The sequence below is a fragment of the Rana temporaria genome, chromosome 4 (genome assembly GCF_905171775.1).
Source record: "Rana temporaria chromosome 4, aRanTem1.1, whole genome shotgun sequence".
Lineage (NCBI taxonomy): Eukaryota > Metazoa > Chordata > Amphibia > Anura > Ranidae > Rana > Rana temporaria.
In genome coordinates, this window is record NC_053492.1 from 3,107,784 (window position 1) to 3,684,499 (window position 576,716).

At 46.9% G+C, this 576,716-nt stretch overlaps 4 protein-coding genes and 3 pseudogenes across 5 annotated transcripts; 6 read left to right on the forward strand and 1 right to left on the reverse strand.

Annotated features, from left to right (window-relative positions):
• The first annotated feature begins 25,225 nt into the window (after nt 1-25,225).
• On the forward strand, nt 25,226-25,329 carry LOC120938672 (annotated as a pseudogene).
• A 33,597-nt stretch (nt 25,330-58,926) lies between these two features.
• LOC120935226 (zinc finger protein 585A-like) lies at nt 58,927-300,787 on the forward strand (the record flags this gene model as incomplete). Its single annotated transcript, XM_040347392.1, has 6 exons — nt 58,927-59,141; nt 61,423-61,459; nt 62,962-63,482; nt 130,445-131,536; nt 175,689-176,780; nt 299,788-300,787. Coding segments are annotated over exons 1-6 (3,957 nt in total), but the record flags the coding sequence as incomplete, so codon positions are not given.
• Nucleotides 85,101-108,169, forward strand: LOC120935828 (vicilin-like seed storage protein At2g18540). Of its 2 annotated transcripts, XM_040347887.1 has the most exons (5): nt 85,101-85,237; nt 87,036-87,399; nt 87,615-87,784; nt 94,861-95,080; nt 107,933-108,169. In XM_040347887.1, the coding sequence occupies exons 1-5, from the start codon at nt 85,115-85,117 to the stop codon at nt 108,052-108,054; spliced, it is 999 nt and encodes a 332-aa protein (XP_040203821.1). In that variant the 5' UTR covers nt 85,101-85,114; the 3' UTR covers nt 108,055-108,169. The 2 variants fall into 2 exon arrangements, with proteins under 2 accessions (XP_040203821.1, XP_040203822.1); XM_040347888.1 differs by lacking the exon at nt 94,861-95,080 and having other exon boundaries at nt 107,933-108,014.
• Nucleotides 248,815-258,587, reverse strand: LOC120935829. The gene is made up of 6 exons (XM_040347889.1): nt 258,552-258,587; nt 255,825-256,207; nt 250,769-250,893; nt 250,608-250,679; nt 250,110-250,169; nt 248,815-248,955 (listed from the first exon to the last, which is right to left on the reverse strand). Exons 2-6 carry the CDS (start codon nt 256,196-256,198, stop codon nt 248,849-248,851), a joined length of 738 nt encoding a protein of 245 aa, XP_040203823.1. The 5' UTR covers nt 256,199-256,207; nt 258,552-258,587; the 3' UTR covers nt 248,815-248,848.
• A 152,170-nt stretch (nt 300,788-452,957) lies between the features above and the next one.
• On the forward strand, nt 452,958-453,134 carry LOC120938473 (annotated as a pseudogene).
• Nucleotides 453,135-455,663: 2,529 nt separating this feature from the next.
• LOC120938694 lies at nt 455,664-455,758 on the forward strand (annotated as a pseudogene).
• Nucleotides 455,759-534,175: 78,417 nt separating this feature from the next.
• On the forward strand, nt 534,176-535,119 carry LOC120935830 (barrier-to-autointegration factor-like protein). Its single transcript, XM_040347890.1, has one exon. The coding sequence runs from the start codon at nt 534,194-534,196 to the stop codon at nt 534,467-534,469; it is 276 nt and encodes a 91-aa protein (XP_040203824.1). The 5' UTR covers nt 534,176-534,193; the 3' UTR covers nt 534,470-535,119.
• The last annotated feature ends 41,597 nt before the right edge of the window (nt 535,120-576,716 follow it).

The window sequence follows — 576,716 nt, forward strand, 5'->3', positions numbered from 1 at the left end:
GGCGCGAAGTATAATAGCAATTATCTCCAGCTAGTGGCAAATGCAGTATTTTCTATTTTAAATCAATGGAAATTATTCGACCAGCAAATAGCCAATTAAACTCCATTTTCCCCTCATTCACACAGAGGGAATGTACATGTATTTTCACCCGGAAAATTGCTGTACAATTATTTATGACTAGACCCCTAAATGTCAGGAGACGTTTATATAAAGATGGGAAGTATGTAGCAGATAAATGAATAGACCTCCTAGCAATGTTATTACCAGGCTGCAGCTAGGGGGAGCTCTAATGATTAGAGTGTGACCACAGCAGAGTGATCCCATCTAGCTCACATTAACCCTTTCACTGCCAGAGCTGGTTTTCCATTCTTTTTGCACACATGGTGAAATGCAGATTTTGGGCCTGAAGATTAGATAAAACCCCCCAACATATATTTTCTGAAAGCAGAGGCCCTGGAGAATAAAATGGTGGTAATTGTTAAGGTGTTCCTCGTACACAAATGTCACCTTCATATCCGGGTTTATTTTCTCCTTTCCCCCATTTTCTATGGTGTGATCTTTTCTACAATACTTTGTTATAATAATGTAACACGTTGTGTATTGTATTGTACACAAATTAATAATGACTCCGCCTCCACATTCCAGACACGTCATTTTCCTGACCAATCGGATTTCTTCCTTTACTATTCCCTGATTTTATGACTGCAATCTTGTTATAAGTAACATTATAATAAAAAGTTTATTGAATGAAGAAAAATAAAGAGTGTGTGTCGGTGTAATGATGAAAATCTGTGATATGAAACATTTCTCATCGGTGACACTATAAAAGTCTTTACAGGTCATCAGTTTAGAGTTCGGGGTCATTATTCTCACCATCTGCAGAGATCTGCCTTGTTCTGCACTAGGGAAATGCACATCTGTGCAAGACACATAGATGAGTGAGAGAGAGAGAGACTTGTAAAGCGCAACACATGCGAACTGAATCGCCTCTGGGCGCTGTTTCCATTTCATGGGTAAGGAACCCCTTGACCTCAGAAGAGATGGGTTTTAATCTTTCTCCTGAAGGCCAAGTGGTCCGACTCCAGTCGGATGGTGGTTGGTAGTGCATTCCACAGGCGAGGTCCCTGGACTGCAAATCTTCGATCTCCTTTGGACTTGTATCTGGCCTTAGGTATCTGGAGGAGGTTTTGATTGGTGGATCGCAGAATGCGATTGGGGTTATGGGCTTTTATTTTTTCGCATAGATATTGGGGGGCGTTGCCTTGATTACACTTATGTATTAGACAGAGTGCCTTGAAAGTGATTCTGTCTTTTACTGGCAACCAATGAAGGGATCTCAGTGAAGGTGATAACAATTGTTTTCTATGTCTGGTTCACACCGAAACCCGTGTGTGAATCCTCCTCTTTATGTACACTCAGGGCTCCACCTCTTCATACACACTCAGGGCTCCACCTCTTCATACACACTCAGGGCTCCACCTCTTCATACACACTCAGGGCTCCACCTCTTCATACACACTCAGGGCTCCGCCTCTTCATAGACACTCAGGAGCTCCGCCTCTTCATAGACACTCAGGGCTCCGCCTCTTCATACACACTCGGGAGCTCCGCCTCTTCATACACACTCAGGACTCCGCCTCTTCATACACACTCAGGAGCTCTGCCTCTTTATACACACTAAGGAGCTCCGCCTCTTCATAGACACTCAGGAGCTCCACCTCTTCATACACACTCAGGAGCTCCGCCTCTTCATACACACTCAGGAGCTCTGCCTCTTCATACACACTCAGGAGCTCCGCCTCTTCATAGACACTCAGGAGCTCCACCTCTTCATACACACTCAGGGCTCCGCCTCTTCATACACACTCGGGAGCTCCGCCTCTTCATACACACTCAGGACTCCGCCTCTTCATACACACTAAGGAGCTCCGTCTCTTCATAGACACTCAGGGCTCCACCTCTTCATACACACTTGGGAGCTCCGCCTCTTCATACACACTCAGGAGCTCCGCCTCTTCATACACACTCAGGAGCTCCGCCTCTTCATACACACTCAGGAGCTCCGCCTCTTCATAGACACTCAGGAGCTCCGCCTCTTCATAGACACTCAGAAGCTCCGCCTCTATATACACACTCAGGAGCTCCGCCTCTTCATACACACTCAGGGCTCTGCCTCTTCATACACACTCAGGAGCTCCGCCTCTTCATACACACTCAGGAGCTCCGCCTCTTCATACACACTCAGGAGCTCCACCTCTTCATACACACTCAGGGCTCCGCCTCTTAATACACACTCAGAGCTCCACCTCTTCATACACACTCAGGAGCTCCACCTCTTCATACACACTCAGGAGCTCCGCCTCTTCATACACACTCAGGAGCTCCACCTCTTCATACACACTCAGGAGCTCCACCTCTTCATACACACTCAGGGCTCCGCCTCTTCATACACACTCAGAGCGATGCCTCTTTATACACACTCAGGGCTTCGCCTCTTCATACACACTCAGAGCTCCGCCTCTTCATGCACACATTTAGGGCTCAAAAAAGAGGGAACATTTTGGGACTTTAGATGAGATGCGTTTTTAAGCAAACAGTAAGTATAAATAAAGTGCAGAACACAGAGAGCCTTGGCGATGGCTCTGCAGCTTAATCATGTACTTGCAAATGCGTGCAACCAATCCTCTGCTTTTAACATACACAGTTAGACAGTTGAATTTGGCTTGCTGTTTGGGTGGTAAGTGTGAGCCTGATTAAAAACCTTTACTACTTTATTTATACTTACTGTTTGCTTAAAAACGCATCTCATCTAAAGTCCCAAAATCTCCCCTCTTTTTTGTATCCAACAGGGATGGAGGCGTATGTTTTTCATATGCCTCATTTAAAGTCCCAATGCTAGTTTTCTTTACACATTTAGGGCTCCGCCTCTTCATACACACTCAGAGCTCTGCCTCTTCATACACACTCAGAGCTCTGCCTCTTCATACACACTCAGAGCTCTGCCTCTTCATACACACTCAGGGCTCCGCCTCTCCATACACACTCAGAGCTCCGCCTCTCCATACACACTCAGAGCTCCGCCTCTTCATACACACTCAGGGCTCTGCCTCTTCATACACACTCAGAGCTCTGCCTCTTCATACACACTCAGAGCTCTGCCTCTTCATACACACTCAGGGCTCCGCCTCTTCATACACACTCAGAGCTCCGCCTCTTCATACACACTCAGGAGCTCCGCCTCTTCATACACACTCAGGGCTCTGCCTCTTCATACACACTCAGGAGCTCAGCCTCTTCATACACACTCAGAGCTCTGCCTCTTCATACACACTCAGGAGCTCCGCCTCTTCATACACACTCAGAGCTCTGCCTCTTCATACACACTCAGAGCTCTGCCTCTTCATACACACTCAGAGCTCTGCCTCTTCATACACACTCAGGAGCTCTGCCTCTTCATGCACACTCAGGAGCTCCGCCTCTTCATACACACTCAGGGCTCTGCCTCTTCATACACACTCAGGAGCTCAGCCTCTTCATACACACTCAGAGCTCCGCCTCTTAATACATACCATAGGGCTCTGCCTCTTCATACACACTCAGGGCTCCGCCTCTTAATACACACTCAGGGCTCCGCCTCTTCATACACACTCAGGAGCTCCGCCTCTTCATAAACACTCAGGGCTCCGCCTCTTCATACACACTCAGGGCTCCGCCTCTTCATACACACTCAGGGCTCCGCCTCTTCATACACACTCAGGAGCTCTTCCTCTTCATACACACTCAGGAGCTCCGCCTCTTCATACACACTCAGGGCTCTTCCTCTTCATACACACTCAGGAGCTCCGCCTCTTCATACACACTCAGGAGCTCTTCCTCTTCATACACACTCAGAGCTCCACCTCCTCATACAAACTCAGAGCTCCGCCTCTTCATACACACTCAGGGAGGAGAGGAAGGGGAATCATGTAACACCCAGTGGGTCACAGAGGTTGCATCCTTTGGGTCCCCAGCCTCCTCCTGCTGTCTGGGCCCTGCTATTGACAGCGCAGGTCTCTGTCTCCATGGCAGCGGGGGCAGAGCATTAGGACCCAGTGCTGATTATTTTATGGGGCTGATGGGCGCATGCGCGAGAGGGCCAGCACTATTTGTTGTAGACAGCTGAGCTGCCTGCAGGTGACTTAGCAGCAGTGGTAATACAATTCCTTCTTTGACATGCTGATCAGGATGTGACCCAGGTGATGCCCTCAGTCAGATCTAATAATAAATATGATAATTGGTTTTATTGATCAGAGCCCCACCTTACTGGCATGGAGCCCACATGGCTGCTGAACATATGGTTGATATATCCACTGCATTGGACCCTTATATGGCGTTCCCTGGTGTTTCTGCTGCTGTGGGGGGCTCCAAGAGGAAGTAGGAAGGGGGTCCAATGCAGGACACATATAAGGGGCGCACTGTGGTCGATGAAGGGGAGGGTCAGGAGGTCCTTCAAGGTTTCTTGCACAGAGTCCCTGAAGGTTCTTGTGATGCCTCTGGTAACACCTTTTAGTAAAAGGAAATGCTAAAAACTGCACTCACTCAGTGTTGCCAATCTACCAGGTTAAAATGTACTAACACAACCCCCAAAATTTACTGGCACAGCCAAGTTTTTATTGACATTTACAAAAGTTATGAAATTACAGTTTTAAGTGCAAATTTCTGAATTTAGGCTACAAACACGTATAATATGCAATCATCAATGTGATTTAAGGTAGACGTGAGGCCCAAACAACATATTTATTATTTTATTTTCGATATAGTAAGTAAGTATCTCAGGGACAGGAGGGCAAGAAATTTGAATGGACGGCACACACACATAAAATTGACTCTCAGGCCCCGTACACACGACAGAGTTTCTCGGCAGAATTCACCGAGAAACTCGGTCAAAACCCGGATTCTGCCGAGAAACTCTGTCGTCTGTACAGTTTTGGCTCGATGGAGCCGCCGAGGAGCTCGACGAGAAAATAGAGAACATGTTCTCTATTTTCTCGTTGTTCTATGGGAGAAGGCGGCCCGCCGAGCTCCTCGGCGGCTTCATCCCAGAACTCGACGAGGAACTCGACGTGCCAAGCACGTCGAGTTCCTCGGCCGTGTGTACGGGGCCTCACAGTCACACTGACAGCAATGTGCAGCAACACAGATCACTGACACAACACGTCCTCTCCTGAGTCACAGCGACATTTTCTCTCCATGCCAGGTGGTCCCTTCAGTCCACACAGTACTGACTGTCCCGCTCCCAGCTTGCATTGCATCCATCCCGCAGATGAGGCTCCAGATGCTCCGCTCGTCTTCCTTGCACCATGACATCAATACGACATACCCAGGCACTGCCTCTGCCAGACCTGCCCCTCTTCTGGTGCTGCCTGGACACACTGTAGCAGGCACTCGGATATTCTTGGTCAAGCGTTACAGACATATTTTTAACTGGCAGGAGAAAAGTGCACAATTTTTACTGACTGCTAATAAAAATACTGACGGTTCGCAAAACTGCACTCACTGAAGAACAGATGTGACACAATGCTTTTATAACCAACACCAGGAAGTGCTGTGTTCTACAGGCAGGAAGTGATGTCATCGGAACAGGAAGTTGTGAAACACACAGCACAGGCAGGCTGCATTTGATGGACACTGCATTGATCTCCTGTACTATGTCTGCAGTCTCTTATCATCTCCTGTACCACGTCTGCAGTCTCTTATCATCTCCTGTACCACGTCTGCAGTCTCTGATCATCTCCTGTACCACGTCTGCAGTCTCTGATCATCTCCTGTACCACGTCTGCAGTCTCTGATCATCTCCTATACTATGTCTGCAGTCTCTGATCATCACCTGTACCACGTCTGCAGTCTCTGATCATCTCCTATACTATGTCTGCAGTCTCTGATCATCACCTGTACCACGTCTGCAGTCTCTGATCATCTCCTGTACCACGTCTGCAGTCTCTGATCATCTCCTGTACCACGTCTGCAGTCTCTGATCATCTCCTGTACCACGTCTGCAGTCTCTGATCATCTCCTGTACCACGTCTGCAGTCTCTGATCATCTCCTGTACCATGTCTGCAGTCTCTGACCATCTCCTGTACCACGTCTGCAGTCTCTGATCATCTCCTATACTATGTCTGCAGTCTCTGATCATCACCTGTACCACGTCTGCAGTCTCTGATCATCTCCTGTACCACGTCTGCAGTCTCTGATCATCTCCTGTACCATGTCTGCAGTCTCTGATCATCTCCTGTACCACGTCTGCAGTCTCTGATCATCTCCTGTACCACGCTTGCAGTCTCTGATCATCTCATGTACCATGTCTGCAGTCTCTGACCATCTGCTGTACCATGTCTGCAGTCTCTGACCATCTCCTATACCATGTCTGCAGTCTCTGACCATCTCCTATACTATGTCTGCAGTCTCTGATCATCTCCTGCATCATATCTGCTAGAGATGCACAGCATGGACATTTTGCAAATACTATTTGCAATGTGTTATATAAAAATGTATACTTTTTATTTAAAATAGAAAAATACTTTTTATTTAAAAGATAAAAACATATTTAAAAAAAAGTAATTTTCAGTATTGTTTTTTGGCCTAGTGTATTTTTCATTTTCGGTATCGGTTTCGGCACCAAAAAAAACATTTGGTGCACCCCTAGTATGTTCTTTGATTTCTACTTCACTCTTTAAACCACAAAGGAAATTAAAGGGTCTATTTATAAAAAAATAGCTTGATGATTATGACATACACTTGCCCACCAAATATGACAATTTCTTGCAATATTTAAGTTAATAGAGTGATTTCCTATGATCGTTAGATCCATCTAATGGCCATAATGAGGCATTTTTTCCTGAAATACCTAAAAAAATAAAGAATAGTGCAATAATGCATTATGGACACTAGATGGAGCAAAAGATCATAGAAAACCACTGTATGAAGTAAAATACAACCAACATTTCTCAAGACTGGATGAATGCTTCTCACATTTGTCCACAAATAATTTTAGTGTTTTGTGAAATCTAACACCACAAAATGTACTCAGCCAATGAAAGGTAATGACTCCATTTTTATTTTTATACTGCTATCAATGGCCAACACTTCATCCATGTCTTTGGTGATCTCTGATCTCCTTATGGACTGTTTCTTACATGATGAAGATCAGCCATGGAGTATATCTGAGGTGTATATCAGGGTGTGCTTCTTCCCCACATGAGAGCTGTGATGTCCAGCAATATTCATATAGAAGACATTTCCCGCACTCAAGACACTAATACACCTCGAGGGTTGTGTGGGATCCCTGATGTACAGGAAGACAGGACTTCAGTGAGGAGCAATTCCCTCACTTACGACAGGACTATGGCTTCTCCCCCGTGTGAGATCTCTGATGTGTTTTAAGATTGCAGTTCAATGAAAAACATTTCCTGCACTCAGGACAAGAATACGGCTTCTCCCCCGTGTGAGATCTCTGATGTGTGTAAAGATGGGACTTGTCTGAAAAACATTTCCCGCACTCAGGACAGCAATACGGCTTCTCTCCTGTGTGAGATCTCTGATGTGTTTTAAGATTGGACTTCACTGAAAAAGATTTCCCACACTCAGGACAAGAATACGGCTTCTCCCCCGTGTGAGATCTTTTGTGTGTGTAAAGACTAGACTTGTCTGAAAAACATTTCCCGCACTCAGGACAGGAATACGGCTTCTCCCCCGTGTGAGATCTCTGATGTGTGTAAAGATCGGACTTCTGTGAAAAACATTTCCCGCACTCAGGACAGAAATACGGCTTCTCCCCCGTGTGAGATCTATGATGTCTGTAAAGATGGGCCTTCGCTAAAAAACATTTCCCACACTCAGGACATGAATACGGCTTCTCCCCTGTGTGAGATCCTTTATGCCTATTAAGTTCAGATTTAAAACGGAAACACTTCCCGCACTCAGTACAGGAAAAGCTCTTATCTGTTGGAAGGACGGCACCGTCCCTCACAGTCTGAGGTTCCTCAGGATAAGAGGAATACGATGATCCGGCACCGTCCCGCACAGTCTGAGGTTCCTCAGGATAAGAGGAATACGATGGTCCGGCACCGTCCCGCACAGTCTGAGGTTCCTCGGGATAGGAGGAATACGATGGTCCGGCACCGTCCTGCACAGTCTGAGGTTCCTCAGGATAAGAGGAATACGATGGTCCGGCACCATCCCGCACAGTCTGAGGTTCCTCAGGATAAGAGGAATACGATGGTCCGGCACCGTCCCGCACAATCTGAGCTTCCTCAGGATAAGAGGAATACAATGGTCCGGCACCGTCCCGCACAGTCTGAGGTTCCTCAGGATAAGAGGAATACGATGGTCCGGCACCGTCCCGCACAGTCTGAGGTTCCTCGGGATAAGAGGAATACGATGGTCCAGCACCGTCCCGCACAGTCTGAGGTTCCTCAGGATAAGAGGAATACGATGGTCCGGCACCGTCTTGCACAGTCTGAGGTTCCTCAGGATAAGAGGAATACGATGGTCCATCTACACTGTGTGGTGCCGGATGGACATCTGAGGTAGTCGGGTTTTCTCCTGGACTATACTGTGTGATGTCCTCATCTTCTACTTTACAGTCTGGAGACAAAGTGAGACAATCCTCTGAGGTTTTCCTCATCTCCCGTCCATCTACTAAAATAGAAATACAAAGATTATTACTAGACATGAGCAGATTGGTTCCCCTAAACCAGGACTCCGCCCACATCAGGCAGCTTTGTCTCTGAGGGTCTTACAATTCCCCCCTCAAGGTAACTAGTAAATGGGTCCTCTGATCTTCTTCCAGATCATTTCTTTATTCATGGACCTTAGTCAGAGAGTGAGGAAACAACGAGAACTGTCTTTTATAGGAGTGACAGTGATGAGGGGATTATAGGACGAGTGTCCCACCCCCTCTATCACTCATTGCCATCTTCCCAACACAAGAAGTCCTGCACTTCCTTACTTAGTCCATGATTTAGTCATGAATAACAGCGGGGCTGAGCCCCACCTGAGGTCAGAGAGTGAGGTTGGGGGAGAACAACCAAGATGAAGACTGGACTGATCCTGAAGACCATCATTGGGTTATTGACTCCTCCCTCATTATCACTTTCTGTTTAAGGTTCCAAAGTTTGAGGATGTTATCACATTATTATCACCATGTAAAAGTCTGTGCTCCAATCAAATCATCAGATATAAAATGTTCAGCTGGTAGAAAATTGGTGTAACAATAGAGAATACATTTTATGTGTATATATAGCAGTGGGTAGAGGGGAGAGAGCAGAAGTCAGGACTATGTAATGTACAACATATTGTATAAGATACAACAGATAGGACTATATAGTATAAGAATGATGTAATGTACAACATAGAGTATATAGTGCAGGGGTCAGGAGTATGTAATGTACAACATAGAGTATATAGTGCAGGGGTCAGGAGTATGTAATGTACAACATAGAGTATATAGTGCAGGGGTCAGGAGTATGTAATGTACAACATAGAGTATATAGTGCAGAGGTCAGGAGTATGTAATGTACAATATAAATTATACAGTGGAAGGGTCAGGACTCATAATATTGGTATTCAGTGATCAGTGGAAGATACTGGCCCAGATTCACGTAGGGCGGCATAACGTTGTGCGAGCTTAGCGTATCTTATTTACACTACGCCACCGCAACTTAGAGAGGCAAGTGCAGTATTCATAAAGCACTTGCGTCCTAGGTTACGGCGGCGTAGCATAAATGGGCCAGCGTAAGTGCGCGTATTACAAAGTAGGCAGGCGTGTTGTATTTAAATTAAGCGTGACCACATGTAGATGCATGGCCGAACGAACGGCGCATGCTCAGTATCACGTCGAATTCACGCGGCTCAATGCCTGTGACATGAACGTAACCTACGCACAGCCCCATTCACGTACGACTTACGTAAACAACGTAAAAAGATACGCTTGTTCCGACGTCCATACCTTGCATGGGCTGCGCCACCTAGAGAGCAGCTTTATCTTTACGCCGGCGTATGTCTTACGTAAACGGCGTAACTAATTGCGACGGGCGTATGTACGTTTGCATATTCAACGCAAAAAACAACCTAAACGCCCCTAGCGGCCAGCATAAATATGCAGCTAAGATACGACGGAGACTTACGCCGGTCGTATCTTAGCAACAGATAAGCGTATCTCAGATTGAGAATATGCTTATAGATACAACGGCACAGCATTCGGACTTACGACGGTGTATCTACTGATACGCCGTCGTAAGTCTTTGTGAATCCGGGCCTAAATGTTTATTTAGTTGTTCCATCTCCTGAGACTGCAGTGACTTGGGTCTGAGACTATACAGACATATCCCTCCACCCGGCACAGCCAGCAGACAACAGAACAAGTGACCCTGGGAGAATTGTTCTGTCAGAGATCTTGGCATACCCGGGTATGAGGTAGAAGACTCAAATCACATACCCCAGGTGTCTAGGTCTAGTAACATCTATGGTGAAAATGAACATTTTGCTGTCAACTGAACCCCAGAATCTCCATAAATCCAGTCTAGAGACATAAATTGTGTCTGCAGCACAGAGAAGGAAGATTATCCGAGAGAAATACAGGAATACAGGACGGGGAACACAGCTCAGGAAAGTGACCAGGGGATTACAGGCTGATATCACCCAGTCCCCACCCTACTCTGGACCAATCAGTGAGCAGTATGGGTGGAGGAATGGATTTAGTGTTAATGACCCACCTGTGCTGATCTCTGTAGGAGTGCCGTCCTCTATAATTAGCCTCATTATTCCATCCTCCTCCATAGACTGCTGATCATCCTCCTCTTTTATCTCTTCTCTAACCTCAACTTTAGGATCTCTCAGGTTTCCACTCTGAATATAGAATAAAAATGACATCAATGGTAACAATGCAGATAATGTACAGATCATGTACCAAAGTAAAAATGGGAATCCCACTAATCGAAGAAGAAGGTAGTACTCATCCTATAAATGAGAGGATGTTGTCTAAAGATAACTGCTAAGGAATATAAAAAATAAAAAAAAAGACACTACACAAAAAAAATGGGTAAAATAAAAATTTATTGAGCAATGGGATCAGGATCAATGGCGGCATAGCGTAAATTGGGCCAGTGTAAGCGCGCCGAATTCAAATGAGGATGAGGGGGGCGTGTTTTATGTAAATGGGTGGTGATCCGACGTGATTGACGTTTTTTATGAACGGCGCATGCGCCGTCCGTGTACATATCCCAGTGTGCATTGCTCCAAAGTACGCCGCAAGGACGTATTGGTTTCGACGTGAACGTAAAATACGTCCAGCCCTATTCGCGAACGACTTCCGCAAACGATGTAAAAAATTCAAAATTCGACGCGGGAACGACGTCCATACTTAACATTGCGTATGCCTCATAGAAGCAGGAGCAATGTTACGCCGGAAACGCCTTACGCAAACTACGTAAAAAAATTCCGCCGGGCGCACGTACGTTTGTGAATCGGCGTATCTAGGTCATTTGCATATTCTACGCCAAAAATGACTAAGATACAACGGTGTAAGAGACTTACGCCAGTCGGATCTTAGCCTAATTTGGAGGTATCTTGCTTTCTGAATACAGAAACTAGATACGCCGGCGCAGCTTTGAATATACGCGGCATATCTATAGATAAGCTGGCGTAAATTCTTGCTGAATCCGGCCCAAGAAGTCCTTCAGTTTATAGTCCATATAAAAAGATTCTGGCAATGTGATTGTTTGTGTAACCATAAAATGTCCATCCACAAATGGAAGCCTCCACAAGGGGATTAGAAGCAAAATCCAGCAGGAGCTCCAGGGTATAAAAGAGAAGAGAGGCGCCTCTAAGTGTAGCAATATGGTTACATTTATTGAAGGTACAACATTTAGAAACTCACATGGTTGATGATTAAAAGGGGCACATCAAAGTATGGAGGCATTCGGGGTAAAGCTATCCACATAGACCATCCACCGCACCGCCAGCTCTCACCGCTGCCAGTCTGCAATCTGAAAGCGAGGCTTGAACCGCTCATGGAGCACAGCGTGGAAGGGATGATGTTGATGGCGGTGCGGGGGATGGTCTATGTGGACAGCTTTACCCCGAAAGCCTGTGTAGTGTCACATTCCGCTCCCTATCACAGAATGCTCCGGAAGTGACGTTGTGGCGAGAAATTTCGTACTGCGCATGCGCGATGCGTTCCAAATACTTGCGCAATGCGTTCCAAGCGATTTGCGACAATACGACAAGTGAAACCGTCAGATAATGTCAGCTCCCCATCACAGATTGCTCCGGAAGTGACGTTCCATCTTGCTACACCCCACACTCCTGCACAGTAATGTTAGTGAGAAGAGGGCAAGCGGACATTTTTTTACACCCACCACAGTTATTTTAAACCCAAAACTGAGCTTATGTGCTTAAATACAGTGAGCTAGATTCATGTAGCTCTTACGTTAGCGTATCTATTGATACGCCGCATAAGTCAGTAGATGCGCCGTCGTATCTATGCGTGCTATTCACGGAGCTAGATACGCCTGAATTTCAGCTTCCTCCGAGCGACGTAAGTGTTAGTACGCCGTCGTATCTAGGGTGCATATTTACGCTGGCCGCTAGGAGCGCTTCCCTAGATTTACGCATAGAATATGTAAATGACCTAGATACGCCGATTCACGAACGTACTTGCGCCCGCTACGCCGTTTACGTAAGTCTTACGTCTGGTGTAACGTTACCCCTGCTATATGAGGCGCAGCCAATGTTAAAGTATGGACGTCGGAACAGCCGTCGAATTTTACGTAGTTTACGTAAGTGGTACGTGAATGGGGCTGTGCGTAGGTTACATTCACGTCGAAAAGCATTGAGCCGACGTATCTCTGAGAATGCGCGGATCGTTAGTGGAAAAATTTACATGGGGTCACGGCTATTTTGAATACAACACGCCCACTACCTTCCACATTTGAATTAGGAGGGCTTACGCCTGCCTATTTACCCTACGCCGGCGCAACGTAAGGCGCCAGACCCTTGTGAATAATGATCTGGGCGCCCTATTTTACGTCGGCGTAGCGCATATGAGATGCGCTATGCCGGCACAACTATACGCTGAGCTACGTGAATCTAGCTCAGTGTTTTGAAATCCAACGGACTGTTTACATGTTACATTTTAAAAGCCGCGGCAAACTTGTTGACCTTACATGTTTGCAAATGTGACAGAAGACCTCTGGTTTTCACATTTAACATGTAAACAGTCCTTGGGATTTACACATAGTGGTCCGGATTCAGAAAGAGATACGACGGCGTATCGCTGAGTCCGGCCGGTCGTATCTATGCGACTGATTCAGAGAATCAGTTACGCATAGATATCCAAGATCCGACAGGCGTAAGTGTCTTACACCGTCGGATCTTGGGCTGCAATTTCAGGCTGGCCGCTAGGTGGCGCTTCCGTATGTTTTACGCGAGGAATATGCAAATGAGTATTTACGTCGATTCAGAAACGAACGACCGCCCGGCGCTTTTTTTTTTCGTCGTTTGCGTTCCGCTTTTTCCGGCGTATAGTTACCCCTGCTATATGAGGCGTAGCTAATGTTAAGTATGGCCGTCGTTCCCGCGCCGAGTTTTGAAATTTTAAGTTGTTTGCGTAAGTCGTTCGCGAATACGGCTGGCCGTAATTTACATTCACGTCGAAACCAATGATGTCCTTGCGACGTCATTTAGAGCAATGCACACTGGGATATTTTATGGACGGCGCATGCGCCGTTCAAATAATACGTCAAAAACGCGGGGTCAAGTTAGATTTAAATAATACACACCCCAAACATCCCCATTTGAATTACACAGCCTTACGCCACAACACATACGTTATGCCGCCGTAACTAAGGGCGCAAGTTTTTTCTGAATAAAGAACTTGCGCCCAAAGTTAGAGCGGCGTAACGTATCAGAGATACGTTACGCAGGCCGAACAGATACGCTCAGGTATCTGAATCCGGACCAGTGTATTTAACCACTTAAGGACCGCCTCCTGCACATTTACGTCGGCAGAATGGCACGGCTGGGCACATGCACGTACCTGTACGTCCCCTTTAAGTGCCCAGCCATGGGCCGTGTGCCCGCGACCCGGGCTGAAGCTCCGTGACCGTGGCCGTGGGACCCGCGGACCTGATCACCGCCGGTGTCCCACGATCGGTCACAGGAACTAAGAACGAGCTTCTTCACAGTGGCAATGTCACTGATATAGGGAAAGGCGATCAGTGACGTCACGCGTCCAGCCCCGCCCCCCTACAGTTAGAAACACATATGAGGTCACACATAACCCCTACAGCGCCCCCTTGTGGTTAACTCCTAAACTGCAATTGTCATTTTCACAGTAATCAATGCATTTTTAATGCATTTTTTGATGTGAAAATGACAATGGTCCCAAAAATGTGTCAAAATTGTCCGATGCGTCCCACATAATGTCATAGTCACGGAAAAAAAAAATCGCTGATCGCCGCCATTACTAGTAAAAAAAAAAAAAAATTATAAAAATTTTATAAAACTATCCCCTATTTTGTAAACGCTATAAATTTTGCGCAAACCAATCGATAAACGCTTATTGTGATTTTTTTTACCAAAAATATGTAGAAGAATACTGGATAATGTCCCAGAATTCCCAGCACCGCTCACCTCTCCTGTCAGCAGCTCCATCATCTTTTTGGTGACTTCTAGAATCTTCTCCATGTTGTGTCTCTCAGGTTTTAGGGAGTCACATGGAGGCACTGTGATGGTCATGTGATCACCTGACTTCACAAGAGGAAATCTCTGTATTGAGGAACCAATAGGAATATCATGTTAGACTCCCAGAATCCTCCTCACCTCTCCGGTCAGGTCTGTGTTTTATTAATAGAGATAAGAGTGATGTCATGTGACCTCCCAGAATCCTCCTCACCTCTCCGGTCAGGTCTGTATTATTAATAGAGATAAGAGTGATGTCATGTGACCTCCCAGAATCCTCCTCACCTCTCCGGTCAGCAGGTAGATGATCTCCAGGGTGAGGTTTAGTATCTTCTCAGTCATGTGACTCCGCTCCTCCTCCATCCTCATTGGTGCCGTCATTTGATCTATACAGGTCTCCTTGTAGACGGATAACTTTGGGAAATGAAACTAAGAATTATTTGGATGGTGCTGGTCACACAATAATAGGATGTGGATGTGAGGGGCGGGGACAGAAGTGTTGCTGTACATTTAACCACCTTAATATCTGACATTTTCACCCTCTTCCTGCCCATGCCAATTTTTAGCTTCTGGTTTCTCTTCAGAACGAACAAATCGAGATGAAGAGATCCGCATTACTACCTTCGGGAAGTAGATGCGAGAGCCTTTGTAAAGGCTAAGAGCGAAGACGTCGAGGAACAAGGAAGGAAGCCGCCGAAGAACTCCCGAAGCGACTTCCAGACTTCTCGAAGATGGGGAAAAGCCAGAAGAAGACTGAAAAAGTGACCGATGAGACGAAGGAGACCGAAGAGATGATGGGGAAGAACCCTGCCCCAGCCACTTCCTCCGAGGTCCCCGAGAATGTCTCCGCCTCAACCTCCACCTCCATCCCGGCCGGCGCCAGCCAACCGAGACCAGCGAAGCCGAAATTTCCTGCAGACGGGCTGCCAACCTTGGAGCCCTGGATGAAGCAGACGTGCTGCAGCTGAAAGAGGTGAACGGAAGAGTCCCTGACATGACCTCGGAGATCTTCGGAAAGAAGATGATCCTGGAGCAGGGCTTCAGCAAAGCGGAGACGCTTTCGGTGCAGTCCTTCGCAAGAGGGATCTTCTACATCACCTTTGGGTCGTTCCAAGTCTGCAGACGATACTGGGAGATGGTAAAGACCAGTGGCCCTGAATCCCCTTTTCGGAAGTTCGTTGCGAACTGCCCTATAACACAGGACGAGAAGTGGGTGACGGTGGCCATGCGGAACCCCCATACTCAAAGCAGAGACATAACCACCTACCTACAGAGGTTTTGCACCGTGGTAAAGGACCCAGTCCGAATCCTTGATGTCAACGGCTTCTGGATTGGGAAGTGGTCTGTGCTATGCAAGCTCAGGAAAGACCGTTCGGGGGACTTACAGCACCTGCAGGCGTGCTTCTCGCTAGGATCATCTGCAGGACACCTCTTCTACTCCGGGATACCCTACAACTGCAACAGATGTGGCCGTCCCGGACACATGGGAAAGGAGTGTACAGAACTTGCTTGCAAGATCTGTCGGGTTACAGGCCACGAGACCAAGGACTGTCCTAGGCCCAAAGCCTGCAACCTCTGCGGATTGCCAGAGCACACCTTCAGGCACTGCCCCCAAAGGACCCGGACCTATGCTGGAGCCCTGATCCAGGGTAAACCAGCCTCCAGCTCTGGGAAGAAGCCGACCGAAAGCAAACCAAAAGAGCCTCGGAAGGCCACAGGTAAGTATACCCCTGCCCCAGCCCCTGTCCTCGTCCTTGCCCCTGTCCCCGTCCCTGTCCCTGCCCCCTCCTCTGTCCCCTCCTCTGGCACACCCCCACCCACCCCCTCTGGCTCAGAGGAGACCCTTCCTGCCCCACCGCCCACCCCAGACCTGTCCTCCATGGAGGACTTCCCCGCCCTCCCCCCCTCCACCCCTGCCAGTGGCCAAACAGGAACCCGGAAACGGAAGACTGTGAGCCCACTGGCAGAACAACCCGCCACCTCCACCAAACGGCCCAACGGGGTCCAGCACGGAAGCGCTGGACCAGGGCAAGTAGTGGAGGACCTGGAGTCTGCAGGTGAGGAAGGCGAGGAGGAGAATATGGCCGACTATGTGCCTATCCCCACCGCCAACTTCAGTGAGACAGTTGAGGAAGTCCTGGAGGAACTGGGCCTAACCCAGAACCCAGAACAGGCAGCTGTGGAGATGGAGGAGCCAACCGCCCCCTTCGGGGAGGTAAGTTCGGCCCCTTGCTAACTAGACCTCATACCCCTTTTTCATTATGGCTGAGATCTCAATCTTTTCCATTAATGTGAGGAGTATCAAGGATACCTCTAGAATGCGAACGGCGCTGACTTTTCTTTCAACTCATCAGAGTGATGTTTACATGCTCCAGGAGTGCGGTCTTCCTCCTTTGAGAAGGTACAGTCATCTGACCTCTCAGTGGACCCTCGGTCCCTCCTACTGGTCCGGGGGTGGCAATTGCAGGAATGCAGGGGTAGCCATTCTTATCAGGGGGGGACGCTTCACGGTTGACTCCATCCATGAGCTTGTCTGTGGCCGTCTTTTGGTCATAGATGGCTCGTGGGCGGGAGAGCCAATTAGGCTCATCAACGTGTACGCCCCCCCAGATACGAATGCGCGCCTGGAACTTTTCCAGACCCTGCGGATGCAACTTGTCACCACCAGAGCAGTAGTGATCGGCGGTGATTTTAACTGTCCGATAGAGGAGGATGGGCGCAGTTCTAGCATATACGCAAAACTTGATGCTACTTCCAAACTGCTCAAGGAGATGATCTCGGAGGCATCCTTACGGGACGCCGTGGGATCCATAGGGCAAGGTACCGTGAATTATTCATGGTGCCGACCCGATGGATCTGTGCGTTCCAGGATTGACTTTGTGCTCACTTCAAGAGCAGTTAAGCATCGTGAGTTCTTCATGATCCCCTGCTTTTTCTCTGACCACAGGGCCATTCACTTTCGGGGTGAACTGGGCGAGAGCTTTGCTCACGGACCAGGTTCCTGGAAGCTGAATACCACCCTGCTGGAAAATGAGGAATTGATGGGGGAACTCCGGGAGGCCTATGCCTCTTGGACGGAGGAAAAGAGATTCTTCGGAATGGTAAGTGATTGGTGGGAGGTTGTGAAAGTTAAGCTGCGCAGCTTCTTTCAGGCAAGGGGACGACAGCAAGTGTGTGCAAGGAAGAAGGAACTCAGGAGACTGCAACGTGAGTTGCAGTCCCTGCAGGACCTTCACCACTGCGGCTGGGACGTTAGTCAGGACCTGGAGGACACCAAGAAGAGCCTGAAAGGGTACTTTGAGGAAGAATCCAGGCACATTGTTGTGAAGGATGTCAGTGTAAATCTCCCTGCTTGGTTCATGTGTCACAAGCTATTGACATGTTAATGACCCTTCCTCAGCCAGCTCCCTAGTTCAAATGGTAATTGATTTATTGTGTGTGGGAAGGAGACCGGCCTTACTGTTTACAATGATTAGATAAGGGGCTCATGTTAATTATTCTGATTGCTTCATTGTGGTCAGGCTGTTACACCTAGTAATTAACTCCGCTGATGTCTTTATCTAAAGAAACGTGTCTGCATGGTCGGCTCCGACTTGTCTCCTATAATCTGTATGGGAAACCCCACTGTGTGAGGGGGGCGTTCCTAACAGGCTGTAACCACATATAAGCTGAGTTTTTGTGTCAATAAAGTGTCTTGTTCCAGCAGTAAGCTTGTCTCATGTGTGGCTTTCTGGGCGATTCCAGGGATATCCCTCCTCGTGGAATATTGGGGTGATTGTCGTTATGGGAAGAAGGGAACGTTGACGGGGATATCATACCGATACCGTCACAATTGGTTGGTAGCAGTGGGATTTTTCCCTTCTATTCCCCTTCACACCCGGATTCCAAGCAGACACTGGAAGAACTACTGGAAGTTCGTGGAAGGATCGCTAGCAACAAAACCAAGCGGGTCATCATAGCAGAATTAATGGAGCTAGACCAGGAGGACGGGATTGCAGCAACGCCAGCAGTACAAGAGATGGAGACACCAGTGATTCAGGAGGAGGAATCGCCAGCCAACAAGCTAATGAGAGAGAAGCTAGCGTGGTTCGGCCCGAACCCAACGCCAGATGTGGTGCTGAAAGTGATGGACCTGTTAGCGGAGGAGGCTAAACAAATAAGGGACGCAGAGCTACAGAAGGATAAAGAAATAAGAGACGCAGAACTACAGAAGGATAAAGAAATAAGAGACGCAGAACTCCAGAAGGCTAAAGAAATAAGGGACGCAGAGCTACAGTTAAAACTGGCAGCAGTCCAACAAGCAGCCGCACCTTCTCCAAACAGTGAGTACAGCACAGCAGACGCAAGGAAGATTCCGTTTAGCGCTTTTAAAGCTTTTGATGAAAAGGACTGTGAGATTGATAACTACCTGGCGGACTTTGAGCGACAATGTAACCTGCACCGAATTGCTAGAAGAGAGTGGGTTGCAATATTGTCAGGCAAACTGTCAGGCAAAGCTTCTGATGCTTTCCGGACCGTGCCAGATCAGGATATCCATAGCTACGCCAGGGTTAAAGAAGCGCTCCTGGCTCGTTATGCAGTAACCCCAGAGTCCCACCGACAGAAGTTCAGGGACTCACGCAAAACCACGAAAGACTCTTACGCAGAATGGGCATGCCAGCTGTCCCTGTCGGCCTCTAACTGGGTTAACAGCAGCCAGGCCACCACCGCAGAGGACATTTTGCAACTAATGCTCCTGGAGCAATTTTACAATCACATCCAGACAGACGTCAAAGATTGGGTGAGAGATCGCAGGCCCATGACTCTACCAGAGGCCGCGAAGTTGGCGGATGAATATGCGGATACTCGCAAGACAAACCAGGTCACACCCCGGGTACAACCTCCACAACCAACGGCGCCCTCACACCCACCAGCCGCTAGATACCAACCGCCTAACAGACCGATGACATCTAGCCCTCGCTACCCACGCCAGGAGGACAACGAACAACGCTGCTTCCGGTGCAAACAGTTGGGTCACTTCAAGCAGAATTGCCCCATGAACGACAACACCAGGTCAAATTGGTCTCAACCTGGGTACCGCCCACCAGCAGCAGCCCATTGTGTAGACTCGGCTTGGGATCTCCAGGAGCTGGGTCCGGAAGAACCATTGGGCACCCCTTACGAAGCCCTCATGGTACAATCTGTTATTACGGACAACAGGGAACACCATTGTCAGCTGGTCATGGGCGACCGCCATGAGCCGGAGGGGCCTTGGAGGGAGCTGGGCAGAAAGAGGCACCGCCAGCTACCCTCCAAGAAGAAGAGGTCCTGGAAGTCATATAACCAGCGGACCTGGGAGGAGAAGAAGCGACTGGAGGAGATGGAATCGCAGCGGGCGCCCCAGATGCGGGCCGAGATGTTCGCCAAGGGCCCACCGGTGGCCCCTTACACCACCACCCAGTTCCTGATGATGAAGGACCACGTGGAGAGCCTGCAGGACATGAGCAAGCAGGATCTGATCCGTGAGTACATAGAGCTGGAGGAGTGCATAAGCCGCATGGAGGAGGAGAACAACCACCTGAGGTCACAGCGGGCTGACCCCCCCAGGCTCCATGAACTGGAGATGGAGCTGGAGAAGCTCCAAGAGGAGAACCGGCGGCTGCGGAGGGAGCAGGGGGTGGCTGACCTTATGGGGCTCTGAGTCCCCTCTCCCCCCCCCCCCCCCGGACTCTGAGCACCAGTGCTACAGCATTTCAACAAATATAACTTTTTCTTTTTATGAATCTCCTGTGATTGTCACTTCAGAGCCATAACCTGCCCCCTCCCATAGCGGGACACCTAGACGGCGGCGCACAGACCCATTCGCTGTCTTCACACTGACTTCTGGTGACTTTGCAGATCGCACAAAGACTTGGGGACTGACCGGCGTGTGATCTGACGACCCGGTAGCATACCTGAGTCGGAAGCAGTTACCAATGGAGGTCAGTCACGCCAAACGGAGTTAACCTCGGACTAAAAGCTCTGAACCCGTCAACCCTACTGGACCAGGGAAGGTCCAACCGGGTTTGCCGGAGCAGGGAGAAAAAGGGGGGCCATTGTGAAGGATGTCAGTGTAAATCTCCCTGCTTGGTTCATGTGTCACAAGCTATTGACATGTTAATGACCCTTCCTCAGCCAGCTCCCTAGTTCAAATGGTAATTGATTTATTGTGTGTGGGAAGGAGACCGGCCTTACTGTTTACAATGATTAGATAAGGGGCTCATGTTAATTATTCTGATTGCTTCATTGTGGTCAGGCTGTTACACCTAGTAATTAACTCCGCTGATGTCTTTATCTAAAGAAACGTGTCTGCATGGTCGGCTCCGACTTGTCTCCTATAATCTGTATGGGAAACCCCACTGTGTGAGGGGGGCGTTCCTAACAGGCTGTAACCACATATAAGCTGAGTTTTTGTGTCAATAAAGTGTCTTGTTCCAGCAGTAAGCTTGTCTCATGTGTGGCTTTCTGGGCGATTCCAGGGATATCCCTCCTCGTGGAATATTGGGGTGATTGTCGTTATGGGAAGAAGGGAACGTTGACGGGGATATCATACCGATACCGTCACAATTGTCTTCCGTGCCAAGGTGGAGAATCTTGAGAAAGGTGAGAAGTGTAACTCTTTCTTTTTCAGGAAACTCCATTCAGGACACACTCCCTTGTCTGAACTGCGTGACGAGACCGGAACTCTCCAGAAGGGGAAGGAGGCTGTAATGCAAGTAGTTGAAGACTACTACACCAACCTCTACTCCCCGAAAGAAACGGACTCGGAGGCAGCCGACAGGTTCCTGTCAGGTATCACTAACCAAATTGATCCTGCAGGTTCATCGACCGTCAACGCCCCCCTGGTGTTGGAGGAGCTGCACTCTGCCGCTAAATCCTTTAGGCGGGGCAGGACCCCGGGCTGCGATGGTCTCCCAGTTGAGCTCTATGTAGCCCTGTGGGACCTCGTGGGCCCGGACCTGCTCGAGCTGTACGAGGAGATGGTGGTGGAGGGTAGAATGCCTCCTTCACTGAGAGAGGGGATGATCACGATTTTGTATAAGCGCAAAGGGGAGAGATCGGACCTGAAACATTGGCGTCCGATCTCTCTTTTGAACGTGGACTACAAAATCCTCGCCAAGGTTTTGGCCAACAGGCTGAAATCTGTCATCGGACAGATCATCCACCCGGATCAAACTTGTGGCATTCCTGGCAGAAGGATTGCAGACAGCCTCGCGCTTGTCAGGGACACGGTCCAGTACATCCAGGACCGCCGTGTGCATGCGGCCCTGGTCAGTCTTGACCAGGAGAAGGCCTTTGACCGTGTCTCCCATGAGTTCATGTGCAGAACCCTGCGCAGGCTTGGTCTTGGGGAACTGTTTTGTTCGTATGTGAATGTAATGTATAAAGACATTTGTAGTTTGGTGCTGGTAAATGGTTGGAAAACTGACCCCTTTGAGGTTCTCTCGGGGGTCAGACAAGGCTGCCCTCTCTCACCTCTGCTTTTTGTTTGCTGTATAGAGCTCTTCGCCCAAAGCATCAGACGGAACCCAGAGATCAGAGGGATTACCGCACCAGGACCGGAAAGACGGGAGGTCAAGTGCTCGCTCTACATGGATGACGTGACGGTGTTCTGTGCCGACCAGCGCTCCATCGACACACTCGTCCAGACGTGCGAGGACTTCGGCCAAGCTTCGGGGGCAAAGGTCAACTGCGGGAAGTCGGAAGTCATGCTCTTCGGAAAGTGGTTCCTGCCTTCTTCTGCACCCATACCGTTCAGCCTCAAAGCGGATTTCATCAAAATTCTTGGAGTCTGGTTTGGAGCGGAGGGCGCAGCCCTGAAGTCCTGGGAGGAAAGACTGGCTAAGATGAGACAGAAGTTTGGACTTTGGAGCAACAGAGTACTTACCATCGAAGGGAAAACACTGGTACTCCGCAGCGAGATTCTCCCTGTGTTGCAGTACCTCGCCCAGGCCTGGCCCCCCCGGGACAACACCTGCAAGGCCATCACCAGGGCGGTGTTTCACTTCATCTGGGGCTCCAAAATGGACAGAGTAAAGCGGACTGTTATGTTCAAGGAACCTCTCAAGGGCGGTAAGGGCGTGCCTGACATCGCCACATTACTGAGGGTGTTCTTTGCCTGTAACTGCATCCGCAGGACTTTGGTTGACAGAACTGTGGACTCTGGCGGTAACTCCATGTCCCGTTTTTTCCTCCTGCCTCTTTGGAAGTCTCTTGGATGGGACAAATGGGACAGTTCCATCCCCTACAACTGGGACGCTCCATGGTTTTACTTGGATACTTTCAAGTTCATCAAGGAGCTGGGGCTGCATGGAGTTAAGCCCGACTTGTGGAAGCCAAAAACTATCTACAAGTTGATCAGAGCATCGGACATCTTGGAGTCGATTCCAGGCCTCCCTTCAGCCACTTGCAAAGTGGTTTGGAGGAATGTTTCTTCAAAGAGACTCATCAACAGGCACAAAGATCAGGCATGGATGGCAATCCAAGGGGGATTGCTACTCAGGACATTCTTGCATGCCAGAAACCTGTGCAGATACAGGCACTGCCCCTTTTGCATCATCCAGGAGGAAACTTCTTATCATGTTTTCTGGGAGTGCCCCTTTGCACAGGGCCTGTTGACGGCCTTGGAACCTGAACTTAAAGACTTTGTACCACAGACTGCTATTACACACTTTGGTGTGTTAAACGGACTCTTCTGTGGAACTCATTCACAGGAGGACATTGACAGTGCCTGGCGGGTGCTGTGTTGCTTTAAAGACGCTTTATGGTACGCCAGGAACCGCCGCGTACACCACCGGCAGAGGATGTCCATTGAGGACTGTCGCAGACTGACCCTCAGTCTGCTGAGAGACTATACCTTGAGGGACTTTTAGGAGGAAGAGGACGTCTGAAGATTTCCCCTTCCCCCTGACATTGACATTTCTTGACACGTTTTTTTGAACTACTGTTTTCAGGGTAATGCGGCGTCATGCACGATGTGATGTTTCGGGGTGTCACAACTCTGCGCAACACATCAGGCATCATACCGCAGAATGGGTTGAATGAATGTAATTTAATTGTATGCTTGCAACTGTATTGATATGTAGTGTATTTATGCGCTGCGTCGCAGTACAGAGAATGTACCCTGTCAAAAGTATTTGATTTTTGTATATTTGCTTTGCAAAATAAACTTAAATATTGCCAATTTTTAGCTTCTAACAAGTACTTGGGTGGGTCTTTTTTGGCAGACCCAGAGAAAGGGGTCCTTCTGGCTTTGGCTGGTGGGACCAAGTGTAAGTACTCTGTTCCCTGTCAGGAGCCTAACGCCCCCCGGTGGATTCAGAGACACAATAACTGGTGTGGAGGTGATCAGAGACACAATAACTGGTGTGGGGGTGATCAGGGACACAATAACTGGTGTGGAGGTGATCAGGGACACAATAACTGGTGTGGAGGTGATCAGGGACACAATAACTGGTGTGGAGGTGATCAGAGACACAATAACTGGTGTGGAGGTGATCAGGGACACAATAACTGGTGTGGAGGTGATCAGGGACACAATAACTGGTGTGGAGGTGATCAGGGACACAATAACTGGTGTGGAGGTGATCAGGGACACAATAACTGGTGTGGAGGTGATCAGAGACACAATAACTGGTGTGGAGGTGATCAGGGACACAATAACTGGTGTGGAGGTGATCAGGGACACAATAACTGGTGTGGAGGTGATCAGGGACACAATAACTGGTGTGGAGGTGATCAGGGACACAATAACTGGTGTGGAGGTGATCAGAGACACAATAACTGGGGTCCCTTTCAGACTCCTATTGTGAGACTCATCATAGTGTCTCTGGAGGGGCGCTGATCATTCCTGTGTAAAATCTTACAGAAATCTTCCCTAATCCCAACCTTTAATTATCATTTCATTCCCCCCACATACAATGTCTGGAACCGACATTTACTGACATCAATAACTCCCCTCGTGGTACAGACCATAAATTCCCTCATTGTAATATACAGGGATATTCTACATTTCCACACTGTGGCCCGGATTCAGAAAGAATAGCGTATCTTTCTGCGGGCGTAGCACATCTCATATGCGCTACGCCGCCGTAACCTAGTCAGGCGAGTAGTGTATTCACAAAGATCTTGCGCCTGAAGTTACGCCTGCGTAGCGTATATGGGCCGTCGTAAGCCCGCCTAATTCAAAATAGGCTTGTCGGGGGCGTGTTCTATGCTAAATAATCATGACCCCACGTTTTTGACGGAGATACGCCGACGTAACTCCTTTCTGAATCCGGGCCTATATGTGTGTATCATCATCTGCTGGAGATAAAAGACGTCACAGTGACTATGGAGGAAGAGGACGGACATGACGGGGTTACTGGGTGTAAATAGAAAATAGGATCTTATTACCTCCTCTGCTGCCACTTCCAGCAACGTCTTCTCTCTACTTCCTCCCGACTCACCTCTCACCCGGAACTTCCTGTCTGTATCTGACATCACTTCCTGTCTTCTCGGCCTTTTGGCTAAGATCAAGTGTAGTATCTGTTCTTATCAGTTTTCGGAGGAGCGCTGAAGCACTTCTTTAGTAGAGGGCTGAAGCAATCCAAAGATGTGATAGGCACCTGGAAGGATGGTTTCAGCAGGGGCTATGCTTTTGCTACCCGACAGTACTGGGGGCAGGCCACTGGTCGAGTCTGAGCCATCTGGAAGGGTGCTCCTGGTTGAGAGCAGAGAGGCATGAGATCTTAGCGGAGGGCCGGGGCCCTGGCCTTCTGGCCTGGATTTGATGCGGTTCCTAACCCGCCTTACCAGTTTCCTTGAGAGGGAAAGCGGAGCTGCGCAGCTAGTACCTCTCGGGTTTAATTAGGTAGGGAGCGAAAGAGGTGCGCCTCCGGTAGCTCCTGATCCTTTCTGGTGGAGGTGGGAAGGGGGCCGTGGCTGTCCGGGCCGTGGACCAGGGTCCATTGAAAAGCCTGTGGAGATAGTGCCCCTGGAGTGGCAGTCCAGGGGTGCCATACATTGCACTGAGTGTGTGAGGGACACTCAACGTGTGGCACCTTTTTGGTCACTTATCTCCACACACACTTTTTTAGCACCTGCCTCTAGGGCCAGGCCTTCTGGCTAGGACCAGAGGAATTTTTGATTCCTGGCCGGAGGGCCGGCCAATGTATTGCACATTGGTCACTTTACCTCACTCTCCCATCTTCCTTCTTCCCCACTTTCTTTTTATTTTTCCCCGTGTTTGTCTAGTTTGTCACTTATTTTTGTTTGGTGCACTGCACTTTATGTGTGATAAGTAGGGTGCTGGTCCTCGGGCCTGCCCTGAACGTCTTGGGAGTGGGTGGACATGGCCTTCTGGCTTAGTTCGCCTGCTCTCATGGGGTCTCCCTTCGGAGGAGCCTCACTGTTGTGTCCGTGCTGGCTTCGGCTACATGGGCCTTGGATGGGTTCATGTGGCTTCGGCTGCATGGACCACTGACAACCTCAGTCCCTGTCAGGAGCCTTGCGCCCCGGGGGATCAGGGTCAGGCCCTCTTCGGAGGGCCTATTGACGATGCACCCGTCACAGGTTTTTGTTGCACCTCCTTATGTGTGTGCACTTTTTCCCTGCACCGGGTGAAGTTTTTGGGTTGTGTTTTGCACGCCACAGGCTTTTCAATAGAAAAAAAAAAAAAAATCACTTCCTGTCTTCCATAGACTTCTTGGGCCAGATTCAGAAAAGAGATACGACGACGTATCTCCTCATACGCCGTCGTATCTCTGAGTGCGGGAGGTTGTATCTATGCGCCTGATTCAGAAAATCAGTTACGCATAGATATCCCTAACATGCGACAGGTGTAAGTGTCTTACACCGTCGTATCTTAGGCTGCATTTTCTTGCTGGCCGCTAGGTGGCACTTCCGTATGTTTACGCGAGGAATATGCAAATTAGTATTTACACCGATTCTGAAACGAACGACCGCCCGGCGCTTTTTTTTTACGTTGTTTGCGTTATGGGCTTTTTCCAGCGTAAAGTTACCCCTGCAATATGAGGGGTTGGTGCGGCATATCCTATGTTAAGTATGGCCGTCGTTCCCGCGTCAAATTTTGAAAATTTTACGTTGTTTGAGTAAGTCGTTCGCGAATAGGGCTGGACGTCATTTACGTTCACGTCGATTCCAATATGTCCTTGCGGCGTACTTTAGCGCAATGCACACTGGGATATTTTACGGACGGCGCATGCGCCGTTAAAAAAAAACGTAAAAAACGCGGGGTCAAGTCAAATTTAAATACAACACGCCCCCAACATCCCCATTTGAATTACGCTGCCTTACGCCGCAACACATACGTTACGCCGCCGTAAATAAGGGAGCAAGTTCTTTCTGAATACAGAACTAGCGCCCAAAGTAAAGATACGCTCAGGTGGGCTAGATTCAGATAGGTTAGCGGATCTTTAGATCCGCGTAACCTATCTGATTTACGTTACGCCGCCGCAAGTTTTTGAGGCGAGTGCTTTATTCAGAAAGCACTTGCCTGTAAACTTGGGGCGGCGTATCGTAAATCCCCCGGCTGAATTCAAATTCCGCGGCTAGGGGGCGTGTAAAATTTAAATCAGGCGCGTCACCGCGCCGAACGAACTGCGCATGCGCCGTCCCTAAAATTTCCCAGCGTGCATTGCTCTAAATGATGTCGCTAGGACGTCATTGGTTTCAACGTGAACGTAAATTACGTCCATCCGTATTCGCGAACGACTTACGCAAATGACGAAAAAAATTCAAAATTCGACCCGGGAACGACGGCCATACTTAACATAGGATACTCCGCATATAGCAGGGGTAACTATACGCCGGAAAAAGCCGAACGCAAACGACGTAAAAAAAAAGCGCCGGGTGGTCGTTCGTTTCTGAATCGGCGTAACTCCTCATTTGCATATTCCTTGCGTATACAAACGGAAGCGCCACCTAGCGACCAGCGTGAGATTGCAGCCTAAGATCCGATGGTGTAAGTCACTTACACCTGTCGGATCTTAGGGATATCTATGCGTAACCTGATTCTATGAATCAGGCGCATAGATATGACGGCCGGACTCAGAGATACGACGACGTATCAGGAGATACGCCGTCGTATCTTCTTTCTGAATCCGGGCCAGGGGCCGGATTCAGATAGGAGATACGACGGCGTATCTCCTGATACGCCGTCGTATCTCTAAGGCCGGCCGGCCGGTCGTATCTATGCGACTGATTCATAGAATCAGTTACGCATAGATATGCCTAAGATCCGACAGGTGTAAGTGACTTACACTGTCGGATCTTAGGCTGCAATTCCAGGCCGGCCGCTAGGTGGCGCTTCCATATCTTTTACGCATCGAATATGCAAATGAGCATTTATGCTGATTGAGAAACGAACGACCGCACGGCGCTTTTTTTTTTACGTCATTTGCGTTTGGCTTTTTCCGGCGGAAAGTTACCCCTGCTATAGCAGGGGTAAGTTCGGCGTATCCTATGTTAAGTATGGCCGTCGTTCCCGCGTCGAGTTTTGATTTTTTTACGTCGTTTGCGTAAGTCGTTCGCGAATACGGCCGGACGTAATTTACGTTAACGTCGAAACCAAGGAAGTCCTTGCGACGTCATTTGGAGCAATGCACGCTGGGAAAATTTGCGGACGGCGCATGCGCTGTTGGATCGGCGCGGGGACGCGCCTGATTTAAATAGTACACCCCCCCCCCTATTATGTGTCACAGCGCTGTCCTATTGTGTGTGCCGCCCATCAATTATCACAAATACACTAAAATATGTGGAGACATTCATATATAAAGTGCTAGGGGCCCCAATAATATTCTCTGCAGATCTACTGCCTCCACTTTACACCTACTTCATTCATCTTATGGTGTTTGCTGCTATATTAAATAAACTGAAAAGCTGTGTAAATTCATGTAATCATACAATATTTTGTGTTCAATATAGTGTTCTCTGCAAGTCCACTGCTTCCACTTTGCATCTATTTCAACAAACTGATTTTGCTAAAAACAATCCACCAATCAATGAAAAGTTGATAAGGTGTGAAAGTTCTCGGTGCTCCAAACTGTGCCAGCTGTAGTGTAGCCACTCCTTCTTCCTCCTCTTACACACGTGATGGTGAGGGCGCCCCCTTAGTAGTGCTTCCCCACTCACCAGAGCAATATGACTCCCAGCTTTTCATCCACCAGAGTCACCAACATCCTTCACACTCTCCTCACCTCCGATGGATCCTCCTCGCTCACTCCTGCAAGTCTGCTGCGCTTTCTGTCAGTCTCCCTCCTAGACTCGGCTTCTTCCACCTCTTACACACGTGATGGTGAGGGCGCCCCTTAGTGGTGATCTTTAGTGATTTGTGGATTTTTTGTTTTTAGAAAAAATAGTTAATTGAAGTAGATGCAAAGTGGAAGCAGTGGACTTGCAGAGAACACTATATTGAGCACAAAATATTGTATGATTACATGAATATACACAGATTTTTAATAAAGCAGAAAATATGATAAGAATAAAGAAGTAGGTGTAAAGTGGAAGCAGTGGATCTGCAGGGAACATCATCTTGAGCACAAAGCACTTTATGTTGTATATGAATTTGCACATGGATCAGATTACTTCATTTATTGATAAACACCATAAGATGAATGAAGTAGGTGTAAAGTGGAAGCAGTAGATCTGCAGAGAATATTATTGGGGCCCCTAGCACTTTATATATGAATGTCTCCACATATTTTAGTGTATGTGTGATAATTGATGGGCGGCACACACAATAGGACAGCGCTGTGACACATAATGCTCTTCTAGGTGATAAAGGGAAGACTTACCTTTGTTACAGCAGCAGTCCGGTAGAAGTTATTTCTGGAGGTATTTGAGTTGTTACACATAGCGCAGGTTTTTTTCTATTTATATTGGGGACATAATTGCCCAAATCTGAGGATCAGGAGCCATTTCCACCCTTTACTTTTGGCTGGGGTTCTTTGTATCCATATAACAGATGTTCTACATGACTAAATCTCACATCAATTTTACTGCAAAATCAAAGGGGACAAAATGTCTCCCCCTCCCCCGAGCAGTAATATATTTCTATCCCCCTTGGTGGGAGTGGAGATGACCCATCTATAAGGATATACAGTACATACACACACAGCACAAGGCCGTGTTCACACTACGACAGGGGTCTTCAAACTTTCTAAACAAAGGGCCGGATTACTGTCCTCCAGACTCTTAGCGGGCCGGACTGTATCCATCAGGAGTACAAAATCCCCCATCATTGGTGTCATTGGACCCCATCATTGGTGTCATTGGGAGGAATTCTGCCCCATCACTGGGAGGAATTTTGCCCCATTATTGGTGTCATTGGGGGGAATTCTGCCCCATCATTTGGAGGAATTCTGCCCCATCATTGGTGTCATTGGGGGGAATTCTGCCCCATCATTGGGAGGAATTCTGCCCCATCATTGATGTCATTGGGAAGAATTCTGCCCCATCACTGGGAGGAATTCTGCCCCATCACTGGGAGGAATTTTGCCCCATCATTGGGAAGAATTCTGCCCCATCATTGGTGTCATTGGGAAGAATTTTGCCCCATCATTGGTGTCATTGGGAAGAATTCTGCCCCATCACTGGGAGGAAATCTTCCCCGTCACTGGGAGGACTTCTGCCTCGTCATTGGGAGGAATTCTGCCCCTTCATTGGTGTCATTGGGAGGAATGCTGCCCCATCATTGGTGTCATTGGGAAGAATTCTGCCCCGTCGCTGGGAGGACTTCTGCCCCGTCATCGGGAGTAATTCTGCCCCTTCATTGGTGTCATTAGGAGGAATTCTGTCCTTCATTGGTGCCAATGAATAAAAAAGCACCCCAAGGGCCGGATAAGATCAAGCAAAGGGCCGCATCTGGCCCCCGGGCCGCAGTTTGGAGACCACTGCACTACGAGATGTTTCTGCAGTTTCTCTGAACTCCACAAGATGGCAGACAGGAAGTCTCTATGAAAGACAGGAAGTGATGTCAGGCACAGACAGGAAGTTGAAGTTCCGGGGGAGAGGTGAGTAGGGAGGAAATAAAGAGGAGACATTGTTAGAAGAGGCAGCAGAGAAGGTAATAAGATCTTATTTTCTATTTACACCCAGTAACCCCCCCCGTAACAAAGGTCAGAAATATTGGATATTTTCATTTTTATCATGTTTTATAAAACAAACAATCTCTAATCCGGATGCAATGTATAACACAGTCAGTTTGGGCCAGATTTACAAAGAGATACGACGGTGTATCTACAGATACACCGTCGTATCTCTGACTTACACTGGTCCTATCTATGCGCCTGATTCATAGAATCAGTTACGCATAGATAGGGCTAGATCCGACAGTGTTACAATGTGTTACACTGTCGGATCTTATTTTCCATTTAAAAATGGCGCCGGGGGCGTTCCCGCTGATTTACGATAAATAATATGTAAATCAGCGAGATACGCAAATTCACGAACGTACGCGAACCCGACGCAGTCTTCTTACGACGTTTCCGTAGCGGCATACCCGTCGTATACTTACCCCTTCTTTTATCAGGCACAGCCAATGTTAAGTATAGCCGGCGTTCCCGCGTCGAATTTGAATTTTTTAACGTCGTTTGCGTAAGTCGTTCTCGAATACGGACGGACGTCGTTTACGTAAGCGTCGAAACCACTGACGTCCTAGCGACGTCAGTGGGAGCAATGCACGCCCGGAAATTTCGCGGACGGCGCCTGCGCATTTAAATCGGCGCGGGAACGCGCCTGATTTAAATAGTACACTCCCCTAGCCGCGGAATTTGAATTCCGCCGGGGGATTTAGGATCCGCCGTCGCAAGTTTGGAGGTAAGTTGTTTGTGAATTAGCCACTTGCCTCCTAAACTTGCGGGAGCGGATCTTAATTCACGTAGATCGAGCGGATCTATAGATCCGCTGCGCTACGTGAATCTGGCCCACAATCTGTATAATGTGGTGTGTGAGTTCCGGGGTCCCCACATGGGGAGGACATGAGGCCCCCTCAGTGTAAGAAGAACATAAATGATTGTATATTGTGGTGGGATAGAACCAGACACCTCGGCACCCCCTGAATCTGAGGTGAGGTCTCTGACTGAATTCAGAACACAGATAATAAAGAAGGGGGTCAGTCTGGTGAGAGTCGTCTTCCATGATGGACACAGAGAGGGGCTGATGGTCACAGACCTCACTAGAAGGAAGCTGGAAGGTGCTTAGAACTGTTGAGTCTGATGGATCGGGATGGACTGTGTGCTGCTCTCTGCACCCTGGGACTGCTGGGACATAAATAGGTAGATTCACAAAGAGTTAGGCCGGCTTATCTACAGATAAGCCGACCTAACTGAATCTAAGCCGGCCTATGTTTTTTTTTTTTTTTGTAAATCTGTTTATTGAATTTTAAAACATTCAACAAAAAAAGAAAACAGACATTGGTCATGACAAAATTGGCTAAGGCACGTACAGAAATATGATACGAGGCAATCTGGTTGCATAAATTAGGGTGGGGAGCTCAAGTCATCACAATGGTCTCAGCGGGCCATCATTCACGGGTAGAAGGACAACTCCGGGCAAAACAAAAAGCAAAAAGGGGGGGCCAAAAAGCTCTGCAGCTCAGAGACACATGATATATTGCAGTCGTAGAATCCTATGCAACAGCAGGAAACAAAGAATTAAGTGGAGTTTGGGTCTGTGGCTGTGGAAGGATCCGCCAGCCATTTGGACCAAACCTTATCATATTTTTGAGGGCAACCCCTATTTGCATAGCAATCTTTGTAAAGAGGCAGGCTAAGCCGGCCTATGTTTAAGTGTATTCTCAAACAGAGATAGGCTGGCTTGCGCCATTCTATTTTACGTCGTTTGCGCAAGTCGTCCGCGAATCGGGATTTACGTTGTTTACGTACGCGTCAAAATCAATAGGCCCGTACGGCCTACTTAGCCGCAATGCGCACTGGGAAATGTAGTCGCCCGGCGCATGCGCAGTGTAAAAAACGTCAAAAGACGTGAGGTCAAGCCTCATTTCAATAATACACGCCCCCCCTCCCAGTCATTTGAATTAGGCGCGCTTACGCCCGCTCGTTTTAGGCTACGCCGCCGAAAATTTGAAGGTAAGTGGTTTGAGAATCACTTCTAACCTAAATAATTTTCGGCGGTGTAGCCTAAAAAAAGTAGGCTAGGCCGTCCTAATTTTAGGCCATTGTGTGTGAATCTACCCAATAGTTCCCTGTTGTCTGTGCTGTGTGAGGCTCTGAGCTGTGACCACACCCCTCAGTCCCCTCCAAGGGACCATGGACTTCATCCTGCTGGCCCTGCTTCAGCTACCAGCCCCTACCCCTGTCAGACTGGATATCTGCCCTGTTCTAGGCTTAGCCCTGTCTGCCTGGGTCTCTGCCCTGTGTTGCGCTTACCCCTCCCTGTGTTGTGGAAATTTTATGAAGATGTTTTTAATATGTATTGTCATAGTGTCACCCAGTGTTAGTACTCCCGCAGCCCGCTTTAAAGAGCTGACTGGGGCAGAATGACACTGGTTTAGTCCCGTCTGGTAGTGGAAAACTTCCTTGGATTGGAGAGAGGTGTGTGCAAAGTAGGGATATGTCCGCCAGCAAAAGGGCCCCTGTGCATTGCACAGAAAGATCATATGGGGGGATATGTTCGCTCTGCAAGGACATTATCGGTTATAGGCAGATGTACATTCTTGTGTCTGATCAGCACAGGTCGATATTCGTAGCGTACACCTGCAGATAGCCTCCCATCCCCAGGGATGGTAGTATAATCCGGGTATGCGTTGTTCTCTGGAACAACGCAGAATAACGATTCCTATTAGCGGTAATACGGGAGTCTTTGAGTTGTTATGGACAGAGACGGAGTTGATGTTTGTCCAGCCAATGTGTCTTCCTTTGTTTAGTTGAGCAACATGGCTTCCAGGTAAAGACCTACACCCTGTCTTTGCTCAGACACACCCATAGGACTCCTTTAGCCATTATTCATTGGTTGTTTGTATTAACTCATCCAGTTGAAAGAATTTCCTGTTAGGTCATTTCCTGAGTGGAGGTTACTTCCTGTGAGGTCACTTGCCATGGAGCAAGCGATTGGCTGCTGGAGCCATCACTTCCTGTTTGTCATTTGCTCTTGTGACAAAATCAATCTCTCATTGCCTGAGCAATATTCTCATTTGTCTCTGAGCTCCTTCTTGCTATTCCTCGTCCTGCCTGTTGTTTCCTTGGATTGATTTTATGTGTATTGACCCCATCTTCATCTCTTGGATGCGCTCGTCTGTAGAGGTCGACCGATATGGGTTTTTCTATGGCCGATGCCGATATTTCGAAATCAGGGCGGCCGATATATAATGCCGATTTTTTTATTTTTTGCTAGGCGTGGGTGGTGCTGTGTTGTGGAGAGGGATGGGTGATGCTGCGTTGTGGTAATGAAGATTATTGATTTGCAATGCATTGTGAAAATGAATGAGGATGAGAGTTACATTGTGAATAGGATCTCCACAATGTAACTCTGATAAACACCCAGTCATCCTCATCCATTTTCTCAATGCCAGCCTCAGCCAGGTTTCACTTTAAAAAGACATTAAATAAAGTCTGCAGGGGGGCACAGTACAGTAGCACTTACCCTCCATACATGCTGGTATCTATCTGCATGCACCTGATAGGCTAGGTGCATGCTGATGAGATGACTATATGAAAAAATTTAAGGAAATTAGGCTAAAGAATTATACCAGAGACCGTAAATTTGGCCACGTGTAGTTCAGTCCCCAACTGCATATACAAAAACGATTCCAATCCAAGACGATTGAAAACAAGGAGGGACTATATAACCACAATGACTATATGGCTAATCAAGTAATATAAATGTTTTATTGAATGGTTAAAACCTGGTAGATAAATGGATACATACAGGGGGCTAAAACCACATAATAAAAACCTGAATATTTGCAATAACAGGTCTAAGATTACATACACACATGCACAAACATAACGAACAACAGTAAACACTGTCCGGACGCCAGGTGACTAGGGAGGACAACTCCTCTCTCATTACGGGAACTCTCGTACAAACAGTCAAGCTGTATAGAGGAGAGAGAGAGAGTTACCTCCCAAACCCCCCCTGAAGGCTCAAACCAAGGAAAAGAAGGGGGAAGGAGGAGGAGAGGGAGAGCAGTCTAGCTGTAGCCGGAGGGCTGCCCAAGAGTTATGTACAGATTGTGTAGAGTCAGTAGGGAATTTCAGCTGTCAAAGTATACTTCATCATTGAAAGTTCTTCCAAATGTATAAAGATGATCAGATTGATTTAGCATCAGTATCATAGGATACAGGAGGTCCTAAGCCTATGAATACAATACAATGATGAGATGACCAGCCAATCATTGAACAAGAGCTGCAGGCTCCGCCTCAGCAGGAAAGAAGGTCAGAGCTAGTGCTGGCCACGATCTCCGGCTGGGGGAGTTACCAAGTCAGGCGGCAGATGCTTGTAATAGACCAATGGTTGTTTCTCTCTCTCTCCAATACAGCACGCCGAGGGAGGGGGTGTGGCGGGTGCGATGCCAGTGAAATCTCTCCATCAATTCTATAGTGGCCCTGCGGGTGGAGGATTCAGGATTCGGAATACGTTCTGCGGGAGAACTGGTCAGTACTGCAGGGCAGGCGGCCATGCGGGCTGTTTACCGTTATAGCCGCGAATCGGCCGATTTTTTAACAATAATCGGCCGATGCAGATTTCATAAAAACAGCCAAATATCGGCCGATAGATCAGCCATCCGATATATCGGTCGACCTCTACTCGTCTGTGGCTTGTCCTGACCTTTATCCTGATTCCTGGATCTCCTCCTCCTCTCACACCAAACATAGAGAATGGAATTTGTGATCCAGGAGGGCAAATTTTACAAGACTTACAATTTGCAAGAATCATAGTGAACACTAAACTGTCCAGATCAAATATTTTCCCACTGGGGATCATAGTGCTTAAATACATACTGACTTTCATATTACCTCCTGATACCTTCATCCTATTATTGTACAACCAATCCAGATAATTCTCTGTTATCAATGTTATCCGTCTACAGAGAAACCTTCATAGATGATGGCACCAATGAGGATGGAGGAGGACCGGAGTCACATGACTGAGAGGATACTAAACCTCACTCTGAAAATAATCTACCTGCTGACCGGAGAGGTGAGGAGGATTCTGGGAGGTCACATGACATCACTTTATTAATAAAACACAGACCTGACCGGAGAGGTGAGGAGGATTTTGGGAGGTCACATGACATCACTCTTATCTCTATTAATAATACACAGACCTGACTGGAGAGGTGAGGAGGATTCTGGGGGGTCACATGACATCACTCTTATCTCTATTAATAATACACAGACCTGACCGGAGAGGTGAGGAGGATTCTGGGAGGTCACATGACATCACTCTTATCTCTATTAATAATACACAGACCTGACCGGAGAGGTGAGGAGGATTCTGGGAGGTCACATGACATCACTCTTATCTCTATTAATAATACATAGACCTGACCGGAGGGGCGAGGAGGATTCTAGGAGGTCACATGACATCACTCTTATCTCTATTAATAATACATAGACCTGACCGGAGAGGTGAGGAGGATTCTGGGAGGTCACATGACATCACTCTTATCTCTATTAATAAAACACAGACCTGACCGGAGAGGTGAGGAGGATTCTGGGAGGTCACATGACATCACTCTTATGTCTACTAACTCACCAAGCTGTTTCTCCTAATGTAAAAATCATACCTTTTTGCTAGAAAATTATACAGAACCCCAAAACATTATATATACAGATGTATATTTTAGTAGAGACCGTGGAGAATAAAATGGCGGTCATTGACATTTTTTTGCCACACGGTATTTGCGCAGAAATTTTTCAAACACAATTTTTGGGGGAAAAACACTCATGAAGAATATAGAAAAATACAGTAAAGTTAGCCCAATTTTTTTGTATGATGTGTCGGATACATCACAGGTCACGCTTTAAAATTGCACGCATTTGTGGTATGTAGCAAAACTTCAGTACTTAAAAATCTACATAATCGTCACTTTATTTTTTTTTACAGGTTACATGTTGAGATACACAGGAGAAGGTCTTGGGCTAGAATTATTGCTCTTGCTCTAACGTTCCTCATCACATGTGTGGATTAAATGTTGTTTACATATGCGGCCACTACCTACCTATGCGTTCACTTCTGCGTTCAAGCACACGGGGACGGGGCACTTTAATTTTCTTTTACACTTTTCCTTTAAAAAAAATTAGATGATTTTTGTTAGAAGGAATGTAAAACTTCCTTGTATTAGGAATATTGTGTGACATTGATAAGACCCCACATCTCTCCTCCAGGCAGGAAAGGCTGAGATCCCCAAAAATAGGAAGGATCTCATTGTTTACTTCTGCCGGCCCGGACTTGACGTCATAATGTTGTGCCCGGGCCTCCGAAAGTCATAGAGATTGTCCTTCAGAAATCTCTGGCTACGTTTCGCTGGTAGTGAATTCCTTCTCCGGTTCGCCGATCGTATGGGGGGGCCAGGAGAAGCACAAAAGGGCAGAGGGAGGGGGGCTATCCAATCCCGTTGCCTGTAAGAATGATCAAGCGCCTGAACAGCCACTATGATTGTTCTTATGGTGAAGGGAATCGCCAGCTGAAAAATATATATCTGATCCATGCATGCATCATTCAGATGTCACCACTGAAAGCCCAGGACGTCATATGATGGCCAGCGGTCAGCAAGTGGTTAATAAAACACAGACCTGACCAGAGAGGTAAGGAGGATTCTGGGATTCTAACATGATATTTCTATTGGTTCTCCAATACAGAGATTTCCTCTTGTGAAGTCAGGTGATCACATGACCATCACAGGGCCTCCATGTGACTCCCTAAAACCTGAGAGACACAACATGGAGAAGATTCTAGAAGTCACCAAGAAGATGATGGAGCTGCTGACAGGAGAGGTGAGGAGGATTCTGGGACATTATCCAGTAACAGACAAGGGGTGTGTCTGGATGGTGACTGTATCATTGTGTGTGTCAGGTTCCTATAAGGTGTCAGGATGTCACTGTCTATTTCTCCATGGAGGAGTGGGGGTATTTAGAAGGACACAAGGATCTCTACAAGGACGTCATGATGGACAATCAGCCGCCCCTCACATCACCGGGTAAGAGGAGACTTTATTGTAAAGGAGAGAGCAGTACGGAGGCTCCACCTAGGTCCCCCATCATCTGATAAACACATAGAAACAATGTATTCAGTCAGTGTGTGTGTTTCCTACAGATGGATCCAGTAATGGGAACCCACCAGAGAGATGTCCCCGTCCTCTGTATTCCCGGGATTCCACACAGGAAGGTCACACCATCCCCCGCCATCATCAGGTAGATGAGTGACAATTATTGGTAGTTCTGATTTATACACAGCATGTTTGTTACAATGAATGTTTTATTATATATTTAGAGTGGAAACCTCGGGGATGATAATATTGATGTTAAAGAAGAGTATAAAGAGGAGGATGAGGAGTATGGAGTGATGGAGGAGTTTTCAGAAGGACACAAGGATATGATGGAGCCACCTAATACCAGGAACCCACCAGAGAGATGTCCCCGTCCTCTGTATTTCCGGGATTCCACACAGGAAGGTCACACCATCCCCCACTGTTACAAGGTTGGTGGGACAAAACATATAGAACATGGACTGGTGGAGATGATGTGTGGATTTTGTATGTAAGTTTATATCTTACAGATGATATTCTCTCTCATTCTCTTGATTTAGAGTGGAAATCCAATCGATATAGAATTTGAGGTGAAATCAGAAGAAGAGACGTATGTGAGGGATGATCAGCAGTCTATGGAGGAGGATGGAATAACGGGGACATTTATAGAGGAGGACACTCCTACAGAGATCAGCACAGGTGGGTCATTAACACTAAATCCATTCCTCCACCCATACTGCTCACTGATTGGTCCAGAGTAGGACGGGGACTTGGTGATATCAGCCTGTAATCCCCTGGTCACTTTCCTGAGCTGTGTTCCCCGTCCTGTATTCCTGTATTTCTCTCGGATAATCTTCCTTCTCTGTGCTGCAGACACAATTTTTGTCTCTAGACTGGATTTATGGAGATTCTGGGGATCAGCTGGCAGAAAAATGTTCATTTTCACCATAGGCATTAATAGACCTAGGTACCTGGGGTATGTACTTTGGGTCTTATGGCAAGATCTCTGACAGAACAACTCTCTCTGGGTTACTTGTTCTGTTGTCTGCTGGCTGTGCCGGGTAGAGGGATATGTCTGTATAGTCTCAGACCCAAGTCACTGAGTGCAGTCTCAGGAGATGGGAGGCAGCGGTGTGGGATCTCTGCAACTTGTCTCATGTAAACATTTAATCTTCCACTGATTACTGAATATCAATATTATGAGTCCTGACCCTTACACTGTATAATTTATATTGTACATTACATACTCCTGACCCCTGCACTATATACTCTGTTGTACATTACATCATTCTTATACTATATAGTCCTATCTGTTGTATCTTATACAATATGTTGTACATTACATAGTCCTGACTTCTGCTCTCTCCCCTCTACCCACTGCTATATATAAACATGTTTTTTTTATCAAAAATAAAGTTTATCAAGCATATTAAAAAAAGGGAATATACATACAAGTACAAAGTGTAACATGCACTGTTCAAAAAGATACAGCAGTGACATAACCTTAATTAGTATAGCATATGAGTGTAATGGATACTAGAAATCGCCAAAACCCCCACCCAACAGAACCAAATACACTCGGAGGGGGGTCAGTATATAAGAGCAGATGAGCAGTTGAGATGCACCGTACAGCCATACTGCATACTGGTGTTGGTGGCTCTGCTCAATTAAATAGAAGGTTCCACTGGTGTCTCTGCATTTGGGGCAAGATAGGACCTGTGGAGAATTGAAAAGTGCATGAGGCGGGTGTGGCCTGACATAGCATGAAGTAGGACATACAAGCTCTGAGCTCCGTCCAATACTCCTTTCCAGACCCATCCTAAACTCCAGCATCATCCTGTACCAGCCCAGTGGGACCCCCTGAGAACCCTGCACACCTGCAGCCGCAAATTCGCCATCCTCCGACCATTCGGCGGCCTCTGCGGGGCTGCAATCCCACTCGCGGCTGCAGCGGTTAGGAAAGACCGCGGCTTCGGCCTAGTTCAAGAGGTTGGCGGCCATCTTGGTCCACCCGACCTGCCGCAAGTGACGCCTCCCGGCCCTCCTGCTCTCTGGCATCACCCTGCAACAGCCCTCCCGGACCCCCTGAGGACCGCACACTGCTGCAGAGGCGGATCCGCTGTCCTCCGACTGCACTGCAGCTGCCGTATTAAGGAAAGACCGCGGCTTCGGCCTAGTTCTGGAGGTCGGCGACCATTTTGGTCCACTCGACCTGCCGCAGGTGATGCCTCCCAGCCCTCCTGCTCTCTGGCATTACCCTGAAACAGCCCTCCGGGACCCCCTGAGGACCCCACACCCCTGCAAAGGCGGATATGCTGCTCTCCGACCGCACAGCGGCGGCCGCATTTAGGAAGGGCCCCCGGCTTCGACCTAGTTCCGAAGGTCGGTGGCCATCTTGCTCCACCTGACCTGCTGCAAGTGACACCTCCCGGCCCTCCTGCTCCCTAGCATCATCCTGCAACAACCCTCTGGGACCCCTGAGGACCCCATACACCTGCAGCAACTGATCTGCTGTCCTCCAGCTGCCGCGTTTAGGAAAGGCCACAGCTTCGGCCTAGTGCTGGAGGTCGGCAGCCATCTTACTTCACCCAGCCAGCCAACCAGTGAAACTTCCCATCCCCCCTGTCCTACAGCTCTATACCATCCAGAACAGCCTGACAAGCCTGCTTTAGAGGGGGAGGGATTACAGCGGATACCTGCTATGTCTCCGCCGAAATGCCAAAAGCCACCCTGGAGAAATTGGACCAGTATCACCGTCAGGAGGAGGAGAGTGCCGGGAGGGATGGCGGCGATCAGGACGCTCTGGGAGACAACACAGCTAAAGTGCTTGATGCGATTACATACTGCCGTACGTCCCTGACAGCGCAAATAGAGGAAGTTAAGGTAGACATTTCACTCATGCGACAAGACCTCCAAAAACTCTGTGAGCGTGTCACAACAGCCGAAACCCGCATAGAAGAGGTTGAGGACGCTGTTACGCTGCTCCAAGTCAACTTGGATCGAATGCAGCTTCAAATCAACCAGATTCTGAGCAAGCAAGATGATATGGAGAATAGGCACCGGAGGTGCAACCTCAGTTACATCGGGCTCCAAGAGGGAGCAGAGGGCAAAGATCCTACCACCTTCTTGGAGAAACTCCTTGTTGACACCTATGGCCGCGAGGCCTTCTCCTCCACCCTGGCGATGGAGAGGGCCCACCGTATGCCTGTCAGATCTCCTCCCCAGAGGGCTCCCCCCCGCACCTTCATAGCAAAATTCTTGAACTACAAGGATAGAGAGGCGGCACTGCGCATGGCTAGGGAAAAGGGTAACATACACCTTGGAAACTCCAAGATCGCTATCTTCCCTGACTTTTCTGCCGAGGTGCAGCGCCGCCGCCAGGGATTCATGGAGGCAAAGAGGAGACTCCGGATACAACATCTTAATTACTCTATGCTATTTCCAGCTCGTCTTAGAGTCTAAAGGGACGGTCAAGTGTTCTCCTTCGAGGATCCTGATGTTATGGAAATGTAAGGAAGTCCTTGCCTGGTTGGAATGCCCAGAGTCCTCCAAAAGGGTGTAGGAGTGACCTGACCGAGCATGTTCACCGGCACTATTGATCGTCCGTCACCATCACCCGCACATTATACGCCGCCGCGGGAGTTTGCAAATGCATCAAATCCTGGTTTGTTACCTTCTAGTTGTCTCCCCCTTACTGCCTGCGGCGCATGCCCTATTGCTCCTCGCCTCTGGGACCTCCTGGGATGCCCTTTTGCCTTCCTCTGCTTTAATCCTCTTTCAATTGTAACCTGCAGAGGGGGTCTCCTATACTTAGGGCCCCTGTTGACTGGTGGATCCATGTACTTACCCTGGAGATTGTACTTGCGGAGCACAATCAGTCCTACATTACGCATGCCTAACACAGCAAATTTTTGCCCCCCAGCAACAGTAACACGCATCTCTTTATTATGTGACTGCAGCACTTTGGCTATCATTGACCCTGCACTGTACTTCTGGCTTATAGTATAAGAAGAGCCTGTTGCTCTTTATATGTGGGCCTCGGGTTTTCCACACTGTTCATGCGGACCGTTCGCTGCAGATCTTTTCCGTAACAGCAGGACACTTTGTTTTTACCTACTTCCGGTTGTTACTTTCTTTTGGTTTTGGGCACATACCCGCATCAGTTGGGGAAGATGCAGGATGGGGAGGGGAGGTTAGTTTTCACTTGATGGAATGCAATACAGTGAAATGCATGCTAACATTGATACTGCATAGATGGCAAACCTTGTATTCATGTAATGTGCATAATATCTCCACATTAGACTGGAAATGTTGCCCATGTGTTCATTTGGGGGAGGGGTGGACTGCCACTGTTCCACAATATGTTTTAATGTCTGAACTATGATAAAACTGCTCACTTGGAATGTGTGTGGGCTTGGGGACAAGGTAAAGAGAGCTGCAGTTTTCTCATTTCTCAAAAAACAACGTGCCGACATTGTGGTGTTGGTGGAGACACACGTTGAGGGTCGGCTCCAGATGGCAATCCGCCAACCATGGATCGGGTGGGCCTATCATTCATCCCACTCCTCCCATGCTTGCGGAGTCTCCATCTTGATTGCCAAGATGGTACATTTTGAGCTGTGTGCTGTCCACAGGGGCAATACGTCTTTCTTTTAGCTTTTTCCTACTAACGGCATTTTATGTACCCCTACCATTTAGTTCTACTATAGTCACAGAGGGATTGCTATATATGACTCGTCATCCTTCGATTCAGGCGGTGTGGCTGGGGGATTTTAACGCTACATTGAACCCTACATTAGACAAGTTGTCGCCCTCACCGTTACCTTTTACAGCTCCAACCCACACTAGATTCTCCTGATTTATTTCTTCCTTTAATCTCACCGACACCTGGCGTTTTTAAATTCCCACTCAACCGAGCTTACTCCTGTTTCTCAGCTACCCATAACACCATGTCCAGTATAGATTTTATATTTATTTCCAATTCCCTTACCCCAAGATTACTGGGGGCTGAATTTGCCCCCAGACTACTTTCTGACCATAGCCCATATTGGATTAGCCTCTCCGTCCCATTAGACAAACCACCCCGTGGCGCCTGAATCCGTTTTGGCTCACCCTGCTGTCGGAGGATGACAAGCTTAGTAACACTTGGAGAACCTACTTTTTAGAGAATGAAGGATCTGCATCCCCAGATGTAGTATGGGAAACCTTTAAATTACACGCACGCCTGACTCTGACCTCCTAAATCAACAGGCTGAAGGCTAATTCATCAGCCGCACTGGATGGGACAGTGCGGGATCTGTCCTCCTCTGAACAAGGATACATGTCGAACCCCTCTCCTGCTGGAGCTGCTTAACTCAGGTTACAAACCAGGGTGATCAATCATCTACAACACGAGACGGCCAGGAAAAAAAAAAATGTTGTCAGACAAAAAGTGTATGAACATGGGGAGAGAGCGGGTAAACTGTTGGCCTATCTAGCACATAGTGAGGATAGACCCCCTACTGTCATTTCACTTACTGGCCCTAATGGGGAAAAGATTACAGAACCCCAAGCTATCACTTCCAAATTTAGGGACTTCTTTTCTCAGCTTTATACGTCCCAGGTTTCCACCACTGAAGCTCAATTGGAGGATCTACTGGCGGAAATCACCACCCCACAACTAGATGACACCCAAATGCCTATGCTGGACTCACCTCTTACACTTAACGAAATAACCACAGTGATCGCAAGTTTCGCCAGATGCAAGGCTCCGGGTTCAGATGGGTTACCCATTGAATTTTATGAAAAAGAAAGGTTGCCCGGTTGGTCTTTTAGGCAGCGATGTCAGAAAAGTAATAATTTATTGATGTAAAATTTTTTATTTATTACCAAGAATCTTGGATAGCACAATGAGTAAAATAAATTGTATGAAAAACAGGTACAAATAGTAAAATATCGCATTCCTTGATGCAGTAAACAAAAATCGTTATACATATCGTTAATTTCATGTTAGTGTACAGTGTTGCGTTTCGACCAGTTAGATGGTCTCTTCAATGCGTTTCGACCAGTTAGATGGTCTCTTCAATGGTTCTAAAAAATATAGATTACATAGGTTCAAAATAGATGAAGAACAAGTCAACATACATCACATTGAATCTGCCATAGTATAATAGTTGCCGCTAAAACAAGGAATCAAAAATACTTGGAGCCGTTGGATAATCCGAGGGGGCCTAAGGCTGCCCCATCCCCCCCAAAAGGTGAAGAGCCCACCCAAGAGGGATTGCAAGGGGCCTCATTACGGACACCCTTTAGGCGATGGAGGAGCTGGCGCCTGCGAAGAACATCCATGATAACCGTAGGAAAAATTTGCATAGGTTAATTCAGAGCATAACTGCCAGAGTGACAGTTATAGCTGGATTCAGAGAGAGTTAGGCCGGCGTATCAGTAGATACGCCATCCTAACTCGGAATCTGCGCCATCCAAAGTTTAAGTGTATTCTCAAACTGAGATACACTTAAACCTAGCTAAGATACGACAGCCTGCGCCGTCGTATCTTGGGGTGCAATATTTAGGATGGCCGCTAGGTGGCGCTTCCGTTGAGTTCAGAGTAGAATATGTAAATGACTAGATACGCCTATTCACAAATGTACGTGCGCCCGTCGCAGTAAAGATACGCCATTTACGTAAGGCGTTTTCAGGCGTAAAGTTATTCCATCAAATAGCTGGCCTAGTCAATGTTAAGTATGGCAGTCGTTCCCGCGTCAAAATTTGAAAATTGTACGTCGTTTGCGTAAGTCGTCCGTGAATAGGGCTGGACGTAATTTACGTTCACATCGAAACCAATACGTTCTTGCGGCGTACTTTGGTGCAATGCACACTGGGATATTAACACGGACGGCACATGCGCTGTTCGTAAAAAACGTCAATCACGTCAGGTCACCCTCCATTAACATAAAACACGCCCCCTCATCCTAATTTGAATTAGGCGCGCTTACGCCGGCCCTATTTACGCTACGCCGCCGTAAGTTAGGAGGCAAGTACTTTGTGAATACAGTACTTGCCTCTCTGACTTAAGGCGGCGTAGCGTAAATACGATACGCTACGCCGCCTTAAAGTTGGGGCGGCGTCTCTGAATCCAGCTATTAGACTATATGTGTAATGATATAGTATAGTAGTGTAGTAGTATGAGGGCTAAAGGCAGATGCTAGTTGCCAATATATAAAATGAGAGTCAGGGCTTCCTTAGGGGTCCAATAAAGTTAACTAACCAATAGGTAATATTAAGTAATTAGAATAATGCTATAATAAATACTAAGGTAAGTGATGTGTGAATAAATTGTAGTGTAAGTGATATAAGGTACAATGAGTGATTGCCAATTTGGACAGTCCGATCGTGCATAGTGTAAAAAAATATTAAAATACATTAATGTGAAGGAGGAGTGAAAATGTGGGGAAAAAATAGGGAAATACATAGTGTACCCCAATGTACAGGGGTGTGATATAGGAGTGAATAATCAAAAAATAAGGAAGTATTAAAGTACATAGATGGTGGAATAATTACCTGGTAGGTGAATGATTTCTAGGTAGAGTAAATTATGTAGATAGGAACCTGACTGCAGTTGTGCACGACAGGTGAGGACAAGGTGCCGAGAGGACATGGATGCAATGGCACCCAACCTGGCCTGGGTGGAATCTAGTAATGATTCCCTGTTGACCGCTCATTCAATATAGCCCTGTGGGTGTGACGATCAGGATCATCGCATGCAGGCGCCCGCCTCCCCCCAATCCCCCAAGAGAAGAGGCGTCCCGGCCGCCAAAGTAGCGGCCCACGTGAGGCTCCCTCAGCGTCCCGGAGGGCTGTGCAAACCCCCGACAACTGTCGTCCTCTCCGCCGCAAAGCCGCGTGACGTCATGATGCCGTGCACATGCCCGAGGGATCACGCATGCGCACTGCGTCAATCGAGTCCGGGGAGGATTCAAGGGACGCCGCCGGCAGGGTGAAGCTCACATAGGCGTCCACGGGTTTCCCCTCGGGCACCATGCAAACAGAAAAAGGGGGGGACATAAAATGAACACATCCTTCCCACACCCTGCCGGGAAGCACTCAAGGACAAGGCTCCACCCCCATAGGGCCGGACAGGCCCAGCCAAGCCCCCCTGGAGTCCCAAGTGGCCACAATTTGGTAAAAAATGTATTGCAGGTGCCATCAATATAACAGAACTCACTGTGATAGATTTCAAATACTAAGAGAAAAACAATTAAATTGTAAGATGTATTTACACATAGGCTGTGTGTGGATTCCATGACTGAAACTCCTTGCATATAATATTAATGAATTAATTGGGACAAATATTCAGTTAGAGTATTTGAACACATTGCACTGCAGGAGTCTATATTAGGTTGCTCCTGGTGCATGAAGGGGGGATAGAGCGATCCGATCCCCCCCAAGGAGAAGGTGGGTACACCTCCTATAGAGCCTAAAACATAGGACTGACCCGTTTCACACTGTGGGGTGTGGGTCATGGATTAGGGGTGCAGGAGTTAAAAGTAGCATAGAAAGGCACACAGCTAGTGTCTTATCTCTGTGTCGAAGGGGAAGGGGTGTTTAACCACCCAAAATATGTACAATATGGAAAGGACACACAATAGAGGAGATGGAAGAGCTGCTCGCCCCGAAATTGCATGAAAAAAAACGGAGTTAGACTTACCAGTAACTCTCTTTCTAAGAGTCTTCCAGGACAGCCTTGAGATGCATGGCTAAAGGGCGGTCCTCCAGGCCTCCTCCTCAGTTTACTCAAGAATTCCTGAAGGCTCTGAAAGACATGACATACTAACACAACGTCAGTACACACATCCAACTCCAGTTAATAATATACACACCGGGTGGGAAACCAGGCTGTCCTGGAAGACTCTTAGAAAAAGAGTTACTGGTAAGTCTAACTCCGATTTTCCCCTTTCGTCTTCCAGGACAGCCTTAAGATGATGGGCAAGAAACTTACTTGTCAGGGTGGGATCACTGCCTGGAGGACCTTTCGGCCAAATGTCTGATCCTTCTCAGACATCAGATCCAGGCGATAATGCTTGGCGAAAATAGTATAACTTGACCACGCTGCCACCTTGCAGATCTCGTCCGGTGAGGCGCCAGCCCTCTCTGCCCACGAACTCGAGACCTCCCTAGTTGAGTGTGCCTTAACTAACGGGGCCTGAACCCCTTCTAACTCGTAAGCTTTCACAATTGCCATTCTGATCCATTTGGCAATGGAAGATTTAGAAGCTTTCTGTCCCTTCCTAATGCCTGAAAAATTAACAAAAAGAGTCAGATCTTCTGAATCCACTGGTTACGTCTAAGGCCCCGTACACACGAGAGGATCGATCCGCTGAAATTTATCCGCGGACCGGTTTCAGCGGATAGATCCCCTGGTGTGTACAACCCAGCGGATATTTATCCGCGGATTTTTTTCAGGCCGATGGATTTCCAGCGGATAAAAGTTTCTTGGCATGCTAAGAAATCTATCCGCTGGAATCCAGTCCAGCGGATTGATCCGCTGGTCTGTACAGACTCAGCGGATCAATCCTTCTGATTCCATCCCTCGCATGCGTCGTAATGATTCGACGCATGCGTGGAAGTCCTTATATTACAGCGTCGCGCACGTCGCCGAGTCATCATCGCGACGGCGCGACACGTCACCGCGGAGGGAATTCCGCGGGGGATTTTGATCTCATGGTTAGTACAACCATGAGATCAAAATCCGCCAGAGGATTTATCCGCGGAAACGGTCCTCCGGACCGTTTCCGCGGATCGATCCTCTCGTGTGTACTAGGCATTAGTAAACCAAAAGGCATCTTCTGACATCTAACAAGTTCAGTTATGCTACCTCTGTATTCGAGTTGGAACTAAAAGTTGGTAGGACAATGTCCTGCATCCTGTGAAAAGCGGACGCAACCTTGGGGAGAAAACTGGGATCTGTTTTCAAAATAACCCTATCTTCAAAAATCAACAAAAATGGCTCCCTAATTGGGAGAGCCTGCAGGTCGCTCACCCGTCTGGCTGAAGTGACCGCTATCAAAAGTACTGTCTTAAGTATAACCCACTTCAAGAGGGAATCCTCCAAAGGCTCAAATGGGCTGCCTGTCAGAGCTTTGAGTACCAGGGAGAGATCCCAGGAAGGACAAGTCGACACTCTCACCAGCCTAGACCTTGACAGAGCCTTGAAAAAATTCTTAATGAACTGATTCTGCTGTAGGGAACATTGAAGGAAGACACTAAGCGCAGCCACCTGTATCTTTAAGGTACTAAGGGAAAGTCCCAGATCCACACCTGCTTGTAAAAAATGTAGGATAACTGGGATTCCTGGATGATTAAGCCCTCGCTCCCCCAACCAAGAACTGAACCTTTTCCAAACCTTGGCATAGATCGCTCTGGTCACTGGCTTCCGACACTCCAGGAGAGTTTTTATTACCTTCTCTGAGAAACCCTGAGATCTCAGCAGCTGTTCCTCAGATACCACGCAGTCAACCTCAGCCTCTCTACCCGAGGATGAAGGATCATCTGAGAGATCAGATCTTTCCTGATGGGTAGATGAAATGGTGGGAGAATGGCTAACCTTTTTAAACTGGCGAACCAGGGTCTCTTTGGCCAAAAGGTCAAAATCAAAATCTGTCTCCTCTGACAGAAATTTTTGAAGAACTGCTGCAATCAACCTTACTGGAGGGAATGCGTAGCAGAGGTTGAACTGCCAAGGGTTGGCGAATGCATCTATCCCCCTGGCCCGATCCCTTGGATGGATCGAAAAGAACTGAGCTACCTTTCTGTTCTTCTCGGAGGCGAAAAGATCCACCTCCGGCTGGCCCCATTCCTGCACTATCTTTGTGAACACTTCTCCGTTGAGAGTCCACTCGTCCTGTCTCACCCGTTGACGACTCAGGTAATCTGACAGCAAGTTTTGGGTGCCCTTCAAATGTACGACTGTCAGTGAGGACAAGTTTGCTTCTGCCCAGGACAGAATTTTGTTGGCTAATTCCTGCAGTGCAGGGCTTCTGGTTCCTCCCTGCTTGTTTAGATATGCGACCGCTGCCGCGTTGTCTGTGCGAACCTGTAGATGTTGTCCTATACTTGCATGGAATGCTTCTATTGTCCTCAGTATTGCCAAAAGCTATCTTTGGTTTGAGGACCGACTTGCCTCTGCTGGTGACCATGCCCCCTGAGCCACGGCTTCTCCCAGATGGGCTCCCCACCCCCAGGCACTGGCATCGGTTGTCACCACTGTGGCCCTGGGTTGGGTCCAGACTAAACCTTTGTCTAAGTTGTGATGTGCCCGCCACCACAACAGAGTCCTCTTGACCCTGGATGAAACGGGCATCTGGATGTCTAGATCCTGCCTTCGGCCGCTCCAATAACGAAGCATAAGACCCTGCAAGGGACGCTGATGGAATCTTGCCCAGGGTACTGCTGGGAAACATGCTGTCATCAGACCCAGTACTGTGGTTGGACTGCAACTGGGCTACTGCTTGATCCACTTTTGCAATCTTTTCTTTGGGGAGAAAGATCTTCCTCTCCACTGAAGAAACCCTGTATCCTAGGTACAGGACCTCCTGAGATGGGATCAGTTGAGACTTGTCCCTGTTGATTAGCCACCCGAGCGAAGAGAGAAAACTTTGTGCCTCCTGCAAGTCCTTCTCCAATTGCTAAACTGACTTGGCTATAAACAAGAGGTCGTCCAGGTAAGGAATCACTGTGATGGCCCTGACTCTTAACAGAGCTAGAGCTTCTGCCAGAACCTTTGTGAAGATTCTCGGCGATGAGGACAGACCAAAGGCAAGAGACCGGAACTGGAAGTGCTGTATCTCTGAATTTATTCTCACTGCCACTCTGAGGTACTTCTGAAACTCTGGATGAATTGGGATGTATAAATAGGCATCCCTGAGATCTATGGTAGCCATGTGACACCCTGGGAACAGAAACCTTGCCACTGTAAAATTCGATTACATCCTGAACCGTTTTTACTTCACAAACTTGTTTAGGGGTCGAAGATTCAGGATCAACCTGAACTTCCACCTGTAACTGAGTGAGCCAACACTCTAAATTTCTGGCTACACAAGTCGCTGCGAGAGCTGGTTTCAGACCTATGGAAGAGGCATCCCAGGCTCTTTTTAACAATAAGTCCCCTCTCTTATCCATCGGATCCTTAAGGGACCCCAGATCATCAAAGGCCAGATCGGTCTTCCTTGAGACCTTGGGGCATCCAGCTTAGGAACCTTGTTCCAGGGATGAGACGCATCCGATTCAAACGGAAACCTACGCTTGAGGCTGCCTGAAAAGAAAGGTCTTCTTTCAGGTTGTTCCCACTCCCGCAGTATCGTGTCAATCAAGGATTTGTGAACCGGAAAAACTCTGGTTCTATTTGCACTGGACCCCTGGTACATTAGGTTGTGCTTAGAGAGCTGAACCTGTTCCTCACGGATCTCTAATGTATCATAAATTGCTTTTAGTAAGTCCCCTACGTCATCCGAACATAACTTATATCTGGATGCCCTGGAGGAATCCTCTTCTCCCTCTGATTCCGATGCTGACCCTGCCTGCGAGGAAGCAACGGATCTGGGAGTCCTCTCCCTATACTCTTCCTCTACCTGAGATAAAGAAGGCATACTAGATGCCCTAGGTAGGGAAGAGGTGGGACCCTGCATCCTATCCATCAGTCACTTAAATGACTGGAATGTGGATGTGATTTCATCTTTCACAGATGACAAAATCTGACGGCAGGCAGTTACTGAGTCTTCCTTTACCAAACTGCAGACGCATTCTGGGCTTATCCCAACTGGAGCCTAACTTTGTCCCACACACGGCACACTTCTTTCTAGAAGGCTGGTTCTGAGTTTTGTCATGGGCTTTAACCTGTGGGTTAGACAAACAAAAAAAAAATCCCAATTACTGCCAGCCTTAGCCTTATCACCACTGTGCATGGCTCCTAGAAAGTGCCAAACCCATCACCAATAAGGTTCTCCACCCAGGGAGGGTATTTGGGCCTAAAAGACCATAGCCCCCCAGAGTAAGCTATGTGCTCTCACCAAGCTTACCTGAGAGGCAACGGGGCCTGTTGAACCAGGATCGGATTGCGCCGCTGCATCGTCCATAATTTGTGGTGTCTCTGTTCAGTCGCTCTGAACTTGTGCACCAGCTCCGGATTCCTGATGGCCCCTGATGACGCGCTTCCGCCGGGGAATTTCGTCACTTCCTCTTGATGGAATGCAGAGGCTCCACCCCGCCATGTACCGCTACCCGGAAGTCACGATCTCCCCGCGCGGCTTGTCTGGCGTCTCTCGCCTTACCATGGCTACTGCTGGCTGCATAGAAAGAAGCTCTGCAGTATGGGGGGCGAAACTGCGCCGTCAATCGGGATCCTGCTCTCGCCGAGCAAACAGCAGTGGTGACTCCAGCCACGCTCTCTACCCCAGGGCCAGAGGAGTGCTGCAGGAGAGGTAGGTTCAGCTCCATGGCTTTCCCAGGACAGTCCTGAGATTATAGCCAAAAAAAAACAAGGCTGTCCTGGAAGACGAAAGGGGAAAGAAAGGTTACCCGGTTGGGCTTTTAGGCAGCGATGTCAGAAAAGTAATAAATTATTGATGTAAAAATTTGTATTTATTACCGAGAATCTCGGATAGCACAATGAGTAAAATAAATTGTATGAAAAGCAGGTACAAATAGTAAAATATCGCATTCCTTGATGCAGTAAACATAAATCGTTATACATATCGTTAATTTCATGTTAGTGTACAGTGTTGAGCCCCGACATGTTTCGATCAGTTAGATGGTCTCTTCAGGGGGACAATGGTTCTAAAAAGTTTAATTTTACGCCCAATACAGCGAGATACTTGCCCCCAAGTTATTGTCCCTTTTTAACCATTTATTTGATAACTTCACCTTACCCCCATCAATGGGCGAGGCAGTCATTATCCTCATACCTAAACCGGGCAAGGACATGCCCTCAACATGGGGAGGATGTCCCCATGTTGATGGGGACAAGGGCCTCATCCCCACAACCCTGGCCGGTGGTTGTGGGGTTCTGCGGGCGGGGGGCTTATCAGAATCTGGAAGATCCCTTTAACAAAGGGGACCCCCAGATCCTGCCCCCCCCCATGTGAATTGGTATTGGGGTACATTGTACCCCTACCATTTCACGAAGGAAGTGTAAAAAATAATTGTAAAAAAACACACACCGTGGAAAGTCATTTATTAAAAAGAAAAATCCAGCAGTGATAATCCACTCTCGATCCCGGGGGCTCCAACGTTGTCGGTATCCAGTGACGGGTGATCTCCTCTCCGCCGGGGTCCAGCGATGAGAAGATCCATCCAGGTAAAGAATCCAGAGCGCAGCATCGTTGGCCGCCTGTCTCCACAGAATTTACACTTCCTTTGTGAAATGGTAGAGGTACAGTGTACACCATTACTAATTCACATAGGAGGGGGGCAGGATCTGGGGGTCCCCTTTGTTAATGGGGTCTTCTTGATTCCGATAAGCCCCCGCCTGCAGACCCCCACAACCACCGGGCAAGGGTTGTGGGGATGAGGCCCTTGTCCCCATCAACATGGGGACATCCTCCCCATGTTGAGGGCATGTGGCCTGGTTCGGTTCAGGAGGGGGGGGAGCTCTCTCGTCCCCCCCTCTTTTCTGCGGCCGGCCAGGTTGCGTGCTCGGATAAGGGGTCTGGTGTGGATTTTTGGGGGAACTCCACGCCATTTTTTTTTTTTATTTGGGGTGGAGTTCCCCTTAAAATCCACACCAGACCTGAAGGGTCTGAAATGGATATTTGGGGGGAACCCTACGTAATTTTTTTTAAATTGACGGCGGGGTTCCCCTTAACCACTTGACCACTGGGCACTTAAACACCCTTAATAACCAGACCAATTTTCAGCTTTCGGTGCTCTCACATTTTGAATGACAATAACTCAGTCATACAACACTGTAACCAAATGAAATTTTTGTCCTTTTTTCCCCACAAATAGAGCTTTCTTTTGGTGGTATGTGATCACCTCTGCGGTTTTTATTTGTTTCGCTATAAATGAAAAAAAACTAAAATTTTGTAAAAAAAATAATTTTTCTTCATTTCTATTATAACATTTTGCAAAAAATAATTTTTCTTCATAAATTTGGCCTAAAATGTATACTGCTACATATCTTTGGTAACAACAACAAAAATTTGGATATTATTTAGTCTGGGTGAAAGTTATAGAGTCCACAAGCTATGGTGCCAATATCTGAAAATTGATCACACCTGAAGTACTGACGGCCTCTCTCATTTCTTGAGACCCTAACATGCCAGAAAAGTACAAATACCCCCCAAATGACCCCTTTTTGGAAAGAAGACATTCCAAGGTATTTAGAAAGAGGCATGGTGAGTTTTTTGAAGTTGTCATTTTTTCCCACAATTCTTTGCAAAAATCAAGATTTTTTATTTATTTTTCACAAAATTAGCAGGTTATTTCTCACACAGAGCATATGCATACCACAAATTACACCCCAAAACACATTCTGCTATTCCTCCCGAGTATGGCGATACCACATGTGTGAGACTTTTACACAGCATGGCCACATACAGAGGCCCAACATGCAGGGAGCACCTTCACATGTGTGAGACTTTTACACAGCGTGGCCACATACAGAGGCCCAACATGCAGGGAGCACCTTCAGGCATTCTAAAGCACCCAGGCCAATTCTGACATTTCTCTCCTACATGGAAAAACCATCATTTATTTGCTAGAAAATTACATAGAACCCCAAAACATTAAATATGCTTTTTTAGCAAAGACCCTAGAGAATACAATGGCGGTCTTTGCAACTTTTTATCGCGCATGGTATTTGCACAGCAATTTTTCGAATGCGTTTTTTTGGGAAATTAAACAGTTTTGTGCTTTAAAAAAAAAAAAACATTAAAGTTAGCCCAATGTTTTTGCATAATATGAAAGATAAAGTTAAGCTGAGTCAATAGATACCCAACATGTCACCCTTCAAAATTGCACATGCTTGTGGAATGGCGCCAAACTTCGCTACTTAAAAATCCCCAAAGGTGAAGTTTTAAATATTTTTACTGCTTACATCTTTTTAGTTGGAGAAGAGGTCTAGGGCCAAAATTATTGCTCTCGCTCTAACGTTTGCAGCGATACCTCATGTGTGGTTTGAACACTGTTTTCATATGTGGGTGGGACTTGCGTGTGCGGTCGCTTTTGTATACGAGCACACGGGGACAGGGGCGCTTTTACATTTTTTTTTTTTTTTATTGTTCATTTTACTTTATTTATTTTAGTTTGACACATTTTTCCCCAAAAATAAATGTTTTGATCACTTTTATTCCTATTACAAGGAATGTAAACATCCCTTGTAATAGGGATATAGCATGACAGGTCCTCCTTTACAGTGAGATATGGGGTCAATAACACCCCACATCTCACCTCCTAGGCTGGGAAGCCTGGAAAAAAAAAAAAAACGATCCTGGCTTTGATCGTAGAGGTGAGTCGGAAGAAGCATCAGAGGGCAAAGGGAGGGGCGCGTCCCCTTTCGCCTCCTGTAAGAACGATCAAGAGGTAGAACAGCCGCCATGATCATTTTTATGGTGTAGGGAATCGCCGGCTGAAAAAAATGATATCTGAATGATGCCTGTAGCTGCACCCATCATTCAGATATCCCTGCACAAAGTCAAGGACATTATATGATGGCCGGTGGGCGGGAAGTGGTTAAAACACATTTTTTTTCCCAGTATTGCAGAGTATTGGTGCGTGGGTATTGCAGAGTATTGGTGCGTGGGTATTGCAGAGTATTGGTGCGTGGGTATTGCAGAGTATCGGTGCGTGGGTATTGCAGAGTATCGGTGCGTGGGTATTGCAGAGTATCGGTGCGTGGGTATTGCAGAGTATCGGTGCGTGGGTATTGCAGAGTATCGGTGCGTGGGTATTGCAGAGTATCGGTGCGTGGGTATTGCAGAGTATCGGTGCGGGGGGTATTGCAGAGTATCGGTGCGGGGGGTATTGCAGAGTATCGGTGCGGGGGGTATTGCAGAGTATCGGTGCGTGGGTATTGCAGAGCATCGGTGCATGGGTATTGCAGAGGATTGGCGCAGGGGGTATTGCAGAGGATTGGCGCAGGGGGTATTGCAGAGGATTGGCGCAGGGGGTATTGCAGAGGATTGGCGCAGGGGGTATTGCAGGGTACTGGCAGGGAAGGAAGAGTATTGCTGGGGGTATTGCAGACTATTGGGGCGGGGGTTGCAGGGATGGCTGAATCTGTGACTGCAATAGTCACAGATCCAGCCACAGCGCTGCTGACACCCGCGCTCCCCCTCTCACACTGTACCCATCAAATGACGCCGGTTTGTTTACATGTGATCGCTACGTCATTGGACGGAGCGATCACATGGTAAACGGCCGCTATCATTCCCGTGTGCCCGCCCCAGGGGGAGCTTGATTCTGGGAGGACGTTGTATAACGTCCACCCGGAGTTAAGGAACCACCCTGCAGCCGTTATTTTACGGCGTGCGGTGGTCAAGTGGTTAATATCCATACCAGACCTGAAGGGCCTGGTAGTTAAATTTGGGGAGACCCCCATGCTTTTTTTTATTTTTTTTTTTTATGAATGAATTCTCTCTGAATTGGCAGGAGCTGACAATTCATTATAGCCGCAAGTCATTTTTAAATGACTTTTTTTCCTTCAGAAATGACACTTTGTGCAGGGATAGTTCTAAATACAGGAGACATGCGCTATTTCACAGGCATACTTTACACCCCCCCTAGGTACGAAATTTAAAGGAATATTTCACTTTTATTGTTTCACTTTTATCATTATTAAATTCACTGCTCCCGAAAAAACGGCCGTTTTTTTTGCATTGATACATGTCCCCTGGGGCAGGACCCGGGTCTCAAAACACTTTTTAGGACAATAACGTGCATATTAGCCTTTAAAATGAGCACTTTAGATTTCAAATGTTTGAGTCCCATAGACTTTAATGAGGTTCTAAAGTTCACACGAACATTTGGTGTGTTCGCAGGTTCTGGTGCGAACCGAACAGGGGGGTGTTTGGCTCATCCCTATTGTTAAAATTATATTACTCCCTAAAATATTGTATATACTCTGGCACACACCTGTATACCTGCCCTTGAAATTTTTCAAGTCAATGGAGGCCATACTCAAGACATTCGTTTGGGGCACCAACAGACACAAGCTGGCCTGGAGAGTCCTTAAGAACCCTACTGACCTAGGTGGCACAGCCCTCCCTGACTTAAATCTTTATTACCTTGCATCCCAACTGTCTCAGTTGCACCACATAGACAAAACCGACAGAATCAGATTCCTCACATTTCTCTGTCCATGATGGGCGCAACTAACCTCAGATCTACTTACTGCAATCGCAGTGGGACATAGTGGGAATAACTCCAATAGAGATCGCAGGTCCCTATTGTACCAATATAGGTGCATATGGGACATTGCCTCTAAAACGTTGATGACCCCTAAACACGACATCTACACCCCATTATGGCACAATAGACTACTCTCAGAGTTTATCTTGATTCCTGACACAGATATATGGAGCGAACATGGAATATATTACTTGCACCACATAATTTCTGACGGCACACTTAAAAACTTTGAGGACCTCCAAAACGAGTTCCTGCTCCCCAATTCTATGCTCTTTAGATTCTTCCAACTGTGTCATGCAGCTCAAGCTCAGTTTCACCAGCCTTTGCCACAGTATACACCCAATGTTATCATGGCAGTGGTTAAGGGTGTGGACCCACGAAAGCTGATCTCTGATTTTTATGTTATGCTCCTCACCCCATCATCTATCGCGCTCGCTTACAGCCTTAAACCAAGATGGGAAAGAAAGGTGGGCCAGAGGATGAGGAGTGGAGTGAAGTACTTGACTCATGCAAGACTGTATTCCCCAAGCTCTCTGACAGGTTGACCCAGTTGTACGTGGTACACTGAGCATATCTCACCCCCCTAAGAATCGCCCACTTTAGACAACAGTTTTCTACCTCGTGCACGATGTGTAATCAAGCAACAGGCACATTCTTCCATCTACTTTGGGGCGTGTCCGGTCCTCCAGAGTCTGTGTAAGCAGATTGTGGACTTCCTCCATGATGACATGGGATCCCCATTGACCCTGGACCCCAAACAATGCTTACTGGGGATATTCCCTGATTCTGAGATAGACAAATTCACTAAAACATTTTTGCATGAAACATTGTTTTCTGCTAGAAAAATTATAGCCAGACAGTGGATGAAACCACTCCCCCCAGCTTCAAGGACTGGAAACTAGATATAAATAACACACTTCCGTACAAAAAGTTCATATACATTAACATAGGTTGTCCAGATAAGTACAACAAAATCTGGGATAGATGGCTTGAGTCCGCAGATACATGCACTAATGGTCTGTAAAACTATAAATTCTCCATAGGGTGAAATCCCATGAATAGTTTAGACATAAGGTTTTCCACTCATTGATTGTTCAATTGGAATACGTTTTTGATCTGCTGTGTCTATATGTGTATGAGCCATATTTCATTGTTTTGTGCATTTCTCCAGTATTGCCTTGTAACTTGCAGTACTATGTTCAGAATGTAAATTGTTCAATAAAAACTTAAAAAAATGAGGCGGTCAGACAATTTAGGGGACACTAGCTTACAGGAGGCCAGTACCTCATCCCAATCCTCATTCACCACCTCCCCCAAGTCTGCCTCCCATTTTGGTTTTCAGTTGAAAGGTTTGGGAAGTGGCTGTGGGTAACAGGAGATGATTGCAAAATAAGGAGGTCAGTTTTTTTAGGATCCTGACCCAAGAATACTTCCACTGGGTATAGTGATTCAAGTCTGGGGTTCGAGCCGTTGAATTGGGAGTTGAGAGCGTGACTGAGTTTGAGGTAGCAGAAGAGCATATGGGATCTGTGAGGGTCTGGAATGATGCAACTGAGCCAGTAATTATGAGCTGTGAGAGAAATATAACCCCCTGGGCAATCCATAGTTTATAGTCAGGGACAGTCTGCAATTTGGGCAGTTGCAGGTTGTCCCACAACGGGGTGTGAGTGTGGAACGTTGGGGCCTTGGTGATGGACATAGTCACCTGACATATTTTGCAGTGATGGAATATCATGTGAGACCTATTGCCCATATGAGGCGATTCACAGCTGCCACAGAGTAAAACCTGGAAGGGGTGAACCACCAGGCCAGGTACAGAGGATAACGACAAAACCTGGGGAATGCCCAGGGAAAAACCAGAGGTACAGAGGAGCATACTAGGGTGGAGTACCTATCCCTGTCATCTTGATTATAATAGAAAAAAATTGGATAATTGAGAGGCCACATAGTACAGTGCAGTGTCTGGTAGAGCAGCTCCATCGAGGTGGACAGGACATTTCAGTGCTCTCCTCGACAATTTGTGGTGGGAAGGGCCCTATACAAAAGTGTTTATGATGGCTTCCATAGATTTGAAGACCTGTGCGGGAATATATAGTGGAGCATGCCAAACAAGGTATATCAACTTGGGAAGATGTATCATCTTCACCAAATTGATACGTCCCATAATACTGAGGGGGTGTCGGGAAAAGGTCTGAGTTTTGGTTTTAAGAAGATCATACAAGGGTTCTATGTTTAAGCCTATATAGTGTGTGAGGGTTTGTGAGATTTGTACGCCTAGGTATTTGAGCTTACTGGCTCTGACCAAGGGTAGTGATGCTTGGTCTGCTGAGGGAGCATCTACATCCAGCAGGAGGATTTGGGACTTAGACCAGTTAATCTGTAATCCGGAATATGCCCCAAATTGTTTAATGAACTGCAGAGCCGCCTGGAGCGAAGCACCAGCATCCTTCAGGTATAGGAGCATGTCATCTGCATAGAGACTGAGGACCTCAGTCATCTGTCCCATGTGGAGGCTTTTAATGTCCACATGTGCCCTAATGGTGATAGCAAGGGGCTCAACTGTTAGGGCTTACAGCATTGGGGGCCTGTGGCAACCATGCTGGGTACAGCGGGAGAGGGAATAGGGGTCCAAGATCCTACCATTAACTTGGATCCAGGCAGTGGGAGCCTGGTAAAAGAGTTGGAGCCATTTAATAAATTTTGGGTCGAAGCCAAACATGCAAAGACATTCCCACAGGTAGCCCCATTCCATGGAGTCAAATGCCTTAGCAGCATCCAGGCTGACCACCACCCGGGATCCAGTATTATCGTGTGAGTGGACGAAGGTTCATGAAGAGCCTAGGGAGATTGAATGCTATATTCTTGTTGGGCATGAACCCCATCTGATCAGGATGTATTAAGCTAAGGATCACTTTATTTGGCCAAGATCTTGACATCTAGCTGCAGGATGGAGATGAGGCAATAGGACTCCAGAAATGGCGGGTCCTTCCTTGGTTTAGGTATTAATACAACTAGAGCTCCACCCATGGACACTGGAAGTCAAATATATGGGCATAGAGTGCCCGCAGTTTGAGAATCTCATTGAATTGGACATAGAACTCTAGGAGGAGGCGGTTGGAGCCAGGTGCCTTGGACGGTGGTAGATGTGCAAGAGCTTCTTCCATAAAGTCAGTGGTGATGGGCGCCTCTAGCAGGCTGATTTGATAGGGGGTAAGGGTGGGGAAATCGATGTCATGAAGGAACAGGGTCAGTTCCTCTGGGGAGTGATGAGCTGGGGAGATGATTAGAGTAGAACCGCTTGAACTCCTCAGCCACTTGGGAAGGCTCCCAGACCACAGTACCAGAGGGTGACTAAAGTGTAACCACATAAGTATCTGGACAAAATGTATGTATAAATGTGTATTGTTGGAAAAAGAATAAAAAAAGTACTGAACTGAAAAAAAAAGTGTAACCACGACCGGGGGCCTATGGTCAAGGTGGGCCACATAGGCAAGCAATTTACCTGCGCATTCACCATGTGAGGACACCCACACCGCTCCAACCTACACAGATCCCTGGTTGGTACGAAAAATAAAAATAAATCCCGCTGGATATTCTCCAAATCTGACATAGTGGTCAGCTAAAAAGGGTTCAGCCTCCATATGCGGGCCGTGGGGAGTATAGGCAAGCGCATGGTTGCCCAATACAGGGAATGGTCAGAAAGCACCCTGACACCAAACTTCACATCAAGCAGCTCTGGCAGTAAAGAGGGTGAAACTATTATCAGGTCAATGCGAGACATGGCAAATTGGGAAGGTGTGAAACAGGGGTAAGCAACAGCCATCGGATACTTGTGCCTCCGTGTATCTGACATGGCGAACTCTGAAAATAACCACCCGAACCTAGTGATTGAGGGCTGAGGTGACAATGGGGCGGTGGAGCTGATCCTATCATGATTGGGCTTGATGGTCATGTTGAAATCTCCTAGCCATATGGCGGGCACCGAGGGGTGCTTAGCCTTAAAGGTCACCACCTCCTGTAGGACCGCAAACTGGAACGGTGGTGGAACTTGCAGTCTGCTGATGGTGAAGTGCAAAAATAGAGACCGGCCCTGAGGATCCGACTGCAAAAACTGGAGCTTGTTGGATCATCAGGAAACGGCCTGCAATATAACATCCCAAAATTTTAAACACAGAACAATACATTGTGTGATATGGGGGAGGAAGTACACATACACAGAGGGCAGGGCTATGCAGGTGATGAGCAGGGATTAAAAAAAGTGGCAAATAAACAGTCATAGAGGTTGAATAATGAGTACATTCAAATGTCTTTACAAGGTATGTCAAATGTAGGTGAAAGAAAAACAAAGCACATAAACTTTGCCTGCACTGGACCAGCGGGGCAATACTAACAAATGACTGCAGAGGCTGACCAGGGAAACAGAACTTGAAAAGTCAATGGTAACAGCCAGGTCTGAAAATAAAACATGGTTACAGGTAACACCATTTGGGTTGGGGGGCGACTAGGAACTGAAAAGTGCACAACGGTGCAGGGTGGAAAGTTTCCGTCAGTTCAAGCGGAGCAGAATATGCGTCTGAGATTTGAAAGGATCAATACGGTAAGAGGAGAGATGTTGAGGATAAGGTTTCCAGGCAATTGGACAGGAGCATAGGAGAAGGACAGGCCTGGGGTCGGCCGCAGGGGTTAAGGATATATGAGAGCGTGGACATATCCCAACTCACGGTTCGTGGAGAGATGGGTGTTCCTAAGCCGGGACAATGCGGATTGAAGCAGAGGAGTCACAGAGGGGAAGGAGAGGCATCTCCGACGGGATAAGTAGGTTCAGGTCCAGCATTCCTGTGCTCCAGCCAGGACAAGACAGCAGCAGGATCCTCAAAGAAGTGGGCCTTACCATCACAGACTACAGAGTCTCGCTGGGAATAGCATTGCATAAGCCAGGTGGTGGATGCGTAGTTGTCTTTTAGCCTGGATGAATTGCGCTCTCTTCTTTTGTACTTCAGCAGAGAAATCCGGAAACAACACAATGTGGATGTTGCCGAAAGGAATATTGCCTCATTCTTGGGCGAGCCACAGGATAGCATCCCGGTCACAGTAGTTTAAGAATGTGGGGTAGCAACGCTCGGGGGAGGGTGTGCAGCCAGGCGATGAGCACGCTCCACCACAAACATGGATCAGAAGGCCTCTGCTGTAGTTTTTGATAAGCAAGTTCTCAAGGAACGTGGGGGGTCAGGTCCCTCAGCCCTCTCTGTCAGACCCACAAAGCGGAGGTTGCAATGGCAGTGCCTATTCTCCGTGTCATCTTGCTTACCGAGAACAGAGTTTAGCTGGTGTTGCAGCCTCTCGGTGGTCACCTGCAGTGGTGGAATTTCATCCTCTATGTGACTGACCCTGCGCTTGTTCTCAGACTCTCTCTCCCTCAATTTATTGATGTCCTGCCTAATGAGGCATATGTCAACTTCACCTCCTCTATTTTGGAGGTAAGAGTTGTCTGGCACAGAGAAATGGCCTCCGGGACCCTGGCCATATCCCCCGTGGGTGGCCCCTTCCCCCGCCAGGTCCCGCTCCTCATTGAAGAATTTATCCAGCTTTGCCAGGGCTTCTGAGGTCCGTTTTGGTGGTGACATGATGATAGGGAGCAGGAGTAACACTGTGAGTAGCCTAGTAGGGTGATAGGTGAAGAGTCTCCCCCTAAGATCGGTGTAAAGGATATTGCTCAGACGGAGTTCTCAGTCTTTGCTTTCTACACCATGCAGCTCCAGGCCACGCCCCAAAATGTTTTCTCTTTTGTACCCATTTTCTACCAGCTGGACATTTTATAATTGATTGGAGAACAGACTTTTACATGTTGATGATAATAATGTGATAACATCCTCAAAGTTTGGAACCTTAAACAGAAAGTGATAATGAGAGAGGCGTCAATAACCCAATGATGGTGGTCTTCAGGATCAGTCCAGTCTTCATCTTGGTTGTTCTCCTCCATCCTCACTCTTTGACTAAATCATGGACTAAATAAGGAAGTGCGGTACTTCCTGTGTTGGAAAGATGTAATGAGTGATAGAGGGGGTGGGGACACTCATCCTATAATCCCCTCATCACTGTCAATCCTATAAAAGACAGTTGTCATTGTTGTAGGAGATCAGAGGACCCATTTACTAGTTACCTTGAGGGGGAATTGTAAGATCCTCAGAGACAAAGCTGCCTGATGTGGGCGGAGTCCTGGTTTAGGGGAACCAATCAGCTCATGTCTAGTAATAATCTTTTTATTTCTATTTTAGTAGATGGACGGGAGATGAGGAAAACCTCAGAGGATTGTCTCACTCTGTCTCCAGACTGTAAAGTAGAAGATGAGGACATCACACAATATAGTCCAGGAGAAAACCCGACTACCTCAAATGTCCATCCGGCACCACACAGTGTAGATGGACCATCGTATTCCTCTTATCCTGAGGAACCTCAGACTGTGAGGGACGGTGCCGGACCATCGTATTCCTCTTATCTTGAGGAACCTCAGACTGTGAGGGACGGTGACGTCCTTTCAACAGGTAAAAGCTTTTCCTGTACTGAGTGCGGGAAGTGTTTTCATTCTAGATCCAGTATTAATGAGCATAAAATATCTCACACAGGGGAGAAGCCTTATTCCTGTTCTGAATGTGGCAAATGCTTTTCACAGAAGTCCAATCTTTCCAAACATCAGAGATCTCACACAGGGGAGAAGCCATATTTCTGTGCTGAGTGCGGAAAATATTTTTCACGGAAATTTGATCTTTACACACATCAGAGATCTCACACAGGAGAGAAACCTTATTCCTGTTTTGAGTGCGGAAAATGTTTTTCACGGATATCTGTTTTTTACAACCATCAGAGATCTCACACGGGTGAAAAACCTTACTCCTGTCCTGAGTGTGGGAAATGTTTTACACAGAAGTCCCATCTTTATAGACATCAGAAATCTCACACGGGGGAGAAGCTGCATTCATGTCCTGTGTGCGAGAAATGCTTTTCACAAACGTCTGATCTTTACATACATCAAAGATCTCACACGGGGGAGAAACCTTATTCCTGTCCTGAGTGCGGGAAATGTTTTTCAGTGAAGTCCAATCTTTCCAAACATCAGAGATCTCACACGGGGGAGAAACCATATTCCTGTCCTGAGTGATGGAATTGTTCATTACTGAAGTCCTTTGAAATTTCTAGCTTGTATCATCACAGAGTGGTACTGTGGATACAGACTTATTACATGTGCCACATCCTTAATTAATTCAATAAGTCAATAATAGAACATAGAGCTTGGTCTTTTTAGGCACACCAGTACACAATGTTAAAATTAAAATATCTTTAATGTATAATCTATAAAATAAACAAACAAATTAGTTTAAAAATTTGTGCTAATGTATACTGTCTATATGATAGCGTTTTGACCATTCATACATCAAACCATTGCACTACATAGAAAATTGAAATTGTTGTAACGTTCATTTATGGAGTGCTTGATGTACTGTAGAATTGTGGCGTTTTGTATCTTGGCTCGCTCTACATGTTGTGTGCCGATCGCTTCTTCAAGAGCTTAAGCCAACTATTATGCGTGAAAAAAAAATAAGCAACATACATAAATATCACAAAAATAGTGTGAAAGTAGAATAATTCCGATTGACTACCCACAGAGGACCAATGGAATGAGTACCCAATCCAAGTGGGAGGGGCAAACCAACAACTCTGGGGGCATGTGTAACATGATATTAACAGGGTAACAATATGTATATTATAGGTTTAACCCAGGGTTTGACAAATTTGCTTGGAATCTAGGAGCTAGCTAAAAAAGTTAGGAGCCAGAAAACGTGCCCCGTCCCGACGAGCTTGCGTGCAGAAGCGAACACATACGTGAGTAGCGTCCGCGTATGTAAACGGTATTCAAACCACACATGTGAGGTATCGCCGCGATCGTTAGAGTGAGAGCAATAATTCTAGCTCTAGAGCTCTTCTGTAACTCAAAACATGCAACCTGTAGAATTTTTTAAACGTTGCCTATGGAGATTTTAAAGGGTAAAAGTTTGTCGGCATTCCACGAGCGGACGCAATTTTGAAGCGTGACATGTTGGGTATCAATTTACTCGGCGTAACATTATCATTCACAATATAAAAAAAAATTGGGATAACGTTACTGTTGTCTTATTTTTTTAATAAAAAAAAAGTGTATTTTTTCCCCAAAAAAGTGCGCTTGTAAGAGCGCTGCGCAAATACGGCATGACAGAAAGTATTGCAACGATCGCCATTTTATTCTCTAGGGTGTTAGAATAAAAAATATATATGATGTTTGGGGGTTCTAATTAGAGGGAAGGAGATGGCAGTGAAAAAAAGGTGAAAAATTATAAATTAGAACTGCTGTTTAACTTGTAATGCCAACGGCCACCACCAGATGGCGCCAGGTCACAGAAGGAATCTTGGGACTTCACAAAGCCACGGCCTGAATCACCAGCCGTCGCGGGCCCGCGGCGGGAGCGCACGGAGACACAGGATCCTGTGCTTCCGTGCGCCCCCACCTCCCCGGTAATTGAGGCCGCAAAGCCGCGGCCTCAATTACCGGCGGGCGCCAGGTCACAATTTCTTGTAGCAATTGCGACCTGGCGCCCGGATTTTGTCGACCCCTGGTTTAACCACTTGGCGCCCGCACTATAGCCAAATGACGGCTACAGTGTGGACCCCAAATGCCGGGAGGATGTCAATAGACGTCCTCCCCTTCACGCGCTCCCCACGCACTGTGATCACCCGAGTCACTGAGACTTGGGTGATCACAGATCCGAGTAAAGGTCCGGTCCTGGGCCCTTACCACATGATCAGCTGTCAGCCAATGACAGCTGATCACGTGATGTAAACAAAAGGCGGTAATCTTCTTTTTTTTTTTTTTTTAACGCTGACAGCGTGAGGAGAAAAAAAAGCCCATCACCGGCTTATGTGTAAGGGACATCGAGGATGAAAGATCTGACTGCTGAACAGATCAAATTGTGGGAAAATATGCCTAGGGCCTTATGTTGTGCAGTGGATGCCATTAGAGATTCTATCCAACAGGCATTCCGCCACACGCTGCAGCTGGTGCTGATGCGCAAAATTCTTTGGCTAAAGCATTGGTCAGCAGAAGCTCCATGCAAGAAGCTTTTGGCCAGATTCCCCTTCCATGGCGAACACCTCTTTGGGGAAGATTTGGAGAAATATATCCAAAAGATATCGAACAGTAAAACTACCCTTTTACCAGAGAAGAAGAAAAACAAGCGTCCTTGTTTTAAGCGTTTTCTCTTCTCGGCTCCTGGTAGATCTAGCCCCAGCATTTTCAGCCAGCCACAAAAGCGAAGGAAGACCAAGCCCAGTAAAACAAAAAGCAGTGGGGGGGCACAAGCTAACAAGCAAAACCCCAAAGGCGCCCAAGCTCAGCTGAGTGGGGGGACGACTTTGACAGTTTTCAGCCGCATGGCAGACAGAAATGCAGGACAAGTGGGTAGTATCCACAGTAAAGGTCGACCGATATATCGTTCGGCCGATATTTGGGCTTTTTTAGGAAATCGGCATTGGCCGATTATTATGTTAATTAGGCCGATTAGCATAGCGGCGCGCACGGCTCCCATATGTACCTCGCTCAGCACAGCTGACACGGCACGCACAGTGAGAAGCAGCACAGCCCTGGGCACTGTGAATTTCAGACACTGCCTCTCACAAACTTCTTTTTGCTCCCCCAGCCCCTCCTTCTCCTCCTCTCTCCCAGTAAGCTGCAAAATAGATGATGGCCACTCGTTTTTGAACCCCTCCCTTTCTCTCCCTCCCGCCCACCCTATGACCAATCCTATACCACCTTCAGTCCTGCACAGACTATCGGGAAGTGAGTGAGATGAGGGAGAGCCCGGGAAGAGTAAAACCAGAGGGAGGGGCCGAGTGATACCAGGGGGCGGGGCCAGTAGTTACAGGTTCTGGAATGGCATGGCACCTATGAGAATCCTCAGTGGAAGGTAGGACATAGATTAGATGCTTCATTCTATGTGGCTGTCTGTTCTGATTGTGCAGCCTGCAGCTGCTGCATGCACACCATGGGGACTCTTTAGACTAGAGAGGTAAACTCATGAGGAATAGTTGGGGGACAAAGAGCAAGTGAAAAAGGAGGGGGGCAGAAGGGGACAGAGCAAAGCTGATGGGGACAAAACAGAAGACACAGGGTGGGCGTTACTCAGTGGGGTATCTGTCTGCTGAGTGCGGGCAGAGGACAAGCCCATGTCTGCTCAGTTTCTGCTGAGCGAACAGACACAGCCCCACTCTACTCTATGGGCAGTCAGATTTAGGCCCGGTTCACACTAGTGCGATGCGAGAACTGTGCAAATTCAGTGCGGGTCCCACATCGCACCTGAATCGCACAGTGGTTCATACTGTGATCTGAAAACCACTGTAGGTGTCAATGTAAAGCTAATACCCACAGATCAGTTTCCAGATCACAGTGCAAACGATGACATAGTGCAGGAATCGGATTGGATGGGTGTGAACACCTATCCGATTCCAGTGCGGACCAAAAAAAGGGTCCTGCACCATTTTGGTGCGAATGCAATGCGGTTTCAGCCATACAGTTTCTATGGCTGAAATTGTTTTGCACAGACATTGCATGTGATGTGCACTCCAATGTGGTGCGAATCGCATGCGATGTCTGGCATCACGCTTTTATTTTTTAACTGTTAGATTTTATGAGATGAAGGGGGGAAAAAAAGAAGAAAAATCGGCCTAAAATATCGGCCGCAAAAATCTGCATCATATATCGGCCATCGGCCGCCCCAATTTCCAAATATCGGCATCAGCATCGGCCAGAGAAAAACCCATATCGGTCGACCTCTAATCCACAGTACCCCTAGGATACAAACTGGAATTTCGAGAAATCCCATCTTCTCAATTCCCAAGCTCAAGACTCTCCAAAGATCCACTAAAAAGAGTGTCCTTTTTCAAAGGATTGGATCACTTGGGGTGATTACAGAAGTACCCCTAAAGGAGCAGGGTTCAGGTTTTTATTCAAACCTCTTTGTGATTCCAAAACTAAATGGAGATGTCGGACCCATCCTGGATCTAAGATCTCTAAATCAGTTTCTGAACATTTGCCATTTCCAAATGGTTGCCGTTCCTAAGACCCCTTTCACACTGGAGGCGTTTTTCAGGCGCTTTTGCGCTAAAAATGGCGCCTGATAAATGCCTCATCTGCAATCCCAGTGCTTTCACACTGGGGTGCTGTGCTGGCAAGGTGTCAATAAAGTTTTTTCCATTGAAAATCAATGAAATCAGCAGCGGCGCTTTGTGGGCACTTTTAACTCTTTATTCAGCCGCTAGCGGGGGTTAAATGCGCCCTGCTGGCGCCCGAAAATCGCTAGTAAAGCGCCGCTAGTTTTTGCAGCACTTTACCAGCATTTTTTCGGGCGCTGGCAGTGTGAAAGGGCTCTAAAATTTGTACTTGATATTTATGTTCAACCTAAGCCTGCAACTAAGATTATTTTCATAATTGATTTATTTAACCGATTTATTGTTTCGATTAAACAGTGTGGTGTACAATTTAGTTAATATGTAAAGTTTAAAAAAAAGGGCATTCCGGGGCTGTCCGAGGTGGGGTGGGAGGAGGCCTCGGAGGTTTGCTTTCAGGATCTTATTGGATCTAATGATCTGTACGTACAGTTTAACCACTTCCATACCGGGCACTTACGCCCCTTCCTGCCCAAGCCAATTTTCAGCTTTCAGCACTGTCGCACTTTGAATGACAATTGCGCGGTCGTGCTACACTGTACCCAAACAATTTTTTTATCATTTTGTTCCCACAAATAGAGCTTTCTTTTGGTGGTATTTGATCACCTCTGCGGTTTTTATTTTTTGCGCTATAAACAAAAGAAGAGTGACAATTTAAAAAAAAAACACTATTTTTTACTTTTTTATTTAATAAATATCACAATTTAAAAAAAAAAAAAACGTTTTTTTTTCCTCAGTTTAGGCCGATATGTATTCTTCTACATATTTTTGGTAAAAAAAATCGCAATGATCATATATTGATTGGTTTGCGCAAAAGTTATAGCGTTTACAAAATAGCTGATAGATTTATGGCATTTTTATTTTATTAATTTTTTTACTAGTATTGGCGGCGATTTGCGATTTTTTTACTGTCACCGTGACATTGCGGCGAACACATCGGACACTTTTGACACGTTTTTGGCGCCATTCATACAGCGATTAATGCAATAAATATGCACTAATTACTGTATAAATGTGACTGGCATTCAAGGGGTTAACACTAGGGGGTGAGGGAGGGGTTAATATGTATACCTGTATTGTGTTCTAACTGTGGGGGAAGGGGGGTGACTGGGGGAGGTGACCGATCTATGTCTCTATGTACAAGGGACACAGATCGGTCTCCTCTCTCCCCTGACAGGACGTGGAGCTCTGTGTTTACACACAGAGCTCCACGTCTTGTCCCTGTAGCCGCCGATTCCGAGTGCCTGGCGGACATCGCGACCGCCAGGCACGCGCATCGGCATCTCGGGGACGCGCCGGGCGCTCGCGCGCCCCCCAGTGGCCGCAAGAATACAGGACGTCAATTGACGTCCTGTTGAATTTTCAGAGTCACCGTGGAGCCGCCATTTGACGATGGCCCGGTACTCTAGTGGTTAAATGTATACACCAATTGCATTATACTCCTGCCAGGCTGGCTCACATGGGTTTTGTCTCTGCTGCTTCTTGTTCTAGGTGTGGCTCCACTGAGGCCGGATACATACATATGTTTTGGTCTTGTTCTGCTCTGTCGACGTTTTGGAAGGACTTTTTTTTTTTTTTTTAAGGACATCTTAAATTTACCAATTCCTCATACACCAGAGTAGAGCTGCACGATTCTGGTCGAAATGAGAATCGCAATTCTTTTGCTTAGACTAAAGATCACGATTCTCTCACGATTCTCAAAAACTTAATGCCAGAACCCCCCCCCCCCCAAATAAATAAATAAACCTGTAATTTATCTGAAAATATGAATATATAAAAAACAGACCAGTGATATGTCTATAATGTTAAAGACCATATAACTCCTATGAAAAAAGCAGAATCAAACTTTGATTCTGCTTTTTCATAGGAGTTATATGGTCTTTAAAGCGGGGGTTCCGCGGGTTATCAATTTTTTTTTTATATATTATTCTTGCGCTCCTACCTTTAGCACCCCTGCACCAGTGTGTCCCACTCCTTTAGCCGCCGTAATCTGTATTCTCGAGGAAATGATATTTTTTAAAAACGAGCGATGTGCGTTTCCATTTTAACTGCGGGCACTGTGAAGCCCACAGGGTAGTCTTCCGGGATTCGCCGTCAACACTACACGCTTGCTCAGTCACGTGACCCGCGAGATATCGCGGGATTAGAGCACAGCACGTCTCCTGGGATTCTCAGCACTCAATCCCAGGAGACATAGCATAGCGCTGGTCGGGGGAAAAGGATCATACACGCCCACTCCCCGCGGGGAATTTTGATTGACAGGACACAGACAGCAGCAGTACAAAGGTAACAATAGCGATTTAAAAAAAAAAAAACGTTGATTAATTCTTGTCTATGGCTAGTAGTTGACTTCACCCAAAGTGAAAATTTAGGGTGAACCTCCGCTTTAACATTACAGACATATCACCGGTCTCTTTTTTTATACATCCGAAGCAGTACCGCCAGCAACCATTGGGTGGCGCATGGATACACACTACAGTTGTACAGATCTGCAAGAGAAGCCCAGGCATCCATCCAGCGGCGCAGGCTGCTGACGTCGGTTCCGATATCGGCGCCATTTGCGTTCCATGCTGGTTACGTGGAACCGGCCGTGAAACAGAAGAATCGCGGGTCATCCCGTGGGGAGATCGCGGGCGGGGAGAATCGAGATCACGATTCTCTCTGCAATTAATCGTGCAGCTCTACACCAGAGGTTGGACTGTTGGGAGTGCTCAATGAGTTCATACCCAGGACTCATGTTCGAACTCTGGTGCACATAATTCTTTTTTATGCCAGGAAATTAATTCTGTTACAATGGAAGAGAGCCTCTGCTCCAGATATTCAAATGTTGTACCGTATGATAAAAACAAGGTTATACCCATCTTCAAACGCCTCTATAAAGGTAGGGCCTGTCCTGCCAAGTTTACCAAGATTTGGCAGCCCTGGTTTGACATTGCAAATTTCTTTTTGGAAAGACACTCCGCTCTCCCAACCCAATGGGTGTCGCCCTGGGTTGGCTTGCTACTGCTGCAGGTTGATGGGGACAGTGCTGTTGGTTTAGTGATCTCGGGTTCTGGTTGGAGGTGCGGGGGGCGGTGAGGTGTGAATGGCTGTGTGTATGCATGGGTTTGAATGTACTTGGTTTATATCTCCACTGTTTAATATACTATTAGCTAGATTCAGAAAGCCCGCCGCATCTTTGCGGCGGCGTAGTGTATCGTATTTACACTACGCCGCCATACGTTAGCAAGGCAAGTGCTGTATTCACAAAGTACTTGCCTGTTAAGTTACGGCGGCGTAGCGTAAATGGGGCCAGCGTAAGCGCGCCTAATTCAAATGAGGATGTGGGGGGCGTGTTTTATGTATATGAAGTGTGACTTGACGTTTTTTAAGAACGGCGCATGCGCCGTCCGTGTACATATCCCAGTGTGCATTGCGGCTAAGTACGCCGCACGGATGTATTGGTTTCGACGTGGACGTAAATTACGTCCAGCCCTATTCACGGACGACTTACGCAAACGACGTAAAATTTTCACATTTCGACGCGGGAACGACGGCCATACTTAACATTACTAGTCCAGCTATTTGATGGAATAACTATACGCCTGAAAATGCCTTACGTAAACGGCGTATCTGTACTGCGTCGGCCGGGCGTACGTTCGTGAATCGGCGTATCTAGTGATTTACATATTCTACGCCGACCGCAATGGAAGCGCCACCTAGCGGCCAGCCTAAAAATTACACTGTAAGATACGACAGTGTAAGACACTTACGCCGCTCGTATCTTCGCCTAATTTAAGCGTATCTGGTTATCGGAATACGCATAAATTTGCGTCGGTGCAGATTCAGACTTAGGCCGGCGTATCTACTGATACGCCGGCCTAAGACTTTCTGAATCCACCTATATGACTTTCCCGTCGTGGGGCCTTATGTGGTCCACTTTGGCTGACCTACTTCTTCTGTTGTTTTAGTTTTCCTCCCGTTGAGGAACCGGGGTTCACAATATTTTGATAAAACCATATGGCCTGCTATTGTAAACGCGCTGTGATCTATATATGTGATATAACCGTTTACAAATCTGTTTGCTTTGTACTTGGAAAAAAAACAATAAATAAATCTTTAAAAAAAAGTAAAAAAAAAAGGCAATTTATTCTTAAATATCTCAATGCAGTGGTAAATATAAATAACCAACCATATGGTTAGGGAGCAAAATCTCGAATCCACTCTGAGTATAACAGACAGAAGATATATATACCGGGCCAGATTCACAGAAAAAGTACGCCGGAGTATCTGCTGATACTCCGGCGTACTTTCAAATTTGCCGCGTCGTATCTTTATTTGTAATTCACAAAGATACGACGGCTTTTGGCAAAGATCCGACAGGCGTACAGCTTCGTACGCCTTCGGATCCTAGGTGTAATTTTCCGGCGGCCGCTGGGTGGAGTTCGCGTCGTTTTCCAGCGTTGGGTATGCAAATTAGCTGATTACGGCGATCCACGAAGATACGCGCGTTCATCGCAATCTCTTACATCGTCGCTAGTCGGTTTTTACCGTCGCAAACATAAGCCTGCTTTTTCATGGCTTACATTTAGAACAGTCATGTTAAAGTATGGCCGTCGTTCCCGCTTCGAATTTCAATTTTTTTTTTTTTTTTTGCATAAGACGTCCGGGAATACGAAACGACGTAACGCACGTTGCCGTTCAAAAAATACGTCGGTGCGCTGTAATTTCGCGCAAAGCACGTCGGAAAATTTTCACATGGAGCATGCGCAGAACGTTCGGCGCGGGAACGCGCCTAATTTAAATGGTACACGCCCATTTGAATTAGGCGGGCTTGCGCCGGACGGCTTTACGTTACACCGCCGTAAGTTTACACGCAAGTGCTTGGTGAATCAGGCACTTGCGCTGAAAACTTGCGGCGGTGTAACGTAAAGACGATGCGTTACGCCGCCACAGATATCTGTGAATCTGGCCCACTGTATATACACTATTAGAGGTTGAATCTGGTAAATATCATCAGACTGTGAAACAGTGAAAGTAATAACATATATTACTTATATCATAGAATAATAAATACACCCAGAAGTGAGATATATGGGCATTTTTAACTAGGAGTCAGACATGAAGCTATATTGTCGTGGAAATTCCACTATACACGTTATCCATATCTCCTGCGATTTAAGCACCCTTTCAGCCTAATGGTATAATGCAGCCCTCAAAAATTCACTCTTTTACTCGCATTTTGCGAGTATAATTTTATCCAGGGCGAGTGAGGATGGAGTGAACCAGGCTGACAGCCAGGAAACTGTCAAGCGGCAGGGCTGGACTGCCCTGGCGGCCGCTTTGAGTGAGGCTGCAGTAGAACACTTTCATTGCAGGACAATACAGTGTCCCGCAATGAAAGTGACAGTCTGGGAACAGGGGTGGACCGAGCTGCCATAGCTCTGGCTCTGCCTCCACCTCTTCCACCTACTACTGATCACTGGTTGCTATAGCCGCTTGGCGTCTGGCAACCAGTGACATCACTGCCCACATTGAAAGCAGAGGAGGATTTCACTTCCTCCTCCTCTGCGCTAGTGCTGCTGGGGAGGCATGCTGCTGGTTCTCTCACCTCCGCTCCAGTGACTGGCTTGCTGCTTGGCTGTGAGGTGTTTCTGTTCCCACTTGCTACGAGGTATCTCTCCCTCTCACTTCCTCCCCCCTCCTGCCCACCTCACACTAACACACAGATTGAAGCCCCCCTTCTCCTTGGCTTGGATGTCACAGGAGGGAAGGAGGGGGAGGAGAATGGACACAGCACTCAGGAGGGAAGGAGGGGGAGGAGAATGGACACAGCACTCAGGAGGACGGGACATGCTGATCTGAGGTCAGTACACACAATCTTAATGCTTGGCACTTGCAGCAGAAAGAGACACAGAGACAGGGGGCAAGTTGTCAAAAAATAATACTGGCAGTGATTTGGGGGGATAAGAGCATGCTGTATGTGCTAGGGGGGCACTTTAGGAGGGGAGATAAATTGTTTTTTTATTCAACCCCCCCTTCCAGAACAATTTCTCTCCCCTCCCAAAGTGTGCCCCCCCAACACATACAGCATGCTCTTATCCCCACAATCACTGCCAGTATTCTTCTTTGACAACTTGCCCCCTCCCCATCTTCAAAGACAAGCTGTCTGCTATTGAGGGGAAAATTGTACCATCTGGAAACTTTGCTAGAGATTCAGGGCAATTGCTCCGGGTGTCAGTGCCCCCCCCCTGTCAGGTAAGTTAGTGAAGCCAAGTGCCTGACCTTTTTTTCAGCAATGGGCTCCAAGACTCAGGACTGGTTCACACCACAAATCACATAGGAACACGCTCTGCGTTCCTTTGCGATTCACATGCCTTCCAGGTTCTGTGCGATTTCAGCCCTTTCATTTGAATGGGATGAAACCATGTCGGTCTGCACCAAGAGCTGTGCATGCGCTACCTGCCCCAAAAGTCTGCAAAAAAATATGTCAAAAATCATCTTTTTGTGGGGGTGGGGGGGGGCACAGTAATGGGGCACAGTAATGCTACATTGATGGGGCACAGTAATGCTGCAAGTGATGGGGCACTGTAATGTTGCAAGTGATTGTGATGGGGCACAGTAAGGCTGCATTGATGGGGCACAGTAAGGCTGCATTTACGGGCAAAGTGAGGCTGCACAGATGGTTATTGATATGATTTATGTTACTTTTGTTAATATTTATTTTTGGAACGTAATTCTGTTTAAAATATTTAACAGTGTAATTTCATGAGATAATTTACAAGGTCATGTTTAGGGGCGGACTTAGGGGTGGGGCAGGGGAGGTGTTGGGCGGGGCAACTGGTGGCGAGTAACTCTTAAGGCCTGGCTAGTGGCTCAGGACTTGAAATTTTGAGCCCTGGTATAATGTATCTTATGCCGCGTACACACGATCATTTTTCGGCATGAAAAAAACGTCGTTTTTAACCACTTAACCCCCGGACCATATTGCTGGTCAAAGACCAGAGCACATTTTGCGATTCGGCACTGCGTCGCTTTAACTAACAATTGCGCGGTCGTGTGACGTGGCTCCCAAACAAAATTGGCGTCCTTTTTTTTTCCCCCACAAATAGAGCTTTCTTTTGGTGGTATTTGATCACCTCTGCGGTTTTTATTTTTTGCGCTATAAACAAAAATAGCGACAATTTTGAATTTTTTTTATATTTTTTTACTTTTTTGCTATAATAAATATCCCCCAAAAATATATAAAAAAACATTTTTTTTTCTCAGTTTAGGCCGATACGTATTCTTCTACATAATTTTCATTAAAAAAAAATCGCAATAAGCTTTATTGATTGGTTTGCGCAAAAGTTATAGCATTTACAAAATAGGGGGTATTTTTATGGCATTTTTATTAATATTTTTTTTTTTTTACTAGTAATTGCGGCGATCAGCATTTTTTTTTTCGGTACTGCGACATTATGGCGGACACTTCAGACACTTTTGACACCTTTTTGGGACCATTGGCATTTTTATAGCGATCAGTGCTATAAAAATGCATTGGATTACTATAAAAATGGCACTGGCAGTGAAGGGGTTAACACTAGGGGGCGGGGAAGGGGTTAAGTATGCCTGGGTGTGTTCTTACTGTAGGGGGGGTGGACTCACTAGGGGAAATGACAGATCGCTGTTCATACATTGTATGAACAGAAGATCAGCATTTCTCTCCCTGACAGGACCGGGAGCTGTGTGTTTACACACACACAGCTCCTGATCCTCGCTCTGTAACGAGTGATCGCGCGTGCCCGGCGGCGATCGCGCCCGCCAGGTACATGCGTTGGGGGCGAGCGAGAGTGGTCGCTTCGAGAGCCGACGTAGAGCTACGGGCTCTCGCGCAGGGGAGACAACCTGCCGCCGTAGAACTGCGGCGGCTGGTCGACAAGCAGTTAAATGTCATTAAAATGATCGTGTTTGGGCTTCACATAATTTTTCGGGTTCTGAAAAATGACAACATTTTTTTTTCGAACATGCTGCATTTTTTAACAACATTTTAAACTATGTCATTTTCGGGTTGTAAAAAATAATCGTGTGTGGGCTAAAACGCCTTAAAAAACTTGCGCATGCTCAAAAGCAAGTTATGAGACGGGAGCGCTCGTTCTGGTAAAACTACCGTTCATAATGGAGTAAGCACTTTCATCACGCTGTAACAGACAGAAAAGCGCGAATCGTCATTTACTAACAAGGAATCGGCTAAAGCAGCTCCAAGGGTGGCGCCATCCGAATGGAACTTCCCCTTTATAGTGCCGTCGTACGTGTTGTACGTCACTGCGCTTTGCTAGAGCATTTTTAAAAAACGATGGTGTGTGGGCAACGTCGTTTTAATGATGACATGCCGAAAAACGTTGTTTTTTTTTCATGCCGAAAAAATGATCGTGTGTACGCAGCATTAGTATCACTCTGTTTCCCGCATATCCCCAAAGAAACATAAGTATGCTTATGGGCTTACATCCTCAGCTCAACCAACTGCCTAAACCTCGGAGTACTCTTTATTTATATAACAATAGAGCCTGACAGTTTCACAGTCGACCAATCAAGCACAGGCATTCCTTCAAACAGGAGGAGTTTTACAACAACCAATGAACAATGACTAGTGGAGTCTTAGGGGTGTGTCTGGGCAGGGTATGATCTCCCTCCCCCTGTACCTGTAAGGCCCTGTACACACGGTCGGACAAAACCGACGAGAATGGTCCGATGGACCGTTTTCATTGGTTCACCTCTGAAGTGGCCTAATATGTGTACACACCATCAGTTAAAAATGCGATCGGGTCAGAACGCGGTGACGTAAAACACACGACGTGCTGAATAAAACGAAGTTCAATGCTTCCAAGCATGCGTCGACTTGATTCTGAGAATGCGCGGGTTTTGAACCGATGCTTTTCTGTACTAACCATCGGTTTGGTCCGATCGGGCAGCGGTCCATCGGTTCGGTTTTGACGCATGTTTAGAAATTTTGGACCGAAGGAAAACAGACCGATAGCCTATACACAAGGTCGGTTTGGTCCGATGAAAATTAACTTCGGTTCATTCTCATCGGACCAAACCGACCGTGTGTACGAGGCCTAAGCCATGCTCTCCAGTAAGTGAAAGATGCATGGCTCTAAATCGTGGACGCTCTCCTCGAACATGACCATTCAAAATCTCCCGTTTTTACCGTTGGCGTGAATCCCTATTCTGCGTTGTTCAGAGAATGCATATCCCCGGATTATACTTCTGTTCCCGTTTATGGGATATTATCTGCAGGGCATGCCACACCCCCCAAATGTGTGGATCAGGCACACTGGGGTGACACAAGCGTACATCCACTCATAACCGATAAAGTCTTCGCAGAGTGAACACATCCCCCTCAGACGATTGTCTGTGCATCGCACAGGGGCCCTTTCGCTGGCAAACACCTCTCTCCAACCTCAGGAAGTTTTCCACTACCAGACGGATCTAAACCAGTGTCAGTCTGCCCCAGTCAGCTCTTTAGAGCAGTCTGGGATCCTCTATGCCTTGTACTTGGGTTGCGCTTCGGGGCATCTCATCTCAGCGAGGAAGATGTGGTCATCTGCTCGGGCGCTATTCACTCGTCCAATTAGGCAACAGTAGCACCTCATCACGTCATATAGAAGGAATAGAAACAAAAACATGAGTATATATATCCCTACTTCCGTTGTCCACATGCTGGTTTCAAAAGACCCCAAGCTCCTCCCACCACATCCCTGTTGATACATCACATCATATTAATGGACAGGAAGGGGGAGGGGAAGCCTAGCTTCAGCTTCCCTGAATTTCAAATTATGTCTATCAAGACATTAAAAAAAATCTATGGCCAACATCATATAGGAAACTTTAACGTCTTAAAAAAAACTTTTGTCCCGATACCCCCCCATATTGCAAATGGGAGTGAATACCCCTCGATCCCCTGGGCAGTCTGATCACTAAAATTCCTGTAAAATAAATGGCTCAAGGTGGTCAACCAAAGCTTTTTTTCCCCCTACCGTAAGCTATACAATAAACCGCGCCTCTACAAACCAAAATCACCTTTTCAACACAGAACAGACCGTACTACTTAACTCACACTAAACGTTGAAATCTGGCCCAAAGGCAGATACATTCCACCAGAACCAAAACACAGCAGACTTGAAATGGAAGTTGCAACAAACAAAGATCAAACCACGATAAGATGGCCATGAAAGCTGGACCACGACCACATGGTAGATAAAATATGGACTACAGCAAAATAGCAGACGAAAGCCAGGCCACGACCACATGGTACTACAACAAAATGGCCGATGACAATCGGGCCACATGGTGAATTTAACTCATGGAAATGTAATTGCCGATCCCGCCAAAACCAGCACAAACTGACTTCCCCACTAGAAAACCAAAACTTCTCCCCACATTTGAGACACCAAATGAACACTTTAACCGTAGACAAACATTTTAGGCTACATACTACTAGGGTCCTTGGCCAACCAAACACAGGCTCTCCAATAAAACAACAACGTTACATTAAACACAAGTTTTCCACTACCAGACGGATCTCAACCAGTGTCAGTCTTCCCCAGTCAGCTCTTTAGAACAGGCTGCGGGAGTACGAACACTGGGAGACACTATGACAATACATATTAAATACATCTTCCTAAAATTTCTACAACACCTTTCACACCCAGTCACTATGGGCCAGATTCACAAAAGAGATACGACGGCGTATCTCCTGATACACCGTCGTATCTCTGAGAGTATCTATGCGGCTGATTCATAGAATCAGTTACGCGTAGATAGCCCTAAGATCCGTCAGGTGTAATTGACTTACACCGTCGGATCTTAGGATGCAATACTTCGGCCGCCACTGGGTGGAGTTTGCGTTGTTTTCCAGCGTCGGGTATGCAAATTAGCTTTTAATGGCGATCCACGAAGGTACGCGCGTTCGTTACGTCGTCGCTAGTCGGTTTTTCCCGTCGCAAAGTTAGGCCTGCTTTTTCATGGCTTAACTTTACACGAGCCATGTTAAAGTATGGCCGTCGTTCCCGGGTCGAATTTCAAATTTTTTTTTTTTTCGTAAGACTTCCGGGAATACGAAAGTACGTTACGCACGTCGCAATTCAAAAAACACGTCGGGGCACCGTAATTTCACGCAATGCACGTCGGGAAATTTCCTAACGGAGCATGCGCAGAACGTTCGGCGCGGGAACGCGCCTAATTTAAATGGTACACGCCCCATTTGAATTAGGCGGGCTTGCGCCGGACGTCTTTACGTTACTTCGTTGCAAGTTTATACTCAAGTGCTTTGTGAATCAAGCACTTACAAGGAAAACTTGCGGCGGTGTAACTTAAAGACGATACGTTACGCCGCCGCAGTTCTCTATGAATCTGGCCCTATAAACTTAGTGCTGCTAGTAATATTATGTGGCTTCCCTTCCACACCCAGTCACTATAATCTTAGTGAGGGCAGAGTACTGCATTAATTATATGAATAATTATGTAAAGTACTCCATACTAACAAGTATGTGCCCAGTGAAAGTATATAAACATAAGATACTGCTGCTGGTGCAAAAAATATTCACACTTCACCTATATTACAACATGAGAAAAAAAACTGTGCCTGTGCTATTTACTATAATCCTTGAGGTGTAAAAACAATAAAGTGCAATTAGTGTAGAATGACAACAATTTTCAACTGCTCAATAAATTGCATTCTGGGCCATAGATAAAGTATGTGCATTCCATAATAAATCAATCAAGATAATATAATTACAATGATAAAAATATATATTTATTTAGCGTACACCACGGGACACAGAGCCATAATGGGTTAAGGGTCACCAGCGGTGATTGGACACTGGCACAGCCAATTGAAGACAATTCCCCTCCATATAACCCCTCCCATCAGGGAAGTACCTCAGTTTTTCCGCCAGTGTCTAAAGGTGTTGGATGTGATAGGATGCTAGACGGAAAGCTCTACAAAAGAGACCCTCTGGGGGTAAAAAGAGCTATGCTTTTGGACCCATCCAAGATGCCTAAAATGAAGCCAAAACTGGATGGGATCCGGGCCTCATGCATGAGGTGAACGCCTCTTTGGGGATGACCTGGAAAAATATATCCAAAAGATATCAAGTGGTAAAACCACCCTTTTACCTGAGAAAAAGAAAAACAAGCGACCTTGTTTTAAACGTTCTCTTTCCCCAGTTCTGTGTAAGCCTGCCTCCAGCCAGTGGTGACGGCATTTTCAGCCAGCCACAAAGGCCTAAGGAAATCCGGCTCAGAAGAACAAGAAGCCATGGGGTTCAAGAGCTAACAAGCAAGACCCCAAAGCCTCTCTGTGAAGGTGCGCCCCCGCTCGGCCGAGTGGGGGGATGACTTTGTCAGTTTTCAGCGGCATGGCAGACAGAAATCCACGACAAGTATCCACAGTATTCTTGGGGTACAAACTGGAATTTCGAGAGATCCCATCTTCTCAGTTCCGAAGTTCAAGACTCTCCAAAGATTCACAAAAAAGAGGATCCTTCTTCAAAGGTTTGGATCACTTGCTGTCTCAAGGGGTAGTCACAGAAGTACCCCCAAAAGAGCAAGGTTCAGGTTTTTATTCAAACCTCTTTGTTAATGCCAAAACCAAATGCAGACGTCAGACCCATCTTGGATCTAAGATCTCTAAATCGGTTTCTGAACATTCACCTTTTCCGAATGGAAACCATTCGATCAGTGGTCGCCACACTACAAGGTGGAGAATTCATGGCGTCCATAGACATCAAGGACACATATTTACATGTACCCATCCATCCTGCGCACCAAAGATTCCTAAGGTTTGCTGTAGAACAGCGCTGCTTCCAATTCGTTTGGTGTAGCTACCACGCCCAGGGTATTTACAAAGGTACTAGCTCCTCTGTTGGCAAATCTGAGGACACAAGGCATAGGAGTAACAGCCTATCTAGACAATCTACTGGTGATAGATCAGTCAGTGCAGGATTAGATCATGCCTTGCTAACTACGGTAAAATACCTGGAGCAGTTAGGATGGATTGTAAACCTACAAAAATCCTCTCTACAAGCCCAAAGAAGGGTAGAGAATCTGGGCATGATCATAGACACAGCCCAAAGCAGGGTATTCCTGCCAGAGCCAAAGATACAGTCTCTGAAAGACCTGATCCACAAGGTCAGGACAAAGAAAGGGCCGTCTATTCACCTTTGCATGAGGCTATTAGGAAAGATGTTGGCCTCATTCGAGACTGTCCCTTACACCCAGTTTCATTCGAGACTCCTTCAGTATACTAACTGCCTGGAACAAAAAGATCCAAGCTCTGTATTTACCCATGCACCTGTCTCCACAAGTGCGCCAAAGCTTCCACTGGTGGCTAATGACCGAAAACTTGTGGAAAGGAAGATCCTTTCTCCCAGTCACCTGGAAGGTGGCGTCTACGGATGCCAGCCTATCGGGATGGGGAGCAGTGTTCGAAGAAGCCTCAGTTCAGGGAACCTGGGCCAAGACCGAAGAGAGTCTGCCCATCAACATACTGGAGATCTAGCCCTCAGAACCTGAACACACAGGTTACAGGGCCACCCTGTCCGGATTCAATCTGACAATGCTCCTGCAGTAGCTTACATCAATCACCAAGGAGGCACCCGCAGTCAGGGTGCTTAGAAGTAGGTGAATCAAATTCTGGCACGGGCAGAAGAGCAGGTTCCTTGTCTTTCTGCAATCTTCATCCCAGGGGGTAGAGAACTGGCAAGCGGACTATCTGATTCACCAGCAGCTATCACCAGGAGAGTGGTCTCTCCACCCCGATGTCTTTCAGGTCATATGCCAGAGATGGGGGACCCTGGATGTAGACCTGCTAGCATCCAGGTTCAACAAGAGGTTGGACAACTTTATGTCCAGGACGAGAGATCCTCTAGCCCAGTGTTTCCCAACTCCAGTCCTCAAGGCACACCAACAGGTCATGTTTTCAGGCTTTCCATTATTTTGCACAGGTGATTTGATCAGTTTCACTGCCCTAGTAATTACCACAGTAGTTTCATCTGAGGGAAATCCTGAAAACATGACCTGTTGGTGTGCCTTGAGGACTGGAGTTGGGAAACACTGCTCTAGCCTATGGAACGGATGCTCTAATAACACCCTGGAATCAGTTCTCACTGATCTATGCATTCCCTCTGATCCCTCTCTTACAAAGACTACTTCGCATGATCAAAAAGGAGGGAATACCAGTACTCCTAGTGGCCCCAAATTGGCCCAGGAGGCCTTGGTACGCCAAGATCATAAAGATGGCAGTAGGAAGGCCCTGGAAGCTTCCGTTTCGACACGACCTGCTATCCAGTGTTCCATTCTTCCTTACAAAAGCTAAATTTGATGGTCTGGCTGCTGAGACCCACATTTTGAAAAAACAAAGGGGTCTCTGGTTGAGCTCTTTCTATGCTCATTAATGCTAGAAAGCCAGCCTCCAGACTCCTCTACTATAGAGTCTGGAAAGCGTATGTTTCCTGGTGTGAATCCAGAGAATGGAATCTTCAAAAATATGAAATAAGCAGAATTCTTGCTTTTTGCCAGTTATGAGTGGATATGAAATTAGCCCTTAGTACCATCAAGGGTCAAATATCAGCTCTAGCAGTTTTCTTTCACAGACCACTGGCATCTCATTCCCTAGTGCAGGCTTACATTCAGGGGGTACTGCCGATCAATCCGCCAGTCAGACCTCCCTTGTGCCCATGGGATCTGAATCTAGTAGTATCCGTGTTGCAAAAGCAACCTTTCGAACCTATTCGCCATATTCCGCTGATTCTTTTACTTTCAATCGTTTTTTATTGAAATATCAACATGGAGAAAATCGACAGAAATACAGATAAAACACCAACATAATAACTGCTGGAGTAGTACAGAAAATGACACATATCTAAGATAGAAAGGTCCACTGTGCCCACAATGGATCAACATCAACAAATTCGGCTCCGGTAGGGGAGCACCCCACCCCCCCCCCCCGCACCGACCCCCCCCCCGCTGATTCTTTTAAGCAGGAAATTGGCCTTTTTGATTGCTATCTCTTCGGCTAGAAGAGTATCTGAATTAGCAGCTCTTTCGTGTAAAGAGCCTTATTTAATTTATCACAAAGACAAAATTGTACTATGACCGAACCCGGCCTTTTTAACTAGGGTGTTGTTGGTTTTTCATTTAAATCAGGAAATTGTTCTGCCTTCTTTTTTCCAGATCCGTGGGCAGCGGAGGAAAAATGTATTGCACTCTCTGAAACTAGTGAGAGCAGTAAAGGTGTATCTGCAGGCAATCTGTAGGTAAGTCTGTACAGACGACCGAACATGTCCGACGGACAGGATTCCAGCGGGCATGTTTCTAAGCAAGTTTAGAAACATTTGCCCGCTCAAACGGTATGGCGGGCAAATGTACGCTGGAATCCTGTCCGCTCGGCTGTACAGACGACCGAACATGTCTGCTGAAACTGGTCCGCGGACCAGTTTCAGCAAACATGTTCGGTCGTGTGTATGCGGCCTTAAACAGCAGTTCTAATGTGTTTTTTCACTGCCATCCCCTTCCCTCTAATTAGAACCCCCAAACATTTATATGTATTCTTTATTCTAACACCCTAGAGAATAAAATGGCGGTCGTTGCAATACTTTCTGTCACACCGTATTTGCGCAGCTGTCTTACAAGCGCACTTTTTTTGGGGGAAAAATACACTTTTTTAATAAGAAAATAAGACAGCAGTAAAGTTAGCCCAATTTTTTTTGTATTGTGAAAGATAATGTTACGCCGAGTAAATTCATACCCAACATGTCACGCTTCAAAATTGCGTCCGCTCGTGGAATGCCGACAAACTTTTACCCTTTAAAATCTTCATAGGCGAAGTGTAAAAAATTCTACAGGTTGCATGTTTTGAGTTACAGAGGAGGACTAGGGCTAGAATTATTGCTCTCGCTCTACCAATCGCGGCGATACCTCACATGTGTGGTTTGAACACCGTTTACATATGCGGGCGCTACTCACGTATGTGTTCGCTTCTGCGCGCGAGCTCTTCGGGACGGGGCGCGTTTTCTGGCTCCTAACTTTTTTTAGCTGGCTCCTAGATTCCAAGCAAATTTGTCAAACCTTGAGTTAAGCCTCCGGTGAAAAGGACCTGTAAAATTCTGATTATTTTAATTTCCTATAGAATATAATATTAACCACTTAACGCCCGCCCACTGTATATATACGTCCTCTTTTTAAAGATGAATATCTCGGTAACGGCAGCAGCTGCTGCCACAACCGAGGTATCCATCTCTTCAGTGGGCGGGCCTGTAAACGATAACGGCGGTCTCCGCGGCGGATTCCCCCGCAAGATCGCCGTTATCGGTGGCGGGAGAGGGCCCCTCCCGCCGCTCTCCCGCGCCCTCCGCCGCTTACCGGAGCCGTCGGTAGCGGCGGAGGAGATCGGATGCTGCTGCCTGGTGTGTGAGGACTTGAGTGAGGGAAAAATATCCTTCACCCATCCCCATAGCTTTGCTGGGCAGAAGTGACGTCAAAACGTCAGTCCCGCCCAGCCTCTTAAAGAGACAATTTTTTTGTTGTCATTTTTTTAAATGACAAATTTTCCTTTTTTTTTTTTTTTCTTGCATTTCAGTGTAAATATGAGATGTGAGGTCTTTTTGACCCCAGATCTCATATTAAAGAGGACCTGTCATGCTTTTTTCTGATACAAGGGATGTTTACATTCCTTGTAATAGGAATAAAAGTGATAATTTTTATTTTTATTTTAATTTCAGTGTAAAAAATAATAAAATCAATAAAAATAAATAAGAAAACAAAAAAAATTTTTTTTTAAAGCGCCCAGTCCCGACGAGCTCGCGCGCAGAAGCGAACGCATACGTGAGTAGCGCCCGCATATGAAAACGGTGTTCAAATCACACATGTGAGGTATCGCCGCGATCGTTAGAGCGAGAGCAATAATTATAGCCCTGGAGCTACTCTGTAGCTCAAAAAATGCAACCTATAGAATTTTTTAAACGTCGCTTATCGAGATTTTTAAGGGTAAAAGTTTGTCGGCATTCCACGAGCGGGCGCAATTTTAAAGCGTGACATGTTGGGTATCATTTTACTCGGCGTAACATTATCTTTCACAATATATAAAAAAATTGGGCCAAATTTATTGTTGTCTTATTTTTTAATTCAAAAAAGTGATTTTTTTTCCAAAAAAAGTGCGCTTGTAAGACCGCTGCGCAAATACGGTGTGACAAAATGTATTGCGATGACCGTCATTTTATTTTCTAGGGTGTTAGAAAAAATATATATAATGTTTGGGGGTTTTAAGTAATTATCTAGCAAAAAAAAATGTTTTAGTCTCGTAAACACCGAATCTGAAAAACACCTTCTGTCCTTAAGTGGTTAAACACATCAAATGTGACCAATAACACTGGATTTAAAAAATGTTCTCAGCTGTTGCAAATATGTGGTACAAGCATGAAAAATATATAAGATTTGTACTAAATAAAGATATTTAAAGTCTTGATTGTGACTAGAGTATATGCTTTTTGTTTTTAGATCCAGAACATTCACTAATGAAAAAACAAAATGGCCTTGATGCCAAAAAAGAAACAACATTGAGCGCAAGAAGAATTTCAAAAAGAAGATTAGAACAATTATCCGCATCGGAGGATGAATCTGCCCCGGAATATGTTCAGGTACAGACTTTCATATGAATGTAGGATTCATACTCTTCTTTGGCATAAATACTTTAAAGATTGTCTTTCACTCAGGGCAAAAGGGACAGTTGCCCCAGGCCCAGTCCATGTTTTGGGAACCAGCTGCCCCTGGAGCACTCTAAAGATACACAAGTGCAGGGGGGTGGACTGACAGCTCAGCCAGGGGGGGGGGGGGGGACCTGTCACTGAAGGAATGTTGGCTGTGCTGTGCATCTCTGCTCCCATTCTCTCCTCTGTTCACAAAGAATACACACTAAACTTGCCTCGGCAGGCTTCACTGTGTGAAAAAAGTGGTGTCTGGCCCTGAGAGCTGCTCTGACTCCCTGTGATCCCGGGCCTGCCTGGCTGCTTTGCATATGATTTACAAGGAGGCAGTGTGGAGCTGAGACAGCTGTCTAAGGCCTCTACACAAGACCGGACATGTCTGCTGAAACTGGTCCGCGGACCAGTTTCAGAGGACAGATCCGATCGTGTGTACAGGCAAGCGGACAGATTTCCAGCGGACTAAAGTTTCTTAGCATGCTAAGAAACTTGTCCGCTGGAGAGCTGTCCGTCGACAGACCGAAATTCCGCACATGCGTCGAATTGATTCGACCCATGCGTGGAAGCATTGAACTTGCGCGATAGAGAACGTCGGTGCTGTCTACGTCACCGCGTTCTCTGTCTGCGGGGATTTCGGTTTGATGGTGTGTACAGCCATCAGACCGAAATCTCCCAGCGGACATGTCCGATGAAAACGGTCCGCGGACCGTTTTCATCAGACATGTCCCCTCGTATGTACGGGGCCTTAGAGTGAGATTTGGCTGGGGAACACAGAAGGAAGGATGATACAGGACCGGGAAGAAGGATAGCAAAGTATGGGGGGGGAATGGCACAGTATGGGGGAAGAATGGTACAGTACAGGGGGAGGTGGTACAATATAGCAGAGAGCATGGTACAGTACGGGGGGGCACAGAGTGGTGGAAGAATAATACAGTACAGGGTGGAAGGTGGTACAATATAGCAGAGAGCATGGTACAGTACGGGGGGGCACAGAGTGGTGGAAGAATAATACAGTACAGGGTGGAAGGTGGTACAATATAGCAGAGAGCATGGTACAGTACGGGGGGGGGGGAGAGACAGTGTTGGTGAAGAATGGTACAGTACAGGAGAGAAGGTGGTACAATATAGCAGAGAGCATGGTACAATACAGGAGGGGGAGGGTGATCCATCATGAGGGAAAATGGTACAGCATAGGGGTGTAAGATGGTATAGTATGTGTTGCCAGTACCCCTGCACACGTGACACCATTCTGATTACGATGCTATTGGAATCACATAGTGTTGCTCCACCCCTGTCATACACCATGTAGCATGACTGCTCTCCCCCTTTTATTTGGAATGTTGTGGTGGAAATAGGAATTACATGGTGGGGGTTGTGTCGGGTAGGGGTGCAGCATGGTGGTTAGAGGCAAGGGGACCCAAGAAAATGTTTTCCCAGGATCCAATCAATATTAAATATGGCCCTGGGTACTTTTATACAACACTGGAAGAATCATGAAAGAGAAGGACAAGCAAATCGGTCCAATAATGAATCCCAGCGTTGCCCTGATCATAGTCTGCGCACATCCAATGCTGCTGCCATTACTAATAATGGGATCGGTGTCAGTCGGGCACTGACAACATATCCTTTCAGTGGTAAATTGTGGGGCGAAATCACAGATTTGTTACTGATAATTGTATTAGTATGAGATGTGACCCGTTCCTTTGTGTCAGTGACTATTCACAACATTTTGTAGGCGAAATCACAGAAAACATCCGGCAAAGAGGAAGAAGCAGCTGCTGCAAGGCGGGAGTCACTCCTCGATGCTCTGAAAGAAGAGGAGGAAGAAGCAGCTGCTGCAAGGCGGGAGTCACTCCTCGTTTCTCTGAAAGAAGAGGAGGAAGAAGCAGCTGCTGCAAGGCGGGAGTCACTCCTCGTTTCTCTGAAAGAAGAGGAGGAAGAGGAGGAAGAAGCAGCTGCTGCAAGGCGGGAGTCACTCGTTGCTCTGAAAGACGAGGAGGAAGAAGAGGAAGAAGCGGCCGAAACATGCAGGGAAATGGAAATGCGGATTAAGCACTTGGAAGGAGAAAACCAACAACTGAGACAGTTAATTGTTACAGGCAAGTCAGTATAACCTACCTCTCAGGTAGGTAGTTCCTATTACACATTTGACCAATCATTATTTGCCCTTTCATTCTACAGTGGATACTTATGTATTAAGGTAATCTATGGGTTGCCATGTCTCTTATCCCCATCCTGCTGGTTTACACCTAGATCCAATTTATTTTTTTATTCCACTGGAATTTTTTGTAACTAAAGTATGGCATTTCCATAGAGTTGCCTGGAGTATTGGATACTCTGAAAAGCACAACGGCGCAGCTGATAGCGCTGAAGAATGACGGTGACAGGTCGTCCTGTGGGGGCGTGTCGTGTGCATCAGCGTCCATCCTATCCGAAGAGTGGAGCTCATCTCCTTATCATGCGTCGTACTCTAGACCTAAACAGGTTGGTTTTCTCCCCTCCCCCACACACACCTGAATATTCCGGGGGATTTATTTTTAAGTGACATTTGAAATGAATAGCACATGATAAAATCACGCAAGACTACATTGGCGCATTTAAAGTCCCCTCCATTTTATCATATAGAGAAGTAGAACCATGGAGAGATGGATTCATTGGAATTGCTAACACGGCATTGCGATCACATTTTCTAGAACCGTGGTTTTCAACCTATGGGACCTCAGGACTGACATTTGTCTTTGGTCATTAACCACTTGAGACCCGCGCTATTGACAAAAGACGTCAACAGCACGGCTCTCAAGTGGACGTCTTTTAAAGTGCATTACCCGCGCGTGCCTCTGGGATGGCGCGCAGCGGGTAAACACTGTCCCGGTGCATCGCTGGGAAGCCGATGCGTGTACCTGGCGGCCGCGATGTCCGCGGGGTACACACGATCGGCGGGAACACAGCAGGGACGTGGAGCTCTGTGTGTAATGATGAGGTGTAAACACAGAGCTCCACGTGGTGTCAGAGGAGAGGAGACCGATCTGTGTCCCTTGTACATAGGGACACAGCATCGGTCACCTCCCCCAGTCACCCCCCTCCCCCCACACAGTTAGAACACACCCAGGGAATACATTTAACCCCTCCCTCACCCCCTAGTGTTAACCCCTTCCCTGCCAGTCACATTTATACTGTAATTAGTGCATTTTTATAGCACTGATCGCAGTATAAATGGGAATGGTCCCAAATTTGTGTCAAAAGTGTCAGATACGCCCGCCGCAATATCGCAGTCCCAATAAAAATCGCAGATCGCCGCCATTACTAGTAAAAAAAAAATAATTAAAAAAAATCATAATTCTGTTCCCCATTTTGTAGGCGCTATAACGTTTGCGCAAACCAGTCGCTTATTGCGATTTTTTTTTTTTTTTTTACAAAAATACGTCGAAAAATGCGTATCGGCCTTAACTGAGAAAAAATATATATTTTTTTTTAAAAAAAATTGGGATATTTATTATAGCAACAAGTAAAAAAAATATATATATATATTTTTTAAATTGTCGCTCTTTTTTTGTTTATAGCGCAAAAAATAAAAACCGCAGAGGTGATCAAATACCACCAAAAGAAAGCTCTATTTGTGGGGAAAAAAAGATGTCAATTTTGTTTGGGAGCCACGTCGCACGACCGCGCAAATGTCAGTTAAAGCGACGCAGTGCCGGAAGCTGAAATTTCGCCTGGGAACGAAGTGGGTTTATGTGCCCAGTAAGCAAGTGGTTAAGTTGTGACCCAAATTGCACCACACGAGCATGCACAGCATTGCGGAGCGGGCGACCAAACTGTGGGCAGGGGGTGCATTTGGGGTGCCATTCAAATGGATGCCAATGCCCCTCCCACATCGGAATGCGTGTGATTGCATGGCACAGTAGAGTAATCACGCAGGACGGGCTCCAGTATGGTCCGCTATGCCAAAACCAAGTCCCATCAATATGGGCATTACTTGTACAGCTGATTTGTGTGCCCTGTATAGGTTCTAAGATACACTACGTCGCCGCAATTTTTTTTTTTCGAATCCTCAAAGAATTTGCGCCGTAAGTTACGGCGGCGTAGTGTATCTTTTGGCGGCGTAAGGGTGCGGAATTCAAATGGATGTGATGGGGGCGTGTTTTATGTAAATACGTCGTGACCCGACGTAAACAACATTTTTTTTTGGATCCCAGTGCGCATGCTCGAAATTAAACCGGAACAAGCCAATGCGTCTGACGGTGACGTCATTCTACGCAAATCCCTATTCGCGAACGACTTGCGCAAACGATGCGGTTTTAATTTTTTGCTCTATAAACAAAAATAGAGCGACAATTTGGAAAAAAAAAAATATTTTTTACTTGTTGCTATAATAAATAGCTAAATTTTTTTTTTTAATTAGTTTTTTATCCTCAGTCTAGGCCGATACGTATTCTACATATTTTTAGTAAAAAAAAAAATCGCAATAAGCGACTGGTTTGCGCAAAAGTTAAAGCGCCTACAAAATAAGGGACAGAATTATTATTATTTTTTTTACTAGTAATGGCGGCGATCTGCGATTTTTTTCGTGACTGCGACATTAAGGCGGACACATCGGACACTTTTGACACAAATTTGGGACCATTCCCATTTATACAGCGAGCAGTGCTATAAAAATGCACTAATTACTGTATAAATGTGACTGGCAGGGAAGGGGTTAACACTAGGGGGTGAGGAAGGGGTTAAATGTATTCCCTATATAGTGTTCTAAATGTTCTAAATTCGACGCGGGAACGACGGCCATACTTAACATTGGCCCAGATTCGGGTACCACTTGCGCATTATTTGCGGAGGCACATGGCAACGATTTTGCCCTGCGCCCCCGCAAATAATTTGCGCTGCCCTCGATTCACGGAGCAGTAGCTTCCGTAAATTGCGAGGGCGCGCCGGCAAAATTGCCCGGCGTAAGCGCGCGCAATGTAAATGATCCCGCCGGGGGCGGGAATCGTTTAAATTAGGCGCGCTCCCGCGCCGAGCGTACAGCGCATGCTCCGTCGGGAAACTTTCCCGACGTGCATTGCGGCAAATGACGTCGCAAGGACGTCATTTGCTTCAAAGTGAACGGCGTCCAGCACCATTCACGATTCACTTACGCAAACGACGTGAAATTCGAACGTCGCGACGCGGGAACGCCGGGTATCCTTTAGCATTGGCTGCCCCTGCTTTTAGCATGGGCAGCCTTACGCTAAAGATGCCGTACGCAACCGGCGTAACTTGCGTACGCAGGGGGCGCGCAGCATTGTGAATCGGCGTAAGTATGCAATTTGCATACTATTTTTTTTTTTTTTCACAAAGAAATTTGCATACTATACGCTGACCACAATGGGAGCGCCCCCTAGCGGTCAACGCAAGAATGCAGCCTAAAATCTGCGTGGCATAAGAGCCTTATGCCACGCAGATTTTAGGCTGCAGTCGTTACGCCGGCGCAAGTCAGCAATTGCGCTGCGTAACTATGGTTACGCAGGCGCAATTGCTACCTGAATCTGGGCCATTGAGTACGCCTCATATAGCAGGGGTAACTATACACCGGAAAAGTCTGAACGCAAACGACGTAAAAAAATGCGCCGGACGTACGTTCGTGGATTGCCGTATCTAGCTAATTTGCATACTCGACGCGGAATTCGACGGAAACGCCACCTAGCGGCCGGCATAAAAAATGCACCTTGGATCCGACGGCGTACTAAGACGTACGCCTGTCGGATCGATCCCAGATGCCGTCGTATCTTGTTTTGTGGATACAAAACAAAGATACGACGCGGGAAATTTAAAATTACGCCGGGGTATCAATAGATGCGCCGGCGTAATTCTTCTGTGGATCTGCCCCAGAATGTGGTGTCACCTCCACAGGGCATGTCAGGGAGTTGTATTCAATGCACATAAGGAGGTAACTCCCTCGGGGCCAATCATGGGAATCATGGGGCCCTGTACAGCCTACCTGACCCCCCCCTCCCCCACACACACCTGATGGTATTTTATAAAAAAAAAAAATCACAACAATTAATAGACTCAAATCCCTACCCAATTCCCCCTCCTAGTACAAATCTCCCTCACCCAAAAAATTCACCAGCCTAGCACACATAGAACTTTCTATCCTAGCACAAATCTTCTTCTGCCAAGTCTCCCCTCCCAGCACAAATCCCCCCAATCCCTCCTAATAGCCCCCAATTCCCCCACTGGCTCCTGGGACACAATCCCCCCCCCCATCTCCCCTCCCAGCACAAATCTTCTTCCGCCAAGTCTCCCCTGCCAGCACAAATCCCCCAAATAGCTCCGAATTCCCCCACTGGCTCCTGGGACACAATCCCCCCCCATCCCCCCTCCCAGCACAAATCTTCTTTCTTCAATCCCTCTCTTAGGACAAATTCCCTCAAATCCCTCCTCCTAGCACAACCCCCTCTAAGTTACTCTTCCCAGCACAAATTATTCCTCCCTACTGAAATCCCCTCCCCCTCTAGCACAAGCACCCCTCTCCTGGTTCAACCCCCCTGCCCACCCCAAACCCTCCTCCTAACATATTCCCCATCCCTAAATCCCCATTACTTTTCCCAGCAAAGATACCCACCCATCCACCTCCCCCAACTTACAGGGAGAAGTCACTACAAAGAGAGCAGGAGGTGTGCTGTGTTGTCAGAAGGTCGTTCATCTACAGCAGGAGTCTCCAAACTACCGTGTTTCCCCCGAAAATAAGTCCGGGTCTTATATTAATTTTGGCAACAAAATACACAGTAGGGCTTATTTTCGGGGTAGGTCTTACCATGTAATGTGATGTCTTCTCTCCCCCTCTCCCTCCCTGCCTGTCAGGAATCCCCAGTGTGAGTCAAGTTAAAATGCTTGTAAAATCCTATGATCTATTCGTTTACAGTATTATATAATGTACAATGTGTGTTTCTGTAATATAAACGTGCCAAATACCTTCATTATAGCGCCACTCTGTACTTCTGTGACGCGCCGGAGCTCTTTTCCCCACTCCGAGCACTGCAGAGGGGGAGCCGTACCCAAGGTATTTGGCAAAATCATATTACAGAAACACACACATTGTACATTATATACACCAGAAATAGAGTGGATTATAGGATTTTACAAGCATTTTGAACTAGGGCTTATTTTCGGGGATAGGGTTTATATTGCAGCTCCCCTGGAAAATAATGCTAGGTCTTATTTTCAGGGTAGGTCTTATTTTTGGGGGAAACAGGGTATGGTCCTCCAGTCATTCAGGAACTACAAATCCCATCAAGCCTGGTTCTGTCTGTGAATGTCAGTGCTTTACAATGCCTTATGGGATGTGTAGTTCCGCAACAGCTGGAGGCCCGTAGTTTGGAGATACCTGATCTACAGTATACAGCGCATGAGATGGGATCTGACTGTCCATCGCATTGCACTGTATACACACCGCCCCCGTATCTCCCCCAAGGGTTGCTCGCGGCAGCAGGAAATGTGGATAGGGGGCGCTGTGTGTATACAGTGCAATGTGATATACAGTACGAACGATCCCGTCTCGTGTGCGCTCTGTGGAACGCTCTTCTGACAGGAAGGAGAGCACAACACAGCGCACCTCCTCCTGGATGTCTCCTCTCTGCTCCAGCCTCTGATCTTCTTGTCCCTGCTGTGAGTGCGAGCGGGGGCAGGGGAAGGAGCTCAGCGGTGGCTGGCCAGGATCATTATCCCTCCATGTCTCAGGATCATTATCCCTCCATGTCTCAGGATCATTATCCCTCCATGTCTCAGGATCATTATCCCTCCATGTCTCAGGATCATTATCCCTCCGTGTCTCAGGATCATTATCCCTCCATGTCTCGGGATCATTATCCCTCCGTGTCTCAGGATCATTATCCCTCCATGTCTCAGGATCTTTATCCCTCCATGTCTCAGGATCATTATCCCTCCATGTCTCAGGATCATTATCCCTCCATGTCTCAGGATCATTATCCCTCCGTGTCTCAGGATCATTATCCCTCCATGTCTCAGGATCATTATCCCTCCATGTCTCAGGAACATTATCCCTCCATGTCTCAGGATCATTATCCCTCCATGTCTCAGGATCATTATCACTCCATGTCTCAGGATCATTATCCCTCCATGTCTCAGGATCATTATCCCTCCATGTCTCAGGATCATTATCCCTCCATGTCTCAGGATCATTATCTCTCTATGTCTCAGGATCATTATCCCTCCATGTCTCAGGATCATTATCCCTCCGTGTCTCAGGATCATTATCTCTCCATGTCTCAGGATCATTATCCCTCCATGTCTCAGGATCATTATCCCTCCATGTCTCAGGATCATTATCTCTCCATGTCTCAGGATCATTATCCCTCCATGTCTCTCACCCAGCAGCTAAGAGCCTGTGGGAGGGAGAGGGGGAGAAACCTGGGTGAGAGACACGAAGGGCATTGTTCACCACCGATCCTCCTGCTGTCCGGGCCCCTCTGTGTGTCGGGGGGGCCCCCTACAGGAGGGCTGGTGGTCCCCCCTATCAGCGTCCCTGGCCATAACACAACCCCATTGCAAACTGACACTTTGGGAAACTCTGTGTGAGAACTGACCGTGCGGTGCTATGGGGAGGCTAAGGAACCTTTCATCTAGCGCAGTGGAAGGCACGTGGGTGAGCCAATGAACAGAGGGTCACTATTCACCATTTGAGAACCACGCTTCTACACGATTTTGTTTTGAAGGTTTCAAATTCCTGCATTCCACATTGGGGTGGATTCAGGTAGGGGCGCACACTACTACGGAGGCGCAGCGTACCGTTTTTACGCTACGCCTCCGTAAATTACGTGCTTTACGCTTCATTCACGAAGCAGTAGCTCTGTAATTTGCGTGTGCGCTCCGTAAAAAACTGCCCGGCGTAAGCGCGCGTAATTTAAATGATCCCGTAGGGGGCGTGGATCATTTAAATTGGGCGCGTTCCCGCGCGCCGAACGTAGTGCGCATGCTCCGTCGGGAAACTTTCCCGACGTGCATTGCGGTAAATGACGTCGCAAGGACGTCATTTGCTTCAACGTGAACGTAAATGGCGTCCAGCGCCATTCACGGTTCACTTGCGCAAACGACGTAATTTTTTTAAATCGTGACGCAGGAACGACGGGTATACTTAGCATTGGCTGCCCCTGCTAATAGCAGGGGCAGCCTTTACGCAAAAACCGACGTACGCAAACGACGTAAAATGCGAACGCAGGGCGCGCGTAGGGTTGTGAATCGGTGTGAGTATGCAATTTGCATACTCTACGCTGACCACTACGGGAACGCCACCTAGCGGCCTGCGTAAGAATGCAGCCTGCGATACGGCGGCATAAGAGCCTTATGCCAGTCATATCTTAGGCAGCAGTCGGTGTATCAAGCTTTCTGAATACAGAAAGTCGATACGCCGGCGTAACTAAGCAATTGCGCTGCGTATCTACGGATACGCAGACGCAATTGCTTACTGAATCTACCCCATTGTTTGCATAACTTAATCGCCATGTCGTCATTTAAATTGTAATATTAGATATCTAGTTGTGACTGTGTCATTTATGTCATTGCAGGTGGAGCTGCATCCTGGTACGGGTGTGTACTTGTCTGTAGCACAGTGGACTGCGGCACATCAATGCCGTACAGCGTCTACATTTGTTAGGGCCGTTCTCGTGTGTTTATTTGACACGGAAACATTAATAAAAAGTAACTTTAAAGGCGGTGCCTCCAAGCGGCTGACAGACGGAGAGAAGCGGGTGCAGTTAGACCGCGTGAAAACATCGGCTTTGGCAGGTAGTATCTTATTTCATCTGCTAGTGGTCGGCATTAATCGGGGGGGGGGGGGCACTAATGTGCGAAGGATGATCCTCACTAATAACCAAAAGCAGCTGCCACAACAAGGCGAGGTGTTCACACACTCACATAACACTAAATAGCAGGGCGGTTTAACTCTAAAAATATCCGTGTAAGTACAAATAATTAATCACACTCCAAACAGTGCAAAATTAGCAATAAATATAAAGGCATAAGACTGCAAATAATCAATTACTGTATTTATCGGCGTATAACGCGCACCCTAATTTTAAGAGGGGAGTTTAAGGAAAAAATGTTTTTACAGCCCTCTCACCAGTACACACCCCCCTCATCCAGTACACATCCCCCCTCTCCATTACACAGCCCCCCTCCCCAGTATGCAGCCCCTGTCCGTTATACATCCCCCCATACAGTACACAACCCCCATCCAGTACACAACCCTACATCCACTATACATCCCCCCCATCCAGTACACACCCCCCCCATCCATTATACACCCCCCCATCCATTATACACCCCCCCCATCCATTATTCAGCCTCCCATCCATTATACACCCCCCCATCCATTATTCAGCCTCCCCATCCATTATACATCCCCAATCCAGTACACAGCCCCCCATATCCACTATTAGGGGTGCAACGGATCAAAAAACTCACGGATCGGATCGATCCTCGGATCAGGAGTCACGGATCGGATCATTTTCGGATCAGCAAAAAAAAAAAAAAGAAAAATCTTGTTACACCCACCAGAGTTTTAGATTTCACAGTTCTTCTCAACACAAAACGGAGCTTATGTGCTTAAATACAGTGTTTGGAAATCGGACGGACTGTTTATTGCTAATGTGACAGAACACCTCTGATTTTCACATTTAAACAGTCCGTCAGATTTACAAATACTGTATTTAAGCGTATAAGCTCTGTTTTGTGTTGAAATAACTGCATCTCGCAATACTTATATGTGCAGCCAAGTGGAAGTCGCAGCCCCATGTACGAAAGTGGTGTCACCAGTTCCCTACTGTGACCTGAACAATCCCAATCATCAGATCCCTTTAGTGTCATTGATCGGCGGGCTGAGTGTCTAGTGAAAATCCCCCCTACGTGCTCAGTCCATACAGATCCCTCCGATCGCCTCCTCTCTCTTCTCTGGCAAGCAGCAGGACGCCCGGTGCGGCGGCGGCTCCCCGTGTGGATCCCTCAAGGTGCAGCATGGAGCTCATCGCTGGGCTGTTAGGAGTCAATGACATATTGAGCTCAAGTGCCCACAAACTTCCGAGGAGCAGCCTGCATCCCCCGCGCCGGGTGGACCTCGATGGCCGCCGCTTCAATAGCTAGGCCGAAGCCGCGGCCTTTCCTATGGACCGGGAGGCCCGTGGATCGCCGCGTGTCCCGACCCGAAGGTGCTGATCCGTACAGATCAGTTGCACCCCTAGTGACAATACTTGATGTGTTCCCACTGTCATATGGCATTCTTGTGCCACAGTGCCTACACACCGTCACGGTTTTATCCACTAACCTCTTTCCTTCATCATTATATTTGACAGGGAAGCCAAAATACTCCCATACAGGGGATTTAAATGACGCGGGGCATTCAAGCTCCTCCGTTCGCCATGACCACGCTGTGTGTGGACTGAAATTATTATTTTTTTTTTTAGAAAACAATCCTCGGATCACGTGTGTGCGGTTCGGATCAATCTTTTTCGGTTCGGATCACGGATCAATGACGATCCGTTGCACCCCTATCCACTATACATTCCCCCATATCCACTATACATCCCCCATATCCACTATACATCCCCCCATATCCACTATACATCCCCCCCCATATCCACTATACATCCCCCCCATATCCACTATACAGCCCCCCATATCCACTATACATTCCCCCATATCCACTATACATCCCCCATATCCACTATACATCCCCCCATATCCACTATACATCCCCCCCCATATCCACTATACATCCCCCCCATATCCACTATACATTCCCCCATATCCACTATACAGCCCCCCATATCCACTATACAGCCCCCCATATCCACTATACATTCCCCCATATCCACTATACATTCCCCCCCCATATCCACTATACATCCCCCCATATCCACTATACATTCCCCCATATACACTATACATTCCCCCCCCATATCCACTATACATTCCCCCATATCCACTATACATCCCCCCCCCCATATACACTATACAGCCCCCCATATCCACTATACATTCCCCCATATCCACTATACAGCCCCCCATATCCACTATACAGCCCCCCATATCCACTATACATCCCCCCATATCCACTATACATCCCCCCCCATATCCACTATACATTCCCCCATATCCACTATACATCCCCCCATATCCACTATGCATCCCCCCCCATATCCACTATACATTCGCCCATATCCACTATACAGCCCCCATATACACTATGCATCCCCCCCCATATCCACTATACATTCCCCCATATCCACTATACATTCCCCCATATCCACTATACATTCCCCCATATCCACTATACATCCCCCCATATACACTATACAGCCCCCCATATCCACTATACATCCCCCCATATCCACTATACATCCCCCCATATCCACTATACATTCCCCATATCCACTATACATCCCCCATATCCACTATACATCCCCCCATATCCACTATACATCCCCCCCCATATCCACTATACATCCCCCCCATATCCACTATACATTCCCCCATATCCACTATACAGCCCCCCATATCCACTATACAGCCCCCCATATCCACTATACATTCCCCCATATCCACTATACATTCCCCCCCCATATCCACTATACAGCCCCCCATATCCACTATACATTCCCCCATATACACTATACATTCCCCCCCCATATCCACTATACATTCCCCCATATCCACTATACATCCCCCCCCCATATACACTATACAGCCCCCCATATCCACTATACATTCCCCCATATCCACTATACAGCCCCCCATATCCACTATACAGCCCCCCATATCCACTATACATCCCCCCATATCCACTATACATCCCCCCCCATATCCACTATACATTCCCCCATATCCACTATACATCCCCCCATATCCACTATGCATCCCCCCCCATATCCACTATACATTCCCCCATATCCACTATACAGCCCCCATATACACTATGCATCCCCCCCCCATATCCACTATACATTCCCCCATATCCACTATACATTCCCCCATATCCACTATACATTCCCCCATATCCACTATACATCCCCCCATATACACTATACAGCCCCCCATATCCACTATACATCCCCCCATATCCACTATACATCCCCCCATATCCACTATACATTCCCCCATATCCACTATACATCCCCCCATATCCACTATGCATCCCCCCCCATATCCACTATACATTCCCCCCATATCCACTATACATTCCCCCATATCCACTATACATCCCCCCATATCCACTATGCATCCCCCCCCCATATCCACTATACAGCCCCCCATATCCACTATACATTCCCCCATATCCACTATACATTCCCCCATATCCACTATACATTCCCCCATATCCACTATACATCCCCCCCATATACACTATACAGCCCCCCATATCCACTATACATTCCCCCATATCCACTATACATCCCCCCCATATACACTATACAGCCCCCCATATCCACTATACATTCCCCCATATCCACTATACATTCCCCCATATACACTATACATCCCCCCATATACACTATACATCCCCCCCCATATACACTATACAGCCCCCCATATCCACTATACATCCCCCCCCATATCCACTATACATCCCCCCCATATCCACTATACATTCCCCCATATCCACTATACATCCCCCCATATCCACTATACATCCCCCCATATCCACTATACAGCCCCCCATATCCACTATACATTCCCCCATATCCACTATACATCCCCCCATATACACTATACAGCCCCCCATATCCACTATACATTCCCCCATATCCACTATACATTCCCCCATATCCACTATACATCCCCCCATATCCACTATACATCCCCCCCCCATATCCACTATACATCCCCCCCATATCCACTATACATCCCCCCCATATCCACTATACATTCCCCCATATACACTATACATTCCCCCATATCCACTATACATCCCCCCCCATATACACTATACATCCCCCCATATCCACTATACATTCCCCCATATCCACTATACATCCCCCCCATATCCACTATACATCCCCCCATATCCACTATACATTCCCCCATATCCACTATACATCCCCCCATATCCACTATACATCCCCCCATATACACTATACATCCCCCCCCATATCCACTATACATCCCCCCCATATCCACTATACATTCCCCCATATCCACTATACATTCCCCCATATCCACTATACATTCCCCCATATCCACTATACATTCCCCATATACACTATACATCCCCCCCATATCCACTATACATCCCCCCCATATCCACTATACATCCCCCCCATATCCACTATACATTCCCCCATATCCACTATACATTCCCCCATATCCACTATACATCCCCCCATATCCACTATACATCCCCCCATATACACTATACATCCCCCCCATATCCACTATACAGCCCCCCATATCCACTATACATTCCCCCATATCCACTATACATCCCCCCCATATACACTATACAGCCCCCCATATCCACTATACATTCCCCCATATACACTATACATCCCCCCCCCATATACACTATACAGCCCCCCATATCCACTATACATTCCCCCATATCCACTATACATCCCCCCATATCCACTATACATTCCCCCATATCCACTATACATCCCCCCATATCCACTATACATCCCCCCCATATCCACTATACATCCCCCCATATCCACTATACATCCCCCCATATCCACTATGCATCCCCCCCCCATATCCACTATACATTCCCCCATATCCACTATACATTCCCCCATATCCACTATACATCCCCCCCATATCCACTATACATTCCCCCATATACACTATACATCCCCCCCATATCCACTATACATCCCCCCCATATCCACTATACATCCCCCCCATATCCACTATACATCCCCCCATATCCACTATACATCCCCCCATATCCACTATGCATCCCCCCCCCATATCCACTATACATTCCCCCATATCCACTATACATTCCCCCATATACACTATACATCCCCCCCATATCCACTATACATCCCCCCATATCCACTATACATTCCCCCATATCCACTATACATTCCCCCATATCCACTATACATTCCCCCATATCCACTATACATCCCCCCATATCCACTATACATCCCCCCCATATCCACTATACATCCCCCCATATCCACTATACATCCCCCCCCATATCCACTATACATCCCCCCCATATCCACTATACATTCCCCCATATCCACTATACATCCCCCCCATATACACTATACATCCCCCCCAAATCCACTATACATCCCCCCATATCCACTATACATCCCCCCCCATATCCACTATACATTCCCCCATATACACTATACATTCCCCCATATCCACTATACATCCCCCCATATACACTATACATCCCCCCATATCCACTATACAGCCCCCCATATCCACTATACAGCCCCCCATATCCACTATACATCCCCCCCATATCCACTATACATTCCCCCATATCCACTATACATCCCCCCCCCATATACACTATACAGCCCCCCATATCCACTATACATTCCCCCATATCCACTATACATCCCCCCATATCCACTATACATTCCCCCATATCCACTATACATTCCCCCTATATCCACTATATATCCCCCCATATCCACTATACATTCCCCCATATCCACTATACATTCCCCCATATCCACTATACATCCCCCCCATATCCACTATACATTCCCCCATATCCACTATACATCCCCCCATATCCACTATACATTCCCCCATATCCACTATACAGCCCCCCATATCCACTATACATTCCCCCATATCCACTATACATTCCCCCATATCCACTATACATTCCCCATATACACTATACATCCCCCCCATATCCACTATACATTCCCCCATATCCACTATACATCCTCCCCATATCCACTATACATCCCCCCCATATCCACTATACATTCCCCCATATCCACTATACATCCCCCCATATACACTATACATCCCCCCCCATATCCACTATACAGCCCCCCATATCCACTATACAGCCCCCCATATCCACTATACATCCCCCATATCCACTATACATCCCCCCATATCCACTATACATTCCCCCATATCCACTATACATTCCCCCATATCCACTATACATCCCCCCATATCCACTATACATTCCCCATATCCACTATACATTCCCCCATATACACTATACATCCCCCCCATATACACTATACAGCCCCCCATATCCACTATACATTCCCCCATATCCACTATACATCCCCCCATATCCACTATACATTCCCCCATATCCACTATACATTCCCCCCATATCCACTATATATCCCCCCATATCCACTATACATCCCCCCATATCCACTATACATTCCCCCATATACACTATACATCCCCCCATATCCACTATACATTCCCCCATATCCACTATACATTCCCCCATATCCACTATACATCCCCCATATCCACTATACATTCCCCCCCATATCCACTATACATCCCCCATATACACTATACATTCCCCCATATCCACTATACAGCCCCCCATATCCACTATACATTCCCCCATATCCACTATACAGCCCCCCATATCCACTATACATTCCCCCATATCCACTATACATTCCCCCATATACACTATACATCCCCCCCATATCCACTATACATTCCCCCCCATCCACTATACATTCCCCCATATCCACTATACATCCCCCCCATATCCACTATACATTCCCCCATATCCACTATACATCCCCCCCATATCCACTATACATTCCCCCATATCCACTATACATTCCCCCATATACACTATACATCCCCCCCATATCCACTATACATCCCCCCCATATCCACTATACATTCCCCCATATACACTATACATCCCCCCCATATCCACTATACATCCCCCCATATCCACTATACATCCCCCCATATCCACTATACATTCCCCCCCCATATCCACTATACATCCCCCCATATCCACTATACATTCCCCCATATCCACTATACATTCCCCCCCCATATCCACTATACATCCCCCCCCATATCCACTATACATTCCCCCATATCCACTATACATCCCCCCATATCCACTATACATTCCCCCCCCATATCCACTATACATTCCCCCCCATATCCACTATACAGCCCCCCATATCCACTATACATTCCCCCATATCCACTATACATTCCCCCCATATCCACTATACATCCCCCCATATCCACTATACAGCCCCCCATATCCACTATACATCCCCCCCCCCATATCCACTATACATCCCCCCATATCCACTATACATCCCCCCATATCCACTATACATTCCCCCATATCCACTATACATTCCCCCATATCCACTATACATCCCCCCATATCCACTATACATCCCCCCCCATATCCACTATACATCCCCCCCATATCCACTATACATCCCCCCATATCCACTATACATTCCCCCATATCCACTATACATTCCCCCATATCCACTATACATCCCCCCATATCCACTATACATCCCCCCCCCATATCCACTATACATCCCCCCCATATCCACTATACATTCCCCCATATCCACTATACATCCCCCCCATATACACTATACATCCCCCCCCATATCCACTATACATCCCCCCATATCCACTATACATCCCCCCATATCCACTATACATTCCCCCATATCCACTATACATTCCCCCATATCCACTATACATCCCCCCATATCCACTATACATCCCCCCCCATATCCACTATACATCCCCCCCATATCCACTATACATCCCCCCATATCCACTATACATTCCCCCATATCCACTATACATTCCCCCATATCCACTATACATCCCCCCATATCCACTATACATCCCCCCCCCATATCCACTATACATCCCCCCATATCCACTATACATCCCTGTGAAGGATGTCAGTGTAAATCTCCCTGCTTGGTTCATGTATCACAAGCTATTGACATGTTAATGACCCTTCCTCAGCCAGCTCCCTAGTTCAAATGGTAATTGATTTATTGTGTGTGGGAAGGAGACCGGCCTTACTGTTTACAATGATTAGATAAGGGGCTCATGTTAATTATTCTGATTGCTTCATTGTGGTCAGGCTGTTACACCTAGTAATTAACTCCGCTGATGTCTTTATCTAAAGAAACATGTCTGCATGGTCGGCTCCGACTTGTCTCCTATAATCTGTATGGGAAACCCCACTGTGTGAGGGGGGCGTTCCTAACAGGCTGTAACCACATATAAGCTGAGTTTTTGTGTCAATAAAGTGTCTTGTTCCAGCAGTAAGCTTGTCTCATGTGTGGCTTTCTGGGCGATTCCAGGGATATCCCTCCTCGTGGAATATTGGGGTGATTGTCGTTATGGGAAGAAGGGAACGTTGACGGGGATATCATACCAATACCGTCACAATTGGTTGGTAGCAGTGGGATTTTTCCCTTCTATTCCCCTTCACACCCGGATTCCAAGCAGACACTGGAAGAACTACTGGAAGTTCGTGGAAGGATCGCTAGCAACAAAACCAAGCGGGTCATCATAGCAGAATTAATGGAGCTAGACCAGGAGGACGGGATTGCAGCAACGCCAGCAGTACAAGAGATGGAGACACCAGTGATTCAGGAAGAGGAATAGCCAGCCAACAAGCTAATGAGAGAGAAGCTAGCGTGGTTCGGCCCGAACCCAACGCCAGATGTGGTTCTGAAAGTGATGGACCTGTTAGCGGAGGAGGCTAAAGAAATAAGGGACGCAGAACTCCAGAAGGCTAAAGAAATAAGGGACGCAGAGCTACAGAAGGATAAACAAATAAGGGACGCAGAGCTACAGTTAAAACTGGCAGCAGTCCAACAAGCAGCCGCACATTCTCCAAACAGTGAGTACAGCACAGCAGACGCAAGGAAGATTCCGTTTAGCGCTTTTAAAGCTTTTGATGAAAAGGACTGTGAAATTGATAACTACCTGGCGGACTTTGAGCGACAATGTAACCTGCACCGAATTGCTAGAAGAGAGTGGGTTGCAATATTGTCAGGCAAACTGTCAGGCAAAGCTTCTGATGCTTTCCGGACCGTGCCAGATCAGGATATCCATAGCTACGCCCGGGTTAAAGAAGCGCTCCTGGCTCGTTATGCATTAACCCCACAGTCCCACCGACAGAAGTTCAGGGACTCACGCAAAACCACGAAAGACTCTTACGCAGAATGGGCATGCCAGCTGTCCCTGTCGGCCTCTAACTGGGTTAACAGCAGCCAGGCCACCACCGCAGAGGACATTTTGCAACTAATGCTCCTGGAGCAATTTTACAATCACATCCAGACGGACGTCAAAGATTGGGTGAGAGATCGCAGGCCCATGACTCTACCAGAGGCCGCGAAGTTGGCGGATGAATATGCGGATACTCGCAAGACAAACCAGGTCACACCCCGGGTACAACCTCCACAACCAACGGCGCCCTCACACCCACCAGCCGCTAGATACCAACCGCCTAACAGACCGATGACATCTAGCCCTCGCTACCCACGCCAGGAGGACAACGAACAACGCTGCTTCCGGTGCAAACAGTTGGGTCACTTCAAGCAGAATTGCCCCATGAACGACAACACCAGGTCAAATTGGTCTCAACCTGGGTACCGCCCACCAGCAGCAGCCCATTGTGTAGACTCGGCTTGGGATCTCCAGGAGCTGGGTCCGGAAGAACCATTGGGCACCCCTTACGAAGCCCTCATGGTACAATCTGTTATTACGGACAACAGGGAACACCATTGTCAGCTGGTCATGGGCGACCGCCATGAGCCGGAGGGGCCTTGGAGGGAGCTGGGCAGAAAGAGGCACCGCCAGCTACCCTCCAAGAAGAAGAGGTCCTGGAAGTCATATAACCAGCGGACCTGGGAGGAGAAGAAGCGACTGGAGGAGATGGAATCGCAGCGGGCGCCCCAGATGCGGGCCGAGATGTTCGCCAAGGGCCCACCGGTGGCCCCTTACACCACCACCCAGTTCCTGATGATGAAGGACCACGTGGAGAGCCTGCAGGACATGAGCAAGCAGGATCTGATCCGTGAGTACATAGAGCTGGAGGAGTGCATAAGCCGCATGGAGGAGGAGAACAACCACCTGAGGTCACAGCGGGCTGACCCCCCCAGGCTCCATGAACTGGAGATGGAGCTGGAGAAGCTCAAAGAGGAGAACCGGCGGCTGCGGAGGGAGCAGGGGGTGGCTGACCTTATGGGGCTCTGAGTCCCCTCCCCCCCCCCCCCCCCCCCGGACTCTGAGCACCAGTGCTACAGCATTTCAACAAATATAACTTTTTCTTTTTATGAATCTCCTGTGATTGTCACTTCAGAGCCATAACCTGCCCCCTCCCATAGCGGGACACCTAGACGGCGGCGCACAGACCCATTCGCTGTCTTCACACTGACTTCTGGTGACTTTGCAGATCGCACAAAGACTTGGGGACTGACCGGCGTGTGATCTGACGACCCGGTAGCATACCTGAGTCGGAAGCAGTTACCAATGGAGGTCAGTCACGCCAAACGGAGTTAACCTCGGACTAAAAGCTCTGAACCCGTCAACCCTACTGGACCAGGGAAGGTCCAACCGGGTTTGCCGGAGCAGGGAGAAAAAGGGGGGCCATTGTGAAGGATGTCAGTGTAAATCTCCCTGCTTGGTTCATGTGTCACAAGCTATTGACATGTTAATGACCCTTCCTCAGCCAGCTCCCTAGTTCAAATGGTAATTGATTTATTGTGTGTGGGAAGGAGACCGGCCTTACTGTTTACAATGATTAGATAAGGGGCTCATGTTAATTATTCTGATTGCTTCATTGTGGTCAGGCTGTTACACCTAGTAATTAACTCCGCTGATGTCTTTATCTAAAGAAACATGTCTGCATGGTCGGCTCCGACTTGTCTCCTATAATCTGTATGGGAAACCCCACTGTGTGAGGGGGGCGTTCCTAACAGGCTGTAACCACATATAAGCTGAGTTTTTGTGTCAATAAAGTGTCTTGTTCCAGCAGTAAGCTTGTCTCATGTGTGGCTTTCTGGGCGATTCCAGGGATATCCCTCCTCGTGGAATATTGGGGTGATTGTCGTTATGGGAAGAAGGGAACGTTGACGGGGATATCATACCAATACCGTCACAATCCCCCCATATCCACTATACATTCCCCCATATCCACTATACATTCCCCCATATCCACTATACATTCCCCCATATCCACTATACATTCCCCCATATCCACTATACATCCCCCCCCATATACACTATACATCCCCCCCCATATCCACTATACAGCCCCCCCCCCCCCGATCCAATACACAGCCTCCCCATCCATTATACATCCCCCCATCCAGTACACATCACCCTATCCATTATACACCCCCCCCCATCCATTATTCCGCCTCCCCATCCATTATACAGCCTCCCCATCCATTATACATTCCCCCCATATCCACTATACATCCCCCCATCCAGTACACAGTCTCCCCATCCATTATACATCCCCCCCATCCAGTACACAGTCTCCCCATCCATTATACATCCCCTTCCCATCCAGTACACAGCCTCCCCATCCATTATACACCCCCCCCATCCAGTACACAGCCTCCCCATCCATTATACACCCCCCCCCCATCCAGTACACAGTCTCCCCATCCATTATACACCCCCCCCCCCCATCCAGTACACAGTCTCCCCATCCATTATACATCCCCCCCCCATCCAGTACACAGTCTCCCCATCCATTATACACCCCCCCATCCATTATCCAGCCTCCCCATCCATTATACATCCCCAATCCAGTACACAGCCCCCATCCATTATACATTCCCCCACATCCACTATACATCCCGCATCCAGTACACAGCGACCCCCCCCCCATCCAGTACATAGCCTCCCCATCCATTATACACCCCCCCCATCCAGTACACAGCCTCCCCATCCATTATACACCCCTCCCCCATCCAGTACACAACCCCCCATCCATTATACATCCCCCCCATCCAATACACAGTCTCCCCATCCATTATACATCCCCCCCCATCCATTATTCAGCCTCCCCATCCATTATACATCCCCAATCCAGTACACAGCCCCCATCCACTATACATTCCCCCACATCCACTATACATCCCGCATCCAGTACACAGCGACCCCCCCCATCCAGTACGTTTCGATTTTTTTTTTTCACCAAAAAGATGTAGAAGAATACGTATCGGCCTAAACTGAGGGAAAAATAATTTTTTTATATATTTTTGGGGGATATTTATTATAGCAACAAGTAAAAAAATTGCATTTTTTTTTCAAGATTGTCGCTCTATTTTTGTTTATAGCGCAAAAAATAAAAACTGCAGAGGTGATCAAATACCACCAAAAGAAAGCTCTATTTGTGGGCCACGTCGCACGACCGCACAATTGTCAGTTAAAGCGACGCAGTGCCGAATCGCAAAAAGGGGCCTGGTCCTTTTTGTTGCATTTTGGTCCGGGTCTTAAGTGGTTAAGGTGTACAATATTTTGATGTTTTATACATGCTTAATACTGTTAGTTTTATTTACTCGGTTGCATTTGTTATATGGCTTTTGGTTCACAAGGAAAAATCGAATAAGTCAAATATTTTCCATTTACTTTTTTTTAAAGCTGCTACTTTGGAAAAGTTTCCTGGGACTTCAAAAGGTGTAATAAGTGACGCTGTTAACAGAAAAATCGCAGAATTGAAGTATCGCTTGAAGGAAACATCAGGAACCTCAGTAGGTTCCTGAAAACAGAGTACAACAAATAAACGTTTATGTCGTTAATGGCATTTACCACAGTTTCAATCACTTTCTTTTCTGTGTTTTTTATACTTACATGATAATAAAGTTTTTTTGTTTTGTACTGTGAGTTTTTTTTTTCACATCCAAAAACAGTGGGCCAGATCCACAGCCGCCGAGCGCAACTTAACTTTTCAGATTTAAGTTACACTGCCGCAAATCTCCCAAGTTAGGTGCCGATCCACAAAGCACTTACCTGGAAATTTGCGGCGGTGTAACTTAACTCCGTCCGGCGCAAGGCGTTCCTAATACAAATGGGCGATTCCCATTTAAATTAGGCACGCTCCCGCGCCGGACGTACTGCGCATGCTCCGTCGGGTAACTTGCCCGACGTGCATTGCGCTAACTGACGTCGCTCCGACGTCATTTGCTTAGACGTTATCGTAAATGGCGTCCAGCGCCATTCACGAACGTCTTACGCAAACGACGTAGAGTTGAAAATTTAGACGCGGGAACGACGGCCATACTTAATAAGGCTTAGTCAAATAGGACTCAGCCCTATTTTTACGCGGCGTAACTCGACGTAAACAACATAGATTTAGCGCGACGGGCCCGTCGGAACGTTCGTGGATCGCCGTAAGTGTTCATTTGCATATTCTAGGCCGGCCGCAATGGCCTCGCCACCTAGCGGCCGGCCTAGAATTGCATCCTTAAGATCCGACAGTGTAATTCAATTACACATGTCGGATCTTCTGCCTATCTCTTGGAAACTGATTCTGTGGATCAGTTCCATAGATAGAAACAGGGATACGCCGGCGTATCCCTTTTGTGGATTACCCCCAGTATTCTAATTCAACGAGTATACATTTCCAATGTAGTGTATTACATTTGGAATGTGTTGGAAATATATTTTGAAAATTATCAGAAAAATGTGCTGGTTTTATAGGCCTACGATAAATAAAATACAATATATAATTTCAGAATATAACAGTATTTTTTTTAAAATTTTGCATTCAGAAGTACATTTACTGCCGGTTCACATCTATGCAGCTTCTAAGTCGCACGACTTTAGCAGCCAACATCCTGCACAACCTCATTGTGGCTTACTTGTGACTTCATTAACAGAACACAATGAAGTCACCCCACAGTAGTGCAGGAACCTTTTTCTAAGTCACTGCGATTTGCGTTGCACTAATTAGAACGGTCCCATTGCGTCTTTGAACTCCCAAGTCACATAACAAGTCGTGGCAGTGTGATCACGCACTAAACATACATTCTGAAATATATTCACAACATATTTCACAATGCATTCCAAAATATATTCAAGGTGCTTTGGGGGGGACTCCAAAGCATCCTCCCCATGTTGAAGGTATGTGGCCTGGTACGGTTCAGGAGGTCTGTCATGTCTGACAGAGCAAACTGAGGGCTCTACTTATAGGAAATTCATTCAGCTCTTACACATATTGCTAGAATGTAACACAGTGATTTCCTATGATTGTCAGCTCCATCTAGTGGCCATAAAATGGTATTTTTCATTAAATACCTCAATCAGTAAAAATAGCACAATAACGCTTTATGGCCACTAGATGGAGCCAAAGAAATCAGTGTATGAAATAAAATACATCCAATATTCATCATGGCCGCTCACATTCATTCAACTATTTTTATTTTATACCGACCTCTAAGTGTTTGTGAAATCTTCCACCCCAAAATGTACTCAGCCAATGAGAGGTAAGGACTCCATTTTTATTTTTCTACTGCTATCAATGGCCAACACTTCATCTATGAACTGTTTCTTACATGATGAAGATCAGCCATGGAGTATATCTGAGGTGTATATCAGGGTGTGCTTCTTCCCCACATGAGAGCTGTGATGTCCAGCAACATTCATATACAAGACATTTCCCGCACTCACTAATACACCTCGAGGGTTGTGTGGGATCCCTGATGTACAGGAAGACAGGACTTCAGTGAGGAACATTTCCCTCACTCAGGACAGGAGCTTCTCGCCCGTGTGAGATCTCTGATGTTTGTAAAGATGGGGCTTATCTGAAAAACATTTTCCACACTCAGGACAGGAATACAGAGTCTTCCTCCAGACTCTGGCTCCTTGGTTTCCTCCATTCTTCCTCCAGACTCTGGCTCCTTGGTTTCCTCCATTCTTCCTCCAGACTCTGGCTCCTTGATTACCTCCAGTCTTCCTCCATACTCCGGCTCCTTGGTTTCCTCCATTCTTCCTCCATACTCCGGCTCCTTGGTTTCCTCCATTCTTCCTCCATACTCCGGCTCCTTGGTTTCCTCCATTCTTCCTCCATACTCCGGCTCCTTGGTTTCCTCCATTCTTCCTCCAGACTCTGGCTCCTTGGTTTCCTCCATTCTTCCTCCAGACTCTGGCTCCTTGGTTTCCTCCATTCTTCCTCCAGACTCTGGCTCCTTGATTACCTCCAGTCTTCCTCCATACTCCGGCTCCTTGGTTTCCTCCATTCTTCCTCCATACTCCGGCTCCTTGGTTTCCTCCATTCTTCCTCCATACTCTGGCTGCTTGGTTTCCTCCATTCTTCCTCCATACTCCGGCTCCTTGGTTTCCTCCATTCTTCCTCCAGACTCTGGCTCCTTGGTTTCCTCCATTCTTCCTTCAGACTCCGGCTCCTTGGTTTCCTCCATACTCCGGCTCCTTGGTTTCCAAATGAGATACAAAATGTACTCTCATCAGAAAAGAGGACTTTGGACCCCTGAGCACCAGGCCAGGTGTGTTTTTCTTTAGCCCAGGTAAGACTCTTCTGACGTTTGTTGGTCAGGGGTGGGGTCACAAGAGGAATACGACATTTGAAGCCCATGTCCAGGACCCGTCTGTGTGTGGTGCTCTTGATGCTCTGACTCCAGCCTCAGTCCACTCCTTGTGAAAGTCCAACACTTCTGAATGTCCTTTTCTTGACAATCCTCTCTAGGCTGCGCTCATCCCTGCTGCTTGTGCACCTTTTTCTTCCACACTTTTCCCTTCCACAGAACTTTATATTAATGGGCTTTGATACAGCACTTTGGGAACATCCAGCTTCTTTTGCAATGATCTTTTTTGAGGCTTTCCCTCCTTATGGAGGGTGTTAATGATGGTTTTCTGCACAACTGTCAGGTCAGCAGTCTTTCCAATGATTGTGATTTCTACTGAACCAGACTGAGAGACCATTTAAAGGCTCAGGAACCCTATGCAGGTGTTATGTCTTAATTATCTGATTAGAGGGGGACACTTTACGCCGAGAATATTCCACCTTTTCACAATATTGGAATTTTCTGAGATTGTGGATTTGGGGTTTTCATGAGCTGGAAGCCACAATCATCACAATGATGACAAATCACGGCTTGAACCCTCTTGCTTTGCATGTAATGAGTCTCTCTCATATATTACTTTCACCTCTTAAGTTGTATTAGTGAAATAAATGAACTTTTGCACGATATTCACATTTTTCGAGTTTCACCCGTACACCTCAGATATACTCCATGGCTGATCTTCATCATGTAAGAAACACTTCATAAGGAGATCAGAGATCACCAAAGACATGGATGAAGTGTTGTACCGTGTTAGCCATTGATAGCAGGAGAAAAATAAAAATGGAGTCATTCCCTCTCATTTGCTGAGTACATTTTGTGGTGGAAGATTTCACAGACATTTAGGGATCTATTATAAAACAAATTGTAGAATGAATGTGACACGCGTTCCTCCAATCGTGACAAATATTGGATCATCGGCTCCATCTAGTGGCAAAAATCTGCCCATGTGGTTTTAATACCGACCGTTGACGTAAAACAGAAAATACCACATTTGGCCATTAGATGGCGCTAAGTACCATAGAAATTATCTCCATCTAGTGGCCAAATGCAATAATTTCTATTTTAAATTAATGGAAACCGTTCGACCAGCACAGCAAATATCCTAATAACATTCATCTTTCCCCCATTCACACAGAAGGAATGTACATGGACTTTCCCCGGGGGAATTGCTATGCACATATTTTATGAATAGACCCCTAAATGTCAGGAGACGTTTATATAAAGATGGGAAGTATGGAGCAGATAAATGAATAGACCTCCTAGCAATGTTATTTCCAGGCTGGAGTTAGGGGGAGCTCTAATATGTGAGCACAGCAGAGTGATCCCATCTAGCTCATATTAATCCTTTCACTGTCAGATGTTTTTGCATTATTTTAGGCCTGAAGATTAGATAAAACCCCCAAACATATATTATCTGATAGCAGAGGCCCTAGAGAATAAAATGGTGGTAATTGTTAAGGTGTTCCTTGTACACAAATTTCCCCTTAATATCCGGGTTTATTTTCTCCTTTCCCCCATTTTCTATGGTGTGATCTTTTCTACAATACTTTGTTATAATAATGGAACACGTTGTGTATTGTATTGTATGACTCCGCCTCCACATTCCAGACAAGTCATTTTCCTGACCAATCGCATTTCTACCTTTTTACTATTTCCTGATTCTATGACTGTAATCGGTTTAAAAGTAAAAATTATAATAAAAAAATGTATTGAAGAGAAAAACAAGTTGTGTGTGTCGGTGGAATGAGAAGAATTGCTGGTGGTGTTGTCACCTGTCACAGCCGTCACACCTGGTTTCCCGGCCAATGCACCAGATAAATGTTGCAGCAAAACGGCTCTTTGAGTTCTGGGAAACCAGGAATGGACTCCGGACACGGACTCCAGGAAAACAAACCTTTTATTTCACCAGGGAAAGGAGCGACTCACGCCAGGATGCCAAGTGGCCTCTTATAGGCGTTTACAGCATATACTGTTTCCCCGAAAATAAGACCTACCCCGATAATAAGACCTAGCATGATTCTTGGGGAGGGCTGCAATATAAGCCAGTGTTTCTCAACTCCAGTCCTCAAGGCGCCCCAACAGGTCATGTTTTCAGTCTTTCCTTTATTTTTCACAGCTGATTTGATCAGTTTCACTGCCCTAGTAATTACCACAGTCATTTCATCTGAGGGAAAACCTGAAAACATGACCTGTTGGGGCGCCTTGAGGACTGGAGTTGAGAAACCCTGATATAAGCCCTACCCCGAAAATAAGCCCTAGTAAAATTTAGTTTAACATTTTTTTAATCCACTTTGCAGAATGATTGCAATGGCTCCCCCTCTCCTCTCTTCTCCCGCCCGATACCCGCAGCCCCTCCCTCCTCTGCACATGGAGCGGGCAGACGCCAGCAGGACACCAGCTCCCCCCTCCTCTGCTCTCCTCCTGCCCGACGCCAGCGGCCCCCTCCCCAGTGCACAGAGCAGGCTGATGCCAGCAGGACACCGGCTCCCCCCTCCTCTGCTCTCCTGACTCCCGCATCCCCCTCCCCAGTGCACGGAGCAGGCCGACGCTAGTGGGGATTCTGGAGCAGAGAAGAACCCAGGCAGACCATGCGACAGCCAGGGAAGCTGCAAGAAAGGTACCGTATTTTAAGATGCTTTTTACATCAAAATACTGACTCCTGACCTGACAGGGAGGGGGAGGGGAGAAGACAGGGGACACAGGAGATCTATCATGCTTTAAAGGAAAAGGATTTATTTATTTTCTTTAGGATAACAACCACTTTAGGATCATAGTACATACCATAGTTAAATAAGACACCCCCCGAAAATAAGCCCTAGTGTGTTTTAGGTTGCCAAAATTAATATAAGACCCAGGCTTATTTTCGGGGAAACACAGTATATTTCCTCTTGTATAGACATTCCTTGGAACTTCGTAAAACATCTAAAAGCTTGTTAGCGAGTGACATCTGCGGCTTCTCAGTTATCTGTCTAATTTATCATCTACTAAGCTGTAGACATGTGCACTGACCAAACATTTCTTTGTTTTCCTTTCATTTGTTTCTTTGTTTTTCGGGTCATTAGTTATGATCGACATTCATTCATTTGAATAACTTTGAAAATCCGGAAATTGAAAGTTCAAAAATCCGAAATAATAACTAACAAATTATCGGTATCAGGATTTCCTTTTCAAATTTAGCTGTTGGTGAACGTAATGATTATGAATTTATCCGAAGTTACGAGTTACCCGAAATAACGAATGGAACGTAATGAATTAATAATAATAGCAAAACATTTTTCTTTGTTTCTGTTATAAAATTTTGTAAATGAGTACTTTTTCTCCTTCATTGATGGGCACTGGTGAGGCGGCACCAATGAGATGGCACTGACAATGGCCACTGATATGCAGCACTGATGGGCACTCATAGGTGGCACTGATAGGCAACACTGATGGGCACTGGCAGGAATTGCTAATGGGCACTGATTGGCATATCCCTGGTGGTCCAGGGTAGCATACCTGGTGGGCATCCTTTGTAGGCATCCCTGGTGGTCCTGGGTGGGGGGCTGCACTGATAAAAAATCAGCACAGACCCCCCTGTCAGGAGAGCAGCCAAACGGCTCTCCTCTACTCTCGTCTGTCAGACATGAGTGAGGAAAAGTTGATTAATGTCTCTTCCTGTTCACGCTGTGATCAGCCGTGATTGGACACAGCTGATCATGTGGTAAAGAGCCTTCATCAGAATCTCTTTATCGAGATCGGTGTTGCGGCCTGTCAGACTGACACACCACAACAGAGATCGCCGGCTGTGTGCCCATATGGCACGCAATTGCGGCTTATCCTGCTGGACATCATATAATGGGCAGTCAGGATAACAACCACTTTCTAGCCATCATTTTGCTATAGGCCGGGTGGGAAGTGGTTAAAAGGTAACCCTGAATAATATGCCTAGAGTGCAGAGGTCAGGAGTATATCATATACAGTGGTCAGCAGTATATCATATACAGGGGTCAGCAGTATATCATATACAGAGGTCAGGAGTATATCATATACAGTGGTCAGGAGTATATCATATACAGTGGTCAGCAGTATATCATATACAGGGGTCAGCAGTATATCATATACAGAGGTCAGGAGTATATTATATACAGGGGTCAGGAGTATATCATATACAGTGGTCAGGAGTATATCATATACAGAGGTCAGGATTATATCATATACAGGGGTCAGGAGTATATCATATACAGTGGTCAGGAGTATATCATATACAGTGGTCAGGAGTACATCATATACAGAGGTCAGGAGTATATCATATACAGTGGTCAGGAGTATATCATATACAGTGGTCAGGAGTACATCATATACAGAGGTCAGGAGTATATCATATACAGTGGTCAGGAGTATATCATATACAGGGGTCAGGAGTATATCATATACAGTGGTCAGCAGTATATCATATACAGGGGTCAGGAGTATATCATATACAGAGGTCAGGAGTATATTATATACAGGGGTCAGGAGTATATCATATACAGGGGTCAGGAGTATATCATATACAGTGGTCAGGAGTATATCATATACAGGGGTCAGGAATATATCATATACAGGGGTCAGGAGTATATCATATACAGGGGTCAGGAGTATATCATATACAGAGGTCAGGAGTATATCATATACAGTGGTCAGGAGTATATCATATACAGTGGTCAGGAGTATATCATATACAGAGGTCAGGATTATATCATATACAGTGGTCAGGAGTATATCATATACAGTGGTCAGGAGTATATCATATACAGTGGTCAGGAGTATATCATATACAGTGGTCAGGAGTATATCATAAATAAATAAATAGTGCAGCGCAAGTAAATAAGTCTAAAAAATGCAAATAATCAGAAAAAACATAAAGTCCATAAAGTGCAAAGTGATAAAGGTGCTCCAAAAATACAGTGGTGATATAAAGTGCAGAAATCTTCATCAGATCTGTGACCCATAGGACAGGATAATCCTCCACCAAGGCTAATGGATGGCCTCTCACCTCAGCGATTCGACCTGTGGCTAGGTCAAAAGGCAATAATCATATCCTCCAAAATGGCAAGCAGCTTTCAGGGCTCAACTCCAAAGACGTCCACCAGATGGAACCAGCAAGCAATATACAAATAATCTCCCATAGATCATTCAATGGACCGAGAAAAAGTAAAAGACACACTCTAAGTGTTCTCTGCTTAAAAGGTTTAATAATCAAAACACAAATAGTAAAAACCACTCACATTGTAGTGCACTCTAAAACGAGTGCAAGGATAACAGCTTGTACCGCAGCTCGGAGGCCCGGATCAGTGTAAACAGCGTGTGATGGTCTCAGTGAGGCAAACGTGGGTGACGTTGTCGTAGCTCCTCCCCCTCGTACGCGTTACGTCCTCAATGTGGGCGGGACTTCATCAGCGTGGGGCGGGGATCAACGCAGACGTCCCACAGCACTATATATACAATACGGTTGCCATAGCAGCACCAAAGGAGCCAATTAACTAGCGCCATCTAGTGTTTGCAAAGCAACACGCCAGGCAAAGGTAAAAATAAAATCAAACAATATATTTAAAAATGATAGCCTAAGAATAGCGCCATCTTGTGTATAAACACAAGACTGAGGATACTTAAATCCTAAGGGACAATATTCATTCTGGCAATCAGGTTAAAACCAACCCAATGGTTTATAAAAATTATAAAAATATAAAATTACAGACGTCATCCGCATCTACCTCACCTAAGACCAAAAATCTTACATTACAAGTTCACAATATATAACTGCATCAACATTTGTGATATAGGAGCAGTTCAAGCTAAAAAAGCAAATAGAATATAAAATTGTAGAATATGTAATAAAAATTATATAGTAGCACCCAAATAAAATTCGGATAACTATAATGAAACATAACATACCACATGTTATGTTTCATTATCATCGCGCCATTTGCTTCCGGCGCGATGGAGTGTATAGTTATGGCCGGGCGGGTGCATACACTGTCTGTGTGCACCCGCCCGTCTCTGTGCTGAGTGTGCTCGTTCCGACGTCACTTGAGAAACAGGAAGTGACGTCGGGTCAGCTAGAGCTCAGTGCGCCCGACCGTTGACGAGGTAAGCTTGCCTGTCTCTACTTCGGCGGCCGCTTCACAGCTGCATCCAACCCCTCCCGCGATTTCGTATTCGGCGGCCGGCTTCCCCCCCCCGCTTATTCAAAGTTTTTTTTTCAACTGATTATTCGGCGGCACCCCCCCCCCCCCGCTTATTCAAAGGCTTTTTTTTTGCATTTAATATTCGGCGGGCCCCCCCACCCCCCGCTTATTCAAAGTCTTTTTTTTATCTAATATTCGGCGGCTGGCATCCACCCTCCACCCCCCTGCTTAATCCAATTTCTTTTTTAGATATTTTTTAATATTTTTTAAAAATATTTTTTAATATTCAGCGAAAATAATGCCAGGCAACAACCCCCCCCCCCCCCAAACAATGTTTTTTTTTATTTAATATTAGTTAAATATATTAAGCTTATTAACAGTTTATTTTTTATATTTGATTCAATTTAGCATTAAGTATAAAAAAAGTTGTTTTTTTAATAACTGGGGGGGGGGGGTGGTCTGGTGGGGTAGTGTTACCGCCCGCTGTAGTGTTACTTGTGCTGTAATGAATTTTTACATAGAAAATAAATGTTGTTAATAAATGGGTAAATGAATTATAAAAAAAAGATTTTTCCAATAACGGTTATTAAAAAAATCTTTTTTTTATAATTCATTTACCCACTTATTAACAACATTTCTTTTCTATGTAAAAATTCATTACAGCACAAATAGCGAGCGGTAACACTACCCCACCAGACCACCCCACCCCCCTCCCCCCCGTTATTAAAAACAAAAACTTTTTTTATACTTAATGTGCAGAGAAAATATCGGCCGTCAACACCACCGCACCCCCCGCTTGCAAATTGTCCTGCAACTTGGGACTGGAAAGTTGCAGGATAAGTTGGACCCGATGATTTCCAATGAGAACTGTTCATATCTGTGCAACTTTGAAGTAGTCCCTGCATTACTTGTGTCCCACCTTGATGTGACTTGAGGTCCATAGACCTCCAGAATACATAGGCATTGCTTCAAGTCGCTGCAAAATCGCACCAAAAAATTGTGGCAGAATCTTGCGACTTTCAGGCTAATGCAGTCTGAAAGTTGCACAATTCTACTGCAATTCTGATGTGACTTAAAGCAATGCCTGTGTATTCTGGAGGTCTATGGACCTCAAGTTGCATCAAAGTGGGACCAAAGTAATGCAGGGACTACTTTGAAGTCGCACAGATATGAACGGTTCTCATTGGAAATCATGGGGTACGACTTGTCATGCAACATTTAAGTCCCAAGTCGCAGGACAAGTAATTCCTGCAGTCTCTGGTAATCTTGTGCAGTATGTCCGCAGTCTCTGGTAATCTTGTGTAGTATGTCCGCAGTCTCTGGTAATCTCCTGCAGTATGTCCGCAGTCTCTGGTAATCTTGTGCAGTATGTCCGCAGTCTCTGGTAATCTTGTGTAGTATGTCCGCAGTCTCTGGTAATCTTGTGTAGTATGTCCGCAGTCTCTGGTAATCTTTTGCAGTATGTCCGCAGTCTCTGGTAATCTCCTGCAGTATGTCCGCAGTCTCTGGTAATTTCCTGCAGTATGTCTGCAGTCTCTGGTAATCTTGTGCAGTATGTCCGCAGTCTCTGGTAATCTTGTGCAGTATGTCCGCAGTCTCTGGTAATCTTGTGCAGTATGTCCACAGTCTCTGGTAATCTCCTGCAGTATGTCCGCAGTCTCTGGTAATCTCCTGCAGTATGTCCGCAGTCTCTGGTAATCTCCTGCAGTATGTCCGCAGTCTCTGGTAATCTCCTGCTGTATGTCTGCAGTCTCTGGTAATCTTTTGCAGTATGTCCGCAGTCTCTGGTAATCTCCTGCAGTATGTCCGCAGTCTCTGGTAATCTCCTGCAGTATGTCTGCAGTCTCTGGTACTCTTGTGCAGTATGTCCGCAGTCTCTGGTAATCTTGTGCAGTATGTCCGCAGTCTCTGGTAATCATGTGCAGTATGTCCGCAGTCTCTGGTAATCCTGCGCCGAATAATCAATTGAAAAAAAAACTTTGAATAAGCGGGGGGGTGGGGGGGGGGAAGCCGGCCGCCGAATACGAAATCGCGGGAGGGGTTGGATGCAGCTGTGAAGCGGCCGCCGAAGTAGAGACAGGCAAGCTTACCTCGTCCACGGTCGGGCGCACTGAGCTCTAGCTGACCCGACGTCACTTCCTGTTTTTCAAGTGACGTCGGAACGAGCACACTCAGCACAGAGACGGGCGGGTGCACACAGACAGTGTATGCACCCGCCCGGCCATAACTATACACTCCATCGCGCCGGAAGCAAATGGCGCGATGGAGAGCGCCACAAAGGCATATTTTTTGTGCCAATGTAGCGCCGCGTCTGCAATCCCGTGATTGCACAGACGTGGCGCTACTCCTACAGGACTGTTCCCGGCGTCCGGCGCGCGGACATAGAGCCAATAAGGCCCTTTTTTGGGAAAAAAAAAATTCTTCAAGGGACAGATTTAAAAAAAAAATATATATATATTTTTTTTTTTTACTGACTGTGGGATGGGGGGCGGCGCCCGGGCGCCCCTATGGACGGGCCGCCACTGCTCCTGACATTGAGTGGAATACAGGGGACGGAGTGGTGGATTCTATAAGGGGTGTGGCTTATGAGAAGTGGGAGGGACCAAATGTGGAAGGGCGGGGTATTGCGCCCCCCCATCATAAAACTTCACCAGCCGCCACTGAACAGAGGGGTGGAGCGATAGGGGAGATTCAGGTACCTTGCTTGTGGATCACGGGTACAGTCTTATGCCTTGTTTCCACTGAGCGGATCGGTTCGGTACGGTACGCTATTTTGGGTGTTTCCATTATGAAAGTGTGCCATGAATCCGAACCGTACTGGACCATTCTGGGTCCTGCTTCAGATGTGGGGCCATAGAAAATGGAACGGTTCCATTAGGGCAGAGATGCAATACATTCCACTGATTGGTGGACGTGCTAGGCATTTTTTCTAAATCCTGTATGGTCCCTGACGGTCCGATTTGCAGTGTAAACGCTCACAAGAATAGACCGGTCCATTCTATCCGTTCCAAATTTACTGATCCGAACCGATCCATTCAGTGGAAACGAGGCATTAGATCCAGAGGACAAATCGGTTGCACACTGGATTCAGCAACTACCGGATAGGCCTCGCTCACTGACCTAGCAGCCGGTGTGAAGCTCGTTCAAAGTCTCTGCCACAGACTTGATGAGTGTCGTTGAGTCGTCACACAGTCCTCTGCCACAAGATCATGTAACCACACACACACTCTGCAAAGCTCCAAAGAAAGCACACAGTCCACGGTGCCAGGATCTTTCAGCCAGGCCGGCAGCACAGTGAGGTAAATTGGCCAGGATGCGTCCTCCAATTAAGTCCCCAATTGTTCGGCTTCTTCCCGCAGGCAAGACAGCACAGGACCACCCCTGGACCAGTAGGCCCCAAAAACTCCTGGGCCTACTCTCCGTTGCGAAGCCTCGGCCCAGCAGGCCCCGAGACCGGAAAATACTGCTAATGCAACCCTGAGGTCAGGATCGGGAGACCCCGCCTGAACAGGGCCCGCCCCTCAAGCACCCTCCCCAGAATGCACAGTGGGCAGACCACACCCACTGGGCTGCTTCTGGAAAGAAGGCACTCAATACCCCCAGCCCATTGCCATTCCGTCCTTGACTCCTGGTGACAGCGACACCCACAGTCAAGTGAAAGATGTGCAACACAGCTGAACTAGAACAGAAACCCACAATTTGGCATAATATTCTGAGCCAACTACAGCTCAGATAACTAAATTTACAAAATAGCGCCTACTCAACAGGAGCTACATATAGGATTGTGAAAATGTCCATCCTATTTACTAAGAAGCTGATGTCCATGATGTAGATGAGGGTTACATATAGTATGAGCAGCATCACCCTTCACTCTGTCACCAAGACCTAGTCTGGCAATGCCCAGAATGATACCAATTAGTCTCTGACCAATCTTACGGTTTGGATGGAATTTCTCCTTATATCAGTGGTCAGTGTAGTGGTCCCTTACATTGGTGACCAATGGGAGAAGGACTCTCTTATATTATCATCAGTGGGAAGACTGCCCCCCCTTACAGATCATTGATGTCAGTTGTTACTGAGAGACAAAAATTCTAGAAACCATTTCTTTGGAGGAACCCTGGCTGAGAAAGTCTGGACTAGGCAGTAATATATTTCTCTCCCCCTTGGTGGGAGTGGAGATGACCCATCTATAAGGATATACAGTACCAGAGGCGGCTCTAGGCTGTGTGAGGCCTCAGACAAAACTTGGACATGAGGCCCCACTCACACCCATAATAGGAAAAATTATTCAAGTGATAAAATGTATACATTTTGTATATAAAGAGCCGGAAATCTATGAATTCACCGTTTCTAGAATTTTCTCTCACCAATTCTTCTTTAATCAAAGATCATTAAACATTGGATATGTGTATATATATATATATTACACACACACAAATATAGATACAATTTGTGCGGCTGCAACGAGCAACAAAACCCATATTTCTCCATTTACATGAAGGTCAGGGTAATATAACCCGACCAGCACAGAGTTCCCCCTTACATCAGAGTCTGCAGGATTCCCCCTTACAGAGCAAGGGGACCTTTGATGTAAAGGGACTTTCTTGTAAAGGGGAACTCTGATGTAAGAGGGGGCTCTGGTGTCCAGAGATCACCTTCTATCAGAGTGTGCAGCATTCCCATTTACATTGGAGTTTTTCTTTATATCAGGGTCCGCAGAGTTCCAAAGGGAACTATGATGTGGGGGGACTCTAGTGACCACAGACCACCTTCCACAGAGTTAATGTATTAAGGACAGGGGGGGTTACTGATATAAGGGGGAACCTTTATAGCAGTGCTCCCTTTCCTTACTGTATTCACTCCACCCTTACATCACTGATCCCCCTCCATCTGGCATCCTCTCAGGTGCACCGTGCAGGGCTCAGTCAGATGGTCCTCTCTGGACTTCAGCTTGGTGGCTCCTATATTCTTCTCTCCACAGTCCACACACGTCTGACTCCTCCCGTGACCCCTGTCCTGGCAGCACTCCCACTCTTGACTCCATGATACAGGAGATGGTCAGAAACTATACAGACATTCACCTGTGTCCAGTCCTAGGCACACCACCCCTGTCACCTCTGGTCTCCTCCCGGCATCTTCATGCCCCTCTGAGCACTCGCTGCATACACAGTAAAGAGTGCCAGGCACACACGGTGGATGGGAAGGAAGATTTCAGCAGCACCCTTATTGGATACAGGGCTGCAGAGCCCTGTTGTGATGTAACATCTGATTGGCAGAGTGTGTGGTGGGCGGGGCAGTGAGTGAAAGGGGAGCTCGGGGGAAGGCAGTTCTTGTTAGGACATTCTGCCCCGAAATTTCCTACAGCCAGTCCAGCCCGGGGGTCACCAACCAGGGGACATTTTCTCCCACACATATGGTAGGCAAATTAGGTGGCCGCAAGGCCCCTGTAGGCGACCACCTAACTTTCATAATTAGGCAATTTTAATTGAATTGCTATGGATACCGAAAAGGCATATGTATGTATTAAATAAGAAAAGATAAAATAAAGTGGATTAAAAAAAAATTGCCTAATTAGAGAGCCGCCTCTGTACAGTACACACACACACACAGCACAAGGCCGTGTTCAGACTATGAGACGTTTCTCTGGGCTGCAGTTCCTCTGAGATCCACAAGATGGTGATCTCACTTCTACCATAGAGAGAAGAAGTCTCTATGGAAGACAGGAAATGATGTCAGGTACAGACAGGAAGTTCCGGGTGAGAGGTGAGTCGTGATGAAATAGAGAGGAGACGTTGCTGGCAGAGGCAGCAGAGGAGGTAATAAGATCTTATCTTCTATTTACACCCAGTAACCCCGTCATGTCCGTCCTCTTCCTCCATAGTCACTGTGACGTCTTTTATCTCCAGCAGATGATGATACACACATAGTTAGTGTGGAAATGTAGATTAACCCCTTCAGGGTCAGAACATTTCCCCACTTACAGGGCCGGAACATTCTCTTCATTTCAGTTTATACTAACAGATTATTCAGGGATTTTTTTTTTGTTTTTTTAGAGGTGGACTTATGATACGTGTGTTTGATTTTATAATCTTTATGGAGGATGAAATAACTATTCCTGATGTCTGTGAAGGTTCAACACAAGGGATGTGTCTGGATGGTGACTGTATCATTGTGTGTGTCAGGTTCCTATAAGGTGTCAGGATGTCACTGTCTATTTCTCCATGGAGGAGTGGGAGTATTTAGAAGGACACAAGGATCTCTACAAGGACGTCATGATGGACAATCAGCCGCCCCTCACATCACCGGGTAAGAGGAGACTTTATTGTAAAGGAGAGAGCAGTACGGAGGCTCCACCTAGATCCCCCATCATCTGATAAACACATAGGGCCAGATTCACATAGAGATACGACGGTGTATCTCCTGATACACCGTCGTATCTCTGACTTAGGCCGGTCGTATCTATGCGACTGATTCATAGAATCAGTTACGCATAGATATGCCTAAGATCCGACAGGTGTAACTGTGTTACACCGTCGGATCTTAACTGCAATTTAAAAATGGCCGCGGGGGGCATTCTCGCTGATTTACACTGAGAAATATGTAAATCAGCGAGATACGCCAATTCACGAACGTACGCGGACCCGACGCAGTGTTGTTACGACATTTACGTAGCGGTTTTCCCGGCGTATACTTACCCCTGCTTCTATGAGGCGCAGCCAATGTTAAGTATAGCCGTCGTTCCCGCGTAAATTTTTTTTTTTTACGTCGTTTGCGTACGCCGATTCTCGAACGCGCTGGACGCGAGTTACGTTCACGCCGAAACCAATGACGTCCTAGCGACGTCATTGGGAGCAATGCACGCCGGGAAAATTCGTGGACGGCGTGGGGACGCGCCTGATTTAAATGCTACACACCCCCTAGCCGCGGAATTTGAATTCCGCCGGGGGATTTACGATCTGCCGCCGCAAGTTTAGAGGTAAGTGTTTTGTGAATTACCCACTTGCCTCTCAAACTTGCGGCGGCGTATCTTAAATCACATAGGTCACGCGGATCTAAAGATCCGCTGATCTATGTGAATCTAGCCCATAGAAACAATTGGTATTCAGTCAGTGTGTGTTTCCTACAGATGGATCCAGTAATAGGAACCCACCAGAGAGATGTCCCCGTCCTCGGTATTGCCAGGATTCCACACAGGAAGGTCACACCATCCCCCACCATCATCAGGTAGATGAGGAACAATCACTGATAGTATCATTAGGATCTGTACATTATCTGCATTGTTACCATTGATGTCATTTTTATTCTATATTCAGAGTGGAAACCTGAGAGATTCTAAAGTTGAGGTTAAAGAAGAGATAAAAGAGGAGGATGATAAGGATGGGGTAATGGAGGAAGAACACACCATCCCCCACCATCATCCGGTAGATGAGGAACAATTATTGGTAGTTATGATTTATACACAAACATGTTTGTTACAATGAATGTTTTATTATATATTCAGAATGGAAACCTCGGGGATGATAATATTGATGTTAAAGAAGAGTATAAAGAGGAGGATGAGGAGTATGGAGTGATGGGGGAGTTTTCAGAAGGACACAAGGATTTGATGGAGCCACCTAATACCAGGAACCCACCAGAGAGATGTCCCCGTCCTCTGTATTCCCGGGATTCCACACAGGAAGGTCACACCATCCCCCACTGTTACAAGGTTGGTGGGACGGAACATCTAGAACATGGACTGTCGGAGATGATGTGTGGATTTTGTATGTAAGTTTATATCTTACAGATGATATTCTCTCTCATTCTCTTGGTTTAGAGTGGAGATCCAATCGATATAGAATTTGAGGTGAAATCAGAAGAAGAAGAGACGTATGTGAGGAATGATCAGCAGTCTATGGAGGAGGATGGAATAACGGGGACATTTATAGAGGAGGACACTCCTACAGAGATCAGCACAGGTGGGTCATTAACACTAAATCCATTCCTCCACCCATACTGCTCACTGATTGGTCCAGAGTAGGGCGGGGACTGGGTGATATCAGCCTGTAATCCCCTGGTCACTTTCCTGAGCTGTGTTCACCGTCCTGTATTCCTGTATTTCTCTCGGATAATCTTCCTTCTCTGTGCTGCAGACACAATTTATGTCTCTAGACTGGATTTATGGAGATTCTGGGGTTCAGCTGGCAGCAAATTGTTGATTTTCACCATAGGGTTTGCTTGACCTAGACACTTGGGGTATGTTCCTTGGGTCTTTTGCCCCATGCCCGGGTCTAGTGAGATCTCTGACAGAACAATTCTGCTGGGGTAACTTGCTCTGTTATTAGCTGGCTGTGCTGGGTGGAGGGATATGTCTGTATAGTCTCAGACCCAAGTCACTGAGTGCAGTCTCAGGAGATGGAAGGCAGCGGTGTGGGATCTCTGCAACCTGTCTCCAGTAATCATTTCATCCGCCACTGATTACTGAATACCAATATCATGAGTCCTAACCCATCACTATATACTCTGTTGTACATTACATACTCCTGACCCATGCACTATATACTCTATGTTGTACATTACATACTCCTGACCCCTGCACTATATACTCTGTTGTACATCACATAACGGTTGGAGAGCCGGTTTAGGGCCAGGACACATTTGAGTAGATGCAATGACAATTGGCAGACTCCGAGACTTCTATAGGTAGACTGCTATACAGTGGAAGGCCTCCAGCCGGACACCACTTCTGTATAGGTAGGACCGCTGTCTCCTATGGTAACAAATCTTGTTACAGTCACTAACGCTAGTTCTACATAACTCTTGGTAACACAGAATAGTTCTCTTTTTCTCACACAGTCTCTCACTGCAGATCTTCTCTCCCTGAGCTCCCGGTCTGTCATTAGTAGGGATGAGCTTTGTGTTCGGGTTCAACACGAGTTCCACTCTAACATTTGCTGTTCGCCCGTTCATCGAAAGACGAACATTATGGGGCGTTCCAGCCAAATTCGAGCGCCGCGTCACGCCCCATAATGCACGGCGAGATCACAGTGCAATGCTGTATGATGATTGGCCAAAGCATACACTATGACCCGCATACTTTGGCCAATCCCAGCGCCGTCAGCAAAGAGAGCCATAATTGGCCAAAGGCAGAGTGCCTTTGGCCAATCATGGCTCAGGGGGACTAAGTCCACACCACACACTATATAAGGCTGCATTCACGTCGGCCCTGTGTGGTGTGTTGTTGGCGTGGACAGAGACAGTGTCATTTAGATTGAGCAGGCAGGTGATTCAGTTAGCTGCAGTGCATTTTATATATATATATATATATATATATATATATATATATATATATATATACATACACACAAACACACAGTCTCCTACACACACACATATATATCCAGTGTAGCTAGATCTGACTGCAGGCCGTTCCTGGTGTACTTTTTCTAATATACTTTCAGGCAGGCAGGTGATTCAGTGAGCTGCAGTCCATTAAATTATATATATATATATATATATATATATATATATATATATATATATCCACTGCATCCAGTCTAGCCAAGCCTATCTCCTTTTTTTTCGGCGTTGAGCCATAACATGCAGAAGAGTTGGTGGAGTGGATAACAAAGCCATCCTCATCCTCTGTCACCCAGGCTCAGAGTAGTTTGGCTGCCAATGCAGCTGCCACAGCAGCCTCTTCCATCGGCTCCATGTCATCAGCCAATCCTTCCCTAGCCCCACCATCGTGCACGGAGGAGTCCCCCGAACTGTTCGACCACAGTGTCGGGTACATGCTGCAGGAGAATGCGCAGCGTTTTGAAGGCTCTGATGATGGGACCCAGGTTGAGAAAGATAGTAACGTGAGCCCAGAGAGAGGGGTTGCCCAAGAAGGACAAGAAACTGGCAGTCATGTTCCCCCAGCTGCAGCATACTGCCAAGTTTGCTCCAGTGAGGAGGAGGGAGGGGATGATGAGGTCACTGAATCTACTTTGGTGCCTGATAGAAGAGAGGAGGAGGCAAATCTCCAATGAGGCAGAATGCCATCCAGAGGGCAGCTTAAGGGCAGCCACCCTATTGCATCACACTGCAGAGCTAAGCATGTGCAGGGTGCTGCTGACTCCCCGTGTATTTTGAAAAGTTCTTTGGTGTGGGCCTTTTTTGACACATGTGCAACAGATCGCACCATTGCGGTTTGCAACATATGTCTGAAGCGTATCAAGCGTGGCCAAAACAGCAACCGCTTGGGCAACACATGCTTGACCAGACATATGTCGACCTCCCATGCAGTCTGCTGGCAAGCGTACCTAAAAGACCCACATGAAAGAAGAAGACGGACCTCTCCTTGCTCCTGATCAGCTGGGATCTCCAACCCCACTATACCTTCAGTCCCCTCAGAAACCTGCACTGAGAGGAATGAAGGTGTAGAATTAGTTGTCCCAACATCCGATTGTAGCAGGCAAATTTCCCTACCCCTGTTGCTAAATCGTAGAAAGAAATTTGGTCCCAGCCATCCACATGCTCAGCGTCTGAATGCTAGCTTGGCTAAATTGCTAGCACTGCAACTGCTGCCTTTTCAGCTGGTAGACTCTGCCCCCTTTTGTGAATTTGTGGAATGTGCGGTACCTCAGTGGCAGGTTCCCAAACTCCATTTCTTTTCATGGAAGACCATTCTGGCTCTCTACCAGCATGTGGAAGGCAATGTCTTGGCCTTGTTTGACAGAGCGAAAAATATGGAGTAATGCCTGGATCAACCGATTATAAATACCTTACAAAGAGGTAGTATATATAAATCTACATATAGTTCAGTGCATTTATCCAAGTCTAATTCACATAGTATACTATGTCAATGCAGTTCTGATGGCCTAGAAAAATCTAGCAAAAAGGTGAGGAAAAAAAGTTCTTTCAAGTAGACCAAAACAGACCACTATGGATGGTACAATGAACTTTAATCATAGAAAAACACACAGCAATAGTTAATCAAAAAGGGGTGACAGATAGATGGATTGGTTTACACAATTAAAAAATAAGACAACGTTGTCCTGCATCCAACGCACATTCAGTGCTGCTGGAGGCTTTGTAACCGATCACAGAGTGCGCCTGTCCACAGACTCTGTTGATCGGCTCACCTTCATAAAAATGAATCAGTCTTGGATTACCAGCTACCAAGCACCTGATGCTGATGTAACCGATTGATTTTTCCATGGATGTGGGATCCCTTGAAGACTGCTGAGTGACTATCCTATTATGCTGAGTGACTATCCTATTCCTCCTCAATGTTCATGTTGATAGCTTCTAAGAATATTTTTGGTTTAGAGCACTACCACCACCGCCTAAGGCCCAATTTTTCTGCCCCTGTTTAAATGCCCCTGTTAATTACAATTTTTGATCTAATATTTCATAGCAGGGCCCGTTCCTGCACCCACTAAGAGTAACAGTGAGGGCATACAGTGTTCTGGTACCACCAACAGCTAAGGCACAATTTGTTGCAGAGTGTATAGTATATACAGGCGGTCCCCTACTTTCAAACATCCGACTTACAAACGACTCCTACTTACAAACGGAAGGAGAAAACAGGAAGTGAGAGGAAATCTACCCCTAGGAAGGGAAATTCTCTCCTATAAGAGTTGATATGGGAAAAAGGTGTCTCCTCTCCACTGATGCTTTATCACCAATCCTTGTTTCTCTAATAACCCCAAATTTTCTAAATCCAATTGTCATTGGGACAGAAAGTGAGGTGAAATCTTCTGAACACGGGGCACAGACAGCAAAACAAATGTTACAGGGGTGATAACCCTTTGCCAATGTTTTTCAAAAAGCTTAAAAATAGATTTTTTTGGCTGGAGCTACACTTACAAAATGTACCTGTTCCAAATTACAAACAGATTCTACTTAAGAACAAACCTGCAGTCCCTGTCTTTTTTGAACAGCAGTATACAGGTAGTCCCCGGGTTACAGAGTATATAGAGCCTGTGGGCACTTTTGATTTTTCAAGTTCGGGCCCCAAAAACTTTAACAGTGTTCGAATGTTCGCACAAACTTTCGGTCTGCCCCGAACCGAACCGGGAGGTGTTGGGCTCCTCCCTACTCACTGGACTTCCAGATTCAGTGGCCACTGAATCTCCTGAGCTCTTCTACAGCTAACCCGCTGTATATTGCTTGATCGTCACCCCCGCTATCCTGCTGGGCCCCTGGCTTGGCACTTACTGATGCTCAAGCGTCACCCCCGCTATCCTGCTGGGCCCCTGGCTTGGCACCTGCTGAAGCTTTCCCACTTCTTCACTGTCCCAGGCTGGTGAGAAGATTGCTTTGGTACTGGCTCCAGCTTACTAACTGTAGTCTCCGGTAACAAGGTGGATGGTCCCTTAGTGGCGACAGCTTCCCCTCTACCTCCGACCACAACTGGTTCCCCGTTCGGCTGAACCTTTACTCTCGGTTGGAATCCAATCCTGCAGTCCCAACCCTGCGCTGATTCTCTTGCTCATGGATGGGCTTCAGGCCTCCTGCCTAGCAACCCAGGCGACATAACACACGTCTACCCAGACAGCCATCCAGGTGGCACAGAACCTCGATCACCTGATTCCACCAAAATAAGTAGGCTCTCCCAGCAGGCCAAGGGACCAAAGAAACCCCTGCCAATTGTCTGAGGCACCCCATCCATTCATAATCTGACCTTGCTACACCCTTGTCTATCTAGTGCCACCTAGTGACAGAAGAGAAAAGGTGCAGCAATCCAAAGTTAGAGAGGAATCAGTAGATCTTCCTAACAATATGCAAGCCACCCTTCCTAAACACCAGGGTGCTACATGTTCATTACATACTCCTGACCCCTGCACTATATACTCTCTGTTGTACATTACATACTCCTGACCCTCGTCCTATAACCCCCCTCATCACTGTCACTCCTATAAAAGAGAGTTCTCGTTGTTTCCTCACTCTCTGACTAAGGTCCATGAATAAAGAAATGATCTGGTAGGAGGTCCGAGGACCCATTAACTAGTTACCTTGAGGGGGGAATTGTAAGATCCTCAGAGACAAAGCTGCCTGATGTGGGCGGAGTCCTGGTTTAGGGGAACCAATCAGCTCATGTCTAGTAATAATCTTTGTATTTCTATTTTAGTAGATGGGCGGGAGATGAGGAAAACCTCAGAAGATTGTCTCTCTTTGTCTCCAGACTGTAAAGTAGAAGATGAGGACATCACACAGTATAGTCCAGGAGAAAACCCGACTACCTCAAATGTCCATCCGGCACCACACAGTGTAGATGGACCATCGTATTCCTCTTATCCTGAGGAACCTCAGACTGTGCGGGACGGTGCCGGACCATCGTATTCCTCTTATCCTGAGGAACCTCAGACTGTGCGGGATGGTGCCGGACCATCGTATTCCTCTTATCCTGAGGAACCTCAGACTGTGCGGGACGGTGCTGTCTTTCCAACACATAAGAGGCTTCCATGTCCTGAGTGCGGGAAGTGTTTTTCAATGAAGTCCAATCTTTCCAGACACCAGAGATCTCACACGGGGGAGAAGCCTTTTTCCTGTTCTGAGTGCGGAAAATGTTTTTCAGTGAAGTCCCATCTTTCCACACATCAGAGATCTCACATGGGGGAGAATCCGTTTTCCTGTTCTGAGTGCGGGAAATGTTTTTTACAGAAATCCAATCTTTCCAAACATCAGAGATCTCACACGCGAGAGAAGCCTTTTTCCTGTCCTGAGTGCGGGAAGTGTTTTTCACAGAAATCCAATCTTTCCACACATCAGAGATCTCACACAGGGGCGAAGCCTTTTTCCTGTCCTGAGTGCGGAAAATGTTTTTCAGAGAAGTCCAGTCTTTCCAAACATCAGAGATTACACACGGGGGAGAAGCCTTTTTCCTGTTCTGAGTGCGGGAAATGTTTTTCAATGAAGTCCAATCTTTCCAGACACCAGAGATCACACACGGGGGAGAAGCCTTTTTCCTGTTCTGAGTGCGGGAAATGTTTTTCAGTGAAGTCCCATCTTTCTAAACATCAGAGATCTCACACGGGGGAGATGCCTTTTTCCTGTTCTGAGTGCGGGAAATGTTTTTCAGATAAGTCCCATCTTTCCACACATCAGAGATCGCACACGGGGGAGAAGCCTTTTTTCTGTTCTGAGTGCGGGAAATGTTTTTCAATGAAGTCCAGTCTTTCCAAACATCAGAGATCTCACAGAGGGGAGAAGCCTTTTTCCTGTTCTGAGTGCGGGAAATGTTTTTCAGTGAAGTCCAATCTTTCCAGACACCAGAGATCACACACGGGGGAGAAGCCTTTTTCCTGTTCTGAGTGCGGGAAATGTTTTTCAGTGAAGTCCCATCTTTCTAAACATCAGAGATCTCACACGGGGGAGATGCCTTTTTCCTGTTCTGAGTGCGGGAAATGTTTTTCAGATAAGTCCCATCTTTCCAGACACCAGAGATCACACACGGGGGAGAAGCCTTTTTCCTGTTCTGAGTGCGGGAAATGTTTTTCAGTGAAGTCCAGTCTTTCCAAACATCAGAGATCTCACAGAGGGGAGAAGCCGTATTCCTGTCCTGAGTGAGGGAATTGTTCCTCACTGAAGTCCTGTCTTCCTGTACATCAGGGGTCCCACACAACCCTCGAGGTGTATTAGTGAGTGCGGGAAATGTCTTGTATGTGAATGTTGCTGGACATGTGGGGAAGAAGCACACCCTGATATACGGGTGAAACTCGAAAAATTTGAATATGGTGCAAAAGTTCATTTATTTCACTAATGCAACTTAAAAGGCGAGACTAATATATGAGAGAGACTCATTACATGCAAAGCAAGAGGGTTCAAGCCGTGATTTGTCATCATTGTGATGATTGTGGCTTCCAGCTCATGAAAACTCCAAATCCACAATCTCAGAAAATTCCGATATTCCATGCAATCAATAAAACACGGATTGTACAGAGAACGATATCGCACCTCTGAAAAGTAGAAGCTGCGTATTAATTGTGTGAAAATAGTGCAGCGCTGCGTATCTATAAATCTTATAGAAACAAATAATTATACATTCCATAAAACTATTTATGAAAAAAGAAAATAAATAAATGATAAAAAAAATGTTCATATGAAGGTTTCCAAAGCTGTCACCGCTGTGAAAAATCCGATTTAAATGGATCCAATATTCAGTGCGCACCCCCACCTGCTAAAATGCATGCTCACCTCGAGGGTGAGTATAAAACTCATAGACAGATCACTCCTCGTGTCCGATCACGATCCGTCCACTTTACCAATGGTAGTAATTCCTACAGTCTCCAGACTGCACCTCTGTGTGGGGAATCAACGTATAAATTGTCTCCAAACACCACCTTCCTCCATTCACTTATTAATAATCAATTCCACTTCTATATCCCGGGGGGAAGGACATGAAAGAAAAAACACAAGTACCATAGTGCTCTCTGCTTCTGAATTTATTATAAAAGACCCCCCTAAAAAGTTACACAGGAACAAAAATTGTCCCTGGACAGCCGCACTCTGAACAAATTGTCGCCTTTATTAAATGAAGGACAGCACTACATGTCGCAACAAAATAAAACCTGACTGCTGACGCATTTCGCACTGTAACTAGTGCTTAGTCATAGCTAGAGTCCCCTAAAAAGTTACACTTACAAGAAATAACAATAAAAACAGCAAGTATCAAATCACCAGCTCATTCACCGCCGATCTAGACCCACGGCGCTTCGCCTGACATCACAGATAGGGCTCCTCCCTTCTAAACGTGTGTCGGCCTCTCATTGGCCTTCATCAGTAGATGGGTGGGTCAAATTAGGTGAAACCTTATATACCTGCCTAATAAAAAGAAAGAGAGAGAGCGGGACTTTAAATGAAGCATGTGCAGGGATCAGATTACAATGGATAGGGGGAAAATAATAAATCTGGAATAAGTTATTAATTTCAAGACTTTCAAATAATGCACCGTCCATGACTATATTGCATTATTAAAGAAATTTGGTAAACATATATATATACTTGACAGAAAAAGCTGGGGTATTTGATATAGAAAAAAGGGGGGGTTTTATTTGGGACTATAAAATAGATGACAAACTAAAATGCAGGTGAAGCAATAAACATTTCTAACCAGGTTCCTCCTTACCATCCAATCAGCAAGCCAAGTTCAACGGTCTAACTATACATATTAAAAGCAGAGGATTGGTCGCACACATTTGCAAATATATGTTTTAAACTGCAGAGCCAACGCCAAGGCTCCCTGCGATTCTGCAGTCCTAACTACACATTTTTTAAGTCTCCTCAATGGAGGCATGTACAAACTGATGGGTAGATGAAGGATAGGTGATTGGGGGGGGGGGTGTCCCCACCTGCACCTATGCCTGGTAAGAAATGAAAAAAAAAACACAAAAAAGAACTGCAGCAATAGATAAAATCAATGCAGACACCTGATTTAAACAATCGAGTCCCACAACTCACATGCTTCCATCCCTCATCATTTTGGAATAGGGGGGGGGGGGTTCAAATTTGGGACTTTAAATGAGGTGGTTAATAAACCACCTCCATCCCTGGTTGTATAAAAAAAAGAAAGAGAGAGAGCGGGACTTTAAATGAATATATTATTATTATATACCTGCCTGTTGCCTAGGCAACCCTTCAGGCATCCCCACAGTCTGTGAGGACACTCCCTCTTCCTGTGACTACAGAGCTCACATTCATAGAGCTGGAGAGCGTGTCACCCGAATCTGCAAACCAGCAGGGCGCTCTCACTCGATCACACCGCTGAGCTCCGTGGTAATGTCCCGTTACATCGCACACTCGTGTGGAGATTAGATTGTATCTCCATTTACATACAATAAAAAACAAGTCTAAAATAAAATTAAGAGATGTTCCTATGTATATCTTTATCTACCGGGACAAATTATATCTTTATTAGGACCTCGTTGACCATTCATTAAAAATTATTATAGAAAACATAAATATGTATGAATCAATCACATATATGAAAAAATCAATTGTACACCTATCCTAAAAAATAATAATAAGGGGGGCGCATGCGCGGCGCGATGCTGACAGGACTTGCCTGAGCCCAGCTCCGTCCAACCCGGTCCTCTTAGGTTAAATCCCCAGTGCTATACAGCACCAAACACATCGATTTACATCAGCACCCCTGCGGGAACTAAGTGTGCATGCCATCCGCCAAAATGAAGCGAAATCTGCACATTCAGCACAGCCTTACAAACTTTCTTTTGGACATAGAGCAAAGAGGCAGCAAGATGTCCCAAAATGGCGCCTGCAACCACGCGGAGACGGAGGATGCTGCTTCCCAGCCTCACACTAGCCAGGATAATCGTGAGTACAATCTCCCCCTCTCCAAAGCAGACCTGGATGAAAGTCTTACTGCCATATATGTTAAACTGGTGGAGAAGATTGAGAAAGAGGTGCACAACTCCACAGCAGCCCTCTCTCATGAGATTGCCAGCATTGGTAGCCACACTGATCTCCTGGAGACCAAGCACGATGAACTCTCCTTAGCCCACAACGACCTGAGAAAGGATTATGAGAACCTGGCTGATAACGTTGCCTTTATGCAGGCCCAGGTCGAGGACCTGGACAACAGAAACCGCCGCCATAACATCAGGGTACGCGGTGTCCCTGAGACTGTCACAGACCCGATGCCTGCAGTCTCAAAGATTTTCCATAGTCTTTTGCCAGACAAACGCCTATCGGCATATACATGTGATAGGATTCACAGAGCTCTTTGCCCCAAACCCACCCCTGATAATCCCCCCCCAGGGACATCATTATGTGCATGAGGGACTTTCTTGTAAAAGAGAACATCATGCGTGCATCAAGAAACACCCCCAATATCTCATTTGAGGGCAAGAGAATACCGATATATCCTATATTTCACCCGCCACCTTGGATAGGAGACGCAGGATGAAAGAAGTCACTACTATACTTCAGTCAGCCAGGATAAAATATCGTTGGGGATTCCCCTTTTAAGCTCACCATCCTGCATAATGGATCCACCTACACGGTGTATAATGTGATAGAGGGCAAGGAGCTCCTCGTGAAGCTGGGTCTACTAGTTCAAGATCCACATGTTCGCCCTCCAGCTACACCGAGACCCTCACCAATCTGGTCAACCCCTTCCACCAGGCGCAGCCAGAGAGACCAAAGAAGATTGCTTAACTCTTTTCAGAACCAACCCATATGAAGTATCCTTCATTCTGCCGTCATTTTGTTTTTTAAATTTTATTTTTTCATTATTTTTATGTCCTCTTGTCTAAAGTTACAAGTACCTACTCCTCCGGATCACGTTTTGGTCCCTCTTTTCCAGATCCCCTTCAGATATCCTCTCTCAGTAACAGATGCATGGTTCCCCCCTCTCCTGGATCAGAGTTGGGATGCTCTCTCCCTCCTTGTTGGTTGCAGTTTCCAGGACTAATTTTTTTTCTTTTTTTTTTTTTCTCACTCCTGCACCTCCGAGACCCGGTTCCTACCCCTGTCCCTGAACCCTCTTTTCAGCATCCCCTGATTCTTTTAATAACGTGGGGTGAGGAACCTACGTACAGATGGCTCATAAATAAACCTTGAACTTGCTGCTGAGAGATACGCCCTGGAGTGAAAATGTTCTTAAATTAGAACTTATACAATGCCTTCGCTCTCTCTTTTGTTATTTTATTGTGCATTCCCCCTTGGGAATGACCTTTGTTTTTCCTAAACCCATGCATGCATGTACATTATTAAGTTTTATTTTTCTTCATACCTAATGGCCGGGGGCGTCCACCGCTGCTTGATTGACCCCACACTTGCGTCCAAGGTTGACTGCGACACCGTTTGATGATGGTGTCTCACCTGATCTTGTCGCAAGATAAGGACGTACTTTGTCCTTTGTTTTTTTTTCATGATTTTATATGTTCATTTGACAGGATTCTGCTTGTCACTGTGTTTTTGATGTTCACCTGCTCCTTTGATATCACAGGTACCTTGGCCCCTCTGGCCTTGTTATTCATTATGCATTACATTCAATGGTCACGGTTTAATGAAACTTTTTTTGTTCAAAAGTGATTATTTTTCTCAATTGCTTTGTTACATCTTGTTTAGATATGGTGGGTCTTGTGGGGAGGTGTGGCCCGGTGGTAGGCCTTTGTCTGTGTCCCCGCCCGCGGCAACTTTGGCTGTGTTGAGGGGTCATGGGTGGGGGCCGCTGGCCCACACATGTACTGCGCTTTGCGCAGTGTTTGATTCTGTTCTGCTGAACCCACATACAATTTGGTTTAATGGGTCTTAAAATAATCTCACACAACACCCAAGGCTTTAATTCGCCCCACAAGCGCAAAAAAGCATTCCAACATTACAAGAGACTTGGCGCGGACATTATTCTGCTTCAAGAAACCCACTTTGCCTCCTCTAACCACCCTAAATATTTCCATAGAAAGAGAGAAAGGTTTGGGACTTTAAATGAGATGCGTGTTGATGCAAACAGTATGTATAAGTAAATAAGTAAAATTGTATAGCGTAGTAACCAGGCTCAAACTTACCAACCAAATTGCAAGCCGAATTCAACTGTCTAACTTCGTATGTTAAAAGCAGAGGATTGGTTGCACACATTTGCAAATATATGGATAAGCCACAGGCCGCTTACAAGGCTCTCTGCATTACTGTGATCCTAACTAAACTTTTCTAGTTTCCTCAATGAGGCGTACAAGTGCTAATGAGTAGATGGAGAGCAGGTGACAAGGGGTGTGTGTCACCTGCCAACCTCCATCTAAAATAGGTATGGCAATAAAAAGCACTGGAAAAAACGCATAAGGGTAAATGTATAAGCATCAAAATCGCATCTCCATCCCTATTGGTAAACATGGAAATGGGTTTGGGACTTTGAATGAGGCATGTGAATAACACATGCCTTCATTCCTAAAAGTTGAAAGAAAGGTTTGGGACTTTAAATGAGATGAGTGTTGATGCAAACAGTGGCCCGGATTCAGGTAGAATTGCGCATTATTTACGGAGGCGCAGGGCAACGTTTTTGCCCTGCGCCCCCGCAAATTTGCTCCGCTGCCCTTGATTCACGGAGCAGAAGCTCCGTAAATTGCGCGGGCGTGCCGGCAAAATGCCCGGCGCAAGAGCACACAATTTAAATGATCCCGTAGTGGGCAGGAATCATTTAAATTAGGCGCGTTCCCGCGCCGATCGTAGAGCGCATGCTCCGTCGGGAAACTTTCCCGACGTGTATTGCGGCAAATTACGTCGCAAGGACGTCATTTGCTTCAAAGTGAACGTGAATGGCGTCCAGCCATTGCGTAACATGGGCTGCCCCTGCTAATAGCAGGGGCAGTCTTGCGCGAAAACCGCCCTACGTAAACGACGTAAATTGCGTACGCAGGGCTCGCGCAACGTTGTGAATCGGTGTTAGTATGCAATTTGCATACTATACACTGAGCACAACGGGAACGCCACCTAGCGGCCACCGCAAGAATGCAGCCTAAGATATGCGGGCATAAGAGCCTTATGCCGCGCAGATCTTAGGCTGCAGTCGGCGTAACGAGGTTCCTGAATCAGGAGCACTCGTTACGCCGGGGCAAGTAAGCAATTGCGCTGTGTAACCTATGGTTACACAGGCGCAATTGCTTCTTGAATCTACCCCAGTATGTATAAGTAAATAAGTAAAATTGTATAGCGTAATAACCAGGCTCAAACTTATATAGAAAACTACTTTCTGGAAAACACAAATGATGATACCTCCCCTACTTCACACTGGGTGGCCCACAAGGCGGTCCTGAGAGGTCATATCATTAATTTAGCAGTAACCAAGAACAGGGAGAGACAGGCTGATATCAAGCGTCTTACCAACGACCTACACCATCTCTATAATAAGCTTCAGCATTCCCCCACCCCAAATATCACTCAACTGATACATGACAAACGTCAAGCCCTAGATGCAATTTTGTCGTCTAACACAGAGAAATCTCTCAGATTTTCAAGAGCTAAGTTCCTGCTTCATAGCAACTCCCTTTCTGCTATGTTTGCCAGAAAGTTAAATCAGGATTGCAAACCCACCCATATTTATAAACTTAGAAATAGTGCTGGCAACTTAATCACTCACCCTCAGGAAGTCCTGAAGATTTTCACCTCATTATATAAAGATCTTATGTCATGCCCTAAGAATACCCCAAGTTCTGCCTACAAATCCTGGCTGGATGGCCTTCATCTTCCCTCTCTTGACCAACAACACATCAATTCCCTTAATTCCCCCTGTACAATAGAGGAGATTTCCCAAGTCATTAAGTCCCTCAAAACCTCCACGGCCCCTGGCCCTGACAGATACACATCCTCCTATTATAAAAAAATTGCCACGCTCCTGGCCCCCAACCTTATGACCTTATTCAATTATATTTTGGATGGTAATAGCTTCCCAGAAGAGATGCTCCTAGCTAATCTCTCTCTGATCCCTAAGCCTGACAAGGACCATACCCTCCCCCAGAATTTCCACCCTATATCGGTATTAAATAATGACCTCAAGATCTTTGGTAGGATCCTTGCAGACAGACTTGCAAAAGTTATATCACCCCTAATTCACATAGACCAGTCACGTTTTATTCCAGGTAGGCAAATCACAGATAATATCAGGCTGGTCACCAAAATAATCCAAGATGTTAACCTTCACTCACGTCAGGCCTGTCTCCTCAGCCTTGACATTCACAAGGCATTTGACAGCGTCAGCTGGGCCTATTTAAATAACCTCCAACCTAGATTTGGAATTTCAGGTAAATTTTTACAGGGCTTCAATGCTCTTTATGAATCCCCCCAGACCCGCATCAGGATTCCGGGTAACAGTTCTGAGTTTTTCCCCCTGGGCAGAGGAACAAGACAGGGCTGTCCTTTATCCCCACTCCTGTTCGCCTTGGCCATTGAGTCCCTAGCACACGCTATTAGAACCAACTCTGATATTAAGGGGTACGTTAAAGACCATCTAGAATTTAAAGTCAGCTTATATGCAGATGATGCACTAGTCTTTCTCACCGAACCCCTTATTTCCATTCCAGTCCTGATTAATGAACTTGACACTTTTCACGATATCTCTGGTCTCAAAATTAATTTAAATAAATGTTCGGCCCTACCACTTAATCTCCCCCAAAGTCTGCAAAATTCACTCCAGTCCAACTTCCCTTTTATTTGGAATACTAATAATACTTGGGAGTCAACATTACTCCCACACATAATTGCCTCTATAAGGCCAATTATCTCCCCCTTTTTACGCACATTAGCGCGCTCCTAAACACCTGGTTCACATACCATATCTCATTCCTTGGCAGGATCTGTGCAATTAAAATGAATATCATCCCCAAACTCCTATACTACTTTCGCTCCCTCCCCATCAACATATCAAGAACCAAACTGGAATCTATTCAAAGAATTATCAATAAATTAACCTGGGCAGACAAAAAACCTAGATACAGTTACGCTCTTCTATATGGGCCTCAATCTAGGGGCGGTTTGGGTCTCCCTAGCCTGTGGAAATATTTTCTTGCTGCTAGGGTTTTCCAACTGTCCCAATGGTTCTCTTCCTCTCAGGACTAGGGATGAGCTTTGTGTTTGATGCGAACGTATGTTCGACTCGAACATTGTCTGTTCGTACGTTCAACGAATTTCGAACAAAATGGGTCGTTCGCGCCAAATTCGAGTGACGCGCAACGGCCCATAATTCACTGTGGCATTGTGCGCTGGTGATTGGTCAAGCATGCACTATGACCCTGCATGCTTGGCCAATCACAGCAGGCAAAAAAACGGAGAACCATAATTGGCCATCACTGATCTTGCTGATAGCTAGTAAGAAAATGTTTGTTTCTGGGCTCCGCCACCAGCGCCTAATGCCCAATTTTTCTGCCCCTGTTTAACAGGGGCATCTAATAAAAAATGTTGATGCAATACTTTGCATGTGGCTCTTTGCTGCGATCCAATTACAGTATCTGTGAGGGGTTACAGTGTTGTGTTATGCCTAAGGCCCAATTTTTCTGCCCCTGTTTAACAGGGGCGTCTAATAACAATTTTTGATGCAATACTTTGCATGTGGCTCTTTGCTGAGCTCCAATTACATTATCTGTGAGAGGTTGCAGTGTTGTGACACCGCCACCAGTGCCTAAGGCCAAATTTTCTGCCCATGTTCTAGTACCTTTCTTTGTTTGATTCTTTTCTAATTTGAGTTCATTCTAGCTTTCTCCTACGTTATCATAGTGTCATGTTTATTTTCCTGTACTAAATACTCATCATTGTCAATGTAAACACCACAAATCTAGATTTGTTCTTTTAGGCAGCATTGATATAATAAGAAGCCACACATTGTTGAGTATCCAAAAATATTTATTGTATCACACTTAACCACTTCCAGACCTTAGGTGTTTTTCAGATTCGGTGTTTGCAAGACTAAAACAGTTTTTTCTGCTAGAAAATTACTTAAAACCCCCAAACATTATATATTTTTTTTTCTAACACCCTAGAGAATAAAATAGTGGTCATTCCAATACTTTTTGTCACACCGCATTTGCGCAGCGGTCTTACAAGCGCACTTTTTTTGGAAAAAATTCACTTTTTTGAATAAAAAAATAAGACAACAATAAATTTGGCCCAATTTTTTTATATATTTTGAAAGATAAAGTTACGCCGAGTAAAATGATGCCCAACATGTCACGCTTAAAAATTGCGCCCGCTCGTGGCATGGCGTCAAACTTTTACCCTTAAAAATCTCGATAGGCGATGTTTAAAAAATTCTAGAGATTGCATTTTTTGAGCTACAGAGTAGCTCTAGGACTATAATTATTGCTCTCGCTCTAACGATCGCGGCGATACCTCACTTGTGTGATTTGAACACTGTTTTCATATGCGGGCGCTACTCGCGTATGCGTTCGCTTCTGCGCGCGAGCTCGTCGGGACGGGGCGCTTTAAAAAAATTTTTTTTTGTTTTCTTATTTATTTTTATTTATTTTATTATTTTTTACACTGAAAAAAAAAATAATAATAATTTGATCACTTTTATTCCTATTACAAGGAATGTAAACATCCCTTGTAATAGAAAAAAGCATGACAGGTCCTCTTAAATATGAGATCTGGGGTCAAAAAGACCTCAGATCTCATATTTGGGCTTAAATGCAAAAAATAAAAAAAAAATAAAAAATGTCATTTTTTCAAATGACCAAAAAAAAAAATTTGTCTCTTTAAGAGGCTGGGCGGGACTGACGTTTTGACGTCACTTCCGCCCAGCCGAGCTATGGGGACGGGCGAAGGAGATTTTTCCTTCAGTCTCGTCCCCGCTCACCAGCCGACAGCATCCGATCGCCTCCGCCGCTACCGACGGCTCCGGTAAGCGGCGGAGGGCGTGGGAGAGCGGCGGGAGGGGGGGGCCCCTCTCCCGCCACCGATAACGGCGATCTCGCGGTGAATCCGCCGCGGAGACCGCCATTATCGGATTCCAGACCGCGCACACTAAAGATTGATACCTCGGTTGTGACAGCAGCTGCTGCCGTTACCGAGATTTTAATCTTTAAAAATAGGACGTACATCGTCGTGCGCAGGTCTGGAAGTGGTTAAAATGTGTCATTTTTATTTTTTCAAAAAATATCTTAATATAAATTCTTAAATTTTTTTTTTTGTCAAGAAATATATTTTTGCTTTGAAATACTTGTCTACATCTATTTTTTTTTTAAACCCTCCCCAGCACATCAATGAGATTCTTCAGTTTTTGGTCCACCTTTCGGTTTTTCTTTATACCTTTCTCTAAGGCGAGGTTTGTGTCCTCTATTTCTGCCCTGCAGGACATCATCTCCCCAATTAGGACCTGGGCACTGTAGGTGTCCAATCCGCCCACAACAGCTCGAACACCTCCTGAAATTTGAAAAAAAACATGTATTACAATTATGCAGGCCTACATGTATTACATGAAGCTGTGCTGTATGACACTGACCTGATGTGGTGGCATTTTCAACTTCCTGCACATCCGGCGAGGGTGGGGCTTGGCTCTGTGTGGGGTTGGTCGGCTCTACTGCTGCAGCATGATTGCGCCCTATGAGATTGTAAAAAAAGGGATACATGAATCAAAAAGATTAGAGGCCTGAAAGTGGAATGTCATGGACCTTGCAATGCAGAAGTGTTCCTCCTTGAAAGCTGTTACACAGTGGGGGGTCTTCTTCCCTGTCTTAAAGCTCCAGACGGCTCTATTGTTCTGTGTCTTGCTATTGTGTACATTGATTGCCCCCTGGGGCTTCTGTCACATTACACATAACAGTCCCTCCATTCAAGCAATCGGACCAATCCCTGCTGACTCATTTTCAAGTCCTCATTTGCATGGCTAAGGAGGACCTGAAGGAGGACTACGTGTACTTTACAATTGACCAATAGGAAAGCGATTGTTGGGGGTGGGATGTTCCAAGTTCTGTTTAAAAGTGTGCTGTGTACTTCCAATAAAGGTCTTCCTGTTTGAACTTACATACAGCCTGCCCAGTGTTTGTTCTAATGGATTCCGAACGGCACATAGCTGTAGTTCGGATCCCGGAGCCTTGGATGACCGAACCATCAGACGTTGCGATCTGCAAGCTGACTCACTAGTAGCAGAGGAGTGTCGGGAGAGCGAAAGCGAGTGAGCAAGGGTCTCGTTACATTGGTTGGCAGCGGTGGGATTTGCTCTCCAGTTACTGGGACACTCCAAACCACCACAATGAATGACCAGCTATGCAGCATGCAGGAGAGCCTTGCTGAAAGACTTGAGAGCCGTGGAGGGACCGGTGGGACAAAGAACAAGGCCACCCTGATCAGTGAGCTAGCCGAGATGGATCAGAAGGATGGTGATGCAGGACCCCGGTCAGTTGAAGACTTGTTTCAGCAACGAGTTCGAAAGCGGTTGGCATTATATGGTGCTAACCCATCAGAGACCGCCATACAGAATGCCATTAGAGATGAGCGACAAGAGAGAGAATGGCAGAAATACGGCAATCGGAGAAAACGCCTAAAGATGCAGCGACTTTCCGTAAGTTGCCCTTTCGGGCTTTCAAACTATTTAAGGAAGGAAAGGAGGAAATTGAAGCATTCCTGCAGGACTTTGAGAGACTATGCCAGATACATGAAGTACTGTCACAAGATTGGGTCGTCTTACTGGCGAGTAATTTAACTGGCAGAGCGGCGGATGCATATCGGGCCCTGGAGGAGGAGGACGCTAAAGACTACGACCAGGTAAAAGAAGCTTTGCTAGCCCGATTTGCCATTACACCCGAAGCCAGCCAAATTAAGTTTTGAGAATCTCGGAAACAAACCAACACAACATACGTGGAGAGGGCACATCGTCTGCAGCGGAACCTTAAGAGCTGGTTCCAGGGAAGCCACGCTCATACCATAGAGCAGTGCTCATCAACCCTGCCCTACAGGGCCCACTAACAGGCCAGGTTTTATGTATTACCATGGGGAGATGAAGTCTAGAATACTGCAATCACTGAGCAGCAAATGATATCACCTGTGATGTATTTCAGTTATCTTGCAAACCTGGCCTGTTAGTGGGCCCTGTAGGACAGGGTTGATGACCACTGCCATAGAGGACATCACCCAGCTAGTACTATTAGAACAGTTCTTTAACCACACCCCTCTGGTAGTACAGGATTGGGTGCGAGATAAGCAACCACGGACGGTACAGCAAGCGGCTACTTTGGCCGATGAATATCTGGACTCTCGAAGGTCAGGCGAAAACGAGCGATATCCACTATCTCGGCCCAGTTTACCAGCCTCTAAGCCAACTTCAGTACCTCAGTGGTTTGCCTCTAGACCCCCAGCCCGACCCAACCCTCTGACCGGACCTAAGTGCTATACCTGTAACCGAACCTGTCATCTGCAACGATATTGCCCTACCCAATCCACGAGGTATCGAGAGACTAATCATCCATCCAGACCAGCGGCTCATTGCTTCCAGAATGAGCCCAACCACTGAGATGTTCAGGAAGAGTGCGGCGAACTTTTCGAAGCGGATCCTGTCCAAGCTGCTGCCGGAGATAATCGGCAGCACCATCGCCAGGCAGTATGGGTTAATGGGCTACGATTACCCTCATCCAGCCTCACATGATTCCCCAGTCAGCCCGGACCAGCCAGACTGTTGCAGTCAGGGTAGCAGGGGGCAAGGTGCTACGTTTATCCACCGCCCAAGTCCTCTTGACAACACCGTGTCCTGGGATTCTCCCTCTGACGTTAGGCAAGAGACTCAGAGTGACCCAACTTTAGCTGGTTATCGGGACAGGGCGGGCAAGGATCCAGGTGCGAGGGGGGGTTTCTTTATCGTTACACTGAGGGAATGGCCACTGGGAAGCGACAGGGCCCCCACAAACAGCTAGTTGTACCCCAGAAGTACAGACGAGAGCTATTGCGACTGGCTCACGACATCCCCTTGGCCGGACATTTAGGGATAGCCAAGACCCGGAGTCGGTTGTCTCATGCTTTCTTCTGGCCCAGATTACATGCTGAGGTGCGAGAATACTGCCGGACCTGTGAGACTTGTCAGAAAGTAGGGAAGACAGGGGATCACCCAAAAGCCTCGCTGCAACCCCTGCCGATTATTAGAGAACCCTTTAGCTGCATAGCGGTAGATATTATAGGCCCACTGGCCCGCCCCAGTGCCACTGGGAAGAAGTATATTCTTACGGTGGTGGATTACGCCACCCGCTACCCGGAGGCCGTTCCCTTATCCAATATCCAGGCGGATACAGTAGCAGATGGCGTCTCTGTGGGATTAAACCCCTCCAGAACGCCCCCTACCAACCTCAGACTAATGGGCTGTGTGAGAGATTTAACGGGACCCCAAAGCAGCTGCTTCGGGCCTTCGTGGAGAGTAGGAGGGATGTTGAGGAATACCTTCCCCATCTACTGTTTGCATATAGAGAGGTACCCCAAGAGTCCACAGGGTTTTCCCCATTTGAGCTGTTATATGGGCGAAGGGTTAGGGGACCCTTAGACTTAGTAAGGGCCCAGTGGGAGGGGGTAGAGGATCCGGAAGGCCTCCCTATCCCTAGTTATGTCTTGGAACTCAGGGAGCGACTGCGGGACCTTACTGATCTAGTCCATGAGAATATGGAATCGGCCCAAAGTCAGCAGAAGGTTTGGTATGATCGGTCTGCGCGGAACCGCACCTTTTATATCGGACTGAAAGTCCTGGTACTAAAACCCCTGAAGCAAAATAAATTACAGGCCTCCTGGCAAGGCCCCTATCAGGTGGTAAAACAGCTGTGCGATACCTCCTACATGGTTGCCAGCTGTGCAGACACAAAAATTAAGAGGACATTCCACATTAATATGATGAAGGCCTTTAATGAGAGGGCTGAGGCAGTAGCCGCCATATGCGCTCTGGCCACCGGGGACTCTGAATATCTACCGATGCTGGAGCTTCCCGAAATCAGTAACTGTTCCGGGGGGGTGGAGGATATACGGCTAGGAGATAGATTAGGATCCCAAGAATGAGAACAGGCCAGAGAATTACTCCAGGACCGACAGGAGATGTTCTCGGCACTCCCTGGGTACACTCACATAGCTGTGCACAAGGTAGAGACTCCTGCTAGACAAAATTGCTAGACAAAATAGCTCAGGGACATTATCTGACGACTATTGACTTGTGTAAGGGCTACTGGCAGATTCCCTTGGATGCGGAAGCAATTCCGAAGTCGGCCTTCATCACCCCGTTCGGCCTTAACCAGGTTCTGGAAGAATGCTCTGGCTACCTTCCAGCGGATGATAGATGAACTCCTCGATGGTCTGCAAGATTTTGCATGTGCATATCTTGACGACATCGCAATCTATAGCCAGACCTGGGAGGAACATCTTAGACACCGGAAAATAGTTCTAGATAGGATCCGAGCCGCAGACCTGACCCTAAAGCCAGACAAATGTAATATCGGGATGTCTGAGTTGCAATATCTGGGACATAGAGTGGGATGTGGGAAGCAGAGGCCAGAACCTGCAAAAATAGAGGCCGTCCTAAACTGGCCGGTTCCCAGAACCAAGACCCAGGTACTTGCATTTTTAGGGACAGCAGGGTACTACAGGAAGTTTGTACCCCACTATAGTGACATAGCCAAACCCCTAACGGACCTGACCAAAAAGACTCTCCCTAAACAGGTCCTGTGGTCCCGCAGTGCGAGACAGCATTTCATCATTAAAAACCACCCTAACGCAAGCTCCCATACTGGCGGCACCTGATCCTAACAAACGCTTTGTCGTTCATACAGATGCCTCCATGTTCGGACTGGGAGCTGTACTAAGCCAAGTTGGTGATGACGGGAAAGAGCACACGGTGGAGTATCTCAGCCGCAAGTTGTTGCCCTGTGAAGTTGGATATGCTGCCGTGGAAAAAGAGTGTTTGGCCTTAGTCTGGGCTTTAAAGAAATTGCAGCCCTACGTGTATGGACGCTCTTTTACCGTCATGACGGACCACAATCCCTTGATATGGCTTAACCAAGTGGCGGGAGAGAACGGGCGATTACTACGGTGGAGCCTGGCTTTGCAACCATACAATTTCACCATACAATATCGGCCAGGGCCTCAAAATGGCTAAGGAGGACTTTGTGTACTTTACAATTGACCAATAGGAAAGCGATTGTTGGGGGCGGGATGTTCCAAATTCTGTTTAAAAGTGTGTTGTGTACTTCCAATAAAGGTCTTCCTGTTTGAACTTACATGCAGTCTGCCTGGTGTTTGTTCTAATGGATTCCGAACGGCACATAGCTGTAGTTCGGATCCCGGAGCCTTGGATGACCGAACCATCAGACGTTGCGATCTGCAAGCTGACTCACTAGTAGCAGAGGAGTGTCGGGAGAGCGAGAACAAGCAAGGGTCTCCTTACAAGGAATATCAATCATTCTTTTTAGAAAGTGTGGTACAATTGTCTGTTTTTACAATCCTTCTAAGCTTAACACAGGATTTTATCCATTACCAAAGCTGCTGTATTTCCCTACATAGAAAAACACCAAGTATCCACTGTATGACCTCCGTGTGACACCCTAACCAGGTTGTTCTTGTGGCCAACACTCAGTGCCGATCCTGACCTCCCTGGGGCCCGAAGCTAAATGACATGGCACATTAAAAATGAGAAGCGGGGGGCGCTGACGACAGTGACATGTCACATTAAAGAAAGTTGAGAAGCGGGGGGAGGGGGTGTTCTGCTGTCGGAAATGACATCTTACATTAAATTGAGAAGCAAGGGGTGCTGACTTCTTGCCTCTTCTCCCATGCAGCCAGCGAGTTGGGAAGCGGGGTAAGGGGGCGAAAATGACTTCTTTCTAGTCCTCCTTTTTAAGAATAGCCACCATCTCAACCATCTCGTCGAAGGTCATGTTGGTGGCTTTGTACCTCCTGCTCCTTCTGGTGTGTGCCTGGCCTCTCTCCTGCCTGGTTACAGCTTGCTGTCTCTCCTCCATCATGTCTTCAGACTCTTCACCGTCTTGCATTGACCGACTTAAAAGGTGCGTGGCAATCACTAGAAGGATCTTAATGGGCGGGGAAACGTGCAGAGCTTCTCACATGCGCAGTGTATAAAGGAATATTGCGTGAATGAGAACGTCGTTTACAGTCGGTAGAAAACGTTGGAAAAACAATCGTGCAGTACGACGATACGAAACATGATTTTTGGGCTTTATGATCAGTGGATGAGTTTGTGGGTTAGATATGGGGAGGAAGCTAAGGCTTGACTGACATTAGCTTTTTTTTCTTAAGTTTGACTTTCAGGAATAATGGAGGCCTTCAGAGAACAGGAGTTCTTCACAGAATTTGTTCAAAGGGGGCCCCGGATGGCAACCCCCCTTTTTTCTAGAATTTTTATTTCCCCCAAAATTGTTTTGCTGTTCAAAGTATATAGGGCCAAAAGGTCTTGTCAGGGCCGATCCTCGCTATAGGCTCACTATGCAAGCCGCTTAGGGCCCTGCAAAGCTGCAAAGGGCCCCCAAATTACTAGAGGCCCCGCCTGGTGAGACGTAATTTTCGCACCCTCACCCCGCTTGTAAACTCGCTGGCTGGCCTGAGTCATTTACGACAGCAGAACACCCCCTCCCCCCGCTTCTCAACTTTCTTTAATGTGACATGTCACTGTTGTCAGCGCACCACCCGATTCTCATTTTTATTGTGTCATTTTGCTTAGGGCCCCAGGGAGGTCAGGATCAGCACTGGGTCTTGTAATGATCTGGGGGGAGTGGTGGCGGGGAAACTCATGCTATTTTTTGCAATGATTTTTATCCATATTGCAGGGACCAAACATTACATTAAAGCTGCAAGCAGTAATAAATTACTTTTTTCGGAGAGTAATCTCATTTTGTGCAGGGACATTTCTAAACACGTGCCACTACTATAGACACCCAGCAGGTACCATATTTAAAGGAAATTTTTTTTTCACTTTAAGCATCATTAAAATCGCTGCTCAAAAAAAAAACTACAGTTTTTAAAACTTTTTTTTCCATTGATACATGTTCGCTGGGGCAAGACCCGGGTTCTCAAAGACGTTTTACAACAATAACTTGAATATTGGGCTTTAAAATGAGCACTTTTGAATTCGAACGTTCGAGTCCCATAGACTTCAATGGGGTTCTAAATGTTCGCGTGAAAGTTCGGTCCGAAAGTTCTGGTGCGAACCGAACGCGGGTATATTCGGCTCATCCCTACTCATGTGTCCCTCGTGTTGGTCTGATCTATATACATGTATATAAAATGCACTATTTATCTATCAAAAAGTGTTTCCCGGTGCTAAACCTTCCATCCAATTTCTAAATTTTTCTGCTGCATTTGTAAATTCCAAAACCCAATAAAAAGGAATATTAGTGGTAAAAAGGCACTTGTGGGTCTAACCGATTTTTATAAAATGTCTCCATTAAGGGGTGTGTCAGGGTGTGTGTCCTATGCCTACATACTTTTGCTAATAGAAGTCCCTCATTCCCATTCCTGAAAGTTGGGAGGTATGTACACATATATAGTGTGGAGTCGTACATTAACCCCTTCAGGGTCAGAACATTCCCCCACTTACGGGGCCAGAAAAATTCTCTTATTGTAGGAATTTTCAATGAATGAATGAATGAAAACTTCTATAGAGCAGCACATGCGAATTTAATCGCCTCTGGGCGCTTGTTGTTCCTGTCTCCTTTGGTATCAAAAGAGATGAGTCTTGATCTTTCATTCATTCAGCTTTTCCATTTATAATAACAGATTATACAATAATACGGGATGGGGGTTTTATTAAAAGGTGTATTTATAATTAGGGATGCTCCGAAATGTAATCAGCCGAAACATATCATCCCAAAATGGTGTTTTCAGCATATTGCCGAAAGAAAAAAAGTGCCAATAATTGCACATACGTGGCTGTGCCTCCGGGGGTACGCCCATTGCGGGGTGTTATCCTGTTGGCTCAAGGTCCTGACCTCCCCTCCCTCCCTTCTCCTCTCCTTGCAGAGTGGTGATCTCCCTGTGTCAGGGAGCTGAATTGCCCGGGTCACAGTAACAATGTCCCGCCTCCTGTGATAGATGGCACACTGATCCAATGCCAGGACATTGAATCAGTGTGACGTGATCACAGGAGGCGGGACAAAAAAAAAACAATACCACCAGACAATCTGGTCATAAACAGTAGGCAATATGCTCAAACATAGAAACATAAACAGATATCAGTGCAAAGATATAAAGTAGGCACAATGGTAAAAGGTTCAGGTATATTACCAGGGCATAGATCCCTGGGGCACGGCCCATCAATGGTCAATTAAGAGTAGTACAATCAGTGCTGGGAGAGGGTTAGCGGACTAGCCAACTATCTACCCCAAATATTGTGGAAGGTTTTGTACCGTTTCCTGAGTTCAAAAGTAAGTTTATACAGTGGGATAGAATCATTAATAAGTTTTAACCAGAGGGACCTTAGAGAGGTCTGTGCGCCCTTCCAGAACAGTAAAATAGCTTTTTTAACATAGAAGTAGAGTATACGGAGCAGTCTCTTGGCATGTGATGATAGATGTAATTTGCCAAAATAGGCAGTTCTTGTGGTGGATTATGTTTGGGAGGCCTAGCGCCGATGAGATGAAAGCACCCACTTCCTCCCAGAAGTCCCGGAACTACTGGGCATGACCAGAAGCAGTGTAAGAAATCGGCCTCCTGGTCACAGCCATGGAAACAGGTCCAGAGAGGTCCACTTTACCTGAGCTTTGTGATACCTGGTGTTAAAGTCAGTCATTAGGGCTGCATAGTAGGTGGAGACAAGTTTAGTGGGGTCTGGCTGTCTGAGCAGTTTTTCCAATGGGGGCAGGTTGGTGGGATCGTCCAGGGAGCCAAACTGGGCACGGATAGCGTGCCTGAGCGGGTAATAATAAAATAGGTACGATCTTGGTAGATCAAAGTCTAAATGTAGCTGAGAAAAAGATTTAAAGCCCTGAGCGTTGTACAGGTGACATAAATATTTGACCCCCTTGGAGTACCAGCGATTGGGATCAGGAAGGGAGTACAGTTCCTGCAGATTAGGGTTAAACCACAGGGGGTTGTTGGGAGATTTCAGCCAGGTGTGTTTTGATACTTTCGTGACAATATAGAGGAAAGGGAAGTGGCAAGTAGAGAGGTGACGGGGCGATCAGGGACCCGGCCTCTGCAGATAATATTATGTAGGGTTTGCAGGGAAGATGCGATGGCCCCCTCTGTGGAGGTACAGGCATTGGCCGGAACTGGGCACAGCCAATCATAGATGAGCACCAACTGGGATGCCAAGTAATATAGGAAGAAGTTAGGAAATGCCAAGTGCGCTGGTAACCGTAGTGTTTCAAGTGCTACCTTGGGGTAGTCAGAGGCCGAAAATTGTTACTGCGGCCCAGGCAATTTAAATCCAGCTGTCAGGTCACCCGTGGCCAGGTGACAAGTGCACCCCGTTGGGGTCAGGGATGCACCACAGGGTAGTGAACCCGATAGCCGACTGCTGCTATCAGAGAGGAAGCGTGAACCCAAGATCGCCCAGGGCACGGAGTCTTAGACCCAGCTTTGTGTTCACCAGAGCCTCTAGTGGTGAGGATTGGCCTTCGCTGCAGCTGGATCCAGGTCGCGACCCCTGGGATCCCCTAGGTCAGCTCCGTAGGGAGAGAGGGGAAGCAGCAAGCAGGACAAACGTAAGTGATGGGTAAGGCAAGGTCAGGGCAACAGGCAGACAAGGGTAACCGAGGGACAGGCAAAAGTTCAGGGGCACAGGCAAACGGGAAAAGTCAGGGACGAGCCGAAAATGGTACACAGGAAGGTAATCGTAGCACACTGCAGACAGGAACTTAAGCAAACAACACTGTTGAACAGCACTGCAGACCTGTAGTGCAACAGTTAAAATAGACTTCCTGGGATGGCCTGGGTGGGGCCATACAGGAAGGGAAAGTGATAAAAAGGGAACCAGAACAGGGTCAGGCCTCTAATGAACAGATGGAAACAGGTAAGCTGCCAGACTATTGCATATCCATGACACCAGCTCCATGACACAGAGATTGCTGCTCTGATCCGGGCACAGGCAGGCTGCATCTGACAGGCACTGGTAGACTGCATCCCACAGGCACTGGCGAGGCTGCATCTTATGGGCACAGGTAGGCTGCATCCCACAGCCACTGGCGATGCTGCATTGATCTCTCGTATCATGCCTGCTAGAGGTACACTAAATCAAAATTTAGTAATACTATTAGCAGTGTGTTTAAGTAAAAGATTGCAGACATGATTCAATAGATGGTTAGGGGCTATAGACATGATACAGGAGGTGGTTAGAGACTGAGGACATGATACAGGAGATGGTTAGAGACTAAGAACCTGATACAAGAGAAGGTTAGAGACTGTGGACATGATACCGGAGATGGTTAGAGACTGTGGACATGATACAACAGATGGTTAGAGACTGTGCACACGATACAAGACAAGGTTCGAGACTGTGGACATGATACAAGAGATGGTTAGAGAATGTGGACATGATACAAGAGATGGTTAGAGACTGAGGACATGATACTAAAGATGATTAGAGACTGCCCAGGGTACAGAGTGCAGTGGTCAGAACAGGCTTTCTCCGGGTCTTCTACTGACATTAATTAGAGCGAAAAGTCTCTCCTGTACGGTTCTCTCCTTGACATATCGTAGAATGAAGCCGTATTGTTCTTTCAGTGTCATCATCCCGTGTTCTGTCCATTTCCACACTGACACCAACATCTCCTCCACCATCCTGCTGTATTTGTTGTCTCACCATGTTTCCAATTATGGAGATCCAGAGACTGACCGGAGTCTTCTTCTCCATGTCACCAGACCACCTCTTCCTCTACTATTGGGGTGCTGGGCCTTTCTATGACTACTCAGGACCCCCAACCTCTTCTATAGGATTGTGAAGATTTTTATCCTATTTACTAAGAAGCTGAAGAAGATGTCCATGATGTAGATGAGGGTTACATATAGTATGAGCAGCATCACCCTTCACTCTGTCACCAAGACCTAGTCTGGCAATGCCCAGAATGATACCAATCTCACGGTTTGGATGGACTTTTTCCTTTTCATTATTTCCAGGTGACCATGAATTAGAGTTCCAATATCTCCCCTGTGTTCTGCAGACAGATATACATTTCCCGATGTCTTATGTTGTACAGATCCCTCATGTTCCCTGATACAAGCTCATACATTGGACTTGTTCAACTTTCCAACCAGGAGGGAGTGGACTTGGCAAGATTCTCTCCCCATGTTGAGGTTATGTGGTTTGGTATGGTTCAGGAGGAGGCATGCTCACTCCCCACCCCCCACCCTTCCCTGCTCAGTCAGGCTGCATGCTCTAATAAGGGTCTAGTATGAATTTCTTGGTGGTGGGGGGGTCCATACAAGTTTTTTTGTACTTTTATTAACATTACATTCACCGGCCAACCAGCAAATCCCCAGCTGACAGCTGAATAAGCCTGGTGGGTGTACATCACTGGGTGTTAGGTCATTTGTGGAAACCAATCGCCCAAACAAGCCAAATTCTGTTCAAACCCAGAGCTCATTTTAAGTGGTCGCTTTATTGGTCCATTACATTGGTGACCAATGAGAGAAGGCCCCCCTTATATCAGTGCTTAGTGGAGAAGGACATTCTTACATCGTCATTGGAGGGACGACTGCCCCTCCTTACAGATCATTGATGTCAGTTGTTACTGAGAGACAGAAATTGTCCATTGCTCAAGGAACCCCTAGAACCCTTTGGAGGAACCCTGGCTGAGAAAGGCTGGACTAGGCAGTAATATATTTCTATCCCCCTTGGTGGGAGTGGAGATGACCCCATCTATAAGGATATACAGTACCAGAGGTGGCTCTAGGCTTTGTGAGGCCTCAGACAAAACTTAGACATGAGGCCCCACTCAAACCCATAATATGAAAAATAATTCAAGTGATAAAATGTATACATTTCATATATAAAGAGCCGTAAATCCTTTGAACTATGAATTCACCGTTTCTAGATTTTTTTCTCACCAATTCTTCTTTAATCAAAGATCATTAAACATTGGATATGTATATATATATATTACACACACACAAATATAGATACAATTTGTGCGGCTGCAACAAGCAACAAAACCCATATTTCTCCATTTACATGAAGGTCAGGGTAATATAACCCAACCAGCACAGAGTTCCCCCTTACATCAGAGTCTGCAGGTTTCCCCCTTACAGAGCAAGGGGACCTTTGATTTAAAGGAACTTTCTTGTAAAGGGGAACTCTGATGTAAGAGGGGGCTCTGGTGACCAGAGATCATCTTATATCAGAGTGTGCAGCATTTCCATTTACATTAGAGTTACCCTTTACATCAGGGTTCAAGGAGTTCCAAAGGGAACTATGATGTGGGGGGACTCTAGTGACCACAGACCACCTTCCGCAGAGTTAATGCATTAAGGGAAGGGGGGTAACTGATATAAGGGGGAACTTTTATAGCAGTGCTCCCTTTCCTTACTGTATTCACTCCCCCCTTACATCACTGATCCCCCTCCATCTGGCCTCCTCTCAGGTGCACCGTGCAGGGCTCAGTCAGATGGATCTCTATGGACTTCAGCTTGGTGGCTCCTATATTTCACTCTCCACAGTCGGACTCCTCCCGTGACCCCTGTCCTGGCAGCACTCCCACTCTTGACTCCTCTGTAGGCTCCCCCCAGAGACTGCAGACATGATACAAGAGATTGTCAGAAACTGTGCAGACATGATACAAGAGAGGGTCAGAGACTGTGCAGACATGATACAGGAGATGATCAGAGACTGTGCAGACATGATACAGGAGATGGTCAGAGACTGTGCAGACATGATACAGGAGATGGTCAGAGACGGTGGAGACATGATACAGGAGATGGTCAGAGACTTTGCAGACATGATACAGGAGATGGTCAGAGACTGTGCGGACATGATACAGGAGATGGTCAGAGACTTTGCAGACATGATACAGGAGATGGTCAGAGACTGTGGAGACATGATACAGGAGATGGTTAAGAGACTGTATGGACATGATACAGGAGATGGTCAGAGACCGTACAGACATAATACAAGAGATGGACAGAGACTGTGCAGTCATGATACAAGAGATGGTCAGAGACTGTGCAGACATGATATAGGAGATGGTCAGAGACTTTGCAGACATGATGCAGGAGATGGTCAGAGACTGTGCAGACATGATACAGGAGATGGTCAGAGACTGTGGAGACATGATACAGGAGATGGTTAAGAGATTGTATGGACATGATACAGGAGATGGTCAGAGACTGTACAGACATGATACAAGAGATTGTCAGAGACTGTGCAGACATGATACAGGAGATGGTCAGAGACTGTGCGGACATGATACAGGAGATGGTAGAGACTGTGCAGACATGATACAGGAGATGGTCAGAAACTGTGGAGACATGATACAGGAGATGGTCAGAGACTATACAGACATTCACCTGTGTCCAGTCCTAGGCACACCACCTCTGTCATCTCTGGTCTCCTCCCAGCATCTTCATGCCCCTCTGAGCACTCGCTGCATACACAGTACAGAGTGCCAGGCACACATGGTGGGTGAGAAGGGAGATGTCAGCAGTGCCCTCATTGGATACAGGGCTGCAGAGCCCTGTTGTGATGTAACATCTGATTGGCAGAGTGTGTGTTGGGCGGAGCAGTGAGTGAAAGGGGAGCTTAGGGGAAGGCAGTTCTTGTTAGGACATTCTGCCCCGGAATTTCCTACAGCCAGTCTAGCCGGGGGTCACCAACCAGGGGACCTTTTCTCCCACACATATGGTAGGCAAATTAGATGGCCGCAAGGCCCCTGTAGGTGACCACCTAACTTGCCTAATTAGAGAGTTGCTTCTGTACAGTACATACACATACCTCCCAACTGTCCCTGATTTCGAGGGACTGTCCCTGATTTCGAACAATGTCCCTCATTCTCCTCATTTGTCCCTCATTTTGGTCTGATCACTATAAATGTATATAAAATGCACTTTTTATCTATCAAAAAGTGTTTCCCAGCGCTAAACCTTTCATCTGATTTCTAAATTGCTGCATTTGTAAATTCCAGAAGCCAATATAAAGAAATAGTAGTGTTAAAAAAAGCACTTGTGGGTTTAACCAATCTTATTTTTTTGTACAATTCTCCTTTAAGGGGGTGTGGCAAGGGGTGTGTCCTATGCCTGCATACTTTTGCTGATAGGTGTCCCTCATTCCCATCTCAGAAAGTTGGGAGGTATGCATACACAAAAAGAGAAAAAGAAAAAACTCTGCGCTAAACCCACCATATAAAAAGAAAAATTACTTAATAACAAAGTATAAAATGTGAAAAATTATGTGATAAGAGAAAGGGAATGCTGCAGCCTATATAAGTTTAAATACCTAAAACTCAAAAACACATACATACAATGAATAGGTGTGCAATTCCCAAGCAATTACAAGTACAAGTGATGAGTGCTAATTGAAATAATGTGAGCATGTGATATACACATAAAAAGTTTGTAAACCAAAGGAAGTCCCAAAAAAACAATGGGCCAGATTCACGTAGGTGAGCGGCGGCGTATTGTATCGTAGATACGTTACACCGCCGCAAGTTTTCATCGCAAGTGCCTGATTCACAAAGCACTTGCGATGAAAACTACCCTGGCACCCTCCGGCGCAAGACGGGCCAATTCAAATGGGCGTGTGCCATTTAAATTAGGCGCGCTCCCGCGCCGGACCTACTGCGCATGCTCAGTTTCGCAATTCCCGTCGTGCTTTGCGCGCTGTGACGTCATTTTTTCGAACGGCGACGCGCGTAGCGTACTTCCGTATTCCCGGACGTGTTACGCAAACGACATTAAATTTTTAATTTCGACGCGGGAACGACGGCCATACTTTAGACAGCAATACGATTGCTGACTAAAGTTAGGGCACCCAAAACGACGACTAACTTTGCGACAGGAAACTAGACTAGCGGCGACGTAGCGAATGCGAAAATCCGTCGTGGATCGCCGAAACACCTAATTTGCATACCCGACGCTGGTTTACGACGTGAACTCCCCCCAGCGGCGGCCGCGGTCCTGCATCCTAAGATCCGACAGTGTAAAACAATTACACCTGTAGGATCTTATGGATATCTATGCGTAACTGATTCTATGAATCAGTCGCATAGATAGAAACAGAGATACGACGGCGTATCAGGAGATACGCCGTCGTATCCCTTTTGTGAATCTGGCCCTATATGTGTACGCTCTTGTGATGCATTTGCCTATATGTCTCAGTTTAATCCTCCCTGCTTGTTTAAGGCTGTTAATGGTATTTACCCTTCTGCAGCCAGTCCTGTTTCAAATGTTAATTGCTCTAGCCCTGTGTTTACTGGTTACTGTGATTAGACAAGTGGCTCATGTTAATTATGCTGATTGCTTCATTGTGGTAATTATCTCTCTATATGCGGAGCCGAACCGGCTAGATACTGATTAGTTCAAAGAAATATCCTTATTTCAAAGGATCTGTATTGAAGACCCCCCACTGTGTAAGGGGGGCGGAGATTTGTCATTGTAACAGTTGTAACCACATATAAGCTCTGTTTTTTTACCATTAAAAGGCTGTGTTGTTCTAGAAGTAAGCCTGGACTCATGTGTGACTTAATGGGCGATCTCAGGAATATTCCTCCTAGTGGAATATTGGGTGATGTTCTTATGGAAGAAGGGAATCTTTGACGGGGATATCATACCGATACCGTCACAATTGGTTGGCAGCAGAGGGATTTTCCCTTCTATTCCCCTTTACACCCGGATTCCAAGCAGACACTGGAAGAACTACTGGAAGTTCGTGGAAGGATTGCTAGCAACAAAACCAAGCGGGTCATCATAGCAGAATTAATGGAGCTAGACCAGGAGAACGGGATTGCAGCAACGCCAGCAGTACAAGAGATGGAGACACCAGTGATTCAGGAAGAGGAATCACCAGCCAACAAGCTAATGAGAGAGAAGCTTGCTTGGTTCGGTCCGAACCCAACGCCGGATGTGGTGCTGAAAGTGATGGACCTGTTAGCGGAGGAAAATAAACAAATAAGAGACGCAGAACTACAGAAGGCTAAAGGAATAAGAGACGCAGAGCTACAGTTAAAACTGGCAGCAGTCCAACAAGCAGCCGCACATTCTTCAAACAATGAGTACAGCACAGCAGACGCAAGGAAGATTCCGTTTAGCGCTTTTAAAGCTTTTGATGAAAAGGACTGTGAAATTGATAACTACCTGGCAGATTTTGAGAGACAATGTAGCCTGCACCGAATAGCTAGAAGAGAGTGGGTTGCAATATTGTCAGGCAAACTGTCAGGCAAAGCTTCTGATGCTTTCCGGACCGTGCCAGATCAGGATATCCATAGCTACGCCAGGGTTAAAGAAGCGCTCCTGGCTCGTTATGCAGTAACCCCAGAGTCCCACCGACAGAAGTTCAGGGACTCACGCAAAACCACGGAAGACTCTTACATGGAATGGGCATGCCAGTTATCCCTGTCGGCCTCTAACTGGGTTAACAGCAGCCAGGCCACCACCGCAGAGGACATTTTGCAACTAATGCTCCTGGAGCAATTTTACAATCACATCCAGACGGACGTCAAAGATTGGGTGAGAGATCGCAGGCCCATGACTCTACCAGAGGCCGCAAAGTTGGCGGATGAATATGCGGATACTCGCAAGACAAACCAGGTCACACCACGGGTACAACCTCCACGACCAACGGTGCCCTCACACCCACCAGCCGCTAGATACCAACCTCCTAACAGACCGATGACATCTAGCCCTCACTATCCACGCCAGGAGGACAACGAACAACGCTGCTTCCGGTGCAAACAGCTGGGTCACTTCAAGCAGAATTGCCCCATGAATGACAACACCAGGTCAAATTGGTCTCAACCTGGGTACCGCCCACCAGCAGCAGCCCATTGTGTAGACTCGGCTTGGGATCTCCAGGAGCTGGGTCCGGAAGAACCATTGGACACCATTTACGAAGTCCTCACGGTACAATCTGGTATTACGGACAACAGGGAACACCATTGTCAGCTGGTCATGGGCGACAGCCATGAGCCAGAGGGGCCCTGGAGGGAGCTGGGCAGAAAGAGGTACCGCCGGCTACCCCCCAAGAAGAAGAGGTCCTGGAAGCCGTATAACAAGCTGACCTGGGAGGAGAAGAAGCGACTGGAGGAGAGGGAGTCGCAGCGGGCGTCCCAGATGCGGGCCGAGATGTTCGCCAAGGGCCCACCGGTGGCCCCTTACACCACCACCCAGTTCCTGATGATGAAGGACCACGTGGAGAGCCTGCAGGACATGAGCAAGCAGGAGCTGATCCGTGAGTACATAGAGCTGGAGGAGTGCATAAGCCGCATGGAGGAGAACAACCACCTGAGGTCACAGCGGGCTGACCCCCCCAGGCTCCATGAACTGGAGATGGAGCTGGAAAAGCTCAAAGAGGAGAACTGGCGGCTGCGGAGGGAGCAGAGGGTGGCTGACCCTTTGGGGCACTGATCCCCCCCCCGAACTCTGAGCACCAGTGCTACAGCATTTCAACAAATATAACTTTTTTTTTTATGAATCTCCTGTGATTGTCACTTCAGAGCCATAACCTGCCCCTCCCATAGCGGGACACCTAGATGGCGGCGCACAGACCCATTCGCCGTCTTCACACTGACTTCTGGTGACTCTGCAGATCGCACAAAGACTTGGGGACTGAACGGCGTGTGATCTGACGACCCGGTGGCATACCTGAGTCTGAAGCAGTTGCCAAGGGAGGTCAGTCACGCCAAACGGAGTTAACCTCGGACTAAAAGCTCTGAACCCGTCAACCCTACTGGACCAGGGAAGGTCCAACCGGGTTTGCCGGAGCAGGGAGAAAAAGGGGGGCCATTGTGATGCATTTGCCTATATGTCTCAGTTTAATCCTCCCTGCTTGTTTAAGGCTGTTAATGGTATTTACCCTTCTGCAGCCAGTCCTGTTTCAAATGTTAATTGCTCTAGCCCTGTGTTTACTGGTTACTGTGATTAGACAAGTGGCTCATGTTAATTATGCTGATTGCTTCATTGTGGTAATTATCTCTCTATATGCGGAGCCGAACCGGCTAGATACTGATTAGTTCAAAGAAATATCCTTATTTCAAAGGATCTGTATTGAAGACCCCCCACTGTGTAAGGGGGGGCGGAGATTTGTCATTGTAACAGTTGTAACCACATATAAGCTCTGTTTTTTTACCATTAAAAGGCTGTGTTGATCTAGAAGTAAGCCTGGACTCATGTGTGACTTAATGGGCGATCTCAGGAATATTCCTCCTAGTGGAATATTGGGTGATGTTCTTATGGAAGAAGGGAATCTTTGACGGGGATATCATACCGATACCGTCACAGCTCTCATAAATGAATATATAATATATATTGATCAAGTGAAAAAAGTCCCATAACATATATTAAAAAAGGTTTGTGTGGTTGGTTTCCAACACAGACAGTACTGCACCAGTCCTTAATGGTTAAAACAAAAAGACAACGAAAAACTGAATAGGTATGAATACCGTATCAGTAGAATAGGACTTTGTGGTGTGTCGTGTCAGGGGTAGGTGAGCTAATGATTCAAGGTATAACGTTTATATATAAAAATATAACAATTTATTTTAAATACATAAAAAAAATCTTTGTTTACATATTACTAGATGAGAATGCATTATAGATGATTGCGGCGCCCAGAAGACGCTCATTGTGAAACATGTCGGCGACTAGCATCCAATTCATCTTACTGTCAATTGTACCTCATCTGTTACAGGGCAACCAATGATTTTATTCATTGCACTTTAATTGTCCCATAACATATATCCGTGTGAGATAAGATAAGTGGGTTCTGATGACAGAATAATATCCAGAAATCAGTTCAATGATCACTGCACATTTCAGCACGGTATCTGGAAGCAGTTTGATTCTTATTTCTCAGCCCAAAGGGAATGTAAATACTGACTCTTACCGCAAAAGTTGGATCCCGGTTTTAAGGAGGTCAAAACAGCATGTGCATCACAGCCTGCCGGCTCTGGTAGGAATTCACTCAACTCAGGGAGGGGTGCTTTAATCTTGCAAAGGAAGAGGAGGCCTTCAGCTATCTCTTCAGGCTGGATCATGCAGACAAACGGTAATCAAATTCACTTGAGATGATACCAGATACTGGATACTGATTCAGTTCACTCAATGGAAAGAAAAAAGGGGACAAATCCTCATCGTGCAGTATGTCCAAAAAAGAGTCATTTATTAAAAATCATAAAAAAGTCACAGCAGATAAAAAATCAAGAAAATATCTCACAGCAGGTCAAACGATCCACAGCAACAATATTTCTGAAGAGGATAAAAAGACCAAAAAAAAAAAAAACTCACAAAAAATATATATATATATATAAAAATTAATATACAGTATATAAAAAACAGCCAAGGATCAAACCATATGGGCTGTATGCATGAGTGTGATGGCGTTAAAATGGCTCCAATTCTAACGCCATCACACTCATACATACAGCCCATATGGTTTGACTAGGCATGTGCATTTCGTTTCGTTCCGAATCGAAATTCGGACGAATTTTTCATTATTCGGACATTCGGATGCTTACGAATTCCCGAATTGCAATATTAATGAATTTACCGAATCCGAACAAATGTTTTCGATTCCGAATCGAAAACCCGTGGACGAAATTCGATCGGAATTCGAAAAAAAAAAAAATTCGATCGGAATTCGGCAAAAAAATAAAATAAATAAATTAGAATCGAATTCGAAAAGAGACTATTTGTTTTCGAATCCGGTCGAAATATTTCGAATTCGACCGGATTTTTCTAAATTCGGTCGAAAACTAACGAATTCCGAAAATGAATTTTTTTTTTTTTTTTTTTTTTTTAAAGTGTATTTTGTGCGTGTACTCGAGAGAGGAGCCGGACTGCAGGAGTTGGGAGTAGGCAGGCCTCCCCCAGAGGCAATCTGCCACCTTTCTCCATGCCCCGGGTGGCAATGGCGGGTGTGTGAGGGGGTCCTCCCACACAGCCCGTCCTACCTGCTCCGCTTTGAAGCCCAACGGGGCAGAGGGACTCCCTATAAGGGAGTGAGAGGATTAGCCCACTCAACCAGCCCTGTTAGTCCTTCGCCTCTCTTTTAGAGACCGCGTGGTCAAAGTGCGTGCATGTTAACCCAATTTCGAGTGCTTGTGTAGGTGTGGTGGTTTTTGTGGGAGGGGGGTGGGCGTACTAAGCGCAGGCTTACCTCGCATAGCACACCCACCGGGAGCCGGGCTGAGACCACCAAACTCAATTCACATGTAGCCGAGACCGGGATCCGAACCCCTAGCTGCAGAGGTGAATGGCTTGTCAGCGCAGTGCCAATCGCGTTGAGCCACCGCAGCTCCCCGAAAATGAATTTAACACATGTAACGAATCTAACTTAACGAAGTTAATTAAATAACGAATTAAAACGAAACGAAACAAAACAAATTTTTCCCTTTTGCACATGCCTAGGTTTGACCCTTGGCTGTTTTTTATATATATGAATTTTTATATATATATATTTTTTTGTGCGTTTTTTTTTTTTTTTTTTTGTCTTTTTATCCTCTTCTGAAATATTGTTGCTGTGGATTGTTTGACCTGATTGATTTTTTATCCGCTGTGACTTTTTTATGATTTTTAATAAATGACTTTTTTTGGACATACTGCACGATGAGGATTTGTCCCCTTTTTTCTTTCCATTGAGTGAACTGAATCAGTATCCAGTATCTGGTATCATCTCAAGTGAATTTGATTACCGTTTATCTGCATGATCCAGCCTGAAGAGATTGCTGAAGGCCTCCTCTTCCTTTGCAAGATTAAAGCACCCCTCCCTGAGTTGAGTGAATTCCTACCAGAGCCGGCAGGCTGTGATGCACATGCTGTTTTGACCTCCTTAAAACCGGGGTCCAACTTTTGCGGTAAGAGTCAGTATTTACATTCCCTTTGGGCTGAGGAATAAGAATCAAACTGCTTCCAGATACCGTGCTGAAATGTGCAGTGATCATTGAACTGATTTCTGGATATTATTCTGTCATCAGAACCAACTTATCTTATCTCACACGGATATATGTTATGGGACTTTTTTCACTTGATCAATATATATTATATATTCATTTATGAGAGCGTACACACATTGTTTTTTTGGGACTTCCTTTGGTATACCAACTTTTTATGTGTATATCACATGCTCACATTATTTCAATTAGCACTCATCACTTGTACTTGTAATTGCTTGGGAATTGCGCACGTATTCTTTGTATGTAGGTACAAGGCCGTGTCCACACTACAAGATGTTTCTGGGCTGCAGTTCCTCTAATCTCCACAAGATGGTGATCTCACTTCTATCATAGAGAGAAGAAGTCTCTATGGAAGACAGGAAATGATGTCGGGGACAGACAGGAAGTTTCGGGTGAGAGGTGAGTCGGGAAGAAGTAGAGAGACGTCGCTGGAATCGGCAGCAGAGGAGGTAATAAGATCTTATTTTCTATTTACACCCAGTAACCCCGTCATGTCCGTCCTCTTCCTCCATAGTCACTGTGACGTCTTTTATCTCCAGCAGATGATGATACACACATATATAGTGTGGAAACCTAGATTAACCCCTTCAGGGTCAGAACATTCCCCCACTTACAAGGCCGGAACATTCTCTTCATTTCAGTTTATACTAACAGATTATACGATAATACGGGTTGGGGTTTTTTGTTTTTTTTTTAGAGGTGGACTTATGATACGTGTGTTTGATTTTATAATTTTTTATGGAGGAGGAAATAACTATTCCTGATGTCTGTGAAGGTTCAACACAAGGGGTGTGTCTGGATGGTGACTGTATCATTGTGTGTGTCAGGTTCCTATAAGGTGTCAGGATGTCACTGTCTATTTCTCCATGGAGGAGGGGGAGCATTTAGAAGGACACAAGGATCTCTACAAGGACGTCATGATGGACAATCAGCCGCCCCTCACATCACCGGGTAAGAGGAGACTTTATTGTAAAGGAGAGAGCAGTACGGAGGCTCCACCTAGATCCCCATCATCTGATAAACACATAGAAACAATGTATTCAGTCAGTGTGTGTGTTTCCTGCAGATGGATCCAGTAATGGGAACCCACCAGAGAGATGTCCCCGTCCTCTGTATTCCCGGGATTCCACACAGGAAGATCACACCATCCCCCACCATCATCAGGTAGATGAGGAACAATCACTGATAGTATCATTAGGATCTGTACATTATCTGCATTGTTACCATTGATGTCATTTTTATTCTATATTCAGAGTGGAAACCTGAGAGATCCTAAAGTTGAGGTTAAAGAAGAGATAAAGGAGGAGGATGATGAGGATGAGGTGATAGAGGAAGAACACACCATCCCCCACCATCATCAGGTAGATGAGGAACAATTATTGGGGGTTATGATTTATACACAAACATGTTTATTATAATGAATGTTTTATTATATATTCAGAGTGGAAACCTCGGGGATGATAATACTGATATTAAAGAAGAGTATAAAGAGGAGGATGAGGAGTATGGAGTGATGGAGGAGTTTTCAGAAGGACACAAGGATATGATGGAACCATCTAATACCAGGAACCCACCAGAGAGATGTCCCCGTCCTCTGTATTCCCGGGATTCCACACAGGAAGGTCACACCATCCCTCACTGTTATAAGGTCGGTGGGACGGAGCATCTGAAACATGGACTGGTGGAGATGATGTGTGGATTTTGTATGTAAGTTTATATCTTATAAAGTTTATATCTTACAGATGATATTCTCTCTCTTTCTCTTGGTTTAGAGTGGAGATCCAATCGATAGAGAATTTGAGGTGAAATCAGAAGAAGAAGAGATGTATGTGAGGGATGATCAGCAGTCTATGGAGGAGGATGGAATAACGGGGACATTTATAGAGGAGGACACTCCTACAGAGATCAGCACAGGTGGGTCATTAACACTAAATACATTCCTCCACCCATACTGCTTACTGATTGGTCCAGAGTAGGGCGGGGACTGGGTGATATCAGCCTGTAATCCCCTGGTCACTTTCCTGAGCTGTGTTCCCCGTCCTGTATTCCTGTATTTCTCTCGGATAATCTTCCTTCTCTGTGCTGCAGACACAATTTATGAATCTAGACTGGATTTATGGAGATTCTGGGGTTCAGCTGGAAGCAAAGTTTTAGTTTTGATCTTAGACATTACTAGACATAGCACCTGGGGTATGTGCTTTGGGTCTTCCTCCCCATACCCGGGTCTAGCAAGATCTCTGACAGAACAATTCTCCCGGGTTACTTGTTCTGTTATTTGCTGGCTGTGCCGGGTGGAGGGATATGTCTGTATAGTCTCAGACGCAAGTCACTGAGTGCAGTCTCAGGAGATGGGAGGCAGCGGTGTGGGATCTCTGCTACTTGTCTCATGTAAACATTTAATCTTCCACTGATTACTGAATACCAATATTACTGAATACCAATATCCTGACCCCTGCACTATATACTCTGTTGTACATTACATACTCCTGACCCTTACACTATATACTCTATGTTGTACATTACATTATTCTGATACTGTATAGTATCCCATATAATAAGTTGTACATTACGTAGTCCTGACTTCTTTTGCACCCATTTTCTACCAGCTGAACATTTTATATCTGATGATCTGATTGGAGCACAGACTTTTACATGTTGATAATAATGTGATAACATCCTCAGACTTTGGAACCCTAAACAGAAAGTGATAATGAGGGAGGAGTCATTAACCCAATGATGGGGGCGTGGCAACTGCATTAGTGTATGGCTGCTGTGTGAGATGGCTCAGCTCCACAGCCGGGGAAATCACAAATCTGATGGACTTACTGCCCCCATGATTCCTTCCCCCTCTACCACCGAGGCTTTGGCAAGATGGCGGCCGCTTTCCACAACAGGCTTGATTATGCTCAGGGCCCTCTGGAGCTTCAACTCCCTCCACCCGCAGCCCAGCCCCTCATACAGGCAGAAGAAGACCAGGCTTTCCTCAATGACATGGAGGTAGGCATAATGCAGGCTGATTCTCACCTTCCCCCTGATTGCCCAGATCCCATAACATCCTTCCCCATCTCAGGCCACTGTGTCTGACACCACATTAATATGCTTCTGTCACTTAGAGCATCCCTGCAGGCCGACAGTTTTAAAGGGGAACTCTGTGAAGTTGATGAAAGGGTAGTTCAAATTGAAGATTAGCCACACAGAAAATAAGCAGAAATCTTTTGAGCAGGGGGACCGTAATGGATGGTTTTTGGCCATGATGGCTAAACATGAACAATCTAGTATCCAGATCTCGGAAATACATACCCCTTCGGGAGATACGGTCCGTACACAGCCTAAAATCTTAGAGACGTTTTGTCAATTCTATCAGACATTATATACATCTCAGTTGCATTCTAGTTTTCAGCCAACTGCGTTAGCGGAGCTGCTGGACTATATCATTTTATAGGGCTCATGGAGAGTTGTTATCTCCTGTACTGGCCTCTCTTTACTCAGATTGTCTGAAGGAGGGATCCATGCCGGACTCAAAGAGCCAAGCTCATATAGTCCTAATTTATAAGCATCCAAAAGATCCGTCCTCCTGTGCTTCATATAGGCCTATTGCACTCTTGAATGTAGATTTTAAGATTTTGACTAAGTTAATCTCCTGACGATTACAACCGCTGATGTCCAATATCATTGATTCAGATCAGACAGGCTTTATGCCAGGCAGATACACTGATGTGAATTTGAGGAGATTATATACTAATATTTATGCTTGACATCTTAATATGGCAGGGGTGTCCAAACTTTTTTTTAAAGAGGGCCAAATTTGATGAAGTGAAAATGCGTGAGGGCCGACTCTTTTGCCTGACATTCTTTGAACCATTAAAAGTCGGTCTAAGTGTGTTCGTCTGAGCACTACTACACTGGGCAACAAGAATTTTCTTGCCTTTGTGACTGTGTGTGGTGAAGAGATGAGGTAGGGCATGTTATTTGTATATATATATGTTTTGTGGCGCCGCTCAGGACTAAGGATGAGCTTGGGCGTGTTATTTGGATATACCGTATTTATCTGCGACTGACTAGGGGAGGAGACCGATCGGTGTTCCTATATACTAGGAAAACAGGATCTGTCTTTACTCCCCTGACAGGACGTGGATCTGTGTGTTTACACACACAGATCCACGTTCCTGCTCTGTCACGAGCGATTGAGGGTGCCCAGTAGACATTGTGCCTGCCGGACAAGTGCATTGGCTCCAGGGACATGCTGCGGGTGCGTGTGCGACTGCTAGATCATCTTAAAGGAGCGACGTATAACTTCAGCACCCGTGCCAACCTGCCGCAGTATAAATGGGGGCGGATGGTCGGCTAGCGGTTAAATGGGAGAAAATGGCTCCTACTTTAACACACTTGTTGATGCCAACAGCGCACACAGTGATGACATCCAATGGCTCAAGGCAAAAGTAGCGGAGGACAGATCCCGAAGGAACAATGATAAAATCCAGGGGATCCCAGAATTAGACCAACTAGCCCAAGTAGCCCACTATGTGCAAGACTTGTTCAAGTCTGTGGCTCCCTCCTTGATGCCAGAGGACCTTGAAATGATCCACAGAATTCTGAAACCTGCTCACGTGCCCCAATCTGTCCCCTGTGATGTGTTGTTGAGGATTCAACTCTTTCAGGCCAAAACGATTGTGTCTGCTTTCCACTGGGCAGAGCACCTTCAGGAGAAGTTCTCCAGGTTGCAGCTGCTAGCTGACTTGTCACATCTCACCTTACAGAGACGTAAGAATGGGGTCATGGTCACCAAGGCTCTGAGGAACAACATTACCCACCACTGGTGTTACTCATGTACCTTGGTCATGAAGCACAATGGAGAAATTTCAACCGTCATGTCATTGGAAAGCAGGCTTTAACTGCTCAGGAGATGGGACTAAGAAGAAAGCACACCCCTTCCTGGCCCCTGAGGGCTTTATACAATCACATTGGACTGGCAAGTGGTCTCATAAAGGAGATCTCCTAACCAGTAAAGTGAGTCCTAATTGCCCCTCTGGGAACCACAGCTATATAATTCCCCGGCTGGGAGACTGTTGTCTCTTTCTCTCTGTCCCCCTTACAGTTTAGCAGTTTACCTGCACACGGTTCTTCCCAGAATCTTTTTATTTTTGTTACTGTTTTGTTTAGTTTTTACAGTTGGTTTCACCTTCTCTCCTGAGACCATTGGCCACCTTGGTTTATCTTTTGTCTACATTAGCTCTAATTCCACTTGAAGATGCACTCTGTACTCTAAAGCAGGGGTGTCAAACTCAATTATATCGAGAGCCACTAGAGAGCATTATGATTTTCCTCAAAAGGGCCGGTTGTATCAGTAAGATCAGATGTCCAGTGCATCCCCTCCCTTTACATTAGATGTTAAGAGCCAACCCCACCATCAGAAGTTGAGTCCCCCCACTCTCCCTTATATCATAGTGCACTCCCCTTTCCTTAAGCTGCTGATGGGAAGAAGCTGGATTCATTGCTTAAAAGCAGAAAGTAAGGGTCTTGAGGAGGACTAGAGGACGGCTGGAGCTCTCCTGCAGCTGCAGGAGAGGTGTGAGGGCCACATGAAATGGCCTGGAGGGCCGTATTTGGCCCCCTGGCCTTGTGTTTGACACCTGTGCTCTAAAACATCTACCACTGCTTTTTCTTGGCACCTTGGGCCAGATTCACAAAGGGGATACGACAGCGTATCTCCTGATACGCCGTCATATCTGTGTTTCTATCTATGCGACTGATTCATAGAATCAGTTACGCATAGATATCCCTAAGATCCGACAGGTGTAATTGTTTTACACTGTCGGATCTTAGGATGCAGTACCGCGGCCGCCACTGGGGGGAGTTTGCGTCATAAACCAGCGTCGGGTATGCAAATTAGGAGTTACTGCGATCCATGACGGATTTTCGCGTTCGCTACGTCGCCGCTAGTCTAGTTTCCCGTCGCAAATTTAGTCGTCGTTTTGGGTGCCCTAACTTTAGTCAGCAATCGTATTGCTGTCTAAAGTATGGCCGTCGTTCCCGCAGCGAAATTTAAAATTTAACGTCGTTTGCGTAACACGTCCGGGAATACGGAAGTACGCTACGCGCGTCGCCGTTCGAAAAAATGACGTCAAGGCGCGCAAAGCACGACGGGAATTGCGAAACGGAGCATGCGCAGTAGGTTCGGCGCGGGAGCGTGCCTAATTTAAATGGCACACGCCCATTTGAATTGGCCCGCCCAGCGCCGGAGGCCGCCGGCGTAGTTTTCATCGCAAGTGCTTTGTGAATCAGGCACTTGCGATGAAAACTTGCGGCGGTGTAATGTATCTACGATACGTATCTCCGGCGCAGGGCGGGCCAATTCAAATGGGCGTGTGCCATTTAAATTAGGCACGCTCCCGCGCCGGACCTACTGCGCATGCTCCGTTTCGCAATTCCCGTCGTGCTTTGCGCGCCTTGACGTCATTTTTCCGAACAGCGACGCGCGTAGCGTACTTCCGTATTCCCGGACGTGTTACGCAAACGACGTTAAATTTAAAATTTTGCCGCGGGAACGACGGCCATACTTTAGACAGCAATACGTTACGCCGCCGCGATTCTACATGAATCTGGCCCCAAGTTCCTGCTTCCATGCCCTCACAGTGGTCATGTCCTTCCCTCCTGTAGCAAGAAATACCTACCACTGAGCCTAGAGCTGCAACTACCTCCAACCACTTACCTGCTTTCCTTACATGGGGTTTAAAATAGTCTCTCTGAATACCAGAAGCTTGAACCACCCAGTAAAACATGCCTTGATGTGGAAGGAAGCCTCTACCCCCAGGCTGATATTCTCTGTGATATCCACTTTCATGCCCTTCCAAGATGTAGCCACAGGGATTTTCCACATTTTTCTATTACCTCTGCCCCTTGTAAGAAATGAGGTTGCTCATGTAAATTAAGAACTCTCTATCCTTCTGTCTCAAAGACTCTGTGTTAGACCCCTAAGGCAGATAAATCGTTCTGACTTGTCACATAAATGCCCAACCATGAACCCTGGGGAATGTGTATACCCCAAACACTCACCAACTTCATTTTCTCCATAAGTTACTTCACAAAATAGCCAAAATTAGATATTTTTTTGTGCGTGTACTTAAACTTAGCAGTGGACCCGGCAATAGACTCCTCCAAGCCCCCTAGAAGATCGGCAACTACTCTTTGCTGACAGGCTTCCAGCGCTACTAGGCAAATAAGAAACCTTCTCCACCATGCTGAAGCTCACTGAACGCCTTCTCTGCTCCTGTCTTTAGATGCGGAGAAGACATTCGATCTGCCTATTGGGGTAAAATGCTTGATGTGTTGTCTAAGTTTGGATTCCAGGGGCCTATCCTGGTCCTATACTCATGCCCATCTGCTCAGGTATAAGCTTCTAACCTCTTATCTAGACCCTTTAAGATCACCAATGGCACCCATCAGTGAGGCCCCCTATACCCCGCCATATTCAATCCATTAATGAAACCACTAGCTGAGACCATATGCTTTAGGATTGGTCACTCTGTTCATACTATTAATCTCCTCAATGGACAATGTCATCCTACTTCTCACAAGGGATGAGCCGAACACCCCCGCGTTCGGTTCGCACCAGAACCTTCGAACGGACCGAACATTCGCATAAACATTTAGAACCCCATTTAAGTCTATGGGACTCGAACGTTCGAATTCAAAAGTGCTAATTTTAAAGCCCAATATTCAAGTTATTGTTGGAAAATGTCTTTGAGAACCCGGGTCTTGCCCCAGGGAACATGTATCAATGCAAAAAAAAGTTTTAAAAACTGTATTTTTTTCTGGAGCAGCGATTTTAATGATGCTTAAAGTAAGAAAAAAAATGCAAAATTCCTTTAAATATCGTACCTGCTGGGTGTCTATAGTATGCCTGTGAGGTGGCACGTGTTTAGAACTGTCCCTGCACAAAATGAGATTACTATAAGAAAAAAATGTAATACTGCTTGCGGCTTTAATGAAATGTTTGGTCCCTGCAATATGGATAAAAATCATTGAAAAAAATTGCATGGGTTTCCCCGCCACCACTCCCCCCAGGTCATTACAAGACCCTTTGGCCCTATATACTTTGAACAGCAGTATACAGGCGGTGCAAACAAGACAAGGACTGTAGGTTTGTTAAGTAGAATCTGAACCATGTCATACTTTTCTGCTGCATATTGCACAATTTCCTAAAGCGACCCTCAACAAACTACATGACACTTGTGCCTGATGAGGCCATTGATGTTCCAGTGCTGAACCGTGACCCTGTCCATACAGGTTTGGCCCCCCCAAAGCGCACGTGCTGTGTGGCAACAATATGTAGATTATTTTAGGGGTGGGGGGGCATTACAATGCCATATCTTGGCTGAATACATTTTTTTTTTGGGGAAAGAAAAATTCTAGAAAAAAAGGGGGTTGCCATCCAGGGCCCCCTTTGAACAAATTCTGTGAAGAACTCCTGTCCTCTGAAGGCCTCCATTATTTCTGCAAGTCAAAATTAAGCCAAAAAAGCTAATGTCAGTTAAGCCTTTCACTACTAAGCTTTATCCCCATATCTAAACCACAAACTCATCCACTGATCATAAAGTCCAAAATCAAGTTACGTACCGTAGTACTACACAATCGTATCTTTTGACTTTTTCTAACGACTGTGAACGACGTTTTCACTCATGCAATATCCCTTTATACAATGTGCATGCGAGAAGCTCTGCATGTTTCCCCGCCCCTGACGATCGTTCTAGTAATTGCCACGCCCCTATACAGCACAAGTGCAGTAACACCAAGTATGTTTAGGTGCAAACTATACAGCACAAGTGCAGTAAACTCTAAGTAGGTTTAAGTGAAAACTATACAGCACAAGTGCAGTAAACACCAAGTACGTTTAGGTGCAAACTAAACAGCACAAGTGCAGTAACACCAAGTACGTTTAAGTGCAAACTATACAGCACAAGTGCAGTAACACCAAGTAGGTTTACATGCAAACTATACAGCACACGGGCAATACAACACGTTAGAACACTGCAGCTAGCACAATCTACTGCCTGACAAATAGGAATAGCTGATCTAGCTAAACTATACAGTGTATAAATATATGTACAACTCCTGGGATGTATATATATCCTCTACACACTGTAAATTTAACTAAACTGACTAGCCTGCCTGCTCTATCTATCTAGAAAAAAAGACACTGTCTCTGACTGACTGATCTTTTCATTAACAACGCCGCAACACACTACACAAGGCCGCCTTGCAGGCTGCCTTTTATAGTGTGCTAAAGCCCTGAGCCATAATTGGCCAAATCCACCCTGGCTTTGGCCGATTATGGCTCTCTGTTTTTTGCGCAATGTGATTGGCCAAGCATGCGGGTCATAGTGCATGCTTAGCCAATCATCAGCGCGCAATGGCGCAGTGAATTATGGGCCGTGGCGCGTCACTCGAATTTGGCGCAAACGACCCGTTTTGTTCGAATTTTGACGAACGTACGAACAGACGATGTTCAAGTCGAACACAAAGCTCATCCCTACTCACAAGTCCCTCCACGTTGCTACCACTTCAACTCCTGTCTCAAATTAGTGACATATTTTACTACAAGGTTAATTTTTCCAATTATTAATTTTAGATTTGGATTCTTCAGTATCAACAAAGAAGGCACTACAAGCCTCGCTCCCATACACTTGGAACTCCAGGAAGTCCCATACTTGGGCATCACCCTTACTCCCAACACAACTCAGCTTGCTAAAATTAACATAGAGACTCTGTTCTTGTTAAACATAGAGTGGGGGGATGGGACTAATAGACATCAGGGACTATTACTTGGCAACCTGCTTGGATCAACTCAAGCACTGGTTTTCACCTCTCGACCCCTTACCTTGGGCAGTAATTCAGTGTTCCCAATCTCACGCCCCAGACCTGTGTACCCTTTTCGTCGCAGATCTTTGGCAACCCTTCAGACTAAAAGACTTTTCTCCCCCCACTAAGAGCATCTCTCGTAGCTTGGTGGGAAGCCAATTCCGGTCACAGCTCTTTGACACTCCAGTCCACATCCCTATCTCAATGATTTCCACACTTATATCACACATAAGCCTTCAGTCTTTGATATCAAAAGAAATTACAGTCCTAGATGAGAGGAGGCTTCACTTCTTAGTATGACAACCCTGAAGGAGATGTATGGGCTGTCAGACGCAGACCACTTTATGTATCTCAGAATACAGCACCTCCTGGTGACATCCCCTCCCCCTGAGGTGCATCTCCCCAAACAATTATTGCAGTTCTATTTGTCAATACCTGCCAGGAACAAAGACTCTCCCTAATATATAACATAATGCTGGAAAAGCTAATATTCCTTAGATCAAAACCTTTCCTTCAATAAGAGAAAGATTTAAAATCCTCATTCATCACCTCCCAATAGAGCAATGCCTTCAGGTCAGTCGTCAAAGCCTTGCATTGCGTCCAGCATTGATAGTTGACACAAAAGATCTCACTTTGTTGGTATCTTACTCCCAATCACCTAGCTTAGATCTATCCCTCCCACTTCCCATTTTGTTGGCAAGGATGCAGCCAAATCAGCAATCTTCTCCATATCTTTTGGTCCTACAAGAACATTACAAGCTTCTGTAACAAAATCTTCACAATAATCTCAGATGTGATGGGTGTGGTGACCTCTCCCAACCCGGCTTCAGCTGTCTTGGGCCTTGGAATTGAAAACGTACCCTGTTCTTCTTGAGAAGTTGTCACGTATATCCTGGTCACTCTTAATAGCCAAACACTGGAAAGCCAAGGAAGCCCCCAATCCCTCCGAGGTAGTTATATTTTTCAAGCTCCATCATTGTTACGAAACATTCTTTAGCATTGTGGCTTGGTAGGGCATCAGCCTTCGAATTCCTTGTGGAAACCCTGGTCTATCTCGGCCAATAAATTACATTACACTTGTGAGTATCTATTTGCTCTACCTTTACCTATATTATGTTGTAGACTTCTGACAAGAAGTACGTGACAAATAGATTGCTAGTGTTCCAACAGTTGTATAAGAGTTGTTAGTCGTGTTCCTATTCCCTCTTTAAATATGCTGAGAGCAACCTTCCATATGTGTTTACTCACAGCGTATTAATCTATGGGCTAGATTCACGTACCTGGGCGCATCTTTTGGCCGGCGTAGCGCATCCCATTTGCACTACGCCGACGTAACATAGTGAGGCAAGGCAAGTGTAACGGACATATGCCTGCTGCCGGGACATCGATAATCTTCATGCAGGGGGACTACAAGGAACTGCATGGCTTGTCACAATTGGATGTACCGCATTGTATTCTGAGCTCAAAGGATTAACTGGACAAAGAGTCTCTTTCACTGCTGAATGCTCATGTACTCTTCGCATAGCTAATGAACTCTTTTGTGGAGGTAACAGCCTCCTGTGAGGTGTATGCTGATGGGATTATGTGTGAGTGATAATTGTTTTAAAGGTTAATTGAATTCTATTGTCTGATCAAGTTAAGGAGCCAAAACGGCTAGCGACTGATTGGCTCAAGGGAGTGTCATTGTTTCAAAGTGTGTGTATTGAAGTCCCCCCTGGGGGGGGGGGGGAGTGTCATTTGTTTCTGTACAGTTGTAAGCAGATATAAGCAGGTGAAATATGCCAAATAAAGTCAGTCTGCTTGACTCTGCAAACGTAGCACGTCTCGTTTCTTGGAAGGGCGTTCGATGGGATATACCGGCGGTACTTGCATATCGCAGCTTGCCAGGGAAAAGGACGTCTCCAACGGCTGAGACCCTCACGCCAGTGGGTAGCCGTTACATTGGCAAGTATTCACAAAGCACTTGCCCCATAAGTTACGTCGGCGTAGCGAAAATGGGCCGGCGTAAGCCCGCCTAATTCAAATTAGGCAGGTAGTAGGCGTACTACATGTAAAGTAATCGTGACACCATGTTAATGAAGGGCTGTTGGTACGGTGCATGTGCGCGCATGCTCAGAATCACGTCGCAAATACTCCCTACGATACGACGGCTCAATGCGTACGATGTGAATCTAACTTACACACAGCCCCATTCACGTACGACTTACGTAAACAACGTAAAATTTGATGGCAGTTCCGACGTCCATACCTTGCATGGGCTGCGCCACCTAGAGAGGTGTTTTATCTTTACGCCGGCGTATGTCTTACGTAAACGGTGTTGCTTACTGCGACGGGCGTGCGTACGTTCGTGAATCGGCGGATTTTGCTCATTTACATATTTGACGCGTAAAATCAACGTAAGTGCCCCTAGCGGCCAGCGTAAATATGCACCCAAGATACGACGGCGTAGGAGAGTTACATCGGTCGTATCTTGGCCAAATTCAGGCGTATCTGGTTTCCAGAATACGCTTAAAGATACGATGGCGCACATTCGGACTTACAACGGCGTATCTACTGATACGTCGGCGTAAATCTTTATGGATCCGGGCCTTTATGTCTTGTAAAATGCACTAAACATAAATTGCTTAAAAAAAATACAAAATTATGGTGGTTTTCTGGATCAGTCCAGTCTTCACCTTGATTGTTCTCCCCCCATCCTCACTCTCTGACCTCTGGAGGGGCTCACCCCCACTGTTATTCATGACTAAATCATGGACTAAATAAAGAATGGCAGGTCTTCTTGTGTTGGGAAGATGGCAATGAGTGATAGAGGGGGTGGGGACACTCTAATCCACTCATCACTGTCACTCCTATAAAAGACAGTTCTCATTTCCTCACTCTCTGACTAAGGCCCATGAATAAAGAAATTATCTGGTAGGCGATCAGAGGAGCCATTTACTAGTTGCCTTGAGGGGGAATTGTAAGATCCTCAGAAACAAAGCTGCCTGATGTGGGCGGAGTCCTGGTTTAGGGGAACCAATCTGCTCATGTCTAGTAATAATCTTTGTATTTCTATTTTAGTAGATGGACGGGAGATGAGGAAAACCTCAGAGGATTGTCTCACTTTGTCTCCAGACTGTAAAGTAGAAGATGAGGACATCACACAGTATAGTCCAGGAGAAAACCCGACTACCTCAAATATCCATCCGGCACCACACAGTGTAGATGGACCATCGTATTCCTCTTATCCTGAGGAACCTCAGACTGTGAGGGACGGTGCCGGACCATCGTATTCCTCTTATCCTGAGGAACCTCAGACTGTAAGGGATGGTGCCGTCCTTCCAACAGAGAAGAGGTTTTCCTGTACTGAGTGCGGGAAGTGTTTTGTAAAAAAATCAGACCTTGTTAGACATCAAAGATCTCACACAGGGGAAAAGCCATATTCCTGCCCTGAGTGTGCAAAATGTTTTTCAAGAAAGTGCCATCTTAGCGCACATCAGAGATCTCACACAGGAGAGAAGCCATATTCCTGTCCTGAGTGTGGAAAATGTTTTTCAGAGAAGTCCAGTCTTTACAAACATAAGAGATCGCATACAGGGGAAAAGCCATATTCCTGTTCTGAGTGCATGAAACATTTTTCAGAGAAGTCCCATCTTAACACACATCAGAGATCTCACACAGGGGAGAAGCCGTATTCCTGTCTTGAGTGCAGGAAATGTTTTTCAGAGAAGTCCAATTTTTACACCCATCAGAGATCTCACACGGGGGAGAAGCTGTTTTGCTGTCCTGAGTGTGGGAAATGTTTTTCAGTAAAGTCTAGTCTTTACAGACATCAGAGATCTCATACAGGAGAGAAGCTGTATTCCTGTCCTGAGTGTGGAAAATGTTTTTCAAGAAGGTGCCATCTTAACAGACATCAGAGATCTCACACAGGGGAGAAGCCGTATTCCTGTTCTGAGTGTGGGAAACATTTTTCAGAGAAACCCCATCTTTACACACATCAGAGATCACACACGGGGGAGAAGCCACTTTCCTGTCTTGAGTGTGGGAAATGTTTTTCTGTGAAGTCCAGTCTTTACAGACATCAGAGATCTCACAAAGGGGAGAAGCCAAATTCCTGTACTGAGTGTGGAAAATGTTTTTCAAGAAGGTCCCATCTTAACGCACATCAGAGATCTCACACGGGGGAGAAGCCGTATTCCTGTCCTGAGTGTGGAAAATGTTTTCCAAGAAAAAAACAACTTAACAGACATCAGAGATCTCACACAGGGGAGAAGCCGTATTCCTGTTCTGAGTGTAGGAAACGTTTTTCAGACAAGTCCAGTCTTGTTTGCCATCAGAGATCTCACACGGGGGAGAAGCCGTATTGTTGTTCTGAGTGCGGGAAATGTTTTTCAGTAAAGACCAATCTTTCCAGACATCAGAGATCTCACACGGGGGAGAAGCCGTATTCCTGTCCTGAGTGCGGGAAATGTTTTTCAGATCAGTCCAGTCTTTTTAAACATCAGAGATCCCACAAAGGAAATATTGCTGGACATCACAGCTCTCATGTGGGGAAGAAGCACACCCTGATATACACCTTAGATATACTCCATGGCTGATCTTCATCATGTAAGAAACAGTTCATAAGGAGATCAGAGATCACCAAAGACATGGATGAAGTGTTGTACCGTGTTGGCCATTGATAGCAGTATAAAAATAAAAATGGAGTCATTAGCTCTCATTGGCTGAATACATTTTGTGGTGTAAGATTTCACAAACACTTTGAGGTCTGTTTATTTTTAAATGTAGTTGATTAATGTGACCGGCGCTCACCCACCTGTGACAATTTATGGCCATGTTTTATTTCATATGATCATTGGATTAATCTAGTAGCTGTAAAGTCGTATTGCACTATTCTTAATGATGGAGGTATTTCAGGAAAATTCCATATTATGGTCACTAGATGGACCTCACCATCATAGGAAATCACTGTGTTATTCAAATACAGTGCTAATTTTTCAAGGCTGAGCTGAATGCTTGTCTCATTCATCCAATGAATTTTCTACAAGTAGACTCCTTAGTTTTCCTCATCCGGCAGAATTCATACCAATACATGAGCTAATACTCAGTACAGTACACACTGAACGATATAAAGGGTACATATCAGTGAAAAATACACTAAATGTAATTTTAGAGCACAAAGATGCAATATTTTACCGGATTGTTTTGATGAAATATGAGGTTGTGCTGAGTAAATAGATACCATCCTAAAAATTGTGTGTGCCACTGAAATGATGAAAAACTTTGGTTATTAGAAATCGGCCCATTGGGGACACTTTAACCCTTTCACTGCCATGGATGTACTACATGTCGTACTGACCCACAGAACTGCTTCCAGCTGGCCAGGTCAGTACAACGTACATCCTATCTCCCTTCTGCTATAATCTCATGGTCACCTGAGCTTTCATCGATTGATTCCGCAGCTCCTCTGCATGTCCTCTAAGATGGCTCCCCGCAGCTCCAACATCCCCCACAGCAAATTCTCCCCATAGCACCCCCTCCCCCACAGCTCTGAACCACCTATGGCTCCCCTGATGCTGGCTTCTTCTCCTCTCCCATACAACCGGCTTCAGCTGCTGCAGTGGAGCCACAGGAAGGTCAAAATATTCAAATGCATCCCTGAAACTCCCCCCTGTGCTGGATCCTCCTATCGATGCCCCTGCAGTGCGTCTGGTTAACTTCCCCTCCTCCCCCATTTGCTGGCTGCAGCTGATGCTGGGTTTGGAGATCAGTGTGGTGTTCAGGATGGAGAGTGGGTGAGGTTGGTGCGTCATGTTTACAAGCCCCCTCCTGAATGAACACAATGAGGGATTGGTACCAATCACTTTTGTGTTCTTTTATCACTGAAGCATAGTAAAGAGTGTTTGCTGTGCTTCAGTTTTGTGAATGAATATAAACCTCTCTATAGAATCTTCCTACAAACCACACCCATAGAACAATATTGGAGATAACTGCTGTATTGTCTTCACCAATCACAGCCCAGATATCCAGGAATTGCGGATAATCATATACTAAGCAGTATTTGAACCCCGGTGAAGAACTTTCACCCCAAGAAAAAAATGAAGATGAGGTCAGCAGAGTAGCCCATAGTAAAGGGAAAATCGGAAATGTTTATTTTCTTTAGAAGATATGAGATTATTGAACAAGAACTGTAAAATACATCATCAAAGCGTTTCATGGCTTCAAAGTGTGGCTTCATCAGGACAGGTGTAGGAAGACAATATAAAAATAGGGAATGAAGTAAAAGTCCAGTATATTGTATTATAAAGACCCGAGTCAGATACGATGTATGGTAATGACTGAGATTTATAACGTTTAGGATTTGTATTATATTAGACAATGTGAAGAGATATATGGAGAGGATGATCAATACATGGAGAAATCAATCTATTTTATCATATAAGGGAATCAATAGATCAATAAATGACATCAACCAATCAATAAGATCCATTTCATGTAATAGATTTATAATTGTTTATTGTTTATTGCTTATTGCTTGTATAGCGTAGAATCACCCGAAGGTATCGAAACGCTTCCAGACCTTAACAATTCACAACAGGACCGAGTGTTACAAGCATAAATTAACATAGTAACAATACAAAATATGTACCACAATTAAAATCAAATAATTCTGGGCTCTGGTTATGTTGGAAGATCAAACCGTGATTACTGGTTATTGCAAAACCTTCCTATTGATCTGATGATTGGTGGTATGGATTCCTGATTGATTATTGATGGGAATAAAGTCCAATAAAAACTGAGATTTGATGGCTTATTGATATAAAAATCTCTTCATATTCCATGGAATAAATATGTGTAAAATAGTTTTGGATTGGATGTAATAAATCTCTATAAAAAGACTTTGTGGTGTTTGTTAGATCTTTTCTATTCCTCTCTAGGTCTGGATTTCTGGAAGAAGAAAAAATTCCTCCAATTTCTATTGGGTGGTGAGAAGGGGAGGGGTTTGGGGTAGTTTTGTACATAGAGGAGGTAAAATAGACAATCCGGCTAGTAATTGATGAGTGGAGATTTCATCAGAGAGTTCCATTGAAGAGAATTCAGGGCTGGTGTTTTCTGATTGGCCCACCAGTACATGTGTCATATTATTCTGGGGATGTGCACTGCTGGGGCCCGGAGTGTTCTGATTGGACCACCAGTACATGTCATATTAAACTGGGGGTGTGCGCTGCTGGGGCCCGGAGTGTTCTGATTGGACCACCACTACACATGTCATATTAATCTGGTGGTGTGCTTTCCATCAGTTGAATAATTCTGGAAAAGGATCCTCAGCTGATCACATGGGGGGTGTACAATGTAGAGGACGGAGGGTTGGATAGACCAGAGAGGGGGGGTTGAGCAATTGGATGGAAATAATGAAGTGCAACAGACATCCATGTTATTGGGGGATGGGAGGTGAATGTAAAGTGGAATTTCTCTCTTCCTGTCTTAACTGTTATATTGAGATCCACAATTTTCATATTCACTAGCCCAGCAAATCCAATATTTGTCACTTTCCACATGAAAAATTATTGTGGACAAAGTGCCATGACCATATCCCCACCCCTTTCCTTATATATTCAATGATAGGTGGGGATCTATTGTTCAAGAAGAAGTACATTGGCTCTTTTATTTGGGTGAATCAGAGCATAGCGGACACCTTGACTGGTGATGGATTTACAGCAAGGGCCATTTTTGTTTTTTTAAATAATGTCAAATGTTTGGGTTCCTAAGTTCTGGGTTACATATTTTGTGAAGAAGTAGGGGTGTTGTGTACCTCATACCTACTTACATAGGAGAGTCAGTATCTGGGGGCACTTTATTTTTTAACCACTTACGGAGCAGCTCACGCCGATATACGTCATCACTTCGAAGAGGGATATCTTTGTTATGGCAGCAGCTAGCTAACATAACCCCGGGTTCTTCTTCTTCAGTGAGCGGTCTGGTTTAACCACTTCCATACCAGGCACTTACGCACCTTCCTGCCCAAGCCAATTTTCAGATTTCAGCAGAGGGGTAGCCATAAAGTATGCGAACTAAGCAAAAGTGAATCCCGATGGATACACGAGATGGTCACTCTAGCACCAAATGGCCTCAACAGGATTACATTTTTATCAGTTTTTTAAATTATTTATAACTATGTAATTAAAGTCATTGTATTTATGTATTGTACACATCCGTTTTTTTATCGATATTGATCTCTGCCGGCAATGATGTGACAGGTCCCTCCTCCGTGTGCTTTCCTCCATCGCCAGCTCAGATATAAACTCAGCTGACATGGTCACATGGCAACCCATGACTAAGTCACGTGCCGAGTGACGTAACGCGTGGGGGAGGAGCCTAGTGACGCGATCGACGGGAGATCCGTCCGAATGAGGAGATCGCAGACACTGAGCGGCAGTTTTGATTTCTGAAGCTGAGCTTTGATCTGGGGTTTCGTGACTGCAATCATCGTATTGCTTATTTTGTTTTTTCCTGCATATACAGTTTTGCACTATGTGTTATGTACTGGAACGTACCTTGTAGCCAGAGCCTAGTTTGCAGGAGGAGGCCTCTCTTACAGCCCCGGCTCTGGAGCTGCTGGAGTTGGGACAACAAGCTCGGGAGCACGGCGAGGTAGGAGTGCCTGGTGATGATAGCAGCTCGGCACGGTTGGTGGTCCTTCGGGACGGTGGTTGCAGGAGACAGCGTCTCTGGAGCTGGGACAGGCACTGGATAGCAGAAGCTGGTGAAGCAAACCGGGTAAGCAGATAATCAGGTGGGTTAAGCAAGCGTAGTCAGATTCAGGCACAGGGTCTGGTAACGGTGGGCAGGATAGCAGAGCGGAGTCAGAGCAAGCCAGGGGTCGGAGTGGAGAGGGTCGGATGGTCAGACGGAGCCGGGTCGGTTTGAGGTAACAGGTTACAACAGGTCACAGATTTCACTGATATAACGCTGCAGATCAGACAGCAAAGTGTCACTGCAGCTGCTAGCTTTTTAAAGGCTGAGTGGCGCCAATCGCGCATCAACGAGCACGCGCGCGCTCCCGCCGTCGTGCACGTGCGCGTGTAGTAGGCACATGCTCGCGCATACGCACGCACATTTGGCGCGCAGATGTGCGCATTTGGCACATATCCGTGTGCATGTGAGGCGCGCCTGCGCACATGAATAGGTGACTGGTTTTGATTCTGATCATTAGTATGTGTGCGCATGCGTGCACGCCGGAGCCTATTGGCAGGTCCCTGACACTATGTCTGTTTCCTCTCTCCTTGCATGAGCTGGCTTACCCTGGATGAATGAAAGATCAGGTGTTGAAGCACATCTTACACTGCTAACAGCAAAGGACTAGTTCCCTTGTTCCCTATTTAAACCTATGTGTGGGGTTTTTCTTCCGCTGAAGGATTTATGTTGCTAATAGCGTGTCACTATTGTTTTTCCTTTATGCATACTAGGAACTTGGCATTTTCAATATATATTGTGTATATATATTTTATTTTTCTTTATTAATATAACTGTTTTTCTCCTATTTGCACATTGATTTATACCTCCTAACAATTAGGGTGTGTACTAGGTATCATTGGCACTAATTGTACTCACAGCAACAAATGTTAATGTCAGCGCAACACCTAATGTTATAATTTTACAGCTTTCAGCACTGTCGCACTTTGAATGACAATTGCGCGGTCATGCTACACTGTACCCAAATGATATGTTTATCATTTTGTTCCCACAAATCGAGCTTTCCTTTGGTGGTATTTGATCACCTCTGTGATTTTTATTTTTTGCGCAACAACTAAAAAAAGACAGATTTTTTTTTAAAAAGTTTTTTTTTGTAAATAAGTACGTTTTCTTCTTCAATTATGGGCACTGATATGGCGGCACTGATGGACACCAATGAGGTGGCACCGATGAGGCGGCACTGGGCACTCTTTGGTGGCACTGATGGGTACTTATGGGTGGCACAGATGGGCACTGGGCATAGATGGGCACTAAGAGGTGGCACTGATGGACACTGAGGGATAGCAGTGATGGCATTGCTGGACATCATTTAAAAAAAATGTGGTTTTAGCCTGGATCAACCAAATCAAAAAATGTGAACAATAATAATATATCTAAAAATAATTAAATGAAAATATTCCAGCTTCATCCACAAGGGATGCAGTTCTAATGGTCAAGCGCAGATAACAACAAAACGAGAGAAAATTGTTCCCCCAAAGAAGACCAAAATTAGAACACTATGGAAAAAACAATGAATTTTATTAAGTAGAAAAAATATATATAGTGCAACAAAAAAACATATAGAAAATTGCAGATAAACAGAGTGGTATCACAGTTAAAAAAAGACAAAATGTTGTCAATTAAAATCAGGGGAATCGCAGCTGCGCATCACACATACATAACCCAATGACCAAACACACCTGGTTCAGGCACACAATTTAGTGGAGCACAGCTCAGAGTGGGAACACTCCCAGACTTAAGTATACTGAAAAGTCCTGTATGTAGAAGGGGGGTTTCCAGTGAGCTGAATGTGCTATTTAAAAAGGGTGAATCCAGAGATAAGGGTGTTGGTTGGATGGATGCGTGGAGGTAGATCTGCCACTTTGTCAGTAGGACAAAAACTTGCTAATCACAATAGTAATTGAACTCAGATGCAGTCCATAGAAAAAACATTTGTGCGATTAGCACAAGTATGCACAGGCTTCAATAGGTGCATGTATAGCACACGTACGGCGCTGGGCTGCAGATATGGGGGAGAGTATAAAAAACATGGGTCAAGCTGGTATGTCCATAATGTAAAACATTAGGTAGAGGTGACAGAGCTCACCAGCTGGTTGATAACAGTCCTTCACCTGTGTATCCTCTCAAAACCCCATTATACTCACAGGACACAAGCTGGGTTTTCAGTGTGCTGGGCGGCACACACACAGGAAAAGACAGCAGCACACTGCTTCTCAATTGGAAGTTAAAACAATCAGCGCCAGGAAAAGTACAGGGCCTGATGGATACACGACGATATGCTTAAAAAGGTTTAAGGCTCCATTCACACCTAGGCGTAGGGCGTACAGGCGTTTTTACAGGCGATTTTTACCAACGTTTTTGTCGCGCGTATATGCGCGTATGCGCGCGTTTTCGCACAGTGGCGTTCGACGTTTTTGTACTTTGTCTTTTTCCATATTAGCCAATAAGAAAAATGATCATCCCTGACATCACTTGTTGCTCTCCTAGGAATTTTTTATTCCTCTTTCTGGGTGAATATACCTCTTCCGGATTTCAGCAACACAGGCGTCAAAACGCTTGTACAAGAGCGTGTTTACGCGCAATACGCGCGTATCAGGCGTTTTACATTGACTTCAATGTAAAAAAAAACGCTCAAATACGCGCATATCGCGCGCTAGGAGCGACAAAAAAGGGTCCGGAACTTTTTTGAGCTACAGGCGTTTAGGCGTTCAGATGTGAACCATCCCCATTGCCTTTCATTACTTTTCGTCCCTCTGGCGTTTGTGCGCGTCGCGCTACAGGCGTAAAAACGCCTAGGTGTGAATGGAGCCTAAAGCAGTGGTTCTCAACCTTCTAGTGCTGTGACCCCTTGATAAAATTTCCCAAGTTGTGGGGACCCCTAGCAGTAAAATTATTTTCGTAGCGTGGGTTGTCAGCACCCAAGGCAAGACAAGTAATTTGTGCCCCTAACCCACAGACATTTAGCACTCCTTTTAATGGCAACTCTAATCACAGGTAGTGTTGCTCACTGTGTCACCGAATTTGTGATGTCTCGTAGCAGTGACACCTATGCCGAAATCAGGAGATAGGATAGGGTCTCCTTAAGCCCTCTCCCACTTCACATTCCTCACCAGTCAGCTGACCTCTAGTCTCTGCCCCCCAGCCATGCCGCAAACTGAATGGGTGCCTGTGAAGAGGCTGAGTGGGCAGCTGCGGGCTCCAGGAACAGCCGGGTGGCCACAGGCTCTAGTGATAGCCCTGCTTGGTGGCCCTAAAAAGGCTGGGAGAGTGGTCTGGGCTTCAGGAACAGCCCAGGATTCGGTGACCCCCTGGCAAATCATCATTTGACCCCCAGGTTGAGAACCACTGGTTTAAAGAAATCCTGACCCCAAAACTGTGCACATATAGGAATGGATTGGGAAGGAGGTATGAAATGAGTAAAGACGCCTTATTGGCATCAATTACCATTATAGCAAAAGAAGGCAAAGATAGCACTAAGTGTTCAAACTATAGACCTATATCATTGTTAAACGTGGACACAAAATTTTTTGCGAAAATATTAGCAACAAGGATGAAAGATTTAATGACGGAGCTGGTCCACCCTGATCAAGTGGGCTTGGTACCAAGGAGAGATGGGAGGGACAATGGGGTAAGAACACTTCTCTTAATTCAAAAAATAAAAGAAAGCAATGTCCCCAGTCTACTTCTGTCAATAGATGCCGAAAAGGCATTCAAGAGGGTAGACTGGGGATTAATGATGGACACTCTAGAAAGCATGGGGATAGGACCAAGGACGACGCAGTGGAAAAAAAACATTATACAAAGGTCCTACAGCTATGCTGACAGTAAATGGAACATTGTCACCCCCCTTTAGGATGAATAACGTGACGAGACAGGGATGCCCCCTGTCTCTGCTCCTGTTCGTGCTTGCGCTGGAACCTCTTCTGGCGACAGTGTGGGGGGGGGGACGTGGACATAGGGGGCTTCAAAGTCGGAGAAGAGGAGCATAAATTAGTGGCATTCGCAGATGATATATTATTCTATATACCAAACCCCCGAATTACAATGCCCAACCTTATGAAAGCACTAAAGGAATACAGAGATCTATCTAATTTTAGGATCAACCCGAGTAAATCCGAAATATAAATATGAAATTGAAAGAGGAACTGAGTCTACAACATGAGTTCCCATTCCCTTGGAGGACAGAAATAAAATATCTTGGGATAAAATTAACGGCATTGCCAGAGGAAATATATCAAGCAAACTATATCCCACTGTTAGAGGAGATAAAAATAGAAATAAAAAGGATAGCAACACGCCCCCTATCATGGATGGGCCAGATTAACGTCCTAAAGATGATAATACTTCCGAAGATCATGTAAAAGTTTCAGATGCTCCCCATATATATACCCCCAGCATATTTTAGAACTTTAAGAATTTTAATCACTAAATTAATATGGCACAATAAGAAACCTAGAATTTCTCTGGCAACTCTGAAGAAAGTAAAAAGCCAAGGGGGATTAAATGTACCTGACTTTAAAAAATACTATGAGGCGTTTTTTTTAACACGCGTGGTGGAATGGGCTAAATCAAATGAGAAAAGGTTGGTTAATATAGAACACATAGGCCCGGATTCACAAAGCATTTGTGCCGACGTATCTCCAGATATGCCGCGTAAGTGCAAATATGCGCCGTCGTATCTATGCGCCGTGCCCACAAACTAAGATACGCCTAAAAACAGGTCTCATCCGACCGGCGTAACTTGCCTACGCCGGCGTAGAGTGGGCGCATATTTACGCTGGGCGCGTTTGGCGCTCCCATTGATTTTCTATTCACATATACAAATGAGGGAGATACGCTGATTCACGAACGTACGTGCGCCCGACGCAGTGCGCGTAAAGTCATAGGCCCCGTACACACGAGAGGAACGATCCGCTGAAATTGATCCGCGGATCGGTTTCAGCGGATAGATCTGCTCTGGTGTGTACGATCCAGCGGATATTTATCCGCGGATATATTTCGGGCCGACCGATTTCCAGCGGATAAAAATTTCTTAGCATGCTAAGAAATCTATCCGCTGGAATCGGCTCCAGCGGATCGATCCGGTGGTCTGTACAGACTCACCGGATCGATCCGTCCGAACCCATCCCTCGCATGCGTCGTAATGATTCGACGCATGCGTGGAATTCCTTATATGACATCGTCGCGCACGTCGCCGCGTCATCATCGCGGCGACGGCGCGACACGTCATCGCGATGGGAATTCGGCACGGATTTCGATCCGATGGTGTGTACACTCCATCGGATCAAAATCCTCAGAGGATTTAAAGTAATGCCCCATAAAGGAAGTGCAACTCAGCAGCATACATGCAAAGGGCTGCACCAGGGAACACAAGCCGACGTATTTTACGTAGTTTACGTAGGACGTGAATATGACTAGGCGTAGGTTACGTTTACGCCGTAGGCAGTGATCCGACGTATCTTAGGGAGTAGTTCTGACGTGATTCTGAGCATGCGCACTGGGATGCGTCCACAGGATGGCGCATGCGCCTTTCGTTATACGTATCTGTCTGGCGCTCGGCCCATCATTTGCATGGGGTCACGCCTCATTTGCATGGCTCACGCCCACTTCCACCTACGCCGGATTACGCCTAGGAAACCCAGCGCAGTTTTGGCAGCACTGGCTTTGTGAATTCAGTGCTTGCCTCTCTGCGCTGCGTCGGCGTAGCGTACAGGAGATACGCTACGGCGGCATAAATGTGCGCCGCTGTATGTGAATCCAGGCCATAATGCCTAAAATACAACTAGGAAGGAATATATGGATACCACCACATTATAGGACATTGGGAGAAAATACACACACATTGACACGGATAGTATTGAAAATTTGGGATGCACTACACAAGAAAAATAAATGGAAATATAATTCACCATTGATTGCACTAAAGGAAATAATTTATGTGCACCGGGGAAAAGTTTGATAGGGGGGAATTGGATTAAAAAAAGAAAAAATGCACAACTACGTGATATAATACAAAGAGGAAAAATTTGCACTTTACAAGAATTTAAAATAAAAAAAAGATGTGCTGGAGATTAATGAATGGAGGTATTTTCAGCTCAAACACTCCATAGCAGCACTTCCTCACCCAATAAGAGGAGGAGAAGCACTTACATTTATAGAGCGATTATGTACCATCTAAAAAACAAGAGGGAATATATCTAGGATATATAACATTTTGATAGAAGTGGAAGGGCTGGAAGTTCCGACATTTATAAAAAATTGGGAGAGGGAATTGGGGAAACGAGGACGGAACCGTGAAGTAGGAAAAATCCTGAAACTAGTACATGGATCATCAGTAAATAATGGGATGGTGGAAATGAACTATAAGTGCGTAACACGGTGGTATAGAACTCCAGAAACACTAGGGAAATATCAAATAGGAGAAACAACGGAATGTTGGCGGGGTTGTAGACAAACGGGAACTATGGCCCATATATGGTGGGGCTGCCCCAAAATTTGAATGTACTGGAAGGAAATACTGAGCTATATCAAGGAAATCACTAATATAGATATACCTGAGGAACCATAAACATGTCTATTTCATGGGGTAGATATTCCGACAAAAGAATATAGAAGCTCAATGATTGTACATATGATTGAACGCTGTAAAAAGCTTGATACCGAGGAAATGGAAGGAAGTAGAGAGCCCAAAAATTAGAGAGTGGTTTGATAAAACAGAAGAGATATAGAACATGGAATATCCAAGACATAGCCATGAGGATACTAGAGAGGGATTCATTAAGATGGGAAAAGTGGAAAAAGTTTAAATTAACAAAGAAATATAGTGAGATTAAGATAATTTAGAGAAGAGGAGAAGGAAGGGTCTAAGAATGGGGTGGAAGGGAGGGCAAGGGTAGACAAAGGTTTGGAAATACAATTTGTCAATGTATGTCCCTACTGAGTAGGGAAAATGTTTTTACTTCTTTGTATATGATAAATTTCGATAAAATAAAAAAATGCCCCAGCTACCTTCCAACGTATGGTGGATAGGTTCCTCGATGGCTTCCAGGATTTTGCATGTGCATACCTGGATGACATTGCGATCTACAGTGGGCCTTGGGAGGAGCACCTGGTTCACGTAGGGGTTGTTCTGGACAAGATTCGGGCCGCAGGCCTGACCTTGAAACCAGACAAGTGCCATCTAGGTATGGCGGAGGTGCAGTACCTGGGACACTGAGTAGGGTGTGGGAACCAGAGACCAGAGTCAGCCAAGGTAAAAGCTGTAGCTAACTGGCCCACGCCCCGTACCAAGACCCAAGAATTAGCCTTTTTAGGGACTGCATGGTACTACCGACGTTTTGTCCCTGATTATAGTGCCATCGCCAAGCCCCTAACTGACCTGACAAAAGAATTTACCTAGGCAGGTCCTGTGGTCTCCAGCGTTTCTCTTCTCTTTCTTTTTCCAGTTTTTCCCACTGTACTGTGGTCTGGTGCATTTTTGATGCGCTGTACTGTATTCCAGTACAGTCCAGTTCAGGAAAAATGCAGCAGGTTCTACAGTCTGTTCGGCCATCCATTGTAAGAAAGCCTCCTCCTCCTCGTCTGTCTGTGATAGAGGAACACTGATACGATGCTGGGAAACTGTATCGGTGTTCAGCCTATCACAGACTTACAATGGACGGCCGAACTGACTGGATTATACAACGGCAGACACACACCGTTTTACTAATGAAAAGGTAAGGCTGCATATGGATTACACAGCGGCAGACACGCTGTTTTACTGCTGACTCGAGTATAAGCCGAGGGGGTCATTTTTCAGCCTAAAAAATGGGCTGAAAGATTTGGCTTATACTCGAGTATATACGGTACTTTCCATGCGTTTTTGATGCAGAAAAAAAAATGTAATGGACTGCTGTAACAGCACCCCAAATACGAAAGGGCCGTTTAGGATATTCCCTTTCTGAATACAAGGCAGCTACCGACACTCCACAATCAGGCGAATGAGACCCATAAGAATAATTCCCACCATTAACGAGACACAGCTCTGTTTTGAGGTTTAAGCAGGAAAACATAATCTTTATTAAAAATACCAAAAGTTTTATACACAGTTAAAAGAGGAGGTGCATCATATTACTCCGGAATTACACCTGTGACCAGACCTAATTAACATGCTAATTACCTGATCCTTTTTAAGCAGCCTGGTGCCACAAACTTTCCTAGCCTGGCTGTCTCCTAAACTCCAATAAACATCATCACAGTGCTCCTTCATACAATACAGGGCCAATTAGCCCAATTCACAAAGAGAAGATCTTTAGAAGTAATGCTGGCCATACACTCCACGTAAAATCGTCTGAACGAACTTTCGAAAAACAAAAGTTTGGTCGCGAGTGCAAACGATAGTGCCATCATGTAATGACAGATAAATCGTTCAGTGGACATAAATAAAAACAAAATTGGTTCGTTCTTTTTACATATACCTAGTGCAGAAAGTTCGGACGGGAAACACATTAACCTTCTGATTTATCGTTCGTTAGAAAATTTCCAAACTTGTCCTTCGTTTTTCGGCCCATTAACTGTTCGAAAAACGAACAAACTGTCTGAACGACCGATTTCCCCCCCGATTTTTCGTATAGTGTATGGCCAGCATCAGTCTGGATTCATTAACATTACCACAGGCAGACAGGTGGTTGAAGTTGAACACATCAGCCTATTCAATTAACCTGTTGAGTTCAGAATCCACAAACAGTAAATAGGTATCCTGGAATATATTGTGGATAATCATTACTGTCCCATCTCAGGTAGTCCAAGATATAATTTCTCAGTCATCCTATGCCCCTAGTGGACATAGGATGATTTTAGACAAAAGAGGGTCCGGGGAAGCTGAAACAAGGTTATCTCATACTTTTCAAGAGCTTCTGGGTTTCACGGCCCTCCCGTTACAGCTGCATGTGGTGTAAACTGGCCCTTAAGGCACACTACAGCAGCTGAAAATTAATAAACTAAATGCACACACAAAGGAGACTGGCTGGGCAAATTAGGTGCTGTTACCGTAAGAGAGATGTGGATAAAGTTTGTTTTAATATAACATTGAGAGACATCTTATATCACACCTACATCAGCCACAGCTTTTTACACCACGTACGTCTTTTGGGAAACACACAGGACTCTGATGTCATGGTTGGGATTTGAACCCATAGACCAGTGTTTTTCAACTCCAGTCCTCAAGGCACACCAACAGGTCATGTTTTCAGGCTTTCCATTATTTTGAACAGGTGATTTGATCAGTTTCACTGCCTTAGTAATCACCACAGTCGTTTCATCTAAAGGAAATCCTGAAAACATGACCTGTTGGTGTGCCTTGAGGACTGGAGTTGAAAAACACTGCCATAGACCCTAGTGCTGCTAGGTTGAAGTGCTAACCACTAAGCCACTATGCTGCCTATGGTATTATTTCGAATATTAAAGAATTAAGATCTATAATTATAACCGCATATTCTAATAAAATTTGAATTAGACATGAAAATGTATTGGTCACATACTAGAGATAAAACTATAATTGTATTGATATATTTAACATTAGAAAAAAGTACACTTATGTAATAACTACACCATTGAGTCCTTGTTGGCCAACAGAGAGGGTAGGAGAGTGAGGTTTGATGCACAGTGAAAACAATGGACTGACTGGCTCCAAACACAGCAGAACTGAATTGTCTTCTTTGTGTCATGTTCTTTTTGATTTGTTTTAAGCAACTGCATGAGTAAATTTACACTTATAATGTTTTCAGAGGTATCCATCCCTCCCCCATCTCCCCCCCCCCCCTTACCCCTCTCTCTCTACACCTTTTCCCACTGAACTTACCTTTCCCAGTCTGCCTACCCACTATCTGTTGGTTGTCTGATAGGAATTAGTGGCGAACCTGACACTTGCCTCGTCCTATTGTGTTATCCTCTCTTGCTGTTGACCTTGATTATAATGCGCATGGAACTTGATATGTTTAGATTGGTCAACATGGTACAGGCTTCCCTGCTGTTTTTATGGGAACGATTGTATGTTTCTGTGTTTTATTTCTGTTTATATCTTGAAAAAAAAATTTCAATAAAAATTATTGTGAAAAAAAAAAAAAAAAAGAAAAAAGTACACTTTACTCTGTAATAAAAATTGCATTAGTTTGCGGAACATGTAAAAAAAACTACAAATCAGGAAAGAAATTAATATTGTTACTATCAACCACATTTGTCAATTGTTTCTTTTTACAGACAAACAGGATCTTGGGTAAATCCTGCAGTACTACGCCCTCTAGGGACCATGTTTAGCATTTTCTATTATGGAAAAGTGATGATCCTGACATAAAATGTACTAATAGGTGATCACCTAAATGATGGTGCTTCTCCATTCTCCACATTGAAGTCTTAGTTGTTTCAATTAGGTGCAATTAGGAGTCTAACATCTATTGCGTCTTCTAATTTATAGTAAATTAACCCCTATGTAACTATATCTAAGGTGTATAACAGGTTGTGCTTCTTCCACACTTGAGACATTTCCCACACTCAAGGCACCAATACACCTCGAGGGTTGTGTAGGATCCCTGATGTACAGGAAGACAGGACTTCAGTGAGGAACATTTCCCTCACTCAGGACAGGAAAGTGGCTTCTCCCCCGTGTGAGATCTCCGATGTGTGTAAAGATTGGCCTTCTGTGAAAAACATTTCCCACACTCAGGACAGGAATACGGCTTCTCCCCTGTGTGAGATCTCTGATGTATGTAAAGATTGGACTTCCGTGAAAAGCATTTCCCACACTCAGGACAGGAATGCGGCTTTTCACCTGTGTGCAATCTCTGATGGGTACGAAGACTGGACTTCCTTGAAAAAAATTCCCCACACTCAGAACAGGAAAGTGGCTTGTCTTCTGTGTGAGATTTCTGATGTGTGTAAAGGCGGGACATCTCTGAAAAAGATTTTCCGCACTCGGGACAGGAATATGGCTTTTCACACATATGAAATCTCTGATGTCTGGAAAGATTGGATTTATCTGAAAAACATTTCCTGCATTTAGGACAGGAATATGGCTTCTCCCCTGTGTGGGACCTCTGATGTGTGACAAGTTTTGCTTTTAATACAAAACATTTCCCACACTCAGGGCAGGAATATGGCTTCTCACCTGTGTGCATTCTTTGATGTGTGTGATAAAGGGACTTGTGTGAAAAACATTTCCCGCACTCAGAACAGAAGTATGGTTTTTCCCCTGTGTGAAGCCTTTGATGTCTGATCAAATATGATTTTCGTATAAAACATTTCCCGCACTCGGAACAGGAAAATGGCTTCTCACCTGTGTGCAGTCTTTGATGTGTGTGATAAACAGACTTGTGTGAAAAACATTTCCCACACTCAGAACAGGAGTACGGTTTTTCCCCCGTGTGATGCCTTTGATGTACGACCAAATGTGATTTTTGTAAAAAAGTCTTCCCACACTCAGCACAGGAATACGGCTTCTCCCCTGTATGTGATCTTTTATGCCGATTAAGTTTGGATTTAGAACGGAAACACTTCCCGCACTCAGTACAGGAAAGCCTCTTATCTATTGGAAGCACAGCACCGTCCCTCACAGTCTGAGGTTCCTCAGGATAAGAGGAATACAATGGTCCGGCACCGTCCCGCACATTCTGAGGTCCTTCAGGATAAGAGGAATACGATGGTCCGGCACCGTCCCTCACAGTCTGAGGTCCCTCAGGATAAGAGGAATACGATGGTCTGGCACCGTCCCGCACAGTCTGAGGTTCCTCAGGATAAGAGGAATACGATGGTCCATCTACACTGTGTGGTACAGGATGGACATTTGAGGTAGTCGGGTTTTGTCCTGGACTATACTGTGTGATGTCCTCATCATCTACTTTACAGTCTGGAGACAAAGTGAGACAATCCTCTGAGGTTTTCCTCATCTCCTGTCCATCTACTAAAATAGAAATACAAAGATTATTACTAGACATGAGCAGATTGGTTCCCCCAAACCAGGACTCCGCCCACATCAGCCAGCTTTGTCTCTGAGGATCGTACAATTCCCCCTCAAGGTAACTAGTAAATGGGTCCTCTGATCTCCTACCAGATAATTTCTTTATTCATGGACCTTAGTCAGAGAGTGAGGAAACAACGAGAACTGTCTTTTTTAGGAGCGACAGTGATGAGGGGATTATAGGACGAGTGTCCCCACCCCCTCTATCACTCATTGCCATCTTCCCAACACAAGAAGTTCTGTACTTCCTTATTTAGTCCATGATTTAGTCATGAATAACAGCGGGGCTGAGCCCCACCAGAGGTCAGAGAGTGAGGATGGGGGAGAACAACCAAGATGAAGACTGGACTGTTCCTGAAGACCACCATCATTGGGTTATTGACTCCTCCCCTCATTATCACTTTCTGTTTAAGGTTCCAAAGTTTGAGGATGTTATCACATTATTATCACCATGTAAAAGTCTGTGCTCCAATCACATCATCAGATATAAAATGTCCAGCTGGTAGAAAATGGGTGTAAGAAAAGAGAATACATATTATGTGTTTATATAGCAGTGGGTAGAGGGGAGAGAGCAGAAGTCAGGACTATCTAATGTACAACATATTGTATAAGATACAACAGATAGGGTTGTATAGTATCAGAAGTATATAGTGCTGGGGTCAGGAGAATGCAATGGACAACATAGAGTATTTAGTGCAGGGGTCAGGAGTATGTAATCTACAATATATATATCTATATCCTCCAATGGAGTGGGGGCTATTATGGGTACATCAGACAAAACAAATTCCAAAACATGGATTATAAAGAAATATAAATGTCATTACCTACAGATTACAAACATGGATAATAAAAGAATGTGGCTTGTGAACATTTGTGTAATAAGATGCTGGAAAGAGGCTGAACTGTGGCTGAATGAAATCTAATATGAATTTCCAGACCAGCAGGCTGGAGAAGAATTGCTGGAGCAGCTGAGCTGCCAAACGGCACAGCACTTTGCTGCTACCAGTGTTTTGGCAGCTTAACTACAGCTAATGAATAACGTTGGGTAATATCTGATCTCTGATTGTAGGGCACATAAAAAAAGATACCAGCAGCTGACATAAATATTGTTGTTGATTGCAATATATAAACACAAAAGTCCAAAGGCAACGCTAAAAGTGGAAAGTAAATGACGTCCAAAAGAAATGGTTAAAGGAAGGAGGAAATCCCCTCACACCAGCCTCTGTGTATATTCAAACACCCCCCGTGCTCACACACCTCTGACAATGGCCCATAGGATGAAATGCATCAGGTGATGCTATGAGGACGCTAACACGCTACAACCGCGGTTCTTTTGAAAAGTTATTGGTTTGTAGAGTACCCCTTTTTTTTATAAATTTGAGGTCATTCTCGTATTGGCTTCACTATGCGCCTCTTTATTTCCTTCTCGGGGTGCATTCATCTAACGGATTGTGAGTGGAGTTGATGTCACATTCATTACCTGGTAGGGGAGGCTGCAGAGGATCCTCTACCCTGAGAGCTCCTGTGCTGATTACACTACAGTAGGTGAACGCGATATTGTGTCAATCTCGCTCCCTTTCTCGGCGAGATTGACCACCTACGAGCCCCATCGCGGGAGCCAGCGCCGAGCTGGCTTGCCGCGATGGAGACAGAGCCGTCATAGGTATGGGTAGGTATCACATGGGTAGGTACAGAGCATGATGGGACTGTGAGGCCTATATAGGTCCGATGCAAGCTGCGCGCCGGTCATTTCAGCGAGGAAAGGCGACGTGTCAACATCGGGAGAAGGAGAGAAGTGAAGGACATGACGTCACAGCACGGAAGAAGAACTCACAGCACGGAAGGAGAAGAAGACGTACAGCACGGAAGAAGGCACCGGACAGCGAGAGGAAGAACCGGGGTGCGCCGAGTCAACAGCGGAGAGCGGCGAACATAGAAGGAGACCCCCGGAGAGTTGAGAAGACCCCCCGGATAGCGGAGAAGACCCGTTGGGATAGCGGAAGAAGAAGCCCCCCCGCCGAAGACGCCGGAGGAAACCCGCCGGGGGGTGGGGGCTTTTTTAAAAGTGACCCCCCCCCCGGCGGTGGAAGAGAACCAGACGGCGGCCCCCACCCACCCGAAGACGTCAAAGAAGAAGCCCCCCCCTGGTAAACAGAGCTAATAAAGAAGACAGGGGGAGCCTCCGGAGCAGAAAAATAAATTATTTTAAAAACCCTTGTGTGGTGTGTTTATTAACTTTGACATTTTTCCTACAGGTGAATGGTTAGGGGTACGATGTACCCCATATCCATTCACTTATGGTGGGGGGCCGGTATCTGGGGGCCCCCTTATTAAAGGGGGCTCCCAGATTCCGATAAGCCTCCCGCCCGCATACCCCGACAACCAACGGCCAGGGTTGTCGGGAAGGGGCCCTGTCCTCATCAACATGGGGACAGGGTGCTCTGAGGTGGGAGGGCCGCAGTGCGCCCCCCTGCCCCAGAGCACCCAACCCCCCCATGTTGAGGGCATGCAGCCTGGTACGGCTCAGGAGGGGGGGGGGCGCTCGCTCGTCCCCACTCCCTTCCTGGCCGGCCGGGAAGCGTACTTTGGATACAGGTCTGGTATGGATTGTAGGGGGACCCCCTACGCCGTTTTTTTTCGGCGTAGGGGGGCTTTTCTTACAACCCATAACAGACCTAAGGGCCCGGTATGCTCCTGAGGGGGGAACCCATGCCGGATTTTTATTTAAAATCCGGCGGGGACTTCCCCCTCAGGATTCATAACAAACGCCGCACACGTGTAGAATTGGCGGGAATCCAAGTCGGATCTCCCGTCGCTTCTATGACGCGCTTGCTGGGATGTGCTGTCACTATTCCAGTGAGTGCGAGATCTCGGCACCATGTCGCCGAGAATCAGCGCGATGCTGTCGTGCTAAAAACACTATCACAAACACCTACTGTATGTGAGAGTGGATGGCGCTGCGAGTTGGAGATATTGGATGTGCCATATAACCATATGCCTGATTTATCTGGCTCTCTGGTAAGAAGAATAGGTGTGAGCACGGGTGGAGGCGGTTGAATTTACACTGAAGCTGGTGTGAGGGTCTTACCTCCTTTGTTTATCTTTGCTCATCGTTTCTTTGGGGCTTCATTTACTTCCCACTTTTAGCGCTGCATATGGACTTTTGAGCCCAACTACACCACCCAGCTTCATTAATCTGCGAGTCTGGAAGCTCATGTTAGATGACCACACCTCAGCTGCCTGCTCTGTATTCAGCATTACACTTACCATTGGATGACAGTTCCATCTAGCAGTGTGGTGTTTGCTGTCACTGGTGTAATTACATAGATCGATCTGAGGATACCGGTCCTATTTGATGTCCCCCTGTGGCTCTGCAGACTGAATCACAGCGCCCTCTATCTTAGGTCTAAGACATCAACGTGGTGGCACAATTTCTTGTCATTATGACCCTTGGCTTGTCCATGTGAAGGCGCGGGTATATGGCCTGAATACCTTTATACTGTACCTACCATATAAGCATCCCTGAAGAAGATTGCCAACCCTCATTTTCAAAACGCCTCGGATGTCTCATTTCATTATTATGTTTTGGTTGAGGTCTTGGTAATCATAATGTTGAACTGTTATTACACAAATGTTCACAAGCCACATTCATTTATAATCTAGTTAGTAATCTGTATGTAATAACATTTATATTGCTTTATAGTCCATGTTTTGGGAATTTCTTTTGTGTGACATGCCCATAATAGTCCTTACTCCATTGGATGGTATTTTTTTTAATGTTATGACCAGGATGATGGCATTCTCACAGCTTTCCACCATTTACATTTAGAATATAAATTATACAGTGGAACCTCGGTTTAAGAGTAACTGGGTTTGAGAGCGTTTTGATTTGCGAGCAACTTATTTTTTTTAAAAAAAAGTCAAGCTAAATAGGCCTGCAGTACCACATTGGGCATAAGGTACGGTGGCGCAGAAGCCAGAGCAGAGCTGAAAATAGGCTTGCAGTACCTCATTTGGCCTGAGGTACGAGGGCGCAGAAGCCGAGAAAATCTGAACATTGGCCTGCAGTACCTCATTTGGCCTGAGGTACGGGGGCGCAGAAGCCAGAGCAGTACAGCCGAAGTGTCCTCGGGCCTTTCCGGTGCCCCCCACCTCTGGCCGCATTAGGTATTGCATCCAGTAACGGGAGGGCCGTGGGACCCAGAAGCTCTTACACAGATTGAGCCAGGAAATAAGGGACATATGTTGGATTGTTTTAACATGGGTCTGTAATTCATAATATATTCAAGAATGTCTGGAAGAACTATTTACAGGTTGTTGATTTTGAACCCAACAGGTCAATTCAATGTGGGACCACAGACTGTTAAGGTTTTACAATGTCGCCTGCTACTGTGATGTAAATTAACCTTAGTATGGCTCCTAAAGACCTTTCATTGAGTTATGCTAATTGACACTGTATTGTGTGAAAGTTCTATTGATGATAGATGTGTATTGTGAGTTAGCACAGTCTAAAATAGGGGTGGCCAACCTTTTAAATAGCAAGGGCCACCTAAGGGACTCGGTAACCGATCGCGGGCCACAATGCGTGGAGTGGGTGCATGGCAGCCCACTCTACTCTATAGAGCCCTCTTTCTTTTTTTGAAGATTGGATTGGAGATAGGTGTTTGTATACTCCTTAGAGGTGAATGGAGGGTCCAATTGGGTCGGACTGACTGTGTGAAAAGGGCCTATGGCTCAGTGCAGGTAACCCTCAGGTGCACTGCTCTGCACCTGCGGATCAGTTTGAAAGCAGCCCAGTAACCACTGCAGAACAGATATGCCCATATATACACTGTGCTTTTAGTAATAAACTTACCTTTAATAACAGTATTCTATTCCATCCCAGAGCAGGAGGTTGCGGGCCACATCAGAGGGCTCCGCGGGCCACATGTGGCCCCCAGGCCACTGGTTGGGCACTGCTGGTCTAAAAGGTCAGATGTCTGACTTATGTCCACTAAAGAAATGTGTATTGTATAGCAGGTGAGAGAAGCCGGAGTCATGATGTCTGACTTGTCAGCTGTAGTAATTAGCTCATGTTAATTATGTCAGACCTGGTGCCAGAAAGTCTGACTAAAAGATGTGCATTGGAGGCTCGTTAGTACCCATTGTATGATGTTGTGGGTGGAGTGTGTCATTGTCCATTTGATTACTGCAAGTATTCTTTTTGGTGTATATAAGAGCCTGCCTTCTCAATAAAGATTGTCTATTCCTGTCGAACCTCAAACAGAGCTGTGTCTCGTTTCTGGGGGAAATTCGCATGGGTCCTGTTCGCCGGATTGTGGAGTGTCGATAAGCTGTCTTGGGCTCGGAATGGTATATCGTAAACGGCGTTAACCCCTGACCTTTACAATTGTTGGCAAGCAGTGGAATGATTCCCATCGCCAGAAGAACAGCTACAAGAGGACACGGGAACCGAGACAGACCGGCCAGCAACCGTAAGAAGAGGGACATGATCACAGAACTAGTGCAAATGGATGGAGCTGAAAGACCCAACTTAACGGAAAGGCCCAGCGTAACAGACAGGACACCCGAGGAGGCAAGTTTTGATGGAGCTGTTAAACTAAGACTGGCACACTATGGTCCTAATTCTCCACCGGAGACCGAGTTATAGCTGCTGTGGATGCAAATTGGCTACGGCAAAGAGGTTCTGCAGCAGCCTACACCGCACTGCATCCCACTGGGTCGATGGATGCCAAGCAGAATCCGGTGAAGAGGTGCTGCAGGTGTTCCTGCTGGAGCACTTCTTTGACAAACTGTCCCTGGAAGTCAGAGAGTGGGTCCGGGACCGAAAACCTTGTCTGAAGCAGCTCGCCTGGCGGATGAATACACAGATGCCCACAAACTGGATAACTTTGTGATCAAGACAACAGCTCGGGTGGATTATTGATCAGGGGCACCCCCGCCGGCTATTGCCTACAAACCCCAGTCGGACCGTCCTACAGCACCACCTCCAGCGGTCACTTATTCTCAGCAGCCCAGGTTCAACTCCAAGGGCTACTCACAACCCATCAAGTGTTTTGGGTGTAAACAGCTAGGGCACAAAAAGCTAGACTGTCCGTTGAATCCACCCAGGCAGTCACAGTCATGGAGAAACCCCCACACATCCATGCCTGCGGCCCACTGCGTCGAGGAGGAAGAACATTGGGGCATCCTGCATGAGGCAGATCCAATACAAGCAGCTAACCAGGACAACAGGCAGCAACACAGGCAGACTGTCTGGGTCAATGGAAAGGTAGTCAATGGGCTACGTGATACTGGGGCCAACATGACCCTGCTACAGAAGATCCTCATCCCAGGAGACATTGTAGCCGTAAGAGTAGCGGGAGGCACCGTCTTCCGGCTACCCGTTGCCCGGGTTCACCTGGATTGGGAGGTTACATACATAGTTACATAGTTAGTCAGGTTGAAAAAAGACACAAGTCCATCCAGTTCAACCACAAAAAATAAAAAAACAAAAATAAAAAACACAGTAAAATCCTATACACCCAACTCCATTCCCACAGTTGATCCAGAGGAAGGCAAAAAACCCCAGCAGAGCATGATCCAATTTGCTACAGCAGGGGAAAAAAATTCCTTCCTGATCCCCCGAGAGGCAATCGGATTTACCCTGGATCAACTTTACCTACAAATCTTAATACTCAAGTTATATTCTGTACATTTAGGAAAGAATCCAGGCCTTTCTTAAAGCAATCTACTGAGCTGGCCAGAACCACCTCTGGAGGGAGTCTGTTCCACATTTTCACAGCTCTTACTGTGAAGAAACCTTTCCGTATTTGGAGGTGAAATCTCTTTTCCTCTAGACGTAAAGAGTGCCCCCTTGTCCTCAGTGTTGACCGTAAAGTGAATAACTCAACACCAAGTTCACTGTATGGACCTCTTATATATTTGTACATGTTGATCATATCCCCCCTTATTCTCCTCTTCTCAAGAGTGAATAAATTCAGTTCCTCTAATCTTTCCTCATAGCTGAGCTCCTCCATGCCTCTTATCAGTTTGGTTGCCCTTCTCTGCACTTTCTCCAGTTCTCCGATGTCCTTTTTGAGAACTGGTGCCCAAAACTGAACTGCATATTCCAGATGAGGTCTTACTAATGATTTGTACAGGGGCAAAATTATATCTCTGTCTCTGGAGTCCATACCTCTCTTAATACAAGAAAGGACTTTGCTCGCTTTGGAAACCGCAGCTTGGCATTGCATGCCATTATTGAGCTTATGATCAACTAAAACCCTCAGATCCTTCTCCACTACAGATCCCCCCAGTTGTACTCCCCCTAGTATGTATGATGCATGCATATTCTTATTCCCCAAGTGCATAACTTTACATTTATCTACATTAAACCTCATCTGCCACTTAGTCGCCCAATTAGACAGAGCATTGAGGTCGGCTTGTAAATTGGAGACATCCTGCAAGGACGTTATTCCACTGCATAGCTTGGTGTCATCTGCAAAGACAGAAATGTTACTTTTGATCTCAGACCCAATATCATTTATAAATATATTGAAAAGTAAGGGTCCCAGCACTGAACCTTGGGGTACACCACTGATAACCTTGGACCATTCAGAGTAAGAATCATTCAGGTTGGTTCGGGACACGTGAATGTGGGGGCGATAAAGGATTTGCCAGCGGATGTACTACTGGGGAATGATTTGGCCCCCCTCGTTTCTGCTTACGCCCTGATGTGTCCCGATGAAGCCAACACAGTAACTACCTGTGCCCAGACCCGTGCTGCTGGAACCAACCCGCTTGCTGCTGAGACCCGGGTAAGACAATTTTCCCCGACATGTACCTTAGATCAGGCACAATATCACAGTTTAAAATGGGAATGTTGGCCAGTGAGAAATCGGAGATGCAACGACACTACGTCATGTATTATGAGATGTCCCGTGGCTTGAACATTGAAATGCACAAACAGGCTGAAATTGTCAAAAGACTAAATGGGATTTGCATCCAGGTTGTGCCTTATCTCTCCCAAGAGCATCAGCAACAGGTTTTGGGAGCCATTGAGAGAGCAAAGCAAGTGACTGTTCCAGAACTGAATTCCATTATTCACCCTGCAACCTTACAACTTCACCATCAGCTACCGACCTGGTAAGCAAAATGGCAATGCTGATGGGTTGTCCAGGCATTAGAGGAATGGAACTATGGACTAACTTCAGAGTCAACCCGTCTGGATCTCCCCCTGTGTAAGTCTCCTGCCGAAAGGGGAGACATGTAACGGGAGGGCTGTGGGACCCAAAAGCTCTTACACAGATTGAGCCAGGGAATAAGGGACATATGTTTGATCGTTTTAACATGGGTCTGTAATTCATAATATATTCAAGAATGTCTGGAAGAACTATTTACAGGTTGTTGATTCTGAACCCAACAGGTCAATTCAATGTGGGAACATAAACTGTTAAGGTTTTACAATGTCATCTGCTACTGCAGACCTGGGCAAACTACGGCCCGCGGGCCGTATACGGCCCGGCGGACCTTTTAATCCGGCCCCCACCGCCGAAATCGCCGCCGCTGCCACGTTAATCACTGCGGCGGGGAACATTACAGACAGCGTTCGTTTGAACAGCTGTTTTCCCCGCCGCGCATAGACACTCCCCCTTGGACGGATCTGTCCAATCGCGAGCAAGGGGGAGTCACATAGACACTCCCCCTTGCTCGCGATTGGACAGATCCGTCCAAGGGGGAGTGTCTATGCGCAGCGGGGAAAACAGCTGTTCAAACGAACGCTGTCTGTAATGTTCCCTGCCGTGGTGATAACAGTAGGCAGCATGCCTGGAATCGGCAAGGTGTCTGCACACAGACAGTGAGATTCCTGAGCAGTCCTTGCAGGCACGGTGGGGAGGAGAGGGGGGCACCAGATGCGAGCTGCACTATGCTCAGAACACTCAGGAGAAGCTCTTCAGCATCTTATCTTGCCCAGCTGTCACACTACCCCGTGTTCTGAACTCTTATACAGCCCGCACACTGAACTGAGTGCCTCATTCTCTGTAGCTGCAGCCGTACCAAACAGGAGAAGGACGATCCCCCCAGGTTTGGCTGCTGTCCAAGTAAGAGTGATCAGTCAGAGCAGCAGTGAGGGTGGGCGGAGCAAGAAGATAACGTTCTCTCAGCAGCCACTGTCCAGCCCAGCAGTCACCAGAGCTCACCCCAGGCCAGCTGAGAAGTTCCTGAATCAAGCCTTGGAAGCTGCCAGGTGAAATGCCAACTTATATTTGTAGAACAAGTTAGGTTAGTGTCAGCTTGTTTCTGTGCCATGGTCTGTCTGTAATCAGTGTTTGCAGATTACTGTTTAATTATCAGTATCCAGCAACTCTGATAAGACCCCAGACCAGGACAATTCTACTACTTCCCAGGCTCATTACAAATCTGTAATGGACATTTTTAAGGCTAGATGTTTTGATTGCAAAGGAGGTGAGCATCTGCAAAAATTCATGTCTGACCAAGCATGTGATCAGTTACAAATTATTTAAGGTCAGTTACAAATGTCTAAAAATCTCTCTTGCTCAGTATAAATCATTTTGGGCATTCTGTATGTAGCTGTTAATTTTTTACAAGAAATCTGTATTTTAGGCTAACTGAAGACACTCAAAATTTAGCACAGTTTGGCATCTTCACCCTGGTCACCAGATAACCTTGTCCCGGCACTGGCAGCATTGCAAGGTCAGTGTCACTGGGCACAATAGGAGACAGTAGCATTTGTATGGCCACAAAGAGTTATATGGACAGAATATCATCTTTATGCCATTGTGCCCATATAACTGCTATTGTGCCTAATATAGATGATGTTGCACCCATATAGAGGCACACCAGAATCTATATGGGCACTAAAGCAGCTATATGGGCATAACAGCATAAAGATGCTTTTGTGTCCATATAGATTTTAAAATCTCCACTGGCTTGAGCCAATGCTGCACCATGCAGGTGTAGTTTTTTTTGTAATGGATTGATTGCTTAATTGCATGTTTATTTATACCTTTACTTGCTGTGGTCGCTCGCAGCATATTTTTCATGGTTCTGCATGTGGCTCAGATCGCTACAGCAAATCCAGGTACACTCTCTCCCCAAAAAGTGCCAAATGTGGCAGAGGAAGGGAGGAGGGTGCAAACAAGTGGAGCTTCCCCTTTTGGGTCGAGCTCTGCTTTAAAACTGCCACAAGCCACCAATAAGGAGGGTAGATTGAAAGTAGAATTCCAGCTTACGCTAGCCTTAAAAACTTCCCCCGCCCCCTTACCCCTAACACCTATGCGGACTAACCTATTTTCAGACTGTTCCAATCTGGTCATGTTATCTCACCTGTGTGATCCAGCAGCGTATGCAGGGGAGAGGAGCGAGCACCAATAACAACTGTGACATGGGAATCGATGGGTGACATCTGCTCATCAGGCTTTATCAGCCATCGCCAAGCACTTTCTCCCATGTAGCCGCTGTTGACTGACAAAGGTAAGATCACACGACCAGACCTTAAAATGTTGCCCCCCTCTGAAAAAAGTTCTGCAGACGCCCATGGTAGGCAGGGCAGCCACTTGTGCAGCCACTTGTGCCAACACACGCAGCCACTGTGCCACCATAAATTGTCGCCACTGTGCCCATCACACGCAGCCACTGTGCCAATCACACGCAGCCACTGTTCCCATCAAACGCAGCCACTGTGCCAATCACACGCAGCCACTGTGCAATCAATTGTTGCCACTGTTCCAAAACGCAGCCACTGTGCCAATCACACGCAGCCACTGTGCAATCAATTGTTGCCACTGTTCCCAAACGCAGCCACTGTGCCAATCACACGCAGCCACTGTGCCAATCACACGCAGCCACTGTGCCCATCAAACGCAGCCACTGTGCCAATCACACGCAGCCACTGTGCAATCAATTGTCGCCACTGTTCCCAAACGCAGCCACTGTGCCAATCACACGCAGCCACTGTGCCAATCACACGCAGCCACTGTGCCAATCACACGCAGCCACTGTGCAATCAATTGTCGCCACTGTTCCCAAACGCAGCCACTGTGCCAATCACACGCAGCCATTGTGCCAATCACACGCAGCCACTGTGCCAATCACACGCAGCCACTGTGCCTATCAAATGCAGCCACTGTGCCCATCAAACGCAGCCACTGTGCCAATAACACGCAGCCACTGTGCCAATAACACGCAGCCACTCTGCCCATCACACGCAGCCACTGTGCCAATCACACGCAGCCACTGTGCCCATCAAACGCAGCCACTGTGCCATCACATGCAGCCACTGTGCCAACACACGCAGTCACTGTGCCATCAATTGTTGCCACTGTGCCCATCACATGCAGCCACTGTGCCATCACACGCAGCCACTGTGCCATCACATGCAGCCACTGTTTAATCAATTGTTATTGATTAAACAGTGGCTGCCTGTCCCCAGCGTCTGTCCCCCTCCTGTGTCATGTCCCCAGCGTCTGTCCCCCTCCTGTGCCATGTCCCCAGCCTCTGTCCCCCTCCTGTGTCATGTCCCCAGCCTCTGTCCCCCTCCTGTGTCATGTCCCCAGCCTCTGTCCCCCTCCTGTGTCATGTCCCCAGCCTCTGTCCCCCTCCTGTGTCATGTCCCCAGCCTCTGTCCCCCTCCTGTGTCATGTCCCCAGCCTCTGTCCCCCCTCCTGTGTCATGTCCCCAGCCTCTGTCCCCCTCCTGTGTCATGTCCCCAGCCTCTGTCCCCCTCCTGTGCCATGTCCCCAGCCTCTGTCCCCCTCCTGTGCCATGTCTATAACAAGTACTCGTACCAGTTGTCCAACAATGATATTTACTGCTTTTTATAAAGAAATACAATTGATTTTATGCAGTATTGAGTTTAGCCTTTTGGCCCGGCCCTCCAAAATATTTTTAGTTTCTCATGTGGCCCCATCGAAAAAATAATTGCCCACCCCTGTGCTACTGTGATATAATATTACCTTAGTATGGCTACTAACAACCTTTCATTGAGTTATGCTAATTGACACTGTATTGTGTGAAAGTTCTATTGATGATAGATGTGTATTGTGAGTTAGCACAGTCTAAAAAGGGGATTTTTTATAAACAGCTTACCTGTAAAATCCTTTTCTTGTAGTACATCACAGGACACAGAGCGGCATAGTAATTACTATGTGGGTTATAGAGCCTACCTTCAGGTGATGGACACTGGCACTCTTCAGACAGGAACTCCCTCCCTATATAACCCCCTCCCCTATGGGGAGTACCTCAGTTTTGTAGCAAGCAATATTAATCCCCAAAAAATCCCCAACAAGAGGGGTGGGTGCTCTGTGTCCCGTGATGTACTACAAGAAAAGGATTTTACAGGTAAGCTTTTTATAAAAATCCCCTTTTCTTTATCGTACATCACCGGACACAGAGCGGCATAGTAATTACTATGTGGGATGTCCAAAAGCAATGCCAAATGAGGGGAGGGAGACTTAAAAAAGAAGGACCAATAGATGGCACCGGACGCAGGGATCCTAAAGAGCAGCCTGCAGGACCACCTGGCCTCACGTCCAACTGATAAAATCTTGTGAACGTGTGGACTGATGACCAGGTTGCTGCCCTACAGACCTGGGCCATGGAAACCTGGTGCTGAACTGCCCAAGAAGCCCCAAGGCCCTAGTAGAATGCACCTGGCTAAGGTGGCCCTCGACGCAGCCTGACCCTTTCTGGGCCTATCTGGTAAAATGAACAGGGTATCCGTCTTCTTGACCTGGGCTGTAGCCTGTAGATAGATCCTAACAGCCCTTACTACATCTAAAGAATGTAGCAACCTCTCTTTTCTCGAACTTAGGTTGGGAAAAAAAGACGGAAGAATTAAGTCCTGGTTTAGGTGAAAACTCGAGACCACCTTGGGCAAAAAAGTAGACAGCGGTCGTAACACAACCCTGTCCATATGAAAAATCAAGTACGGTTCCCTACAAGAAAGAGCTGCCAGCTCTGAAACCCTCCTGGCAGAAGCCATAGCAACCAGAAATACTAGTTTCCTAGACAGCAGGATCAAGGGAATCTGGCCCAAGGGTTCAAAGGGCTGCCCCTGCAGGGCCGACAGGACCAAATTTAAGTCCCAGGGACATAGCGGAAGTCTGACCGGAGGATTAATCCGCAGGGCTCCCTGTAAAAAAGTATTGACCAGAGAGTGAGTGGCTAATGGTCTCTGGAAGAGAACCGATAAAGCCGAAACCTGGCCCTTAATGGTGCTCACGGCCAGTTTCATGTCTACCCCGTGTTGTAGAAACTCCAGAATTCTACCAATGACAAATTTACGGGGAAGCCACCTCCTGGCCTCACACCAAGTGATGTAGGCCTTCCATACTCTGTAATATATTTACCTAGAAACTGGCTTTCTAGCACTGATTACAGTGGAAAGCACTGGTTTAGAGAGCCCTCTCTTCTTTAAGACATAGGATTCAGCCACCAAACTTAGCGACCGTAAGACAGGATGGAATATCGGCCCTTGAGACAGCAAGTCTGGCCGGAGCGGTAGAGGCCAGGGATCTCCGATTGACATCTTGACAATCAGGGAGTACCATGACCTTTGGGGCCACGCTGGAGCCACTAGGATTATGGCCTTGCCCTCTATCCTGATCCGACGAAGGAGCCGGGGTAATAGCTGTAACGGCGGGAAGGCATATATCAGAGAGAACTGGTGCCACGGGCATACCAGAGCGTCCGTTCCGCAGGCCCATGGGTCCCTTGTCCGGGACACGAATCTGGGCAGTTTCGCATTCAATCTTGATGCCATGAGGTCTACATCCGGAGTTCCCCACCTCTGACAAATGTCCTGGAAGACCTCTGGGTGGAGGGACCATTCCCCTGGAAATAATTGTCGTCGGCTGAGATAATCCGCCTGCCAATTCTGTACTCCAGGGATAAATACTGCCGATAGGCATGGGATGTGGGCCTCTGCCCAAATGAATATCTGATCCACTTCTCTCTGGGCAGACTGACTTCTCGTACCCCCCTGGTGGTTTATATATGCCACCGCTGTGGCATTGTCTGACTGTATCCTGACAGGGGTTCCCTGCAGTCTGGTCGTCCAAGCCCTTAGAGCAAACCGACCTGCCCGAATCTCCAAGAGATTGATAGGTAGAAGCCCTTCTGTGCTTGACCACCTCCCCTGCTGGGATAAGTCCCCCAGGACCGCCCCCCAGCCTATTAGGCTGGCATCCGTTGTGACTAGCTTCCAATCCACCGGGCTGAAGGACTTTCCCTTTTTCAGGTTCCCGGGTGCCAACCACCAGCCTAGACTGCCCCGGACTAACGGGGAGAGAGTCATGGGTAAATCCAAGGTCTGAATCTCCTTGTTCCATTTCGACAAAATCGCACCCTGCAACCTTCTCGAGTGGAACTGAGCGTAGGGTACTGCCTCGAATGTTGCCACCATCTTTCCTAACAGCTGCATACAGAGTCGAATAGTTGGTTTCCTTTTGCTTAGCACTGATAGTATGACAACCCTTAAGGAGTCGATCTTCGCTTGTGGTAAAAAGATCTTCTGCTGGCTTGTATCGAGGACCATACCCAGGTACTCTACTCTAAACTCCCGGTTGGCTGCAAGGCGGACTTGTCCTTGTTTATGATCCAACCTAAGGCCTCTAGGTACCGGACAGTGGTTTGGACTGATCGTCTTAGGCTGGAGGCTGATCGATCTATCAGCAGGAGATTGTCCAAATATGCCAGAATTAGTATTCCGCGGGTTCTTAGATTTGCCAGAAAAGGAGCCAGGATCTTTGTAAAGACCCTGGAAGCTGTGGCCAATCCGAAGGGGAGGGCCACAAACTGAAAATGGTGCTGACCTATCGCAAACCGCAGGAACCTGTGGTGACCTGGAAATATTGGGACGTGGAGATATGCGTCCTTTATAGCTATGGATGCTAGGAAGTCTCCTCCGTGTAAGGCAGCGGCTACCGAAAGGTCTGAACGACCAGGAACTTGTTTAGGCCCTTTAAGTCTAAAATTGGCCTGACATCGCCGTTTGGCTTCGGAATTATGAACAGATTTGAATACAATCCTAGACCTCTTTCTTGAACAGGTACTTGTACAATTACCCCTTGGTCCAAGAGGCGCTCTAAGGATGCCAAAAGTGATGCCCTTTTCCCTGGATCGTTTGGCACTTTCGACCTCAGAAACCAAGGTGGAGGAATCTTGAAACTCCAGCCGGTAACCAGAAGTGACCGTGGAGAGGACCCATTTGTCGGGGACCCTCTCTTCCCAGGCGCCTGAGAATAGCTGGAGCCTTCCCCCCACCCAAGAGGATGGGGGCGCCCCTTCACAAGGATGACTTTGGGGCGGGCTTGCCTGGCTTACAGGCCCAGGGTCTCTTGTTTCCTGGAAACTGGCCCTGCAATTTGTTATTATTGGCCGGTTGGTTTGGCGGTTGTCGATAATGCCTGGGGTTAGAGGACCCCGGCGCTGGTGAAGCTAGACGTTTGAACGTGGGGCCCCTAAACCTCTTTTTTACAGGTAAAAGAGTGCTCTTCCCACTTGATATCTTCTGTATGTACTTGTCCAGATCCTCACCAAACAACCTTTCACCACGGAAGGGAAAACCTGTCAGGCGCCTCTTGCAAGGAGTCTCGGCTGACCAATTCTTCAGCCACAGGAGCCTGCTCATATGTACAATAAACATTGAGAGACGGGATACCTGCTGAATAGAATCCTTGATTGCATCTACTGCAAAACAAAGGGCTCTAGGCAGATCCGCTAATTCCCTTGCATGTTGGGCTGGAATGTCCTTTAGGACATGCTTGGTTTGGTCCTTCAAAGCCTGGCACACGCCTATGGCAGCTATAGCCGGCTGTACCACTGCCCCTGCTGTGGCGAAGGAAGATTTTAACAAAGTCTCCAGCCGTTTGTTGACCGGGTCCTTGAACATCTGGACATTGTCGACCGGGCAGGTTAACGTCTTGTTCACACAAGATATTGCGGCATCTACCACTGGGACTGACCACTTTTTGGAAAACTTTTCCTCTATGGGATACAGAACCGAGAATCTTTTAGGGGGAACAAAGATTATATCTGGTCGTGCCCACTCTTTATACATTAGATCCTCTAAGAGAGGGTGAACCGAAAAAAAAGGAGTTAGTCTGTGGAGCCTTTAATGATCCTAAAGAGGATACTGTACCCACCAGTGGCTCCGGTAGGGGTAACTTAAAAGCCGATCGGACCATGTCTGCCAAGGACTGGATCCACAATTTTTCCGCTTGGGAGGCTGAAAAAGGCTTCTCAATGGTAGATTCCTCTGACTCCAACCCCTCCAAGTCCTCGGCATGGTCTCCTAGAAATTCCATTTCATCTGATGAAAGGTTCTTCAAACCTGGGGACTGTAAAATAGGAGAGGGGGATCTAGTCCGCTTTTTCCCTGGTAAGGAAGCAGCAATCAATGCCGCAAATCTAGTTTCCAACCCCCCCCCCCCCCCCCCAAGGTGGAAGCCAGAGCCTCTTCTGTCACAAAGACAGGGGCTGGCTGACTAGGCCCTGCTGCAGCACCAGATAACTCCAAAGGCTCACTCTGGAGGCCCAACTCTGATCTCTCAGGGGAGGGTGGTGTTGCTGAGGCCTAGCCCAGATCCTCTGAACCCGATGGGGACCCCTTAGGTTTCTTTGCAGCCTTTGCCCCTTTGGCAGAGCCTGCCCCCTTGGGAGCCATGCATACAACCCAGAGGTACCCCCTCAAACTGTACCAAAATACAGACAATACTGGGCTTTATTGGGCCCCAAAAAATAGGTATCCCCTTCAGTAATACACTTCTAGGACCCTTGGTGGAGCTTCTTGTAGGCAGAACTACCACGCCGCTGAGATCTAGTGTTGCGCCTGTTTGGGGGAGGAGGCTAAAGGGAGGTCTTGCCATAGCAACGTGTTCAGACTTGGGCGGTCAGCCCCTGAACTGGTGCCCGCTAAAGTGTCCTGTCCACCAAACCTGAAACTCTTGCAGGAGTGAACCCAACATACAGCTGACCGACCCAGCGCTCTGTGTCTCCTTCCAACACTGCGCGGCCCACTCACTGGCTCTTATGCTCTTGCGAATGGTCCGCTTCGCCGTGAGGAGCGCAGACACGCTGCCCCGCCCCCCTGTCCCACCACACCAGTCGACAGGTACTTCCGGACACGCGAACGCGTGCACGAGGACGCCACGGTCATCGGCGGAACGCCGAGGGGGAACAGCAACCTGCCAGGAGAGGAGACACCGCGCAACAGGGGGGACGCAGGTACACTCAGGCCAACCAAGAATGGCAACAGGCCAGTAAGCTTTTTTCTTTCTGCTTGGTAAAAAGAAAGGGGTACACCATAATAGCCTAACAGACACTAGAACCAGCCAGGGGAGATGTATGGGTGCGGAACCATCCTGCCTCAACAGACTGGGGTCCATAGCAGGTCACCTCTCCCCTGGACCTATATAGCACCCTGGCAAACAGAAAAACATTTGGTCTTTGAAATCGACCAATGTACTGGGCCCAGGATCCAGCTCTCTAGAGAGAAGCATTACAGGCAAAACCCTGTTCTTCCACCCGGGGCCCGGGTACCATCCACTTTGGCTATGAAGCACCTTGGACAGATCCGGTAGACAGCTTAGCCCAGCTACAAAGGACCTAGAGCCTAGCTTCACAATGTGACCAACACCTAGACACTGGCAAAAAAACTGAGGTACTCCCCATAGGGGAGGGGGTTATATAGGGAGGGACTTCCTGTCTGAAAAGTGCCAGTGTCCATCACCTGAAGGTAGGCTCTATAACCCACATAGTAATTACTATGCCGCTCTGTGTCCCGTGATGTACGATAAAGAAAAGGTCAGATGTCTCACTTATGTCTACTAAAGAAATGTGTATTGTATAGCAGGTGAGAGAATCCGGAGTCATGATGTCTGACTTGTCAGCTGTAGTAATTAGCTCATGTTAATTATGTCAGACCTGGTGCCAGAAAGTCTGACTAAAAGATGTGTATTGGAGGCTCGTTAGTACCCATTGTATGATGTTGTGGGTGGAGTGTGTCATTGTCCATTTGATTACTGCAAGTATTCTTTTTGGTGTATATTAGAGCCTGCCTTCTCAATAAAGATTGTCTATTCCTGTCGAACCTCAAACAGAGCTGTGTCTCGTTTCTGGGGGAAATTTGCATGGGTCCTGTTCGCCGGATTGTGGAGTGTCGATAAGCTGTCCTGGGCTCGGAATGGAATATCGTAAACGGCGTTAACCCCTGTCCCATTTGGGGTTCTTTTACACATCCCATTGAAGTCAATGCGTAACAAATTATTTTCATTTGCATTGACTTCAATGGGAAAACTTGCTTTGATATGTGAGTACTTTGGATTACGAGCATTCTCCTAGAACGGATTATGCTCGTAATCCGAGGTTCAACTGTATAGTGTAAGGGTCAGGACTCATAATATTGGTATTCAGTGATGACCTAAACGTTCACATTGTTGCAGAGGTCCCACACCGCTGCCTCCCATCTCCTGAGACTGAATACATTGGGGCAGATCCACAAAAGAATTACGCCGGCGTATCTATTGATACGCCGCGTAATTTTAAAGTATCTACAAAACAAGATACAACGGCATCTGGGATCGATCCGACAGGCGTACGTCTTAGTACGCCGTCGGATCTTAGGTGCATTTTTTCCACCGGCCGCTAGGTGGCGTTTTCGAACTCCGGGTCGAGTATGCAAATTAGCTAGTTACGGCGATCCACGAACGTACGTCCGGCGCATTTTTTTACGTCGTTTGCGTTCTGCTTTTTCCGGCGTATAGTTACCCTTGATATTATGAGGCGTACTCAATGTTAAGTATGGCCGTCGTTCCTGCGTCAAATTTAGAATTTTTTACGTCGTTTGTGTAAGTCGTTCTCGAATAGGGATTTGCGTAGAATAACGTCACCATCGTAAGCATTGGCTTGTTCTGGTTTAATTTCGAGCATGCGCACTGGGATACCCCCAAGGACGGCGCATGCGCCGTTAAAAAAAAACGTAGTTTAGGTCGGGTCACATCCATTTGAATTCCGCGCCCTTACGCCGCCAAAGATACACTACGCCGCCGTAACTTACGGCGCAAATTCTTTGAGGATTTGAAAAAAAAAATAAGTTACGGCGGCGTAGTGTATCTTAGATACGCTACGCCCGGCGGAGAGAAGCGCCGATCTACGTGGATCTGCCCCATTGTTTCTATTTGTTTATCAGATGATAGGGGATCTAGGTGGAGCCTCCGTACTGCTCTCTCCTTTACAATAAAGTCTCCTCTTACCCGGTGATGTGAGGGGCGGCTGATTGTCCATCATGACGTCCTTGTAGAGATCCTTGTGTCCTTCTAAATACTCCCACTCCTCCATGGAGAAATAGACAGTGACATCCTGACACCTTATAGGAACCTGACACACACAATGATACAGTCACCATCCAGACACACCCCTTGTCTGTTACTGGATAATGTCCCAGAATCCTCCTCACCTCTCCTGCCAGCAGCTCCATCATCTTCTTGGTGACTTCTAGAATCTTCTCCATGTTGTGTCTCTCAGGTTTTAGGGAGTGACATGGAGGCACTGTGATGGTCATATGATCACCTGACTTCACAAGAGGAAATCTCTGTATTGAGGAACCAATAGGAATATCATGTTAGAATCCCAGAATCCTCCTCACCTCTCTGTTCAGGTCTGTGTTTTATTATTAGAGATAAGAGTGATGTCATGTGACCTCCCAGAATCCTCCTCACCTCTCCGGTCAGGTCTGTGTTTTATTAATAGAGATAAGAGTGATGTCATGTGACCTCCCAGAAATAGAGATAAGAGTGATGTCATGTGACCTCCCAGAATCCTCCTCACCTCTCCGGTCAGGTCTGTGTATTATTAATAGAGATAAGAGTGATGTCATGTGACCTCCCAGAATCCCCCTCACCTCTCCGGTCAGCAGGTAGATGATCTCCAGGGTGAGGTTTAGTATATTCTCAGTCATGTGACTCCGGTCCTCCTCCATCCTCATTGAAGAGGTCATATGTGGGTTTCTCTATAGACGTATAGCAGAAAATGCACTGTTTAGCCTCTGATCAGCTGATTTGTAAGTGCCGATAATGTAAAGGAATCGATAACCCCACCCCCTCAGTATGAAAGTTTTAGCTCCCAGCAGCCATATTGTCAGTGTGCTGGAGCCTTATGTAGGAGGAGATAACATACTCGGTTATAGATTACAATGGTGAGCTACATATTCTTCTGAATCCCCCACCTGCCCCTCCCCCATATGCAAAGCTTTGTCCTCACACCTCACACTGCTATAGGATTTTTTCTCTTCTTGTTAGCTGTTGTGCCCCCTTCCTCTATTGTAGGTTTACTTTGTGAATTATGGGGGGATTTTTTTGATGTTTGCTTTCTGCTATAGTGTACACAGGTATCTATGCAGAACAGCAAAAAGTTCATAAGATTCCTAAAGGAACATTCTGGGTGACTTCCCGCTGATCTCAATACACCAGATGCAGCACCTCTGAAGAGACTGAATTGTTTCTAAGTGAACAGGTAAGAAGAACAGCAGGGCGCAGTCTAAGTGTAGCGTGTTAATGTATTTATTGTGGTAAAAAGGAAAAATGGCAACTGTAATAGGTAAAAACAGGTTTTAAAAGCAGTGGGCCAGATCCTCAAAAGAGATACGGCGGAGTAACTGCTGTTACTCCGTCGTATCCCTGGTCCTAACTATGGAACTGATCCACAGACTCAGTTTCCCATAGTTAGGACGAAGATCCGACATGTGTAATTGAATTACACTGTCGGATCTTAAGGATGCAATTCTAGGCCGGCCGCTAGGTGGCGAGGCCATTGCGGCCGGCGTAGAATATGCAAATGACCAGTTACGGCGATCCACGAACGCTCCGACGGGCCCGTCGCTCTAAATCTACGTCGTTTACGTCGAGTTCCGCCACGTAAAACTAGGGCTAAGCCCTAGTTGTCTTAAGCCATGTTAAGTATGGCCGTCGTTCCCGCGTCGAATTTTAAATTCTACGTCGTTTGCGTAAGACGTCCGTGAATGGCGCTGGACGCCATTTACGTTAACGTCTAAGCAAATGACGTCGGAGCGACATCAGTTAGCGCAATGCACGTCGGGTAATTTACCCGACGGAGCATGCGCAGTACGTCCGGCGCGGGAGCGCGCCTAATTTAAATGGGACTCGCCCATTTGAATAGGAACACCTTGCGCTGGACGGATTTAAGTTACAGCGCCGCAAAATTCCAGGTAAGTGCTTTGTGGATCGGCACCTAACTTGGGAATTTTGCGGCGGAGTAACTTAAATCCGAAAAGTTACGTTGCGCCGCGGCTTTGTGGATAACCCCCAGTGATTTTAATGACAATAAAGTAAAACAATAAAAATGAAAAATTCCTTTAAATATTGTGCCTGGGGGTCCCCTTAGTCTGCCTGTAAAGTGGCGCATCTGTACTGTGTATAGAACCTGCTGCAGCAAAACTGACATTCTTAAATAAAGAAAATCACATTTTAACCGATTTTGCCCGCATGCTTTCTTGAAAAAAAATAAAAAAAAACATTGCTGGCAATAGAAAAATTTGAAATAAATAAACAGCGTGGGGGTCTCCCCAATCCATACCAGGTCCTTTAGGTCAGATTTGGAGTTTATGGGTAACCCCCTGATAAAAAAAACAGCATGGATTCCCCCCAAAATTTATACCAGACCCTTATCCGAGCATGCAGCCTGGCAGGCCAGGAAAGATGGGTGTGCTCACTCCTAAACCATACCATTCCACATGCCCTCAACATGGGGGGTGCTTTGGGTGCTCTGCCCCCACCCAAAGAACCTAGTCCCCATGTTGATGGGGTTGGATCTGGGATGGTTGTGGGGGTCTGTGGGAAGGGAGCTTATTGGAATCTGGAATCCCCCATTAATGAGGGGGCCCCCAGATCCTGTTCCCCTATTTAAATGAGTATGGTGCACATTGTAAATCCATTGTCAATCACGACACCTGCCACACCGCTGGACATAAAAAAAAGCTCTGCCAGTGACAAAGGCTAACCACCGACTGACTGCTCCGCCGTATGACCATTCTTAAATAGGTAAGGGGTGGAATCACCTGGTGACATCACCTGTGGCACCCCCTCTTATTACACCACCGACCGGTGCATTCTGGGTCAGTGACATCACATGGGGTGGAGTCACCAGGTGGCACTGCCAGGTGGCCCCACCCCTTTCCTATTTAAGAACTGTCAGATGCTGGAGCAGGCATTCGGCAGTTAGCCTTCATTTTAGGCGGAGCTTTTTCTTTTTGGGTCCATCGGTGTGGCAGGCGTCGTGATAGATTATGGATCTACATCGGGACAATTTTTTTAAAGGAATTGTCAAAAATTGTGTCTGTTTTTATTTCTTTTTCACACTTTTTTGGTAAATGAGTAGGGGTACCCCCTACTCATTCACATGGGGGGCCCCTTATTAAATGGCGCTTACAGATTCCTGCAGACCTCAACAACCACAGCCCAGGGTTGTGGGGAAGAGGCCTTTGTCCCCATCAACATGGAGACACGGTGCTTTAAGGTTGGGGACCAGAGCCCCCCGCCCCGGAGCACCTTCCTGCTGTTGAGGGTGGTGAAACCCAATGACAGCCAAAGACTCATCAGTTGTTGAGGATGTGGTAGGGAGCTTCCTGGCCCACTCCTTAACAACCAGCAGCTAATTACTGTGCGCTCAGCATGCGAACATCCCACGGGCACTCTGAGATTTTGGGTGTTTGGCGTACACCTGACACCAATTAAAAAAATGAAAATAAACTAAAAAATATATATATGGTGCCCTTTGAGAACGTCATTTATGACAAAACATGTCAGGGCATTGCTACGTATTGGCATCACCACGTCCCCACGTGACCCCGGAAGCATGGGCGTTCGCTTATTAGCTTTTTATGCCGGCAGTTTTAAACTTGGCGGTACTTTTTTTTTATTATTCTTGGATTTCTAATAAACCACCCAGCGTATTAAAAGTTAATGCACTATCCTAGTCCTTCTTTCTTATCCCGCCATATGCCTGTCTTTGGTCCGAGAGAGGGCTTAGACCATCATTGGAAAGAGTGTTCCAGCTACACTCTGGATGGTGAAGCAGCAACTTGCGGTGAGGAGATCGATAGGAGCCTGGGGATTCTGACACCTAGGACGAATTCAAGACCCCGCAGAGGGTTAAATCTGCAGGCATCTGTGACCTTGCTACTGTTGGGAGGTCCACCCGATCCGGTAAGGCCGCGTACACACGATAGGTTAAACCGATGAGAGCGGTCTGATGGACCGTTTTCATCTGACCAAACCGATCGGGTGTGGGCGCCATCGGTTAGTTATCCATCGGTCAAAAAAAGCCAACTTGTTTTAAATTTAACCGATGGATTCCTAACCGATAGGTCAAAACCGATCGTTAGTAGGCACGACCATCGGTTAAAAATCCACGCATGCTCAGAATCAAGTCGACGCATGCTTGGAAGCATTTAACTTCATTTTTTTCAGCTCGTCGTTGTGTTTTACGTCACCGCGTTCTGACCCGATCGGTTTTTTAACCGATGGTGTGTAGGCGCGACAGGTCAAAGGGTACAGGTCAAAGGGTCACCAATGGAAAAAGTAGAAAATCTCCTGTAATGTGCCTAAAAAGAAGCTCATGTACTTTGTGGAGTTTCAGGCTGCATTCACACCTGAGCGTTTTCAGCTTGTAAAACACCCAAAAAAACACCCAATAAGCAAAATCCCATTCATTTCAATGGCACCTGTTCACATCTCATGCCGCGTACACACGATCATTTTTCGGCATGAAAAAAACGTTGTTTTTGAAAAACGTCATTTAAAATGATCGTGTGTGGGCTACACATAATTTTTCAGGTTCTGAAAAACGACCAAAAAAAAATTCTAACATGCTGCATTTTTTAACGTCGTTTTAAACTATGTCGTTTTTCGGGTTGTAAAAAATGATCGTGTGTGGGCTAAAACGACATTTTAAACCCGCGCATCTTCAGAAGCAAGTTATGAGACGGGAGCGCTTGTTCTGGTAAAACTACCGTTCATAATGGAGTAAGCACATTCATCACGCTGTAACAGACAGAAAAGCGCGAATCGTCTTTTACTAACACGGAATCAGCTAAAAGCAGCCCAAAGGCGAATAGAACTTCCCCTTTAGAGTGCCGTCGTACGTGTTGTACGTCACCGCGCTTTGTTCATCATTTTTTAAAAACGATGGTATGTGGGCAACATCGTTTTTAATGATGAAGTTGGAAAAACTTCGTTTTTTGGACATGCTGAAAAACAACGTTTTTTTTCATGCTGAAAAATGATTGTGTGTACGCGGAATGAGAGTTTTGTCACCTGAAGTAAAATGCCTGGAATACACTAGGGCTGCAACTAACGATTATTTTCATAATCGATTAGTTGGCCGATTATTGTGTCGATTAATCGGATAATAGCCTTAAAAAAAAAAAAATAGAATTTTTAATTTTTTTTGGGCCAATTTGTTGTTGGGGCAGATTACAAAACACAAATTGCCGCAAAAACACATTACATGCTTTTCTGCAGCTTCTCCATTGAAGTATATTAAACCAAAAAAACAAAATAGCACCGTTTTGCGTTAAAAAGTCCTTGCGCTTTCCAAATACACAGCGGCTGAAAAAAATCATGGATGTGAACGTGTCCCATAGGAAAACATGTAAATGAACTGTAGTGTGTTTCTGCAAAAAGCACCAAAAAACAGAGGTGTGACTCCAGCCTGAGATGTTTAGTAACATAATGGGGTTAAAAAAAACAAAAATAAGTACAAAAAGAGCAAATAATACTGTAAGGGGTTCATTTTTTTACTGTGGGACAGTGAAAGTAATATTTACAGTAGCGATTTGCTTTTTTTGTACTATAAAGGGCAAATCTTTGTTTTTTTAACCCCATTATGTTACTGGCCGATTAATCGATTATGAAAATTGTAATCGATTAATTTCATAATCGATTAGTTGTTTCTGCCCTAGAATACACCCTAAGCTCAAAAAAGAACATGAGCTTCTTTGGGGCAGATTACAGGCGTTTTTCTGCTTTTTACATTGGTGACCCTTTCACCTGTATAAAATCACAGCAAAAACGTAAAAATTGCAGTAAAAACACGTGACTTTCTGCCTGAAAATTAAATGCTCAGGTGTGAATGCAGCCTCAGGCATTTTGCTTCAGGGGACAAAACGCTCAGATGTCAATAGGTGCCATTGAAATGAATGGGATTTTGCTTGTTGGCTATTTCTCAGGCGTTTTACGAGCTGAAAACGCTCTGCAGCCTGAAGGAAATGGACATTTTTAATGTTTCACTTTAAAGCGGGGGTTCACCCGTACATAACACTTTTTCCCCTTAGATTAATGCTCGTTTTGTCTAGGGGAATCGGCTAGTTGTTTTAAAATATGAGCCGTACTTACCGTTTACGAGATGCATCTTCTCCGCCGCTTCCAGGTATGGGCTGCGGGACTGGGCGTTCCTATTTTGATTGACAGTCTTCCGAGAGGCTTTCGACGGTCGCATCCATCGCGTCACGATTTTACGAAAGAAGCCGAACGTCGGTGCGCAGGCGCAGTATAGAGCCGCACCGACGTTCGGCTACTAGTGACGCGATGGATGCGACCGTCGGAAGCCTCTCGGAAGACTGTCAATCAAGAAGGAACGCCCACTCCCGAAGACCCATACCCGGAAGCGGCGGAGAAGATGCATCTCGAAAACGGTAAGTACGGATCATATTTTAAAACAACTAGCCGATTCCCCTAGACAAAACGAGCATCCATCTAAGGGGAAAAAGTGTTTTATGGGTGAACTCCCACTTTAAGTATTTAAAGCGGTGTTTCACCCTGCAGAACAACTTTTTAGCATAAAATTCGGCATAGTAGCGCGAGCTACAGTATGCCTGTCTTAATTTTTTTATCCCCGTACTCACTGTTATATCGTTCATAGAAGATTCCGACTGCCCGCGGGGAATGGGCGTTCCTTTCAAGAGGGAGGGTGATTGACGGCCGGCTCTGGCACGTCACGCTCCCCGAAGACAGCCGGAGTAGGTCTCGGCTCTTCACGGCGCCTGCGCACAGACTATGCGCAGGCGCCGTGAAGAGCCAAGCCTATTTCGGCTATTTGCGGAGAAGCGTGACGCGCCAGAGCCGGCTGTCAATCACCTTCCGTCTGGATTGGAACGCCCATTCCCCGTGGGCAGTCGGAATCTTCTATGTACGATATAACAGTGAGTACGGGGATAAAAAAATTAAGACAGGCATACTGTAGCTCGCGCTACTATGCCGAATTTTATGCTAGAAGAAAATTTTTTTTTTTTTTTTTATATAGGGTGAACCCCCGCTTTAAGCTCTGCTCACACCTAGCCATTTAAATCAATGAGATTTTTCTTTTTGGGCATTTTTAGAGCTGAAGCTTATGCCGCGTACACACGACTATTTTTCATAATGTGAAAAATTACATATTTTTTATGTCATTAAAAACGACGGGGTGTGGGCTCCAGAGCGTTTTTCATGACGTGAAAAAATGGGCATTAACGATTTAGAACATGCTCTATTTTTTCACGATGTCGTTTTTCACGTCGTAAAAAATGGTTGTGTGTAGGCTTTAACGACGTGAAAAAAACACGCACCTTCGGAAGAAAGTTATGATAAAACTAGCGTTCGTAATGGAGATGGCACATTCATCACGCTGTAACAGGCTGAAAAGCACGAAGACTGAAAAGCGCAAATCGTCTCTCACCAAACTTTTATTAACACAAAATCAGCCCCAAGGGTGGCGCCATCCGAATAGTACTTCCCCTTAATAGTGGCGTCGTACGTGTTGTACATCACTACGCTTTGCTAGAGCGTTGTTTTTTTTCATGATCGTGTGTAGGCAAGGCAGGCTTCACAAGAATCGGGTTGAAAAAAACGTTGTTTCTTCCAGACCATTAAAAATGATCGGGTGTACGCGGCATTAGAGCAGAAAAATGCCCAAAAACATCTTGATGCGAACAGAGCCAAAATCACTGCTCCTGGCTGAATGTCATTTCTAAGAAATGTTATTTTCATTGGTTCATGTTCCCCAGGGCAGTGCTCCTCTTCCTCCCATGTTATTGTTTGGCACCCCCTTATCTATTAGCCCCCCAAAAAATTATTTTTAGGTTAAGAGATTCACCTCCTATTGATTTCTGTGGGGTTTGGGTTCAACATCAGAAGTTTACAAAACAACACTTGACTCAAACCCGGGGCAGTTCATCCCACAACGAGGAGAATGTTCTGCCCCTGAAGGGGTTAATCTAGGTTTCCACTCTATATATGTGTGTATCATCATCTGCTGGAGATAAAAGACGTCACAGTGACTATGGAGGAAGAGGACGGACATGACGGGGTTACTGGGTGTAAATAGAAACTATCTAGATATTAGATAATATCTTTATATTAGATGATAATAATAATAAAAGATCTTATTACCTCCTCCGCTGCCTCTTCCAGCAACGTCTCCTCTCTACTTCTTCCCGACTCACCTCTCACCCGAAACTTCCTGTCTATACCTGACATCACTTCCTGTCTGTCTCCTATTGGATACTTCCTCTTTGATTAGAAGTGAGATCTCCATCTTGTGGAGTTCAGAGGAACTGCAGCCCAGAGAAATATCTCATAATGGGATTACAGCCTTGCCATTGCTTCCATATGATGGACAGTCCCAGAATTTAGTCCTCTGTCCTCTCATGTCCTCATCTCACAGATTCCAGGACTCAGAGTGCGGAGTGTCAGTGAGGGGATGACGGGCGGAACACTCTCTGGGTTCCACCACCAGGCACTGCAATTATAGCAGACTGTGGGGAGCAGTGATCTCCTTTCTGACAGTGATAGTAGAACTCCGACATCAGCAGAGAGGAAGCGGGAGTGTGTGATCAGGTAAGTACCACCACTGACCACCAATGCTGGGCTGGGGTTACACTTTATTCTCACTGACACCAACAATGGGGCTTATTTATTATCACTGATACCGACAATGGGGCTTATTTTATCTCACTGACACCAACAATGGGGTTTATTTTATCTCACTGACACCAACAATGGGGCTCATATTATCTCACTGACACCAATATTGGATGTCAAGGAAATCATCCCCACAGTGACTTGCTAACTGAAGGAAGAGTCTTGATTGGCAGAGAAGAAATTAGGGATTGGTTTGTTCGGGAGAATAAAACCAGCTATGATACGGTTCTCACAGCCTGCAATACTGCTGACGACCACTGGAGGGAGACTCTTCCATATTTATCTGGCTGGACACACACAGGCAGATACTAATCTTTCATACAATCTGATACAATCTAAGGAGTGTGGAGCAAAGTGATCCCCACACACTTCAGAGGATCCCCCAAGCGATCTTTCAATCCAGAATCCTGGTGTGATGACTTCTCCCCCCGCACACATGATTTAGTGCAGATTGGATGAAGTGTGTGAAGGGAGTGGTGTGTCGGGCAGTGATACACACACACATACAGATCCCTGTCTGCCAGATACAATCACTTCCACACACTGACAATAATCTGCATTAGGGAGGAGCTCCGTGTCTGAACAGAAGATTGGATGAACACTGGCTCCTCCCACATTCTTCTGATCATCCAACGTTTACAGCATTTGGTGCAGACGAATGTGACGGCTTCTGGCTGTCACTGGTTTCTAGGGAAGCAACGGCTGCCTGCAACAGCTGTGTCCTTAGCAACCAATGACTTCACCCCACCCATTCCCTTACATGGCCACGTAGGCAAATGGGAGGGGCATAGATCATGACATCATTGTCTGAATATGACCATATGGGGGCAATGATGTCACCACTATCCCCGCCCCTTCCTTTATATAGCTGATGACAGCTCAGGACACTATCAGTCAGCACGTGTTACCGTTGGAAATCGTTCCTGTGTGGCGGGTCATTGGGGGTTATTGGGCAGTCAGTGGGGGGTTGGCATCGGGACTGACAATGTATTAACAATGATGAAAAAAGTGAATTCAGCGCCAAAAATATAAAAATAAATTACTAAATTATATAAAGCTGCTCCTCCCTGCTGATTGTAATGAGTGAAAATGGAAAATAGAGGGCGCTAGACCACCCAGTGATAAATCGATTAATCATTAGTACAGTGATCATAATAAAACTAGACAATATAAAATAATATAAATATTACAAATATATAGTGTCTCTATGTCATGAACCATTCGATGACATCATGTCCCAATATTATAACAAGTGAAGTGTCACAAATTGAAAATAATAATGAATCTTCTTATTTTGCTTTATCTTGCTTAAGTGAAAAGAAAAATGCAACCAACACACTGCAATGTTCTTTGACACCCAAAGCTGTGCTGATGAGAAATGGATGCGCTTACCAGATTGTATGGACTACTTTAATTAAAAAGTTAGTCATAAGAGCTTATGCAGGATTGTGCCTGCACACATGCCGACAGGAAAAGATTGATATTAGCCTCATCACCAGGAATTCCAAAAGGGATATGCGAAAAAATCAATGGAGAAGCCAATAGCGTAATACTGCTTTGATAAAAACTTTATAAAAACAAAGGAGAAAAGCCAAGATGGCCTCTTACTGTATAGGTGCCTACCCGGCACTGGTGCTGCAGACGTTTCACCGCTTCAATGAGTGAGTGAAAAACATATATAGCGCTGCACATGCGAACTGAAACGCCTCTGGGCGTTTGTTGACCTTTACTCCTTTGACCTCAAAAGAGATGGGTTTTGATCTTTCTCCTAAAGGCCAAGTGGTTCTCCTCCAACCGAATGGAGGTTGGTAAAGTGTTCCAAAGTCGAGGGCCTTGGACAGCAAATCTTCTTTCTCCTTTGGACTTGTATCTGGTTTTGGGGATTCGGAGTAAATTTTGGTTTGAGGATCGCAGAACGCGATTTGGGTTGTAAGCCTTTAGTTTTTCGCACAAATACCTTTGTGCGTCAGACAAAGTGCTTTGAAAGTGATTCTATCTTTCACTGGCAGCAAGTGAAGGCTTCTCAGTGAGGGCGAAATTGATTCCCATGTTTTTTTCCCAGTCACAAGTCGCGCGGCAGTATTCTGAATGACCTGCAGGCGAGTGATTTGGTACTTTGGGAGTCCGAGGTATAGGGCATTTGCATAGTCGAGTCTGGAGTTAACAATTGTTCCCACCACGACTGCTACGTCCTCTTTGGGAATAAATGGAATAAGTCTGCGTAGTAGGCGTAGCAGATGGTGCGATCCGCTGACTACTGACCCTATTTGTGCATCCATTGTCATGTAGGTGTCAAAAATGACCCCGAGACTTTTGACTTTGGTGCTAGGGGTGATGATTTTGCCCAGAATGGGCGGAGGAGTCCAGGCTGTTGCCGGTTGATTCTTTCGATTAGCGTGAAACAGAAGAAGTTCTGTTTTCGATCCATTGAGTTTAAGATAACTCTTTGTCATCCAGTTCTCTATCAAAGAGAGGCATTTCTCTAGAGCGAGATGATGATCCTTTTTGTTGCAGATGCGAAAGTACAATTGTGTGTCATCCGCATAGGAGTGGTAGAGCAGCTTTTGGCTGCTAATGATTTCAAAAAGGGGGCGAAGATAGATATTAAACAGCACCGGCGACAGAGGGGATCCTTGAGGGACTCCGCATGATACCGTGCATTTTTCAGAAGTGAACGGTCCCAGTTTCACTACTTGTGATCGGTTTTCCAAAAAGGAGGAGAACCAGGATAAGTCACATTCTGCGACTTTGGCTACTTCAACTAGCCGAGTCAGCAAAAGTTTGTGGTCTACCGTGTCAAAAGCTGCGCTGAGGTCCAACAGTACTAGAAGACAAGATTCTCCTTCGTCTGCGGCCTCTAGAGCATCATTCCATATTTTGAGCAATGCTGTTTCCGTCACGTGTCCTGGACGAAAACCCGATTGAAAAGGATCGAGCAAATTATGGGTGTCTAAATGCTGTAGCAGCTGTTGTACCACAACTTTCTCCATTACCTTGGAGAAGACGTTCAGGCCTGTTATGGGACGACGATGTTCAGGGTCCTTGGGGTCAAGGGTGGGCTTCTTTAGGATGGGTTTGATTATACCTTGTTTCAACAGGGTGCGCACTATGCCCTCACTGAATGACTGGTTAATCAGCTGTTTGATAGGTGGTGCAAGAATATCGGCACATTCCTTAAGCAGTTTGGTGGGGATAATATCATTTGGCGCTGTGCTATTTCGCAGGGCGCTGATGATATTTTTTGTGTCCTCGATGGAGATGGGTTTTAGAGTGAACCTAGTTGATTGTGGCTGATTTCTATGGGCGTTGGGCGGTTGACTAAGGGGGGGATTGAGTGGGGTACTGTTTTGCTGAATGCTTTCACGGATCCTTTCAATTTTGTTAATGAAGTGATCCGATAATTCATTGCAAAATTCTTGGGTATCAGAATTGGGGGCTTCAAGACAGACTGGATTCATGGTCTGTGTGACCAGCTTGAAGAGTTCATGGGGGCGGTTTAGGAAATTGGTGATGATTTTGGAAAAATGTTTTTTTTTTGGCCTTGAAAATTTCTATGTGGTATTTTTTGGTTATTTCCTTGTAGACGGCGTGGTTTTCGTCTGTAGTGCTTCTTTTCCAAGCTGCTTCCGCTCTTCTGCGTTCTTGCTTAAACAACGCTAGCTGGTCGTTAAACCAGCTGCGGTTGTATTTTCGGACGCAGGTTTTGCGTTTGGGTGCTACTAAGTCGGCTGACTGTAGTAGAGCTATGTTAATGGCATCCAGGGTTTCCATGGCTGACTGATGAGAAAAATTTATTTGACTTTATTCCCTAATGTTGTTCTGAAGAGTTCCGAATGGAGCTTCTTCTGACATCTCGTCCAGTGCATTGTCACTGGTTTTGGTGTTTTTGTTAAAGGGGCATTTTTGGTAATCAAGAATTTGATTACATGGTGGTCTGTCCATGGTAACGGTTCATTTTCCAGAATTTTTACTTCCAGATCTTGTCTGAAAATAAGATTGAGCGTGTGACCAGAAGCATGTGTGGGCCCACATACTAGCTGCTGCAGACCTAGTCCTTCCAAGTGGTCGATGCAAGCGATGGCCACGGGATCGAGTGAGGAGTTGGCCCAAAGGTTGAGATCCCCAAGCAGCAAAAGATGTTTGCTGTTTAGTGTATAAGTGGAAATGAACTCTGTCAGTGATGTGAAAAACTGCGATTTTGGACCCGGTGGTCTATAGCAGAGTAGGATATGGATGGTCTCCTGGGGATTTGTTTAAAGTTGTAGGGAGAGGGTTTCCATGAATGGAAGTGTGTTTTGACGGACTGGTTTGGTGATCGAGAGGGAACTCTTGTAGATCACTGCCAGGCCTCCTCCTCTTTGCCCCACTCTGTTTTCTGTTATTATGCGATAGTTCTCTGGCACCAGTTCACCCAGAATGGTGTTACAGTCAGCTGTGAGCCAGCTTTCAGTAATAAAGAGACAGTCTAAGTCGCATTGTAGAATGAAATCATGAATTTCTACTCTGTGTCTTACTGCCGATCTTGTATTGAACAGAGCGCATGATATGCGCTTTGGTTTGGATAAGCCGGTGTCGTGTTTGACTTTCGATCGTTGATCGATTCTGAATAGTCGTTCCGTCCTTAAGGCTTTTTTGGTGGCAGCCGGCAATATTGAGGCCAATGACTTTAGTCCCCAAATGGTTGCTGCCGAGTAACACAGTTTAGCCATGGTTGCTGACGCAGTAGGGGCAGATGCCTAAAAAGGGGGGGGGATTTTCAGTAGTGCTGGGAGCGACGGTTTAGTGAATCGTAGCTCCCTGTTTGATCCAGAGTAAGGCGAAAAACCCCTGTCCATGCTATGCCAATGTGCCGTGGCAGGAGAAAAAATTCCTTCCTGACCCCCAGGTGGCTCTGGATCAAAATACTGAACTGGCCGAGGTCGTGACTTTACAGGGAACAGGGTCGGGGATGGGGGGGGGTGTCCCAAACTGCGGGGGTGTTAGGTTATGGTTATAGGGTTAAGGATTGGGTCAGGGGTGAGAGGAAGGGGTATCCCAAAAAGCAGGGGTGTATCAAACTAGTCACCCACTGAGGATTGGTGTGTGGCTGGGGGCTAATTCGTGTGGTCGGGGGCTATAGCAGGGATACCTGGTGATGGAGAGGGCGGGGGGGGAATCTGTGTCTGTTTGCGGGTAATTGGGGCTTTCAGATGGTTGAGTGCGGCGCGTCGCTAGGCCGCGGATGAAGCCGCGGTCTTTCCTAACGAACGCGGCCGCCTGGCGTTCTACGAGGTGGCGCGAGGGCCGCCGCTGCGGCTTGTCCTGAAAAGGACGGCCGCTAAGGGTTTCAGGGTGTGGAAAAAACAAGCCCTGTGAGCAGGGGCTTACCTTTAGCCCTGGTTCACACTGGGTACGATTTGGAACGATTTGAGATGCGATTTGACATGTCAAATCGCATCTCAAATCGGCAGCAATTGTCGGCAATGGCACTGTCCTAATCAGTGCGACGCCGCATCTGCGATTTCAAAAAGTAGTTCCTGTACTACTTTTTGCGATTTCGGGCCGCGATTTACATTAAATTGCGGCAAAATCGCGGCAAAATCGCAGCCGCGAAATCGCAGTGTGAACCTAGGCTGCAGGCTACCGATGCCTGCTGAGGACCGGAGGGCGCCCGGGGAAGGGAGATCGCAAGTCCAGGGAGATGGGACGCAGAGGCTGGGGATGGAAAGCCCTGCCTATCTGCTCCAGCAGCCAGACGCCTACCGTTAGGTTAGCCCGCCGTTTACCGCTCCGAGCAGTTCAAGCCCTTGGGAGGAGTCACTTTTCCAGACTCTATCCTGAGAAATCAGGGGAACGTGAGTATCTTTGGTTGCTTCAATTGCGGTACTAGTGGTTTGGGTCGTCCGGGATCTCTGCTACCGCTGTAGCACAGCCTCGCGTTCCCGGCTGTCAGCTCCACGAGCGGGGGGCATGTCACGTGACCGGAGAAACCTCCGACGTATGTTTCGTTGTATTGAATGTCTTCAGGGGGGCGTGCCAGGTCACTGGTGCATGATGGTATATGTAGTCTCAAGGGACTACTCATTGGTCCGAATGGGGAAGTTGGTTTAAAAGCAGCCTCGGTGCCATTAAGTTACAAAGAACATTACAAACTGCTACACAGTAGCCGAGTAATCCTTCCTAATACAAAAATATATAATATAGAGGCAAATAATAGACATTTTTGTAACGCTGGCACTCTGCACTGAAGACATGGGAAGGAAAAAGCAAGGCGCTACCCTCGCATCCCTCCGGACGTGCATCTCAGTCTTCTAATGATAAACAATATTAAAACCTTCTATTCAATTAATAGACTCAAATTAAATTAAAATAATTCCTCGAGGGATATAGTAGGATATATATATATATATATATATATATATATATATGCTGAATAAAATATATATATTAAAGGAGTCCTGGCAACCATACAATAAAGAGAGACAGGGGAATGAACTTTGCCTCCCTTTAGATATGCTCAGCGCTCTCTCAATTGGGAGGATTAATCGCCCATCCAACCAGGTAGGGTGAGCAATCGACCAGTTACCCCCATATTGTCATATTTATTAGATGATAATAATTAAGTCCTTTAAAAAATAGAAGTAACAGGATAACATTGCATCACAAAATGACCATCACAATTAAAGAAAAAAACAATTAATTTAACACATTAATAATCCATCCTATCCTCAATCTCTATCCCAATATGAATACTCAAATCTTTATCGTTGGCCATAAGTTAACCACTTAAGCCCCGGACCATTTTGCAGCTAAATGCCCAGGCCAGGTTTTGCGATTCGGCACTGCGTCGCTTTAACAGACAATTGCGCGGTCGTGCGACGTGGCTCCCAAACAAAATTGGCGTCCTTTTTTTCCCACAAATAGAGCTTTCTTTTGGTGGTATTCGATCACCTCTGCGGTTTTTATTTTTTGCGCTATAAACAAAAATAGAGCGACAATTTTGAAAAAAATGCAATATTTTTTACTTTTTGCTATAATAAATATCCCCCAAAAACATATAAAAAATTTTTTCCTCAGTTTAGGCCGTATTCTTCTACCTATTTTTGGTAAAAAAAATCGCAATAAGCGTTTATCGATTGGTTTGCGCAAAATTTATAGCGTTTACAAAATAGGGGATAGTTTTATTGCATTTTTATTAATTTTTTTTTTTTACTACTATTACTACTATTGGCGGCGATCAGCGTTTTTTTTCGTGACTGCGACATTATGGCGGAAACTTCGGACAATTTTGACACATTTTTGGGACCATTGTCATTTTCACAGCAAAAAATGCATTTAAATTGCATTGTTTATTGTGGAAATGACAGTTGCAGTTTGGGAGTTAACCACAAGGGGCACTGTAGGGGTTAGTGTTCACTTAGTGTGTGTTTACAACTGTAGGGGGGTGTGGCTGTAGGACTGACGTGATCGATCGAGTCTCCCTTATAAAAGGGATCACTCGATCGATACGCCACAGTGAAGCACGGGGAAGCCGTGTTTACATACGGCTCTCCCCGTGCTTCAGCCTCGGGGAGCGATCGCGACGTCGTCCCGGATCGCTCCCCGAGGGAACCCGCCCACCGCACGCAGCGGGGGGGGGTCACGATCGGACCCCCCAGCCGCTAGAAGGCAAGGACGTATATATACATCCTTCTGCCTGTCCGTGCCATTCTGCGGACGTAAATAGTCGTGCGGCGGGCGTTAAGGGGTTAATGAACTGCCAATGACTGAGGTGGAGCCTTCAGATCTAGCTTTTTTTACTTCATTAACTTCCTCTGCCTGTCATTTTTTAAACCACCCTGTGACAAAAGTCTCTAGAGAGGCGCAGTATATGTGGAAGAAGGTATATAACAAAATCTGTCGTTTTGGGGGGCCACTGGTTTATTTCACCAGTTCTGAAACTTTTTTTTTCAGGAAATGTTGTCACTGTGTGTAGCAGAGGAAACGCAGCAAAAGAGGCAAAAATCAACCAATGCTGCACAATAGCCACGTGCATTCGTTTTCGTCCGAATGCATTTTCGTCCGAAATTCAGGTATTTTTGTTATCGTTTTAACAAACGATAACGAAAGCGCAGAAAACGAAAACCTAAAGATCCGTAATAAAAAATGCTTTATTTTCGTTTTCGTTGCGATAACAATTCGATATAGATAGGAGATTCGACATGACGCTGACTGAATAGCAATCTGTCTATCGAACCTGATATTCTACTACACACATACGGTACTTTTCGGCATTATAGAGAATAGATTCGACATTATAGAGAAAAGATTCGACATTATAGAGAAAAGATTCGACATTACAGAGAATAGATTTCGACATTTTAGAGAAAATAGATTCGACATTATAGAGAATAGATTCGACATTATAGAGAGAATAGATTTGACATTATAGAGAGGATAGATTCGACATCCACATTATAGAGAGATTATAGATTCAAAATTATAGAGAATAGATTCGACATTAAATACACATAATTAATAGTACACACACACACATATAGAGGAGACAAGATTCGACATTAGACAGAAAAGATTCGACATAGAAAGAATTGGGTGGGGGAAGTAAAATAAATATAATGATGATGAGGAATGTAATTGGCTGATTGTAACCAAAGAGGAGGAGCAGTAAAATAGCTAGAAGTACCGTATTTATCGCGGTATACCGCGCACCCCTAAAGTGACCCCCAATCCTGTAGAAAAAAAGTTATTTTTGTACTTACAGTTTTGGTGTCTTGCGCGGCGTACATCAGCGTCCTCGTCGGGTCCGGCGTCCTTCTGCGGCTTCGGGTGTCCTTCTGCGGCTTCGGTGTCCTTCTGCGGCGAGTCCGGTGTCCTCTTCGGCGGGTCCGGTGTCCTCTTCGGCGGGTCCGGTGTCTTCTTCGGCGGGTCCGGCGTCCTTCTGCGGCGTGCTCGCGTCCTCCCCGCGCCAAGTTTTGAATACTGCGCCAGCATATACCGAGCGCAGTACACTCGGGCAGGCTCGGCAACTGTCGCGCTCATGTCCTGTACGTCCAGGACGTGACAGCGGAAGAAGCCGAGACTGGCCGAATATACCCGAGTGTACTGCGCTCGGTATATGTCGGCACAGTATTCAAAACTCGGCGCGGGAAAGTGGGTATCGGCGTATATCGAGCACCCACGATTTTGCCCTGATTTTCAGGGCAAAAAAGTGCGCGATATACGCCGATAAATACGGTAAGTACACATGTACAGCCATCTTACTTTCACATACGATTGCTAGCAGAGAGAGACACACATACTGAATGATTTCAGAAGACAGTCAATCTTAGCTGGTCCGTTTGTCAGAGAACCTGAATTATTAAGCAGCATAAGCACAAGCTATTGTGTTAGTGTTGTGAATTGATCTTGATTTGATATTAGTGATACTAGTGAACAAACTTGTTGCTGCTAGTATTGTGATAGCCTCAGAGGCTCCCCGTGTTGTGGGGAGGGGGGCGATATTATTATAGATTCTATATTATAGATTGAGATTCTATATACCCTATCTTGTGTTACCTGTCTGATCCGTGATCATCACTATCACCACTACAGCAACAGCAATGTACCATTGTAAGGGAAAAGTGAAGGCAGGTCGTGGTCGTGGTGGACGCCTTGCTAAAAAAAGTGGCAAGGTCTCTGCTACTAGTGTCTGCCGCCACAAACATGCTATCAGTGTCTACAACAGTGGCTGTCACCACCACTGCCACCAGCAAAGCTAGTTCCACCACCAGTTCTACTAGTAGTAGTTTTCCTGCCAGACCACCAACATCTGCTGCTGCTTCCACTGCTAGTGCAGCGCCTCCTTCTACAGGTGTCATGGCTTCATATTTTTATGGTAGAGGCATGACCAGTGTAATTCGGATAGCCCAACTTCCCCCAAACCAACAGCCCCCTTTATTTACATACCTTACCCCCTTATTAATATTAACGAGAGACACAAATTTGTTGGAGTAAAAAATGGCCACGACAGCCAATTTGTATTTTAACCACATAAATAATTTTAAATTAAATAATTAAATCACACCAAACTTTATTCCTTAACAATTTTATAAACAACTTTAATAACCCAGCTTCTTGGTCTTTGACGGCAACCCGGCTTCACTTTCCTTTTTATAACACTACACTGCGGGAACATTAACCATAACCGCCCCCCCAGCCGACCCAGCTCGGAGACGAACCTTTTTCCCCCCGCAGTGCAACCATAACCGTATTCCAGCAGACACCGTTCCACTGGAATAATCCCCCATAAGGGTCCCATCCCACCGATGAGCCCACCACCATTTCCATCACATCTGTAACTGCCACCATCAAAGACCACCGAACACCGCCAACCACTCCGCCAGGGCTGTCATGACGACCTTTACCATAAACCTGAAATAAAAGAAAACAGACAAAACTACACCAAACGCACAACACATAGGGAGGGTGGGTGGGAAAAACCTTTCTCCTTGCAAGTTTCCTTCCCGCACTTTGCCTCCTGACCACTCCCCCTCCTTAAATAATACTCCTCCCCTCCTTGCTTTCCACACATTTACCTTCCAACCAACCAGCTTCCTCCTGCTTTCTAACTCCTCGTTGCCCTACCTCCACCCAGTCATGCCCGGTCCTCCATTATTCTGCCTTTGTTGTTTCCATTCCGGGCCTCCCTAGAAATCTATTAAAAAACAAGTGGAGTTGCCGTTACAACAATCACCCTCACCACCACCACCACCAATGACACTGCCAATGCCCAGCTCCCCAAAGAAGCAATTGAGGGAGACAGCAGCAGAGACAGAGAGTGAGACTTTGTCTTCTTCATTGCCCCATGAGAATGTTTTTGAATGCGATGCTCCTCTTTCCCCAACCACTGCAGACGTTTTATACAGTCTTACCCCACAAGACTTACAGTATGACCTGGAGAAAGTGCTAGAGGGATATTCTGTGAGGAGTAGGACAGGTAGCAGTTCACTTTTTTCATCTGCTTCTAACTCCCCTTCTCCCTCTGTTATTATGGAGGAAGAATTCTGTGATGACACCGACCTCCCCAGCACCCCTGCCATTAGCAGTAGCACTAGTTCACCAAGTGTAACTGTAGTGGCAACAGCTTCCACCACTGGTGTGCTACCTGCTGCAGCTATATCAGCCTTAAATAGAGATGAACAGGGTCAAGGGGCTGCATCCCGCCACAGCAAAGTTTGGAAATACTTTCAAACAATGGAAGCAGGCGGGTTCTTTGCAAAATGCTAATTGTGTGGGAAGCAAGTGAGTAGGGGTAAAAAGTTGGGACATTTAACCACTTCCCACCCGGCCTATGGCCGATTTACGTCCGGGAAGTGGTTACACAATCCTGACAGGACGTCCATGGACGTCCTGCAGGATTTCATGCCGCGCGCGCCCCGCAGCGCGGCGATCGGTGATGCGGGGTGTCAGTCTGACACCCTGCATCTCCGATCTCGGTAAAGAGCCTCCGGCGGAAACTCTTTACCACGTGATCAGCCGTGTCGAATCACGGCTGATCACGATGTAAACAGGAAGAGCCGTTGATGGCTCTTCCTCACTCGCGTCTGACAGACACGAGTAAAGGAGAGCCGATCGGCAGCTCTCATGACGGGGGGGTTCGCGCTGATTGTTTATCAGCACAGCCCCCCCTCGGATCGCCACATGGACCACCAGGGAAGCCCACCCTGGGCCAAAAAAAAAAAAAAAAGCATATAAAAAAAAAAGTCTTAAAAAAAAAAAAAGCTTTTTTTTTAAAAAAAAGATGCAAATCAGTGCCCACAAATGGGCACTGACTGGCAACATGGGTAGATCAGTGCTGCCCCACAATGTCCATCAGTGCCACCCCAAGTGTCCATCAGTGCCACCCCACAGTGTCCATCAGTGCCACCCCACAGTGCCCATCCATGCCCAGTGCCCACCTATCAGTGCCCATCTGTGCCACCCATAAGTATCCATCAGTGCCGCCCATGAGTGCCCATCTGTGCTGCCTATGAGTGCCCAGTGCCGCCCATGAGTGCCCATCAGTGCCGCCCATGAGTGCCCATCAGTGCCGCCTATGTGTGCCCATCAGTGCCGCCTATGTGTGCCCATCAGTGCCGCCTATGTGTGCCCATCAGTGCCGCCTATGTGTGCCCATCAGTGTTGCATACCAGCGCCGCCAATCAGTGCCACCTCATCTGTGCCCGTCAGTACTACCTCATCGATGTCCATCAGTGCCATCTCATCGGTGCCCATCAGTGCCGCCATATCAGTGCCCGTAATTGAAAGAGAAAACTTACTTATTTACAAAAAAATTAACAGGAAAAAATAAAAACGTATTTTTTTTAAAAAATTTCAGTCTTTTTTTAGTTGTTGCACAAAAAAAAAATCGCAGAGGTGATCAAATACCACCAAAAGAAAGCTCTATTTGTGGGGAAAAAAGGACGCCAATTTTGTTTGGGAGCCACGTCGCACGACCGCGCAATTGTCATTCAAAGTGCGACAGTGCTGAGCGACAGTGCTGAAAGCTGAAAATTGGCTTGGGCGGGAAGGTGCGTAAGTGCCTGGTATGGAAGTGGTTAAGCAATGCTGGTAGGAACCTACATCTTAAAAATTATCACCACTCTACTTTACTGTGGGCAGAGGCAGAAAACAAAGATGGTAGTGCAGGAAGCAGCATAACAGACTCTGACTGTACTGGTGGTACCTCCTCAACCACACCACTTACTCAGAGCCCAGCCAACAGAGAGGGTCCAAGTAAGACAAACCGTCCACGTGCAGTAGTTCCACTGCAGAGCCAATCAGGCTCCTCATCCTCCCAAGGACATCAGCCTACCTTGGATAGTTTTGTTGGCTTTAGTTCCAAGGGCATGACAAAACAGCAGGCCAACAAGATCACTCGCCTCATTGGCCAATTCATTGCTGTTGGAGGAGCCTCTTTTCGGATGATTGAAGGGGAGCCATTTAAACAGCTCATGCATGCCCTTGCTCCACGATACGTTGTTCCTGCACAAACAACATTCAGCAGAAAGATTATTCCAGCACTATACCATTCGTGCGTTGCAGTGTTGAAGGAAAAAATGGCCACAGCCGAGGGTCAGACAATTCATTTGACCACTGATTTGTGGACAGCTCCCAGCGGTCAACACGCTTTCCTGTCTTTGACTGCACACTGGTGGCAGGCCACTGTGCCAGTTGGTGGTGTAAAAATTCAAACTTCATCAGGAAGCAGGTCCAGCAGAGTTATCAAGCTTTCCTGCTCCACACAGAAGTCTGTGATGATAAACACAGCTCTGCCAACATATTGTGGGCAATTAGAGCAATGTTGGCCAATTGGTTTGGAGAGCGGGCAGTCACTAATGTTTCTGTTAGGTTCATAGTCACAGACGGAGCTTCAAACATGGTGAAGGCGCTCCAAGATGGATCTTTTGTCGGTGTGCGCTGTTCTGCACACATACTGCATTTAGTGGTCAAGGGTGCAAAGAAGAAAAACAACAAGATTGCTCAAATCTTGGAACTTTGCAGGAAGATTGCAGGGCATTTCCACCGCAGTGTAGGGGCTAGCCAACTGTTGAGGGAGGAGCAAGAACAATCAGGGCTCCCCATACATCGCTTGAAACAAGATGTCAGCACCCGGTGGAACTATACCCTGGAAATGCTGGAACGCATTTTGGAGCAAAAGACAGCCATCCACAATCTATCATCCCGCCACAGCATTGGGATTGATGATTCCACACTGGGACGTGATGACTGGTGTATAATTGGGCAGCTCATTTCTGTCTTAAAACACTTTCGGAATGTGACGGAAAACTTGAGTCAGAGCAATGCCAGCCTAGGACAGGTCATACCCTTGTTTACCTATCTCATAGATAAGATGGGATTGTTTCTAGAAAACAGCGAGCCTCTTTGTGGCAGCCCACTTCATGCCGATGTAGTGTCTTTCATCAGAAAGCTACAAGACAACTTAAAAGATGGGAAAAATGACCGTGTCCGCAAAAGCCCTGAACTCATGCTGGCTTCCCTGTGTGATCCCAGGATCAAAGGTAAACTGGCACTCAGAGACAACAGCCTCTCCTACTGGAAAGAAAAACTAATTGAAAGGGTCCGTAATTTGCAGCAACAGAGATGTATGCTGGATGAGGCCGGTTTGGAAGATTCACCTGCTATTCCAAGGCCTGGCACCATCACTCAAAAACAACCGAGTGGAGCATGTGCATGTTGGGTAGAGGCACTTGACAATCTGGTGGCTGCAGGTCAAGCAGCAGGTAATCGAGAGGAGAGCAGTGCCTCTGAAATGGTCAGGGCCTACCTATATGAAGCACCTTTGCTTCCTACAGAGAACCTTTTGACCTATTGGGATGGTAAGTAAAGTGTGTGGCCTGGTCTTTGCCTGGTTGCCCAGCAACTACTATCTTGTCCTCCAACCACTGTGCAAAGTGAGAGAGTTTTCTCTATTACTGGGAACATCCTTAATCCACACCGTGCACAACTGACACCCCATTTGATGGAACAAATAACTTTCCTCAAATTTAACCTCCCCAAGCTGGGTTACCCTAACCTTAACTTGTGAGACCAGAATCATTGTCACCATGTGAAGATAGATGGGACTCAGAGGAACCATCCAAATGTTGAGGAAATTTTTTTATTTTTATTTTCTTACCACACCAAAGACAATAGCAGTTGTCTTTGGTGTGACCCCCAAGATTTAAATAGAATTATATGGGGGCGTGGCATGTGAGCGGACGTGTCTCACAGAGCTCCCTGATAGAATCCTGCAACAATCCTTCTCCCGGACGATTCTTACCTCAGAACCGGCACCGGAACATACTGACAGGAACCTGTACACCCCAGGCACACTCCGGAACTTCCTCAGATCTGGCATGATGACTCGTAAACAGCTAAAAGGAGATGAGATGCAGGACATCCAAAATGGCGCTGCGGCAGCACAGCGCGCACGAGGGGACAGGAAAGACACGGGTAGGCAGGCACCCAAGACACAGGGGAAAGATGTCCATAAGTATATGTTATACTATGCTCAGAAACTGAATAGTGTGGCGGATTGTCCCTCTGATGAGGAGCTGGATGCTACACCGAGCATTTTTCAGGCACAGCAGTCAGGCGAATCCTCCATGCAGGCCTTGCAACAGGCCTCAGCCCAGCTCCCCCCAGAGTTAGCAGAGGAGGAAGACGGGGAAGATATTGAACTATACCTACGCAGGCCGAGATCCTTAAGGCAGTCAATAAATGCACTGCTTCAGTACAGACACTACAGGTACACTTTGGAGGCCTGAAGAAGGAGGTGGGATTGATCCGCCATGATATCCAAAAAATCAGGGAACGCACCACAGCAGTGGAAGGCCGTGTCAGTGATGTGGACGACAGGATGGTCCCTTTGGTTAGGGAACTACAAGTCGCAGCCAGGACAGCGTCTGTCAATGAACTTAGAAATGAGGACACTGAGAACCGTTTGAGAAGAAGTAACATTCGCATAGTGGGCTTGCCAGAAAAAACGGAAGGCAGGGACCCCACAGCGTTTGTGGAAAACTGGCTGCAGGAGATATTTGGCAAAGATGCCATTTTACTCGGTTGAGAGAGCACACAGGGTTCCACCTAGACCCTTGCCTCCGGGCAACCCTCCCTGCACTATGCTGGCTAAACTCCTAAATTTAAAGGATAAAGAGATAATCCTGCGACTCGCCAGGGAAAAGCGTAACGTACAGTTTAATGGTGCTAGAGTATCTTTTTACCCCAACTTCTCAGCGGAAGTTCAGAGGCGCAGAGCTAAATTTGGAGAGGTAAAGAAAAGGCTTTACCGCCTGCGCGCCAATTACGCCATGCTATACCCTGCTAAGCTCAGGATCATCGCTGGAGGCAGGGCACAGTTCTTTGAGTCGGCCTCAAGCACACTGGTACCTGATCCCGCTCCTTCAGACTGACATAAAAATCCTTGCTAAAGTACTGGCTATGAGATTAAACAAAGTGATAGTGTCCATTATACATCCGGATCAATCCAGTTTTATACCGGAAAGATCCACTGCCATTAACCTCAGGAGACTTTTCCTCAACATGCAGTCCCCTGCAGACAATTTAGGGGATAGGGCAATGCTGTCGCTTGATGCGCATAAAGCGTTTGATAGCATTGAATGGCGGTATTTATGGGCAACATTGACTAAATTTGGATTTGGACCAGTGTTTCAATCATGTGTTCAACTCTTTTATAACTCCCCATCAGCGGTCGTCAGAGAGGCGGGTAGGGTGTCTTCTCCCTTCCCGTTACACAGAGGAACCCAGCAGGGGTGCCCCCTGTCGCCTCTGCTATTTCGCCATTGCCATAGAACCTATGGCTGCAATGGTGCGTTCCAACCCCTTAATAACTGGCTTTAAATATGGACAAATACACAAAAAAAATTTATATGCAGACGATACTATGTTGCTGCTGGGGGACACGTCGGGATCCCTAGTGGAGGCCATGGCGGTGATTCAAAATTTTGGCTCGTACTCTGGCCTGGTAATTAACTGGACCAAATCAGCAATTATGATGCTGGACTCTGCAGCTCCACAGGGCCCCATGTTACAGAATATCCCCATATCAGCGAAATTTAAGTATTTGGGTATCTGGGTCACACCGCAACCCCGTGATTATATCACCCTGAATCTCTCTCCCTTGTTGAGCTGGATTAGGGACAAATCGAAAATATGGTCAAAGTTGAAAATGTCCTCAGTGGGCAGAGTAAACCTCACAAAGATGATATTCATGCCACAGCTCTTGTATACTCTCTATAATACCCCTATGGTGATCCCACTGAAGTTCTTTAGAATAATCAATTCCCTATTTCGGGCTTTCATCTGGCTTAACAAATCCCCTAGAATTAAACTGGAGTAGTTACAAAAACCCAAGGAGGTGGGGTTGGCTGGCCCTCCCTAATCCATGGCTATACTCAGGGCAGGACTTAGGGTGGTGGGGGCCCCTGGGCTTGAGTGTTGAAGGGGCCCCCTGGAGCCGAGAATTGGGGGGGTTCGACGTTGTTGAGCGGGGGGGGCGAATTGAAGTTGTTGAGTGGGGGGTGTGCATTAAAGTTGTTGAGCGGGGGGGGGGGGGGTTTGCAGTTGTTGATCGGAGGGAGTGCCTCTCACCTGTGGCAACAGCCGGGGGCCACAGACTGTCATTAGCCCGGCTGTCGGCTTTCTTCCCTTCAGCAGCCACAGTCCTCCACACTCCGCTCCGGTTCCTCCTGCTTCCGTGCTGCCTCCTCTTGCAGCGCGGGGAAAATAAACCCTTTTGCGGACTTCGGGAAGAAGCTGTCTGTGTGGGAAAGTCCCGCAGAATCCATGCGTGTTGGAGGTATGCGCAGGGCCGCCATCAGGAATTTTGGGGCCCCTTACACAGCTTAAGGCATGGGCCCCCTGGAGCAGAGAACCGGGGCGGGGGGGGGTGCTGCCGCCTAAAATTGAGAAGCGGGGGGGCTGTCGCAAATTGCAAATTGAGAAGCGGGGGGGCCTTTACAAAAAAAAGAAGAAATAAAGAAAAAAAAAGAAAAAAAAAAAATATATATATATATATATATAAAAAAAGTGGGGGTAGCCATCTGGGGGCCCTAGGGGACCTCTGGGCCCTTCCTTTAAGAAAAAATAAACCTCTGGGCCCTTTAATAAAAAAAAAAAATACATAAAAAAAGGGAGGTTGCCTCTGGGCCCCTGGGGACCTCTGGCCTTTTAATAAAAAATAAAAATATAAACAAAAAAAAAATAATAAACAAAAAAAAAGGGGGGTTGCCACATGGGGCCCTGGGGACCTCTGAGCCTTTAATAAAAAAATATATATATATATAAAAAAATGTACATTTTTTTATAAAAAAAAAAAAAAAAAGTGGGTTGCCATTCGGGGGCCCTGGAGACCCTGGGCCCTTTAATAATAATAATAATAATATATATATATATATATATATATATATATATATATATATATATAAACATTTTTTTATATAAAAAAAGGGGGGTTGCCATCCGGGGCCCTGGGCTTTTTTAAAGGGGGCCCCCTATTGGGCGGGCCCATGGGCTTGAGCCCAGTCAAGCCCAATGGTAAGTCCGGCCCTGGCTATACTATCTAGCCGCCCAATTACAGCATATTGCTCGTGCAGTGTCCACGGGGAGGGAGGTAGAAGGGACCCGGTTTCCGTCCTGTTACAATAAACTTCAGGCGCAGACATGGTAGTTATGGGTCTAGAAGCATTGCAATTTGCCAAGTCAAACAAGCTCTTTCCCACCTATGCTTTGATTCAAAAGATTTGGAACCAAACGCGTCAGCTGCAAGATGTTGAGGGTTTTACAGGGCATAGCCCAATATGGAACAATCAGTATTATGGGGAATTGCTTCTGTTGACTTGTGCGGAGCGCTGGAGGGGGTTTGGAGTGACTCATTTGGTCCACATTTTCTGGGGTGGCCGGCTGTTCCCCTTTGCGGAGCTACAGGACAGGTTTGGATTGCCTCAGTCCATGTACTTTCATTATTTGCAGCTAAGCAACGCAGTCAGGGCTCAGGCAAGGTAACAACCCATGGATTCTGTCCCCAGCCCCGATTTTTCATTACATGACTGAAGTCACCTGGTTTAAGGGCTTTATCTCCAGATTGTACTCCATGTTGCTCTCCTCATTCCTGCCAGGCTTTCCTGCAAGAGTTTTATCTTCCTGGGAGAGGGACAAAGGGACATTTGAGGAGGACCAATGGGAGGGAGCTTTGCAGGCAGTACAGGGGTGTTCACTCAATACTGCACAATGCCTGTCATTCTGATGAGGGTACATTACACACCTGCAAGATTGTTTAAAATGGGCCTGGGTGAGGATGATACCTGCCCCAGGTGTGCACGGGACCACATTCACTTGATGTGGAGGTGCCCCAAGTTGCACCTGTATTGAAAGGGGGTTCTTAACCCCTTAACGCCCGCCGCACGCCTATTTACGTCCACAGAATGGCACGTACAGGCAGATGGGCGTATATATGCGTCCTTGCCTTCTAGCGGGTGGGGGGTCCGATCGGGACCCCCCCGCTGCGTGCGGCGGGCGGCTTACCTCGGGGAGTGATCCGGGACGACGGCGCGGCTATTCGTTTATAGCCGCTCCGTCGCGATCGCTCCCCGGAGCTGAAGAACGGGGAGAGCCGTATGTACACACGGCTTCCCCGTGCTTCACTGTGGCGGCTGCATCGATCAAGTGATCCCTTTTATAGGGAGACACAATCGATGACGTCAGTCCTACAGCCACACCCCCCTACAGTTGTAAACACACACTAGGTGAACCCTAACTCCTACAGTGCCCCCTGTGGTTAACTCCCAAACTGCAACTGTCATTTTCACAACAAACAATGCAATTTAAATGCATTTTTTGCTGTGAAAATGACAATGGTCCCAAAAATGTGTCAAAATTGTCCGAAGTGTCCGCCATAATGTCGCAGTCACGAAAAAAATCGATGATCGCCGCCAATAGTAGTAAAAAAAAAATAATTAATAAAAATGCAATAAAACTATCCCCTATTTTGTAAACGCTATAAATTTTGCGCAAACCAATCGATAAACGCCTATTGCGATTTTTTTTTACCAAAAATAGGTAGAAGAATACGTATCGGCCTAAACTGAGGAAAAAATAAAATGTTATATATATTTTTGGGGGATATTTATTATAGCAAAAAGTAAAAAATATTGAATTTTTTTCAAAATTGTCGCTCTATTTTTGTTTATAGCGCAAAAAATAAAAACCGCAGAGGTGATCAAATACCACCAAAAGAAAGCTCTATTTGTGGGAAGAAAGGACGCCAATTTTGTTTGGGAGCCACGTCGCACGACCGCGCAATTGTCTGTTAAAGCGAAGCAGTGCCGAATCGCAAAACCCGGCCTGGGCATTTAGCTGCCTAAAGGTCCGGGGCTTAAGTGGTTAACACTCTGAATACGGCGTTTTCGGTCACGATCCCTCAGGACCCAAAAAGTCTGTGTCCTGGGCGTCTTGAACGATATACCACTTGAGGATAATCCTAAACAAGCCATTGGCAGGGCCCTCTTCCAGGCCTGTAAACTCATCCTCCATCATTGGAAGGCGGGTTGGGCCTCCTAAGCTCAGTGAATGGATAACGCAGATGGGTGCTACTTTGCGCCTGGAGAAATATATATACCAACACAGGGGCCGACGGGGGAAATTTGAGCTCCTGTGGGCCCCTTGGTTAAATACCCCAGGGTTGGCCCCGCTCGTACTGGTGTTTAGGCACAGCTGTCTGCAACAGAACCTCTGTCCTGGTTTGTCGAGGGGAGAGATATGTTAAAGTGGAGTTCCACCCATTTTTTTATGTTTGTCTGTGCTGCATGCTCTAATCTCATAGTGTTCAGAATGGACAATTTTTATTTAATTTGTTGCTTGTAAATACCTTTATTTTGTAGTCCTTCATTACTTCCTCCTCCTTATTTGCCTAGGCTATTTGCAAGGGTTTCTGGGATAGGCATCATGTTTCCCAGTAGTCCTTGCAAACCTGACTGAAACCTATTACATTGCTTGTGCACTGAGCATGTGCGAGATATGCAAAGCTGAAATCCAGGAAGTCATACAGTCTGGCTTCATGATGCCCACACTTAAGATGGCCACGGTCTATTTCTAGATTATAAACTATCTAAATGCTGTAACAACCTAACAAAACGGACCTTAGTTTATAGACTAACTTTACTAGAATACATTAAGCTTGTGTATTACAGGGGTATTTATATTTAAAAAGTGAAATTGTGGGTGGAACTCCCCTTTAAGACCCAGTTAGCTGTATATTTAATGTTGCTGGTTTTGTGGAATGCAGGAGAGATATATTGGTTTAGTTTGTGCTGTTCAAATGTTCTATGGAATGCCTGTTTTAGTTTTGTATATGTACATGTACCCTTGTTTGTTACCATATGTGTCAATAAACATCCTTTTTGAGAAAAAAAAATAGAATTATATTGTTTTAAGCAAATTTTTCACTTTATTCCTTCCATCACCCTTTTTTGTAATGAGTGTTGTGTAGAGTGTGAGTGATTGCATGAATGAATGAATGAATGTTGTGTGAATGGACATTAGCAAGGGTTGAAGCCTTGACGTGGCGCTACTGCTCACGCATTGCTGTCTTTGTAAATACAAATAGCAACGTGTGCTAATTTATCCATTTTTTGTATGATGGTCTGGAAATGAGACAATGGCCCGGATTCAGGTAGATTTGCCCCTTATTTGCGGAGGCGCAGGGCAGCGTTTTTGCCCTGCGCCCCCGCAAATTTACTGCGCTACCCACGATTCACGGAGCAGCAGCTCCCTAAATTGCGTGTGAGCTGTGTAAACTTGCCCTGCGCTACCCACGATTCACGGAGCAGCAGCTCCCTAAATTGCGTGTGAGCTGTGTAAACTTGCCCTGTAAATGATCCCGTAGGGGGCGGGAATCATTTAAATTAGGCGCGCTCCCGCGCCGAGCGTAGAGCGCATGCTCCGTTGGGAAACTTTCCCGACGTGCATTGCGGCAAATGACGTCGCAAGGACGTCATTTGCTTCAAAGTGAATGTGAATGGCGTCCAGCGCCATTCACGAATCACTTATGCAAATGACTTAAAATTCGAACGTCGCGACGCGGGAACGACGCGTATACTTTAGCATTGGCTGCCCCTGCTATTAGAAGGGGCAGCCTTACGCTAAACACACCGTACGGAAACGACGTAAATTGCGTACGCAGGGTTTGCGCAACATTGTGAATCGGTGTTAGTATGCAATTTGCATACTATACACTGAGCACAATGGGAACGCCCCCTAGCGGTCATCGCTAGAATGCAGCCTAAGATATGCGTGGCATAAGAGCCTTATGCCACGCAGATTTTAGGCTGCAGTCGGCGTTACGATGTTCCTGAATCAGGAGCATTCGTAACGCCGGGGCAAGTAAGCAATTGCGCTGTGTAACCTATGGTTACACAGGCGCAATTGCTTCTTGAATCTGGGCCAATGATTATAAAGATGACCTCAACAGCATGACAGTTCCTCTTGATGGAGAGACGGTCAACTCAAGGATCAGAATATGTTACCAACACAACATAGCACAAAGAAGCATAGAGCTGGAAACGTGATTCTATGCAAGATAGATTAGTTGGTCATTGCTGAGCTGCATCCCGATGCCCGGGACCCCTCCCATTTGCCATCTCTGACCCTGGGTACACCAGGGCCCTCTCTGATCCTCTGCCTGTTTCATGACCATCTGTAATTGTCTCCAGTGTGAGTAATCTACCCTGCTGCCATGTTACTCAAGCCCTGGAAATGATGACTGCCCGTTGAACTGTTGAGGAGTGCATGGTTAACCCCTACTGTAACTATCTGCTGTGTATTCTGGTGGGGGGATAGCTGAACGGCGTGACTGGACACAATGGGCCAGATTCACGTAGCCCGGGCGCAACGTAACTTAAACTATTTAAGTTACACCGCCGCAAATTTCCCAAGTTAGGGCCCGATCCACAAAGCACTTACCTGGAAATTTGCGGCGGTGTATCTTAAATCCGTCCGGCGCAAGGCGGGCCCAATCGAATGGGGCGAGTCCCATTTAAATTAGGCGTGCTCCCGCGCCGGACGTACTGCGCATGCTCCGTCGGGTAAATTACCCGACGTGCATTGCGCTGACGTCGCACCGACGTCATTTGCTTAGACGTTAACGTAAATGGCGTCCAGCGCCATTCACAGACGTCTTACGCAAACGACGTTGATGTTTAAATTTCGACGCGGGAACGACAGCCATACTTAACACGGCTTAAGACAACTAGGGCTCAGCCCTAGTTTTACACGGCGTAACTCGACGGAAACGACGTAGAGTTAGATCGACGGGCCGCTCGGGATGTTCGTGGATCGCCGTAAGTATTCATTTGCATATTCTACGCCGGCCGCAATGGCCTCGCCACCTAGCGGCCGGCCTAGAATTGCATCCTTAAAATCCGAGAGTGTAATTCAATTACACCTGTCGAATCTTAGGGCTAGCTATGCGTAACTGATTCTATGAATCAGTCGCATAGTTAGAAACAGAGATACAACGGCGTATCAGTAGATACGCCGTCGTATCTCGTTTGTGAATCTGGCCCAATATGAATATACATGGGATTACCCTTTGCACATTGAAATAATGTAGAGAGAAATCTCTTAAATTTTCTAAGTTCAGCCTGATGGTTAAATGTAAGTTAGTAACAATACATGGACTAGTTCATTTACATACAGCACATCACCTAACGAACCTAACAAGGAAAGCAAAACTCAAGAAAACAATTATTTCTGAACATTTTTTTTTTTATTTATAACATGTATCAAAAATAAAATAAAAAAATTAGGAACTAAGATTTTCCTCCAACCTGGTGACCAGTCGCTGTAGGGACTTATTGATGCCAGCCATCTGGTCACCAAGGTACTTTGTCGCCTTCATTTGCCTCCTCTCCAGAGCCACATAGAGACGGAGCTGCCGGCGATTGTGGAGGGCCAAAGAGTGACATAGCCTCTTAGTTGTCACATGTTGTCTCTCTTGGCATTCCACAATGCGCCGCAGATACTCATTCACATGTGGCTCTGGAGAGTGGGTGTGTACTGGAGCTGGTGTCTGCTGCATTGGGGAGGAGGCGCCAATGGATATGTCCAGGTGGGGGGATACTGAAGCTGAAGGGTGGAGGAGATCATGCGCCGGAGAAACTGCTGGGGAGGAAGGATGGTGAGCCGAACCAGACGCGTGCAGGTCCAGGCCTTCGTCCCCTGGGTGGAGGTCCTGGATGAATTCATCTTGATCTGTGAAGAAAAGAAAATAGATTAGATAGATAATACAATAGAAATACACATGGCTTCTTCACCCTAACATTATATAAAGGCAATTATCTCCCAGCCCTTGTAGACAATCATGTAACATCTCGAGATGTTTTCACTTACATACCAGTTTTCCATTTTTGATATTAAGTGAGATGCACCTACCGTATTTTCCAGCGTATAAGACGACTTTCTGGATGCAAAAAAATGCATCCAAAGTCGGGGGTCGTCTTATACGCCGGGTACGGTCTCCGTGCAGCTGCGATCGTTCATAATTTCAAAGCCGCGCCGTCTTCTCAGCTTGTCCTGTGACTGGCGGAACACAAAACTTCCCAGCAGCGTCTCTGTTCTGTGTTCCGCCTATCACGGATTCCTTCTCATCCTCGGACGAGATGAGAAGGCATCCGTGATTGGCGGAACACAGAACAGAGGCGCAACTGGGAAAATGTGTTCCGCCAATCACAGGACACGCTGAGAAGATGGCGCGGCTTTGAAATCATGGACGCTCGCAGCAGACGGAGATTGTCACCGGCCTGCAAAACGTGAGTGATGGCACAGTGGGGGGGAAAGTGGGGGCAAGTGATGGCACTGTGTGGGCAAGTGATGGCACTGTGTGGGCAAGTGATGGCACTGTGGGGGCAAGTGATGGCACTGTGGGGGCAAGTAATGTGATGGCACTGTGGGGGCAAGTAATGTGATGGCACTGTGGGGGCAAGTAATGTGATGGCACTTTGGGGACAAGTAATGTGATGGCACTGTGGGGGCAAGTAATGTGATGGCACTGTGGGGGCAAGTAATGTGATGGCACTGTGGGGGCAAGTAATGTGATGGCACTGTGGGGGCAAGTAATGTGATGGCACTGTGGGGGCAAGTAATGTGATGGCACTGTGGGGGCATGTAATGTGATGGCACTGTGGGGGCATGTAATGGCACAGTGGGGGCATGTAATGGCACAGTGGGGGCATGTAATGGCACAGTGGGGACAAGTAAAGGCACAGTGGGGGCATGTAATGGCACAGTGGGGACATGTAATGGCACAGTGGGGGCATGTAATGGCACAGTGGGGGCATGTAATGGCACAGTGGGGACATGTAATGGCACAGTGGGGGCATGTAATGGCACAGTGGGGGCATGTAATGGCACAGTGGGGCATGAAAAAAGACTGTTTCTGTCAGCGGTTGTTCTGGCTACCCCTCAGCTTCCAGAAAGACTAGAAGGAAGGGGGTAGTCTTATACGGCGAGTATATCCCAAAACCAAAAATTTTCCTGGAAAATTAGGGGGTCGTCTTATACGCCGAGTCGTCTTATACACCGGAAAATACGGTAATCAATTTGTGTGTAGGAGATAGTGGTGTCCGTGTTAATTCGTCATCCCAAGTTTACAGAGCTGTGCGGGAAGGTGTAGTACTTTACTGTACTCTGACCAGGGCGGAGCCGAGTGTCCTCCCCAGGTCAGGCGACCAGAATACAAAGGGATTCCCCTCTACACATCAAGCAGTGTAAAGGGGAATCTCCGAAAGATTTTATCCGCTTGGTGGCATGGCGCATCCGCTTGGTCCCTGAAGAAAATCTAAAGGTGTAATGGACACCTAAGTGCTGACCGACCACCACTAACTAATCTACCTCATCAAGACTGACTGACTGTCGCAAATATGGAAGATCAGTTGCACTTGCAAGTAGAAAAACATATTAGCTATACCAGCTATTAACATTACACTCACCAAAGAGAAGCCATTCAAGCCGTTGCATTAGGGATGACCTAATAAAAAGTTGTTTAATAAAATATAGCCGGCTACTAAGTTTTTAAAGTTGATAATTTTGTATGGTCACTGAATAAGCCCCACTCCTGTTCTAGGCTAGGTTACTCACTCCTGGCAGGGATGGACTGGCCATTGGCACTACAGGGAGATTCCCGGTGGGCCGATGGCTTAGTGGGCCGGCTTCAGTGACAACGAGCCGCCGCCCCCCCCGCTTCTCTGTCTCTCCCTCCCTGCAGCGCTCACCTCCTCTCCCTCCCCGCAGTGCTCACCTGGGGGGGAACAGAGAAGCAGGGGGAGGACCAGGGGGGATGACAGAGGAGCATAGGGGGACCAGAAGGAGCATGGGGGAGGGGACAGACAGCTGACTCAACAGCTATGGCCTGGGAGTTTCTCACTTCTGCCTAATCTTGCCCCATGGGGGGGGGGGGGCACCGAACTGATTCTTTGCCCGGGTGAAATAATGTCTAGCTTCCCCACTGGTACTGCTTATAAGACTACCAGTACCAGCCGTTTTACTCTAATAAAGTAGAACGGCTAGTGGCTAGTGAAGGGGGAGAGGGGGCTTGGGTGGCTGGGGGGGGGGGGGAGGAGAGACCCATCAAAGTGGGCCAGTCTGGATGAAGTCCAGGGCCAAATTCTTGTCCCAGTCCAGCCCTGACTCCTGGTCTAGGCTAGGAGGAATAACCAGACCAGAGGGACAGGGCACTGGGGGCAGACCAGAGGGACAGGGCACTAGAACTGGGTCTCTTCCCCATTCTCTTGCTGTCTCCTCTGCAACTCCCATCCATCCTCTCTCTCTCTCCCATTCATCTCATCATCAGGAGCCTGTGTGTGCGGCTCCACGCTTGCATGTCCCCACTTCCCCCTTTTATTCAGGCTGGCAGAGAGGAGAGGAGCTGCAGCACAGCGGGAGGGAGTACAATCCAGCGCTGAGATCCACACAACTGCACAGCCATTGACACCATAGCACAGCGCACACTGACAGCGCACAGCACACATTGAGACCAGTCTGTTCACAGTGCTCAGGCTGAACTGTTGGACACTTACATAGAGCACAAGGAGAAGAAAACTGCACAAACTGGAAGGCTGCTGCTCTCATGTCAGGGCAACTTTCAGTGAGCGCTGCACCGGAGTGGTCATTTCTGCAATCCTCCACCTCACTCATTACTTTCTGCTCTCCAGCTACATCGGTCGGGGCCCGGGGGCAGGCTCAGAGAGGTCATACTGTTGGGTCCCATGGCTTAATGAGAATTGTAAGTAGAGCACCTGTGTACTGCTCTGCCTTTGCGCGGCTCAACAGACTACTTTTCCCGAGCATGCACCTTTCCTCTTCAGCCGAGATTGGTCATGCAGCCCTGTCATCACTCGCCCCCAGCTTAAATCCACTTGCCAATGCTAGTAGGCGAGTGGAAATTTTGAGGGTTGGCCTAAAGACTCAGACTTTTTATAGATATTTGACTGCACAAAGATCTACAAGGTTACAAGGTCATTTACAATTTTTTGCTTTAGATCAGGGGTCTCCAAACTTTTCAAACAATGGGCCAGTTTATTGTCCTTCAGGCTTTAGGAGGGCCGGGTTGTGGCTGTGGCTAGCGGGGGTAGAAATGTTTGGGGAACGGCATCAGTAAGAATAAATATGGCCTCAGGGTTGGTGGGCAATAGAAAGTGTAGTGCCCCCTCTTAGTAGCAGGCATAATATCCCATCAATGGTATCAGTGGAGGAAATAGTGCCCCATTGTAGGTGCCAGTGGGAGTAAAAGTGTCCAAGGGACGGATAAAGGCTAGCAAGGGGCTACATATGGCCCTCGGGCCACAGTTTGGAGACCCCTGCTTTAGATGATGCCAAAGGTGAGGCACCAGACATCATGAGGAAAGTGTTAATGCACGCATCAGGGGCATGCCAGAGATTGAACATGTCCAGGGACTGCCAGCCAATAGCTGGAGATTATTGTCTGACACACCCCCTCCAGCCAGCTGTGTTATTCACGATGACAGTGATCGGCTCAGACTGGGAATCTGAACTGCAGCAAGAAGGTGGCGTGATCAGGGAAGTGACGTTGAGGGTTTAACAAGCACAGGTAATGCCAACAGGAAGACTGGAATCAGCTGCAGAGGCGGACTAATAAATAATTAATAATGGCAGCTCAACCAAAGCCTTGCAGAAGAAATCACAACCATTTCTAGACAAGGTATGCCGTCAGCATTTCATATTTAAAATACTATATTTGCCTGGAAAATACAAAAAAAAGGTATACTACTTACTCCCTGGATCTGACGCGTCTGCCTGTTGTACACCATCTTGAGCATCCCCAGCAGCCTCTACAGGGCAGATCTCCTCCACCTCCTGCTCAGCCTCAGCAGCTGTTGATTATGAATAATATAGAAAAGAACATTACAATCTGCAGTGTACAACAATCTCACACATAGTACAAGAACATTGAAAGATGTACCATATTTGCCGGCGTATAAGGCGACTGGGCGTATAAGACGACCCCCTAATTTTCCAGCTAAAATGTTGCTTTTGGGATATACTCGGCTCGCCGTATAAGAAGACTCCCCCCCCCCCCACACTGTGCCATTGCCTCACCTCACTGTGCCATTGCCTCATTGTGCCATTGCCAAACCGTGCCATTGCCTCACTGTGCCATCGCTTCACCTCAATTTGCAGATCTTCATTCCAGAAGTGAGTCAGTCTCCGGGCGTCCATTTTTTAAAAGCCGCGCCTCCTCCTCGTGGTGTTCCGTGATAGGCAGAACAGTCAGTTTCCCAGAAGAGCCTGTGTTCAGCATTCCATCTATCACGGACGTCCTCTCGTCCGAGGCAGAGCCAATGTCCGTGATAGGCGGAACACTAAACACAGGCTCTTCTGGTAAACTGACTGTTCCACCTATCACGGAACACCACGAGGAGGCGCGGCTTTTAAAAGTGTCTTTTTTTAAAGTGTATTTTGTGCGTGTACTCGAGAGAGGAGCCGGACTGCAGGAGTTGGGAGTAGGCAGGCCTCCCCCAGAGGCAATCTGCCACCTTTCTCCATGCCCCGGGTGGCAATGGCCACGCCCTACCTGCTCCGCTTTGAAGCCCAACGGGGCAGAGGGACTCCCTATAAGGGAGTGAGAGGATCTAGCCCGCTCAACCAGCCCCCGTTAGTCCTTCGCCTCTCTTTTTTAAAGACAGCGTGGTCAAAGTGCGTGCATGTTAACCCAATTTCGAGTGTGTGTAAGTGTGGTGGTTTTTTTTTGTGGGAGGGGGGTGGGCATACTAAGCGCAGGCTTACCTCGCATAGCACACCCACCGGGAGCCGGGCTGAGGCCACCAAACTCAATTCACATGTAGCCGAGACCGGGATCCGAACCCCTAGCTGCAGAGGTGAATGGCTTGTCAGCGCAGTGCCAATCGCGTTGAGCCACCACAGCTCCCTATGAGACACATTTTTTACTGTAAAAGGTCGTCTTATACGCTGGCAAATATGGTATGATCATCACTCAGCAGATACCAGCAAGATGAGACTAACTTACATGTGGGCGTTGCCGCCTCAGCCTCCTCCTCCTGCGCCTCTCCCTCTGACTGGATGACACCTATTTATTTAATAAAGGAGAAATTATGAAGGTTTCAATGTTCAAGCTTCAAATTACTATAAAATACTGTATATAGATACAATTAATTATCTATTAGCATATCAATACAGGGCAGGTCACTAATGTTTATCTACAAGGCATTCACCGTTTAGAAAAAATCTGTAAAAAAAAAAAAAAAAAAAAAAAAAAAAAGGAGGCACTTACCTGTCCTGGTTCCAGCGGCAAGTGCTAGGTGCACCACCACTGATCAGGCGCCTCAGTTCAGAACGGCGACGTTCTGTCAGAATGCGTAAGTTACCTGACAGAACGTCGCAGAGGCTCTACCTGTCACTGCTTGAGCGAGAAGCAATGACACTGGAATCCACAATGGAAGGCTGGACAAATGGAAAAGGACCCACTTTATTGGTGTCACTACTACAGTACTAGTACACTACTTACTGCATGATGATGAAGTGGAGGACTCCTGCTCCTCCGCCCTCCGCTTTCGGCGGCGCTGGGCCTTGATACGATCTTTAAATAAAAAGAAACACAACATAGTAAATGTCGGACGCTTGACAAAAAAAAAAAAATGTCCTGCACAATGAAATCCTAAAACCAACCTTGATGAGCCAGGAGCTGGGTGATCTCATCCTCCCCTATCCCCGCTAATAGCTCTGCCTCATGGGGGAGGAGAGACACCTGCTTTCCTCTGCGCCCTGACTGCCTGCGTTTACGTGCAATGGAACTGCAAAACAAAAAGAGAAGAGAAACGGGTTCCATAATGAAACTACAATTGTAATTGAAAATGACATCAACACATGAGACAAATGTAGAATGAAACAATGCCAATGGAATTTTTGGATTAGGCGCACTTTTTCATGTAGCACAAGATTTGCAAAAAAAAGCTCTATATGTGGTGGGAAAAGGGCGTAAATTTGATTCGGGTAGTACAGCGCAGGAGCGTGCAATTGTCAGTTAAAGCTGCAGTGCACTTAATAGCAGAATATGGCCTGGTCACAAAGGGGGCGTAACCTACAGGTGTTCAAGTGGAAAAGCACTTACTGCTCAGATTAGTGATAAAAAACTAAGAACTAAAAATGGCCATGGAAATATTCCTCTTACAATGATCGTAGCGATTATATTTGTAGTCAGAGTCTTCGAGTATGAAATGTGATAACCCCAACAACCAAGGCCTGAGGTGTGCCTTGGCCTAGCTGGTCGGTATGCCTGAGAGGAGGGCAAAAGATGCCTATTTAGGTGAAGAAGGGCAGATGACAATCCGGCCAGTGGAGTAGCGTGTGCCTGGAAGGCAACTATATACGCATCCAGTAAGTATCTGCTAAGACAGGGGAAACCCACCGAGCCATGACTTGTGATAGAAGGATCCCCCTATAGAACCTGCGAATGCGCTCAGAACTCAATGACCCATGGAGTTGGATCAAGCCTGATGCCCGAGACAACCCCGCCATAAGGATGAACTGCTTGTGCCAAGAGGATGCATGGGGGAAATGGAGCAAGGGCCAAGCACTCAGAGACAGAATGCTGTGACTGAACGCTGAGATGGAGACGCATGACAGAACTGCTGGGCCGGAAATGCAGAGACAGAAATGCTGCGACTGAATGCAGAGACAGAACGCAGACAGAACTGCTGGGCCAGCAACGCTGGGCCAGAAATGCTGCGACTGAATGCAGAGACAGAACGCAGACAGAAATGCTGGGCCAGCAACGCAGACAAATGCTGGGCCAGAAACGCAGAGACAGAAATGCTGGGGCAGAACTACTGTAACACAGAAAGAGCGAGAGAGACTGAAAACGCAGAGAGAGAGACTGAAACGCAGAGAGAGAGACTGAAACGCAGAGAGAGAGACAAACGCAGAGAGAGAGAGAGACACAAATGCAGAGAGAGAGAGAGAGAGAGAGAGAGAGAGAGAGAGAGAGAGAGAGAGAGAGACTGAAACGCAGAGAGAGAGACTGAAATGCAGAGAGAGAGAGACTGAAACGCAGAGAGAGAGAGAGAGAGAGACACAAATGCAGAGAGAGAGAGAGAGAGAGAGAGAGAGAGAGAGAGACTGAAACGCAGAGAGAGAGACTGAAACGCAGAGAGAGAGAGACTGAAACCGCAGAGAGAGAGACTGAAACCGCAGAGAGAGAGACTGAAACCGCAGAGAGAGAGAGACTGAAACCGCAGAGAGAGAGAGACTGAAACCGCAGAGAGAGAGAGACTGAAACCGCAGAGAGAGAGAGACTGAAACCGCAGAGAGAGACTGAAACCGCAGAGAGAGAGAGACTGAAACCGAAGAGAGAGAGAGACTGAAACCGCAGAGAGAGAGACTGAAACCGCAGAGAGAGAGACTGAAACCGCAGAGAGAGAGAGACTGAAACCGCAGAGAGAGAGAGAGACAAACCGCAGAGAGAGAGAGAGAGAGACTGAAACGCAGAGAGAGGGAGACTGAAACGCAGAGAGAGGGAGACTGAAACGCAGAGAGAGAGAGACTGAAACGCAGAGAGGATGCTAAGACGACTGCACGGCCAACATGACCCCCCCCCTGCCGGGCCCAAGGACTGAAACCCCGCCCCCCTGCACCTACCAGGAGCTGCGACGGAAACCCCTGGGGCAGAAATGATGTGACGGAGACCCCTGGGGCAGAAATGATGTGACGGAGACCCCTGGGGCAGAAATGCTATAACGGAAACCCTTGGGGCAGAACGCTGTGACAGAAACCCCTGCTAAGAGAAATGCATCGGCTGGAAACGTGGAGCAACAGAAACGCAGGGGCAGAGACGCAATGACAGAAACGCAGGGGCAGAGACGCAATGACAGAAACGCAGGGCCAGAGACGCAATGACAGAAAAGCAGGGCCAGAGACGCAATGACAGAAACGCAGGGCCAGAGACGCAATGACAGAAACGCAGGGCCAGAGACACAATGGCAGACACTCAGGGCCAGAGACGCAATGGCAGACACTCAGGGCCAGAGACGCAATGGCAGACACGCAGGGCCAGAGACGCAATGGCAGACACGCAGGGCCAGAGACGCAATGGCAGACACGCAGGGCCAGAGACGCAATGGCAGAGACGCAATGGCAGACACGCAGGGCCAGAGACGCAATGGCAGACACGCAGGGCCAGAGACGCAATGGCAGACACTCAGGGCCAGAGACGCAATGGCAGACACTCAGGGCCAGAGACGCAATGGCAGACACGCAGGGCCAGAGACGCAATGGCAGACACGCAGGGCCAGAGACGCAATGGCAGACACGCAGGGCCAGAGACGCAATGGCAGACACGCAGGGCCAGAGACGCAATGGCAGACACGCAGGGCCAGAGACGCAATGGCAGACATGCAGGGCCAGAGACGCAATGGCAGACACGCAGGGCCAGAGACGCAATGGCAGACACGCAGGGCCAGAGACGCAATGGCAGACACTCAGGGCCAGAGACGCAATGGCAGACACTCAGGGCCAGAGACGCAATGGCAGACACTCAGGGCCAGAGACGCAATGGCAGACACTCAGGGTCAGAGACGCAATGGCAGACACGCAGGGCCAGAGACGCAATGGCAGACACGCAGGGCCAGAGACGCAATGGCAGACACGCAGGGCCAGAGACGCAATGGCAGACACTCAGGGCCAAAGACGCAATGGCAGACACTCAGGGCCAAAGACGCAATGGCAGACACTCAGGGCCAGAGACGCAATGGCAGACACGCAGGGCCAGAGACGCAATGGCAGACACGCAGGGCCAGAGACGCAATGGCAGACACGCAGGGCCAGAGACGCTAAGACAGAAAAATGCATCAACTTGACCCTGGAGCGTCAGAAAACGCAGACAGGATGGTATGACAAATGCAGCAACGTAAGGAAACTGCCAGCGTGACCCGTGGGAGGCCAGCCCCCCCCCCCAATGCTGTCAGCTTGATCACTGGAGAAATGGGTGGACAACCCCTTCTAGGCTGCTAGCATGACCCCGGGAGATGAAGGGTGGACAGCCTCCCCCCTCATACAGCCAACGCAACCCTGGATGAGTGACCCCCCCATAACACCGGCATGGACGGCAGTTCCAGCGTGCGCCCGGAGGAGTGACTGGATGGATGGACAGCACCCCCCCTCAGCATGAGTTTGAAACTGACAGCGAGGAGGGGCGGGCGACCCTGCAAAAGCCGGCGTGTGCCCGGAGGAGTGGGAGGGTGGATGGATGGACGGCCCCCCCCTTCCCCCTCGTGCAGCAGCATGTACCCAGAGAAGTGGGTGAGCCCCCCCCCCCCCCTGTGAGCCTGGAAGGAAGACCGAGGAGGAGGGCGGGCTCTCGCTCCCCCCCAAACCTCCTCCAATGGTGATCGCACGTGTCCAGCTGGAGCCCTGGGGATAGTGGAGGATGGATGGCCACCCGCCCCCCCGCACGAACGCCGGGAGAAGCGGACGGCCCAAACGAGCAGGACGGAACATGGGGTAAAGGCAGGCTGGGTGGGACGGCCCCCACAAGCTGGATGGGACACGGGATGACAGCCCCAAAAAGCTGGATGGGACACAGGCATGACAGGCGAGGCAGATCCCCCAAGCTGGATGGGACACAGGGATGAAAGAGAGGCTCCACTCCAATGAAGCCTGGGAGAGGCACCGCCACGAGGCTGCTGCTGCCACTGCTCTGCACCTCCCCCCTCCAACCTGAAATGGCGCCAACACAGGACCCGACAGAGAGGGAGGCTTAAGTACTCAGCAGACTCCGCCTACAAACACAGGCTAGCCTTCGGCCAGCCTTTATACTTAACCACTAGGGGCCTGCACTATAGTCAAATGACAGCTACAGTGCAGACCCCAATTCCTGGGAGGACATCAATAGATGTCCTCCCCTTTGCGCGCGCCCCCTGCAGGGCGCGCTGTGATCACCGAGTCACTGAGACTTGGGTGATCACGAATCCGAGTAAGGGACCGGTCCACGTGATCAAAACAAAGCTCGGTAATTGTTTTTTCTCATCGCGCTGACAGCGTGAGGAGAAAAAAAAAGCCAATCGCCGGCTGCTGAGTGAGGGACATCGGTCCCCAGTGGAAGAGGCAATTCTGCCTCAGTGGACACAAGTACCGCCTGCCAATGCCACCTGCCCGTGCTAATCAGTACCACCTATCAATGTCCATCACTGCCACCTAGCAATGCCCACCAGTGGTGCCAGTCAGTGCCTCATCAGTGCCACCTAGCAATGTCACCTACCAGTGCTGATCAGTGCCCACCATTGCCACCCATCAGTGCCCATCACTGCCACCTATCAGTGCCAATTCTCAGTGCCCACCAGTGCTACCTATCAATGCCCTTCAGTGCCACCTCTGAGTGCCCACTAGTGCCGCCTTATTGGTGCCCACCAGTGCTGCCTTATCGGTGCCCACCAGTGCTGCCTTATCGGTGCCCACCAGTGCCGCCTTACCGGTGCCCATCAGTGCAGCCCATCGGTGCCACCTGTCGGTGCCCAATGCCCTTATCAGCGTACATCAATGAAGTGATCAAATACCACCAAAAGAAAGCTCTATTTGTGGGGAAAAAAGGGCGTCAATTTGTTTGGGAGCCACGTTGCACGGCCGCGCAATTGTCAGTTAAAGTGGCACAGTCATTTGGCAGCCAAATCCTCTGGGGCTGAACTGGTTAAAATGTAAAAAAATATAAAAAAAAATCAGACACGTTACTTACCGTTTTATGTCGCAGAATTTTTTCCGACAGGCAGTCGGGTCACGCAGATGGCGATACATTGTTTCAATTTTTTTGGAGATCTCCTCCCATTTCTCACACTTCCACTCCGGACTGGTCTCCCTGGAGCGAGGGCCACACAGCTTCATCCAGCAAGGAAGAGTTTCCTTTACAAGGACCTGGGACTCCATGTGAGTCCACGTAAGGTTACGCTTCCTGCTGGTTGCAGATTGTGTCCCCCTCCTGCGCCGCTTTTTGGATGATGGTGGGGATGGGAAATCTGTTGCTGCTGATGCTGCCTCCATAGAAGGCCCAGGAACCTCCATGTGGTCGAAATGGGTCACCGCCATATCTGACACAACTTCGGATGCCGCCATTCTATTGCACTTGGAGAAACGAATGTGAAAGTCAGCTGACTACTATAGGTTAGACAATTCAATATGAACGACGAAGATTCGACAAAGCATCGAAAAACATACAAATGTCGAATCTGTCATTGAAGGCTTATGGTGTCTGTCGAAAGCTCTAAGAAGATTCGACGGAGAAGATAAACTGTACGACGCCACAATCGTACATTTGCGGTTAAATGCTCCGCCCATAGGCTATAGAAAAATTCTAATGTTGGTTGACTAGTAATAATACATAAATATAATTATTACTAGTCATACAACATTAGAATTCTTCTACTTTGCTGAATGTAGTGACGGGACTCCTTCCCTTGGTGTTGTTCAATAAAAATGTATATTTGAAAAAAAAAAAAAATTCTACTTGTAGGCGGAACATTCGACCGGAAATGTACGATTCACCGTACAGTTTCGCTGCTCCGTCGAATCTTCTTTGAACATAGTATATTCAATGGCAGATTCAACCTTAACTCATTTGGATTTTCGGACGAATGCAATTTCTAACAAAAAACAAAATAAATTAAAACGAATTTCGGACGAAAACAAAATTCCGAAACTAAATATTTCAGTGTACACATGTCTACTATATAGTAGGATGCCCAATGACATTAAAACAAAGGGATTTTGAGTGATCCAAAATGGTTTTCATATAGGAATAGCTTGGCTTCTTATTCGGAATTTCCCATTGAAATGCATGGCTGTCAAGGTGCCATATTTTAGGATTTAGATCACTTGGCTCGGACCAAATTGAAGTTTAACTAATAGAAGGATGTCCAATGAGTATAAAACAAGTGGAATTTGGGTGAGCCAAACAGTTTTCTATGTAGGAATAGCTTAGCTTCTTATTGGGAATTTCCCATTGAAATGCATGGGTGACAAGTTTGGTGCCATATTTTATGATTTCTATCACTTGGCTCGGGCCAAATTTCACTTTCCTATATAGTAGGATGCCCAATGAGTATAAACAAGTGAGATTTGGGTGAGCCAAGAAGGTTTTCATATATTTATTCAGAATTACCCTTTAAATACATGGCATTTAGGGAGAAAGAATTGTTGTTAAAGCGGGGGTTCACCCGTACATAACACTTTTTACCCTTAGCTTTATGCTCATTTGTCTAGGGGAATCGGCTAGTTGTTTTAAAATATGAGCTGTACTTACCGTTTACGAGATGCATCTTCTCCGCCGCTTCCGGGTATGGGCTGCGGGACTGGGCGTTCCTATTTTGATTGACAGTCTTCCGAGAGGCTTCCGACGGTCGCATCCATCGCGTCACGATTTTCCGAAAGAAGCCGAACGTCGGTGCGCAGGCGCAGTATAGAGCCGCACTGATGTTCGGCTTCTTTCGGCTACTAGTGACGCGATGGATGCGACCATCGGAAGCCTCTCGGAAGACTGTCAATCAAGAAGGAACGCCCGCTCCCGAAGACCCATACCCGGAAGCGACGGAAGAAGATGCATCTCGAAAACGGTAAGTACTGCTCATATTTTAAAACTAGCCAATTCCCCTAGACCAAACGAGCAGGAATCTAAGGGGAAAAAGTTCACAATCTTATTATAAACATTGCAGATGATTGTTTAGTAAATTATCACCTTTGTGAATAAAGATCCAACCTGAATAAGAAGCTGACCGAATAAGGAGCCAACTTCAGCTTCATCTCTATAAGAGTGTTTTATAACCTCTGTCCCACCAACCTTGTAATGGTGAGGGATGGTGTGACCTTCCTGTGTGGAATCCCGGGAATACAGAGGACGGGGACATCTCTCTGGTGGGTTCCTGGTATTAGGTGGCTCCATCATATCCTTGTGTCCTTCTGAAAACTCCTCCATCACTCCATACTCCTCATCCTCCTCTTTATACTCTTCTTTAACATCAATATTATAATCCCCAAGGTCTCCACTCTGAATATATAATAAAACATTCATTGTAACAAACATGCTGTGTATTATTCATATCTACCAATAATTGTTCCTCATCTACCTGATGATGGTGAGGGATGGTGTGACCTTCCTGTGTGGACTCCCGGGAATACAGAGGACGGGGACATCTCTCTGGTGGGTTTCTGTAGCTGGATGACTCCACCATGGTGTCCTGGTACAGATCTTTGTGTTCTTTTGGAGACTCTGACTCCTCCATCACCCCATCCTCATCATCCTCCTCTTTTATCTCTTCTTTGACCTCAACTTTAGAATCTCTCAGGTTTCCACTCTGAATATAGAATAAAAATGACATCAATGGTAACAATGCAGATAATGTACAGATCCTAATGATACTATCAGTGATTGTTCCTCATCTACCTGATGATGGTGGGGGGTGGTGTGACCTTCCTGTGTGGAATCCCGGGAATACAGAGGACGGGGACATCTCTCTGGTGGGTTCGCATTACTGGATCCATCTGTAGGAAACACACACACTGACTGAATACATTGTTTCTATGTGTTTATCAGATGATGGGGGATCTAGGTGGAGCCACCGTACTGCTCTCTCCTTTACAATAAAGTCTCCTCTTACCCGGTGATGTGAGGGGCGGCTGATTGTCCATCATGACGTCCTTGTAGAGATCCTTGTGTCCTTCTAAATACTCCCACTCCTCCATGGAGAAATAGACAGTGACATCCTGACACCTTATAGGAACCTGACACACACAATGATACAGTCACCATCCAGACACACCCCTTGTCTGTTACTGGATAATGTCCCAGAATTGCCGGCACCGCTCACCTCTCCTCCATCATCTCTCTGGTGACTTCTAGAATCTTCTTTGTATTTCTCTATTCTATCAGGGAGGGAGGTGGAGGCAATGTGATGGTCATATGATCTCCACAAGAGGAAAACTCTAGAATATGAACACAAATAGTATATTCAAATGATTTTCCCAGATTCTTCCTCACCTCACTATTCAAGTCTCCATTTTATTAAAGCCCCACTGAGATATAATTCACCCACACTGGAACCCCACACTATGCAGGTTAAAAGCTTGTAGCAGATATTCTCATGTAGGACATAGGGTGCAGGACACGGGGTGCAAGAGAAGTGTGCAGAACACAACACATGGGGTACAGAACACAGGACAGTAATACAATCCCCCCCTCCCCTGTGTCCTCCTGCATGTCCTATACATCTCCCCCAGCAGTGTGTGAGAGCAGAGTGGATGGAGAGGACGTCTTGTGTACATAAAGCAGCATGTCCCTCCCTGGCTGGTCTCTTAGCTAGCTGCTTTGCAGGCTTGTCCTGGTTACTACTGTAAGGACTCTGTAGTCCTGTTTTTCAGCACCTTGTGGGGATCTTTGTGGAAGTGCCGAGGCGGCGCCATGTTGGAGATTCGGTCCCGCTCCTTCCTCTCTGGTCTGCCGGAGGGCTCTGCAGGGACACAGGCAGCTGTGGGGGGGAATCAGGAGCCGATGGTGACAGTAATGCGGCCGCAGAAAGGAGAAAGATGGGCAGTGGGAGATCAGTGAGATGAGTCCTCTCATGCCGCTGTCCTGCCCAGTCCTCCCCTGACTTCACAGGTCCTCCTCCACCCCTCACCCTCCCGCCTGGCCCCGCTCCGAGCCACATTCCTGTCTAAATATTGTGTCCAGGTTTCAGGTAGAAATATTATTCAGACCAACAGTGAGAATAGGCTGACAAGAGCCCAGGGGCCAGGACGCCATTTCTAGTCACCATGGTGATCTGGGATTTGAATGAATGACTTATATAGCGCTACACATGCAAACTGAATCGCCTCTAGGCACTTTTTGCAGCCAGTGGCCCAGATTCAGGTACATTTGCGCTTTATTTGCGGAGGCACAGGGCAACAATTTTGCCCTGCGCCCCCAGCAAATATTTTGCGCTGCCCTCGATTCACGGAGCAGTAGCTTCGTAAATTGCGAGGGCGCGCCGGCAAAATTGCCCGGCGTAAGCGCGCGCAATGTAAATGATCCCGCCGGGGGCGGGAATCATTTAAATTAGGCGCGCTCCCGCGTAGAGCGCATGCTCCGTCGGGAAACTTTCCCGACGTGCATTGCGGCAAATGACGTCGCAAGGACGTCATTTGCTTCAGAGTGAACGTGAATGGCGTCCAGCGCCATTCACGAATCACTTGCGCAAACGACGTAGATTTTAAATCTCGCGACGCGGGGACGTGGGTATCCTATAGCATTGGCTGCGCCTGCTATTAGGACGTGTAACGTTGCGCGAAACCCGACGTACGCAAACTACGTAATTTGCGTACGCAGGGCTCGCGCAACGTTGTGAATCGGTGTTAGTATGCAATTTGCATACTATACACAGATCACAATGGGAGCGCCCCCTAGCGGTCATCGCTAGAATGCAGCCTAAAATCTGCGTGGCATAAGAGCCTTATGCCACGCAGATTTTAGGCTGCAGTCGGCGTAGCGATGTTCCTGAATCAGGAGCATTCGCTATGCCGGAGCAAGTAAGCAATTGCGCCGTGTAACCTATGGTTACACAGGCGCAATTGCTTCTTGAATCTGGGCCAGTGTCTTCCTGGCTGGTGCGGTCATTTACCCCGTAGGATCTTGACGTGCTTGGGACACACAGTCGTACACACATATATATACTGGGTCAATTTGGCCAGGATCCAATTAACCTACCAGCATGTCTTTGGAGTATGGGAGGAAACCCACGCAGACACAAGGGGAACATGCAAACTCCAAGCAGATGGTGTCGTGGTCGGGATTCGAACCAGTGACCCTTTTGCTGCTAGGTAAAATTGCTAACCACTACACCACTGTGGTGCCCTGACATCAGGTGACCATAGATACAAGGAAATTCAGCTGGTTCAGCAGGGATCGGTCACATTTCCATCCATGTGTGGTCACTGCCGGATAAAAGTCACTCGATCAGCAGCTGCAGCCAATAGCTTCATCACTGATCTGTGTATTCTGAGAGCGGAGGAGCGCCCCCCATTGTCAGAATACAATAGTGCAGCGGGGAGGATTCCCCCATCCCCCTCCTATGTGTGGATGGGAGAATCGGTTCAGATTCTTTTGCTCAGCCCGCTGGCTGAACAATAAAACTGAACCATTTATGGGCAAGTAAGATCTATTTATCATTAGTGATGGGCTCGGGGATGATTGCGATCCCACCAGGAAGCCGACACTGCACAGCGCTAGTCACAGGCAGAGACATTTCCCGATCTCTGCAGCCATGTTGCAGGAAATGTCTCACTGCCTGTGATTAGCGCTGTGCAGTGTCGGCTTCCTGGCGGGACCGGGAATGTGGGGTTTCAAACACCTCCGATCCTATCACTATTCATCATCAACTGATCCTCCCTGAAGGGGATAATGAAGGTCTCCACACTATATATGTGTGTATCATCATCTGCTGGAGATAAAAGACATCACAGTGACTATGGAGGAAGAGGACGGACATGACGGGGTTACTGGGTGTAAATAGAAAATAAGATCTTATTACCTCCTCTACTGCCTCTTCCAGCAACGTCTCCTCTCTACTTCTTCCCGACTCACCTCTCACCCGGAACTTCCTGTCTGTACCTGACATCACTTCCTGTCTTCCATAGACTCTTCCTGTGTTTCATCAGATTTGGCGACCCGCCAGAATGTGTAATGGAAGTGATGTTTTGTCACCTCCATCTTGCTACACCCCGCACTCTTCCACAGTAAGGATACACTGAGAAGGGGAAAAGCGGACATCTTGTTACACCCACCGGAGTTTTGCATTTTACACTTAATTTTAACAATAAACTGAGTTTATATAGAGAAACACAGGACTTGGAACTCCGTCTGACTGGTTAGATGTTTAATTTTAAAAGCAACGACAATGGAGTTGAGCGGACACCTGGATGTTCGGGTTCGACGGGTTCGGCCGAACTTCGGAAAAAAGTCCGAACTTTTCAGTACTAAAATGTCTCTAAAAACGTAATGGAAAGGGCTAGAGGGCTGCAAATGGCAGAAAAATGTTGGTAAGAGCATGGCAAGTACTCTGCAAAAAAAATTTGGATAAGGAAAAAACTTAAAATAACATAAAATACATAAAAATACAAAAATAATAATCTTAACCTAGGAGGACGAGGTCCATATGAAGTAGGAGGTGGATGTGGCGGTGTAGATGGAAGCAGCGGTGGAGGAGGACGAGGTAGCCAACACAGGTTTTTGTTTTTAATTTATTTATTTTTTATAGTACACCCCAAAAGAGTGAGAAAGATCAGAAAAAACAATGGCTGGGTAAGGCCGGTATACGTGTCTATTCTGCACAAGGTACGGACAAGTCCTGTGGGATCAATGCCTGGTTCATTTTAATGAACGTGAGCTTGTCCAGAACGTGAGCCTGTCCAGAACAGGCGGCTGCGCTTGTCTGTGATAACGCCCCCTGCCGTGCTAAATACACATTCAGAAAATACACTGGCTGCAGGGCAGGCCAGCACCTCCAAGGCGTAAAGGGCAAGCTCAGGCCATGTGCCCAATTTGGAGACCCAGAAGTTTAAGGGGGCAGACCCATCAGTCAGTACGTGTAGGAGTGTGCACACATACTGCTCCACCATGTTGGTGAAATGCTGCCTCCTGCTAAAACGTTCCATATCAGCTGGTGGTGCTGGTTGTTGTGGCGTGCTGACAAAGCTTTTCCACATTTCGGCCATGCTAACCCTGCCTTCTGAGGTGCTGGCTGTGCCCCGGCTGCGTTGGCGACCTCTTCCTCCTCCTCTGCCTTCTCCTTGTGCTTCCACTGTACCCCTGCTGTCAGGTGGGAATTCTACCAGCGTGCACTTGTACTCGCGCATCTTGTGATCACGCTCCAGTGAGGGAATTAAGGACGGTACATTGTCCTTGTAACGGGGATCCAGCAGCGTGGCCACCCAGTAATCAGCACCTGTTATAATTTGCGAAACACGCCTGTTGTTGCGGAGACACTGCAGCATGTAATTGCTCATGTGTGCCAGGCTGCCCAGAGGCAACGAAAAGCTGTCCTCTGTGGGAGGTGTATCATCTGTGTCCTCTGTATCCCCCCAGCCACGCACCAGAGATGGCCATGAGCAGGTCTGGGTGCCACCCTACTGTGAACATGGTTCCTCCTCCTCCATCTCCTCCTCCACTGCATCATCCTCCAGAACTGTGCCCTTGCTGGACAATTGTGTACCTGGCGTTTGTTGGTGCAGGAACCCACCCTGGGAGCCACTTGTGAATGACTGCCCTGAAAGCCTTGGAAATGATCCAGATTCTTCCTCCTCCTCCTCCTGTGCCACATCCTCTTCCATCATCGCCCAAAGCGTTTTTTCAAAGAGGCATAGAACTGGGGAAATAACACTGAGAACTGCGTCATCGGCACTGGCCATGTTGGTGGAGTACTCGAAACAGTGCAACAAGGCACACGGTCTCGCATGGAGGCCCAGTTATTGGTGGTGAAGTGGTTCTGTTCCGCAGAGCGACTCACGCGTGTGTGCTGCAGCTGAAACTCCACTATCGCCTGCTGCTGCTCGCACAGTCTGGCCAGCATGTGCAAGGTGGAGTTCCACCTTGTGGGCACATCACATATGAGGCGGTGAGCGGGAAGGCCGAAGTTACGCTGCAGCGCTGACAAGCGAGCAGCAGCAGGGTAAGAACACCGAAAGTGCGCACAGACGGCCCGCACTTTCTGCAACAGCTGTGGCATATCAGGGTAAGTTTTAAGGAACCTCTGCACCATCAAAATTTAGCACATGCGCCAGGCAAGGGATGTGCGTCAAACCGGCTAGGCCCAGAGCTGCTACGAGATTTCGCCCATTATCGCACACCACCAGGCCTGGCTTGAGGCTCACTGCCGCCAACCACTCATCAGTCTGTTGTTCCATGTCCCTCAACTCCTGCGCGGTGTGGGGTTTTTCCCCCAAACAAGAAAGTTTTATTACTGCCTGCTGTCGTTTACCCATGGCTGTGCTGAAGTTGGTGGTGAATGTGTTACGCTGACCGGATGAGGAGGCGGTAGAGGATGAGGAAGCGGAGTAGGAGGAGTTAGCAACAGGAGGCAAACTGAAGCGCCCTGCAATCCTCGGGGGTGGAAGGACATGAACCAAACTGCTATCCGCCTCAGGCCCAGCCGCCACTGCATTTACCCAGTGTGCTGTTAGGGAGATATAACGTCCCTGACCATGCTTACTGGTCCACGTATCCATAGTTAGGTGGACCTTGGCACAGATGGCATTGCGCAGTGCACACCTGATTTTGTCCCCCACTTGGTTGTGCAGGGAAGGGATGGCTCGCCTGGAAAAGTAGTGGCGGCTGGGCACGACGTACTGTAGGACAGCCAATGCCATCAGGCTTTTAAAACTCTGCGTCTCCACCAGACGGAATGACAGCATTTCAAAGGCCAGTAATTTTGAAATGCTGGCATTCAGGGACAGGGATCGCGGGTGGGTAGAGGGGTACTTCCTCTTCCGCTCCAGTGTTTGGGAGATAGAGAGCTAAACGCTTCCATGGGACATTGTGGAGATGTTTGGTGACCCAGGTGGTAGTGTTGCCTGTAGATCCTCTGTTTGCGGGGTGGCAGTGCCACTGTCACTACACAGGTGCATCGGCGTCACAGGGATCCGGGCCTAGTCCGGGGGGGTTGATGCAAGAGTCCCCAGGCCTTCTGATGCTGCGGCAGGGGGTGGAAGAGGAGACGATCGGTCGGATGGGGCGGGTCGGGAGTAGGGTGACCACATCTCCAAACTGCCATTCAGGGACACCCCCCCCAAAAAGGTGATTTTTTTTTGAGAAAAAAATTACAACTTTTGGGGCAGGGGCATATGAAATCAGTGGGCCCGTGTGTAAGATCAAAAGTGGGCCCTAGGCATCAAGAAGAACAATATGTTGCACAAAGCGCGTTGTGGGGAACAGTGGACAGGTCTTAAATTGCGCTTAAAGGGGGTGTTATTAAAGAGAGTCTGGGATGACTAATATAGTGCAGAATGTGGTAATGTTAAATAGGGAATGCAGAGTGTATGGTGGATAGGGGGACAGTGTGACAGTGGGATGGATAAAGGGACAGTTAGTGTAGACAGAGGGACAGTGGGGTGGACGGAGGGACAGTGGGGTGGACGGAGGGACAGTGGGGTGGATGTAGGGATAGAAGCACAGTGGGGTGGACAAAGGGACAGTGGGGTGGACAGAGGGACAGTGGGGTGGACAGAGGGATAGAAGGACAGTGGGGTGGACAGAGGGACAGTGGGGTGGACGGAGGGACAGTGGGGTGGACGGAGGGACCGTGGGGTGGACGGAGGGACCGTGGGGTGGATGTAGGGATAGAAGGACAGTGGGGTGGATAGAGGGACAGTGGGGTGGATGGAGGGACAGGGGAACAGTGGGATGGAGGGACAGTGGGGTGGATGGAGGGACAGTGGGGTGGATGGAGAAACCGTGGGGTGGATGGAGGGACCGAGGGGTGGATGGAGGGACCGTGGGGTGGATGGAGGGACCGTGGGGTGGATGGGTGGATGGAGGGACCGTGGGGTGGATGGAGGGACCGTGGGGTGGATCGAGGGACCGTGGGGTGGATCGAGGGACCGTGGGGTGGATGGAGGGACAGTGGTGCTCAGTGATAGGATGTACACATACCTCTCTCCTGCTGTGGGTTGTACTATAGCAGGGGTGGCAGTATAATAGGAGGGATGGCAGTGGAGGGCAGAGAGTATGTTGGGAGGGGGTAGTAGTGAAGGACAGTATGATGGGAGGGGGTAGTAGTGAAGGACAGTATGATGGGAGGGGTAGTAGTGAAGGGCAGTATGATGATGGGAGGGGTAGTAGTGAAGGACAGTATGATGCGAGGGGTAGTAGTGAAGGACAGTATGATGGGAGGGGTAGTAGTGAAGGACAGTATGATGGGAGGGGGTAGTAGTGAAGGACAGTATGATGGGAGGGGTAGTAGTGAAGGACAGTATGATGATGGGAGGGGGTAGTAGTGAAGGACAGTATGATGGGAGGGGGTAGTAGTGAAGGACAGTATGATGGGAGGGGGTAGTAGTGAAGGACAGTATGATGGGAGGGGTAGTAGTGAAGGACAGTATGATGGGAGGGGTAGTAGTGAAGGGCAGTATGATGGGAAGGGTAGTAGTGAAGGACAGTATGATGGGAGGGGTAGTAGTGAAGGACAGTATGATGGGAGGGGTAGTAGTGAAGGACAGTATGATGGGAGGGGGTAGTAGTGAAGGACAGTATGATGGGAGGGGTAGTAGTGAAGGGCAGTATGATGATGGGAGGGGTAGTAGTGAAGGACAGTATGATGGGAGGGGTAGTAGTGAAGGACAGTATGATGGGAGGGGTAGTAGTGAAGGACAGTATGATGGGAGGGGTAGTAGTGAAGGACAGTATGATGGGAGGGGTAGTAGTGAAGGACAGTATGATGGGAGGGGGTAGTAGTGAAGGACAGTATGATGGGAGGGGGTAGTAGTGAAGGACAGTATGATGGGAGGGGTAGTAGTGAAGGACAGTATGATGATGGGAGGGGGTAGTAGTGAAGGACAGTATGATGGGAGGGGTAGTAGTGAAGGGCAGTATGATGATGGGAGGGGTAGTAGTGAAGGACAGTATGATGCGAGGGGTAGTAGTGAAGGACAGTATGATGATGGGAGGGGGTAGTAGTGAAGGACAGTATGATGGGAGGGGGTAGTAGTGAAGGACAGTATGATGGGAGGGGGTAGTAGTGAAGGACAGTATGATGGGAGGGGTAGTAGTGAAGGACAGTATGATGGGAGGGGTAGTAGTGAAGGACAGTATGATGGGAGGGGTAGTAGTGAAGGGCAGTATGATGGGAGGGGTAGTAGTGAAGGACAGTATGATGGGAGGGGGTAGTAGTGAAGGACAGTATGATGGGAGGGGGTAGTAGTGAAGGACAGTATGATGGGAGGGGTAGTAGTGAAGGACAGTATGATGGGAGGGGTAGTAGTGAAGGGCAGTATGATGGGAGGGGTAGTAGTGAAGGACAGTATGATGGGAGGGGTAGTAGTGAAGGACAGTATGATGGGAGGGGTAGTAGTGAAGGACAGTATGATGGGAGGGGGTAGTAGTGAAGGACAGTATGATGGGAGGGGTAGTAGTGAAGGGCAGTATGATGATGGGAAGGGTAGTAGTGAAGGACAGTATGATGGGAGGGGTAGTAGTGAAGGACAGTATGATGGGAGGGGTAGTAGTGAAGGACAGTATGATGGGAGGGGTAGTAGTGAAGGACAGTATGATGGGAGGGGGTAGTAGTGAAGGACAGTATGATGGGAGGGGTAGTAGTGAAGGACAGTATGATGGGAGGGGGTAGTAGTGAAGGACAGTATGATGGGAGGGGTAGTAGTGAAGGACAGTATGATGGGAGGGGGTAGTAGTGAAGGACAGTATGATGGGAGGGGGTAGTAGTGAAGGACAGTATGATGGGAGGGGTAGTAGTGAAGGACAGTATGATGATGGGAGGGGGTAGTAGTGAAGGACAGTATGATGGGAGGGGTAGTAGTGAAGGACAGTATGATGATGGGAGGGGTAGTAGTGAAGGACAGTATGATGGGAGGGGTAGTAGTGAAGGACAGTATGATGATGGGAGGGGGTAGTAGTGAAGGACAGTATGATGATGGGAGGGGGTAGTAGTGAAGGACAGTATGATGGGAGGGGTAGTAGTGAAGGACAGTATGATGATGGGAGGGGTAGTAGTGAAGGACAGTATGATGGGAGGGGTAGTAGTGAAGGACAGTATGATGATGGGAGGGGTAGTAATGAAGGACAGTATGATGGGAGGGGTAGTAGTGAAGGACAGTATGATGATGGGAGGGGTAGTAGTGAAGGGCAGTATGATGGGAGGGGTAGTAGTGAAGGACAGTATGATGGGAGGGGTAGTAGTGAAGGACAGTATGATGGGAGGGGTAGTAGTGAAGGACAGTATGATGGGAGGGGGTAGTAGTGAAGGACAGTATGATGGGAGGGGTAGTAGTGAAGGGCAGTATGATGATGGGAGGGGTAGTAGTGAAGAACAGTATGATGGGAGGGGTAGTAGTGAAGGACAGTATGATGGGAGGGGTAGTAGTGAAGGACAGTATGATGGGAGGGGTAGTAGTGAAGGACAGTATGATGGGAGGGGTAGTAGTGAAGGACAGTATGATGGGAGGGGGTAGTAGTGAAGGACAGTATGATGGGAGGGGTAGTAGTGAAGGACAGTATGATGGGAGGGGGTAGTAGTGAAGGACAGTATGATGGGAGGGGTAGTAGTGAAGGACAGTATGATGGGAGGGGGTAGTAGTGAAGGACAGTATGATGGGAGGGGTAGTAGTGAAGGACAGTATGATGGGAGGGGTAGTAGTGAAGGACAGTATGATGGGAGGGGTAGTAGTGAAGGACAGTATGATGGGAGGGGTAGTAGTGAAGGACAATATGATGATGGGAGGGGGTAGTAGTGAAGGACAGTATGATGGGAGGGGTAGTAGTGAAGGACAGTATGATGGGAGGGGTAGTAGTGAAGGACAGTATGATGGGAGGGGTAGTAGTGAAGGACAGTATGATGGGAGGGGTAGTAATGAAGGACAGTATGATGGGAGGGGTAGTAATGAAGGACAGTATGATGATGGGAGGGGTAGTAGTGAAGGACAGTATGATGGGAGGGGTAGTAGTGAAGGACAGTATGATGGGAGGGGTAGTAATGAAGGACAGTATGATGATGGTAGGGGTAGTAGTGAAGGACAGTATGATGGGAGGGGTAGTAATGAAGGACAGTATGATGATGGGAGGGGTAGTAGTGAAGGACAGTATGATGGGAGGGGTAGTAATGAAGGACAGTATGATGATGGGAGGGGTAGTAGTGAAGGACAGTATGATGGGAGGGGTAGTAATGAAGGACAGTATGATGATGGGAGGGGTAGTAGTGAAGGACAGTATGATGGGAGGGGTAGTAGTGAAGGACAGTATGATGATGGGAGGGGGTAGTAGTGAAGGACAGTATGATGGGAGGGGTAGTAATGAAGGACAGTATGATGATGGGAGGGGTAGTAGTGAAGGACAGTATGATGGGAGGGGTAGTAGTGAAGGACAGTATGATGATGGGTTGTACTATAGCAGGGGTGGCAGTATAATAGGAGGGATGGCAGTGGAGGGCAGAGAGTATGTTGGGAGGGGGTAGTAGTGAAGGACAGTATGATGGGAGGGGGTAGTAGTGAAGGACAGTATGATGGGAGGGGGTAGTAGTGAAGGACAGTATGATGGGAGGGGTAGTAGTGAAGGACAGTATGATGGGAGGGGGTAGTAGTGAAGGACAGTATGATGGGAGGGGTAGTAATGAAGGACAGTATGATGATGGGAGGAGTAGTAGTGAAGGACAGTATGATGGGAGGGGTAGTAGTGAAGGACAGTATGATGGGAGGGGTAGTAGTGAAGGACAGTATGATGGGAGGGGGTAGTAGTGAAGGACAGTATGATGGGAGGGGTAGTAGTGAAGGACAGTATGATGGGAGGGGTAGTAATGAAGGACAGTATGATGATGGGAGGGGGTAGTAGTGAAGGACAGTATGATGGGAGGGGTAGTAATGAAGGACAGTATGATGATGGGAGGGGTAGTAGTGAAGGACAGTATGATGGGAGGGGTAGTAGTGAAGGACAGTATGATGATGGGTTGTACTATAGCAGGGGTGGCAGTATAATAGGAGGGATGGCAGTGGAGGGCAGAGAGTATGTTGGGAGGGGGTAGTAGTGAAGGACAGTATGATGGGAGGGGGTAGTAGTGAAGGACAGTATGATGGGAGGGGTAGTAGTGAAGGGCAGTATGATGCGAGGGGTAGTAGTGAAGGACAGTATGATGGGAGGGGTAGTAGTGAAGTACAGTATGATGGGAGGGGGTAGTAGTGAAGGACAGTATGATGGGAGGGGGTAGTAGTGAAGGACAGTATGATGGGAGGGGTAGTAGTGAAGGACAGTATGATGGGAGGGGTAGTAGTGAAGGACAGTATGATGATGGGAGGGGTAGTAGTGAAGGACAGTATGATGGGAGGGGTAGTAATGAAGGACAGTATGATGATGGGAGGGGTAGTAGTGAAGGACAGTATGATGGGAGGGGTAGTAGTGAAGGACAGTATGATGGGAGGGGGTAGTAGTGAAGGACAGTATGATGGGAGGGGTAGTAGTGAAGGACAGTATGATGATGGGAGGGGGTAGTAGTGAAGGACAGTATGATGGGAGGGGTAGTAGTGAAGGACAGTATGATGGGAGGGGTAGTAGTGAAGGACAGTATGATGGGAGGGGTAGTAGTGAAGGACAGTATGATGGGAGGGGTAGTAGTGAAGGACAGTATGATGATGGTAGGGGTAGTAGTGAAGGACAGTATGATGGGAGGGGTAGTAATGAAGGACAGTATGATGATGGGAGGGGTAGTAGTGAAGGACAGTATGATGGGAGGGGTAGTAATGAAGGACAGTATGATGATGGGAGGGGTAGTAGTGAAGGACAGTATGATGGGAGGGGTAGTAATGAAGGACAGTATGATGATGGGAGGGGTAGTAGTGAAGGACAGTATGATGGGAGGGGTAGTAATGAAGGACAGTATGATGATGGGAGGGGTAGTAGTGAAGGACAGTATGATGGGAGGGGTAGTAGTGAAGGACAGTATGATGACGGGAGGGGGTAGTAGTGAAGGACAGTATGATGGGAGGGGTAGTAATGAAGGACAGTATGATGATGGGAGGGGTAGTAGTGAAGGACAGTATGATGGGAGGGGTAGTAGTGAAGGACAGTATGATGATGGGAGGGGGTAGTAGTGAAGGACAGTATGATGGGAGGGGTAGTAGTGAAGGGCAGTATGATGGGAGGGGTAGTAGTGAAGGACAGTATGATGGGAGGGGTAGTAGTGAAGGACAGTATGATGGGAGGGGTAGTAGTGAAGGACAGTATGATGGGAGGGGGTAGTAGTGAAGGACAGTATGATGGGAGGGGGTAGTAGTGAAGGACAGTATGATGGGAGGGGTAGTAGTGAAGGGCAGTATGATGATGGGAGGGGTAGTAGTGAAGGACAGTATGATGCGAGGGGTAGTAGTGAAGGACAGTATGATGGGAGGGGTAGTAGTGAAGGACAGTATGATGGGAGGGGGTAGTAGTGAAGGACAGTATGATGGGAGGGGTAGTAGTGAAGGACAGTATGATGATGGGAGGGGGTAGTAGTGAAGGACAGTATGATGGGAGGGGTAGTAGTGAAGGGCAGTATGATGGGAGGGGTAGTAGTGAAGGACAGTATGATGGGAGGGGTAGTAGTGAAGGACAGTATGATGGGAGGGGTAGTAGTGAAGGACAGTATGATGGGAGGGGGTAGTAGTGAAGGACAGTATGATGGGAGGGGTAGTAGTGAAGGGCAGTATGATGATGGGAGGGGTAGTAGTGAAGGACAGTATGATGGGAGGGGTAGTAGTGAAGGACAGTATGATGGGAGGGGTAGTAGTGAAGGACAGTATGATGGGAGGGGTAGTAGTGAAGGACAGTATGATGGGAGGGGTAGTAGTGAAGGACAGTATGATGGGAGGGGGTAGTAGTGAAGGACAGTATGATGGGAGGGGGTAGTAGTGAAGGACAGTATGATGGGAGGGGTAGTAGTGAAGGACAGTATGATGATGGGAGGGGGTAGTAGTGAAGGACAGTATGATGGGAGGGGTAGTAGTGAAGGGCAGTATGATGATGGGAGGGGTAGTAGTGAAGGACAGTATGATGCGAGGGGTAGTAGTGAAGGACAGTATGATGATGGGAGGGGGTAGTAGTGAAGGACAGTATGATGGGAGGGGGTAGTAGTGAAGGACAGTATGATGGGAGGGGGTAGTAGTGAAGGACAGTATGATGGGAGGGGTAGTAGTGAAGGACAGTATGATGGGAGGGGTAGTAGTGAAGGACAGTATGATGGGAGGGGTAGTAGTGAAGGGCAGTATGATGGGAGGGGTAGTAGTGAAGGACAGTATGATGGGAGGGGTAGTAGTGAAGGACAGTATGATGGGAGGGGTAGTAGTGAAGGACAGTATGATGGGAGGGGTAGTAGTGAAGGGCAGTATGATGGGAGGGGGTAGTAGTGAAGGACAGTATGATGGGAGGGGTAGTAGTGAAGGACAGTATGATGGGAGGGGTAGTAGTGAAGGGCAGTATGATGGGAGGGGTAGTAGTGAAGGACAGTATGATGGGAGGGGTAGTAGTGAAGGACAGTATGATGGGAGGGGTAGTAGTGAAGGACAGTATGATGGGAGGGGGTAGTAGTGAAGGACAGTATGATGGGAGGGGTAGTAGTGAAGGGCAGTATGATGATGGGAAGGGTAGTAGTGAAGGACAGTATGATGGGAGGGGTAGTAGTGAAGGACAGTATGATGGGAGGGGTAGTAGTGAAGGACAGTATGATGGGAGGGGTAGTAGTGAAGGACAGTATGATGGGAGGGGGTAGTAGTGAAGGACAGTATGATGGGAGGGGTAGTAGTGAAGGACAGTATGATGGGAGGGGGTAGTAGTGAAGGACAGTATGATGGGAGGGGTAGTAGTGAAGGACAGTATGATGGGAGGGGGTAGTAGTGAAGGACAGTATGATGGGAGGGGGTAGTAGTGAAGGACAGTATGATGGGAGGGGTAGTAGTGAAGGACAGTATGATGATGGGAGGGGGTAGTAGTGAAGGACAGTATGATGGGAGGGGTAGTAGTGAAGGGCAGTATGATGATGGGAGGGGTAGTAGTGAAGGACAGTATGATGCGAGGGGTAGTAGTGAAGGACAGTATGATGGGAGGGGTAGTAGTGAAGGACAGTATGATGGGAGGGGGTAGTAGTGAAGGACAGTATGATGGGAGGGGTAGTAGTGAAGGACAGTATGATGATGGGAGGGGGTAGTAGTGAAGGACAGTATGATGGGAGGGGGTAGTAGTGAAGGACAGTATGATGGGAGGGGGTAGTAGTGAAGGACAGTATGATGGGAGGGGTAGTAGTGAAGGACAGTATGATGGGAGGGGTAGTAGTGAAGGGCAGTATGATGGGAGGGGTAGTAGTGAAGGACAGTATGATGGGAGGGGTAGTAGTGAAGGACAGTATGATGGGAGGGGTAGTAGTGAAGGACAGTATGATGGGAGGGGGTAGTAGTGAAGGACAGTATGATGGGAGGGGTAGTAGTGAAGGGCAGTATGATGATGGGAGGGGTAGTAGTGAAGAACAGTATGATGGGAGGGGTAGTAGTGAAGGACAGTATGATGGGAGGGGTAGTAGTGAAGGACAGTATGATGGGAGGGGTAGTAGTGAAGGACAGTATGATGGGAGGGGGTAGTAGTGAAGGACAGTATGATGGGAGGGGTAGTAGTGAAGGACAGTATGATGGGAGGGGTAGTAGTGAAGGACAGTATGATGGGAGGGGTAGTAGTGAAGGACAATATGATGATGGGAGGGGGTAGTAGTGAAGGACAGTATGATGGGAGGGGTAGTAGTGAAGGACAGTATGATGGGAGGGGTAGTAGTGAAGGACAGTATGATGGGAGGGGTAGTAGTGAAGGACAGTATGATGGGAGGGGTAGTAATGAAGGACAGTATGATGGGAGGGGTAGTAATGAAGGACAGTATGATGATGGGAGGGGTAGTAGTGAAGGACAGTATGATGGGAGGGGTAGTAGTGAAGGACAGTATGATGGGAGGGGTAGTAATGAAGGACAGTATGATGATGGTAGGGGTAGTAGTGAAGGACAGTATGATGGGAGGGGTAGTAATGAAGGACAGTATGATGATGGGAGGGGTAGTAGTGAAGGACAGTATGATGGGAGGGGTAGTAATGAAGGACAGTATGATGATGGGAGGGGTAGTAGTGAAGGACAGTATGATGGGAGGGGTAGTAATGAAGGACAGTATGATGATGGGAGGGGTAGTAGTGAAGGACAGTATGATGGGAGGGGTAGTAGTGAAGGACAGTATGATGATGGGAGGGGGTAGTAGTGAAGGACAGTATGATGGGAGGGGTAGTAATGAAGGACAGTATGATGATGGGAGGGGTAGTAGTGAAGGACAGTATGATGGGAGGGGTAGTAGTGAAGGACAGTATGATGATGGGTTGTACTATAGCAGGGGTGGCAGTATGTGGATGGCTGGGAGCGTACTTCTTTCGGCGCTGCAGCAGCTGGGGCAGGGAAATTTGTCTGGTAATATCAGTAGATTGGCCGGATGTACTACCACTACTACGTTGTGACACACCTATTTCTACACCTTCGGTGCAGGCTGCAGAGAGGACTAGGGGTCTAGTGGGGTTTGAGGTCACAGAAGGGCAAGGGGAGGACCGCTTTGGTCTTTGGTGTGGGTCTTTCTGGTATGCCTGCCAACGAGCTGCATGGCAGGTCGACATATGTCTGGACAAGCATGTGGTGCCCAAGCGGGTGATGTTTTGGCCACGCGAGATACGCTTGAGACATATGTTGCAAACAGCAAAGGTAGCATCTGATGGACAGGTTTCAAAAAAGGCCCACACCAAAGAACTTTTGCTGTACCGTTGAGACACAGCAGCGCCACGTAATGCAGTTGGTGTACTGCCCTTAAGCTGACCCCTGGAGGGCTTCCTGCCTCTTTGAAGATGTGCCTGTGCCTCGTCCTCTTCCTCCTCCTCCTCTCTCCTACCAGGCACCCAGGTAGAGTCAATGACCTCATCATCCCCTCCCTCCTCATCATCACTGGCGACAACCTGGCAGTATGCTCCAGCTGGGGGAACATCACTCCCAGATTGTTGTCCCTCTCGGCCACCCCCTCTCCCTGGGCTCACATCAATGCCTTCCTCTATCAGTGTTCCGTCATCGGAGTCTTCAAAACGCTGTGCATCTTCAGCTAGCATGTACCCAACACTGTGTTGAAACAGTTCGGGGGACTCCTCAGGAGGACACGGTGGGACTAGGGAAGGATTGTGTGATCCCATTGTGCAGAGGGTAGAGGACGCCTTGGCAGCTGCTTTGCCAGACAAACTATAATCAGTCTGTGTGAGAGAGGATGAGGAGGATGAGGACGGCTTGGTCATCCACTCAACTAATTTCTCAGCATGTTGAGGCTCAACACGGCCAGCTCCCGAAAAGAAGGACGAGCGGCCACGGCCACGTGCTGAAGAGGATGCACCACATCCATCACCAGCGTTACCTCTAGATGCAGAGCCTGCTTGCCCTCGTGACTCTCTGCCTCTCTTTGTCCTTCCAGCCATAGTTATGCGTTCAGGTGTTATGTAACAAAATAGTCGCTGTCACACCAACTGCGTTCAGATGGTATTAAACAGCAACCACACAGTAAGAGCGACTTGGCTCAAGTGTAAAGTAACAAAATAGTCGCTGTCACACCAACTGCCTTTAGTTGCTATTAAGCAGCACGCACGCAGTAATAGCGACTTGGCTCAAGTGTAAAGTAACAAAATAGTCGCTGTCACACCAACTGCGTTCAGATGGTATTAAACAGCAACCACACAGTAAGAGCGACTTGGCTCAAGTGTAAAGTAACAAAATAGTCGCTGTCACACCAACTGCGTTCAGATGGTATTAAACAGCAACCACACAGTAAGAGCGACTTGGCTCAAGTGTAGAGTAACAAAATAGTCGCTGTCACACCGACTGCGGTCAGATGGTATTAAACAGCAATCACACAGTAAGAGCGACTTGGTTCAAGTGTAAAGTAACAAAATAGTCGCTGTCACACCAACTGCTTTCAGATGGTATTAAACAGCAACCACACAGTAAGAGCGACTTGGCTCAAGTGTGAAGTAACAAAATAGACGCTGTCACACCAACTGCGTTCAGATGGTATTAAACAGCAACCACACAGTAAGAGCGACTTGGCTCAAGTGTAAAGTAACAAAATAGTCGCAGTCACACCAACTGCCTTTAGTTGCTATTAAGCAGCACGCACGCAGTAATAGCGACTTGGCTCAAGTGTAAAGTAACAAAATAGTCGCTGTCACACCGACTGCGTTCAGATGGTATTAAACAGCAATCACACAGTAAGAGCGACTTGGTTCAAGTGTAAAGTAACAAAATAGTCGCTGTCACACCAACTGCGTTCAGATGGTATTAAACAGCAACCACACAGTAAGAGCGACTTGGCTCAAGTGTAAAGTAACAAAATAGTCGCTGTCACACCGACTGCGTTCAGATGGTATTAAACAGCAACCACACAGTAAGAGCGACTTGGCTCAAGTGTAAAGTAACAAAATAGTCGCTGTCACACCGACTGCGTTCAGATGGTATTAAACAGCAACCACACAGTAATAGCGACTTGGCTCAAGTGTAAAGTAACAAAATAGTCGCTGTCACACCGACTGCGTTCAGATGGTATTAAACAGCAATCACACAGTAAGAGCGACTTGGCTCAAGTGTAAAGTAACAAAATAGTCGCTGTCACACCGACTGCGTTCAGATGGTATTAAACAGCAACCACACAGTAAGAGCGACTTGGCTCAAGTGTAAAGTAACAAAATAGTCGCTGTCACACCGACTGCGTTCAGATGGTATTAAACAGCAATCACACAGTAAGAGCGACTTGGTTCAAGTGTAAAGTAACAAAATAGTCGCTGTCACACCAACTGCTTTCAGATGGTATTAAACAGCAACCACACAGTAAGAGCGACTTGGCTCAAGTGTAAAGTAACAAAATAGCCGCAGTGACACCAACTGCCTTTAGTTGCTATTAAACAGCACGCACGCAGTAATAGCGACTGCGGTCAAATGCGATTTAACAGCACGCACGCAGTGGCACTAACTGCCTTTAGTTGCTATTAAACAGCACGCAGTAATAGCGACTGTGGTCAAATGCGATTTAACAGCACGCACGCAGTGACACCAACTGCCTTTAGTTGCTATTAAACAGCACGCACGCAGTAATAGCGACTGCGGTCAAATGCGATTTAACAGCACGCACGCAGTGACACCAACTGCCTTTAGTTGCTATTAAACAGCACGCAGTAATAGCGACTGCGGTCAAATGCGATTTAACAGCACGCACGCAGTGACACCAACTGCCTTTAGTTGCTATTAAACAGCACGCACGCAGTAATAGCGACTGCGGTCAAATGCGATTTAACAGCACGCACGCAGTGACACCAACTGCCTTTAGTTGCTATTAAACAGCACGCACGCAGTAATAGCGACTGCGGTCAAATGCGATTTAACAGCACGCACGCAGTGACACCAACTGCCTTTAGTTGCTATTAAACAGCACGCACGCAGTAATAGCGACTGCGGTCAAATGCGATTTAACAGCACGCACGCAGTGACACCAACTGCCTTTAGTTGCTATTAAACAGCACGCACGCAGTAATAGCGACTGCGGTCAAATGCGATTTAACAGCACGCACGCAGTGACACCAACTGCCTTTAGTTGCTATTAAACAGCACGCACGCAGTAATAGCGACTGCGGTCAAATGCGATTTAACAGCACACACGCAGTGACACCAACTGCCTTTAGTTGCTATTAAACAGCACGCAGTAATAGCGACTGCGGTCAAATGCGATTTAACAGCACGCACGCAGTGACACCAACTGCCTTTAGTTGCTATTAAACAGCACGCACGCAGTAATAGCGACTGCGGTCAAATGCGATTTAACAGCACGCACGCAGTGACACCAACTGCCTTTAGTTGCTATTAAACAGCACGCACGCAGTAATAGCGACTGCGGTCAAATGCGATTTAACAGCACGCACGCAGTGACACCAACTGCCTTTAGTTGCTATTAAACAGCACGCACGCAGTAATAGCGACTGCGGTCAAATGCGATTTAACAGCACGCACGCAGTGACACCAACTGCCTTTAGTTGCTATTAAACAGCACGCACGCAGTAATAGCGACTGCGTTTCTGTGCAATTCAATAGCCCAGTTGCATTAACAGCGACTGCGCTTCTGTGCAAATAAATTGCACACGTGCAGTAACAGGTAATGCGTCTGTGTGTGCAATTAACTAGCACACGTTAAATAACACAGAATAATTATATTTAAAGTAAATCCCTAATGCAGGCAATACAACACGTTAGAGCGCTGCATGTAGAACAATCTCCTGCCTGATAGATAAACTAGCTGAGCTGTACAGTTTATAAATATATTGACAACGCCTAAGGATGTGAATATATTCTCTACAAACTGTACTTTTAACTATACTGACTACACTTCCTACTCTATCTATCTTTCTATCTATCTATCTATCTAGTTAAGACACTGTGTCTCTATCTCTCTATCTCTCTCTGTCTGACTGACTGATCTTCTCTAGAACCGCCAACACACTACACTAGGCAGCCGTGCAGGCTGCCTTTTATAGTGGGGGGCATGTACTAATCCCCCTGAGCCATAATTGGCCAAAGCCACCCTGGCTTTGGCCAATTATGGCTCTTCGTTTTTTGAGCGCTGTGATTGGGCAAGCATGCGGGACATACAGCATGCTTGGCCAATCATCAGCGCTCAACGCCCCAGTGAATTATGGGACGTTTAGTGTCATTCGAATTTGGCGCGAACGACCCGTTTTGTTCGATTTTCGACGAACGATCGAACGACCGATGTTCGATTCGAACATAGGTTCGAATCGAACGCGGAGCTCATCCCTAAAGGACAGTATGATGGGAGGGGTAGTAGTGAAGGACAGTATGATGGGAGGGGGTAGTAGTGAAGGACAGTATGATGGGAGGGGTAGTAGTGAAGGACAGTATGATGGGAGGGGTAGTAGTGAAGGACAGTATGATGATGGGTTGTACTATAGCAGGGGTGGCAGTATAATAGGAGGGATGGCAGTGGAGGGCAGAGAGTATGTTGGGAGGGGGTAGTAGTGAAGGACAGTATGATGGGAGGGGGTAGTAGTGAAGGACAGTATGATGGGAGGGGGGTAGTAGTGAAGGGCAGTATGATGCGAGGGGTAGTAGTGAAGGACAGTATGATGGGAGGGGTAGTAGTGAAGGACAGTATGATGGGAGGGGTAGTAGTGAAGGACAGTATGATGGGAGGGGGTAGTAGTGAAGGACAGTATGATGGGAGGGGGTAGTAGTGAAGGACAGTATGATGGGAGGGGTAGTAGTGAAGGACAGTATGATGGGAGGGGTAGTAGTGAAGGACAGTATGATGCGAGGGGTAGTAGTGAAGGACAGTATGATGGGAGGGGGTAGTAGTGAAGGACAGTATGATGGGAGGGGTAGTAGTGAAGGACAGTATGATGGGAGGGGTAGTAATGAAGGACAGTATGATGATGGGAGGGGTAGTAATGAAGGACAGTATGATGATGGGAGGGGGTAGTAGTGAAGGACAGTATGATGGGAGGGGTAGTAGTGAAGGACAGTATGATGATGGGTTGTACTATAGCAGGGGTGGCAGTATAATAGGAGGGATGGCAGTGGAGGGCAGAGAGTATGTTGGGAGGGGGTAGTAGTGAAGGACAGTATGATGGGAGGGGGTAGTAGTGAAGGACAGTATGATGGGAGGGGGTAGTAGTGAAGGGCAGTATGATTATGGGAGGGGTAGTAGTGAAGGACAGTATGATGCGAGGGGTAGTAGTGAAGGACAGTATGATGGGAGGGGTAGTAGTGAAGGACAGTATGATGGGAGGGGGTAGTAGTGAAGGACAGTATGATGGGAGGGGTAGTAGTGAAGGACAGTATGATGCGAGGGGTAGTAGTGAAGGACAGTATGATGGGAGGGGGTAGTAGTGAAGGACAGTATGATGGGAGGGGTAGTAGTGAAGGACAGTATGATGGGAGGGGTAGTAGTGAAGGACAGTATGATGATGGGTTGTACTATAGCAGGGGTGGCAGTATAATAGGAGGGATGGCAGTGGAGGGCAGAGAGTATGTTGGGAGGGGTAGTAGTGAAGGACAGTATGATGGGAGGGGTAGTAGTGAAGGACAGTATGATGATGGGAGGGGGTAGTAGTGAAGGACAGTATGATGGGAGGGGGTAGTAGTGAAGGACAGTATGATGGGAGGGGGTAGTAGTGAAGGACAGTATGATGGGAGGGGTAGTAGTGAAGGACAGTATGATGGGAGGGGTAGTAGTGAAGGGCAGTATGATGGGAGGGGTAGTAGTGAAGGACAGTATGATGGGAGGGGGTAGTAGTGAAGGACAGTATGATGGGAGGGGTAGTAGTGAAGGACAGTATGATGGGAGGGGGTAATAGTGAAGGACAGTATGATGGGAGGGGTAGTAGTGAAGGACAGTATGATGATGGGAGGGGTAGTAGTGAAGGACAGTATGATGGGAGGGGTAGTAGTGAAGGACAGTATGATGGGAGGGGTAGTAGTGAAGGACAGTATGATGGGAGGGGTAGTAGTGAAGGACAGTATGATGGGAGGGGTAGTAGTGAAGGACAGTATGATGGGAGGGGGTAGTAGTGAAGGACAGTATGATGATGGGAGGGGTAGTAGTGAAGGACAGTATGATGGGAGGGGTAGTAATGAAGGACAGTATGATGATGGGAGGGGTAGTAGTGAAGGACAGTATGATGGGAGGGGTAGTAGTGAAGGACAGTATGATGATGGGAGGGGGTAGTAGTGAAGGACAGTATGATGGGAGGGGTAGTAATGAAGGACAGTATGATGATGGGAGGGGTAGTAGTGAAGGACAGTATGATGGGAGGGGGTAGTAGTGAAGGACAGTATGATGATGGGAGGGGGTAGTAGTGAAGGACAGTATGATGGGAGGGGTAGTAGTGAAGGACAGTATGATGATGGGAGGGGGTAGTAGTGAAGGACAGTATGATGGGAGGGGTAGTAATGAAGGACAGTATGATGATGGGAGGGGTAGTAGTGAAGGACAGTATGATGGGAGGGGGTAGTAGTGAAGGACAGTATGATGGGAGGGGTAGTAATAAAGGACCGTATGATGATGGGAGGGGTAGTAGTGAAGGACAGTATGATGATGGGAGGGGGTAGTAGTGAAGGACAGTATGATGGGAGGGGTAGTAGTGAAGGACAGTATGATGGGAGGGGTAGTAGTGAAGGACAGTATGATGGGAGGGGTAGTAGTGAAGGGCAGTATGATGGGAGGGAGGGCAGTATGTTGGGAGGGGTAGTAGTGAAGGACAGTACAGCATGACTGGAGGGGTAGTAGTGAAGGACAGTATGATGGGAGGGGTAGTAGTGAAGGACAGTATGATGGGAGGGGTAGTAGTGAAGGACAGTATGATGGGAGGGGTAGTAGTGAAGGGCAGTATGATGGGAGGGAGGGCAGTATGTTGGGAGGGGTAGTAGTGAAGGACAGTACAGCATGACTGGAGGGGTAGTAGTGAAGGACAGTATGATGGGAGGGGTAGTAGTGAAGGACAGTATGATGGGAGGGGTAGTAGTGAAGGGCAGTATGATGGGAGGGAGGGCAATATGTTGGGAGGGGTAGTAGTGAAGGACAGTACAGCATGACTGGAGGGGTGCAGTGTATGGGACAGAGCAGAGTGACCATGAGTCAGTCAGAGTCAGGGCAGTGCAGGGAGCATTTCACTTACCTTTCTTCCAGCGCAGGAACAGCCATCAGGGAAGAGGCGGGGTCGGGGGCGGAGCCGGGGGCGGAGCTTAGGCGCGAGGCGGAATCCTCCACCGACTCGCTCGGAATGCTGGGGCTCCACTCTCCTCCTCATCGTGACGTCACTGGTTGTTAGACGCCAGTCGGGCTATACCTAGCAACCAGTTGTTTTGGCAGTGAGCCAGACAGCGTCTGAGGGGAAAACCAAGTGGTCTCGCTGGACAGAACTAGCACAGCGGGCAGTGAGGGACAGCGGCAATGCAGTGGCAATTTTTAGGGGGCATCAGATCGGCCAAGGGGGCAATTCCGGGACACTGTATTGTCCCGGAACCAAGGTGGCCGGGACCAGGGACAAAGATATCAATTACGGGACAATCCCGGGCAGTCCGGGACACGTGGTCACCCTAGTCGGGAGGAGCGGAGGCCGGCAGGGCTGAGGCCCCACACACTGGCCCTGGCAAGGCTGTCTGGACGGCTATGCGACGCGGAGGATGGACCTGGTGTCAGCGGCTCCCGCGGCAGCTGCGGCTGTTATGCCCGGCAGGCCTGTTTTGGATGAGGAGCAGTCGGATGGTCCGCTGTTGGTCGGCGAGCTGGCGGAGTCGGAGGAGGATGAGGAGCCCCCACCCAGGAGGGTGGCTGCGGTGGAGAACAGACGATCGGCTGGTGGGTCAGCGCCTGCGCAGTCTGGTAAGTCCAGTTTATCATTATCAGTGGGTGGTGTGTCTGGCAATGTGGGGCAAGGTAGCCAGGCGAGGGTTATGGCTCCTGTGGTCGGGGAGGCTATTGGTGGTAATGGGGGTATGTTGGCATTTTTGGAGGGTATCAGGGCGTTGGTGCAAAATTTTGAGACGGCTGAGAGGTCACGGGCGGGTCCAACAGCTGCATGGGTCTCGCCAGCGGAGCTGGGTGCTACCGAGACGGGGGGGTGGTGGCCCCCTCGGGGTCCATAGCGGCCCCCGTGGCTGTCCCTGTAGTGGATTCCCCTGCACCGGTGGTTCAGCAGGGGTCCAGTAAGGTGAGTACGGGGGAATCAGCGGGTAGGCAGGACGTCATCAGGCTGACTGATGCGGCGAAGTGCGAGGTGTATCTTTGCTATGAGGGACCTTTAGGGTCACATTTAAAACCTGAGGTGCGGGAGAAGCTGTGGAAGGGTGAGTACGTTGACATCTTTTCATTGCTGCCGCTGGAACAGTTTAATTTGGATAGGGTTAAACCCGATGATTCCAAAAAGGAGGATAAGGAGAAACAGAGGTATAGGCTCATCCCGAGGACATTTACTAATTGGCTACAGGCTTTTGGGATCATGGCCAGCGTGATTGGGGAAAAGCACCCGGAGTGTTGCTCTGCGCTTTTCTGATATCAGGGCTTGATTGCTGAAGCACACAGGGTTTATGGGGGCTCGGGGTGGCTCCGATATGACAAACAGTTCCGGCAGCGTAGGGCCGTACGGCCTGGCCTGCGCTGGGACGTGGATGCGGTTGATGACGGCTCCGCGGGGTCAGAATCAGTTTTTTCAGGGGAGGGACAGTGGACCTTCGGCCCAGGGTCAGTCGGCCGGAAACAAAAAGGGGGTGTGCTGGCAATACAACTCTGGGACATGCAAATTTGGCAGTTCCTGCCGGTACAAGCATGAGTGTTCCGCGTGTGGGGGTTCCCATTCGGGGTCAAGGTGTTTCAAACAGGGTAAGGGAAAGACCGGCGACTCTGGTAACAAGAGGGAAGACGCCGGTGAGGGTGGAAAGGATGCTGCTGTTCCTAGGTAGGTATCCGGACAGGGCGGCTGTCCGAGTGCTGGAGGAGGGGTTCACGGTGGGTTTCAGGATTCCATGTAATTTGGAGGTGGTCCCCCCTTTGGCTCGTAACCTTCAGTCGGTCGTGCAGCATCCTGGTGTGGTTTCGGAGAAGCTGCAGAAGGAGGTTGCTTTGGGTCGCATGGGAGGTCCTTTCATGTCAGCGCCACTTTCTGACTTGGTTGTATCCCCGTTGGGGGTAGTGCCTAAGAAGGAGCCCAATAAGTTTAGGCTCATTCACCACCTGTCATTTCCTAAAGGCGGGTCGGTTAATGACGCGATTGATCAAGGGGTGTGTTCGGTGACTTATACATCCTTTGATGTAGCGGTGAGATGGGTTTGGCGTTATGGGCAGGGTGCGCTTATGGCAAAGGTGGACGTAGAATCAGCGTTTCGGTTGTTACCTGTTCACCCGGACAGTTTCCGGTTGCTTGGGTGTTGTTGGAATGGGGATTTCTATGTCGACAAATGTCTGCCAATGGGTTGCTCGGTATCCTGTGCCTTATTTGAGCTCTTTAGCTCCTTTGTGGAATGGGTGCTGCGGGATGTTTCCGGGGTGAATTCTGTGATTTACTACCTGGATGATTTCCTGTGCATCGGTCCAGCTTCTTCCAGACTCTGTGGGGTGCTCTTAGCTACGTTGGAACACATCACAGAGAGGTTTGGCATTCTGTTGGCTCCTGAAAAGACTGAGGGACCTTGTACGGTCATCAAGTTTTTGGGCATTGTACTGGACTCCGAGGCTATGGAGTGCAGGCTGCCGGAAGACAAACTGTTGGACCTCAAAAGGGGGGTGGCAGAGCTGATGGGATTGCGCAAGGTTCAGCTGCGAGTGTTGCAGTCATTGCTGGGTAAGCTGAATTTTGCCTGTCGCATTTTACCCATGGGGCGGATTTTCAGTCGCAGGCTTGCGGCCAGTACAGCCGGCGTTAGGTCACCGACGCATTTTGTGAGCCTGGCGAAAGAACACAGGGAGGATCTGAGGGTATGGCATACCTTTTTGTAATCCTTTAATGGTGGGGCATTGTGGATGTCGGGTCCGGTGAGCAATTTTGACCTAGAATTGTTTACGGATGCCGCGGGATCCTTCGGCTTTGGAGCTTTCTTTCAGGGTCGATGGAGTGCGGGTCCGTGGCCAAAGTCCTGGGTGGAGGCTGGTTTTACCAAAAACCTGGTTCTGCTAGAGCTTTTCCCGGTGGTCCTGGCGGTAGAGTTGTGGGGGACGTCTTTCAGGGATCTGAAAGTCCGGTACCACAGTGACAACATGGGTGTGGTCCAGGTCATTAACAAATTCTCGGCGTCTTCTCCGCCGGTCATAAAGCTCTTACAGCATTTGGTTTTGCGATGTTTTCAACTCAATATTTTTCTGTATGCGGTTCACATCCCGGGGGTGGAGAATGTCATTGCTGACGCTTTGTCTCGCTTCCAGTGGGACAGGTTTCGGGAGCTGGCGCCAACAGCAGAGCAACAGGGGGTCCCGTGTCCCGAATGGCTGTGGGAGGTGGCATTGACTGCGTAGCGGGCTGGATCCAGAAGTCGGTTAGTGCGGCCACTTGGTCGTCTTACACAAAGGTATGGCGAACTTGGGGGGACTTTGTGAACGAGACGGGTGAGGACCCGGTTGGGGATCAGGTACGGTGGCTGGTGTTATGTTATGTGGCCAGGTTGCTTGAAGAAGGGGTGTCTGCATCTGGTGTGAATAAGACGTTGGCTGGTTTGGCCTTTTGGTTTAAATTACAGGGGCAGCCTGACTTTACAAAGGACTTCTGGGAGTGCCAGGCGATGAAGGGATACAGGAAGGCTGTAGTACGGAGGGATACCAGGAGACCGGTAACGTTTGAGGTTTTGGGTGGCATTGTTGAACAGCTGCCGAGGGTGTGCTCGTCTCCTTATGAGGTTGCCTTGTTTAAGGCGGCATTTTTGTTGGCATTTTTTGGGGCTTTTCGGGTAGGGGAGTTGGTCAGTCCGTCCAAAAAGGTGCAAGGTGGCATTGGGAGTCAGGAGGTGGTGTGCGGTGAAGGGGATTTGCATTTGTTTTGGCGTAGGTCTAAGACGGATCAAACAGGTAAGGGCAGGTCCGTTCGGGTGTTTGCGGTGGACGGTTCCAAGTTATGCCCGGTAGGGGCAGTACGGGGTTTCTTAGCTTTGCGCCCCCAGACGGTGGGACCTTTTTCATCCATTTGGATGGGTCCCCCCTGTCACGTTTCCAGTTTGTGGCAGTTTTCAGAAAATGTTTGGGGGGATTGGGTTTGATTGGTAAGGAATTTTCCTCTCATTCTTTCCGGATAGAGGCTGCGACGGAAGCGGCCAGGGTTGGCATGGATGGGGAGGCGGTAAAACGGATTGGGAGGTGGGAATCCAAGAGGTTCCAATTGTATGTTCGTCCTCATTTAGCAGTGGGTTTGTGAATTTTGGTGTTGGGGGAGGAAGGGAGCAATGGTGCATTTCAGTTGTTTTGGTGAGCCGTTTGTCACGTTTGCTGTTTCTTGTCCTCTTTTATTTTCAGGTGCGAGGACTGGATTGGTCTGGATATTTGGCCATTCATACGTGTGCTGGGGGGCTCGGAGAGGTGATGCCAGACCGGAGGGTAGGCAGTTGGGCTTTTCCAGACGGGAGGCATGTATTAGGTGGCTGGGTGTCCCGGGTATGTTATGGGAGAGGATGTTGCCTGAAGTTCAGCGTTTCGCACAGAGGGATAGGCCGCCTGACATTTTAGTTTTACATGTGGGCGTCAATGATTTGGGGAGGAGAACTATGATGGACATCATGCGAGACATCAAAGCGGATGTGGAGCGATTGATGGTGGAGTTTCCTGGCATGGTCATTGTCTGGTCGGACATTGTGGCAAGGACGACCTGGAGGATGGCCAGGTCTGTTGAGGGAATTAATAGGGCAAGGAAGAAAATAAACAGTGAAATAAGCAAGTTTATTGTGAGAAAAGGGGGTTTGGCGGTGAGACACCTGGAACTGGAGCAGGATATGTGGAGATATTTGAGGGGTGATGGGGTGCACCTGACCGAAGTGGGCATCGACATGTGGGTGTTGGGGTTGCAGGATGGAGTGCAGAGAGCCCTTCGAGTGTGGAGGGGCTCCCAAGGGTAAGGTGGTTACCCTTGGGTGCTGTGGCGGGTGTTGGTCTTGGCAGGAGAGAGAAGATATGGTAGAAGGAGGAGCTATGGGTCCCGATAATGGTTTCCAGCTAACTGAGGTTAGCTGGAAAGTGGTAATGGGGCACTGCGGGGGGCTAACCTGGCAGAGGTCACACAAAGCTATTATAGCCCTTGTCCATGACCGACCAGAGCTATGGGACCCAGAATGTCCAGGATACGCCGACAGGGTAATGAAGAGATTGAAGTGGGAGGAAGATGTTGGTAGTGAACCAAGCCACTCTTCCCAGCGTTCCTATCCAGTTTTTGAAAACTTGTAGTTTTATTTTCTTCTATGTTATTTATTTTTCAGTTTTTGTTAATGTTATGTTTTTGATACCTTAGAGCGAAGAAAAGGTTTGGTTTATGGCACTTTAACCAGGGATTGTAAATAATAATTATTTTCCCCTAAATAGCTCGGTCCACCATCGCTTACCTCATACTTTGATTTTGATTAAACGTCCTTTTCTTCTGAGAAATCCTCACTCCCTGTTCTTCTGTCTGTAACTGCACACAGTAATGCAAGGCTTTCTCCTTGGTGTGGAGAAAGCCTCTTGAGGGGGGAGGGGACGAGCAGGAATGTCGTGACGCCTCTTAACACACAGCTCATTTCTCTATGTGTAAAGTACAGAGCGCCCTGACTTGCCTGCTCGCCCCCTCCTCAGAGGCTTTCTACACACCAGGGAGAAAGCCTGGCATCACTGTGTGCAGTTACAGACAGATGAACAGGAAGTTACAGACAAAAGAACAGGAAGTGTGGATTTCTCAGAAGAAATAAGGACATTAAACAAAATGGAAGGATGAGATAAGTGATGGGGGACTACACTTAGTTAAGGGAAGCAAGCTAAGGGATTTTTTTTTTACCTTTAAAACCACTTTAAGCAGAATAGAGACAATCTGAAGCACTTAGAAAACTTCTTTAAATTCTTTCCTTAAAATGAGGCATATTCAATTAGTGGTCCTCAAGTTGCGTGACAACTATAATGCCGCGTACAGACGGTCGTTTTTTGTGATGAAATAAAACGACGTTTTAAATCATGAAATAAAACGACGTTTTTGAAACTTCATTTTCAAAAACGACGTTGCCTACACACCATCGTTTTTTCAAAATGCTCTAGCAAAGCGCGGTTACGTTCAGCACTCTTTTCCATTGAAGCTAGCTTCATGACTTGCTTCTGAGCATGCGCGGGTTTAAAAATGTTGTTTTAAACGTCGTTTTGCCCACACACTATCATTTTAATTGACACAAAAAACAACGTTTTGAAAAACGACACAAAAAATTCAAGAATGTTCGAATTTTTTTTTGTCGTTTTTCAGAAGACATGAAACGACGTCTTACCCCACACACGGTCATTTTAAATAATTTTTTTTAAAACAACGTTTTTTTTCATCACAAAAAACGACCGTCTGTACGTGGCATAAGTCCCATCATGACTCTGCCTTTTGGGTGTCGTGGATTTGGCTATCATAGTCTTGCTGTGCCTCATGAGAAAAAAAAATGTTGTAAGATCACATTAGGAATAATGTATGTTAATATTTTGGTACTTATGTTACCTGTTGTACTTGAAAATAATTTTTTTATAGAATTTTAAGGTAAAGTTTTATGCAAGCATCAATGTTTTGAAACTTTTTGGAAATGTTTGTATATTTTTATACCTTTTTTTTGCGAAGGCAAAGATAAAAAATAAATCCGATTTGATTGAAAAAAAATTGACAATTGCTTTATTTCAAGTGAAATATTAAAACTGTACAATAAGGTATGCAACATGGGTAACAAGGGTAGTAACAATGGTAATAACAAGGATAATAAGGGTAATAACTAGGGTAACAAGAACTATACAAAGTCATACTGCCATGGGAGCTGTCCTTTATCGGTCAGAAAATAGTCTGTAAAATCTTCACACACTTGTAAAGCGTGATTGCTGGGACGAGTGCCAACACGACCTCTGGTCTCCTCAACAGTAAACGGGGATTCGGTGGGCACAATCTCCTTACCCCTCAAAAAATTATGGAGCACACAACATGCTAGGACAACATTGACCGCATGATCCACTTCAAGGTGCATCGCGGTCAACAATACCCTCCATTTGGCTGTACAAATGCCAAATGCACACTCCACCATTCTCCTGGCTCTGCTGAGGCGATAATTAAAAATCATCTTCCTGGAGGTGAGACCATGCCTCGTATAGGGTCTTAGAAGGCGGGTGGATAAGGCAAATGCCTCATCTGCGAGCACTACCAAGGGGAGATCCGGCCCATCAGTACCAGGTAGAGGCCTTGGCTGTGGCACCTCAAATTCTCCATTGTCAAAACGCTGGCCCATCACAGAATTACAAAAAATTCTGGAATCTCCAGAACTTCAATAAGAACCAACATCCACCGCAATGAACTTCATGTTCGCATCGCTGAGTCCCAGCAGGACAATTGAAAAGTATTTGTTATAGTTGAAGTAGCGGGAACCGGATTTTGGTGGTTTGATGAGACGTATGTGTTCCCCATCCAAAGCACCAATGCAATTTGGGAAGTTGGTCTTCTCCCAATATTCTTCTGCTATCTCCTGCCACAGACTTGATGTTGGTTCCGGCATCACTGTGCACTATGGTAGACACGGTGGAGATTCCCATTAGAAATTGATGAAGGAGAGAGGTGAAACTGGCACCAGTGGCAAGGTATCTGCAATACAAAATTGAGAAGAGTTCAGAAAAGATAACAAAACTAAAATCAATAGACATAGGAGTAAACTGTAGATATTAATTAAGGGCAGTGATGCCAGACACATTGCTGCTCTGATATATAGATGTACACATATATATATATATATATACTGTATATGTGTATATATATATACACACACACACACACACATTATGCAAGAACATATACATATCCGTTTTCATCGGACATGTCTCCTGGGAGCTTGTGGTCTGATGTGTGTACACACCATCAGACCAAAATCCCCGCGGACAGAGAACGTGGTGACGTAGAAGACACCGACGTTCTCAAACACGGAAGTGCAATGCTTCCACGCATGCGTCGAATCAATTTGACGCATGCGGGGGATTTCGGGATGCTGGTTACACGTCATAACCAGCGGACATGTCCGATTAGGTGTACTAACCATCGGACATGTCCGACGGACATGTTTCCAGCGGACAAGTTTCTTAGCTTGCTAAGAAACTTTTGTCCACTGGAAACCTGTCCGCTAGGCCATACACACGGTCGGACATGTCCGCGGAAACTGGTCCGCGGACCAGTTTCAGCGGACATGTTCGACCGTGTGTACGGGGCCTTATGTGAATAGTAACCTGCATGTACATGAGCTTCATCTTTTCAAGATATGGAAAGCCTACCTTAACGTAAGTAACAGCCGTTCCTCTGGACTTATCTCTCTTCTCATATTGGTCCTGGTTCTGGTCAGGCGTCCTCCAACAAGTCCCAAGAGCTCATCAAAAGTTGCCACCGACATCCTGGTGAAATTGAAGAACTTGTCTCCGTGAGACCTCAGCTCACCGTACATGAGGGCAAAGTACCTGATAGGCAGACACTGGGAGGTTAAGGGATGGACCCAATAATGACGAGGACATCTCCTAGACTCAATCACTCTTCTCCGCTTCATCCTCATCCTCATCATCAGCAATATGGTCATTGCAAGAAAACTATAGGCTGTCGTTTTTCCAAATAAATTGAGGAAAAACACACAGATCTCTCCTCTCTCTCACCTTTCTCTGCAAAACTGCACCGCACACTGAGGCACAGAACAAAAAAACAGGTTTGCATGCAGAGGAGCGAAATGCATCATGGGTAGATAAAGGGACAAGGGACAAAAAAAGCTGTGGGAGTGACTATACATTTCTACATTAAACGTAACAGCACGTAAACGCACGAAAATGCATGTAATCGCAGTGTGCAAATGCAGCTGATCGCTGTGCAGAGAGTGTTGATTTTCAGATAAAATATTCAAGCTTTTATCTGCGGCAAAACAGCCGCCTGTGTGAAAGGCGCCTTAGGGATGCACCGAAATTTCATCGGCCGAAAATTGTGTTTTCAGCACATTGCCGAAAGAAAAAAGTACAGATAATTGCGCAGTCGCGGTTGCCGTGCCTCCGGGGGTCCGCCCATTGCAGGGTGTCATCCTGAAGGCTCAAGGTCCCATCCTCCCTCCCTCTTCTTGCAGAGTGGCGATTTCCCTGCGTCAGGGAGCTGAACTGCCCGGGCCGTAGTAAAAATGTCCCGCCTCCTGTGATAGACGGCACATTGATCCAATGCCGGGACATTGAATCAGTGTGACGTGATCACAGGAGGCGGGACATTTTTACTGCAGCCCAGGAAATTCAAATCCAGCTCGGGGACACAGGGAAATCGTCGCTCTGATCCGGGCACAGGCAGGCTGCATCTGACAGGCACTGGTAGGCAGCATCTTATGAGCACAGGTAGACTGCATCCACGGGCACTGGCAAGGCTACATCCCACAGTCACTGGTCGGCTGCATACCACAGTCACTGGCAGGCTTCATCTGATGGGCACTGGTGAGGCTGCATGCCACAGGCACTGGCGAGGCTGCATTGATATCTTGTATCATGTCTGTAGTCTCTGACCATCTCCTGTATAATTTATGCTAGAGGTGCACCAAATGGAAATGTTGTAATACTATTAGCAGGGTGTTTAAGTAAGAGATTGCAGACATGATACAAGAGATGGTCAGAGACGGAGGACATGATACAGGAGATGGTTAGAGACTGAGGACATTATAGAAGAGATGGTTAAGAATGAGGACATGATACAAGAGATGGTCAGAGACTGAGGACATGATACAAGAGATGGTCAGAGACTGAGGATATGATACAGGAGATGGTCAGAGACTGAGGACATGATACAATAGATGATTAGAGACCGAGGACATGATACAAGAGATGGTTAGAGACCGAGAACATGATACAAGAGATGGTCAGAGACCGACGACATGATACAAGAGATGGTTAGAGACTGAGGACATGATACAAGAGATGGTTAGAGACTGAGGACATGATACAAGAGATGATTAGAGACTGCCCAGGGTACAGAGTGCAGTGGTCGGAACAGGCTTTCTCCGGGTCTTATACTGACATTAATTAGAGAGAAAAGTCTCTCCTGTACGGTTCTCTCCTTGACATATCGTAGAATGAAGCTGTATTGTTCTTTCAGTGTCATCATCCCGTGTTCTGTCCATTTCCACACCGACACCAACATCTCCTCCACCATCCCGCTGTATTTGTTGTCTCACCATGTTTCCAATGATGGAGATCAAGAGACTGACCGGAGTCTTCTTCTCCATGTCACCAGACCACCTCTTCCTCTACTATTGGGGTGCTGGGCCTTTCTATGACTACTCAGGACCCCCAACCTCTTCTATAGGATTGTGAAGATTTATATCCTTTTTACTAAGAAGCTGAAGAAGATGTCCATGATGTAGATGAGGGTTACATATAGTATGAGCAGCATCACCCTTCACTCTGTCACCAAGACCTAGTCTGGCAATGCCCAGAATGATACCAATTAGTCTCTGACCAATCTCACTGTTTGGATGGACTTTCTCCTTTTCATTATTTCCAGGTGACCATGAATAATGCCGCATACACACAATCACTTTATGTGATAAAAAAAACGAAGTTTTGAAAAACGTCAATTAAAATGACCGTGTGTGGGGGAAAACGTTGTTTTATGTCTTGTGAAAAAAAAAAAAAAAAAAAAATTGAAGCATGCTTCAATTTTTTGTGTCGTTTTTCAAAACGTCGTTTTTTGTGTCAATTAAAATGATAGTGTGTGGGCAAAACAACGTTTTTAAACCCACGCATGCTCAGAAGCAAGTTATGAAGCAAGCTTCAATGGAAAAGAGTGCTGAACGTGACCGCGCTTTGCTAGAGCATTTTGAAAAAACAATGGTGTGTAGGCAATGTCGTTTTTGAAAATGAAGTTTCAAAAACGTTGTTTTATTTCATGATTTAAAACGTCGTTTTTTTTCATCACATAAAGTGATGGTGTGTACGCGGCATTAGAGTTCCAATATCTCCCGCGTGTTCTGCAGACAGATAAACATTTCCCGATGTCTTATGTTGTACAGATCCCTCATGTTCCCCGATACAAGCTCATACATTGGACTTGTTCAGCTTTCCAACCAGGAGGGAATGGACTTGGCAAGATTCTCTCCCCATGTTGAGGGTATGTGGTTTGGTATGGTTCAGGAGGAGGCATGCTCACTCCCCACCCCCCACCCTTCCCTGCCCAGTCAGGCTGCATGCTCTAATAAGGGTCTAGTATGAATTTCTTGGTGGTGGGGGGGTCCATACAGTGTTTTTTATACTTTTATTAACAATACATTCACCGGCCAACCAGCAAATCCCCAGTTGACAGCTGAATAAGCCTGGTGGGTGTCAGTGTTGCTCATCTTCCTTTAAAAAAGTAATTAATTACAGTTACAAATTACTTGGCCGAAAAAGTAATTGAGTTAGTGACTCAGTTACTTTATTGGCAAAGTAACTAGTTACTCAGCAAAGTAATAGAGTTGAGCGAACCCGAACTGTAAAGTTCGGGTTCGGTACGGACTTTGGGTTTTTCCCGAACCCGAATAATTGGAAAAAGTTTGGGTCCGGGTTTGGAGTTCGGGGGAAAAAAAATGCACGGAGGTCCCTGCAAATTCAATAACCAGACCCTTTAGGTCTGGTATGGATATTAAGGGGAACCCCGCCGTCAATTTAAAAAAAAAATGACGTGCGGTTCCCCCTAAATATCCATAACCAGACCCGTTATCCGAGCACGTTGACCTGGCCGGCTGCAGAAAAGAGGGGGGACAGAGTGCGGCCCACCCTCTCCTGAACCGCACCAGGCCACATGCCCTCAACATTGGGAGGGTGCTTTGGGTTGCCCCCCAAAGCACCTTGTCCCCATGTTGATGGGGACAAGGGTCTCATCCCCACAACCCTTGCCCGGTGGTTGTGGGGGTTTGCGGGCGGGAGGCTTATCAGAATCTGGAAGACCCCTTTAACAGTGGATCTGCAGGGAACAGCATCTGGAACACAACACTTTTGGGTAGATTCAGGTACGGGCGCGCAATTTTAAGACGGCGTAGCCTAGCGTGTTTACACTACGCCGCCTTAAGTAAGAGAAGCAAGTACATGATTCTCAAGGCACTTACCTCCTTACTTAGGGCGGCGTAGTGTAAACGCGGCGGGCGTAAGGGCGCCTAATTCAAATGGGTTGGAGGGGGGCGTGTTTTATGGTAATGAGGCTTGACCTCACATTTTTGATGTTTTTTGTTACTGCGTATGCGCCGGGCGCCTACATTTCCCAGTGCGATTCGCTGACGACTTAAACGACGTAAAAAATTCGAACCTCGCGGCGGGAACGGCGGCCATACTTTAACATTGTTATTCCACCTCATAGGTGGAATAACTTAAGGCCGCCTAAGGCCTTACGGAAAAGGCATAAAGCGACTGCGGCGGCCGGGCGTACGTTCGTGAATCGACGTAGAAACTCATTTACATATTCTACGCTGGCCGCAATGGAAGCGCCACCTAGCGGCCATCCGAAAAAATTGCAATCTAAGATAAGACGGCGCAAGCCGGCCTATCTTAGATATGTTTAAGTGTATCTCTGTTTGAGCATACGCTTAAACATAGGTCGGCGTAGATTCTGAGTTAGGCCGGCTTATCTACTGATAAGCCGGCCTAACTCTTTCTGAATCTACCTATGTATGTTGAGTATGAATTTGCACATGGACCAGTTTACTTCATTTATCAATAAACACCATAAGATGAATGAAGTAGGTGTAAAGTGGAAGCAGTAGATCTGCAGAGAATATTATTGGGGCCCCTAGCACTTTATATATGAATGTCTCCACATATTTTAGTGTATGTGTGATAATTGATGGGCGGCACACACAATAGGACAGCGCTGTGACACATAATGCTCTTCTAGGTGATAAAGGGAAGACTTACCTTTGTTACAGCAGCAGTCCGGTAGAAGTTATTTCTGGAGGTATTTGAGTTGTTACACATAGCGCAGGTTTTTTTCTATTTATATTGGGGACATAATTGCCCAAATCTGGGGATCAGGAGCCATTTCCACCCTTTACTCTCGGCTGGGGTTCTTTGTATCCATATAACAGATGTTCTACATGACTAAATCTCACATCAATTTTACTGCAAAATCAAAGGGGCCAAAATGTCCCCCCCCCTCCCCCGAGCAGTAATATATTTCTATCCCCCTTGGTGGGAGTGGAGATGACCCATCTATAAGGATATACAGTATATACACACACAGCACAAGGTCGTGTTCACACTACGAGACGTTTCTCTGGGTTGCAGTTCCTCTGAGCTCCACAAGATGGTGATCTCACTTATATCATAGAGACAGGAAGTGATGTTTAGTTACAGACAGGAAGTTCCGGGTGAGAGGTGAGTCGAGAGGAAATAGTGAGGAGACGTTGCTGGAAGTGGCAGCAGAGGAGGTAATAAGATATTATTTTCTATTTACACCCAGTAACCCCGTCATGTCCGTCCTCTTCCTCCATAGTCACTGTGACGTCTTTTATCTCCAGCAGGTGATGATACACACATATATAGTGTGGAAATGTGTGTAGCGCCTGGTTACTTCTAAGAACCGGTGCTAGTTTAAATTTAGAGGGGGTCACAGAGTTAGTTAGCTCTGACCAGGCTGATTTGTTCAAATTTGGGTCTCTGTTTCAGCTTGGCTGTGCTGTGGGCTCATTCTGTCATTTCTGGGGTGCTGAGCTTACCCCAGGATGACAGGTGGCAGCAGTGGAGTCGAGGTTTGGGTGCTTTTCCCCAGTGGCCAATCAGGGGGAGTTTTCCTCGCTGTGCATGCTGGGGGAAGGTATTCATGAGACAGACGCCATTAATCTGGGTCTTCTTCCAGCGTGGCACCCACCTTTAGGGTGACCACGGGGTGCCACGCGGTGTTCCTGGTTCTGGGACCACGTTGGTCCGGAACGTTTGAGCTGTGGCCGGGCCCCAGTGATCGACTGGGTTTCCAATCTTGAGTAGATCCCAAGCCTTGTTCCTTTGAGAGGAAGCTGTTCGGTGGGGTGTCCGGCTTGAGGAGAGCCAAGAGAGGCTGGCAATCCAACAGGGTCTCGACCATCCACCGGGGATCAAGGTAACCGGGTACTGAAAGGCTGGACGTCGGTCACCTATCAGTCGGTAACCTAACTGCAAACTACCTGAAGGAGATCCAGGTGTAAAGTCTATTGAGGAGGATTATCTCCGCTATCTCAATTCTAAGGAGGGTCTGTGGCAGAGAATTTTCCCTTAACCCCTTCCATACAGGGCATTTTCACCCCCTTCCTGCCCAGACCAATTTTTAGTTTTCAGCGTTGTTGCACTTTAAATGACAATTGCGTGGTCATGCAACACTGTAACCAAACTAAATCTTTATATTTTTTTTCCCCCCACAAATAGAGTTTTCGTTTGGTGGTATTTGATCATCTCTGCGGTTTTTATTTTTTGCGCTATAAACAAAAATCGAGCGACAATTTAAAAAAAAAACACAATATTTTTTATTTAATAAATATCACAGTTTTTTTTAAAAAAAATCATTTTTTTTCCTCAGTTTAGGTCGATACGTATTCATTTACATATTTTTTGTAAAAAAAAATGGCAATAATCATATATTGATTGGTTTGCGCAAAAGTTATAGCGTCTACAAAATAGGTGATAGAATTATGGCATTTTTATTTTATAATGTTTTTTACTAGCAATGGCGGCAATCTGCGATTTTTTTTTCCGAGCGGTGCTGCGGGTGCGCGCACGCGCCCTAGATCTCCGGGAACAAAGGACGTCATATGACATCCACCCGGATCGAGGGAGGGTTCCTGCCGGTGTCATTTTACAATGCGCCGGTAAGGAAGGGGTTAAAGGGGTTGTAAAGCAAACATTTCTTTCCCTAAATAGCTTCCTTTATCTTAGTGCAGTCCTCCTTCACTTACCTCATCCTTCCATTTTGCTTTTAAATGTCCTTATTTCTTCTGAGAAATCCTCACTTCCTGTTCTTCTGTCTCTAAGTACACACAGTAATGCAAAGCTTTCTCCCTGGTGTGGAGAAAGCCTGTTGAAGGGGGAGGGGGCGAGCAGGCAAGTCAGGACACTCTCTACTTTGCAGATAGAGAAAGGAGCTGTGTGTTAGTGGGCATCCTGAGACTCCTGCTCGCCCCCTCAAGAGGCTTTCTCCATACCAGGGAGAAAGCTTTGCATTACGGTGTGGAGTTACAGACAGAAGAACAGGAAGTGAGGAGTTCTCAGAAGAAATAAGGACATTTAAAAGCAAAATCAAAGGATGAGCTAAGTGAAGGAGGACTGCACTAGGGTAAAGGAAGATATTTAGGGGAAAAAATGTTTTCCTTTATAACCCCTTTAAGTTCTGAGTGATACTCTGGCTGCCAGGTCAGTGAGAGAGGTCTGTCCAGGTACGCTATATATACGCTATCAGGCTGGAGTGGCAAAAGAAACGTTACACGTGGAAGCAGGACTGTTTCCTTATTGCTACGCCTGAATCTGCTATTTCTCCTTCTGCTAAATCTCTACTTTTCACCACAAGTTTTATCGTTTTTACCCGGCTGGGTAATAAAGAGCACAGAAAAAGACACCTGTCATGGACATTCTGTTACTTCTAATTTCACCATACACCTCTAGACGGCAGAGGAGCCACGAGGTAACATGACACCCAAAACAAACCAGCAGCTCCTTCGGGGGTAGTGCTACATGTAGAATAATCCTGTATATTACAATGAGGGAATTTATGGTTTGTACCACGAGTGGAGTTATATATGTCAGTTCCAGACATTGTATGTGGGGGGAATGAAATGATAATTAAAGGTCGGGATTAGGGAAGATTTCTGTAAGATTTTACACAGGAATGATCAGCGCCCCTACAGAGACACTATGATGAGTCTGAAAGGGACGGGAATTTGGGGGGATGAGATTGTGAACCCAGAGATGTCCAGATTGGATTTAAAAATGATTTTCCAGCTGAATACAATTGCTCCTGCATCTGATTTATGTATCTTTATATTTGTATAACTTTCCTTGTTAAAGAAGAGGAGGATGAGGAGTATGGAGTGATGGAGGAATTATCAGAAGGACACAAGGATATGATGGAGCCACCTAATACCAGGAACCCCCCAGAGAGATGTCCCCCTCCTCTGTATTCCCGGGATTCCACACAGGAAGGTCACACCATCCCCCACCATCATCAGGTAGATGAGGAACAATCACTGATAGTATCATTAGGATCTGTACATTATCTGCATTGTTACCATTGATGTCATTTTTATTCTCTATTCAGAGTGGGAACCTGAGAGAGTCTAAAGTTGAGATTAAAGAAGAGATACAAGAGGAGGATGATGGGGACGGGGTGATTGAGGAGTCAGAGTCTCTAAAAGAACACAAAGATCTGTACCAGGACACCATGGTGGAGTCATCCAGCTACAGAAACCCACCAGAGAGATGTCCCCGTCCTCTGTATTCCCGGGATTCCACACAGGAAGGTCACACCATCCCCCACCATCATCGGGTAGATGAGGAACAATCACTGATAGTATCATTAGGATCTGTACATTATCTGCATTGTTACCATTGATATCATTTTTATTCTATATTCAGAGTGGAGACCTGAGAGATCCTAAAGCTGAGGTGAAAAAAGAAGAAGAAACTTATGTGAGGGATGATCAGCAGTCTATGGAGGAGGATGGAATATTGAGGCTAATTCTAGAGGACGGCACTCTTACAGAGATCAGCACAGGTGGGTCATTAACACTAAATCCATTCCTCCTCCCATACTGCTCACTGATTGGTGCAGAGTAGGGTGGGGACTGGGTGATATCAGCCTGTAATCCCCTGGTCACTTTCCTGAGCTGTGTTCCCCATCCTGTATTCCTGTATTTCTTTCAGATAATCTTCCTTCTCTGTGCTGCAGACACAATTTATGTCTAGACTGGATTTATGGAGATTCTGGGGTTCAACTGGCAGCAAAATGTTCATTTTCACCATAGACGTTACTAGACCTAGGCACCTGGGGTATGTGATTTAAAACCTCCTTCCCCATGCCTGGGTCTAGCAGGATCTCTGACACAACAATTCTCCTCCCAGGGTTGCTTTCTCTGTTGTCTGCTGTCTGTCCTGGGTGGAGGGATATGTCTGTATAGTCTCAGACCCAAGTCACTGAGTGCAGTCTCAGGAGATGGGAGGCATCGGTGTGGGATCTCTGCAACTTGTCTCATGTAAACATTTTATCTTCCACTGAATACCAATATTATCAGTCCTGACCGTTCCACTGTATAATTTATATTGTACATTACATACTCCTGACCCCTGCACTATATACTCTGTTGTACATTACATAGGCCTTATCTCTACTTCACCCATTTCCTACCAGCTGGACATTTTATATCTGATGATTTGATTGAAGCACAGACTTTTACATGGTGATAATAATGTGATAACATCCTCAAACTTTGGAACCTTAAACAGAAAGTGATAATGAGGGAGGAGTCAATAACCCAATGTTGGTGGTCTTCAGGATCAGTCCAGTCTTCATCTTGGTTGTTCTCCCCCATCCTCACTCACTAACCTCTGGTGGGGCTCAGCCCTGCTGTTATTCATGACTAAATCATGGACTAAATAAGGAAGTGCAGGACTTCTTGTGTTAGGAAGATGGCAATGAGTGATAGAGGGGGTGGGGGCACTCGTCCTATAATCCCCTATTCACTGTCACTCCTATAAAAGACAGTTCTCGTTGTTTCCTCACTCTTTAACTAAGGTCCATGAATAAAGAAATGATCTGGTAGGAGATCAGAGGAGCCATTTACTAGTTAATTTGAGAGGGGAATTGTAAGATTCTCAGAGACAAAGCTGCCTGATGTGGGCGGAGTCCTGGTTTAGGGGAACCAATCTGCTCATGTCTAGTAATAATCTTTTTTTTCCTATTTTAGTAGATGGACGGGAGATGAGGAAAACCTCAGAGGATTGTCTCACTTTGTCTCCAGACTGTAAAGTAGAAGATGAGGACATCACACAGTATAGTCCAGGAGAAAACCCGACTACCTCAAATGTCCATCCGGCACCACACAGTGTAGATGGACCATCGTATTCCTCTTATCCTGAGGAACCACAGACTGTGTGGGATGGTGCCGGACTATCGTATTCCTCTTATCCTGAGAAACCTCAGACTGTGCTGGATGGTGCCGTCCCTCCAACAGATAAGAGTTTTTCCTGTACTGAGTGCGGGAAGTGTTTCCATTCTAAATACAATCTTAATAGGCATAAAAGATCTCACACGGGGACGAAGCCGTATTCCTGTGCTGAGTGCGGGAAATGTTTTTCAGTGACGTCCAATCTTTACACACATCAGAGATCTCACACGGGGGAGAAACCATATTCCTGTCCTGACTGTGGGAAATGTTTTTCAGTGAAGTCCAGTCTTTACACACATCAGAGATCTCACACAGGAAAGAAGCCGTTTTCCTGTCCTGAGTGCGGGAAATGTTTTTCACAGAAGTCCAATCTTTACACACATCAGAGATCCCACACAGGGAAGAAGCCGTATTCCTGTCCTGAGTGCGGGAAATGTTTTTTACGGAAGTTCAATCTTTCCACACATCAGAGATCTCACAAGGGGGAGAAGCCGTATTCTTGTCCTGAGTGTGGGAAATGTTTTTCACAGATACCCAGTCTTTACACACATCAGAGATCTCACACCGGGGAGAAGCCGTATTCCTGTCCTGAGTGCGGGAAATGTTTTTCACAGGTATCCCATCTTTACACACATCAGAGATCTCACACAGGGGAGAAACCGTATTCCTGTCCTGAGTGCGGGAAATGTTTTTCACAGAAGTCCAATCTTTCCAAACATCAGAGATCTCACACGGGGGAGAAGCCGTATTCCTGTCCTGAGTGCAGGAAATGTTTTTCACAGAAGTCCCATCTTTACACACATCAGAGATCTTACACGGGGGAGAAACCGTATTCCTGTTCTGAGTGTGGGAAATGTTTTTCAGATAGGTCCAGTCTTTCCAAACATCGGAGATCTCACATGGGGGAGAAGCCGTATTCCTGTCCTGAGTGTGGGAAATGTTTTTCAGATAAGTTCAGTCTTTTCAAACATCAGAGAGCTCACACAGGGGAGAAGCCATATTCCTGTCCTGAGTGTGGGAAATGTTTTTCAGTGAAGTCCAGTCTTTCCAGGCATCAGAGATCTCACATGGGGGAGAAGCCCCTTTCCTGTCCTGAGTGAGGGAATTGTTCCTCACTGAAGTCCTGTCTTCCTGTACATCAGGGATCCCACACAACCCTCGAGGTGTATTTGGGCTTTGAGTGCGGGAAATGTCTTGTATATGAATGTTGCTGGACATCACAGCTCTCATGTGGGGAAGAAGCACACCCTGTTATACACCTCAGATATACTCCATGGCTGATCTTCATCATGTAAGAAACATTTCCAGGGGTGTGGACATTTTTTGAAAAAACTACTTGTCCAAGGGACTAAAATCGGGGTCCCAATCTCCTTGTCCCTCATCTACCAGAGAGCTCATTGCAGTGTGGGAGTTTATTGAAAACTACAAGCCGACATCGGAAAAGTACAGAACTCTGTGAATGAATGGCACGGCCGCGCTCTTTTCATAAAGTGACAGTCAATACTGGGAACTTCTCATCGCACTGCTGTCACACAGAGGACTCGGATCACTGAGCCTCTGCAGGAACATATAATATCTCCCCGAAGGTAAACATTTCTTTTAATCCCTTTCACTGCCAGAGACATTTTTGCAGTTTTTGTTTCCCCACATGTTTAACCACTTCAATACCGGACACTTTCACCCCCTTCCTGCCCAGTCCAATTTTCATCTTTCAGCGCTGTCACAATTTGAGTGACAATTGCGCAGTCATGTAACACTGTACCCATAAGAAATTTTTATTTTTTTCCCCAAAAATAAAGCTTTCTTTTGGTGGTATTTGATCACCGCTGTGGTTTTTATTTTGTCTGCTATAAATAAATAAAAAAACAGAAAAAATATCTTTTCTTTATCGTACAACACAGTCTAGTCATTACTAAGTGGGTTATATTCCACCTTCAGGTGTTGGACACTGGTGTAATCAATTAGAACAGGGAGTTACCTCCCTATATAACCCCTCCCATACTGGGAGCACCTCCGTTTTTTCACCAGTGTCTAAGGTGTTGGTCATGAGTAAACATGTGCTCTGAGGAGCTCCACTGGAGGGATCAATGCTGGATTTAAAAAGCCTCCATAGAATCCGGATCCGTCCAAGGTGCTTTATAGCCAACGTGGATGGTACCCGGGCCTCGGTACGAAGAACGAGGTTTTGCCTATAATGCCTCTCTTCGGAGGGCTGGACCCTGGGTTCCAGTACTTTGTGCCTTACAAAGGAACCAAATGTTTTCTGCTGCCAGGGTGCTTTTTAGGTCCAGGGGAGTGGTGTTCCTGACCATGGACCCCGGTCCCTGAAGGTCTGAGACAATACCCACGGTGAGGGGTGAAGGCTGGGCCTCTTGCTTTGCAATACCCTACAGCATGGAAAAGTAAGCGGAGGTACCTACGGGACTTGGTCCGACAGTAGGTTCTCCATTGGGGATTATTAGCCGGATTCAATAAGACTTACGACGGCGTATCAGTAGATACGCCGTCGTAAGTCCGAATTAGCGCCATCGTATCTTTAAGCGTATTCTCAATCTGAGATACGCTTCTCTGTTGCTAAGATACGACCGGCGTAAGTCTTCTACGCCGTCGTATCTTAGCTGCATATTTACGCTGCCCGCTAGGGGCGTGTATGTTGATTTACGCCTAGAATATGCAAACGACCTAGATACGCCGATTCACGAACGTACTTGCGCCCGATACGCTGTTTACGTAAGGCGTTTTTCCGACGTAAAGATAAACCACCAAAAAGATGGCGCAGCCCATGCAAGGTATAGACAACGGAACAGCCATCGTATTTTCGTTGTTTGCGTAAGCGTACGTTAATGGGGCTGGGCGTAGGTTACTGTCACGTCGAAAGCAAGGAGTCTTTGCGAAGTGATTCTGAGCATGCGCCGTACCAACGGCCCTCATTTACATGGGGTCACGAGTAATTTACATGGAGCACACCCCCTACCTGCCTAATTTTAATTAGGCGGGGTTATGCCGGGCCATTTGCGCTATGCCGACGTAACTTAGGCGGCAAGTTCTTTGTGAATACAGTAATTGCCTCACTATCTTATGTCGGCGTAGTGCAAATGGGATGCGCTACGCCGGCATAAAGATACAATGTCTTCTGAGACAGGATGGCTCTGGCACCCATATACCTCCCCTAGTTAGTTCTAGTCCTCTGCTGAAGGGGCTATTGGGTCTTGCCTATAATGCATGTGTGCCTGGGCAAAGAAACCACTATGTCTGTTGAGACAGGATGGCTGTAGTACCCATAGATCTCCCCTTCAGGAGGCTGGTACCCCTAAGTCCTATGCACAGGATTATCATGAGTAGCTGCATGTCTTATCTGTTTTCCACCACTAAAGGCAGTAAAAAGACATGCCTGGTGTTTCGCTTACTATGCTTTCCAGGAACGGAAGCTCAAGGTTGGCTGATCTATGGTGCGGCTTACTTCCTCCGCTTCATGCTCTGCCACGATGGGGGGGTCCCTCGTAGTCCGGGTCCACGGCGCTCCTTGGGGGATCTCCCTCTCCCCCTGCCTCCACCATTCCCCTACGCGCGTGGCTTGGGGCACGTAAGAACCTTGTGGGGGTTGGATACAGATTCATCTAAGACACCTACTCAGCATCTAGCTGTGTTAGCAGGCATTATTTGCTAGACTAAGTTCAGCTGTTGATGCACCAGGGTTAAGTTCCTCTGCTTTTGGCTTAGGACTTTTTTGTCTCCCCGTAAAAGAGGGTTCAGGAGTAGGAAGGGGTATCACCACCTGAATCTGGTGGCCCTTTATCATGCTTGCATGATACTATCCTCTCCTGTAGAGACTTAAGACAGCTCACATAATGAGTGATCAGCCCTGTCAGGCGTTGCAGCCTCCCCCAACATTGCAGTCACTCTGCATATGTTTCGTTGCATTGCGTTTATGGGTCCATACGAGGTTAACTGCTATATTCACAGCATCCTCACAAGCAGAAAACAGGGTGTGCCCCTTTCCCTGCTCTAAATCCTCAAACTAGGTGATTGAAAAACCTGAGGATGAAGGTTCACTGTCAGAGAACAGGTAACAGGTGTCAGCCTAATGAGGAGAAAGCTATCAGAAGCCCCACAAGCTCTGGTTGCAGCTGCAGTCTTTTCACAGATTCAAGCTGCATATAACTTCCCTCAGATGGCCAGAGCCTCTGTCTCCATAAGGTCCTCATCCTGGTGTTGGCTTCAGGCTAACCGAATGCACAACTGGGGGATGCACAGTTGCTGCTGTGCACATGGCTAACGTTGCAGGTTTGCAGAGACGCACATCTGCAGAGCATAACTGCCTCTTTACCAGTCCGCATTTTTGCATGAAATACATGAGTTTGGAATGTTCAAAATGCATGTGGGGTAAAAACAGGTAACAGAGCATGTTTTATTGTTGATCACATAAATATACATGTTTTTTTGTTTGTATGATTTTACATGGTCACATAAGGGTGTTTAATCACAGCAAAGTACCTAGAATCGCATAAAGATGATTAAAGTGCATAAAGATTCGGGATCACACATGGTTACCTGATAACCCGAGTCCTCGATTATCCAAGGATATTTAGTCACACAGAGAGGCTTGTTTTCCACAGGAATGCCTAAAATCACATAAAAATGCTTAAGTGCATAAGGATGCGGGATCACACATGGTTACTTGATAACCCGAGTCCTTGATTACCCAAGGATATTTGGTCACACAGAGAGGCTTGTTTCCACAGGAATGCCTGAAATCGCATAAAGATGCTGGAGTGCATAAAGATGCGGGATCACACATGGTTATCTGATCACCCGAGTCCTGGATTACTCAGGCATGTTGGTCACACAGATAGCCGCAGAAATGCTAAAAATCGCATTAAAATGCTTAATTGCATAAAAATGCTGGATCGCACAGGGGTGCTCGATCATACAAGAATCCTTGGTCACACAAGGGTACTTGTCCGCACGGGAGTGCTTAATGCATAGATGTTGGATCGCATGAAAATTGCTGAATCGCATAAGAATGCATGTTTGCCTAGATTTTGCGTTATGAGGCATGATAATTAGGTTTCCTTAATTATACAGGATTCCTTGGCCTTACATTGGAATACGTGTCTGCAGGGGTACGTGTTGCACAAAGCTGCATAACACATTCAGAGCGCATACTTGTTTGCAAGATGTTTGTTCATAGCTCACATGCTATATGTATGCATGTATACAGCACGCCCCTTTTTTATGTTTTTGCCGAAAACATATTTGTATGATTTCATGTTTCCATGATCACACGCTTCCATGAACACACGCTTCCATAGAGGCATATGGCCTTTAAAAGCTTGCCACATGCACATATGGGGAGCTATTTGCAGGTGTGTTTATTTACGAGGCTGCTAGGGCCCGCCTCTAGCAGGTCTAAAGGCCCAGGGTATAGCAGTAATGGCATACCGAAGCAAACTCCTGCTGACAGATCAGTCAGTAGCATGGCTGGGCCTAGGGGAGTCCAGCATGGTTAAATATCTGGAACTCCTGGGTTAGGATCCCAGTCTAGTGGGAATATGCTGGCTTCATTCAGAGATAGTTCCCTATGCTCAGTTTTATTCAAAGCTGATATAAACATTGTTCGGTCGGCCTGGAACGAGTGGATCCTAACCTAGCATTATCCTAGGAGTCTGGTCCCAGGGATATGCTGGAATTTCAGTTGATGGTTCTTAACTGAATCATTGGCAGAAGGGAAGATCCTTCATACCCAGAGGGCTGGCCTCTGGGGATAGAATCCAGGCCTGGAAAAGACCACGGCTCAGGGAAGGTGATCAAGCTCCAAGGGAGCCTTATCTGTCAGCCTTCTAGAGCTACGGATGGAGCATCTGGCTTAAGGGCCTGAACGTTCAAGTAACAGGGTTGCTCTGTCTGAATACAATCTGACAATGCCTCTCTAGTGGTTTGCTTTGTTTACCAGGGAGGAGCTTGTGCCTTGCCTACTGACAATCGTCATTTCATGGAATACTAGATTGGCAGGCGATTCGCTAGAGCCGTCTACAATTATGTCCGGGGGATTAACCTCTACACCCCGACTTTTTTCTGACCAAATGTCACAAAAACGGTACCCTGTACATAAGGGGTGTTGACGTCCAGGTTCAACAAGCAATTGAACAACTTTGTGTCAAGGACAAAGGATCCACCCCCATGCGGAACAGATGTGTTAGTGATCCTGGGGGACCAGTCGTCGCTGGTTTATGTGTTTTCTCCCTCCAGGGCCTCAACTTTCGTGGCTTCCATGCTACATCAGAAGAAAGGAAGCTGACCTAATTGCTCCGGCATAGCCCATATGACCTTACTGTGCAGGGACAGCAGAGGTGATCGTAGAGGAACCAGGGCCCCTTACGGCTTGTCCAGGCCTGCTTCGCAGGGTTACATCCTGTCTTGCATACATGGGTATTAATGGTCTGGCTGTTATAGCCCGCATTCTTGAGGATCGGGGCGATCAGAATCAGCGGCAATTACCTTGATTCATACAGGAGAGCTGTCCTCCAGGACCAGATGTCCTAGGATCTGGAAGGCCCATGTTCCTGATGTGAAACCAAGGGGTGGCATCCTTGGTAGTAGGTCATAGGTAAAATTCTTACCTTTCTACATTGGAAAGGAGATGGAGCTAGCCTTAAGTTCTATCAAGGATCCGATCTCAGCCTTGTCTATATTTTCAAGGGTCGCTTGTGTCACACTCTTGATCCGGGAAGTTATACAAGGGGTGACGGGTATAAGTCCGCCAGTTTCGGTCGCCCTTGTGCTCAGAGGATTGGATCTAGTTTTGTCAGCTTACAGGGTCGGCACCTTGGGCTGATGCACCATAATTCCCTTCATCCTTCTAAAGAGGAAAGTGGTGTTCTTGGTTGTGGTTTCCTCCGCAAGAGAGTATTGGCAACTTTCTTTGTATAGAGCCTTACTTAATTATTTTTACAAGAAGGGTGATGTTAAATCCTCACCCAACCTTATTTACTAGAAGGAGCTAGTGTTCATTTGAATCAAGATATTCTTACCTTCTTTTTCTTTTTTTTCAAGACCTTGGTCCGCGAAAGGAAAGGTTATTGCTTTCTCTCAATGAAGATGAGAGCAGTTAGAAATCTAACGTTTTGTTTTGCTGCCAGAAGACCCTAGATGTGGGCAGGCAGTGTTAGGATCAGCTATTAAAATGGCTACACGCTCTCTCGTTAGAGTAAGAGAGGTCAAGACCTATCTGAAACGGCTGCTCGGATATGGAAAACTGATGTTGCGCTACCAGGAGGCCCCAGGAAAAGGCAAGCAGCGTCTAAATCAACTGTTGTCAATGTTGATTCATCAGGTTATTATTCAGGCTTGTGGTTTAAGGAGAGGGCTCCCCCTATTTCTTTTGGGGTGCACCCTACCAGGATAGTAAGCACTTCATGCGGGGTGCATTACCAAGCCTTCATGACTCAGATTTGCCAGGCCGTAACTTGGTCGTTTGTGCTTACGTTCACTAATCCCTATCAGGTGAACATAAGACAGCAGGAAGATGCAGCCTTTTTGGCGCAGTATGCTGCAGGCAGCATTATAGGTCCTCATGTCTGATGGCGGTCTGCGTTGTTGGTGTCTCCCTCCCCTCAGTAAGCATTGCTTTAGGACATCCCCCTTAGTAATGACTAGACTCTGTGTCCCGTGATGTACAATAAAGAAAATAGGATTTTTTATAACAGCTTACCTGTAAAATCCTTTTCTTGGAGTACATCACGGGACACAGAGCTCCCGCCCCTCTTGTTTGGGGGATATTGGGACACTTATTGCTTTTTGACAAAAACTGAGGTGCTCCCAGTATGGGAGGGGTTATATAGGGAGGGAACTTCCTGTTCTAATTGATTACACCAGTGTCCAGCACCTGAAGGTGGAAAATATAACCCACTTAGTAATGACTAAGACTCTGTGTACTCCAAGAAAAGGATTTTACAGGTAAGCTGTTATAAAAAATCCTATTTTGTCTTTGTTTCTGTTATAAAATGTTGTTAATAAGTAAGTTATCTCCTTCACTGATTGGCACTGATGAGGTGACACTAATATGTAGCACTGATTGTCATCCCTGAGGGGCACTGGTGGTCATCGGTGATGGGCCTGTACTGATAATCAATGCTGAATATTAGGGGTGCAACGGATCAAAAAACTCACAGTTCGGATCGTTCCTCGGATCAGAGTCACGGATCGGATAATTTTTCGGATCAGCAAAAAAAAATCTCTTGCGCTGTAATTCACATCTCCCCCCACTGTAATATCCATATCCCCCCGCCCCCACTGTAATATCCACATCTCCCCCCCCCCTGTAATATCCACATCTCCTCCACCCCACTGTAATATCCACTCCCCCCCCCACTGTAGTATCCACATATCCCCACTAATATCCACATTTCTCCCACACTGTAATATCCACATCCCCCCCCACTGTAATATCCACCCCCCCCCCCCACTGTAAAATCCACATCGCCCCCACTGTGATATCCACATCTACCCCACTGCAGTGGTGTCACTAGGGTTGGTGTCACCCGATGCAAAAAAAATTGTGTCACCACCCCACCAACTATAGTACCCCCTCAGTATAGACCTCCTCCATCAGTATAGACCTCCTTCAGTGCAGACCCCAGTAGTACACCCCCCCTCAGTACAGACACCCCCCAGTACAGACAGTAACCCCCCTCCCCCAGTGCAGACACCCCCCAGTAGTACAGACAGCAACCCCCCCTCAGTGCAGACACCCCCCCAGTAGTACAGACAGTAACCCCCCTCAGTGCAGACACCCCCCAGTAGTACAGACAGCAACCCCCCTCAGTGCAGACACCCCCCAGTGGTACAGACAGTACTGCGCGGGGGGGTGGGGCTGAGTGATACAGTCGGTGGCTATGGCCGCCGATGTATCACGGGAGCGCGCGTGCAAAAGCTTTCCACCATGCGAGGGAGCTCGCATGAACGTGGAAAGCTTTTGCGAGGAGGAGCCGAGACAGCCGCCGAGGGACCCCAGAAGACACGGATCCGGGTCACTCTGTGCAAAACGAACTGCACAGTGGAGGTAAGTATAACATGTTTGTTATTCAAACATGTTTAGTGTCCCTTTAAATGTGTGTGCGCCTGTGAAATGGTGACAGGCTTCAGTACTCTATATTTTCTATAGGTGATGCTTTAAAAGCCCCCTATAGGTCATCAGTTTAGTGTTACGGAGGAGGTCTGGTGATAGAATTATTGCTCTCATTCCGGTGTGCGCAGCGATATGTAACGCGTATCGCAATCAATGTTTTCAGTGTCTGGGTTTCAATGAAAAAAAATGTAATTAAAAATATATTTTTTTTTATTTCATTACATGCAGCTTTTTTCAACCAGGGTGCCTTGAGGTTTTTCGGAGGTGCCTTGGCAAAATGCCGAACAATTGCCGCAGGGTGGATGAAACCTTTTAATTACACAAAGCCTCAGGTTTTCATTGTCACCATTACAACCTTCTAGCTGCCAACCTCCTAACGATCAATGACATCATGTGCTGATAAGGAGGATGTCAGTTGCCTGAATATAATCCTTGTGTGACCCTCCCCCGCCTCTCTCCATCAGCGTTGGGGTCTCATTAGCTGAGTGATGGAGAAAAACTGAGAGAGAAGAGAAACATTGGAATACTAGTCAGTACCAGTTTGTAAAAGTGTATTTGCTTTGGAAGAATAAATCACTTATAATGTTGGGTGTCCTACATGTGTGGATGTTGTTATATATATAGAACTATTAGAATAGTTTTTACATTTTAGATTGGGGCGCCTCAAGACTGTCCATAATTTTGGAGGGGACCTCAAGACTGTCCATAAATTTGGAGGGTGCCTCAAGACTGACCATCATTTTGGAGGGGGCCTCAAGACTGATCATCATTTTGGAGGGCGCCTCAAGACTGTCCATAATTTTGGAGGGCACCTCAAGACTGCCCATAATTTTGGAGGGCACCTCAAGACTGTCCTTAATTTTGGAGGGCACCTTAAGACTGTCCATAATTTTGGAGGGGACCTTAAACCTCTCCATAATTTTGGAGGGGACCTCAAGACTGTCCATAATTTTGGAGGGGACCTTAAGACTGACCATAATTTTAGAGGGAGCCTTGACTGAAAAAAGGTTGAGAAACGAGGACAAAAAGTCCCCAATGTGATGATTTTTTGGTAACAGGTTCTCTTTAATGAGACATCCCGGGTCTAAAATCCCCCCAATGTCCCCCCTGTACTCCACTGAATGTAATTTAATACAGATCACACTCCATTCTATTCTTTCTCTGCCTGGATGGCGGGGAAACTGTCACCAGGGACCCGGAAGTGGCGTCATACATGTCACTTCCGGGTCAGGAACAAGAAGGGGAGGAGAGCGGATGTGTCCTTTCTCCTCCCTCTTCTCTACCCATCATCACCCGCTATGCTGGTCCAGGGTCTGCAGATGGGCAAGAGGAGCCCGGGATACATAGCGGTAGTGTGTCGTGGTGGGGGCACTTTACCGGAGGGGTGTGGAAACATTCGCTGAGCCACCCGAATGCTTCTATCCAACAAGTAAACCTTCTCCTTGCTCGCCCACAGCAGGGCGAAATGTTACAAAATACCGACCTGTCCGGCCCTCAGAACTGCATGTGCCGGGGTGTCAGGTGATATGAATTGTTCATCCCGGAGTTCATAAGGAGATCAGAGATCACCAAAGACATGGATGAAGTGTTGTACTGTGTTGGCCATTGATAGCAGGATACAAATGGAGTCATTACCTCATTGGCTGAGTACATTTTGTGGTGCAAATTAGTTGGATGTATTTTATTTCATACTCTGATTTCCTTGGCTCCATCTAGTGGTCATAATGTGGTATTGTGATATTTTTACTGATGGAGGTATGTCAGGAAAATACCCCATTATGGTCACTAGATGGAGCTGATCATCATAGGAAATGCCTTTGTTACATTATGGGCAGAGTATGTAATGGCTGGATGAGTGATTGTCACATTCATCCAATGAATTCTCTATAAGTAGACCCCTTAGTTTCCTCCCTCAGACATGTCTTCATACAAATACCTGAGACCATACTGATACACTTATAATTACCAAAACAGCACACCGACCCCCCGAGGTTCTTCTATGTATTTGGGGGACCTTTGGAGGGTCTGTGAGCTGTATAATAAAAAAAAGAAACCGGCAACGAAATGTAATTTTCTGGCAATTTAAACTGATAAATTTTTTTCTTGCTGCCCGTCCTACAACAAGAATGAGAAAATGTATAGAGCCCCCAAATACAGACCAGACTCTCAAAGTGTAAGATGGATATTAAAGGGGACCTCACACAAAAAAGTGTGTGCCCCCCAGAAAATCCATACCAGACCCTTCATCCAAACATGCAGCCTGGCTGACCATGAAAGGGGGAGGGGCGAGCATGAAGCTCCACCCCTTATGAACCCTACCCGGCCATGTGCCCTTAACATGGGGGGACTCTTCCCATGGAAAAGCACCATGGCCCCATCCTCACAATTCTAGCTTGGTGGATGTGGGGGTCTGTGAACAGGGGGGCTTATCAGAATTTGGAACCCCTCTATAATATTTGGGGTCCCACATATACTGCTCCTCCCCCACATTAATTAATTTGAGGTACATATCGCACCTACTCATTCACAATAAGAAATGAAGCAATAAAGACTCTCAATGTCTTTTGTTAAAATAAAATCCACCAAATAAATCTCTCATTGTAAATCCATCGTCAATCCCGATGCCAACCCCCCACTGACTCCCCCATAACCCCCAATGACCCCCCACACAGGAGTGATCTCTGATGGTAACACTCGCTGACTGATGATGTCCTGAGCTGTCATCAGCTATATAAAGGAAGGGGCGGGGATAGTGGTGACATCATTGCTCAGATATGGTCATATTCAGACAATGATGTCATGATCTATGCCCCACCCATTTTCCTATGTGGCCATGTAAGGGAATGGGTGGGGTGAAGTCAGCTGTTGCTAGGGACGCAGCTGTTGTTTCCCTAGAAACCAGTGACAGACAGAAGCCGTCACATTCGTCTGCACCAAATGCGGTTAACATTGGATATTCAGAAGAATGTGGGAGGAGCCAGTGTTCATCCAATCTTCTGTTCAGACAGGGAGCTCCTCCCTAATGCAGATTATTGTCAGTGTGTGGAAGTGATTGTATCTGGCAGACAGGGATCTGTATGTGTGTGTGTATCACTGCCCGACACACCACTCACATCACACACTGCAGCCAATCTGCCCTAAATCATGTGTGCGGGGGGGGGGGGGGGGGGAAGTCATCACAACAGGATTCTAGATTGAAAGATCGCTTGGGGGATCCTCTGAAGTGTGTGGGGATCACTTGTCTGCTCCACACTCCTTAGATTGTATCAGATTATATTAAAGATTTGTATCTGCCTGTGTGTGTGTCCAGCCAAGTAATTGTGGGAGAGTCTCCCTCCAGTGGTGGTCAGCAGTATTGCAGGCTGTGGGAACCGTATCATAGTTGGTTTTATCCTCCCAAACAAACCAATCCCTAATTTCTTCTCCACCAATCAAGACTCTCCCTTCAGTTAGCAAGTCACTGTGGGGATGATTTCCTTGACATCCATTGTTGGTAGCAATGGCCTGGATTCAAGAAGCAATTGCGCCTGTGTAACCATAGGTTACACAGCGCAATTGCTTACTTGCCCCGACGTAACGAATGCTCCTGATTCAGGAACCTCGTTACGCCGACTGCAGCCTAAGATATGCGCGGCATAAGGCTCTTATGCCCGCATATCTTAGGCTGCATTCTTGCGATGGCCGCTAGGTGGCGTTCCCGTTGTGCTCAGCGTATAGTATGCAAATTGCATACTAACGCCAATTCACAACGTTACGCGACCCCTGCGTACGCAGTTTAAGTCGTTTCCGTACGGCGTTTTTCGCGTAAGGCTGCCCCTGCTATTAGCAGGGGCAGCCAATGTTACGTATACCCGTCGTTCCCTCGTCGCGAAATTTGAACTTTACGTAGTTTGCGTAAGTGAATCGTGAATGGCGCTGGACGCCATTCATGTTCACTTTGAAGCAAATGACATCCTTGCGACGTCATTTGCCGCAATGCACGTCGGGAAAGTTTCCCGACGGAGCATACGCTCTACGATCGGCGCGGGAACGCGCCTAATTTAAATGATTCCCGCCCCCTACGGGATCATTTAAATTGCGCGCGCTTACGCCGGGCATTTTGCCGGAGCGCCCACGCAATTTACGGAGCTACTGCTCCGTGAATCGCGGGTAGTGCAGAAAATTTGCGGGGGCGCAGGGCAAAAACGTTGCCCTGCGCCTCCGTAAAAACTGCGCAAAGGTACCTGAATCTGCCCCAGTGAGTATAAATAAGCCTCATCATTGGTGTCAGTGAAGTAAATGAAGTCCCATTGTTGGAATCGGTGAAATAAATCTTCTTGTCATGGCTGTCCTTGGTCTTAAAGTGGTAGTAAACTGTATAATAAGACTTACCTGTAGCTACCCCGAAATATCTCCTAAACCTGCACGGTTTAGGGGATATCCCCTGTCCCCTGCATGTGCCGATGTCATTGGCACATGCGCACTGAGTGAAGAAACGTATGTGCCGTTGCTTCACTCGGTGTGCCGTTACCGGCGGCTCGCATGCGCAGGAGTGACGTTGTTGCGGCTCCAGCCAATCACAGTGCCGGAGCCCACGATACCCAGAAGTAACCTCCGGGAGAGATGTCGCTGGTCGGAGGGGGACGAGGACCGCTGTGGGGGCTTTCATGTAAGGTAAGTAATTCATAATGAACTAGTATGAAATGCACACTAGCTCATTATGCCTTTGTCTGGCGGGTTTTCATTTTTAAATAGGGTTTACAACCACTTTAACAACTTGAGGATTTGGCTGCCAAATTACCGGGCCACTTTTTGTGATTCGCCACTGCGGCGCTTTAACTGACAATTGTCGTGCGATGTGGCTCCCAAACAAACTTGGCGTCCTTTATCTCCCACAAATAGAGCTTTCTTTTGATGGTATTTGATCACTTCTGCATTTTTTTTTTTGCGCTATAAACAAAAATAGAGCGCCAATTAAAAAAAAAAAACAATATTTTTTATTTTTTGCTAATAAATATCCCCAAAAATATATAAAAAAACAAATGTTTTCCTCAGTTTAGGCCGATACATATTGTTCTACAATTTTTTTGTGAAAAAAATCGCAATAAGCGTTTACTGATTGCTTCGCGCAAAAGTTATAGTGCCTACAAAATAGGGGATAGTTTTATTGCATTTTTATTAATAATATTTTTTTTTTTACTAGTAATTGTGGCGATCAGCGATTTTTATCGTGACTGTGACATTATGGCGGACACATCAGACGCTTTTTATGCTATTTTGGGACCATTCACATTTATACAGCGATCAGTGCTATAAAAATGCACTAATTACTGTGTAAATGTGACTGGCAGTGAAGGGGTTAACCTGTAGGGGGTGCTGAAGGGGTTAAGTGTGTCCTAGAGCAGTGTTTCTCAACTCCAGTCCTCAAGGCGCCCCAACAGGTCAGGTTTTCAGGATTTCCTTCAGATGAAACTGCTGTGGTAAATACTAAGGCAGTGAAACTGTTCAAATCACCTGTGCAAAATAATGGAAAGCCTGAAAACATGACCTGTGGGGGCGCCTTGAGGACTGGAGCTGAGAAACACTGTCCTAGAGAGTGATTCTAACTGTGTGGGGGCGGGGCTTACTGTGACACAACATTGATCGCTTCTCCCGATGAGAGGGAGCAGACGACCAATGTCCTGTCACTAGGCAGAACAGGGAGATGCCTTGTTTACACTTGCCTCTCCCTGTTCTGTAGCTCCGTCACACCATCGCGGGACACCGAGTCCGCTGGTCCCATGGGCACGGTTCTCGCAGCAGGAGCGCGCATGCGCCACCGGAGGTGCGCGTGCCCACGGGGTGGCAGTTTTAAAAGGCCATACCTGTATGCCCATTTGCCTGCCCGTGCCATTCTGCTGACGTAAATGTGCGTGCGCTGGTCGGCAAGTAGTTAAAGGGTCACTAAAGGAATTTTTTTTTTTAGCTAAATAGCTTCCTTTACCTTACTGCAGTACTGGTTTAATGTCCTCATTGTTCGTTTTTGCTTTGAAGTAGCTGTAATTCTGATGTGATCTCCACACTTCCTGGTTGCCTGTTTCCTTATAACCACAGTACTGGGAGCTTTTCACGGTGGTCTAAGCTGTCATTACTGTGTGTCTAAAACTCCTCAGAACCAATCAGATTCATTTTAAAAACAAAACACTGCCCTGGATTTGTTTGTTTTTGTTCTGTGAGTCTTCCCGACTCACCTCTCACCCGGAACTTCATGTATGTATCTTTAAAATCGAAAGTGAAACTAGAGGCACATTATATGATAGATTAAATTCAATTTTTAATCATTTTTTAAAGGAATCAGTTAACTTTTATGTCTCTATACCCAATAAACAGTAATTTCAGCAAAAAAAATGTTTTCCTTTAGTGACCCTTTAATAGTCTCCTGCAAATCTTTCTTGGAGCTGCAAATCCTCTGAGCTCCACAAGATTGTGATCTTGCTTATACCCAGACAGGAAGTCTCTATGGAATACAGACAGGAAGTGATGTCAGCTACAGACAAGAAGTTCCATGAGGGAGTAGAGAGAAGACATTGCTGGAAGAGGCAGCAGAGGAGGTAATAAGATCTTATTTTCTATTTACACCCAGTAACACCGTCATGTCCGTCCTCTTCCTTCATAGTCACTGTAAAATGTCATTCATGGTGAGTAGTCACTGGGAATGGATCATGTTGGCGGTCAGCATGTGTTTTTTTTTTTTTTTGGCTGGGCATTGTTTATTATTAATGTAGATCTACATTGTTGGATGAGTGATGAGGAAGTTGGAGAAATATTTTTATTAATAAAGAACTGGTCATATAGTGTGATGTCTTATTTATATTATTTCTTTCTGAGTAACCCGAGTATATATGCTTATTACACATTCACATGGGGGAGGTATGGGAGACCCCATTACTTTTAAAGGGGGATTTCAGTAAGCCCCCCAAGATACTTGTCAAGATACACTCCCCATATTGAGGGCATGTGACCTGGCATGGTTCAGTGGGATGGGTGCCTGCTTGTCATCAATCCCCCCCTCCCCCCGTTCATGCCTGACAATCTGCATGCTCAGATCAGGGTCTGGTATGGAGTTTGGATAGGACCCCAGACAGTTAGGCCCAAATTCACAAAGCACTTGCGCCAACGTATCTCAAGATACTCCACGTAAGTGCAAATATGCGCCGGCGTATCTGTGCGCCGGACCCACAAACTAAGATGCGCCTAAAAACAGGCTTCATCCCTCCGACGTAACTTGCATACGCCGGCGTAGGGTGGGCGCATATTTACGCTAGACGCATGGTGGCGCTCACATTGATCAGCCATTCAAATATGCAAATGAGGGAAATACGGCGATTTACGAACGTACGTGCGCCCGACGCAGGCTACGCGATGTGCGCGTAAGTTGTACGTCCGGCATAAAGTTAAGCCCCATAAAGGAGGTGTAACTAAGCAGCAGACATGCAAAGGTCTGCACTAGGGAACACAAGTCGGCGTATTTTACGTTGGACGTGTGTCTGGCTGGGCGTAGGCTATGTTCACGCCGTAGGCAGTGATCCGGCGTAGTTTAGGCAGGTGTTTCGACGTGGTTGTGAGCATGCACAGAGGGATGCGTCCACGTCCCGGCGCATGCGCAGTTCGTGATACGTATCTGTCTGGCGCTCGGCCCATCATTTGCATGGGGTCACGCCTTATTTGCATGGCTCACGCCCACTTCCACCTACGCCGACTTACGCCTTAGAAACCCAGCGCAGTTTTGGGAGCACTGGCTTTGTGAATTCCATGCTTGCCTCTCTGCGCTGCGTCGGCGTAGCGTATATTATTTGCACTACGGCGGCGTAATGTGCGCCCGCTCTCTGTGAATCTGGGCCATATTTTCTACTGAGTGAGCTTCCCCCATTGCCATCTATACCAGCCTCCCATCAAGGATAAGGGTCTGATATGTATTCTTATGGGGAAACCCAACACAATTTTAGTTTTTTTTTTCTTATTAGAGATTACCTTTTAACATCTATACCAGACCCTCATCTTGGGAAAAGAGTCCGGTATAGATAAGAGTCCCAGGCCGCTCTCTTTAGAAACTGAACAGAAACCGGGTACATTTGGCTCATCAATACCTTTCACTGTCACAAGCTCCAATGTACGGACATCATGTCTGCTCTCAGACCCCCCACTGGGCATAGGGACCCCCTGTGAAGTCTGCAGCTTCTGATTCTGCAGCAGGTATCTGGTAACAGGAAGCTGAAAGATCAGACAGCATTGGTCTTGGCGCCAAACAGTCCATTTAAACCCCCGGAAAACTTCAGACCGCTGCTGTCTGATCTTTCAGCATCCTGTTACCTGATACCCGCTACCTGCCTGAACCGTGACCTTCTGACCCCTTGGCCTGTTTACCTGGATTCTCCTTGCCTTCTGCCTGCATCTGACTTCGGCTTGTTTTGACCTTGCACCTGCCTGCTCCACTGTCACTCCTGTCTCCACTATCAGGGGCCGCAAGTCGGATCCGTACGGGTGACCTTCCTCTGCTCCATTGGGCTCGCAGACCAGATACGTGCAAAGTCTGACAGTATCAGACAGCCATGTCTGAGCCCGAGCAAGGAAGGGACCCCATGGAAGAGTTATGCAGACATCTGAAAGGATTAACACAAGCTGTGAAAAGCCTACAGGAAGGCTATACAAGACTGGAGGAGAGAATCTAAGTCCTGTCTACATCTGCTGGGCCCCAAGGGTCTGATTCGGCCAGACACTCCGCTACGGCTTCAGTAGTCATGCTCCCTCCTGAGCCCAGGGTCCCCACACCCGAGAAGTTTGCGGGTGAACGCAGTAAATTCTGCTCATTTCGCTTTCACTTTCTCACTGGAAGTGAGTGGAAGGTGGGCTTTGTCATTTCCTTACTGACTGGAGAACCTCAAGCCTGGGCCCACAGTCTCCTGGAACAAAAGGATGCATCTTTACAGACTCTGGGCCATATTCTCAGAGAAGTTACGATGGAGTAAGTCAGATACTCCATCGTAACTCCCTTTTTAGGCCAGTGTATCTATGCTCCCGATTCTCAGAATCATTTTTGCATAGATACACTTAAGATCCGCCATCTTACACTGGCGGATCTTAAATGCAATGACGCCGGCCGCCGCTAGATGGCATTTACGTGAAGGAGTCATTTGCATATGCAAATGATCCTTCTACGCCGATTCCCGAACGAGTTCGCGTCGCGTAACCGTCGCTAACGTCGTTTGCGTAAGCGGAAACTTACCCCTGCTATATGAGGGGTAAGTTTCCGCAAGTCTCGCGTAGGCCATGTTACGGATGGCGTCGGGTCCCCGTCGTGTTTTTTCGTCGGATACGTCGTTTACGTAAGTCGTTCTTGAATACGACTTTACGTCAATGACGCACACGTCGGCGTCATTGACGTTTTCCGCCGAGAACTGGAGCATGCGCACTGGGCTTTTTGCAGCCCGGCGCATGCCCAGTTCTTTTGCATCGGGGGCGCGCTTCATTTGAATAGAAGCCGCCCCCTTGGAGATCCGCCAGGCTACGCCGGGACACTTACACTCCGCTGTCCCAACTTATGGAGCAAGTGGTTGGGGAATACAACACCTGCTCCAGTAAGTTGGGACAGCGGAGTGTAAGTGCCCTAAGCGAAGCAGGCGGAGATTCTTGGAGAATATGGCCCTCTGGCTGCATTTTTTGCCACTATGTCTCAGTTATATGAAGACCCGCAACAGGCCGCCACCGCCAAGTCTGTGCTACATATCCTCCAACAAGGCTGTAGACCGGCGGAAGACTATGCAGCAGAATTTAAAACAATGGAGTTCCGACACTGAATGGAACGACGCTGCCCTGCGTTATCAGTTTCGTATGGGTTTGTCTGAGCCGCTAAAGGATGAGTTGGCACGAGTTGGGGTTCCCCCAACTCTGGATAAACTGATTGAGTTATCAATTCAAATTGACCGACGTTTGAGGGAGCGCCGCTCCGAAAGATCCTCTAGCCAATACCGGCCCACCTGGTTGCTCCCTAAGGTTCCTAGTCCTGCCAGCCTGACGCCTCCAGCTCTGCCCGCTCCGGTCCTCGATGCTCCTGAACCCATGCAGCTGGGTGTAATCCGGCCTTCTCTCTCTCTCTCTGGAGGAATGCCAGCATAGGCGAAGCAACAACCTCTGCATGTACTGTGGAAAATCATGACGCTACGTAAGGACTTGTCCTGCCAAGATGCGTAAGTGTCTGCCTACCTCTCCTACATGTGCTCCTGTTTTTCCTAACCCTTCTTCTCACCTTGCTCTCTCAATCTTGTTGCCCGAAGGGAAGACCTCAATCCCAGTGTCCGCCATAATTGAAGCATGCAGCTGCCTCGTCAACTTGACATTTGCTGCCAACCACCACATCCCTCTTCAGCCAAAGACCCGGGGACTTGGAGTACATCTTGCTGACGGCTCCACCATCAGATCTGGTCCTGTTACCCAGGAGACTGTCCCTCTGCTTGCTACCATGGTGGCCCACTATCAGGAACTATTAAGCCTGGATGCCATTTCCTCTCCCCTATTCCCTATTATCTTGGGGATGCCCTGGCTGCAAGCCCACAACCCCAGTATTGACTGGACCACTGGAGAGGTAAAATTCTCCTCCAACTTCTGTCAGCGGTTTTGTCTACAGTAAACCTCAACCCGTTCTCCTCATCTGCTCTGCCTGGACTTAGACACCAAATTACTGCAGTCCATTCCTGCCTCTTATCGTTACTTTTTGGAGGTGTTCATAAAAAGGGGGCAGAGACCCTACCTCCTCATAGACCTTATGATTGCCCTATAGAACTCCTACCTGGAACTGAAGTACCCTTTGGGAGAATTTTCCCCCTGACTGAGCAGGAGTTGGGCACTCTGAAATCCTACATTGATGATAATTTGAAGAAAGGCTTCATCGGTCCTTCCACCTCCCCAGCCGGTGCAGGCATTTTCTTTGTTGGGAAAAAACAGACCATTCCCTACGTCCCTGCATTGACTATCGGGAATTGAACAAAATCACTATAAAAAAACATTACCCCTTACCACTTGTACCAGAACTCTTTCAAAGGCTGGGGTCCGCAGTTATCTTCACCAAGCTAGAACTCCGGGGTGCCTATAACTTGATCCGCATCGGAGAGGGCAACGAGTGGAAAACGGCTTTCCGTACTCGATTCGGACATTTAGATAATTTATTCATGCCATTTGGATTATGTTAAACCCCCCCCCCCCCGCTACATTTCAGCACTTTGTCAATGACACCTTCCGTGATTATCTGGACCTATATGTTATAGTGTATTTAGATGACATCTTGATCTTCTCCGCTGTAAACGACCACCGCAGACATGTTAGAAATGTTTTGGCTCGGCTCAGGCAACGTGGACTGTACGCTAAACCCAAGAAATGTGAATTTGAACTTCAATCTATCCAGTTTCTCGGGCTATGGTTTTCACCCCTCCTTTCTGCCAAATACCTTACCCGAATGTGCTATTCGTGCATTGTCCGAGACAATGGACTTTTTCATTTATAACAACAAACTTCTACAGGAAACCATGTCTAAAACTCAAGAATACAATAAGAAAATGTTTGACAGGAAAAGACGAGGAGAACTCAGTCTGGAACCCGGCAACCAGGTGTGGTTATCCACGATTAATTTGAAGATGGCCTGATCCTCAAGGAAACTGGGCCCTAAATTCATGTGCCCCATTCCTGTAAAGAGGAAACCTAACAATGTAGCATATGAACTTGACTTACCTGACACCTTGAAGGTGCATCCAGTTTTTCATGTGACTTTACTAAAACCAGTTGTTCCTAATTCTTTTACTGGCTGTAACACCAATCCACCGGAACCTGTAATTGTGGACAATGAGGAGGAGATTGAGGTGGAGGCGATTCTGGATTGCAGGAGAAGATGAAACCAGACGCAATACCTAATAAAATGGAGGGGCTACGGACCAGAGGACAACTCGTGGGAACCTGAGAGCAACATTCATGCTAAGGAACTCATGCAGGCCTTCAAGAAGTCCCATGCTTCCAAACTGGGCATCCGGAGGCTACCCTTTAGGGGGGGCACTGTCAGAGAACTCGCCTTACTGCACGTGGTGTTGGTCGCCTTGGTGTGCCCGTTGATGTGCATGACTCTCTGCGCGCTGGTCCGTGTCCCAGGCTGCGGCTGCGGGTGCGCGCGAGTGTGCCTAGGATTGCTAGTGCACCTGCGCCACTTGGCGCCAAACAGTCCATTTAAACCCTCGGAATACTTCAGACCGGTGCTGTCTGATCTTTCAGCTTCCTGATACCCGCTACCTGCCTGAACCGTGACCTTCTGACCCCTTGGCCTGTTTACCTGGATTCTCCTTGCCTTCCGCCTGCATCTGACTTCGGCTTGTTTTGACCTTGCACCTGCCTGCTCCACTGTACCTCGCTGCCCGACTGTTGCCGATCTTGCTTGTGACCCAACCACTCTACTCTGTTTCTGCCCAGCTCCACTCTCCAGTGGCCCTACCAGCCTGCCTGCTGTTGGAGCGGACTACCAACCTCTGCTGTTTTTGGTTCCAGGACCGCTCATCTGCAACAAGCCTCCAGGCTCTCGTACCCTTCCTTACTCCTGTGCCTCCTGTCTCCACTATCGGGGGCCGCAAATCGGATCCATACGGGAGACCTTCCTCTGCTCCATTGGGCTCGCAGACCAGGTACGTGCAAAGTCTGACAAAGGCCAAGTACAGGTTTCTAGGAAACACAACAAACACTAAGTAATGCGATCTACATGTTCCTATCCCCCCCTAGGTGCAGCCCGTCTATTAACCCCTTATATTCCTATCCTAATATTATACAACCAATAGAGTCCAGATAATTCTCTGCCATCCATCTACAGAGAAACCCACATAGATCACATGACCGCAATAATAAGGATGGAGGAGGACCAGAGTCACATGACTGAGAAGATACTAAACTTCACCTTGGAGATCATCTACCTGCTCACTGGAGAGGTGAGGAGGATTCTGGGAGGTCACATGACATCATTCTTATTTCTATTATTAAAACACAGACCTGACCGGAGAGGTGAGGAGGATTCTGGGATTCTAACATGATATTCCTATTGGTTCTCCAATACAGAGATTTCCTCTTGTGAAGTCAGGTGATCATATGACCATCACAGTGCCTCCATGTGACTCCCTAAAACCTGAGAGACACAACATGGAGAAGATTCTAGAAGTCACCAAGAAGATGATGGAGCTGCTGACAGGAGAGGTGAGGAGGATTCTGGGAATTCTGGGACATTATCCAGTAACAGACAAGGGATGTGTCTGGATGGTGACTGTATCATTGTGTGTGTCAGGTTCCTATAAGGTGTCAGGATGTCACTGTCTATTTCTCCATGGAGGAGTGGGAGTATTTAGAAGGACACAAGGATCTCTACAAGGACGTCATGATGGACAATCAGCCGCCCCTCACATCACCGGGTAAGAGGAGACTTTATTGTAAAGGAGAGAGCAGTACGGAGGATCCACCTAGATCCCCCATCATCTGATAAACACATAGAAACAATGTATTCAGTCAGTGTGTGTGTTTCCTACAGATGGATCCAGTAATGGGAACCCACCAGAGAGATGTCCCCGTCCTCTGTATTCCCGGGATTCCACACAGGAAGGTCACACCATCCCTCACCATCATCAGGTAGATGAGGAACAATCACTGATAGTATCATTAGGATCTGTACATTATCTGCATTGTTACCATTGATGTCATTTTTATTCTATATTCAGAGTGGAGACCTGAGAGATTCTAAAGTTGAGGTTAAAGAAGAGATAAAAGAGGAGGATGGGGTGATGGAGGAGTCAGAGTTTCTAAAAGAACACAAAGATCTGTACCAGGACACCATGGTGGAGTCATCCAGCTACAGAAACCCACCAGAGCGATGTCCCCGTCCTCTGTATTCCCAGGATTCCACACAGGAAGATCACACCATCCCCCACTGTTACAAGGTTGGTGGGACAGAGATTATAAAACACAGACTCATGGAGACAATTTGTGGATTTTATTTGATGTCACAATAATAAAGCTTATATCTTACAGATGATATTCTCTCTCATTCTCTTGGTTTAGAGTGGAGATCCAATCAATATAAAATTTGAGGTGAAATCAGAAGAAGAAGAGACGTATGTGAGGGATGATCAGCAGTCTATGGAGGAGGATGGAATAACGGGGACATTTATAGAGGAGGACACTCCTACAGAGATCAGCACAGGTGGGTCATTAACACTAAATACTTTCTTTATCGTACATCACGGGACACAGAGCGGCATATTCATTACTATATGGGTTATATGGAGTACCTTCAGGTGATGGACACTTGTAATCTCAAACAGGAAATGCCCCTCCCTATATAACCCCCTCCCATAGGAGGAGTTCCTCAGTTTTTACGCCAGTGTCTTAGGTGTTGGTCATGGTTTTAGCTTGCCTCCACATCCTTGGGATTAGGTGAGCTAACTGGTTCTGTCCAAAGGCCTCAGCGCTAAAGTGGTCAGTAACCGGACCCCAATGCTTTTCTTTTTAGAGAGCTGGACCCTGGGCCCAGAACTTAGAAACCTTTGGGGGCCTAATGTTTCTGTTGCCAGAGTGCTATATGGGCCCAGGACAGTGGATCCTTCATAGGAACCCAGGGCCTGAAGGTCTAGACGCCCCACGGAGATGGGGGAAGATTGGGCCTCTTGCTTGGCAAAGTCCTGCGGCATGGAGCAGGTAAGTGAGGGGAAACTTGCGGAACTTGGTTCTTAGCAGGTTTTTCTGGGGGGTCACAGGGGACATGCCTAAAGTTATGCGCTGCATCTGGCAAAGTAAGTCACATATCTTAATGATAGGATGGCTCTATGTGTTATTTCCCCATAAGAGGTGACCTCCCTGGTAGTATTGAAAAGCATTGAGAGGCTGTGTGTGTGTGTTCAATAGAGCTGTGCTTACCTGCAAGCCTCCAGGCGATGCTGCATCGGTGCTTCCTCCTAGCCTGGATGACAGGCAAACGCTGGCCTCCTCGTGGGCTCCCTTCCCCCCACCCCCCCCGTCGGCGGGCGCGCGTCCCCGTGTTATGGGCACAATTTTGCGCCGTTAGCTGAGGGGGGAAGGGCGGGTCAGTTGGTTTAAGGAAGGGGCGGCCCTTCCTTTCGTTCCATCAGCTCAGTTTATGCTGGAACTGAGGAGGAAGAGACCAGAGCGGCAGCACGGGGCGCCGAGGACACACAGTGGCCAAAAAAGATATTACAGTCTTCATAAGACTGTCTTGAAGCCTAGAAATAGGCTGTTCTTTTCTATCTCAGCAGTTTTTTTTTGGCAATACTACTAAGGGGGACAGAATGTTTTTTCTCTCTTGGGTTTGAAAAAAAAAAAAAAAAAGATCCATTAAAGGGAGAGAAGGCATTTTTTATCCCCCAAACGGGTTTTTGGGCAATAACTGTTTATAGTTCCAAACACCGATAAGTTAGCGGGCGTACCTCGGTATTGTACCATGGCATCCGGGTCAGAGGGTACAAGAGGTGGGGATTCCCCCAGAGAGTCTGAGGTCTCGGACAAAGTTATGCCGCTGCTTTCCCGAGAGGGAGCCTTGGGGCCATCGGGATCTGGGGCTGGAGCTGGCTCGGGTCAGTCCAACCCTAGGGTGGTCACGGACGAGGTATTGTCCACCTCTTTAAAAGAGATGGAAAAAAGAATGGAAAAAATGATAGCCATGGCTCTGCGGGGCAGAAAACGGAATAGATCTCCGTCGCCCGAGCGTGGACCCTCTGAGGAGGAGGTCCTTTCCGCAGGGGAATTGGAAGACCTCTTGGACAAGGACCAAGCAGGTTCGGGGATCAAGGATCCGGATACAGGGGAGTCTGGGACAGTCTCCCAAAGGGAGAGCTGGTGGGTTCAAGCCTTAACGGACTTGGTCCATAGTGCTTTCAACTTGCCAGTACCAGATCTCCAAGTATCGACTGTTTCAGCTTTGGGCTCACTAAGGGCGCCTCAAAACAACGCAGTTTTTCCGATCCATCCTCTGCTAGAGGAAGTTTTGTTCCAAGATTGGATCAAGCCAGATAGAATCTTTTTGCCACCTAAAAGATTCTCTGCCTTATATCCTATGGAAGATAAATTTTCCAAGAGATGGGCAACCCCTGCGGTGGACGCAGCCATCTCATGTGTTAACAAATCTTTAACATGCCCTGTAGAAAACATACAGGTGTTCAAGGATCCGGTTGATAAACGCTTGGAAGCACTACTTAAAAGCTCCTTCACTACTGCAGGGGCAGTAGTGCAGCCAGCTGTGGCTGCGATTGGGGTTGCACAAGCATTATCGGATCAAACTAAGCAGATGCTTAAACTTATTCCTGCCCAGCAGGCAGAAGAATTTTCGGATGTCCCTAGGGCCATACGCTTTACGGTAGATGCGATTAAGGATTCTATCCAGCAAGCGTCACGTTTATCGTTATCCCTTATCCATATGAGAAGACTCTTATGGTTAAAGAGCTGGGAGGCCGAGCCCCCATGCAAGAAGCTCCTGGTAGGGTTCCCCTTCCATGGAGGACGACTCTTCGGAGAAGACCTGGATAAATACATTCAGACCATTTCAAGCGGCAAAAGTACTCTTTTGCCAACCAAGAAGAAGTTTCAGGGGCCTGCGTTTAAACGACAGCACTCCCCTGGGCAGGGGCCCTCTAATGCCAAACAGTATCGACGGCCTCCTGCAAGATCAAACTTTAACTTCAACAGCAGATCGCAGGGACAGGCTGCTAGAGGCAAGAAGCAGTGGTTTCGCAAACCAGCAAAACCAGCCCCCAAGCCGACCTTATGAAGGGGCGCCCCCACCCACGAAGGTGGGGGGAAGGCTGCGTCTCTTTTCAGAGGTTTGGGAAGCCAGCATTCCCGACAAGTGGGTACGGTCTTCCGTGGCCACGGGCTACAAATTAGACTTCCTAAGGTTTCCTCCTCCTCATTTCCAGGAGTCAAGGATTCCAAACGATCCGGAGAAGGGAGCCGCATTAATGACGGCATTAAATCATCTACTCTCCCAGGAAGTAATAATAGAGGTACCAGTCCTAGAACAAGGGCTGGGTTTCTACTCCAACCTATTCATCGTCCCAAAGTCCAATGGAGATGTCAGGCCAATTTTGGACCTAAAGATGGTAAATGCATACCTAAAGGTCCGCTCATTTCGGATGGAATCCGTGCGGTCAGCAGCTGCCACACTCCAAAAGGACGACTTCATGGCTTCCATAGACATAAAGGATGCCTACCTTCATGTTCCAATTTATCAGCCACATCAAAGATATCTACGCTTTATGGTGGCTTCGTGTCATTTCCAGTTCGTGGCGCTTCCCTTTGGGTTGGCTACGGCCCCCCGGGTGTTCACGAAGGTCCTAGCCCCAATCCTAGCCAAGCTAAGGATCCAAGGGGTCACGATCCTAGCGTACCTGGACGACCTCCTAGTCATAGATCACTCGTCTCCTGGCTTGGAACGAGCAGTGGCCCTCACGGTCCAATACCTCGAGAGGTTCGGCTGGGTCCTAAATCGAGAAAAGTCAGCATTCCAGCCCACAAGGCAGTTGGAATATCTCGGCATGAGGTTAGACACAGAACAACAAAGGGTGTTTCTACCTCTGATGAAGGTCAAAGCCATCAAGGAATTAATCCTACTGGTTCTAAGCAAAAAGGAACCGACTATTCGCCTATGTATGCGGTTACTAGGCAAGATGGTGGCCACATTCGAGGCGGTACCGTACGCCCAGAGCCACACTCACATCCTGCAGGCAGCCATCCTGTCAGCATGGAGCAGGAGGCCACAGGCCTTGGATATCCCTTTGCCGCTCTCATCAAGAGTCCGACAAAGTCTGTGTTGGTGGTTAGACCCTCAGAATCTAGTGAAGGGGAAGTCTTTCAGCCCAGTGGCTTGGAAGATAGTAACCACAGACGCCAGCCTGACGGGCTGGGGAGCAATTTTGGATGGTTGCACTCGCCAGGGTACTTGGGCAAAGCCAGAGAGGCAGTTGCCCATCAACATCTTGGAGCTCAGAGCTGCTCGACTAGCCCTCAGGGCTTGTACGTCCAAATTGCAGGGGTTCCCGGTGAGAATTCAATCAGACAATGCCACGGCCGTGGCATACATAAATCACCAAGGGGGAACCAAGAGTCAAGCCGCTCAGAGAGAGGTGAGCTTGATTCTCCTATGGGCAGAGGCTCATGTGCCCTGCATATCGGCAATATTCATTCCAGGAGTGGACAACCTTCAGGCGGACTTCTTAAGTCGCCAGACTCTGTTGCCGGGGAATGGTCTCTACATCCACAGGTTTTTCAGACACTCTGCCAAAGATGGGGAGTGCCGGACGTGGATGTCATGGCATCGAGACTCAACAAGAAGCTAGACAGGTTCATATCCCGCTCAAGGGATCCGATGGCCTGCGGAACCGATGCGCTGGTTTGCCCTTGGCATCAGTTCAAACTTCTTTATGCTTTTCCCCCGCTCCAGTTACTACCCCGCCTGCTGCGCAGGATCAGGGTGGAGCACATACCAGTCATCCTGGTAGCTCCAGCATGGCCCAGAAGGGCATGGTATTCACTAATCCTAAAGATGGTAGTGGGAGACCCTTGGACTCTTCCTCTACGGCCAGACCTGCTATCGCAAGGTCCGATCCTCCACCCTGCCTTACGGCATCTAAATTTGACGGCCTGGAGGCTGAATCCCTGATTCTCAGGGGTAGGGGTCTGTCTCAGAAAGTAATCTCTACCCTAATTAGAGCCAGGAAACCGGTCTCTAGGGTGATTTACTACAGGGTCTGGAAGGCCTATGTAGGCTGGTGTGAGTCCAAGCGATGGCTTTCTCGCAAATTTACCATCGATAGAGTATTAAGTTTTCTCCAGCTCGGAGTGGATAAAGGACTGGCATTAAGCACAATCAAGGGACAGATTTCAGCTTTGTCAGTGTGGTTTCAGCGGCCGCTGGCCACCCACTCGCTAGTTAAGACCTTCATTCAAGGGGTCTTACGTATTAATCCTCCAGTTAAATCCCCGCTTTGTCCGTGGGATTTAAATCTTGTTCTGTCAAGTTTACAGAAACAACCTTTTGAGCCGTTGGCTGAAATTCCTTTGGTTCTACTGACAAGGAAGTTAGTATTTTTGGTCGCCATAGTTTCCGCCAGAAGAGTATCGGAACTGGCAGCCTTATCCTGTAAGGAACCATATCTTATTTTTCATAAGGACAAGGTCGTTCTCCGCCCTCATCCTTCCTTCCTACCGAAGGTTATATCCAGTTTTCATCTAAACCAGGATTTGGTACTACCATCCTTCTTTCCTAAACCTACTTCCAGAAAGGAAGGGTTGCTGCATACCTTGGATATTGTCAGGGCCATGAAGGCCTATCTTAAAGCTACAGAGAAGATCCGGAAAACAGATGTGTTGTTCATTTTACCGGATGGGCCCAAGAAGGGGCAGGCAGCTGCAAAATCCACCATCTCAAGGTGGATTAAGCAGTTAATCACTCAGGCCTACGGCTTGAAAGGGTTGCCTCCTCCGTTATCATTAAAGGCTCATTCTACTAGGGCCATGGGCGCCTCCTGGGCAGCACACCACCAGATCTCTATGGCTCAAGTTTGCAAGGCGGCAACCTGGTCTTCTGTCCACACGTTTACAAAATTCTACCAGTTGGACGTAAGAAGGAATACTGATACAGCCTTTGGGCAGGCAGTGCTGCAGGCTGCAGTTTGAGACCCTCGGATTCCGGGGGCTCCCCTTTTTGAGTTAAATTTAAAATTTAAAATTATTTTTCTCAACTAAGTTGGATTTATTATGATTTGAGTATATCTCTAAATTAAATCCTTTTGTCTTGGAGATGTTCTCCCTCCCCTCATTGTAAGCATTGCTTTGGGACATCCCATATAGTAATGAATATGCCGCTCTGTGTCCCGTGATGTACGATAAAGAAAAAGAGATTTTTAATACAGCTTACCTGTAAAATCTTTTTCTTGGAGTACATCACGGGACACAGAGCTCCCACCCCTCTTTTGGGGACCATTTTGGGAGGCATACTGCTTGCTACAAAACTGAGGTACTCCTCCTATGGGAGGGGGTTATATAGGGAGGGGCATTTCCTGTTTGAGATTGCCAGTGTCCATCACCTGAAGGTACTCCATATAACCCATATAGTAATGAATATGCCGCTCTGTGTCCCGTGATGTACTCCAAGAAAAAGATTTTACAGGTAAGCTGTATTAAAAATCTCTTTTTCCTCCACCCATACTGCTCACTGATTGGTCCAGAGTAGGGCGGGGACTGGGTGATATCAGCCTGTAATCCCCTGGTCACTTTCCTGAGCTGTGTTCCCCGTCCTGTATTCCTGTATTTCTCTCGGATAATCTTCCTTCTCTGTGCTGCAGACACAATTTATGTCTCTAGACTGGATTTATGGAGATTCTGGGGTTCAGCTGGCAGCAAAATGTTCATTTATACCATAGGCGTTACTACACCTAGGCACCTGGGGGATGTGATTTAGATCTTCTTCCCCATACCCGGGTATGACAAGATCTCTGACAGAACAATTCTCCCGGGTTACTTGCTCTGTTATTTGCTGGCTGTGTCGGGTGGAGGGATATGTCTGTATAGTCTCAGACCCAAGTCACTGAGTGCAGTCTCAGGAGAAGGGAGGCAGCGGTATGGGATCTCTGCAACTTGTCTCATGTAAACATTTAATCTTCCACTGATTACTGAATACCAATATCATGAGTCCTGACCCCTGCACTATATACTCTATGTTGTACATTACATCATTCTGATACTTTACAATCCTATCTGTTGTATCTTATATAATAAGTTGTACATTACATAGTCCCGACTTATTTTTCACCCATTTTCTACCAACTGGATATTTTATATCTGATGATTTGATTGGAGCACAGACTTTTACATGGTGATAATAATGTGATAACATCCTCAAATGAGACTGGAGGCAGCGGGGTGGGATCTCTGCAACTTGTCTTATGTAAACATTAAAACTTCCACTGAATACCAATATTATGAGTCTTGACCCTTATACTGTATAATTTATATTGTACATTACATACTCCTGACCCCTGAACTATATACTCTATAATTTAAACAAAACAAGTGCCAGCATTAAACAAAATTGAAAATATCATATTGAACATTATAAAAAATAAAACAGCATGGGGTCCCCCAATTCATACAAAGCCCTTTGGGTCTGGTATGGACTTTTAGGGGAACCCCATGCAAAAATGTAAAAAATGGCATGGTCCCCCAAACTCATGAGCATGCAGGCTAGGAAAGGGAGGGAAAGTAAGCGCCCCCCAGAACCATATTAGGCCATATGTCTTCAAAATAAAGGGATGTTTTGGGGGAGTGGTCTCCCACCCAATGCACCTTGTCTCCATGTTGATGAGGATCAATTTCTTACAATCCTGGCCCAGGGGTTGTGAGGGTGTGGGGCTGACCTTTAACAAGGGCCCCCCAAATCCTAGCATCCCCATGTGAATGAGTATGGGGTACATAGTACGCCGACCTGCACAAAACAAAAAATCCCTCCACCCGCTGGGTGACCAGACCCCCTTATGACTTCATGGACGGGATCTCTTAGTGATGTCATAGAGGGCGTGGTCACCCTGTGATGTCACTGGGTGATCCCCACCCCCATGTTTACTTACCCGCAGGTGAGAAACAGCTGTCATTCCACAAGTGTCTCCAAATAGAACCGGTCGTGTTCAGCGAGCCGCTGATTGTTTTTTGAGGGTCAGCGTTTATCATGATTGATGCTCAATTTACATTGGGGGACATGTTTTTTTTTTATAAAGTTAAAAACTCTGTTTGTGTTTTTATTTACTTTTCAATTTTTTTGGCGAATGAGTAGAGGTACTATCTACCCCATACTTATACAAATAGGGGGGCTGGAATTCTACAAAGTCATCCCCCTACAACCACCGGGCCATAGTTGTGGGGAAGGGGCTCTTGTCACATGGGGGGGGGGACCCATACTTCAAAGCACCCCCTATGTTGAGGGCTAATGGCCCTGCATGGTTCAGGAAGGGGGATTCTTACTCACCCCCCCCCATTTTCTGTCGTGCCGGGCTGCATGCTCGGATAAGAGTCTGGCATGGATTGGGGGTCCATACCATATTTTTGGGTGTGGTGTTCCCCTTAAAATCCATGCCAGATCTAAAGGGCCTGGTATGGATTGGGGGGCCAGGCTGTTTTTATTTGTATTTTATGCCGGGAACTTATTTTGTGTACATTCTGCTGTCAGATCAGTCAGTCATGGTTGTTAAAGACACAGCGGCTGCCCGCTTCTTAACAACCATCTATACAAAACATTCAAATGAAACAAATGCATTTGTTAATTTTGGTATAACTTTTTTGTTTTCAGATTTTCTGACATTCATTTTTATGTTCATTCTTAGGCCTTGTACTCACGGCCAGACATGTCCGATGAAAACGGTCTGCAGACCGTTTCCATCGGACATGTCTGCCCGGGGACTTCTGTTCGATGGCTATACACACCATCGAACAGAGGTCCGCGCGTAAACAATACGCGGGGCGTGTCCGCGGTGTCGCCGCGTCGATGACGCGGCGACGTGGGCGGCCCGCCTTTAAAATGCTTCCACGCATGCGTCGAAGTCATTCGACGCATGCGAGGGATGGCGGGCAGCAGGACATGTACGGTAGGTCTGTACAGACGACCGTACATGTCCGGGCGGACAGGTTTCCAGCGGACTGTTTTAAAGCAAGTCCAGGAAACAGTTGTCCGCTGGAAACCTGTCCGATCCGCCCGAAAATGGTCCGCTCGGGCCAACACATGGCCAAACATGTCTGCTGAAACTGGTCTGCGGACCAGTTTCAGCAGACATGTTTGGTCGTGAGTACGGGGCCTCAGATTTGTATAAATCCGAATCTCTGAAAATTAAATTTTCTTGCTAAAATAAATATTTTAATGAAATGACACAGTCATGACTTCTGCTCTCTCCCCTCTACCCACTGCTATATATACACATAGGGCCACATTCACAGCGGACTTACAACGGCGTATCTCCACATACGCCGTCATAAGTCCGAATGTGAGCCGTCGTATCTATGCGCCTGATTCTTAGAACCAGTTACGCATAGATTTGGCCAAGATACGCCGTCGTATCTTGGGTGCAATATTTACGCTGGCCGCAAGGGGCGCTTCCGTAGATTTATGCGTGGAATATGTAAATTAGGTAGATACGCCGATTCACGAACGTACTTGCGGCCGCTACGCCGTTTACGTAAGGCTTACGTCCGGCATAAAGTTACCCCTGCTATATGAGGCATAGGTAATGCAAAGTATGGACATCGGGAAGCGTATCCTTTTTACGTCGTTTACGTAAGTTGTATGTGAATGGGGCTGTGCGTAGGTTACGTTCACGTCACAGGCAATGGGCCTGGCGTATCTTATGGAGTAAATTCGATGTGATACTGAGCATACGCCCGCATGCGCCGTTCGCTAGGCGCGTCATTTACGTGGGGTCACGATTGATTTACATACAACACGCCCACCTCTTCCACATTTGGCTTACGCCGGCCCATTTACGCTACGCTGCCGCAACTTACGGAGCAAGTGCTTTGTGAATACTGCACTTGCCCGTCCAAGTTGCGGAGGTGTAGCGTAAATAGGATATGCTACGCCCACACAAAGTTACGCGCTCGTACGTGAATCTGGCCTACAATATGTATTCTCTTTTGTTACACCCATTTTCTACCAGCTGCACATTTTATATCTGATGATTTGTTTGCAAATGGAGCGGTGGTTGCCTGCTGATGCTGAGACTTAGTTGCAGAGAGAAGAGAGTAGGAACACCAGTGGCCGGGCGCCCCCTAGGCAGCAGTGCCCCCTAGGTGACTGCCTAGTTTGCCTAGTAGTAGCACCGCCCCTGGTCATACAGCAATATGTTTGGGTACAATCCGCCTGTCCATAGATGGTTTAAATCTCAGCCGGTAACTGCTGACCCATTGAAACCATCTATGGCCAGCTATAGGTCCCTGAATAAAGAAATGAACTGGTAGGAGATCAGAAGACCCATTTACTAGTTACCTTGAGGGGGAATTGTAAGATCCTCAGAGACAAAGCTGCCTGATGTGGGCGGAGTCCTGGTTTAGGGGAACCAATCTGCTCATGTCTAGTAATAATCTTTTTATTTCTATTTTAGTAGATGGACGGGAGATGAGGAAAACCTCAGAGGATTGTCTCACTTTGTCTCCAGACTGTAAAGTAGAAGATGAGGACATCACACAGTATAGTCCAGGAGAAAACCCGACTACCTCAAATGTCCATCCGACACCACACAGTGTAGATGGACCATCGTATTCCTCTTATCCTGAGGAATCTCAGACTGTGTGGGACGGTGCCGGACCATCGTATTCCTCTTATCCTGAGGAACCTCAGACTGTGAGGGACGGTGCCATCCTTCCAACAGAGAAGAGCTTTTCCTGTACTGAGTGTGGGAAGTGTTTCCGTTTTAAATCCAATCTTCATGTGCATAAAAGAACTCACACTGGGGAGAAGCCATATTCCTGTCCTGAGTGTGGGAAATGTTTTTCAGACCAGTCTAATCTTTACACACATCAGAGATCTCATACGGGGGAAAAGCCGTATTCCTGTCCTGAGTGTGGGAAATGTTTTTCACATATCTCCCATCTTTCCAGACATCAGAGATCTCACACGGGGGAGAAGCCATATTCCTGTCCTGAGTGCGGGAAATGTTTTTCAAGGAAGCCCAATCTTTACAAACATCAGAGATCTCACATAGAGGAGAATATGTAGTCTTGTCCTGAGTGTGGGAAATGTTTTTCGCACAAATCCAATCTTTACAGACATCAGAAATCTCACGCGGGGGAGAAGCCTTATTCCTGTCCTGAGTCCAGGAAATGTTTTTCAGACAAGCCCAGTTTTTCCAGACATCAGAGATCTCACACGGAGGAGAAGCCGTATTCCTGTCCTGAGTGAGGAAATTGTTCCTCAATGATTTCCTGTACATCAGGGATCCCACACAACCCTTGAGGTGTATTAGTGCCTTGAGTGCGGGAAATGTCTTCTATATGAATATTGCTGGACATCACAGCTCTCACGTGGGGAAGAATGGCACCCTGATATACACCTTAAATATACTCCATGGCTGATCTTCATCATTCAATAGAAATTCAACTGTCCAGCACCTCGAGAATACGCTAACTGTCAAAGGTGAGTATTCTCCTGCCACTCACTTCCCCAGACTCTTACCGGATTTTCAGACCCACATAATATATATCAAAATGGATCTAATAAAACTTTATAACACTCCCATCTCTGTGTCCTCTAATAAAGTCTATGGGTGAAACATGTCAGGAAGTAATATCTGATACTGACCTTGGACTGGAAGTGCCCAATCCGTTATCTTAAAGCCCACCTTTTACTTACCTGAGCCCAATCGTTCTTGCACCAAGGACGAGAACAACCCCTCCAGCCGGTGTCTCGGATCCTGATTTGGATAGATTGATAGCAGCACAGCCATTGGTTCCCGCTGCTGTCAATCAAATCCAATGACACAGGAGCCGGGGGCAAGGCAGAGTCCTGCTGTCTGTGCCAATGGGGATTTTTGCTCTATGTCCTATATATCATTCACCCATTGGGGTGCAATAAGGAGACTAGTGGAATGACATCTAAGAAGATTATCAGATGAGATATCACCCAACACTGGCCCAGATTCAAGAAGCAATTGCGTCTGCGTAACCATAGTTACGCAGCGCAATTGCTTACTTGCGCCGGCGTTTTGAATGCTCCCGATTCAGGAACCTCGATACGCCGACTGCAGCCTAAGATATGACTGGCATAAGGCTCTTACGTCAGTCATATCGTAGGCTGCATTCTTACGATGGCCGCTAGGGGGCGTTCCCGTAGTGGTCAGCGTATAGTATGCAAATTGCATACTAACGCCGATTCACTACCCTACGCGAGCGCAGTTTACGTCGTTTCCGTTCGTCGGGTTTCGCGTAAGGCTGCTCCTGCTATTATACCCGTCGTTCCCGCGTCGCAAAGTTTAAATTTTACGTCGTTTGCGTAAGTGAATCGTGAATGGCGCTGGACGCCATTCACGTTCACTTTGAAGCAAATGACGTCCTTGCGACGTCATTTACCGCAATGCACGTCAGGAAAGTTTCCCGACGGAGCATGCGCACTACGCTCGGCGCGGGAACGCGCCTAATTTAAATGATCCACGCCCCCTACGGGATCATTTAAATTACGCGCCCTTACGCCGGGCATTTTTCCGGAGCGCACACACAATTTACGGAGCTACTGCTCCGTGAATCAAGCATAGTGCAGGAAATTTACGGAGGCGCAGTGTTAAAACTGTACACTGCGCCTCCGTAAGAAATGGGCAAGTCGTACCGGAATCTGGGCCACTGTGTTTTAGGGGCTGAGTTTGGTATGGTGATTTGTGCACATAGGGTTGGTGTATGGTGGTATGTATTGATGGATTCACAACTTTGCACGTTTATAGAGTTTCATGTGAACAGAGATTATTTAGTGTACATTAGTCGTGGCGATACGCAGGAGGCGAGCCCTTATTCCCCCCTCCCCTTTATTCTTTTCGTCCTCCATCATCACTACATTTATGTGGGTTTTCCCTCTGTGGGTCTCTATCACAGACTCACCACTGGTCGCCCCCCCCCCCCCTTTTTGAATGGATTATGGTTATATTGTATTAGTATATATGCCCCCAATGCCATTGTTTAGGTCTCGGGGGTATATTGAAACTGCCTTTATGGCCGATTATCATACATTTGTTATTATGTTAATCCACTTTATTGGTGGCCTGTTGGCTTCTTAATCCCAGATCTTTTTTCCTTTTCTAGGCTCTCCTTTTCTTGTTTTTTTGTCTGTTTCTCCTCGCTTCTCGATCTGCTGTACATTAAAAAAACTAAGAAGTCACTCAACTGTTTTTGGGTTGTGCTGCTGTACTTCTATATCTCTCTTTTGTTCACCAATTGATATCTTATCATGATTAAGATTCCATCCCTAAATGTTTCAACTCTTACTACAAATTACATCTGGCTCTTCGGGAGTTCAGACAATCTGGAGTGGAGATCATTTTTGTACAGAAGACACATTCAGATAGAAGACACGCTCAAATTTACATCCCGACATTACTCACGTATTTACCAAACTTCTAACAGAAGAAAGCGGGAGGGAGTTGTCATCCTTAAAGCGGTCCTCCACCCTAAAGTGGAGTCCCGCTGATCGGAACCCTCCCCCCCTCCGGTGTCACATTTGACACCTTTCAGGGGGGAGGGGGGTGCAGACACCTGTCTAAAGACAGGTATTTGCACCCACTTCCGGCCACACGATACGGGCGAAAGACGGGCATTCCGTCACATCCCGTCTGTCGCCCGTTGTGTGCTGGGAACACTCGGCTCCCAGCACACAGCGTGTGAGCCAATCGGCGGGCGCAGCGCGGCTCGCGCATGCGCCGTAGGGAACCGGGCAGTGAAGCCGCAGCGCTTCACTTCCTGGTTCCCTGAGCGTGGATGGCGGGGGGAGCAGCAGAGTGACGAGCGATCGCTCGTGCTCTGCTGCGATCGGCGCTGGACTCCAGGACAGGTAAGTGTCCTAATATTAAAAGTCAGCAGCTGCAGTATTTGTAGCTGCTGACTTTTAATATTTTGTTCCCATGGCACATCCGCTTTAAGTGAGGCTCTCTGTTTGTATTTATGGATTTGGTCACAGATTTTAGGGGCCTCTATATTATCCTGAGGGGCATTTGGTCGACCCATGAAATAACGTTTGTCAAAGAAACTGATGGCCTTATTCAAGTTTATAATCACCTGTCTCCTGAAAATGATACGTACCTGGTAATGGCGGGCCTATAATCTACCTGTTTCCACAGTGGTGGATGGACATGCTTTGGGTACTCGAACCCTGCTATCTCACAATTCTACAAGTTCCCAAAGTTTGCCAACTTACCAGACAACACGCTCTTTTCGACACCCACCCACATTTACTCCATTGTCACCTCGGCCATTTCTTTCTAAATAACCCAACATTATGGATGCCCAAGACGGCTACCATTTTGCCCATATCTTGGTCAGACCATGCACCTATCCTGCTGACTCTGTCCCTCAACAATACTAAACTGGAACGGCCGGATTTAGCGTGGAACGTCATCACGCTTACGAGGAGACACACACACACACGGAGACCAGCTGACAGGACTGGATCGGACGAAAACGCCGCTTTCTGTCTATCCCATGCCGTTTTAACTCAACTTAATTGTAAGTGCAACCCAAACTTTTATTAAACCCGCAATTTTGCAGTACTTCACTATGGAGTGTTTTTGTTCATTTTTCCACTATATATGAGCCATATTATTCCATGTGTTGGGGACTGTTGCTGAGGATCTGCCCTTTTCATCCACCTGCTGGAGAAAGTCTGATTGGGAAGACTATAATCATCCGCTATTTTAACGGTCAGTGGATTCGGTAAGGAGACTACATCTCACTACCTGGGTGTCCCTTTTTGGTGGAAGAAGATTTTTTCAGTGCACCTTTCTTCTCTTTTCAAAACCATTAACCACTTCACTACTTGGGACTTTCATATTGATATAATATTGGTTTCAAATGTTTGTTTTATATCATCTTATTCACTTTTTACTTTGAATTTGTCACTTTAAATTTGTCACATTTTTCACGTATTTTGGCTATCATCACTCAATATTTTAGCACTGTACCCTTTTTGTATTTTATGTCTTTTTTACTTTGGGTATCTTGAGTAATAGGTACTGGCGGCTTCTTTAATTAGGTTAATTTATATACATTTATTCACGTGTTAGCGCAGTGTTTTTTCCCTAGGGAAAAAATCTTTTAAATACTAAACTGGAAGCCTGTCACTGACAACTTCATGGTTTCTTGGTCAAACATATACCTTCCAAATTAGAAATGGAATTAACGTTAGACTTATTTTGTCGAGAATCTTAGCCCAGATGTTTCACTTAAAGCGGATGTGCCATGGGAACAAAATATTAAAAGTCAGCAGCTACAAATACTGCAGCTGCTGACTTTTAATATTAGGACACTTACCTGTCCTGGAGTCCAGCGCCGATCGCAGCAGAGCACGAGCGATCGCTCGTCACTCTGCTGCTCCCCCCGCCATCCACGCTGAGGGAACCAGGAAGTGAAGCGCTGCGGCTTCACTGCCCGGTTCCCTACGGCGCATGCGCGAGTCGCGCTGCGCCCGCCGATTGGCTCACACGCTGTGTGCTGGGAGCCGAGTGTTCCCAGCACACAACGGGCGACAGACGGGATGTGACGGAATGCCCGTCTTTCGCCCGTATCGTGTGGCCGGAAGTGGGTGCAAATACCTGTCTTTAGACAGGTGTCTGCACCCCCCTCCCCCCTGAAAGGTGTCAAATGTGACACCGGAGGGGGGGAGGGTTCCGATCAGCGGGACTCCACTTTAGGGTGGAGGACCGCTTTAATACTGTCTGGGAAACACATAAACTGGTCGTTTGGGGCCAATGCATTGCTCTATCATTTGCTTTGAAGAAAAACACTAAAACTCAGACAGTGTAAAACAAGATGTGGGCTCTTGAATGGCACCTACACACCCACATGTTATGTCTGGCTGCATATGTCCACCTTGAAGCACACCTACATACTCCCAAGCCCTGTCCCCATAGAGACCTTCCCGCCAAGTCAAGTGGAGGAATCTGAAAAAAATATGTAAGTGCAGCGCAATAAAAGTCCATATAAAAGTCACTGAAGATGACACCCAGTGATACAGCGAAAACTCTTCAAACGAAAGTGATGTAACCTCCACCAACAAGAGAAATGCTTCCTTACCAGATGGGATGGACCATTTGCGTTAACAACTGGTCAAAACAGCTTGGTCTCAGCCTAGGAGAGAAGACACGGATGGAACCAGCAAAGTGGTAAGTAATCCGATCAGATGGGATGGGCCATTAGCATTACCAACTGGTCAAAACAGCTTGGTCTCAGCATAGGAGAGAAGATGCGGATGGATCCAGCAGAATGGTTGGTAATCCGATCAGATATAAAAAAAAAAGTAGGGAGCTGCGGTGGCTCAACGCGAATTGGCACTGCGCTGACAAGCCATTCACCTCTGCAGCTAGGGGTTCGTCCCGGTCTCGGCTACATGTGAATTGAGTTTGGTGGTCTCAGCCCGGCTCCCGGTGGGTGTGCTATGCGAGGTAAGCCTGCGCTTAGTACGCCCACCCCCCTTCCACAAAAGTCCACCACACCTACACACGCACTCTAAATTGGGTTAACATGCACGCACTTTGACCACGCGGTCTCTAAAAAAATGAGAGGCGAAGGACTAACGGGGCTGGTTGAGCGGGCTACATCCTCTCACTCCCTTATAGGGAGTCCCTCTGCCCCGTTGGGCTTCAAAGCGGAGCAGGTAGGGCGGGCTGTGTGGGAGGAGCCCCTCACACACCCGCCATTGCCACCCGGGGCATGGAGAAAGGTGGCAGATTGCCTCTGGGGGAGGCCTGCCTACTCCCAACTCCTGCAGTCCGGCTCCTCTCTAGAGTACACGCACAAAATACACTTTAAAAAAAAAACATCTTTAAAAAAAACAGAAAACACGATCTCAGTGTAGACTGTTTGTATTTTATTCCAAGGGTAAAAAAGTTCACTATACAGCAAAAATCCTGGACTGGACAATAGGCACAGGGAAATCCACTGGAGGACTACTGTCTAGTATAGCGAATGAGATTAAAATCATAAAAAAGCATGGCATGTAGCCGTGGTGTACAGCTGCAAACGGCAATGGAAAGGACGTGGGTGACGTTACAAAGCTCCTCCCCCGTACGCACGTTACGTCCGATTGGACTTCATCAACGGTGGGTCTGCTTTATAAATCTTCCCTGGGCCCCTCCTGTATAATATTCTATGGCACATTGTAGACTGGTATGACCTCTCATTGTGAATTAATTATTTATTTTTGGCCTTGTGTGCTTTCCTCTGTGAGGAGTGATCTGTGCTCAGATTGTTTTTCAGAGGTGGTGGGGCAGGGTTGTATCTCCTTCTCACCTTTGGTTTTAACCCTTTAAATACACTTACTGGACAGTCACAGAGTGGCCTCATTCATTTCAATAGGTGACACCTGCTACACCCACCGAAAGTGACACTCTGGGGCACAATTCCTGCTGTGACTGTGAAGACAACCATCACCACTGTGACATGTACACCCCACCCACTGCCTCTTCAAATAAGAGGAGGGTAGTAAAAATGCAGCTCAATTGTGAAGTCCAATATCAATATAAATGGAACTCCAATTCAAAAATAAACAAAAATATTATTCACAAATGGTTTGTAGTACAATCACATAACTCAGAATTGATCTCCCTTCGGATTCTTTTATTTTTATTTGTAGAAAGAGACCAGAAAATCCCGCCATGCTAATAATTATTGGCACTCAATTTAGTTTGAAAAATGACACAGATCCTGCGCTGTTCTCCTCCTGTGGTGTTCCCCGAAGGCGATTAGCACTCTGACCCCATACGCTTCCTATCTAAGTGGAGAACAGTTATTTTGTGATAAATACAATGAAGTGGCCCCTTATATACATAAACCCCGCCCTCATCATCAAAGTAAAACAAGTGAAAAAACACCAAAAGCATCAAAAACTTTAGTTTAGAAGCAGCAGTGTGCATAAGGCCTTCATCCTCCAAATATATGTTGGCCATCGTGAATAAACAATCAAATGGAAAGTCATAGTGCCGCTATTGTAATAATGAAACTAAAACAGTTTCACGTGCGCACTCACATTAACCACTGCACCTCCGAAAGGTTTTACCCCTTCCATGACCAGGACATTTTTTGCTAGTAAGTACTGCGCTACTTTAACCACTTCTAGACCACCCGCAGTCGATATTTTGGCGGTACTTTGAAGAGGGTTATCGTTGTTATGGTAGTAGCTAGCTACCAAAACCCCCGGTATCTTCTTCTTCAGCGGGCGGTCTGCTTTCAAATAAAAGTGGTCTCTGCAGCGCAGTCACCGCAAGATCATTTTTATCAGCTGCAGGAGAGGGGCCCCCTTCGTGGCTTGGTATGGAGACGAGTGAGTGAAAAGATGGCCCCCACCCATCACCATACCATTGCAAGGCTAAGCAACGTCAAAACTTCACTTCCACCTATAGCTCTTAGAGAGACATTTTTTTTATTGCATTTTAGTGTAAATATGGGATCTGAGGTCTTTTTGAGCCCAGATCTCATATTAACCACTTAAGGACCGGACCAATATGCTGCTAAATGACCCAAGGGGTTTTTACAATTCGGCACTGCGTCGCTTTAACTGACAATTGCGCGGTCGTGCGATGTGGCTCCCAAACAAAATTGGCATCCCTTTTCCCCCCACAAATAGAGCTTTCTTTTGGTGGTATTTGATCACCTCTGCAGTTTTTATTTTTTGCGCTATAAACAAAAATAGAGCGACAATTTTGAAAAAAATGCAATATTTTTTACTTTTTGCTATAATAAATATCCCCCAAAAATATATATAACATTTTTTTTTCCCCTCAGTTTAGGCCGATCTGTATTCTTCTACCTATTTTTGGTAAAAAAAAAATCGCAATAAGCGTTTATCGATTGGTTTGCGCAAAATTTATAGCGTTTACAAAATAGGGGATAGTTTTATTGCATTTTTTTTTTTTTTTACTACTAATGGCGGCGACATTATGGCGGACACTTCGGACAATTTTGACACATTTTTGAGACCATTGTCATTTTCACAGCAAAAAATGCATTTAAATTGCATTGTTTATTGTGAAAATGACAGTTGCAGTTTGGGAGTTAACCACAGGGGGCGCTGTAGGAGTTAGGGTTCACCTAGTGTGTGTTTACAACTGTAGGGGGGTGTGGCTGTAGTACTGACGTCATCGATTGAGTCTCCCTATAAAAGGGATCACTCGATCGATGCAGCCGCCACAGTGAAGCACGGGGAAGCCGTGTTTACATACGGCTCTCCCCGTTCTTCAGCTCCGGGGAGCGATCGCGATGGAGCGGCTAGAAACGAATAGCCGCCCCCTCATCCCGGATCGCTCCTGAAGCCACGGGAACCGCCGCATGTACCGGGGGGACCCCCGACCCACGTCTAGGCAGGGACGTACATGTACGCCCATATGCCTGTCCGTGCCATTCTGCCGACGTACATATACATGCGGCGGTCCGGAAGTGGTTAAAGAGGGCCTGTCAATGTTTACATTTTTTGTAATAGGGATAAAGTTGTTTTTTTTTTTTTTTAAAGAACAGTGTAAAAATAAAAGGCAAAATAAATAAGAAAAAAAATGAGCCCCGTCTCGCAAAGCTCGCGTGCAGAAGCGAATGCATACATGAGCAGCGGCCGCTTATGAAAACAGTGATCAAACCACACATGTGAGATATCGCAGTGATCGTTAGAGCGAGAGCAATAATTCTGGCACTAGACCTCCTCAGTAACTTTAAAGCATGCAACCTGTAAAAAAATTTAAACATCGCCTATGGAGATTTTTAAGGGTAAAAGTTTGTCGCCATTCCATGAGCGGGCACAATTTTGAAGCGTGACATGTTGGGTATCAATTATTGCAATGACCACCATTTTATTCTCTAGGGTGTTAGAACCCCCAAACATTATATATATTTTTTTCTAAGTAATTTTCTAGCAAGAAAAAAACATGTTTTAAACCAGTAAACACCAAATCTCAAAACGAGGCTCTGTCAAGTGGTTAAAGTGTTACTAAACCCAGTAATATGAAAATAGTTAATCCGCCCCCCACAGCTTATAAATCTTTTTACATTAACCACTTCAGCACCGGAAGATTTTCCCGCTTTAAAGAGGAAGTTAACCCTCCACAAACAAACAAAATGGGCCGGTGTAAGCCCGCCTAATTCAAAGTAGGCAGGTAGTGGGCGTGCTACATTTAAATTAACCGTGACCCCATGTAAATGAAGGGCCGGTCGAACGGCGCATTCGCGCGCATGCTCAGAATCACATCGCAAATACTCCCTAAGATACGTCGGCTCAATGCTTTCGACGTGAACATAACCTACGCCCAGCCCCATTCACGTACGGCTTACGCAAATGACGTAAAATAGGATGGCTGTTCCGTCGTCCATACCTTGCATGGGCTGCGCCACATATAGAGGTGTTTTATCTTTACGCCGGCGTAAGCCTTACGTAAACGGCGTAGCTTACTGCGACGGGCGTACGTACGTTCGTGAATCGGCGTATCTTGCTTATTTACATATTCGACGCGTAAATCTACGTAAGCGCCCCTAGCGGCCAGCGTAAATATGCACCCAAGATACGACGGCGTAGGAGACTTACGTCGGTCGTATCTTGGCAACATTCAGGCGTATCTCATTTTAAGAATGAGCGCAGAGATACGACGGCGCACATTCGGACTTACGACGGCGTATCTACTGATACATCGGCGTAAGTCTCTCTGAATCTGGCCCTATGTATCTGTCGCTCCTGGCAGCAGATGACAGAGACTTTTGTCATCAGACATAAGTGAATACACTAGAGAGCGGTTATTGGAATGTATTCGTATATCTCATGTGTTTGTTGATTAGGGCAGTGTTCAGTATGAGGACGTGCATCCATTGATTCGGATCTGTACAGAGTTGGCCCTGTCTGATGTCTCTAGTGGAGGTGATGATTATTACACCCCCTTTTAGTGCAGCTTAGGTAGTCTTTGGTGTGGCTGTTGGAAGATGACTCTGCTTTTTTCCATGAGCAGTACTCGGCTTGTCCTCAGCAGGTGCTTGCAGCATGCATTGATTCTCTGTGCAGTCTCCGGTCAGACAAGCCGTGTGCAAACCTGATTTTGTATGACCATTATTACAGGCCTGGTCAAGTTTGTTGTACTCGGCTCATCAGCTCCCAACCATCCATTTATATGTCTAGACACCAACCTGTTGGGGTGTCTTCCTCTCCTGTACCCCCAATTCCCACTTTTGCTGAACAATACACCCTGCTACCAATGAACTACCAGTCCCCTGTTTCCTCTGCTGCACCTACCCTGCCTATCACCCTTCCGCTTCTTCTCGGCTGCCTTCCACCAAAATCCCCTTCAAAGTTTGCACCCTCTGCTCTTCACTTCTACCAGCTGTATTACCTACAGCCCTGTATCCATATACAAATCCTCAGTGGCTAAACCAAAGAAGAAACAAGGAAGTTTTTTCCAACCCATTCAATCCTGCCACTACCCCAATCTGCCTCCACTCCGGCCAACTTGCTTCAGTCTGTTCCCATGCCAGCAGAGCTGCTCCAGCCTGATTCCTTGCCAACCAACCTGCTCTGGTCGATCTTCATGCCAGCTGATCCTGAACCTGATGACCCACCTAATCCTGCCAACTCTCTGCCTGCTGCCCAGTCTAAAGTTCCAATACCTGCTGCCCAGTCTGATGCTACAGTGCCAGCTGTTCAGTCTGATGCTACAGTGCCGGCTGTTCAGTCTGATACTCCAGTGTCTGCCCTTCAGTCTGATGTGCCTGCCTTCCAGTCTGATGTCCCGGTGCCTGCTTTCCAGTCTGATGTGCCTGCTTTCTAGTTTGATGCTCCAGTGCCGACTGTTCGGTCTGATGCTCCAGTGCTGGCTGTTCAGTCTGATGCTCCAGTGCCTGCCTTCCAGTCTGATGTGCCTGGCTTCCAGTCTGATGTCCCGGTGCCTGCCTTCCAGTCTGATGTCCCGGTGATTGCCTTCCAGTCTGATGTGCCTGCCTTCCAGTCTGATGTGCCTGCCTTCCAGTCCAATGTCCCGTGCTCACTGTCTTGCTTGACAATTCGATGTCTGATCTGCTTGGTGATCCCGTACCTGGTATCCAGCCTGACAATCCAGTTCCTGATGGTCCCATTCCTGATACCCTGACTGGTGGTTCCTTTACCGCTGCCCAGCCTGATGACCTGGCGCTCGCTGCCCAGCCTGATGACCCAGAGCTCACTGCCCAGCCTGATGACCCGGAGCTCGCTGCCCAGCCTGATGGCCCAGAGCTTGCTGCCCATCCTAATGACCCAGTGCCTGTTGCCCAGCCTGCTGTCATGGTACCTGCTAAACCAGTTCCTGGTGCTCAGCTTGCCGCTGATTCTCCTCTGTTTGATTTTCAGCCTGACTGTGATGCTCTCGTGTTGTCTGCCCCCGATAGGTTCATGCATGTTGCCCTGCCTGTTTTCATCTCCAGATCCAAACTTCCAGACCCTGGTGGAGGGGTGCATGTTCCATTTTTGGACTTGGGTGGCAATCCCAATAGATTAAGAGACTCTGGCCGTAAAAGCGCAAAGAAGTCCGCAGTCACAGAAGAGACTTTTTGGGACTTTTCTGCACCTACATGCACTGCCAGGTCAAGGGCAGAATGGAGTGTCCGGAGGCCATTCCTAGGGGGGGAACTGTCATGATCAGTTTTATTGCTTGGGTCACCTGCTGGTGGCACTATTGCTTTCAGCAACAAAGGGTGTAATTCTGGTGGCCACCAGTGTGTGTCTCCCAGTAGATGGACTTTCCATTGATCAAGCTGCACCTAATGTGAGCTGCTGGGAGTATATAAGCCTGTCCTTCACTGAGGCCCAGGGCTTCAGTATCCTCTCTGCAAGCCTTGTCCCTGCCTGACCTGATCTGTTGCCCGAATCTGTTCCTGATCTGTTTCCTGCCCTGTCCTGGACTCTGCTTCCTGTAACCAGTCCCTGAGTCTTGTCCCCTGATTCCTGCTACTGCTCCCTCCATCTGGCCGCCTGTTCCCCCTTGTCTCTCGTCCCAGCCTTGCTGATGTATATGTGTTCCTGTTCTTGTGTATATTAGTTAGATTTGGTGTTTTGGGGTTTGCTGTGTTTTCTTGTATTTATTTATTGTGTGCATTGCTTGTTTTTTGCTTTCTCTTGTTTGGTTTGCACATGTGCCTTTATCTTTAATAAATATATATATTTCACGTACGTTTGTGCCTGATTCCTTAAGTGCAGCCCACTGATCTGTTCCCTGTGTTGGACGCCTGTGTTAGGCACCCCTGACAGTTACACTCTCTGCTCTGCCCATTGTTCTCTGTGGATGGCCTTTGCCACATTATACCAGGCTTCTGCTGTTTTCAGTAAGTTGTTATCTGACAAAACGCTTTGTTTGCCTTTCATTATCTTCCGCCATTCTCCTGGCTGTAGCTGGCCTCCACTCGTGGTCATCCCACATACTTTTGCCAGCTTTCCCAATCTCTTCACCTACTCCACCCCTCCCTTTCTGCCACAAGGTCAGATGCTGAAACTCCCTTTTCTGGTTTAACAGTTTAGCGTCCCATCTTGTCTTCTCTGCCGGGGCACTCCCAACAAGAATCCTAAGTTTCCTACTCACTCTTTCTCTGTCCCCTCACACTCTTCTGGCTGTTCCTGATGACAGGGACACCTCTCGATACCAGTGCCCCTCCCGCTCAGCCTCTACTTCTATCTGCTGTATCGACTTTCCTATTTTCCCTTTGACTGGATAGTGAACGTTCAGGCGGAAGATTAAGACTTTTTCGGGCAGCAGAGGATGGCGTTTTAGTAGTTCGCGACTATATCCTGACTCCTGAACTCTTAGTAAACCCCAAAAACCCTCATGGATGCCAAACATTAATCCACAAATACACTTAGGAAATTACATATGAACCGGCCGCAAAGAGAGAGAGAGAGATATATTCTGAGAAGAGAGGCCACCACAGAGTCTCTGCGCCGTCACCACCTGTGATGCGCACCCGACACCTCCTCTGATGACGCGCATACCACGCTGCCGTGAATGAGTTCCCATGTCAATTCAATACCTTCTGCACAGCACTCCCCCTCAGGTTCTCCCTCTCCGAGACCAGATGCCACATTTACACAAACACCAAACCGGCAGCAGATACTCAGGTACAGGTTCGATACAAATTAGACCCCGGGCAAGCAATTACCTGTCTCTGGTGACCGCCAGCAGCCACATCAGCCACAGAGATAGACCAACAACGGAGATAGGTCACGTACTGGTAAGGTACTGAAAGGTATGTCTTACCGTACTCTGGAGGGGATCAGTCTCCAGCCCGTCCGCGTTGGTCCACCCCGGCGCCTTCGCGATTGGCTGTCCGCTGGTTCACAACCTGGGGTCCCACATTAGGGTGCCAGCTGATATGGATCAGACTAATCGTCTCGTAAGTATCTGCCCCTGTCCTGATTAGGCCTATGTGATGTAGTGCATCCACAAGAAAAGGACCACACTGAGACTGTGCTCAGATTGATGATACTCTCTTTATTGGTTCCGGATACATGGTGGGGTTTTATAGGTGAGCGACTAATGCTGTAAGCAAATGTATCATTAGCATAACGGTATCTAGATAATTGTAGCTTTTGATTGGTTGTGTCCATGTTAGGTGAACTTCCTCCAGGATCTGAGCGTCATCAGATAGGTTGCAGTCCTGGGCGGAGGCGCCATCTTTTAGTTACATTCTTCACTTGATGGGAGGGGGTGCTACTAGCAGCCATTTTGAGCAAGGAATACAAAAGCAGTTTATATTGAACTGTTTCTTACATGATGAAGATCATCCATGGAGTATGTCTGAGGTGTATATCAGGGTGTGCTTCTTCCCCACATGAGAGTTGTGATGTCCAGCAACATTCATATACAAGATATTTCCCACACTCAAGGCACTAATACACCTCGAAGGTTGTGTGGGATTTTCCTGATGTACAGGAAGATAGGACTTCAGTGAGGAACATTTCCCTCACTCAGGACAGGGATATGAGATCTCCGATGTCTGGAAAGGCTGGACTTCACTAAAAAACATTTCCCGCACTCAAGACAGGAATACGGTTTCTCCCCCGTGTGAGATCTCTGATGTGTGGAAAGACGAGACTTCACTGAAAAACATTTCCCGCATTCAGGACAGGAATACGGCTTCTCCTCCATGTGAGATTTCTGATGTGTGTAAAGACTGGACTTCTGCGTAAAACATTTCCCACACTCAGGACAGGAATACGGTTTCTCCCCCGTGTGAGATCTCTGATGTGTGGAAAGTTCGAATTTCGTTGAAAAACATTTCCCGCACTCAGGACAGGAATACGGCTTCTCCCCCGTGTGAGATCTCTGATGTTTGGAAAGACTGGACTTCTGTGTAAAACATTTCCCACACTCAGGACAGGAATACGGCTTCTCCCCCGTGTGGGATCTTTGATGCGTGTGAAGACTGGACTTGTCTGAAAAACATTTCTCGCACTCAGGACAGGAATACGGCTTCTCCCCCATGTGAGATCTCTGATGTGTGTAAAGATTGGACTTCTGTGAAAAACATTTCCCGCACTCAGGACAGGAATACGGCTTCTCCCCCGTGTGCGATCTCTGATGTGTGGAAAGATGAGACTTCACTGAATAACATTTCCCACACTCAGCACAGTAATACGGCTTCTCCCCTGTGTGAGATCTCTGATGTTTGGAAAGACTAGACATCTGTGAAAAACATTTCCCGCACTCAGGACAGGAATATGGCTTCTCCCCCGTGTGAGATCTCTGATGTGTGTAAAGACGGGACCTTTCTGAAAAACATTTCCCACAGTCAGGACAGGAATGCGGCTTCTCCCCCGTGTGAGATCTCTGATGTGTGGAAAGATGGGACTTCTGTGAATAACGTTTCCCGCACTCAGGACAGGAATACTGCTTCTCCCCTGTGTGAGATCTTTTATGAACATTAAGATTGGATTTTAAATGGAAACACTTCCCGCACTCAGTACAGGAATACGGCTTCTCCCCCATGTGAGATCTCCGATGTGTGGAAAGATTGGACTTATCTGAAAAACATTTCCCGCACTCAGGACAGGAATACGGCTTCTCCCCCGTGTGAGATCTTTGATGCACTTTAAGTTTGGATTTAGAAGGGAAACACTTCCCGCACTCAGTACAGGAAAACCTTTTCTTATCTGTTGGAAGGACGGAACCATCCCTCACAGTCTGAGGTTCCTCAGGATAAGTGAAATACGATGGTCCATCTACACTGTGTGGTGCTGGATGGACATTTGATGTAGTCTGGTTTTCTCCTGGACTATACTGTGTGAAGTCTTCATCTTCTACTTTACAGTCTGGAGACAAAGTGAGACGATCCTCTGAGGTTTTCCTCATCTCCCGTCCATCTACTAAAATAGAAATACAAAGATTATTACTAGACATGAGCAGATTGGTTCCCCTAAACCAGGACTCCGCCCACATCAGGCAGCTTTGTCTCTGAGGCCTCGTACACACGGCCGAGGAACTCGACGTGCCAAACACGTCGAGTTCAGCCCTGAAGCCGCCGAGGAGGCGGGCCGAGAGCTCCCATAGAACAACGAGAAAATAGAGAACATGTTCTCTATTTTCTCGACGAGTTCCTCGGCGGCTCCAACGGGCCGAAAGTGTACAGACGACAGAGTTTCTCGGCAGAATCAGGCTCTGACTGAGTTTCTCGTCAAATTCTGCCGAGAAACTCTGTCGTGTGTACGAGGCCTGAGAATCTTACAATTCCCCCCTCAAATAACTAGTAAATGGCTCCTCTGATCTCCTACCAGATCATTTCTTTATTCATGGACCTTAGCCTGAGAGTGAGGAAACAAGAACTGTCTTTTATAGGAGTGACAGTGGTAAGTAGGGATGAGCCGAACAACCCCCCAGTTCGGTTCGCACCAGAACATGCGAACGGACCGAAAGTTCACGCAAACTTTCGAACCCTAATAAAGTGGGACTCGAACGTGAGAAATCAAAAGTGCACATTTTAAAGGCTAATATGCAAGTTATTGTCCTAAAAAGGGTTTGGGGACATGTATCAATGCAAAAAAAAGTTTTAAAAACAGCAGTTATTCGGGAGCAGTGATTTTATTGATGCTTAAAGTGAAATATTCCTTTACATTTTGTACCTGGGGGTGTCTATAGTATGCCTGTAAAGTGGCGCGTGTTTCCCATGTTTAGAACTGTCCCTGCACAAAATGACAATTCTAAAGGAATAAAATGTATTTAAAACTGCTTGCGGCTTTAATGTAATGTAATGTCGGGTCCCGGCAATATGGGGTTTTGGATCTTGTATGGATATTAGGGGAACCCCGCACCCAAAAAAAAAAAAAAAAAGGCGTAGAGCCCCCAGGCCCTATATATTCTGAACAGCATTATACAGGCGGTGCAAACAAGACAGGGACTGTAGCTTTGTTGTTAAGTAAAATCTGTTTATAATTTTGAACTGGTACATTTTTAAAGTGTAGCTCCAGCCAAAACAATCTATTTTTAAGCTTTTTGGAAAACATAGGGAAGGTTTATCACCCCTGTAACATTTGTTTTGCTGTCTGTTGACCTGTTCATAACATTTTACCTCACTCTCTGTCCCAATGACAATTGGTTTTTGAAAATGTTTTTTTTTTTTTAGTGATTGGTGATAAAGCATCAGTGGAGAGGAGACACATTTTTCCCATATTAACGCTTATAGGAGAGAATTTCCCTTCCTAGGAATAGATTTCCTCTCCCTTCCTGTTGTCTCATTCCATTTGTAGAAGTAGGGCTAGATTCAGGTAGCTGCGCCCCTTCTTACGGCGGCGCAGCGTATCGTATTTACGCTGCGCCGCCGTAAGTTTGAGAGGCAAGTGCTGTATTCACAAAGCACTTGCCTCCTAACTTACGGCGGCACAGCGTAAATGGGGCCGGCGTAAGCGCGCATCATTCAAATGATGTTGAGGGGGGCGTGTTTTATTTAAATTAGGTTGACCCTGCGTATTTTACTTTTTTTCCCATGCAAATCATCATTGCTTTCGACGTGAACGTAAATTACGTCCAGCCCTATTCGCGAACGACTTACGCAAACAACATAATAAATTCAAATTTCGAAGCGGGAACGACGTCCATACTTAACATTGGCTGCGCCACCTAATAGCAGGAGCAACCTTACGCCGAAAAAGACTAACGTAAACAACGTAAATAAATTGCGCTGGCCGTACGTACGTGAATCGGCGTATCTACGTAATTTTCAGATTCTACGCCGAAAACAACGGAAGCGCCCCTAGCGGCCAACGTAATATTGCACACAATTATACGCCGCCGCATTCAAGTTACGTCGGCGGAGGGAGCCTATTTTTTTAGCATATATGCCTTTGAGAATCGGCGTAACGATACGCAGGCGCAGATTTGAAATTACGGCGACGTATCTGGAGATACGCCGCCGTATAAGCTACCTGAATCTAGCCCGTAGTTTGTAAGTTGTATGTTTGAAAGTAGGGGCCTGCCCTATATACTCTGCAGAAATTTGGGCCTTAGGTGTTGGTGTTGCCACAACACTGTAAGCCCTCACAGTTACTCTTGGTGGGTACAGGAACTATTAAATCTAGAATTGTAATTACATGCCCCTGTTAAACAGGGGCTGGAAAATTGGACCTTAGGCACTGGTGCTGGTGCCACAACACTGCAACCCCTCAGAGATACTCTAGTTGGAGTGCAGGAATGAGCCCTGCTGCAAAGTATTGCATCAAAAATTGTAATTACACGCCCCTATTAAAAAAGGGTGGAAAAATTGGGCCTTAGACACTGGTGCTCAGAACCAAAAATGTTCTTACAAGTTATCTTACAAGGCCCACAACAAAGAACTTTTGGAATAACGCACAGAGACAGCAGCACCCTGCACATGCAGAGCTCTGCAGTGTGATGCAGTTGGTGTGCTGCCCTTAAGCTGGCCCCTGGAGGGCATCCTGCCTCGTTGGAGATGTGTCTCCTCTTCCTCTCTCCTATCAGTATGTAGAGTCAGTGACCTCATCATCCCCTCTCTCCTCGTCACTGGAGAAAACCAGGCAGTATGCTGCAGCTGAGGGAACATGACTGCCAGATTGCTGTCCTTCTTGGACACCCCCTCTCTCTCTGGGCTCACGTTACTGCCTTCAATCTGGGTACCATTATCGGAGCCTAAAAGATGTGTATTGGGCTCCTTGTGTCATGTTGTGGGTGGAGTTGAGTCATTGTTCATTGTGGTTACCAACTGTATATAAGAGCCTGATTTTCTCATTAAAGAGTCTATTCGTTTTGAACCTCAAACAGAGCTGTGTCTTGGCTGGGTTCACACTAAGGTTTTCCCATCCATCAGCCGCATACGATTTATAAGAAAAACCGTATGCGGCTGAAACGGACGGGAACGTATGGAACCGCACATATGTGCGTTTTCCATTAATGTTAAAGGAAAACGTATGCGTTTGCCATACTGTTTTAAAAACGGCCGCAAAACCGTGGTTGAACACGGTTTTGCATACGTTTAAAAAACGTTTTGCCAGCAAATCGTACGCACCCGGATGCATCTGAGTGCATACGATTTGCAATGCATTGTCTATCTATACATTTTCCCGTCCGGGCCCGTACGTTTTCAATACTGAAATCGTATGCGGCTGACGGACGGGAAAACCGTAGTGTGAACCCAGCTGGGGGAATTCGTATGGGTCGTGTTCGCCGGATTGTGGAGTGTCGATAGCTGTCTTCGGTATGGAATGAAATATCTTAAACAGCTTTAACCCCTGTCCCATTTGGGGTTCCGTTACAATTGTTGGCAAGTAGTGGGATGATTCCACAGCCTTTAAAAGACAGTTACAAGAGGACACAGGACAATGGAGGCACAGTATGAACGGCTAAAGCTCTCTTCCCTCAAGGACTTACTGGAGAACCGGGGCAGAACTCGTCGAAATGGATAGAGCTAAAAGACCCAACATAACAGACAGGAACCCGAGGAGGCAAGTTTTGATCTGGCTGTTAAACTAAGACTGGCACAGTATGGTCCTAACCCTCCACCGGAGATCATAGACCTGGTTATAGCGGCTGTGGATGCTACTTGGTTACATCAAAGAGGTGCTGCAGCAGCAGAAGTCACAGCAGCACCAACTGAAGAGAGAGGAGAGGTACAGTCGCCATGGAAGAGGAATTCAGAAGGAGGTTACAAGAGATGCGGATACAGCATAGAGGACCAGTATCAGAGGAGGTCCTGCTGGGATGGTCGGATTTTATCCGTTGCCAACTCTGGAAGAAAGCGCTAGCTCTCGAGCAGCAACACCAGGGAAAGGTCCTCCCCTCCATCCATGTAAGGTACTGCTCACAATATGATGTACGAATGCCGTTATTGGGGGAACAACCAAAGCAAAAGTGAACAGCCGAGTTAAGCAGGCTGATCCGGGCAGAGATGCGGTTGGACGAGAGCTACAGAGCCCTCCGGTAGTATGTAGCCCAAGAGTGCCTGTGGTCAGCGGATGACAGCCCAACGGAAGGCTTTGACTATGATGGCCTGGGACTGTTGAATTGGAAGCTGTCCAGTGACCCTGACTTTGGGAGTGGCGCTTGGAGGAAATAATGGAGCACTGTGCACAGGAAGATTTGGAGTTTCTGGCCGTGCAGGAATGGGAGCTGGAGATCCCCTACAGACAGCTGCTAGACTCTGCTCAGCAGCAGGGTGGGGCTACCTTTGCCTGGGACCATCAGGAAATATCAGCTGAAAACTCTGAAATCCTAGCTGATGAAGTGGAAAATATATGGAGATTGCCATCCCTAAAGCCGAAGCGGATGATGTGGAGTTCCAGGGAGACGGGGCAGTTGGCCCCTGTAACGGTATGGCCATGGGACCCAGAGGCTCTTGAAGAATGTGGGGTACTCCTGTTTCAGCTTCACCAATGACTCTTGTGTCTAGGGTCATCCTATGTCCACTAGGGGTATAGGATGACTGAGAAATGATATCATGAATTACATAAGATGGGACAGTCATGATAATTCACAATGTATTGCAGGATATCTTAAAATATTACAGGTGGTTAATTCTGAACCCAACGGGTCAATAGGACAGTGATTCATTCAATGTGGAACATAGGTAATTTAGTATGCTGCTGTCATGTACATTAATCTTAGTTTGGCTTCTAAAGACATGTTCATTGTGTGATGCTAATTAACACTGTATTGTGTGGAAGTTCTATTGATGATAGATGTGGAATGGGAATTAGCACGCTCTAAAGGTCAGATGTCTGACTTATGTTTACTAAAGGAATGTGTATTGAATAGCAGGTGCGATAAGCTGGAGTCATAATGCCTGACTTGTCAGCTATAGTAATTAACTCCTGTAGATTCTGTGCCAGAAAGTCTACCCAAGATAATGTGTATTGGAGGCTCGTTAGTACCCATTGTGTGATGTTGTGGGTGGAGTGTGTCATTGTCCCTTTGATTACTGCAGCAGGCTTTTTGGTTGCTAACTGTATACAAGCCTGGGTTTTACCATTAAAAGATCTATCCGTTTGGAACCAGAGAACAGAGCTGTGTGTGTCTCGTTTTCTGGGGAATTCTTATGGGCCATGTTCGTCTGCCAGATTGTGGAGTGTCGGAAGCTGTCATGGGTTGGTGTAATGGAATATTGTAAACGGCGTTAACCCCTGACCGTTACAGCCCCTCTCTCCAGCAACAAGCTGAGGTGGTAAAGCTTTTATTCCCAGCTGAATCACTGGCAGCAGGGCAGGATGCTACTGGCCGTTGCACACAACTGCAGCTTGAGCAGATATCGGGGGATGGGACTGTGGTCTCCACTCACAGCAACCCAGTAGAATAGCTGGCAACAGAGCAGAGTGCCACAGGCCTCTGATCTTAACTAACAGAAGAGGGAGTTCCTGTGGTAGTGGATGGGACTTCGATTTTCACTGACACAACCCCAGAAAATGGTGCGGCACTGAGACAGGAGGATGTCAGCCTTGCTTTGCAAACACTGGGGTTTTTTCACCTACCACAAGTGGATGGGACTTCAGTCTCCACTTGTATACCCCAGGGATGGGGGGCAGTTGGCCCAGATCCCCAACAGCATGATGAACTAAGCCCTGTCACCCTGTCTTCTCTCCAGTGGCTGAAAGGACTCCAGGGAGAAGGGTCAGTTCAGGCCTCGCCCTAGCGGCAGGCATGTTCTCTGAGAGAGGCAGAGGTTGGCTGGGTAAGTAATGCTCTGTAGCAATTTATTTGGGGTACTGTGGGGATACCAGCATTATAGGAATGGAACTATGGACTAACTTTGGAGTCAACCCCTCTGGGGTCTCCTCCTGTGTTAGTCTCCTACTGAAAGGGGAGACATGTAACGGAATGGCCCGTGGGACCCAGAAGCTCTTGAAAAGTATGAGATACTCCTGTTTCAGCTTCACCAATGACTCTTATGTCTAAAATCCTCCTATGTCCACTAGGGGCATAGGATGACTGAGAAATAATATCTTGGATTGCTTTAACATGGGTCTGTAATTCACAATGTATTCCAGGATGTCTGTAAGACCTATTTACAGGTTGTTGATTCTGAACTCAACATGTTAATTGAGTGACTCATTCAATGTGAGAACACAGACTGTTAGGTGTTAATGTCGTCTGCTACAGTGATGTAAATGAATCTTAGTATGACTCCTAAGAACCTGTCATTGTGTTGTGCTAATTGACCCTGTATTGTGTGAAGTTCTATTGATGATAAATGTGTATTGTGAGTTAACAGTCTAAAAGGTCAGATGTCTGACTTATCAGCTGTGGTTAATTAGCTCATGTAAATTATGTATACTAAAGGAATGTGTATTGTATAGCAGGTGAGAGGACCTGGGATGTCTATCTTAAAAGGTCATATCTCAGAGTCACCTTGTCTGGGTAAATGATTAGTTAATTAGCTAATTACTGGGGGAATTCGTATGGGTCGTGTTCACCGGATTGTGGAGTGTCGATAGTCGTCTTGGGTTCGGAATGGAATATCTTAAACGGCTTTAACCCCTGTCCCATTTGGGGTTATGTTACAGGTAGGTACACAAGGAATTGTCTGCAGTCAGCTTTAGCTGCACACTTTGGCCAGTATACACTACACTGACTTAAGAAACTGCAGGTTAGCTTAACCACTAAAGCCCCGGACCATTTTGTTGCTAAAGGACCAGGCCACTTTTTGTGTTTCACCACTGCGTTGCTTTAACTGACAATTGCGCGGTCGTGCGATGTGGCTCCCAAACAAAATTGACGTCCTTTTTTGCCCACAAATAGAACTTTTTATTTGGTGGTATTTGATCACCTCTGCGGTTTTTATTTTTTCCGCTAAAAACAAAAATAGAGCTACAATTTTGAAAAAAAATCTATATATTTTACTTTTTGCTATAATAAATATCCCCCCAAAAATATATTAAAAAACATATTTTTTCCACAGTGTAGTCCGATACGCATTCTTCTACATATTTTTGTTAAAAAAAATTGCAATAGGCGTTTATTGATTGTTTTGCGCGAAAGTTATAGCTTCTACAAAAGAGGGGACTGTTTTATGGCATTTTTAATAATATTTTTTTTTACTAGTTATGGCGAAGATCAATGTTTTTTATCATGACTGCGACATTATGGCGGACACATCGGACATTTTTGACATTAGTTTGGGGTCAGTGTCATTTTTACAGCGATCAGTGCTATAAAAAAAAGCACTGATTACTGTGAAAATGACACTGGCAGTAAAGGGCGTTAACCTCTTGATGGCACAGTAGGGGTTAAGTGTGCTCTAGTGAGTGATTCTTACTGTAGGGGGCATGGCTTGGCATGACACGTCAATGATCGTCTGTTCCGATGACAGGGAATAGACGAATACTGACATGCCACTGGGAAGAACGGGTAAAGGTTTGTTTACACTTACCTCTCTTTGTTCTTCAGCTCTGTGACCCAATCGCAGGACACCGACGGCAATTGGGTCCCACGGGCGCGGTCACGGAGTTTCGTACCAGGTCGTGCGCTGCACGGCTGGGTTCTTAAAGGGGACGTATATATATGTGCCTTTGCTTAGCCGTGCCGCTCTGCTGACATATATGTACAGGTGGTGGTCCTTAACCACTTCCATACCGCGCCATTTGGAAATGACAGCGGCAGGAACCCCTCACCGATCCGGGTGGACGTCATATGATGTCCTGTGTTCCTGGCGATCTAGGGCACGCGCGCCCGCGGCAACGCTCGTGACCCGGCGCGGGTGCCCGGCGGCCACGTTTGCCGGCGTTTCCCCTAGATTGCCGGTAATCACGGCAGGAGTGTGGATCTGTGTGTGTAAACACACAGATCCACCTCCTGTCAGCGGTGAGGAGACCAATGTGTGTTCCCAGTACAAAGGAACACACATCGGTCTCCTCCCCTTGAGAGTCCCCTCCCCCCTACAGTTAGAAAACACCTTAGGGAACATATTAACCCCTTCAACGCCCCCAAGTGGTTAACCCCTTCCCTGCCAGTCACATTTACACAGTAATCAATGCATATTTATAGCATTAATCGCTGTATAAATGTGAATGGTCCCAAAAACGTGTCAAAAGTGTCCGATGTGGGGGCGTGGCCAGGAGCGGCATGGAATAGTATGCTGGTGATCTGAGCTCCGCCGGCCGAATATCCTACCTCAATATCCTGGGACCCTGAACGTAGCTTCAAACCGGGTACTGATACCACTCGGACCGGACACCACCCGTGAGCATGTCCCCACCGAAGAAGGGCACGTCCGCAGCTGCTAAACTGGCGTAATTTCGCCATAATGACACGGACCCCCCGGAGCAAGATGGCACCCCGACACTAGGGGAGGAGGCGTCCCGAGGCGCGGACACGGCCAAACTTCTTGAGGCCATCGCGGCTTGCCAGGAAGCTGTTACCTCCTGCCAGACCAATCTCACTGCCCGCATAGAGGAAGTCAAGGTCGACATATCGCTGGTCAGGCAGGACTTCCAGAAGCTAAGGGAGCGGGTCACAGATGCGGAGACGCGCCTGGGCATGGTGGAGGATTTCATCCCCCCCCTTCAGATCTCGTCCGACGCCATGCAGCTACAAATCAGAAGCAGGATATCGAGAACAGATTGCGCAGGTGTAACCTGCGGTTCATAGGCCTGCCAGAGGGGGTGGAGGGGAGAGACCCCCAAACGTTTTTTGAAACATTGCTGGCTGATACTTATGGCAGGGAGTACTTCTCCCCCATGTTTGTCGTGGAACGGGCCCACCGCATGTCGGGCAGACCACCGCCCGTCGGAAGAAACCCCCCCCCCCCGCACCTTCATAGCAAAGTTTTTGAACTTTAGAGACCGGGATGCCATCCTTCGCCTCAGCAGAGTGAAGGGCAATATCCCATTCTGGAACAAAATGGTCGCCGTCTTCCCAGACTTTTCAGCGGAGGTACAGAAGAAGCGTAAAACTTTCACTGAGGTGAAGCACCGTCTGTGGGTCAAGAACATGAAGTACGCCATGCTGTTCCCTGCTCGCCTGCGTGTGGAGGGGGATGATAGAGCCCACTTCTTTGAGGATCCGGAGGCAGCCATAGCGTGGCTGGAGCAACGTGAAGCACGCAGTTAAGTACTTACACACCTCTCTGTTCACCTTGCCACCAGCTCGCCATGTGCTCCCCATCCCTTGTCCCTCTCTTGATTTTCTCTCTTTATTACTCTCCCCCATCCCCCCACATTGTGCATTTTTATTTATTTTTGTTATTTCCTTGCTGCTGCGGACTCGGGAGTGGATCCTGTACACTGTGCCTCGGGGGGTGGGGTTCATGTTCTATATATTTTTTTTTTATTGCTGTATTATAAGTTTCCCAGTGCTCTCGCATGCTGCAGGGATTATCCTACTAGGGGACAGGTTTGTTACACCATGCCACATGTATGCCTAGATACGGTACCCTACATTTTATGACTACTTGGTTCAGGGTTATACACTGCTTTTACTAATCCTTAACCACTTATTCATTACCCTTCTAGCCAGCGGGGTGAATAGCCTCGCCTGCGAGCCCACACCGTATAGTGGGCAGTGTACTACACTGTGTTACCTAGCACAGCGAAGTTTTGCCCCATGTGCTGAAATGTGCGACCTGGGCTGGAGCGCGAGGCGTTCTGCCGTGCCTCTGGCCATATCGGCCTATGTATGTGTTATGCTGATCCTTACTCTCTCAGGTTGGACACTATATTCGCCCTGTTGGCGGTTAGGGAATAATTGCCCGCACCAGTTGGGGTCAGTGCAGGGCGGGGTGGGGTTTGGGTTTTTAATGTTTAATAATATTTTTTTATGTTCTGTGCAATCTTATCTCTCTCGCTGCCATATTGCTCTATCTGTGTTGCTGACGTCCGCTCCCGGCTGGGGGCGGTCGTGTGGGGTGGTCGCCCTGTGTCCTGGAGTCTCGTTTCACCATTACTATAACCCATGGCCACGCTAAAGTTTCTCACATGGAATGTGAGAGGGGGTAAGAGACCCCATTAAAAGGGCAGCCGTGTTTGGGCAGCTTAAAAAACACCGTGCGGATGTGGTGGCCCTGGTGGAAACACACGCCGAGGGTCCGGTACTGAGGTCCCTTAAACGGCGTTGGATAGGTTGGGCATACCACGCCGTTCACACCACCCACTCCCGTGGAGTGTCCCTGTTAATTGCTAAAAATACACACTTTAAGCTTCAGGACTCGGTGATAGACCCGTTGGGCAGATATGTATTTTTTAGGGCAAAATTGCATGGGGACATGGTACTTATACTAGCTTTTTATATATCCCCACCGTTTCAATTTGATGTTTTGAACGAGGGACTTAACTTTCTGGCGCTACACCCTGCAGTACCAGCCATTTGGCTCGGTGACTTCAATAACGTGTTAGATGCGTCACTTGACAGAATGACCAGACCCCCACAGTCTCTGACATCCACACATCAGACGAGATTTGCACGCCTGCTTAGCGACTTTAACCTGACGAATACGTGGAGATACAGGCACCCTTCAGAGCGGGCCTATTCCTGTTTCTCTGCGTCTCATCATTCTATGTCACGCATAGATCTTATATTGGTCTCCAAGACACTCCTCCCCAGACTTGTGAATGTAGGCTTCTCCCCGAGGTCCCTTTCTGATCACTGCCCCTACTGGGCTGAGCTCTCCTTACCGCACGCTCGCCCTCCAACAACGTGGCGTCTGAACCCTTTCTGGTTAACTTTGTTACCAGATGATGATGACCTTGGGGCCGATTGGGAACAGTTCTTTGTGAACAACGAGGCCTCGGCGCAGCCACAGATAGTGTGGGCGGCGTTTAAGCTTCACGCACGCATGACTCTCACTGCCCGTATCAACAGACTGAAACGGACCTCTACTGTGGCACTTGACGCGGCGACAGAAACCTTATTGACCACAGAGAGGGAATTCCTTGACGACCCCACTGTTGTGAGGTCGTTGTGAATCGGCGTTAGTATGCAATTTTCATACTATACGCTGAGCACAACGGGAACGCCACCTAGCGGCCATCGCAAGAATGCAGCCTAAGATATGCGGGCATAAGAGCCTTATGCCGCGCATATCTTAGGCTGCATTTGGCGTAACGAGGTTCCTGAATCAGGAGCATTCGTTACGCTGGGGCAAGTAAGCAATTGCGCTGTGTAACTATGGTTACACAGGCGCAATTGCTTCTTGAATCCAGCCCACTGACTAAAGCTAACTTAATCGCCTGCCCGCTCTATCTAACTGAAATTAAATGACACCCTGACTCTCTCTATCTCTATCAGACTCTGTCCGCAACACGCTACACAAGGCCGTCACGAAGGAGGCCTTATATAGTGTGGGGCGTATTGGCCAATTACGGCTCTCTGTACTGACGGTACTGTGGTTGGTCAAGCATGCGGGTCATAGTGCATTCTTGGCCAATCATCAGCCAGCAATGCACTGCGATGATGCAGTGAATTATGGGCCGTGACGCTCCACACGAATTTGGCGCGAACGCCCCATATTGTTTGAAATTCCGTGAGCAGTCGAACAGACGATGTTCGAGTCGAACATGCGTTTGACACGAACACGAAGCACATCCCTAGTGATGAGGGGATTATATGACGAGTGTCCCCACCCCCTCTATCACTCATTGGCATCTTCCCAACACAAGAAGTCCTGCACTTCCTTACTTAGTCCATGATTTAGTCATGAATAACAGCGGAGCTGAGCCCCACCAGAGGTCAGAGAGTGAGGATGGGGGAAGAAACACCAAGATGGAGACTGGACTGATCCTGAAGACCTCCATCATTGGATTATTGACTCCTCCCTCATTATCACTTTCTGTTTAAGGTTCCAAAGTTTGAGGATGTTATCACATTATTATCACCATGTAAAAGTTTGTGCTCCAATCAAATCATCAGATATACAATGTCCAGCTGGTAGAAAATGGGTGCAACAAAAGAAAATACATATTATGTTTAGATATAGCAGAGGGGAGAGAGCAGAAGTCAGGACTATGTAATGTACAACATATTGTATAAGATACAATAGATAGGACTATATAGTATCAGAATGATGTAATATACAATATAGAGTATATAGTGCAGGGGTCAGGAGTAAGTAATGTACAATATAGAGTATATAGTGCAGGGGTCAGGAGTATGTAATGTACAATATAGGGTATATAGTGCAGGGGTCAGGAGTATGTAATGTACAATATAGGGCAGGTGTGCCCAACCAGTGGCCCGGGGGCCACATGTGGCCCGCGGAGCCCTCTGATGTGGCCCACGACCTCCTGCTCTGGGATGAAATAAAATAGAATAGAATACTGATATTAAAGGTAAGTTTATTAATAAAATCACAGTGTATATATGGGCATATCTGTTCTGCAGTGGTTACTGAGCTGCTTTCAAACTGATCTACAGGTGCCCCGAAGTGCACCCGTGGGTTACCTGCACTAAGCCATAGACTTCCATTACCTGCGAGTTTAGTGTGCTGAGAGTAAAGTGGGCTCTATAGAGCCGAGTGGGCTGCCATCCACCCGCTCCGCTCATTGTGGCCCAAGACTGGTTACCAAGTCGCTTAAGTGGCCCTTGCTCTTCAAAAGGTTGGGCACCCCTGATATAGGGTATATAGTGCAGGGGTCAGGAGTATGTAATGTACATTATAGAGTATATATTGTAGGGGTCAGGAGTATGTAATGTACAACATATTGTATAAGATACAACAGATATAACTATATAGTATCAGAATGATGTAATGTACAACAAAGTATATAATGCAGGGGTCAGGAGTATGTAATGTACAACATAGAGAATATAGTGCAGGGGTCAGGAATATGTAATGTACAACATAAAGTATATAGTACAGGGGTCAGGAGTATGTAATGTACAATATAAATTATACAGTGTAAGGGTCAGGACTCATAATATTGGTATTCAGTATTCAGTGGAAGATTAAATGTTTACATGAGACAAGTTGCAGAGATCCCACACTGCTGCCTCCCATCTCCTGAGACTGCACTCAGTGACTTGGGTCTGAGACAATACAGACATATCCCTCCACCCGGCAGAGACAGCAGACAACAGAACAAGTAATCCTGGGAGAATTGTCTGTCAGAGATCATGCTAGACCCGGGTATGGGGCAGAAGACCCAAAGCACATACCCCAGGTGCCTCTATGGTGAAAATCAACCTTTTTCTGCCAGCTGATCCCCAGAATCTCCATAAATCCAGTCTAGATATATAAATTGTGTCTGCAGCACAGAGAAGGAAGATTATCACCCAGTCCTTGTCCTACTCTGGACCAAATCAGTGAGCAGTATGGGTGGAGGAATGTATTTAGTGTTAACTAGGGATGAGCTTCGTATTCGAGTCGAACTCATGTTCGACTCGAACATCGTATGTTCGATCGTTCGTCAAATTACGAACGTTTTGGGCCGTTCGCGCTAAATTCGAGTTACGTTTCACAGCCCATAATTCACTGCGGCATCGCAGTGCATTGCTGGCTGATGATTGGCCAAGCATGTACTATGACCCGCATGCTTGGCCAATCACAGCTTGCAAAAAACAAAGAGCCATAATTGGCCAAAGCCAGGGTGGCTTTGGCCAATTATGGCTCAGGGGGTTTAGTACACACCCCACACTATAAAAGGCTGCCTGCAGGTCGGCCTTGTGTAGTGTGTTGCGGTGGTTAATAGAGAGAGTGGCATTTTTTGCAGGCACTGTAGATAGAGCAGGCATGCAGGCAGGCTAGTCAGTTAAAGTTACAGTGTGTAGAGGATATATACAGTACCTGTTGCCGAGAATGTGTTTCCAGCACAACAGCATCGCGATGATTCTCGGCGACAGGGTGCCGACATCTTGCACTCGCTGGAATAGACAAAGCATATTCCAGCGAGCGTGTCATAGAAGCGACGGGAGATCAGACTTGGATTGCCGCCGATTCTAGCTGCGGCGTTTGGTATGAATCCTGAGAGGGAACTCCACGCCAAATTTTAAATAAAAAAACAGCATGGGTTCCCCCCCAGGAGCATACCAGGCCCTTAGGTCTGGTATGGGTTGTAAGGAGACCCCCCCCCTACGCCGAAAAACCGTCGTGGGGGTCCCCCCCACCGTCCATACCAGTCCCGTATCCAAAGCAGGCTACCCGGCCGGCCAGGAAGGGAGTGGGGATGAGTGAGCGCCCCCCCCCTCCTGAGCCGTACCAGGCCGTATGCCCTTAACATGGGGGGGTTGGGTGCTCTGGGGCAGGGGGGCGCACTGTGGCCCCCCACCCCAGAGCATCCTGTCCCCATGTTGATAAGGACAGGGCCTCTTCCCGACAACCCTGGCCGTTGGTTGTCGGGGTCTGCGGGCAGGGGGCTTATCGGAATCTGGAAGACCCCTTTAATAAGGGGGCCCCCAGATACCGGCCCCCTACCCTACCCATTCACCTGGAGGCAAAGTGTAAAAGAAAATAAACACACAACACAGGGTTTTTAAAGTAATTTATTAGTCCGCTCCGGGGCCCCCCCTGTCTTCTTTAGCTCTTTTAGCAGGGGGGGCCTTTTTCCGTTCTCCGGGGGTCTTCTCCCATCTTCTCCGCTGTCATCTCGGCCCCGGTTCTTCTCCCATTCGATCTCCGGTGCCTTCTTCTTCAGAGTTGGCCGGCGCTATCTTCCGTTGTTAGCTCGATTACTAGCAGCCTGCCCGCTTTTCTGTCTTTATCTGTCTTCTTTCGCCTTCTTCCCATGTTGACACAACGCTTTTTCCCGCTGGTATGCCGGGTGTCCGGTGCGCGATGATTTATATAGGCCTCTCTTATGATGTCACAGTCCCATCATGCTCCTGTACCTACCCACGAAGAAGAAGGCACCGGAGAGAGAGCGGGAGAAGAACCGGGGCCGAGATGACAGCGGAGAAGATGGGAGAGGACCCCCGGAGAGCGGAAGAAGACCCCCGAAGAGCGGAAGAAGAAGGCCCCCCCTGCTAAAAGAGCTAAAGAAGACACGGGGGGCCCCCGGAGCAGACTAATAAATTACTTTAAAAACCCTGTGTTGTGTTTATTTTCTTTTACACTTTGCCTCCAGGTGAATGGGTAGGGGTACGATGTACCCCTTATTCATTCACCTAGGGTGGGGGGCCGGTATCTGGGGGCCCCCTTATTAAAGGGGTCTCCCAGATTCCGACAATCCCCCTGTCCGCAGACCCCGACAACCAATGGCCAGGGTTGTCGGGAAGAGGCCCTGTCCTTATCAACATGGAGACAGGGTGCTCTGGGGTGGGGGGGCCGCAGTGCGCCCCCTGCCCCAGAGCACCCAACCCCCCCATGTTGAGGGCATGCGGCCTGGTACGGCTCAGGAGGGGGGGTGCTCGCTCGTCCCCACTCCTTTCCTGGCCGGCTGGGTAGCGTGCTTTGGATACGGGTCTGGTATGGACTGTGGGGGGACCCCCACGCCGGTTTTTCGGCGTAGGGGGGGGGGGGGGGTCTCCTTACAACCCATACCAGACCCAAGGGCCTGGTATGCTCCTGGGGGCGAACCCATGCCGGTTTTTCATTTAAAATTTGGCGTGGAGTTCCCTCTCAGGATTAATACCAAACGCCGCAGCTAGAATTGGCGGGAATCCAAGTCAGATCTCCCGTCGCTTCTATGTTGGCTTTGTCTCCATCGCGGCAAGCCAGCTCGGCGCTGGCTCCTGCGATGGGGCTCGTAGGTGGTCAATCTCGCCGAGAAAGGGAGCGAGATTGACACAATATCGCGGTCACCCACTGTATGCATCCCAGGTGTTGTATATATATTTATACACTGTATAGTTTAGCTCGATAAGCTCGTCCTAATTTACTGGCAGGCAGGTGATTGTGATAGCTGCAGTATTCTCATGTGGTGTACTGCCTGTGTCCTCTGCAGTGTGCACCTAAAGCTACGTGGTGTGTGTACTGTCCATGTCCTCTGCAGTGTGCACCTAAAGCTACGTGGTGTGTGTACTGTCTGTGCTATTTTTCTCAATGATTTTCATCCATATTGCAGGGACCAGACATTACATTAAAGCTGCAAGCAGTTTTAAATGACTTTTTTCTTATTGAAGAAGAGTGGAAAAAGTAGATTATAATTCACTTCCCCTCTTCCACTTCACCCCTAGCTATAGTGGAGTGTGTCTACTCTGTCCCTACATACTTCATTCCTTCTACTTGAGTACTTAAGTCATGTGTTCTCCAGATGTGTCCTTCTATACCCCGAGAAAAAAGGAGAAAGGAAAGATAGGGAGAAAAGAAAAAAAGAGAAGAAAGAGAGAGACAAAAAAACACCATCCCACTTCCAAAGAGGTCACTAATGGCCATTGTGTCTATTCTTTTTATGTGAGAAAAAAAATAATTATTTAAAATTAAATACTTTAAAATATTAAGATAGTGATTGAAAACGAATAGTGATTAAAATTGTGTCTAGTGTTGTCTATTAATCTGCCGTGATTGTATGTGTCAGCCCTCTTGGCCTGTTTCCCAGTTGGAGCACGCAAATTTAGAAAGGGGGAGAGAGGAATAATAAAAAAAAAATAATTGTAATTTAAAGTTAGGAAATTGACATTATTAAGATAATAATTGAATTAACTAATTTATAGTGATTTTTTAAATTGTGCCTCGTATTTGATTATTGTTCACCCGTGATTATGTGCGTCGGCTCTCCTGGCTTATTCCCTGTACTAGAATTGCAGCACGCAAATTTAGAAAAAAGTAAATAAAAATTAAATAAAATAAATCCCCAAAAAGGAAGCGGGGAGAGGAAGGTCCCCCTTACCTACTTCCATGTGGTTTGTTTATCCTTCCCCCCTCTATCAAAGCCCCATAAGAAGCCACAAATGGCCATAGTGTTAAAAATATATGTTTATTCCTGATGGCAATATCTTCGACCGTGTTAACCTTCTGATCTACTTCCCCTCCCACTTTAAGTGACCTACCCATCTCCATAACCCCCCCCCCAATATAATAATAATGATAAGGGAAAAAAAAAAAAGGAACATAGGGCCAGATTCACAAAAGGGATACGACGGCGTTTCTCCTGATACGCCGTCGTATCTGTTGTTTCTATCTATGAGACTGATTCATAGAACCAGTTACGCATAGATAGCCCTAAGATCCGACAGGTGTAATTGTTTTACACTGTCGGATCTTAGGATGCAGTACTGCGGCCGCCGCTGGGGGGAGTTTGCGTCGTAAACCAGCGTCGGGTATGCAAATTAGGAGTTACGGCGATCCACGAAGATTTTTCCCGTTGTTACGGCGTCGCAAGTGTTAGATTTCCGTCGCAAAGATAGGGCACCTTTAACATGGTGTAAAAGTACTCCACCATGTTAAAGTATGCCTGTCTTTCCCGCGTCGCTTTTTATTTTTTTTTTAATTTTTTAATTTTCCCGGCGTAACTCTTTTTTTTACGTTGCGATTCACAAAACGTTTGCGCATCGTAATTTCGCGCAAAGCACGTCGTGAAATTTGCGACGGGAGCATGCGCAGTACGTCCGGCGCGGGAGCGCGCCTAATTTAAATGGTACCCGCCCCATTTGAATTGGGCCGCCTTGCGCTGGACCTGTTTACGATACACCGCCGCAAATTTCCAGGTAAGTGCTTTGTGGATCGGGCACTAAAATGGAAAAATTGCGGCGGTGTAACGTAAACCGGTTACGTTACGCTGCGCCCGCTGTACGTGAATCTGGCCCACAATATCCTCTTAGTGACAGTGTTCAACCTCTATCCTGGTTCTACTTTAGGTCCCTCCTCTCCTATATTTACCCTACTCCTTCAAGGTAGATCAGTAAGGAAGAGAGCAAGGAAGAGAAAAAATAAAATAAATAAATAAATAAAAAACAAAATAATCAACCCTGGTCAAGGTTCATGTTCTAACTCCTTATTCTTCCATACCTAAAACCATATGCGACTTCCCTGGGGGCCTCATGAGTCTGTTACGCCCCCTGCTTTCCCACTCCATTTCTCTTATGCTTAGCCCATTTCAGGTGCATACTGTATCCAGCCTGCCCATGTCGTCTCAAATTCCCCTTTTTTGTCCTTCACTACTTGAATCCACTTTTCGGCTTCCATTATCCGATTGACCTCCTTTTTCCAGTCTACAAGAGTTGGACAGGCGATCTGTTTCCAAAATCTGGGGATTAATAATTTCGCTGTGTTCAGTAAGTGTGGTGTAATACTCCTCCTGTAGGCTTTAATAAGGCCGGACGTTCCATGGAATAGGAAGCATAGGGGCGTAAACTCCCAGAATATTTTAATCCTGGGGCATTCCCACCACAGGTGGAGAAATGTACCCCTCTGCTCACACCCTCTCCAACACCGGGCATCTGCTGTTGGATACATCTGATTTAACCTGACTGGTGTCCTGTACCACCTTGTCATAAATTTATAGGCTATTTCCTGAACATATGAGCTTATAGATGTGGAATAAGTTGATTTAATAATTTTTTTTCATTTGTTCGTCTGACAGTGCCTTATTTAATTCTCTTTCCCATTCCCTTATGAAGTATGGTACTTTACTCTTTTGGGAGCCCAATATCAATCTGTACATCTGAGACAACAAGTGCCTAGCGTCCCCCAAATGCACACATTGACCCTCAAATGCCGTAATTGAGTTTAATGGTCTCAATGGGGGTTCCATCTTGTTAACCACTTAAGCCCCGGACCATTTTGCAGCTAAATGCCTAGGCCAGGTTTTGCGATTCAGCACTGCGTCGCTTTAACAGACAATTGCGCGGTCGTGCGACGTGGCTCCCAAACAAAATTGGCGTCCTTTTTTCCCCACAAATAGAGCTTTCTTTTGGTGGTATTTGATCACCTCTGCGGTTTTTATTTTTTGCGCTATAAACAAAAATAGAGCGACAATTTTGAAAAAAATGCAATATTTTTTACTTTTTGCTGTAATAAATATCCCCCAAAAACATATATACAATTTTTTTTTCCTCAGTTTAGGCCGATACGTATTCTTCTACCTATTTTTGGTAAAAAAAAAAATCGCAATAAGCGTTTATCGATTGGTTTGCGCAAAATTTATAGCGTTTACAAAATAGGGGATAGTTTTATTGCATTTTTATTATTTTTTTTTTTTTACTACTACTGGCAGCGAACAGCGATTTTTTTTGTGACTGCGACATTATGGCGGACACTTCGGACAATTTTGACACATTTTTGGGACCATTGTCATTTTGACAGTTGCAGTTTGGGAGTTAACCACAGGGGGCGCTGTAGGAGTTAGGGTTCACCTAGTGTGTGTTTACAACTGTAGGGGGGTGTGGCTGTAGGACTGACGTCATCGATCGAGTCTCCCTTATAAAAAGGATCACTCGATCGATACGCCGCCACAGTGAAGCACGGGGAAGCCGTGTTTACATACAGCTCCCGTTCTTCAGCCTCGGGGAGCGATCGCGACTATAAACGAATAACCGTGCCGTCGTCCCGGATCGCTCCCCGAGGAAATCCGCCCGCCGCACACAGCGGGGGGGGGGGTCCCGATCGGACCCCCCACCCGCTAGAAGGCGGGGACGTATATATACGCCCATCTGCCTGTCCGTGCCATTTTGCGGACGTATATAGTCGTGCGGCGGGCGTTAAGGGGTTAAAGAATCCTGTCATTTGGTAATATCTCCATCCTGCCGTGGGTATGTTCCCTAGAGCTGTAACCAAATCCTGATAATTTGCTAGGGTTCCCTGCGGGGCGAATTTACCACATGTGGCATCTCCCCCATGGGCCCATACCCCCATGTTCTTTTTTTCTTTTTCTTTGTTTCTCTTAGGGGGGTAAGAATAACTGATATGTTTGTGATAGGACGATTTTGTCTAGTTTTTTTCCTGCAATGTTTGTGTCTATTATGTAAACGATTGAGCATAACAAAGTACAATGTTGTATGGAATGTTGTTAACAATAATTAAAACAAAATAAAACTTGATTATTAAAAAAAAAAAGACTTTTTTCTGTTAATAATCTCATTTTGTGCAGGGACAGTTCTAAACACGTGCCACCTCACAGGCATACTATAGACACCCAGCAGGTACAATATTTAAAGGAATTTTTCATTTTTTTTTTATTTAAGCATCATTAAAATCACTGCTCCTGAAAAAACGACCGTTTTTAAAACTTTTTTTCCATTGATACATGTTCCCTGGGGCAAGACCCGGGTTCTGAAAGACGTTTTACGACAATAACTTGCATATTGGGCTTTAAAATGAGCACTTTTGAATTCGAACGTTCAAGTCCCATAGACGTCAATAGGGTTCTAAATGTTCGTGCCAAAGTTCGGTCCGTTCGAAGGTTCTGGTGCGAACCGAACGGGGGGGGGGGGGGGGGGGGTGTTCGGCTCATCCCTAGTGTTAACCCCTTAACGATCAGCCATAACCAAATGACAGCTACAGGGTGGTAAGTTAATTCTGGGAGGGTGTACATTGACGTCCTCCCAGAATGGCGCACACACAGGAGTGTCTGTGACCGCCGGGTGCAGAGGACCCAGCTCATAATGGATCACTCAAATGACGGAACGATTACTTGTAAACAAACTGGCGTCATGTCAGGACGCTAGTTCCTCTCTCCCCTCTGTGTATAGATCGGTACAGTGGGAGAGGAGAGGGGGAGAGATCGGTGGCAGCAGCGCTGTGGGCTGGATCTGTAGTGCTCACAGAGCTGCTCAGTGACAATTGCAATCACATCCATCCATGGTCAGCTATCCCTCCATGCTCAGCCATACTCTGCAATACCTGGCCATACCTGGCTGTACTCTGCCATACTCTGCTGTACTCGGCCTCTGTATGTGGCCAGGCTGTGGAAGTCTCACACATGTGGTATCGCTGTACTCAGGAGGAGGAGGAGAATCTATTTTGGGGTGTCATTTTTGGTATGTACATGCTATGTGTTAGAAATATTGTATAAATGGACAACTTTGTGTTAAAAAAAAATGTGTTTTAACTAGGGCTGTGGAAATTAACTATTAATTCATCGAATAATCTTTAATTTTTTTGATCAATCAAAATTATTTTGATTGGTACTCACCTCTCCGCCGGCTTCCGGGCCTTCAGGGAGTTCCGTCGGAGATCCGGTGACATCATGGACAACAGCGAGTCTTACCGTATCCATCTGAAGGGCTCCTTTGCTGTGCCTTCATATCTGCTTGCCGGCTGGACCTTACTATCTGCCACACGCCAGGGCTGTTACACTTCCCTCTATCAACCTGGGATTCTATAGCCATCCACTGGGAGTTGTGATAGTTCCCTTCATGGGACATCTACATGCCGACGGACTGATGTTAACCCCTCCTCATCTGGATTCAGCAGTGGCATCGTTGTACACATTTTTATACCAGTATCATACTTAGCTACATGTTTTTATGACTGCTTTTGGTACCGGTTGATATTACTCGCACCATTTTTAAAGTTTATGTAGCTACATCGATTTTATCTCCAGTGCAATGTTTATTTGGTTACCTACTTGAAGACTGTAAAAGTTTTAATGCTATTCCCATCCAGTACTGCCTTTGTGTGTTTTTTGTATCCTGCTATCCATTTTTCCAGTGGTTGGGAATCAGCCTGCAAGGAGATCAGCTAAAAGTAGTTGGATCTGTATGTGCGTTATAATTAATCGAAATTAGACGATTAAACGATTACAAAAAAAATTGATTAATCGAACACGAACATTTTGATCAGTAACAGCCCTAGTTTTAACCACTTCCCGCCCGCCGGCCGTCATATGACGTCCTTGACTTTGTGCGGGGATATCTGAATGATGGATGCAGTTACAGGCATCATTCAGATATCAGCTTTTTCAGCCGGCGATTCCCTACACCATAAGAATGATCCTAGTGGCTGTTCCACCGCTTGATCGTTCTTATGGGAGGCAAGAGGGTATATCCCCCCTCCAGTGCTTCTACCGACTCACCACTACGATCGAAGCCAGGATTTATTTATTTTCTGGGGATTTCAGGCTTCCCAGTCTAGAGGTGAGATGTGGAGTCTTTTTGACCCCACATCTCACTGTAAAGAGGACCTGTCATGCCATATTCCTATTACAAGGGATGTTTACATTCCTTGTAATAGGAATTAAAGTGATCAAAAAAATTATTTTTGGGGAAAAAAGTGTCAAACTAAAATAAAAATAAATAAAGTAAAATGAACAATAATTTTTTTTTTTTTTTAAAGAGCCCCTGTCCTTGTATGCAGAAGTGAACCGAAAGCTGAAAATTGGTCTGGTTAGGAAGGGGGTTTAAGTGCCCCTTGGTCAATGACCCACCTGTGCTGATCTCTGTAGGAGTTTCCTCCTCTATAAATGTCCCCGTTATTCCATCCTCCTCCATAGACTGCTGATCATCCCTCACATACCTCTCTTCTTCTTCTGCTTTCACCTCAAATTCTATATCGATTGGATCTCCACTCTAAATCAAGAAAATGAGAGAAAATATCATCTGTAAACAATAGGAATTATTATTGTGACATCACATAAAACAAATCTACACATCATCTCTAGGAGTCCATGTTCTAGATGCTCCGTCCCACCAACCTTGTAACAGTGGGGGATGGTGTGACCTTCCTGTAGGTAATCCCGGGAATACAGAGGACGGGGACATCTCTCTGGTGGGTTCCTGGTATTAGGTGGCTCCATCATATCCTTGTGTCCTTCTGAAAATTCCTCCATCACTCCATACTCCTCATCCTCCTCTTTATACTCTTCTTTAACAACAATATTAAAATCACAGAGGTTTCCACTCTGAAAAATAAAATAAAAGATTTGTTGTAACAAACATGCTGTGTATAAATCAGAACTACCAATAATTGTCACTCATCTACCTGATGATGGTGGGGGATGGTGTGACCTTCCTGTGTGGAATCCCGGGAATACAGAAGACGGGGACATCTCTCTGGTGGGTTCCTGGTATTAGGTGGCTCCATCATATCCTTGTGTCCTTCTGAAAACTCCTCCATCACACCATACTCCTCATCCTCCTCTTTATACTCTTCTTTAACATCAATATTATCATCCCCAAGGTTTTTACTCTGAAGATATTTTAAAAAATATACATCAATGGTAACAATGCAGATAATGTACAGATCCTAATGATACTATCAGTGATTGTTCCTCATCTACCTGATGATGGTGGGGGATGGTGTGACCTTCCTGTGTGGAATCCCGGGAATACAGAGGACGGGGACATCTCTCTGGTGGGTTCCCATTACTGGATCCATCTGTAGGAAACACACACACTGAATGAATACATTGTTTCTATGTGTTTATCAGATGATGGGGGATCTAGGTGGAGCCTCCGTACTGCTCTCTCCTTTACAATAAAGTCTCCTCTTACCCGGTGATGTGAGGGGCGGCTGATTGTCCATCATGACGTCCTTGTAGAGATCCTTGTGTCCTTCTAAATACTCCCCCTCCTCCATGGAGAAATAGACAGGGACATCCTGACACCTTATAGGAACCTGACACACACAATGATACAGTCACCATCCAGACACACCCCTTGTCTGTTACTGGATAATGTCCCAGAATTCCCGGCACCGCTCACCTCTCCTCCATCATCTCTCTGGTGACTTCTAGAATCTTCTTTGTATTTCTCTATTCTATCAGGGGGGAGGTGGAGGCAATGTGATGGTCATATGATCTCCAGTAAATGTGTATATAGACTGCGCTGCCAAAATATAAATAAAGATTATTAAACAGTTTGTCACATATAAAAAATAAAGAAATTAATGACACCAGAAAATACAACTAATGTCCAATGTATCAAAAAGTCCCCTTCAAATATTAGTTGCTTGAAAATCAAGGAGGTAGGTGATCAGGTGCTGTGCCATTAGTAACAGATAAACACGTGACCACTTCCAGGTGACCCCCCATGGATGACACTCACCACAATGGATGGATCTTCTATTACTAGATAGGTCTCACTGCACTATTTGGTTGGACCCGCTGTGTATCTTGTCACCAACGTGACCATTCACATCTACCTGGATGTGATTTCTTGCAATGCCATACACTGTCACACCCCCACTAATAGAAGTGGTATAATCTGTCTAGTATAGACCAGCGGTCTCCAAACTGTGGCCCGGGGGCTGCATATAGCCCTTTGCTTGCCTTTATCTGGTCCTTGGGGTACTATTCCTTCCAATGACACTAACAATGGGGAATTATTCATCCCACTGACACCAACGATTGGGCACCATTCCTTTTATTGATATAAACAATGGGGCACTATTCATTTCCTGGATATGAACAATGGGGTACAGTTCCTCCTACTGACACCAATGATAGGGCATTGTTTACTTCCACTGGACATTTTCACTGCCCCCCCCCTAAAGTCTAAACTGGCCCTTTGTTTATAAAGTGTGCAGACCCCTGATATAGACTGATGAGGTGAGAAGGTGATTGGTGGGAAAGGTGACACATCTCCAAAATGGAGAATGTTTTCCGGCCCTGTAAGTGGGGAAATGTTCTGACCCTGAAGGGGTTAATCTACATTTCCACACTATATATGTGTATCATCATCTGCTGGAGATAAAAGACGTCACAGTGACTATGGAGGAAGAGGACGGACATGACGGGGTTACTGGGTGTAAATAGAAGATAAGATCTTATTACCTCCTCTGCTGCTGATTCCAGCAACGTCTCCTCTCTACTTCCTCCCGACTCACCTCTCACCCGAAACTTCCTGTCTGTACCTGACATCACTTCCTGCCTGTCTTCCTGTTGGAAGTGAGATCACCATCTTGTGGAGATCAGAGGCACTGCAGTTCTGAGAAATATATTGAAGTGATCTGTTCACACACCAGAAGCAACAAAAAAGCAAAGTCCCTGAGCATGCCCAGCCATGGGTGTAGGAACCCTTACAAATCTGGGGGGGGGGGACAGCATTTTTACTCGCCAGGTATATCAGCCGCTAGGAGAGTCACGCCACGTGTTAATGCACAGATAGTACTGAGTCAGAGTACTGGCAGAGACCCTTACATGCCAAAAGCCCCCTCCAAGCCCCCCCCTTAGGAATCGGATTAATGGATTTACTGAGCTTCATTATGTTATCCCTCAGGGCTTTCAGCATCATGTAAAGGGTTAAATTATGAATCCTGCTAGGTATTTAGCATGTCGAATTCCCTGAGGGATGCATTATATATCAGGATTAACCCCAAGGGGTTAAATAATCCAGCTATATAATGTATCCCTCAGGGAATTCGACATGCCAAACACCTAGCAGGATTCATAATTTAACCCCTTACATGATGCTGAAAGCCCTGAGGGATAACATCATGATGCTCAGTAAATCATTAATCTGATTCCTGAGGGGAGGGGACTTTTGGCATGTAACGGTCTCTCTGTCTATACTCTCCTCTTCCTAACTAACTGCTGCTGACCGGCGGGTTGCTCTGCCTCCCTCACAGGCTCACTCGTGACTCACTTTTTGTTGTCCATCGATCTGGTATGCCCAGGGGCGGACTGACAACTCATGGGGCCCCCGGGCAATAGAAGATTATGGGGCCCCCGGGCTTACAGATGGCCACCACGCCAGGAGGCATTACAGAGGCGGGGCAGCTAAAATCTCAGGATTTTCACATCAAAAGCATGTCGGTTTTGGACATATCAGGGACATATGTAAAAAAAAACACAGATTTTTACATACTGTCCCTGGTTTTACTGAGCCTGGCAACCCTGATGGGGCCCCCTAGTGGCATGGGGCCCTCGGGCAGTGCCCGAGTTCCTCAATGGTCAGTCCGCCCCTGGGTATGCCACACTGACACTGCCGAGTTGTTCCATATCCCGGTCCCAGATGAAGGCTCTGAGCATTTCCAGGTCCGGTCAGGGAGGAAGGGTGGAGGAGAAGACGGCGGCGGCTTACAGATGCGTGGGCGGGCCTTCACGCATGCGCCGCCCGCGTTCAAGGACTGGCCAGGCCCTCCGGAGCACCTGATCACATTCGCCCAATCCCAGGGCGCCATCTGCCGCAACATGGCGGCCGGCCGGTGACACAATAACGATAACGGAGCTTAGAAAAGTGACACAAGCGGTGCATGATTTTGCACCCCCCCCAATATTGCGCCCGGTGTGACGCCCCCCCCCCCCCACGCTACGCCTCTGCTCCAAGTCCTCCTAACCTGGGGGGGGATTTTACCATACCTGTCCCCCCAGCATTATTTCCTGGGGGGGATGCGTCCCCCCCGGTTCCTACGCCCATGTGCCCAGCCCAAATACAGCTAGCACAAAATAAGCCACACCCCTGTCCAAAATTAAGCACATAAGCCAGCATGCTACAAAATTAGAGATGGGACAAACACCCCCCCCCCCCCCCCCGGTCCAGGGGGGCAAACAAAGAGCCTAACATGGTCAAAAGTTATAAAACAAATACCATTGCAGTCTATAGGAACGGATTTGGTAATTTTGCTAGTCCCCACTTGGCTGCCTTATCTTCTAGTTATTGGCCTTAAAATGGGTATGGGGGCCCAGGTCCCACCCTAAGGGACATATACATTATCAATTGTCTATGCACACCTCATGCAGTCCAGTGTTTTTTTTTATGCCTCTAAAATGCATGAAAAGTCGGTTATATGTTTCTCAATGGCATAGTTCACACCATTGCTTGCAGTTCCAGTTCCATAAAATAGAGTAGAAAATGCTGCATGTTTCCTGCACTGGATGCTGTAAAATGCCAAAAAACACATCATAAACACACAGGAATGCATCAAAAACGCACATGCAGAAAAGCATCTGGACTGCATTTCTATAGAGTGAACTTGCCCTAAAGCTATTAACTTAGAGGGGGGGGGGGTACTCTGCCTGTAAAGTGGTGCATCTGTAGCATGTATCCAAAATGCTGCTTCAAAGATGTACGGCTTTAGAGAAAACGTACAAATCGGCATTGCAGCTGCAAGATTTTAACTCAAAAAAAAAAAAAAAAAGCCTGCCCCCCAATACACACAAGGTCATTTGGGTCTGAAAGGTGTAAAATGAGAACCCCCACGTAAAAAAAACACCCCCTCCCACATACTAACAAACCCCTAGCCAAACACAGCAAGCTTTGGAGAATGGAGTGGAGTGTAGAGTTCCCCTTTAAAAGCAAAAACTAGCCCCAAAGATTAGATGCATTAGAAGGGGGAGACACCCTGGAGAGTATACAAGGGGAAAGTATTGTATGGTAACAAGACTGCTGTACTTGGCAAGAAAACTCATTGCACGTTATTGGATGGCCCCCGGGGTCCCCACAGGGAAGCAATGGATTGCATATGTCAACTCCCTGTTGGGTAGAGAACATCTGGCCTACAAACGAAAGAAAAGCAGAGGGTAAATTTGAGGAGATTTGGTATTCCTGGTTGAGAGATGCGAGTATCGCACCACCAAAACTGGTGATGGATAGATTTTCTATGTAGAGTGCAGAGAATAGGGGGGTGGGGGTGGAGGGGAGGGGATGGGATATAAAAATATAGAGACGTACATTGGAATTCTATAGGGATGCAAAAATGTTGTATAATGTATGTCAACTGAATTGCAATGGATGCCGAAAAGGCATATTTATGTATGAAATAAAAAAAACAAAATAAAAATAAAGTGGATTAAAGAAGGGGGAGACACGAGCATTCAAGTGTGGAGTTCCCCTTAAAAAGCACAAGCTAACCCCAAAGTAAACATATGCATTAAAGGGGGGGGAGGATAAATGCCCTTTTATGAGGAGCTAGAGCAGCGAGAGTTTTCTTACATAATTATAACAAGGTACATGTAACATGATTACAACGTAACACGCTAACATGACCTGTGTGCAAATATTATATAAAAAAAAAGAAGTGAACCAGCGTTAAAATAAAAAAAACGTATAGTTTAGAGGTGCGCCTGTTCAACTTATGCAAATGCATTTATGTTACTTGACATTTACCAAGATTTTGATGGCGCAGGGACCAGCTCACATAAACGACGCACGCGCATGCGCAGTGCACAAAAAGACCTCACGCAGTTCTAAACGTACTTGCAGGCACGGCAGGCTGTTTCTGAAAAAGTTACTTTCTCATTCTATTTTGGGCATATTTGTTACTTGGGCAGTTGTTACTAAACTTCCTCACATCACCCCATAATACTGGTACTTCCAGCTTCTTTTAATTATGATTTGAAGATGCTGTGCGCCAGGTCCATAATGGTGCATTGAGCGCCTCCTCCCGTGCGCCAAGATCACTTTAGTAAATGGGGAATAGTGATGCGTTACCGGCGCAAACGTTTTGTAAATACCAAAACGGCCGTTGCGCCTCTGTGTGCGCCACATCTCAAGGCGCAAGCTGTTCGTAAATCAGCCCCACTGTTATATATCTTACTTTACTAGCTTTAACATTGTAACATTATGTTGGCACATAATTACGCTGAAGTCGGTACAAACCAGTATTGCTAGATCTGACAATGTATGGACAGAAATCTCCTTCATCGACATGACACATAATTGCACCAGAGCCGATCCGAATCGGCATTACTAGATCTGACCTATTTTTTTATAGACTGTTCTCATATATGTGGGCAGGCTGCAGTGCAATTTGAAAAGGAGTCCTGTGCGATTTCATTCCCACTCAGGTGCGATTTATAATCATCCAATAATGAATGTTGCATTAAAACACCCAATTATATTATAAATGTATTAAAACCCTAATTATTTAAAGATTACTTCAAAAAAATATCAATATATAAAAACCCTAACAATAATGATAAAATTATTGTAATAAAATTATACATTATTGTTTGTTAATAAAAAGAAGTCAAAGCCTAGCAATAAACACTAATAAAACAATTTACAGTGAGGCCGGGTACACACGGACAAACATGTATGGTGAAAGCGGTCCGTCGGACCGTTTTCACCATACATGTCTGCCAGAGGGCTTCTGTACGATGGTTGTACACACCATCGTACAGAAGTCCGCGCGTAAACAATACGCGGGGCGTGTCCGCGGTGTCGCCGCGTCGATGACGCGGTGTCGCCGCGACAATGACGCGGCGACGTGCGCGGCCCGCCTTTAAAATGCTTCCACGCATGCGTCGAAGTCATTCGACGCATGCGAGGGACGGCGGGCGCCTGGACATGTACGGTAGGTCTGTACTGACGACCGTACATGTCCGAGCGGGCTGAATTCCAGCGGGCTGTTTTAAAACAAGTCCAGGAATATTTGTCTGCTGGGAAAAGGCCCGGCGGGCAAATGTTTGCTGGAATTCGGCCCGCTCGCGCCCACACACGACCAAACATGTCTGCTGAAACTGGCCTGCGGGCCAGTTTCAGCAGACATGTTTGCTCGTGAGTATGGGGCCTAAGTCTTATGCCCTGTACACACGATCGGATATCTGATGGAATCTAATCCGATGGATTTTTTCGTCGGATATCTGATGAAGCTGACTTTCATCAGTCTTGCCTACACACCATTGGTCAAATTTCCAACCGTGTCCGAACGCGGTGACGTAAAACACAACGACTTGCTGGGAAAAATGAAGTTCAATGCTTCCAAGCATGCGTCGACTTGATTCTGAGCATGCATGGATTTTTGACCGATGGACTTCCACACAGACAATTGTTTTTTTTCTATCGTTTTTTTATCCATAGGAAAATTTTAAAACATGTTCTATTTTTTTTCACCGATGGAAAACAAACCGATGGGGCCCACACATGATCGGTTTGTCCGATGAAAATGGTCCATCAGTCTGTTTTCATCAGACGAACTGATCGTGTGTACAGGACTTAATTCAACGTTCATTCCCTTAGGATGTAACGTATCGGTTAAAAAGATCCATTTGGCTTCACACTTAGACAGGTCTCTCACTCTGTTGGCCCCCTCCATACTGGAAGGGTTTTTCCTATACCCCAAAATTTGAGATGTGTAGGATGCCTATTATGTTTGCGTCTAAAGTGCATAGATACGCTATGATCCTTATATCCTATTTTGATGTTGTTAATAAGCTTGGATACTCTTTTTCCCAATGTTTTCTACGTACGACCTATGTACATATCTAGCCATTTTTATATCTAGCCATTTTGGCTTATTTTATGTAATATTATGCATTTTAATGTACTGGGGAGGTGATCACGGATGACGTCATGTAAAGTTTATGAAGGCCGTTTTCTTACGGTTTTTGATATGATTGTTTTTGCCTGTCAATTGGTGATTTACTCAGCCTGCGTTTTTTATTGCTGGCTGTCATCCGATAAGTGACTAGATCGGGTGTTTTCTCAATTATATTGAGCGGCTGTCTCTATATATCTTTTTTGCATCCCTTATAGTGGTTGCATCAGGCTGTGCTGGGTGGCTGTTGTGGTGGTTACCATGACAGCTTTAAATTGCCTTGGCTATATATTCCTTTAAAAAGCGGGACGTCCACGCTATTTCCCGACCCTACGCTGAAGAAGTCCCGCCTACTGGGACGTAACGCGTACGAGGGGAGGAGCTGTTTGAGTGTACCGCTTCGAGCTTAGCACTCGGCAGAGAGTGCCATACAATGTGAGTGTATTTTATCAATTTTTACCTGAATAAATGCTGGTTTAGCTACAGAGAGCACTACATTTCTTTCCTCTTTGTTCTACATGTCCTATTGCTGCCAAACCTTGGGCTGTTTGTTTTGGATACGGAGTTACTAGACATCTGCTGACCCTTGATACCAGGATCTTTGATATCAGCTTACCACGCTTTGTGACCTCTTGGAGGTCGAAGTAAGGAGGTGAGGGGCCATCCGTACTTTCTGGTGGAGGATCTGTACTCTAGTCATGTTTTTGGATTCACACCTGTATATGAAATTATTGGATTTTTTTCTTGCACTTATTTCACTTATGGACTTTATTTATATATTTTTATATTTTTGTATTATTAAGTATTTTTTTGCGCTGCACTTTTTATATCACATGAGATTACATAAGCATTACATGGGCATTGAAGGGCATATACAACGTGAGTTAAATTGCATGAGATAAAACCCTTTATCTTGAAAGACCTTCCGTTGGAACTAAATTCTGTCAGTCCCCTTATATGAGTGTGTAACAGCCTGCATGACAGGCAATTGCGGCAAGCAAAAAATCCAGATTTATCCCAAAACATAACCGGCCTGATTGGACGGTCCAATATTTTTTTCACCTCGTTATCTCCAAACGCTGTCCCTTTTCTGTAAATAAATACAGTATTTTTCGGCAATACTTTGCACAATACTTTGTCCATGTTTAAAGCGGAGCTCCACCCTAAAGTGGAACTCGCACTGATCGGAAACCGGCCCCCCTCCGGTGTCACATTTGACACCTTTCACCTTTCTAAAGACAGGTATTTGCACCCACTTCCGGCCACACGTCTCGGGCAAAAGACAGGTTTTTCCCGACTTCCCGTCTGTCGCCCGTTGTGTGCTGGGAACACTTGGCTCCCAGCACACAGCGTGTGAGCCAATCGGCGGGCGCAGCGCGACTCGCGCATTCGCTGTAGGGAACCGGGTAGTGAAGCCGGAGCGCTTCACTTCCTGGTTCCCTCACTGAGGATAGCGGGGTTGGGGGGAGCAGCAGAGAGACGAGCGATCACTCATCCTCTGCTGCGGACGGCGCTGGACTCCAGGACAGGTAAGTGTCCTAATATTAAAAGTCAGCAGCTGCAGTATTTGTAGCTGCTGGCTTTTAATATTTTTTTTTAATGGCACATCCGCTTTAATATTGCCCAATATTTCTTGAATATGGATTCTACTTCCTTATATTGGTTATGAAAATTACTTATAAAACCCTGCTTATGTTTATTATCGTTTAGTTTTTCTTTATCTATCAGACACATTTCTTGTGTTATTTAATTAAAATCTTGTAGAACATTATCTAAAAATGCTGGTTTATATATTTTTTTCAATAAAACGTTTTTTAATAATTTTTGTTTGCGGGAAGAAGTCTGAGTCCCGAGAGCAGTTCCTTTTGACTCTCATGAACTGTCCCTTTGGAATGTTCATGAGCCTTGTTGGGTGGTGCCCGCTGTGAATGGGCAAATAACTATTGCGATCTGTCGTTTTAAAATAGACTTTAGTGTTTAATTCACACTCACATCTAAATCAGTGTTGCCAACCTACCAGATAGAAATGTACTGGCACGACACACGAAATTTACTGGCGCAACCCCGTTTTTACTGGCATTTCACAAAAGTTACTAAATTACATTTTTAGGTGCAAATTTCAGTATTTAGGCTACAAACAAGTACGCTAGGCAAATAGAAATGTGATTTAAGGTAGATATTAAGGTAAAAAAACATATTTTTATTATTTTCGATATAATAAGGGCAAATTATTTAGTCACATCACCCCCTGCCTCCATCCCCCTCTGCCACCAACACGCCTGCCTTCACCCCCCCCCCCCTCTGCAGTGCCATAATCTCCCCCTGCCTCCAATCACCCCTTGTCTCCATCATCCCCTGCCTCCACCCCCCTCTGCGGTGCCACCAACAACCCCTGTCTCCATCCCCACCCTCTTCAATGCCACAATCCCCCTCTGCGGTGCCACCAACAACCCCTGTCTTCATCCCCAACCTCTGCGATGCCTCCAATTACCCCCTGGCGCTAACACCCCCTGCCTCCAATCTCCCCCTGCCTCCACCCGCTCTGAGGTGCCACCAACAACCCCTGTCTCCATCCCCACCCTCTGCGGTGACTCCAATCACCCCCTGCCACTAACACCCCTGCCTCCAATCTCCCCCTGCCTCCAATCACCCCCTGCTTCCATCGTCCCCTGCCTCCATCCCCCTCTGCGGTGCCACCAACAACCCCTGTCTCCATCCCCCACCCTCTGCAGTGCCAACATCCCCCTCTGCGGTGCCTCCAATCACCCCCTGCCACTAACACCCCTGCCACTAACACCCTCTGCCTCCAATCTCCACCTGCCTCTATTGTCCCCTGCCTCCATCCCCCTCTGCGGTGCCTCCAATCACCCCCTGCCACTAACACCCCTGCCACTAACACCCTCCGCCTCCAATCTCCCCCTGCCTCCAATCTCCACCTGCCTCCATTGTCCCCTGCCTCCATCCCCCTCTGCGGTGCCTCCAATCACCCCCTGCCTTTTATCACCCCCTGCCTTAAAATCTCCGCCTGCCTCCATTGTCCCCTGCCTCCATCCCCCTCTGCGGTGCCTCCAATCACCCCCTGCCTCCAATCACCCCCTGCCTCCAATCTCCATGCGCAGTTCCAAGCCGACCCGATCTCGGCTATTTTTACTGGCACATTCCTGCAACCACGGACATTTACGAATGGGGGAAAAAAGTGCCCGTTTTTAAGGACTGTCCATAAAAATACGGACGATTAGCAACACTGATCTAAATAGTCTACTTGTTCTCTGCTCCACCGGAAATCCAATTTAATATTATTATTGTTTCGATTTACTTCTTCACTAAATTCAACCAATGATGACTCCCTGCCCCCCCCCCCCCCAAATAAGGAATAGGTCATTAATAAATCCTTTATAGAACAGAAGTTCTTGTCTTTGCTTACTATACACATATTTGCCCTTCCATTGGCTCATAAAAAGGTTTGCGATGTCCGGAGCGAATTTCGCGCCCATCGCAACTCTCTTCTGTTGTATATAAAAGCATCCAGAGTACCAAAAATAATTATGGGATAAACAGAAATCCAGAGTCATCCCCAAGATTTTTTTTTGTATATGTGGTAAGTCTCCTCTTTGGCCAAGGGCCCAATTAAGGCCTAAAAGCGCATCTTCATGTTGTATCACCGTATATAGCGAAGCAACATCCGCAGTAACTAAAAAGACGTCCGTATGTTGAGGGATATTCACTTCTCTTAAAAGTTGTAAACAATTCTTAGTGGGCTAGATTCAGGTACTTGCGCTTGATCTTACGGCGGCGCAGCGTATCGTATTTACGCTACGCCGCCGCAACTTACAGGAACAAATGCAGTATTCACCAAGCACTTGCTCCGTAAGTTGCGGCGGCGTAGCGTAAATGGGGCCGGCGTAAGCCCGCGTAATTCAAATGTGGAAGGGGGGGCGTGTTTTATGTCAATGTGTGATGACCTGACGTGATTGACGTTTTTTACGAACGGCGCATGCGCCGTCCGTGTACATATCCCAGTGTGCATTGCTCCCAAGTACGCCGAAACGACGTATTGGTTTCAACGTGAACGTAAATTACGTCCAGCCCTATTCGCGAACGACTTACGCAAACAGCGTAAAAAATTCAAAAATCGAAGCGGGAATGTCGTCCATACTTAACATTGCGTGCGCCTCATAGAAGCAGGAGCAACGTTACGCCGGAAAAAGCCTTACGCAAACTACGTAAATAACTACCGCCGGGCGCACATACGTTTGTGAATCGGCGTATCTAGGTAATTTGCATACTCTACGCCGAAAACGACGGAAGCGCCACCTAGCGGCCAGCGTGAGAATGCACCCTAAGATACGACGACGTAAGAGACTTACGCCAGTTGGATCTTAGACTAATGTCGGCGTATCTTGCTTTCTGAATACAGAAAAAAGATACGCCGGCGCAGATTTGAAATTCTCTCTGAATCTAGCCCAATGTCTTTTAAATATGTCTTAGTCTGTAAAAAATTATCCAAATATTGTCCTTTTCTTGAGGTGACGGAGCCTATACTATTAACAATTGGTCTAGCCGGAGGGTTTATTGCATTTTTATGGAGAGTGTATATTGTTGGGAATCTGCTTCAACACTTCAACATGGTGGTTAGAGGGTTGTGGGGGATTCATTAAGGTTTTTCTCTTCAATCCACTGTCAATGCCTATTGTTGTTGTGTCATTTTTAATTTGACCAGGTTTAATCCCTAAAAAGTATTTTTTTTTCATGTTTACCTTTCTTATATATTTGTGCACATCGATATACACATTACATTTATTTATATTTTTTTTGACTGCACATTTTAATCCCGCATTTAAAATGTTAATTTCTATACTCATTAATTCTATTTCTGCTAAATCCTGTAGAAATCATGTATAATAATAATACTTGAAACAGCCGTGTTCACACGACAAGATGTTTCTTGAGCTGCAGTTCCTCTGAGCTCCACAAGGTGGCGATCTCACCTCTACCCAGTAAAAAAGTCTCTATGGAATACAGACAGGAAGTGATGTCAGGTAAAGACGGGGCGTTCCATTTAGAAGGACGGAGAGAAGTTGCTGGATCTGGCGGCAGAGGAGGTAATATGTAGATTAACCCCTTCAGGGGGATCAGTTGATGATTAAAGCGGGAGTTCACCCATTTATTTATTTTTTTCTCTTTTCCCCTTAGATTCCTGCTCGTTTGGTCTAGGGGAATCGGCCAGTTGTTTTAAAATATGAGGCGTACTTACCGTTTTCGAGATGCATCTTCTTCCGTCGCTTCCGGGTCTGGGTCTTCGGGAGCGGGCGTTCCTTCTTGATTGACAGTCTTCCGAGAGGCTTCCGACGGTCGCATCCATCGCGTCACTAGTAGCCGAAAGAAGCCGAACGTCGGTGCGGCTCTATACTGCGCCTGCGCACCGACGTTCGGCTTCTTTCGGAAAATCGTGACGCGATGGATGCGACCGTCGGAAGCCTCTCGGAAGACTGTCAATCAACATAAGAACGCCCATTCCCGCAGCCCATACCCGAAAGCGGCGGAGAAGATGCATCTCGTAAACGGTAAGTACGGATCATATTTTAAAACAACTAGCCGATTCCCCTAGAGAAAACGAGCATCCAGCTATGGGGAAAATGTGTAATGTGAACCTCTGCTTTAATATATCTTGCTTCCAAAGCTGGCCATACATGGATCAGTTTTATCGTTCATCCAGAAGGCTGAGCAAAAAAACTGAAGCAATTCCCCCATCCACACATTGGAGGGGGGGGGGATAGGGAAATCCTCCCCGCTGCACTATTGTAATCTGACAATGGGGGGTCACCATGGTGACTAGAAATGGCGTCCTGGCCCCTGGGCTCTTGTCAGCCCATTCTCACTGTTGGTTTGAATAATGTTTCTGCCTGAAACCCGGACACATTATTCAGACAGGAATGTGGCTCGGAGCGGGGTCAGGCGGCAGAATGAGGAGGGAGGAGGAGGCACCCGACCTGTGAAGTCAGGGGTGGACTGGGCAGGACAGCGGCATGAGAGGACTCATCTCACTGATCTCCCGCTGCCGATCTTTCTCCTTTCCGCGGCCGCATTACTGTCACCATCGGCTCCTGATTCCCCCCACAGCTGCCTGTGTCCCTGCAGAGCCCTCCGGCAGAACAGAGAGGAAGGAGCGGGACCGAATCTCCAACATGGCGCCACTTCGGCACTGCCACAAAGATCCCCACAAGGTGCTGAGAAACAGGACTACAGAGTCCTTACAGTAGTAACCAGGACAAGCCTGAAAAGCAGCCAGCTAAGAGACCAGCCAGGGAGGGGCATGCTGCTTTATGTACACAAGACGTCCTCTCCATCCACTCTGTATTGTATTACTGTCCTGCATTCTGCACCCCATGTCCTGTACTCTGCACCCCATTTCATGTGTTCTGCGCCCCATGTCCTGCACCCCATTTTCTGTGTTCTGCACCCCATGTTCTGCATCCTTGCCCTGCATCCTGAAGGTCCTGAGGTCAACTGTACCTCATGTACTCCATTCTGCACCCTCCACCCTTCTCCTGCATCCCATGTCCTGCAGTGACCTTCTCCAGTATACTGTACCACATGTCCTTCATTTTGTAATGACCTGCACCCATTCCTGGTACCCTGTACCCCACGTCCTGTGTTGTGCACCGCATTTCCTTCACCCTTCTTCTGCACCCTGCTCCCCATGTCCTGCATTCTGCACACTGTACTCTTCCCCAGCACCCCATGTCCTGCATTCTGCACACTGTACTCTTCCCCAGCACCCCATGTAATGCATTCTGCACACTGTACTCTTCCCCAGCACCCCATGTAATGCATTCTGCACACTGTACTCTTCCCCAGCACCCCATGTCCTGCATTCTGCACCACATTTCCTTCACCCTTCTTCTGCACCCTGCTCCCCATGTCCTGCATTCTGCACACTGTACTCTTCCCCAGCACCCTATGTCCTGCAATCTGCAACCTTTTCCTGCATTCTGCACACTGTACCTTTCCCCTGTACCACATATCCTGCATTCTGCACAATGTACCCTTCCTCTGCACCCCATGTCCTGCATTTTGCGCCCTTCTCCTGCATCCCATGTGCTGTGGTGACCTACACCATTCTCTGGTACCCTGAACCACATGTCCTGCACCCTTCTGCACCCCATGTCCTGCATTCTGCACCCTTCTCCTGCATCCCATGTGCTGTGGTGACCTAGACTTTTCTCTGGTACCCTGCACACCCTGTCCTGCACCCTTCTGCACCCCATGTCCTGCATTCTACACCCTTCTCCTGCATCCCATGTGCTGTGGTGACCTAGACTTTTCTCTGGTACCCTGAACCACATGTCCTGCACCCTTCTGCGCCCCATGTCCTGCATTCTGCACAATGTACCCTTCCCCTGCACCCCATGTTCTGCATTCTACACCCTTCTCCTGCATCCCATGTGCTCCAGTGACCTAGACTTTTCTCTGGTACCCTGCATCCCATGGGGGGAGAATCACTGGGGGAGTCAATAATGGAGAAAGATCCGGGGGTCCTAGTAGAAGACAGACTGAGCAATAGCATACAATGTCAAACTGCAGCTACCAAGGCTGGCAGAATATTAGAATCCATAAAAAGGGAATTTTCTCAAGTCGTCTTTTAGGACGGCACCCTGAGAGATGACTGGTCCCACCTGACAGAAAATACAATTAAATAAGAGGTCAAAAGCCCCCGCCCCTCCCTGTGCTCCTCAGTTTTTTGATTGTGTTTCCCCACAGCAAAACGTTTTGTTATTTTCTAATAGACCCGAAGCCGAGGCCCCTGGGAGCCGGAGCACAGGCTTGTGAAGGCTTTGGGCCTGGTAGGGCTTGCCCATCTTCCTCAGGGGGCAGCAGAACTTGGAAGAGCCCCCCTGAGTGCTGAAGGACCCTGGGTACAATGGGGTGATATAGGTGAAAACTTCTGCGCTACTGTGAGTATATCAGTGTTAAATAAATAAATAGTGACGTTCAAAGCAGCAGTATCTAATAGTGTGCACAATACACAAAATATAAATGCAATAAAAAAGTGATACGCGCTCCAAACCGTAGTTAAAAAACGACTGAGGTAGGTATCCAGGGAAACAGTATGTGACAAAAATTAATCTGTCAAAGAATAACAAGTGAATGTTCAAGGAAAAAATGAAAAAATCAATAAAGATAGTGGCCCGGATTCAGACAGCAATTGCGCCTGCGTAACCATAGTTACGCAGCGCAATTGCTTACTTGCCCGGGCGTAACGAGTGTTCTGTATTCAGAAACCTCGTTACGCCGACTGCAGCCTAAGATATGCGTGGCATAAGGCTCTTATGCCCGCATATCTTAGGCTGCATTCTTGCGATGGCCGCTAGGTGGCGTTCCCATTGTGCTCAGCGTATAGTATGCAAATTGCATACTAATGCCGATTCACAACGTTACGCGAGCCCTGCGTACGCAGTTTACGTCGTTTCCGTACAGCGGTTTTCACGTAAGGCTGCCCCTGCTATTAGCAGGGGCAGCCAATGTTACGTATACCCGTCGTTCCCGCGTCGCGACATTTGAAATTTAAGTAGTTTGCGTAAGTGATTCGTGAATGGCGCTGGACGCCATTCACGTTCACTTTGAAGCAAATGACGTCCTTGCAACGTCATTTGCCTCAATGCACGTTGGGAAAGTTTCCCGACGGAGCATGCGCTCTACGCTCGGCGCGGGAACGCGCCTAATTTAAATGATTCCCGCCCCCTACGGGATCATTTAAATTGCGCACGCTTACGCCGGGCATTTTGCCGGAGAGCGCACGCAATTTACGGAGCTACTGCTCCGTGAATCGAGGGCAGCGCAGAAAATTTGCGGGGGCGCAGGGCAAAAACATTGCCCTGCGCCTCCGTTAAAAAAAGCGCAAATGTACCTGAATCTAGCCCAGTGTCCTTGAAGAAGGGGAATGATGTACAATGTTCAAGTATTATCCCAATCTTCCCTGAAGATCCTGATTAAATGTGAATCTGTCTAGTGCAGTGAAAATCCGTGCCCGGTCTCCCAAAACTCTCACCATACTGCTGCTGGCTAGTGCATGTAGCATGAGTGTTAGCGTGTCCAGGAATAAGTGGCTCGATCCTTTCCAGGTCCTCTCTTGTATAACTGCCTCTTGCACCTAGTGATGTTACTGATCCCACAGGGTAATATACCTAGTAGGTGCTCAGCGCACCATGTATGCAGGGAAGGAAGAGAAGAGAAGGATGCCTCCAATGGTGAAGTATTGTAAAATAGGGTGATCTTTATTAACTGGCTAGGAATGGACTCTTACATAAGTATAAAAAAGAATGTGCATAAAATAATACAAGACTCGGCGTCCACCCCGCCATCTTACGTCTCCTCCGATAGCCTCCGGCTTGCGACAGTCTCGCGTGATCACGATCGTTACGTCACGTACCTTGTGACTTCATCAGGGGAACCTGATTGGTTATCGAGTCACCGTATATGTATAGTAAAAACCGGAAGTTAGTACTCCGCCATTTTCTTGTAGTCCATGACAGACTAACGGCGCGGCCATTGTTTTGGTGGAGTAACCATAGGTTAGTCCACCATTTTCTTGGAGAACGAATGCATAAATCCTGGAGGGAGTGTTATTAATTTCTACACCAACTCAGCAGAACATGGTGCATTGAGTAGCAGTGTGTAGCGATCCACGCTTAATACACTCAGGGGTAGATTCAGGTAAGAGATACGACGGCGTATCTCCAGATACGACGGCGTATCTCTGAGTGTGCGGCGTCGTATCTATGCGCCTGATTCATAGAATCAGTTACGCATAGATTTAAAGCGGTGGTTCACCCTGCAGAACAACATTTTTGCATACAATTCAGCATAGTAGCGCGAGCTACAGTATGCCGGTCTTAATTTTTTTATCCCGTACTCACAGTGTAATCGTACATAGTAGATTCTGACTGCCCGCGGGGAATGGGCGTTCCTTTCAAGAGGGAGGGTGATTGACGGCCGGCTCTGGCACGTCACGCTCCCCGAAGACAGCCGGAGTAGGTCTCGGCTCTTCACGGCGCCTGCGCACAGACTATGCGCAGGCGCCGTGAAGAGCCAAGCCTATTTCGGCTATTTCCGGAGAAGCGTGACGCGCCAGAGCCGGCCGTCAATCACCTTCCGTCTGGATTGGAACGCCCATTCCCCGTGGGCAGTCGGAATCTACTATGTACGATTACACTGTGAGTACGGCGATAAAAAAATTAAGACAGGCATACTGTAGCTCGCGCTACTATGCCGAATTTTAGGCTAGAAGAAATTTTTTTTATTTTTTTTATTTTATAGGGTGAACCCCCGCTTTAACTAAGATCCGACCGGCGTAAGTCTCTTACGTCGTCGTATTTTAGTTGCAATTTTAGGCTGGCCGCTAGGTGGCGCTTCCGTATATTTACGTGCCGAATATGCAAATTAGGTAGATATACGCCGATCAGAAACGTATGTTTGGCCGGCAAGTCGTTTACGTTAGGCTTTTTCCGGCGTAAAGTTACCCCTGCTATATGAGGCGTATCCTATGTTAAGTATGAATGTCGTTCCCCCGTTGAATTTTGAAAATTTTATGTCGTTTGCGTAAGTCGTTCACGAATAGGGATTTGTGTAATTTACGTTCACGTCGAAAGCATTGGCTTTTTGCGGGTTAATTTGGAGCATGCGCACTGGGTTACATTCACGGACGGCGCATGCGCCGTTAGTCAAAAACGTCATTTACGTGGGGTCATGTTTTATTTACATAAAACACGCCCACCTCTTCACAATTTGAATTAGGCGCGATTACGCCGGCAGATTTACACTACGCCGCTGTAACTTAGGGCGCAGGTTCTTGGTGAATACAGAACCTGCCTCACTAAGTTACGGCGGCGTAGCGTATCTGAGATACGCTACGCCCGCACAAAAATAAGCCATTCTACCTGAATCTACCCCTCATGCTCTAAATCTATGATGACATACTGGGTGGTGCGGAAACCTCCAGGATGTGACAACTAGCGAAAATAATAATAATAATTAACCAGTAGTTAGATAAAATTCCAAATTGAAATGAAAACATTGGGGTGCAAGATAACCATATCTATGTAATCCCATATATTACATCTAGATGAAATGCAAATATGGAGTTAACATGTATTACTGAAGATCCCTATGCCTAAATCGATGGTGAGGGGCATTACGTATATGGTCCAAAGGCTATAAATGAATTCCAGCATATACATTGTATAAAAATATATGCAAAAATGTATATTAAAAAAATATATATAATTAAATATATATATTGTTAAAATAATAATAGAAAAACTATTCAAATGATAGGGAGAAAGCTATCATAAAGTATAGTATTCCAACCACAAACTAATGAATTATTCAAACGCCCTAGACTGTCGCAAACCCAAAGCCATCTGATAAGGCGTACCAATATACATGTACAAAATAAATTCTAAGGTGACAAACACTCAATACACATATATTGTAGACCTTGGAACAGGGCATAAAGGTTATATGACTAGGTATAGGGCCTGTGGGTAAAGGTATAGAATCCACAATTGACCTATAGTTTCCACAGTTGACCTATAATCTATAAGGGTAAAAGAATAATATTAGAAATTACTAAGAAAACAGTTCAAGTCGAAGTCCACGTTCAATCCACCTGGTGTTAGTGTCCTAAGGGTGTGTATCCAGCGTGATTCTTTCTGAGTGATATCTCTGATTTTATGACTTCCCCTCCATGACCCCTTAAATTTCCCTATACCCCAGAATTGTAATTGCGTGGGGTCTTGGTTATGTACCTTTGCAAAGTGTCGCGATACACTATGTTTGGGGGTTATCTGATGTGGGGAGGAGCCGAGACAGCCACAAGGGACCCCAGAAGACGAGGTTCGGGGCAACCCTGTACAAATGAGCTGTACAGCGGAGGTAAGTATGACATGTTTGTTATTTAAAAAAAAAAATCGAACCTTTTATAATCACTTTAAAGGCTTTCAAAGAAAGGATCTGAACCTCTTCCCCCCGGATTCTTTCTGACAATTCCTAAATCTCCAGGGGGGCACCAGGTCCTGCTCTATTTTGGGTCTGACTCAGGAACTCCTGGAGTGGGCAGGACAGAGGATCCCCTCAATTTCAGCAGTGAATATGTCGAAGCGGACTACCTCAGTCAACAGCCGATTTACCAGGGAGAGTGGGAATTGAACCCCGAAGTGTACTCCCTCGTGTGTCGACGCTTCGGCAGACTGGAGATAGATCTCTTCATGCGCAGAGGAAACAGGAAGGGGAAGAGGTTCTTTTCACTGTCCAGGGAGAAAGGATCAGAGGGAGTGGATGTGTTGGCCCAAGACTGGGACTTCCCCTTGGCCTATACCTATGCCTTTCACCCTTGGCTCTGATCCCAAAAATAGTGCAGAATCCTGAGTCAGTCCGAGGACAGACTGATTTTAATTGCGCCCTGGTGGCCCAAGAGCACCTGGTTCCCTACCATGGGAAATTGGTTTGTGTCCCCTCCACAGCATTTTCCAGAGTGGTGGGACCTTCTCCTACAGGGTCCAGTCTGCCACCCAAACCCTGGTTTATTCAAGCTAGCGGCTTGGCTCTTGAAAGGGAGAGCCTGCAGCACAGAGTAGGAAGCCGAGTTACCAGGCGTATTTACGCCAAATTTTAGGGCGTCTTCTCCCATTGGTGCCAGATGAGGGGGACTTCCCAGCAGGAGATCCCTGCAATCCTGGAATTCCTCCAGGACGGCGTGGATCAGGGTCTAGCTACTAAGACGCTCAGGGTGCAGGTGGCAGCCTTGTCTAGTTTGGTGGACAGGAGACTGGCACTAAACCCACTGAACAAGAGATTTTTGTCAGCTAGGGAGAGGATGTCCCTGGTGCAAATGAACCAATTTCCACCATGGACTCTTACCCTAGTCCTCGGAGACCTGACCAAGGCACCATTCGAGCCCTTGCCTTATATGCCGCTTAAATTACTTGCCTTTAAGACAACCTTTCCGCAGGCCATTACAATGGCCAGAAGGATAGGTGATCTCCAGGCTGTGTCTGTAAAACAGCCCTTTTTCTTATTATTTGAAGACAGGATTATCCACCGGCAGGATCCCCTGTGTGACCGACCGACACACAGACCGACTGTGTGTTTAGCCCATCGGTCTGTTTTCCTTCGGTCCAAAATTTTAAAACATGCTTCAAAACCGAACCGATGGACCGCTGCCCGATCGGTCCAAACCGATGGTTAGTACAGAAAGCATTGGTTCAAAACCCGCGCATGCTCAGAATCAAGTCGACGCATGCTTCGTTTTATTCAGCACGTCGTGTGTTTGACGTCACCGCGTTCTGACCGGATCGGTTTTTGGAACGATGGTGTGTACACACATCAGACCATCAGGCCACTTCAGCGGTGAACCGATGAAAACGGTCCGTCGGACCATTCTCATCGGTTTGGGCCGACCGTGTGTACAAGGCCTTATTCTACCACTTTATAAAACTCTGGTCAGGCCACATCTGGAGTATTCCGTACAGTTTTGGTTACCAGTCCTCAGAAGGCATGAGCTGGAGAAAGTCCAAAGAAGGGCAACTAAATTAATTAGGGGGCTGGAGGACCTCAAATACGAGGAGCAACTACAAGTGCTAAATTTTATTCTCGCTGGAGAAAAGACACTTGAGAGGAGATATGAAAGCCATTTACAAATATCTCAGTGGTGATCCCAGCATAGGAAAAAAACTATTCAATCTCAGGGGGTGTGAGAGGACACGGGGCCACACAATGAGATTGGAATCGTTTAAGCTGCGTAGAGTTTTTTTCACTGTCAGGGCGGTAAGAATGTGGAACTCTCTTCCACAAGTGGTGGTGGCTGCGGGGAGAATTGATATTTTGAAGAGACTCTTGGATTTGCATCTTACAGAACACAATATGCAGGGATATGGGAAATGATTATTAACACTGACACACATGCACCTACACAGGTCAGACTGGATGGACTATTGTCTTTATTCAACCTTACCTACTATGTAACTATGTCCTGCACACTGTACCCTTCTCCTGCACCCCATGTCCTGTGGTGACCTACACCCTTCTCTGGTACCCTGCACCCCATGTACCTCGCAAATTACTTGCCCTGTCCCCGATAACCCACACTTCCCTTAAAAACTCTAACTTTTTCAGCTGGCTGCTAAATTTAAAGCAAATTTGTCAAGCCCCGCCTTAAGTGACTTCCTCCCCTCCCGCTCATTATGTAAGTCATGCTGAGATAATCTCCCATTGACTGAGCAATATTCTCATTTGTCTCTGAGCTCCTTCTTGCTATTCCTCGTCCTGCCTGTTGTTTCCTTGGATTGATTTTCTGTGTAGTGACCCCGGCTTCATCTCTTGGATGCGCTCGTCTGTTGCTTGTCCTGACCTTTATCCTGATTCCTCTATCTCCTCCTCATCTCTCCTCCATATCCATATCCTCTTACACAGCTTTTCTCCACACCTGCAGTGATTCTGGGGGTTGGAAACTTGGCACCGGCACTCGGCAAAATCCATCCCCACCATTAGGAGCTCTGGAAAAAATTGTCTGGTGTGTACACTCGGTTTCTCCGCACGTCACCTGATCACACAAGGGCTTACATTCACAGATTCCTGATAGATTTCTGTATGGCAAAGGTCAAAGTCCACTCTTCAGTTTAGGAGAGGTAGGACGCACACAGGGACAATGATTTGGTTTGCACAGGAGCCTCATATAGAGGGCCCCTCAAATCACCCCATACAAATGTCCCTCCATCCAGAGTCAGAGAATCCTATGACATCACACTGGCCTCATAGCTCCTCCTCCTCCTAATGTCATCTATCTGGCTTTTCTTCTGATGTTCTTAGCATGTGGGTAAATTATATCTCAGTCTGAAGTGGGGCTTTAATAAAATGGAAACCTGAATGGTGAGGTGAGGAGGATTCTGGGAACATTGATTGATTTTGCTATTTATGTTTAGATCTAAAGTTTTCCTCCTGTGAAGTCTGGAGATCATATGACCATCACATTGCCTCCACCTCCCTCCCTGATAGAATAGAGAAATACAAAGAAGATTCTAGAAGTCACCAGAGAGATGATGGAGGAGAGGTGAGCGGTGCTGGGAAGGACGTCATGATGGACAATCAGCCGCCCCTCACATCACCGGGTAAGAGGAGACTTTATTGTAAAGGAGAGAGCAGTACGGAGGCTCCACCTAGATCCCCCATCATCTGATAAACACATAGAAACAATGTATTCAGTCAGTGTGTGTGTTTCCTACAGATGGATTCAGTAATGGGAACCCACCAGAGAGATGTCCCCGTCCTCTGTATTCCCGGGATTCCACACAGGAAGGTCACACCATCCCCCACCATCATCAGGTAGATGAGGAACAATCACTGATAGTATCATTAGGATCTGTACATTATCTGCATTGTTACCATTGATGTCATTTTTATTCTATATTCAGAGTGGAAACCTGAGAGATTCTAAAGTTGAAGTTAAAGAAGAGATAAAAGAGGAGGATGATGAGGGTGGGGTGATGGAGGAGTCAGAGTCTCTAAAAGAACACAAAGATCTGTACCAGGACACCATGGTGGAGTCATCCAGCTACAGAAACCCACCAGAGAGATGTCCCCGTCCTCTGTATTCCCGAGATTCCACACAGGAAGATCCCACCATTCCTCACCATCATCAGGTAGATGATTGACAATTATTGGTAGTTCTGATTTATACACAGCATGTTTGTTACAATGAATGTTTTTTATATATTCAGAGTGGAAACCTCGGGGATGATATTATTGATATTAAAGAAGAGTATAAAGAGGAGGATGAGGAGTATGGAGTGATGGGGGAGTTTTCAGAAGGACACAAGGATATGATGGAGCCACCTAATACCAGGAACCCCCCAGAGAGATGTCCCCGTCCTCTGTATTCCCGGGATTCCACACAGGAAGGTCACACCATCCCTCCTTATTTAAAGGTTGGTGGGATGGAACATCTAGACATGGTCTTGTGGAGGGATGTGTGGATTTTATAGATGTGATGTCACAATAATAAAGATTATATCTTACAGGTGATATTCTCTCTCATTCTCTTGGTTTAGAGTGGAGATCCAATCGATATAGAATTTGAGGTAAAATCAGAAGAAGAGACGTATGTGAGGGATGATCAGCAGTCTATGGAGGAGGATGGAATAACGGGGACATTTATAGAGGAGGACACTCCTACAGAGATCAGCACAGGTGGGTCATTAACCTCCCTGGCGGTATGATTCTGTCTGGAATTACGTACCAAAAGCGGTACAATTATTTTGCAAGGAAATTTGGCGTTTTATACTGTAGGCCTGTAATTCTTAGGAATAACTCATTTAAATCTGACCAAACAAGAGTCTAATAGGCATCCCGGGTATGATTTAAAAAAAAAAAAAAAATTATAATATAATAAATAATTATAAATAATTATAACAAATAATAATATAATTATAATAAAAATTATTCAATAATGTAATCAACTCAAAATCACTGAAATTTGCTCAGTTGCAGAATTGTCGCTGTCATTACTTTTATTTTTTTATGACTAAACCCATTTTTGACATAAAGGGACACTTTTGGTTGCTATGGACAATCTACAGTTTGCAGGGAGAAAGAACAGTTTTTATTATATAAATGAACATGTAGGGCACTGGGCAGACCACTAGGGACAAGGGGGGGTGTATTTTTTACATACAGTAATCTATAAGATTATAGTATACTGTATGTAATGTGTTTTGTTTACTTTTTTGAATTTGGCGCCGTTCTCCGCCCCCGTGCGTCGTAACGTCGCAGGGAACGGAGATCGGCGGCACACAGGGACACTGAATCGAGCGAGGACCCGCTCGCTCACACAGCAGGGATGCATCGCAGGATCCAGGGACAAGGTAAGTAACTTTGTCTGTGGATGCTGCGAAAGGTAAGCCGCGTGGCTGCACGCTCTGCACATCTACCCCGAGCGTGACTCGGGGATACCGATAGTATCATGAAAAAAACACCCCGAGTCACGCTCGGGGATACCGCTAAGCAGGTTAACCACATGACCACCGGGCACTTAAACCCCCTTCCTAACCAGACCAATTTTCAGCTTTTTTTGTCCTTTTTTTCCCACACAAATAGAGCTTTCCTTTGGTGATATTTAATCACCACTGGGTTTTTTATTTTTTGTACTATAAAAGAAAAAAAGAATGAAAATTCAGTAAAAATAATAATTTTTCTTCATTTCTTTTATAAAATTTAGCAAATTTGTAAATTTTCTTCATAAATTTTGGCCAAAATTTATACTGCTACATATCTTTGGTAAAAAATAATTATAAATCGGTGGATATTATTTGGTCTTTTTGAAAGTTATAGAGTCCACAAACTATGGTGCCAATCTCTGAAAATTGATCACACCTGAAGTACTGACGGCCTCTCTCATTTCTTGAGACCCTAACATGCCAGAAAAGTACAAATACCCCCCAAATGACCCCTTTTTGAAAGAAGACATTCCAAGGTATTTCTTTTTTTCCCCCCAAAATTGTCATATTATCAGGTTATTTCTCACACACAGCATATGCATACCACAAATTACACCCCAAAACACATTCTGCTATTCCTCTCGAGTATGGCGATACCACATGTGTGAGACTTTTACACAGCGTGGCCACATACAGAGGCCCAACATTCAGGGAGCACCTTCACATGTGTGAGACTTTTACACAGCGTGGCCACATACAGAGGCCCAACATGCAGGGAGCACCTTCAGGTGTCCTGGAGCACCCAGGCCAATTCTGACAATTCTCTCCTACATGTAAAAATCATCATTTATTTGCTAGAAAATGACTAAGAACCCCAAAACATTATGCATGTTTTTTTTTTAGCAAAGACCCTGGAGAATACAATGGCGGTCGTTGCAACTTTTTATCTCGCACGGTATTTGCGCAGCAGTTTTTCTAACACGTTTTTTTGGAAAAAAAAGTATTGTGCTTTAAAAAAAAAACAGTAAAGTTATCCCAATGTTTTTGCATAATGTGAAAGATGAAGTTACGCCGAGTAAATAGATACCCAACATGTCACACGCTCGAGGAATGGCGCCAAACTTCGCTACTTAAAAATCCCCATAGATTAACGCTTAATTTTTTTTACTGGTTACATGTTTTGAGTTACAGGAGGTCTAGAGCCAAAATTATTACTCTCGCTCTAACGTTCGCAGCGATTCCTCACATGTGTGGTTTGAACACCGTTTTCATATGTGGGCGGGACTTACATATGTGTTCGATTCTGCATACGATCTTACAATTGTATTATATCTTACTTTATTTATTTTAGATTGACACTTTATTCCCAAAAAAAAAAATTTTTTTTATCACTTTTATTCCTATTACAAGGAATGTAAATATCTCTTGTACTAGGAATATAGCACGACAGGTCCTCTTTACAGTGAGATATGGGGCGGTCAATAAGACTCCACATCTCACCTCTAGGCTGGGAAGCCTGAAATCCCCCCCCCCCCCCAAAAAAAAGACCCTGGCTTCGATCGTAGCGGTGAGTGGCAGAACCACCGGAGGGTGGCGGGAGGGGGAACGTCCCCTCTCGCCTCCCATAAGAAGGATAAAGTGGCAGAACAGCCGCTAGGATCATTCTTACGGTTGTGACAGGAAGTCAGGTAAATCTGTGGGTGTTGTCACAGACGGGACATGCATTTCTGCCTTGTTTAGACAATACACCAATTGTTATTAGGCATCGGCTGCAAAAGTAGCCAGAAAAGGTCTAAGGGCGTTGGAAAACTTCAGCTGTTCAGAATGAGGCAATTAAGGCCTCTATAAGTAATCCAGAGGATTACCACTGATTTGCTGCATCCTGAGGCTTTGTGAGTAAGAAGAGCAGTAGCTGAAAGTCTTCTGAGGAGGCGAGAAGGTGATTGATTTTTCTGTGTGATAAAAATCAAAAAGAGACTATTGTTTTTCTGCTGTATGACCAGCCGTGTCTGCCCAGCACTAGGCTGTGCCAGACTCCATAGATAGGTTCCTGTGTGGTGAAGGTAGACGCCCCAAGTGGCCAGGGTTTATTTTATGTTTGATTTTGTTTATGCTGTTTGGATGCTTGCACTTGTTTCCAGCAAGATGGAAGAATAAACCAAAATCTTTGTTTTCAACCGTCTTTGACTGCCTGTCTGTATAAATTCAGTGTGTAGTGAACCCATCCAGGGGGTCACACACCCCGCTACCTAGCTAACCCCTTACACGGTGTAGGAAATCACCGGCTGAAAAAGCTGATATCTGATTGTTGCCTGTAGCCGCACCCATCATTCAGATATCCCCATACAAAGTCAAAGACGTCATATGATGGCCGCCGGGCGGGAAGTGGTTAAAACGCATTTCTTTTTTAACAAAAAGTTGTCCATTTATACAATATTTCTAACACATAGCATGTACATACCAAAAATGACACCCCAAAATAGATGCTCCTCCTCCTGAGTACGGCGATACCACATGTGTGAGACTTCCACAGCCTGGCCACATACAGAGGCCGAGTACAGCAGAGCATGGATGAGTATCGAAGAGTATGGCTGGGTATGGCCGGGTATTGCAGGGTATGGCAGAGCATGGAGGGATGGCTGGATGTGACTGCAGTTGTCACCACAGCGCTGCTGCCACCGATCTCTCCCCCTCTCCTCTTACACTGTACCGATCGATACACAGATGGGAGAGAGGAACCAGCGTCATGACAAGACACCGGTTTGTTTACAAGTGATCGTGCCGTGTCCTCTGAACCTGGCGGTCATGTCACTCCCGTGTGCGCTCCGCAGGGGTCGCGATTCTGGGAGGACGTCAATGTACGCCCTCCCAGGATTAGCGAACCGCCCTGTAGCCATCATTTGGCTATGGGCCGGTCGTTAAGTGGATACACTAAATACGTTCCTCCACCCATACTGCTCACTGATTGGTCCAGAGTAGGGTGGGGACTGGGTGATAATCTTCCTTCTCTGTGCTGCAGACACAATTTATGTCTCTAGACTGGATTTATGGAGATTCTGGGGTTCAGCAAAAGGTTGATTTTCACCATAGATGTTGCTCTACCTAGGCACCTGGGGTATGTGTTTTGGGTCTTCTGCCCCATACCCGGGTCTAGCATGATCTCTGACAGGACAATTCTCCCAGGATTACTTGCTCTGCTGTCTCTGTCGGGTAGAGGGATATGACTGTATAGTCCCAAGTCACTGAGTGCAGTCTCAGGAGATGGGAGGCAGCGGTGTGGGATCACTGCAACTTGTCTCATGTAAACATTATGGGGCAGATCCACGTACATCGGCGCATTTTTGCGTCGGGCGTATCATATCTAAGATACACTACGCCGCCGTAAGTTACTTTTTTTTTGGAATCCTCAAAAAATTTGCGCCGTAAGTTACGGTGGCGTAGTGTATCTTTGACGGCGTAAGGGCGCGCAATTCAAATGGATGTGATGGAGGCGTGTTTTATGTAAATACGTCGTGTCCCGACGTAAACAACGTTTTTTTTTTGAACGGCGCATGCGCCGTCCGTGGGGGTATCCCAGTGCGCATGCTCGAAATTAAACCGGAACAAGCCAATGTTTACAACGGTGACGTCATTCTACGCAAATCCCTATTCGCAAACGACGTAACAAATTCAAAATTCGACGCGGGAACGACGGCCATACTTAACATTGAGTACGCCTCATAATAGCAGGGGTAACTACACGCCGGAAAAAGCCGAAAGCAAACGACATAAAAAAATGCGCCGGCCGGACGTACGTTCGTGGATCGCCGTAACTAGCTAATTTGCATATGTAATGGAATGACCCGTGACACCCAAAGACTTTGTGAGGATGGAGGATACTCCTGTGTCAGCGTCACTGATAACTCTTGGGTCTGAGTCCACTCTGTGCCCTTTGGGCATGGAGTGGCAAGTGAATCATAATTCATGTATTACATGAGATGGGACATCACTGATAGTTCGTATTGCAGGATTTTGAGACACTGCAAGATGTTGGTTAATTGTGACCCCAACCAGTCAATAGTGACTCATCTCTCTGTGAAGACTGTTAATATGTTAAATAAGGCTAGCTTTTGAAAGGCCTTTAATTGTGTGATAACACTGTCTAAAACCTATTGATGCTCAGAGGTGCGAATAGGTGTCAAGCTGTATGCGGAGACGAAACGTCTGCCTAGGGAACTAAGTGTGTGATGGGGTTTTGTTTGTTAATTAAGGAATGGTTAGTAATTAGCCTTAGTGTGTGATTAGGGGGGTGGAGATCTCATTGTTGCTTTAATGCCTGGTACTGTATAAAAAGCTGAGAAGAAACCATTAAAGTATCATTACATTTGGAATAAGCACAGAGCTGTGTCTTGTCTTGATTCTGGGCAAATGAAATGGGATCGGGTCCTGTTGGTTGGAGTGTCGATAAGCTGTCTTGGGTGGGATGGAAGGTCGTAAACGGTGGTGACCGTTAAAGCATACTCGACGCGGAATTCGACGGAAACGCCACCTAGCGGCCAGCGGAAAAATGCACCTAAGATCCGACGGCGTACTAAGACGTACGCCTGTCGGATCGATCCCAGATGCAGTCGTATCTTGTTTTGTAGATACAAAACAAAGATACGACGCAGGAACTTTAAAATTACGCGGCGTATCAATAGATACGGCGGCGTAATTCTTTTGTGGATCTGCCCCTTAATCTTCCACTGATTACTGAATACCAATATTATGAGTCCTGACCCTTACACTGTATAATTTATATTGTACATTACATACTAAAAAATATCAGAAGTGATCGGCAGATTACTCTGATCCAAGCGCAAAATGGTATATTTATAAAAACTTTAAAGCAGTAAAAAGCAGCTATTATAACAAAACAGAATACAGAAAATCATATGTGTTATTAAAAAATGATCAATAAAACATTAACAGCGCTAGAGCCACTTGAAACGGCTCGTGAGCTATTTAACTCATAATCTGCAAATGAAAATATTGGTGAAAGTCAATCCCTGTAGGTAATCTCTATCCAATCATTTCAGTCACTCAGAGTCCCATTCAAAAGCTCAGTCCAATGTGACTCCTTGAATGACAGTTCACCCTTCACACATCTCAGGTAGAGTTTACAAGGTGCACAATCAAATCCTGCCAGGATATGCAAACTTCACTCTGCTGTGCTCCCCTTATGGTGTTGTACTCACCAGATTGTAGATGTTACCAGCATTGAATAGATCCAGTCATGACTATGGTATAACAGATATCCCCTTTTTGCTGCTAAGACCCACCATTTATACTCCCCCTTTAAACCTTTAATAAATAACGAGACCACATTTGTTAATTGGAGTAAAAACTGGCCATAGCAGCCTCCTTTATTTTAAATTAACTTTAAATATTAAATAACAAATGAACAACAACATATTCCTGTAAACAGTTCTCTCCATAACTAGCGCTGGACTTTGCAGGCACCACTAAAAAACACTGTCTTGTAACCTTTAACATTTATAACATTTTGGCACTGCGGTACCTAACCTCTGGTCATAGGCCCCAAGACGACAAGCTGGCTCAGAGACGACCAACTGACCGCAGTGCCCCCCATTAACCAAACATTCCAGCTACACTCTGGTAAACTGGCCAAGAACACCCCTTCAACACCCATACCACCGCTAGGTATTGGCATCCTCTTTGAGGTGTTCCTTCTCCTGCAAAGTCCAACACCCGCCACTGCCACGACAGCATAAACCTTTGTACCTGCATAGGGAGAAAAAAGGAAAACACCAGAAACCACACAAAACACCATAACCAACCTTCACAATAACCTGTAAAAGAAACCAACGGAGGGTGGACGGGAACTTCCTCCCACATTGTGTTGCCCGGGAAGAGGGGAGGGAGTAATTTATCCTCTCTCCTACCTCCCCACTTTCCTCTCTCCTGAAAACTCCCCCCTGGCCTGCAAGGGTTTCTATTACCCGGTCATGCCGCCCCTGCACCTATTGCAGGCTGTCTTTGCTCCGGGCCTCTCTTGACTATGGTATAACAGATATCCCCTTTTTGCTGCTAAGACCCACCATTTATACTCCCCCTTTAAACCTTTAATAAATAACGAGATCACCACTTGTTAATTGGAGTAAAAACTGGCCATAGCAGCCTCCTTTATTTTAAATTAACTTTAAATATTAAATAACAAATGAACAACAACATATTCCTGTAAACAGTTCTCTCCATAACTAGCGCTGGACTTTGCAGGCACCACTAAAAAACACTGTCTTGTAACCTTTAACATTTATAACATTTTGGCACTGCGGTACCTAACCTCTGGTCATAGGCCCCAAGACGACAAGCTGGCTCAGAGACGACCAACTGACCGCAGTGCCCCCCATTAACCAAACATTCCAGCTACACTCTGGTAAACTGGCCAAGAACACCCCTTCAACACCCATACCACCGCTAGGTATTGGCATCCTCTTTGAGGTGTTCCTTCTCCTGCAAAGTCCAACACCCGCCACTGCCACGACAGCATAAACCTTTGTACCTGCATAGGGAGAAAAAAGGAAAACACCAGAAACCACACAAAACACCATAACCAACCTTCACAATAACCTGTAAAAGAAACCAACGGAGGGTGGGCGGGAACTTCCTCCCACATTGTGTTGCCCGGGAAGAGGGGAGGGAGTAATTTATCCCCTCTCCTACCTCCCCACTTCCCTCTCTCCTGAAAACTCCCCCCTGGCCTGCAAGGGTTTCTATTACCCGGTCATGCCGCCCCTGCACCTATTGCAGGCTGTCTTTGCTCCGGGCCTCTCTTGACTATGGTATAACAGATATCCCCTTTTTGCTGCTAAGACCCACCATTTATACTCCCCCTTTAAACCTTTAATAAATAACGAGATCACCACATTTGTTAATTGGAGTAAAAACTGGCCATAGCAGCCTCCTTTATTTTAAATTAACTTTAAATATTAAATAACAAATGATCAACAACATATTCCTGTAAACAGTTCTCTCCATAACTAGTGCTGGACTTTGCAGGCACCACTAAAAAACACTGGCCCGGATTCAGGTAGGGGCGCGCATTGTTATGGCGGCGCAGCGTATAGTATTTACGCTACGCCGCCATAAGTCAGAGAGGCAAGTGCTGTATTCACAAAGCACTTGCCTCCTAAGTTACGGCGGCGTAGCGTAAATGGGGCCGGCGTAAGCGTGCGTAATTCAAATGAGGATGAGGGGGCGTGTTTTATGTTAATTTTTGGTGACCCAATGTGATTGATGTTTTTCCCGAACGGCGCATGTGCCGTCTGTGGAATTTCCCAGTGTGCATTGCTCCGATTGACTACCCCTGCGCACTCTGGACCCGCCCACCGATTTCCCCGTCGCCTTCCTGGGTGCTGGGCCTCTGCTCCGATAACTGCCGTCATCCTCTCCCACACGCTCCCTCACTGTCCTCTCCCCCAGGCTGGATTGGAGGTGGCTAGCCGTGGATGGGGGCGTGCTAGCCACCTTGGCGACAGAAATCCCACCCCAAGGCTTGGGGCCCTCCGGTGCACAACTGGGGGCGGAGCCCGCAGTAATCTGATCAACACGCATGGCGGGCTTAGCCGCCGCACTGGGGCCCCCCGACCGTCCGCCCCCGGAACTCTGATCCCGTCGGGGATTCCTCCCGGAGCCCCCCGCTACCACCGGAGCAGTCCGCTTAGCGGGGGGCCCTCCTGGGACTCCCATCTCGCCTCTGTGTCCGCGTTACGGGTCCCGGGAAGTACCGCTCTGGAGGCCGCGACCTCCGCGCTCGCGTGGCCTCCCTGCCCAAGTCCTGTGCGTCGTCTCCCCCTTGTGGGAGAAGCGGCCCCAGCATCTGCTGCAGCCACCCCTCGCCGCGCCGCTCAATCTCCACGCGCAAACATGCCAGCATGTCATCCACCGCCGCCATTACAAAAAATCCCCCAGCTACTGTGCTCCTACCTGCTGAACTTCCTCCCACGTTGTGTTGCCCGGGAAGAGGGGAGGGAGTAATTTATCACCTCTCCTACCTCCCCACTTCCCTCTCTCCTAAAAACTCCCCCCTGGCCTGCAAGGGTTTCTATTAACCCTGTCATGCAGGCCCTGCGCCTATTGCAGGCTGTCTTTGCTCCGGGCCTCTCTGTACGATCAATCTCAGCTAATCTCCTCCAGGTGTGTGTTGGTGATATTCATTGGGTATGCGTGCAGCACAGCGGACATACAGGGAAGCAAAGGAGACTGCATATGGTGTAAAACCCTTTATTATGAAATACTACCCACATATGCTTACACAGTAAAAATTTAATAAAAGCTTGTCACTTAAAGAACTGCATCTGCTCACTCAGAAAAAGGCTTTAGATAATTAAATTGTCTGCTCTGTGAGTCCCGGGTAGATGCTGGCTTCAGTGCAAGAGTACCATTGTGTAGCCACGTCCTGACGCGTTTCGTGATTGGCTCACGTCTTCAGAGAGCGTGGCTACATGTTCTGACTGGTCTCTTAAGTAGGGGGATTGGTCCGGGTATTCCCGCCCTCCCGCTGACCAATACTCTAAGTCCTAATAGCCTCAATATAGATGTAGATTTAAACTGCTTTATTAGTAATTATTAGATTGGGTGATTTTAATACCTCATTAAAATATTATTCAAGGGTTGAGTTTCCTTGCCAGGTTTATGCATTATTTTATTGGGCCAATAACTGGTCCCCCAATTTAGTTTTGGGGGGGTCAGAGATGGATACTTATGATAATGATGTATAATTCTTTGGTGAAATGTGTCTGCAATAGTTATAAAGAGGTTATCAAGGATTACTCTAATGTGGGCGTTTATATTTTATAAAATGAATGAAGATAGCGCTAACATCAACTAGTGCAAGGTGAGTACAATAAATGCTATTATGGTAATCAACAGTGAATGATAAAACATAAGAAACAACAACACTCTTGAAAACCGTCTATCCAAAAACTGACAGTGAGTCCATAATGGGTTAATGGAATAGACCCATATGAAGACCTGCAGGCAATCAGCCGGCGTTTCCTTCTCACTGCTTCAGATAGATAGAACCGACCTTCATGCAGATTCAGCCAGAAGCTCCACGATATGTAGGGAAGAGAACAAGAGAGAGAGGACAAGCCTCCTAGTGCAACAATGTATGACAAGGAGGGGGGGACAGGGACTACACCGACGGTGTGTGCACTCACGGATCCGCCGATTGACACAGGCTCAAAGACAAGTTGCCGCTCAGTGTGATGGTCTCCTCACTCGGATCGTTGTCCCGTCACATAGGCTCCTCCCCCACGCATTACGTCACTCGTCGCTGACCCATGACTAAGTCACGTGACGAGTGACTTACGGAAACAGCGTAAATTTACTGCGACGGGCAAGCGTACGTTCGTGAATCCGCGTAACGACTCATTTGCATATTCTACGCCGACCGCAATGGAAGCGCCACCTAGCGACCAGCGTAAATATTGCACCCTAAGATACGACGGTGCAGGCTGTCGTATCTTAGGCATGTTTAAGTGTATCTCAGTTTGAGAATACACTTAAACATACAACGGGCTTAGATTCGGAGTTACGTCGGCGTATCTGCTGATACGCCGGTGTAATTCTTTGAGAATCTGGCCCATGGTGTCCAATAAATATAGATTGACATATTCCTATTCCCACACATTTATATTGTGGTAGCCAGAGGAAAGCACACCTGACACTGGGCTTGAACCGCAGCACTGCAGCGGGACATTGCTCATGTGCGAACAAACAGGGAAGCGCCGTCGGCATGAGGCATGTCCTTCTGACGCAGCTGCTGACATGTGCGGAAGCACACGGGACAGCATGCCGAGCGATGTGTATTAGGTTGATGTAGCTGCTGACATAGGTTGCGAGTCTGCTGCCCAATATGCCTATCATGTCAGCGGGAGGGCGGGAATACCCGGACCAATCCCCCTATTTAAGAGACCAGTCGGAATGTGTAGCCACGCCCTCTGAAGACGTGAGCCAATCACAAAGCGCGTCAGGACGTGGCTACACGACGGTACTCTTGCACTGAAGCCAGCATCTACCCGGGACTCACGGAGCAGACAATTTGGTTATCTGAAGCCTTTTTCTGAGTGAGCAGATGCAGTTCTTTAAGTGACAAGCTTTTATTCAATTTTTACTGTGTAAGCATATGTGGGTAGCATTTTATAATAAAGGGTTTTACACCATATGCAGTCTCCTTTGCTTCCCTGCATGTCCGCTGTGCTGCACGCATACACCCAATGAATATCACCAACACACACCTGGAGGAGATTAGCTGAGATTGATCGTACTGACTGGATCTATTCAATGCTGGTAACATCTACAATCTGGTGAGTACAACACCATAAGGGGAGAACAGCAGAGGGAAGTTTGCATATCCTGGCAGGGTTTGATTGTGCACCTTGTAAACTCTACCTGAGATGTGTGAAGGGTGAACTGTCATTCAAGGAGTCACATTGGACTGAGCTTTTGAATGGGGCTCTGAGTGACTTAAATGATTGGATAGGGATTGACTTTTACCAATATTTTCATTTGCAGATTATGAGTTAAATAGCTCACGAGCCGTTTCAGGTGGCTCTAGCGCTGTTAATGTTTTATTGATCATTTTTTAATAACACCTATGATTTTCTACATTACATACTCCTGACCCCTGCACTATATACTCTATGTTGTACATTACATACTCCTGACCCCTGCACTATATACTCTATGTTGTACATTGCATACTCCTGACTCCTGCACTATATACTCTATGTTGTACATTACATACTCCTGACCCCTGCACTATATACTCTATGTTGTACATTACATACTCCTGACCCCTGCACTATATACTCTGTTGTACATTACATCATTCTGATACTATATAGTCCTATCTGTAGTATCTTATACAATATGTTGTACATTACATAGTCCTGACTTCTGCTCTCTCCCCTCTACCCACTGCTATATATTTTTGTTACACCCATTTTCTACCAGCTGGATATTTTATATCTGATGATGTGATTGGAGCACAGACTTTTACATGTTGATAATAATGTGATAACATCCTCAAACTTTGGAACCTTAAACAGAAAGTGATAATGAGGGAGGAGTCAATAACCCAATGATGGTGGTCTTCAGGAACAGTCCAGTCTTCATCTTGGTTGTTCTCCCCCCACCTCCACTCTCTGACCTCAGCCCCTCTGTTATTCATGACTAAATCACGGACTAAATAAGGAAGTGCAGGACTTCTTGTGTTGGGAAGATGGCAATGAGTGATAGAGGGGGTGGGGACACTCGTCCTATAATCTCCTCATCACTGTCACTCCTATAAAAAACAGTTCTCGTTGTTTCCTCACTCTCTGACTAAGGTCCATGAATAAAGAAATGATCTGGTAGGAGATCAGAGGACCCATTTACTAGTTACCTTGAGGGGGGAATTGTAAGATCCTCAGAGACAAAGCTGCCTGATGTGGGCGGAGTCCTGGTTTAGGGGAACCAATCAGCTCATGTCTAGTAATAATCTTTGTATTTCTATTTTAGTAGATGGACGGGAGATGAGGAAAACCTCAGAGGATTGTCTCACTTTGTCTCCAGACTGTAAAGTAGAAGATGAGGACATCACACAGTATAGTCCAGGAGAAAACCCGACTACCTCAAATGTCCATCCGGCACCACACAGTGTAGATGGACCATCGTATTCCTCTTATCCTGAGGAACCTCAGACTGTGCGGGACGGTGCCGGACCATCGTATTCCTCTTATCCTGAGGAACCTCAGACTGTGCGGGACGGTGCCGGACCATCGTATTCCTCTTATCCTGAGGAACCTCAGACTGTGCGGGACGGTGCCGGACCATCATATTCCTCTTATCCTAAGGAACCTCAGACTGTGCGGGACGGTGCCGGACCATCGTATTCCTCTTATCCTGAGGAACCTCAGACTGTGCGGGACGGTGCCGGACCATCGTATTCCTCTTATCCTGAGAAACCTCAGACTGTGCAGGACGGTGCCGGACCATCGTATTCCTCTTATCCTGAGGGACCTCAGACTGTGCGGGACGGTGCCGTCCTTCCAAAAGAGAAATGTTTTTCATGTAAGTCCAATCTTTACACACATCAGAAATCTCATACAGGGGAGAAGCCGCATTCCTGTCCCGAGTGTGGGAAATGTTTTTCACTGAAGTCCGGTCTTTACACACATCAGAGATCTCACACGGGGGAGAAGCCGTATGCCTGTCCTGAGTGTGGGAAATGTTTTTCACGGAAATCCAGTCTTTACACACATCAAAGATCTCACACGGGGGAGAAGCCGCATTCCTGTCCTGAGTGTGGGAAATGTTTTTCACAGAAGTCCCATCTTTACGCACATCAGAGATCACACACAGGGGAGAAGCCGTATTCCTGTCCTGAGTGCGGGAAATGTTTTTCAGGGAAGTCCAGTCTTTCCACACATCAGAGAACTCACACAGGGGAGAAGCCTCATTCCTGTCCTGAGTGCGGGAAATGTTTTTCACAGAAGTTCGATCTTTCCACACATCAGAGAACTCACACGGGGCAGAAGCCGTATTCCTGTCCTGAGTGCGGGAAATGTTTTTCACAGAAGTCCCATCTTTACACACATCAGAGATCACACACAGGGGAGAAGCCGTATTCCTGTCCTGAGTGCGGGAAATGTTTTTCACAGAGGTTCGATCTTTCCACACATCAAAGAACTCACACGGGGCAGAAGCCATATTCCTGTCCTGAGTGCGGGAAATGTTTTTCAGGGAAGTCCAGTCTTTCCACACATCAGAGATCTCACACAGGGGAGAAGCCTCATTCCTGTTCAGAGTGTGGGAAATGTTTTTCATTGACGTCCAGTCTTTCTATACATCAGAGATCTCACACAGGTGAGAAGCCGTATTCCTGTCCTGAGTGTGGGAAATGTTTTTCACACAAGTCCAGTCTTTCCACACATCAGAGAACTCACACAGGTGAGAAGCCGTATTCCTGTCTTGAGTGCGGGAAATGTTTTTCACAGAAGTTCGATCTTTCCACACATCAGAAAACTCACACGGGGGAGAAGCTGTATTCCTGTCCTGAGTGCGGGAAATGTTTTTCACGGAAGTTCGATCTTTCCACACATCAGAGAACTCACACAGGGGAGAAGCCGTATTCCTGTCCTAAGTGTGGGAAATGTTTTTCACAGAAGTCTAGTCTTTACACACATCAGAGAACTCACACAGGTGAGAAGCCATATTCCTGTCCTGAGTGCGGGAAATGTTTTTCACAGATTTCCAGTCTTTACACACATCGGAGATGTCACACACGTGAGAAGCCGTATTCCTGTCCTGAGTGCGGGAAATGTTTTTCACAGAAGTCCGATCTTTCCACACATCAGAGATCTCACACAGGTGAGAAGCCATATTCCTGTCCTGAGTGCGGGAAATGTTATTCACAGATTTCCAGTCTTTACACACATCGGAGATGTCACACACGTGAGAAGCCGTATTCCTGTCCTGAGTGCGGGAAATGTTTTTCACAGAAGTCCGATCTTTCCACACATCAGAGATCTCACACGGGGGAGAAGCCATTTTCCTGTCCTGAGTGAGGGAATTGCTCTTCACTGAAGTCCTGTCTTCCTGTACATCAGGGATCCCACACAACCCTTGAGGTGTATTAGTGCCTTGAGTGCGGGAAATGTCTTGTATATGAATGTTGCTGGACATCACAGCTCTCATGTGGGGAAGAAGCACACCCTGATATACACCTCAGATATACTCCATGGCTGATCTTCATCATGTAAGAAACAGTTCATAAGGAGATCAGAGATGACCAAAGACATGGATGAAGTGTTGTACCGTGTTGGCCATTGATAGCAGTATAAAAATAAAAATGGAGTCATTACCTCTCATTGACTGAGTTCATTTTTTGGTGTAAGATTTCACAAATACTTAGAGGTCTGTTTAAAAAAATAATAGTTGAACGGTTATGACCGGCATTCACCCAGCTGTGATGAATATTGGACGGATTTTATTTCATACTCTGATTTCCTTGACTCCATCTAGTGACCATAATGCAGTATTGCACTAATTGAGGTATTTCAGGAAAAATACCCGATTATGGCCACTAGATGGAGCTGATGATCATAGGAAATCACTGTGTTAGATCACAGCCAAAAATTGTAACAGCTGGATGAATGATTGTCACATTAGTCCAATAAATTCTTTGAAAAACAGACGTCTTATTTCCCTTCATCAGACATGTCTTCATACTAATACCTGAGATCATACTCATACACTTATCAGTACAGTACCCACTGAAGGATAGAACTTCAATAAGACAACACTATTACACTAACCATTGAATTAAAATGAGAAATACTTTGTTTGGGCTTTAGATGGCGCTAAGTATAATAGCAATTATCTCCAGCTAGTGGCAAATGTAGTATTTTCTATTTTAAATCAATGGAAATTATTCGACCAGCAAATAGCCAATTAAACTCCATTTTCCCCTCATTCACACAGAAGGAATGTACATGTATTTTCACCCGGAAAATTGCTGTACAATTATTTATGACTAGACCCCTAAATGTCAGGAGACGTTTATATAAAGATGGGAAGTATGTAGCAGATAAATGAATAGACCTCCTAGCAATGTTATTACCAGGCTGCAGCTAGGGGGAGCTCTAATGATTAGAGTGTGACCACAGCAGAGTGATCCCATCTAGCTCACATTAACCCTTTCACTGCCAGAGCTGGTTTTCCATTCTTTTTGCACACATCGTAAAATGCAGATTTTGGGCACGAAAATTTGATAAAACCCCCAAACATATATTTTCTGAAAGCAGAGGCCCTGGAGAATAAAATGGTGGTAATTGTTAAGGTGTTCCTCGTACACAAATGTCACCTTCATATCCGGGTTTATTTTCTCCTTTCCCCCATTTTCTATGGTGTGATCTTTTCTACAATGTTATAATAATGTAACACGTTGTGTATTGTATTGTACACAAATTAATAATGACTCCGCCTCCAAATTCCAGACACGTCATTTTCCTGACCAATCGGATTTCTTCCTTTACTATTCCCTGATTTTATGACTGCAATCTTGTTATAAGTAACATTATAATAAAAAGTTTATTGAATGAAGAAAAATAAAGAGTGTGTGTCGGTGTAATGATGAAAATCTGTGATATGAAACATTTCTCATCGGTGACACTATAAAAGTCTTTACAGGTCATCAGTTTAGAGTTCGGGGTCATTATTCTCACCATCTGCAGAGATCTGCCTTGTTCTGCACTAGGGAAATGCACATCTGTGCAAGACACATAGATAACAATTGTTTTCTATGTCTGGTTCACACCCAAACCCGTGTGTGATGTGCGGGGCGGAGCTGTGTGGGGTTATGCAGCATGTCTGCAGTTTTCCGCACCTAAACTGAAGGAAACTGACAGCGCCGCTCTGCACTCCATAGGAGAGGAGAGCCGTGTGTCCCCACAGATAAGAGAGGACAGCAGGAGGAATCATGGGGGACAGGCGCATGTGATCAGTGTGATGGGGGAAGGGGGATAATTATAAGAACTGATCTCCTGTGCATCTTCCTGCAGCTGCTGAAAGCTGATTCTCCTCCTCTCCCTCCTGACGACTTTCAGTGACTGCAGGGAGAGAAGTCAAGGAGATTGGTTCTTGTAATTGCCCCCTCTTCCCCACCACACAGATCACATGTTCATGTCCGATATTTCATTCTTCCTGCTTGTGCCCCCCAAGCGCTGTCATTTCCCCTCCCGCCAGCTGCTGCAAACACACAGGGGGATGTTTCAGGATGGAGAGTGGGGGAAGGGCCAGTAACCTCCCTGGCGGTTTGATTCTTTCAGATTTTAGGCGCTGAATGCAGTACCGTTATTTTGCACGGAAATTTGGCGTTTCACATTGCAGGCCTGTAATTCTGAGGAATAACTCGCCTAAATCTGTCCAAACCAGAGTCTAGTAGACGTCTCGGGTATGATAAAGTTTGAAACATAAATTATAATATAATAAATAATAATTTAATAATAACAATACATTTTATTCAATACATTTTAGTAAATAATATAATAAAAATACACTGACATTTTTTTTTGGTCAAACAAGGGTGCAATATTAGTAGTCGTATTGCTTCAGTAAACGTCTCGGGTATGTAAAATTGTAAAACAAGGTACAGCACAAAGTCCAACGTCACAGTCCTGACAATAGAAATGAGTTTCTTTTCGGATTTTCCCTCCGGTGTCGTCATGCTTGGAGCAGCAAACCACACACATCCTTGTGGGTGCCGTCTTCTTTTCAGTGGGTGGAATGTGGTCCATAAAGTGACGACCAGTCAGTCGTTCCGGGTTCACAACACCAGCAGCCCGACGTCCAGATCGGTTTATAGTAGTTGGCGTCTGGTGCTTTAGAAAGATGAGTTCGGCAACCTTCCACACAAAGTCTGCATGGACCATAGGCCGGTCACTCTTTTCATCAGAATGAAGGCATTCCACAGGCACTGTTCCAGAAGATGCCTGGAGATTTTTTTATAATATTTTTGGCTGGATAAAAGGTCATGGCCTTGTCAGCCTTGTCCACACCTCCCATGGTGTGGTTGTAGTCCATCACAACATGTGGCTTCATCACATCCTTTCCACCTTTGGTGTGTACCATTACGGTCAAGGTGTTATGAATGGTACTCATAAGGCACACGTCTTTTTTGTCCCGCCACCTCAGTGCCATCATTTTCCCTTTCTGCCAGGCAGTTACTTCTCCTGCCCCAAGCTTTTTGTTGGCAAAGGTTGGCAGCATGTCACGCCGGTTAGGCCTCACGGTCCCATATGCGTCCGTCTTGTTCAGAAGAAGGAACTCGTAGAGTTCTGGGGACGTATAAAAATTGTCTGTGGTGACTAGGGATGAGCCGAACACCCCCGCGTCTATGGGACTCGAACGTTCGAATTTAAAATTGCTAATTTTAAAGCCCAATATTCAAGTTATTGTTGGAAAACGTCTTTGAGAACCCGGGTCTTGCCCCAGGGAACATGTATCAATGGAAAAAAAGTTTTAAAAACTGTATTTTTTTCTGGAGCAGCGATTTTAATAATGCTAAAAGTGAGAAAAAAAATGCAAAATTCCTTTAAATATCGTACCTGCTGGGTGTCTATAGTATGCCTGTGAGATGGCACGTGTTTAGAACTGTCCCTGCACAAAATGAGATTACTATAAGAAAAAAAAAATAATAATACTACTTGCGGCTTTAATGTAATGTTTGGTCCCTGCAATATGGATAAAAATCATTTAAAAAAAATAGTATGGGTTTCCGCGCCACCACTCCCCCCAGGTCATTACAAGACCCTTTGGCCCTATATATTTTAAACAGCAGTATACAGGCGGTGCAAACAAGACAAGGACTGTAGGGTTGTTAAGTAGAATCTGAACCATGTCATATTTGCTGCTGCATATTGCACAATTTCCTAAAGAGACCCTCAACAAACTACATGACACTTGTGCCTGATGAGGCCATTGAGGTTCCAGTGGTGGCCTGTGACCCTGTCCATATAGGTTTGGCCCCCCAAAGCACACGTGCTGTGTGGCAACAATATGTCGATTATTTTAGGGGTGGGGGGGCATTACAATGCCATATCTTGGCTGAATAAATTATTTTTTCCGGAAAGAAAAATTCTAGAAAAAAGGGGGGTTGCCATCCGGGGCCCCCTTTGAACAAATTCTGTGAAGAACTCCTGTCCTCTGAAGGCCTCCATTATTTCTGCAAGTCAAAATTAAGCAAAAAAAGCTAATGTCAGTCAAGCCTTTTACTACTAAGCTTTCTCCCCATATCTAACCTACAAACTCATCCACTGATCATAAAGTCCAAAATCAAGTTACGTATCGTCGTACTACACGATCGTTTCTTCCAACTTTTTCTAACGACTGTGAACAACGTTTTCACTCAGGCAATATCCCTTTATATCCCTTTATCCCCGCACGTTTCCCCGCCCCTGACGATCGTTCTAGTAATTGCCACGCCCTTTTTCGGTCGGTCAATGCAAGACGGTGAAGACACCATGGAGGACACACAGCAAGCTGCAACCTCAAGGCAGGAGCGAGGCCAGGCGGTAGCACACACCAGGATGAGGAGGTATAAGGCCACCAACATGTCCTTTGATGAGATGGTCGAGATGGTGGCAATCCTAAGGCCCCATACACACGGGAGGATTTATCCGCGGATACGGTCCAGCGGACCGTTTCCGCGCATAAATCCTCTCGAGGATTTCAGCAGATTTTAATGCGATGGAGTGTACACACCATCGCATTGAAATCCGCGCCGAAATCCTCTGGCGATGACGTGTCGCGCCGTCGCCGCGATTATGACGCGGCGACGTGCGCGACGCTGTCATAAAAGGAATTCCACGCATGCGTCGAATCATTACGACGCATGCGGGGATCCCTTCGGACGGATGGATCCGGTGAGTCTATACAGACCAGCGGATCCATCCATTGGGATGGACTCCAGCAGATGGATATGTTCTGCATGTCAGCGAATATTCGATCTGCTGGAATCCATCCCAGGGGAGATATATCCGCGGAAACAGATCCGCTGGCGTGTACACATCATAGGATCTATCCGCTGAAACCCATTTGCTGGGATTTATCTGCGGATGGATTCTATGGTGTGTACGGGGCCTAAGGAGGGAGGACTATGATTGCAAAAATGGCCCTTACAACAACCCAAAGAAAGTGAAGCCCCAGATCCTGGAGAATGTGCAGAGGACTATCCATCAGAAATTTGGGGTGCAGAGGTCAAGGGAACAGTTGCGTAAAAGGTGGTCTGACCTTAAATTAAGAGAGCCGGAGCAGATGGAGAGGATTAGAAAAGTCATCAGAAGACGTAAGTAATTTTCATGTGTACTCTGAATATTTGTTTTTATTATTTTGCGGCATGTGCTTTTTCTTTCAGGTTGTATATATACAGTTCAAGAATAGATGTCTCAAGGTTCATGTTTGTGGGCATAATAATTGTAACGTAAATGGGCCGGCGTAAGCCCGCCTAATTCAAAGTAGCAAGGCAGTGGGCGTGTTGTATTTAAATTAACCGTGACCCCATGTAAATGCATGGCCGAACGAACAGCGCACATGCTCAGAATCACATCGCATATACGCCCTAAGATATGATGGCTCAATGCCTGTGACGTGAACATAACCTACACCCAGCCCCCTTCACATACAACTTACGCAAACTATGTAAAATACAACACTGTTCCCGCGCCCATACCTTAACATGACTTACCCCTCCTTTATGAGGGGTGAACTTACGCCGGACGTGCGCCTTACGTAAAGGGGGAGAGAAATATATTACTGCTCGGGGGAGGGGAGACATTTTGGCCCCTTTGATTTTGCAGTAAAATTGATGTGAGATTTAGTCATGTAGAACATCTGTTATATGGATACAAAGAACCCCAGCCGAGAGTAAAGGGTGGAAATGGCTCCTGATCCCCAGATTTGGGCAATTATGTCCCCAATATAAATAGAAAAAAACCTGCGCTATGTGTAACAACTCAAATACCTCCAGAAATAACTTCTACCGGACTGCTGCTGTAACAAAGGTAAGTCTTCCCTTTATCACCTAGAAGAGCATTATGTGTCACAGCGCTGTCCTATTGTGTGTGCCGCCCATCAATTATCACACATACACTAAAATATGTGGAGACATTCATATATAAAGTGCTAGGGGCTCCAATAATATTCTCTGCAGATCTACTGCTTCCACGTTACACCTACTTCATTCATCTTATGGTGTTTATCAATAAATGAAGTAATCTGATCCATGTGCAAATTCATATACAACATAAAGAGCTTTGTACTCAGGATGATGTTCCCTGCAGATCTACTGCTTCCACTTTGCACCTACTTCTTTAATCTTATAATATTTGCTGCTTTAATAAATAAACTATAAATCTGTGCAAAGTCATGTAATCATACAATATTTTGTGCTCAATATAGTGTTCTCTGCAAGTCCACTGCTTCCACTTTACATCTACTTCAACAAGCTTAGTTTTCTAAAAATATCCACAAATCAATGAAAAGTTGATAAGATGTGAAAGTTCTCGGTTCTCCAAACTGTGCCAGCTGTAGTGTAGCCACGCCTTCTTCCTCCTCTTACACACGTGATGGTGAGGGCGCCCCCTTAGTAGTGCTTCCCCACTCACCATAGCAATATGACTCCCAGCTTTTCATCTACCAGAGTCACCAACATCCTTCCCACTCTCCTCACCTCCGATGGATCCTCCTCGCTCACTCCTGCAAGTCTGCTGCGCTTTCTGTCAGTCTCCCTCCTAGACTCGGCTTCCTCCTCCGACCGCTGTTCCAGCAGGAGCTCCGCCTCTTCATACACACTCAGGAGCTCCGCCTCTTCATACACACTCAGAAGCTCCGCCTCTTCATACACACTCAGTAGCTCCGCCTCTTCATACACACTCAGGGGCTCCGCCTCTTCATACACACTCAGGGCTCCGCCTCTTCATACACACTCAGGGCTCCGCCTCTTCATACACACTCAGGGCTCCGCCTCTTCATACACACTCAGGGCTCCGCCTCTTCATACACACTCAGGAGCTCCGCCTCTTCATACACACTCAGGGCTCTGCCTCTTCATACACACTCAAGAGCTCCGCCTCTTCATACACACTCAGGAGCTCCGCCTCTTCATACACACTCAGGAGCTCCGCCTCTTCATACACACTCAGAGTTCCGCCTCTTCATACACACTCAGGGCTCCGCCTCTTCATACACACTCAGGAGCTCCGCCTCTTCATACACACTCAGGGCTCCGCCTCTTCATACACACTCAGGAGCTCCGCCTCTTCATATACACTCAGGAGCTCCGCCTCTTAATACACACTCAGAGCTCCACCTCTTCATACACACTCAGGGCTCCGCCTCTTCATACACACTCAAGAGCTCCGCCTCTTCATACACACTCAGGAGCTCCGCCTCTTCATACACACTCAAGAGCTCCGCCTCTTCATACACACTCAGGGGCTCCGCCTCTTCATACACACTCAGGGCTCCGCCTCTTCATACACACTCAGGGCTCCGCCTCTTCATACACACTCAGGGCTCCGCCTCTTCATACACACTCAGGGCTCCGCCTCTTCATACACACTCAGGAGCTCCGCCTCTTCATACACACTCAGGGCTCTGCCTCTTCATACACACTCAAGAGCTCCGCCTCTTCATACACACTCAGGAGCTCCGCCTCTTCATACACACTCAGGAGCTCCGCCTCTTCATACACACTCAGAGTTCCGCCTCTTCATACACACTCAGGGCTCCGCCTCTTTATACACACTCAGGGCTCCGCCTCTTCATACACACTCAGGGCTCCGCCTCTTCATACACACTCAGGGCTCCGCCTCTTCATACACTCAGGAGCTCCACCTCTTCATACACTCAGAAGCTTCGCCTCTTCATACACACTCAGTGCTCCGCCTCTTCATACACACTCAGGAGCTCCGCCTCTTCATACACACTCAGGGCTCCGCCTCTTCATACACTCAGAAGCTTCGCCTGTTCATACACACTCAGGGCTCCACCTCTTCATACACACTCAGGGCTCCGCCTCTTCATACACACTCAGGGCTCCGCCTCTTCATACACACTCAGAGCTCCACCTCTTCATACAAACTCAGAAGTTCCTCCTCTTCATACACACTCAGGAGCTCCGCCTCTTTATACACACACTCAGGGCTCCGCCTCTTCATACACACTCAGGAGCTCCGCCTCTTCATACACTCTCCGGAGCTCCACCTCTTCATACACACTCAGGGCTCCGCCTCTTCATACACACTCAGAGCTCCACCTCTTCATACACACTCAGAAGTTCCTCCTCTTCATACACACTCTGGAGCTCCGCATCTTCATACACACTCAGGAGCTCCGCCTCTTCATACACACTCAGAAGCTCCGCCTCTTCATACACACTCAGTAGCTCCGCCTCTTCATACACACTCAGGGGCTCCGCCTCTTCATACACACTCAGGGCTCCGCCTCTTCATACACACTCAGGGCTCCGCCTCTTCATACACACTCAGGGCTCCGCCTCTTCATACACACTCAGGGCTCCGCCTCTTCATACACACTCAGGAGCTCCGTCTCTTCATACACACTCAGGGCTCTGCCTCTTCATACACACTCAAGAGCTCCGCCTCTTCATACACACTCAGGAGCTCCGCCTCTTCATACACACTCAGGAGCTCCGCCTCTTCATACACACTCAGAGTTCCGCCTCTTCATACACACTCAGGGCTCCGCCTCTTTATACACACTCAGGGCTCCGCCTCTTCATACACACTCAGGGCTCCGCCTCTTCATACACACTCAGGGCTCCGCCTCTTCATACACTCAGGAGCTCCACCTCTTCATACACTCAGAAGCTTCGCCTCTTCATACACACTCAGTGCTCCGCCTCTTCATACACACTCAGGAGCTCCGCCTCTTCATACACACTCAGGGCTCCGCCTCTTCATACACACTCAGGGCTCCGCCTCTTCATACACACTCAGGGCTCCGCCTCTTCATACACACTCAGAGCTCCACCTCTTCATACACACTCAGAAGTTCCTCCTCTTCATACACACTCAGGAGCTCCGCCTCTTTATACACACACTCAGGGCTCCGCCTCTTCATACACACTCAGGAGCTCCGCCTCTTCATACACTCTCAGGAGCTCCACCTCTTCATACACACTCAGGGCTCCGCCTCTTCATACACACTCAGAGCTCCACCTCTTCATACACACTCAGAAGTTCCTCCTCTTCATACACACTCAGGAGCTCCGCCTCTTCATACACACTCAGGGCTCCGCCTCTTCATACACACTCAGGGCTCCGCCTCTTCATACACACTCAGGAGCTTCGCCTCTTCATACACTCTGAGGAGCTCCGCCTCTTCATACATACTCAGGGCTCCGCCTCTTCATACACACTCAAGAGCTCCACCTCTTCATACACACTCAGGGCTCCGCCTCTTCATACACTTAGAAGCTCCGCTTCTTCATACACACTCAGGAGCTCCGCCTCTTCATACACTCAAAAGCTCCGCCTCTTCATTCACACTCAGGGCTCCACCTCTTCATACACACTCAGAGCTCCGCCTCTTCATACACACTCAGGAGCTCCGCCTCTTTATACACATTCAGGAGCTCCGCCTCTTCATACACACTCAGGGCTCCGCCTCTTCATACACACTCAGGGAGGAGAGAAAGGGGAATCCCACATCGTGTAACGCCTTTTATTAAAAGGAAATTCTAAAATCTGCACTCACTGAGGTGGGAAGCTGCCACATTTAGCATTGGTAGTCATACTGCAACTGAAGGTTCATCTTGGCTGAATACCCAATCAGTGCAGCCGTTATCTCACCCCAAACAGGGCAAATTCACTCCAAACCCAAACAAAACAAAACCAAACAAGTGATCTGTTTATTGGTCCCTTATTGGTGACGGATGGGAGAAGGATCCCCTCATATCAGTGATCAGTGAAAGAAGGACATTTTTACATTATCATGAAATTGTTGTTATTGAAAGACAGAAATTGATCAATTCACAAGGAACCCCTAGAATCCTTTGGAGGATCCCTGACTGATAAAGGCTGGACTAGTCAGTAATATATTTCTATCCTCCTTGGTGGGAGTGGAGATGACCCATCTATAAGGATATACAGTACATACACAGGGCGTTTTCACATTACGAGATGTTTTTCTGGGCTGCAGTTCCTCTGATCTCCACAAGATGGTGATTTCACTTTTACCCAGGAAGTCTCTATGGAAGACAGGAAGTGATGTCAGGTACAAAAAGGAAGTTTCAGGTGAGAGGTGAGTCGGGAGGAAGTAGAGAGGAGACGTTGCTGGAAGAGGCAGCAGAGGAGGTAATAAGATCTTATCTTCTATTTACACCCAGTAACCCCGTCTTGTCCGTCCTATTCCTCTATAGTCACTGTGACGTCTTTTATCTCCAGCAGATGATGATACACACATATATAGTGTGGAGACCTAGATTAAACCCTTCAGGGGCAGAACATTTCCCCACTTACAGGGCCGGAACACTCTCCATTTTGGACCAACCAATCACCTTCTCACCTCATCAGTCTATATCAGGGGTCTCCAGACTTTCTAAATAAAGGGCCAGTTTAGACTTTAGAGGGGCCAGTGGGAGTAGAAAATGTCCAGAGGAAGTAAACAATGCCCCATCATTGGTCTCAGTAGGAGGAACTGTGTCCCATCATTGATGTCGGTGGGAGGAACTGTGCCCCATTGTTCATATGAATGCAGTGAATAGTGCCCCATTGTTGATATCAATAGAAGGAATGGTGCCCTATTGTTGGTGTTAGTGGGATGAATAATGCACCTTTGTTGGTGTCAGTGGGATAAATAGTACCCCATTGTTATTGTCGGTGGATGGAATAGTGCCCCAAGGGCCAGATAAAGGCAAGCAAAGGGCCGAATTCAACCCCCGGGCCACACTTTGGAGGCCGCTGATCTATACTAAATGAGTATACCACTAGGGATGAGCTTCGCGTTCGATACGAACGTATGTTCGGCTCGAACATCGGTCGTTTGACCGTTCAACGAAACTCGAACAAAACGGGTCGTTCGCGCCAAATTCGAGTGATGCAAAACGTCCCATAATTCACTGTGGCGTTGAGCGCTGATGATTGGCCAAGCATGCTGTATGTCCCGCATTCTTGGCCAATCACAGCGCGCAAAAAAGGGTGGCTTTGGCCAATTATGGCTCAGGGGGATTAGTACACGCCCCACACTATAAAAGGCAGCCTGCACGGCGGCCTTGTGTAGTGTGTTCCCGCTTTGTGAAAGAGAGGAGCAGTCAGACAGTTAGATAGATTGAGATAGATAGAGATATAGGGCCAGATTCATGAACAATGGTGCAGATTTGCACCGGCGTGGTGCATCATTTTTAGACTACACCGGTCCAGCGCGGAGAGGCAGTTTGGTGATTCAAGAAACTTTTTTTGTCTACGATGCCCCAGCGGGGCGGATTTTAGACGGCGTAAGGCGGGGTAAGGCCAACTGGGAGTCACCCTATGATAATGAAGTGCCGACCGTGGCGCAGGGGTCACGCCGGGGCACATCTTAGACCGCACATGCTCAGTGACATCCAGGGGTAAATGCCCCAATCTGCACATGCTCAGAACTGTGCCCTGGCGTGATCCCTGAGCTACGCCGGTCCACTACCAATGCCCAGTCCATAAATCAGCCCAGACTTCCGCCCTGCAGGTGCAAATGTACTTAAGCTTTTTTTTTTCCAAGCTAGGTCGTTTGCATTGTGGTGGGGCAGTTATGGCTGGTGAGGTCATCCTGCAGGATGCTGGTTAATTCCAGGATGACTTTACGGCTGAACCTGTAGGTGCGATACACCTCCACTTCCCCCATGTCAAAGACGTTAATGCGCGGGCGGAAGATCCTCTCCCGTGCCCTCCTACGTGCCCTTCGATGCAATAGTGCAAGGACCACGGCTGCCCCTGGCATGTTGGCACACAGATGTGTTGTCCAGCAAGTGTTGTTGCTCAGTTCGTTTGTAACGCTGCTGCTTTAGCTGCTCTCCAGCTGACCTCTGCAAGTTTGGTGCAAAGTTACCCCTGCTTTTATGAGGTGTAACTTGGCGCCGGAAATTTCAGCTCCGCTCACCGGGAGTAGCCTGCGCCGGTCAAGCTTAAGTTGATGAATCGGCCCAACAACCTCATTTTGCATATTTAAAACACAAAAACCATGGCCGCGCCAGATCCGACCAGCGTAAATCTGCGCCAACGCCGCGCCGGCGTGGAAAGGTTACACCGAGGCGATGAAGTGTATTTGGAGGCGTAATCTGGTTCTCTGGGTACGGTGCAGGGATCCGCCGGTGCAAATCTGCACTTACGACGCCGCACATCTACCAAAAAAACGGTGTAAGTGCTTCATGAATCTGGCCCACAGTGTCTTTTCTACCAGATAGATAGATAGAGCAGGAAGGCTAGTCAGTATAGTTAAATCTACAGTTTGTAGAGAATATATTCACATCCCTAGGAGTTGTCAATATATTTATAAACTTTATAGCTCAGCTAGATCTGCTATTATTATCTGTCAGGCAGGAGATTGTTCTACATGCAGTGCTCTAACGTGTTATATTGCCTGCATTAGGGATTAGCTTTAAAATATTAGTCTGTGTTATTCAACGCGTGCTAGTTAATTGCACATACACGCATTACCTGTTACTGCACGTGTGCAATTTATTTGCACAGAAACGCAGTCGCTGTTAATGCAACTGGGCTATTGAATTGCACAGAAACGCAGTCATTCTTACTGTGTGTGTGCTGTTTAATAGCAACTAAACGCAGTTGGTGTCACTGCGTGTGTGCTGTTACATAGCACTTGAGCGCAGCCGCTCTTACTGTGCGGGTGCTGTTTAATACAACCTGAACGCAGTTGGTGTGACTGCGACTATTTTGTTACATAGCACCTGAACACAGTTGCTCTTACTGTGCGGGTGCTGTTTAATACCACCTGAACGCAGTTGGTGTGACTGCGACTATTTTGTTACATAGCACCTGAACGCAGTTGCTCTTACTGCTTGTGTGGAGTTTACTAACACCTGAACGCAGTTGGTGTGACTGCATCTGTTTTGTTACATAGCACCTGAACGCAAAAAATATGGCTGGAAGGACAAAGAGAGGCAGAGAGTCACGAGGGCAAACAGGCTCTGCATCTAGAGGTAACGCTGGTGGTGGATGTGGTGCATCCTCTTCAGCACGTGGCCATGGTCGCTCGTCCTTCTTTTCGGGAGCTGGGCGTGTTGAGCCTCAACATGCAGAGAAATTAGTTGAGTGGATGACCAATCCGTCCTCATCCTCCTCATCGTCTCTCACACAGACTGATCATAGTTCGTCTGGCAAAGCAGCTGCCAAGGCGTCCTCTACCCTCTGCACAATGGCATCACACAATCCTTCCCTAGTCCCACCGTGTCCTCCTGAGGAGTCCCCCGAACTGTTTCAACACAGTGTTGGGTACATGCTACATGAAGATGCGCAGCGTTTTGAAGACTCCGATGACCGAACACAGATAGAGGAAGGCATTGATGTGAGCCCAGGGAGAGGGGGTGGCCGAGAGGGACAACAATCTGGGAGTGATGTTCCCCCAGCTGAAGCATACTGCCAGGTTTTCGACAGTGATGATGAGGAGGGAGGGGATGATGAGGTCATTGACTCTACCTGGGTGCCTGATAGGAGAGAGGAGGAGGACGAGGCCCAGGATGCCCTCCAGGGGTCAGCTTAAGGGCAGCACACCAACTGCATTACGTGGCACTGCTGTGTCTCAACGGTACAGCAAAAGTTCTTTGGTGTGGGCCTTTTTTTGAAACATGTCCATCAGATCGTACCTTTGCTGTTTGCAAAATATGTCTCAAGCGTATCACGCGTGGCCAAAACATCACCCGCTTGGGCACCACATGTTTGTCCAGACATATGTCGAGCTGCCATGCAGCTCGTTGGCAAGCATACCAGAAAGACCCACACCAAAGACCGAAGCGGACCTCCCCTTGCCCTTCTGTGACCTCCAACCCCACTAGACCCCCAGTCCTCTCTGAAGCCTGCACCGAAGGTGTAGAAATAGGTGTGTCACAATGTAGTAGTGGTAGTACATGCGGGCAATCTAATGATAGTAACAGACAAATTTCCCTGCCCCAGCTGCTGCAGCGCCGAAAGAAGTACGCTCCCAGCCATCCACATGCCCAGTGGTTGAATGCTAGCTTAGCAAAATTGTTAGCACTTCAACTGCTACCTTTTCAGTTGGTAGATTCTGCCCCCTTCCGTGACTTTGTGGAATGTGCAGTACCTCAGTGGCATGTACCCAAACGCCACTTTTTCTCCCGGAAGGCAATTCCGGCTCTCTACCGGCATGTGGAAGGCAATGTCCATGCCTCGCTGGACAGGGCTGTCAGTGGTAAGGTGCATCTTACCGCTGACTCATGGTCCAGCAGGCATGGACAGGGACGTTACCTGTCTTTTACGGCCCATTGGGTGACTCTGCTGGCAGCTGGGAAGGACGCAGGGCAAGGTACAGTAGTTTTGGATGCTGTTCCGCCACCACGCCTCCAAAACACTACTACTGCTTGTGACACAACTCTCTCCTCCACCCCCTCCTCTTCTTCTTCCTCTGTGGCCTCTTCCTGTGGTGATGTTTGCTCAGAACCAGCCGTGCTCCGTAGGCGTACGAGGGGCTACGCAGGAATGCAGGCTAAGAGATGCCATGCGGTGCTAGAGCTGGTGTGCTTGGGAGACAGGAGCCACACTGGGGAAGAGGTTCTTTCAGCTCTGCAGGGGCAGGCTCAGAGGTGGTTGACGCCACGCCAGCTGAAGCCTGGAATGGTGGTCAGCGATAATGGCACCAACCTCCTCTCTGCCCTGCGACAGGGAAAACACACCCATGTTCCCTGTTTTGCGCATGTTCTCAATTTTGGTGGTGCAGCGGTTCTTGGGCAGGTACCCGGGCTTACAGGATGTCCTGAAGCAGGCCAGGAAAGTCTGTGTGCATTTCCGGAGGTCATATAATGCCACTGCTCGGCTGACCGACCTCCAGAGGGAATACAACCTGCCCAAGAACCGCCTAATCTGTGACATGCCCACCAGATGGAACTCTACGTTGGCCATGCTGCTGCACACGCAGCAGAGGGCCATCAATGAGTACCTGTGCCAATATGGCAGCAGAACTGGCTCAGGGGAGCTTGTTTTTTTTTCACCACGCCAGTGGGCCTTGATCAGGGATGCATGCACTGTCCTGTCACCATTTGAGGAGGCCACGAGGATGGTGACAGTGCATGCATCAGTGAGACTGTCCCGCTTATTCACATGTTGGAGCACACCCTACGTGGAATAATGGACAGGGCCCTTGAGGCAGAACAGAGGGAGGAAGAGGAGGACTTCCTTACCTCTCAAGGCCCCCTTTATCCAGACACTGTTCCTGCTTGCCCACCTAGAACACAGGAAGAGGAGGAGGATTGTATCAGCAGCATAGAGGTGGAGCCTAGCACTCAGCATCAACAGCAGCAGTCTTCAAGGGATCATTTACAGTCCCAAGGAACACGTGGACTTTTACGTAGCTGGGATGAGGTGGCTGCGGATCCTGTCGTCCTCAGTGACCCAGAGGACTATGCCCCGAATGCCTCTGCAAACCTACGCTGCACGGCCTCCCTGATCCTGCAAAGCCTGCGTAAGGATCCTCGTGTATGTGCTATCAAGGAGAGGGATTATTACTGGCTGGCAACTCTCCTTGATCCACGTTACAAGAGTAAGGTAGCGGACCTTATGTTGCCATCGCAGAGGGAGCATAAGATGAAACTTCTGCGGGAGGCCTTGCAGAAGAGTCTGTGCAATGCGTTCCCAGAACCGGGGAGATTACCAAAACCTGGCCCTGGACAACGTCTTGCTGAGGCTTCGGTGAGTCAGAGAAGGTGGCCGTCTGACCGATGCGTTCAAACAATTTTTTAGTCCGCAGCCCCAAGGTCTGACCGGTTCCAGCAACCATCGCCAGTGTCTGGTTTACATGGTCCGTGAATACCTAGCGGCAAGATCCGACTTGGACACCTTCCCCACCGAAAATCCTCTGGCTTACTGGGTCTTGAGGATGGATCACTGGCCAGAGCTTGCACAGTACGCAATTGAGCTACTGGCTTGCCCTGCATCCAGTGTTCTTTCAGAACGCACATTCAGTGCTGCTGGAGGCTTTGTGACCGATCACAGGGTGCGCCTCTCCACCGACTCTGTTGATCGACTGACCTTCATCAAAATGAATCAGGCTTGGATCAACACCAGCTACCAAGCACCTGATGCTGATGTTACTGAATAATAATTTTTTGTTGAAATGTCAGATCCCTTTGAGACTGCTGATGCTGAGTGACTGTCCTGTTATGCTGCTGATGGAATATCCTTCTCCTCCTCACTTTTCTTGCTGATAGCTAGTAAGAAATTTTGTTTTTCTGTGCTCCGCCACCAGTGCCTAAGGCCTAATTTTTCTGCCCCTGTTTAACCGGGGCGCCTAATAACAATTTTTGATGCAATACTTTGCACGTGGCTTCTTGTTGCACTCCAATTACAGTATCTGTGAGGGGTTGCAGTGTTGTGTTGTGCCTAAGGCCTAATTTGTATGCCCCTGTTTAACAGGGGCATCTTATAACAATTTTTGATGCAATACTTTGCACGTGGCCTAAGGCACAATTTGTGTGCCCCTGTATAACGGGCGTCTGATAACAACTTTTGATGCAATACTTTGCACGTGGCTCCTTGTTGCGCTCCAATTACAGATATTGGGTGGGGTTTCAGTGTTGTGTTGTGCATACGGAAAAATTGTTGTGCCCCTGTGTAACAGGGGCGCCTACTAACAATTTTTGATGCAATACTTTGCACGTGGCCTAAGGCACAATTTGTGTGCCCCTGTATAACGGGCGTCTGATAACAACTTTTGATGCAATACTTGGCACGTGGCTCCTTGTTGCGCTCCAATTACAGATATTGGGTGGGGTTTCAGTGTTGTGTTGTGCCTACGGAAAAATTGTTGTGCCCCTGTGTAACAGGGGCGCCTACTAACAATTTTTGATGCAATACTTTGCACGTGGCCTAAGGCACAATTTGTGTGCCCCTGTATAACGGGCGTCTGATAACAACTTTTGATGCAATACTTTGCACGTGGCTCCTTGTTGCGCTCCAATTACAGATATTGGGTGGGGTTTCAGTGTTGTGTTGTGCCTACGGAAAAATTGTTGTGCCCCTGTGTAACAGGGGCGCCTACTAACAATTTGTGATGCAATACTTTGCACGTGGCTCTTTGTTGCGCTCCAATTACAGCATGTTTGAGGGGTGCACTTTTTTCTACAATTTTGCTTTCCCAAAAAATAATGCCCCCACCACCCCTAAAATAATCGAGATATTGTTGTCACACAGCACGTGCGCAAGCAGTATTAAATTACTTTGTTCTTATAATAATTTCATGTTGTGCAGGGACATTTCTAAACATGTGCCACTACTATAGACACACAGCAGGTGTGATATTTAAAGGAATTTTTCATTTTTTTTTTTTCACTTTAAGCATCATTAAAATCGCTGCTCCGGGAAAACGGCCGTTTAAAAAAAAAAAATTCCATTGATACATGTTCCCTGGAGCAAGACCCGGGTTCTGAAAGACGTTTTCCAACATTAAATTGAATATTGGTCTTTAAAATGAGCGTTTTTGAATTCGAATGTTCGAGTCCCATAGACTTCAATGGGGTTCTAAATGTTCGCGCGAACCCGCGGTCTGTTTGAACGTTCTGGTGCGAACCGAACCCGGGTATGTTTGGCTCATCCCTATATACCACTTTTATTAGTGTGGGGGGGGGGTGTGGCAGTGTATGGCATTGGAAGAAATCACATCCAGGTAGATATGAATGGACAAGTTGGTGACAAGATACACAGCGGGTCCAACCAAATAGTACAGTGAGACCTATCTAGTAATAGAAGGTCCATCCATTGTGGTGAGTGTCATCCATGTGGGGTCACCTGGAAGTGGTCACGTGTTTATCTGTTACTAATGGCACAGCACCTGTTCACCTACCTCCTTGTTTTTCAAGCAACTAATATTTGAAGGGGACTTTTTGATATATTGGACATTAGTTGTATTTTCTGGTGTCATTCGTTTCTTTATTTCTTACATGTGTCAAACTGTTTAATAATCTTTATTAATTATTTTGGCAGCGCAGTCTATATACACATTTACTGGAGATCATATGACCATCACATTGCCTCCACCTCCCTCCCTGATAGAATAGAGAAATACAAAGAAGATTCTAGAAGTCACCAGAGAGATGATGGAGGAGAGGTGAGCGGTGCCGGGAATTCTGGGACATTATCCAGTAACAGACAAGGGGTGTGTCTGGATGGTGACTGTATCATTGTGTGTGTCAGGTTCCTATAAGGTGTCAGGATGTCACTGTCTATTTCTCCATGGAGGAGGGGGAGTATTTAGAAGGACACAAGGATCTCTACAAGGACGTCATGATGGAGAATCAGCCGTCCCTCACATCACTGGGTAAGAGGAGACTTTATTGTAAAGGAGAGAGCAGTACGGAGGCTCCACCTAGATCCCCCATCATCTGATAAACACATAGGCCCGGATTCACAAAGCACTTGCGCCGACATATCTCCAGATACGCTGCGTAAGTGTAAATATGCACCGTCGTATCTGTGCGCTGGGCCCACAAACTAAGATACGCCTAAAAACAGGCTTCATCTCACCGACGTAACTTGCCTACTCCGGCGTAGAGTGGGTGCATATTTACGCTGGACGCATGTGGTGCTCCCATTGATTTTCTATTAAAATATGCAAATGAGGGAGATACGGCGATTCACGAACGTACGTGCGCCCGACGCAGTGCGCGTAAAGTCATACGTCCGGCTTAAAGTTATGCCCCATAAAGGAGGTGTAACTTAGCAGCATCCATGCAAAGGGCTGCACCAGGGAACACAAGCTGGCGTATTTTACGTAGTTTACGTTGGACGTGAATATGGCTGGTTACGTTCACACCGTAGGCAGTGATCCGACGTATATTAGGCAGTTGTTCCGACGTGATTCTGAGCATGCGCACGGGGATGCGTCCACGGGACGGCGCATGCTCCATTCATTATAAGTATCTGTCTGACACTCAGCCCATCATTTGCATGGGGTCACGCCTCATTTGCATGGCTCACGCCCACTTCCACTTACGCCTGAGAAACCCAGCGCAATTTTGGGAGCACTGGCTTTGTGAATTCAGCGCTTGCCTCTCTGCGCTGCATCAGCGTAGCGTATCTTATTTGCGCTACGGCGGAATAATGTGCGCCCGCTCTCTGTGAATCCGGGCCACAGAAACAATGTATTCAATCAGTGTGTGTGTTTCCTACAGATGGATCCAGTAATGGGAACCCACCAGAGAGATGTCCCCGTCCTCTGTATTCCCGGGATTCCACACAGGAGGGTCACACCATCCCTCACCATCATCAGGTAGATGAGGAACAATCACTGATATTATCATTAGGATCTGTACATTATCTGCATTGTTACCATTGATTTCATTTTTATTCTATATTCAGAGTGGAAACCTGAGAGATTCTAAAGTTGAGATTAAAGAAGAGATAAAAGAGGAGGATGATGAGGATGGGGTGATGGAGGAGTCAGAGTTTCTAAAAGAACACAAAGATCTGTACCAGGACACCATGGTGGAGTCATCCAGCTACAGAAACCCACCAGAGAGATGTCCCCGTCCTCTGTATTCCCGGGATTCCACACAGGAAGGTCACACCATCCCCCACCATCATCAGGTAGATGAGGAACAATGACCGATAGTATCATTAGGATCTGTACATTATCTGCATTGTTACCATTGATGTATTTTCTTTAAAAATATCTTTCAGAGTGGAGACCTCGGGGATGATAATATTGATGTTAAAGAAGAGTATAAAGAGAAGGATGAGGAGTATGGAGTGATGGAGGAGTTATCAGAAGGACACAAGGATATGATGGAGCCACCTAATACCAGGAACCCACCAGAGAGATGTCCCCATCCTCTGTATTCCCGGGATTCCACACAGGAAGGTCACACCATCCCTCACTGTTACAAGGTTGGTGGGACAGAGCATCTAGAACATGGACTCGTGAAGATGATGTGTGGGTGCTGAGCTTATATTTTACCAATAAAGTTTTATTTATTTTCTTGGATTAGGGTGAAGATCTGATAGATATAAAAGTTGAGGTTAAAGAAGAAGAAAAGACGTATGTGAGGGATGATCAGCAGTCTATGGAGGAGGATGGAATAACGGGGACATTTATAGAGGAGGACACTCCTACAGAGATCAGCACAGGTGGGTCATTAACACTAAATACATTCCTCCACCCATACTGCTCACTGATTGGTCCAGAATAGGGCGGGGACTGGGTAATATCAGCCTGTAATCCCCTGGTCACTTTACCCTTTCGTCTTCCAGGACAGCCATGAGATATAGCTCCTCCCTCCGGGACAGGAAACACATTCACCCCAATTATAAAAGGCGGTCCTCCAGGCCTCTTCCTCAGTTTTTTGTGTTTCCTGCCGGATGGGAAGGAGCACATTGGGAACGTTTTTTTTTTTTTTTTTTAGAGCTGAACCTACCTTTTTTTCTTTTCCCAACAGCACGCCTCTGGCCCTAGGGGTAGAGAGTGTAGCTGTACTCACCTCCGCCAGGACTCGGCGAGAGTTGGACCCCGGGTGACGGAGGAGCTCTGTCCCCCAGGCTGCAGCATCCCCTGGCAGCGGTAAGGCGAGAGACGCCAGCAGGCCGCGTGCGGTGGAAGGATCCTTCCGGATTCGCCAGCGGGAGGCGGGGCTCCTGCTTTCCAAGGAGGGGAAGTGTCGTATTCCCCGGCGGAAGCGCGTCATCAGGGGGCGCCCGGAAACGTCGTTCCGGTTTCAAAAAAGGGCGCGGAGGTGCAGTGAGGAAACCCGGCGCTGGTGTATGTGTTCAGAGCGCTGAACGAGGACACCACGAACCATGGAGGCAGCAGTGGCTCATTTGGATCCAGGTTCAATAGGCTCCGGTGCCTCTCAGGTAAGCTTGGTGACAGCACATGGCTTACTCTGGGGGGCGGGGGTCTTACTAGGCCCAAGTACCCCCCCTTGGTGGTGAACCTAATGGTGGAGGGTAGGCACTTTCTAGGAACCTTCACAGTGGTGAATAGGGTTTTGGCCAGGTTATAATGAGGTCTCTTTTTGTCTGCTTTGTTTAACAGGTTAAGGCCCATGACAAATCTCAGAACCAGCCTCCTAGAAAGAAATGTGCCGTGTGTGGGACAAAGCTAAGTTCTAATTGGGAAAAGCCGTTATGTCCCGAGTGTGTCAATAGTTTGGTTAAAAATAATGCAGTAACCACTTGTCACCAGATTTTGTCATCTGTGAAGGATGAGATTGCATCTACTTTTCAGTCGTTTAAAGGTCTGATGGACGAGATGCAGGGTCCTTCCTTGTCCCTACCTAGAGCCTCTAGTACTTCTTCTTTACCTCAAGTTCAGGAGGAAGAAGAGTGTAGGGAGAGGACTCCTAGATCAGTTGCTTCCTCCCAGGCAGGCTCAGAATCTGATTCAGAAGGGGAAGAGGATTCCTCCAGGGTGTCTAGATACAAGTTATCATTGGACGATGTTGGGGATCTTCTAAACGCTATTTATGATACGTTAGAAATCCCAGAAGAACAGGTTCAGCTCTCAAAGCATGACCTTATGTATCAAGGAAATGCTAACAGAACCAGGGTTTTTCCGGTTCATAAATCTTTAATTGATACTATTCTGCGTGAATGGGAACAACCTGAGAAAAGACCGTTCTTTTCTGGTAGCCTTAAAAGGAGATTCCCGTTTGAAGCGGATGTATCACATCCCTGGAACAAGGTTCCTAAACTGGATGCCCCTTTGGCCAAGGTGTCAAGAAAGACTGATCTGGCCTTTGACGATCTGGGTTCCCTGAGGGATCCAATGGACAAGAGGGGAGATTTGTTGTTAAAGAGAGCGTGGGATGCCTCCTCTTTAGGTTTAAAGCCAGCTCTCGCGGCTACTTGTGTAGCTAGGAATTTGGAGTGTTGGCTCGCTCAGTTACAAGCACACATTTTAGCTGGTACCTCCAGACAGGAGCTTCTGAAATCCTTTCCGCTTTTAATTAAAGCAGTAGGATTCCTAGCAGATGCCTCAGAAGAATCAGTAAGATTAGCTGCCAGGTCAGCAGCTCTGGTTAATGCGGCCAGAAGATCTGTATGGCTGAAAACTTGGGCTGGCGATGCCGCCTCAAAATTGAAATTGTGCGGATTACCGTTTTCAGGAGACCACTTGTTCGGGGCCGGCCTCCAGGAGGCATTGAAGCGAACTCAAGACAGGAAAAAGGCCTTTCCTGAAAAGAAGAAAAAGACAGAAGGAAAGGGTTTTTTTCGAGGCTTCAAGGGATCAGGCTTTTGGCAGAACCAAAAGAAAGAGGGTCAGCCCAAAAAACATTGGGCAGGGCAGAAGGGTCGTGGAAGAGGAGGAATCCTGTTCAATCCACCCCAAAGGCCCAGTGACGCCGGTGTCCCCGTGGGAGGAAGGTTGGGGCAGTTCCTCCCGCAATGGACCAAGGCAACCTCAAGCCCGTTCATATTAGATCTGATAAAGTGCGGGTACAAGCTGGAGTTAACGTCACTGCCTCACCTGAGCTTTATGGTTACTCAGCCGCCCAGGGACAGGGCAAAGGCAGAAGCCTTGTTCCTGTCTCTGGGAGAATTAGTGGATCAAAGAGTCCTAATTCAGGTTCCCCAGGAGGAACAAGGACAGGGGGTATATTCCCATGTCTTTATCGTAAGAAAACCATCGGGAAAATTCAGGATGATCCTGAACCTCCGACCTCTGAACAAATTTGTGAAGTACAAAATGTTCAGAATGGAGTCGATCTTTACGGTAACAAGATGTCTGTTCCCAGGGTGTTACATGGCAACCCTGGATCTCAGGGATGCTTACCTGCATATTCCCATACACCCAGATTACCAAAGATTTCTCAGGGTGGCAGTAAGGGTGGATGCGAGGATCCAACACTTCCAGTTCCAAGCCCTCCCCTTTGGGCTATCCTCATCTCCGAGAATCTTTACGAAGGTTCTAGCAGAGGCCCTTGCCCCTCTAAGAGACAAAGCGATCACCGTGATCCCATATCTGGACGATCTACTGTTTGTTGCAGGATCAGTTCAACAGCTAGAGAAAGATCTGCAGATAGCACAGGATTTTCTCTCCTCACTCGGATGGATTATCAACCAGGACAAGTCACAGTTGATTCCATCCCAGGAGGTCGTGTACCTAGGGTACAGGATCTCTTCGGTAGAGAGAAAGATTTATCTCCCAGAAGAGAAGATTGCCAAAGTGAATCAAGCGGTAGCCCTGTTACAGTCCAATCAGTCGACTTCGGTCAGGGAAGTGATGAGGGTGCTGGGATTCATGACATCTTGTTTCCCAGCAGTTCCTTGGGCAAGGTTTCACCAACGTCCATTACAGGAACTTATGCTTCGTCTCTGGAGTGGTCAAAGCCAGGACTTAGAAGTACCGATCCTAATCTTGGGCAGAGTAAAAAAGACACTGTGGTGGTGGCGGACACACCACAATCTAAGCAAAGGTCTAGATTGGACCTTCCCGGTGGAAAGAATAGTAACTACAGACGCCAGTGCCTGGGGATGGGGAGCCCACCTGGAAGAGGAAGTAGCTCAGAAAGCTTGGTCTCCGTCACAAGCAGGTCGCTCTTCAAACCAAAGGGAGCTCTTAGCGATTCTAAGGACGATCGAGTCGTTTCAGAGAAGCTTAGTAGGACGGCACCTGCAAGTTCGCACAGACAACGCAGCGGCTGTCGCGTACTTGAACAAGCAGGGAGGGACAAGAAGTCCTGCTCTTCAGGAGATATCCAGCAGGATCCTCTCCTGGGCGGAAGCCAACTTGTCTTCGCTAACAGCTGTCCACCTAAAGGGCACCCAGAATTTTCTGGCAGATTACTTAAGTCGCCAGCCACTGAGGCAGGACGAGTGGTCCCTGAACGAGGAGGTGTTCTCTCAGATAACACAGAGATGGGGTCTTCCAGAGGTAGATCTTTTTGCTTCCGAACAGAACAAGAAGGTAACCCAGTTCTTTTCAATACACCCAAGAGACCAGGCCTTAAGGATAGATGCCTTTTCCGGTCCTTGGAGGTTCAACATCTGCTACGCTTTCCCTCCAGTGAGGATGATTGCAGCAGTACTTCAAAAATTTCGGACGGAAGAAACAGACCTAATTTTAATCACGCCTTTTTGGCCAAAGAGACCCTGGTTTGCAATTTTGAAGAAACTGAGCATTCTCCCCCCATTTCACCTTCCAATCCGGAAGGATTTGATTTCACAGGGTCCAATTCTGCACCCACAGGTAGACAGACTAAGCCTAACTGCGTGGTTTCTGAGGAACAGTTATTAAGAGCACAGGGTTTCTCTGAAAGGGTCATAAAGACCTTGTTGCAGTGCAGGAAGCCAGTAACAAGAGAAATTTATGCAAAATACTGGAAGAGATTTTGTTTGTGGTTGAAAGAACAGGGTTTGAACCAACCTGGGATTCCAGCTATCTTAGACCCCATTCACATCTAGGCGTTTTTACGCCTGTAGCGCTACGCCTCTGCCGCCAGAGGGCTGGAAATACATGTCCCTCTATGGAGATGGTTCACATCTCCACGCCGAACGCCTGTCGCCTGCGGCGTGAAAAAAGGTCCCGGACCTTTTTTTCAGGCGTCTTCGAGCGTTCGGCTAGGAGATGGCAATCATCTCCATAGAGGGGGTCATCTTGGGACACATCTAGGCGGACAATACCCGCGTTTTGTCGCCGCAAATCGCGGTACAAAACGCCGCTATTTTTACCGCGATTTGCGGCGACAAAACGCCGCGATTTCGTCCGTCTAGATGTGAATGCAGCCTTAGACTTCTTGCAAGTTGGGGTGGAATTAGGGCTCTCTCCTAGCACCTTAAAAGTGCAGGTGGCAGCTCTTAGTATTTTTCTACAGGTTTCCCTACAGCAGAACCCATTCGTTAAAAGTTTCTTCAAAGCATTGTCAAGATCGAGGCCAGCGAGAGTAACAGCCTGTCCTTCTTGGGATCTTTCTTTGGTGCTCAAGGCACTGTCAGAGAGTCCATTTGAACCTCTGGAGGAATCCATCCTTAAATGGGTTACGCTTAAGACAGTACTTTTGGTGGCAGTCACTTCAGCCAGACAGGTGAGTGAGCTTCAGGCTCTTTCCATTAAGGAGCCATTTCAGTTTTTGAGGATAGAATTATTTTGAAAACAGATCCCAGTTTTCTCCCAAAGGTGGTATCCAAATTTCACAGGACACAGGACATTGTCCTAACTTCTTTTTGTTCCACCTCAAGCTCTGAGGTAGCATCCCCAAATTCATTAGATGTTAGGAGATGCCTCTTAATTTATTTAGAAGCTTCCAAGGGTTTTAGGAAGTCTGATTCTCTTTTTGTGAATTTTTCGGGAAGTAAAAAGGGACAAAAAGCGTCTAAATCTTCCATTGCTAGATGGATCAGGATGGCAATAGGAAAGGCTTATGAGTTACAGGGCAGACAGGCCCCGTTTGTTAAGGCACACTCAACTAGAGCTGTTTCGAGTTCATGGGCAGAGAGGGCCGGTGCCTCACCAGAAGAGATTTGCAAGGCGGCAACGTGGTCAAGTTATAATACTTTCGCCAAGCATTATCGCCTGGACTTGATGTCTGAGAAGGATCAGGCATTTGGCAGAAGGGTCCTCCAAGCAGTAGCCCCACCCTGATAAGTACGTTTCTTGCCAATCATCTCATGGCTGTCCTGGAAGACGAAAGGGTAAAACCGGAGTTAGGCTTACCGGTAACTCTTTTTCCAGGAGTCTTCCAGGACAGCCTGGCTTCCCACCCGGTGTTTTTATTATTAACTGGAAGTGGATGTATGTACTGACGGTGTGTTAGTAGTTTGTGTCTTTCAGAGCCTTCAGGAATTCTTGGTAGTATTGAGGAAGAGGCCTGGAGGACCGCCTTTTATAATTGGGGTGAATGTGTTTCCTGTCCCGGAGGGAGGAGCTATATCTCATGGCTGTCCTGGAAGACTCCTGGAAAAAGAGTTACCGGTAAGCCTAACTCCGGTTTTCCTGAGTTGTGTTCCCCGTCCTGTATTCCTGTATTTCTCTCAGATAATCTTCCTTCTCTGTGCTGCAGACACAATTGATGTATCTAGACTGGATTTATGGAGATTCTGGGGATCATCTGGCAGCAAAATGTTGATTTTTATCATAGATGTTATTAGACCTAGACACCTGGGACATATAAGATCTCTGATATTAGAATTCTCCCGATGTTACTTGCTCTGTTATCTGCTGTCTGTGCCGGGTGGAGGGATATGTCTGTATAGTCTCAGACCCAAGTCACTGAGTGCAGTCTCAGGAGATGGGAGGCAGCGGTGTGGGATCTCTGCTACTTGTCTCATGTAAACATTTAAACTTCCACTGATTACTTAAAATACCAATATTATGAGTCCTGACCATTACACTATATCATTTATATTGTACATTACATACTCCTGACCCCTGCACTATACACTCTATATTGTACATTACATAATTTTGATATTATAAAAGCCTAACTTTTGTAATCTGTATAATAAGTTGTACATTACATAGCCCTGACTTGTTTTGCACCCATTTCCTACCAGCTGGACATTTTATATCTGATGATTTGATTGGAGCACAGACTTTTACATGTTGATAATAAAGTGATAATATCCTCACACTTTGGAACCTTAAACATAAAGTGATAATGAGGGAGGAGTCAATAACCCAATGATGGAGGTCTTAAGGATCAGTTCAGTCTTCATCTTGGTTGTAAACCCCCCATCCTCACTCTCTGACCTCCGGTGGGGCTCAGCCCCGCTGTTATTCATGACTAAATCATGGAATAAATAAGGAAGTGCAGGACTTCTTGTGTTGGGAAGATGGCAATGAGTAATAGAGGGGGTGGGGACACTCATCCAATAATCCCCTCATCACTGTCACTTCTATAAAAGACAGTTCTCGTTGTTTCCTCACTCTCTAAATAAGGTCCATGAATAAAGAAATGAACTGGTAGGAGATCAGAAGACCCATTTACTAGTTACCTTGAGGGGGAATTGTAAGATCCTCAGAGACAAAGCTGCCTGATGTGGGCGGAGTCCTGGTTTAGGGGAACCAATCATGTCTAGTAATAATCTTTTTATTTCTATTTTAGTAGATGGACGGGAGATGAGGAAAACCTCAGAGGATTGTCTCACTTTGTCTCCAGACTGTAAAGTAGAAGATGAGGACATCACACAGTATAGTCCAGGAGAAAACCCGACTACCTCAGATGTCCATCCGGCACCACACAGTGTAGATGGACCATCGTATTCCTCTTATCCTGAGGAACCTCAGACTGTGAGGGACGGTGCCGAACCATCGTATTCCTCTTATCCTGAGGAACCTCAGACTGTGAGGGACGGTGCCGTCTTTCCATCAGATGAGAGGTTTTCCTGTACTGAGTGCGGGAAGTGTTTACATTCTAAATCCAATCTTAAGGTGCATAAAAGATCTCACACGGGGGAGAAGCCGTATTCTTGTACCGAGTGCGGAAAATGTTTTTCTATGAAGTCCCATCTTGACAGACATCAGAAATTGCACACAGGGGAGAAGCAGTATTCCTGTTCTGAGTGTGGTAAATGTTTTGTAGAAAAATCTGATTTTGTCATACATCAGAGATCTCACACGGGGGAGAAGCCGTATTCCTGTCCTGAGTGTGGGAAATCTTTTTCAGTAAAGTCCAGTCTTTCTAAACATCAAAGATCTCACACGGGGGAAAAGCCATATTCCTGTCCTGAGTGCGGGAGATCTTTTTCAGTGAAGTCCAATCTTGACACGCATCAGAAGTCTCACATGAAGGAGAAGCCGTATTCTTGTCCTGAGTGTGGGAAATGTTTTTCACAGAAGTCCCATCTTGACATACATCGGAGATCTCACACAGGGGAGAAGCCATATTCCTGTCCTGAGTGCGGGAAATCTTTTTCAGATAAGTCCAATCTTTACAGACATCAGAGATCTCACACGGGGGAGAAACCACTTTCCTGTCCTGAGTGAGGGAATTGTTCCTCTCTGAAGTCCTGTCTTCCTGTACATCAGGGATCCCACACAACCCTTGAGGTGTATAAGTGAGTGCGGGAAATGTCTTGTATATGAATGTTGCTGGACATCACAGCTCTCATGTGGGGAAGAAGCACACCCTGATATACACCTCAGATATACTCCATGGCTGATCTTCATCATGTAAGAAACAGTTCCTAAGGAGATCAGAGATCACCAAAGACATGGATGAAGTGTTGTACCGTGTTGGCCATTGATAGCAATATAAAAATGGAGTCATTACCTTTCATTGGCTGAGTACATTTTGTGGTGGAAGATTTCACAAATACTTAGAGGTCTATTTAAATAAAAATATTTGAATGAATGTGATCAGCATTCATCCAGCTATAACGAGTTTTGGTCATTTTTTATTTCAGTGTTTTCCTTGGCCCCATCTAGTGACCATAATGCAGTATTTTGCTATTTTTACCAATTGAGGTAATTCAGGAACAATACACAATTATGTCCAGTTGATGGAGCTGATCATCATAGGAAATCACTGTGTTAAATGATGGCCAGAATTTCTAATGACTGATCACAGTCATACAACATATTTTTTTATGAATAGACCCTTTCTTTTCTTTCATCAGACATGGTTTCATATTAATACCTGAGATCATACACTTATCAGTACAGTAGATAGTAAAGAACATACGTTAATTAAAGTGGTTGTAAACCTCAGACATGAAATATGAACAAAGCACATCCCTCTATAGTGTGTACTTGTCTCAGTCCAGAACATTAAGTGTCATCTCTATCTGCTTCCTCTGCATGAGTCACTTCTGACAGGTTTTTCTGTCACCAAGTGAACGAAGGTGACAGGGGAGGGACCTCCAGCTGACTGACAGCCTTATCTCTGTTCCTGTGTGAAGGGGGTGTTTCTTGTTTCTGAACACTCAGACAAGCTTTATAGATTCTAGACTTTGAACAGATGTAGAGAAGAGAGGGCTGCAGATAAACAGGTACAACTTATGTAGGAGGATTTGTTTAAAATTGGTTTATCACTTGAGGTCAGTCACTACAATGGGTATATAGAAGGGTTTACAATCACTTTAAACCATCCATTGATTAAACATGGAAAACGCTGCATTTTGCCTTGTTTTGCAAATATTTTTATTGGGTTTTCACAAAGAAAAATGAACAAAGATACATTTTCCATGTGACAGAAACAATATTAACAATACAAGGTATGAGTTTTATATATTATCATCAGAAGGGGTGACCCCTCTACCTGAACACCCCTACTGGGAACATACTGTGCCCCGGGGTTAAGGGCACCCCCTCCGAGTTTTTAACATTTCAATTATTAGATTTCCATACCTTCAGAATATAGTTATATTAGAAGCAGAAATACAGGAGAGACCGTACCAAACATTTAACTTTCGGAAAAGACCCATACCATATTGTTAGAGTGTGGTTCTGTTATGTTTAGCCATTAGGGGTTTCTATGTTGTTCTTTTATTCATCAACAGGGTGACACAAGGCCCATGTGTTCCCGCAAGAATTAAAGTTGGAGAGGTTTTGAGATCTTATTGCAAAGTATTTTTCATATGTGTAATAAGTATATTACCTCTGTATTAATTCTGTAGACGTTATTCCACTGCGTACCTTTGTGCCAACTACAACGACAGAAATGTTACTTTTGATCCCAGACCCAATATCATTTATAAAGATATTAAAAAGTAAGGGTCCCAACACTAAACCTTGGGGGGAGCACCACTGATAACCTAGACTATGTGGGACACCCCCTTACAACTTTTGTGGCAGAGCCTGAAGTGGAAGAGGCGATCAGATCAACGGACCGGCTGCACTGAGCTTTCATCCTGGAGGGCATGTAAGTAAAAAACACCAGGTATGTCTCTTTACTCCTTGTGGCAGAAAACAGGTAAGACATGCAACTCCCCAAAGAAGAGAATCCCAGGAATTTCTCAGGGTTGTCTTCGCTTACCTTATCCCCCGCCGCAGGATACTGCTGAAGACCAGACAGATCCAACCTTCACCCATCACGAGAGGTTGTGTTCTGCCAACCTTCAGGGTTCCTACTTAAAGGAGGCCTCTTCCCTGGACCTGTAGAGCACTCTGCCAGAAACCTTTGGGTATTTTTTAATACGTTCCTAATGCCGCATACACACCATCACTTTATGTGATGAAAAAAAACGACATTTTCTGTGAAGTAAAAAATGAAGTTTTTGAAACTTCAATTTTCAAAGACGAAGTTGCCTACACACCATCGTTTTTCTCACAATGTTCTAGCAAAGCGAGGTTACGTTCTCACCACTTTTTCCATTGAAGCTTGCTTCATAAGTAGCTTCTGGGCATGCGCGGGTGAAAAAACGTTGTTTTAAATGACGTTTTTTGCTACACACGGTCAATTTCTGTGAAGTAAAAGTTGACGTTTTGAAAAACGACACATAAAATTGAAGCATGCTTCAATTTTTTTTGGTCGTTTTTTAGAAGACATAAAACGACGTTTTCCCCCACACACGGTCAATTAAAGTGACGTTTTTAAAAACGTAATTTTTTTTTCATCACATAAAGCAGGGGTCTTCAAACTACGGCCCTCCAGCTGTTCAGAAACTACAATTCCCATCATGCCTAGTCATGTCTGTGAATGTCAGAGTTTTACATTGCCTCATGGGATGTGTAGTTCTAAAACAGCTGGAGGGTCGTAGTTTGAGGATCCCTGACATAAAGTGATGGTGTGTACGGGGCATAAAGTGCTGGATCCCAGAGTCCAGTCCTACAGAAGAGACATTACAGGTAAAACCTTGCTCTTCCACGAGGCCTGGGTACCATCCATTTTGGCGTTTTTTTCTGGCCTTCTTGGTTGGGTCCGGTTGGCTGGCAGGGATCCTCAGCAGAGCTTCTTCTTAGCACATTCTTAAAGGAATTTTTTTTTAGCTAAATAGCTTCCTTTACCTTACTGCAGTACTGGTTTCATGTCCTCATTGTTCGTTTTTGCTTTGAAGTTGCTGTAATTCTGCTGTGATCTCCACACTTCCTGCTTGTCTGGCTCCTTATGAAAAATCTCATGGCAGCTTTTCACTGTGGTCCAAGCTGTGTGTCTAAAACTCCTCAGAACCAATCAGATTCATTTTAAAAACAAAACACTGCCCTGGATTTGTTTGTTTTTGTTCTGTGGGTCTCTTTACTTCACATAAACATGAAATCGGTTTAAAAAACGAAAGTGAAACTGCAGGTACATTATATGATTGAATTTAATCTATTTTCAATCATTTTTAAAAAGGAATCGGTTAACTTTTATGTCTCTATACCCTGTACACAGTCATTTCAGCCAATTTTTTTTTCTCCTTTAGTGACCCTTTAACTGTGACCAACACCTTAGATACTGGTGGAAAAATCTAAGGTACTCTCCATATGAGAGGGGTTATGTAGAGGGGAACTTCTCTTGTAATTAGGGTGTGACAGTGTCCAATCACCTGATGGTGACATAAAACCCACTAAGTAATTAACAGGGATCTGTGTCCCGTGACGTACGAAAAAAAGTTAAAATTCTATAAATCGATGCCATAGTTTGTAGACGCTATAACAAACAATCAATATACACTTATTTAAAAAAAAAAAATACCAAAAATATGTAGCAGAATACAAATTGGCCTAAATTGATTTTTTTTGGTTGTTTTATAGCATAAAGTAAAGAAATATATATTTTTTTCCAAAATTGTCTGTGTTTTTTGTTTATAGTGCAAAAAATAAAGACCGCAGAGATGATCAAATCCCACCAAAAGAAAACTATTTGTGGGGAACAAAAGGACATCATTTTGGGTATAGTGTCGCACGATCGCGCAATTGTCAGTTGTAGTAACGCAGTGTTGTATCGCAAAAAAATGGCCTGGTCATGAAGGGGTGAAGTGATTAAACAAAAAATAAAGTTACACCCAAGCACATAAAATCCCCCCAAAAAATTTAGGCCCCCCCATATATACACACATAAATGAATGTAAACACAAGCGTCAGGGGAGCCTACACTTGAAAACATTAATTTTGATTCACATGTTACATATTACAACACACGCTGGAATGAGAGCGATAATTCTAGCATCAGATTTTCTCCATAACACTAAACTGATGACCTATAGGGGGCTTTTGAGCATCCCCTATAGAAAATATAGGGTACTGAAGTTTGTCGCCATTTTATGGGCACATAAAAATTTAAGGTGTGACGTGTTAGTTATCTATTTGTTCTGTGAAACCTTGGCTTTTATATTTTACCAAAATTGGGTAATTCCTTGCATTTCTTTGCCCTAGAATTCACTTTAGTGTATTTTTTTACTGAAATTTTGCATTTCCTAGACCTTTGCGGTAATATTATGTGACATAAAAAATTGGAACGACAACTATTTTATTCTCTATGGTGTCTGCTCTCAGAAAATATAACGGAGAATTTATTACCAAATACTTACCGTAATTTTCCTTTCCTGATAGACTCCATGGCAGACTACGTGTGGGTTAACCCCGCCTCCTCTCTACTGCTATAGGACCCCCTACCCATAAATTTGAGCTCACCTCCATGGACGGTGTTCTGTAACTAGCCGACTCTCAGTCCAACTCCTATATTCATATTCATGGGTGGGAACTCCGTCTGCCATGGAGTCTATCAGGAAAGGAAAATTATGGTAAGTTATTGGTAATACATTTTCCGTTTTCCTGACAGACTCCATGGCAGACTACGTGTGGGAAATAACTAGCCAATCCACAAGGGAGGGTATGCTGAACACAAAAAATGTTAATCTTTCCGGTCAACTGACAGGATTTTTAAGCCAAAATTAACAGAAGAAAGGGAAGCAGGCTCTATACAATAGTGAGACATGAAAGTGTTGATCGAAGACCACGAGGCTGCCTTGCATATCACATCAGGAGCCACATGTTGAGCCGCTGCCCATGAGGTTGCCATGCCTCAGGTGGAATGAGCCGCCCCCGCCTCTGGAGGAGCCAAGCCCTTTGCCCTGTAAGCTTGTTGAATAGCATGAACAATCCAGGCCGCTATTGTTCTTGAAGAAGCACGTTTTCCTCTGTTGCTGCCAGAGTGTAATAAGAACAGATGATTGGAACATCTGAAAGACGAAGTGACTCGTAAGTATTCTTTCAGCGTTTCACCCACATCCAAAGGATGTACATCTGTAGAATCTGGAGACTTGAATGTAGGAAGCACTATCTCCTGGTTTTCGTGAAACACGGAAGTAACTTTTGGCTTGGACCCAAGCATGGGAATAAGGACCACCCGGTCCAGAAAGAAAGTCAGAAAGGGTTCCTGACACCCCAAAAAGCTTATCTCTGATACCCTTTTGGCTGAGGTGATGGCCACCAAAAAGGCCAATTTTAGTGACAAATCCTTCATTGAAAGATCTTTGTTGTTGAGAGCTGATAATGCATCAAGGACGAGTAGAAGATCCCATTTGGGGAATCTAGGTTTCCTCTGAGGTCGGAGTCTCGATGCCCCACGAAAGAATTGTTGTATCAATGGGTGAGTTGCCCATGCTGTTACCGAAAAGGCTGACAGAGCCGATACTTGCACTCTAAGGCCCCGTACACACGAGAGGATCGATCCGCTGGAATTGATCCGCGGACCGGCTCCAGCGGATAGATCCCCTGGTGTGTACGATCCAGCGGATCTGTTTCCGCGGATTTTTGTCCCCGGGGATGGATTTCCAGCGGATCAAAATTTCTTGACATGCTAAGAAATCGATCCGCTGGAATCCAGTCCAACGGATTGATCCGCTGGTCTGTACAGACTCACCGGATCAATCCGTCCGAATCCATCCCCCGCATGCGTCGTAATGATTTGACGCATGCGTGGAATTCCTTATATAACAGCGTCACGCACGTCGCCGAGTCATCATTGCGGCGACGGCGCAACACGTCACTGCGGACGGAATTCCGCGGGGATTTTGATCTCATGGTTAGTACAACCATGAGATCAAAATCCGCCAGAGGATTTATCCGCGGAAACGGTCCCCCGGACCGTTTCCGCGGATAAATCCTCTCGTGTGTACTAGGCCTAAGAGAACTAACCGACAGAGGAAGATCCAGGCCAGACTGGAGAAAACTGAGGATGCCTTGGACTGCAGGGTCTCTAAATGATCTTCCTGCCGAAGTAGAAAAATTAACAAACTTGGCCCATATTCTACTGTAGACTCTGTTGGTATTAGGCTTTCTGGAACTCATGAGGGTAGAAATAACTCTCGAAGCACAGCTGAGAGACTCTAGCCTCTCCCTTTCAAGAACAAGACCATCAGTCTCAGTATCGTTGGACAGGGGTGCAGGGTCGCCCCCTGAGAAAGAAGGTCCGGTCTAAGAGGGAAAGGCAGCGGATCCCGGAAGCTCATCTGGCTCAGGAGGGGAAACCACTGCCTGCTCGGCTAGTAGGGTGCTATTGTCACCACTTCGACCGTCTCCAACTGAAGCCTCTGAAGGAATTTTAGAATGATCGGAGGTGGAGGGAAGGCATACGCCCTGTTGAAATTCCACTGACTCGTTAAAGCATCTACTCCGAAAGCTTGACTGCAACGGGCTCGAGTGTAGTATTTGTTGAGTTTGTGGTTGCAGGGGGATGCAAACAGATCCACCTTGAGATTGATTCCCAACGATAGGATCCACTTGAAGGTCTGTGGATGCAGTGACCATTCGTTGTTGTCTAGACTGTTGCGAGACAGGAAGTCCGCTTGAATGTTCTGATCCCCTGGAATGAAGACTGCTGACAGATTGAGCAGGTTCCTTTGAGCCCAGGACATGATGGGCTTGACCTCTTGAAGAAGAGCGGAACTCCGAGTGCTCCCTTGTCTCTTCACATACGCCACAGCTGTGATGTTGTCCATCTTGAGTAGGACTGATTTCCCTTTCAGGAGATGGGAAAAAGATTGAAGGGCACACCATGCTGCACGAAGCTCCAGAACATTTGAACCTGGAATGTGGAGCCGGGCATCCCACTTGCCTTGTGCCAGTTCTTGGCCACAATGGGCCCCCCAGCCCGCATTGCTGGCATCGGAAGTAACAGACACCAATTGGATGGGTACAAGAGAGTGGCATGTCAACAGGTTTTTGTGTTGGAGCCACCAAAGGAGACTGATCTTCATCAACTGAGAGATCAGAATCCACTGACTCATGTCTTCCGACCTCCATTGCCGAAGGAAGCCTGCTTGGAAGGGATGAAGCCTCCACATTGCCCATTTGACCATGGGGGCTGTGGCCACCATTGTGCCGATTATCTTGAGGCACTGTGAAGCTCTCAGGTGTGAGGAGCCTAGGGCTAGGGAGATCCTTTCCCGAATGAGTGGGATCTTTTCTTCTGGAAGAGAGATGGTGTTCTCTATGGTGTTGAACTGGGCTCCAAGGTAGATTAGGCACTGGGTCGGTTCTAGCTGGCTTTTCTCTCGATTTAAGAGCCACCCGAATTCCAAGACTAGACTGGACTAGAAGTTGTTGCCTGTCTTGAGATAGTACTAACAGGTCGTCCAGGTAGTGGTACAGTCGTAACCCCTTTGTTCTGATAAGAGACACTACTGCCAACAGTACCTTTGATAAAACCCTTGGAGAGGTCATCAATCCGAATGGAAGACATATGAACTGCAAGTGCTCCTGACCGACTTGGAATACTTCCGCCACTGGGACATGAAAGTACGCATCTTTCAAATCTATGGAGATTAACCTGTCGCCTGGTTGAACTATTTTCTGGATGGTCGAAAGCGATTCCATTTTGAATTTCTCGTGTCTTATGAATTTGTTGAGGAACGTGAGGTCTATCACCAGGCGCCAAGAGCCGTTCTGTTTTTTTGCACTAGAAAGAGAGGGGAGTATACCCCCTGGAATTCCTCGCTCTTTGGTACGGGCACCACTGCTCCTTGATTTTTTAGAGCGTTTACGTATGATAGTAGAACTTGTCGTTTCTCTTCTAATCGTGGAAGTGTCGTGGAATTGGTCTGTGGGGAGGGATCTTGGTGAAGGACCATGTGTGGCCTGTGGAGACCGTTTTTATGGTCCAATAATCGGAGATTGAGGCCACCCAGACATGCCGGAAATGATGCAAGCGAGCCCCTACCCGACCCGCCTGGGCGGGCCCATTCTCAAAAAGACTTTGTTGACTCCCGTCCACCAGGTGTTTGTTTCTTGGCGGACTTCTGAAAGGAAGACTGTCCCCTATTCCAGTTTCAGCTCCTCCTGAAATCCCGTCCGGGTTTATAGGAGCGCGCTTCCCTCGAGCGTTCTGTACTCCGCCTACGCTGAGGCCTTTTTTGGTTAAACGGCCGCCTGTCCTGGGGGGAGGAACCCCGACATCCCGCCTATGGCCTTAGCGATAGCATTATCCAATTTGTTACCGAACAAGGATGACCCCTCAAAAGGGAATTTTACACCATGCCTGCTTAGAGGCTGGGTCAGCAAGGCAGGGACGCAACCACAAAGCCCGTTTGGCCGTGACAGAAGACAACATCAATCTGGCCAGCAGGCGGATGAGGTCAATCGATGCCTCCCCCAAAAAGGCAACTGCCAATTTAAGCTCTTGTACTGCCGATCCTTGAGCTAAATCTTCTGACACTCCTTTCAGAACGGAATCCACATTTTCAACCCAGGCCTCCATAGCTTTGGACGTAACCGCAAGTGCCAGGGCTGGTTTGCAGGCCATTCCGGCCAAGTTATAGATCCTTTTGAGATCTTGATCTATTTTGCGCTCCAGGCCATCTTTAAAAGATACTGTATCCTCTAGCGGAAGGGTGACATGCTTCGCTAGGCGCATTACTGCTGCATCCACAAGGGGAGCATTTTCTAGATGTTTTACATCCTCAGCTTTGAAGGGATAGAGTTTTGACGTTTTGTTTAGCATTGAAACTTTCTTATCCCCTTTGCTCCATTCTTCCTCAAAGACATCTTTAAGTTCTGAAGGAAGTGGAAAATTGGAGCGTTCCTTCCCCAATCGCTTGAACAGCTTCCTCTGTTTCTCTGGGGGAGCAGCAGTATCCTCCAATTTTAAGGTCTCCCTGACCGCCTTGATTAATGGGGAGACTAAAGCGTAGTCGAAACCCACAGAATAGTCATCTCTCTCGGTCTCGCTGTGCATGGGAGGCATCACAAGGCTGGAATTGGCCGGGATCCTCCTGGGCCTCGTCAGCCAGGGAGCCCGACAAGGTGGTGGACTGTCTCCTTGTGTGGGAGGTGTCTAGTTCCTTCATAGACTGTTGCACCACACGCTTAACAAGAGACTCATGATTTTGTTTTCCCGTCTCTTTCTCACCGACCGCTCGGGCATAACATGAGTCGCACAGCGATTTGCCTTCCGGGATTCTGATCTTACATCCCCAGCATGCTCTATGGTCAGAGCGATTATCACGGTGGTGGTAGCGGTGACTAGAGGAGGAATGGGAACATCTCCTATACTTAGAGGGGGAATGTGAACGTCCCCTATGATGATGGGTCTCAGACGGAGTGTCACGCCTGGACCTGGAAGATGAATGATGGTGCTGCGGCCTGGCAAGGTCCCTGTCTTGTGACTGATGAACAGATCTAGCCGGGCTGTAATCAAAACAATATAGACAGAGGGGGGGGGGAGGAAGGTGACCAAAACAATTTGTTCGCAATCACCATTTAAAAAAAAAACACATTATCACCATCCCCCTCTCCCTCCGCACATACCAAAAGAAAAAAAATATCAATCAGATAAATATAAAAATATCCCCCCCCCCCCAAAAAAAAAAACATTATAAATAGTAATATTTAACCTTATACAAAAAATATATTATTTCCTATTTTTTTTCAGGCTCCTCCCCCATCAGGGTCAGACAGCCAGCGTGCCATCCTACCTTGCCCACAGTGGTACCGCACTCCGGGATGCTGCCGCACGAACGCCTACAGGTATCCTACCTGTAATGGGCTCCACAGCGGTTTAAATCGTAGATACGTTACACCGCCGCAAGTTTTCATCGCAAGTGCCTGATTCACAGAGCACTTGCAATGAAAACCTACGCCGGCGGCCTCCGGCGTAAGCCCGCGTAATTTAAATGGGCGTGTGCCATTTAAATTAGGCGCGCTCCCACGCCGGACCTACTGCGCATGCTCCGTTTCGAAATTCCCGCCGTGCTTTGCGCGAAGTGACGTCATTTTTTCGAACGGCGACGCGCGTAGCGTAATTCCGTATTCCCAGACGGCTTACGCAAACGACGTGAATTTTTAAATTTCGACGCGGAAACGACGGCCATACTTTATACAGCACATACGTGTGCTGTGTAAAGTTAAGGCACCCAAAACGACGACTAACTTTGCGGCGGGAAACTAGACTAGCGGCGACGTAACGAACGCGAAAAACCGTCGTGGATCGCCGTAACTCCTAATTTGCATACCCGACGCTGATTTACGACGTGAACTCCCCCCAGCGGCGGCCGCGGTACTGCATCCTAAGATCCGACAGTGTAAAACAATTACACCTGTCGGATCTTAGGGATATCTATGCGTAACTGATTCTATGAATCAGTCGCATAGATACTCTGAGAGATACGACGGAGTATCTGAGATACTCCGTCGTATCTCGACTGTGAATCTGGCCCCAAGTATCCAAATCCTGGACATCGCACAGAATCGCATGATGTAGGGTCCACGTAAGGAGGACAAAAAAGGAACACTGTCCATGGAGGTGAGCTCAAATTTATGGGTAGGGGGTCCTATAGCAGTAGAGAAGAGGCGGGGTTAACCCACACGTAGTCTGCCATGGAGTCTGTCAGGAAATCATGTTTTGGGAGTTTATGTAATCTTCAGGCCTACAATGATTTTTTAAATATGTGTTAAAAAAAAAAATGACTGGCAGTGAAAGGGTAAGAGTTGATTAAAAAAAATCTGTGGAGGTCACATGACTCCTGTGGAGGGCGGAGCTCCAGTCTGCAGCCTGATACCATCAGGAAATGCAGATGTGAAAGGAAAGCTTGTTTCTAATGTCTATTGAATGTTTGTTATATTGAAGTGGTTGTAAACCCTCGGACATAACATTTTTTAAAACGTTAGGCCATAACACAAGCAGCTGTTTGCTGCCTGTGAAAGTGTACTCACCACTGTAATTATCTGGAAAACCGTATATTTAATTTTGATGACGTCACCGCGCTTGCGCACTTCTGTCCGTCATAACCGGCATTTCAAGTTTGCCGTGTGTTCGTTTTCATTTTTTCCGGCACTGAATGTGAGTGAGCTTCCCCTCTGTCCGGCACAGAGGAGAAGTCTTGCATTGATATAGCCCTTCTCCTGTCCCTGATACTCCCCCCCATGTGACTGAACAAGACGTCACACAGGGGAGTGACTGTGACTGCAGCCGTGTATCATGGTTGCTGCGGTAAGGTCAATCCACATCAAGGCTTGGTTATGGCGCGAGATTTAGAACAGGGAATCAGGAAGGGCGGAAGCGACGTCAGATAAAGTGTATAAAAATAGTGTTGCACTGATGAAAATGCAAGGATACTCATAAAAATATAGTGCTAAATGCAATAAAACAAAATGCAACAAAAGCTGCCTAAAGGAGTGAAATAAAAAAAAAGCGCGCCTCTACCTCAAAATCGCAATGCGACCTGCTGGAAAACAGCGACAGCGATACAGAATCGCTTGCAGAGGAGTTGAGTGAGAGCGACTCGTGGGGAAGTTTGTCATCAGATGCAGAAATTGATTTCATCGATGATCCTGCGACTGTGCCCAGCGATGTGCGGACTTGGTGCTCGATTGATTGCGGTACGGAGCACGTCGCGCCCCCAAGATTTCCATTTACAGGAGCACCTGGGATCAAAGTGGATGTTGAGGAAGACAAGCTCTTGGCATACCTCAAGCTCTTTTTGACTGATGAAGTTATCGCCAAAATTGTTTTGGAGACAAATCGCTACCAGGAGCAACAAGCTGCTACCCATCAGCGATTTTCAAGGCGCAGAAAGTGGGAACCGGTAACCAGAGAGAACATCTGGAAGTTTCTTGGCCTTATAATTTTACAGGGATTGGCGGGGAAATCCCTGCAGAAATGGTACTGGACAACCAACTCCTTTTTTTTGGCACCGTTATGTCGGAATATAAATTTTCGCTTATAATGAAATATTTGCACTTTGCAAATAATGAAGACTTTGATGAGAGTTCTCATCCAGCTCCAAAACTGAAGAAAATGTGGGAGATTTACCAACTAATTCTGAATAATTTTCAGCAGACTTATGCTCCGGAGAGAGACATAACTATTGACGAAAGTCTTGTGGCCTACAATGGTAGACTCAGCTGGATACAGTTCATCGCATCAAAGCGTGCTTGATTTGAAGTCATTTATGTTGTGTGAATCCAGCTCTGGGTACATCTGGAACTCAGTCCTGTACACCAGGAAAGGGACCAAATTCTGCCAGCGATTCAGCGGTTTTGGAATGGCAACCGCTTCGATTCTTTCCTTGATTGAGCCATTGCTGAACCAGGGCTACTGTGTCACCACAGACAATTTTTATACGTCCCCAGAACTCTACGAGTTCCTTCTCCTGAACAAGATGGACAAATATGGGATCGTGAGGCCTAACCGGCGTGACATGCTGCCAACCTTTGCCAACAAAAAGCTTGGGGCAGGAGAAATCATTGCCTGGCAGAAAGGGAAAATGATGGCACTGAGGTGGCGGGACAAAAAAGACGTGTGCCTTATGAGTACCATTCACAACACCTCGACTGTAAGGGTACACACCAAAGGTGGAAAGGATGTGATGAAGCCACAGGTTGTGTTGGACTACAACAACACCATGGGAGGTGTGGACAGAGCTGACCAGGCCATGACCTTTTATCCAGCGATAAAGAAGCAACAAAAAAATATTATAAAAACAACTTCAGGCATCTTCTGGAACAGTGCCTCTGGAATGCCTTCATTCTGATGAAAAGAGTGACAGGCCTATGGTCTATGCAGACTTTGTGTGGAAGTTTGCCGAATTCATCTTTCTAAAGCACCAGACGCCAACTACTGTAAACCGATCTGGATGTCAGGCTGCAGGTGTTGTGAACCCGGAACGACTGACTGGTCATCACTTTATTGACCACATTCCACCCACTGAAAAGAAGACGGCACCCACAAGGATGAGTGTGGTTTGCTGCTCCAAGCGTGATGACACCGGAAGAAAAATACGAAAAGAAACGCGTTTCTATTGTCCCGACTGTGACGTTGGATTTTGTGCTGTACCTTGTTTTACAATTTTCCATACCCGAGATGTTTACTGAAGCAATACGACTACTAATATTGCACCCTTGTTTGACCAAAAAAAATGTCAGTGTTTTTTATTATATTATTTACTAAAATGTATTGAATAAAAAGTATTGTTATTGTTAAATTATTATTATATTATAATTTTGTGTTTCAAACTTTATCATACCCGAGATGTCTACTAGACTCTGGTTTGGACAGATTAACGTGAGATATTCCTCAGAATTACAGGCCTGCAATGTAAAACGCCAAATTTCAATGCAAAATAATTGTACTGCTTTCAGCACCTAAAATCTGAAAGAATCATACCGCCAGGGAGGTTAATGGCCCTTCCCCCATTCTCCATCCTGAAACATCCCCCTGTGTGTTTGCAGCAGCTGGCGGGAGGGGAAATGACAGCGCTTGGGGGGGGGGGGGGGCAAGCAGGAAGAATGAAATTGTGGACATGAACATGTGATCGGTGTGGTGGGGAAGAGGGGGGCAATTACAAGAACTGATCTCCTTGGCTTCTCTCCCTGCAGTCACTGAAATGAGGCAAGAGGGAGAGGAGGAGAAGCAGCTTTCAGCAGCTGCAGGGAGAGACGCACAGGAGATCAGTTCTTATAATTGCCCCCCCTCCCCCACCACACTGATCACATGCTCCTGTCCACCATGATTCCTCCTGCTGTCCTCTCTTATCTGTGGGGACACACGACTCTCCTCTCCTCTCACATGGAGTGCAGAGCGGGGCTGTCAGTTTCCTTTAGTTTAGGTGCGGAAAACTGCAGACATGCTGCATAACCCCACACAGCTCCGCCCCGCACATCACACGGGTTTCAGTGTGAACCAGACATAGAAAACAATTGTTATCTATGTGTCTTGCACAGATGTGCATTTCCCTAGTGCAGAACAACGCAGATCTCTGCAGATGGTGAGAATAATGACCCCGAACTCTAAACTGATGACCTGTAAAGACTTTTATAGTGTCACCGATGAGAAATGTTTCATATCACAGATTTTCATCATTACACCGACACACACTCTTTGGCCCGGATTCACGTAGAACAGCGCATCTTTGTGCCGGTGTAACGTATCCTATTTACGTTACGCCTCCGCAACTTTGACAGGCAAGTGCAGTATTCACAAACCAAAGTTGCGGCGGCGTAGCGTAAATAGGCCGGCGTAAGCCCGCCTAATTCAAATGTGGAAGATGTGGGCATGTGTTATGTAAATTTATTGTGACCCCACGTAAATGACGCTTTTTACGAACGGCGCATGCGCCGTCCGTGAAAGTATGCCCAGTGCGCATGCTCCAAATTAACCCGCAAGAAGCCAATGCTTTCGACGTGAATGTAAATTACGCACAGCCCTATTCCCGAACGACTTACGCAAACGACGTAATCGATGGGAAATTCGACGCTGGCCCGACGTCCATACTTAACATTGGTACGCCTCATATAGCAGGGGTAACTTTACGCCGGAAAAAGCCTTACGTAAACGGCGTATCTGTAATGCGATGGCCGGGCGTACATTACAATACAATACAACGTACAATACAATTGTGCCCACCATTTGCAGCCACTTGTGCCCATCATACGCAGCAATTGTGCCCACTATTTGCAGCCACTTGTGCCCGTCATACGCAGCAGTTGTGACCTCCATATGCAGTCACATCCTTCTTCTTCTGTAGCGGCGGCTGTGGCTCCTGTGTCCGCTTGGCTCCTCAGGCTTCCTCTGTCATGTCTCCTTTTCCGCCAAAGCGTTAGGCATCCAATATTGACTAAAGCTTTGGCCAATCGGGAGACAGGTTTTACTGACCTGCCTGCTGATTGGCAAGGAGGAACTTTAGTGTGAAAATAGCCTCTGGCTCTTATCACGTGCTTCAAAATACACACCCCGCCTATTCCCGCCATAGTATTTCATGTGTCCGGCGTCCTGAAAGAGGCCAGGCACATGAATAGGGAGGGCGGCAGAGGTGACGGGGGTGGTGCCCATGCATTGTGGGCCCACCATGCAACCATGCAGGGGCCACCACTGGTCTACTTACCTGGCAGGGGAGACACCATGATCATGAAGGTGGTTCTCCCAGGGCGAGGCTCGGCTATTGCACTCTGGCCGTGCTGATTGTGGTGTCTTCCCTGTCGCTTCTCGGCCTTTTGGCTAGGACTGGGTGTGGTATCTTTTCTTATCAGTTGTCAGCGGAGCGCTGAAGCACCTCCTACATGGGGAGGGTGGATGCAATCCAATGATGTCAATGCGCCCAGAAAGGATGGTTTCAGCAGGGACTACGCTGTGCTGCCCGACAGATACTGGGGGCCGGCCCATGGTTGAGTCTGAGCCATCTGGAAGGGTGCTCCTGGTGAGGATGGGTGCTGTGCTTGGTCTTGGTCTTTTTGCCGAGTTCTAATCTGGCCTTCTGGCTGGCTGGTGTAAGTGCTATCTCTGTCAGCGATCCGGTTGGAGGAGCTGGTAATGCCCTGTATGGTGGAATGGGGTAGGACCATGCAAATCCGCCGGGATGGCTGGCAGGGGTGGAGGGCTGCACTGGCCAGTCGGGGGGTCGGATATGGAACGAAAAGCCTATGGTGCATGTGGCAGTCCAGGGGTATCTGAAGATCACTGTGTGTGAGGGACACATTGATTTAAGATACCACGGTCACTGCACCAGATACACGCTTTTTTTAGCACCTGCCTCCTGGGCCGGGCCTTTTGGCTAGGACCGGAGGCATTTTTTTATTCCTGGTTGGAAGGGCCTGGTCATTGTTGAACACAATGACCACTTCTTTCACTCTCCTCTTCACTATCCCTTTCCCCCACTTTATTTAATTTAAGCCTATGTTTGTCACTTTTTTGTCTTTTTTTGTTGTACACGTTTTGTGTCATTGTGTGATTAGTAGGGTGCGGGTCCTCGGGCCAGCTCTGAACGTCTTGGGAGTAGGTGGACATGGCCTTCTGGCTTAGTTCACTTGCTCTCATGGGGTCTCCCTTCGGGGGAGCCCCACCTAGTACTGGGAGGGCTCTGTTTCGGCAGTCCCTCCAAGGAAGTTGGGTCTGTGTCGGCTTCGGTTGCTCGGACCACAGTACCTCAGACCCCGTCTGGAGCCTAACGCCCCGGGGGATCAGGGTTTGGGTCCCTCTTCACAGGAGGACCACTTGACGTTGCACCCATCTGCACGTTTTTGTGAACACTCTTTATGTGTGTGCACATTTTTTCTGCACCGGGTGGAGTTTTTGGGTGTGTTCACACGCCATAGGCTTTTAAAAAAAAAAATATTTTAGTGTATTTGTGATAATTTATGTGCACACACAATAGGACAGCGCTGTGACACATAATGCTCTTCTAGGTGATAAAGGGAATACTTACCTTTGTTACAGCAGCAGTCCGGTATAAGTTATTTCTGGAGGTATTTGAGTTGTTACACATAGCGCAGGTTTTTTTTCTATTTATATTGGTGACATAATTGCCCAAATCTGGGGATCAGGAGCCATTTCCACCCTTTACTCTCGGCTGGGGTTCTTTGTATCCATATAACAGATGTTCTACATGACTAAATCTCACATCAATTTTACTGCAAAATCAAAGGGGCCAAAATGTCCCCCCCCCCCTCCCCCGAGCAGTAATATATTTCTATCCCCCTTGGTGGGAGTGGAGATGACCCATCTATAAGGATATACAGTACATACACACAGCACAAGGACGTGTTCACACTACAAGATGTTTCTCAGGGCTGCAGTTCCTCTGAGCTCCACAAGGTGGTGATCTTATTTATACACAGGACGTCTCTATGGAAGACAGGAAGTGATGTCACGTACAAACAGGAAGTTCCAGGTGAGAGGTGAGTCGGGAGGAAGTAGAGAGGAGACGTTGCTGGAAGTGGCAGCAGAGGAGGTAATAAGATCTTATTTTCTATTTACACCCAGTAACCCCGTCATGTCTGTCCTCTTCCTCCATAGTCACTGTGACGTTTTTTTTTATCTCCAGCAGATGATGATACACACATGGGTAGACGCTATTTGTAAATAGCTGTAGTTTAGCTCGTAATGATTATGTCAAATTATGGGTTTCTGGTCCAGTTCAGCTGCGTTGCACATTTTCCACTTGACTGTAGGTGTCGCTGTCACCACCGGTCAAGGTGGAAATGTAGTGGGCTGGGTGTATTGAGCATTCTTTTCCCAGAAGCAGCCCAGTGGGTGTGGTCTCTGCCGCTGTGCACTCTGGAAGAGGGTACTTAAGGGACAGACACCGGTCTGGTAGGGTTTTATGATCCTGACCTGATGGCCCTCTTGGCCTCAGGGATGTGTTAGCAGTTCTACGGCCTCTGGGCCTGTTGGCCCAAAGCTCCGTTTACTGAGAGTAGGCCCAGGAGTTTCTGGGGCCTACTGGTCCAGGGGTGGTCCTGTGCTACCTTGCCTGCGGGAAGAAGCCAAACAATTGGGTATTCAATTGGAGGATGCATCCTGGCCAATCTACCTCACAGTGCTGCTGGCTGGCTGAAAGATCCTGGTACTGTGTCTATGGAACTTTGCAAAGTGTGTGTGTGTGTGGTTACACGGTCCTGCGGCAGAGGACTGTGCAACAACTTGTCTGCACTCTTCAAGTCTGTGGCAGAGACTTTTGAACGAGTTTTGCATCGGCTGCTAGGTCAGTGAGAGAGGCCTATCCGGTGGTCGCTGAATACAGTGTGGAAAGGGGTTCTCCTCTGGATCCAAGAACGCACCCGTGATCTGCAAAGCAAGGTACCTGAACCGCTTCTCGGCCTTTTGGCTAAGATCAAGTGTAGTATCTGTTCTTATCAGTTGCCAATAGGTGGTGCTAAGCTGACTGTCCCCAGTACCCTGTGAGAGGGGGAACGGGATGGCAGTCGGCGGACGCTAAGCCTGTTGGCGTGGAGGTGAAAGCCTTCTGATCGGGACAGAGAGGCATGAGGTCGAAGCCAGGAGGCCGGGTCCCTGGCCTTTGGCCTGGATTTGGTGGTATCTGCCCCAGTCAGTTGTTCTGGAGAGAACCCTTGCTCCTCTTTTTACCGGGAGTAGTATTTCCAGAATGTGATTAGGTGGGAGAGTTAGGGGTTGTGGGTAGTAGCCTGCTTCTAGGGCCGAGCCTTTTGGCTAGGACCAGAGGAATTTTTGTTCCTGGCCGGAGGGCCGGCCATCGTATTGCACGGTGGTCACTTTCCACTCACCTTCCTTTTCCCCCACTTTCTTTTTTATTTTACCCTCTGTTTGTCTCGTTTTGTCACTTTTTTTTTGTTTGGTGCTTGCACTTTTAGTGTGGCGAGTAGGGTGCTGGTCCTCGAGCCTGCTCTGAAAGTCTTGGGAGTTGGTGGACATGGCCTTCTGGCTTAGTTCGCCGGCTCTCATGGGGTCTCCCTTCGGGGGAGCCTCACCGAGGAGGGTTCTGTTTCGGCAGTCCCTCCGAGGATGTTGGGTCCTTGTGGCTTTGGCTGCTTGGACCAAGATGGGTCCATATGGCTTCGGCTGTATGGGCCACAGTTACTCTTTTCCCTGCCAGGAGCCTAACGCCCCGGGGGATCAGAGCTGGGTCCTTTTCGGAGGACCACTTGACGATGGCACCCGTCACAGTTTTCTTTATCGTACATCACGGGACACAGAGAAGCATAGTAATTACTATGTGGGTTATAGAGAGTACCTTCAGGTGTGGACACTGGCACGCCCTTAAGGCAAGAAGTTCCCTCCCCTATATAACCCCTCCCATACCGGGAGTACCTCAGTTTTTTCGCCAGTGTCTTAGGTGTTGGTCACGAGTGAACATGTGCTCCAAGGAGCTCCACTGGAGGGATCCATATTGGATGTAAAAAGCCTCCATAAAATCCGGATCCGTCCAAAGTGCTTCTGAGCCAAAGTGGACGGTACCCGGGCCCCGGTTAAGAAGAACGGGGTTTGGCCTGTAATGCTTCTCTTTTGAGAGCTGGATCCTGGGTATTCAGTACTTTGGTCAATTTCCTAATACCAAAAGTTTACTGACAGGGTGCAATATGGGTCCTGAAGGTCTACAGACGCTGCTCTCCGTGATGGGCGAAGATTGGACTGTCTGTTTATGCAGAGTCCTGCAGCGTTGGATCAGGTAAGTGAAGGTGCTTCAGGACTTGGTCCTAGGAGTAACCTTCCTTTATTTGAGCCATTATGGTTGCCTAAGCTATCTGTCTGCTATCTCCTATATGGTCCTGTGTGTTGTGGGGAGGAGGGGTATCTCTAGTCAGGTAGTTAGCCCCTCCTGTGCAGGTTAATAGCAGAAAGAAAGTTGTCCAAAATATTTGGCTTCACTTGGCTTACCTGGTCCTCACTTGGAGCTGCGGTGTTCCATCCTCATGCATGAGCGCGTGGCGTCATGCGCGCGCGACCTTGATTGTGTCTTAGGCGCACGCGCGAATGAAATTTTTTTGTACACTGCTTCGTTGCGCACGAACGTGCGCGGCGTGGTCCGTGAGATGCGTGTGACGACATGTGCGCGTGTGCGGCTACGTGTGCGCGCGTAGCCTCGTGGTGCACGCCTAGCAGCGGCGCGCGCGTGCGCACAGGGGGTTTATCTCAGCTGTTCTCTATGAGACTCGAGATTACAGGACAGAGCAGGTCAGGTGATTTACACCTAGTCCTTATATGCTCCAGTCCACCTAACTGGTTCTGGCTGACGGTGGACACAGAGATCTTGTGCACGTACTTTCAGTATTTGGTACTGGTGGTGGACAGTGACATCTGCTTAAGGCGCATAGTGGGCTCTGCACCTTGCCAACCATCAAATAGCAGCGTCAGTGCTGGTCTATAGGTTCGCAAGTAGTTGCAACTATTGTGAGTACCTCAGCTTTATCATGGCTAAAGGCTCAGGGACTAGAAGCAAAAAAGCAAAGGGATCGCCATCTGGCTCAGAGGATCTCGGGCATGCTCCTGCGGCTGCTCCTGATAAATTGGAGGAGGCCCAGGGTGAACCATCAGGGTTGTCAGATGCCTGTTCTGCCCTTGTCCCACCTGCTCCAGTTTTTGTGACACAGGAGGCTCTGGCCTCAGCTATGGGGGGTCTGGAGCAGAGATTAGCGACCTTGATTGCATCCTCTCTCTCAAGGGAAAAACGCACAAGGTCCCCCTCTCCCTCTGAGGAGTCCCTCGATGTGGGGCATGCATCCTCAGAAGAGGTTGATTTACCCTCTGGAGATCTGGCAGAAGGTCAGTTGGAAGTAGTGGACTCGGAGGATTCCACTTTGGGAGAACCTTTTTCGGCGTCGCAATCCGAAAAGTTGTTGGTCCAGTCCCTCACTGAGATGGTCCGTTCGGCCTTCAAGTTGCCACTTTCAGAGCCAGCTTCAAGTGCAGTCTCATCTTTAGGCTCCTTAAAAGCTCCCCAAGCGAATTATTCATTCCCGGTTCACCCCCTGCTGGAAGGGCTTATCTACAAGAATTGGGAACATCCAGACAGATATTTTCTTCCTCCTAAGAAGTTTTCGGTTTTATACCCCATGGAGGAACAATTCACTAAAAAATGGGGCATCCCCAAGGTTGACGCAGCTGTGTCCTGCGTAAACAAATCTTTGACCTGTCCAGTAGACAACGTTCTGGTATTCAAAGATCCGACAGACAAGAGATTAGAGACATTATTAAAAACCTCTTTTGCTTCGGCTAGAGGAATAACCCAGCCTGCAATTGCGGCTAGGGGGAGTTGCCAGGCCTTGAAAGACCAGTTTAAGGGGGTCTTAAAGGAATTGCCGGCACAACAGGCCCAGAATTTGGCTGAGTTTCCCAGAGCATTATGTTTTGCCATAGATGCTATCAAGGACTCCATTCAGCAGTCCTCACGTCTCACTCTCTCGCTAGTTCATATGCGCAGGTTACTCTGGCTGAAGAACTGGTCTGCTGAAGCCCCGTGTAAAAAATTACTGGCGGGGTTTCCCTTTCATGGAGAGCGTTTGTTTGGGGAAGATCTGGATGCTTATATTCAGAAAATTTCCAGTGGCAAAAGTACACTGCTGCCAGTAAAGAAAAGGTTTAGGGGTTCCCCCTCCTTTAAGAGATCCTCCTCTCCTATCCCTAGTACTTCCGGTACCAGGCAGTTCCGACGGCCTCCTGGGCGATTCAATGCAGGTGGGAAGCCACAGGGCCAGCCTCAGGCTTCCAAAAAGCCTTGGAACCGTAAGCCACAGGCCAAGCCAGCATCTAAGTCAGCATTATGAAGGTTCTCCTCAGCTGGGTGGGGGGAAGGCTTCAGCTGTTTGCGGAGGCTTGGCTAGACAGGATCCAAGACAGGTGGGTCCTCTCTACGGTCTTCGGGGGCTACAAGCTGGAGTTGAGCGAATTTCCTCCACCGCGCTTCTTAACCTCGAACGTCCCAAAGGACCTCGGCAAAAGATGGTCCTTAGCATTGGCCTTAGATCATCTGTTATCCCAAAGGGTAATCAGAGAGCTGCCAGTGGAAGAACAAGGTTTGGGGTTTTATTCCAATCTCTTCACCGTCCCCAAACCAAACGGAGATGTAAGACCCATCCTGGACCTCAAGGCCTTAAACAAGTTCCTAAAGGTCCAATCATTCCGGATGGAATCGATCAGGTCGTGGTGGCCTCCCTGCAAGGAGGGGAACTACTAGCGTCCATCGATATAAAGGACGCATACTTGCACGTTCCTATCTTCCTCGACCATCAGAAGCTGCTTCGCTTTGCGGTAAATCGGCGCCACTTCCAATTCATGGCCTTACCTTTTGGTCTGGCCACCGCTCCTCGTGTTTTCACGAAGGTATTGGCTCCACTGTTAGTCTATCTAAGGTCTCAAGGCATATCCATAGTAGCCTATCTAGACGACCTATTGGTGGTAGACCGGTCAGTGGCCGATCTAAACTCAGCGGTACACAGAACCGTAAAATTTCTGGAATCCATGGGTTGGGTTCTCAACCTGGACAAGTCAGCCTTAATGCCTGTGCAAAGGCTCGAGTATTTAGGTCTACTCATAGACACAAAACTAAAAAAGGTCTTCTTGCCCCAAAGGAAGTTCGAGGCTTTAAGAGAACTAGTTCAACTAGTCAAAGCAAAGCGTCAGCCTCCCATTCGCCTCTGTATGAGGTTACTGGAAAAAATGGTAGCCTTGTTCGAGGCCGTTCCATTTGCGCAGTTCCACTCAAGGGAGCTTCAACATGCCATTCTGTCCGCATGGAACAAAAAAGTTCAAGCCTTGGATCTACCTATGTCCCTCTCCCGGTCTGTCCGGCAGAGCCTTTGTTGGTGGCTGGTTCCCCGGAACCTACTAAAAGGGAAGTCCTTTGTTCCCATTTCATGGCAGGTTGTGACCACGGACGCCAGTCTGCTAGGCTGGGGTGCAGTCCTGGGAGGTTTGTCTCTCCAGGGGAAATGGTCAAACTCCGAGAGGTCTCTACCCATAAATCTGCTGGAAATTCGAGCAGTTTATCTAGCCCTGTCAGCTTGGTCAGACAGGTTGAAGGGTCTTCCGGTCAGGGTTCAATCAGACAATGTCACTGCCGTGGCATACATAAATCACCAGGGGGGCACAAGAAGTCGTGCAGCCCAAAGAGAGGTGAATCGAATCCTGAACAGGGCAGAAAAATATGTCCCATGCATATCTGCAGTGTTCATTCCAGGAATAGACAATTGGCGCGCAGACTACCTAAGCCGCCAACAGGTGCTTCCGGGGGAATGGACGCTTCACCCCGACATCTTCCAGAACATTTGTCAGAGGTGGGGAACACCAGATGTCGATCTCTTTGCATCGAGGTTCAATGCAAGGGTGGGCAACTTTCTGTCCCGGACCAGGGATCCACTTGCTTACGGCACGGATGCACTGGTGTTCCCATGGGACCAGTTCTCCCTAATGTATGCGTTTCCTCCGCTGCAATTATTACCCCGTCTTCTTCGCAGGGTAAAATCGGAAGGAAGACCAGTGATTCTGGTGGCTCCAGCATGGCCCGAAGGGCCTGGTTCACGGACATTGTAAGGATGTCCGTGGGGCTACCGTGGTCCCTTCCGCTTCGGCCGGACCTATTGTCCCAGGGGCCAATATTCCATCCTTCCTTATCGTCTCTCAATTTGACGGTTTGGCTATTGAGTCCCATATCTTAAAGAGAAGGGGTCTCTCTAATTCGGTGGCATCTACTTTGATTAATGCCAGAAAACCGGCATCCAGACTCATTTATTACAGAGTCTGGAAATCTTATGTGGCCTGGTGCGAGACCAGGGGTTGGCATCCCCGACGGTATCTCATTGGCAGAATTCTAGAGTTTCTACAATTAGGGGCAGACATGAAGTTGGCCCTAAGCACCATTAAGGGCCAGATCTCGGCCTTATCGATTTTTTTCCAAAGGCCACTAGCTACACATTCCCTGATCAAAACCTTTTTGCAAGGTGTGATCCGACTTAATCCACCAGTCAAGATTCCCTTGTGTCCGTGGGATTTGAATCTGGTCCTTTCTGTCTTGCAGAAACAACCATTTGAGCCCTTGGCTCATATTCCTTTGGTCCTTCTGACCAGGAAGGTGATTTTTCTCTCAAGCGTCTTCCAGGACAGCCCATGAGACCTAGGGCTCCTCCTACCAGGACAGGAAACACGTTAACCCCCACCAGATAAAAGGGCGGTCCTCCAGGCCCCATGCCAGTATTAGTGTTTCCTCCGGATGAGGGGTAACATGTTTCAGGAACCTGGTCCCCTAGGTCTCATGGGCAGGGGCTCTAATGACCGTTCAAAGGGGTATGTATATATTTTTGACTAACCTCCTTGCCATTAGCAGTTTTCCATGGGGAAGTTTTGCTGCTGCCCTTGCTTCTTTGTGCCTGGAGAGGGCCAGGACCGGGATGGCGTCGGGTCCCTTGCGCTGTTCGCAGCACAGGCTGTATGTTGGTGAGAGTGTTTCCCGCACACAGCATGGCTGATTCGTGCTGGGAAACGTGGAGCTCACTAGCGCTGGTAGGGGCGGAGCCTCTGCGCTTCAAGCTGGCTACAGGAAGATCCGGCGAGGGTCACTTCCGGGTCGCATGACGTCATCCTCGGGCGCCGGAGACATGGTTCCTGTCTCCATAAAACGTCGCGAAACGGGGGCTAATGGCTGCTGGTGATTTCTGGTAAAGACAGCACAGGCTGTAGGACTACCAGACGGACGGCATGGACAATCCTGCGGTAATCGCTCAGGCAACGGATGCAGTCCCCAACACCAGCACCTCTCAGGTAAGCTGCAAGTGTTTTATGGTCACTTTTCTTGCTATCCTGGTGAAGGTTTTTACCCCCCCCCCTCCCAATCATAGGATTAGGTGTTAGGGGACACATTTTCTTCTCCTGCACGTGGTGATGGAGTATTTTTTGTGGCTTGGGTTACTTATGGGGTCATTTAATTTGTGTCTTTCAGGCCAAGACTCAGGACAAAGCCCAATCACAGCCACATAAGAGAAAATGTGCGGTGTGCGGTAACAAACTGAGTTCCACTTGGGGAAAAGCAGTTTGCCGCACTTGTATAGATGGTTTAGTGAAGGATGACCCAGTGACCTCATGTCAAAAAATGTTGACTTCGGTCAGGGATGAGCTTGCTTCTACTTTTGGCTCATTTAGGGAGTTAATTGACAAAATGCAGGTTCCCCAACAGGGTACATCTTCAAAAAGAAAGGCTTCAGTGGTTAGCACCCCGCAGGTGAGCGTAGAGAGTGAAGACTCTGAGGCGGAAGCCAAATCTACCCATTCTTCTCCGGAAGACTCAGGGTCAGATACAGAGCCCAGGGATAGAGTATCCTCTAAGGGCTCAAGGTTCAAATTGTCTCTGGAAGATGTGGATAATTTGTTAAAAGCCATCTATACAACTCTTGAAATGGAGGAGGAGGAGGTACAAATGTCTAAGCATGACCTTATGTACAAAGGTTTGCACAAAAAGAAAAGTAAAAATTTTCCAGTGCACGATTCCCTCCTTGATACGATCAAACTGGAGTGGGAGAGTCCAGAGAGAAAACCTTTCTTTTCCGGTAATCTAAAAAGAAGGTTTCCATTTGATGAGGATGCAGCGCTACTGTGGAATAAGAACCCAAAGTTAGACGCTCCTCTTTCAAAAGTTTCAAAAAATTCGGACCTGGCGTTTGATGACATGGGTACGCTTAAGGATCCTATGGACAAAAAATGTGATGTCCTTCTTCATAGAGCTTGGGATTCAGCTATGGGGAATCTCAAACCAGCTCTGGCCTCTACTTGTGTAGCCAGAAATCTGGAGGAATGGCTTACACAAATCCAAACCCATCTTTTAGCTGGTACTTCTAGGGAAGAGATTTTAAAATCCTTTCCTCTCCTTTTTAGTGCCGTGGGTTTTCTGGCAGATTCGTCTGCGGAATCAGTAAGAATGACAGCCAGAACTTCAGCTTTAGTGAACTCAGCCAGAAGAAGCATTTGGCTTAAAACATGGTCTGGGGTTGCAGCATCTAAATTACGATTATGTGGGCTTCCCCTAACCGGGGATCATCTTTTTGGCCCAGGTTTGCAGGAGGCACTGGAACGTACGGCCGATAGGAAAAAGGCCTTTCCAGAAAAGAAAAAGCAGACGGGAAGAAAGTTTTTTCGTGGCCAAAATAAAGGCTTGCCATGGCAACAAGGTCCTAAAGAAAAGGACAATAGGCCCAAGAAACATTGGTCCGGGTACAAAGGCAAAGGTAGAGGAGGTGTGTTGTTTAACACACCTCAGCAGCCCGCCAAGCCACGATGACCAGCATCTGCCAGTGGGGGGAAGACTGAGGGCCTTTCTCCCACAATGGGCAACCGTCACCTCAAGTCCCTTCATTCTGGATCTGGTGGCAAATGGATACAGGCTAGAGTTTTCCTGTCAGCCACCAGAACGACTCTTGATCACATCTCCTCCCAAAGATCGGGAGAAAGCAAGAGCTCTGGGTCTCCAAGTAGGAGATTTGTTAGACCAGAAGGTCCTGATTCCGGTTCCTCGGTCAGATCAGAACAAAGGGTTTTATTCCCACATTTTTGTCATCAGAAAGCCGTCAGGGAAGTATCGGCTCATTCTGAATCTTCGGTCTCTAAATCGATCGATCCGATACAAACACTTCAGGATGGAGACAGTCTTTTCTATCAAGAATCTGCTTTACCCAAACTGTTTTATGGCCACGTTGGACCTCAGGGATGCTTACCTACATGTCCCGATCCATCCGGCTTTCCAGAGATTCCTGAGAATAGCAGTAAAGATGGGATCGGAAATCAGGCACTTCCAGTTTCAGGCCCTCCCCTTCGGTCTGTCCTCTTCCCCTCGTATCTTCACAAAGGTATTGGGGGAGGCGCTGGCTCCACTAAGATTAAAGGCGATAACTATCATCCCTTACCTGGACGACCTATTAATAGTGGCAGAATCCCGCCAGAAATTACTAGCAGATCTTCAGACTGTACTCGACTTCCTTCAATCCCTGGGCTGGCTGATAAACAGGGAAAAGTCTTCCCTAAATCCAGCCCAGAAGGTGAAGTACCTGGGTTACGACTTTTGCTCAGTAGTCCAAAAAGTTTTCCTCCCAGAGGAGAAGGTCTCCAAGATGGTACAAGCAGTGTCAGCCTTACAGACCAATCAGTTGGTCTCGCTGAGGGAAATTTCAAGGACGGTAGGTCTCATGACCTCGTGTTTCCCTGCGGTACCATGGGCAAGATTCCATCAGAGACCATTGCAGAGATTCCTTCTGGAAAATTGGGACGGGGACGCCAGGTCCCTAGAGTCAAAAGCTTGGTTACCGACCAAGGTAAAGAGAAGTTTGTGGTGGTGGAGGAAAAATCTGCACCTAACAAAAGGCCTGCCTTGGTCCATCTCGATATCCAAGAGGATCACGACGGACGCAAGTGCCTGGGGGTGGGGAGCCCACCTCAAAGACCAGGTCGCACAGGGGAAATGGTCCTTGAAGGAAGCAAGAGCCTCATCGAACCAGAGGGAACTGCTAGCGGTGCAAAGAGCCCTGCAAGCTTTTCAATCGGAGGTCAGGGGTCACAATCTCCAGATCCTGTCAGACAACATTGCGACAGTGGCGTACCTCAACAAACAAGGAGGCACAAGGAGTCGAATTCTTCAAGGAATTGCACAAAAAATTTTGTCTTGGGCAGAAGTAAATCTAGGCTCAATTTCAGCAGTGCACCTGAAGGGGACGCAAAACAGTTTGGCAGACTACCTCAGTCGCCACAGGGTGGAGCGAGACAATTGGTCACTTCATCCAGAAGTCTTTTTGGAGATCACCAACAAATGGGGTTGTCCCGAGGCGGATCTGTTCGCAAATCAGGACAACCGCAAGACAGAGGAGTTCTTTTCTCTAAACCCAGAGGATCGATCACTGGGGATAGATGCCCTGGCGAATCCGTGGCCCTTCAACCTCTGCTACGCCTTTCCGCCAATCAGACTCATTCCGGAAGTGCTCCGGAAGTTTCTCCTAGAAGAAACAGACCTTATTCTGATCGCCCCCTTCTGGCCCAAGAGGCCATGGTTTTCCCTGCTACAGTCTCTGGTCTCGGAGCCTCCACTGAGACTTCAGAACAGAGAGGACTTGCTGTCGCAGGGTCCAGTGTCACACCCACAGGTGGTTTCATTAAGCTTGACAGCTTGGTATCTGAAGAGAAGATACTGAAGGCTCAGGGGTTTTCTGACAAGGTGATTAGAACCTTGGTAAATTGCAGAAAACCAGTCACTAGAGCCATTTATTCCAAAGTTTGGAAAAAGTTTAATTCATGGTTGTCTGAAAACCAAAGATCAACGCATGATCTTCCTTCTATTTTGGAATTTTTTCAAGAGGGTGTTGACAAGGGTCTTTCAGTTAGTACCTTGAAGGTACAGGCGGCAGCTATCAGCGTTTTCCTCCAGTTTTCTCTTTTGGAAAATCCCATGGTAGCTAGATTCTTTAAATCCATTTCAAGGGCCAGGCCAGTAGTGGTAAGAAGTTGTCCAACTTGGGACCTGTCCCTGGTACTTCAAACTCTGGTAGAGTTTCCCTTTGAGCCTTTAGAGGATATTTCTGTTAAATTACTTACCTTAAAAACTATTTTTTTAGTAGCTATTACCTCAGCTCGTAGAGTAAGTGAGTTACAGGCCTTATCAGTGAGGGAGCCTTTCCTCACGATTTTTGAGGATCGAGTTGTATTGAAAACTGATCCAGGTTTTTTGCCTAAGGTAGCTAGTACATTTCACAGATCACAAGACATTGTACTGCCATCCTTTTGTAGTTCACCACAGGGTGATCAGGAAAAGAAATTTTAGTTTTTTAGATGTAAGAAGAACCCTTCTTGCATATTTGGAGGTCACCAAGGTCTTCAGGAAGACAGACGCTTTATTTGTCCTTTTTTCAGGTACACACAAAGGTAAAGGTGCATCTAAAGCCACATTGGCTAGATGGATTAAGCAGGCCATCTCAGAATCCTATAAAATCAGAGAAGTTCCTACACCTTTTGTTACAGCACATTCAACAAGAGCTTTGGCTGCATCTTGGGCTGAGAGGGCTGGTGCTTCACCAGAACAAATCTGTAAAGCTGCCACATGGTCCAGTTATTCGACCTTTATTAAACATTATCGCCTGGATCTGCTATCCGCTCAAGAACAGGCGTTTGGTCGAAAGGTCCTTCAGGCAGTTGTCCCACCCTAGACCGGTAAGTTCTGGCTCATCGTCTCATGGGCTGTCCTGGAAGATGCTTGAGAGAAAAGCTGAGTTAGGCTTACCGGTAACTCCTTTTCTGAGAGTCTTCCAGGACAGCCGGATTCCCACCCGGTTTTGTTGTATGGAAGTTATGTGTTTTAATGCATATGTTTTTCAGGGTAGTCCTACGGTTCTCGAGAAGACTGGCATGGGGCCTGGAGGACTGCCCTTTTATCTGGTGGGGGTTAACGTGTTTCCTGTCCTGGTAGGTGGAGCCCTAGGTCTCATGGGCTGTCCTGGAAGACTCTCAGAAAAGGAGTTACCGGTAAGCCTAACTCAGCTTTTTTTTGGTAGCCATAACCTCAGCTAGGAGGGTTTCGGAGTTGGCGGCCTTATCTTGTAAGGAACCGTACCTTATATTCCATAAGGATAGGGTGGTTCTACGGCCTCACCCGGCTTTCCTTCCTAAAGTTGTTTCAAAGTTTCATTTGAATCAGGATCTTGTTCTCCCTTCTTTTTTCTCAGAACCTAGTTCTGCAAGGGAGAAGTCTTTGCATACGCTAGACGTATTAAGAGCAGTTAAGATATATCTTAGGGCTACTGCTCAGGTCCGGAAAACTGATACATTGTTTATACTGCCAGAAGGTCCCAGATGTGGGCAGGCAGCGTCGAAGTCCACTATCTCCAAATGGATTCGGCAGGTCATTACTCAAGCCTATGGCTTGAGGGGAAAGGTTCCCCCGTTTAAGGTTAAAGCACATTCCACTAGAGCGGTGGGTACTTCCTGGGCAGTGCATCATCAAGCCTCCATGGCTCAGGTCTGCAAGGCCGCAACATGGTCGTCTGTCCATACTTTCACAAAATGTTATCAATTGGACATAAGAAAAAATGAGGAGAGCGCCTTTGGGCGCAGTGTGCTGCAGGCTGCAGTTTGATTCCTCATGTCTGATGGCGCCCGGCTTATCTTTTGGGGTCTCCCTCCCCTCATAGCATTGCTTTAGGACGTCCCACATAGTAATTACTATGCTTCTCTGTGTCCCGTGATGTACGATAAAGAAAATAGGATTTTTATAACAGCTTACCTGTAAAATCCTTTTCTTGGAGTACATCACGGGACACAGAGCTCCCGCCCCTCTTTTGGGGTATTTGGGACACTTATTGCTTGCTACAAAACTGAGGTACTCCCGGTATGGGAGGGGTTATATAGGGGAGGGAACTTCTTGCCTTAAGGGCGTGCCAGTGTCCACACCTGAAGGTACTCTCTATAACCCACATAGTAATTACTATGCTTCTCTGTGTCCCGTGATGTACTCCAAGAAAAGGATTTTACAGGTAAGCTGTTATAAAAATCCTATTTTTTGTGTTTCACTCTTTATGTGTGTGCACATTTTTTTCCTGCACCGGGTGGAGTTTAAGAGTTGTGTTTTGCACGCCACAGGCTTTTCAAGAATATTTGAGTGTATTTGTGATAATTTATGTGCACACACAATAGGACAGCGCTGTGACACATAATGCTCTTATATTGGGGACATAATTGCCCAAATCTGGGGATCAGGAGCCATTTCCACCCTTTACTCTCAGCTGGGGTTCTTTGTATCCATATAACAGATGTTCTACATGACTAAATCTCACATCAATTTTACTGCAAAATCAAAGGGGCCAAAATGTCTCTCCCCCCGAGCAGTAATATATTTCTATCCCCCTTGGTGGGAGTGGAGATGACCCATCTTTAAGGATATACAGTATATACACACACAGCACAAGGCCGTGTTCACGCTACGAGACGTTTCTCTGGGCTGCAGTTCCTCTGAACTCCACAAGGTGGTGATCTCACTTATATCATAGAGACATGAAGTCTATATGGAAGACAGGAAGTGATGTTTAGTTACAGACAGGAAGTTCCTGGTGAGAGGTGAGTCAGGAGGAAGTAGAGAGAAGACGTTGGAAGTGGCAGCAGAGGAGGTAATAAGATCTTATTTTCTATTTACACCCAGTAACCCCGTTATCTTCCTCCATAGTCACTGTGATGTCTTTTTATCTCCAGCAGATGATGACATATATATATATAGGCCCAGATTCACATACATCGGCGCATATTTATGCCGCCGTAGCGTATCTTTTTTACACTACGCCGGCGCAACGCGGAGATACATGCACAGGGCCGGATTCAGATACATTGGCGCATATTTACGCAGGTGTAGCGCATCTTATTTCCGCTACTCTGGACCAGCGCGGAGAGGCATGTACTGTATTCAGAAAGATATTACTCACCAAGATGCACCAGTAGAACGTATTTACGACGGCGTAAGGCGGTGTAAGTGGGCGTCACCCCATGCAAATGATGGTCCGACCGTGTCGCAGAGAGATACGTCGGGCGTATCTTAAACGGCGCATCCGCTGTGACGTCGCCAGACTGTCTGCCCCATCTGCGCATGCGCACAACTGCGCCCGACGTAACCCGTAAGATACGCCAGCCCACTGCCTATGCCCAGTGCATAAATACGCCCATCAAGTGCAAAAGTACACAAGCATTTATTTTACTGCTAGTCATCAGAAACTTCCAGTGACCGGCGGATGACAAATTTTAGCCCTGAGGAGAAGGCGATTATCATTGATGGGCTCTCCCAACACGGCGCCCGCCTCTATGGGCCACAGAGTGGCAACACTGGTAAGGCTAACAAAATCCGCATCTATGCGGAGATCACCACCCAGGTCAATGCCCTTGGCGTGGCGGCCAGGGAGCCTAAACACATCCGAAAAAAAAATAAACGACCTGCGGAGACAGGTGAAGGAGAAACTAGTGGCGATGAGGAAGCATGCCACTGGCACAGGTGGAGGACCAGCCGCAAGGATCTCCCTTACAGCAGAGGACTTGGTTGTTGCCAGGTTCCTGGATAGGCAGCTGGTGGAGGGCTTCGATTCAGGGGAACAGCCCTTGAGGACAGGAAAGTGTGTTTTATCTTCTTTCTGGTGTGGGGGGGGGGGGGCAAGGGAACAGGTGACAAGTGTGTGGGTCCAGCAACATGTGAATGTTTTGTGTCATCCACAGATGTGCAGGAGGGAGCTGGGCCGTCATCGGCTGATGGGCGACCCACGCCATCCATGGTGGAGAGTGCCCCTACCTCACTGCTTGAGGAAGTGGAGGAGACCCCCATACCTGGACCCTCCCAAACCTCCTCCCCCATAAGAGATAGCCCCTCAAGGGCCACAATCCCTATCAGGGATACCCCCTCACGGGACACCGTCCCCTCCAGGGATACCCCCTCACGGGACACCGTCCCCTCCATGGATACCCCCTCACGGGACACCGTCCCCTCCAGCCGGCCCCAAGCCTCTCCAGCCCCTAGGAAGGCTACCAGGAAAACCCGAGGAGTCCCTGAGGAATTTGAGGACCATCTGGCAAGGGACCAGACGAGGCAGACCCGCCATATTGGTTCTCTAGCGGGTGATCTACACAGGGTTGCAGATAGCCTGGCCTCCTCGGCCGAGAGCTGGGCTGCCTGCACTGTGGCTGTGCAGGAGGCCATCACCCAGCAGGCTGGCCAGAATCGGAACATCAATGAGAGCCTGCAGGACGTGGTTGGCAACGGCACAGCCCTTCTGTCCTGTATGGTGGACCTGCAGACCACCACATCTGGACTTATCAGTGAGGTCTGGAGCCTGGCAGCTGCTGTCCGTGAGGAGGGGAGGCAGACACGGCGCCAACAGCGCAGCAATACCACCTGCAGGCTGCCACAAATTGCTATCTCCACCGGCTAGCCGTGGCAATGGAGGGCAGCCAGGGAGAGACTGTGGGAGGTTCCCTCACCTGAGGCTCGCCCCAGGAGCCTAGGGACAAGACGGAGCCCACGACAGGGCCGTTGATTTTTTTTATATTTTCTTTTATACTCAGATTATGGGTTTTATTTATTTTTAAATCCCTGCACATGGGGAGTAGTGCAGGCTACAGTGTGACTGGTGTGTGAATGTGGGGGGGTGACACTCCTGCCGGCAAAGGGGTGTCAACCTCAGTCGTTGGGGAGAAGTTATCCCCACGACACGTGTTAATGGTGTATGAATGTACAGCAACCTAATTGGAGCCTTAGCGCGGCATTGCTGCTCCCAAGTACCGTGTGGTGTACTTTGGTCTAATCCAATTTGATGTAGATGTGATGTGTGTGAGCTAGGGACCACAGTGGTGTGCATGCGTGCATTCTCCTTGTGCTATGATGAATGTGTGTGTTTAACGTGCAAAGAAGCCTACCACGAGGCATCTCCTGACTGCTCTTCCCTCAGCAGATGGGGGACCCTCGGACAGGGGGGGACGGGGTGGTTGGGGGGTCAGGTCATCACGTAGGTCAATCTCCAGGCCCTTTCTCATGGCGTAGTTGTGTAGAATGCAACATGCACCAATGATCTGGCACACAAAGTTTGGGGAATACAACAGGGTACCCCCAGACTTATCCAGGCATCGGAAACGGGACTTCAGGAGGCCAAATGTGTGTTCCACCACTCCACGGGTACGTGCGTGTGCTTCATTGTATCTTTCCTCTCCTCTGGTTTGGGGATTCCGGAAAAAAGTCATGAGATGGGGTCCAAGTGCATATGCCGCATCACCTGGAAGGGAAAAGACAGGAGGATGTTAGTCATGCATGTGCCCCTTGTGATGTCTGCATCATGGGGTCGGACATTCATGCCTGACACCCATGTCACTCACCAGCCAGCTGTCCCCATACACGTTCTGTTCAAATTCTGTTTGGATGGTGCTTTGACGGTATATGAAGCTGTCGTGGCTGGCCCCTGGGTGTTTGGCACGGACGTGCCATATGAGGCATTGGGCATCGGCTATCACCTGTACGTTGATGGAATGCCAGTGCTTCTGATTGCAGTATATGTGCTCTGTCACGGGGGGGCCGTAGTGCCACATGGGTGCAATCAAGGGCCCCCACGGTGCATGGGAATCTGGCAATTCTGTAGAAATCTGTCATTGCCTTCTGCCGCAGGTGCTCCTGGGTGGGTTTGATGAAGTGGTGGGACATGCGACTGAGGATTGCGGGGACAACCTGGTGCACACATCTGCTCATGGTGGGTTGTGACAAACCAGCCACGACTCCACTTGTTCTTTGAAATGATTCACTGGCGAGGAAATGCAGTGTTGCCAGTACCTTGACCAGTGGCTGCACTGCATGTACGCGGTGTGTCTTGCTGGTGATGTCATCCTGCAGAGTTCTGGCTAATTCCAGGATGGCTTCAGGGCTGAATCTGAAGATGCGATGCACCTCCAAATCACCCATGCCAAAGACGTCAATGCGCGTGCGGAATATCCTCTCCCGTGCCCTCCTACGTGCCCGTCGACGCAGTAGTGCTATGACCACGGCTGCCCCTGGCATGTTGGCATACAGATGTGTTGTCCTGCAAGTGTTGGCGCTCAGGTCGTCTGTAACGGTGCTGCTGTAGCTGCTCTCCAGCTGACCTGTGCAACTCTGGTGCAAACTTACCCCTGCTTTATGAGGGGTAACTTTCCGCCGGACTTTCCAGTTACGCGCACCGCACGTAGCCTGCGCCGGCCAAACGTACGTTTCTGAATCGGCGTATCTCCCTCATTTGCATATTTGAATACAAAATCCATGGGTGCGCCAGATCTGTCCAGCGTAAAAAAGTTACGCCGGTAGGAAGAAGCCTATTTTGAGGCGTATCTGGTTTTGTGGGTACGGCGCATAGATACGACGGCGCAAATTTACACTTACGCCGCGCATCTCAAGATACGCCGGCGTAAATGCTATCTGAATCCGGCCCACTGTATTCAGCAAACCATTGCTCACCAAGATGAGCCAGCGTAACGTATTTTCGAAGGCGCAGGCCAGTGTAAGTGGGCGTGACCCCATGCAAATGATGGTCCGAGCGTGTCGCAGTGGTTTACGTCCGGCGTTTTCTTAAACGGCGCATGCGCCCCTCTGCACATGCTCACAACTACGCCCCTCTGCACATGCTCGTAACCCCTAAGATACGCCGGCCCAGAGCATAAATACACCCAAACATGCGCCCGTCGAGCGCAAAAGTACACCAGCAGCTTGTCTTCCGTGGTGTAGGTACTTTTGCGTTCTGAGCGATGTCTGCTCCTGTGACTGAGAGGGAGAGGAGGAAAAAAAATGTTTCTCCAGAGGAGAAGGCAATCCTGATCTCTGCCATCTCAAGGTATGATGTGTACCTCCATGGGGCACAGAGTAGCATGACCAGCAAGGTCAGAAAAGAGGAGATCCTCCAGGAGGTCACCCTGGAGGTCAATGCCCTTGGACATGAGCGAAGGACCTCAAGGGACATTGGTAAAAAAAATCAATCGTCTGGTCAGAGACAAGCTGGCCAGGATGAGAAGGCACGGGAGCTGGACCAGCCAGTACTATCAGGCTCACTGCCGATGAGGAGGTGATTTCCAGATGTCTGTGGAGGGCCTGGAGGGCTTCGACTCCGGTGACCAGGCCTTGAGGACAGGTGAATGAATGAATGAAAAATTTATAGAGCGCAACACATGCGAACTGAATCGCTTCTGGGCGCTAGTTGTTTGTTGACTCATGACCTCAAAAGAGCAGAGTTTTGATCCGTCTTCTGAAAGTCAGGTGGTTTTCCTCCAACCGAATGCTGGTTGGTAAAGCGTTCCATAGTCTAGGACCCTGGAAAGCAAACCTTCTTTCTCCTTTGGATTTGTATTTAGTTTTTGGTACCCTGACCAGATTTTGGTCGGTGGATCGCAGAACGCGATTCGAATTGTGGGGTTCTATCTTGTCGCAAAGATATTGCGGAGCCTTCCCATGGATGCACTTATGTGTAAGGCAGAGTGCTTTAAATGCAATTCTGTCCTTTACTGGCAGCCAGTGAAGGGTTCTCAACGAAGGTGAGATTGATTCCCATTTTTTTTCCCAGTCACCAGTCTGGCGGCCGTATTCTGTACGACTTGCAGACGGGAGATTTGGTACTTTGGGAGTCCGAGGTACAGTGCGTTGGCATAGTCCAGTCTGGAATTTACGATTGTTCCCACCACGACTGCTACGTCTTCTTTAGGGATAAATGGAATAAGTCTGCGTAGTAGGCTCAACAGATAGTGCGCTCCGCTGACTACTGACCCTATTTGTGCATCCATTGTCATGAAGGTGTCGAAGATGACCCCGAGACTTTTGACTTTGGAGCTAGGGTTGATGATTTGGCCCAGAATGGGCGGTGGTGTCCACGTTGTTACCACTTGACTCTTTCGGCTGGCCTGAAACACAAGGAGTTCTGTTTTAGAACTGTTGAGTTTAAGATAGCTGTTGGTCATCCAGTTGTCAATCAAAGAGAGACATTTCTCTAAACTTGGATGATGATTCTTTTTGTTGCCGATGCGCAAGTACAGTTGCGTATCGTCTGCATAAGAGTGATAGAGTAGTTCTTGGCTACTGATAATGTCAAAGAGAGGGCGAAGATAGATGTTGAAAAGCACCGGTGACAGGGGGGATCCTTGGGGGACTCCACATGACACCGTGCGCCTCTCTGACGTGAAGGCACCCAATTTGACTGTTTGTGATCGGTTTTCCAGAAAGGAAGAAAACCATGGTAAATCTCCTTCTGCGACTCCTGCTACCGAAGCTAGTCGCATCAGTAACAGTTTGTGATCTACCGTGTCAAAGGCTGCGCTTAGGTCCAGCAGAATCAGGAGACAAGATTCTCCTTCGTCTGCGGCCTCGAGGGCGTCGTCCCATATTTTAAGTAAGGCCGTTATGTCCCGTGTCCAGGACGGAAGCCTGATTGTAATGGATCCAGTAGGTTATGGGTATCTAGATGCTGTTGCAGCTGTTGTACCACTACTTTCTCCATTATCTTAGAGAGAACGTTTAGGCCTGTTATGGGACGGCGGTGAATTGGGTCCTTGGGATCCAGGTTCGGTTTTTTCAGGATGGGCTGGATTGTGCCCTCTTTCAGCATGGATGGCACTATGCCTTCCTTAAAAGACTGGTTTATAAGCTGTGTGATGGGTGGTGCCAGAATGTCGGCACAATCCTTCAACAGTTTAGTGGGGATGATATCATTGGGCGATGTGCTGTTCCGCAAGGCACCGATGATATTTTTTGTGGTATCGCTGGAAATAGGTTCCAGAGTGAACTTTGTTGATTGCAGAAAGTTTCTGCGGGAATTTTGTGGCTGATTGACAGCCGGATTGAGGTGGGTATCGTTTTGCAGAATACTTTCCCGGATTCTTTCAATTTTGCTAATGAAGAAATCCGATAGTTCATTACAGAACTCTTGGGTGTCTGAGTTGGGGACTTCAAGACATCCCGGATTCATGGTCTGGGTGACCATTTTGAATAGTTCGCGGGGGCGATTTAGGGAACTGTTAATCGCCATAGAAAAATGATGTTTCTTGGCTTTGAAAATTTCTTTGTGATATCGTGTTGTTATTGCTCTGTAGAAGATAAGATTATCCTCTGCAGGGTTTATTTTCCAGGCGGCTTCCGCCCTCCTGCGCTCTTGCTTCAGAAGCGATAGCTGGTTGTTAAACCAGCCAGACTTTTTCCTCCGGCTGCCGAATTTGCGTTTCGGTGCTACTAAGTCGGCTGAGTGTAGCAAGGCTGCGTTTATGGCGTCCAGTGTATCTGCGGCTGTTTGCTGAGGCTGGATTGTTTTTTTTTTTTTTTTTTTTAAAGTGTATTTTGTGCGTGTACTCGAGAGAGGAGCCGGACTGCAGGAGTTGGGAGTAGGCAGGCCTCCCCCAGAGGCAATCTGCCACCTTTCTCCATGCCCCGGGTGGCAATGGCGGGTGTGTGAGGGGGTCCTCCCACACAGCCCGCCCTACCTGCTCCGCTTTGAAGCCCAACAGGGCAGAGGGACTCCCTATAAGGGAGTGAGAGGATTAGCCCGCTCAACCAGCCCCATTAGTCCTTCGCCTCTCTTTTAGAGACCGCGTGGTCAAAGTGCGTGTGTTAACCCAATTTAGAGTGCGTGTGTAGGTGTGGTGGTTTTTGTGGGAGGGAGGTGGGCGTACTAAGCACAGGCTTACCTTGCATAGCACACCCACCGGGAGCCGGGCTGAGACCACCAAACTCAATTCACATGAAGCCGAGACCGGGATCCGAACCCCTAGCTGCAGAGGTGAATGGCTTGTCAGCGCAGTGCCAATCGCGTTGAGCCACCGCAGCTCCGGCTGGATTGTTTTGATTCTGTTTCTCAAGGTAGATTTGAAGAGTTCCGAGTGGAGCTTCTTCTGAGACCTAGCCCAGTGTATTGTCACCGGTTTGGGTGCTTTTGACACTGGGGGGATTTTGGAGATTGTGAACTTGATTGCATGGTGGTCTGTCCATGGCAATGGTTCATTTTCTAAAATGCTTATTTCCAGATTTTGTCTGAAAATTAGGTCAAGTGTGTGACCTGAAGCATGTGTGGGCCCGCATATAAGTTGCTGTAGTCCTAATCCATCCAGGTGATCGATGCAGGCGTCCGCAATGGGATCCTGCGCGGAGTTAGCCCACAGGTTGAAATCCCCGGGTAGCAAAAGGTGTTTGCTGTTGAGGGTATAAGTGGATATAAACTCCGTTAATGATGGCAAAAACTGCGATTTTGGCCCAGGTGGCCTATAGCAAAGGAGAATGTGAACAGTCTCCTGGGGGGAAGTTTGAAGTTGAAGAGTAAGGGTTTCCATGAATGGAAGAGGATTTTGAAGGGCTGGTTTAGTGATTGCAATGTGATTCTTATGGATCACCGCAAGGCCTCCTCCTCTTTGCCCTATTCTGTTTTCCGTTATTAGGTGATAGTTTTCTGGCACCAGTTCACCGAGAATGGTGTTGCAGTCGTCTGAGAGCCAGCTTTCTGTAATAAAGAGGCAGTCTAGATCGTTTTGTAGTAAGAAATCGTGGATTTCTAATCGGTGTTTTACTGCCGATCTTGTATTAATCAAAACACATGATATGTGTTTTAACTGTGTCACGTGGTTAAAATTTTTGCTGATCGATCGTCGATCGACTCTCCAGAGTTGGTCTATTTTTAAGGCCTGTTTGGTGACGGCTGGTAATGTAGTTGCGAATTGTCTCAGATCCCGAATGGAGTCCGCAGAGTAACGCAGATTACCCATTATTGCCTGTCACTGTGGGGGGGGGGGGGTTGATGATTTAAATTACAATTGGAGGGAGGATTCGCAGAGTCCTTCCTCTTGATCTTGGTCCGGAGGAAGGCGAAAAAACCCCTGGCAGAGCTGAGCCAATGTGCTGTCACGGGGAAAAATTCCTTCCTGATCCCTGAGGGGCGATCGGCTGCAAAGCCCTGGACCAAGTGTCGTAGGATAGAGGGAGGAGAGGAGGGTGACAGGTGTCCTTGTTCTGAGGGGGTACCAAGGCCCAAGCCTCAGATTTGTCTAGGCAGTGTTCCCTTTTTTTTATTAAAAAAAGCAAAAAAACACTGCTGATTGCTAATCCTGGAAGGACTGGGTCCTCCAGGGATAGGGGGGGAGTTTCTTTCCCAGATCTAGCGAATTTCCGGCTGGATTTGTGCCTGGCTGCGGCGCGCCGCTAGGCCGCGGCTGAAGCCGCGGTGTTTCCTAAATTCAGCGGCCGCGAAAGAGTCAGGTCTGGCGCGGATGCGGAGAAAACGGCCGCCCGCGCAGTGCAAGAGGCGTGCGAGGTGCGGGGCGATCGTGGGTGGTGGTGTGGGGTCCGATGTGGGTTTGCAGTAAGCAGTGTCCACAATTGGATCGCTGGGGTGGCTGTCCTTACAAGGACGGTTCTCAGCGATTCCGGGGGGATGGCCCTGAAAAGACAGGGATAGAGTCTTACCAGTAAGGGATCTGGTCAGTCCAAAAATCTGCAGGTGGAAACGGCAGCAAGGTGCTAGGAGCGAGCGGGGGCGACGGAGAGGAAACCCCTGCCTGTCTGGGACCAGGAGCCGCACGTCCTACTGCTAGGGCCGTGCGCCGATTACTGCTGGCCCAGTTCTAGCCCTGGGGAGGAGTCACTCTTTCAGCCCTATGATGTTTCAGTCTAAGCTGCAATCCATTTTGAATGTCTAGACAGTAAGTGTGTTTTATTCCCTTTCCGGTGTGTAGCATGTGAGGGGGTGCAAGGGAACATGTGACAAGTATGTGGGTCCACCAACATGTGAATGCTTTGTGTCATCCACAGATGTGCTGGAGGGAGCTGGGCCATCGTCAGCTGCTGGACGACCCACGCCATCCCCGGAGGAGTGTGCCCACACCTCTCCTCTAGAGGAAGTTGAGGAGGAGCATGTGGATCTTGAGGAAGGTGTCTACCTCAAGGAGGAGAACATCATCCCTGGACCCTCCTCCCCCATCAGGGGAAGCCCCTCACCCTTCTCCCCCATCAGGGGCCTCACCCTCCTCCCCCATCAGGGAAAGCCCCTCAAGGGCCTCCCCGTACAGACAGGCCCATGCCTCCTCTGCCCCCAGGAAGGCATTGCGGAAGACAAGGGTTGTTTCCGAATCACACCAACAAGGGCTTGCGAGGGAACAGGGCCACCAGACGTGCCACTTGGGTGCTATTGCCTGTGACCTGCGCCGTGTGGCAGACAGTCTGGCCTCTTCAGCCAAGACCCAGGCTGAATGCACAGTGGCTGTGCAGGGCACCGCAGCCACTGTTAAGCAGTGCCTCATGCAGCAGGCTGAGCAGAGCACCTCAATCTCTCACAGCCTGCAGGATGTGAGTGCTAACTGCTCTGCTATGGTGACCTGCATTGGGGAGCTGCAGGCCTCGTGGCAGAGGTGAAGAGCCTGGGAGTGGCTATACAGGCCAACACTGCTGCCATCAAGGCGGAGGGACGGCAGACCAGGCGGCACACCACCACCCGCCAGCTGCGGATGCAGGCGCAGACGAACGTGGTCCTCACCCGCATTGCCCTTGCGTTGGAGGGCAGGCAGCCAGCATCTGCCAGGAGTGACAGAGCAGGGGATGATCCTTCTCCTGATGCCCCACCCCCCCCCACCCAAGGCTCCCCCCAGACAACTGAGGAGCCGGAGCCGTGGCACCATGCCTGGCCCACGACAGGGCAAATTAGTTTTTTTTTTTTTGCTCAGAAGGTTTTTTTATTTTGGAGTGTCGTGCACAGAAGGATGTGCCGTCCTCCATTAAGGGCATGCCATGTCGGCCAATGGCATGATTCCTTTTTGTTTTTTTGTAGTGACTGCACACGGTCAGTAGTGCAGGCTACAGTGTGACTGGTGTGTGAATGTATGAGTGACATACCTGCCAGCAAGGCATGTCACCTTGGGTCGTCGGGGAGAGGTTATCCCCACGACCGTGTGAATGTGGTATGAATGGACAGCAACACCATTGGGGCCTTGGCGTGGCTCCCAAGTCCTGCATGGTCGACTTGAGCTAATCCAATGTGAAGTGGATGTGGTGTGTGTGTGTGTGTGAGCACAGGACCCCAGATGGCAAGTCACTTTTTTTTTTTTTTTATAAAAAAAAAAAATGTTTTTGATATTATTTTTTTTTTTTTTTTTTTAGTTCCTTTTTTTATATATATTTTTCTTTATTTCGTCTTTCTCAATTCGCGGCAGCACCCCCCCCCCCCCCCCAGGCCCATGCCTGAAGCTGTGTAAGGGGCCCCATAATTCCTGATGGCTGCCCCTGGCATGTTGGCATACAGATGTGTTGTCCTGCAAGTGTGGTTGCTGAGCTCGTCCGTAACGGTGCTGCTGCAGCTGCTGTCCAGCTGACCTGTGCACGTCTGGTGCTGAGTTACACCTGCTTTATGATGAATAACTTTAGGCCCCATTCACACCTAGGCGTTTTTACGCCTGAAGCGCACTGCTCACAAACGCCAGAGGGGAGAATTAACATTATTCCCTATGGTGACTGTTCACACCTGAACGCCCAAACGCCTGTCGCGCGAAGCTCAAACAAGTCCCGGACCTTTTTTGTCGCGCGTATCGTGCGGTTTGGGCGTATTTGAGCGTTTTTTTCCCCATAGAAAGTAATGGGAAACGCGCGAATTGAGCGTATCGCGCAACAACGGGCGTTTGCTACGGGCGTTTCGTCGCTTTAATAAATAGAACTTGTCGCCCATGCAGAAGATTAAAAAAATCTACCAACAAGTGATGAAAAGATGATAATTTTTCCTATTGGCTAAAATAAAAAACGCCGAAGTACAAAAACGTCGCAAGACGCTGTATGCAAACCAGCAAATACGCGCGACAAAACGCCAGAAAAAAGCGCCCAAAAAAACGACCGAACGACCGACGCTCAGGTGTGAATGCAGCCTTAGGCCGGACGTAGAACTTACGCACACTGCGCGTAGCGCGGACGTACGTTCGTTCGTGAATCGCCGTATCTCCCTCATTTGCATATTTGAATAGAAAATCAATGGGAGCGCCACATGAGTCCAGCGTAAATAATGCGCCCATGATACGCCGGCGTAGATAAGTTACGTCGGTCTGATGAAACCTATTTTCAGGCGTATCTAGTTTTGTGGGCACGGCGCATATTTACACGGCGTATCTCGAGATACGTCGGCGTAAGTGCTTTGTGAATCCGGGCCATTGGGCCAGATTCAGAAAGATCAGCGGAAGATCTGCTGGCGTAACGTATCCCTGGGCGCAAGTTCTGTATTCAGAAAGAACTTGCTGACCTGTGCACGTCCTTTGTGCTGACCTTTGCATACTCGACGCGGAATTCTACGGAAATGCCACCTAGCGGCCGGCGGAAAAAAATGCATCTACGATCCGACGGTGTACTAAGACGTACGCCTGTTGGATCCATCCCAGATGCAGTCGTATCTTGTTTTGTAAATACAAAACAAAGATACGACGCAGGAAATTTAAAATTACGCTGCGTATCAATATATATGCCGGCGTAATTCTTTTGTGAATCTGGCCCATAGTGTGGAAATGTAGAATATCCCCGTATATTACAATGAGGGAATTTACCACAAGGGGAGTTATTGATGTCAGTAAATGTTGGTTCCAGACCATGGCCCGGATTCAGATACATTGGTGTATCTATTGGCGGGCGTAACGTATCTCAGATACGTTACGCCGCCGTAACTTAGGGTGCAAGTTCTTTCTGAATACGGAACTTGCACCCTAAAGAACTTGCGCCCTAAGTTACGGCGGCGTAACGTACGTCCGGCGTAAGCCCGCCTAATTCAAATCTGGATGATGTGGGCGTGTTTTATTTAAATTTCATGTGATCCCGCGTATTCTACGTTTTTTACGAACGGCGCATGTGCCGTTCGTGAAAGAATCCCAGTGCGCATGCTCGAAATTACGCCGCAAATCGTCATTGCTTTAGACGTGAATGTAACTTACGTACAGCCCTATTCGCGAACGACTTACACAAACGACGTAAAATTTTCAAAATTCGACGCGGGAATGACGTCCATACTTGGAATAGGATACCCCTCATATAGCAGTGGTAACTTTACGCTGGAAAAAGCCGAATGCAAACGACCTAAAAAAATACGCCGGGCGTACGTACGTTTCTGAATCGGCGTATCTACCTAATTAGCATATTCTTCGCGTGAATATACGGAAGCGCCACCTAGCGCCCAGCGTAACAATGCAGCCTAAGATACGACGGTGTAAGACACTTACACCAGTCGGATCTTGGGGAAATCTATACGTAACTGATTCTATGAATCAGTCGCATAGATACGACAACGCAACTCAGAGTTACGACGGCATTTCCGGAGATACGCCGTCGTATCTCCTTTCTGAATCCAGACCATTGTATGTGGGGGGAATTAAATAATTAAAGGTCGGGATTAGGGAAGATTTCTGTAAGATTTTACACAGGAATGATCAGCGCCCCTCCAGAGACACTATGATGAGTCTCACAATAGGAGTCAGTGGGATGGGATTTTGGGGGATGAGATGGTGAACCCGGAAGTGCAGCAATTTTATCAAAAAGATGTCCTGTCATCCATTGGTGCATCAGTGGCTGGGACCCTGGCGGGGGATTAGCACTTCTGCTCTCAACATCTACTGCTATAGAGAGGTCTATTGGTTCTCAGGCACCACAAACTCTGTGGGACTACAGAGCCCAGCACACCCGGTCATCTACAGCCGGGGGTTTTCTGAGTAAGTGCTGTCAGGTTACCCCAGGAGTTGTCTGACACTTTGTTATCAGAAAGTTTTATTGGAACTATTGTGTTGTAGATTCAGATATTTGTCCACAGTGCAAGCGCTGCTCCAACATTTATTATTTGTAGATTAACCCCTTCAGGGTCAGAGCATTTCCACATTTATGGGGCCGGAATATTCTCTTCATTTTGGAAATAAATTCTGGTAATATGTATTACTGTGTCCCAGATCACCACCACACCAGTTACTGTGTCCCTGATCACCGCTACACTAGTTTAGGGCTGAAACGATTTATCGATAAAAATCGATAATGAAAATCGTTGTCAACGATTTTCATTATCGATTAGTTGGTCCGTACTGGGGGTGCAACGGATCATGCCCGATCCGCGATCCGAACGGGCCGACCTCTTCGGATCGGCACAGGCTGCGATCCGCGGAGCGCGCCGCCGCCTTAGGAAAGGCTGCGGCTTCGGCCTACCTCCGGAGCGGTCAGCCATCTTGGTACACCCGGCGGCGTTGACGTCATCACCCCTCCCTCTGCACGTGGATCTTCTGCAAGAGCGCACAGTACTGTCTGCATGCATGCGAGTACAGTGAAGTGAGACTGAGTAGTACAAGAACAGTGAGTGGATTCATCATATTATAGTGGGGAAAAATGGCTATTATTTCAGTGTGTTACTGTTACTGTTTACTAGTGTGGGGGCAATGTTGGCTATGCTATTATTAGTGAGAAAAATGGCTATTATACAGTGTTACTGTTAGTGTGGGGGCAATGTTGGCTATACTATTATTAGTGGGGGAAAAATGGCTATTATTTCAGTGTGTTACTGTTACTGTTTACTAGGATTGTCCCGATACCACTTTTTTAGGACCGAGTACAAGTACCGATACTTTTTTTCAAGTACTCGCCGATACCGAATACCGATACTTTTTTTAAAATGTGTCCCCAAATGCAGCCATGTCCCCCCACAAATGCAGCCATGTCCCCCCCCCATACGCAGCCATGCCCCCCCCCATATGCAGCCATGGCCCCCCCCCATATGCAGCCATGTCCCCCCCCCATATGCAGCCATGTCCCCCACACAAATGCAGCCATGTCCCCACACATATGCAGCCATGTCACCCCATATATGCAGCCATGTCCCCCATATCCCCCATATATGCAGCCATGTCCCCCACACATATGCAGCCATGTCCCCCATATCCCCCATATATGCAGCCATGTCCCCCATACCTTACAACATTACAGCATTCATTTGAATAGCTGTAGTGTTTCCCGCCGCGCCGCGTATAGACACTCCCCCTTGCTCGGGATTGGACAGATCACCCGAGAAAGGGGAAGTGTCTATACGTGGTGCGGCAGGAAACACTACAGCTATTCAAATGAAATCCGCCCGTATTAACCAAGCAGCGGGGTTGGGGGGGCTGAGTATTCGGCCAGGCATCGGGGGCATTTGCGGGAGTACAAGTACTCCCGCAAATACTCGGTATCGGTACCGATACTAGTATCAGTATCGGGACAACCCTAGTATTTACGCTACACCGCCGTAAGTCAGAGAGGCAAGTGCTGTATTCACAAAGCACTTGCCTCCTAAGTTGCGGCGGCGTAGCATAAATGGGGCCAGCGTAAGCGCGCCTAATTCAAATGAGGATGAGGGGGCGTGTCCGTGTACATATCCCAGTGTGCATTGCTCCAAAGTACGCCGCAAGGGCGTATTGGTTTCGACATGAACGTAAATTACGTCCAGCCCCATTCACGGACGACTTACGCAAACAACGTAAAAATTTCAAATTTCGACGCGGGAACGACGGCCATACTTAACATTGACTAGGCCAGCTATTTGTTCGACTAACTTTACGCCGGAAAAAGCCATACATAAACGACGTAAAAAAAATGCGCCGGGCGCACGTACGTTTCTGAATCAGCGTATCTAGTCATTTGCATATTCTACGCCAAACTCAACGGAAGCGCCACCTAGCGGCCAGCCTAAATATTGCACCCTAAGATACGACGGCATAGGAGACTTACGCCGCTCGTATCTTAGCCTAATTTAAGCGTATTTGGTTTCCAGAATACGCTTAAATTTAGGACGGCGTAGATTCAGAGTTACGACGGCGTATCTACTGATACGCCGGCGTAAAGCTATCTGAATCCAGCTATAAGTTACGGCGGCGTAGTGTAAATGTGTCGGCGTAAGCCCGCCTAATTCAAATGCGGATGATGTGGGCGTGTTTTATTTAAATTACTTGTGACCCCACGTAATTGAAGTTTCTTACGAACGGCGCATGTGCCGTCCGTGAACGTTTCCTAGTGCGCATGCTCCAAATTACGCCGCAAACTGTCAATGCTATCGACGTGAACGTAACTTGTGTACAGCCCTATTCGCGAACGACCTACGCAAACGACGTAAAATACGACGCTGTTCGTACGTTTCCGATGTCCATACCTAACTTGACTTGCGCCTGCTTTATGAGGGGTAACTTTACGCCGGAAAAAGCCTAAAAAAATGCACCGGCGGACGTACATTTCTGAATCGGCGTATCTACCTAATTTGCATATTCAACGCGGAAGTCTAGGGAAGCGCCCCCTAGAGGTCAGCGTAAATATTGCACCCTAAGATACGACGGCGTAGGAGACTTTACGCCGCTCGTATCTAGGCAACATTGAGGCGTATCTGATTCTATGAATCAGACGCCGAGATGCAACGCCCCGCACTCAGAGTTACGACGGCGTATCTGGAGATCTCTGTGAATCCGGGCCTAAGTCTTCAAAGACTGACCATGCCTCATAACAAATACCTTGGGGTGTTTACTCTCCAATGGGGTCATTTTGTAGGTGTTTCTGGTGTCCTGGTGCTCAGGGGCCTTCAAAAATGTAATAGGTAGTCAGGAAATTAGATGTGTAATTTATGTACCTAGAACTCCTGAAGATGCTCCTTGGATTTGTGTCGGCAGGCTGTGAAAAAGTCTCACATGTGGTATCGCCATACTCATAAAAGGTAGCAGAATGTGCTTTGGGGTGTAAGTCTAGGTATATCTGTGTTGCCATGGCTATAGTGACTTTATTGCAATAATATGGAGTTAGATATATTATTTGAGACCATATGTTTTCAAGGAAGCCAGGCTTCCCCCCCCCCCTCCATTGATATGTAAATAAACCAGTTGGATAGGTTTTGGAGCTGAGACAGGAAGTTGGTGGGAGGGACCTGCTTCTCTCTCTGTTTTAAACAAATTTGCTCATTTAAAACAACAAAAAATGTGACAAAAAAATTACAGCTTCAAAAAAACTCGCCAAACCTCTTACTAAACAAGCCAAGGAAAGAGAGCAGCGCCATCTCAGTGCAGTATGTCAAGTATTTTAATGGAAACAAGAAAATATATACACACTCACATTGTAAATAAGAGAAGGTCAGCGTGGTGGAGACACTATACGCGATTCATCCGCTCTGAAGGGAGGACATTCTGCTGCGTGTGAAGGTGTCAATCTGGTCACGGCTGTGCTGAATGCCTGAAGAAGGAACACGCATGTTCCGAACGCATGCACCACCCCGCTCCATCTGACATCTACCTGACACCCGGAAGTGATGTCGGCGGCTTCTCTATGTATGTACCCATGGACTAGGAAGTGCTGGGAGCCACCAGCACAGCCATGACCAGATTGACACCTCCACAATCCACAGCACATCCTACCTTCAGACCAGATGAACCCAAGTGACAAAATTGACACCTCCACATGCCACAGAATGCCCTTCCTTCAGAGCAGATGAATGAATGAAAACCTATATAGCGCGGCGCATGCAAACTGAATCGCCTCTGGGCGCTAGTTGTTCCTGTCTATCTAGAACATCAAAAGAGCAGAGTTTTGATCTGTCTTCTGAAGGCTAGGTGGTTTTCCTCCAACCGAATGCTGGTTGGTAAAGCGTTCCATAGTCTAGGACAGGGGTTGACAAATTTGCTTGGAATCTAGGAGCCAGCTAAAAAAGTTAGGAGCCAGAAAACGCGCCCCGTCCCGACGAGCTTGCGCGCAGAAGCGAACACATACGTGGGCAGCGACCGCATATGTAAACGGTGTTCAAACCACACATGTGAAGTATCGCCGCGATTGGTAGAGCGAGAGCAATAATTCTAGCCCTAGACCTCCTCTGTAACTCAAAACATGCAACCTGTAGAATTTTTTAAACGTCTCCTATGGAGATTTTAAAGGGTAAAAGTTTGTCGCCATTCCACGAGCGGACGTAATTTTGAAGCATGACATGTTGGGTATCAATTTACTCGGCGTAAAATTATCTTTCATAATATTAAAAAAATTGGGATAACTTTAATGTTGTCTTATTTTTTAATTAAAAAAAAGTGTAATTTTTTCCCAAAAAAGTGCTCTTGTAAGACCGCTGCGCAAATACGTTGTGACAGAAAGTATTGCAACGATCGCCATTTTATTCTCTAGGGTGTTAGGATAAAAAATATATATAATGTTTGGGGTTTCTAATTAGAGCAGGGGTCTCAAACTGGCGGCCCTCCAGCTGTTGCGAAACTACAAGTCCCATCATGCCTCTGCCTGCGGGAGTCATGCTTGTAACCGTCAGCCTTGCAATGCCTCATGGGACTTGTAGTTTTGCTACAGCTGGAGGGCCACCAGTTTGAGACCCCTGAATTAGAGGGAAGAAGATGGCAGTGAAAATAGTGAAAAATTACATTAGAATTGCTGTTTAACTTGTAATGCTTAACTTGTAATACCAACGGCCACCACCAGATAGCGCCAGCTCACACATCTGGTGGTAACAACTTGTAATACCAACGGCTCACCACCAGATGGTGGCAGCTCACAAAAAAAATAAAAAACATTTTTTTTTTTTTTTTTTTGCCCTCCTTCCAAGCCAAGTCGCCAGGACCCTATTTCTAGTCGCCATGGCGACCTGGCGCCCGGGATTTGTCGAGCCCTGGTCTAGGACCTTGTACCGCAAACCTTCTTTCTCCCTTGGACTTGTATCTGGCTTTGGGTATCTGGAGCATATTTTGGTTTGTGGATCGCAAGACGCGATTGGAGTTGTGAGCTTTTATCTTTTCGCAAAGATATTGCGGAGCCTTCCCATAGATACATCTATGCGTTAGACAGAGTGCTTTAAAAGCAATTCTGTCCTTTACTGGCAACCAGTGAAGGATTCTCAGCGAAGGTGAGATTGATTCCCATGTTTTTTTCCCAGTCACAAGTCTGGCGGCCGTGTTTTGAACGACTTGCAGACGAGCGATTTGGTACTTTGGGAGTCCGAGGTAAAGGGCGTTAGCATAGTCCAGTCTGGAGTTCACAATTGTTCCCACCACGACTGCTACGTCTTCTTTAGGAATAAATGGAATAAGTCTGCGTAGTAGGCGCAGCAGATGGTGAGATCTGCTGACTACAGACCCTATTTGTGCGTCCATTGTCATGTAGGTGTCAAAAATGACACCGAGACAGATGAACCCAAGTGACCAGATTGACACCTCCACACGCCACAGAACGCCCTCCCTTCAGAGCAGATGAACACACATGACCAGATTGGACCTCTTGGTGGGTCTTGGGGAGTATTTGGAATCGTAACCATTCAAAGGGGGGATACAGTACATTCATTAGACGATCTATATATGATATTGACCATGTAAATTATGTTTGAGCTAATATGAACCTTTTGGCGTTCCCTAAATGGATGTATTGTTTGTTTTAACCACTTGCCGACAGGCTTACGCCGATATACGTCGGCAAAATGGCATGGCTGGGCATATTAACGTACCTGTACATTGCCCTTTAAGATGCGACATTGTGGGCGCACTTGTGCACCTGCCGCAAGCTCCGTGAGTGTGACCACGGGTCCCGTGGACACGATGTTCGCCGGGAGTCCCGCGACCGTCTCACGGAGAGGAAGAACGGTGAAATGTTGCATTTCCCCATTTTGCCTAGTGACAGGACACTGATCACAGCTCCCTGTGATCGGGAGCAGCGATCAGAGTCGTGTCACACATAGCCCATCCCCCCACAGTTATAACACATCCCTAGGACACACTTAACCCCTTCAGTGCCCTCTACTGGTTAACCCCTTCACTGCCAGTGTAATTTTTACAGTAATCGGTGCATTTTTATAGCACTGATCACTGTATAAATAACAATGGTCCCAAAATGGCATCAAAAGTGTCCGAATTGTCCGCCAGAATGTCGCAGTCACGATAAAAATCGCTGATCGCCGCCATTACTAGTAAAAGATAAATCATTTATAAAAATGCCATAAAACTATCCCCTATTTTGTAGATGCTATAACATTTAGCACAAACCAATCAATAAACGTTTATTGTGATTTTTTTTTTAACCAAAAATATGTAGAAGAATACGTATCGGCCTAAACTGAGGGGAAAATGTATATATTTTTTGGGGATATTTATTATAGCAAAAAGTAAAAAATATTGTTTTTTTTTCAAAATTTTTGCTATTTTTTTGTTCATAGCGCAAAAAAATAAAAACCGCAGAGGTGATCAAATACCATCAAAAGAAAGCTCTATTTGTGGGAAAAAAGGACGTCAATTTTGTTTGGGAGCCACGTCGCACGACCGCGCAATTGTGAGTTAAAGCGACGCAGTTCCGAATCGCAAAAAGTGCTCTGGTCTTTGGGCAGCCAAATGGTCCGGGGCTGAAGTGGTTAAATAAAATAAATTGTATTATTTTTCTGTTTTAGTGATAATGTTTTAAAATAAAGGTCCTACAAAAGCTCCAGAAGAAGCCACATTTTGGTGAAACATGTAGAGGCAACCATTTTTTTTGTAATATGACCATTGGGCTATCTTTAGCCCTAATTGTATAAGTAGTTTTATTCTGTTTATATACTAATATACATTTTGTATTCTTTGTATAATTGATTTTTTGCACCTTAAAACTCTACCTACTGCCCCTCTTGGGCTTATACACTATCCTGTTATACTCTATAGGAGGTGGTGCATTTATTGAAATATCTGGGCTTTGTAAATAATTTGATAAACTATTCTCTTATTTACACGTCTCTTATTTACTCTCTTTCCTTGGCTTGTGTATCTTCAGAGTATCCTTCTAGCTCTTTCCTGAGCCTGCTGCCGTCCACAGTCCGCAGTTCCGCCCAAAGACTGTCTTTTAGAGATGCACAGTTGTGCTCTTTTTTTTTTTTACAGCCCATACCCACTCCTCCTAAAGCTCTTGTGCGCCAATATTGTTTTGTAATTTATTTGTACCTCTTACTAAACACCTTGGACTGTCTACTTTCCAAAAAGGGGGTCATTTTGGGGGATATTTGTACCTATTAGATAGTGGGTACATCAGAATTGGTATATTTTCAGATATATCCCATAGTTTGTGGACTCATGCCGCATACACATGATCAGAAATTCCAACAAGAAAACCGTGGATTTTTTTCCGACCGAATGTTGGCTCAAACTTGTGTTGCATACACACGGTCACACAAATCTTGTGACGTACAAGACGTACGATAAGCCGAAATCAATGAAGTTCAATTGGCAGTTCAGCTCTTCTGCTTGTTTCTTTGTCCGTCAGAATTGCATACAGACGATCGGAATTTTTCTTGTCGGAAAATTTGAGAACCTACTCTCAAATTTTTGTTGTTGGAAATTCAGACAGAAAATGTCCGATGGAGCCTACACACGGTCGGGAATTTCCGACCAAAAGCTCACATCGGACATTTGTTCGTGTGTACACGGCATAAGAAATGTATCGGAATAAAGTTTGGCTTAAATTTATGAAGACAATTATTTATTTGCAAAATTTTATAACGGAAACATTTTTCTTTTTTAAATTTCAGTATTTTTAAATTTATATAGCAAAAAATAAAAACCTAATGGAGATTAAATACCACCAAAGGAAAGGTCTATCTATCTGAAAAAATCTGAAAACTGGCCTGGGCAGGAAGTTATTGTGTGGACAATAACATCCAAATAATTCTTACTTTCATTTCCCAAATTTATCTGTCTACAAGGAGACCTGTATAGATCAAATGATGCCACTAATGAGGATGGAGGAGGACCGGAGTCACATGACTGAGAAGATACTAAACCTCACCCTGGAAATCATCTACCTGCTGACCGGAGAGGTGAGGAGGATTCTGGGAGGTCACATGACATCACTCTTATCTCTATTAATAAAACACAGACCTGACCGGAAGGGTGAGGAGGATTCTGGGAGGTCACATGACGTCACTCTTATCTCTATTAATAAAACACAGACCTGACCGGAGAGGTGAGGAGGATTCTGGGAGGTCACATGACGTCACTCTTATCTCTATTAATAAAACACAGACCTGACCGGAGAGGTGAGGAGGATTCTGGGAGGTCACATGACATCACTCTTATCTCTATTAATAAAACACAGACCTGACCGGAAGGGTGAGGAGGATTCTGGGAGGTCACATGACATCACTCTTATCTCTATTAATAAAACACAGACCTGACCGGAGAGGTGAGGAGGATTCTGGGAAGTCACATGACATCACTCTTATCTCTATTAATAATACAGACCTGACCGTAGAGGTGAGGAGGATTCTGGGATTCTAACATGATATTCCTATTGGTTCTCCAATACAGAGATTTCCTCTTGTGAAGTCAGGTGATCACATGACCATCACAGTGCCTCCATGTGACTCCCTAAAACCTGAGAGACACAACATGGAGAAGATTCTAGAAGTCACCAAGAAGATGATGGAGCTGCTGACAGGAGAGGTGAGCGGTGCCGGGAATTCTGGGACATTATCCAGTAACAGACAAGGGGTGTGTCTAGAACATGGACTCGTAGAGGTGGTGAGTTTTTTTTTTTTAAACTATGTGATATTACAAGATTAACACCTTTTACAAGTGATCTTTTGTATAATTTTCTTGGTTTAGGGTGAAGATCTGATAGATATAAAAGTTGTGATTAAAGAAGAAGAAGAAGAGAGGTATGTGAGGGATGATCAGCAGTCTATGGAGGAGGATGGAATAACGGGGACATTTATAGAGGAGGACACTCCTACAGAGATCAGCACAGGTGGGTCATTAACACTAAATCCATTCCTCCACCCATACTGCTCACTGATTGGTCCAGAGTAGGGCGGGGACTGGGTGATATCAGCCTGTAATCCCCTGGTCACTTTCCTGAGCTGTGTTCCCCGTCCTGTATTCCTGTATTCCTCTCGGATAATCTTCCTTCTCTGTGCTGCAGACACAATTTATGTCTCTAGACTGGATTTATGGAGATTCTGGGGTTCAGCTGGCAGCAAAATGTTCATTTATGCCATAGATGTTACTAGACACCTAGGAAACATTTTTGGGTTTTCTTTCCCATGCCGGGTCTAGCATGATCTCTGACAGAACAATTCTCCCAGGATTACTTGCTCTGTTGTCTGCTGTCTGTGCCGGGTGGAGGGATATGTCTGTATAGTCTCAGACCCAAGTCACTGAGTGCAGTCTCAGGAGATGGGAGGCAGCGGTGTGGGATCTCTGCAACTTGTCTCATGTAAACATTTAATCTGCCACTGATTACTGAATACCAATATTATGAGTCCTGACCCTAAGAGTCGGTTCACACTAGGGCGACACGACTTCCAGCACGACTTTCAGAAGCAACTCCAACATGACTTGAGCATGAACCACAGGGCGATCTGGGGAGATTTACAACACGACTTGAAGTCGTCTCCAGGACAGGAGACTTTCCAGTGGCCAATAAAACAACCATCAGCTCTGGGGGAGGGAGAGGTTTGCCTGAGAAATGTATGTTATCTTCCTGGAAAGTAGCTTCAGATAAGACAGTGATCCGACTTCTGAGGCGACTTCCATTGAAATCAATGGGTACAAATCGCCTACAAGTCGGATTGAAGTAGTACAGGAACCTTTTCTGAAGTCGTATCGCCTTGAGTCGTGTGTATTAACACTGCTCCCATTCACTTCCATTGTTTTTCTCTACAGCACGACTTGGGACGACTTGAGGCGACATGAAGTCGGATGGCAAGTCGCCCCAGTGTGAACCGGCTCTTAAGCCCTATACACACGATCAGTTTGTCCAATGAAAACAGACCGGTGGACTGTTTTTATTGGGCAAACAAATCGTGCGTGGGCCCCATCGGTTTGTTTTCCATCGGTAAAAAAAATAGAACATGTTTTAAATTTTTCCTATAGAAAAAAAACGATCGTCTGTGTGGAAGTCCATTAATTTTTTTTAGAGCGTCGTAGTGTTTTACGTCACCGCGTTTTGGCACGGTCAGATTTTTGACTGATGGTGTGTAGGCAAGACTGATGAAAGTCAGCTTCATTGGATATCTGACGAAAAAATCCATCGGACTAGATTCCATCAGATATCCAATCGTGTGTACAGGGCTTTACATCGTATCATTTATATTGTATATTACATACTTCTGATACTGTATAGTCCTAACTTTTGTATCCTATATAATAAGCTCTACACTACATTGGACTTACTTATTTTGCACCCATTTCCTACCAGCTGGACATTTTATATCTGATGATGTGATTGGAGCACAGACTTGTATATGTTGATAATAATGTGATAACATTCTCAAACTTTGGAACCTTAAAGCGGGGGTTTTCTAGCATGCCATTCAGCATACTAGCGCGAGCTACAGTATGCCTTTATATTTTTTTTGGCGTTGTACTCACAGTTTAATCGCATAGTAAAGTTTCAGACTCCCCGCGGGGAATGGGCATTCCTATGCAGAGGGAACGTGATTGACGGCCGGCTATGGCGCGTCACGCTTCCCGAAAATAGCCGAAATAGGACTTTGCTCTTCACGGTGCCTGCGCAGTCAGCTCCGATGTCTGTGCGCAGGCACCGTATAGCGCCGTGACGTGCCATAGCCGGCCGTCAATCACGTTCCCTCTGCATAGGAACGCCCATTCCCCGCGGGGAGTCTGAAACTTTACTACGCGATTAAACTGTGAGTACGGCGCCAAAAAAATAAATAAAGGCATACTGTAGCTCGCGCTAGTATGCTGAATGTCATGCGAGAAACTTGTTTTTCAGGGTGAACCACCGCTTTAAACTGAAAGTGATAATAAGGGAGGAGTCAATAACCCATCCTCACTCTCGGACCTCTGGTGGGGCTCAGCCCCGCTGTTATTTATGACTAAATAAGGAAGTGCAGGACTTCTTGTGTTGAGAAGATGGCAATAAGTGATAGAGGGGGAGGGGACACTCATCCTATAATCCCCTCATCACTGTCACTCCTATAAAAGACAGTTCTCGTTGTTTCCTCACTCTCTGACTAAGGCCCATGAATAAATAAATTATCTGGTAGGAGATCAGAGGACCCATTTACTAGTTACCTTGAGGGGGGAATTGTAAGATCCTCAGACAAAGCTGCCTGATGTGGGCGGAGTCTTGGTTTAGGGGAACCAATCTGCTTATGTCTAGTAATATTCTTTTTATTCCTATTTTAGTAGATGGACGGGAGATGAGGAAAACCTCAGAGGATTGTCTCACTTTGTCTCCAGACTGTAAAGTAGAAGATGAGGACATCACACAGTATAGTCCAGGAGAAAACCCGACTACCTCAAATGTCCATCTGGCACCACACAGTGTAGATGGACCATCGTATTCCTCTTATTTTGAGGAACCTCAGACTGTGCGGGATGGTGCCGTCCTTCCGAAGAGGTTTTCCTGTACTGAGTGCGGGAAGTGTTTTTATTCTGAATCCAAATTTAATAAGCATAAAAGATCTCACACAGGAGAGAAGCCGTATTCCTGTCCTAAGTGCTGGAAATGTTTTTCAAAAACGTCCCATCTTTCAGTACATCAGAGATCTCACACTGGTGAAAAGCCATATTCCTGTCCTGAGTGCGGGAAATGTTTTTCACAGAAGCCCAATCTTTACAGACATCGGAAATCTCACACAGGGGAGAAGCCGTATTCCTGTCTTGAGTGCGGGAAATGTTTTGTACAAAAAGCAAATCTTGTTAAACATCAAATTTTTCACACAAGGAAGAAGCCATATTGCTGTCTTGAGTGTGGGAAAGGTTTTTCACGAAAGTCCAGTCTTTCCATACATCAGAGATCTCACACAGGAGAGGATCTGTATTCCTGTTCTGAGTGCGGGAAATGTTTTGGAAAAAATATAGATCTTGTCAGACATCAGAAGTCTCACACAGGGGAAAAGCTGTATCCTTGTCCTGAGTGTGGGAAATATTTTTCACAGAAGTCCCATCTTTACACACATCAGAGATCTCACACGGGGGAGAAGCCATATTCCTGTCCTGAGTGCGGGAAATGTTTTTCAGTGAAGTCCAATCTTTCCAGACATCAGAGATCTCACATGGGGGAGAAGCTGTATTCCTGTCCTGAGTGAGGGAAATGTTCCTCACTGAAGTCCTGTCTTCCTGTACATCAGGGATCCCACACAACTCTCAAGGTGTATTAGTGCCTTGAGTGTGGGAAATGTCTTGTATATGAATGTTGCTGGACATCACAGCTCTCATGTGGGGAAGAAGCACACCCTGATATACATCTCAGATAAACTTCATGGCTGATCATCATGTAAGAAACAGTTCATAAGGAGATCAGAGATCACCAAAGACATGGATGAAGTGTTGTACCGTGTTGGCCATTGATAGCAGTAGAAAAATATAAATGGAGTCATTACCTCTCATTGGCTGAGTACATTTTGGGGTGTAAAATTTCCCAAACACTTAGAGGTCTGTTTTTTAAATTATTTTGGACAAATGTGAGAAGCATTCGTCCAGTCTAGACAAATGTTGGTTGTATTTCACTTCATATAGTACTTTCCTATGATCTTTTGCTCCATCTAGTGTCCATAGTGCAGTATGGCACTATTCTTTCTGATTGAGGTATTTCAGGAAAAATGCCACCCTATGGCCACTAGATGGATCTGATGATTATAGGAAATCACTATTAACTTGAATATGGCAAGAATTTGTCATATTTGTTGGGCAAACGCATGTGACATTCTTCCAGCTGTTTTATTAATAGAACCTTTAGTTTTCTTTGTGGTTAACCACTTCAGCCCCGGAAGATTTGGCTGCTTAATGACCGGGACATTTTTTGCGATACGGCACTGCGTCATTTTATTTTGATGTCTTTTTTTTTCCCACAAATAGAGCTTTCTTTTCGTGGTATTTGATTATCTCTGCAGTTTCAATTTTTTGCGCTATAAACAGACAAAAAAAAAAACAACACAATATTTTGTACTTTTTCCTATAATAAATATCCCCGATTTCTTTTAAAAAGGCATTTTTTTTCCTCAGTATTCTACATGTAGTTTTCCTATGTATTCTACATATTTTTGGTAATGAAGATCACAATAAACGTATATTAATTGGTTTGTGTAAAAGTTATAGCGCCTTCAAAATAGGGGATAGTTTTATGGCCTTTTTTATTATTATTTTATTTTTTACTAGTAATGGCGGCGATCTGCGATTTTTATCGGGACTGCGATATTATGGAGGACACATTTATTGGGACCATTGGCATTTATACAGCGATCAGTGCTATAAAAATGCACTGATTACTGTATAAATGTCACTGGCAGGGAAGGGGTCAACACTAGGGGGCGATCAAGGGGTTAAATGTGTTCCCTAGTGTGTGTTCTAACTGTGGGAGGAGGGGACTCACTATATGAGATGACAGATTCTGGTTCCCAGCTTGTAGGATCTCACGATCTGCATCTCCTCTCCTCACAGAACAGAGATGTATGTGTTTACACACACACATCCCTGTTCTGCCTCTCATGCCCGTGATCACTCATGGCTGGCGGTCATCGTGACCGCTGGTCACAGGCATCACCACTCCCACAGTGAAGCGTGCGCACTATTTCGCTTAAAGGGACCAATGTACAGCTACGACAGTTTGCGGGATCATGCCGACCTGCCTCAGTATAATGACGGCAGCAGGTCAGCAAGTGGTTAAATGAATACGGGAGAAATCGGAGAACATAAATGTATTAATCCAACAATATTAAACCAACCATTGATTTATCAGACAAGATATTACATTTGTCTAATAGATGTTGTGGCAAACCTAGCCACTTCTGGAATGCTGGACGTTACACATCAAAGGGTTGTCTGTATTATATGCTATGTATTCTGCTGGGTCTTATGTGGGCATAGTAATTCGTATGCTAGCAGCCGTAAGCCACTAGCATTCAAGTACTTTGTTTTATGTTGCCCAATCGGTGTTCGGCAGTTTTAAACCGAACTCTCACAACACATAACCCCAGACCCCAGCTATCAACCGACTTTTCCCTCGTGCAGCAATGCCTGATGGGAGAATTATCCAAAATGTTAAGTTCCCCATGTGGTCCTCACTGTATTACCCCTGCTAAATCTGTTTGGCTGTTTGGAAACCCCTTGCATGGGGAATTTATATAAATATGGAAGCCTGTGAATAAAAAGTCAGTTGACTCCCAGAGCTGTGTTTCGTCTGGTTACTGGGGGGGATTTGGGACATTGCCTCACTTTTCAGCAGGGCTGTGGAGTCGGAGTCGAGGAGTCGGAGTCGGGGGAAATTTGGGGTACCTGGAGTCGGAGTCGGCAAACAATGCACCGACTCCGACTCCTACTAAATTTAGATTGGAATAAAAAATAAAAAAAAGCAAGTTTAAATGTCCCAATTCACAAAAAGTTATAATTAATGACTTCTCTACTGTAAGAATAAAGACCAATGCATGCAGTGCCTCACGTAACCGCAAAACGAACACGTTAAGTGACCGTGAAGAAGCATGCTTTTCATGTGCTTCACTATATGGAACGCAACGCACAATTAGGAGCTGCAATACTTATACTTTCCATAGTGTTGTGTTCTGCTTTTACAGGGAACGCATGTTAGAGAACCAGTAAGTGTCCAAATAAAAAAATTCCAACAGGAGTTTTATAAAGCACTAAAAGAAGTTGAAAAGTATGATCGCTCATCAAAACTTACTGTTGAAGAAGCCATCCTTGTTTATCCAGAGATCGTTAGTGATGTGGCCAGAATAGTTACTGCAATGCCACCCACCCAAGTCAGTGTCGAAAGATTATTTTCAGCCCTAAAAATAATAAAGTCTGACTTAAGAGCCTCTATGAAAGAGGATCTGGCAGAGGCAATTCTCTTCCTTAGAACTCTACATTGAATTGATTTGCATTTGCTAAGCCTAGAACTACATTTCAAGATTAATATAAACCATTTCTAGGTTTTGCAGATTTTGTTTTTGGTTCATTATAGATAAGCTTTGTTTTTGTTCTAAAACAACCAAATAATGTGGTTTGTATTTTTGAACTGGTAAAGATCCTGTTCCTGATGTTTATGCCTGCTGCTACTATCCAGTCACTTGATTGTTTTCATTGTGTTTGTCTTTTGCTTAAACTGTGCAATACAGTAGACTGTTGGCTTCCCAGCCAGTAGTCCTGTGGTAGGTTGTGTTTCTTTCACTCAAGGAATGTATAAAATACATTTGCATATTAATACAGAGGAGTCGGAAGTACATAAAACTGAGGAGTCGGAGTCGGAACATTTATCTACCGACTCCACAGCCCTGCTTTTCAGCGCTGACTCTGGATTTACCCTGGTTACCAGCGGAGATGGTGGATTTTAATATTGTACTCTGCTACAATTGGTGGCAAGCGACGGGATCCAACCTTACAGCCGATAAGCACAATTCGTGCAATGTGAACAACCGATGTAAATGGAGACGGATTATTCTACGCTAAAGCGGCAGACATTAAAGGAACTGCTAGAAGCCAGGGGTAAGGTAGCCAGCAACAAATCCAAAGCTGTACTAACTGCCGAGTTGATGGAGGGAGACAGAGCCCGCAGCGCTACACCACCAGCAGCCATGGAAGAAACCCTCTACCAGAGAGAAATGAGGACCAGGCTGGAATTTTTGCCACAGCCTATATCCGATGCCATGCTCCACATGGTGATGGAGAATGTGCAGGAGTACGTGATGGCACACAGTCCGCAGCATACACCGTCTCGAGCAGAATCCACTACTGGGTCACTCTACAACCAGGTAAAACCCAAAATTCCCTATCATGCCTTTAAAATGTTTTGCGAGGAGAAGGATGAGATTGATGGGTATTTACAGGATTTTGAGAGACTGTGATTTACATGACTTGGAACGGACGGTATGGGTCCCATTGCTAGTAGGCAAGCTGGCAGGTCAGGCAGCAGAAGCATATCGCGCTGTACCCAGTGAAGACAGCAAGGATTATGATAAAGTGAAGCGAGCGATATTAGAGAGATACGCCATTACTCCAGAGGCATACCGGCGCAAACCAGAGAAGGATTCACATGCTGAATGGGCACACAAGCTGGACCAAGCTTCCCAAGGGTGGATACAAGCCAGCCAAGCCACTACTATGGAAGAATTGTGACAGTTAATGCTGTTGGAGCAATTCTTCAACGGTTTGTCCCCAGAGGCACAAGAATGGGTGCGAGCCAGGAAACCTCTCACCCTAACCAAAGTGGCTTGGTTAGCGGATCAGCATTTTGATGCAAGGAGACATCATGGGCCCCTAACCAAGAGTTATCCTCGACCTGCGGGACCACCCAGTACTCTACCACCCCCGCTCTCACAGCCTCCCCTTTTCGTCAATCCCAAGGGACTTTACCACCACCCTCCAGATATAACGGACGTGCCAACATCCAATGCCACACCTGCAAACAGTGGGGACATATGGCACGTGAGTGCACCCAAAACCGGGGCAGACCCGCCTGGAACCAAGGCCGACCGAACCCGGCACCAAGGGCTGCTGCCCATCATTATCAACGGGAGCCGGCCGCTCAAGAGATGTTGAGCATTCCAGCGGAAGAACCCCTGGGAATCTTGCATGAGGTGATGACAGCCACGGATAACCGGCAGCATCATCGACAGCTAGTGACCTTGGAGGGGAATGAAGTCCAGGGGCTTCGGGATTCAGGAGCTACTTTAACCTTGATAGCACCCCATTTGGTCCCTGACTCGGCACACACTGGCGGATCTGTGGCAGTACGAGTAGCAGGGGGAGCAGTGTACCGACTACCCACTGCCAAAGTACATTTGGATTGGGGTGTGGGAGGGGGGACGGTAGAAGTGGGCCTCATGCAAAATTTACCAGCAGATGTTGTGCTGGGAAATGACTTGGGCCAGATGACCTCTGCTTTTGTACCCCAGGCTCCATACCAGGAAGCCCATCCAGTGACCACACGGCAACAGGCTCGCACCACGGTTCCACCGACACACTCTGAGGCTCCGGTAAGAGACCATGACCCCCACACGACACGTATGTCCTGGGATACCCCGACTAAGTTTGAGGCTGAGGTGAGGTCAGACCCCACGCTACAGGCATACAGGGACAGGCTACACGCTGACCAGGCTGGGCCAGAGGAGGAGCGGTACACCTGGGAGAAAGAGCTACTTTACCGCATTGCTGAAAGAGGAGTGGGAGGGTCGGCCACAGTAACGACTAAACAGTTAGTGGTTCCCCAGAAGTATAGGCAAGAACTGCTTCGGATTGCCCACGACATTCCCCTGTCTGGGCATCTGGGGATGACACGTACCCGATACAGGTTGACCCACACTTTCTTCTGGCCAGGGATCTCCAAGGATGTGAGGCAATACTGCACCTCTTATGACATTTGCCAGCGAGTAGGCAAGCGAGGTGACCGCCACAAAGCCAAGTTATGTCCTCTCCCCATTATTGAGGAACCCTTCAGTAGGGTGGCCGTAGATATAGTGGGGCCCTTACCAAAACCCAGTCCCTCCGGGAAAAGATATATTTTAACTGTAGTGGACTATGCCACCCGGTACCCCGAGGCTATAGCCCTCACCAACATTCATGCCAAAACTGTGGCAGAGGCCTTAATGAAAATATTTTCCAGGGTGGGGTTTCCCCAAGAAATCATATCCGATAGAGGCACCCAGTTCACCGCCGAGGTAACCCAACAACTATGGAAGATATGTGGCATTAAGCCAATAGTAAATTTGGCGTACCACCCCCAGTCCAATGGTCTATGCGAAAGGTTTAATGGTACGCTGAAGCAGATGCTCCGTACATTTGGAAAGGCTCATAAAGACTGGGAGCGCTTTCTACCCCATCTGCTCTTCGCTTATAGAGAGGTACCCCAAGAGTCAACAGGGTTTTCCCCTTTTGAATTACTGTTTGGGAGAAGGGTGCGAGGGCCACTAGACCTAATTAGAGAGCATTGGGAGGGGGAGAGTAGCCCAGACGGAAAACCCCTATTGTATCCTACGTACTGGAGTTCAGGGACCGTCTGGAGGCGCTAACCCAGGCTGTGCGCACCAACCTCCGGGCGGCCCAACAACGTCGGCGCCGCTGGTATGATAGGGGAGCCAGAGACCGCAGCTTTCAGGTGGGACAAAAGGTTTTGATTTTAAAACCGGTCCGCAAAGACAAGCTGCAGGCCATCTGGCAAGGCCCATACCAGGTGGTGGAACAGAGATGTGACACCACCTATGTGATTGGCCCCTGCTCAGGGGTAGGGGAGAGATGCATGCTCCATGTGAATATGCTCAAACCATACCATGAGAGGATAGAGGACGCGGCCGCCATATGCGCTTCCGCCTCGGAGGATCAGGAGAATTTGCCACTACCTGACCTCTTAGAACAGGAGGGACAGACGGAGCCCTCCAAGGGGGTTCAGCTGGGGGAGCGGCTAAGCCCTCAGGAGCGTGCCCAGGTACAAGAGCTGATTGTAGCTAAAGGGGCTACCTTCTCCAATTTACCTGGGTACACTCCGCTGGCCACTCACCGAGTCGAGACCCCGGGACAGCTACCTATGCGGCAAACCCCATATCGTGTCCCTGAAGCAGTCAGGACGCATATGAAGACTGAGATTGACGAGATGTTGCAGCTAGGGGTTATCAAACCTTTCCGATAGCCCCTGGGCATCGCCGGTAGTGCTGGTACCAAAGAAGGACTGCACGACACGTTTCTGTGTGGACTACCGGAGGCTAAATGACAAAACGGTGTCTGATGCCTATCCGATGCCCTGGATAGACGAGCTGCTGGATAAGATGGCACGGGGCCAGTATCTCACTACCATAGGATTATGTAGGATACTGGCAGATTCCACTGGCCGAGGAGGCCATCCCCAAGTCGGCGTTTGTCCTGTATCAATTTCGGGTCATGCCATTCGGGATGAAAAACGCTCCGGCAACTTTTCAGCTTATGGTCGATCGGTTATTGGACGGATTCCAGGAATACGCATGTGCCTATTTAGACGACATTGCCATATTTAGCCAGACCTGGGCAGAGCACCTACAACACATAGGGGCCATTCTAGATCGTATTGGAGAGGCAGAGTTAACACTGAAACCCAGCAAGTGTCATATAGGGATGGCCGAAGTGCAGTACTTGGGCCACCGGGTGGGGAGCGGGCGACAGAAACCCGAACCAGCTAAAGTTGAAGCCGTAGCTAAATGGCCCACCCCCAGGACGAAAACCCAAGTGCTAGCGTTTCTAGGTACCGCGGGGTACTATAGAAAATTCATACCCAATTATAGTGCCCTGGCCAAACCCTTAACTGACTTGACATGCAAGAACCTGCCCCGACAGGTTGTCTGGGCCCCAGAGTGTGATCAGGCATTCCAACAACTAAAGACTGCTCTAACTAATGCCCCTGTACTTGCTGCTCCTGATCCAACTAAAAGATTTCTTGTCCACACAGACGCTTCAATGTTTGGATTGGGAGCAGTGCTGAGCCAAGTAGGAGCCGATGGCGGAGAACACCCTGTAGCTTACCTGAGCCGAAAGTTATTGCCACGAGAAGTAAGCTACGCCGCCATTGAGAAGGAATGCCTGGCCATGGTGTGGGCCCTCAAAAAGTTGGACAACCTTTTTCGCTACTCACAGATCACAACCCGTTGGTGTGGATAAACCGTGTGGCGGGAGACAATGCCCGGCTGCTGCGCTGGAGTTTGGCGATGCAGCCGTTTGACTTTACAATCCACTACCGACCAGGGAAGCAAAACGGTAACGCAGACGGGTTATCTAGACAAACTGAACTTGAAAAGTGATCTGTGAGTACTTCCCCGGACATCCCCAAGCCGATCCGTTGGGATCAGACTGTGTATGCCGGCTTGGTTCTGGGGGAGTATTGTGGCAAACGTAGCCACTTCTGGAATGCTGGACGTTTCACATCAAAGGGTTGTCTGTATTATATGCTATGTATTCTGCTGGGTCTTATGTGGGCATAGTAATTTGTATGCTAGCAGCCGTAAGCCACTAGCATTCAAGTACTTTGTTTTATGTTGCCCAATCGGTGTTCGGCAGTTTTAAACCGAACTCTCAACACATAACCCCAGACCCCAGCTATCAACCGACTTTTCCCTTGTGCAGCAATGCCTGATGGGAGAATTATCCAAAATGTTAAGTTCCCCATGTGGTCCTCACTGTATTACCCCTGCTAAATCTGTTTGGCTGTTTGGAAACCCCTTGCATGGGGAATTATAAAAATATGGAAGCCTGTGAATAAAAAGTCAGTTGACTCCCAGAGCTGTGTTTCGTCCGGTTACTGGGGGGATTTGGGACATTGCCTTACTTTTCAGCGCTAACTCTGGATTTACCCTGGTTACCAGCGGAGATCGTGGATTTTAATATTGTACTCCGCTACAGATGTCATTAAGTATAATAGAAATGAATGCCATCTAGTGGCTGAATGCAACATTTTGAATTTTAAATCAATGTCAAACATTTGACCAGCACAGCAGATAGCCTAATAACATGTTTTACCCCTATTCACACAGAAGTAATGTACAGTGCATCCGGAAAGTATTCACAGCGCTTCACTTTTTCCACATTTTGTTATTTTACAGCTTTATTTCATGGATTAAATTCATTATTTTCCTCAAAATTGTAGAAACAATCCCCCATAATGACAATGTCACAGAAGTGCAAAGAGTTTGAGTATAGCCTCAGATTGATTTAATGGGAAAAATTTAAATGTACCATCTTCCGAAATTAATTAGGAAATAAAGGGACACCAGGAATAGAGGGGTAGTGGCTGCTAGTACCACAGACTCACACAAACTATTACCTAGTAAGGATGTGTATCAATGGACTTTCTCGGTACTGATAACATGAGTCGGTATAGTAAAAAATTAAATTTATTATACATAAAAACATACAATGTTCCATATATAAAACAAGGCTAGGACTAACAACCCCACATAGAGATACAAAGATGTTATTTCAAACGGAAGAAGCCGTGAGGTATCAGCAGTTGTGTGGGGGAGTCCTAGAAGAACCTCTACCGGTTTCGCGGCGAACCACTTCTTCAGGAGGTATAGTCCGGAGTCAGGGACCGCAGTGCAAGTTTCGCTGACCAAGGTCCACCGTAGCGAACAAGGGGGAACAAAAGTAGGTAAAAGTCTATGCTGGTAAAAGCAATAGAATAAGGGCAGCTAGGGAGCAGGCATCAAGGCAGGTAATTGATGTTAAAGAGCAAACAGCTGAAGATAATCAGCTGAAGACTGCAGCAGAGAATTCCCCAGCACTTAAACAGTGGAGGTATAGGGGAACCAACAGTCAGGTTACCACACTGCCATGCAGCGTCCCAGCATTCAGCCCTAGGAGAGTCACAGAGGAGCTCACCTGGGGAATTCTCTGCTGTCATGTGCCTTTTATGGAGGAGTGGCTTCCGTATGGCCACTCTACCATAGAGGCCTGAAGGTTCTTTTCTCTCTACAGAGAAATGTTGTCACTCACATGAAAGGCAGGAAGTGACCTCCTTCAAAGTGTCGATCAATTTCTCATAAATCTCCTGCAATGTAGTTAATCTGTTGGTAAGAGAAGAGATTGGAGTTGAGATCGGGAATAAAAACTGCATGATACCAGTTGTTTAAATAAAAAGGACTTTGAGAAGTAGAGCTATGTTTAGAATTGTTATATGCAAACTCTGATGTAGAAAGATAATCCACCCAGTCATACAGAAGATAACTGAAAAAACACCCAAGGTACTGCTCTAAGGTTTGATTGGTCCTCTCAGTCTGACCATTAGATTGGGGATGAAAAGCAGAAGACAGGTCAATACGAGATGATAAAATTAAACCGGGAAAAGAACAGTGACCAACGTGCTTGTCTAGAAGACATCCTCTTGGCAGAATGAATTAATTCTAGATTTTTATGATCAGTGAGAACAGTTACTGGATGCTTAGCCCCTTCCAGCAGATGCCTCCATTCAGAAAAGGCTTCCTTAATTGCCAGTAATTCCTTATTCCTGGTGTCATCATTTCTTTTGGCTGATGACATTAAGCAAGAGAAATATGCACAAGGAAGAAGCTGCATTTTTTCTCTGTTTCGCTGAGAAAGGATATCTCCCACAGCAGAGTCCGAGGCATCCACTTCCACTATAAAAGGAACTTCAGGATCAGGATGTGAAAAGAGTCTTTAGCTTAATAAAAGCAGTCTGTGCCTCAGCTGACCACACAAAGGCCATCCTTTTCTTTGTCAGCTGTGTAATTGGTGCTATCACTTTAGAGAAGTTTCTTATGAATTTTCTGTAGAAGTTGGCAAAACCAACAAATCATTGTATCTCTTTAACATTACTAGGGCAGGCCAATCCACCACTGCTTTGATCTTCTCAGGATCCATGCTTACTCCAAAATTGCATCTGGGTTCGTTCAAACTCGCTTTTCTCCAATTTAATATAAAGTTGGTTCTTCCTTAGCCTTTCAAAGACAGTAAAAACATGTTTACGATGTTCTTCCAGGTTATTGGAAAAGATGAGAATATCATCCAAATAAGCAATCACAAACTGGTCCAATAGGTCTCGAAAAGCATCATTGTTGGAAAGTGGCAGGGGTGTTGCAGAGGCCAAAGCCATAACCAGGGACTCAAAATGGCCATATCTGGTTCTAAAGGCGGTTTGCCATTCGTCTCCTTGATGCATGCGGATGACGTTATATGTTTTGTGAAGACTTTGGCAGAGCGGAGTCTTTCCAACATTTCAGAAATTAAAAGAAGTGGATAGTGGTTTTTAATAGTGATTTTATTAAGGTCACAGTAGTCAATGCATGGACGCAAGGTGGAATCTTTCTTTGCAACAAAGAACAGGGCTGCCCCTGCAGGAGACGTTGAGGGTCTAGTGAAGCCCTTCTCTAAATTCTTGTCAATCCATTCCCTGAGAACTTTTAATTCAGGTTCTGAAAGATTGAAAAGGCGATCAAAGGGTATTTCAGCCCCAGGGAGCAGTTCAATCGGACAATCATATGGGTGATGAGGAGGTAACTGATTGGCATTCTTATCACAGACATCCTGAAACTCATGATATTTTGGAGGCAGGTTTTCATATGACTGCGTAGTAACAACTTCCACCTGTGATTTCTTGACCGGCAAAGAACATGTTTGAATTCCTTGCAATGGGGGCTGTAAAGTTTACAACCTGTGCTTCCCAGTTACTGGAGGGATTATGGGTGGAAAACCAAGGAATGCCCAGGATGATGGGAAATTTGGGTGACGTAATCAGCTTAAAACTGATGGTCGCATAATGATTAGCCTCAAATTGCAGTACCAATGGGATTTGGACATTTAAAAGCAAAATGGAAGGATGAGATAAGTGAAGGAGGACTGAACTAAGGTAAAGCCCCTTCAAGGGTGAACCATCTCCATATCGATAGAAGCAGACTTATTTCTTGTTTGGAAATTATTACTGTGGGCAAATGTCCATAAAGTTACCCTCAGCCCCAGAGTCCAGCATAGCAGAGCAAGGAATTTCAGTGCCATCAGAGATGAGTTTAATAGGGATGATAAAATGGGATAGTACAGGATTGACTTTATTCTCTTCATGAATTAATGGGGAGATCGACTGGGTAATAGAGTTTATTTGTTCTTCTAACTTTATTCGGACAGTTAACTGCGTAATGCCCAGAGTCCCCACAATATAAACACAGGTTTTCTGAACGTCTTCTCTCTTTCTCCTGAGTAGAAATGGATCTCTTAATTGCATCAACCTGCATAGGTTCAGCTGTATCAGAATCTGAAGAAACTCTTGGATCCTTCTGAACAAACTGACTAGCAGAGAGACGCATGACAAACATTCCTAGTCTCTCCTTCCTCCTTTCTGTAAGTCTTTGATCAATTTGAATACATAGTTGGATGAAGGCCTCAAGATCATTAGGAGTCTCCACTCTGGCAAGCTAATCTTTTACCTGTTCAGAAAGTAGAGCTGGGTGATGTTTGTCCCCAAAAAAAACTTGATTCACGATTCGAATCATGTTTTTTTTCTGACGGACACTGTGCCTGTCCTAAGGAGCTGCGGGCAGGAGTTTTTAGGCGAGGCCGTGGCTTCGGCCTAGTCTGTCGCGATCCTGGGAAAAGGCCGTGGACTAGGTCGAAGCCGCGGGCATCGCCTAAAAATTCTTGCCCGCAGCTCGCCACAATCCTGGGAAAAGGCCACGGCTTCGGCCTAGTCTGTGGCCTTTTTCCAGGATTGCGGCGAGCTGCGGGCTGGATTTTTTTAGGTGAGGCCGCAGCTTGGGCCTAGTCCACGGAGCGCCGATTTGGTCAAAATCTGACTCGATTTGACCTCGCAACTTGATTCACGATTCAAATAGATTTTTTGCCCATTCCTATCAGAAAGCCCTTGGCGGTACTGACTTTTTTTACGCTGCTGGGTTCCAAGTGGTATCTGTGATCCCACGTCTGAATTCAGCTGTGTACTCAGCAACAGAATGTTTTACCCTGCCGTAAACTACGCAACTTTGTTTCAGCAATAGCACAGCGATTGGGATCATCAAAAACCTAATTCATCGCAGCGTCAAAAGTCTAGAAATTATTTGTGGCACTGTCTTGTTCAATATAAGGGGAGGCCCAGGCTAGAGATTCCCCTGTCAGGAGGTTGATAACAAACATTACCTTCTGTTTTTCAGAATAAATGCAGCGTTTGGAAATATATGTGACACTGGTTAAGGAAACATCTGTAATGGCGGAAATCTCCATTAAACTTGGGTGGGTGAGGCATATGTGCGTTAGCATCATCTCAGGAACGTAGGTCCAGCAATTGTATTTGCAGAGCACGGATCTCTTTGCGTTGCCTTTTCACCACACTTTCCAGTCCCGCAAATGTTTCTTGGTAGGCGACATCAAAATCCTGCAGCTCCGCAATTTGCTGCCTGAAAGGATCCACAGCATTTGCTATAGTGGCCTTAATGTTTTAGTCCAGGTTATTCTATCATGATCAGGCATCAGGCTTGAAGACCAGTTGCAGGACTACCACCGACCAACAGGATAGGTGCACAAGCAGTAACCCTGGCAGATGACACATGCACACCTGAGGTGTGGAGTCTAAGTACTAGCTGGCGTTCACCAGAGCTTCTGTTACGTACCTGGTTTCCAGAGTCTGATGCAGGGTAGCCTCTCTTACGACTCTGGTTCGCGAGCCACTGGATATGGGACAGAGGGGTAGGAGTGCCGGGTGGTGATGTGTAGAAGCAGGTGGACGAATACCTCTGGCAAGTAGATGCTGAACGTACAGCGGAGGATGGGTCAGCGACCCGCACAGAAGCTGCGACTACAGCGGCACAAGTTAGTAACAGTTCAGGTAGGATGGGTCAGCGACCCGCACAGAAGCTGCGACTACAGCGGCACAAGTTAGTAATAGTTCAGGTATACCGGGAAAGCAGGGTCAAACAAGCCGGGTCATAACAGGTGATCGTGCAGAAAGATGACTGAAGAATGGTCGGTAAACAAGCAGGTGGATCTGGCAGCAGTGAAGTCAAGCAGGCGGATGGTCAAACGGAGCCGGGTCAGGATAGGAGAGATGAGAGGAGTCAGACAAGCCGGGTTCGGTGTTCAAATCAGGTTTCAGGTAGAGTAGTCAAAACAAGCCAAGTTCAGTGTTCAAATCAGGTTTCAGATAGCAAACAGGTCTCAGATAGGATCCACGTCAGAACTGCAGATCAGGCAGCAAAGACACTGTGCTGCTGAGGTGTTTAAATAGGGCAGCCTGCTGTTAATCACTGAAATCAGTCTGCACCATTAACCCTTAAGTGGCAGATCCATGACAGCTTCTCATGATGGAGATGGATTTAGCTGTTGCTAGTACCAGGTCACGGTCCTCAGGTTTGCCCCACAAGGGTGTGAGCAAGCCAGGGTCCAGTAGCGGATGAGCAGATAAGGATCAAACAGCAGCGTGGTCAGTAAACAAGCCAAAAGGTCGGTGTAACGGGAGGGCCCGTGGAACCCAGAAGCTCTTACAAAGTATGAGCCAGGAAATAATGGATATTCAGAATATATCTTGGATTGCTTTAACATGGGTCTGTAAGTCACAATATATTCCAGGATATCTGTAAGGAACTATTACTGGTTGTTGATTCTGAACTCAACAGGTTAATTGAAAGATGTTAATTAAAAGATGTCATCACCTCCAGCTACCTGGCTGCCTGTGTAATGTAAATTGAATCCAGACTAACTTCTAAGGATCTTTCATTGTGGCTTGTGCTAATTGAACCTGTATTGTGTGAAGGTCTATTGATGATAATGTGTATTGTAAGTTAATTGTTGGCTGAGTCATCAGCTGTAGTTAATTAGCTCATGTAAATAAGGTCAGGTCCCTGGAGTCAGGATTAGTGATGTAACAAACCTAAAATTTTCCATTCGCGAACGGCGACCGCGAATTATCGCAAATGTCCATGAACGGGTGAACCGCCATAGACTTCAATAGGCAGGCGAATTTTAAAACCCACAGGGACTCTTTCTGGCCACAATAGTGATCGAAAAGTTGTTTCAAGGGGACTAACACCTGGACTGTGGCATGCCGGAGGCGGATCCATGGCAAAACTTCCATGGAAAATTACGTAGTTGTCGCAGAGTCAGGTTTTAATCCATAAAGGACATAAATCACCTAACATTCCTAAATTGTTTGGAATAACGTGCTTTAAAACATTAGGTATGATGTTGTATCGATCAGTTAGGGTTAGGGTTACAGACAGGGTTTGGGTTCATGTTAAAGACAGGATTAGGGTTACAGATAGGGTTAGGGTTACAGACAGGGTTAGGGTTAGGGTTACAGACAGGGTTAGGGTTCACAGTGACAGACTAAACTCTGACAGACCAAACTCCCCGTTTAATGCACCGCAAACAGTCCATTTGCACAACCGCAAACTCCCCATTTGCACAAGGTTGGATACCAAGCTAGCCATGTCCTGTTCCTTGTACTCACTGACGTCATTGAATTTATCTTCTTCCACCCAGCCATGTACAACACCAAGGGTGCCTGAAAGGTGACAACAAGCCCCCTGGGACGCCTGCTGTGGTTGGTCTTCCACCTCTCCAAAGCCACCTTCCTCCTCTGACTCTTCTTCAGACTCCTCTCTCTGTGTTGGCCATGGATAAGCACTAAGTGTGAAACGCGTCAGATGTTTTTGATTTTTGCTGTGTATTTGCGGTGTTTGCTCATGTTTCTTCAATAAAAGAGTTCTTTGGTGTGCGGCCGTCCATCCGTCCTTTGCTACTTTCCATTGCCTAGTGCATTGCCAGCACCCACATCCACCTGGACTTTTCCACAATTGCACTTGGGATTTCCCTGGAGCGGTGAACCCCACCTCGCTCCTCTCTCTGTGTTGCCGCAGGTCCAGAAATCGATGACGACAAGGCTGCTTCTGGTGGTGATGGTGACCACAACTCTTCATGCTCATCTACGGCCTGATCCAGCACTCTTCACAGGGCCCAAGGCAGCTCATCTCATCAGGCCTTTTTTAGTCAAATGTATCGCCCACTGTCAGTCCCTTCGGGATCCATGCCTCATTCATCTTAATAAAGGTGAGATAATGTAGACTTTTTTGACCTAGGCAAATTCTCTTCTCAGTAATAATATTTCCTGCTGCACTGAAGGTCCTTTCTGAAAGGACACTTGAAGCGGGGCAGGCCAGAAGTTCTATTGCAAATTTGGATAGCTCAAGCCACAGGTCAAGCCTGCACACCCAGTAGTCAAGGGGTTCATCGCTCCTCAGAGTGTCGATATCTGCAGTTAGGGCGAGGGAGTCTGCTACCTGTTGGTCGAGTCGTTCTCTGAGGGTGGACCCCGAAGGGCTGTGGCGATGTGTAGGACTTAAAAAGCTCTGCATGTCCTCCATTAACAACACGTCTGTAAAGCGTCCTGTCCTTGCCGGCGTGGTCGTAGTAGGAGGATTACTTTCACCTCTTCCCCTGTTAGATTCCCGTTGTGCTGTGACATCACCCTTATACACTGTGTAAAGCATACTTTTAATTTATTTTGGAACTGCTGCATCCTTTCTGACTTCCGGTAACATTTCAGGCACTTTCTGCTTATACCGGGGGTCTAGTAGCGTGACCACCCAGTACAGGTCGTTCTCCCTCAGCCTTTTTATACGAGGGTCCCTCAACAGGCACGACAGCATGAAAGACCCCATTTGCACAAGGTTGGATGCCGAGCTACTCCAGCCATGTACAACACCACGGGTACCAGATAGGTGACAATGAGCACCCTGGGATGCCTGCTGTGGTTGGTCTTCCTCCTCCTCAAAGCCACATTCCTCCTCTGACTCCTCTTCCTCAGACTCCTCTTCCAGCGTTGCCGCAGGTCCAGCAAGCGATGCTTATAAGGCTGTTTCTGGTGGTGATGGTGACCACAACTCTTCCTCTTCACGCTCATCTACGGCCTGATCCAGCACTCTTCGCAGGGCACGCTCCAGGAAGAAAACAAATGGGATGATGTCGCTGATGGTGCCTTCAGTGCGACTGACTAGGTTTGTAACCTTCTCAAAACATCGCATGAGCCTACAGGCATTGTGCATGAGCGTCCAGTAATGTGGCAAATAAATTCCCAGCTGCGCAGAGGCTGTCCTAGCACCCCGGTCATACAAATACTTGTTGACGGCTTTTTCTTGTTGGAGCAGGTGGTCGAACATTAGGAGTGTTGAATTCCAACGTGTCGGGCTGTCGCAATTCAAGCGCCTCACTGGCATGTTGTTTCACCCGCTGGATATCTGAAAAGTGCACCATGGCCGTGTAGGAACGCCTGAAATGGCCACACACCTTCCTGGTCTGCTTGAGGACGTCCTGTAAGTCTGGGTACTTATGCACAAAGCGTTGTACAATCAGATTCAACACATGTGCCATGCACAGCACATGTGTCAACTTGCCCAAATTCAGCGCCGCCAACAAATTGCTTCCGTTGTCACACACCACTTTGCCGATCTCCAGTTGGTGTGGAGTCAGCCACTGATCCACCTGTGCGTTCAGGGCGGACAGAAGTGCTGGTCCGGTGTGACTCTCTGCTTTCAGGCAAGTCAACCCCAAGACATCGTGACACTGTCGTATCCGGGATATGGAATAGCCCCTGGGGAGCTGGGGGGTGCAGTTGTTGTGGAGCAAGACGCAGCAGCAGAAGAGGACTTAGCCGAGGAGGTTATCGAAGTGGATGGAGTAGGAGGAGTAGAGGGGGTGGCAGCAGGCCTGCCTGCAAGTCGTGGCGGTGTCACCACCAAGAATATATATGAATAATATGCGCTAAAAAATGAACTTGAATGGTGAAACCGTGTACAGCAAGGAGTGTAATACTAATCCAGATAGGACATTACACATATATGTGAAACACAAACAAAAGCATATCAATAGTCCCAGTGAATGCTGTGGCTATAACATGCAGCACACCATCTATGGAGAGGAGAAACAATTGCTGGTAAAGACTTGAGGTTGCTCTGTGGAATGAACCTTCTGTGGTTCTGGTAACTTTCACATACACAGATGTCAGATCCTCTATGCAGCACACCTCATAAAAGACAGAGAGAAAAACAAAGACTCATGGTGCAATACTGCTGGACCAGGAATACAACAGAGACTACAGCTGGTAACAATTACAAACTCACGAATCCCCAGGAAAAAAAGGAACACCAATATCACTCCTAAAAGCCGCTCAGGTTGATGATCTGCTCATACGGACATAGGATCCGTCAATCCCGCCATGTGGCTTCTCCCCACGCGTAACATCACTAGACACGTGACTTAGTCATGGGTAACTGCAGGACGTATCCCAGCTGGTCTCATTTATAGCCAGTGGGATGTCCAGAATGACAGGAAGAGACAGCGGAGGGAGCTACTCATCTAGCATCATTGCTGGCCTTTGGGAATGTATGGAAACATTAATAAAAACATATAACCACTAATATTTAATACAAAAAATTAAAAACATGATTATACACCTAAAAAACAGAACAATCATTTAAAATTCGGATACTATAAGGATATGCACACGGCATAGCAGCCCCTAGTGGCCGAAAAGAGAATATAGCAAGAAAACGTTCATTCTCAGTATTGTAAGGATGCTTAACCCTTTCATACATGATGAAAAATATACTGAATTACTATTGCTCTTAAAAATATGAAATATATATAATAGATAATATAATGGATATATTGGTAAGAATATATATCTATAAACCATTTCTAAAAAATCATATATATTATTAAAAAGGAGAAGAAAAAAGAGGAAACCCATGATCAATAATCTGAAATAAAGCAATTTAAATTGAATTTGATATTGAGGCCATTCGGCGATAAAGATTGCATTTCATATATCCATCTCGATTCATTTTTGCTCAATTCCCGAATGTTGTGGCTACCCCTCCAGTGGGGTGTATACTTAGCAATAGCCCAGAATTTCATCTCTTTTGGATTTTTTTGATGACATAATGCAAAGTGTCGTGAAACATTATGTTTGGGAAAGCCTTTCTCTATATTTTGTACATATTCCCTTAGACGTTTCCACAATGGTCTTTTTGTGCGTCCAATATATTGAAGAGAACATGAACACTGAAGGGCATATACCACTCCTTCAGTTCTACAAGTGATCAGGTCTTTGATCTCATATTCCTTGTGAGTGACATTAGATGTAAATTTCAAACATTTTTGGCCATTAAAATTAGTTTTTCTACAAGCAAAACATTGCTTACAGGGAAAAAAAACCTTACCCTGATAAAAGGTCAGTTCATTATGTTTGGTAGGAGGGTCTGGGACATTCTTTGCCACCAAATCCCTTAAAGTGGGGGCTCGTCTGTAGATCACTCTCGGCATACTAGACAGTATACATTGTAACTGTCTATCTGCCTGCAATATGGGCCAATGTTTTTTAAAAATGGATTCAAGTTGTTTATGCTGGACATTAAAATTAAGAATGATAGGTACTTCATTGTCAAGCCTCTTAGTCTTTTCTTTGTCCTGTATGAGTGTCTCTTGGAATTTCCAACACACTCTGGATCTGTGCTTGTATGAATTTTTTATTGTAGCCTTTGTTTACGAACTTAGTGCCGATCACATTGGCCTGTTCCAGAAATATCTGGGGATCTGTGCAATTTCTGCGTATCCTCACCATTTGACCCTTGGGGATATTAATCAGCCAGGGGTCAAAGTGACAACTCTCCACAGGTATGTAGTTGTTTCTCTCCACTGGTTTTAAAAAGGTTTTAGTTGTTAATTGTTGAGCCTCCAATGTGATTTCCAGATCAAGGAACTGTATCATTTTCTCACTAATTGTGTATGTGAGTTTAATATTCCTCTGGTTCAGATTTATTCTATCAAAAAACTGAATAAGTGAACTTTCATCACCCTTCCAGATCACTATGCAATCATCAATGTAACGTCTGTATAATACTAATTGATCAGGTGTATTTGCATAAATGGCCGTTTCTTCCCATTCCGACATGAAGACATTTGCCACACTTGGTGCGTACTTGGCTCCCATACCTATTCCAGTCAGCTGCCTATAATATTCCGAGTTGTGCCAGTAATAGTTATGTTGGAGACCAAAGGCCAAACATCTTAACACAAATCGATTCTGCTTCGAAATGAGCATGCCAAATTTATTCAAAGCCCACTTGGAAGCCTGAATGGCTTCTTCGTGATTGATAACCGCATATAATGATGCCACATCCGCTGTGGCCAACAAATAACTGCTTGATGTATCAATCTGTACAGTATCAAGGATCTGGGGATTTCCCCTCAGTTTAATATAAGTATTTGTGTCATTAAGTTGACTGCGAAGTTCCTCATAATAGTAATCTTTCGATAAGACTACTATAGCCCATGAGTCTTTGTTTTTCTCTCTGTCTTTTATGAGCTGTGCTGCATAGAGGATCTGACATCTGTGTATTTGAAAGTTACCAGACTCACAGAAGGTTCATTCCACAGAGCAACCTCAAGTCTTTACCAGCAATTGTTTCTCCTCTCCATAGAGGGTGTGCTGCACGTTATAGCCACAGAATTCACTGGGACTATTGATATGCTTTTGTTTGTGTTTCACATATATGTGTAATGTCCTATCTGGATTAGTATTACACTCCTTGCTGTACACGGTTTCACCATTTAAGTACATTTTTTAGCGCATATTATTCATATATATTCTTATTTTTTTAGGTTTGATTCACACCTTTATTATATGCAGCAAATTATTATATAGTTATGTTTGTGGTGTCCTATATTTAACTATTTAGTAGCGCTTTAGTACTATTTTTTCTTTGGTGTCACCACCAACTCCTCTGCAGAGCCACACATTACATTCTTGGCAGCCGTCAGCAGGTTTACCCAATGCGCAGTGTAGGTGATATACCTGCCCTGACTGTGCTTTGCAGACCAGGTATCAGTGGTCAGATGGACCCTTGCTCCTACACTGTGTGCCAGACATGCCATGACTTCCTTTTGCACAATAGAGTACAAGTTGGGGATTGCCTTTTGTGTAAAGAAATTTCGGCTGGGTTCCACTGCGGTGTCCCAATAGCTACAAATAATTTTTTGAAGGCCTCAGACTCCACCAGCTTGTATGGTAAAAGCTGGAGGGCTAAGAGTTCCGACAAGCCAGCTGTCAGACGCCGGGCAAGGGGGTGACTTTGTGACATTGGCTTCTTACGCTCAAACATGTCCTTGACAGACACCTGACTGTGGGCAGATGAGCACGAACTGCTCAAGGCGAGAGACGGAGTGGCGGATGGTTGAGAGGGGGCAAGGAGGACAGCAGTGGTTGACGTGGCTGAAGATGCTGGACCAGGAGGAGGATGGTGGCTTTGAGCTTGTGTGCTGCTTGTACTAGTCATCATGTGTTGATCCCATAGGCATTTGTGATGTGCGATCATGTGCCTTCGCAAAGCAGTTGTACCTAGGTGGGTGTTGGATTTCCCACGACTCAGTTTCTTTTGGCACAGGTTGCAAATGGCATTACTGTTATCAGAGGCAGACACACACAAAAAATGCCACACTGCTGAGCTTTGCAATGACGGCATTCTTTTTTTTTTAAAGGTAAATTTTTATTTTGAAATGTTTGTACATACAAAACAGACAATACAACAAACACACATCTTAGGCGAACATCGCCCGGTACATCATTTTACAAAACTTTGGTAGCTGGTATACATTGAGCATTTTCATAAAAACACACAGAGAAGGTGGGAGAAAAACAACAGAATCGTTAATTTACACACTTAGATCTATTCAACGGGCAGAGGTATCAGTCATCCGTCAAAGTTTAACCACTTGCCGCCCGCCAATGACAAATTGACGTCGGCAAAGTGGTTGTAGAATCCTGACCGGACGTCATATGACGTCCTCAGGATTCTCAGCCGCTGCGCGCCCCCGGAGGCGCGCATCGCGGCGATCGTTGTTGCGGGGTGTCAGTCTGACAGTCTCTCACGGAGACTCTTTACCACGTGATCAGCCGTGTCCAACCACGGCTGATCACGATGTAAACAGGAAGAGCCGTCGACGGCTCTTCCTCACTCGCGTCTGACAGACGCGAGTAGAGGAGAGCAGATCGGCGGCTCTCCTGACAGGGGGGGTTCGCGCTGATTGTTTATCAGCGCAGCCCCCCCTCGGATCTCCACATGGACCACCAGGGAAGCCCACCCTGGACCACCAGGGAAGCGGGCAAAAAAAAATAAAAAGTCTAAAAAAAAAAAAAAAAAAAAGTCTTGGAAAAAAAATAAAAAGTCTGAAAAAAAAAAGCAATAAAAAAAGATGCCAATCAGTGCCCACAAATGGGCACTGATTGGCAACATGTGTAAATCAGTGCCACACCACAGTGTCCATCAGTGCCACCCCACAGTGTCCATCAGTGCCACCCCACAGTGCCCATCCATGCCCAGTGCCCACCTATCAGTGCCCATCTGTGCCACCCATAATTATCCATCAGTGCCGCCCATGAGGGCACCTACGAGTGCCCAGTGCCGCCCATGAGTGCCCATCAGTGCCGCCCATGAGTGCCACCCATGTGTGCCCATCAGTGCCACCCATGTGTGCCTATCAGTGCCGCCTGTGTGCCCATCAGTGCCGCCTATGTGTGCCCATCAGTGCCGCCTATGTGTGCCCATCAGTGCCGCATACCAGCGCCGCCAATCAGTGCCACCTCATCTGTGCCCGTCAGTACTACCTCATCGGTGCCCATCAGTGCCGCCATATCAGTGCCCGTAATTGAAAGAGAAATCTTACTTATTTACAAAAAAATTAACAGAAAAAAATAAAAATTTAATTTTTTTTCAAAATTTTCAGTCTTTTTTTAGTTGTTGCGCAAAAAAAAAAAAATCGCAGAGGTGATCAAATACCACCAAAAGAAAGCTCTATTTGTGGGAAAAAAAGGACGCCAATTTTGTTTGGGTACAGTGTAGCACGACCGCGCAATTGCCATTCAAAGTGCGACAGTGCTGAAAGCTGAAAATTGGCTTGGGCAGGAAGGTGCGTAGGTGCCCTGTATGGAAGTGGTTAAGGAGCAGGAGGTATGGTGCTCTCGGAATCAACCCAAGAGCCCCAGACCTTCAAGAATTTTTTTGGACACCCTCTGGCCTCATATGTCATCTTATACAGCGGTATAGCACGATTGATGGTGGTGAGCCAAAAGGCAATGGTAGGTAAGGATGGAGACTTCCAGTGGAAGGTTATAGACTTCTTAGCATAGAACAGGAAGGTTTGCATATTCTTAGATATAGTCTCGTCATCAATGGGGCCCAGTAAACACCTCAGAGGATTACATATATTTGGTAATAGCGTCAGCGAGCTAATGAAGGCTGTGACCTCCGACCAGAACTTTCTAATCGGGGCACACTCCCAAATCGCAATGACGGCATTCTGGTGGTGGCAACAGCATGCGTTGATTGGCGTGCTGTCTGGCTGACCCCGGGTGCCGATACATGCTGTCTGACTTTGCCACTAGCTCCTTGCGACGACCTCCCCCTGCTTCCAACTCGTCTCTTCCTCCTCTCTGTCTCCCCATCTGAACTTTCCCCCTGTTCTTCTTCTCTTGGAGCAGGCACCCACGTGACATCCACGGACATCGTCATCATCAACCGCTTCACTTGTATCTGACAACTCAGCAAAGGAAGCAGCAGTGGGTACAACATCATCATCATCATCACACCATACGCCCATGTGTGTAATGCTGCCTGACTGAGACATATCCCTTTTATCTACATCCTCTGGCAATAATGCTTGCGCATCACTCATTTCTTCCAACTCATGTGTAAATAATTCCTCTGACAGATCAAGTGAAGCAGCTGTGATGCTAGTGTTGGTGGTGGCGGCAGGCGGGCGAGTGGTAACTTGAGAGGTGCTTGAAGCTGAGCTGGAGGAGGATGGTGCGTCAAGGTTCCGAGCGGAAGCTGTAGAAGATTGGGTGTCCTGTGTTAGCCAGTCAACTATGTCCTCAGAACTTTTCGAGTTCAGGGTACGTGGCCTCTGAACACTGGGCATTATTCTAGGGCCAAAGGGAATCACAGCACCACGACCACGACGGCCCCTGCAGGGTGGCCTGCCTCTGCCTGCAATTAGATTACAGAGAAGAAAAAAAAAAAGCAGACTGATATACTAGCCCTAAAAAGGGCTTTTTGGGGTGGTGTCAGGACGCTGTCCTTACAGCAGAGATCATATGAGTCTTTCAGGACTGGAGTGGACACTGAATACACTGGCCTAGCTATAGATTTCCCTATTAAATCAGCAGCAGCTACACTGTCCCTCCTTTCACTAAGGCCGCGTACACACGATCGGTCCATCCGATGAGAATGGTGTGTGGGCCCCATAGGTTAGTTAACCTTCGGTCAAAAAAATAGAAACTTGCTTTAAAATTTAACCGATGGACGCCTAACCGATAGGTCAAAACCGATCATTAGTATGCAAAAGCATCGGTTAAAAACCCGCGCATGCTCAGAATCAATTTGACGCATGCTTGGAAGCATTGAACTTTGTTTTTTTCAGCACGTCGTTGTGTTTTACGTCACCGCATTCTGACACGATCGGTTATTTAACCTATGGTGTGTAGGCACATCAGACCATCAGTCAGCTTCATCGGTTAACCGATGAGAGCGGTCCTTAGGACCGTTCTCATCGGATGGACTGATCGTGTGTACGAGGCCTAAGACTGCAGCTTCCGAATGAATCTAAAATAGATGCTGTCCAGGAGGTGGGCGGGTCTGGGAGGGAGGGTATGCTGCTGATTGGCTGGAATGTGTCTGCTGACTGTGAGGTACAGGGTCAAAGTTTGCTCAATGATGACAAATAGGGGGCGGATCGAACATCACATATGTTCCCCCGCGGCGGCGAACGCGAACAATCGATGGCCTCTGGGAACAGTTCTGTACATCTCTAGTCAGGATGTCTTCTAAAAGATGTGTATTGGGGCTTGTAACGGTCACCACCGTTTACGATATTCCATTCCATCGCCCCACGACAGCTTATCCGACACTCCAACCATCCAACAGACACGATCCATTCCCCCAGAATTAAGACGAGACAAAAGCTCTGTTCTTTCTGGTTTCAAAACCTTAGCTTTCTTATATACAGTACAAACATTTTACAGTAATCAAAGGAACAAAGACACACTCCACCCACACATCACACAATGGGCTTCATACACATTCTTTTAGATAATGACATTCAGGTGAGTTAATTACTACTCATTACCCAGACGGTCTGGCTCTGCGACAAGTACCCCTCACCTGTTACACAAAACACATTGGGCTAGATTCAGGTAGATGAGCCCAGTATTACGGCGGCGCAGCGTATCGTATTTACGCTGCTCCGCCGTAAGTTTGAGAGGCAAGTGCTGTATTCACAAAGCACTTGCCTCCTAACTTACGGCGGCATAGCGTAAATGGGGCCGGCGTAAGCACGCGCCATTCAAATGATGATGAGGGGGGCGTGTTTTATTTAAATTAGGTTGATCCTGCGTATTTTACAAATGGCGCATGCGCCGTTCGTGAAAGAATCCCAGTGCGCATGCTCGAAATTCCGACGCAAATCGTCATTGCTTTCAACGTGAACGTAAATTACGTCCAGCCCTATTCGCGAACGTCTTTCGCAATCGACGTAATAAATTAAAATTTCAAAGCGGGAACGACGTCCATACTTAACATTGGCTGCGCCACCTAATAGCAGGAGCAACCTTACGTCGAAAAAGCCTAACGTAAACAACGTAAATAAATTGCGCCGGGCGTACGTACATTTGTGAATCGGCGTATCTAGGTCATTTGCATATTCTACGCCGAAAACAACGGAAGCGCCCCTAGCGGCCAGCGTAATATTGCAGACAATTATATGCCGCCGTATTCAAGTTACGTCGGTGGAGGAAGCCTATTTTTTTAGCGTATCTGCCTTTGAGAATCGGCGTACAGATACGACGGCGCAAATTTGAAATTACGGCGGTGTATCTGGAGATACGCCGCCGTAACAGCTACCTGAATCTAGCCCATTCCTTTACTAAACATAATTGACATGCTAATTCCCTACCCCTGAAAGGAGACATCTGACCTTTCAGACTTAATTAGTACAATGGACACAGAATGTAATCACAGCAAGATACTTTAACATCCCATAATAGCCAGCCAGGCTGACTCTCAGTTTCAATCCACATCACCACAGTAGCAGACTTAGCTAGCATCTCAACAGTCTATTGACCTGTTCATAAGGAACAACTTGTAATATTCTAAGATATCCTGAAAAACATGAATTATCATTTCTCAGCCATCCTATGCCCAAAGGGGGCATAGGATGACCCTAGACCCAAGAGTCATTAGCGACGCTGGCACAGGAGTACCCCACATCCTTCAAAGGTCTCTGGGTGTCACTGGCCATTCCGTTACAGGGCTCATTAGGTAAACATTGTGTGATGTTGTGGGTGGAGTTGGGTCATTGTTCATTTGGTTACTGCAGTATCCTAAACTGTATATAAGAGCTGTATTTCTCAATAAAGGGTCTTTCCTGTTGAACCTCAAACAGAGCTGTGTGTCTCGTTATTGGGGATCGTTTGCCTGACTGTGGAGTGTCAGTAGCTGCCTTGTGTTCGGGAATGGAATATCCTAAACGGTTTTCACCCCTGTCCCATTTGGGGCTCCATTACAATTGTTGGCAAGCAGTGGTATGATTCCCACCGCTATAAGAACAGCTACAAGAGGACACGGGACAATGGAGGAACAGTAGGAATGGCTAAAGCTCTCTTCCCTCAAGGACTTCCTGGAGAATCGGGGCAGAGTGGCCAACACCCGTAAGAAGAGGGACATTATCGTAGAACGATTTGAAATGGATGGAGCTGAAAGACCCAAGATAACGGAAAGCCCCAGTGTAACAGACAGGACACCTGAGGAGGCAAGTTTTGATCGGGCTGTTAAACTAACACTGGAAAACTATGGTCCTAACCCTCCACCAGAGATCATAGACCGAGTTATAGCGGCTGTGGATGCAAATTGGCTACAGCAAAGAGGTTCTGCAGCAGCAGAAGTCACAGCAGCACCAACTGAAAGGAGAAAGATACATTTTGCTGCTTTTAAAAATTTCATTGAAACTGAAGGGGAGATTGCTATTCAAAATCGGCAAGGTACCCATCAATGTGCCCTACACCGGGTGCCCACAGAGGAATGGGTTACCATTTTGTCTGGGAAATGGTCCGGCCGGGCCAGTAAAGCATTCAGGGCCATCCCAGACAAGGATCTTATGAACTATGGACTAGAAAAATAAGCACTTTTGGCCAGGTATGCCGTCGCACCGGAGGCATACCAGAGGCGGTTCTGAGAGACGAGCAAGCAGACTGGAGACTCATATACCGAGTGGGCATGCCGCCTACACCGCACGGCATCCCACTGGGTCGATGGATGCCAAGCAGAATCCGGGGAAGAGGTGCTGCAGGTGTTCCTGCTGGAGCACTTCTTTGACAAACTGTCCCTGGAAGTCAGAGAGTGGGTCCGGGACCGAAAACCTTTCTCCTTGCCTGAAGCAGCTCGCCTGGCGGATAAATACACAGATGCCCGCAAACTGGATAAGCCAATGGGCTATGCGATACTGGTGCCACCATGACCCTACTGCATGACCTCATCCCAGAGAGCCAACACACAGGAGACACTGTAGCCGTTAGAGTAGCGGGAGGCACCTTCTTCCGGCTACCCGTTGCCCGTGTTCACCTTGATTGGGGGGTTGGTTTGGGACATGTGAAGGTGGGGGTGATGAAGAATTTGCCAGCAGATGTACTACTGGGGAATGATTTGGCCCCCCTCGTTTCTGATTACGCCCCGATGGGCTCCGCTGAAGCCAACCCAGTGACTACCTGTGCCCAGACCCGTGGTGCTGGAACCAACCCGGTTGCTGCTAAGACCCGGGTAAGACTAAATTCCCCGACATGTAACTTAGATCCGGCACAATATCACAGTCTAAAAATGGAATGTGACAAGTTGGCCAGTGAGAAATCGGAGATACAACGACACTACGTTATGTATTATGAGATGTCCCGTGGCTTGAACATTGAAATGCACAAACAGGCTGAACCTTACAACTTCACCATCAGGTACTGACCTGGTAAGCTCGAGACCGAGCAATACCCACACAAGCCGGAGGCCATTGGACATAAGGCGGTAGTACGATCGCCCCGTCCCTGCATTGCACAAACGAATGTTTGTACGTTTTTATCCTTATTCTTCTGTACTACTCTTTTTGGTGCAATAAACTTTCTTTGGATCCATAACCTACTACACTATTGGAGGCATATGTTCTTTTCTCTCCTACCGCATTGCATCCCTGATTCTGGATTATTGAGCCTAGATCCATCGGAGGCACACAGCAGTTTAAGCAGCCTGAGTGATCACTCCTGGGACAAGCGAGACCTGAGCTCTGGAGAGACAGCACTATATGCCTGTATATAGCACCTTCAAGGTAAGGGTACTACGGTACCTGTGTGGATATATAACCATTGTCTAAATGAAGAAGTCAGAAGTTCTGAACATCATTTCATCATCTCCTTATAGACTGTCATATCATCACTCTATTTTGATTTTTGTTTTTTCATTACCATTTTGTGCACATCTTTGTGCTTACAGATGCATTTAGGTGCATAGAGGTTCACACCTTTGCATTATTCATAGTTGGGACTCACTCTGCATACACCTGAGTAAAGTCACTTATTTCGTTTGTGCATAATACGTTTCATGTATATACCTTTGTTGTGATTCACATCACATATTTGAAGCGCTTATCATTTACTTTACCTTGTGTATTGTAAGTTAACAGACAGCCTAAAGGTCAGGTGGAAACAGGAACAGAAACGTATTTATTGTATAACAGATTTCTTTACTAACCCCTGTGGTGATCAAATACCACCAAAAGAAATCTCTATTTGTGGCGAAAAAATATAAAAATTCAATTTGCGTACAGTGTTACATGAACCACACAATTGTCATTCAAAGAAACGTTCACCTTCGGGAAGATGTTACATGTTTCTGTTCCTGCAGCGGCTCAGCGATCCGAGTCCTCTGTGTGACAGCAGTGCAACGAGAAGTTCCCCGTACCGGCTTTCACTTTTTGAAAAGAGCGTGGTGCTTCCATTCATTCACAGAGTTCTGTCCTTTGCTGATGTCGGCTTGTAGTTTTCAATGAACTCCCACACCACTGCTGAACTCTCTGGTAGATGAGGAACAAGGAGATTGTCATAAGGGACAAGGAGATCGTCATAAGGGACAAGGAGATCGTCATAAGGGACAAGGAGATTGGGACCCCAATGTAGTCCCTTGGACAAGTCATTTTTTTTTTAAATGTCCACACCCGTGAAACTGTTTCTTACATGATGAAGATCAGCCATGGAGTATATCTGAGGTGTATATCAGGGTGTGCTTCTTCCCCACATGAGACCTGTGACGTCCAGCAACATTCATATACAAGACATTTCCCGCACTCAAGGCACTAATACACCTCGAGGGTTGTGCGGGATCCCTGATGTACAGAAAGACAGGACTTCAGTGAGGAGCAATTCCCTCACTCAGGACAGGAACGTGACTTCTCCCTGTGTGAGATCTCTGATGTTTGAAAAGATTGGACTTCCGTGAAAAACATTTCCCACACTCAAGACAGGAATTTGGCTTTCCCCCCGTGTGAGATCTCTGATGTCTGTTAAAACTGGAATTGTCTGAAAAACATTTCCCGCACTCAGGACAGCAATACGGCTTCTCCCCTGTGTGAGATCTCTGATGTTTGTAAAGACTGGACTTCTGTGAAAAACATTTCCCGCACTCAGAACATGAATACGGCTTCTCCCCTGTGTGAGATTTCTCATGTCTGTAAAGACTGTACTTCACTGAAAAACATTTCCCACACTCAAGACAGGAATATGGCTTCTCTCCCGTGTGAGATCTCTGATGTGTGAAAAGACTGGACTTTACTGAAAAACATTTCCCACACTCAGGACAGGAGTACGGCATCTGTCCCATGTGAGATCTCTGATGTTTGTAAAGATTGGACTTCACTGAAAAACATTTCCCGCACTCAAGACAGGAATACGGCTTCTCTCCTGTGTGAGATCTCTGATGTTTGTTAAGACTGGACTTCACTGAAAAACATTTCCCGCACTCAGGGCAGGAATATGGTTTCTCCCCCGTGTGAGATCTCTGATGTGTGAAAAGACTGGACTTCACTGAAAAACATTTCCCGCACTCAGGACAGGAATACGGCTTCTCTCCTGTATGAATTATTGTATGCACATCAAGTTTGGATTTGGAATGGAAACACTTCCCGCACACAGTACAGGAAAACCTCTCATCTGTTGGGAGGACGGCAACGTCCCTCTCAGTCTGAGGTTCCTCAGGATAAGAGGAATACGATGGTCCGGCACTGTCCCTCACAGTCTGAGGTTCCTCAGGATAAGAGGAATACGATGGTCCGGCACCATCCCGCACAGTCTGAGGTTCCTCAGGATAAGAGGAATACGATGGTCCGGCACCATCCCGCACAGTCTGAGGTTCCTCAGGATAAGAGGAATACGATGGTCCTGCACCGTCCCGCACAGTCTGAGGTTCCTCAGGATAAGAGGAATACGATGGTCCTGCACCGTCCCGCACAGTCTGAGGTTCCTCAGGATAAGAGGAATACGATGGTCCATCTACACTGTGTGGTGCCGGATGGACATTTGAGGTAGTCGGGTTTTCTCCTGGACTATACTGTGTGATGTCCTCATCTTCTACTTTACAGTCTGGAGACAAAGTGAGACAATCCTCTGAGGTTTTCCTCATCTCCCATCCATCTACTAAAATAGAAATAAAAAGATTATTACTAGACATGAGCAGATTGGTTCCCCTAAACCAGGACTCCGCCCACATCAGGCACCTTTGTCTCTGAGGATCTTACCATTCCCCCCTCCAGGTAACTAGTAAATGGGTCCTCTGATCTCCAACCAGTTCATTTCTTTATTCATGGACCTTATTTAGTCCATGATTTAGTCATGAATAACAGCGGGGCTGAGCCCAACCAGAGGTCTGAGAGTGAGGATGGGGGAGAACAACCAAGATGAAGACCGGACTGATCCTGAAGACCACATCATTGGATTATTGACTCCTCCCTCATTATCACTTTCTGTTTAAGGTTCCAAAGCCTTGGGGTGTTATCACATTATTCACAGAGAAACTCATGTAGCTGCTCTCGATCACCCAGTCATATCATAAAGACGTCATCGATGTACCTCAGCCCGGTAAGTACCTTGCCGAGGTACATTGGCATCCAATAAACCACCTCTAGTTCCCAGAGGACCAGGTGGAGACAGGCAGATGGAGGACCTAATTTCGTCCGCATTTGCTGTTTAAGTTCTGTCAACTGCATTAACTATATGAGCCCGTGAGCACAGCAATTTCCATCATCATTCCTGCCTATTTCCCAGAGGGTGATCTGTTCAGCCCCATTCGACTGAACCATTAATCTGAAGTGTAACCAATTGGGTTTGTGTACAATTACCAACCACCATAAGCTGGTGACTCTTCAAAATAGGAATATGCATACAATTTATATAATGTAGCAGATTTTTAGTACAGACAACGCTGTCTCACTAATTTTATTATACTGGGTGTTGTTGGTAATGGGTATAATGCCTGTTATATGTGTAAAATAAATAAATTTACTTTTTTCTACTTAAAATCATACCATTTTTTATGCGGCTTGGTCCACCCGTGCCTTCTTTTTTCCTCTAGTTCTGCTATATATGATGGGCTTACGGCAACCACATCATACTGGTCAGTCCACAACCAATAGGATACTGTGCTAGATTTACTAATACGGTACAGTATTTAATATTTAGTGAGCAGATGACCTCTTTTCTTAACCACTTGCTTACTGGGCACATATACCCCCTTCCTGCCCAGGTGAAATTACAGCTTTCGGCACTGTCACGCTTTGAATGACAATTGCGTGGTCGTGCGACGTGGCTTCCAAACAAAATTGACGTCCTTTCTTTCCCACAAATAGAGCTTTCTTTTGGTGGTATTTGATCACCTGTGCGTTTTTTATTTTTTGCGCTATAAAAAAAAATAGAGCGACAATTTTGAAAAAAAAAACACAATATTTTTTACTTTTTTCTATAATAAATATCCCATTTAAAAATATATATATATATATTTTTCTTTCAGTTTAGTCTGATACGTATTCTTCTACATATTTTTGGTAAAAAAAAAAAAAAAAAATCGCAATAAACGTATAATGATTGGTTTGCGCAAACGTTATAACGCCTACAAAATAGGGGATAGAATTATTCCTTTTTTTTTTTTTTTTACTAGTAATGGCGACAATATGAGATTTTTGTCAGGACTGCGATATTACGGTGGACATATCGGACACTTTTGGAACCATTTACATTTATACAGCGAACAGTGCTATAAATATGCACTGATTACTGTATAAATGTGACTAGCAGGGAAGGGGTTAACACTAGGGGGCGATCAAGGGATTAAATATGTTCCCTGCTAGGTGATTCCTACTGTGGGGGGAGGGGACTGACTGGGGGAGGTGACCGACGGTTGTCCCTATGTCCCTGGCTCTGTGACTGCCAATCGCGGGTGCTTGGCGGACATCGCAGCCGCCAGGCACCCGCATGGGCACCTGAGTGATGCGGCGGGCCAGTGGCGCGTGGCCAGAGGCCGTATATTGACGGCCTCCCGGCAGATTAATATTGATATCACCCAGTCTCGTCCCTACTCTGGACCAATCAGTGAGCAATATGGGTGGAGGAATGAATTTGGTGTTAATGACCCACCTGTGCTGATCTCTGTAGGAGTGTCCTCCTCTATAAATGTCCCCGTTATTCCATCCTCCTCCATAGACTGCTGATCATCCTTCACATACCTCTCTTCTTCTTCTTCTTCTTCTTCTTTAACCTCAACTTTTATATCTATCAGATGTTCTCCCTAATCCAAGAAAAATAAATAAAACTTTATTTCACACATCATCTACACGAATCCATGTTCTAGATGCTCCATCCCACCAACCTTGTAACAGTGAGGGATGGTGTGACCTTCCTGTGTGGAATCCCGGGAATACAGAGGACGGGGACATCTCTCTGGGGGGTTCCTGGTATTAGGTGGCTCCATCATATCCTTGTGTCCTTCTGAAAACTCCCCCATCACTCCATACTCCTCATCCTCCTCTTTATACTCTTCTTTAACATCAATATTATCATCCCCGAGGTTTCCACTCTGAATATATAATAAAACATTCATTGTAACAAACATGCTGTGTATAAATCAGAACTACTAATAATTGTCAGTCACCTACCTGATGATGGTGGGGGATGGTGTGACCTTCCTGTGTGGAATCCCGGGAATACAGAGGACGGGGACATCTCTCTGGTGGGTTTCTGTAGCTGGATGACTCCACCATGGTGTCCTGGTACAGATCTTTGTATCCTTTTGGAAACTCCGACTCCTCCATCACCCCATCCTCATCATCCTCCTCTTTTATCTCTTCTTTAACTTCAACTTTAGAATCTCTCAGGTTTCCACTCTGAATATAGAATAAAAATGACATCAATGGTAACAATGCAGATAATGTACAGATCCTAATGATACTATCAGTGATTGTTCCTCATCTACCTGATGATGGTGAGGGATGGTGTGACCTTCCTGTGTGGAATCCCGGGAATACAGAGGACGGGGACATCTCTGTGGTGGGTTCCCATTACTGGATCCATCTGTAGGAAACACACACACTGACTGAATACATTGTTTCTATGTGTTTATCAGATGATAGGGGATCTAGGTGGAGCCTCCGTACTGCTCTCTCCTTTACAATAAAGTCTCCTCTTACCCGGTGATGTGAGGGGCGGCTGATTGTCCATCATGACGTCCTTGTAGAGATCCTTGTGTCCTTCTAAATACTCCCACTCCTCCATGGAGAAATAGACAGTGACATCCTGACACCTTATAGGAACCTGACACACACAATGATACAGTCACCATCCAGACACACCCCTTGTCTGTTACTGGATAATGTCCCAGAATTCCCGGCACCGCTCACCTCTCCTCCATCATCTCTCTGGTGACTTCTAGAATCTTCTTTGTATTTCTCTATTCTATCAGGGAGGGAGGTGGAGGCAATGTGATGGTCATATGATCTCCAGTAAATGTGTATATAGACTGTGCTGCCAAAAATGAAAATAAAGATTATTAAACAGTTTGTCACATTTAAAAATAAATAAATGAATGAAACCAGAAAATACAACTAATGTCCAAAGAATCAAAAAGTCCCCTTCAGATATTAGTTGCTTGAAAAACAAGAGGTAGGTGATCAGGTGCTGTGTCATTAGTAACAGATAAACACGTGACCACTTCCAGGTGACCCCACATGGATGACACTCACCACAATGGATGGATTTTCTATTACTAGATAGGTCTCACTGAACTTTTTGGTTGGACCCGCTGTGTATCTTGTCACCAACTTGACCAATCACATGTACCTGGATGTGATTTCTTCCAATGCCAAACACTGCCACACCCCCCACTAATAAAAGTGGTATAATCTGTTTAGTGTAGACCAGCGGTCTCCAAACTGTGGCCCGGGGGCTGCATGCGGCCCTTTGCTTACCTTTATCTGGCCCTTGTGGCACTATTCCATCCACTGACACTATTATTCATCCCACTGACACCAATGATAGGGCATCATTCCTTCTATTGATATAAACAATGGGGCACTATTCATTTTATTGATATGAACTATGGTGCACAATTCCTTCCACTGACACCAACGATGTGGCATTGTTTACTTTCACTGGACATTTTCTACTCCCACTGGCCCCTCTAAAGTCTAAACTGGCCATTTGTTTAGAAAGTTTGGAGACCCCTGATATAGACTGATGAGGTGAGACTGTGATTGGTGGGAAAGGTGACACATCTCCAAAATAGAGAGTGATCCGGCCCTGTAAGTGGGGAAATGTTCTGACCCTGAAGGGCTCAATCTAGGTCTCCACACTATATGGGCCGGATTCAGATAGCACTTACACCGGCGTATATCGAGATGCGCGGCTTAAGTGTAAATTTGCGCCGTCGTATCTATGCACCGTGCCCAGAAAACTAGATACGACGTGAAATAGGCTTCCTCTGACCGCCGCAACTTTTTTATGCCGGCGTATCGTAGGCGCCTATTTACGCTGGGCGCATCTTCCGCTTCCATTGTTTTCGTATTCAAATATGCAAAATGAGGGAGATCCGCAGCAGCTACAGCAGCACCATTTCAGACGAGCTAAGCAACAACACTTGCAGGACAACACATCTGTATGCCAACATGCCAGGGGCAGCCGTGGTCATAGCACTACTGCATCTACGGGCACGTAGGAGGGCACAGGAGAGGATATACCGAACGCGCATAGACGTCTTTGGCAGGGGGGATTTGGAGGTGTATCGCATCTTCAGATTCAGCCCTGATGCCATCCTGGATTTAGCCAGAACCCTGCAAGATGACATCACCAGCAAAACACACTGCATACATGCAGTGCAGCCACTGGTCAAGGTACTGGCAACACTCCACTTCCTTGCAAGTGGATCTTTTCAAAGAACAAGTGGAGTAGTGGCTGGGATGTCACAATCCACCATGAGCAGATGCATGCGCCAGGTTGTCCCCGCAATCCTCAGACGCATGTCCCACCACTTCATCAGACCCACCCAGGAGCATCTGCGGCAGAAGGCAATGGCAGATTTCGTCAGAATTGCAGGATTCCCACGCACCGTGGGGGCCATTGATTGCACCCATGTGGCACTAAGGCCTCCCCGTGAAAAAGAGCACATATACTGCAATCGTAAGCATTGGCATTCCATCAACGTACAGGTGATAGCCAATGCCTCATATGGCACGTCCGTGCCAAACACCCAGGGGCCAGCCATGACAGCTACATATACCGTCAAAGCACCATCCCAACAGAATTTGAACAGAACGTGTATGGGAACAGCTGGCTGGTTGGTGAGTGAGATGGGGACATGGGTGTCAGGCATGACTGTCCGCCCCCATGATGCAGACATCACGAGGGGCACATGCACGACTAACATCCTCCTTTCTTTTCCCTTCCAGGTGACGCAGCATATGCACTTGGGCCCCATCTCATGACTCCATTCCGGAATCCACAAACCCCAGGAGAGAGAAGATACAATGATGCACACATACGTACCCGTGCAGTGGTGGAACGCACCCCTGGCCTCCTGAAGTCCCGTTTCCGATGCCTGGATAAGTCTGGGGGGACCCTGTTGTATTCCCCAAACTTTGTGTGCCAGATCATCGGTGCATGTTGCATTCTGCACAACTACGCCATGAGAAAGGGCCTGGAGATTGACCTACGTGATGACCTGACCCACCAACCACCCAGTCCCCCCCTGCCCGAGGGTACCACGTCTGCTGAGGGATCAGCAGTCAGGAGATGCCTCGTGGAACACTTCTTTGCACGTTAAACACACACATTCATCATGTCACAAGGAGAATGCACGCATGCACACCACTGTGGTCCCTAGCACACACACCACATCCTCATCAAATTGGATTAGCCCAAGTCCACCATTCAGGACTTGGGAGCAGCAACGCCACGCCAAGGCTCCAAGTATGTTACTGTACATTCATACACCATTCACACGGCCGTGGGGATAAAATCTCCCCAACAAGCCAGGGTGACACTGCTTACCCTTACTGGCAGGAGTGTCACCCCCCACATTCACACACCAGTCACACTGCAGCCTGCACTCCTGACCATGTGCAGGGATTATAACTTAAATAAAACTCATAACCTGAGTGCAAATAAGAACAAAACTCATCACCTGAGTATACCAACAAATAAAAATAAATCAACATTTGAGACAAACAGAAAAACAACCAAAAAAAATCATCTGCCCTGGCGTGGGCTGCGCCTAGTGCCTAGGCTCCTGGTCCACAGTCGCCTGGGGGGAGCCTCAGGTGGGGGGATGGGGGTTCTCTGGTGGAGGGACATCCCCCGGTCTGTCCCTGGCTGCCCTCCAATGTCAGAGCTATGCGGCGGAGGTAGGTGTTAGTCACCGCCTGCATCCGCAGCTGGTGTTATTGCGCTGGTGGCGCCATGCCTGCCTCCCCTCCTCATGTACAGCAGCTGCCAGGCTCCTCCCCTCCACCTACATGGCAGCCGTATTGGCCTGGACTGCCTCTGCCAGGCTCTGCACCTCTGTCACTAGGCCTGATGTGGTGGCCTGAAGATCCCCCATAAATGTCATAATGCCAGCGCAATTGCCACTCACGTCCTGCAGGCTACAAATGAATTCTACATTATGTCCCTCCTGCTGGATGAGGGCCTGCTGCACTAAGAGTGCACAGGCAGCCTGGATCTGAGCCGAGGAGGCCAGGCTCTCTGCCACCTTGTGCAGGTCCCCCACTAATGCAGACATGTGGTAGGTTTGCCGGGCCTGGTCCCTCGCCAAATTCTCCTCCAATTCCTCAGGGACACCCCTGGTTTTCTGGGTCGAATTTCTTGGGGCAGAGGAGGCTTGGGGCAGGCTGGATGGGGTGGCCCTTGAGGGGCTATCCCTGATGGGGAGGGTGGCCCTTGAGGGGCTATTCCTGATGGGGGAGGTGCCCCTTGAGGGGCTATCCCTGATGGGGGAGGAGGTTGGGGAGGTAACAGGTCTGGGGGTCTCCTCCACTTGTCACATGTCCCCTTGCCCCCCCACACATGATACACACCAAAAAGAAGATAAAACACACTTACCTGTCCTCAAGGGCTGATCGACAGAACCAAAGCCCTCCACCAGATCCCTATCCAGGCACCTGGCAATGATGATCTCATCAGCATTGAGGGTCAGGTTGGTGGCTGGTCCTCCTCCTGTGCCACTGGCATGTCTACGCATCTTGCCCATTTCTCCTTGACCAGATGCCGCAGATCATTAAATTTTTTACTGATATCCCTGGTGCTCCGAGCCGTAACACCAAGGGCATTCACCTGGGTTGTTATTTCCAGGACAATACGACCCCTCTCCACCTTGCTGGTAGTGCCAGCCTGTGCCCCATATTTATCTAGGCCCTCTATAATCAAAGCCTTCTCAGCAGGGGAGAAATTCAGCTCCCTCCTTCTCTTAGCACCTGGTGCAGACATGCCTCCAACAAAATGCAAAAGTCCTAGCAGTAAGAAAAAATGCTTGGGTACTTTTGCACTTGACAGGCGCATCTCTGGGCGTATTTATGTACTGGGCGTAGGCAGTGGGCCGGCGTATCTTAGGGGTTACGCCGGGCGCAGTTGTGCGCATGCGCAGATGGGGGCAGACAATCCGTCGTCGTCACAGCGAATGTGCCGTTTAAGATACGCCCGACGTATCTCTCTGCGACACGGTCGGACCATCATTTGCATGAGGTGACGCCCACTTACGCTGCCTTACGCCGTCGAAAATACGTTACGCTGGCACATCTTGGTGAGCAATATCTTTCTGAATACAGTACATGCCTCTCTGCGCTGGGCCGACGTAGTGTAAATAAGATACGCTACGCCCACATAAATATGCGCCAATGTATCTGAATCCGGCCCTATATGTGTGTATCATCATCTTCTGGACATAAAAGACATCACAGTGACTATGGAGGAAGAGGACGGACATGACAGGGTTACTGGGTGTAAATAGAAAATAAGATCTTATTACCTCCTCTGCTGCCGATTCCAGCAACGTCTCCTCTTTTTCCTCCCGACTCACCTCTCACCCGGAACTTCCTGTGTGTACCTGACATCACTTCCTGTCTGTATTCCTGATAGAAGTGAGATCACCATCTTGTGGAGCTCAGAGGAACTGCAGTCCTGAGAAACATATTGAAGTGATCTTGTGCTGTGTGTGTATGTACTGTATATCCTTATAGATGGGTCATCTCCACTCCCACCAAGGGGGATAGAAATATATTACTGACTAGTCCAGCCTTATCAGCCAGGGATCCTCCAAAGGTTTTTAGGGGTTCCCTGTGAATTGATACATTTCTGTCTTTCAGTAACAACAATTTCATGATAATGTAAAAATTTCCTTCTTTCACTGATCACCGATATGAGGGGATCCTTCTCCCATCGGTCACCAATAAGAGCCCATTCACACAGGGGCAACACGACTTCAAGAGGCAACTTGGACACAACTTGTGTATGAATCATCAGGCAACTTCAAGTCGCATCCTGAACAGGAGGCTTTCCAGTGGCCAATCAAACAACAATCAGCTCTGTGGGAGGGAGGGGGGAGGGGTTTGCCTGAGAAATGTATGTTATCTTCCTGTATTGTTGCTTCAGTTAAGACAGTGGTCCGACTTCTGAGGCGACTTCCATTGAAATCAATGGGTACAAGTTGCCTAGAAGTCGGATTGAAGTAGTACAGGAACTTTTTCTGAAGTCACAGCGACTTCAGTAGTGTACATTAAGACGGCTCCCATTCACTTCTATTCATTTTCTCGACCGCGCGACTTGGGGTGACTTTAAGTCGGATCCCAGGTCGCCCCAATGTGAACAGGCTCTAAGGGAACAATAAACAGATCACTTGTTTGGTTTTGTTTGGGTTTGGACTGAATTTTCCCTGTTTGGGGGTGAGATAACAGCTGCACTAAATTAGTATTTGGTATACAGCCAAGTTGAATTTCTCTTCTCCCTGAGTGTGTATGAAGATCCGGAGCTCTGAGTGTGTATGAAGAGGCGGAGCACTGAGTGTGTATGAAGAGGCGGAGCCCTGAGTGTGCATGAAGAGGCGGAGCTCCTGAGTGTGTATGAAGAGGCGGAGCCCCTGAGTGTGTATGAAGAGGTGGAGCTCCTGAGTGTGTATGAAGAGGCGGAGCTCCTGAGTGTGTATGAAGAGGTGGAGCTCTTGAGTGTGTATGAAGAGGCGGAGCCCTGAGTGTGTATGAAGAGGTGGAGCTCCTGAGTGTGTATGAAGAGGCGGAGCTCCTGAGTGTGTATGAAGAGGTGGAGCTCTTGAGTGTGTATGAAGAGGCGGAGCCCCTGAGTGTGTATGAAGAGGTGGAGCTCCTGAGTGTGTATGAAGAGGCGGAGCTCCTGAGTGTGTATGAAGAGGTGGAGCTCTTGAGTGTGTATGAAGAGGCGGAGCTCCTGAGTGTGTATGAAGATCCGGAGCTCTGAGTGTGTATGAAGAGGCGGAGCTCCTGAGTGTGTATGAAGAGGCGGAGCCCTGAGTGTGTATGAAGAGGCGGAGCTCTGAGTGTGTATGAAGATCCGGAGCTCCTGAGTGTGTATGAAGAGGCGGAGCCCTGAGTGTGTATGAAGAGGTGGAGCTCCTGAGTGTGTATGAAGAGGCGGAGCTCATGAGTGTGTATGAAGAGGCGGAGCTCATGAGTGTGTATGAAGAGGCGGAGCTCCTGCTGGAACAGCGGTCGGAGAAGGAAGCCGAGTCTAGGAGGGAGACTGACAGAAAGCGCAGCAGACTTGCAGGAGTGAGCGAGGAGGATCCATCGGAGGTGAGGAGAGTGTGAAGGATGTTGGATTTTTCTGAACACTAAATTGAGCAAAAAATATTGTATGATTACATGAATTTGCACAGATTTTTAGTTTATTTAATATATATATATTTATTATATATATATAAAAAAAAATAAAGAAAAAGTTGCGCTAATCCTGTGAAAAAATAAATAATAGATATAGCAGCCAGCACCAACAATGGAATAATGTTGTATACAAAAATAAAAAATAAAAAAAGTGCAGCGCTAAAGTTGCATAAGGTATGAATCCTATATACAAAATATTCTTTGCAAAAATGCAAATATAGTGCTCACAACCAAGTGAGAATAAATAGAACCTGAAAATGAAAAATATATATGAATACCTAGAAGGTATATAAAATAAATATATAGTACATGTGAATACCAATATATACCACAAGGGTGATGTGGAGGAAGTCCAATGTTAGAACTGTTCTACATATAAAACGTTCTAATAGAAGGAAATAAATAAAAAATGTCTTTGAGACTGGCTGTGCGGGGTCCCGTCTATGCAGCAAAGATGTCGCACACTTCCCAGAAGCATTGGGACTTTGTGTCTGAGCCTATGGGCGATAAAGCAGTCACAGCACTGGCCAGTATTGGAGAAGTTCTTGGCGGCAAATTGGAAGAACAAGGATTTGATAAGGCTTATGTGCTTCTGGGACAGTTTCTTGTGTTAAAGAAGGATGCAGACGACCTCTTTAAAGACTGGTTGAAAGATTCATGTGGAGCGAATTCCCGTCAAGCAGAGTTATGTTCATCTTGTATGAAAGAATGGTGTTCATCCTTCCTCTGAAGTTCTTCAACTTTAAAGTTCCATATTTTATTGACCTTCAGTTTTACATTCCATTAGATTAGCTTATGTTTACTAAATTGTTTGCTAAGGAATAAATATTTAAGATGGTTACCTCTGTGCAGCCTTTACACCATATCACTAGCTTTCCCAACTATATTGTACTTCATCCATTGACCAACAAGAAGTGTACATAACAAAAAAAATGCTTCTCTTAAAGCAGAAAGAGCCTGCATTAAGAAGCAGGACCTTTGGTAAATTCAGACCATGACCTCTGTTCCATTGGATTATAATGACTTTATTCTGGCTGCACCTTCCTGACCCAGTATAGTTTATGCAAGGGCTGAGTGGGGAAAGCTCCCATCCTATAAGGCAAAGTGTGTCAGTTTCAGAATTACTTAGTAAGCGGAATGGCTGCACAAGAGGGTAAAAATATAAATCACTCATATCTGGGAGTGAAAGGCAGAGCATTTCTATAGAGCTGCAACAAGCTGAATGCCAGGAGTTCGGCTACTTTGTAAGATGTGCTGGATATGTAGGGGGTTGGGTCCAATGAGGTGCATGCTACCCTGTGGGCATCTCTTTAATTTTCAGTTTACATTTCTTCTGAGTGCCATAGGCATTGCTATGCTTCTGGTACTTTGACGTTGGACTCTAAGGGGCAAATCCACAAAGCAGATGCGCCGACTTAACTCGAGATTTCTAATTTTACTCCGCGCGTATCTTTGCGCCCGATCCTCAAAACGAAAAATCCGTTTTTTCCGTCCTACTTAAAATAATTACTCTGGCGCATCCTCTGACGCAAATTACGCTAGTCACGCCGCTTTATTTGATAGGCAAAGATGCAAATGAGGGAGATAGGGCGATCCTCAAAATTAAGTGTGTGCGCCGTAGATTACGCCCTGTGCGCACCTGTTAGTTTTCTGGAGCAAAATTAGACTTTATAAAAGCAGCCCTAATTTTACACCAGCCCTGTAAAGGTCTGCTGAAGCAACACCATTTAGGAAGAGCTGCCAACACTTCTTTGCTTGACTTCATTGTGACTGCCAAAATGCCTGGGCCATCAATGATTATAACGGCACTCGCAACTTTACAGGCGCAGAGAAGGAGGAGGGCACAGAGGAGGAGGGGGAGGGCACAGGAGAGGATATACCGCCCACGCCAAGATCTCTTTGGCATGACTGCGTCTGAGGTCATTGGCAACTTCAGATTTAACCAGGAAGCCATCCTGGACTTAACCAGGATCCTGCAGGATGATCTGAACACCCCAACCCAACGATCCAATGCCCTGCCAGCTCACATTAAAGTTATGGCCACCCTGCATTTTCTGGCCACTGGGTCTTTTCAGAGAACATGTGGAGGTCTGGCTGGGATGGTACAGTCCTCGATGAGCAGGTGTGTGCACCAGGTTGTCCCTGCAATACTGAGACGCATGGGCAGTCAATTTGAAAAGCCCACCCAGGAGGACCAGCGAATGAAGAGCATGGCTGATTTCTATCAGATTGCACGATTCCCACGGACCATCGGGGCCATTGACTGTACCCATGTGGCACTACAGCCCCCCCATGATACAGAGCACCTGTTCAGGAATCGCAAAAACTGGCATTCCATCAATGTCCAGGTAATCGTGGATGCCCATGGCCTCATCTGGCATGTGTGTGCCAAATTTCCAGGTTCGTGCCATGACAGCTACATCTTTAGGCAGACCAACATAGCACGTGAATTGGAGCAGAACGTGTATGGAGACAGCTGGCTGGTTGGTGAGTGACATGTGTGTCAGGTATGACTGTCCCCCCCCATGATGCAGACATCACATGGGGCACATGCATGACTAATATCCTCCTGTCTTTTCCCTTCCAGGTGACTCTGGATATGCCCTGGGCCCTCACATGACGACCCCATTCAGGAACCCCCAAACCCCAGGAGAGCAACGCTACAACGAGGCTCATATTCGCACCCGGGCAGTAGTGGAGCGTACATTTGGCCTGCTGAAGTCCCGCTTCAGATGCCTGGACAAGACTGAGGGTACACTGCTGTATTCCCCAGACTTTGTGTGCCAAATAATAGGGGCTTGTTGCATTCTTCATAACTTTGCAACGAGAAGGGGACTGGAGATTAACTTACGTGCTGACCTGACCCCCCACCCAGGCAATCCCCCCCTAGCCCACTCTACCCGGTCTACTGAGGGCACAGTAGCCAGGAGACGCCTCGCAGAAGGCATCTTTTCTCAGTAAATGGCCAGAAATCATGTCACAATGATATTATTTGTTTTCACTGCAAACGCACATGAATTATGTGACAATGTTATTATTTGTTTTCACTGCAAACGCACATGAATTATGTGACAATGAGAATGTTGCTTTGCACAGTAAACGCACATGAATAATGACACATTGAGAATGTTTTTGTCTCTGGAAACGCACATGAATTATGTCACAATGAGAATGCATGAATGCACACCACTGTGGTCCCTAGCACAAACACATCACATGCACATCGAATTGGATTAGATCCAAGTACCCCCCCCCCCCTTTGGTACTTAGGAGCAGTAACGCCCCGCCACGGCTCCAATTATGTCACTGTGCATTCATACACCATTCAGGAACCTAGGATGACTTCTCCCTGGTCCTGGGGATCCCTTCTCCACCAAAACTGAGGGTGACACCCTTATTTTGTCAGGAATGCCACCCCCCCACATTCACACATCATTCACACACATAAACCAAATCATAAGTACAGTATAATAACCAAAATTTAAAAAAAAAAAAAAAAAAAAAAAAAGTACCCCTGGTATTTAAGTCCGGCGGCGAGTGCTCCGTCTAGGCTGCCCACGGGCAGGGGCACGGGCACGGCCACGGGCACCTGGAGGATCTTCACGGGGGGGGGAGCAGGGGAGGGAGTATCTTCATTGGGGGGGGAGCAGGGGAGGGAGTATCTTCATTGGGGGGGGGGGGGGCAGGGGAGGGAGGAGCCTCCCCTGGTGTCTGACCTCCGGCTGGCCTGCCCTCCAAGGCCACTGCTATCCTGGTCAGGCAGTCAGTGATGGCAGCCGTATTGGCCTGGCCAGCCCGTGTGTTCTCCTGCACAGCCCGGGTGTTGTCCTGCATAGCCCGGGTGAGGGCAGTCACCTCCTGGCCCACGCCTGTTGTGGCGGTATGCAGGGACCACAAACAGGTGATGACACCCAATGAATTGGTGGCCACATCACTGAGTGACTCCCTCATTACATCCAGGCTGTGCTCCATCTTGGCCATAGTTTTTTTGATGTCACCCAGACTGCGGGTCTGCTTGGCATTGTCCCTCAGCAGACTGGCCGGCATATGCTCAGACCCCACCCTGGTGTCCTGGGTCGCCATCCTGCCTGCCCCTGAGGCTTGTGGCCAGGTAGGAGGGGATAGAGTGACCCTTGTGGGTTGCGGCATGTTGTGGGAGGAGTGGGAGGGGCTACCCCTGATGGTGGCCTGACTGGTGCCAGCCTCTGGGGGAGCCTCTGGGGTAGCCTCAAGGGGAGCCTCTGGGGTAGCCTCAAGGGGAGCCTCAAGGCTAGCCTCAAGGGTATCGTCAAATGTCATCAGATCTGTGGCAATAATGATTTCCCGGCCAATCTGGAGATCTTCTTCCTCCTCCCCCTCATCCTCCTCCCCCTCCTCATGAGGGGAGGTTTGGCCACTCCCCTCCCCTGGGGACTCCTCAGCAGCCTCCTGTCTTTGGGGTGGTGCAGCAGCCTGGCCTGATGGCCCAGCAATCTCCTGGTCATCTGTGGAAGACACCAAACAATCACAGGTTTGAGGATCCACACACTTGGCACATGTTCCCTTCCCCCACCCACACATGCTAATCACCAAATAAAAAAAAAAAAAACCTTACCTGGCCTCACAGGAACATCAGACTGATAACCAGGCAGGCCCACCACCTGCTCTGGCTCGAAACACCGGGCCACTGCCCATTCCTCCTCAGTCAGCCGGATGGGGCATGGTCCCCCTCCTCCAGTGCCCCTCCTATGCGCAGTGAGCTTGGCCACCTTATTGCGGACCACGCTCCTCAGATCATTGATCTTTTTCTTAATGCCAGCGGGGGTCCTCGTCTCCCCTCCCCCCGCCGCATTTATGTGATCTGTTATTTTGGCATAGATCCTCTTCCTTTGGGCCGGGGAGGTGTTCCGGCTATCAGGCCCATGTAAATATCTTCCATATTGGATGATATACCTGGCAAGGATTTGCTTTTCAACATGTGAAAAATTCAGCTTCCTGCGTTTGGGGGCCATCACAGACACCACCCAGCAACAAGAAGCCAAACAGGACAAACACACAAAAATACACACACAAGCAGACAGCTACTACAAAGTTAAATACAAACACACAAAAATACACACCAAACAAATACACAAAAATACACACAGAAGCAGACAGCTACTACAAAGTCAAATACAAACACACAAAAACCAAACACAAAATCCAAGCAGAAAAAAAACAAACAAACAAATTAGCAGAAACAATCAAACAAAAATTACACTTATCACAAACAAACAACAACTACTATCTACTACTCCTCCAACACTTCTCTATCAAACACAACTTACCAACAAACACTGACAAACTAAGAGCAGAAGCAAATTGCTCATGGAAGGGAACACAGGGAAATACTTTTGCAAATGAAGTGTGTTTGACTGGAGCTAGTTAAGCACAGTGCGATCCTCAAACTAAGTACACTTGGCCTTTTACCTATCTCACTGATTGCGCCAAGCAAAGTTCTGCACATGCGCAGTGAGCAGCAGATTCGTGCGCGCATGCGCAGTACGGCCGGACCTTCATTTGCATGGGGTCACGGCTCATTACAATGAAGCACGCCCACTTCCTTCCCACTTGCCATAACCCCGCCTTACGCCTCCGAATTTACGTTACGGCAGGCGCACTTTTGTGCGCAAATGCGCTGTGGATACGGCAATTACGACACCAACTTAGGGCGCCGTAACTTAAATGACATAAGTTAGAAAAAAATTATTTTGCGCCGCTGGCTGTGGATTTGGCCCTAAGAATGCAGTTGCATGTAGCTGCTGTGCCTGCCTCACCCCTCCCCTTTGTGATTTGTGATCTCCTTGACAGAATACATAGGCTTCTTGGATTGAACAGTGGAGGGGGAAGGGCAGACATGTGTGCAAGAAGAGTGTCTCTCCTGTCAGAGCCCTGGGAGTATTGTGATAGCTGCACTTCCGTAGCTCTGGAAAACTGTTGTATGTAATTTAAGGTGATACAGGAGGTGGCATGCACCTTGTTGGATTTAATTCGGTATGCCAGCACATTTTGTAAAGTGTCTGAATTCCTGGAGTTTGACTTTTTATATAAAAACGGTTGACATCTTGTATTGGGATTATTTCTTCTCATAGCCTTTAAAAAAGCACTCGAGGAACAATTGTCACTTGTTTTAAATGCATTTTTAGTAAGTGGAACTCCCAATTTTGTCTTGATAACTAATCTATTATTAGATATCTCTGTATTGATTTCCTCTATTCCATCTTTTGAAATGTTCCTCTGCATGTATGTTAAACAAAAAATAAATAAATAAATACACAAAAAAAAATGTCTTTGAGGTGGACTAAGTAAGGAAACTTGTCAGGTGAGTCATCCCAAAGCAGAAATCAGATGCATATTCTGCGATACGATCCAATGGTGGTTTACACAGGTGAGAGGAATCACATCAAGGTGTCACCCATACAGGATCAGCCAAGGCATCCAAATGGTAAATGGAAAATGTAAAAGATGGGTACTCTTACCAGATAAGGTGGACACACTCGTCAGTGACGGTGTGTCAATCAAGCCTGCAAGAGCTCCTCAAAGCGATGGTAACAATGGAACAGCCGCTTGAATTGTTGATAATCACTAGGGTTTTCCCGATACCTATACCAGTATCGGTATCGGGACCGATACCGAGTATTTGCGGGAGTACTTGTACTCGCGCAAATACCCCCGATACCTAAATAGAATACTCCCCCCCCCCCCCACCGCTGCATCGAAGGCCGCCGCATGGGTTAAACGGCGTGCGGGAACATCTAAGCTTTCATTTGAATAGCTGTAGTGTTCCCGCGCGTATAGACACTCCCCCTTGCTCGGGATTGGATGGGTGATCGTGATCTGTCCAATCCCGAGCAAGGGGGAGTGTCTATACGCGCGGGCAAAACAGCTATTCAAATGAATGCTGTGATTTTCTCCATGCGGCGGCAAAGGTATGGGGGAAATGACTGGAGGGACATGGCTGCATATGGGAGGGACATGGCTAGAGGGACATGGCTGCATATGTGAGGGACATGGCTAGAGGGACATGGCTGCATATGTGAGGGACATGGCTGCATATGTGGGGGACATGGCTGCATTTGGGGACACATTTAAAAAAAGTATCGGTATTCGGTATCGGCGACTACTTGAAAAAAAGTATTGGTACTTGTACTCGGTCCTAAAAAAGTGGTATCGGGACAACCCTAATAATCACCATCCGAAGTTGAGTACATCCAAATTGAGATAAATCACTATGGAAAAATCCCTTAGGTCAACGCTCAGGCAAGAGACACCAGGGACCAGAAAGGTAGGAAAGAGAAGCTGTTACTTGATTCAGCTGCTGATGTTAGAAAAGCAGTAGAACACTAGACAGAGTACTCTGTCTGTGAGCATCAGGAACATTCTCATCAAACAGCCTTGTGTTCAACACCTGACTTTCATGGCGGAGATCACACATACATTTATGGATTGCTTTACCGGATTTTCACCCCCCCCCCCCTTGGGGTTTACAGTGTTCACAATGTATGCCACTGAGCAGCACTATGGCAATAGAATGTCCTGCTGTGATCCTGGTGATGCTCCCAGTGGTTATCCTCTTGTGTTACTAATGAAGTCTCCTTCTGCAAATGCTATTTGCCTGGCTGTTACCCTCTGGCTTTAAGACTGTCGTTCTATTTATTCTCACTTGGTTGTGAGCACTATATTTGCATTTTTGCAAAGAATATTTTGTATATAGGATTCATACTTTATGCAACTTTAGCGCTGCACTTTTTTTATTTTTTATATATTTATTATAGCAGCAAATATTAGAAGATCAGTAGGCACAAAGCGGAAGCAGATTTTAGCAACTGCAGAGAGAGACGCACAGGAGATCAGTTCTTATAATTTCCCCCCTTCCCCCACCACACTGATCACATGCTCCTGTCCGCCATGATTCCTCCTGCTGTCCTCTCTTATCTGTGGGGACACACGGCTCTCCTCTCACATGGAGTGCAGAGCGGCGCTGTCAGTTTCCTTCAGTTTAGGTGCGGAAAACTGCAGACATGCTGCATAACCCCACACAGCTCCGCCCCGCACATCACACACGGGTTTGGGTGTGAACCAGACATAGAAAACAATTGTTATCTATGTGTGTTGCACAGATGTGCATTTCCCTAGTGCAGAACAAGGCAGATCTCTGCAGATGGTGAGAATAATGACCCCGAACTCTAAACTGATGACCTGTAAAGACTTTTATAGTGTCACCGATGAGAAATGTTTCATATCACAGATTTTCATCATTACACCCACACACACTCTTTATTTTTCTTCATTCAATAAACTTTTTATTATAATGTTACTTATAACAAGATTGCAGTCATAAAATCAGGAAATAGTAAAGGAAGAAATCCGATTGGTCAGGAAAATGACGTGTCTGGAATGTGGAGGCGGAGTCATTATTAATTTGTGTACAATACAATACACAACGTGTTACATTATTATAACAACGTATTGTAGAAAAGATCACACCATAGAAAATGGGGGAAAGGAGAAAATAAACCCGGATATGAAGGTGACATTTGTGTACGAGGAACACCTTAACAATTACCACCATTTTATTCTCCAGGGCCTCTGCTTTCAGAAAATATATGTTTGGGGGTTTTATCTAATCTTCAGGCCCAAAATCTGCATTTTACCATGTGTGCAAAAAGAATGGAAAACCAGCTCTGGCAGTGAAAGGGTTAATGTGAGCTACATGGGATCACTCTGCTGTGGTCACACTCTAATCATTAGAGCTCCCCCTAGCTGCAGCCTGGTAATAACATTGCTAGGAGGTCTATTCATTTATCTGCTCCATACTTCCCATCTTTATATAAACGTCTCCTGACATTTAGGGGTCTAGTCATAAATAATTGTACAGCAATTTTCCGGGTGAAAATACATGTACATTCCTTCTGTGTGAATGAGGGGAAAATGGAGTCTAATTGGCTATTTGCTGGTCGAATAATTTCCATTGATTTCAAATGGAAAATACTACATTTGCCACCAGTGTGTGCTTCTTCCCTACATGAGAGCTGTGATGTCCAGCAACATTCATATACAAGACATTTCCCGCACTCAAGGCACTAATACACCTCGAGGGTTGTGTGGGATCCCTGATGTACAGGAAGACAGGACTTCAGTGAGGAACATTTCCCTCACTCAGGACAGGAAAGTGACTTCTCCCCCATGTGAGATCTCTGATGTGTGGAAAGATAGGACTTCTGTGAAAAACATTTCCCACACTCAGGACAGGGATACGGCTTCTCCCCCGTGTGAGATCTCCGATGTGTGGAAAGATTGGACTTCAGTGAGAAACATCTCCCGCAGTCAGGACAGGAATACGGCTTCTCCCCCGTGTGAGATCTTTTATGCACATTAAGATGACATTTAAAATGGAAACATTTCCCGCACTCAGTACAGGAAAGCCTCTTCTCTTTTGGAACGACGGCAATGTCCCTCACAGTCTGAGGTTCCTCAGGATAAGAGGAATACGATGGTCCATCTACACAGGAATACGGCTTCTCTCCCGTGTGACATCTCTGATGTCTGTCAAGACTGGACTTCAGGGAAAAACATTTCTCACACTCAGGACAGGAATAAGGCTTCTCCCCCGTGTGAGATCTCTGATGTGCATAAAGATTGCACTTCATTGAAAAACATTTCCCACACTCAGGACAAAAATACGGCTTCTCCCCCGTGTGAGATCTCTGATGTGTGGAAAGATGGGACTTCTGTGAGAAACGTTTCCCGCAGTCAGGACAGGAAAATGGCTTCTCTCCTGTGTGAGATCTTTTATGCACATTAAGATGGAAATTAGAAGGGAAACACTTCCCGCACTCAGTACAGGAAAGCCTCTTCTCTGTTGGAAGGACAGCACCGTCCCGCACAGTCTGAGGTTCCTCAGGATAAGAGGAATACGATGGTCCGGCACCGTCCCGCACAGTCTGAGGTTCCTCAGGATAAGAGGAATACGATGGTCCAGCACCGTCCCTCACAGTCCGAGGTTCCTCAGGATAAGAGGAATACGATGGTCCATCTACACTGTGTGGTGCCGGATGGACATTTGAGGTAGTCGGGTTTTCTCCTGGACTATACTGTGTGATGTCCTCATCTTCTACTTTACAGTCTGGAGACAAAGTGAGACAATCCTCTGAGGTTTTCCTCATCTCCCGTCCATCTACTAAAATAGAAATAAAAAGATTATTACTAGACATGAGCAGATTGGTTCCCCTAAACCAGGACTCCGCCCACATCAGGCAGCTTTGTCTCTGAGGATCTTACAATTCCCCCCTCAAGGTAACTAGTAAATGGCTCCTCTGTAGGGCGGCAACTAATGATTATTTTCAGAATGGATTAGTTGGCCGATTATTGTTTTGATTAATTGGATAAAAACCTGAAAAAAAAGTTTGGTGTATAATGGAGTTAATATTCTTGAATATCTATATAGAGCGGTAAATATAAATCTCCAGATATATTGTTGGATATTTAATCCACTCTGAGAATAACAGACAGATAGATGTATTATTAGAGGGTGAATCTGCTACATATCACAATCAGAGAACAACATTAATAAAATATAAAAAAGAGGTAAAACGCTGTTTTGCAGATGATCAGACAGGAGTGTAATATAATATGATGGATGACAAACTCCCTTGTCATAGACAGGTAGGTGGGTACACCTGATGTCACTTATGCTGGCCGTACACAAACAAATTTTTCTTTCACAAAAAACATTTATCCAATGGGGGGCGTGGTCAGCCGCGGAACTGTATGGCTGCATTCTAAGGGAGCTCCTGAATAACGGATCTCCCTGAGCGACTTTCAAAGCGAACTGACAGCCCTAAATCATACCATCCGACACCGAAACCCCCCGGGATCAAAGCAACTGTGTCAGCTAAGAGAAAGAACAGAGAGGGGCCCCGTAAGCTCAGTGCATTCTACAGCCCGGCCGGTCTGCAGAGAGAGCAGGATGGCGCTTCCCCCTCCCTTCACAGCAGCACAGAACAGCGCGCTGTTCCCTCTCAGCATGTGGTGGAAAACTTCTCAGCTACACAGCTCCTGCCTAACAGCGATGGCCTGAATGACATATTAAGCCCTGTGAAACAGAAAAGGAGGATCGCTGTAGAACAAGGTAATTCCCATGCATCCCACACTGACTTTGCCAGTAACCTGGTGTAAACATTGGGGGTTGTTTAGTTCTTCTGGCAGATGCGTTTTGGTGTAGTGAGTCCACAGCAAACAGGCAATTAGTGTTAAGGGCCTGGTAGCCCACGTTTATTAAATGGGGATAAACAAAACAAAAAGTCCATTCATAGGAATCCCACGTAGGGGTTTAAACGTTATGCAGAAACCAATGAAAATAACAGCCCACCTGGCTAGTCTTTAACAGCACTGCTGCTACAGGTAATGGTTCCTCAAACCATCAGCTCCTCCAGACCCACAGTCCTGGATGCACAAGGCCCCAAAGTCCTTCAACGCATACAGCGTCTGTCCCAACACAGAGACACAGCGACAGTCACAGCCACTGCTCCACCTTCCTCCCTCTCCTCTGTTCTGACCAGTCCCTGATTATATGAGCTGTCTGCAGCTGGGCAGACAGCTCGCAGGCTGTCTCTAAAACCCGGACACAGGGTTGGAGAGATTGAAAAATCTGAGAAAACTGCCAGAGCAGTTTTCTCTGTTTTTAAATGCAAGCTCTGCAGCTCTGCATTCACCCAATATGCAGACTCTGTGTCCACTTTAACGTGACAGTAGCTCCTACTGTTACACTGGATAAAAATTGTTATGATGAGAAACTTCATGCTATGCCCACTGCAGACGTACCGACACTTGACAATACTTTTAAAAATAGGATAATGTCACTTAGGCCCCGTACAGACGACCGAACATGTCTGCTGAAACTGGTCCGCGGACCAGCTTCAGCAGACATGTTCGGTCGTGTGTAGGCCCGAGCGTGCAGGATTCCAGCAAACATTTGCCCGCCGGGCCTTTTCCCAGCGGGCAAATATTTCTGGACTTGTTTTAAAACAGCCCGCTGGAATCCTGCCCGCTCGGACGTCTGTACAGACCTACCGTACATGTCCGAGCGCCCGCCATCCCTCGCATGCGTCGAATGACTTTGACGCATGCGTGGAAGCATTTAACTGGCAGGGCCGCCCACGTCGCCGCGGACACGCCCCGCGTATTGTTTACGCGCGGATTTCTGTACGATGGTTAGTACAGCCATCGTACAGAAATCCCCGGGCAGACATGTACGGTGAAAACGGTCCGGCGGACCGGTTTCATCGTACATGTTTGCCCGTGTGTACGCGGCATAAGAGGTGCTTTGCAGCATGATTTGATCAGCCTTATGCATAAATCTAAAATGGAGATTGATGCTCTGTGAGAAAGAGTAGATTGTGTGGAGAACAAAATGTGCGATTTTACTACTGCGAAAAATGAGCTTGTGGACTCCCACTTTGATTTGGAAGAAGTGAGACTACTCAGAATCAAAGTTGGAGACAGTGAGGACAGAAATCGAAGAAACAACATAAAATTTAAAGGTATACATGAAAATGTGAAGCCAGCAGATCTTTAACGCTTCATTAAAACCATAATTTCTGATCTAATCCCTGCTATTCCCCAACAAGAGCTGGAAATCAATAGAGCACATAGACTGCCTAAACTGTATTACATAGCAGAGAAGATGCCAAGAGACGTCATTGCCAGAATCCGCTTCTTCAATGTTTTACATTATTTTTATTGTTTTTCACATGAAAATTTTTCACAAACATTACAACATTCACCTTTCAACATTTATACAAATGCAAAAACCTTCTCAAGTTCACATAAATACATTCATAAAAACATACGATAAAACATATATACGGGTACAAAGAAAGGTCCAACATCCTAGGCATACGCTTCGGTATTCTTATCTAACCCCTAGCACAGTCTTTTTATCTTCCGAGGTCTCTCGGAGGCATAGGGTTCAAATAATCCAGAGGGATGCGGGTCCCTGGCTATCCAACCACCCCCCTCTCTCCCCCCCTCCCCCACCTGCCCCTAATTACCCAACTAAGTGCATTCCACTTCTATACCTGTGCCCGTGTACTTATATATACATGTACTACATACACACCCATGTATATAACTTCAGGAGGGGGGAGGAAAACATATTCCTCTATCCCCATTAAATCCCTTCAAATTACGTGTGCAGAGAAAAAAAAAAGAAGAAAAAAGGGGGGGGGGTGAAAAAGGGGGATAGACAGGGGAGGGCATATTCCCCCTCCTCCCTCATATCCCCTTACCACATCTGTGCACTTGTGTATTTATATATTCCTGCTTCAAAGAGGAAGAGGAGACCCCTTAAAAAAAAAAAAGGGGGGGGGGGCAGATAAACCGCCACAGGATAGGAGTGTCATACAAGATAACCCCACAGGGCATCTATATACTCTCCTCATTCCCCATAATTCCTAGGTAAACCAGGGATTGCTTGAATTCCATCCATTTTCCCCATGTGCTCTGAAATCTTATTTCTGCATCCTCTTGGAAGCTTATTAACTCCTCCATTACCCTTGTTCTATCTATCTCCCTGAACCATTCTTTTATCCTTGGCGCCTCCTTCCCTTTCCAGTGTTTCGTTATTAGTGCTTTTGCTGTGTTTAACAAGAATGGGGTGAGTGACATTCTATAGTTCTTCCTAGATCCTCCCACTGCATGGAACAAACATTTCCATGGGTCTAATTCTATCTCCTTCCCTTCTATCTGCTTAATTAGGTCCAATATTTTCACCCAGAACTTTTGTATCACCCTGCATTGCCACCAGATGTGGGCATGGGTCCCTTCCTCCCTACATTCTCTCCAACACATAGGTGAGGTGTCGTGGTTCATGTTATGCATATTACCAGGGACATAGTACCACTTAGGTAATAATTTATAATTCATTTCTTTTATCCTTGTGTCCCTTGAGGTAGAGTACACATAATCCATGGCCTTCTTCCTCACCATCTCTGGCACTTCTTGATTCAGTTCTATCTTTCCAGGGGGGTTGTTACCCCATCATCCATGGAGGTTATCAGCAGCCAATATATCTTGGATATAGTCCCTTTTCCATTTACTCCCCCCTGGTCTACTAATCTTTCCCATGAGTTTAGCCCTTCAGCTGAACAAAGGGGTTTTGGAAGGGACTCAACAAAATGTTGAAGCTGCCCATATTCCCACCTGTCCCATGTTACTCCATATTTTTCTCTAAATTCTCCTAATGAGCATAGCATGTTCTTTTTTAGAACATCTTTTAGTCTCAGTCTGTCCGTATTAGTAAATGTTAGGTATATTTTATTATCTTTCCCTGGGGGGGAAGTAGTTATTCCCAGTCAGGGGCATCAATGGGCTATTATATTGTCCTGTCGTACTTTTGATTACCTTATCCCATATTCTCAATGTTTCTATTGTAATTGGTGCTAGAGCCCCTGGAAGATCTCTGTATTTTTTTGGTATCCAGATAATCTGACCTAGATTTGTTTTACTCAAATGGTCTTCTAATGATACCCATTACTTATGTGTTGCATTATGGGCCCAATCTATAACTCTCTTTATAACTACCGCTTTGTGGTATTTCTGGAAATCAGGAAGAAACACCCCTCAGTTATCTCTGGATCTACTCTATACTTTATATGAAACGCGGCTTCCTTTCCTATTCCATATGAACTTCTGTATTAAAGTTCTTATGGTTCTAAAATACGCCCCTGGAATACAGATCGGGAGGCTCTGGAAGATATACAAGGCTTTTGGGAGGGTCATCATTTTAATAACATTTATCTTTCCTAGCCATGACAGTCTATGTATTTGATATCCTTTCAGATCCTGTTTAATATTATTCAAAAGAGGTATATAAATGAAAGATAAAGTGACGAGCGCAATAATGTGACTGTGTATCCAATGTGTTAATCAGTGAATCAGACTGATAATAAACTAAAAATGAAACACAGTGCCAAAAAACATCAATAATGAATGAATAATTTAGCCAGCATGTGGCCAGTGAAAATACATGCACAAAACAACTGCAAAATGTCAGCAGACAAAATGAAATGAAACTAAATTAGTCCTGAGAAAATAGGCTAATAATACAGCCTTAAAGTATCATGTGCATAAATACAATGTGATGAAAGTTCCATAAAGCAAAAGCTCTCCAAAGGTGGTGATGTAGTGTTTTCAAGGATCTTCTAATGTGGATCTTCAAATAATGTGTGCTCACAAAGCGCTTACCTTCCCAAAGAAGTAATCAAGCCTTGATTATATGGATGTCCATCAGGGGTGCTGTTGGATCTGCAACTGGCTATGGATGTCCAAGACGTCCTGTGTGATCCTGTGTTTGTAAGCTCCAGACTTCTAGTGGGCAACGATGGTGCTCAGCATGGGGAAATAAAAGAAATAGCTTTCCCTGTTCTGTTTGTTTCATCCTTGTCCTGCTGATCTGTGAATGGGCTATTCACAGATCAGCAGGACAAGGATGAAACAAACAGAACAGGGAAAGCTATTTCTTTTATTTCCCCATGCTGAGCACCATCGTTGCCCACTAGAAGTCTGGAGCTTACAAACACAGGATCACACAGGACGTCTTGGACATCCATAGCCAGTTGCAGATCCAACAGCACCCCTGATGGACATCCATATAATCAAGGCTTGATTACTTCTTTGGGAAGGTAAGCGCTTTGTGAGCACACATTATTTGAAGATCCTTGAAAACACTACATCACCACCTTTGGAGAGCTTTTGCTTTATGGAACTTTCATCACATTGTATTTATGCACATGATACTTTAAGGCTGTATTATTAGCCTATTTTCTCAGGACTAATTTAGTTTCATTTCATTTTGTCTGCTGACATTTTGCAGTTGTTTTGTGCATGTATTTTCACTGGCCACATGCTGGCTAAATTATTCATTCATTATTGATGTTTTTTGGCACTGTGTTTCATTTTTAGTTTATTATCAGTCTGATTCACTGATTAACACATTGGATACACAGTCACATTATTGCGCTCGTCACTTTATCTTTCATCACTTTACTGTATTTTTATTTATACTTATACACCATCAGATTGAGCAGCATTATCACCTCAGTCCATTACACTTTTTGATTTCTCATCTCAAGGTTTACTAGGTAGGCGCGAGAGCACCCCCACATTACCTTAAAAGAGGTATATAGTTGTCCTGATATAGATCTGTAAGTGTCGATAAAAGGACTACTCCTAAGTTCTTCAATGTTAAAGAACAACTGATGCATTACGCTCGTCACCACTCGCCACTCCCAGAGCCATATTCTGGAATAATTCTTTACTCGGATTTGTCACAAGTGACAATCCTAGCTCGCAAGAATCTAAACACAATCACTAAAATGCTAAGAAACCATGGCAAAATTTATAAATGGGGCTTCCCCACAAAAATTCTTGTGGAACATAAAGGCACCTCATACACTATCAATGGAATGGAATAAGGTCTGAAAATACTTTGTTCGTGGGGTTTACTCCCAAACCAAGAACCCGTCAAAATGGATACCACCACACCTGGCCCCATATCCCAAGACTGGAAAACAGCTTGAAAGTCCTTATCTGTTAAAGTTTTTGTCTCATCTCCCAGTTCCATTTTGAGTCTTTATAAATTTCTCTTATGCCCACTCGTCAGGGCCTACTGATGCTCAGGGAATCCTGACCTCGGAAATATTCCTCCCCAAGTTCTTACCCCCCACCTGTTCGGTATTACATAACTATGTACACAGGAGTTGGAGTTCAACAACTCCTATTCTTTTTTTCTCATGGTTTTACAGAATTGATGCTGTTTTATTTACCCTGGTTCAATCCCTTTTTTTCCTTTTTCCTTTCTGATGTCTGTATTCAGTTTTTAACCGCTTCCCGACCGCCGCATGTACATTTACGTCGGCAGAATGGCACGTACAGGCACATTGGCGTACCTGTACGTCCCTGCCTTTCCGCGGGTCGGGGGTCCGATCGGGACCCCCCCCCCACTACATGCGGCGGTCGGATTCCCTTGGGGAGCGATCCGGGACGACGGATCGGCTATTCGTTTATAGCCGCTCCGTCGCGACCGCTCCCCGGAGCTGAAGAACGGGGAGAGCCATATGTAAACACGGCTTCCCCGTGCTTCACTGTGGCGGCGTATCGATCGAGTCATCCCTTTTATAGGGAGACTCGATCGATGACGTCAGTCCTACAGCCACACCCCCCTACAGTTGTAAACACACACTAGGTGAACACTAAATCCTACAGCGCCACCTGTGGTTAACTCCCAAACTGCAACTGTCATTTTCACAATAAACAATGCAATTTAAATGCATTTTTTGCTGTGAAAATGACAATGGTCCCAAAAATGTGTCAAAAGTGTCCGAAGTGTCCGCCATAATGTCGCAGTCACGAAAAAAAATCGATGATCGCCGCCAATAGTAGTAAAAAAAAAAAATGCAATAAAACTATCCCCTATTTTGTAAACGCTATAAATTTTGCGCAAACCAACCGATAAACGCTTATTGCGTTTTTTTTTACCAAAAATAGGTAGAAGAATACGTATCGGCCTAAACTGAGGGAAAAAAAATGTATATATGTTTTTGGGGGATATTTATTATAGCAAAAAGTAAAAAATATTGCATTTTGTTCAAAATTGTCGCTCTATTTTTGTTTATAGCGCAAAAAATAAAAACGACAGAGGTGATCAAATACCACCAAAAGAAAGCTCTATTTGTGGGGAAAAAAGGATGCCAATTTTGTTTGGGAGCCACGTCGCACGACCGCGCAATTGTCTGTTAAAGCGACGCAGTGCCGAGTTGTAAAAACCCCTTGGGTCATTTAGCAGCATATAGGTCCGGTCCTTAAGTGGTTAAAGCAACACCACCACTAGTGGTAAAAAAGTATTACTACACCTCAAGTCTGTTTCTATCATCTATTCACAAAAAAAATCCCCTACAAGGATGAAACTATACTTCAGCACTCTTTGAAAATACAAGATGCCACTTAAACTTGTCGATGAATGTCAAAGGACTGAACAGCCCCTACAAAAGAAGATCACTATGGTCTGACACAATGAAATTAGGAAGCAACATTGTTTGCATCCAGGAATCCCACTTTGCTAAGGATAACTCACCTACCTTTAAACATCACAATTTCCCTCACATTTTTCTCTCTAGCAACAAAAAAAAAGAAAAAAGGGGTGGTCACAGCTATCAAAGACACTGTCTCGTTCCAACAACGTGATCTCAAGACTGATACTGAAGGAAGATACATAATTCTGGTTTACACATCAGGTATTTTATCTAGTAACTTCCCCTTATCCAATGGAACCAGACAGGGCTGCCCTCTTTCCCCTATAAAATTGTTGCCTTAGCTATTGAACGCCTTGCAGAATATGTACGATCATCCCGAAACGTTAGTGGTATTAAAAATCGGCCAGGACGAGCACAGATTAGGTTTATTCGCAGACGACATCATACTGACACTAACAAACCCGAAAATTTCCCTTCTTGCAGTACACTCAATTCTAGAAAAATTTAAAGATGTCTCATACTATAAAATCAATCAAAATAAATGCTATATCCTCCCTATGAACACCCCGTACTTGACAATCAACTCTCTACGCACAAAACGCAGATACAACTGGGATAACAATTCGATAACATACTAAGGCCCCATACACACGATAGAATTTATCCGCGAATACGGTCCAGCGGACCGTTTCCGCGGATAAATCCTCTCGAGGATTTCAGCGGATTTTCATGCGATGGAGTGTACACACCATCGCATTGAAATCCGCGCCGAAATCCTCTGACGATGACGTGTCGCGCCGTCGCTGCGATTATGACGCGGCGACGTGCGCGACGCTGTCATATAAGGAATTCCACGCATGCGTCTAATCATTGCGACGCATGCGGGGGATCCCTTCGGACGGATGGATCCGGTGAGTCTATACAGACCAGCGGATCCATCCGTTGGGATGGACTCCAGCAGATGGATATGTTCTGCATGTCAGCAAATATTCGATCTGCTGGAATCCATCCCAGGGGAGATATATCCGCGGAAAAAGATCCGCTGGAGTGTACACACCATAGGATCTATCCGCTGAAACCCATTTGCTGGGATTTATCTGCGGATGGATTCTATGGTGTGTACGGGGCCTCAGGGATTCAACTCACTTTCCCTCCAACTAAAATGTATGACGCCAATTTCCCCACACTTTTAGACCAAATAACCCGCAACCTTCTTCTTATTAAAAAAACTCACTTATCCTGGGTTGGTAAAATAGCTGCTTTCAAGATGCAAATGTAGCGCCTGTGTACTTTCAGTACAGGTGCTATTTCTAAATTTAAGGGGGATGAGAGAGTTAGTTAGCTCTCATCCAGTTGATTGATCTAAATTGGGTCTCTGCTTCGGCTGGGCTGCACTGTGGGGTTATTCTGTGTTTCAGAGGTGCTATTCCACCCTGGGGACGACAGATGGCACCAGTGGAGACCAGGCTTCAGGTGCCTCTTGCCAGCAGCCAATCAGAGGAGGTTTTCCCCTTGTGGGGCATGCTGGGGGAGAGTACTTCTGGAGCAGACGCCGTTTGGCGGGGTCTTGTTCCGGGTGACCACACATCACGGGCCCCGGCGATATGGCCTACCAGGCCGGGGTGCACGTGCTACGCAGTGTTCTTGGTTCCGGGACCATGTTGGCCCGGACCAACTGAAGCTATGGTGGGGCCCCAGTGATCTACTGGGTCCTCAAGTTCTGAGAAGAGATCCCAAGCGAGTTTGCTGTTCGGTGGGGAGTCAGCCTGAGGAGAGCCAGAGAGGCGGGCAATCCAACAGGTCCTCGACAATCCATTGGAGATCAAGGTGACCGGACAATGAGAGGTTGGATGTCAGCAACCTGTCAGTCGGTGACCAACTGAGAACTACCTGAGGGAGATTCAGGCACCAAATTCACTTCATGATCTACGTTCTAGGGAAGAGTCTGTGGCAGAGGCTTATTTCCCTCCAAGATTCCGAGTGATACTCTTGCTGCCAGGTCGGTGTGAGAGGCCAGTCCAGGTACATTATACCCACTCCGGCTGGAGTGGCGACAAAAGTAAAGTGTTGTTAGAAGCAGGATTGCTTCTGCTACTGTTAGGCCTGAATCTGCTACTCTCCTCCTCACCCATCTTTTCCTGTCTACCTCAAGTTATTGTTTTACCGTGTTGGGTAGAACAAAGCACAAGAAAAGACACTGGCTGTTTGGACATTCCATAATTTCTGCTCTCATCAACTACCCCTAGACATCAGAGCTATAGAGGTAACACGCCATCCCTATTCAACCCAGCGGGTCCTTCGGGGGTGAGCGCTACACAAACGTTACGTAAAATTCTATTAGCTAGATTCACGTAGGGTTACGCCGGCGTATCAGTAGATACGCCGTCGTAACTCGCAATCTACGCCGTCTGGAAACCAGATACGCTTAAAATAGGCTAAGATACAACCAGCGTAAGTCTCCTACGCCGTCGTATCTTAGGGTGCAATATTTACGCTGGCCGCTAGGTGGCGCTTCCGTTGAGTTTGGCGTAGAATATGCAAATTACTAGATTTGCTGATTCAGAAACGTACGTGCGCCCGGCACATTTTCTTTACGTTGTTTACGTATGGCTTTTTCCGGCGTAAAGTTAGTCGAACAAATAGCTGGCCTAGTCAATGTTAAGTATGGCCGTCGTTCCCGCGTCGAAATTTGAAATTTTTACATAGTTTGCGTAAGTCGTCCGTGAATGGGGCTGGACGTAATTTACGTTCACGTCGAAACCAATACGTCCTTGCGGCGTACTTTGGAGCAATGCACACTGGGATATGTACACGGACGGCGCATACCCTGTTTGTAAAAAACGTCAATCGCGTCGGGTCACCAATCATTTACATAAAACACGCCCTCCTCATTTGAATTAGGCGCGCTTACGCCGGCCCCATTTAAGCTACGCCGCCATAACTTAGGAGGCATGTGCTTTGTGAATACAGCACTTGCCTCTCTGACTTAAGGCGGTGTAGCGTAAATACGATACGCTACGCCGCCATAAAAATGCGCGCATCTACCTGAATCCAGCTATATATCTTTTTAGATGCCTCCCCATACCAATACCTGCCAAATTCTTCACACAATTAAAACAGCAAACTCAGACAATTTTTCTGGAACAAAAAAAAAAAAAACCCAGAGTGGTATTTTCGATTCTCACTACTAACAATCTCTTTGGTGGGATTGGCCTCCCAGATAGTAAAAATTACTATGTCGCTTGTATCCTAGATCAGATGATGATCTAGGATGCAGGTTTACCCCTGCAAAAGACAAATTAAGGTTAAATATTGAACGTGAAACTACAAACAATTCTGACCTCTGCTCTCTCGCAATAGCTAGCGCCACTCTCCCTAAGGTCTCAATTCTCATCCTAATAAGCATAAAAACTACACCATTTGCTTGTAAACACATTCTCTGAAAAACCAAGCATATGGGGAAAAAAATCTAATTTATCTTTACCCACAGAAGTTATTAACTATTGTAGAATCAGACTCTCTGTATCCGATTGGATTAGCAAAGGTTATTCTCTGTACAAAAACCTACCCTTATCTGTCAGAAATGTCTGTATGATTAAGATTGGCAAGTGTACCCAACTAAAAGATTTCAATCCCAATGATTTGATCGAATCCCCTTCGACTCTTTGGGAGTATTTCTCCCCTCAGAAGTCTGACAAAAAGAAAGGCATCTCTTTCTTTTATGACATATTATCCTCTCAACTTTTTGCCAAAAATACAAACATGTTGAAATGGGGAAGAGATCTGGATGAAACCTTCTCCCTGAATCAATGGCTAAAATCATTTCAAACAATAAATAAATCATCCTCTTGCATTGAACCCTGGGATAATGCCCAGAAAATAATCAATAGATGGTATTTAACCCCATATAGACTAAAATCTTTCCATCAACTTGCGACATTTGTTGGAAATGTAATGAGCAAACGGGTAATCTCCTACACACGTTGTGGAGTTGTAAGACCCTAATAAGCTTTTGGAACTCTATCTCACCCTTTATCGCAGACCTGACTGGTAACCTTGCCAAACTTCCTCCTGCCACAGCATTACTAGGCATCGATCCTGACAAATATCCCGTCATATTCAGAACTATTGTATTACATATATTAATTGCTTCAAGAATTACAGTGGTCTCTTTATGGAAATCTACAGATGCACCGAATCTACCTATGGTGATCACCAGAGTGAATACCCAAGCCCAGTTAGAACTAATGCCAGCCTACAAGAATCATTCTCTAACCCTTTATCGCAAAAAAAGGGGATTTTTAATAACAGCTTACCTGTAAAATCCTTTTCTTGTAGTACATCACGGGACACAGAGCAGCATAGCCATTACTATATGGGTTATATGGAGTACCTTCAGGTGATGGACACTGGCACTCTCCGACAGGAAGTCCCCTCCCTATATAACCCCCGCCCATAACAGGAGTACCTCAGTTTTGTAGCAAGCAATATGCCTCCCAATATTCCCCATAAGAGGGGTGGGAGCTCTGTGTCCCGTGATGTACTACAAGAAAAGGATTTTACAGGTAAGCTGTTATTAAAAATGCCTTTTTCTTTATCGTACATCACGGGACACAGAGCAGCATAGCCATTACATATGGGATGTCCTCAAGCAATGCTAATGAGGGGAGGGAGAGCAACCAGGCAAAGAAAAAAAAAAAAAAAAACAACAACAGCGGGTGCCATAGGACAAGAGGATCTTATACTGCGGCCTGCAGAACCGCCTGCCCGAAGGCTGAATCAGCGTTCCTCCTAATGTTCATTTGATAAAATTTAGCAAACGTATGAACAGACGACCAGGTCGCTGCCTTGCAGACTTGAGCCATAGAGACCTGGTGATACGCTGCCCAAGAGGCGCTCACAGCTCTAGTGGAATGAGCCTTAACCGACAAAGGCAGGCTCTTCCCTTTCAGGCCATAGGCCTGTATAATCAACTGTCTAATCCACTTGGAAATGGTGGCTTTAGACGCTGCCTGACCTTTCTTAGGTCCTTCCGGCAGAATAAACAAGACGTCAGTCTTGCGAATCTGGGCTGTGGCTTTCAAATAAATCCTAACAGCCCTGACCACATCTAAGGAATGCAGTAGTCTCTCCTTCTTTGAAGAAGGTTTAGGAAAAAAAGACGGAAAAATCAAGTCCTGATTCAGATGAAAACTAGATACTACTTTCGGAAGAAAAGACGGATGTGGCCAAAGAACGACCCTGTCTTTATGTAGTACTAAATAGGGTGCCTTACAAGACAAGGCTGCCAGTTCTGACACCCTTCTGGCGGAAGACATAGCCACCAGAAAAACTAGCTTCCTAGTCAACAAGACCAGCGGGATCTCAGATAAGGGTTCAAAAGGCTGACTTTGTAAGGCCGACAGAACCAAATTTAGATCCCAAGGATACAGGGGAGCTTTTATTGGAGGATTAATCCAAATAACCCCTTGTAAAAAAGACTTCATTAAAGAGTGAGAGGCCAAAGGTCTTTGGAAAAAAAACGATAAGGCAGACACTTGCCCTTTGATTGTGCTAACAGCCAGACCCTTCTCTACTCCCAACTGTAGGAATTCCAAGATTCTCCCGATGACATACTTGCGGGGATGCCATTTCTTAGCCTCACACCATGCAATGTAGGCTTTCCACACCCTATAGTATATAAGCCTAGAAACTGGCTTTCTAGCATTAATTAGGGTGGAAATGACCTGGCCAGAGAGGCCCCTGTTCTTAAGAATTAGGGATTCAGCCGCCAGGCCGTCAAATTTAGGGCCTGTAAGGCAGGATGGAAGAACGGCCCTTGTGAGAGGAGGTCCGGCCGCAACGGGAGGACCCAAGGTTCCTCTATTGCCATTCTTATTATTAAGGAGTACCAAGGCCTCCGGGGCCAAGCCGGGGCTACTAGAATCGTTGGCTTGCGCTCCACCTGAATTCGTAGATCAGCGCAAACTGATGGCAAGGACATACCAGGGCGTCCGTCCCGCAGGCCAATGGATCCCTTGTCCGAGATATAAACTTGACTAGTTTCGTATTGAATCTGGAGGCCATGACATCCACCCCCGGAGCTCCCCATCTCTGGCAGATGTCCTGAAAAACTTCGGGATGGAGAGACCATTCTCCCGGGGACATTTGTTGGCGGCTGAGGAAATCCGCCTGCCAATTGTCCACTCCGGGGATAAACACTGCTGAGATGCAGGGAACATGGGTCTCTGCCCAAGAAAAGATCCGGTCCATCTCTCTCTGGGCTGCCTGACTTCTGGTGCTGCCCTGGTGGTTTATATAAGCCACAGCTGTGGCGTTGTCGGACTGTACCCTTACTGGGGAGTCCTGTAATACATCCGTCCATGCTACTAGAGCCAACCGGGCTGCTCGTATCTCTAAAACATTTATGGATAGAGCCGACTCTGCTCTTGACCACTTCCCCTGCTGGGTCAATCCTTCCAGGACTGCACCCCAACCCGATAGACTCGCGTCTGTGGTTACTATTCTCCATGAGACGTGACTGAACAATCTTCCCTTCAGAAGGTTTTGTGGGACTAACCACCAGCACAGACTCTGACGTGCTGCATGGGACAGGGATATGGGAAGATCCAGGGCCTGGACTCTCTTGTCCCAGGCTGCGAGAATTGCTCTCTGCAGTTTTCGAGAGTGGATTTGGGGCGTAGGGCACCGCTTCGAAGGTGGCCACTAGCTTGCCCAATAGGCGCATACACAGGTGAACGGTCGGCTTTGCGCTGCTTAGAATCACTTGAATTAGCTCCTTTATAGAATCCACCCTGGACTGGGGAAGAAAGATCTTCTGATGCATAGTATCTAGAATTAACCCAAGATATTCCAACCTTCTTGTGGGCTGCAAGGCCGACTTGTCCCAGTTTAGAACCCAGCCAAGGGATTCCAGGTAGTTTACCACTATGCACACTGCCTGATTCAGACCCAAAGGGCAAGGCCATGAATTGATAATGCCGATGGCCCAGAGCAAACCGAAGAAATTTGAAATGCCCGGGATAGATTGGAACGTGCAGGTATGCATCCTTGATATCGTTGGATGTGAGAAATTCTTTCCCTTGTAGGACGGCCACCACCGAACGAATAGATTCCATTCAGAAGGAGCGAATCCTTAAAAAACGGTTTAGGGCTTTTAGATCCAATATTGGTCTTACATCTCCGTTGGGCTTCGGGACTATAAACAGATTTGAATAAAATCCTTGTCCGCGCTCCTGGGCTGGTACCTCCATAATCACTCCTTGATTTAAGAGGCGATCTAGGGCTGCTAGAAGCGAGACTCTTTTTTTGAGGATCGCTTGGGAGCCTTGACTCCTGGAAGTGAGGAGGGGGAAACCCCCAAAACTCCAGCTTGTACCCCTGAGCCACTGAGGACAGAACCCATTGGTCGGAGATTCTGGCCTCCCAAAGCTCCGAGAAGAAGCGGAGTCTTCCCCCCCACCCGAGAGAGTGGGGGCGTCCCTTCACAGATTCGCCTTAGGGGCAGCTTTAACTGGTTTACGAAACCACGGCTTCTTGTTACCTGAAGCTTGCCCTTGCGACCTGTTTGCGGGTGAACGGCCAGCAGGCCGTCGATACTGCCTAGAGGATGAGGGTCCTGGGACTGGAGAGGTTGGGCGTTTAAAGGTAGGCCCCCAAAACCTCTTCTTAACAGGCAAGAGAGTGCTTTTGCCACTGGAGATCTTCTGAATATACTTATCTAGATCATCTCCAAACAATCTTTCACCTTGGAAGGAGAAACCAGTTAAGAGTTTTTTGCAGGGAGTCTCTGCAGACCAGTTTTTTAACCATAAAAGCCTTCTCATATGAACCAGAAATAAGGATAGACGAGAAGCTTGCTGGATGGAATCCTTAATGGCGTCTACGGCAAAACATAAAGCAAATCAGCCAAGTCCTGAGCTTGCTGTGCCGGAAGGTCTCTTAGAACCTGTTTGGCCTGGTCTTTCAATGCCTGGCATACTCCTATGGCTGCCACAGCTGGTTGAACTACTGCACCTGCAGTGGCAAAGGAGGCTTTTAGCAGAGTTTCAAGCCTTTTATCGACAGGATCCTTGAACATATGAATATTGTCCACTGGACACGTTAAGGCCTTGTTAACACATGAAATGGCTGCGTCCACTGTAGGGACAGCCCATTTCTTAGAAAAACTTTCTTCTAAAGGATACAGCACTGAGAACCTTTTAGGAGGAAGAAAAATCCTATCTGGTTTGGCCCAGTCCTGAAAAATTAGGTCCCTCAGTAAGGGATGGACCGGAAACACTGCATTGGATTGAGGAGCCCTTAGGGAACCTAGAGAGGATACGGCAGCCTGAGGTTCAGGCAGGGGTAATTTAAACGCCGTCCACACCATGTCCGCTAGGGACTGGATCCATAGCTTTTCTGCATGGGAAGCTGAAAACGGTTCCTCTATTGTGGACTCCTCAGAACCCTGTTCCAAGCGGTCTTCCCCCTGCTCCGCTTCTTCCCAGGTAATGAGGATGTAAACAAAGCAGCCATCCTCCGCTCAAATCCACCCAAGGTGGCGGCTAACATCTCCTCCATAACAAAGGTAGGAGTTGGTTGAACAGGGCCAGCCGCAGCACCCAGCAACCCTGATGGCTCATCTAGGGCAGCAACCTCTAGTTTATCTGGGGAGGAAGGCACAGCCGAAGACTGGCCGAGATCCTCAGAGCCCGATGGGGAACCCTTCTGCTTCTTTGGACCCTTGGCATTTTTGGAGCCTCCTGCGCCCTTAGCTATGACACAAACCCAAGGTACTCTGCTATAATACCACTGACTGTTAAACCGGAGTAAAACACACCCCCTAAAAAAGAGAGGCGTCCGCTACTAAAAATAGTAATAGGTTAGGGTAATATTACAAAAAAAACTTGTTTCCCCAATCCTATCAGGATAGATAATACAGTGCCCCAAGGGCTTTTCACTCACAGAATCACTATGAGCCAGGTATTACCCCCTTAAGCTGCTGGTCCAGATAAGCCTGGGTTTAACAACTAGCTCAGGCTGCTGCAAGTACACCGGCTTAGAAATCACTATTTAAGAGCCAAGATCTTATTAGGGTGCGTACTCCAATTTGGCCACCGGGTGTCACTCTCCCCAGAAAATACCCTGGTATAACAAACCATACGCAGCTCAGGCTGCAGCTCCGTGTCCCACGGCAATCCTGACTGACTGAGAGCCTAATATAGGCTTCAGACGGACCGCCCCTACATCAGCCCGCCCCTCCACGCCGTACCTATTTACAGCGTGTGTGCGCGCGCGCGCCTGACGCTGCTGGAGAAACCAGGAAGTCTTCAGTGGAGACAGCATGGACGCTGATGGAGCTATGGAGAGACACAAGACACCCAGGGAAGACTCCCATCTGCTCTGGGAGGTAAGTCCGGCTTACTATTACAAGGACCTTTCCCTTCTATGGCAGCGCAGCAAGCCTCTAGACCAGCCAGGGGAATATTACATGGGGGAGTATAACCATCCAGTACACAAAAGACTTTGTGGTGACATATATTGCCCATGCACAGAGGCATAATATGGGCTGCCCCCGAATCCCCTGTGGAGGGCTCACTGACAAACCAAGTTCCGTGAGCCCTCGCTTAGCTTCTCCACGCCGCAGGGTATTGCCTGTGCAAGAGGCCCCAATCTTCCCCCATCTCCGTGGGTATGGTCATAGACCTTCAGGGACCGGGGTCCAGTTTAGAAACACCACACAACTGGACCTATATATCAATGCTGGCATCTGGATTGCTAGGTTAGAAACCAGTCCTGGAACCCAGAGTCCAGCCCTCCCAAAAGGAGATGCATTATAGGCAAAACCCCTCCAAGACTTGGGGCCCGGGTACTGTCCACTTTGGCTATGAAGCACCTTGGACGGATCCGGTCGGCTTGCCCAGGTCCCAATGACAACTATAGGCAGAGCTCTTCAACGTGCACCAACACCTAAGACACTGGCGAAAAAACTGAGGTACTCCCACTATGGGTGGGGGTTATATAGGGAGGGAACTTCCTGTCGGAGAGTGCCAGTGTCCATCACCTGAAGGTACACTATATAACCCATATGTAATGGCTATGCAGCTCTGTGTCCCGTGATGTACGATAAAGAAAATTACCTTTACAACCCCTTTAAATGTTTACATGAGACAAGTTGCAGAGATCCCACACTGCTGCCTCCCATCTCCTGAGACTGCACTCAGTGACTTGGGTCTGAGACTATACAGACATATCCCTCCACCTGGCGCAGACAACAGAGCAAGTAATCCTGGGAGAATTGTTCTGTCAGAGATCATGCTAGACCTGGGCATGGGGCAGAAGACCCAAATCACATACCTAGGTGCCTAGGTCTAGTAACATCTATGGTGAAAATGAACATTTTGCTGCCAGCTGAACCCCAGAATCTCCATAAATCCAGTCTAGAGACATAAATTGTGTCTGCAGCACAGAGAAGGAAGATTATCCGAGAGAAATACAGGAATACAGGACGGGGAACACAGCTCAGGAAAGTGACCAGGGGATTACAGGCGGATATCACCCAGTCCCCGCCCTACTCTGGACCAATCAGTGAGCAGTATGGGTGGAGGAATGGATTTCGTGTTAATGACCCACCTGTGCTGATCTCTGTAGGAGTGTCCTCCTCTATAAATGTCCCCGTTATTCCATCCTCCTCCATAGACTGCTGATCATCCCTCACATACGTATCTTCTTCTTCTGATTTCACCTCAAATTCTATATCGATTGGATCTCCACTCTAAATCAAGAAAATGAGAGAGAATATCATCTGTAAACTATAAGCATATATAAAAAAATCCACACATCATCTCTACAAGTCTATTCATGTTCTAGATCAGGGCTCTCGAAACTAGATGCTCCATTCCACCAACCTTGTAACAGTGAGGGATGGTGTGACCTTCCTGTGTGGAATCCCGGGAATACAGAGGATGGGGACATCTCTCTGGTGGGTTCCTGTAGCTGGATGACTCCACCATGGTGTCCTGGTACTGATCTTTGTGTTCTTTTAGAAACTCTGACTCCTCCATCACCCCATCCTCATCATCCTCCTCTTTTATCTCTTCTTTAACCTCAACTTTAGAATCTCTCAGGTTTCCACTCTGAATATAGAATAAAAATGACATCAATGGTAACAATGCAGATAATGTACAGATCCTAATGATACTATCAGTGATTGTTCCTCATCTACCTGATGATGGTGGGGGATGGTGTGACCTTCCTGTGTGGAATCCCGGGAATACAGAGGACGGGGACATCTCTCTGGTGGGTTCCCATTACTGGATCCATCTGTAGGAAACACACACACTGACTGAATACATTGTTTCTATGTGTTTATCAGATGATGGGGGATCTAGGTGGAGCCTCCGTACTGCTCTCTCCTTTACAATAAAGTCTCCTCTTACCCGCTGATGTGAGGGGCGGCTGATTGTCCATCATGACGTCCTTGTAGAGATCCTTGTGTCCTTCTAAATACTCCCACTCCTCCATGGAGAAATAGACAGTGACATCCTGACACCTTATAGGAACCTGACACACACAATGATACAGTCACCATCCAGACACACCCCTTGTCTGTTACTGGATAATGTCCCAGAATCCTCCTCACCTCTCCTGTCAGCAGCTCCATCATCTTCTTGGTGACTTCTAGAATCTTCTCCATGTTGTGTCTCTCAGGTTTAAGGGAGTCACATGGAGGCACTGTGATGGTCATGTGATCACCTGACTTCACAAGAGGACATCTCTGTATTGAGGAACCAATAGGAATATCATGTTAGAATCCCAGAATCCTCCTCACCTCTCTGGTCAGGTCTGTATTATTAATAGAGATAAGAGTGATGTCATGTGACCTCCCAGAATCCTCCTCACCTCTCCCGTCAGGTCTGTGTATTATTAATAGAGCTAAGAGTGATGTCATGTGACCTCCCAGAATCCTCCTCACCTCTCCGGTTAGGTCTGTGTATTATTAATAGAGATAAGAGTGATGTCATGTGATCTCCCAGAATCCTCCTCACCTCTCCGGTCAGCAGGTAGATGATCTCCAGGGTGAGGTTTAGTATCTTCTCAGTCATGTGACTCTGGTCCTCCTCCATCCTCATTGGTCCCATCATTTGATCTATACAGGTCTCCTTGTAGACGGATAACTTTGGGAAATGAAAGTAAGAATTATTTGGATGGTATTGGTCACACAATAATAGGATGTGGATGTGAGGGGGGGGGGGGAATAGGAGGGTTGCTGTACATTTCAGAACTTCTGCCCCCATTGGAACACATTTAATCTGGACTGTTAAGTGTTTGTTCCATCATGGAGGACCCGGGACCCTCTTGGCCTGACGGATCAGATATTCCCTTAACCACTTCCAGACCTTAGGTGTTTTTCAGATTTGGTGTTTGCAAGACTAAAACAGTTTTTTCTAACACCCTAGAGAATAAAATAGTGGTCATTCCAATACTTTTTGTCACACCGTATTTGCGCAGCGGTCTTACAAGCGCACTTTTTTTGGAAAAAATTCACTTTTTTGAATTAAAAAATAAGACAACAATAAATTTGGCCCAATTTTTTTTATATATTGTGAAAGATAATGTTACGTCGAGTAAAATGATACCCAACATGTCACGCTTAAAAATTGCGCCCGCTCGTGGCATGGCATCAAACTTTTACCCTTAAAAATCTCGATAGGCGATGTTTAAAAAATTCTAGAGATTGCATTTTTTGAGTTACAGAGTAGGCCTAGGGCTAGAATTATTGCTCTCGCTCTAACGATCGCGGCGATACCTCACTTGTGTGATTTGAACACCGTTTTCATATGCAGGCGCTACTCGCGTATGCGTTCGCTTCTGCGCGCGAGCTCGTCGGGACGGGCCCAATTTAATTTATTTTATGTTTTCTTATTTATTTTTATTTATTTTATTACTTTTTACCAGGGCTGTGGAGTCGGTAGATAAATGTTCCGACTCCGACTCCTCAGTTTTATGTACTTCCGACTCCGACTCCTCTGTATTAATATGCGAATGTATTTTATACATTCCTTGAGGGAAAGAAACGCAACCTACCACAGGACTACTGGCTGGGAAGCCAACAGTCTACTGTATTGCACAGTTTAAAGCAAAAGACAAACACAATGAAAACAATCAAGTGGCTGGATAGTAGCAGCAGGCATAAACATCAGGAACAGGATCTTTACCAGTTCAAAAATACAAACCACATTATTTGGTTGTTTTAGAACAAAAACAAAGCTTATCTATAATGAACCAAAAACAAAATCTGCAAAACCTAGAAATGGTTTATATTAATCTTGAAATGTAGTTCTAGGCTTAGCAAATGCAAATCAATTCAATGTAGAGTTCTAAGGAAGAGAATTGCCTCTGCCAGATCCTCTGTCATAGAGGCTCTTAAAGCGGGGGTTCACCCTATAAACAAAAAAAAAATAAAAAAAATTTCTTCTAGCATAAAATTCGGCATAGTAGCGCGAGCTACAGTATGCCTGTCTTGATTTTTTTATCCCCGTACTCACTGTGCAATCGTACATTGAAGATTCCGTCTCCCCACGGGGAATGGGCGTTCCTATCCAGACGGAGGATGATTGACGGCCGGCTCTGGCACGTCACGCTTCTCCGGAAATAGCCGAAATAGGCTTGGCTCTTCACGGCGCCTGCGCATAGTCTGTGCGCAGGCGCCGTATAGCGCCGTGAAGAGCCGAGACCTACTCCGGCTGTCTTCGGGGAGCGTGACGTGCCAGAGCCGGCCGTCAATCATCCTCTGTCTGGATAGGAACGCCCATTCCCCGCGGGGAGACGGAATCTTCAATGTAGGATTGCACTGTGAGTACGGGGATAAAAAAATCAAGACAGGCATACTGTAGCTCGCGCTACTATGCCGAATTTTATGCTAAAAAGCTGCTATGGAGGGTGAACCACCGCTTTAAGTCAGACTTTATTATTTTTAGGGCTGAAAAGAATCTTTCGACACTGACTTGGGTGGGTGGCATTGCAGTAACTATTCTGGCCACATCACTAACGATCTCTGGATAAACAAGGATGGCTTCTTCAACAGTAAGTTTTGATGAGCGATCGTACTTTTCAACTTCTTTTAGTGCTTTATAAAACTCCTGTTGGAATTTTTTTATTTGGACACTTACTGGTTCTCTAACATGCATTCCCTGTAAAAGCAGAACACAACACTATGGAAAGTATAAGTATTGCAGCTCCTAATTGTGTGTTGCGTGCCATATAGTGAAGCACATGAAAAGCATGCTTCTTCACGGTCACTTAACGTGTTCGTTTTGCGGTTACGTGAGGCACTGCATGCATTGGTCTTTATTCTTACAGTAGAGAAGTCATTAATTATAACTTTTTGTGAATTGGGACATTTAAACTTGCTTTTTTTTTTTTTTAATTCCAATCTAAATTTAGTAGGAGTCGGAGTCGGTGCATTGTTTTCCGACTCCGACTCCAGGTACCCAAAATTTCCCCCGACTCCTCGACTCCGACTCCACAGCCCTGCTTTTTACACTGGAAAAAAAAAATATCACTTTTATTCCTATTATAAGGAATGTAAACATCCCTTGTAATAGAAAAAAGCATGACAGGTCCTCTTAAATATGAGATCTGGGGTCAAAAAGACCTCAGATCTCATATTTAGACTAAAATGCAAAAAAAAAAAAAAAAAATTTGAAACTGTCATTTTTTCAAATGACAAAAAAAAAAAATTGTCTCTTTAAGAGGCTGGGCGGGACTGACGTTTTGACGTCACTTCCGCCCAGCAGAGCTATGGGGACGGGTGAAGGAGATTCTTCAGTCTCGTCACCAGCCGAACGGTCCCGATCTCCTCCGCCGATACCGACGGCTCCGGTAAGCGGCGGAGGGCGCGGGAGAGCGGCGGGAGGCCCTCTCCCGCCACCGATAACGGCGATCTCGCGGCGAATCCGCCGCGGAGACCGCCGTTATCGTGTACCAGACCGCGCACACTAAAGATGGATACCTCGGTTGTGGCAGCAGCTGCTGCCGTTACCGAGATATCAATCTTTAAAAACAGGACATACATCGTCGTGCGCAGGTCTGGAAGTGGTTAAAGGGGTTGTAAAGGTTAATTTTTTATTTTCTAAATAGGTTACTTTAGGCTAGTGGATTGTTGGTTCACTTACCTTTTCCTTCGATTTTCCTTCTAAATGTTTTATTCTTTGTCTAAATTTCTCACTTCCTGTTCCTCCTCAGTAAGGTGTTCAGTAAGGATGAGCTCTGGCGTATTCGCATAGAACACGTGCAGAGCCCGCCAGGAAGTGTGCACGGCGCTGTGCTAATCACAGCCAGGGAGACATTGTCCCGATGCTCGGCTGCAGAGATCGGGAAATGTCTCCCTGGCTGATATTAGCGCAGCGCCGTGCACACTTCCTGGCGGGCTCTGCACGTGTTATATGCGAACATGCCAGAGCTCATCCTTAGTGTTCAGTAAGCTGTTCTAAATTACTTTCCACCGCTTGGATGATGGTGGAAAGCTTACTGAGGAGAAACAGGAAGTGAGAAATTCAAACAAAGAAAAAAAAAATTTAGAAGGGAAATCGAAGGAAAAGGTAAGTGAACCAACAATGCACTACGCTAATCACTGGCAGTGAGACATTTCCTGATTTCTGCAGCCGCACATCGGGACAATGTATTACTGCAGTGCTGACTTCCTGACGGCTCTGCACGTGGGGTTTGCGAACACGCCAGAGCTCATCCTTAAAAGAGAGTAGTAATGCGGTGCACATAGCGTGCTGCAGTGAACGGTGGGTGTGGCCAAATTGCTTTTTCTAACATCACCCTGCTCCCCCCTAGTGTTGCTAAACCTGCCCCCAGACATCTGCCTGCAGCTCCCGGATGGCAACAGATATTTGTGTAACAATCTTGGTTACTTGGGGAGCCACAGCATGGTCTGAATAATGTGTCCGGGTTTCAGTCTTCCTGAAACCTGAACACATGATTCAAAACCCAGACTGTCCGGGTGAATCCCCTATTCTGACCCTGAAGAGGTAATCTAGGTTTCCACACTATATGGGCCAGATTCTCAAAGAGATACGACGGTGTATCTCCTGATACACCGTCGTATCTCTGAGTTAGGCCGGTCGTATCCATGCGACTGATTCATAAAGACAGTTACGCATAGATTGGGTAGATTCAGGTATGGGCACGCAATTTTAAGACGGCGTAGCCTAGCGTGTTTACACTACGCCGCCTTAAAGCGGTGGTTCCCCTAAAAATAAAATTTTAACATTGCTTTTCCCAAATAAATTACGATTAGAATCGGCCGGTTTTATTTAAAATAAAAGGTCCGTACATACCGTTTGTTATTTTCGTTCCCACCGCCACTTCCGGGTACGATGCTGGCGGTGGGCATTCCTAATTGATGGACAGGCATCCGACCGACGCATACATCGCGTCACGAGATGCCGAAAGAAGCCAAACGTCGGTGCGCATGCGCCGTATAGAGCCGCACCGACGTTCGGTTTCTTTCGGCATCTCATGACGCGATGTATGCGTCGGTCGGATGCCTGTCCATCAATTAGGAACGCCCACCGCCAGCATCGTACCCGGAAGTGGCGGTGGGAACGAAAATAACAAACGGTATGTACGGACCTTTTTTTTTTAATAAAACCGGTCGATTCTAATCGTAATTTATTTGGGAAAAGCAATGTTAAAATTTTATTTTTAGGGGAACCACCGCTTTAAGTAAGAGAGGCAAGTACATGATTCTCAAGGCACTTACCTCCTTAGGGCGGCGTAGTGTAAATGCGGCGGGCGTAAGGGCGCCTAATTCAAATGGGTTGGAGGAGGGCGTGTTTAATGGTAATGAAGCTTGACCTCACGTTTTTTGGCTACTGCGCATGCGCCGGGCGCCTACACTTCCCAGTGCGCATTGCGGCTAAGTACGCCGTACGGGCCTATTGATTTAGACGTGGACGTAAACAACGTAAATCCCGATTCGCGGACGACTTACGCAAACAACGTAAAAATTTCAAATTTCGCGGCGGGAACGGCGGCCATACCTGAAATTACTATTCCACTAGTGCCTAGCTCTAACTTTACGCGGCCTATCTCTTACGTAAACAGCGTAAAAGTACTGCCTCGGCCTGGCGTTCGTTCGTGAATCGGCGTATCCCCTCATTTACATATTCTACGCCGACCGCAATGGAAGCGCCACCTAGCGGCCATCCAAAATATTGCAATCTAAGATAGGACGGCGCAAGCCGTCGTATCTTAGATAGGTTTAAGCGTATCTCTGTTTGAGCTTACGCTTAAACATAGGTCGGCGTAGATTCTGAGTTAGGTCGGCTTATCTACTGATAAGCCGGCCTAACTCTTTGTGAATCTACCTAAGATATGCCTAATATCCGACAGGTGTAACTGTGTTACACCGTAGGATCTTAACTGCAATTTAAAAATGGCCACTGGGGGCGTTCTCGCTGATTTACGGCAACGATATGTAAATCAGCGAGATACACCAATTCACGAACGTACGTGGGCCCGACGCAGTCACTTTACGTCGTTTACGTAAGGGTTTTCCCGGCGTATACTTACCCCTGCTTCTATGAGGCGCAGCCAATGTTAAGTATGGCTGTCGTTCCCGCGTCAAATTTTTTTTTTTTTACGTCGTTTGCGTACGTCGATTCACAAACCCGCTTGTCGCAAGTTACGCTCACGCCGAAACAGCGTCCCCGCGCCGATTTAACTGCGCATGCGCCGTCCGCGAATTTTCCCGACGTGCATTGCTCCCAATGACGTCGCTAGTCCGTCATTGGGAGCAATGTACGCCGGGAAAATTCGCGGACGGCGCATGCGCAGTTAAATCGGCGCGGGGACGCGCCTGATTTAAATGCTACACTGCCCCTAGCCGCGGGGGGAATTAAGATACGCCGCCGGCGGATCTTAAATCAGATAGATTACGCGGATCTAAAGATCCGCTGATCTATCTGAATCTGGCCCTCTATGTGTGTATCATCATCTGCTGGAGATAAAAGACATCACAGTGACTATGGAGGAAGAGGACGGACATGACGGGGTTACTGGGTGTAAATAGAAAATAAGATCTTATTACCTCCTCTGCTGCCTCTTCCAACAATGTCTTCTCTCTACTTCTTCCCGACTCACCTCTCACCCGAAACTTCCTGGATGTTCATACATGACATCACTTCCTGTCTGTATTCCATAGAGATTTTCTGTCTGGGTAGAAGTGAGATCACCACCTTGTGGAGCTCAGAGAAACTGCAACCCCAAGAAACGTCTCGTAGTGTGAATACGACCTTATGCTATGTGTGTTTGTACTGTACACTGATCAGTCATAACATTCTGACCACTGACAGGTAAAGTGAATAACATTGATTATCTCATTACAATGACATCTGGAAGAGAGTGGGATATATTAGGCCACAATTGAACAAGTTGTCACTGATTTTGATGTGTTCAAAGTCAAAAGTGCCAACAATGGGCACATGAGCATCAGAACTGAAGCACAGAGCAATGGAAGAAGGTGGCCTGGTCTGATGAATGATGTTTTCTTTTACATCATGTTGATGGGTGGGTGTGTGTGAGCCACTTACCTGGGGAAGAGATGGCACCAGGATGTAGTATGGGAAGAAGACGAGCCGGCAGAGGCAGTGTGATGCTTTGTCTGGTGGAGTCCGTGCTTTGATGGCAGCAACAGGGGGACCTACTCAATATTAGAGGGGTGATCATAATGTTCTGGTGGATCTTCCTAATGGTCTGGTGGGTGGTCATAAAGTTCTGGTAGGTGGTCATAAAGTTCTGGTGGGAAGGTTATAGGCACCCATTTGTGTTGTTTGTTTCCCTTAGCAGGCCCCCTACAGCCTATTAGCACCCATTTCACTTTCTTTATCTTAGCAGATTTCCTGCAACCTATTCGCACACTTTTCCCTTTCTGTGTTTCAGCAGATCTCCCGCAACCTATTAGCACCTATTTCCCTTTCTATGTCTCAGCAGATCTCCCGCAACCTATTAGCACCTATTTCCCTTCTTATGTCTCAGCAGATCTCCTGCATCCTATTAGCACCCATTTCCCGTTCTATGTCTCAGCAGATTTCCTGCAAGCCATTCATACACTTTTCCCTTTCTGTGTTTCAGCAGATGTCCCACAACCTATTAGCACCTATTTCCCTTCTTATGTCTCAGCAGATCTCCTGCATCCTATTAGCACCCATTTCCCTTCTATGTCTCAGCAGATTTCCTGCAAGCCATTCATACACTTTTCCCTTTCTGTGTTTCAGCAGATCTCCCGCAACATATTAGCACCTATTTCCCTTCCTATGGCCCCCGTACACACGAGGGGATCTCCGCTGGAAACGGTCCGCTGGACCGTTTCCAGCGGAGATTCCTCCTCCGGATTTGGATCCGATGGCTTGTACTCACCATCGGATCAAAATCCGCGCGGAATTCATCCGCGGTGACGTGTCGCGCCGTCGCCGCGATGATGACGCTGCGACGTGCGCGACGCTGGAATGTAAGTACTTCCACGCATGCGTCGAATCATTACGACGCATGCGAGGGAGGGGAGCGGACGGATTGATCCGGTGAGTCTGTACAGACCACCGGATCAATCCGCTGGACCCGATTCAAGCGGATACATTTCTTAGCATGCTCCGGCCGAAATCCGAAATCGATCCGGCCGAGAAATCTCCGCGGATAAATATCCGCTAGGCCGTACAGACGACCGGATTTGTCTGCTGGAACTGATCCGCGGATCAATTCCAGCGGATAGATCCGGTGGTGTGTACCAGGCCTAAGGAAATATCCGCGGATAAATATCCGCTGGAACGTACACACCGGGGGATCTATCCGCTGAAACCGATCCGCTGAGATTTTTCAGCAGATGGATCCTCTCGTGTGTATGGGGCCTAAGGCCCCATACACACGAGAGGATTTATCCGCAGATACGGTCCAGCGGACCGTATCCGCGGATAAATCCTCTCGAGGATTTCAGAAGATTTCTATGCGATGGCGTGTACACACCATCGCATTGAAATCCGCGCTGAAATCCTCTGGCGATGACGTGTCGCGCCGTCGCCGCTATTATGACGCGGCGACGGCGCGACGCTGTCATATAAGGAATTCCACGCATGCGTCAAATCATTACGACGCGTGCGGGGAATCCCTTTGGACGGATGGATCCGGTAAGTCTGTACAGACGAGCGGATCCATCCGTTGGAATGGATTCCAGCAGATGGATTTGTTGTGCATGTCAGCAAATATCCGATCTGCTGGAATCCATCCCAGAGGAGATTTCTCCGCGGAAACGGATCCGCTGGCGTGTACACACCATAGGATCTATCCGCAGAAACCCATTTGCTGGGATTTATCTGCGGATAGATTCTATCGTGTGTATGGGGCCTTAGTCTCAGCAGATTTCCTGCAACCCATTCATACACTTTTCCCTTTCTGTGTTTCAGCAGATCTCCCGCAACATATTAGCACATATTTCCCTTTCTATGGCCCCATACACACGATAGAATCCATCCGCAGATAAATCCCAGCAAATGGGTTTCTGCGGATAGATCCTATGGTGTGTACACGCCAGCGGATCTGTTTCCGCGGATATATCTCCCCTGGGATGGATTCCAGCAGATCGGATATTTGCTGACATGCACAACAAATCCATCTGCTGGAATCCATTCCAACTGATGGATCCGCTCGTCTGTACAGACTTACCGGATCCATCCGTCCAAAGGGATTCCCCGCACGCGTCGTAATGATTTGACGCATGCGTGGAATTCCTTATATGACAGCGTCGCGCCGTCGCCCCGTCATAATCGCGGCGACGGCGCGACACGTCATCGCCAGAGGATTTCCGCGCGGATTTCAATGCGATGGTGTGTACACTCCATCGCATAGAAATCTGCGGAAATCTTTGAGAGGATTTATCCGCTGGACCGTATCCGCGGATAAATTCTCTTGTGTGTATGGGGCCTATGTCTCAGCAGATCTCCTGCAACCTATTAGCACCCATTTCCCTATTAGAGAATAAAATGGAGGTAGTTCCATTTTTTATGTCACATGATATTAGCACAATGGTTTAGGAAACACAAAAAAATACCCAGTGCAGGTAATTTTGGGGCCACAGACACCATCTATCCCCAATTCATAGATCCCTAGAGAAGAGATTGTTGTGGAAGTGAAGTTGTGTACAAATTAATGAAACCCCCGACACTCCCTGCTGAGAACAATGAAGGAGTTTACTATTCCAATCCTCCAACCAGTTTTCTGTCTAGGAAGGTCTGGGAGTCAATATTTCCCCGGCTGACCAGGAACAATGAAGGAGTTTATTATTCAAATCCACAACAACTATTTTTCCCTCTCGCTATTTCCCCAGCTGGCAGAGACAAGGCTTCTTATAGAGTGTCAGCTTCTCGCATCATCCAGCATCGGGAAATGGGTGACAAATACAATGACCACTCCCCTTATATCCATAAATCCCGCCTTATTATCAAAGTAAAAGATGTGACAACCTCTGTGATAAATCATCAACACATTTCACCTCATCAGTATCCAGTGATAAACCATAAAGTGACATCAAAGTCCATCCAACGTCTCCTTTATACTTCAATAAATAAAATCACCACCAATAAATGTCTCCAACACCTCCAGAGCTTCTTCCTCCAAATCTCATTGTATGCTCCAGAAAACCGGGAGTAGTGGACTGCAAGACACCTCCTTTCCCAAACACTGGGCTCACCAGACCTCCATCACCCTCTTAATAAGTTGGTACACAATAGCTTTGGAGGAACTCTGAGAAAGGCTGGACTAGGCAGTCATATATTTCTATCCCCCTTGGTGGGAGTGGAGATGACCCCATCTATAAGGATATACAGTACATACACACAAAGCACAAGGACTAGGGATGAGCCGAACATACCCGCGTTCGGTTCGCACCAGAACGTTCGAACAGACCGATCGTTCGCGCGAACATTTAGAACCCCATTGAAGTCTATGGGACTCGAACGTTCGAATTCAAAAGTGCTCATTTTAAAGCCCAATATGCAAGTTATTGTTGGAAAACGTCTTTGAGAACCCGGGTCTTGCCCCAAGGAACATGTATCAATGGAAAGAAAAGTTTTAAAAACTGTAGTTTTTTTCTTGAGCAGCGATTTTAATGATGCTTAAAGTGAAAAAAAATTCCTTTAAATATGGTACCTGCTGGGTGTCTATAGTAGTGGCACATGTTTAGAACTGTCCCTGCACAACATGAGATTACTCTCAGAAAAAAGTAATTTAATACTGCTTGCGGATTTATTGTAATGTTTGGTCCCTGCAATATGGATAAAAATCATTGAAAATAATAGCATGAGTTTCCTCGCCACCACTCCCCCCAGGTCATTACAAGACCCAGTGCCGATCCTGACCTCCCTGGGGCCCTAAGCAAAATGACATGGCACATTAAAAATGAGAAGCAGGGGGCGCTGACGACAGTGACATGTCACATTAAAGAAAGTTGAGAAGCGGGGTGAGGGGGTGTTCTGCTGTCGGAAATGACTCAGCCAGCGAGTTTAGAAGCGGGGTGAGGGGGCGAAAACGACTTCTCACTAGGCGGGGCCTCTAGTAATTTGGGGGCCCTTTGCAGCTTTGCGGGGCCCTAAGCAGTTTGCATTGTGAGCCTATAGCGAGGATCAGCCCTGACAAGACCCTTTGGCCCTATATACTTTGAACAGCAGTATACAGGTGTCGCAAACAAGATAAGGACTGTAGGTTTCTTAAGTAGAATCAGAACCATGTCATACTTTGCTCCTGCATATTGCACAATTTCCTAAAGAGACCCTCAACAAACTACATGACACTTGTGCCTGATGAGGCCACTGATGTTCCAGTAGAAAAATTCTAAAAAAAAGGGGGGTTGCCATCCAGGGCCCCCTTTGAACAAATTCTGTGAAGAACTCCTGTTCTCTGAAGGCCTCCATTATTTCTGCAAGTCAAAATTTAGCAAAAAAAAACTAATGTCAGTCAAGCCTTAGCTTTCTCCCCATATCTAAACCACAAACTCATCCACTGATCATAAAGTCCAAAAATCAAGTTTCGTATCGTCGTACTGCACGATCGTTTTTCCGACGTTTTCTACCGACTGTGAACGACGTTCTCATTCACGCAATATCCCTTTATACACTGCACAGTTGAGAAGCTCCACACGTTTCCACGCCCATGACGATCGTTCTAGTGATTGACACGCCCCTTTTCAGTCGGTCAATGCAAGAGTCTGAAGACATGATGGAGGAGAGACAGCAAGCTGCAACCAGGCAGGAGAGAGGCCAGGCACACACCAGGAGGAGCAGGAGGTACAAAGCCACCAACATGAGCTTCGACGAGATGGTTGAGATGGTGGCTGTTCTTAAAAAGGAGGACTACGACGGCAAAAAAGGGCCTTACAAGAACCCTGATAAACTCAAGGCCCAGATCATGGAGAAGGTACGGAGGACTCTCCATGCAAAATTCGGGGTGCAGAGGTCCAGGGAGCAGTTGCGCAAGAGATGGTCTGATTTGAAACTACAAGAGCCGGAGCAGCTGGAGAGAATTCGAAGAGTCCTCAGAAGACGTAAGTAATTTGAGTGTACTCTGAATATTTGTTTTTAATATTTTGCGACATGTGCTTTTTCTTTCAGGTTGTGTATATATACAGTTCAAGAATAGATGTTTCAAGGTTCATGTTTGTGGGCATAATAATTGGTTGTTCATTCTATATATGATCATTTTATGTGAGACCAATTTTTTATTTAATGTAGATGTGTTATTAACTAGATTTAAATAATCCAACTTAAGTCAATATACAGTAAAAGGAGAGTATGCTCAGCACAGCAGTTGATTACACATATGGACTCAGTAGCACAATGGTTGGCATGGCCGGTCCGCCCTATAGGCTCACTATGCAAGCTGCATAGGGCCCCGCAAAGCTGCAAAGGGCCCCCCCAAATAACTAGAGGCCCCGCCTGGTAAGAATTCATTTTCGCCCCCTCACCCTGCTTCTCAACTCGCTGGCTGCATGGGAGAAGAGGCAAGAAGTCAGCACCCTTGCTTCTCAATTTAATGTAAGATGTCATTTCCGACAGCAGAACACCCCCTCCCCCCACTTCTCAACTTTCTTTAATGTGACATGTCACTGACGTCAGCGCCCCCCGCTTCTCATTTTTAATGTGCCATGTCATTTTGCTTCGGGCCCCAGGGAGGTCAGGATCGGAACTGAGTGTTGGTCACAAGAACAACCTAGTTAGCATGTCACACAGAGGTGATCCAGTGTATACTTGTTGTTTTCCCATGTAGGAAACTTGGCCAAAGATAGAGAAATGCAGCAGTTTGGTAATGGATAAAATCCTGTGTTAAGCTTAGAAGGATTGTAAAAACAGACAATTGTACCACACTTTTTAAAAAGAATGATTGATATTCCTCTTTCAGGCCTCTAATCTTTTTGATTCATCTATCCCTTTTTTTACAATCTCATAGGCCGCAATCAAGCTGCAGCAGTGGAGCCGAGCAACCCCACACAGTGCCAAGCCTCACCCTCGCCGGATGTGCAGGAAGTGCAAAATGCCACCACATCAGGTCAGTGTCATACAGCACAGCTTCAGGTAATACATGTAGGCCTGTAAAATTTTAATACATGTTTTTTTTTCCAAATTTCAGGTGTACGAGCTGTTGGGGTTGGCTTAGACACGTACAGTGCCCAGGTGCTAATTGGGGAGATAATGTCCTGCAGGGCACAAATAGAGGACACAAACCTCGCCCTCGAGAAGATCATAAAGACGCTTAGACGCGAGTTTCACAACTCGCATTCGGCGCTCTATAAGTATTTATTACAATCCAATTCCAATCCAAGAACAACAAAAAGGTGGACCAAAACCGGAAGAATCTTATAGATGTTCTGGGGAGGGTTTAAAAAAAATTAAA

Excerpts from the sequence above, each read along its gene's own strand:
- LOC120935828 (XM_040347887.1), top strand. The coding sequence starts at position 85,115 with ATGAAAAAACAAAATGGCCTTGATGCCAAAAAAGAAACAACATTGAGC. Across the intron at positions 87,785-94,860 it reads CGTACTCTAGACCTAAACAG|GTGGAGCTGCATCCTGGTAC; the intron begins GTTGGTTTTCTC and ends ATGTCATTGCAG. Across the intron at positions 95,081-107,932 it reads GAAAACATCGGCTTTGGCAG|CTGCTACTTTGGAAAAGTTT; the intron begins GTAGTATCTTAT and ends TTTTTTTTAAAG.
- LOC120935829 (XM_040347889.1), bottom strand. The coding sequence starts at position 256,198 with ATGGCGGCATCCGAAGTTGTGTCAGATATGGCGGTGACCCATTTCGAC. Across the intron at positions 250,894-255,824 it reads AAATTCTGCGACATAAAACG|TTCCATTGCACGTAAACGCA; the intron begins GTAAGTAACGTG and ends TTTGTTTTGCAG. Across the intron at positions 250,170-250,607 it reads CTCCACTTCATCATCATGCA|GTGTCATCCAGTCAGAGGGA; the intron begins GTAAGTAGTGTA and ends TTAAATAAATAG.
- LOC120935830 (XM_040347890.1), top strand. The coding sequence starts at position 534,194 with ATGTCGCACACTTCCCAGAAGCATTGGGACTTTGTGTCTGAGCCTATG.